The sequence below is a fragment of the Caretta caretta genome, chromosome 1, assembly GCF_965140235.1.
Source record: "Caretta caretta isolate rCarCar2 chromosome 1, rCarCar1.hap1, whole genome shotgun sequence".
NCBI classification, from domain to species: Eukaryota; Metazoa; Chordata; order Testudines; family Cheloniidae; genus Caretta; species Caretta caretta.
In genome coordinates, this window is record NC_134206.1 from 111525480 (window position 1) to 112102195 (window position 576716).

Below are 576716 nucleotides of genomic sequence, written 5' to 3' on the forward strand. Positions count from 1 at the left end.
GTTTGTTGACCTTCAAGACTTTGGTGTCAGTCCCATCTAGAGACTGTACTACCTAAATGCAATCGATGGGTGCACTAGAAATACCTAAGATGTTGAAATAGCTCCATTTGTTCAGGCTTTCATCTGTGGGAGACAGGTGGGGTGGAAGGTTGGATACAGCTCAAACTAAGGTGGGAATCCATTTGTGTTGACAATAGTCAATATGTTTATTATTTAGCGTGTGATGATTGTGTCAATATTGTGCATAGAGAAAAAGGCCTTTTCTGTCAGGATAAGGAGACCAAGATGCTCTCTTGGGGATCCATAAACAAGGAATAGAAAGGCCATGTTATGGCTTCCAATGGAGAAGCAATTTTCAGAGCTGTTATAGTAGAGTGCTTGGTAAGTGATCTCTGCCCCTCACAAACAGCTTGAAAGGATAAGGGACAGCTGCTGCATGAGACTAACCTAAGGTCTTTTGCCAGAGATATTAACTTAGCTCTATTTGTTTTGTTCTAGGGAACTTTCAGAAACCTGCTTTTAATTCAATTTTTATCTAATTATTTTTAGAATTTATCACTGACCAGTCAATTTCAGAAAAAAAGTTAGGACCTTTCAGACCTTTTAAAAGCATCTTATTGCAATATTATGTGTAAAATTACATTCAGTTAGAAACAGGGCCCGAGATATGCTGTTCACTTTATTCGGAAGCGTTGTGTTTGACTTTTTTTAAATGGCATCAAAATCTCTCAATCATTTCTCACATGACTTTGATTGGCAGTAGTTGGAAATCTGCTCAAATTGTTCTCTCAAGATTTCCACCATCCTAAGAATTCGGCCTGATCCAAGCCAGAAGCAAATGCATACATATGCCTAGAAGTTTAGGGTCTTTTCCAGAAAAAAAACTAACAAGGTGGATTCAGAACAGAGCTTTGAATATGTAAAATTGAAACTCAAGGATTGGCCAAAATTTTTATTAATGTGTAGATCACATCTGAGATGGGCTCAAACCAAATCCCAGATTTGAACACCCCCTCTCCCCCTCAGGCCGCCAATTTTGGCGTGTTCATAGTCCAGATCTGTATTTTTCAGCTTGAGCCCACTTCTTATACAAATACTAGACCAGTTAAGTACTAACAGTAAAAGGGCGGGGGGTAAAAGGGAGAGAACCAGTACATGTAAGAAATTCTGGTACCTCTCACTAATACCCCTTTCATCAGGAGAGTCCTAACGTAATCTGTAAAATGTCTCTGAAAGGGCTGCCATTGAGTTAATTTAGCAACAAAAGCATTACAGTGAGAGAAGCTCAAGGATTAACAGGACATGACAGCTGCGAGGGGAAGTAGATTGTGTTTTAAAACAGTTTAACAGCAAATGTTTTTTGGCAACAAAAAGCTTTATTAAGATCAAGTTTTGTGGAGTTGTGACATTATCCAGGACTATGATGTATCTCAGAAGGCGGCAGTGCTCCGGTGATACAGCTCAACCCACTGTTTGTATATGTTTGAATATGTCTGCCCTAAAATCTCTAAACATACAGTGTCTATTTGCAAAATTAATGTAACATATATTGGCTCTCTGCTCTATATGGTTGTCATAAATATAAAGGGAAGGCTAACCACATTTAAATCCCTCCTGGCCGGAGGAAAAACCCTTTCACCTGTAAAGGGTTAAGAAGCTAAGATAACCTCGCTGGCACCTGACCAAAATGACCAATGAGGAGACAAGATCTTTCAAAGCTGGAGGGATGGTGGGGAACAAAGGGTCCTCTCTGTGTAATGCTTTTGCCGGGACCAGAGCAGGAATGCAGGTCAGAACTCCTGTAAAGAGTTAGTAAGCAATCTAGTTAGGTATGTGTTAGATTCTGTTTTGTTTAAATGGCTGATAAAATAAGTTGTGCTGAATGGAATGTATATTCCTGTTTTTGAGTCTTTTTTGTAACTTAAGGTTTTGCCTAGAGGGATTCTCTATGTTTTGAATCTAATTACCCTGTAAGGTATTTACCATCCTGATTTTACAGAGGTGATTCTTTTACTTTTTCTTTAATTAAAATTCTTCTTTTAAGAACCTAATTGCTTTTTCATTGTTCTTAAGATCCAAGGATTTGGGTCTGTATTCACCTATGCAAATTGGTGAGGATTTTTATAAAGCCTTCCCCGGGAAAGGGCGTGTAGTGCTTGGGGGGATATTTTCGGGGGGAGACGTTTCCAAGTGGGCACTTCTCCTGTTATTTTTGTTAGACACTTTGGTGTTGGCAGCATAAGGTCCAGGGACAAAAGGTAAAATAGTTTGTACTTGGGGAAGTTTTAACCTAAGCTGGTAACAATAAGCTTAGAGGGTCTTCCATGTAGGTCCCCACATCTGTACCCTAGAGTTCAGAGTGGGGAAGGAACCTTGACAGTGATTCTTTAAAAACAAGTTGCTAGCAGCTCCTTTGCTCTCTTAACAAGATGGGGAGCATACCCATGAGGGGGAAAAACTGAACACAAAATAACAGATTTCAGTTCCAAGAAGCCAGAGTGAGTCTTTTTTTTTTTAAGTGTTTAGTAAAACAATGTCATTTTAATGGAACTGGAGCTAGATGCCAGTCTCTTTAGGCCACACATCAGACTAACAAAAATCCACTGGGGGAATCCAGTAGCACTGTGAGCCAAGACCTGTTTGACTTCTGGCCAGTCCCTACAGTCCAGGGTGGGCGAGGCTGATACAGAGGAAGGAACCTCTGGCAAGTATGCAGTTTGCTTTGATATTGCAGGGACACATCTGTTCATTTACTCTTTTATAATCATGCCAGAAGCAGTAGTGAAATAACCAAGAGAGGAAGAGTTACTATCTGCTTCTCATTCCCCTGGCTGTACAGTTAGGCAGAGGGGGCCCTGCAGAACAGTTTATGTGCACTCGGATGTCCTGTGAATCCTCCGAAGAGATCTCGAGGAAACTTTCCTGGAGGTAAGTCTGCAATCTTCCTCCAAAGATTTCCGGGGAGGGCTGCCTTATTTCTTCTGCCATGGTAGGACACTTTTCCCACGCCAGTCAGCAATTACTTCAGCAGGCCCCAATGCAGCACACAGGCTAGCAGCATACGGACCCAGTCTGCAGCTGGATGCATGCACGAGCTGTTACCCTCAGGAGTGAGATATCAGCTAACATCACCACTGCCTGTGGAAAACTGTTTTCCAGTATTCAGTTCAATTGTCCTATCCACATGTACTCTTGCCCGTGAGGTATCACCCCACCTTATTGTCCCCACTCACCCACTTCCCCTAGGCCGTACTCACCATAGCTGGGACTGCCACTATGCTCGATGAATCCCAAGGAGAAATGCGAATGTAGTGCTTTGAACTTGCGTGCTGAACTCAAGGGGAGTGAGTTCAGGATAGCAAGTTTCCATTTATCTTGTGAATGCATTCACAAGAGGATGTCTGTGCATCTTTGCAGCTGGAAATGTGGCCTTGAGGGTCTCTCCATCTACACCAGTGGAGCAGCTCAGCCAGATGAGGAGGAGGAGAAGGAGAGGAGGCAGGATGACTTGTTCCACGAGATCCTGCAAGCCTCTGGTGCTTCAGATGCCAAACACGGGGCTTGTAGGGTCACCCAGTGGTGAGCTGGAGCTGGTATGCAGTGGTTCCTGGGAACCGGTTGCTAAATTTTGAAGCAGTTTTAGCCCTGGTCTACACTAGGACTTTAGGTCGAATTTAGCAGCGTTAAATCGATGTAAACCTGCACCCGTCCACACAATGAAGCCCTTTATTTCGACTTAAAGGGCTCTTAAAATCGATTTCCTTATTCCACCCCTGACAAGTGGATTAGCGCTTAAATCGACCTTGCTGGCTCGAATTTGGGGTACTGTGGACACAATTCGATGGTATTGGCCTCCGGGAGCTATCCCAGAGTGCTCCATTGTGACCGCTCTGGACAGCACTCTCAACTCAGATGCACTGGCCAGGTAGACAGGAAAAGAACCGCGAACTTTTAAATCTCATTTCCTGTTTGGCCAGCGTGGCAAGCTGCAGGTGACCATGATGGAGTCCCAGAATCGCAAAAGAGCTCCAAAATGGACCGAACGGGAGCTCTGGGATCTGATCGCTGTTTGGGGAGAGGAATCCGTGCTATCAGAACTCCGTTCCAGTTTTCGAAATGCCAAAACCTTTGTCAAAATCTCCCAGGGCATGAAGGACAGAGGCCGTAACAGGGACCCGAAGCAGTGCCGCGTAAAACTAAAGGAGCTGAGGCAAGCCTACCAGAAAACCAGAGAGGCGAACGGCCGCTCCGGGTCAGAGCCCCAAACATGCCACTTCTATGATGAGCTGCATGTCATTTTAGGGGGTTCAGCCACCACTACCCCAGCCGTGTTGTTTGACTCCTTCAATGGAGATGGAGGCAATACGGAAGCAGGTTTTGGGGACGAAGATGATGATGATGATTAGATTGTAGATAGCTCACAGCAAGCAAGCAGAGAAACTGGTTTTCCCGACAGCCAGGAACTGTTTCTCACCCTGGACCTGGAGCCAGTACCCCCCGAACCCACCCAAGGCTGCCTCTTGGACCCAGCAGGTGGAGAAGGGACCTCTGGTGAGTGTACCTTTTAAAATACTATACATGGTTTAAAAGCAAGCATGTGAAAGGATTACTTTGCCCTGGCATTCGCGGTTCTCCTAGATGTACTCCTAAAGCCTTTGCAAAAGGTTTCTGGGGAGGGCAGCCTTATTGCGTCCTTCATGGTAGGACACTGTACCACTCCAGGCCAGTAACACGTACTCGGGAATCATTGTAGAACAAAGCATTGCAGTGTATGTTTGCTGGCATTCAAACAACATCCGTTCTTTATCTCTCTGTGTTATCCTCAGGAGAGTGAGATATAATTCATGGTCACCTGGTTGAAATAGAGTGCTTTTCTTCAGGGTACACTCAGAGGAGCCCATTCCTGCTGGGCTGTTTGCCTGTGGCTACACAGAAATGTTCCCCGCTGTTAGCCACAGGGAGGGGGGAAGGTTGAGGGGGTAGCCACGCGGTGGGGGGAGGCAAAATGCGATCTTGTAACGAAAGCACATGTGCTATGTATGTAATGTTAACAGCAAGGTTTACCCTGAAAGAGTGTAGCCACTGTTTTATAAAATGTGTCTTTTTAAATACCGCTGTCCCTTTTTTTTCTCCAACAGCTGCATGTGTTTCAATGATCACAGGATCTTCTCCTTCCCAGAGGCTAGTGAAGCTTAGAAAGAAAAAAAAAAACGCACTCGCGATGAGATGTTCTCCGAGCTCATGCTATCCTCCCACACTGACAGAGCACAGACGAATGCGTGGAGGCAAATAATGTCAGAGTGCAGGAAAGCACAAAATGACCGGGAGGAGAGGTGGCGGGCTGAAGAGAGTAAGTGGCGGGCTGAAGAGAGGGCTGAAGCTCAAATGTGGCGGCAGCGTGATGAGGAGGCAGGATTCAATGCTGAGGCTGCTGGAGGACCAAACCAGTATGCTCCAGTGTATGGTTGAGCTGCAGCAAAGGCAGCTGGAGCACAGACTGCCACTGCAGCCCCTCTGTAACCAACCACCCTCCTCCCCAAGTTCCATAGCCTCCACACCCAGACACCCAAGAACGCGGTAGGGGGGCCTCCGGCCAACCAGCCACTCCACCACAGAGGATTGCCCCAAAAAAAGAAGGCTGTCATTCAATAAATTTTAAAGTTGTAAACTTTTAAAGTGCTGTGCTTAAAGTGCTGTGTGGCATTTTCCTTCCCTCCTCCACCACCCCTCCTGGGCTACCTTGGTAGTCATCCCCCTATTTGTGTGATGAATGAATAAAGAATGCATGAATGTGAAGCAACAATGACTTTATTGCCTCTGCAAGCGGTGATTGAAGGGAGGAGGGGCGGGTGGTTAGCTTACAGAAAAGTAGAGTGAACCAAGGGGCAGGGGGTTTCATCAAGGAGAAACAAACAGAACTTTCACACCATAGCCTGGCCAGTCATGAAACTGGTTTTCAAAGCTTCTCTGATGCGTACCGTGCCCTCCTGTGCTCTTCTAACCGCCCTGGTGTCTGGCTGCGCGTAACCAGCAGCCAGGCGATTTGCCTCAACCTCCCACCCCGCCATAAACGTCTCCCTCTTACTCTCACAGATATTGTGGAGCACACAGCAAGCAGTAATAACAGTGGGAATATTGGTTTCGCTGAGGTCTAAGCGAGTCAGTAAACTGCGCCAGCGCGCCTTTAAACATCCAAATGCACATTCTACCACCATTCTGCACTTGCTCAGCCTGTAGTTGAACAGCTCCTGACAACTGTCCAGGCTGCCTGTGTACGGCTTCATGAGCCATGGCATTAAGGGGTAGGCTGGGTCCCCAAGGATACATATAGGCATTTCAACATCCCCAACAGTTATTTTCTGGTCTGGGAATAAAGTCCCTTCCTGCAGCTTTTGAAACAGACCAGAGTTCCTGAAGATGCGAGCGTCATGTACCTTTCCCGGCCATCCCACGTTGATGTTGGTGAAACGTCCCTTGTGATCCACCAGAGCTTGCAGCACTATCGAAAAATCGAAAAGTACCCCTTGCGGTTTATGTACTTGGCGGCTTGGTGCTCCAGTGCCAAGATAGGGATATGGGTTCCTTCTATGGCCCCACCACAGTTAGGGAATCCCATTGCAGCAAAGCCATCCACTATGACCTGCACATTTCCCAGGGTCACTACCCTTGATATCAGCAGATCTTTGGTTGCGTGGGCTACTTGCATCACAGCAGCCCCCACAGTAGATTTGCCCACTCCAAATTGATTCCCAACTGACCAGTAGCTGTCTGGCGTTGCAAGCTTCCACAGGGCTATCGCCACTCACTTCTCAACTGTGAGGGCTGCTCTCATCTTGGTATTCATGCGCTTCAGGGCAGGGGAAAGCAAGTCACAAAGTTCCATGAAAGTGCCCTTACGCATGCGAAAGTTTCGCAGCCACTGGGAATCGTCCCAGACCCGCAACACTATGCGGTCCCACCAGTCTGTGCTTGTTTCCCGAGCCCAGAATCGGCATTCCGCAGCATGAACCTGCCCCATTAGCACCATGATGCATGCATTGGCAGGGCCCATGCTTTCAGAGAAATCTGTGTCCATGTCCTGATCCCTCACGTGACCGCACTGACGTCGCCTCCTCGCCCGGTATTGCTTTGCCAGGTTCCGGTGCTGCATATACTGCTGGATAATGCGTGTGGTGTTTAATGTGCTCCTAATTGCCAAAGTGAGCTGAGCAGCCTCCATGCTTGCCTTGGTATGGCGTCCGCACAGAAAAAAGGCGCGGAACGATTGTCTGCCGTTGCTCTGATGGAGGGAGGGGCGACTGATGACACGGCTTACAGGGTTTGCTTCAGGGAGCTAAAATCAACAAAGGGGGTGTCTTTACATCAAGGAGTATTTCAGGCAGGACTTCACGGAGGGTTCCAATAAGAAATGGTGCACCTAAGTTACTGTTCTTATTGGAACAAGGAGGTTAGCCTGGCCTCTGATTGATACATGGCTAGATTTACCTCGCTGCACCTTCTCTGTGAGTGACTGCAGTGTGACCTAGAGGAATGAGTCCCCTAGACAGGGGAGGAGGCAAATGAGTACAAAACAAATCTGGTCTATTTCTTGTTTTGATCCACTCCATCTATCTTTTACATCTTTGGCTGGCAGCAGACGGTGCAGAAGGACTGCATGCCATCCACATCTCATGGCTGCTCGGCAGAAGATGGTACAGTACGACTGCTAGCCATCCTCATCTCTTGCCTGCCCGGCAGAAGATGGTACAGTACAACTGCTAGCAATCCGTATCGCCTGCCTGCTCACCATAAGATGGTTCAATAGGACTGACTGCAGGACTAAAGAGAATGACCTGGTCAAGTCACTCTAAATTAAGTCCCTGAGCCCATGTCTGTCCAGGCGCTCCCAGCCGACGTGGCCAGGAGCACCTCGGACATGACGATGACGGCTACCAGTCGTACTGTACCGTCTGCTGCCACAAGGCAAGGGGTTGCTGCTACTGTGTAGCAAAGCCGTACCGCACCCAGGAGACATAGGGTGACGGTTACCTGAGCGGGCTCCATGCTTGCCGTGGTATGGCGTCTGCACAGGTAACTCAGGAAAAAAGGCACGAAACGATTGTCTGCCCTTGCTTTCATGGAGGGAGGGAGGGAACGGGGGCCTGACGATATGTACCCAGAACCACCCGTGACAATGTTTTAGCCCCATCAGGCATTGGGATCTCAACCCAGAATTCCAATGGGCAGCGGAGACTGCGGGAACTGTGGGATAGCTATCCACAGTGCAACGCTCCGGAAGTCGACTCTAGCCTCGGTACTGTGGAAGCACTCTGCCGAGTTAATGCACTTAATGCACTTAGAGCATTTTCTGTGGGGACACACACACTTGAATATATAAAACCGATTTCTAAAAAACCGACTTCTATAAATTCGACCTTATTCCATAGTGTAGACATACCCTTAGAACCGGATGCTAAAAATTGTTAGGAAAACAAATGTTATAAAATGAATAATCTTAATCTTATAAAATAGTGTAGAAAATAATAGGGGAGGGGTTGGCAACCAGTGGCACACCTGCCAAAGGCGACAGGCGAGCCGATTTTTACCAGCAAGCTGCTACCAGCCGGGGTCCGCTGGCCCCACTCAGCCCACTGCCTTCTTGGATGAACGGAACTGAGCGGGGCCGGTGGCTGGGACCCTGGCTGGCAGGAGCCAGCGGCCGGAACCCCATACCGGCGGCGGGTGAGCCGGTGCTGGTCTGGGGTTCTGTCCACCACCCCACTCAGCCCACTGCTGGACTGAATTTCCGGCCACCGGGCCCTTGCCATCTGGGGTCCCAGCCATCGGCCCTGCTTAGCCCGCTGTCATTCTGGGGTTCCGTGGGGGGCTCATGTAAATGTAAAATTTATAACTGGCATGGGAAACCTTAAATTAATGAAGACTTGTAATATGGTGTACAAAATAAACTTAAAATGCAGAGGGACGTGGAATTCTAGCAGTTAAAGAGCCGTTTCTACAACAGATAGGTCAAGATTTATGTTGCTACGCACGTGTGCATATAACGTCATTGCAGGCTGCGACTCGGTCGCATCCAAGTTCGTCCTGATGAGAGACAAACGTCTCGTTTATTATGTTATTAACAGGGGTTGCACTTGCCTTGTTCGTGCACTTGCTCGACTGTTTTCTATACAATTCAACACGACCAGTGAGTCATAGTCGGTCTGTTTCATAGAATCATAGAATATCAGGGTTGGAAGGGACCTCAGTAGGTCATCTAGTCCAACCCCCTGCTCAAAAGCAGGACCCATCCCCAATTAAATCATCCCAGCCAGGGCTTTGTCAAGCGTGACCTTAAAAACTTCTAAGGAAGGAGATTCCACCACCTCCCTAGGCAACGCATTCCAGTGTTTCACTACCCTCCTAGTTTGTTTCTAGTAAATTGCGTGTGATATTTCAGTGTGTAATACTAACTGGACTGTTATTCGAAGACTAAAGTTTTCTATTCAATATTATTTACCCTTCATAATAAAACACCAGAAAAGCATTAGTGACTGGTTTTCCACTAAAATGACAGAATCATCGGTCAGTAGTTCTAGTAGTGGAAATAATAATTTAAATACTGAAAACGCCAATGACAATAATTTTGGTGATGAAAATATTTTAAATGTTGAATCATCTGAAAATGTGTCCGCAATGGAAGAGGATTTACATGACTGTGCAAATGTAGTACCCGATTGTTGGACTTCCGAGCAGGCACAATATTTTTTAAAGAAATATAATGGCTTGATCATTGAAGGCAAAAACCTTGGCTGTTTCCAGTGTGCAAATATATCATGTTTGGGGGTCCTTGGAGGAAAATCTTGACACATTTCTTCGGAATGGCAAAAGTGTACTATTAAAGCCTCTGGAACTGATAAAAAAAGTTCAGCAAGCTTCATGAAGAAAAAAAATGAAGGAACATTTCGAATCAAGCTTTCATTTGAGAGTTATAAATATTTTAAATGAATCTAAAGATTCACTACAGTGATTGATAAAGTTACTGAAAAAAATAGCAATAACCAGCAAAATTTTCAACATAGTTTACAACTTAGTAAAAAGAAACCAACCAATGGCAGATATGGAGGATGAAGTAGAGCTACAAATTAAGAATGAAACCGATTTAGGGAACTGCCTACATTCTCGATTTTCGGCCATCAGAATCATAGAGCATATTGCTGAATCAATAAGAAAACAAATTTTTAGCAAAATCATTTAAAACAATTCAAAGATTTGTATTATTTTTGATAAAGCTTCTACAATTTCAAGTAAAACTTTGCTTGTAATTCTTATAAAATGTGAATTACAAGATTCTTCACCAACAATTTTTCTCTATTTAGTGGAATTAGAATCAACAAAAGCAGAAAATATTTATAATGCTTTGAGAAATACATTAACCGATACAGGATTTGACACAGAATATTTAAAGAAAAATTTAATCGGATTTTCTTCTGATGGCTCGAGCACCATGCTTGGACATAAATCTGGAGTTGCTACAAGACTCATTCAAGGTTTTCCAAACATTATAATTTGGCATTGTTTGAATCATCAGCTACAACTGGCTTTAGATGATGCTATAAATGATATCAATGAAATAAGCCATTTCAAGATTTTTTTGGACAAGATTTATGCAATTTTTCATCAGTCAAATAAAAGTCAGTTTTAACTTAAACAAGTTTCTGAAGAACTATATATTGAAATCATCAAAATAGGCTGTGTCTTTGGTCCACGATGGGCTTCTTGTAGCCTTAGAGCTGTCAAAACGGTCTGGAGAGCTTATCCAGCTCTTTATATTTATTTTTCCAAAAATAAGAAATTTTCTGGCATGAAAAAAAGATTGAAAAACAAAGAATTTTTAAAAGACTTGGCTTTAATGATTGATATTTTGGATGAACTTGCATTATTATCAGATTCACTGCAAGCGAGACAATTGAGTTTAACAAAGGCAGATAAGCTAATCAAATGAACGATTGATTTTTTTCATACAATTAAAAGATAGTTTTGGTACACATGAAAATAAAATTAATGAAATGATAGAAAGTGATGCTTTCAAATGCATAGAGTTTGAAGATAATGTAAGGTTTAAATCACAGCCACGAGACAAAGTAATAGAATGTATTATTGAAAAAATGAAGGCAAGATTATTAAACAAAAATCACATTAAATATAAAGAAGATAATTTAGGTCATTCTAATAATACACCTAAAATAGTTGAATTATTCAATGTTATGGATCCCACTTCCTGGAATATTGAAGAAGTCAGGTTACCTTGGAAATCAGGAGAAGAAAAAGTGCATGAATTAAACAAATTCATAAAATTTGTAGTTGACTTAAATGATTTTCGTGACTATGTAGAGAATAACATTCAATCAAAACATCTTCCTGATCCGGAAACAATAAGGAAAACAAAGCAAATTACGAACATAATTGCAATTAGTTCTGCAGAAGCAGAAAGAGCTTTTTCGTTGACGAATATTATTTGTAGTGATAAAAGGGCGAATATAACAATTACACATATCTCAAGCTTTATGACCATCAATTTGTTGGGAAAACCACGAAGTTCCTGGAACCCAATACCATATGTTAAAGCATGGATGAGAAGTCATCGATCCGCATTAGATACCAGAGTTCGTATATCCAACACCAAAGATTATGGAGAAGATGACGAAGCCATTTGGAAATTACTACCTATTTAGTAATAAATAAAGTACTTAAATATTCTTTAAAATATTGCTTGTTGCATTGTATACTTCAACATGAATATATTACACTTTTTATTTTTAATAACTTAAGTAGTTCACATGTAATATTTTAAAATACAAGAATAATAGGCATTTCATTCTTAAATATTAGCCTATGCTTACTCATACATCTTCTTTATATTTTCTTTTCAAGCGTATTTTAAATTCATTTAAAAAGCAATACAATACTTTGTTTCTATTGTAATAAACATGTAAAAATGTTTGTTTTTTATCGTTAAGCATGACTCCCAGTGACGCAATGCAGTGCTGCTTCTTATGGGAAAAGGTACAAAAAATACAGACTGTGGCACATCCCTTAAATCAGAACTTTTGATAGTGAACCGGTTGTTAAGATTTTGGCAGCTTATCACTGGGATCACCCTCACAGACGGCATGGGCGGGGATCAAGCAGAGAGGAGAAAGACACAGGAAAAGGAGAGAGATGTGCAGCAGGAGATGCTAGTGCTTCTCAAGTGTCAGACAGAAATGCTGGAGACTCTTGTTGACCTTCAGATTCAACAGTCCCATGCTCGCCTCCCTCTGCAACCCATCAAGAACTGCATGCTGGGACCTCCCTACACACCCCTGCCACACATTCTACCTGCTGTCCGGGGCTGCTGCACAATCCCTATCACTCCATCCCAGGGGAGAGGACTGGCAATCACAGCCACACATACACTGACCTGTGAGAGACAAGGCTGATGTATGTGTTTGTGAAATGGATATGTGTTAGCCGACGGCCAAGGATGTTTGGTGAGGTGCCAGCTATGCCCGTTTATACCATCCGTGACTTTAACCGCTAGGACACACTGTCCCTTTGCGGCGGGCAGCCCGGGCTAGGCTGACGGATGCCCCAAGGTCCTAACCACCTGTGACTTTAACTTCTAGAGCTCAGAGCTCCATTCCAGCGGGCAGTCAATACTGACTGACAGGTGCCCCAATGGCAGCACTAAGAGCCTCTCCACACCCGTGACTTTAACTGCTAGAGCTCAGAGCTCCTTCGCAGCGGGCAGCCAGGATTGACTGACAGGTGCCCCAAGAGTTTGCCCCGTGGAGGCGGCACAACTCAACGCTAGGCTCTTAGTACTCTCACCTAATGGCCAGGCTTTAGAGCCAAAACGGCTGAAGTTCTTTAATTGTGTTGGCTGCTTTACAGAGAAAACAAGTCAGGCTTATGGTTGTCCATATGGTTATGGACATATGGCTTATGGTTACCAAAATTTATTAAGCTAGATTCTAATCATGTGGTTACAAAATTGCTAGTGCCTACTTATTTAAATGTAGAGATGTTACACACACAAACAAGTTACAAAACTGAAGCCACAATCCCAAAGAAAGAAAACAAAGTATAGAGCTCTATTTCAAATATGTGTACACTAAAGATAGGAGATCAGGTGTGGGTGCTTCTTACCCTCCTTGCATCTCTCGATTCCAGCGGTGCCAAGCCAGGATCGGTCACTCAATTCCGCGGAAAGACGAATAAGGGACAAGGCTTAGGGACCCTCTTAGCTGCAGAAGCCTTGGGAGGCTGTCACTTATCTGACCAGCAGATAGATAGTGAAAAGCACTCAAAAATCATGGTGCTGTAGGTCCCCTACTTATACCTCTGTACTCCTTTATTCTCTTTCTCCTTTCTTATGCCAAATTGAGGCTGGTCTGTCTGGGTGACGCCAGCTTTCGCAAGAGTAGTTTACACTTGCAAGGGAGAGAAACAGTAAGTTTCGACTACTGGACATTTCTTTTATCAGGGTAAATATTTTCCCACCTAGGATGTTGGTGTGTGTGCATCACGCTATTTAGTAGGGGCTAAGAGCCATGTCTGTCACAGGGCCTCTGCCTGCTGTGAGCTTAATCGTTGTATCTGCTCCCAGAGGCACATTGTAGCAGCACACCTGTGCTTTTCACAGCTTCAAAGGCTGTGCTGGAATATATGTTAAGTGCCCTGTTCCGGCTTCCTCCTGTGTTTCCAGCAATGCTGGTCTGAGGGTGGGGGGGCTGGCTGTCTGGCTACATTATGACTGTTCTTTCCCTTTCAAAGGTTCTTTTCCCTGTATTTATGAAGTTTCATTCAGTTATAAATATGTCTGTTTGTCTGGGTTTGGAATAAAACTTATGGAAGCTTAAGTAATCTATATTAGTTCACAATATATGCTGGCTTGGGCTGAAATAATTCAGATAGTAGCAATAGGGGCATTTGCAATGTTATATTACTACACACAGAGCACTCATTACAACAGGAATGGGCGAACTTTTTGGCCCAAGGGCCACGTCTGGGAATAGAAATTGTACGGCGGGCCATGAATGCTCACAAAATTGGGTTGGGGGGGGTGAGGGCTCTTGGGTGGGGCCAGAAATGAGGAGGTCAGGGTGCAGGAGGGGGCTCCGGGTTGGGGCAGGGGAGTGGGGTGGGGAGAAAGGCTCTGACTAGGGGTGGGGCTGGGAATGAGCAGTTTGGGGTGTAGGAAGATGCTCTGGGCTGGGACCAAGGGGTTCAGAGGGCAGGAGGAGGATCAGGGTTGGGGCAGGGGGTTGGGAAGGGGTGCAGGCTCTGGGGTGGGGTTGGGGATGAGGGGCTTGGAGTGTAGGAGGGTGCTCTGGGCTGGGATCAAGGGGTTCGGAGGACAGGAGGGGGTTCAGGGCTGGGGCAGGGGGTGGGGACATGGCTCAGGGGTGCAGGGTCCGGGCAGCGCTTATCTCAAGCGGCTCCTAGAAGCAGTGGCCATGTCCCCTCTCTGGCTCTGACACAAAGACATGCCCAGGCGGCTCTGTGCACTGCCCCGTCTGCAGCTCCCACCCCTGCAGCTCCCATTGGCCACAGTTTCTGGCCAATGGGAGCTGCGGGGGCATCGTGCAGAGCAGAGCCCCCGGCTGCCCCTACGCATAGGAGCTGGAGCGGGGCCATGCTGCTGCTTCTGGGAGCCGCAAGGAGCAGCCCCGACCCTGCTCTCCAGCTAGAGCACTGGAGTCGGGCAAGCCCCAGACCCCACTCCCCAGCAGGAGCTCAAGGGCTGGATTAAAATGGCTGGTGGGCTGGATCTGGCCTGTGGGCCATAGTTTGCCCGCCCCTGCATTACAAAGTACATACTGGGGTGCAAAAAAAAAATTCCAGGTAGAATACACTACAGCAAAATAAATACTGTGGCTCACTATTAAAATGGTCTTTCAAAGCCTCCCTGAGCTGTATAGCAATAAAAATATTGCTCAAGCATGCAGGGGTGTAATCAGGAAGGCCAAAGCACAATTGGACTTGCAGCTAGCAAGGGATGTGAAGGGTACCAAGAAGGGGTTCTTCTGGTATGCTAGCAACAAGAAGAAGGTCAGGAAAGTGTGGGACCCTTACTGATTAGGGGAAGCAACCCAGTGACAGATGATGTGGAAAAAGTTGAAGTACTCAATGCTTTTTTCCTCGGTCTTCACAGACAAGGTCAGCTCCCAGACTGCTGCACTGGGCAGCACAGTATGGGGAGGAGGTGAGCACCCCACAGTGGTGAGAGAACAGGTTAAGGACTATTTAGAAAAGCTGGACATGCACAAGACCCTGGGGCTGGATGCACTGCATTTGAGGGTGCTGAGGGAGTTGGCTGTTGTGATTGGAGAGCCATTGGCCATTATCTTTGAAAACTCGTGACGATCGGGGGAGGTCCCAGACAATTGGAAAAAGGCAAATATAGTGCCCATCTTTAAAAAAGGGAAGAAGGAGAATCTGGGGAACTTCAGACCGGTCAGCCTCACCTCAGTCCCCAAAAAAATCATGAAGCAGGTCCTCAAGGAATCCATTTTGAAGCACTTGGAGGAGAGGAAGGTGATCAGGAACAGTCAAATGGATTCACCAAGGGAAAGTCATGCCTGACCAACCTGATTACCTTCTATGATGAGATAACTGGCTCTGTGGATATGGGGAAAGTGGTGGACATAGTATACCTTGACTTTAGCAAAGCTTTTGATACGGTCTCCCACAGTATTCTTGCCAGCAAGTTAAAGTAGTATGGATTGGACTCCTGGACTATAAGGTGGATAGAAAGCTGGCCAGATTGTCAGGCTCAATGGATGGTGAAAAATGGTGCAATGTCTAGTTGGCAGCTGGTATCAAGCAGAGTGCCCCAGGGATTGGTCCTGGGGCCAGTTTTGTTCAACATCTTCATTAATTATCTGGATGATGGGATAGATTGCACCCTCAGCAAGTTTGCAGGTGACGCTAGACTGGGGGGAGAGGTAGATATGCTGAAGGGAGGGATAGGGTCCAGAGTGACCTAGACAAACTGGAGGATTGGGCCAAAAGAAATCTGATAAGGTTCAACAAGGACAAGTGCAGAGTCCTGCACTTAGGATGGAAGAATCCCATGCACCGCTACAGGCTGGGGATCAACTGGCTAAGCAGCAGTTCTACAGCGAAGGACCTGGGGTTTACAGTGGATGAGAAGCTGGATCTGAGTCAACAGTTTGCCCTTGTTACCAAGAAGTTGGTGCTGGTCCTGCTTTGAGCAGGGGGTTGGTCTAGATAATCTGCTGAGGTCTCTTCCAACCCTAATCTTCTATGATTCTATGTCCTGCCCACTGCCCAGAGTCACAGTCCTTCATAGCAAGACATGACTAATGGCCCTTCACACTTGCATCACAGCAACCCCCACTGTGGATTTCCCAGCTCCAAACTGATTCGTGACTGATCAGTAGCAATCTGGCATTGCATGTTTCCATACAGCAATTGCTACTCACTCCTCCACTGTCAGTGTAGATCTCATTTTGGTGTTGCTACGCTGGAGGGCTGGGACGAGCTCCATACACACATCCAGGAATGTGGCCTTACGCATCTGAAAGTTCTGCAGCCACTGCTCCTCATCCCATACCTGCATAATGATGTGATCCCACCATCAGTGCTTGTTTCTTGGGCCCAGAACTGGTGCTCCAGCATCTGCAGCTGCTCTCTGAATGACGCCAACAACAACTCAAACCCTAACTCTGGTGAACGACCCTCCTCTATAGTAGCCTGAGTTTCCCCCAGAACATCAGTATGTGAAATTGGTCCAACTTCTCCAGATTGTGGCATTGTCCCCTCCAGCCATGGAAGTTGCCAATCCAAGCTGTTTGCTCTGTGAGAAACTTGGAAAATTCAGCATGGTGAGAAATATTTTACTCTGCCTCTGGGCAATGGCAGCCTGGCTTCACCAAGCCGTTCCACGATAGTTCAGCTAGAGCAGCTTTGGCAGGTGCTGTCAGAAAGGCAAAAAACCCTTTTTTTGCTTCTGCGAGAACATAGGATTTTAAATGCTGTCTTGTAGTCTGACTTAGAAGGTGGCAACTGCTGTCGGTGCTCTAACCTCTGTCTTGTCTAGTTAAATGGTCACAGGTCAACTGCATACCACAGTGACCTATAAGAATGGCTGAGAGATCTCAGTGGTCATGGGAAAGAAATGCTCATGATAATCCACTGGGCAGTCAATGGAATGGTCCATTGAGCTGTGCAGTGGGACTAGTGTAATAAGTGTTTATGTGAAAAGCTATGTGATACCTTGCTTTGACTGTTCTGAGCCATAGAATAGCCCTGCCTGTCTCAGTCTCCATGGCATTCTCAGACTTTGGTCCATAGATATGTCCCTAGGCTGGGCGCTGGCTAGCCATGACATTAGCTCACCCTACCTAATTCTGTCTACTGAACTGCAATATCCCCCTATATCTCCCCAGTCTGAAGTAAATCAAAAGCTATTCACTCTCCTCAGATCCACTCTGGCTCAAGCGCTGACTTATCTTGCAGCACTAATTCCTCCCTATCTGTCAGGCTTCCATCTGGATCATTCATCTGCTGTTTCCAAACCTGATGATGGGCTCTGCCAACAGTTGCCCTTCCTCAAGGGCTTTGAAAAAATCAGGGGGAGGGCTTTCTGTTTCAAAGTTGGCACAGCTCAGAAATGGGTTTCAGAAATACCATTTTGCTGAGCTGTCTTAAAGCAGAATTGAAGGTAAAACCATTTATTTAATAGGAATGCTGACCGGTGCTCCTATCCTAATAAATAAAGCAAAGTTGCCATTTTCAAACCTGGGTGCCCAAAGTGAGGTGTCTAAATCCATATTTAGGCAGCTAAATAGAACTGGCCTTATTTTCAAACCTGATCAGTTCTCAGTCAATTTCTCATTGATTTCAATGGGAGCTGGGTTTGCTCTGTGCCTTTGAATACCAGGCCCACTTACATTTAGGCATCAAATACTGATTTAGGCACCTAGCCAAAGGAGACTTACTCACTTCAAGAAGCTGGGGAGACTCCTTCACAAACTAGCCATCTAGCCCATGACCAGAGAAGAGCTGCTTCCACCAATACCCTCCTGCCCCCAGCCAGCCACCCTTGAGCCAACTCACCCTGTCACCACTTCTTTATTGTGAGGAGCAGATGCCAGATAGAGGAGCCACCTCGTGGTACACCCATGAGTTACTGGGGTAAGGAAACATGGTGGGTCTAAAGGTGTGGGGCCCAAGATTGGGAGGTGGAAGAATTGATGTAGTTGGGAAGGACATTATGGAATTAAGGGATATTTCTCGAGGGGAGAATGTTAAATTGATGAATTGGGGTGGGGTGAGGGGAGGCACCAAAGTTTTTTACCCAGAAAATGTCTTGTACCGTTGATTGAGATGGGAAGATTTTAGAGGGAGCCCATTGTTTACATTTTTGTAGCACATTACTGTCCTTTTAATAATAAAAAGAACATCTGCAAGCCAAATCCTAGCCTCAATCACACCTGTGCAAACCCAGTGGGGAGGGAACCAAGGGCAGAATCTGGTCCTGCAGTTGGAACAACAGGCAAGTTGACCCATGAGCCAGAACAGAATCCAGCTCACTCTTCTACAACTGAAATATCACTAAAGTCAGTGGATCATACTCAGATTGTGCACAGTGAGTCTAATAACTCGTTTATAATTAAGTAATAAGGTGCCTTTTTTACAGACATGCTTCGCTTGGTCGTTCAGTAAGGTTTGTACTATTGTTTACCTGTACATTTATTCACCTGCCCATTCACGCCTGCCAGCGCACAATTAGCTGAAAATGCTTGGTCACATCATGGCTACCTTTACATGAAACAAAAAACTCTGCATGAACTAGCGATGGACTCAGACTGACATGACAGCAGAAACAAACCTTTGTCCTTAACTGCAGGAATTATTTTCTTCCAAAGGCTACACATATTTAAATGAATGTTGATATACATAAATGTACTAAAAGCTTTGTGTGTAAAAGACCCATCCTCAGCAAAAAAGAAGAGTGATTTCTGCAAAGAGCAGGGTAAAAAATGGAGAGTGAAAAACAGCTTCTTGTTCTTTCTCTTATACCTCTGTACAAACAAAATTAAATCAACAGAAATCAATGGCATTATTATGGATTTAATTCAGTGTAACTGGAACCAAAATCTGATCTTGATTGTCTGCTTTTTAAGAATGATTTATATAACAGAGTTAGAACCTTGAAACCATTTCAGAAGTAGGAACTTCTTTATCCACAATGTAGTGCAGCTGAATGATCAGACCTCTGGAGTCTTAAAGTGATGGGATGGAGTCACATATAGAAAACAGACTACACTTTGCTGGATAGAAACATAGGTGTCAAGGTTCCTCCCCCACTCTGAACTCTAGGGTACAGATGTGGGGACCTGCATGAAAACCTCCTAAGCTTATCTTTACCAGCTTAGGTCAAAACTTCCCCAAGGTACAAAATATTCCACCCTTTGTCCTTGGATTGGCCGCTACCACCACCAAACTAATACTGGTTACTGGGGAAGAGCTGTTTGGACGCGTCTTTCCCCCCAAAATACTTCCCAAAACCTTGCACCCCACTTCCTGGACAAGGTTTGGTAAAAAGCCTCACCAATTTGCCTAGGTGACTACAGGCCCAGACCCTTGGATCTTAAGAACAATGAACAATCCTCCTAACACTTGCACCCCCCCTTTCCTGGGAAATGTTGGATAAAAAGCCTCACCAATTTGCATAGGTGACCACAGACCCAAACCCTTGGATCTGAGAACAATGAAAAAGCATTCAGTTTTCTTACAAGAAGATTTTTAATAAAAATAGAAGTAAATAGAAATAAAGAAATCCCCCCTGTAAAATCAGGATGGTAGATACCTTACAGGGTAATTAGATTCAAAACATAGAGAACCCCTCTAGGCAAAACCTTAAGTTACAAAAAGGATACACAGACAGAAATAGTTATTCTATTCAGCACAGTTCTTTCCTCAGCCATTTAAAGAAATCATAATCTAACACGTACCTAGCTAGATTACTTACTGCAAGTTCTAAGACTCCATTCCTGGTCTATCCCTGGCAGAAACAGCATATAGACAGACAGAGACCCTTTGTTTCTCTCCCTCCTCCCAGCTTTTGAAAGTATCTTGTCTCCTCATTGGTCATTTTGGTCAGGTGCCAGCGAGGTTCCTTTAGCTTCTTAACCCTTTACAGGTGAGAGGAGCTTTCCCCTGGCCAGGAGGGATTTCAAAGGGGTTTACCCTTCCCTTTATATTTATGACAATAGGACTGGAAAGGACCTACTGGATCATCAAGGCCACTTCTCAGGCAACCCTGTCAAGTAATCCCCATGTGTGCATGTGGGACCCAAAAGAGGACATGAGGAGAATGCCAAACTCTTCAGTTTCCTTAGCTTGTAGTCTGCAGGAAGACAGACCATTGTCCACACGCTACATGAAGTCCCTAGTATAACAAGAGGCATGTGTAGCTCTTCTGTCAGGTGCTGCAGGCAGCAACAAGGGGCAGGTTCCATATCCAGGGGTTCCACTTAACATTACCAAACAGAACCATCTTGAGCCCCCCCCACCCACCCAGAAATCTGGAAAAATGAAACCTCACCCCGGCTGCAAATGCGAGGCAGTGCTCAACTCCCCGTGCAAGCGCCATGTCTGTGTATAACCAAAGAAAACGTTTATTAAAAGGAGAAGGAACACAGCATTAATTTGGAAAAACTCTGCAACAGTGATTCAAAAGTAGGTAAACACCTTCCCCACAGTATCTTGGGGCAGCAGTCCTATGCCTCAGTTTCGTACCTTGCTCTGTGAAAGTCTCTGATGGACGAATGGCCCTTTAACATGCCACGCTCCTTTGCCCTCCGCTGCACCCCACTCAGAGTTGGTTGTCTGAGGTCAGTAAGTCCCAGAATCCAGGGGAGTGTTCGAGTGGGATCATCATCTGCCTTGGGGCAGCAATCACGCGATGTCTCCACAGCTGCTTGCTCCTGCCACTGCCCACCCGTGTCACTTCCACCACTTCTTAGTGAGTTCAGCTCTTCGTGATGTCACTGGCTAGTAGGGAACCTCTCAGCTGCTGCATCCTCTTTATTGCTTTTCTCTGTAATGCCATCCCTTGCAGTCAATTCCACCAGCCTCCAGGTGTTGCTAGAGCATCGGGAACATTCATGATAATTTTGAAGGGTTTAACTAGTCGAGGCAGTAGCTAGTTTGACATTGATTATAGATTTGAACCAATTGACTGCTTGTCAGCTGTCCCTGTTTGTCCCTCATGTTCATCTTATCTTTCCTTTTTATGCAGAATTTGATTGGATAGTGGGGACCCCAGTAGACTTTAAAAGAACACTTCTTTACTTTTTTTCACGTCTGTTTTTGCTGTTTTTCCCGTGCTGCTTGTTTCCTACATGAACTGTGTACCTTAAAAAGCAAAACAAAACATCTACACTCAGGTTTAAAAAAAAATCAATAACTCAGATTTAGAGCTGGTCAAAAAATTTTGCACATAACATTTCTTTGTGTAAAAACAATACAGACTGTGAGGTTTCCACAGACTGTGTGGAATACAGACTGTGAGGTTTTTTCTAAGAAATATATTTTAAGTAGGTTTCATCTTGGTAGGCTTTAAAGTAACTTTTTCTCTTTCAGGCTGAAGATTCCAGAAGACAGGCTGTTTGAGCTATACCTAGCTCCAGAAAGCTCATTTGTCTGTTTTTAGATTAGCGGAGAAGAAACTAGAAATGATTGAATTGATCATAAAAGTATGAACTTAGTTTTAATTTTGTTGATGAAAGAATGTTCAGTGACTGCTAGGGTTCTTTTTAAGCAACCAATCAGCTTTTATAGTCAGTGTGACAAAGTTCCTCCTCTACCTTCGTGGGTCTTGCGCTTATTGGCAGATTTCCTCACCTTGGAGCTTCATGGCAGCCCTCAGTTTGGCTGTTTTCGTGAACCCACAGCCCAGGTCAACTCGTCCTGTGTCTGACCAGGAGTTGGGAGGTTTGGGGGGAACCCGGGCCCGCCCTCTACCCCGGCTTCCAGCCCAGGGCCCTGTGGAATGCAGCTGTCTAGAGTGTCTCCTGGAACAGCTGTGCAACAGCAACTCCTCCCTGGGCTACTTCCCCATGGCCTCCTCCCAACGCCTTCTTTATCCTCACCATAGGACATTCCTCCTGGTGCCTGATCACACTTGTACTCCTCAGTCCTCTAGCAGCACGTCCTCTCACTCCCAGCTCCTTACACGCCTCTCCCTAACTGAAGTGAGGTCCTTTTTTAAACCCAGGTGCCCTGATTAGCCTGCCTTAATTGATTCTAGCAGCTTCTTGATTAGAATACCTGCAGCAAATCAGCCTGTCTGTCTTAATTGTCTCCAGAAGGTTCCTGATTGTTCTGGAACCTTCCCTGTTACTTTAACCAGGAAAAAGGGACCTACTTATCCTGGGGCTAATATATCTGCCTTCTATTACTCTCCTACAGCCATCTGGCCCGACCCTGTCACAGTAGACAGACAGAGTTCTGTAAACTGATGATATAATGTCACCTTTTCAGCCAGATATGACCATCGATGAACAATGTTACAAGGAGGCTAGCACTAATTTGAAAGTGAGAAAGGATGGTGACGTTGCATTGGCTCTTAGTAATATTTCTAAAGCACAAGAAAGACAACAAATACATTATGCTAGAAGAAAGGCTAGTAAATATGGGAAAACAACATTCAAGGCTGGGGACTGTGTCACATAAAGGGTGGAGTCTCTGTAACTTGAAGTCTTTAAACCATGATTTGAGAAGTTCAATAACTCAGCCAGGGGTTAGGGGTCTATTACAGGAGTGGGTGGGTGAGGCTCTGTGGCCTGCAATGTGCAGGAGGTCAGCCTAGATGATCATGATGGTCCTTGGAAGTCTGAGTCTATGCCAGCTTCCTCAGAAGTGGTCTTGTGTCTGGATTTTTAATTTGCAGGATGGGCGTCTGTGATCACAGACGTAAAGTCTGTGGTATGTAAAACACTGAATATTTTTCAAGTATTGATTTAAGCTGGACTTTTCCAGCTAATGCTTGCAAGTGAGGACTTAAGTCAGACTTGATTGGATTGAGCTGTGTGGCTCCAAGGCAGGCCTTACACCTGATTTGTCTGAAGACCTTGGAGGGAAGTGCTGCAGGGCTGAACAAGTGAAGGTCTCAAACTATAAGAGTCAAGGGTAAGGCTGCAAAGTCTTGATTTTCATGGTAACGAGCCCCCGGAGGGAAGACTGCCATTCCAGAAGCCCCAGAAATGATCGCCTTGATCAGAGGAAGTCACATCATCCACAAACACGTCACCCCAGCCTTTGACCAGTCTCTCCCAGTGCCCAAAATAGGCCCACGAGTGAGAAGCACTGTGCCTGCAGAATATCATTGTCTGGCTCCTTGACTGCAGGTCCAACTCCTATTCCTCAATAGACTAGAAAACTGGGAGAGCTGAAGTGTTTTCAAACCTTGTTATCTTAAGTATCTTTTCCCCCTTTTTCTATTTTTGTCATTTATTTTTATTAGCTGGGCAACATCCCAGCTGTAGTTTCAGGCCATGAAACTGAGACTGTGTGAGAGAGAACCCAGGTAGCCCACATGAGGAAGGCACCACAAAGAAAATTCCTCCGCTTTAAACAACCCTAAGTATTGTCTCATAAAGCTATTCCTTGACGTGTGTTTCTTTGGTTTGTATTCAAAAGTCCTAAGAGAACTGCCGTGGTCATCCATAATTTCTGAGACAAGGTGGGTGAGGTAATATCTTTTATTGGACCGACTTCTGCTGGTGAGAAAGACAAGCTTTCGAGCCATACAGAGCTCTTCTTCAGGTCACATCTATAATTTCTGGTAGATAAGAGTTGTCAAACTTTTGATTATCAAAAGTGTTTTGTTCTATCATCTCAAAACGGGAGTGGGATGGGCAGCCACCACACAAGAAATGAAATCCAAGGAGGAAGCTCTGTAAGTGGGTCTGAGGTCATGGTTCAGACATTAAGTAATTTGGTTTTAATATTTATTAAAAGCGGCACTTTTACAGATCCAGACTAACATGGCTACCCCTCTAATATTTATTAAGACATCTAACCAGCTCCAAGTTATAGATTTGATTGACTTTGGTAAAATTCCTTTGTTGGAATTCATAATCACATGAACAGCCGCTTCTTTAGAATGCTCTTTAAAATTTGTAAGGATTGGTTATTTTTTGCATTCTTTTGGTGGTTTTACTCCAATCCAATATTGAGATGAGCTTGTTGATTTGATTTAGTTTTGATATTGATTTATTACTTGTATTGTTTCATTCTTAGTGTGACTTTGGTGATACATTTTCTTGATCTTATTTTTGTTTGTCTTTTAATGAAACTTATTAAAAGATATACTGAGTCACATTTCGTTCAATAAGCAAAGAGGGTCCAGAACAGTTGAGGTTCTGAGTGGATGCCAGTTAGTCAACCTAAAAGCCTGACTAGCTCCCCATAATTAGTTTTTGGTTCTCTGACCTGGGAAAATGTGGCGGTGAAATGTCAATGTCGGCTAAAGTTTTTTATTTTTCTGACTGGGAGAATTGAAACAAAAACATTTTTTGTTTTAAAATGTTGATTGGAAAGGAAAATACAATTTCAACAGGTTGAATCATTTTGTTTCAATAAAAAATGTCAAAATTTTCCAATTCAGCATTTCCAATTTGAATCTTTTGGAATTTCTTTTTTATGAATGGTTGGTTTCAGAGGAACAGCCGTGTTAGTCTGTATTCGCAAAAAGAAAAGGAGTACTTGTGGCACCTTAGAGACTAACCAATTTATTTGAGCATGAGCTTTCGTGAGCTACAGTGAGCTGTAGCTCACGAAAGCTCATGCTCAAATAAATTGGTTAGTCTCTAAGGTGCCACAAGTACTCCTTTTTTTTTAATGAATGGTTTCAGAGTGGTCGCCGTGTTAGTCTGTATCAGCAAAAAGAACCAGGAGTACTTGTAGCACCTTAAAGACTAACCAATTTATTTGGGCATAAGCTTTTGTGGGCTAAAACCCACTTCATCAGATGCATGCAGTGGAAAATACAGTAGGAAGATATATATATATATATATATACACACACACACACACACACACACACACACAGAGAACATGAAAAAATGAGGGTTGCCGTACCAACTCTAACAAGACTAATCAATTTAGGTGGGTTAGAGTTGGTATGGCAACCCCCATTTTTTCATGTTCTCTGTGTGTGTGTGTATCTTCCTACTGTATTTTCCACTGCATGCATCTGATGAAGTGGGTTTTAGCCCACAAAAGCTTATGCCCAAATAAATTGGTTAGTCTCTAAGGTGCTACAAGTACTCCTTGTTCTTTTTGCTGATACAGACTAACACGGCGACCACTCTGAAACCATTCATCAAAAAGAAATTCCAAAAATATTCAAATTGGAAATGCTGAATTGGAAAATTTGATCTTTTTGGAATTTCTGTTTTGTGAATCTATAAATCTAATTTAGAAGCAAGTCAAATAAAGTAGATGAGAATCCATATAGTCTTAGTACACAGAAGTACATAGAAATGCTGGTTTGTGAAGCCAGCTTCTTTTTTTACGTAAAAGTGTTGAGGGAGCTATGTACCCAAACGTCTATCTTTTCTTCCAACTGGCCCATTACGGAGGGTTAGCAACAAGACTAAAGGTGGCACCAAGCAAGTGCTCCAGCTAATACCTAGTAATAAATTCCTACCCTATGGCTTTTTTGTGTAAGTGCCACCATTTTTACAGGGTTAGTCAAAGCAGTCAAAAACAAATGCCATTGCACATGGTGCTAGATCTAGAAATGTCAGATACGCAGCCCTACACTCTCACTTGCATGACAGGAAGAGAATTGCTCAGACAGGACAAATGGCTTTTCTGCTCTAAGAAGATAAGATAAAGGAAATTGCAAAGTGGCTCTGGCAAACTTATTCTTATCTTAATTCTTGGAAAACTGAGGCTAAGAATACGGTCTTGCTGCTCCACACGGAGAGCTGCAAGCAAGTAAACACAGCTTCAGTCTCTCCTCCTATCCCCTGCCCAACCCTCAGTGGAGACAAATTTCCTTCCCAGTTTGTCCTCCTTTTTCTGTCCCCTCCTCTCTTTCCCTGAACACAAGGCCCCTCCCACCTTGTCTACCCACCTCAAGAGCCCCCAGTAAGTAGCACACCCTCCCCCCCTCCAGCTCACCTCATCTCTTACTCTCACCTGCCTTGCTTCTGCCAGCAGCCCCAATTCCTTGCTGATCAGCACTTCTCCAGGTGGTTTTACCTCTGAATGCCTATCATGATTTTCTGCCCCTCTCCAGCTAGTGCCAGTCCAAACGAGAGATTGGGAACTGGAAGGACAGGGAGGGGATTATATTCAGGGCAGGGAGGCTGGGGACTTCCAATAGTGGAGAGGTGGAGTATTTTGGGACTCATTCTATGTTATAACTTCTCATGTCTTCCAGCAGTCAAACTCCCTCCCCCTTCCCTGGAACAGCACCCACCATTAGCCTCCCCGAAAATCCCAGGAAATGAGCTTTCCGGGAATTAGCCAGATTCCAATAAACAAAAGATGCCCTAAAAGGCCAGTTTTTTCTATGTTGTAAACCAGATGTCCAAAAGGGATGTACCTCACTGTACATAAAGGCTAAGTTACAGGCACAGTATAAATAATATGCAAATAGATGGGCTGGGATCTTAGACTTCTCAGTTGAGCGAGATTTCTTCTTTGCTAATCAGGGAGATGATGATGAGAGCTGGCAATAGTGTAAAAACTGCCCTTCCCTTCATTGCTCTGACGGCACAGAGGAGCTGCTTTCCTTTATCTTAATAAAGTGAAGGATCGACTGGAAAATACACCAGGCCCTATGAAATGCTCCAATCCCCACTGACAAACATGTTCCTAACCTTGCTGATATCTTAGTCAAATCTTTACTTAAGAATTTTGTAAACTCTGTGTTCTGATACCATTAGTCCTTGATATACATGAATTCATAGGAATGCTTATTTTTCCAGATACAACTTTATCTGTTGATTCAGTCAAACTGCTACAATTATTAATGAAATGGAATTCTGCTCCTCTCCTCTTCTTTTCTTTCCAGTATAACTTAAGTCCTTTGTGTAGTAGTACCTGGTGATAAGGTACATAGCTCCTTCACTGAAACAAAAAGAGAGCAAAGCAGAACCTGGTATTTCTTGTTAGTTGATTAGTGTCACAATATAAAGTCAGTCAGCAGTTCAGGGTTTTCACTGGGAACCAAGAAGAAAAAGAACATGGTACATTTTAAAGCATCAACAATGTGACCACATTCAAAGAGACTGCAAATCTTTACCTTCCCCAATCAGCCTACTCTTGGCTTTCTGATTCACCTGCAAACTTCTCGGATGGCTATATACAAAATGTAATGTTGTGCTATTCAGGCTGAGGCCTGTAATTTGGCACTTATGTTTCACATTTAATAGTATTCTGGATTGTTAATAAGAACATGCTGCAACATTCACAATAATCAGCATGGCCTTTGCACACTGTGAATGGGAATTCTTCTCAACCAAGATCTTTGCCTATTTTTAAAGAGAATGTATTAAGGGATTTTGTTTGTTAGTTTCTTCATGAATAGAATTATTTGCACGAGTTTCAGCTCTCTCTGTTTAATGACTCCCCTCCTCCAGGTCAAAGCCTTTGAAACAGAGATCTTTCACCATGCAGTTCTTGCTGAAATGTCAACATGATATTGGGACACTGGCATTTCAGTGTCATCATGGTTTCCAACCACTACTTGGTTTTGCTTTTCTGCTTTTTGCTGCTGCTTCCTCTTTCGCCAGCTGCAGGTATGTCCCAGAAACTGTTGTAATGATTATTATTATATTGTTAGCCAAATGATTTTCTTGTGAAGAGTGTTGGATCATCCACAGCAATGGCAGTACATAAAGATTACTAATGAATGTGTCCAAGTCTGCACAGTGTTCTAATGTGCTCATAGTTTTGGGTGGCGATTGTGTTCACGCACTTATTGTGTCAACTGGGAAAAATTATTTCTAGGCTCATATGTGTAAGTTATCTCACCATACAGAAAGCTACAAACCATCAACTACCTGTGTACTAGATGAAACCAGCAGGAATTCAAGCCTATATGTGGTATTTTAAAAGCAGAGAATCAATTATCAGTCCTTCTCATTCAATCCACAAGAATTTACAAAAGGGATATTACAAAAAATGTAGTGTAATATGGGGGTGAACCACGACAACTGAAAGTCGGGTGCCTGGTGTTTAATATGTGCCTCAAAATCAGCTCCCAGGGAACCAAAGGGCACTAGTGATCACAGAGCTCAGACTATCCACAGACTAACACTCTTCAGCAATGGTGGTCAAACATTTTAGAAAAAATACAAAAAAGAAAATTCTCAGATGATTCCAATACATCTCCATAGTATAGAGAAGTGCGTGTGTGTGAGTGTGGGCGCCCACAGATAGATAGGTATTCCTTTACTTTAATAACTTAACAAGGACAAATGCAGTAAGAAAACAACTGCAAATAATTAAAAATAACAATACTCAACATACTGCAAGGATAAAACCTGACATGAACGTAAGCAAAAGACATTGTGCTATGTGTAGTGCAGCAAATGCTATACAGCCGGTAATTATTGTTTTAGGGGGATCTATAGTAATCACGTCTGTATTTTTAAATGAATATATATTTTAGTGATGTTAATGCTGATGTGGAGGCTGGTAGACCAGGAGACTGAAGTCCTCTATTATAAGTATCATGATCAGTGCAAACTTCCCCACCCCTATCCCATCAGTGTGGCTTGGCACCGCCCTACAGAGATACCTCCAAGTGCAAGACAGTTCATTCTCTGTTAGGAATTATCTTGGAGAGGGAATGGATTGGAAGTACTCTGCTCAAGCTCCATCCTCTATCCCCAACTTTGCCCACCATCCCAGAGTAGTTGCATGTTTCTGCCAAAATCCTCAGGAGAGTAATAGTGAGCAATATTGTCATTTAAATTGTCATCACTAGGCTTCAGAATTAACGTTTAATATGTGGTAGAACACTGTATACCTCACAGACTGATAGTTTTTACATTCTACTGTGTAGAGATTCAGAAATACACTGAGTCGCATTATTTATTATCAGTTATTATATATCAATTTAGCATTTGTTTAACAATAGCGCCTAAAGACACCAGTCAGGACTGGGTCTCCACTACAGCACAACCATAACTCTTTTTTTAAAAGAAAGTTCACATTATTCACAAACTGGTGTAGACAAGAGATGTGCCGTCTTGCATACCACTCCAGTCTGACTTCTGCTCTCCTTGCCCATTAACCCTGACTCAGACTGCCAGGAAGAGTGCCACATGGTACCAGTTTGGTGAGTTTAGAAGTCACATACAAGCTCCTCTAGCTGGTGCAAAGGCATGGTGATGACTGGCTCAGAATGGAAACTCATCCTGCTCTCCTTTGCCAGCAAAGGTATTGCCATGGCCCAGAGTCTTTTCAGAAGAAAAGTAAGTGGGAATAAATTAGAGCAGTTGTTCTCAAGCTTTGCTTTATGGACCATTAGTGGCCTATGGACTCCATCCTGCTGGTCCAAAGAAGGTAAGAGTAGATGAAAGAAGTGGGGGAAATGGAGTGTGTGAGTGGAGGGGATTGGGAGTCTGGAAAAGTTGTGATCCATCCAAAGATCTTTATCTTACCAAGTGAGTTTATATGGAAAATATAGTAAAACACAAGGGTCGGCAGATAAATTGGGTAAATATGAGAGGCTACGTGCCACTTGTCTAATTGTTGTTTGGCTGCCAGAACTAAAGGAAATCCTGTCCTACTTTTTGGAAACCTACCACATGGTGCATGGTAAGTCTTCATGAATTATTTGGATGCAGAACTGCTATAATTCTAGAATCACTACCATTTTCTCTAAAGCTTTGGCCTACATAAAAATCTAGCATCTGTCACTTTACCTCATGTGCGGAAGGGTAGGTAAATAATGTCTCTACAAGATTGTGCAATGTTGCACAATGGGAATGTGCTTGGCGTGGCCTGGCCTGCTTTAAACATTGTTGCAAACAGCCCAGATTTAAAAAGTAAAGGAAGCTGAAATCTCATTGGCTTACAGAACTTCAGCGTTACAAACACCTCAGGAATGGAGGTTGTTCATAATTCTGAACAAAACGTTATCGTGGTTCTTTCAAACGTTTACAACTGAACATTGACTTACAACAGCTTTGAAACTCTACTATGCAGAAGAAAAATGTTTTCCCTTTATTTTTTTAGTAGCTTACATTTAACACAGTGCTGTACTGTATTTGCTTTTTTTTGTTTTGCTTTGTTCTCTGCTGCTGCCTGATTGCGTACTGTCGGCTCCAAACAAGGTGTGTGTGGCTGACTGGTCAGTTCGTAACTCTGAGGTTCTACTGTACTATGTGCCTGCAGAGTTCCAATTATTTCAATTTTTCAGTCTTCTTAAAGCAGGAGCAGGCAAACAGCTTGTTGAAAAGACAAAGAAGAGCGAATAGCTTCTTTGAAGAGTTAAAACTTGGGTCGCTACAACGGGAGTGCTTTGAGGAAATGTGTTCATATGAGGAAGCCAGAGAAATCTTTCAAGATGATAAAAGGACAGTAAGTAAGGGGTGGGGGAGGTTCGGGGGTCTTCTGTTGGCCTGATTTTTATCTTGCATCTTCCCATCTTATTAATAGAAACATAAATGGATTTTGACCCTTAAACCCTGGAAGCTGAAAAGTGTCTAATATAGTACCTTTGTCTTATATTGCCTGTGTCTTAAAATATACAGAGAGCTGCAAATTAATATTGTGTTAACTTTTAGGCATGTTCTCTAAGTAGGCACAACTTTATTCACCCTTCAACTACCATGTGCTATACCTCTATAATTTGTTTGTTATGGTATTAGACAACATACTTATCCTTTGTACATGAAATGATGCATAATATTGTCTGGATAATTCCTTATGCCCTTTTTTCCTCTTTGTTCCAGATGGAATTCTGGCAGAATTATGTTGGTATGAGAATTTCATGTGTTCTAATAATTACTGAAATTGCACCATTGTAATCCTTCTTGTGAGTCTTACTGATACTGTGTGTTTTTACAGATGCCAACCAGTGTGACTCTGACCCCTGTCAGAATGGTGGGACATGTGTTGACCAACTTCAGGCTTACGTTTGCCTTTGCCCTGAGGAGTATAAGGGCAAAAACTGTGAAAAAGGTCAGGTATTAAATTTTTAAAAAACAAAACACTATGCAAATGCAAGCTGCTCTGATAAATACATTGTTATTTTTAAAAAGGACTGGTAGCAAACATTATTATTATTGGGCATCATTCTAACAGAGAAGAGATTGTTGCCACAGTTAACATTGCTATGTTTGATAAAGCATTCAGTAAACGGGTATTGCAGTCACTCTACATAGCAGCCGCATAATTGTTACACAGTGTAGATCTTCTAAATTTACCTTCTCAACCACCTGAGGGAAAAGGGGCATTTTTCTAACTGGATTATGGTAACCCTTTGGTTTAGAAATGGAAATATTGTATGGTGTGCGTGACATGCCCCCGGGTGCAATCTGGACTGCGTAACCACTGTGCCCACTTTAACTCTTCTCCCCAGACTGTCTCCTACACTGCTATGCGAGTGTACAGCAAACCCCTCAGGCTCTGTTCACTTAGCCATCAGTGTGAAGAGGCACACCCAGCAAAGTTACATGAATGCTCTCCCAAGCCACTCATGAACTGCACACAGGAAGACCCCAGCGAATTTCCCCAGCCTTGCACCCCAGAAATGTCGTCTTACACTGCTCAAGGCCTTCTTGATTAATGCAAGCTCACCAGTTAGTTCCCCACTCCCTCAAAGGACAGTGCACATACTCCAGCCTCTGTAATCTGAGCACTTGAGACAAACTCATTGGTTTAGATTAAACATCAAAATAATTTTACTAACAAAAGAAAGGTAGATTTTCAGTGATTATACGTGGTAGGCATAAAGGTCAGACTTGGTTACATAAGAAACAAAAACTAAACACACATTCTAAATCCTACATTTTATCAGGCTGAGCAAGATTTGAATCCAACAGTTTTTCTTGGCCTACTGGACATTGCAGGCAGTTTTCAGTTCACAGTTCATACTAACTAGTTAAATTCACCCCTTCCTCCCAGTTCAAGGAGACTTCTCTTTGTCTTCCAAATGATCTTGCTTCCAGGTGTTGAGATGGGGAGGAGAGAGAGACCCTGTAGCGATGCCACTGTCCCTCATTTATACTTTTCCCCACGTGCTGGAAAAATCCATGCTGTGTCATGGGATTAGGTAGCCCTCATGGTGTACGTGCGCTGCTGACTATCCTTCATTATGAATTGCAAATTTTTCTTTGCATCTTTTGGCTACCTGAGGTTTGGCATGTAAGACCTCTGTGTTTGCAGTTTCTTTGTCCTCTCTGAGGGGCTAGTCTGTGGACATTTCCCAGACTCTCAACATGTTTCAGTAGCAAATATGTAGCAAAATCTTATAACATCATATACAATGATGATGCATACAGTTCAACAGGACAGTAATGGTCAGCAGATTATGACTTTCCAGTGGTACCTCACAAGGCATACTTTGCACAAGATTTATCATAATTGTAAAAGGGGTGACCATATTATAGATTGTCACAGTGTGTAAATACATGCACATGAAAAAGGTCCTTGCCTACACTTTCATTAAAAGAACAATGGGCCAGATCCAATGCCCAGTGACATCAGTGGGAGTCTTTTAATTGATTTCAATGAGCATTGGATCTAGCTCTATATACTGACTATTAAATTTAGTACATAAGTACAGTGTAGGCCCAAAGGAGGAGCAGGAGCTTGTCCGATCTAAATGGGTTGCCTAACTAGTGGCTTTAACTACTGTTAAGCATCTGTAATAAAGCATCCATGATCCCAGTCCAGCCTATATTACTCTCACCTCCTATAACCCTTCCCATTTCCTGCTCATGCTCATGCTTCTCTCCTGACCGCTAGCTCTGTCTTCTTTGCCCAGTCCTAACTTTTTTTGTCACCTTTTCATGCTGTCCCACACTAGAACAGCCTTAGTCAATATCTGCAAGGTTCCTTCTCTCCCCCTTTAAAAAAAACTTGTGAAAACCAACCTATTTGCTAGTGTTTCCCATCTGGATTATTACACGACCTCCATACTTACTTATTCTGTCTGTTTGTCCCACATGGTAGCAGCTTGTGTCTCTGGGGCAGGTACTGGATAAATTATTATTATTATTACTCTTACTATTATTTATTATTATTATTATAAGGCACCCATAAATGTTCAGCCATTCAGATGGCTTGAATTACTGACCATTCAGACATATCTTTTCTCCAGAAGAGAGGTCTTCTGCTGCAGTGGATTATCCTGTAGCCTTCCCAGTGCACTGCTGTGGGTGAAAGGAATACAGAGGTTCCAATTTTTAAATAGACATATTTGACAACAGTTACCATACAGTGACAACAGTGATATCCTATTCTAATTATTGTGAGGATTGCTGTATCTCAGATACCATACTGTGGTAACTGATGACAAATGCTAATTATTTTGAATGGCAATCACTGTATGATTTTTGGTGCATTTTCTGATCTCTTTAATTTGTGCTGGAGTACAAATTAGTTCCCAGTTCTGTACAGCTCTGTCATTAATGTTTGCCTACCAGAAGCAGCTTTCTCTATCAATATATCAACATTAGTGAGTTGCAGGTCACTCTTGGTCAAAATTTACAAACATAATTGACTCGAGTTAAACATAAGACACCACATTCAGGAACTAATGTGTTCTTTTCACGTATTTAGGTCTGAATGACACACTGAAGTGCATTCATGAAAATGGTCACTGTGAACATTATTGCATTGACAGTCCAACCACGATACGACAATGCTTTTGCTCAGATGGCTACATGCTAGCAAATGATGAAGTGTCCTGTACTCCCCAAGGTAAGGTTATGCAAACCAAGTCACTACAGCAACATATTTTATGGGTAACTTCTTTTTACAGTTGTCTCCAGGAGATGTCAATTCTTATCCAATGAATAGATGCTTCATAACTGTATTTATTTCAACATACGAGTCAAGACCGGAATAACTCTAATAAAACCAGTGAGAAATCAGTGTTCTTTTTTACTACTGAATAAGACCAACAAACTCAGATACTCTTCTCTAGGGAATAGCAAGATGATATTCTCGCTCATCTGAAGAGATAACAAACTACAGCTGGGTTTTTAAAGGGGGGGAATTAACGGGTGCCAAGCTCCCTTGGAAAATCCCTACTAAATTATTTTCCACTAAATGTATCCGATGAAGTGAGCTGTAGCTCACGAAAGCTTATCCTCAAATAAATTGGTTAGTCTCTAAGGTGCCACTAGTACTCCTGTTCTTTTTGCGAATACAGACTAACATGGCTGCTACTTTGAAACCTACCTAAATTATTTCATTAGTGGAGCAAGGGATTAAATGCCTCAGATTGTCCCTTCAAGCACAGGCCTGGGTACTATGTGATTATGTGGCCACATAAATAACTGCATCTATGTTCTTTTTTTTTTTCAAGTTGCGATATAATTATGCTCCAAAACATCAGCTTTTATTTTCAAAATATTAAGGAGGAGATTTTCAAAGCTGAAATGGGAGCCAGGCACCTAACTCCCATTTACTTTCACAAGGAGTTGGGTGTCTAGCTGCCCTTTATGCATGGGTAAATTTCCCCCTGTAGCTCTTATGACTGCAATTAAAACCTTTAGAGTGTGAACTGAGTGTAAACTGCTGCAGTGGTGCACGACTGAGTTTGCAGAATGCCTGGACCAGTGGTTCTGAGCGGAGGTACTTGCTCCCATTCATCTCACCGGGGTATTGACATTGAAGACTAATGGTAACAGTTGAACAATTGGGGTGTCAACACTGGAAATGATTTCACTGAGGAACATCAATCCAATAACGTGTTTCTCCATTCTTGGCGGTTGCAGCAGATATTGGAGTGGGGCAGTTGGTTTCTGGTTAGGGTTGTTAGGATGAGGACCAAGAAATTCCAGACTCACCACAAACCTCTGACCCTGCCAAAATGGGGAAGAAAATAAGATGTTTCCCTTCTTCAGTGCCCAAATCATCAGTTGTCTCCTTGATTCCAAAAAATCAACACTGTCTTCCATGCCTTCCCATGTAGCAAGTGTTCCTACCCAGCTGTCAGACCCTCCAACTCACTCTGACAACTTCTACAATGCCATTATGCATTTTCAATACCAAAATCCACATCACATTTTATTGTTTATAAACTTCATATGCCCCTCAGTATATCTGAGGGTATGTCTATATTGCAATTAAACAACTGCGGCTGGCCTGGATCAGCTGACTTGGGTGGGGCTCTGGCTCCATGGTGTAGCCATTCAGGGTAGGGCTGGAGTCCCAGAGCCTCATCTGCAGCCCAAGCCCGAACAACTCCACAGCAATTTTATAGCCCAGCAGCCTGATCCCGGGTGAGTCTGAGTCAGCTGACCCAGACCAGCCCCAGGTGTTTAATTGCTGTGTAAATGAGCCCTGGGTGACATCACCCTGCCTGAATGATTAGAGTTAGATGAAAAGGGGTTGTTAAAGGAAGTAGGCTGGAAAGGTAAAAGGTAAAACAATGGCCTAAAAGATGCACCCCAGTAAACGCTCAAATACAAGAGCCAGGTTTATGGCCTATCCCGGCTACAGAGATGTTTTACAAAGGCTAAGAATCTGGAGATCAAAAGACACCAATCTGTTAACAGATCTACCCTACAGAAAGGGATGGGGAGAAAGGGTTGTCAGCTGCTGCAGGAAGACACAGGCAGACTGAGAGTCAGGGATCTGCAGCAGGCATGCTTTAACAGCCCCCAGATACAATGGGGAGCACCATGGCTGACTCGTGTACTCACGGCCTTGAGAGGAAGGCCAAGTATAGGTGAGGCAGTTGGGGTGCAGGCCTCCGTTGTTGTAAATCCATTTTTCTGAGTACTGTGCACCTATGGGCAAAATAAATCGTACTTCTTTTGGGGAAGCTGCTTCTGTGGCCCTACTTACAGGTGCCCAAAGGGAAACTCATGCAGATGCCAAGCCCATTGGATGTGCTAGGTGTCATGGTTGGCAACCAGAGGGATGCCACCTGGAGACCCAGTCTGGGAGTGATTGGATCACAGTACAGGCCTGTCACTTAAAAGGGGAAGTGATGAAGCTACTAGTTGGGGGACAGGGGGACATCTCTCCTTCCACCCCCAGCTGCCTTTAGGTGTGTGTAAGTGTGGTGCCTTTTCAAGCTTATTATGCAATTGGCAAAAAGAAGTGTATGACCCAAATTTTCATATGGGGCTGGGGAATGAGCCGACCTCCTGCTCACCTGTCAGAGGCAGCTCTTGTGCTGCAAGGCTGGGCCTGGCTCCCTGCTCCGGTCATTGCAACATGGCACAAAGGGTTACATAGTGTGGTGACCCCATACACCATGTTACAACACCACTCACTCAAATTTGTCTTGGCTGCTCCTCCAGCATGATGGAGGGGTGGCTGGGCCAAACCTGAATGGCGCTGTGACCCTGTACGCCAGGTTGCAACTCCCATAGTGAGGAGCTGGGCCCTGCCCTGTGGGCCAGGACCCATCACTGCAGGGTGAGTGCAGTGCGGGCTTGCTCTCCAGCTTCCTCCCCACACCGTCCCCTGTGGCCTTCCTTCTGCTCCAAGCCGGGTTTAGGGTTGCAGTGCGGGGGCAGAGAGTGCAGCAGGCATGACAATGTGTGAAATTAGCAAGCCACTGGGTATACCTGAAGGTGGTAACTTCACCCATCACATACGCCCCACCCTAGCTGCAAAACCTGGCTTTGCCAATGGAAAGGGGTAGACCAGGGGGGACTGGAAAAGGTCTCAGCTGGGTCACCCTACCCAGGGACTGTGACAACACTCAACACTGATCATGTGGGGGCAGCACAAATTATGTTGAATTTAATGTCCAAATAAATCAATGAGATACTAATTGTGTTATTTATATTCCCATTTAATTCACTAACAACCTAATTTACCTGAGTCTGTCGTGGAATTTCCTGTCTGCTGCTTCAGGGGCCAGAATTGACTTCAGTAGGATCAGGATTTCATCCTCAGAGTGCTGCAGAATCCTGCAGATTTTAGCTGCCGCTTGTCATAGAGGACATGGGGTCTTGCTTCCTAAGTGGGTAGGAGACAGGACCTCTCCACGTGCACCTCAGGAGGTCAGCAGTTTTTTTGTTTTGGGGGGTGGGGGAATGACAGGAAGTCTAGTAGCAGGAGATCAGGTGTGATGGAGGATTCAAAGGGACCCAGTTGTCCTGCCCGCTTTAAAAGATCATCATGAAAACCCTGGAGGAATTAAAGAGGCACTAAACACACTATATCAAAGCCTTTTTCGGAGCCTCCTGTGGTACCTGAGTGCAACTTCTTAACCAAAGGGTCTATATTGTAAAGTAACACCACTTGTGGGCAGTGTCCAGCCAGAAAAAAAACATTTACTCACTGGGCGATTTAAAATACTCGGTGATTAGCAACACCATTAGACTACTGGCTGAATTCTCTGCTGGCATGACTCATGGAGGGAATTTTCTGGAGTAACCCTAGCAGAGAATTTGGCCCTTTGTGTTTTCCAGTGGATTCGTTGTATTTAATCACACTTAGTACTGTGATTTATTTATTATTTTTCACAGTGGATTACCCATGTGGAAAAATACCTGTTTTGGCAAAGCAACGTGCAAGTCAGCAGGGGAGAATTGTAGGTGGTTCTGTCTGTCCTCCAGGCGAGTGTCCGTGGCAGGTGAGTCTTCTATTTCATTTTCTGTCATCAACTGAGTCCTTGGGAAAGGAGTTGGATGCACAGTGCTGGATAACAGACACCTCTCTGCAGCCACAGAATAGCTAGGGCACATCTAAAGGTAATACAAGCTCCCCACCCACCGCCACTGCCTCCCTGATAATATACCTTATCCCTCTGCTGGAGTGACTGCTTTTCCAGGCACGAAATGGCAATTCAGCCTCCTCCATGCTCTGCCCATCCAGTCTTTGGCCTTATTGGTGAGATTGCCCACAAGCGTGTCAGCTGTAGTTACTGGGATGTGAACTCTTGGGCAAAATAGGCAGAATCAATAGCATATGCTAGCAAAATTATCCAAGGGAAGATTTTTTTCCCCTCCCATTTACCATGCAATTGGTGTGAATGGTGGGTTCAAGCATGAGGGAATAAAAAAAGAGAGAGAGTAGCAATGCAAAACTCTTCCCTAAATTCTGTGTGTAGAGTAGCCAAGTTGTCAATTGTCTACTTTGGGGCCAGGCACGAAGTTTCTCTTTGAGCAAATAGGAAAATAAAACCCTTTATTTCAGGACTAATAATTTTAGTAATTTAGATCCAAACACATTCCTGTGTAAGATTTAAATTCTGAAAAGGCAAAGCACAAGACATAGAAACATTGCCAAGATCTCAAATGCTGATACCTTTACTCTCACTGTGTACCTTCTTCCATGAGTAGTCCTAACATGATACCTTTGCTTGTAGATTAAGGAGCTACTCAGCATGAGCATTTACAGCCTACTTATAAATGTGTTTGCATCTGAGGCTGGGATTTTCAAAGAGCCCAAGGGAGTTAAGTGCTCAACTCCTATTGACTTTCAACGGAAGTTGGATGCCTAGTTCCAATAAAACCCTGAATTACTTTAAGCCTGAGTTACTAACATGATTCGTCTAAAAACCTAGGTCCACCTGGGCTATGCACCATAGTCCCTTCCTTGAAGATCTAATGGTACCTTCACCAATCAGCAGTTAGGAAAATGATGACTACACATGGTCCTTGCAGGCTAAATAAGATTAATGTTCTCTGTAAATTCTATAGAATTTCAGGTCAAACAAATTGGTATAACGTAAAAGTTTCTTTTGCATATTTCAGGCTCTGCTAATAGAGAATGAGAAACAAAAGTGTGGGGGTTCCCTGCTGGCGCCGAGCTGGGTGGTTACTGCCGCTCACTGCTTAGAGAACACACATCCCAAACAGCTCCGAGTAAAACTGGGTAAGTCTTTCGCGTGCCTCACTTTTTCAAACTTTGTGGCCCAAAATTTGTTGTCAGCTTCGCTTGTGTAAATCCACAGTGATTCCTCCCAAGTCAGTGGAGTTATGCCACTTTTACACGGTGTGACTCTGCAAACATTTGGAAGGGTTAAATACAACCAATATCTGTCAAAAACTGATTACAAACACAATGGCCATCTGTTTGCTTATGACAGAAGCTGTTAGCGATTCCTAAATGACCTCTCGGCCATAATGTAAGTCTCAAAAAACAGAAGTCTTACAAAATGACAATTCCACGGCTGGGATCAAAGTGGCTCTAAACTTGCTGAACTACCCCCATTGTAATGGGGATGGGTGAACAGATTAATTACAGTGCAGAGTGCAAAGGTGTGAATGGCGTCTGCCTCTGCACCATGGAACCCAGCCTTGAGAAGGGTTTGGGGCAGCGGCAGTCAGGGCCAGTTAGCAGCATGGTTCCAGGAGGAACTCTGCTGTCACGGAGTGGCAGAGGAAAAGTTTTCCCCATGGACAATCAGGGAGAGCCCAGTCAACCCCTCAGTCCCTCCTGTTCTTGGCCCACTCCCTGATTGGCTCATGGATCATTCAGAGTGTGGGGGCAAGTGGGGTACATGCTGTGGAGGTGAAGCTCTGATTTCTTCTCCCCAACTGCTGGGAAATGCAGATGCCAGTGGAGTTACACTCAGGATGAATTTGGCTCCTAGTGTCTGGTACTTAGGGGTGTGTGTGTGTGTGTATATGTGTGTGTGTATATATATATATATATATATATATATATATATATATATATATATATATAAAACCTTGTCATGGAACCTAGTCTAGTCTTTTCTGTGCTAGAATTTAGTCCTGGAATAGCCAAGCTGGGTAGTTCTAATGCAGTAATAGGCCCTCTTGAAGCTGCACCCTTACTTTGCTTGTTTCTGCTGTAATTCTGTCACTGAACCCTATTCCACGTCTTCTGTCAAGGGAGAAAGCTGGAATGAAGGAAGAGGTACGGTCTCTGCTGAACCAAAGAAAAGAATGAATAATGCAGGATTCAGTAGTGGCCATGGAAATGTAGTAAGAAGAGAAGAAATGTCAGCTTAGTGATCTCTTTCCATAAGAGCTGTGTGGAGTTAAGGAGCTTACTATTTATGTGAACCTGATGGGTTTAATTGCTTTTCTAGGTGAACACCGAATAGATCACAAGGATGAAGGGGAGCAAGAAAGGAAGGTTTCTGAAATCATAATGCATGAAAAATACATTCCAGGCACAACTGACCATGACATTGCCCTGCTGCACCTGGAGGCACCTGTTAACTTCAGTGACTATGTGGTACCGATATGTTTGCCTGAGAAACAGTTCGCAACATCTGAGCTGTCCGCCATTAGATTCTCCACAGTGAGTGGATGGGGGCGTCTAATAGAAGGAGGTGCTACCGCTGCTGTTCTGATGAGAATTGATCTGCCACGTGTAAAGACACAAGAGTGTATGCAGGAGACCCACTTAAATATTACAAAGAACATGTTCTGTGCAGGAGACCTCAGTGGGACTAAAGATTCCTGCAAGGGGGACAGCGGCGGACCTCATGCCACAAAGTACAAAAACACCTGGTTTCTGACAGGGATTGTCAGCTGGGGGAAGGGCTGTGCTACCGAAGGCACTTACGGGGTTTACACAAGGGTGTCTAAATATCTCGAATGGTTAAACAATCACATGGATTCATAAGCTGCCAGGCTTCCTCTAGTCAGAATGTTTCCAAACTGCAGAGTTGTCTTTGAGTCCCACCTGGGACACTTCCTTGTTTGGCATTCTTTCAGGATCTTAAATAAATTACCCACACACTGAAATAATGATTTGAAACCAATCTCTTTCCCGTTCAGTCACAGTAAACTCATTCACCTAGCTGCATTGTTTGTACATTATGTTAAAAGAGAAATTACTCTGCAGCAACCTTATTGAAGGTTGTAACATTTGTAAATGATATTTCCGCAACCTTACCTTACATCACACCTGCAAATGCAAAAGGCAAACCTTCATATGAGTGATCTGTCCTAAGATCTGTCCAAAACGAAAGAAGTAGGAAAAGACTCTTTCCAGGTTTCTAAGTCTTTACTGAGGGCTTTGTTTCATTTTTCTTAAATCAAATAATAATATAATATTGGTAACAATTATAATATTGACCCATATTTGTGACTGATACGTCTGACTTCAAGGTAACTTTGCTCTGGTATAACATTATTACATTATGAGAACAAAGGGAATTTGAATGCTTATTATGCAACCCTGTACAGCAACAGTGTTCAAACTGTGGCTTTTGTCATTTCTGTGTGTAGAATGATACATTTTAAGGCCAGAACCATTATGTTCTGACCTCCTGCATAGCACAGGCTATTGCTGGTTGCACATGCCAATAATTGTTTTCACATGCAATTGATAGTATGTGAAAAAGTGGGAATGCACAATGAGAGGCTGCACTGTGGTCTCTCTGAAAATGTGTCTCCAAATGACATTATGAAGGCAACATAATATATTAAGGGAGAAAGGTAGATATAATAGATCTGAATTTTAGAAAATCATTTACTCTCCAAATTAATTCAAATCAGTCTGAGTAGCAGCACTGTCACAAGGACTGGCTGAAGAACAGTTAACTAATGATACATGGCAATTCACTGAGATGGGACGATATTTAGGGGGGTTCTGCAGAGATCCATGTTGGTTAACATCTTCATTAATGATACAACGGTGGCAGTATAAGGATCATATTCAAAGCTGCAGATGCCATTGAATTGGGAAGAGCAACAAATTCCAGTGAAGACAACGAGATAATGCAAAGGGACCTAGAAAGATTTTTAAAAATGGAAGAAAATAATGAAGGAAGATCCAGCTTGGAAAAATGAAAACTAATACATCTGGGGGAAAAGATAATCCAGATCACAGATATTTAATGTTGGGTGAGAAATCTGGTAAGTAATAGTGCAGAACAGGCCTATAGGTTATAGTGACCAGCAAATAAAGCATAACCTTTCAATGAGGCAATTAAAAAAACAAACAATCCAGTTCATTTTGAGATTCTTGAGGCAGGACGTCTTGGAGCAGAGAGTTAATAGTTCCTCTATGTAGGGCTCCATTGTGAATGTTATATAACTTCTGGTCCACTCATTTATAGAAAGATACTGACAAACTGGAGGGTATTCAGAAAAAAACAAGAAAAATGATGAGGTGGCTAGATGGACTGCTTTACAGAGGACGTTTTAACTACAATTTTAATATGTGTATCTTGGCTAAAAAATGATTGAGGCAGAGCGTGAAAGTGAGCTCCTAAGGTATCAAAGGTGTGAACTCAAAGGAAGCAATTGTTTAATGGGGTGAATGGGGCGCTACCTAGGTGCAATGGGGTGAAAATATAAAAAGGAAGATTGAGGCAAAATATCCTGACAAATTTCCTGACAACGGGATTTGTTCAATTGAGAAATAGTCCCCAAAATATGTAGTGGAAACCCCATCCCTTGTGATATTTTAAGTTTGACTGGACAAAAGTCTACAAAATAAGTGAGGAAGCATAAGAAACAATCCTGCCACAGCCAAGAGTAGGGACTTCCTTGAGGACCAACACACTCTGGGGGATCTATAGCACTTCCACTCCTGATGCTGGAAAACAGAAGAAAGGGTTCAGCTTTAAAAGATCCTTCCTGGCCTGGGGGGTGGGGCAACAGGTTTACCTGCCACTCCCTTGGCCCTAAATACTGAAGTTGTTGAAAATGGGTCAGCTGGGTCCAGTCCTTCACCCTGAAGATGTTGGAAGAGAAGGGTGTAGAAAGCAACTGAAAAATACTAAAGGTAACTGGGTGGATACCTCGGGGGTCTGATTCAGGAGCAGGTCAATTCCTAGACTCCACAGGAGTCAGGGAATTACTGAGCTCTTCAACCTTCCTCCCCACTGGACCAAGAGAAGGGAGAGGGCACTCTTATCACCTGCCAAATGGTCCAGGCAGTGGGAGCGTTGAACCCAATGTAGACAACCCTAGCTCTGAGCACCTCTTGCAGCTAGCATGGATGACAACAGTGGCCTATTAAACAAAACCATCTAATCATGAATATTAGCTGTAAATTTCCATCTTATTTAGACAGCCAAATATGGCCTATTTTGTTGCCATCCCGGTCATTTTTATTCAGTTTGCTTATTAATATATCATTTCCATCTCTAGGCTATTTATAGCCTATCTATAAAAGCTTTGTCGTCTTATACTGAAAAATCACAAAGCAACCAATTAGATTTCTTTCAAAAATATTTAGCTTTTATTACGCATAGAAAAAGTTTCCAAGAAGTTTTCTGACTAAAATAGCCAGCTTCCAAAAACTCACCTACTCCAGCATCCCCAGCTCTTCTTATGCACAACTCTCTCCAGAGCATATAATTAAGCAGACGTGCAGATTAGAGAATTAGTTGCAACAGCATTTCCTCTTCAATCTGTACTCAGACCCAGTCTAACCAATAGAAATGCTACAACTCACATGGATCCTAGGCTTTTGTGCACGTACTTTGGAATAATTAGCACCCTGCAACACACACTGCTAAGACCCTGCAGGACATGTTTTCAATTTAGATTCAAAATGCAACATTTCCTAGAAAAGTACTTCAGGAAAGGACTTCCTTCCCTTTAGTGTTCCTTGCATGGAAATCTATAGGTGATTAGTCCCATAAATACAGATCAGCTTTCCCGCTTCCTGTATGTCAGGGCCAGAGGTAAGTAGAAGAACATTTTATTTTTCCTGGGGTTAGGACTCCAGATTTCTTTAATTCAGTTCTGGCTATGACATCGCCAAGAAAGGCCCAGCCATCCAATCAGCATGTTAAGTTGGACAATCCACATCCAAACATGCATAAACACTATTTGTTGTGATAAGAAGTACAGCACAGCAAAGCACATAACAGGAAGTCTGGTACTGATTAAACCTTGGTCAGTGACAGCCCTGCAGTGTGGGAAGAGAGAGAGAAAACTGTTTTCTACAGATGAGTGTCATGGCTGGCCAGTTGCTCCTCATACTGCTTTCCACTTCCATAGCAGGTCTCCTGCAAGCTGAAGGAAATGGTAAGAGAATCTTGACTTTTTGCCTCTGAGGCTGGTTTGGGGTTCTACGTGAGGAATGAGCTCTTATGTGGCAGGACAGGAGCAGAGTAAGCCCAGGGGAGTCCCCCCCCCCCCATGCTTGAGTGTCTCAGACATTTTACATGTTGGCGTTTCATACCTGCAGCGTGTGTGTGATCAGTTTCAGCACCAGGTACTGTCGCTATGAACTGGTTTGCCTAGAGTTTTAATGTCATGGCCACACTTTCAGTTTTCCCAGTCAAGGTGTGGGGCAGATAAGCGTGGGGCAGAGGCAGTACCTGGAGATAAAACCCTGTCTGTGGCAAAGAGGAAAAAAGAGAGGAAATGTTTCTTCCCACAGAGATGAGGTAGGCAGAAAACAACACTTCCCACCTTGGAGAAAAACTACCCTTCAACCCAGAAGCTAGTGAGAGGGAGGGTAGTCCCTTTCCACCCAGCAGACTGGAGGAGGGGGAATGGAGACATAAAAGGGAAGGGGGAAATCCCCTCCATCCCAGGAGAGGGGGAGATGCATGGGAGAGTGGAGAAGGGAAACCAACAATTAGAAGAAATGAGATGTGGCTCCAGACAGTAGGAAGGGAAGTCTCTGCCCCTGTGCCTCCCCCACTTCTTCAAAGCATGTGAAAAGGAGTCTGAGGAGAGGCAGATAAGCTTGTGAGAGAACACTACAGGGAAAGGAGAGACAAAAACCAAAATGGGGGAGGGGGAAGGAAAAGGAATAAAGATCTGTATAAGAGTGGGAGAGAGGGGAGAGCAAGAAGACAGGCATTTTAGGGTTTAGTGTTTGCTGTTGTTTATATTTTAATTTAAAAAGGGCTAATGTCAAACTGCGTACGCCCCCAAAGCTACAATACCATCTTGTAAGGAATGTACATCCTCTGCAGCTTCCTGGGAATGAGTTGCCAGGTAGGTGGATAATTTCCTAAATCAAATGAGACCAGAGGGAGCTAGCGCGGGACTCCAGAAGCCAGGGGTTCAATTCCCTGCTCCGTCACAGACTCCCTGTGTGACCTTGTGTCAGTCACTCTGTGCCATAGTTCCCCATCTGTAAAATGGGCAAAATAGCACTGCCCTACCGCAGAGGGCACTGTGAGGATAAATACATTAAAGACTTTGAGGTGCTCAGATCCTATGGAAAGGGGGCCATCCTGGGGACCTTAAATAGACCAGAAGATTTGCTTTTCCTTTATCCATTCTTTAAGTCCTTTAAGTGCTATTGTGCTGCAGTTGCCAACAAGCCAAACACTGCTTAAAACAAACAACTACCCAATAGTTTCTAAGTACAAAATCAGTCTCCAAGGATTCTGCCCTGGGCGATTTCTTTGCCAGCCTGTTTAGATTCCAAAAAGACTCTCTTTGCATGTTTCTCAACTGTTTTGCTTTACCAGGCAAACAGCCTACTATGTTTTGAGGCAGGCATATTTAGGGACGCCAGAGATCAGCCTCACAGACAGAACAGACTGGGTCATAAATACACCATTCCTAGCTGTAATAATCGGCAGTGGCGGCAACATTTAGCGATTAAAACCACACTAGTACATAGCTGCCTCCTGTCACTTCCTCACAACTACAGAGCAGGAAAACTAATTTAAGGATAAGCAAGATAATGAGTGAACTATGGGCTGTAAATCATTTAGCCAGACACCCACAGTTACACTGACAAAGAGTTAGACCACATCCTGGCTGTAGTTCTACTGAAATCAATGGGAATCCGTGCAGCAGTAAGGTACTACCCAATGTGGGTAACGCTGGCAAAATCTGGCCTGCTGAGGCTGATCCAGCCATTCCCCCTGAAAACAAAACACCAACTGTCTCAAATCTAATTAATAGAATCATAGGCCTGGATGGACCCTTGAGAGGTCATCTAGTCCAGTCTCCTGCACTCATGGCAGGACTAAGTACTATCTAAACCATCCCTGACAAGTGTTTGTCTAACCTGCTCTTAAAAATCTCCAGTGACAGAGATTCTATAACCTCCCTGGACAATTTATTCCAGTGCTTAACCACCCTGACAGGAAGTTTTTCCTAATGTCCAACCTAAACGGCCCTTGCTGCAATTTAAGCCCATCGCTTCCTGTCCTATCCTGAGAGGTTAAGGAGAACAATTTTTCTCCCTCCTTGTAACAACCCTTTATTTCCCTTAGTGATCATTAAAGTGCATAGTTAATAAAAATAATCAATTAATAATAATCAGGTGTACAACAAAACAGTCCAGGAACTGCATGTTCTATGCCAAGGGAGGCCGCATGATCCACTGGATAGGGCATGAGGCCATAAGACTTGCATTCTAGCCCCAACTCTGCCACTGACCTGCTGTGTGAAAAACACTCTTTCTGAGTTCAGTATGTTTATCAAAACCCACCAACATGTCAGCGTTTACAGCACAGTAACTGATGATGATTAGTACACTCAATAGTTGACTCTGGTAATAATATAATGATTTACGTGCATGTATTCCTGCCCCCTTCTGGAAGTAACAGCACTGTTCATGCATTCAAGTGGCTGAGATGGACCTGTGGGAACTGCTTCTCCAATTTAATAAAATAGCAGCTGCCCTTTTAACCTCTGGGGCAGCCATTCTCAAATATTTACCATCATGCTCTGCTCTTATTAAAACAAATGAGCTCAGACCCCACCTGCGCTAGACACAATGTTCATATGTAGCCACTGTTAGTTAAATACCAGAATGCAATTATAATCACCTTACCCTGACGTTTCAATTAGATGGGGATATTATTGAGGGCAACCTGGGGTGTTACTGGGTCTGAAAGGAGAGCCTGGGACAGCACAGGAGCATTTGGGAAGATGCGGGCGGAGAAAGCCTGGAGTCTTGGGGATTGTGTTGGCTGGGGCAGGGCTCCTGGAACAGTCTCACCCGTGAGCTCCTTGAATCCCTGTCTTACCATTTCATACCTCCTGGAGTCTCTGTCCCATCCACCTCCTGGCCAATGAGCCCCTGAAGCAGCCACTGTTGCTGCTCGCTCACCAGCTTTCAGAACAAAGCAGGCGGACATTGTCTTCCTACCTGTCAGTGCCACAGCAGCCCCCGGCAGCCAGGAGGAATTGCTGTGTGGGAAACCTGGCTTGGGCTGTGCAGCCCTGGTGGGTGTGTGAGAGACTTTATTTGGTTCTAGAGCAGGGAATCAAAAAGCAAAACGTAAGCAGCAATTTGCATTTTCTTATTTTCAAGATTAAGTGAAGTAAGACAGAATTTCAGGGTCCATCCACACCCTGTCAAGGGGCAACTGTTTGAACAGGCTTTTCGGAGGGATACTGGGATATACCTTGCTGGCATAAGGAGTTGATACATATGGGCCAGAATCTTTTATTCTGCTTTGGGTAATGGTGCCTAGAAAGAGATTCGGGTTTGTTATGTGTTTTTTTTACTCAACTTATTGACTCCTTTCTAATGGAGTTCTTTGGCATCAGTTTTAAAATGATACATGTCATTTCCTTTCCATTTAGTGTTTTTACAGGAAGAAAATGCAAACAAGTTTTTGGGAAGAACAAAGCGTGCTAATTCCTTTTTCGAGGAGCTGAAGAAAGGGAACATTGAAAGAGAATGTTATGAGGAACGCTGCTCAAAAGAAGAAGCCAGAGAAGCCTTCGAAGACACAGAGAAAACTGTAAGGACAAATCAACATGAAACAAGTAGGCCTTCAGGTGAAAGGCCCCTAATATCACTAGTTACTTATAGCATTAAACCCACAGAGTGATTTCGAGCTCTTTCTGTTTTAAATATTAGAAGTGGGCTGAATGGCAGAGTGAAACATACAACATCTGAAAAGGCATCCAGTCCTAGTTCAGGTCTTGCCAGATCAGATCATGTTAAAGCCACCTGTTCACTTTTACCTGGTTCTGATCTGTTTAGTTTAGACAGTGACCTACTTAGAGCATCTCTAACACTGTTAGAATAAAATATTGAAAGGATGGATTCTCAACCCCTCCTGAGCTCTGCGTGTGTTCAGTGGAGCCCCTTTCTGCATTAAGAAATACAGGCCAGGCAGAACAGATGTCTTCAGATGAGATTTGAAATGAGATGGAGAGAGTACAAGAAGGCTGATTGAGATGGCAACCACTGCCGAGGAGAAAGTTCTCGTAAGATATTAACCAAGCTTATCTCAAATGCCTGGTACTTCTCAGACATTTAAGGGCTGGATTCGCTATTCCACATAGAACTTGTCTCTGTGGTGTAAGATAAAACTGCTGCTGTGCAGCTGTAATTTACGCTGAGGCTCATCAGCTGAGGATCAGGGACCTTGTAGCAGGCTGGACTCAATGATCTGATGTCTTTTCACGGGCTCAAACTGAGGTCGACTGTGCTACTGGCCGTTCTTGTCAGCCTGGCTTACTGACTATACTGGATGATGACCTCCTTTCAGTGTCCTCATGTGATAATCTGACTCTCCAGCTGGCTTTCTGCCTGTGCAAAACCAAAGCGTCCCCTTAGGTCTTGGAGAGGGAGAGTGACTCCTTTGGGCAGCAGGAAGGTTATCTATTAGGCTGGCCTTGAAGAGTCCATGTCCCCTTCCTCACCAGAGAGGAAGCTTATCCCAATGCTAGTTTTAGAGCCTATGTTCTGAGTCCCAGCCTTGCCCTGACTCTTGGCAGCAGGAAGAAGGCTGAGCCAGCCAGAGAAGAAATAGGAGGCCACAAGTAGGGAAACCAGGAATGAGAAAGGCAAAGGAGCAGGAAAGAGATGTGGGAGTTAAGGAGAGGGACGGAGAGATGGGGACCAGAGAGACTTCAGGGGATTGGGGTGACTAGAGAAGGGAATACAAAATGTTTGGAAGGCAAAGAGTGAAATTTGGTGAGGAGACGTATTTCAAAAGGTGGGTGAGGCATTGGGGGAAGAGCACAAAGAAACTAGGGGGAGGGCAGAGGCAAGATGGAACAGAAGGTGAGAGAAAAATCAAGAAAGCAGAGCCACATAGCCTGAAGGTTAGTAACTTGGATGTAACATTTATATTCCCGCATTTTCGATGAAGTGAGCTGTAGCTCACGAAAGCTTATGCTCAAATAAATTTGTTAGTCTCTAAGGTGCCACAAGTACTCCTTTTCTTTTTTCCACATTTTATACTGTATCCCTGGCAGAAAATAGGGAGTCTGCTCTGAGCCATAGGGCATAGGAGGATTTTAAGGGAAGATTGTGGTTCGGGTTATGGATTGTAAATGGAGTGTAGGGGAGGATCTTCAGGCTGACTGTGACCTGAACATGGGTTGTTGTCACTTTTCTCTTTATAATTGAGCATTATGGCCCTATTCTTCCACCACAGGATTCAAATAACTTCCATGAAGTCAAACAAGTTCACTTCTTACAACTATTCTTCTCCTAAGGCAACAAGGTCTGTTAAAGCATTGTTTGGGTTGCACTATGAAATTCACAAAATATTAGGAAGTGGACTAATTAAGAAATGTTAGCTCAGCTGTGGCGAACATCTACAAGAAGCAATATATGATAAGCTATATATTTAACCAGGAAAACTGAAAGAAAAGAGGCCACGAGAGAGAGAGGAAAAAAATAGCACTTTGCCTTCTTTCAGTGTTAACTTTATATAGGATCATAGCTAATTGAGATACAAAACATCACCAGGGCCATATTCTCCCACCATAGATTGCAGTGTTGCCAATTCTCCCTGTATCTGGTGGGTTTTTTTTCTTAAAACCCCCTCTGGGATCAGGTTATTAGATGAGTAGCTCAACTTTCACTGATACAAAAATGTCTAGACTTCATGGTTTTGTTTAAAGACTCAGTTAAAGTAGAACACTGCACTGCAAGGGCTTGTATTTACATCCAACTTAAGAAGTTCCACTTTAACTGTGTCTTTAAACAAAACTATTTTTAGTATATTTGTATGAAAGCTTCTGTGTTAGAGTCTGATTCACTAATCTCTGCCTATCTGTTGTTTTTCCCCATTAGGATGAGTTCTGGAATAAATATATAGGTAAGGAATACTTTAATTGTACTTTGTTCTTAAACCTTAGAGAATATATATTACAACATTTTGGACACTGAGGCCTTGTCTACACTACAGGGAAAAGTCCATCTAAGCTATGCAATTTGAGTTATGTGAATAGCGTAACTCAAGACAACGTAGCTTAGATCTACTTACTGCGGGGTCCACACTATGCAACGTCAACAGGAGATGCTCTCCCGTCAACTCCCCCTACTCTTCTCGGTCAGATGGAGTACAGGAGTTAACAGGCGAGCGATCTGCGGTCGATTTAGTGGGTCTTCACTAGCCCGCTAAATTGACCGCTGATGCATCAATTGCCACAGTGCCAGTCCTCTGGTAAGTGTAGACAAGCCCTGAGAGAAACACACTTTATAAAAAAAAAAAAAAAAGAAAAAAAAAAAAAGATTTGTTGACTGATAAGTAAACAACGCAGCTGTGTGACCCCTAGAAGCTTCAGTTTGCAATGGTGTTTGCATGGTGACCATTACTGATTTAGTAATTTATTAAGCCGGGACTGTGGAGTCCAGTACACAGGGATTTCACAGCAAATCAGCCCTTTCGCTTAGGTCTGGACTTTCAAGTTCCCCAGACTCAAACCTAAAGGACACATCTCACACGCACACCACTCCCAAGCCCTGGGACACCACTACTTACCATTTTCTGATTTTAAAAGGAGCCCATTGGCTTCCTGTACCCGTACCCCATCACGCCTCTCCTTTGTTCACTAAGTCAAATCTTCCCTTACCCAATTCCAAGGGTCTTCTTCATGATGGCAAAGAAGCACCTGGCCTTCCTCATCACTCCTAACTAGGGTTACCACCTGGCCAGTATTTGACCAGCCTGGCCAGGTTTTATTTAATGGATTTGCCAGTTGCCAGAAAAATAATTTAATCTGCTGGGGTTTTTTTTTTACATGGGTCTAAAGATTTACATTATTATCATAATACACTGGGATATCTAATGTTAAAGGCTTCTGTGTCCAGCTAAAGAAGCTGCAGTGTTCCCACTTGCGCAGTTTAAGCAATAACAGATCAAAACAGTTGGAAAATATGGCAGCTGTCTGGCCACCAACACGCAAGCGCACCGCACGTGTGTGAGAGAGGGTATGAGTCATGTGAGAGCAAGGAGATGTGCAATATGATCAATCTTATCTATGTGTGTTATCTCTCTAGATACTGTAAGTGACTGTAGAAGCGGGGGTTGTGGAGTTGCCTTTTGTTTGAGGCGGACTTGCCTTGGAGGGGGGTTGCCTTTTTTTGCATTTCAAAGGTAGTAACCCTACCTCCAACACACACAGGACAGCACATATGTCTTCACTGCAGAGTTAGCGCAAGCTAGCCTAGCCCAGGTAGAGCATCCCCAGTGCAAAGCACCAACTGTGCCAGACCCATGTGCTGGGACGGGTTTCTGGTGCGATATTCCATGGTTCTTAGCAGTGCATTAATCTGAGCTGCTCTATGAATTCATTCACAGGGTGAGCATGCTCTCTCTCTGCCCCTGGCATAGAGCTGCTGTCTGGCAGTGACATGAGAACAATACTGTATGCAAATGACTTCCAATCAGAGCTATTCATTAATACAGACAGTTCTGAAAGGGAAATCAAACAGCATGTGGCAGCAGGCACTTTTAACAAGAATGTCATTACGGAATTCACTCTGCAAACCACAACGTGATTTGTAGTATACCAGGCTGACTTCTCTGCTCCTCTGGTTCTTTCCTGTCCACTAGACATAAAAGTGTCATTTGGGGTACATTTCCCCAAAGGATGGGTCTTACTGTTATCACATCTTTACCAGAAGGCCAGTGTCCGCTTCTGGCCAACTGGCAGCGCAGGAAGAGGATTTCTTGAACTGCATCTCAGTTCAAATGCAGTGGAAATTCAGCAAAAATGGAGCAGACTAATGTAGGGTTAATACGCTGAGCCAGTGTAGGTGATTTACAGCGCAGAAAGAGCGGGGAGGTAGAAGAGAAAGTACAGTCCAGGTAGAATTGTGGATAAACTTAGAGGTCCAGCAGCACCTGGGTTTGATTAGCCTGCATTCTCACTGCAAAGTAGGTTGGTTGCCAGCCCAGGCTGAAGCAAAACCCAAGCTCAAGCCTATATACTCAATCATGCCTGCTAGCACAGGCCTAAAGCACCTTCAGGACCAAGTTAGAGGTTTTTCTGTGTAGACAGAACAGGGGTTGGGGCAACACCCAAGCTATAGCCCAGGCTAACTCTTCAGTGAAGATATACCCTAAGAATGGGAAACGAGTTAACTGTGGTTATGACCCTGTGGCAGATAAGCCGGAAAGTCACTTGGTTTCCTGATTATCCTGTAAAGAGGCAGCCCAAGGAGAGGAAGACAGGGGATAATGGTGGCAGCCCAAGTTCAAAGAGGCACAGAGGGGAGGTAATTTAGTAATAAAGCACTGCAGGTATACCACTCTACTCCCATGTTCGTGGTTGTCTTTGCGTCCCTGCTGCAGGGCTGTCAACTGTCACAATATTTGGTGTTTTTCTTAAAACCCCAGATTAGGTAAGAATCTCAGTTATCATTTTAAAAAAAACATCGTGGCCGTGGAGAAGAGTTTGAAAATGTGACCCCTAAAGGCTCAATGGCTGCAAGACAAATCATAGGAACACCAAATTTATTAATTTTTTTAAAATCTCATGAATTTTCAGCCAATCACATGATTTTGTAGGGGCCTGACTCACGATTTTGATTGCTTGGGGACTGCAATACCACGGCTAGGTAATACAAGGAAAAATACCAGCAGAATAGGGGACACTCCTGAGCCATCTCTCCTGTTATCTGAAGATTTTGGGTGTCCCCTAAGATCTTTGGGGTTATCTGGCCTTCACAACCCTCAGCACAAATGTTGCACTCTCTGACAATGAAGTAGTATCGAAGCCTTTTCTGTAGGAGGCAGAGTTATGCTTCACAATACATGAGTAGAGTTGGTCAGGAGTTTCTAGCAGCCTTTTGTCAGAAAATACCAATTCTTGGAACCCAAAATGTTTTGCGGAAACTTATCAGGTTTGATGAACTTTCAGTGAACCACTTGTTTGAACCACAGCTCACCTGGGGGCTGCTGGGGAGCCCAGGGTTTTCAGGCTCCTTGCCATGAAATGTAAGCCTGGGAGCACCTGCTGTAAACTGGCTCGGCTCCCAGCTCTGCATCAGGGAGCCTGGAAGCTCTGAGAGGCTTGGCTTGAGCCAGGGTTCTCAGGGACTCCAGGCTTTCTGCTGGGAAGCATGGAAACCCTAAGAGTCCAGGCTCTAGCCAGGGGATCTCAATCTAGGTTCCTGAGTCTAAGTAGGGATCTTGGAATGCCTGGGAGCTCCATCTCAAGATGGGGTTCTCAAGGCTTCCAGACTCTATGCTGCAGAGCTAAGAGCCTGAAAATCCTGGGACATGTTTCAGGAGCTGCACCTCTGGGGCAGCCCTGGCATGTGGTTTATCCCTGGGCTGGGGGCCCCAGTGCTTCCAAACTTCCCGGCCAGCCGGCTCGCTGGACTGCCCAACTCCCACAACCTAGTGATACAGCTGTCCTGACAGCTGGGCTGCCCAGGGAGCCAGCTGGCCTGAGACCCTGGAAGTCCTGGGGTGCCCAGCCTGGGGCAATCTGTGTGGTGGGCTTGCATAGGTATTCTGTCACTTTCGCAACTGCTGTTCAGTGCTAGGCATCTGTGAAACTGGCAATTATCATGTAAATTTCAGTCAGCGGCTGCCAGGGTCCCTGGGGAGCATATTTCATTTCGATACACCATGTGGTGGTGGTTCCAAAATGAAAATTTTCGGGAATTTCCAGTTTATGGGAAGTTTTGAACATTTTGTTTCTGTTCGGAACATGATCCATTACATACAAATGTCAAAGCAGCACAAAATGTACATGCATGATAAGGCTAGTGCATGATATTAAACTGTATTCCAGGTGTCATTGTTTACTGTTGCTCTAGGACCCTTTGGGAAATGCAGTTTTAAATCTCATAGGGTTATCTTGAGATAACATTTTAAATACAAATAACAAAAAGGACAGTAACAAAATTCATCATCCAGGAATACTTCAAATCTTAATAAAAATGTTTATGCTGTATCTTAAAAGCTTCTGTGGCCTCTCTTTGTAGATGGGGACCAGTGCAAACTCAATCCTTGTCAGTATGGTGCAACGTGTAAAGATGGAATTGGCACATACACTTGTACATGCTTGGATGGATATCAGGGCAAAAACTGTGAATCTGGTAGGTTTTTGTTTTTACTGTAGGATGGTGATGAAATATTCAAAGAACCAATGGGTAGACAATATTTCTCATTTCCTTAGAGTTAAGGAATAAATGATAGAATATGGGTTGGAAAGTTTTGACAGGTCTGAAACCAACAATACCTGTTGTAATAGACCCAGGCCAGCTGGGTACAGCAGACTAGCCTTATTGGGATCCAGGAAGTGGGCGGGCGAAGCCTACAGCAGAGTAGCAGAAGGCAGATATACTGGCCACTGGATTAACAGTTTTCTGTTCCCTGACTGACCAGAGCAGGGGCTGCTCCAGGCTAATAAGAACACCTGACTCCAATTAACCTGCAAAGAGTCAGGTGAGGCCATTAAGCTAATGTGACCACCTGACTCTAATTAAGGCCCCTCTGATAATATAAAAGGGCTCACTCCAGTCAGGCAGGGAGGAGCTAGGGGAGAGGAAGTGTGGTTGAAGGGCTGGTTAATGAAGACACCCTCAAGTCATTGGTAAGGGAGCCCTAAGGTAAGGGTAAAGAAGGAAGAAGCAGGAGAGCTGTGGGGAAGTGGCCCAGGGAAATGTAGCAACTCTGGCAGTAAAAAGTTGGCTGCCAACAGCTGCTATCATTAGGGTCCCTGGGCCAGAACCTGGAGTAGAGGGCAGGCCCAGGTTCGCCCCCGCCCCCAACCCGCCACTACAGAAACACTTCCTGGGAGGGGAAAACAGGTCTCTGTCAGGACAGGAGGCTAAACTGTTTTGGCATGAGGCCATAGTAGCAGAGACTGTGGGAATTTTCTCACCAACCTCCATTGCTGGCTTATGATGAAAAGGGCTCAGTAGACTGTATCCCTGGTCCTAGAGAGAAAAGGGCTACGCGGAGGGTTGCAGTGAGCCTCTGAAGCTAGCATAAACCGCCTGGAAGCGCGGGACCCACGGGGACAAGGTCAGAGCTCTGCCACACTGGCTTAGGACCTAGGCCAGTGCAGTAAGCCATTAAACTACCATGTCTTTGCAAATAGATATGGTTAAAAAATGCTCAAAAACTTCTGTTAATGTTGCAAAGCAGGTGCCCAGTCCTACAACCCTTATTGATGTGGGTAATACTTACCTCACAATCAGGCTGAACTCAGTAAGAATGCTCGGATGAGTAAGGATTGCAGGACCTAACTAATATAAAAGCACCTTATTTGCGCTCCCAGATACAATTCATCTGGTATTACACCACTTATTGTCTAGCAAGAGGAGGAAGAGGCAAATCAGGGGAGACTGATTTACAGAAGATAATGCAGCGACTCTCTATCCTGGGCACCCCATTCTCCTTGAGGTTCCCTCTCTTCATCTAAATCCTTCCTGAATACTCACTTCTACTGGGACAGCTACAGGAAACTAACGATATCTCTATATGTACAGTGCTTCACAGCGCAGCTGTACCGATACAGCTGAACTGCTGCAGCATATCTGGTAAAGACACTCTCCCCTTGGCATAAAAAAAATCATCTTCACCAGTGGCATAAGCTATGTCAGCAGGAGAATTTCTGCTGTGCACACAAATGCTTCTGTCGGTGTAACTTATGTCACTCAAGGGGGTGGAATATTCACACTTCTGAGCGACATAAGTTTTGTCAACATAGGCTGTAGTGTAGACATAACCAAATGGAAAAAGTCATCCACTTATTTATTTATCTTGTGAGTGAATGGGTAATGTTTCTCAAATGCTGGGAGAGAAGGGTTATCGGAAGGTTATCAGAATTGAGGCCTGGAATTGGTTTGGGGAGAACAATGAGGGATATGAAGTATAAGGGGAGGGAGGAGTAACATGCCTACCAGCACCCTGATCTCTTTGCTTGTATGTTATACTCCTTTCCCCCACCACTTGTTTGTCTTTGCCTTTTTAAACTATCTATTCTTTGGGGCAGAGACTGTGTCTTCATCTGTGGTTTGAAAATGTCTAGCACGTTTTGGGCACTATTGCAACATGAGGAATAATGCATCTGCCAGAGGCATGTTTGAAACATTGCAAAGAAAAAGACAAAGGCTCTGGCCCAAATTTACAAGAATTATCAACTGCATATGCCTTTATAAAGTCACCATTTCTTTGTCATTTTCACACAAATGTGTCTTTTATGTAGTTATACCAAAATACTGCAAGCTGAACAATGGCGATTGTGGCCACTTCTGCAGACCTGAAAGAAATGGTGTTGAATGCTTCTGTGCCACTGGCTATATTCTGGGACCAGATGAAAAATCTTGTATTCCGACAGGTATGAAGTAATGCATTGATGATGATGGATACTCACTTTGCTTTGATGGATGAGAGTTCAGCTAGTATTGACTTGAGTTCTGGGTTGGTTTGGTTTTTATTGCTTCTCACATGGGAAACAAGTCCAATCGGGGAGTTGCAAATGTGGTTGCATGTCTTGCAAGGGTAGTCGCCACTGGGGGGAGGGTTTGAGGTGCTGGCTTTACGACATGCTCTTGTCTTCTGCAGAGACCTCACACACCACTCCTCAAAAGTGGATGTGGCCTCATGGCACAGACCCTTCCATCAGGGTCTGCCCAGTGCAAAGAGTTCCCAGGTTTTAATGTCTATCTTGCACACTATGAAATTGGCCCTCAAGATGTCTTTATACCTGAGGATGGGTTGACCCTTAGAGCAGGTTCCCGTGCTCAGTTGGCAGAAGAGTGCCGCTCTCAGTATACGGGAAACCTCCATGTGGACCATGTGTCTGACCCAGCAAAGTTGAGCTCTGATGAGCATGCTTTCGATCCCAGGGATTTGGCACTTTGCAAGGACTTCAGTGTTGGGGATCCTGTCCTGCCACTTGATGTTGCAGATGGTGATGAGATTTCTAGTATATTGAAAACCAGCCTTTTGGTGGTCTAGGATACTTTGGTGGCATGAACAATTTGGATTTGGCACTGGTGATGCCTAGTTCGCATTTTTAAGGCCTCCTGCCTGTGATCCTGGAAGGGGCTGAGCACCTTCAAATCCAACTGAATGGGAGTCAAAGACACTCATCCTTCTGCAAGATATGGCCCATAGTGATTATCTGAATGCACAGAGAGCACAGGTGACAGAAAACTATACTTGCAATTGTTTCTCATTTAAACAGTTTTCCCTCAAGTAGAGCTTGGTCCATTTAAAAAAAAAAAAAAGTGAACACAAAATACTACATTTATAAACTGCTTGGGTCATACTAATATAGATTAACCTTATAAATTAATATACACTTACATTATTTATAAAACAACCAAGCTCTACTTACATAACAATGATGGTATTCAGTTCCTCAGATATTATTAATCTTAAATTAAAAAATAATTTATTTAATCAGAATAAATGATTGTGTTTATGACATCCTTTATAAGTTTTAAAAAAAAACCCTATGTTTAAAGGAGTCATATGAGTCCTAAAATATAGCACTTTGCCCAAATACTCATTTTTTGTAAGAGTGGATGCATAATCATAACAATTTGAATAATTGAAAACATTTCATTTTAAAGATTTTGAAAGCATACTTTCAGTGAAATTGTTTGCTCAGCATTGTCTCTATAGAAATTGAGCACTGTGCATAAAACTTAGCACTGTGGACATGCCTTAGGACAACAGAAATGCGATTGGTTTTGGTCCAATCTGGTCTTAGGCTCTGTGCTGTCTGCCAAGCCCCTGCTGGTGTCTTGAAAAATTTCATGGAATCTGCTGTTCTAAAGATAACCTGGTAAATGATTCAGCTTTTAAAGGACATGGTTACACTATTTTTTTTTGTCATTTATAGAGTATGTTTTCTCTTCTTTCTATTATTTATACAAACATTTGAAACCCTGAAAGTGATACCTATTTACGTACAAATCATTTTCCTCCCTCCTAGGCACACATTTGTTTACTGTAGGACTTCTTATGAATGCTGAGCTTCTGGAAGTTTAAAAAAAAGTGCACTGAAATCGTTTGTTCAGGATAAAAAACAAACATCAATAAATGTACTTGGACATTACAAATGAATAGAAGAACAAGAAAGGTCACATATTGAGCTTTCTAACCATGAAACTCTCCACTCAACTTAGCTGTCCTGAAGGGACTAGTGTACATTTAAATGTCTAAAGTTACCGTATTGTTAGGACATCAAATCCTAACTTTTCATCGTTGTCCTTACAGAGCCTTTCCCATGTGGGAAAGTTTATGTGAAGAGAAAAAAGAGGTCAGTGATTTCATTTGGTAACAGTAGCAGTGTTATCAGTGAACAAGATGGCAACCCCAATGAACTGTATAGCAACAATGGGACAAGCCACAGAAACATCACCAGTATCGCAGACAGTCCAGATCTTCTTCTTCAGAATGAAACAAAAGCTCCCAATAGAACAGAGAATGATCCTAAAACTAACGTGTCTCCAAACCCTCATACGAGGATAGTAGGTGGTAATGACTGCTTGCCTGGTGAATGTCCGTGGCAGGTAAATATGTATGTTTTATATCTTACACATAGAGAGATACACAGTAATGTTGTAGCTGTGTTGGTCCCAGGATATTAGAAAGACAAAGTGGGGGAGGTAATATCTTTTATTGCATCAATTTCTGTTGGTGAGAGACAAGCTTTCAAACGTACGCAGAGCTCTTCCTCAGGTCTGGGAAATGTACTCAGATGAACAAATTGTTTAGTATAAGTAGTTAACACACATTGCGAGGGACCATTCATGGTGAGGTGGCCTGTTACCAGCTCTCCAGTCATGGGGCGGGGGGGGGAGAAGGAACAAAAAATGCTGGGCTGAAGGCAGGAGGGGCGGGGAGAGAGACTGTGGGTTAATGGGTTACAAATTGTTACAGCAAGCCATAAATCTAGTGTCTCTGTTCAGTCCATGATTTTTAGTCTCTAGGATAGTTATGAATTTAAGTCCTCAGGCTCGTCTTTTGAAGGTGTTGTGCACGTTTCCTTTGAGCATGAGGACTGATAGGTCAGATATAGAGTGATCCCTTTGTGAAAAGTGTTCACCCTCAGCTGATGTGGTATTTTTGTCTTTTATCATTTTTCTGTGTGTTAATTCGAAGAGTAGTGACTGTCGGATTTCACCCACATAGTTGTTGGGGCATTTAGTGCGCTGGATGAGGTACACCACGTGTTGTAATAGGCACGTGTCGGACCCACGGATCTTGAAAGGTGTGTTGTGGGAGATAGTGATCATTGTAGCAGTGGGGATACATCTGCAGGTTTTGCATCATCTGTTCTGGCAGGCTCTGATGCCAGTTTGAGTTGGTGTGTCCTGGCCTGTAGGGAGCTTGCTTCTGATGATGGCTTGGAGAAGTTGGGGGGTTGTTTGAAGGACAGCAGGGGTGTATATATACTGTTGCTGGGCAGATACAAATACACGCAGTCCTTGACTTTATGATGTTCGAGTTATGACGGAACAGCACTTACGACGTTTGTAAATTGACATCCCGTTCCAACTGTACAATGTCGGTTCCGACTTTGATGCTCGATCCCACAGTGTTCCTATGGGATTTGAGTTACAATGTTTTCAACTTACGATGCGATTCTCAGGAACCAATTTGTCATAAGTCCAAGGACTGCATGTATATACACACACCGGGTGTATGTATTGTAGTTGTATGTATGTATGTACAGTATGTAAAAACCTATTACCTATGAAGGAACGGTTGCTTTAATTTTAACCAGCTATTTATGAATTCTTATGTTTTTCTATCCTCTGGAGTCATCCATTTTATCTCCTTGCAGGCTCTTCTAATAAATGAAGACAAGGAAGGGTTTTGTGGAGGGACAATTTTGAACCAGTTCTATATACTTACTGCAGCTCACTGCATAAACCAATCTAAAATCATTAAAGTTGTTGTCGGTAAGTGACTGTTATTATTTTATTCCTTTAGTACAAGAACAGGTATTAATGACTAACAATCTGTCCTCTAATCTCCATATGCAGGATGCTTTCTGCCTCTTTCCTCATAGATTTTCATTTTGTCTTGTCAGCTATCATGATTGCCTCAATTTGTCCCTGGACTGGTACGGAAATGAGTTATTCACTTTGTAGCTGGCATCAGTGGAAATTCTTTTTCCTCTTGGTGAACTATGTGGACATGATAAAGAACAATAGTTCTAGCAATTTTACCCCTCCTTTCTCTCCTCAAGATACTAAGAATATTGCCTTTTCCAAAATCTCACCCTCTTTACCAGCCAGAAACTCTGAAATCTCAGGCTTTAGCTACACTAGGACACTCGGGAAAGTTAAGATGAATTAACTGAAACAGGTTTAAGCTAAAGGAAACTTAAGCTATGGCTACACTAGAGAGCTTACAATGGCACATCTGCGCCGCTGTATGGTCTCCCATGTAGCTGCTCTAAGCCGATGGGAGAGTTCTGAAACTGCACTGGTGAGACTGACAGGGGATCTCCCGGTGGTGATGGACAGAGGTTAAATTACTCTGATGATAGAATAATATCCACCATTTTTGGCACCATGAACCATTGGGCACTGCTGCTGTGACCATGAATCCTGGCAGAAATCAGTGCAATCACACTGAAGATGTACTCAAGAGAGTACCACTTCAGCAACTATCCTGGTGCATTTCAAAAAGCCAGCATAGCAGTATCTAATCTCTAGTTCACATACAAAATCACCTCCAAGACCTTGGAACACTCTCCAAAAGAAAGCAAGAAAGAGCCCTTGCCTCACCATCTTTAGATCACACTCTAAAACCTCGTATTGATTCTTCAATACGAAAGTCTTCAAAGGAGCAAAGAAAAAGAAGCAGCCCATTCCAAAACAATAGCTACAAATTAAACCAAAGCCAGAATGGAGAAGTTGTCTGTCCCATCTGAACAGACCCCATTTTTCCTGCAAGCCATATATAGTACATAGGTGATGGTGATAAGCCAGTGGTCTGCTCCAACCCAGCTCTTTCAGAGATTACCTCATCCCTTATGGACTTCTGCAGCAGCTGCAATCAGTAGAGGTGTGTTGACCCAAAGCTCCCTGGTAACAGAGAATGTGCCTACATAGCAACTGGGAGGTGTGACTCCCAGCTCAGGTAGACGTATATGCACTAGCTCTGCTCAAGCTAGGGCAACCAGATGTCCCAATATTAGGGGCTTTGTCTTATATAGACAAGTATTACTCCCCCCCTCCAAAAAGAAACCAGTGTCCTGATTTTTTACACTTGCTGTCTGGTCACCCTAAAGCTAGCACAGTAAAAATAGCAGTGGAGCCGTGGTAGCATGAGCGATGGCTTGAGTACATACCCACGGGGTCAGGCAGGATTGCAGTCAAGCAACTAGCTAACTCATGCTGCCACAGCCATCATACTACTTCTAATACGCTAACTTAAGCAGAGCTAGTATGTCTGTCTCTATCCAAGCCAGGAATCACACCTCCCTCCCAGCTGCTGTGTAGACATGCTCTGAGAGTGATAGGGGCTAGGCAGTCTCAATATTCACTCCTGACCGAGATAAGCCAGGGTCCAAGTGCCATCGTCTTCAGGTTGTGATGGAGGACACACAATTCTCTTTTTGTAAGCTTGCTCCACCCTGTAAGTATTGGTTACCCTCTGGTGACTGACTCCTGTTTGGTCTACCATACCCTCCCACCCTGCCCTTAGAGATGGGCCCTGTGCAGTTCGTAGATTTGGAGGAAGCTGGGGAGAAGGGTATTCCAAAATCTGAGAAATGTTGATTTCTGTTAAATAAATGATAAGAGCCCACAAATACTACGGCAAAAGGTGCTTTAGAAATACACACAAAAACGTGAAAAGTACAAAGGTGGTCAGTTCAGAATTAGGTTATTTGCATTGTTATCAATCTTTGTTTTTGGTTTTTATGGGGGCTTTTTTCTGTTTGGGTCTTTAATTTTGTTCATAGGATCTTTATTATATATAAACAATGGATCATATCTGTTTATCTATAAATTATTAAAATCATATTTCAGGTTCCCATAGCATTACATAAATATCAGCTCTCCATCTGCTTCTGCCTCAAACTCAGAATCCTAATGCCAATCTACAAAACCCTCAACAGAGTAGGAGTTGATTATCTTGGAGAATTTTTGCAGCCAGCTAAGACGGTCATATTTCCCAGGAATGCTGCAGCTGGGGAAGCCCAGACCAGACTTACAGACAGTGGGCCAGAGGGTCTTGGCAGAAAGACCAAAAGCTGTAGAACCCCTTTCTATAGTACTTCATATGGAGTCAAGGTCTGACAGATATACCTTCTTAGATGTAGAAGTGGCGGCTTGACTGTGGATGAACCCCTCTCTCTTGGAAGTTGCCTACATACAAAGGTACACCGAAAGGTGTGATGTTAAACCAGTTTGGCTAAACTAATACAACTTTGCGTGTGGACAATATTACATTGGTTTAGACTTAACTTAAACTAGTTTAGTTTACACCCGATATAAATTACGTTTAAACCTGAGCATACATGCATAAAGATGCACTAGTTTAGCTAAATCAGTTTAATATCACACCTTTACTTCAACTGATGTGACTTTGTGTGTAGACCAAACCTTGGAGAATTCATCAAATAGCATCAAGGTGGTAATAATATATGTATTTGACAACATTTAGATATTGATCTGAAATATGCTGCAAATTTGGAAAGGCCTAAAAATGACCTGTTCAATAGTTGTTGTTGTTTTAATTTATCAAAAAGAACTCATCGCAAGCTTTAGGCTCCCAAAAATATAGTTCGTAGTTATACAACAAAAGCAAATGATGCCCTTTGTACAACAGCAAGCCAGAAAATTTACAAACATTATCAAACCCAAAGTCCCAACCCATCCAGTTCCCAAAGAAACCCCATGCAACAACACTAAAATATGTGGGACACTGTTATTTTTTGCTGATAGCGAGAATGTTAAAGAATTTTGAAACACAAAGAAGCTGTGTTTCCAAATTATTTTGTATGTTGCCAAATAAAGGGCCAAATCCCATTTACACTTGTGAGAATGCCTATCCTATATGGCCCAAGTGGTAGGCAATGGCGAACAAAACATTGTATTACATTCCTAAATAAAATCACCATTTTAACGCGAAGGTCCTAACTCGCCACTTGTTTAGCACTTTCTGTAGTCATCTATTCCTGTGCAAAGTGCAAGTAAAATGCTCCCAAATCAGGTTGGGAGGATTGTCCATCTGATTTGCCCATAGAAAAGACTACAAAAAGTGCAAGGCCATGGAGTATTGGTCCCTTAGTTTTTCTAGGAAGTGTTTTCTTTCATTTGTTGTACTGTCTCTCATAATAATTATATTTTTAATGATTTCACACAGGGGAAGTGGACAGAGATAAGGAAGAAAACACGGAAATGATGATCTCTGTGGAAAAAATATTTGTACATGGTAAATTTGTTTTGGCAACTTATGATTATGACATAGCCCTTATAAAATTAAAGGAACCTATAAAGTTTTCTCGGTATGTTATCCCGGCATGCCTTCCTGATGTGGAATTTGCTAACGAAATTCTGATGAATCAAAAATCTGGAACTGTTAGTGGTTTTGGACGTCTTTTTGAACATGGACGGGTATCCAACAAACTTAAAGTGCTTGAAGTCCCCTATATTGATAGAAATTCATGCAAACAAACTACTAACTTTGCGATCACAGAAAACATGTTCTGTGCTGGCTATGACAATGTAACTAAAGATGCATGTCAGGGAGACAGTGGGGGTCCACATGTTACTAAATACAAGGACACCTATTTTGTTACTGGTATAGTCAGCTGGGGAGAAGGATGTGCAAGGAAAGGCAAATATGGAGTGTATACAAAAGTGTCAAAGTTCCAAGGCTGGCTAAAAAGGACATTAAGACATAACCCTTAATTATATGAAATTAATTTAGCATTATGTTTCGGACACTCAGCTGATCCATAAATAAGAGTTCAGTTTTTTTTAGCACTTCTGCTGAAATTCTTTCCAGACAGCTTCCTATTTCCTTTAGAGAGTTACAACACTGTTTCTTTATGAGTTAACACATGGTTTTCAGCATGCGTACTTGCACTTAAAACAATGCTCTGTTTGATTTAAGGACTTTCATGAAACAAGATTGTGTTTTTTGTTTTTTTCTTTTAGATTCCACTTTGGGTTCCTGATTTACAGTTTTCCAAATTGATCTGTAGGAAACGTAGGGTTGTTGTGGGTTTGTTCGTTTGTTTGGATGAACATACTCTAGTTATAATGAGTGGGAGAGACAAGACAAATGTACAAATAGCATTTACCTAAAAATAGGTGTGGGACATTGCTGAAATTAGACAGAGCATTTCCAAAGCCTTATGGCCTCAGGGCAAACGGTCTAATCTTCCAAATGACACTTACACACATACATACACACACACACACATTAAAAAGCTAAAGAAGGCAGAGAGGTTACTCATTGCTAAAACTGTGCAGCAAATAAATCTTAGACAATTGATACTAAATAACTGGGTATTTCATAGAAACAAAATGTCTATGTTTCAATTAAACATAGAGTACAGTCAATAGAAAAAAAAAACTTGATTCTTATCCAGAAATCATATATATTCATCATATATCTGTTTGTTTCTCTTTTTAAAATACTTTATCACTCTTGTTTCTTTTGTGGACAATTAATTAATTAATTTAGTATTAATGTGGATGTTGTAGGTGAAATGCATGTTCTATAGAAATGCAATATTGTTGTATATCTGCATTTACCAACAAAATAAAGTGTTATCTATATTTATTTAGTAAATAGGCGTTTGCAAATATATATATGAACAAAATCTCTTTGAAGACTAGAAAAAGCCTGTGTCCTCCCAAACAGCTGAGTCTGACACACTGCATCTGCTTTATGTCAAGTTGGAGAATAAATATGGGCCTCTTCCCACAGCTTAAAAATAAGTCATTACATAACAAGATGACGGGCTCCTTATAAAGAAGTGAAACTCTGTTATGGCCTTTGATTAATTTGTAATCAAATTACATAGTTCTGGGGGTTCAATACTTTTTTCATTCCCTCTCTTCAAAATGTCAAATTTTCTAGCATTTTGTCCAGCAAACATTTTGAGCTGTAAGTTGCTCCATTTGAGATAAAACCTGCAGCAGAGGCCATCATGGAGTTCCCACCAAATTGTTCCACCTGAGGTAGGGTTTGACCCACACACATAATGCGCCATGGGATCCAACCCCTACTTGACAAATGCTAGGGGATCCCCGGGAGGATTAGGGTCTCTGCACCAGCTCCTTTCCCCCCCACCCCCCGTGCCCACATTGGCCTGCTCTCTGCTTCCTGCCATTATGGCTCTTAAGGATGACCCCCGGTTGGCTGCCCTGAGGATCTCACTTAAAAGGACCTACACAGAGGCCTTCATGGGAAAGGTAATACTCTAGGTAAAGCCCTAAACTGTATAAACTTATTGCTGTAACTTCAGTGGGGGTGATGTGCAGGCAATGCTGTTCCCACCCAGCCCTGTCCCTACTCAATGTGGGGTGCTGGTCATACAGTCCCCACCCTAGGCACCGACTCTGTGGGTGTTCTGGGGCTCAAGCACCAGGAGATTATGGAAGATTATGTGAGAGTTGCAGGTGATTGGGGGATCAGAGAGAGTTCAGATAAATAGGGGAAAAATAATAAAATGGATCCATTATAGTGACAGTCACAGAGATGCAAAGAGAGAATACCAAAAGAACATGTAAGTGCACAAAATTAATGTGCTTGGAACGGAAATGTCAGCCTTCTATGGATGTGTTTAAGTGAATTTATCATCTCTTGTGTTCAGAGCTAGATTAGCTTTAAAAATCCAAACATAGTTCTCAGGGTCAGCTTTCATCCTGCTCAGTGGAGTCAAAATAGTTTCTTGTCTCAAGCAGTTTCCCCACCCTGCAGCAGCTACACACTGCAGCTGTGCGGCCCCACCATTGCAAAAGTACTAAATTACTTGTGTAAGTCTGCCTCCCACCCATCTTATTTCATATAATATCCTGCAAAACCTACAACCAGCTCTAGTGCTACAAGGATAACAGAAACGAGGAAAGAGTTACAATAAAAACACATGTTTACATAAGTTAATGTTTTGTACAATCTTGTTTAGCAAAGTTTAAGCAGTTCAAGACCAAAGCCAATCAATAAGCACATGCTAGCTATGTAAGCTAGCAGATTTTAAAATACTGACAATGATCAAGGTGAACAAATGTACGTGGTCTGAGAACTAACATTAAGCAAACACTGGATGGACTTAAAGCTCAATCCCTAGATGGATTTAGAACCCACAGAAGCTAATAAGAAAACTCCTCTGACTTTAATGGGTGCAGGATTTTTTTTAACGTTGTTTTTAAAATGTAGACTCCAGAACTGGATGCAGTATTCCAATATCTGTCTCACCAATGCCATATACAGAGGTATAATCACCATCCTACTCACTACTCTACCTTTTATACAGCCAAAGATCACACTGATCTTTTTTCCATAGCATCATCCTCGGAGTTCATGGGTCACTTGTTCGTCCACTACCACCCCTATATCCTTTTCAGAATGACCTCTTTTCAGGACATGATCCCCCGCATTCTGTAGGTCTGGCCTGAATTCTTTGGTCCTAGATGTATAATTTTCCATTTGGCTGTTTGAATGGACCCAGTTTACCAAGACATCCAGGTCACGCTCTTTGACTGCCTTGTCTTCACTCTGCCAATCTTTGTGTCATCTGCAAATATTAACAGCAGTCAATTAACATTTACTTCCAGATCATTGATGAAAATATTGAATAACGTTAGGCCTAGTACCAATCCCTGCAGAATCCCACTAGAAATACCCTCAATGACAACTTTTTTTTTAAGATATGTCAGCGAGCCAGTTTTTACTCTGCTTAAAATGTGCTCGATTGATACTGTATAGTGCTAATTTTTAACAGTACAGCACAACATTCTAAGTCAAACACCTTACAAAAGCCTAGGTATATTACATCTATGCAGTTACCTTTATCTCGTTATTTTTAAAATGTGAGGGGTTTCAATTTTTAATGGCAAATCCTACACTAAGGTGTAGTCAAAGGTGGACCCTGGGCTAAATCTGGACCTCCAAATGCTTTTGAATGGATTCTGAAATCTTTTTATTTACTTATTATCATCATTACTGTGACTTATTTATTATTTTCTCTGGAGTCCAGACCTTGACTACACCTTGACCAAGAAATTTGGACCTTGACAAAAAGTAATTGATGACCCCGTCCTACACCTACCCCACCCTGCCACTTTTGTGGCCACAGTGTGGTTTCACTGTGTAGGAGGAGGAAGGGTTTGGGGAACTTGTGCACTGAGTTTGCAATCAGCCAGAGAGCCCAGCTTTCATGGAAAACCAAGTTTTGGATGGGCAGGATGGGTTGAGCTGGAAGATGAACTGGCTTTGGGGTAAGTAAATCTACTGCTCTAGAGCTCTGCAGACCATTTTCCCCTGCAAAGCACAGCTGCTGAAGTGGCAGGGTGTATTACATTCACAAGGCTTCACTGCTGCTCTGTTTTCTGTGGTGGATTCCTTCCATCCAAGCCTGGTGCCAAGGCTTGCTGATCAGTTCTTGGTGCGCAGGGGAGGGGAAACTGTTCCAGGTGTATGGACTAGCATGGGAAAATACACTGTCATGAATGCAAGGATCCAAAGAGAATGGTAAGGTGAGAGAAGAGGACAGAGCAAAGGGTACAAGATGCAGAATAGGTGGATCAAGAATTAAGATGTAAACAAGACGGAACTGTGAAGACCCTTGAGGCTGATGGCAAACAATTTAAACTCCATTGTAAACTATTGCTTCTTGTTGCAAAAATTGTTGACAGAACTTCAAAACTTTATGATAAATATTTTTAGAACCTTTAAGTGGCTTTGGTAAAATAATAAGCTGACCATCAAAATAAAACCCCACTAGTATCCAGTATTTGGGTTTTAGATCGTGGCAATCTTTTTAGGCTCAGACCACTAGCAGACTTAAATGCAGCTTTAACATTTTATTAAAAGTAAAGACCTAGCAGCTGATTACTTCCAGCACCACTAGTAGTCTACCCCAAATTCACCAAATGGTCAGCATCTACTGCTTCTCATGAAAAACCTGGGATAGGTTATTTGAGGGTGTCTCTACATAATTTCGTCCAAAGTTCAGGCCAGGAACACAGAGAAGACTTTTTCCAGGGCATTGCACAACCCTAGATCAAACAGACTTAGCCAGCAAACAGAATTTTTTGGGCTTGAAGCAATGACCTTTGCTTATGCACACAGACTGATGCACACCTGTGTTGAAATTTACCACTGTGCACAAGGCCTGCACAAGACCCTATGCACCACTTAACCCTCATGTTAATGGTTTCAAAGGTACATAATTCCTTGTGCAGGCTTGATTTAATCAGGTGAATATTGCCCATAAGGCCCAATCCTCTGAAGTTGTTTTGAAGTTGCTCAGCACTTCATTGGACCAGACCCAGCAAAAGGGATTAGATACAAATGTTCTTAAGTAAGGATAAGCTTATTCAGTGGAATTACGGGTCTATGTGCTTTTCCAAACTTTTCTGAAATTTTTTCAGACTTACCCAACACATTTGAGTTTTGTGAATCCTTTTGTCCCCGTAAAGGAAATTCATGTTGTTGTCAACAGCGAATCAATTAAAAAACACATTTTTTTAAATCAAGAAATGGTATGTAAAACATGTATATAATCATGAAAGATAATTGTATGCTACTGTATTTCTCTACAGGCCTGACTAGCCACCAGGCGTTCTACAGATGAGATAATGTAATGGTTTGCACTGGAAATCAATTTGCCATAAAAAGAATGTGAAATAAATAAATAAATAAAAGGCTGGCAAGAGGGCTATTATCTTGTTGTCTGCACCAGTCATTGCCTTGCTGGTATATGACACTTAAAGAATATTTCTGCCCCAAAGCTTCTCTGTGTGCTATCTGATTAAATAGATATATATACCTTCTGATAGGCACCAAGAAATTTCCATTGCTCCTAAGCAGTAGTCTGTAAATGATATTTTCTTCCCTGATGTGGAAAAACTAGAATCCTTTCCTTTGTTTCTGACTCTCTTGCTTCCATTTTCATTTAATCTGCACAAACAATGGCAGGCAACTACACAGCAAAATGCTTCTATAGATTCACTGACAAAAAACTTAATTAATGCAGAGTTAAGGTTGCCCTGTGTTATCTCATGCCCTTCCAGAACACTGAGTTCAGCAAAACTCAAATAGCCGACAACCAGGCCGTAAAGAATGAAGGTTAGTAAACTTAAACTTCTAAAAAACACAAAATACAGAGTTGAGGTACACACCCACTGTGACATTATGAGTATAATATAATATCTCATTGAGAGGTGACAGGGCCAGCAAGAGTTAATTAACTCAGACTGACCTGACCCATGGCCGAACTTTAGGGTATGTCTACACTACGAAATTAGGTTGAATTTATAGAAGTTGATTTTTTAGAAATTGTTTTTATATAGTTGATTGTGTATGTCCCCACACAAAATGCTCTAAGTGCATTAACTCGGTGGAGTGCTTCCACAGTACCGAGGCTAGTGTCAACTTCCAGAGCACTGCACTGTGGGTAGCTTTCCCACAGTGTCCGCCGCCCATTGGAATTCTGGGTTGAGATCCCAATGCCTAATGGGGCAAAAACATTGTCGCGAGTGGTTCTGGGTGCATGTCGTCAGGCCCTCCTTCCCTCCCTCCGTGAAAGCAACAGCAGACAATCGTTTCACACCTTTTCTCCAGGGTTACCTGTGCAGACACCATACCATGGCAAGCATGGAGCCCGCTCAGCTCACTGTCACCGTACATCTCCTGGGTGCTGGCAGAAATGGTACTGCATTGCTACACAGCAGCAGTTCATTGCCTTGTGGCAGCAGACAGTGCAATAGGCCTGATAACCATCGTCATCAAGTCCTAGCTGCTCTTGGCCGCTTCGGTAAGGTTGGTCAGGAGTGCCTGGACAGACATAGGTGCAGGGACTGAAATTGGAGTGACTCGACCAGGTCATTTTCTTTAGTCTTGCCGGCAGCCATATTGCACTGTCTTCTGGCGAGCACCCAGGAGATGAGGATGGCTAGTAGTCCTACTGCACCATCTGCTGCCAGCCGAAGATGTAAAAGATAGATGGAGTGGATCAAAACAAGAAATAGACCAGATTTGTTTTGTATTCATTTGCTCCCCCATCCCTCCCTCTGTGAAATCAATGGCCGACAATTGTTTCGGTGGGGTCTGTCAGGGGAACCTTGAAAAGTTTAATGGAGATTCAGTACTGCCTGGAATACTGGGAGGAGGGATAGCTCAGTGGGTTGAGCATTGGCCTGCTAAACCCAGGGTTTTGAGCCCAATCCTTGAGGGGGCCATTCTGTGTGACAGTTGTTTTTGTTTTTCCTTGATGTAAAGCCATCGCCTTTGTTGATTTTAATTCCCTGTAAGCCAACCCTGTAAGCCATGTCGTCAGTCGCCCCTCCCTCCATCAGAACAACAGCAGATAATCGTTCTGTGCCTTTTTTCTTTGCAGACACCATACCACAGCAAGCATGGAGCCCGCTTAGATCACTTTGGCAATTAGGAGCACATTAAACACCACATGCATTATCCAGCAGTATATGCAGCACCAGAATCTGACAAAGCAAAACTGGGCTAGTTGGTGACATCAGCGCAGTGACGAGAGTGATGAGGACATGGACACAGACTTCTCTCAAAGCACGGGCCCTGGCAATGTGGGCATCATGGTGCTAATGGGGCAGGTTCATGCGGTGGAACACCAATTCTGGGCCCGGGAGACAAGGACAGACTGGTGGGACCGCATAGTGTTGCAGATCTGGGACGATTCCCAGTGGCTGCGAAACGTTCGCATGCATAAGGGCACTTTCATGGAACTTTGTGACTCGCTTTCCCCTGCCCTGAAGCACCAGAATACCAAGATGAGAGCAGCCCTCACAGTTCACAAGCAAGTGGCAATAGCCCTGTGGAAGCTTGCAATGCCAGACAGCTACCGGTCAGTCGGGAATCAATTTGGAGTGGGCAAATCTACTGTGGAGGCTGCTGTGATGCAAGTAGCCAACGCAATCAAAGATCTGCTGATATCAAGGGTAGTGAGTCTGGGAAACGTGCAGGTCATAGTGGATGGCTTTGCTGCAATGGGATTCCCTAACTGTGATGGGGCCATAGACAGAACCCATATCCCTATCTTGGGACCGGAGCACCAAGCCGGCGAGTACATAAACCGCAAGGGGTACTTTTCAATAGTGCTGCAAGCTCTGGTGGATCACAAGGGACGTTTCACCAACATCAACGTGGGTTGGCCGGGAAAGGTACATGGCGCTCGCATCTTCAGGAACTCTGGTCTGTTTCAAAAGCTGCAGGAAGGGACTTTATTCCCAGACCAGAAAATAACTGTTGGGGATGTTGAAATGCCTATAGTTATCCTTGGGGACCCAGCCTACCCCTTAATGCCATGGCTCATGAAGCCATACACAGGCAGCCTGGACAGTAGTCAGGAGCTGTTCAACTACAGGCTGAGCAAGTGCAGAATGGTGGTAGAATGTGCATTTGGACGTTTAAAGGCACGCTGGCGCAGTTTACTGACTTGCTTAGACCTCAGCAAAACCAATATTCCCACTGTTATTACTGCTTGCTGTGCACTCCACAATATCTGTGAGAGTAAGGGGGAGATGTTTATGGAGGGGTGGGAGGTTGAGGCAAATCGCCTGGCCACTGGTTATGCGCAGCAAGACACCAGGGTGGTTAGAAGAGCACAGGAGGGCGCGGTACACATCAGAGAAGCTTCAAAAACCAGTTTCATGACTGGCTAGGCTATGGTGTGAAAGTTCTGTTTGTTTCTCCTTGATGAAACCCACTCTACTTCCCTGTAAGCTAACCACTCCCCCGTCGATCACTGCTTGCAGAGGCAATAAAATCATTGTTGCTTCACATTCATGCATTCTTTATTAATTCATCACATGAATAGGGGGATAACTGACAAGGTAGCCCGGGAGGCGTGGTGGAGGAGGGAAGCACTGGGTGGGGTGGTGGAGGAGGGAAGGACAAGGCCACACAGAACTTTAAAACTTTAGAACTTATTGAATGCCAGCCTTCTGTTGCTTGGGCAATCCTCTGGGGTGGAGTGGCTGGGTGGCTGGAGGCCCCCGCACCGCGTTCTTGGGCGTCTGGGTGAGGAGGCTATGGAACTTGGGGAGGAGGGCAGTTGGTTACATGGGGCTGTAGCAGCAGTCTGTGCTCCAGCTGCCTTTCCTGCAGCTCAACCATACACTGGAGCATATTAGTTTGATCCTCCAGCAGCCTCAGCATTGAATCCTGCCTCCTCTCATCACGCTGCCACCAACTATCATCTTCAGCCCGCCACTTCTCCTTGCATTCATTTAGTGCTTTCCTGCACTCTGACATTGTCTGCCTCCATGCATTTGTCTGTGCTCTGTCAGTGTGGGAAGACAGCATGAGGTCAGAGAACATTTCATCACAAGTGTGGTTTTTTTCGCCTTCTAATCTTCGCTAGCCTCTGGGAAGGAGAAGATCCTGTGATCCTTGAAACACATGCAGCTGGTGGAGAAAAAAAAAGGGACAGTGGTATTTAAAAAGACACATTTTATAGAACAATGGGTACTCCCTTTCACAGTAAACCTTGCTGTTAACATTACATACATAGCACATGTGCTTTCGTTACAAGGTCGGATTTTGCCTCCCCCCACCATGTGGCTAACCCCTCCCCCCTTCTCCCACCGTATGGCTAACAGCGAGGAACATTTCTGTTCAGCCACAGGCAAACATCCCAGCAGGAACGGGCACCTCTGAATGTCCCCTTAAGAAAAGCACCCTATTTCAACCAGGTGAGCATGAATGATATCATTCTCCTGAGGATAACACAGAGAGATAAAGAACGGATGTTGTTTGAACGCCAGCAAACATACGCTGCAATGCTTTGTTCTACAATGATTCCCGACTACATGCTACTGGCCTGGCATGGTAAACTGTCCTACCATGGTGGAGGGAATAAGGCTGCCCTCCCCAGAAACCTTTTGCAAAGGCTTTGGGAGTACATCCAGGAGAGCTTTATGGAGATGTCCCTGGAGGATTTCTGCTCCATCCCCAGACACGTTAACAGACTTTTCCAGTAGCTGTACTGGCCGCGAATGCCAGGGCAAATTAATCATTAAACATGCTTGCTTTTAAACCATGTACACTATTTAAAAAGGTACACTCACCAGAGGTCCCTTCTCCACCTGGAGGGTCCGGGAGGCAGCCTTGGGTGGGTTTGGGGGGTACTGGCTCTCCAGGTCCAGGGTGAGAAACCATTCCTGGCTGTTGGGAAAATCGGTTTCTCCGCTTGCTTGCTGTGAGCTATCTACAACCTCCTCCTCATCATCTTCCTGGTCCTCAAAACCTGCTTCTGTGTTGCCGCCTCCTCCATTGATGGAGTCAAAGCACATGGTTGGGGTAGTGGTGGCTGAACCCCCTAAGATGGCATGCAGCTCATCATAGAAGTGGCATGTTTGGGGCTCTGACTTGGAGCAGCCGTTTGCCTCTCTGGTAGGCTTGCCTCAGCTTCTTAAGTTTCACGTGGCACTGCTTCGGGTCCCTGTTATGGCTTCTGTCCTTCATGCCCTGGGAGATTTTGACAAATGTTTTGGCATTTCAAAAACTGGAACGGAGTTCTGATAGCACGGATTCCTCTCCCCATACAGCGATCAGATCCCGTACCTCCTGTTTGGTCCATGCTGGAGCTCTTTTGCGATTCTGGGACTCCATCATGGTCACCTCTGCTGATGAGCTCTGCACTCTCCTGCAGCTTGCCACGCTGGCCAAACAGGAAATGAAATTCAAAAGTTCGCGGGCCTTTTCCTGTCTACCTGGCCAGTGCATCTGAGTTGAGAGTGCTGTCCAAAGCGGTCACAATGGAGCACTCTGGGATAGCTTCTGGAGGCCAATACCATCGAATTGCGTCCACAGTACCCCAAATTCAACCAGGCAAGGCCAATTTCAGTGCTAATCCTGTTGTCTGGGGTGGAGTAAATAAATCAATTTTAAGAGCCCTTTAAGTAAAAAAAAAAGGGGCTTCGTTGTGTGGACGGGTGCAGGGTTAAATCGATTTAATGCTGCTAAATTCGACCTCAACTCCTAGTGTAGACCAGGGTTTAGAGACTGGTGAGGAAGCGATGTAAATGAATAGAGCTTTGAAATACAAGTCTGCATTGTGAGAGATAGAAGAGTAGATGTTTGTTCAGGTCTTGTGATGTAAGCAAACAAGTCTTGTCTATTTCTATAGCTTTGATTCAAAGATCAAAAAAGGAATATTAACGTTTAGGAAGACACTTGAGTGAAACAGTATGATTGTCTATATGTCTCTTTGATGGTTGTGGTAACCTGTATCTGAACTGTTTAATGGATAAATTACCTTGTGCTAATTGACATGATGTTTGGGAGAAGGAAAGATAAGCCTATTGTTTTCTCAGGCCAAAAGGCTGCTGGAAATGTATAAAAACCTTGGGACACGACCCTTCTTCATCTCAGATCTGCTTTGGGTTTCAAGAAGGGGAAACCTTGAGCCATAACGATTGAGATCCCCAGTCACTGACTGGAGTCACCCTGAACATGGACATTTGACTTTCACCCATGGACTATTTCTAAAAGACGTTTGGCAACTACAAACTCATCTCTGCTGTGTATCTGAACCTCAAGAATTGAACTCGTCTGTATGCATATTGATCTTTTAACCAACACACTCTCTCTTTTCTTTTTTAATAAATTTTAGTTTGGTTAATAAGAATTGACTATAAGTGTGTATTTTGGGTAAGATCTGAGTTATCATTTGGCCTGGGTCTGGGGCTTGGTCCTTTGGGATCAGGAGAACCTTTTCTTTTATATGATGAAATAAGATTTTCAGAATTTGTTATCATATGTTTGATGTGTGTCTGGATGGAGGCCTGAGGCTGGGTACTTTAAGGGAACTGCATTATTTGGACTTCTGAGTAACCAGTGAGGTACTATAGAAGCTGTTTTGTGCTGGCTTGATAAATCTAAGTATTGGAATATCCACCAGTGTTTGGGGTTTGTTTGCCCCATTCTGTTTGCAGTTCACCCTGGGTGAGTGACCTCAGCTGACTCCCACAGGCAGCACCATCACACCCACACAACCTTAACTCTGCCGCCAGAATAGCCACTCGGAATTAGCTGCATGTGTTTCAACTGCGTACACTGTGTTGTGCGTTGCTGTACAGAATGGTGGAGGGATTTAGTTGGAGTGGTTTGGAAAAGCTGTGATTGTGATATTAAGTGATCTGGGAGGCCCTACCTTTCTGGGTCCTGTTCCCTGTCTCTTCTCTCCTTCCCTTTCCCCTCCACCATATGTGTGATCAAAGGAAAGAGGTGCATGTTTACCTTGAGGGATCCAGTGTGTCTCATATTGCTGCTGAGTTAGGTATGTAGATTGTGTCAACACAAGGATCTTCTTGCCATGGGAATTGTCAGCAGTGAGGTGGGAGATAAGAGTGGTCTGTGCATCAAATGAGGGGGAAGTGAAAGTATACAATTAGATGAAATTGTGTGTGTAAGGTTGAGGGGGCTGTGAAATGTAGCAGGTGTGGGGTTATTGCTGTGGAGTAGGCTAAATGTTTGAGTGTAGGGCAGATGTAGGTATCTCCTGTTCAGTCCAGCTCACCTAAACACTAGTTTTGTGAGCAATGATAAGGCATTAGACTCTGTCCTACAGCAGTCACATGACCTATCCCATGAATGTTCTGGCCTATCTGTAAAGACAGTGTGTGAATATGTGTGCTATGGGCATATTGGGTCATTGCTGAAAGAGGGCAAAGTTAAGCTTGCATGGTTGTACCTTAATTCTGTATTTCTTGCTTTTCAAAGGTTTGAGTTTTGCTGAACTCTACATTCTAGAATGGCATGGGATCCTACCAGGCAATCTTAACTCTGCATTTACTATGGTTTTGGTCAGTGAATTTCCTTGTTGTCTGAACAGAAAGAGAAATGTTTTTTGTAGGCATTAGTGGTCATTTAGGCAGTTGTAGTTATCACATAAGTTTGCAGTGGAGGCACTATTGTGGCCAGCTAAATGTAAAGGATACCATGTGATTGCTAAGTGCTCCTCCCACCTCCTGTACCGTTTGTAATAATAGAATGGGGATAATGTTTGTGCTTTGTAATCTTTAGAGGGTGGAACTGCCCAGTACCAGGTTTACCATGGAGCCAGTGGCGCCATGGCTTCGGGGCCAGAGTCAGAAGAGGCCCCAGCCAGCTGAGCTGGCCAGGAAAACTGCCCAGCCCCTGCTCCGCCCCTGCCCTGCCTCTTCCTGCCTCAGCTCTGCCCCAGTCCAGCCCCCACTCCACCCCTTCCCCTGAGGACTGTAGCAGGGGTAGGGCCTGCCCTGAACTCACTGGGCGGCTGTAAGTGCAGCGACCCAGACCCAGCCTGCTCTGCTGGCTCCCGGCCGCACCACCGGTGAGTGCTGGTGGGGCGGTTCCCCTCTACCCCCCAAGTTCCAAGGCTGGGAGCAGAGTGGAGCGGGCTGGGGCTGGGTCACTCCACTTCCCACCGCCCTGTGAGTGCGGGGTCAGGCCCAACCTGCAAACCCCGGGCAGCAGGAAGTGGAGCAATCCGGCCCCAACCCGCTCCGCTCTGCTGGCTCATGCTGGGGGGTGGGGAAGCCTGGAGAGGAGATGGAGCAGTGGGGAAGGGGCATGGGATGGGGAAGAGAAGGGGCAGGGGAAGCGGGGGCTGGGGGAAAGAGGCAGTGGGGACAAAGGGGGTGGCGTGGGAAGGAGATGGGGCAGTGCGGAAGGGGCATGGGATGGGGAAGAGAGGGAGATGGGCAAAGCGGGGGCAGGGGGGAAGCTGGAGCCCAGCATGCGGCCTCCCCTTGGCAGAAGCTGGGGCTCCCCTGTTAAGCAGGTCCATCGAACTCTCACCCTGACAAGCTCCACCTCCCCTGCATCTGTACCACCCCGATGAGCCCCCCCAAACACCCTCCCCACTGAGCCCCAACCACCTGCACCTGGACCCCCACCTCCCCTGCACCTAGACCCCCCCGTTGAGCCCCAAACACCTTTACCTGGATCCCCTGAAGAGTCCCATTGCCCCTGCACCTGGAACCCCCCCAATGAGCTTCTGTGCATCCAGATCCCCCACTGAGCCGCCCATACCAGATTGCCCCACAGAGAACTCTCTTACCCCCACCTGGATCCCCCCACACTAAGTCCCTCTGCACTTGGATCCTGCTGCCGGGCTGAGCCTTCTCATCCACACTTGGTGCACCTGGCACAGGGGGGGCAGGGCCCCAGGGTGTTTCTGGGGCAGGCCTGGCCCTTGCACTGTGTCAGGGTCAGGTGCAGCCACACTGCCGAGTCGCTGTCCCGGGGTGGGGTGGTGGGGTGCTGTAGGGTAATCTCCCACCTCCATGCAACCAGTGACCTGTGCTCCCCTCTGCCATGTTGGAGCCTCCACATTTATTTATTGACAAATAAAATTTGCAGAATTTTAAAATATTGTGTGCAAAATTTTTAATTTTTTGGTGCAGAATCCCCTCAGGAATATGGGGTGTTGTGCAGCTGTGATGGTGGCACTGTGAGGAAGGTGGTGGGCAGTGGGGAGGTCTATGGGCGGGGGGTGCTGGGCAAGCAGTGTGGTGTGCAGGGTGCTGTGCAGTTGTGGTGGGAGGCCAGCAGGGGAGGTCTCTGGGAGGGGTGGGGGCTGGCCATAGAGATCTGTGGTGGAGGACTCTGGATGAGGGGGCACTGGGTGTAAGAGTGGGGCCCTGGGAAGGGGGGCAGTATGGTGTGGGCCCACCCTCTAGGGGAAGGGCCATGCTGGCAGCACAGGGCTGAGCAGGCCAGTGTGCGTCTGGCAGCTGCAGGTTCGTAAACAGTGGCCTCCTGCTGGGCTGCGCAGAGCGGGGCAGCTCCCACCACACTGTGCCTCATTGCCCCCTGCCCTCCCTTCACTATGGAGACTGACCATCCCGACCCCCTGCTCCTTGCCCCATGGTGTCCCACAGATATGTTTGGCACCGGGCCCACAAAAAGTTAACCCGGCCCTGCTTCTCCCGCCCCACAGAGAGGCAAACCTTAGCATAGGACTCACTGGTTAAGGAGTTGGTACAGGAACAGTGCCGAGACTAGCATGGAGTCAGTGGGGACATATTTTTAAGGGGAGTGGGAGAGAAGGTAGCCAGCCAGTCAGGCAGCGGCATAGACAGCTGCAGCGGCACAGGAGCCAGTAAACAGAGCTGTAAACAGGGGAGTTTGAGTGGGAGCGGGAGTTTGCAAGGGGAGTTTCGGGGGAAGACTAAGAGACACAGGCAGAGGAACAGACAGGCTCGTGAAGGGAATGTGTGGTGGTCTGGCAGTGTTGTGGTGCTCTTTGGGGGTTTGTTTTGGTTTGGTTTGTGTTTCCCAGACTAACAGGATTTAGGTGGGAAGGCTATGACTGACACAGAGGCAGCAGTGGTAGTTACCCAAGTAGTGGAAGACACTATGAAGACGACTGGATGTGGAAGCTGCGGCATGTACATGATCCTGGAGGGGGTACCTGAAAAGAGTTTCATCTGCATGAAGTGCCACCTGATAGAGCTGATGGAAGAAAAGATCTGAGGATTGGAGATGCAGGTGGAAACTCTGGTGGAGGTTTAGAAGGGGGTTCGAGTGGATGATGGAGCAAAGACATGAGGAGGCTGAAGGGAAAAGCTCAGACTTGCAGATGGAAGCAGGACCAAAGAACTCTGAGGGGAGACTGCTGGGTGAGGACAGTGGAAGCATGTGACTAAGAGAACCAGGCAGAGGAAAAGACGGGCTAGTGAAGGAGAAACAGAACTCAGGAACAGGTTTGCAGAGTTGGAAAATGAAGAAGGGGCAGAGCAGGTGGTCACTGAAAGTGAGAGGGCAAGGAAGAAAAGAGCAGCTAGCCCTATAGGAAGAAGGGAAGAGTTAATGGAGATAACACCAAATATGAGCCCGAGGAGGGTACAGGATGGATTGCAGAGGATTGCAAGGGAGAATAGGAATCGAGAGGACTTGCAACCAGAGGGAACGGGATAGACCGGAGAATCGCACCATCACCAGGAAAAGGCAGGTCTACATGATTGGGGATTCCTTACTGAGAAGAACAGACAGGCCTGTAACCAGAGCTGATCCAAAGAACAGAAGGGTATGCTGTCTGCAAGGTGCTAAGATATGGGATGTGGACCTGAGGCTGAAGAGGATCCTAATGGGAGCTGGAAAGAATCCACTGATTGCCCTTCATGTGGGAACAAATGATACGGCTAGATTCTCGCTGGAATGTATCATGGGAAACCATGCCAGACTGGGAAAGACACTTAAGGAAATTGAGGCTCAGGTGATCTTCAGTGGGATTCTGCCTGTTCCTAGAGAAGGCCAACAAAGGTGTGACAAGATTATGATGATCAAACAGATGGCTCAGGCAGGGGTGCTACAAGGAAGGCTTTGGGATGTACAGCCACTGAGAAGCATTCATAGACAGAGGACTGTTCTCTCGGGATGGACTTCACCTGAGTAGGTAGGGAAATAGACTTCTAGGATGGAGGCTGGCACAACTGATTAAGAGAGCTTTAAACTAGGAATTTGGGGGAAATGGTTGGGAGATGTCCAGGTAATCTCCACGCCGGATTTTAACATTGAGAGGGAAGAAAACGAAATAAAAAAGGATACAGTCGTCGGTAGGAGAATGGACGTAAGGAGGAAGGGTAGTGTAGATACCACTCTAATAGGTGATACTGGCGGCAGAAAGTCTGTGCCTAATCGGGTAAAGAATGCGAGAGAAGCCAAACAGCAACAATTAAGATGTTTGTACACTAATGCGAGGAGCCTAGATAACAAAATGGAGGCACTAGAGCTATTGGTGCAGGAAGCGAAACCAGATATTATATTATAACAGAAACATGGTGGAATAGTAGTCATGACTGGACTACAGGTATTGAAGGGTATGTGCTGTTTAGGAAAGACAGAAATAAAGGCAAAGGTGGTGGAGTAGCATTGTATATCAGTGACGACGTAGACTAAAGAAATAAGAAGTGATGGAATGGATAAGACAGAGTCTGTCTGGGCAAAAATCACATTGGGGAAGAAAGCTACTACAGCCTCCCCTGGGATAGTGCTTGGGGTGTGCTATAGACCACCGGGATCTGATCTGGATATGGATAGAGACCTCTTTAATGTTTTTAATGAAGTAAATACTAATGGGAATTGTGTGATCATGGGAGACTTTAACTTCCCAGATATAGACTGAGGAAAAGTGCTAGTAATAATAATAGGGCTCAGATTTTCCTGGATACGATGGCTGATGGATTCCTTCACCAAGTAGTTCACCAACAAGAGGGGATGCCATTTTAGATTTGGTTTTGGTGAGTAGTGAGGACCCCATAGAAGAAATGGTTGTAGGGGACAACCTTGTTTCGAGTGATCATGAGCTAATCCAATTCAAACTAAATGGAAGGATAAACAAAAATAGATCTGTGACTAGGGTTTTTGATTTCAAAAGGGCTAACTTAAAAAAATTAAGGAAATTAGTTAGGGAAGTGGATTGGACTGAGGAATATGTGGATCTAAAGGCAGAGGAGGCCTGGAATTACTTCAAGTCAACGTTGCAGAAACTATCAGAAGCCTGCATCCCAAATAAGGGGAAAAAACTCATAGGCAGGAGTTGTAGACCAAGCTGGATGAGCAAGCATCTCAGAGAGGTGATTAAGAAAAAGCAGAAATCCTACAAGGAGTGGAAGATGAGAGGGATCAGCAAGGAAAGTTACCTTATTGAGGTCAGAACATGTAGGGATAAAGTGAGAAAGGCCAAAAGCCATATAGAGTTGGACCTTGTGAAGGGAATTAAACCCAATAGTAAAAGTTCCATAGCCATATAAATAAGAAGAAAACAAAGAAAGAAGTGGAACCGCTAAACACTGAGGTTGGAGTGGAGGTTAAGGATAATCTAGACATGGCCCAATATCTAAACAAATACTTTGCCTCAGTCTTTAATGAGGAGCTGTCAAGGTTCCTTCCCCACTCTGAACTCTAGGGTACAGATGTGGGGACCTGCATGAAAAACCCCCTAAGCTTATTTTTACCAGCTTAGGTTAAAACTTCCCCAAGTACAAACTATTTTACCTTTTCCCCTTGGACTTTATTGCTGCCACCAACAAGCGTCTAACAAATATATAACAGGGAAAGAGCCCTCTTGGAAATGTCTTTCCCCCCAAAATCCTCCCAAACGCTGCACCCCCTTTCCTGGGGAAGGCTTGATAAAAATCCTCACCAATTTGCATAGGTGAACACAGACCCAAACCCTTGGATCTTAAGAACAATGAAAAACCAATCAGGTTCTTAAAAGAAGAATTTTAATTGAAGAAAAAGTAAAAGAATCACCTCTGTAAAATCAGGATGGTAAATACCTTACAGGGTAATCAGATTCAAAACATAGAGAAGCCCTCTAGGCAAAACCTTAAGTTACAAAAAGACACAAAAACAGGAATATACATTCCATTCAGCACAACTTATTTTATCAGCCATTTAAACAAAACAGAATCTAACACATATCTAACTAGATTGCTTATTAACCCTTCACAGGAGTTCTGACCTGCATTCCTGCTCTGGTCCCAGCAAAAGCAACACACAGACCGAGAGAACCTTTGTTTCTTCCCCCACCCCCCTCCAGCTTTGAAAGTATCTTGTCTCCTCATTGGTCATTTTGGTCAGGTGCCAGCGAGGTTATCCTAGCTTCTTAACCCTTTACAAGTGAACGGGTTTTTCCTCTGGCCAGGAGGGATTTTAAAGGTGTTTACCCTTCCCTTTATATTTATGACAGGAGCTTAGGGTTAATGGTAGGATGACAAATGGGAATGAGGTATGGAGGTAGATATTACCACATCCGAGGTAGAAGCCAAACTCAAACAGCTTAATGGGACTAAATCAGGGGGCCCAGATAATCTTCATCCAAGAATATTAAAGGAACTGGCACATGAAATTGCAAGCCCATTAGCAAAAATTTTTAATGAATTTGTAAACTCAGGGGTTGTACCATATGACTGGAGAATTGCTAACACAGTTCCTATTTTTAAGAAAGGGAAAATAAAGTGATCCTGGTAACTACAGGCCTGTTAGTTTGACATCTGTAGTATGCAAGGTCTTGGAAAAAATTTTGAAGGAGAAAGTAGTTAAGGACATTGAGGTTAATGGTAATTGGGACAAAATACAACATGGTTTTACAAAAGGTAGATCATGTCAAACCAACCTGATCTCCTTCTTTTAGAAAGTAACAGATTTTTTAGACAAAGGAAATGGAGTGGATCTAATTTACCTTGATTTCAGTAAGGCATTTTATACAGTTCCACATGAGGAATTATTAGCTAAATTGGAAAAGATGGGGATCAATATGAAAACTGAAAGGTGGATAAAGAACAGGTTAAAGGGGAGACTACAACAGGTCATACTGAAAGGTGAAGGAGGAGGTTACTAGTGGAGTTCCTCAGGGATCAGTTTTGGGACCAATCTTATTTAATCTTTTTATTACTGACCTTGGCACAGAAAGTGGGAATGTGCTAATAAAGTTTGCAGATGACATGAAGCTGGGAGGTATTGCCAATACAGAAAGTGACCGGGATATCCTACAGGAAGATCTGGATGACCTTGTAAACTGGAGTAATAGTAATAGGATGAAATTTAATAGTGAAAAGTGCAAGGTCATGCATTTAGGGATTAATAACAAGATTTTTTGTTATAAACTGGGGACACATCACTTGGAAGTAACAGAGGAGGAGAAGGACCTTGAAGTATTGGTTGATCACAGGATGACAATGAGCTGCCAATGTGATATGGCTGTGAAAAAAGCTAATGCGGACTTGGGATACATCAGGCGAGGTATTTCCAGTAGCGATAAGGAGGTGTTAATACCGTTATACAAGGCACTGGTGAGACCTCATCTGGAATACTGTGTGCAGTTCTGGTCTCCCATGTTTAAGAAGGATTAAGTCAAATTGGAACAGGTACAGAGAAGGGCTACTAGGATGATCCAAGGAATGGAAAACCTGTCTTATGAAAGGAGACTCAAAGAGCTTGGCTTGTTTAGCCTAACCAAAAGAAGGCTGAGAGGAGATATGATTGATCTCTATAAATATATCAGAGAGTTAAATACCATGGAGGGAGAAGAATTATTTAAGCTCAGTACCAATGTGGACACAAGAACAAATGGATATAAACTGGCCACCAGGAAGTTTAGACTTGACATTAGACAAAGGTTTCTAACCATCAGAGGAGTGAAGTTCTCGAATAGCCTTCCAAGGGGAGCAGTGGGGGCAAAAGACATATCTGGCTTCAAGACTAAGCTTGATAAGTTTATGGAGGGGATGGTATGATGGGATAGCCTAATTTTGGCAATTAATTGATCTTTGACTATTAGCGGTAAATACGCCCAATGGCCTGTGATGGGATATTAGATGGGGGTGGGATCTGAGTTACTACAGAGAATTCTTTCCTGGGTGTCTGGCTGGTGAGTCTTCCCCACATGCTCAGGGTTTAGCTGATTGCCATATTTGGGGTCGGGGAGGAATTTCCCCCCAGGGTAGATTGGAAGAGGCCCTGGGGGGTTTTCGCCTTCCTCTGCAGCGTGGGGCACGGGTCACTTGTTGGAGGATTCTCTGCACCTCAAAGTCTTTAAACCACGAATTGAGGACTTCAATAGCTCAGACATAGGTTAGAGGTTTGTTACAGGAGTGGGTAGGTGAGATTCTGTGGCCTGCGTCGTGCAGGAGGTCTGACTAGATGATCATAATGGTCCCTTCTGACGTTAAAGTCTATGAGTCTATGATGGCAGAGCACAGGGCACGAGAGGAAAGCTGATCCAGTGGTTAGAACCTGGAACTTGGGAGGCATGGGCTGAATTTAATTCCCTGCTTCATGACAGACCTCCTGTGTGACCTCAGTCTCTCTGTGCCTTAGTTCCCCATCTGTAAAACAGGGATAATAGCACTGCCCTGTCACACAGGGGGGTTGTGAAAATAAATACATTAAAGACTGAGGGGTTCAGATATTATAGAGATTGCATCCCTATAAGTACCTTTGATTGATTGATTGATTGATGTATATGGGGACTTGGGGGGCACAGAGCTGAAGCTTCCCCCAACATTCCTCACTGCACAACCCTGACCCCTCCTTTCCACCTCATTCTTCCCTGCACCAACACTCCTCTCACTGCTCTGACCCACATATTCACCCACAACTGCTCAGACTCACATACCACTGCTCCATCTCCTCCAAAGTTCCCTCAATTGTGCCCATTGCTTCAAGACTCTCCCACACCCACCCACACCAGCCCCCCCCCCTCCCCCCGCCACTTCATACCCTTGGTAAGCTTAGAGGGCCATGGGAAGGTGGGAACATACTGGGGCTGTGAGGACGCACATACTAGCTGGAGGCAGGAAGGAGCAGGAAAGTAGAGGTGCAAAGTCCTAACCCCAGATCTGGGCCTTGTTTGTGAGGAAGGGACATTATACATCCATCTGTAGCACAAGGGGCTCAGAGAGCAGTGCAGTGGCTCAGTTATCTCAATGAAATGTTTTCAACTGAATGAGAACAACTCGTGGATGTGAATACAACCTGAAATAATAGCTCTGAAATGTGTGAACTGCTCCATTCATGTCAGTGGGTCATCCCCTCCCCAGTGGAGTACTTGTGAGTCTGTGACATGCACCAAGCATGCTTGTTCTCACCTCCTCACCATTGTCACAGCAACCTGTTTCTGGTGCCTGCTTCAAGTGTTTCTGTACTCAGCTTCCCCAGATGTGAGTTCACATGGGGGACAGGGGGACAGGGAGACAGGCTCAGAGGGATCCAGAGAAGCAGGCCCTCCCAGACCCTGGCTTATGGGGGAGGGAGGGAAGAGAGGGGCTTAGATGTACTCCAGAAGGGCAAGAAGCCCCTAGATCTGGGCTTACATGGAGGGATACAGAGAGAGAACTCCCACATGGGAGGGGAGAAGGTGGGGCTGACAGTTCCTCAGCTCCTAATCCCCCTGATTCCCCCTGCCACCCATCACCATGTTCCTCCTCCCAGTGTCCTGTCCCCTCCATTCCCCGCCCCACTCTCCTCTAGTCCCATCCATATTTATCCCCTCTCCTTCCAAAAATTCCCCCTTCCTCTCAGTCCCAAACCCCGTTCCTCCAGTTGCTTTTCACTCCTCTGTCCCCTTCTCCCCCATCCCTCTCAAACACACCCACTCTTCCCCCCCCCCCATCAACTGCTCTGCCCTCTACTCCTATTTCTTTAGCTTTAAGGCTATGTCTACACTAGCACTTTTGTTGATCAGGCTGTGAAAAAAACCACACACCCTGACCAGCATAAGTTACACCAACAGAAGTGCCAATGAAGATAGTGCTATGTTGGCAGGAGATGCTCTCCTGCCGACACAGCTACCACCACTTGTTGGGAGTGGTTTAATTATGCCGACAGGAGAGCTCTCTCCCATCAACATAGAGTGGCTACAGGGGAGACCTTGCAGTGGTGCAACTGGATCGGTACAGTTGTGCTGCTGTAGATCTCTAGTGTAGACATGGCCTAAACATCTAAACCGTTTATGAGCACATCATGTTAATGGGCTAGTTAGGATAAACCCCTGGACCTTAAGCACACTAAGGTCTGTTATTGAGGAAACATGATTACATTAGCCATACTGTCTTTCCTCTTCTCTCTAGTTAATCAATGCTAATTGATTAATTAAGGCTGGCGCTCTGCTATACTAATCCCCCAGGTGGAAAATTAGCACCATGCCCAGCAATCCTTCTCACATATCTGCATAAAATGTGTGTAATACATTATCGTTCAGAAAACAGTTAGTGCCCCTTCTAAATTAGCTGTGCAAATAAGTAGGGCACATTTCCCAAAAGGAAACAAAAACTCTTAACAGAGGCAGATGGTAGCAACATGCCTGTAGATCATTTCTGCCAATGGTAGGCTTTGAATTTACTGTGCATGGGTCTAGCTCAAGTTCAATGACCATAGCATGTCCCTTGGAGCCATCCAGTTACTGTAACAATGGACTGTCTGCAAACCCTCTGGCCTAGGCTTGCTGCACGTTCACATTTCAATCTCTTTGACTTGTGAATGTTTGGCACATACCATACTAGCAAGCCAAACCTTTTCAGGGACAGTGGGTGCCATGCACTAGCTGAGATAAATATCAAGTGACTGAGATCAGTAGGAGAATGGGGGAAAGGTGAGCATTTGTTTGGGGGATTGGATTGGGAGGGGGGTTGTATCTTGAGCTATTCCTTGCTCAAATGACCCCAAATTTGGATCACCACCCAGCATCCCCACAAGACACAACGGATTTCAAGATGATCTGAGAAAGCCTGTGGATTTTAGAGCACATAGAAGAGTCCTTCTAAAGAGAAAACACTTCTTAACCTTCACAACAGCAGAGCTGGTACTCTGCCCTAATGAAAAAGGGAAATAGCCTTTGGAAGGGGGGGGTATCAATAATGGGGTCTCTAGGTCCACATTAATGTGCCATCTCTCTGAGTGCTCACAGTGTTATTTACAAAAAAGAAATCCAAGTGAACAAGAATAAAGAAGGCTGCTACTCTGAAACCTGTCAAGAATAAAGAAGTGCCATATAGGGAGACACTAGAAGAGTGACTTTTTTAAAAGCTTTCTTGAATTTTCTATAATAATATGAAAATACAAAGTACAGATTGCTGCCTTGATATTACTGCAAAGGCAATGCTATATGTGAGTGGATCCATTTTGATTTATGTCCAGTGAAATAAAGGCATAAGACAACTACTCAGTAGATTGAGTTTTCTTTAAAAAAAACAAACCCAAACAATAACATAAGGAAAGCCCAACATGCAACCAAAACTGCAAATAATGTAGCTTCTGACACACTGTTTTGTTATTAACTGGATTGGACTAATTATCTTTGTATCCAGAGTAGATTCTTCATTGACCTTAATGTGCAGAAAGAATCAACTTGTAAAAAACATATTTACAATTTCTCTTTAGTTTCACCGGTGAGTCCTGTGACTATGGTGACATCAAGTGGTGACATGTTTTTAAGCTAACTCCATTAAGCAAAAAGAAAAGGAGGACTTGTGGCACCTTAGAGACTAACCAATTTATTTGAGCATAAGCTTTCGTGAGCTACAGCTCAAGTACTTGTGGCACCTTAGAGACTAACCAATTTATTTGAGCATAAGCTTTTGTGAGCTACAGCTCACTTGAGCATAAGCTTTCGTGAGCTACAGCTCACTTCATCCGATGAAGTGAGCTATAGCTCACGAAAGCTTATGCTCAAATAAATTGGTTAGTCTCTAAGGTGCCACAAGTACTCCTTTTCTTTTTGCGAATACAGACTAACACGGCTGTTACTCTGAAACCCATCCATTAAGCAAGCCAAACTTGCTGCGCTGTATTACTAATTACACGCACCACACCCAGTACTGTGAGAGAGCAAAGAGGAACAAAGCAAACCCTGAAGACTCTGAGCATTTTTATTTGTCATAAAGTCAAATATTGTGTGGGTTTTTAACCATGAAAATTTACACCAGTTTAGCTCAGTTTAGATGAATCAGAAAAAAGTCTGTCAAATGATAGTAATTGGGAATGCAGTACACCACAGAACTATGAAATGTTGTAGGACTCTAACCAGACAAAAGCCTGATGGTTTCCCTTTTTTATGCTGACTATGCACATGCTTTTGTTAGTCTCTAAGGTGCCACAAGTCCTCCTTTTCTTTTTAAGGTGTCTGTGTAGTCTGGGAGCCAACCTTTCTCAGACTATCAGCCAATCCTCAGATGAACTGAGCTCAATGGGCACAGGTGGGTGGGAGTCAAAGGCCCTAAACTACCTTTGATCCTTCCCTTGATCCTTCACCAGGCAGGGACCAGACTTGTCCATGGTACATGTAAGAGTAGCCACAGGGATGCTCTAACTTGTGCCAACTAATTGTTTATGGTACTAGTGTTTGTACAGATATGTACATGTGTTTGCGTATGTCTGAGAGCAGTTGGAGAAGCTACTGTAGATTATACACAGATATCCCATGGCCCAGTTCCCACTCTGCATGAAACAGAAAGTGGAGAGCTGTTAAAGTGGGTTCTTCCTTCATCTTGTCTGAGGGCGTAGTACTGCCGCTGGCAGCCGAAAGCAAGAGGGGAGGTGTCGTGAAAATATAGCCTTACAGAACAAATTCTGCTCCTGGTTATTCAATGTAACCCCAATAGTCAATGGAGTTTTACTGGGGTACAATGGAGTTGAGAACATTTTCAGAGATTCGGAAAGGCAATGTAAGGAATTTCCTTAACCTGTTATTGCCCTGGTAAACAGTTTATGGGAACAGTCTTTTTGCTAAATCCTAAACCAGTCTTACTGTGTACTCTTCTCCGACCAGTTATCCTCCAACTTGTACCTGTATTGCACTGATGTATGGTACTAGCGGTCAGCTTTTTAGTAGCTCTCCCCTTTTCGTGTCAGGCGAAGCGGGGACTGGGTTATGGGATGGATGTTCAAAATGTGGTGCTGCCCAGCAGTTTTCAGGGTAGCTGGCAAATCTGCTCCACCCTATCTGTCCAAAAGATAAGGGGTTGCCTCTTTCCTCGAATGGGAGCATTGTTGTACCACTAAAAAAATAAATTTTTTTTTAAGTTGTCATTTGTTGACACTGAACCCAGGCATTGCCCTTAGAGTTACTGAACTTTAAACTTGAACATTTCTCGTTTAGTGACTTTCCTGAAAGCTCTGCAGGAATGCAGGCAAGCTACAGTTAACTATTACAGTGGATCAAAAATGGCAACTCACCTTTGGACAATATGCTTTCTTATTTTTGTCCTCCTTTTCCTTCAGACAGAACAGACAGGTATGGCATTTGCTTTGTTGTTGTTTTAATTTGGCTTTGTGGTGATCTTCCTAAAACACAAAAATATTATTTGCCTGGTTTTGTTTTAACTTTGTAGTACAGGCTGTCATTGAAGCTGGCAGCTCCTCATTTTCACCCACATTTCTCTTGCTTTTCTGATGCACTTTGGCAAAAACTACAATACAGTTACTGATGCAAAAACCTTGCTTTATTTCACAGTATGTCATTCTATTAACATCAGCAGAATGCTTTTTCTGTACTCCGTACTTATCATCCATAAAGAGTGCCCATATGTGCAATAAAGTGCCTTCTCACTTGGTCTTCCTAATCATCATTCTGATGAAAATTGAGTTTATGGTAGAAGGCCAAAAGACATTGCTTTTACGTGATTTGCATAGATGCACTTTTCTGCATTAATGCTCTAGAGTATCTCAGATAGAAGGAGAAAGACGCTCTGCATTTATGCATTACGCTCACAGTGATAATAGTAATGATTTCCTTTGAATTTCTTCAATCATGTACCACAATATGATTTTTAAAAGATATTTTAAATGTACCAGAAATCAAACTAGTGACAAAAATGCATGATCAATCATGCAACAAAAATGAGAGAGACACATTTTTTAAAAAATATATTGTGGCACTAGATAGCTTTTTTTTTTTTTTAATCATGGAACTGATTTTTTTAAAACAGCGTAAACAGTGCTAGAATTAGTCTGGTCACTTGTTTTTTTTTAAAGGTTTAACTAAGAAATTACATACAATTTCACAATATTGTTCCTTTACTAAGTATCATGGCCCCCAATTCCTTGATCCCTCATCAGATCCAAATGGTTCTAGCCTCCGCCACCCAAGGAACTGGTCTTTTTTTCTGGCCATTGTACATTATATTTGCTTTCCCTAAACACGTAAATTAAAAACCAAATTTGGCTATCTTTATTCAGCCAAGACTGTTGGTGGAGTCAGTCTGAGTAAGGAGTGGAGGATTGGGCCCTTAAATAACAACTGAGGCACAAATCGTTCCCTCCATCTTTGCAGAAGGATTTAAAAACCCCATATATCCTCTCCCAATGGCTATAAAGTGGGGAGTGTTGCCTTTATGGTAACATTTCTCCTCCCTTCCTTGCCCTGTAGAAGCCCCTTCCACACGTTTTGTGAATTTGTTTTGGAGGGGTGGCATGAAGCCAGGGTGAGAGAAGAGGTTGTTAGATGGACTTGCCTAATTCTCCCTCCAAGAAGAATTCTGCCGGCAATTAAATATGGAGTCAGCACTCACTTTACTATGCAACCTGTCTGTACTGCAGAACTCCAGTTGAAGAAGAGGGTTCTGGATAAGTGTGCTTGTTACAGAGACCCTGGTATCATGACTCCATCTGAATCAGATTGTCATGGAAATCCAGGACAGAGCCAGGGGCAATGGAGGCAGGGTAGGAATACAGGACTGCCATGTGGATGGCCCTGCCTCTGGTGGACTCCCTGAGATCTGGGGATTGGCAAGGTTGAACTAACTTCCTATTCTACAGGGTTCAAATCCTGCACTTCCCAATGGAAAATAAAGACAAAACTTAATTTGTGTCAGAGCTTTCCAAGGCTGAGCCCCGGCACCTCTAGGCTTGGCAGTTCAGAGCCCTGGCACCTCTGGGCTTGCTGCATCAGTTACGAAAGTAAAAAAATTGCACCTCTTTCATTACAAATTAAGCACTGGGACAAAATTCCATGATTTCCCAGCCCAATCTGGGCTAAGAAAGGAGTGCTGGTGCAGTATATGCACTTATGCAACGTCAACGTTGATGCAATTCCTTCATATTTCTCTTCATATTAAAAACTGCCTCTTCCTGACCTATTTTAAGAAGAGACAGAAGTAGATAACAAAAACGTCCATATATTTACATTAGTGCCTCTTGTTATCCAACTTTTCAGTCTTTCTATCAGCCAACAATGCGAATCAAGTTATCTCAAGACATAAGCGTGGGTCTTTCCTAATTATTGAGGAGTTCTTTCAAGGCAATTTGGAAAGAGAGTGCCTAGAAGAAAGATGCACATATGAAGAGGCACGAGAAGTATTTGAAGACAATGAAGAGACTGTAGGTATTTTTTTATTGTTTGTTTTTCTAAGAATTGCAACACTTGCTGCTTCTTCGCCGATCAGACCCTGTCTACGCTGCAGCAATGGTTGATTCTTTGCGACCTAACAGTATTGCCTAGATTTCTCTGCAATGTGAGATCAATCTTCCATTGCACCGCAACACTTTGTTTGCTACAGTGTTCCAATAAGGGATTGATGATGGGAGAAGGGGCCAAGAAAGAGGCGGTGACTCCCTGGTAGGGCCAATCAGCAGCAGCTCCGAGGGGAGGCCCCCTGTCCTGACCAGCGGGCAGATGCCTCCGAGTACAGCATTGTGTAGCGCGCTACCTCCCTGCAGTGCATGGGGTGCATTTTAAGGGAACCTTGCCAGGGGCCCTATCTGCAGCGAGAGTGAGGGAAGCAGCTGGGGGAGGGGGGTGCCAAGGCCAGCAATATGGGTAGTGGGGCTTCAGGGGGAGTTTGGGAGGGGTTGGTGATGTTGAGAGGCTGGTGCCGCTGGCGTGTGTGTTGGGGGGTGAATCCAAGAGCAGTGTTACACACACACACCCACCCCCCTCTGCTCCCAGCTGCATCTTTCTTGGCTGGGATCCAGCAGGGGAAGCAGCAGGAAAGAGGCTTGCTCAGCAGGCGTCACAGCACACACCAGTGGCCAGGAAAAGTCCGCTGCCTGCTGCGAGGTTCCAGTGGGACCAAGGGACCAGATGCAGGCCTGAGTGACCGGATGGTGTGAGACGTGTGACCAGGGGGCAGGAACAATGCATGTGGTGGGGGTGCTGACAGCCAGTGAACCAAACTGTAAACCCTGTATAGAATGGAAGCCACTTCAAGCCAGGGGGGTGCATTAGCACCCCCAGTGCCTCTCGTTCCAACACCTATGGGTGTGACACTTGGCATCCTTGTATTTTAATGCTTGCTCCAACTCCGTTAACGTTAAGGGGAGTGGTCCAAAGCCACTAGTCGTCACTAGACTAGAGTCCTAGTCGTCTCTCCAATTAACCAGCACGATCAGTATTGCCAGTTCTGGGAGAGCAAACATCATGAGAGGGACCAAATAAATCAATCATGAGATGTTTTTTAAATTATATTTCTTTTTCATCTGTTCTGATGCTTGAAATGTTAGGATGGTTTATGCCTGCACTTCAGGAAACTCAGCCTGAAATGTACAAAAATACACACACACCCTGGAGGAACTCCGCTCTTTCACACATCCTTTAAAACAGATTTTATATTTAAAAAAATTAACATCTGTCACTGATGGTACAATATACAACCAATCACACACTTCTCAACTGTCTGCCATTTGGGGCCCAGGTGACAGAGCTTGGGGCTCCCTTCCTAAGCTGATGGTGTTGGTGGGGGAGGATTTCAAGTGGTGATCACTGCCAGACTTGGGGACAACGGGGTTAGGTATTGTAATTGATACATTGTCACATCATTGTCCAGATGTTTCTTACATGCCACACGTATTTCTTCTTCCCTTCCTAACATTTTTTCGTAAGAAATATTTATTTTGAAATAAAGCAATAGGTTCTGATCCTGTACTCCTGACTCAAGGAAAAGTCTGATTGCGTTCAGTGGGAAGTTTGCCTGAGTAAAGAGGGTAGGACCAGGACCAAAGTTTGTATGACTGTTTAACTTTTAAGCATAGACTATAAGATTTGTTCTCTTGCACATTTTTTGTTGTGACAAAGTATTTGTGGGAAAAGGTATTAGCCAAGAGATGTAACAAGATTTCTTTTTAATTTTTTCAGAACAAGTTTTGGGCTCGCTATTTCGGTAAGTTGACTGTTCAATCTCTTTTTCTAAAATGATTTTATGAAGTGATCATTACAGTTAGGATTATGGAATTTAAAAGACTCTCAAGTAGTTTATTCAATTTGCACTTTATTTTAAGTATCCTACTACTGTTTATCAAGCATCTGGTGAAGTGAGGGGAGAAGAGATACACAAAAAAAGAGCAGGAGTGGAGTCATTAAAAGCAAGCCATCTGAGAAATAGTTAACAGTCAAGGCTGTAAATCAAAAAAATAGTGTTAGAATATTTGGCTAGATGCAATGACATTAAATAGGCTGTTTCTTTTATTGTTTTCCCTATGCAAGCTGGACTAAGTTAAACTGGGGCTCTGGGCACTCCACAACATGGAGCCTGGTGTGGCTCCACTCACCCAGCACCATCCTATACCATTACCTTGTTCCTTGCCTTGGAATGGCAGTGTTAAGGGGCCTCTTCTTTCCCCCAGGAGCAACAGCAAGAGCCCTTTTTCTCTCTAGAAGAGCCAGGGTTGTAGTAGGGGTCCACCTCCCCCCACTTCCCAAGATGTAGGGATGGCAGCAAGAGGGTGCCGGCAGTACTCAGCACAGCACCCAGGATATATCTGCATGGGTGGGTAGTTGGGCCAGTCCTGCATGCACCCTCCCCACCCGCTTCAGACACACACAGGCAGGGCATTCCCAGAGCAAGGGTCTTAGACCAGATCTACACTACAAACTTTTGCTGGCATTCCTGGGTTGGTCAGAGGTGTGAGGAAATGTGATTTGTGACTGACCAACAGCTGTGCTGGTAAAAGATTCCATGCTGGGAAGAAAGCTCTGTCATTAATAGGCGTGTGTCCCTGTTGGTGACTCCGATTGCTCTTACTGATGCGACGTTCATTCAGGTGGCAGACAGTGCTCCTCAAACCCATGCCAGCACAATGGTGTGTGTCAGGACAGCATTCGCAACTACACCTGCACCTGCACAGATGCCTATGAAGGACAGAACTGTAATTTCGGTAAGGCAACATTTCCTCTAGAGGCTACAGTGGAAACTATATGGACCTCATGCAGACAGTCTATATTGTTTATTTTATGTTAAAACATGTGATTTCTAGCGGAGGATGCATGACAGTGACACATGGAAAGAGGGGATATGAATTGTTCATCTCAACAACCTGGGGTAAATCCATTAAAATGTTAATGCCGCATGCGGCTGCATTAACTTTGCTGTGCCCTGTCACCTTCCTTCTATCCTGGAGAGATTGAGGAGGCGGCAAAGGGCACGAGAAACCCAGGCAGCATGACACCAGTGAAGCCACAATGGAGGCAGGATTGAGAGCCTGGAGCCAGGGCAGAGGGCCTCTGTGTGGATGGCCCTCTGCTCATCATCCAAAGGTTCTCAAAGTGTGGTCTGCAGATCGCTTGTTAGCTGGTCACATGATTCTCTCTCTACTCCTTGTTTCCAGATGCTATTGAATTGAATAATCTAAAACTACCTTAAATATGTTCCTAATATTACTTCTCCAGGTTATTTTGGCTGTAGTTGCCAAAGGGAAACTGTATGATTGTAAATAGCGGGGAAGATTGTCCCCACCATCATGAATGAGAGGTCAGCAGGTGCCCCCACAGGACAATCCAACTTCTGAAAATGTTTGGCAACCCTGCTGTAGTGGATCCCTCTCAAGGGACCCAGGGAGCCTGTATGGGAGCTAAACTACTGCCCATCTGATCAAATGGTCTGGGGGAAACTCAATGGGGGAACTTTGTGGAGGTTTCCTCCGTGGTTCCCAGGATGCTTTTTCTTTGGGTTTTTTTGTTAGAGGGGGAAATCCACCTCAGTTTTACTCTGTCCTGACTCAGGCAAATATCCACTGACTTCAGTGGGAGTTTGCCACAGTAAGAACTGAGTAAGGACAAAGGAAGACTATCCTAAAAAGTGAATTTCTCCATGTCGATGTTATCCTTTAGAAAAGACTGAAAGATTCAAAGCTGAAAATTTCTGGGAGCCAGAATTAGGAGTCCCAGCAAGGCCTCTTCCAATGTGAACAGGCTAATTAGTCACGAAGATCTGACTCTTTAGAAAGTATTTTGTTGGGATTCAGACTCACGGACCCCCATTTTCCACATCAGATATGCAGCTTTTTGATTAATAAAGATAACATAAATAATACTTGTGCTCTTCTTAGGTCTACTCTGCATTTTACAAGTGCTTTTGAGCAATTTGCTCAGAACTTGAGCGCATCCTTTATAATTAGTCAATTGTTACTATTTACTGTTTTATTTACATGATAAATTGGAGGACAGAGGCAGTCTCATTCACATGGAGCTGACTACTTTTTTTAGAATTCTCTGTTATAGAAAGTCCTTTACACCGATAAACTGACTGATGACAAAGCTTAACTGTTTTTCTGGTCCACTTAAGAATGTGAATGGATATAAATCTAACTAGACAAGGACAGAAAAAGTAATGGTACTTAAAAACACGTTGGGCCAGGTTCTTGAATCCGCTGCTTAGTGCTACTTCACCAGCCTTAAAACCAGTGGAACTGGTTATTTGGAGGTTTGCCCTGGTATGGAGGAATCCCTGGGTGCTGTGGGCCAGTGTAGCCCCTCTGGCATAGGTGGTGTAGCTGGAAAAAGGGGCAATAGCAGGGTGATGGGTCTCATCCGCTGGGGGAGGTTGTGCGTCCACAAACAGCCTGGTGTGGCCCCACCATGCTCCGCCCCTAGGAGGCCCCCTCCTGCAGTGCCTGGTGCTCTGCCTTGGCCCAGGATGACAGGGGCTGAGGCTGGGCAGCCTACCATGGGGACTCGGGATGGCTGGGGCTGCGCTGCCTGCCGGGTGCTTGGACCGTGCTGCCTGGCACTCCGGGGCTGAGGGTGCTGTTGCCACACCGCGAGGTGCTCCGGGGCTGAGGGTGCTGCTGCCGTGCCACCCAGCACTGGGGCCGGGGGCCACAGTGGGGGGTGCTCTGCGCTCCTGTGGGGGAAGGGGGCACAAGGGGAGGGGAAGGGGCAGAGCCTCAGGCAGAAGGGGAGGGGCTGGGGGCTAGCCTCCCGCAATGGCCAGGTCACCGGCTGCTCATTGGCAATGTCCACAGTCATAGAATCATAGAATCACAGAATATAAGGGTTGGAAGGGACCCCAGAAGGTCATCTAGTCCAACCCCCTGCTCAAAGCAGGACCAATTCCCAGTTAAATCATCCCAGCCAGGGCTTTGTCAAGCCTGACCTTAAAAACCTCTAAGGAAGGAGATTCTACCACCTCCCTAGGTAATGCATTCCAGTGTTTCACCACCCTCATAGTGAAAAAGTTTTTCCTAATATCCAATCTAAACCTCCCCCACTGCAGCTTGAGACCATTACTCCTCGTTCTGTCATCTGATACCATTGAGAACAGTCTAGAGCCATCCTCTTTGGAACCCCCTTTCAGGTAGTTGAAAACAGCTATCAAATCCCCCCTCATTCTTCTCTTCTGCAGGCTAAACAATCCCAGCTCCCTCAGCCTCTCCTCATAAGTCATGTGTTCCAGACCCCTAATCATTTTTGTTGCCCTTCGCTGGACTCTCTCCAATTTATCCACATCCTTCTTGAAGTGTGGGGCCCAAAACTGGACACAGTACTCCAGATGAGGCCTCACCAATGTCGAATAGAGGGGAACGATCACGTCCCTCGATCTGCTCGCTATGCCCCTACTTATACATCCCAAAATGCCATTGGCCTTCTTGGCAACAAGGGCACACTGCTGACTCATATCCAGCTTCTCGTCCACTGTCACCCCTAGGTCCTTTTCCGCAGAACTGCTGCCCAGCCATTCGGTCCCTAGTCTGTAGCTGTGCATTGGGTTCTTCCGTCCTAAGTGCAGGACCCTGCACTTATCCTTATTGAACCTCATCAGATTTCTTTTGGCCCAATCCTCCAATTTGTCTAGGTCCTTCTGTATCCTATCCCTCCCCTCCAGCGTATCTACCACTCCTCCCAGTTTAGTATCATCCGCAAATTTGCTGAGAGTGCAATCCACACCATCCTCCAGATCATTTATGAAGATATTGAACAAAACCGGCCCCAGGACCGACCCTTGGGGCACTCCACTTGATACCGGCTGCCAACTAGACATGGAGCCATTGATCACTACCCGTTGAGCCCGACAATCTAGCCAGCTTTCTACCCACCTTGTAGTGCATTCATCCAGCCCATACTTCCTTAACTTGCTGACAAGAATACTGTGGGAGACCGTGTCAAAAGCTTTGCTAAAGTCAAGAAACAATACATCCACTGCTTTCCCTTCATCCACAGAACCAGTAATCTCATCATAGAAGGCGATTAGATTAGTCAGGCATGACCTTCCCTTGGTGAATCCATGCTGGCTGTTCCTGATCACTTTCCTCTCATGCAAGTGCTTCAGGATTGATTCTTTGAGGACCTGCTCCATGATTTTTCCAGGGACTGAAGTGAGGCTGACTGGCCTCATCTTTAGCTCTGGCAGTCCCCAACCATGGTACGTTTCCTTGGGGACCATTGCCACTGGCACAACTTAGCTCAGCCCTTGCAGCTGGACCTGCACAGCCCCAAGCCTCACAGAGCCAAAAAAAAAATGGCTTAAAGGCAGCTTTGGTGCTTCCTCATCCCTGAGCTGTGCCAGGTACCAAATTTCCAGTCCTGGGGATCTTCCCATTATTTTTAATATTGTTTAGTGCCAAAGCAACTCTCAAGAGTTTGCCCAGCTATGGGAAGCTGAAGAGACTGGCACTGTTTCAGAGGCAATACGTGCTTCTTTTATTTTCCATTCTCTTTTACATTGGTTGCTATTAAGTTTAAATTTTCTTGGCATGAGCATAAGAAGAGCCAAAAAAGAACAGCTTAAGTCCTTTATCTTTTAAGCAACTCCTGCTTCTATAAAAAGTACAATCATTCTCTTTTTTCAAAGACACCTGGCACTCAGTGCCAATACATACAAATATATGTCATGGCATTTTCCATGTGGAGAAGAGCCAGTGTTACTTTAGCTAGTATAACCTACAAATGCAATCCTGAAATACATCCAGCCTGATCCAGTGGCATAAGGAGCAATTCACTTTACAATGACTTCATGGGAGTTGCTGGGGCTCAGTACCTCTCCAAGAAGTTAAAAAGAGGGAGTAGCAAGAATTACTTAAATGATGAGCTCAGAAGAGCATGAAAAGTGAGCAAACGTCATTGCTTAGCAAAATAGGGCCCATGATGTGCAAGAAAATCCCAGTTTATTGCTCAATTATTGTTTCTTCGTGCTTTGCTTTTGTTATTCTCTTTAGCTAAAAATGAGTGTCAACACAAAACTAGAGAGGGATGTCAACACTTCTGCTATCCAGGATCTGAGTCCTACCGCTGCTCATGTGCAAAAGGCTATGAACTTGGGGAAGATAAAAAATCATGCATTCCAAGAGGTAAGTATAAAAAGAAGACAGAAGAGAGCATGCTTAGTCCCAGGGTAGGCAGGCTGGAGGAACAGCATCAATAGGAGCTATTATTACTGCACTGAGACCATTAGAGTGAACCAAAAGGAGGTGTCCTGAGGGTTCCAGTAATGACGACTTTCCAGAGGAAAAATAACTACAAGGTTGATCAAACACAGCTTCAGAGCAAAGCAAATCCTAAAATTCATTCACTGGCCCAGATTTTCCAAACACTTCCAGTGTAAAGAGCGTCTCCTCTGAAGTCAATTGAGTTACGTCTTTAAAACAGGTTTCAGAGTAACAGCCGTGTTAGTCTGTATTCACAAAAAGAAAAGGAGTACTTGTGGCACCTTAGAGACTAACCAATTTATTTGAGCATGAGCTTTCATGAGCTACAGCTCACTTCATCGGATGCATACTGTGGAAAGTACAGAAAATCTTTTCATACACACAAACCATGAAAAAATGGATGTTTACCACTACAAAAGGTTTTCTCTCCCTCCACCCCACTCTCATTATGCAAGGTAACCTATTTCCCCTTGTTTTTTCCTACTCTCCCCCCCCCCCCCAGACGTTCTTGTTAAACCCTGGATTTGTGCTGGAAATGGCCCACCTTGATTATCATACACATTGTAAGGAGAGTGATCAGTTTAGATAAGCTATTACCAGCAGGAGAGTGGGGTGGGGAGAGAGAAAACCTTTTGTAGTGGTAAACACCCATTTTTTCATGGTTTGTGTGTATAAAAAGATCTTCTGTACTTTCCACAGTATGCATCCGATGAAGTGAGCTGTAGCTCACGAAAGCTTATGCTCAAATAAATTGGTTAGTCTTTAAAACAGGAGTGAGAGGAGAATCAGGCCCATTGTTTTTATTTTGCCTGTGTCTTTTTTTATGGTTGCTGCCATGAGATCAACTCTTCCTGCTGCAGTCAGGATAGCACATGCCTACGCAGTGAATAGCTGTGAGAGCAGCACTGATCCTCCTACATCAGTGGGGCAGTGCTCTGACCTCTGTGTACAGGCTGGCATGAGACTATATCCACTCTCAGAGTGGGAAGCCCAGTATCAAGCAGGACAGTCCTACCTCTCTGTTCCCAACTACCATGAGAATACCCTAGCCTATGCAAAGAGGGCTTTGCTGGGTCCAGCTGAGGGAAGGAACAGTGTCTCAAAGGCAGCTGAGCTCCCTTCCAGATGTGGAGGCCCCTCTACACATGTATGAATGGGATTATGGTCTGGCACCAAGGTTTTAGCTCCTTGGCAGCTAGGCCACTTTTTTTCTCCCTTCCACCAGCTGACACACCCACACTGCTCAGTATCAAATAGCCCTCTGATTTAGGGTGACCATAGGTCCTGTTTTGGCTGGGACAATTCCATTTTAAAGCCCTGTCTCAGATATCTTGATTTTTGGGGGGGGGGGGGGCAAAACTGGGTATTTGTCCCAGTTGCTCTTGCCAACTGATCATCACGTGGCAAAAGCAAATGGGACAAGTGCTCAGTTTTGCCAAGAAAGTGGGGCGTGCCCCACGAGTGAGGTGCAGAGGAATGTTGGGCGGTGGTGGGGGGGGAAAGGGCAACACCAGCCGTGCACAACCGCAGTGATGCCAGGTGGCTTGAGCTAGCCCCACACGGGGGATGGCACAGGCAAGCCCCATGCGGTGTCCCATTTTCCCTTTGGGAAATATGGTCACTCTGTTCCTACTTCCATCCCTCTCCTCTCCCCAATGGTAATTCGTCACAGACAGTAGCCTCTAGACATGTCTGTCTGACGGCTGTTGAATCACAGCATAGCTCCAAACTGACATTTATAGCCATACCACAGAAACAACACACTTAGGCACAACTGGCAAATTATCTCATAGGCAGACAAGCTGGGAAAGCAAGAAAGACACTTCTGTGGTGATATAGCAGCACTACTTTGTGGGGGTGGAGGAACAGGGAGGATGGGGCCTACGCAGCACCTGCTTGCTCTTTGGAAGCTATGAATAATTTGACTCAGTGGTTGGAAAGGGTGGGGTCCTTTTAGGCCATGTCATTTTTCCAACTGGAGAAGGTCTCATGTTGGGCCTCCCTATATAGGCTAGAAGAGCAGGGCCACATTGCTTATGAAAGGGACTTTTGCTCCCCCAATCCAGAAGATGGCTGGAGTCCCTTTGGAAGTGAGGTGGATGTTTCACTAATTCAGTATATATAAGCTCAATCCCTGCCTCCTATTAGGCAGTTAAATATTTGACAGGGTAAGGGAAGCACCTGGTGTAACGTATTGCAAATGTTCACCAGTTGGAAGTAATGTTACTGGTTTAAATCTTGTAGTAGAGGAGCGACCTTTTCTCCAAAACTGTACCTCCCAGCAGCACATGGTAGTATATTCATAATTAGTGTTTTGAATTGCTTTGACCATAGCAATAAGAGAGAATATTATTTTGTCCAGCCAAATAGTGAAACAAGGTCCCTATCCCCAAGAGCTCACAAACTGAAAAGGTAAGTTTCAAAGGGTTGGATTTTGTTTGATATAAATATCAAGCACTTGTTGCAATGGGAAATTATGAAAGAAGCAAACAATAAACCATTGATCTTCCAAAGTCATTAGCAAGTTACTAGAAACTGAGGATCTGGCCCCCTATTTTGGGGGGTTGGCAGGGGAGGGGAAGAACCAGTGATCTTAAAGCGTTAATGTGGGAACACCACAATATGTTCAGGGTAATGGTTATCTTCAAACATTGCCACAAAAATTTTGCATGTCTTTTTCTTTTAACCATTCCTAGATCAGTGTGCATGTGGCAGACTTGATGATGCTAAAATAATGAGGCTGAAGGAAATTAAGACGACTTGCCACAGAGGATTCCCTTGGCAGGTATTTATAGAGATCTTTGGAAGTACTGTTATTGTAGAAACGTCTATAGTAAAGCGGTGTTCTCAGATGCAACACACCTTATCTTTGAGTACTTAAAATGTTTTTTTTTTTTAAAGTTTTAACTAAACAAGAGGTCAGATAAGTAGAAGCAAAAGGTGATAGAAGACAGCAAGACCCATTATTACAAACTTTTGTAGTCAACCTCCTTGCAAAATAAAAAACTTACTGTATTTAAATGTCACAATTTATAAATTACCCTTGGCAGCATGTCATTCCTTGCACTTATCTTTGCCCTACTAGAAAACTTACTAGTGCATCAAGTATCAATATAGCAGGATTCTACCATTTTTCAATATAATTTGGAAGTCCTATGACTCCGTACTTATGTAAGGGGAGCCCCTTCTGAACTGTCAGTTTCATAATACATGGTATATTATTTGATATTTAGTGCTAGGTTCTTCTCCCTTCACTACTACAACCCTATTTGATTTCTTTGCAACTGCAGCTGTTGATAGGTCCTATCCAACTCCCATTTAAATCAGTGCGAGGTTTTCTGCAGCCTTAAATAGGAATAGGATCCCTGGGGCTAACAGGGCAGATTATGGACATTTCATTTTAAAGATAATTAAATTACAAATCTTAGCTGTTTATAATAATTCAATATTTTGCTCTTATCCCATAATACTACAAAGTTAAAGACAACAGCAGAATTTACTGTTTTTTGTTTTATAGGTCATGTTGCTAAATTTGGAAGGAAAAGGATTCTGTGGAGGTGTTCTTTTGAAGAGCAACTTCGTGTTGACTACAGCTGAGTGTGCCCTTCTGCACAATCATTCTGGTATCAGGGTTAGGACTGGTAGGTGATCACGCTTCTTTTCCTCCTGATTGTCAATCTACGTTTTTGTGTTGTCAAAGCATACTTTCAAAGAGTTTACATATAAAAATTGCCATTTCAGAACATTTGGTCTATCCTAGGAAACAAACTGTCTGCATTTAAAAATATTTTGCTTATAGGGAACAATTAGCAATGTTAATTCATCATCATTCACCCCCATTTTTGTTGTATATTTTACTTTGTCATCCTGAAATTATAGTTTCTTCCTATTCACTCACACCTATATGCTCCTGAAGAGTTAAAAAGCATCTTCAAAATTTGTATAACCAGGATCTGATATGCTTAACTGCTGTAAAATCAACTCCTACTACTAGCCTCTGTCTTTACTGCAAAATAAGGGTATAATCATGGTGGTAGCTATGTTGGCAGAATAACTCCCTTAACTATTAGCAATTAATCTGTGTTCAACTTTGGTGACAGATGCTAAAACTATTTCTAAGAGCAGTGACCATGTCATAACTTCACAGGGAATAAGAGCATACATGGAGTTGGACAGGTAATAGATGTGACTGAGAAACACATACATATGCGGTACGACGAAGCTACTGGTGAGAATAACCTTGCATTGCTACAACTTCGAGAGCACATTGAGTGCAACAACTATCAGCATTTTATATGTCTTCCTGACAAAGACTTTGCAGAACATGTTTTGATTCCACAGCTGACAGGCACTGTCAGTGGCTGGAAACAGGAAGAAAGTGAGGTGAGAGGTTCACTAGTTGTGTTGCAGGTCTCCTACCTTCCTGAAAGGGAATGTGAACAAATACTCAATACAAGTCTTACAAACAGACAGTATTGCGGACATCACCCAGAGCCTGTGGATGGGCAGCTGGCAGGAGGAAACTTTATCGCCCATGACTACAAAGGCACTTGGTTTCTGACAGGTATTTTTGGAGCTTGGCCAACTAATGTAAGTAACTGGGAACCATTTATTTTCACAAAGACTTCAAGATATATGATGTGGTTCAAACAAAAAACGGAATAAAAGAAAAAAGTCCTGACAGCACCAAATCCATAACTGCAATTACAAAGACCACGTGGATGCAGCAACTTGGTTTCAGCAAGGTCAACCTGCATTGTGTTGTAATGTTAATACTGTAAATATTTAACTGTAGTTCATCCCTCAAAACAAATCTATTGTCCAATCTGTCTTTTCTCTCCCTTTCCAAAGACAGGATTGAGGACTGGTGTAGTAGACATATGGCTACTTCACTTTGAAAATAATTAGGAGTTTGAATTTGTATAGCACTGTTCATCTACACTGATCCTAAGAGCCCTTAACTGATTGTGCATTACAAATAAATGAATCACTTTCCCCTCTCACTGAAGTGTCCCCATTGCTAGGGGGAAATGCAGCTACTGTTTCAGAGACCAGTGGTATATGGCCAAATCCTGCACAACTTTATTCATGTAAGTACTTGCAAAGCATCCCCCTGACTTTCTTAGGATTACTTGAGTAAAGATTTGCTGAATCACACCCTAGAATAGGAATAGTCTAAATCAGACATAGGTGAAGTGATTCCTTAAGTCACAATCACCCAGGTAGGCTACTCCAGGGGTAGCAACAAACTGGCCCTTGCTCTGGCCTCGATTGCCAATTGATAACCTTGCCCCATTTGAGCAAAATAAAAAGTGAATGCATCACTACCATGTGCTTTGTTCATCTGACAAGCATAATTTAGTTTTAATTATTGCTGATGCTTCATTGTATGTTTTGTAAAAGTAATGAAATCTCTGTAAGAGAAGAACTCACTGCAGTGCTCTGCATCTACATTCTTGCTATTGAGTAGGGACAGTCAAGTCAGAACAAGACAGTTGAAACAAAGTACTCCATTTTGATTCAAGTCCTTCTGCCCCAGAGAACTGACATGCTAAAGACAAGACAAACAGGTAAATGAGACAAGTGGGCTGAGGTGGAGGCCAGGGGAGATGGAGTTACAGACAGAATAGGCTGTATGCTACTCTTAGCCAATCAGGAGCAGTGATCACAACCCAGTCCCTGCCTCAGTTTTCTTTGTGCCCTACAGAAGAGGGGCATTTTGAATAGAGCACATCTATTTTCCTCACGGATCTTGCAGCACTGATGTCAATGGGAATGGGATTCAAAAATAAAGAGGCTTGGATCCTTTTTCCAGTACTGCATGTTTTAATTATCCACTCTCAAACACTCATTAAATATATACTCTTCATACTAGTACAACCTGCATGTGACACTTTCCCAACACTCTTAACAGGACACTTTGAGAAGTTAGATCTATGAATCCACACTACTATAAGAATGACTTAGGGCAGGTCTACACTTAGAGTGACGTGTAGTGGACAGATACTCTACGGCCAGCTAGCCCTGGTATAAATAGCAATGTAGCTGGTGAGGCATGGCTTAGGCAAATAGAGAAGAGGCAAGACAGAACCCAAGGTTATGTATCTACACGCCTCGCTACACACCCAAACAGTGCCTCCCTGTCTACACTGCTACTTTTAGCAGTGTAAGGTCCCCTGTTCTGGAGCCTTTCTCTGCCAAAGACTCTAGCAGCAGGGAAAGGGACTTCATATTTGAACTGATAATGAAATATCTCTCACCACTAGAGTCATGTTATTGTTGAAGTATGCAAAATCATTTTCAGCAGAAACAAAATAAAGCAAATGACTTTCTCACATGTCAAAACTAAGTCACTTGAACACCATTAGAAGCAAATTGCACAGAAATCAGAAGTACTGTTCTGTTTTCAAGTGCTACTGAAGTATATTTGTTGTATGCAGGTGGCAAAACAACCTGGGTTTGTAACTTTTAGTTCTTGTACTGTACAGAATAAGTTAGAACTTAACAGAACAATGAAAGCAGCCTGAATATCCCATTAAAATAATGTCAATCTAGGAAACTACTTACCTCACAAGTGCGTTAGTATTTTTTTTTTTTTTTTTACACCTATAATAATTTTATTGAAACTTTCATTATAAAGACTGTTAAATATCTTAGATGGTGTGTGCTGGTGCTAAAACAGTCTGGAATAAAATCATCACTGTCACCACCAAGAGAAAAATATCACATTTGTTTTATTATTTTTACAAAACCACCAGCATGAACAACAGGTATGCTGTGCAAAAATAAAGAACACTTAAAAGAATGGACCTACTGGCAGAAATATTCCACAAAATCAGAATTAAAATGGAGTTGGACTAGATTACCTAAATAAAGTCTTATGCCTCAAGGGGAAACTCAAACAAGTGTTAAGTACAGTTACTAAAGGCCAGTTTTGAGCAGCAATAGGTAACCACACCTCACACCCTGCTGTACACTCAAAAATCCTATTGAAATTGAAGTGAAGTTCCAGGGTTCAGCACCAATCAGGCACGGGTCCTTAATGTTTCGAGAGGCTTTGAAGAATGTCATATCCAACCAAGATTACTAAAAAAAACCAAAGTCTCTCATAACTGGGAGTTAGGTCAAGGACAGGTAAAATAAAAGCATTGTTTCTGCCTACAAAGAATGATTAAGTGCCACCGCTGGACACTTCCTTTTGACAGATAAGGACAAATAGTTACGGGAACATAAAGGGGTGTCAGTACACATGACATCTGAGATAGTTGAGGCAGGCTTTTTAAAGATTGTTGCTGAAATTTTGCAAATGTTTCAACATGAATTGGGAATGTTCTTGTTTCTTTTCCAGCCACAATACTTCAGTGTTTGTAGAAACTAACTTTAAAAAGGGAGCATTTTGTTCTCTGTGCTCGCAGGCCCTGTCCCACTGGGAAAGGAGTCATGAACAGTTTTTTTTGTATTCCAGTACTGAACATAAGCAGGTCATTAACAGTTTTCACTGAACGATTTAAGAAACAGTTCCATTGACAAGTAGAGTCTTTTATAAATACTCCTCCATCTAAGGTACAGTAAACTCAACAAACTGTAGAAAGTGGAGGGAATGGGTTCTGCTTACTGACCACAAGCTTCTGATGTTGATGAGATATATATCCTTTAATATGACCCTGACAGAATTAAAAAGAAAGACGTTTTAGTACTGGAAATTGGCAAGAAGTTTTTTTGCTACCTTCAGTCTTGATCCAGTAAAACTTGTGCGCATGCACTTAACTTTAAATTCGTGAGTAGTCCCATTGACTTCAAATAATATAAATAAAAGATAACTTAAGTGTGTGATTGACTTAATAAAAGTATAAAAATACTTTGCTACATAGGGACCTTAAACATGCCCATGAACTTTGAATTTGCTGTTTCTGACAAGTTTCAGAGTAGCAGCCGTGTTAGTCTGTATTCACAAAAAGAAAAGGAGTACTTGTGGCACCTTAGAGACTAACAAATTTATTTGAGCATAAGTGAGCTGTAGCTCATGAAAGCTTATGCTCAAATAAATTTGTTAGTCTCTGAAGTGCCACAAGTACTCCTTTTCTTTTTGTTTCTGACAAGCCTTCCTTGTAGTTCCCAATTTACATTTTGAGCTCTCACTACAAGAAAAGGACTATAAATTTCAAATCTATTCCTGGATTAAGATTTTAAGACCAAAGTTTTAATAACCTTTACACATAGAGTTTAACTAACTCATCTTTGTTCATGTGCACTAGACCCTTACAAGAGTCCAGTAAAATAATTTGTGTCTCTCCTTTTTACATCTTTTCCCTATAATTCAGCTTGTGAACTCTTATGTGTGCCTCTATTTTTAGGATGTCAAATCAGGAATCCCATGTCCAAATGAACTCAAATTTAGTATAAATATACTACCTGAGCCCTAGTCATAATTTACCAATTTTGTAACTGTGTTTGTGGATTTTAGCAAAAGGGCAAAGATTGGCTTTATAGTGGAAACTCAATTGTAATCCTTACTGTTTTGCATATAAAAGGCAAGAATTAGAGCATAAGAACCTTCACTGTAGTAAGATACATGAGAGGCACAAATGAGTACAAGTATAACGCACAAGCAACTCCACAAAAACCTAAACCCAGTACACTTCCTATTATTATTGCCCTTCTGTAATTAACCTTCCTGCTGTGTGTAGTCATTTCTAACAACTATAGTTTCCAAGGCAAGCTAATGAACGATGAACACATACCATGTATATAAGATTAGCCAAAATACACTGGACTTCATCAATATCAACATCTTCCACCTGCATAAATTTCAGGGCAACCAGAAAGGCATCTAGAGATAGCTGATGGGTTTTAAGTAGCAAATATCTGAAAGATGCAAACAGAAATACATTTCAGTTATTTCAGCAAAATTACCTCAAAATTCTGCTTCTCTGAGCAAAAGGGCCCTTCTACCATAATTTGCTTTGCTTAAGCTCTGGTCTCTAAGGGACAAATAGGGAACTAGGGACCCTGGATGTTTTAAACTGAATTCTGTGGTGAAACCAAATGAAGATTTCCCTTCCACAAAATAGGATTTCTACTTTGCTTACACTTTCTTAAACAGGTTCCTGTAGGTGATGATTTTCAGCTTCTCAAGGATCAGGAAGATACCACAACGAATGAAGAAGGTCTCGTGTTTTGTCAGAGCATCATTCAATAGCAGAAGATTTCCTTCACTAAAATGACAGAAAATATGCAAGTACCATGAGAAGGTATGACTCTGGGAAGATGAAATATATAATTCAATGGGTATTTTCCACATACTATAAAAACCTTTCACTTAATATTATTTTAACAAAAATACGTGATCCAATAAATACACTGTACCTCACAGCCTTAGTTACTTCAGCAAACTGCATAAGCTCATATTTTTTCAAAAGCTGAATTGTTGGCATATGGCCCTGAAAAGCAAGCACAGTTAAAATTTTTCAGGATAAATTTAAATACATTTCCAAATCAATCATCTATAAAAACAAAAATCCAAATACAAATATTTATCTACTTTACTTTTACAGAAAAAAATAAAGGAGGTGAATGAAGGTATTTTTAGGACCCCAATACACTACATCACTAATCATGCCAACAAACATTTGTCTGGCATAGTTACAGGAGTGTGGGTTTTAAAAGCTTTAAAAATATGGTAGTGTGATCAATTACAAAACTTGTATTACAGAGTAGGTCATGCTTCACATGATCTAGACTGTTACAAATTTTATACTTGTGTTGCACTCCACTCTGCAAACAGAAAACTGTTTTAGAACACACCACTAATCATGACAGGTGTGTGTCAGCACAGTTAAGATTATTGATTGTCTAACCAGACATATTTTCCTTAATTTCTCTTTGTGGATTTTTAATGTCCTTTTATTAAAAAAAAAAAAAAAAAAAAAGTTAGTTTGAAGAGAGAAAACTCATTCTCATTGTATCAGGTCTGATGAGACTTTGAACCACAGACAGTACCAAAAAGGAACTCCTTTTTAATTTACACGGCAGAGATTAGATTGCACACCAACCCAGTCAGCACTGAAACATAGCTACTTGGCTACTATGCCAGTGGTAGCCCCTTTACTGGTTGAAGAATCAGATGAGATGTGAAACAGAACTCTACGTTGCATGTTTCTAGCTAACTCTCAGTGAACAAAGAGCCACTTGTGCTATTTTAGTACATTTTTAAATAAGTGTAAAGTTTGGAAGCTGATAATGATCTTGCCAAGCTGGACTTTCTTTATGGCAAAACTGCTCTAGAAGAGAGAAGACAGTAATTTAAGGTACTAAATGATTTGGTTATCAGAAGCCTTGCATTGCTGTTTCAGGCCACTAATAATGGGTTTAGCATTCTCATCCTAGTCCCCATTTCACAAGACTGCCTCATTTAATGTAATTAGTCATAACTGCTCAAAAGAGCTCCAAGACTGGGGAAAAAAAAGGAAGGAATGAATTTATCAAACATCAGAATTGAAGTTCTCTAACTGGAAATTCCTCTAGCACCTTCAGAGGGTATATACACACCAGGTAAGGGAGGGGCATGATGGAAGGAATCTTCCTCTTCAGGCTGTGGACCTGCTCAGGTAGACTATGCAGGCCTTTACATACACTCTTTCTCTTGTGGGGTGAGAAAATGGAAGGATCTGCTGTGATGGACCTGCGCGTGCACACAGACACAGTCCACACTTACACAGGGGACTCCTAGGGAGCTATAATCCTGCACTCCTCTTACACACTGAAATGGCATCATTTACACTGCTATGGGTGCCTTTGTTGCTATGAAGCTAGGAGCAGAATTTGGAATTAAGAGGTGTGTGGAGAATCATGCTTATTAATTATTTAAGGGGGTAATTTACAAGTTCAAATTTTTTTAGGGTTGTAATTTTATTCCCCCTTTTCTGCCATTACAAAAATTACAATTCAACAGTTTCAAGTAAGTGCTTGACAAACCGTATTCCTCGGCCTTGACCATACAAGGTCTGCATGAGCTGACTCCTGCATCTGGATGGGGCTCCAGACAGCTTCTGAATAAAAATCAGGGGAAGTCATGCCATAGTGTGTGACAGCTTGGTCATTTGTCCCACAGTGACTGATTTGGAAGTAAAGAGCTAAACCACTCACCAATAACATTTTTACTGGCAAAAGGTAAATCAAAATCATCCTTTTGTTTTTCTGACTTGAACGGTGACAATGCTCAAAGGCGAATGACAGATACTCTTCAGCTGTAGACACAGAAAGAGGATCAGCACTGCTGTTGGTAACAGAGACCAACAGCAAAAATGGGTTAAACATACAAATAGTCAAACAATAATATGTTTAACTGAGCCTGTCAGAATATTTTCTCCCATATTTAGAATAACCTAGAAGTATTCACACAAGAACTATGTCAATCTAAATTGCACACTAACTAAAAGGGTAATATAAACATAAATGCCTTAAGAATTGTTAGATTCACTGAAAATGGGACATTATCATAAAAACTATTTCCTTTTTAAAAGATATGCTGACACTCTACATTTCGGATGGAGCAGTTGCACAATCAAACTACATTATGAAAACAATTCCAGCTCAATATAGCAAGGTTATTGTGTTACTGTTACAGGAGAGGGAGAATTTCAGGATATTTACGTTTCTACATGCTATGACATTTTCCAAAATGATGTGTTAGGACTCTTCTTCAGGGGAGTTAGATGGCATATAATGTGTAAACGTATGCCCAAGTTGCGCAAGTGACTATAAAAGACTGACAAGCAAAGGATTAGAAATGTTCTTACCTGCAAAGGGCTATATTGTGCAACCTTACTCATGGGGCACTCAAGCAAGTAGCCCCAGCACTCACCAACATGAGTGAAGGCTGCACAGTCTAGCCCTAAAGCAGTGGTTCTCAACCAGGGATACGTGTCCCCCTTGGGGTACTCAGAGGTCTTCCAGAGGGTACATCTAGATATTTGCCTAGTTTTACAACAGGCTACATAAAAAGCACTAGCAAAGTCATAGAATCATAGAATATCAGGGTTGGAAGGGACCTCAGGAGGTCATCTAGTCCAACCCCCTGCTCAAAGCAGGACCAATCCCCAATTAAATCAACCCAACCAGGGCTTTGTCAAGCCTGACCTTAAAAACTTCTAAGGAAGGAGATTCTACCACCTCCCTAGGCAACGCATTCCAGTGTTTCACCACCCTCCTAGTGAAAAAGTTTTTCCTAATATCCAACCTAAACCTCCCCCACTGCAACTTGAGACCATTACTCCTTGTCCTGTCCTCTTCTACCACTGAGGACAGGACAAACTAAAGGTCATTACAAACTGACCACTGAGGTCAGTACAAACTAAAATTTCATACTACTTGTTTTTACTGCTCTATATACTATACGCTGAAATTTAAGTACAATATTTATATTCCAATTGATTTGTTTTATAATAATATGGTAAAAATGAGAAAGTAAGCAATTTTTCAGTAATAGTGTGCTGTGACATTTTTGTGTCTGATTTTGTAAGCAAGTAGTTTTTAAGTGAGGTGAAACTTGGGGTAAGCAAGACAAATCAGACTCCTGAAAGAGGGACAGTAGTCTGGAAAGTTTGAGAGCCACAGCCCTAAAGTATCATATAATGTTATTACTGAGAAAGGTTAAATAAAGCTACAATGTGCCTTCAAAATCAGTGCACCAAGAAGCTAAATTGTATGGCAAAGTTTGTTGAAAGTCTGCTGAACAAGCGACATCCGAAAGGGCAAGAAAGCTGTAAAGTTCTACAAACATCTCTTATATACATAAATCACAAGGTATCTTGCTGGACACTCACCCAGAAAACACATTTTAGTAACTTGTGTACTAAATGTATAAAGTGTACGCTAAAGAAGAGTTTGGAGAAGTAAACAGTTCAAGACTGAGTGTATGTTGAAATGAGAATTGTAATGTAATCCATACTCTAATCTGGTTGAGCCTGCAGCAAATCCCTTTGGATCTTGTCTTTGCACTGACGGAACGAAAGTCACGCTTCACAACAACTGTGCTTTCCACAACAGGTTTTGAGTCACACATAGAACACGTCAGCTGGAGGTCACTCCCAGCAGTGAGAATATAAATCTGTTCTACTGGCATATAGTACCTTGCTTAAAATCACTGTCAAACATGGCCTTGCGTCCAACGTAGTATTTGTATGTAACTCTCTGTGCCATGCTGTAGTCATCTTTCAAATTTGAGCTGTCAATAGCTCTAATTAATGGTTTACACAGATGAAGTTTGTTAATCTGAGAAGAAAGTCACATGATTGAAAGGTATATCAATGTAGCACTATGTGAGGAACAGGACTTGATTTAGAACATGAAATACAAAGAAAACAAGCTTAGTAGACTTGGATCATACCTTAAAATAGATTTTAAACAGCTGATTCACCAGAAACAACATGCCCCACTTTTTGGAGTCATCAATGCCAGCTCGACTGTAACAAAAGATAAAACATTAGAAATGAATGTTTTAGGAAAATACATATTTTGCTTTTAGAATGAAATCCCCTCACACGCCTTTGATCCATATTTTTTAAAACAAGTGGTCTTACATTACTACCAAACAAAAACAAGCCAAAAATTCCTTGTAAATTTTAGACCATGCAATCTTCATCAAAATAGAGCGCCCAATCCCATTTCTGTCCTATAATCCTCGTTAATTTTAAGATTGCTCAACTGTGTTCCCCCATCAATGCAATCACTTCAAATCAAGAAAGTCACCTAGGAAGACAAGGGTATCCACCCCAATCTCAAGTCACCTATCTTACCATTCACACACTTCCAAAATAAGCCATCAACAATGTATACGCCCACCTCCTCAGAATTTCACTCAATGCACAACCTTAACTCCAATCACAGCAAGATGAAGGATCTTACAGAGAGACATGATTTTACTCTGAAATTCTACATAGTGTTTATTTCTTCTTAAATACTCAGACTGGAGTTAAGTTTGTATACTTGGCCCTGGTCTACACTAGGAGTTGAGGTCGAATTTAGCAGCATTAAATCGATTTAACCCTGTACCCGTCCACACGATGAAGCCCTTTTTTTTTTTTGACTTAAAGGGCTCTTAAAATCAATTTCCTTACTCCACCCCCGACAAGGGGATTAGCGCTTAAATTGGCGTTGCTGGGTCGAATTTGGGGTACTGTGGACGCAATTAGACGGTATTGGCCTCTGGGAGATATCCCAGAGTGCTCTATTGTGACCGCTCTGGACAGCACTCTCAACTCAGATGCACTGGCCAGGTAGACAGGAAAAGGCCCGCAAACTTTTGAATTTCAATTTCCTGTTTGCATGGTCACATGCAGCTTGCCACGCTGGCCAGAGCTCGTCAGCAGAGGTGACCATGCAGAGCTCATCAGCAGAGGTGACCATGATGGAGTCCCAGAATCGGCAAAAGAGCTCCAGCATGGACCGAACAGGAGGTACAGGATCTGATCGCTGTATGGGGAGAGGAATCCGTGCTATCAGAACTCCGTTCCAGTTTTTGAAATGCCAAAACATTTGTCAAAATCCCCCAGGGCATGAAGGACAGAGGCCATAACAGGGACCCGAAGCAATGCCGCGTGAAACGTAAGGAGCTGAGGCAAGCCTACCAGAAAACCAGAGAGGCAAACGGCCGCTCCGGGTCAGAGCCCCAAACATGCCGCTTCTATGATGAGCTGCATGCCATTTTAGGGGGTTCAGCCACCACTACCCCAGCCGTTGTTTGACCCCTTCAATGGAGATGGAGGCAACACAGAAGCAGGTTTTGGGGACTAGGAAGATGATGATGATGAAGTTGTAGATAGCTCACAGCAAGCAAGCAAGCGGAGAAACCGGTTTTCTCGACAGCCAGGAACTGTTTCTCACCCTGGACCTGGAGCCACTACCCCCTGAACCCACCCAAGGCTGCCTCCCAGACCCACCAGGCGGAGAAGGGACCTCTGGTGAGTGTACCTTTTAAAATACTATACATGGTTTAAAAGCAAGCATGTTTAATGACTAATTTGCCCTGGCATTTGCAGCTCTCCTGGATGTACTCCCAAAGCCTTTGCAAAAGGTTTCTGGGGAGGGCAGCCTTATTCCGTCCACCATGGTAGGACACTTTACCACACCAGGCCAGTAGCACGTACTCGGGAATCATTGTAGAACAAAGCATTGCAGCGTATGTTTGCTGGCATTCAAACAACATCCGTTCTTTATCTCTCTGTGTTATCCTCAGGAGAGTGATATCATTCATGGTCACCTGGTTGAAATAGGGTGCTTTTCTTAAGGGGACATTCAGAGGTGCCCGTTCCAGCTGGGCTGTTTGACTGTGGCTGAACAAAAATGTTCCCTGCTGTTAGCCACGGGGAGGGGGGAGGGGCTAGCCACATGGTGGGGGGAAGCAAAATGCGACCTTGTAACGAAAGCACATGTGCTGTGTATGTAATGTTAACAGCAAGGTTTACCGTGAAAGAGTGTACCCATTGTTCTATAAAATGTGTCTTTTTAAATACCACTGTCCCTTTTTTTTTCTCCACCAGCTGCATGTGTTTCAAGGATCACAGAATCTTCTCCTTCCCAGAGGCTAGTGAAAATTAGAAGGCGAAAAAAACACACATGTGATGAAATGTTCTCTGAGCTTATGCTGTCCTCCCACACTGACAGAGCACAGATGAATACGTGGAGGCAGACAATATCAGAGTGCAGGAAAGCACAAATTGACCAGGAGGAGAGGTGGCAGGCTGAAGAGAGTAAGTGGTAGGCTGAAGAGAGGGCTGAAGCTAAAAGGTGGCGGCAGTGTGATGAGAGGAGGCAGGATTCAATGCTGAGGCTGCTGCAGGATCAAACCAATATGCTCCAGCGTATGGTTGAGCTGCAGGAAAGGCAGCAGGAGCACAGACCGCTGCTACAGCCCCTGTGTAACCAACCACCCTCCTCCCCAAGTTCCATAGCCTCCTCACCCAGACGCCCAAGAACACGGTGCAGGAGCCTCCGGCCACCAGCCACTCCACCCAGAGGATTGCCCAAGCAACAGAAGGCTGGCATTCAATAAGTTTTAAACTTTTAAAGTGCTGAGAGCCTTGTCCTTCCCTCCTCCACCACCCCTCCTGGTGCTACCTTGGTAGTTATCCCCCTATTTGTGTGATGAATGAATAAAGAATGCATGAATGTGGAGCAACAATGACTTTATTGCCTCTGCAAGCAGTGATCGAAGGGAGGAGAGGAGGGTGGTTAGCTTACAGGGAAGTAGAGTGAACCAAGGGGCAGGGGATTTCACCAAGGAGAAACAACAGAACTTTCACACCGTAGCCTGTCCAGTCATGAAACTGGTTTTCAAAGCTTCTCTGATGCACACCGCGCCCTCCTGTGCTCTTCTAACCGCCCTGGTGTCTGGCTGTGCGTAACCAGCAGCCAGGCGATTTGCCTCAACCTCCCACCCCGCCCTAAACGTCTCCCCCTTACTCTCACAGATATTGTGGAGCGCATAGCAAGCAGTAATAACAGTGGGAATATTGGTTTCGCTGAGGTCTAACCGAGTCAGTAAACTGCGCCAGCGCACTTTTAAACGTCCAAATGCACATTCTACCACCATTCTGCACTTTCTGTAGTTGAACAGCTCCTATTGTCCAGGCTGCCTGTGTATGGCTTCATGAGCCATGGCATTAAGGGGTAGGCTGGGTCCCCAAGGATAACTATAGGCATTTCAACATCCCCAACGGTTATTTTCTGGTCTGGGAAGAAAGTCCCTTCCTGCAGCTTTTGAAACAGACCAGAGTTCCTGAAGATGTGAGCGTCATGTACCTTTCCCGGCCATCCGACACTGATGTTGGTGAAACGTCCCTTGTGATCCACCAGTGCTTGCAGCACTACTGAAAAGTACCCCTTGCGGTTTATGTACTCGCTGGCTTGGTGCTCCGGTCCCATGATAGGGATTTGGGTTCCATCTATGGCCCCACCACAGTTAGGGAATCCCATTGCAGCAAAGCCATCCACTATGACTTGCAATTTCCCAGAGTCACTACCCTTGATATCAGCAGATCTTTGAATGCATTGGCTACTTGCATCACAGCAGCCCCCACAGTAGATCTGCCCACTCTAAATTGATTCCCAACTGACCGGTAGCTGTCTGGCTTTGCAAGCTTCCACAGGGCTATTGCCACTTGCTTCTCAACTGTGAGGGCTGCTCTCATCTTGGTATTCTTGCGCCTCAGGGCAGGAGAAAGCAAGTCACAAAGTTCCATGAAAGTGCCCTTACACATGCGAAAGTTTCACAACCACTGGGAATCGTCCCAGACCTGCAACACTATGCGGTCCCACCAGTCTGTGCTTGTTTCCCGAGTCCAGAATTGGCGTTCCACCGCATGAACCTGCCCCATTAGCACCATGATGCCCACATTGCCAGGGCCCGTGCTTTGAGAGAAGTCTGTGTCCATGTCCTCATCACTCACGTCACCGCGCTGATGTCACCTACTCGCCTGGTATCGCTTTGCCAGGTTCTGGTGCTGCATATACTGTTGGATAATGCGTGTGGTGTTTAATGTGCTGCTAATTGCCAAAGAGATCTGAGCAGGCTCCATGCTTGCCATGGTATGGCGTCTGCACAGAAAAAAGGCGCGGAACGATTGTCTGCCATTGCCCTGACGGAGGGAGGGGCGACTGACGACATGGTTTACAGGGAATTAAAATCAACAAAGGGGGTGGCTTTGTGAGAAACTGAATGGTCCCCTCAAGGATAGAACTCAAAACCTCAAGGACAGAACTCAAAACTGGGTTTAGCAGGCCGTTGATTTCACAGAGGGCTGGGAGAAAATGAATACAAAACAAATCTGGTCTATTTCTTGTTTTGAGCCACTTCATCTATCTTTATACATCTTGCTGGCAGCAGACTGTGCAGTACGACCGCTAGCCATCGTCATCTCCTGGGTGCTCGGCAGAAGACGGTGCAGTATGATGACTGCCCATCATCTTCTGCTAGCTGCAGGTTAAAAGACAGTGCACTGCCGGTAGGACTCAATCGCCACGAGACGAAACAAGGGAAATGACCTGACTGAGTCACTCCCATGTTTGTCCAGGCGCCCAGCTAAAAGAGCACCCAGGACTATGTTGACGATGGCTACCAGTCATACTGTACTGTCCGCTGCCAAAAGGCAATAAACTGCTGCTGTGTAGCAATGCAGTACCACGTCTGCCAGCACCCAGGAGACATATGGTGACGGTTAGCTGAGCGGGCTCCATGCCTGCCATGGTATGGCGTCTGCACAGGTAACTCAAGAAAAAAGTCGAAAAACGATTGTCTGCCCTTGCTTTCACGGAGGGAGGGAGGGAACAGGGGCCTGATGATATGTACCCAGAACCACCCGCGACAATGTTTTAGCCCCATCAAGCACTGGGATTTCTACCCAGAATTCAAATGGGCGGCGGAGACTGCGGGAACTGTGCGATAGCCACCCACAGTGCAACGCTCCGGAAGTCGATGGTTGCCTTGGTACTGTGGACACACTCCGCCAACTACATGCACTTAGAGCATTTGTGTGGGGACACACACAAACAACCGTATAAAAACGCTTTCTACAAAACTGACTTCTATAAATTCGACCTAATTTCTTAGTGTAGACATACCCTGGGATGAGATTTTGAAGAACATGATGTGTGCATCTGAAAGGGAGATTGTTGTAGAGGAGAGAAATCTAAGTGTATTTTGGTATTATGGTATCTGGGAGGTATGAAGAGTAACTTTAGACTTTTGTGGATGCTAATACTACTTAGCTGGAGATTTCCTGGGTTTCTAGTGATTGTGTTGATAGGAAATATTTGAGTGATCTTAAGGGTTTTTTTTTGTTTTTTAAAAGGAGTTTCCCTGGATTTTAAGCTAATAACAGAAGTTTAAATAACTTTGGTGAATAAAGTCTGGAGGAGGACAGCCTTGTTATGATAGAGGCTACAAGATCATCCAGACCACATCACACGATCCATTGTCTACAGCCAAGCTCTAAGATACAACCACATTTGCTCCGATCCCTCAGACAGACACAAACACCTACAGGATCTCTATCAAGCATTCTTAAAACTACAATACCCACCTGGTGAAGTGAAGAAACAGATTGAGCACCTGAGATCACCTACTACAAGACAGGCCCAACAAAGAAAGTAACAGAATGCCACTAGGTGTCACCTACAGCCCCCAACTAATACCTCTCCAGCGCATCATCAAGGATCTACAACCTATCCTAAATGATGATCCCTCACTCTCACAGACCTTGGGGGACAGGCCAGTCCTCTCTTACAGACAGCCCCCAAACCTGAAGCAAATACTCACCAGCAACTACACACCACACAACAAAAACACCAACCCAGGAATCAAACCCTGCAACAAACCCCAGTGCCAACTCTGTCTGCATATCTAGTCAAGGGACACCATCATAGGACCTAACCACATTAGCCACACCATCAGGGGCTCATTCACCTGGACATCTACCAATGTGATATATGCCATCAAGTGCCAGCAATGCCCCTCTGCCATGTATATTGACCCAACTGGACAGTCTCTACGCAAAAGAATAAATGGACACAAATCTGACATCAGGAATCCTAACATTCAAAAACCAGTCGGAGAACACTTCAATCTCCCTGGTCACTCAATAACAGACCTAAAAGTGGCAATTCTTCAACAAAAAAACTTCAAAAACAGACTCCAATGTGAAACTGCGGAACTGGAATTAATTTGCAAACTGGACACCATCAGATTAGCCCTGAATAAAGACTGGGAGTGGCTGGGTCGTTATAAAACCTAAACCTAGTTTCCCTGCACTGTTACTCACACCTTCTTATCAACTGTCTGAAATGGGCCACTCTCATTACCACTTCAAAAGTTATTTTTCCACCCTTGCTATCCTGCTGTGAATTGAATTGTCTCATTAGACTAACCTCACACCTGGTAAGGCAATTCACATCTTTTCATGTTTTTATACCTGCTCCTGTATTTTCCACTCCATGCATCTGATGAAGTGGATTCTAGCCCACGAAAGCTTATGCCCAAATAAATTTGTTAGTCTATAAAGTGCCACAAGGACTCCTTGTTATTTTTACAAAATATACTGTAATAGAGAGAGACTGGGGTTCCCTACAGTGGAATTCCCCTTCTATGGCCTTCTGCACACCTGTATGTAGCATGCGCCTGAGAATTACAGCTGTTTGCAATACTGGAAGGGGAGAAAGAGTGAAGAAGCCTTTTCTCCATGTTGAGAACATTAAACCTGTTAAGAATGGAAGATTGAAGTAAAACTCCTTCTCTCCCAGTCCCACTGTGATGGCATGTACAAACTCCACACTGGAACAGGACAGAAAGAATTGTTTGCCTTGAGAGACCAGGATGTAAATTAGTCTCTTCTGCAACACCTGCTAAGACTATCAAGCCTAAAGAGAAGCCTCTCCAGCTGTAGTTGATACTCAGGAGAGAACACGGCACAAAGAGAAGGAGGCAGGCAACAAAAGTGACTACCTTGACCCAGATATGGTCTTGGCTAGTGCAGAGAATTAGTTCTTATGCTTTACAAATGGGTAAAGTTATTTACATTTCTTAATGATTCAACACAAGATCTAGAAAGGATCTTTCACTTACGTGTCACTGGCACAGACACGAAAACAGCTCATCAGCAATTCTGCTGCTTTTTCCAACATATCACCAACTTTGCTTTTCCCTTTCTTCACCAGCTGTTGATCGGCCTAGCATGCAAGGTGAGAGACACAGCATGTATTCCTATGTCCAGGCTCACATTTTAAAAGCAATAAGTAGACTAGTTCTGTAAATACATTATCTTGTAAAGTAAAGTAAGAGGTAAGTTCCTTACACCTGTCACCCCAACATACTGTACGTATTAAAATATCTCTTTGGAGGTTCTGAACACCCCCCGCTCATTAACCTCAGGCTGAGCCTGCATGAACAGGAGGCAGGGAGGGCTCAGGCTGGCACAAGTGTGGGGAGGCGAGGATGGCCACCGGCAGCCCGGCACATGGGGAGGCTGGGGGACCTCAGAAGGGCTTGGGCCGGCCCCGTGCTGGGGCGGAGGGGCTCGGGCTGGCCTACGGGTGTCCTGTTTTCCCGTTGGGAAAATATGGTCACCCTAGGTATTGCCAACCACAAGCCTTCAAAAAAATCATGATTTAGGCCACCCCCAAAAAAGTTATTTAAAAATAAATTTGGGTTCTTTTAAGTTGCCTTCTGGTGTATGAGCCTTCAGGGTTCGCTTTTTCAACCTCTCTCTGCAACTATGAAGGCCAGCAATTTTTCTTGGGAATGAAAGCTGAGATTCTCAGGCATTCACAAGACTCCAGGTGCTGGAACTTGAAGAAAAACACCAAATATTGCTAAGCTCACGATAAATCATGATCTGGCAACATAACCTGTAAAACTGGAGAGATCTGAAAGGTGGATTAACTAATGTACAACTTTATCTCCGAGTAAGGATAACAAAAGACAAACCAATGGCCTTAACATGCACTGGAATTTGCCTCGTGAATTAAGTGTTGTTTTAATTTTGACTTTTGTTTACATTCTCCCCCACTTTTAACTACCCTGAAAACAAATGCAAACAGGCCAAAAAAAAAAAAAAAGAAACGGAGACTCATCCTTGTTATTGAAGACATATCTATTAAAATGCCCTATCAGCTCTCATACAGTGCCAATCTAGTTAGTATACAAACTTCTCCAAACCGATAAACCAAAAACTCCCATGCAGACCCTCCGATTCAGGTTTCTCACAGGTAATATATGCGCCCAAATACATAAATGGCCTTATCAACATTGGATCCTCAGGCTGGATGTGGTCATAAATGTAGAATCTACTTACTACTCTGTTCAGACCATTTCCTACTCCAGGCAGAAATAAAGTTTTTCCCCATTGCAACACAAACTACCACCATGGTCCACCACAGAGAATTTTTAAACCCTATCTAATTCAAAAAAAGTTTCTTGGAGAAAATTCTACCCAATCATGAAGCCAGGGAGTAAAAGCATTACTGATGCAATTAAGGCATGCCCCACAGAGCCTTTCTGAACCATAAATAACGTCAGAAACCCAGACTGACATCAGTGAGACTTGCAAGTTCTCAGCACCTCCCAGGATAAGGGCCAAAAATAACAGGTAGGTAGAATAAGCAACTTATATTATTGCAAGTATAAAATGAACTTAGCAGTGGGTGAAACTGAGTATATATCATTTTTAGGGCTGTTGATTAATTGCAGTTAACTCATGCTATTAACTCAAAAAATTAATCGTGATTAATCGCAGTTTTAATCGCACTGTTAATAGAATACCAATTGAAATTAAATATTTTTAAATGTTTTTCTATATTTTCAAATATATTGATTTCAACTGCAACACAGAATACAAAGTGTACCGTGCGTACCGTGCTCACTTTATATTTTTTATTACAAATATTTGCACTGTAAAAATGACAAACAAAAGAAATAGTATTTTTCAATAAATCTCATACAAATACTGTAGTGCAATCTGTGTGGTGAAAGTGCAATTTACAAATGTAGATTTTTTTTTGTTACATAACTGCACTCAAAAACAAAATGTAAAAAAAATTTTGGCTGAACAAGTACCCTTGTAGGCTCTAATCATTAAGACAAACATCCTCTTAAAAGATGGTTGAAGCATGAAAGGGACATATGATTCTTTAGCGCATCTGGCACATAAATATCTTGAGATGCCAGCTACAACAGTGCCATGTGAACGCCTGTTCTCACTTTCAGATGACATTGCAAAGAAGAAGCAGGCAGCATTATCTCCTGCAAATGTAAACAAACTTGTATGTCTGAGAAATTGGCTGAACAAGGAATAGGACTGAGTGGACATGTAGGCTCTACATGTGGAGTTCTGCACCACTGTGCAATGCAGAATTTTGCAGAAATTAGTGTTGTGCATGCAGAATTTCCTTCCCCCACCCCCTGAAATGGGCTGCAGAGATGTTGGCTGCCACTAGGGGTGGCTGGACCCAGCAGAGCCCAGCTTGCAAACAGAAAACAATACCAGGGGGTGGGAACTGGAGGGTTCCCAGCAGTTGCAGTTCCCAGCATACCCTTTAGGAAGGAGGCGGCGGCGCACAGGAAACTCCGTGCAAGCCCAGGACCCAGCATCAGGCTATTTTTGCCTCTGTATCCCTGGAGTCTAGGAGGATAGGGGATGTGAGCGTCTCAGCCAGGGAGGGCCCCGCAGCTGGGCTCTTAGAGGCAAGAGTGGGTGTGAGAGTCTGGCCCCCCGTCTGGGCTCGAAAAACAGGAACGGGGTTGTCATAGGGGTTTCTTTAATTCTCTACTCCTGGGGGAAATTTTTATATGTCTGTATTGTTACATACTTGCTGACAGGTATTTTGAAATAAATTATCAAAATAATTGATTGTGATTGTATAGTTTTATTTTGACAAAAAAAATTTGCAGAATTTTAAAATATTGTGCACATAATTTTTAATTTTTGGGGGCAGAATCTCCCCCGGAATAACATCTGCAAGTTCAGCTTTTATGATAAAGAGATTGCACCACATTACTTGTATCAGGTGAACTGAAAAATACTATTTATTTTCTTTTTTACAGTGCAAATATTTGTAATCAAAAATAAAGTGAACAGTGTACACTTGGTATTCTGTGTTGTAATTGAAATCAATATATTTGAAAATGTAGAAAACATCTACAAATATTTAAAGAAATGGTATCTATTATTGTTTAACAGCAAAATTAATCGAAATTAATTTTTTAATCACTTGACAACCCTAATTATTTTGTAACACGTCCTTACATAAAAGGGAGAAGATTAAGCGAAGGATGAAAGTTTAAGAAACTTCAGTCAAATAAATTCCTTATTGACAGATAGAGTACATGAAATTGTTAAACTGCAAGTTTCCTGTCTACTCACATTATTAGCAAAAATTCGAAGGTCAAGTGCTACAGCATACATAATAGGCAAAGCCCTACAGAAACAAACAAAAAAAATCTATAAATTTATTATGCATGAGTAACTAACCCCATATTGCAGGTTAAGCCACACAAGTTACTTTTTAGTCCATATGGACGTAAGTGTTGCTGGTGGCGATACAATTCCCTATATATCCAGTTTTCCTTTCCTTAAACCTTACAAAAAAAAAAAAATCACATTTTATAGGAAAATTTAAAAGGTCAGTGTTTCACACATCATTACTTGCAGTAAATGAATAATGCAGTTAATTAATCTCCAGGTGACAAACTGTCAAGCAGAATATCATTCTGCAATCAATGCTTTACTTAAAGGGAAACAAAGTACGTTTGCTAAACAATTTGAATCGACAAATGAACAGATTTTGGGCTTTAGTCCCTTATACAAATTCGAAAGAGCAGAGTGACATAACAGTTTTAATTAGTAAATACCTGGTGTACACAACTGAAACAAATCATTATAGATAATGAAAGTTATTTTTATGGTGGTATCTTAATTGAACTATGGTTGCATTTTGGGATGAAAGGTAGCAGTAACAATCATCTAGATCTATTCACCTGCCTAGTTACTAACATAACGACATTTATAAAGTACTTACCAGTTTTCTTCTTTATGTGCTTGAAATGCTCGCAGGAATGATGTGTTATATTTAGGAGAACATAGCACACAATTTACAAAGTGACCCAGGAAGTAAAATGGGATAGGTGTAAGAGGCTGTATAGTATGCCCTAGTTCTGAGTGTAGAAGACTGCAAAAAAAGGCAACAGATCAGGAATCGGAGTGTAGGGGCACATAAGGGATGAGTCCAGCTCTACTGCATGCTACCTCCTTTACCCTGATTGAGGGAGCACAGTGCCCTGCACATGGGAGTGGGAGAGGCCCAAGGAAGGGAACAGGATAGTGGCTCTTTGCAATATCATCATCCTCTCTACATTATGTGGGAGACTGCAGAAGACTAATTCTCTGGCTTTGGGGCAAGTGTACTTTTCTTTGACCCCAAAGAGAAGGGGGAAATTTTATTTGGATTTCATTGGTTACAAGTCTAAATAGCTAAAATTTTAGACACACACATACACCAAACCACATTTATATTTCGTAATCCCATCACATTTGAAAGCATTTCACCCTCCTCAAACATGAAGTTATCCCAGATACACACATTTATGAGCTCTCAAATGAACTGATGGAAAAGGATATTGTACTATAACGGTCTGGCATTTGTAAGCTTCAATAAAGTCATGGTTTCCAACAGCGTAAGTACATCTGTCAAAAAAAAAGCAGTAAGGAGGAAACTGAAAAGTGTTTTACATTTAAAGAGTAGCTTAATATATTAGTCTCTCTTTCTCTCTAGCTAAATTAAAGCTTTGCAGTTTATTTTAGTAACAGGCTTATTAGAAGTATTCTTAAACAGCAATAAATATGGGAATTGAATACTGAGTGACAATGTAAATAAACTGGCAATTTCACACAATACATTATGCAGCAAAAGATCTGAATGCATCAGTTTTAAATGACCTCTCTACAATTGTCATTCAACATAACCTAGATAGATAAATTTTCAAGATTCTTGAAATGAGAGAAAATTAAAAAAAGACATCAACTTGACCTCTATTTAACTGTAAAAAGCAGTAAAGAAATATTTTGCATACTAAAGATGCATGAGAGAGCTCTGCCAGTTTTCATAGGTCTAGAATCACTTTTTCCTATTTAAGAAATGTCTCTTTCCCCTGTTGTTGTTTGTTCACTTTTGTGTCTGTTATTGCTATTAAAAGCAATAGCACTTTTGCAACGCCTGGAAAAGGGCATTCATTATCAATAAGATGGTGACATGAACTATACATAAAGTGCTATCAAAATCCACACAGTAAACTCAAAAAAAAAAAAAAAAAAGCAATCAGTAAATGTTTTCTGTATCATTTATTTATAGCAATTTTAGGGATTATTTATAACAGTAGCAGGTACACAATTTTCAGATGAAGGTGTGATTCCCCCCCCCCCAATTTGACAGTGACCTTTCAAATAAATCAGATCAATTCATGGAGTCCCTTCCTCTTTCTACCTGGATACATCAAAATTCAAACTCTCATTCTTAATCCATCTTTACCTTAAGTGAGCAGCAAACATTTCATCATATGGTGGCTCCAGAACTTGTTGACATTTGTCTTCTGGAGATGGAAGCTAATCATAGAACAAATCAATGGAACATTAAATGTATAAAATTGCACAAAAAACATATGCGTTTTTTAATCAAGCTAGTATTTTTATACATACATGCCTTCACTATATAGTAGAACATTAACAGTCACTCATTGTAGAGGAAAAATGGAAAATTAAGGAGAATCAATGTTAAGGATGGGGGAGGGGAGGGAAAGAGCATACCGTGGAGCGAGATCAAGAGATAAACAAGGGAAAGAGAGAGAAACCAAACCAGAAAGGTGTGCTGCTCTGGCTTATTAAACAATTTTTTCAATAAAAGAGCCATATGACAGAGCAAAAAGAAACAGTATACACAAAAAGGGAAGGGGAAAGAACAAGTGACAGATTAGTGACAATGACAGAGTTTACTTCCCAGATACTACAGTGAAGTATAAAAACCTGAACAGAATAGAATTTCCATGTTTCATTGTATTTCTCTGGACAGCATCCTACAATTGTGTTAAGTTGTATTGTGGCGGGAAAGAGGAGAGATGGATGCTAATTGCAATAGTCACTAATGGAATAACATTATATTGCTCCTTCAGTTGACCCTGGGTTAAGTGCAGTTTTTTAAAACTGCATACAACACCATTAAGTCTTAAAGAATTTTAAAAGACATTTTAAACCAACCAAAGGAATTTTATAATAAGGATGTCATTCTCTGTTGAGGTCTACAGCTAGTATAAACACTCTATAGATAAAATATAACTTGATCAAACTCTAATATTTTGAAGAGTTATTTTCTATAGAACTGCTGCTCACTTTTATATTTTGTAAGATTTTGTTTTTCTCTGTAAGAGCAGTGGCAGAAAATTGTTTTTCCCTAACTAGGGTCCCCTTTCTGCAGCAAGAGAGTTTGGGTTTGTTTTGTGGGGGATTTTTTGCTTACATGTTTGTTATGCACACTATTCCTTTCTCTGTTAATTTCTTCAGAACTACCTGAATATTTCCATCTAAGCCCCCAGAAATTTCATGCAAATGAGCAAATTCCTGGACCTTTCAGAAACTCTTTGAAGTTAATAGAGGTCTGCCTGTGCACCTTACCTTGCAGCATAGATGCTGACTTTTGGTTTTGCTGGTGGATACCCCATCCTGGCCCCTCCCCCTTCCCCACGCCCCCTAGATCCCCTCCCCTGAGCGCCTCCCACTCACTCCTTTCTGCCTCCTCCTGCCATAAGGGCGAGGTATGCATGTTTGGGGGGTGCCCAGCCTCTCCCCCCCCCCCCCGAAACTGGCAATTTTCAGCATATTTATACACTTCTTTCATATTCTAGTCATTGAATGTGTGTCTATCGTTGGTATCTCTATGTAATCATTATTAAAATAGTAATGAACTACATAATTACATCATCATGAATTACAGTATAATTAAAATCATTACACTCAGCTACAAGCTGTCTTCACTAACATCCCAGTGTAAAGACATTACATTGGCTCTGTACTTCACACCTACTTAGGGCCAATTTGGGATCTGAGGGCCACTGATGGCTGTGGGAAGGAGGCAGATGGGAGGGACAAGCAGTAGGGAGTCTCTCCCCTCTTCCTTCCTGTCACTCTCTCTCCCTCTCCTTTCTTCTCTAAGTCCTTGTCTCCTTCCTGATGTTCCCCCTTCTTGCTTCCCACCCCGTGTCCCTTTTCCCATCTCTCTCTCTCTGTTCCCCACCTCCTGGCGGCTCTGTCTAGTGCCTGCCCCACCCACACACTGAAAGCAGCAGAGGAGGCTCCCCCTCCTTGGGGTAGGAAGGGTTGCCTTGTGGTTAAAGCACACGTCTGGGGCTCAGGTGTTCTGGGTTTGGTTCTCTGCTCTGCCACAGACTCCTTGCTTAGCCTTGGGAAAGCCACTTCACCTCTTTGTGCCCTAATCCCACCTGCCAAATGGGGTTAATACTGACCCTGCCTCCTAAGGTAAATCCATTCATGGCTCTGTGATGACGGGGGAAATGGAGATACCAAGGTGGGTAGATCTGGGCTGAATTTCTCCACAACCTCAGAGTGAGAGCCAGCTCCTCGCAGGGCGGATGGGAGAGAGAGGGGCTCAGGCCACCTCTGCACAGAGGCGGGTCGGGGCTTTAGCCCTGAAGCTTCTCTCACTAAGGTAGCTGGGGCTCCCAAGCTGGGGTCTTCAGCACCACATCTTCTGCTAGGATCTGGGGCTTCTCCCAGCTCCACCCAATGCAGCTCCTGCTGGGGTCAGGGGGGCGCTTTTACTCCCCACACCCTGAGCAGCTCCTGACGGGGTCTGAGCTTTTCCTCCCCTGCCCCCTCAGTGCAGCTCCTGCCGGGGTCCAGGGCTTTTCCTCCCCTTAATCCGCCGCTGCACCCATCAGCCCTAACCTAGCTGGGCTCCCTTGGGTCACCTAATGCCTGCTGTGGCCAGAGTTGAGCCTGGCAGGGAGGGAGAAACCATACTGGTGGACACCATGGCCACCAGCCCAAGAGGTGTGTGCAGCGTGGCCCCAGGTGAGCAGGGGCTGGCTGCACCGCTGCTGATAGCCCGGCACTCCCACCCACCCCTAACCCTCAGGCTTTTTTTTCTTTCTTTCTTTTTTTTGGGGTTGAGGCTCACTCAGCCCCTGCTGGAGCAGGGAGGTGCGAAACAGCTGATCTGAGCCTGCCTGCCAAACAGCTGACTGCAGCTGTGCCCAGGCAACCCATACCAAACAGCACATCTGCAGAGGCACCCGCTCAACAGCTGCTACCTGGCTGCCTACAACTGGTCATCCTGGTGGGTGGTGAGCACACCCTATTTTTTTTTAATGGGTGCTCCAGCCAAGGAGCACCCACAGAGTTGGCGCCTATGCCTTGCAGGATTGGGGCCTTGGTTTGTTAGCGTAACTGATTCTTGTACCTGAAGCCTGGGGTTTGCAACATGAGGATGCTTAAATGACACCAATTCTGCACAAAACAATCCATCTCTGGAATCAATGGCTTCTAGAACCTATCGAAGAAAAAATTACACACCTTAAGGAACAAGATCTAGCCTTAGCTATGTAACACACATTGCCACATAACTATTAAAAATCATCCTCTTGTGATGACATTTGCATTCTTGTCAATGACTCTGTGAATATTTTTCAGAGTAACAGCCGTGTTAGTCTGTATTCGCAAAAAGAAAAGGAGTACTTGTGGCACCTTAGAGACTAACCAATTTATTTGAGCATAAGCTTTTGTGAGCTACAGCTCACTTCATCGGATGCATACTGTGGAAAGTGTAGAAGATCTTTTTATATACACACAAAGCAAGATCTTCTACACTTTCCACAGTATGCATCCGATGAAGTGACCTGTAGCTCACGAAAGCTTATGCTCAAATAAATTGGTTAGTCTCTAAGGTGCCACAAGTACTCCTTTTCTTTCTGTGAATATTAATTTCTCATATGTTATTCCCAAGACGTTTTAGTTTGGAAGATACATTAAAATTCTTGAACAGGAAAAAGCCATACACATTTATTTTTCCTTAGTTGTACAAAGTGGCTCAGATCAGTGACCTCACAGGGTCATTGGGGGGAGGGATAGCTCAGTGGTTTGAGCACTAGCCTGCTAAACCCAGGGTTGTGAGTTCAATCCTTGAGGGGGCCATTTAGGGATCTGGGCCAAAAATTGGGGATTGGTCCTACTTTGAGCAGGGGGTTGGACTAGATGACCTCCTGAGGTCCCTTCCAACCCTGATATTCTATGAACTCTTTGAACAAGGCAATTATATGGGTCCACTGTCTTTCATTGGCAGTAGTTAGACAGAATTAGAAACTTTGTTTAACAACTATAGACAGACTTTAATGAATAAAAAGTATACTTGCAGCCATAAATCAAGTTTTAAATATTTTACACTGGAATTGCTGAAAGGAAGGATAGTTTGGATTTCATTAATAAGGACCCTTAAATGTATTTCACATACATATTAGTATTTAATAACACAGCCTAATCATAAAAAGATTAATCCTGCCTTCCCTACTAAGAAAAACTTCCCCTTTAATTAAAGGGGAAGATTTTCTTAAGTAGGAATTACAGGACTGGACCCAGAGCATCTTTGCGAACTCCCTTAAATTGGAGTTTTGGGTATGGATGGGATACAGGATTGGGCACATGGCATTATTCTTGTCTACACTATTCAGGAAAAGGTATTCCCACTTCTAAATCAGCAGCAGAAACCAAATTAGTACTAAGGTCAGCTAAGAATTTCAGTGAAGAAATAAAGCATTATTAAACAGTTCAGTATAGTCCGCATACAATCAATTAGTTTAGTTCCATGTTGACTTTATCTTCAGAGTTTACTTTGTAAAAAAACCAACAAAAAACCCACGTTTGATGCAAAATTCTCAAGAATTAGAAAAATCTAAAAATATGAACATATGGTCAATAATCTGAAAAAATTTGGACAATAAAATAGCTTATCTTTGTTATTTCAGTTAAAAAGCCTGATGACAGACCTAGAAATTTAAGTTTCAATAATGTCCTATCATGATCAAATATACTGCAATGCAAGGATTATTTAAAGGGACATGATCAATTCAAAAATCACAATGTTTTGCCTCATATTTCCATGAATGACATTTTAAACAACAACATTTTAAAAAAAGGAAGTATTTACAGTTTTACTTCTTACATTTGACAACATGTTGTAAACTGTCATTTCACAGATTCATTTATTATATTAAATTTCCTATGGTTTTGTGGGTCTGTCACTTAGCAACAGATCAGGGAAAAACCTTTTCTAAAGATATAAAAACATGACTGATAAACCACAGAAATTGGGAAAGGGGCTTAGGCAGCTAATATTTAACTTTTGGCTCCTTTTGCGGAACTGACCAAGTTTGACATGTCTCATTAAGGTGCTTAAATAAGAGTGTGTATTACATTTGACAAAGAAGGAACCTTTATAGCAAGTATATTTGGGCCTTGATCCCACAGTCGCATCTATTAATGCAGACCCCAGTATCTGTGCAAAGCCTCACTGGGTATGTTTACACTGCAGCTGGGCGCAAACCTCCCAGCTGGAGTAGACAGACTCATGCTAGCAGAGCTTGAGGTAACATACTAAAAAGAGCAGTATGAAAGTTGTGGGTCCAGCGGAGACTTGGGCTAGCCCCCAGTCTCAGAAGCAGGGAGGCGGGTGGGCTTGAGAGCCTGAGCTACCCTCTGTGCTGGACCATCCACGCTGGTGTTTTTAACGTGCTAGCTTGAGCTGAGCTAGTGTGTCTGTCTACTGGGGCTGGGAGGCTTGCTCTCAGCTGCAGTACAGACATGCCCACTTCCTAAAGATGCCAGAGCCCACACTAACAGATCCTATCACACGATTGGGGGCTACATATTTATATAGGCCCCGCATTTTTTAAGCGCCATACGAATGTTACTTTGTTTTCATAACAGCTTTAGGAGACGCTTCCCTAATTATCACTTCCCATACTCTCGGTTGCCTTTTCTTGAACAGGGTAACTTATCTGTAGCGTGGAGAAAAACAGGGAATGGTGCCGGCAAATAAAACCCACTTACCTGCTGCAAATACTGGTTGATGGTGATGTGCGCCATGGACGGACCAGCGGGCCAGGCAAGTGCTGGAGATCAAGCGCGGGGCGTGTCCTGTGCGGCCAAGGAAACAGAAGTGTCACCGCGAAACGGAGTTAGCACGACTGTCCCCCGCCCGCCCGCCCGCGTTTCCACCTCCCCGCGGGGCCAGCGTGGGGTTTCCACCAACTCACTCAGCCCGGAGCAGCCCCCGCAGCCCCACCCCCCAGGAGCGGAGCCAGGCACAGGGCACAGCAACGGGGCGGGGGGGTTTCCCAGGGCGCGCGTCACTCCCCTCCCCCGGGGCTCCCCCGCACCCACTGACCAGGCTCGCAGCGCCGCGCCCGCCTCCCTCCGTCACACCACGTGGGTGGGGCAACCGCCTGGCGCTTCCGTCTCCCGCCCGGCGCGCCAGCCCGGCGTGAGTCACGTGACGCGGGCCGGGCAAGCCGCTCACGTGATGACCCGTCCTAGCGCCCCGCCCCGCGCGCCCGGCTTGGGTTAAAGCGGGGTTGTTGTTACTATTCGTCCTGTGGCGTGGGGGCGGGGCTTGATTCTTCTCGCGCAGGGCTGGCGGGACTGGGAGACGAGCGTCGCGCGCTGCAGCTGAGCGCAGCGTTCCGCCTGCTGCGGGGTGGCCGGGCTGAGAGCCCTCTTGGGAGCCTAGTGACTGCTGTGCGCGCTGGTGCTTCTGCCCGAGCGCTGCTCCCGCACGCGTCGGTCCCTGGGGTGCCTCTGGCTGCGGCGAGCTGGGAGGGCAGCTGGCTCCGGGTGCTGGCTGTCCTCTCCCTCTGTTATATGGAGTTTGGGAGCGTGGGCCCAAAGCCTTGCCTTGTCGTGAGCTAGTGACCCTTCTGTTTTAAACACAAAATGCATAGTGTTGTTTTGTAGACCATCTCACTGTGCATGCGTGGCAAAAAGAAAAAAGCATTGTAATACATTTTAATCCTCTGTGACACGCTCTTAATGGTTGTATGCAGTCGGGGGGCTGGAACTGGGGGTATAGGGGTACCCTGTCTTGAAGTAGTAATAACCAAATACCTGGTTTCCATCATAGGGTTCACAGTTTTGTACAATGGCTTTCAGCACCCATGCTATAATAGCTGTTCTAACATCCCTGCATGCAGGGTTGTAGCCATATTGGTCCCAGGGCATTAACAAGAGAAGGTGAGTTAAGACAGCGGCTATCAACCTTTCCAGACTATTGTACCCCTTTCAGGAGTCTGATTTGTCTTACGTACTCCCAAGTTTCACCGTGCTTAAAAACTACTTGCTTACAAAATCAGACATAGAAATACAAAAGTTTCATGATGCACTATTACTGAAAAATGGCTTACTGTCTCATTTTTACCATATAATTACAAAATAAATCAATTGGAATATAAATATTGTACTTAGTGTATAATCTATAGTGTAGTATAAACAAATAATCGTATGAAATTTAGTTTGTACTGATGTCACTTGTACTTTTTATATAGCCTGTTGTAAAACTAAGTAAATAGCTAGATGAGTTGATGTACCCTCTGGAAGACCACTGTGTACCGCACAGGGGTACATTTACCCCGGTTGAGAACCACTGGGTTAAGTAATAGCTCTTTTTGGTGAGAGAGACAAGCTTTTCAGCTGCACAGAGCACTTCTTCGGGTCTGGGAAATGTACTCTGTCCCAGCTATATACAAGGTGGAACAGATTATATAGCATAAATTGTTAGTACATATTTCAAGGGACCATGCAAGGTGAAATGGCCTATTAACACCCTTCCAGTCCTAGGGAGGAAAGTTGGGGGAAGGGAGTGGCAGCTGGGGTGCATTAGTGGGTTACAGATTGTTGTAATAAGTAGGGTTGTTGATTAATTGCAGTTAACGCACACAACTCAAAAAAATTAATCACGATTAATCACAGTTTTAATCGTACTGTTAAACAATAGAATACCAATTGAAGTTTATTAAATATTCTGCATGTTTTTTTACATTTACAAATATTTGCACTGTAAAAATGATAAAGAAATAGTATTTTTCAATTCACCTCATACAAATACTGTAGTGCAATCTCTTTGTCATAAAAGTGCAACTTACAAATGTAGATTTTTTTTTTTGTTACATAACTGCACTCAAAAACAAAACAATGTAAAACTTCAGAGCCTACAAGTCCACTCAGTCTTACTTCTTGTTCAGCCAATAGCTAAGACAAACAAGTTTGTTTACATTTACAGGAGATGATGCTGCCCTCTTCATATTTACAATGTCACCAGAAAGTGAGTACAGGCATTTGCATGGCACTTTTGTAGCTGGCATTGCAAGGTATTTACGTGCCAGATATGCTAAACATTTGTATGTCCCTTCATGCTTCGGCCACCATTCCAGAGGACATGCTTCCCTCCTGATGATGCTCGTTAAAAAAATAATGCATTAATTAAATTTGTGACTGAACTCCTTGGGGGAGACTTGTATGTCCCCTGCTCTGTTTTACCCACATTCTGCCACATATTTCATGTTAGAAGAGTCTCGGACGATGACCCAGCACATGTTTGTTTTAAGAACACATTCACTGCAGATCTGACAAAATGCAAAGAAGGTACCAATGTGAGATTTCTAAAGATAGCTACAGCACTCGTCCCAAGATTTAAGAATCTGAAGTGCCTTCCAAAATCTGAGAGGGATGAGTGTGGCGCATGCTTTCAGAAGTCTTAAAAGAGCAACACTTCAATGCAGAAACTACAGAATCCAAACCACCAAAAAAGAAAAATCAACCTTCTGCTGGTGGTATCTGACTCAGATAATGAAAATGAACATGCGTCAGTCCACACTACTGTGAATTTTTATTGAGTAGAATCAATCATCAGTATGGAAGCATGTCCTCTGGAATGGTGTTTGCAGCATGATGGGACATATGAATCTTTAGAGCAGCTGGCACATAAATATCTTGCGATGCCGGCCACAACAGTGCCATGAGAACGCCTGTTCTCACTTTCAGATAACATTGTAAACAAGAAGCAGGCAGCATTATCTCCTGCAAATGTAAACAAACTTGTTTGTCTGAGCGATTGGCTGAACAAGAAGTAGGACTGAGTGGACTTGCAGGCTCTAAAATTTTACGTTTTATTTTTGAATGCAATTTTTGTACATAATTCTACATTTGTACGTTCAACTTCCATGATAAAGTGATTGCATTACAGTACTTGTATTAGGTGAATTGTACTATTTCTTTTGTTTTTTACAGTGCAAATACTTGTAATGAAAAATAAAAAGTGAGCACTGTACACTCTGTATTCAGTGTTGTAACTGAAATCAATATATTTGAAAATGTAGAAAACACCCAAAAATATTTAAATAAATAGTATTCTGTTATTGTTTAACAGTGTGATTAATCGTGATTGATTTTTTTTTAATCACACAATTAATCACGATTCTTTTTTTTAATCGCTTGACAGCCCTAGTAATAAGCGATAAATGTAGTGTCTCCATGAGGATGGATTTGATTTAAATCACTAGTCAGGAAGACTCAATTTAATCATGGATTTCTACATAAAAGTGTATTCTTGTTGGTTGTAATCTTAATACATATTCTTCACAACTCAGAGATAGATGTAGGTTTCATTTTTAGAAGGTACACATTATACATTTTTAAAGTGATTTATTTTGAAAACTTTTCAGATTAGTTTTACAGCTAAATGAGAAAATGAATGATTGTTTGGTTATTTCATTTACCAAAGGTAATTGAAGCAGATATTTATGAAGTCATTGGGAGGTAAACTATCTCCAGTTCAACAGGTTAATCATTAATATTTGGAAGATTTTCTTGCCATGCTGTTTTAGGAGGAGAACATCCCCAGACAGACATTTAAATTGTTTTATTGAAGCAAAACAACAAAGTTATGTATTCTGTATTTTTTCTTCAACAGCAAACATATAATATTTTAACAATGCAAGCACATGAATTTTTGAATTTAGTTAAACATCCAATTTTTTTAAAATCAGGTTTGTTTTTGTTAAAATTGTTTTTAACTAAAATAGTTAAATGAAATATTAAAAAAAACCCAAAAATTAAATCTACTACATCAGCCAGGTCAACATGAGAAATTTAAAATATTGGCTTCTGCAGCTAACTCAGTCGTCTTCACCTTCATTTTCCTGTTTGTTCATAATCTGGAAAAGAAAAACAAGCTTTCCTGCTTTTTCAGGTCCTAAATGATTTATCAATTTGGAATGAATGAGTCCAAAGGAAGAAAATATTCCTTCTATATAGGCAGAAGAAGCTAGTGCTGTTAAAAGTGAGATTATCACTTCAACAGTCTCTGAATCCAAGTGCTTAAGTGACTTCCACCAGTTCACTGTTGTGACTTTCTTTAAAACATCAGCAGCAAACAGGTATTTCTTGAATGGTTCTTTTTCCCCAAACGGGCCATTATAGGTTTTCCTTTCTAGTGAGCGAATGGTATAGTAGATCTCAAAGCAATGAAGGATACACTCAGAAAGACCTCAAGCCTTCTGGAATATGCTGCTCAAATAGTTTCACTTATGTTTCGACTGCCTGTACCTCCCTTCTCACATTTATCTCCAGACTACTTCTCCTTGTCCAGATCTATTCTGCCCCCAACAATCTTCTTCTATTCACTGAACTTTTTGAAACTTTGCACTTTTAGAGAGAGGTAAGGGATTGACTTTGTGTACACAAATTTGCAGAGGGACAATAGGGTTGAGTTCTGTTATTTCTCACCTCTATATATTATTTATTTAACAACATTTTTGCTGTTAACAAGCATGTTATCTCTGGAGACACAAATCCACAATCTGAGAACTGCAAAACTGAGGATCTCTGATGGTGTCTTCTAGACTTAGCACTGAGTCCCATTGGATAAGATAGAAAGATTAACCTAAATAATCTATACAGAAGCCCCGGAGCCCCGTAAAATTGGTCCCTAATCCATGAACTATAGGAACTCATTTACAAAACTTTTCTTAAACATTACAGGAATATACTGTCTCATACTATAGAATTAGAATTTATAATCCCTATTCCATGATGAGATATCTTTGAGATATAATGTATTTTAATTAAAACTATCGTTAGATAGTTTTTTTCCCTCAAAAAGCATTTTATCAAAAAAATCTGATTTAAATAAAAAAACCTGATTAATTTTTTTTTTAAAAAACCATTGATTTTTATCCACCCTGGTCACCATTCAGTCCAAGATTTTTAGTCTCTAGCATAATTATGAATTTAAGCTCCCGGGCTCGTTTTTTGAAAGTGTTGTACAGGTTTCCTTTGAGGGTGAGGACTGATAGGTCAGACATAGAGTGATTGCCTTGTGAAAAGAGTTCACCCACAGCTGATGTGATGTTTATGTCTGTCTTTTATTATTTTCCTGTGTGAGTTCATTTGAGATCTTAGCAATTGTCTGGTTTCACCCACATAGTTGCTATTGGGCAACTTATCTCTCACAAACAGAAGCTGGGCCAATACGAGATATTACCTAATCATCCACCTTTTCTCCCTCTAAGTTCTTAATGACACATTTGAGTCAAATTTCACAAGTGATCATTAACATGAAAAAAGACTTATGTCCAATTCTCTACTGTTGTTACTACTTGTACAGTGTCTTCTATGGTAGGAGTACTGAGCTGTAGCTCATGAAAGCTTCTGCTCAAATAAATTTGTTAGTCTCTAAGGTGCCACAGGTACTCCTTTTCTTTTTGCGGATACAGACTAACACGGCCGCTACTCTGAAACCTGATTTTAAACAGTGTGCTGTCTAGACCTGCTCTGAGTAGATGTAGAATTTTTAGATGACATGATGGTTAAAACATGGGCTGGTCTACACCTGTGCTCCTATGACATTTACCACCTTTGGAGCTGCTGCAACAATAGCAAGAGTGGGAAGTTAAGAAAAAGAGCTAGTGAAGCCCTCAGCCCTTCTTGTCAGAGGCACCATTTAATTAAGTGGTTAATGTCCATCTCTCTGAAAATAAGGATGCGTTTTGGGCTGGGAAGAGGAAACTAGGAAAACCAGAAAATGTTGGGCTTTGTGTTTAGGAGGGTGAAAGGTATAAACTTTTACTGTCTTGGCCTGTTTTCTTCCTAAGAAGATGTGTGATGTTACCTAGTTACCGAGATATCTATCTTGACGTAAAAGCTGAGTAGAAACAAGCCACTGGTAGATTCCACCTTGATTGTAGCTCTTCAAGGGCAGCACTATCCCCCCCGGGTTGACCTCAGCTACAGACAGTGGCAGTTTAGTCACTGGGCCAATGGAGTCTGTGTCCAGGGGCCCCAGCCGGTGCTCCTGCCAGGGAGCAGGGTTGGGATACTGGGGCTTGCCCTGCTCTGCCCGGTGCTCCTGGCCCCATGCCCTGACCCTGCTCCCCAGCAGGAGCACCGGGGTGGCGGGGGGAGGGTAGTGGGAGGACAGCAGGCGGAGGGGCCCCCACTTGCTCTGGCCCAGGGCTCCAGAAAACTGTAATCCATCTCCGGCTACAGAGAGGTACAAAATTAGTGTTTGGTCTCCACTCGAATTTTGTACCTAGGTGGCTGCCTATCTCAGTGTGAAAACTACAGACTTTTGCCGAGAAGACAAAGCCTTGATGGACAAAAGTTGGGATTTCCAGTGGCGTTAGTGTAAACAGAACAGCAAAATAATTGGATCGGCTGAAACACGTGGTCGGCTAAGGCCATGGAGCTCCTCAGTAAGGTGACGTTACCGTGACTGAACTAGCGCGGCTGGAGAGCAGCCCCGCTTCGGTCCGGGGAGAAGGGCCGGAGGGAGACGCGCCGCTCACGGGGGATCCGCCGCTGCTCACCCGCTGCGTCTCGGGACCCTGGCCCGGGCCGAGGCCGCTTCGCTTTCTTGCGCGGCCTCTGGGGGAGCCGGGCGGCGCCTCCTGCCGGCTGCGCCCGCGGGCCGACGAGCGGAGCCGTCGCTCTCCCCACGCCAGGGAGGGGCCCGAGTCCGGCCGGGGGCGCCTCGCGGGCGCTTTAACCCCCTGCGTCCGGCGCGAGGGCGGCAGCAGCAGCGGCGGCCGCCTCAGCCCTGGTCTCGGGAGCCATCTTGTGAGCGAGGCCGCGCTGCCTACGCGGCGGAGCCGGCGGCAGCCTTGGCCGGCCTGCCCCCCGCCCCCTCTCCGCGGGGCGGGGTTGATGGGGCCCCCGGAGCCGGGGCGACGCGGGGGGAGGCCGGGCTGGCGGTGACTCTCCGCCCGCCGGACAGAGCAGCAGCAGCAGCCGGCGCTTCCAGCCGGCGGCCGGGCCCGGGGGGGCGGGAGCCGCGCTCCGGCACGAAGGGGGCGGCCATGGCCGGCGAGCCGCAGAAGAAGCCGCACCTGTCGGCCCTGGTGGGACACACCAACGGGCTCACCAAGCCCGCCTCGCTGGCGGCGGCCGCGGGAGCCCGGGCCGGGGGCGCCGCCGCCGCCGCCTCCAAGAAGCTCGTGATCAAGAACTTCAGAGGTGGGCCGGGGGCCGAGGGTTTGGGGGTCGGGAGCGGGCGAGTCCCCAGGGCCTGGCGGCGGCTCGAAGCATCCCAAGTTTCTCCCGCACGGCCGGGCTCGGCCGCAGCCAATGGACCCCGCGGCCCTGTCCTGACCTGAGTTTACTCTACTCCTGGCCCTGCTGCCCCCGCCCCTTCCCCAGAGAGGGAGGCGGCTGGGAGGGGCCCTGACTGCGGGCTGCTGCGAACAGTGACAGGCAGGGCAGGGTCAAGAGCGGCCGCCTGAGGACCCTGCCCTGTGGTGCGGGGGGGCGGTGTGTGTAGCCTCCGGACCGCTCTCCAGCCCGAGCTCCAGGGGCCTGTGGTGCACCCTGCGCCCCATGGAGGGCAGCCGCCGCCGCCAGCGCCGCTCCTCTGGTCATGTGCTGTGGGGTCTGCTCCAGCTCCTTCCTCACCAACAGATAGGTGCCAGGCTGGGTTTGCTCTGGAAACGGACTGCGAAAAGGTCTTAACTTGGCTAACTTGCGCTCGGTGCCTCCCTCCACAGCTACAAGGGCCCTTAGTCAGCCAGCCTGTTCACTGTGTATAGGCAATCACTTTTTTGGCAAACAAGGGCCTGATCCTCAAGGAAGTTAGGTTTCAGAGTAGGAGCCCTGTTAGTCTGTATTCGCAAAAAGAAAAGGAGTACTAGTGGCACCCTCTCTAAGGTGCCACTAGTACTCCTTTTCTTTTTTCAAGGAAGTTAATTCAGCTTACTTACATATATGAAATTCTGAGCACAGGGGCCCTAGTGTAGCTCTCATCTTTAGGTCTCAAAGACAGGTCAATATTACTGGGGTACTGGAACAGTTTTTCTACTGGGGGTGCTGATGATGGAAACCATGTATTTGGTTTCAGAGTAACAGCCGTGTTAGTCTGTATTCGCAAAAAGAAAAGGAGTACTTGTGGCACCTTAGAGACTAACCAATTTATTTGAGCATGAGCTTTCGTGAGCTACAGCTCACTTCATCAGATGCATACTGTGGAAACTGCAGCAGACTTTATATACACACAGAGAATATGAAACAATACCTCCTCCCACCCCACTGTCCTGCTGGTAATAGCTTATCTAAAGTGATCAACAGGTGGGCCATTTCCAGCACAAATCCAGGTTTTCTCACCCTCCACCCCCCCACACAAATTCACTCTCCTGCTGGTGCTAGCCCATCCAAAGTGACAACTCTCTTCACAATATGCATGATAATCAAGGTGGGCCATTTCCTGCACAAATCCAGGTTCTCTCACCCCCCTCCAAAAACCACACACACATTACTTCAAACGAGGGGGTGCAGCGGCACCCCCAGCACCTTAAGTTCCAGTACCACTGAATATTACCATCACTGTTTTACAGAGAGGGGAAATGAGGCATAAAAAAGTGAAGTGATTTGTCCATGATCACGCAGCACATCAGTGGTGTAGTTGGCAGCAGAACCCAACTCCCCTGTCTAACCAGTCCTGTGTCTGGCATCTGTACTGCCTTAGTATTCCCTTTCCTCATCTCAACTAAGTGATGCAGCTTTATATATAGACAACAGTTTTAGTTGCAGTCTTTTCCACTGAATGCATCCGATGAAGTCAGCTGTAGCTCACGAAAGCTTATGCTCAAATAAATTTGTTAGTCTCTAAGGTGCCACAAGTCCTTCTTTTCTTTTTGCGGATACAGACTAACATGGCTGCTACTCTGAAACCAGTCTTTCTGATGTTTCAGTTAACGTATATTTTATTACAGAACATGCTGTTATGTGTAGAAAGTTCTATTACACACAGTGTAGTTAGAGATAATGTATATCGATGGTTTGGTGGTCAGTTACTCTTTAAAGAATATATAGAAAATAAATTTAGTATAGATAGTGTTGAAACTAGAGTGGTGTCAAAGATGTTGCAGTAGACCACATTAGTTTGCTAGTGTTTGGAATGTAAGTTTAAGCTTTATTAAATAAAAAACCTTAAATTGCAACACTTACTTCTTGTGTGCATTCTGAGGTAGTATCCTTGGATGTTTTACAAATTTTGTCCAGAATCATGCAAGCTGCTCTAGCTGGGCAGATATATTTTAGTAGGGACCTGTGCATGTGAAGAGGGGCAGCCCCTGTGAAGCTTCTTACAGGAGCAGGGCCTTTGTATGCCACCATTCAGAGATAAAAATGGCACTTAGTGGCTTTTGCCGTATTATATGTTATTACAAATATTCCTTTATTTTAAAAAAATATTTCAAGCTTAAAGTGTGAAGTGAAATCCAATACGTCTTTCACTTTATTAAATTATTCCAAAAGTATTTTAAAAGATATAGCTTTAAGCAAGCTTGTATTGTGGGTTCAGTTTCTGCTTGTATCTGGTTTTACAGAAAGACCTAAATTGCCTGATAATTACACGCAGGACACATGGCAGAAGCTTGATGAAGCAGTGAGAGCAATACAAAGTAGCACCTCCATTAAATACAATCTTGAAGAGCTCTACCAGGTAAGAGTCAAGGTTTTGTGGGGTTTTATTTTTGTTTTGAACTAGGAAAGTGTTAGAGCATAATACTGATTGCTTTGGAATTTTCATTGTCATAAACATTTAAATATAAATGGGATTTTTGTGTTTGCAATGTATATCGTCAGGCTACTGATAAAGTCCATATTCTGCTCCTAACGTATGTTTGCCATTTTCTAGATCAGTGTCTCCCCAAATGTTGTCCTTGGAACTTTCTGGTGGTCCATGGAGAGCCAGCAGGATTGGGGCCTGTGATAAATTAAAGTTGGGGGAGGGGGGCAGGGAGAAGCTTCGTTTTATGGACACCCAGCCAGCCAGTTAGCTATAAAATCCCTCTTAGTAGCTGTTCTCTACTTGCCTTACATGTAAAGGGTTAAAAAGTCTCTCTGGGTTACATAGGTAAAACGAAGGGAATGGGCACTTGACCAAAAGAGCCAATGGAAAGACTAGAACTTTTTAAAATTGGGAAAAAAACTTCCCCTTGGTCTGTCTGCTGTTCTCTGGAGAGAGGGAACAGAGCAACTATGCTGTAAGAAGCTTTGGGCCAGGTATGAAAAATCACCTGAATCATATCTAGAAACTACTCACTTGAAACCCCCAGATACGTAAGTAGGTCAGGAAATGTTTAGGAAGACGCGATTAGATTTATCTCTTTTTATTTCTTTATGGCTTGTGAACTCCTCTGTGCTAACCACAAATGCTTTTGTTTTGCTTGTAACCTTTAAGCTGGACCTCAAGGTTATTCTTGATGCTTAATTCTTGTAGGTGTTTTTTTTAATTCTAGCAATAGCCTAAGTTTCCAAATGTATTTTCTTTCTTTTTGTTTTTAATAAATTTTATCTTTTTAAAAAACAGGATTGGATTTTGTCCTGAGAGGTTTGTGCATATGTTGTTTAATTAGTTGGTGACAACAGCTGATTTCCTTTGTTTTCTTTCTCAGCTCTTCCCCGGATTTTGTGTGTGTGTGTGTGTGTGTGTGTGTGTGTGTGTGAAAGGGCTTGAGGATACCCCACAGGAAGGAATTCCTGGGTTCTCAGAGGGGTTTTGCACTTGGGTGGTGGCAGCATCTATCATCCAAGGTCAGAGAAAAGCTGTAACCTTGGAAGTTTAATATAAGCCTGGAGTGGCAAGAATTAATTTTTAGAGTCCTTGTTGGCCCCCACCTTCTGCGCTCAAAGTGCCAGAGTGGAGAATCAGCCGTGCTGGGGCCCATCTAACTAGCTAGTCATATTGAGGGCTGTGGAAGGATACATTTTGGCAGGGGTCAGAATGGGGAAAAGAGAGGGGAATAAGTGGTCATACTCTCCCAAACTCTGCTGGTTCTGGATGTTGAAATGAGATGTTACTCTCACTAGATTATGTAGATACCCATAGTAATAATTGGTTCTCTACCTTGCATGCTTTGGTCTGCAGTGAAATAGTTAACAATGTTACAATATTCATTATCACAATTAAGCTTCAGAGTCAACACCCCTGGTTCAGACCTGGGTGGGCAACAACACATTTTGACTATTATATTTACATGACAATTAGAGACTTTAAAACTCTTGTTTAAAATAATGAAACAACATTGCATGAAGGGGTAAATGACATATCCATTACTTGTTTCCTTCTTTACTCCCTTTCTGTTTTGTTTTTAAATATGGTCAGTTTTCAGTTGTTTTCCTCAATATTCTTTTTTACAGCTTGTGTATTTTATGGCACATAAAATAAGAATATTTATAAATTTCAGTAACTCCGGCATTGCAGAACCAAGGCCCTCGTCCTGCAAGATGCACCACCTCTTTGTGCAACTGAAATGAGTGAGTTTCTACATGGGCATGCATGGAACTCATTGCTAGAGCCCTGTGGGGATACAAAACTTGTATCCAAATCCAATTTACAAACATGATCTGCAGATATCTGCATCCACATGTGTTGATATAAAGCAGATATCCTCATTTTTGCAGGGCTCTACTCATTGCAGTATTGCGGCCTAAGAAATTGTATATCACCAGAAGTGGTCTACAGGTTTCATTGGAGTTCTGTGGTGGTTTTGGGGTCATTAGCAGAAAGCATGCTGGGAGCTAGCAGTCTGCATTGGGTGTGAATGTTAAAGACCTAGAAATAATAATTATTGGTAAAGGCTTGATTGCCCTTTCCTCTCTGATCCTGTCGGGGCATTTAACATATAGTTCTAAAAATACTTTCTTTTTTTATTCAGTACTACCTTTAGAATAAATGGATGTAAATTGTTCTTTTAAATAGACAACTTGACTTGTTGTATTTACATTCTGGACATTGTAAGACAGCAACATTTCAATTGAATAACACTGATCCGTATTTAAGGGTTTTACGCTCAAGGCTGAAAAATCGTAACTGTTTTTTGTGCATTCTTATTTGAAAAAAGTCCAGATGTTTGTCATTTTGTTTGAATTGCTTTCAAAAGCTGAGAGGAGATTATAGTAGCATGGGCATGAAATCATCAAGGCCTGGACAAGAATTTTGGTGGGTGGGAAGGAAGGGAAGGGATGGGGTGGATTTTTGGATATGTCATAAAAGAAAAAGCAAGGAGATTGCTGTTTTACCTGTTTGCACGCTAATTTGCAAAACTTAATTCATAATGGCAAATCATTAATTCATAACGGATCTTCCAGTCATGAGTGCTAATTAACAAGGTTCCACTGTGTGTTTCTGTGCACGCTTCTTCATTCACCTAGAGAAGGAGAGAGAAGATAATTCAGACTTGACTAGAAATGTGATTACAGATCATTTTAAGTGTCTGATGTTGGATATGAAATCATGCACAGGGAGGAATTTGTGCGTATAGGTTCTCTTTATCCTCTGATCTTTGTGGTCTTTACTCATCATTATGAAAGGAGACCAGCATGCCTGCAGAAACCCATGTGTTAAGTAGGTTGGTCTGCCACATAAACAAAAGCTATAATCATCTGTCATTTCCCATGTTGTTGTTGATTACTGCAAATAATTACTGGTGAGTAAAGTCTAATTAAAATCAGTCACTGAGTTTTGAAATTTGGGAAGAATTTGCAATAATGATGCCTAAGCCTACAGTGCTTGCTAAAATATTTAGCTTGGAGATTTTTGGAAAAAGTAGTGATTTTGTACAAATAATAGTTGTGCCATATCTGAAGTCTCACTCTTCTTCACCGATCTGAGCCTTCAGCTAAGCTAAAAGTAAAATAAACAGAGCAATGCTTTTCAAATGCTTTGTAATCCCTTTTCTCCGGGGTTGGTGATTTCCTAATATAGAATCATAGATATGTAGGGCTGGAGGGAACTTGAGTCATCTAGTCCATTTCCTCCTCTCCTCTCTTCCCCCTACCCCCGCCCCATGCTGAGGCAGGGTCAAGTATACCTATACCATCCCTGACAGGTGTTTTTCTAACGTGTTCTTAAAAACCCATCATTAGTTCGGTCTATGGGGGTTTGAATAGGATGCCGTGGGCACAAACTAAAAGGTCCCTAGTTCGTATTAACCTAGTCCAAATTGCATGGTAATGTAGACAAGTACTATAATTCTATAATAGAAAATCACCAGTCCTAGGGTGATGGCGTTACAAAGCATTTGATAAAACATAGCTTTGTTTGTTTTTATATATGGTGCACTAGAGAGGAAATGCACTGCTGCTTCCACTGGTGATGATTTATCTTCTGGCTCCAGTGGATTAATTGTATTCCCTTTTCCCTTTGTGACATACTCAGGGTACAATCTAGACTAATGAGTAGCTGTGTCACTCCTGTCTTCTTACCTGGGGTGCCCTTTACACTGCATTGCTATTGTAGCCTACAGTCTGGACTGTTCACAGCCTCCAGCATGTAAGTTACTCCAAGCTGTGTGTGAGCTGTAGCTAGACAGACACACTGTGGCTCTGACCACCAGGGTGACCTCAACTCACTCGCAGTCTTAGACTTTCCCTCAGAAATATATGTCCTGTACTGTCCAGCCCTCTCTGGGACAATACAAGTAAGTAGAAGTCCATTATTTCTTTAAGATAGAAAAGGGCGAGCTTATTATTTTAAATAGTTCTTCAGACACTGCAATTTAAACACTGGATTAGATAAAACAGTAAAACAAATTTATTAACTACAAAGAGAGATTTTAAGTGAGTACAAGTAATGAGGCATAATAGTCAGAAATGGTTACAAGAAAATTAAAGATAAAACACAACTAATGCCTAACTTAACAAATTGTTAAATTCAAAGCAAAGTTTTTCTCCCCACATGTTTTCAATAGTCTTACTGGTCAAACTTCTTAGGCCAGGACCCCTTTTTCTGCTTAGTGGCTGCTTTGTCCTTTTTTTGTGCGGTACATCAATGGACAGAGAGAGAGAGAGAGCAAGAGGGAGGAGTGGGTGCCTTGGGCGTTTATTCCCTCTTTTTATAGTGTCAATCTCCCTCTTGGAAAACATTTCCATCTGTGAGTCAGGAGAAAGAGTGTCTATATGTAAGGATATTCCCTACTGTTTTTAACACCTGTTTGAACTCCCTTTGTCTCCCTTCCTGCTTGATGACTCTGTTCACTGCTTAAATGCAAATTAAGCAGAGCACAGATTCCTTTGTTTGAGATAGACCTGTTTGCCCACCTTAGTTTGGAACATGTGTTAGTAACATCATATGGAGAAATCTTATAACTTCACGTACAATATTGCCACACATTTTATCAGGACAATATTGACCAGCAAATTGAGTCTTCAAATTATACCTTACAAGACATACCTTATTACAATAGTGATAGGGTGTGGCCACAGGGGTTCATTCTGTTATACGTACCCAGGGTACAATCTGGGCTAATGAGTGGTTGTGTCATCCTGCCCTCTAACCTGGAGTGCCCTTTACACTGCTTTGCTGCTGTAGCCTCCAGTCTAGATTTCTCACAAACGGCTTCCAGCATGCAAGTCACTCCCAGGTAGAGGTGTGTGCGTGCGTGGTGCCGCCCGCCCACCCTCCAGCCAGCCAGCCACAACTTGGCTCTCTCCAGCCCCGGTTATATTTCATGGTGACCCCAACACCCCCAATCTTAGACTTTCCCCCAGAAATGTATGTCTTGTACTGTCCAGCCCTCTCCTGGATCTCTCCTGAGGCCACTAGATGGTGCTGCAGCATCGCATTTTCCTATTCTCCAAGCTATCTGGGGTTTTGATTATCTGATCTGGTCCCGGTCTCAATTAAACTGGATAAACAGGGATCTGCTGTATATATGTGAGGCAACTTGGATTGCAGTACCTTTATTGTGCAAGTGACACCCAATTATATATCTCTTTTCCATCATTTCTAGAGGATAACTAAGCAGCATTCTGTCTATAGAATGTCTAATGCAGAAAACATGTTTGTTGGAGGAAATAAAAGTAATTATTTTTCCTCTTGATGGAAATAATTAGTGTGCCATTTGTCACTCATGCTTGTTACTTGGTGCTCTTGTCAGACCCGTGGTTGCTTCTGAATGTTCACGTATCAGCTGTCGTCCAACATATTTTTCCTTGAAACCATGCTTGGCAAGGAGATTGTGATCATTCTTGAATATGACGCTCCCCTTGGTTATCCACCACAATGTCACCTCCAGATTGCAGAGAACTCTACTTGTGTCTAAACAAGCCTGTTCAGAATATGGCTGCTGAGGTGGCGTGCTTCATTTGGGGAGCATAATGCACTTGTGCTTCACATACTGCACTGGCTACCAGTTTATTTGAGTGAAACTCTAAGGCTAGTTTTGCTGAGTTCCCAAACAGTATAGCAAACGGTTAAGGTTGACAAGTAGTACTCCAAACAAAACTTACTATTATAGCCTCATTATTAAAAACTATGGTTATGTTCAGTTAAGTGCATAATTCTGCAGCAAGGTTCATACCACTCATTAACATACACACAGAATTTCTGTCTGAGTAACGACAACACTAATTCTTCCTCTTAAAGACACCACTCTCCAGTCTTTACTTTTTTTGCCTGACCCTGAGAACCCTTAATTGTGTGAGGAACTCTCTCTCTAAAGGCTTTAGGAAAGTCTCTCTAGATGGTTGTAGGCATATGAAATTTTAAAATAGTACCAGTATAGCTACTGTATCAGCGTAATTCTATTTTTCCTTCATTGTACTTGTCATAAGGGGTTTACATAGTCTGTAGTGTCTGTAAGATGAAACCTTAAACTTCAAGAGTGATCTAGACCTAGGAGGCATACACGTTTGGATACACTAGATCTTTATTTAATGATGCTTGCATGCTTGTTATATCACTTGGTAACAGAGTAAATAACAGTGTGCTTTTTGTGTCTAGGTATGTTGAGGTTATAATAGTATTAAATAATGGAAAATAATGGCTTTCTCTGTGCTGTTGGTCCAATTAGAAATTTATAAAATACACTTTTTTTTTCCAGAGGACTCTGTGTGGAAGTAAAGTAGTTGCTGGGCAGCAATGGGACAATCAGTTACTTCAGAGGGAATTCTGCTCCAAAAAATTAAAAATTCTGCGCACAGTATTTTAAAATTCTGCATATTTTATTTGGCAAAATAACACAATATAATCACACCATTTTCAATTATTTGCTGACAAGTATTTTGAAATAAATTACAAACATAATTGAAAGTGGTGTGATTATATTGTGTTATTTTGACAATTAAAATATGCAGAATTTTAATTTTTTTTTTTTTTGGTGCAGAGTTCCCTCGAGTACCAGGGTTCTGTGTGGTACAATCTGAGTGCGGGCAGCTCAGTGTGGGGGTCTGGATGCGGGGGGAAAATCTGGATGCACAGGGGCTGGATGCAGTGTTCTGGGTGGAAGGGGAATGGGGAAGGGGAGTCCAGGTGAAGGTGGTAAGGGCTCAGTGGGGGAGAGATGAGGGGGTCAGGGTGCAGCTGACTGGGGTTCAGTGTGGTAGTGGTCTGGGTGTGGGGGGCTCCTGATGCAGGGGGTGAGGCTCAGTTGGGTGGGAGTTCTTGGTGCAGGAGGATCCTGATGCAGGTGGAGGTTGACTGGGGGGGCAGTTCCGGGTGTGGGGAGCTCCCGATGCAGGGGGTGAGGCTTGTGGGGGTTGGAGTTTGGGTGCAGGGGGGGCTCAGTGGGGAGTTCTGGGTACGGGGAAGTCTGGATGTGGGGGGTTCCTGATGCAGGGGTTGAGGCTTGGCAGGGTAGGAGTTCGGGGGGCTTAGTGAGGGGGTTCTGGGTTCAGAAAGCTCCTGATGTGGGGGGGGTGTTTGGTGAGGGATGTTTTTTTGCTGAGGGAGGGGTCACTGTACGGGGAGTTGCTGCCCTTGTCCGCCAAGCTCCGTAACTTCCCCCCACAGTGCAGAGCTTCCTGCAGTCAGCAAAAATTTCTGGGGGTTGATCTGACCCAGCCCTGGGTGCTCTGTGCAGGGAAGGGGCAGCTCCATCTCCATCTTCCTCCCCCCTCCCCCCCCCCGGGACTAACATCCCTGTGTGGCCGAGGTATCCCCAGCGCCCCCCGCCCACAGTGATCTACCTCTCCTAGGATGCCCAAACAGATATGTTTGAGTTGCTGGAGAGGGATGAGTGAGCATTGGTGCAGCTTCTTTTTTCTGTCCCACTTTCACTGTGTCTCTGTGGGTCACACCTGAGAATACCAAATTCAGGACAGACTGCTGAGAAATAGGGCAGACAGATCCCAAAACTGGAGGTTATTCTCCCATAAGATACACCAAACCAGCAACAAAAATAAACTTCTGTTTCACCACACTGGCTAACAAGAAGTCAAAAAAGCAGTCTACTTAGGCATTCCAGTCCTGGATTCAATACCCAGACACTAGACTTAAAGATGAGTGGTTCTTTAAAGCCAATTTAATCAAACAAAAGGGTTCTTCTGATCCCAAAGGATCAGCCACATACCCAGGTCAATATACAACTCAGATCTTACCCAATAATCACACTGTTGTCAATCCTTTAGTATCTAAAATATAAAGGTTTATTTATTTAAAAAAAAAAGAGAAAGGTGAGAGTTAAAATTGGTTAAAGGAATCAAATACGTACAATTGCAAAGTTCTTGGATCAGGCTTGTAGCAGTGATGGAATAAACTGCTGGCTTGTTAAGTCTCTGGTTGCATCCAAATCATTGGAAGGTCCTCAGTCCATTGGTTAGAATGCTTCCATTAGTATAAGTTCATAGTCCAGAGGTTTGAGCAGGAAAGAGACAAAATGGAGATGTTTCCAGCACCTTTTATAGCTTCTCTCAAGTGAAGGGAAACCCATTGTTCTCACTGTGCAAAATTACAGTAACAAGATGGTGTTTGAAGTCAGATGGGCAAGTCACATGTCCATGCATGATTTCACCTAGTCATAGCAGGAAAGTCCACTAAGTGTAGATAGGTGTCTTCCATTGTGAGTTAAGTGTTCTTTAATTGGCCATTCAACTTGAATAGTTCCTTCATAATTTGCTGGCTAAATACCTTGTGGGTGCTACCCAGAAGCAAACATTTGAAATCCAGGTATAGAACCCCGGGCTTTGGAGTGGAGCCTGAAGCAGTGGAGCTGCAGGTTTTTGCCCAGAGCTGGAATGGAACTGGAGCACAGAGAATCTTGACTGCTCCAGTTTTTTTTTTTCATTTTCAATCCAAAATGAAGTATATTTAGCAAGAAAGTCCTAAAGGTGCCAAAAAGTTTCAGATTGTACAACAATTGATATTAACATCTACTTTACCACTTTACGTAATATGTCACAGTTGTTCTCACTTCGGCTGAAATCAAGATTTAATGTACAGATACAAAATTACAAAGTGTTTTGGAAATATGTTTTATTAAAGAATCAGATAATTATCAGACATCCGGAACACTGCAGACTGCTCCCACCCTTGTGCCAAGGTTAAGCGAGTACGTAGTCGCGCAGATTAGTTAGATTAGTATGTGTTGATACACTTTTGTAAGGGTTCATCAACGAGACACGTTGAGTGCTGCGATTACGGAAAAGTGTGACGTGAGACGTGAGATGCGAGACGCAACATTTAAGATATCACAAACAGGTATATTGCCAAAAAAATAATTTTATTTATTGATATATTAAGATATCGCAAGAGATATTAACCACTTAAGCTCATTTCTCACATGGGCTCCCACTACCGGTACATTTGTTCATTTGTACATGCTCCCGTATCACTCTGGCAGACTTATTTTATATGTCATCTGTTCAACGGTCTTTTGGTAGCGTTGTTTGTAATTTTAAATTTACTGAAAAAGTCGCGTGCAGCAGGCATATAAATATACAGTAAACATTTTTTCATAAATTAGGAGTGATTTTTTTGTGATTGATTGGAAAATGTCCAACACAACTTTGGGGGTGAATCCTTAGGTCATTTTAAGAAAAACCGTTTCTATGAACACTTATCCTAAAATTCTTACTAAGGGAGCTACAGTCCCTTCAAGAAGGTGATGAAAAGTTAATTTCTGATTAATATCTCAAAAACACTTTAATATAAAGTAATGAAATTATGTCTGTGTCTTAGCATTAGTATATACTACAATATTACATTATCCAAAATTATTTAAACCATAGGCGTCCCGAACTGGCGGTTGGTCATTTTTATTTCACATTTCAAGAAAGGCTTGTCGTCCACTGCCTTTGGCTACCAGCGGTAATATTATGTTCCATAATAAGTTATTAATTTTTGGTTATTATTTATTATTACATTTAAAATTTATGGTTCCGATGTTGAAAAATAAGTAATAAGTAAAATTGTTTGTATGATTCTAAGCATCTAAGCAAATTAAAATTTTTCAACCGTTTTCTCGGAAATGGTTAATTTATACAAAATAAATTAAGAGTACCATTTTAATGCATGTTTTAGCATTAAATCATATTCCTGGGTCGTATCTGTTAAATAGTTAAAGATTTAAAAATATTAAATTAAATTGGCCCAGTCCTCCCAGTTCACGACGCCTGTAGTTTAAATAATTTTATTTGAATGATGTTGTATGATAGAACGTTGGAAATAAACTTTAACAGGAAAGTGGATTCAAATTGTAAGCACAGTCCTTTTAATAAAGAGAGCAAATTTTTTGGAAATATGTTTTTCCTTCGTCAGGCTGGAAACATTATACAAGAAAGTACCTGTTATTTTCTCTATCTCGTATAATCTATTCAGGCTGATGAAGCAAAAATGTATTTCTGAAAATTTGCTCCCTTTACTAAAAGGACTGTGCTTGCAATTTGAATCCACTTTCCCGTTAAAGTTTATTTCCAAACTTGTAACGTGTAGCCTCTTTACTTCCCAACAATTAATGTTGTAGAACAGTGATAGCATGTACTAACACTACGGTACATACCAAATTTCATTGATATAGCTTATTAAAGCATTTTTGAGATATTAATTAAATTTGAAATATGTTCACCGCAAAATTTCATAAGAAAAACTAACTTGCAATTTCTAAATAAAAATTTATATATATTATGTATATTAAAATACTTCTTACTTCATTAAAACTTCAAGAAACATGTTAAAATATTAAAATATACTTTAATAATAATTTTGTGTAAAAAGAAAATGCGATCATTTTTGTCCAAAAAACCCAAAATAATTTTGAAGTACCTTAAGTGGTTAAGATATCACAAGCAGGTATATTATAAAAAAAAGTAATGCTTTTTTTCATTGCTTTTCAAAGATCGTAACAAGAAACATTTGGATGCGGTAGCAGCACAAGAAGATTTGGCCATGGCTTCAACAAAAAAATCAAATCTGTCCCCCATGGTTGATAGCCGATTTATGGAAAAGGATCTCAACGACGTCTTTACTTTTGAATTTGAAAAGCCCAAATTTGGGAAAAGCAAAGAAGAAATCGGCAACGTGCAAGGTGGAAAAGGAAGTGAGTGGCAAGCTCAAAACATTTAGCTTCAAGACAAGTGAAGCAAGTGCAGTGAAAAGTTTCAACTTTTGGCAGCATGTAAAACGTAACCATCCTGAAAACTATGCAGCTCTGGTTACGAAAAAGGACCAGGAAGATGAGGCAAAACAGAAAGCTGATGTGGCTAAACGACATTCATCTGGCTCTTTGAAAACTCCTGGAGAAACGATTTTTTACGGAGCTTCGTCTAAAAAGAAATTGAGCAAACAAAACTTGACTCATATTTGACGTCCTCAAAGGTTACAGTCACAAGGGATGCCAATACTTTCTGTGAAGTGCTGATGGAAATGGTTTGCTTGAGTCCAACACCGCTCACTACTTTCAGACTAAAGAACAAAGGATTCCAAAAATTGTAGGTGAAATTGGTCGGCAGCTTGGTGTTTCGATGGGCACGATATGGTTCGTCATTTAGTTGTCAGCACAGCTAAGTCTGGTTGCAAAGAGCTCAAGAAAGCTTTGGAGCAAAACTTGTGCTACATGAAAATGGATGTGGCAACCCGTGGAAACAGAAATTTTCTTGCAATCAATGCTCAGTACTACGAAGAAGGAAAAGATAAAGCTGGGGTAAAAACCTTGGACATAATTGATACTGAAGGGCGTCACAAGTCTTTGTATGTGAAAAATCAAGTAAAAGCTATTTTAGAAAAATTTGGAAACAGTGAAATGCAAGTGCTGAGCATTTGTGTTGACAATGCAGCAAACATGACGTGTGTGCTGTCAAAAATTTCAGCGAGGACAGTGAAACCATTTCTACCTCTGAGAACAGGGATGTGGACAGAACTGAAGCTATTTTGCCCGATGAAGGAACAAAAGGAATGGATGAAATCGAACTCAACATGGATGCTGCTGCGCAATGGGTTAATGACCCTAGCTTCATACTTCAAACATGGCTTCATGAGGACGATTCAAAAATCCAACTGATGAGGTGTGGTATTCACACTCTTCAGTTGGCAATTGGGATGGACTGAACAAAGAACATGCGAGGAAATTTCTGGAAAAAATTTGACAAGTCATTGTCAAACTATGAACCCCAAGTATTCGAAGTGTTCTGCTTGATCTACATCGGGTAGCTCAGTCACTGGATACTGTAACTCTCTGGGGTTCAACATTTGCGATGATTGATCGGCTTCTCATTTTTCAATCTTACTGTGAACAAGTGGTTGCTGCTGGAACAAGAGAACTCAAGTTAACAAAAGCTAAATGAACCTGTGAGACCTCTTGGCAAAGCCAAACCAAACAACCATGAATCTTCAAGCTGTCGATGTAACCCCAGGAGTTTTAATGAACGAATGGCGAAAACTGTCAAAATTCTTGCAAGAAAATGGTGGACAAATTGCAGAAGGAATTCTATCCTCCATGCAGAAATGCGAAGAGAAGCTGTTTGACAGTATTCATTTCCTTGCTGGAGTTTGTTGACCCACAGTATCGGATTCTTCTTATCTCAAGGGAAATACCAAAGGCAAAGGAAGGGCTCCTTGATATTGCTCGATGACTCGAAAAACAAAATCTATTGCTACATTTGAACTCGGCGAAAGAGGTTGAAGAAAATGAAATACAACAAAAGGAGTCATCAACAATCGAATTTGCAGTTTCGGAAAGTTCACTTCCTTCAGAAATAGCAGGTTGTTCTCAAACTTCCGTCTCCACTCTGAACTTGTTTGAACGTCCATCCCTGAGATGTCTTCAACCATCACAGGGAAATGGAGATAATACAAGCACCAATTCTTCAGAAGATGACGCCTTCAAAACGGAATCAGATAAACAAGAAAGACGCTGGCGAGTTTCTGCGATTCATAATTGTAATAACGTATTATTTGAGAGAAACTTTTGGGAAGATTGTGAGGCGATAGTCTATTGGTAGGCTAAAAGTGAAGTCTGTTTTTGAGGCCATTCACAGCTACCCACACCACATTCAGGCTGCCTGTAGAATTGCTTCGAGTATGCCAACAACTCAAGCTAGTGTAGAGCTACTATTTTTGGCTTTAAAGTCAATTTTAAATCATAGAATATCAGGGTTGGAAGGGACCTCAGGAGGTCATCTAGTCCAACCCCCTGCTCAAAGCAGGACCAATCCCCAATTAAATCATCCCAGACAGGGCTTTGTCAAGCTTGACCGTAAAAACTTCTAAGGAAGGAGATTCTACCACCTCCCTAGGTAATGCATTCCAGTGTTTCACCACCCTCCTAGTGAAAAAGTTTTTCCTACTATCCAACCTAAACCTCCCCCACTGCAACTTGAGACCATTACTCCTTGTCCTGTCCTCTTCTACCACTGAGAATAGTCTAGAACCATCCTCTCTGGAACCACCTCTCAGGTAGTTGAAAGCAACTATCAAATCCCCCCTCATTCTTCTCTTCCGCAGACTAAACAATCCCAGTTCCCTCAGCCTCTCCTCATAAGTCATGTGTTCCAGACCCCTTATCATTTTTGTTGCCCTTCGCTGGACTCTCTCCAATTTATCCACATCCTTCTTGTAGTGTGGGGCCCAAAACTGGACACAGTACTCCAGATGAGGCCTCACCAATGTCGAATAGAGGGGGATGATCACGTCCCTCGATCTGCTGGCAATGCCCCTACTTATACATCCCAAAATGCCATTGGCCTTCTTGGCAACAAGGGCACACTGCTGACTCATATCCAGCTTCTCGTCCACTTTCACCCCTAGGTCCTTTTCCGCAGAACTGCTGCCTAGCCATGATTTGCAGCAGGTTATGAAAGACGACTTGATTACTGCAATAATTTTTTACAGACTGAATTATGAAGGATTCTAGTTTGTATCATTGTTGACATTTAAATTGTTTTAAAAGTCTGAATAAAAATGTTTTTTCAAAATTACAGTATGCACTTTTTTATTTAGTTAAAAATTAATTTGACTCTGAGTGAGGAGCGGAGCTGGAGTAGTCACTATTGACGCTGGAGCAGAGCAATTCAAAAATTTGATTGCTCCAAATCCCTGATAGAACCAATACTCATAACTTCAAATACAAAAATGATACCTACATGCAAATAGCAAAATCATATTCAGCAAATCATAACCTTTGCATAGACACCTTGCTTGATATAAGTTGTACAAGTTTTGCTGTAATTATATAACCGTGGTAACAACATTGATCTACATGGTCAGTTTTAATCAGAGGAATTTCTGTGGGTGTGACATTTTCTGCTGTGCAGCGGTGGCATAGAATTTCCTTAGGAGTAATCAGTGTTGCTGCTCTTCATATACCCCTAACTTATTCTCCTCCCATTCTTCCATATCCTTCCTACCCTGTCCTTTAGTTTTCAACGTTTATCAGTTAAATATATGAAAGCAGATGCTTGATCTCCATATTTCATTTCTGTTGATCTCAGCTACCAATGCATCTGTATCTGAAATACTGTGATCTTCAGCACTAATGTGTTTTCCATTGAAATCACATTTTAAAACTTACTTTCATCCTTGTTTTGTTCTTGGTTTCATTTTCACCTGTCCTTTCTTTCACTTCATACATTTGACTTTGTATTATTGTAGGAAATCTTTTAAACGTATTTTTTCCCTCTCGGTATTCCACACTGTCATTTATAACTTTTTACAGATTTTTCTGTTCTTAGTCTCAATTTTCTAACCTTAGTTTTTTCCTTTTCTTTTACTTCCCGCCATATTTTCCATTTTAATATCTTTGTTTTAGTTCTATTAGTTTCTACTTAATTTTTCACTTCTTGTTAAACTCTCTACTCCTCATCTTCCCTCTTCACTTTTACCACTGTCTTCCCTTTCCTACCCTTGTGTTCCTCTCTCTACTACTCACCTTCTCTCCCTCATTTTGCTCCACGTTCTTGTTGGGTATTTCCCAGGATAATAAAACTGGTTTATCTAGCATGACCCCTTTCTAGTCTCCATTACTATAGTCCGAAAGAGTTATAAATCATTCTCCTTCAAAATTTTTCCTTTCATATACACCTATAATTTTGTATAAGTGAATTTAAAAAATCTAAATAACTTACTACAGACCTTACTTAAAATTGTCAAAACTAATTTGGAGAGAGAAGGTGGGTGAGGTAATTTCTTTTATTGGACCAAGTTCAGTTGATGGTGAGAGAGACAAGCTTCCAAACTTACACAGAGTTTGAAAGCTTGTGTCTCTCACCAACAGATGTTGGTCCAATAAAAGATACTTCTCAACTACTTCATTACATGAATTTTATATTATATCTAAATTTCTTTCTATTCCACAGAAACATTGTGTTGTCTCCCTGTTTAATAAAACTGTCACATATTTTGAAACTGAGGTTAATGAAACACTGTATACTTGTTAAAGAACCCCACATCATTTCAAGCTTCTGCTACTATTTTCTTTTTATCTTGTATTGGGTCTTTATTACACATTTTGGGTTATGTTGTAGGGAAGAGGAGCTGAGAAGCATGATCTGAAGACTCCAAATATACAGTATGTGTTGCTAATTAAGGGGTGATTTTATGCCACCAAACCTTCATGAAAATGACATATGATAGAAAACTGAGTGAGTTTGTGATGTGATCTTTTAATTATGCCATTAGTTGAGATTGTTTACATTTATTTTACACATTCCAATTGTCCGTCAATGCATGTAATACTGTTCTGATAACTAATCATGCTCTGCCCCTTGTCATTTTTATCAATATCATTCCAAGAATTTTCTACTAGTAAATACTTAGGGCAAAAATGGTTCTAGATTTTCTCTTATGTCCTTTCGTAGTCTGTTTAATCTAACATCTTGTTACATTCAGAATTATTTCTGGCAGTCCTGTTTCATGAGGGTCAATATGATTTTTAAATATATTAAAGGCACTATATGAACCTTAGTCTTTTTCCTCACGAAAAAGTGCAGCAAAAATTTAATCATATGTTCATACTTATGTTAACTAGCAATCTAACTCACTACTTTTGTGTCTTCAGTTAGGCCCATTACTCTTAATCTTAAATATTTTAGGAGCATAATAACCTTCCATGCATTTTACGAATAAATTGGAAAGTATTTCATACACAGTTTGTGTGGACTTCTAATTATATATACGTATATGAGACAGCACTGTGATCGCTACTTAGAGATTGTTGAACCTACACAGGTTGTCAAAGCATACAGAGGAGCTGATGTCTGAGGTGGCCACAATTTGTGTGTGTAAAGACCAGTGATCCACTCAAGAAAAACAAACCACCCAAAAGCATTAAGAAAATTGACAGTAAAAAGCTAATAGACAAGATATTGCAGCAGCAATTTCAAACTGAACTGAAGAACCGATTTCAGGTGCTACAAGAGTTAGATACCATAAGAAGTCAACATCCATCTGTCAAGATGGCAGCTGTTTAAAAATAACGCCACAACAACTGCAGCTGGTTTCCAGACAAAGTAACCTAAAATCTGGATAAGTAAAGATATGTGGAACTGTGTGAAAGAAAGGAAACAAGTCAAAGCAAACATAAACAACTCCAGAAAAAGGAGCAGCAAAAAAAATTTTTTTTTAAAAAGGACGGAGCAGTGAAAAGCAGTGTGAGAGGAACAAGAGGAAGTCCATGACTAATGTTACCAGTTACTGCTGAAAGAGGTGATTATAAAAACACTTTTTCATTGGCTCAACAAGTTCCTAACTGGCAAATTTACACCATCAGGAGGGCTTGTCAAGGATAAACCAGGAAAGAATAACATAAAAAGAACAAAAAAAGCAAGTGGCAGATCACTTTCCAGGGATGCTAAACAGATCAAGAGTACAAAAAACTATTGGACTTTGACAAAGAAAAAATACCCAGAACTAGACATTGTAACATCTCACATTTCAAAGTGAAAGACATAATAAAGAAAGATAGACAAGGTGAGTGGGGGAATATCTTTTGTTGGATCAGTTTTTGTTGATGAAAGAGACAAGCATACACAGCTTCATTTTCACCAACAGAAGTTGGTCCTATAAAAGATATTACCTCCCCTAATTTATGTCTCTAATATCTTGGGACCAACGTGGCTACAGCACTGCAAACAACAATAAAAAAGGTTACAGCTTGGGATAGAGGCATGTGAAGACCAAGACACCAGGGAAATGTTGAAAGCTTGAGGTGAGTCCACTGATAAAATCAACAAATTTGTCCCCAAAGTATGGGACCAGGAAAAGCCTCCAGAACAGTGGGAAATGGCATTATAATCAGATTACCACGGAAAGGTGACCTAAGCAATTGGTAAGGTGTTACATTCCTTTCTTGGTAAAGTCTTCTGCAGTATTGCCTTAAGGAGAATAAAGAAAGTGACTGAGGGTAAGTTAAGGGAGGAGCAGGCTGGTTTTTGACCCAGAAGATTGTCAACCAGATTTTCACCTTAAGAATAATCATTGAAGAGAGCATCAAATGGTTTAAACCACTCAGAGTTCATAGATTTCAAGGAAGTATTTGACAGCTTCCATCACTATTCACTTTGGAACATCTCGTGGTATTATGGCATGCCAATAAAAATGATCATCCTCAAGGCTTTCTATCGTGGTCCAGTGTGCACAATTTAAATAAATGCAGGCTTGAGCAAATGGTTCAGCATAGACATAGGTGTCAAACTCTTCTAAATGACAGCTCAGCAAACATGCATATGAAGACCAAAAGACTGTCCAGCATTTCAAAAACTTTCCAGTTATGAAAAAATAAATTTAATGAGAACCCTAGCAACACCCAACTCAAGCATTAGAAGGCAAAGGAATGCAAGAAGTGAGTCAAAATACAGAAGAACCTCAGAGTTACGCACTAACCAGACAACCACATACCTTGTTCAGAACTGGAAATATGCAATCAGGTAGCATCAGAGACCACCTTCTCCCCCCCTACCCCCCTGTTGGGAAAAAAAAGCAAATATTGTACAGTACTTTGTTAAACCTAAACTACTAAAAAAAATTGATAAGGTAAGGAAACTTTCTGTGCTTGTTTCATTTAAATTAAGATGATTTAAAAACTGCATTTTTCTTCTGCATAGCAAAGCTTCAAAGCTGTATTAAGTCAGGGTTCACTTGTAAACTTTTGAAAACAACCATAACGTTTTGTTCAGAGTTGCAAACATTTCAAAGTTACGAACAACCTCCATTCCTGAGGTGTTCGTAACTTTGAGGTTCTACTGTACAAACCTTCACAGTAATGTGCAAGCCAGTGGGGATATCCAGGAGGAGTTAATGTCACAAAGTGGCAATGTGGTAGATGCATTCACCAGCTTAAACCATATTTGGTCACTGCCAATGTACAACTTAAAGACCAAACTAAGAATCTTCAACTCCAAATATTAGTTCTGTCAACATATGGATATGAAAGCCAGAAATCCACCAGTTACACACATGTTTTTATGCTTTTGAAAGCAAATGCCTCAGAATTACCTAATACTAGGTATTAAATTGAATTAATTTATAACAAATGCTGAGATTTTTTTCAGAGTTGAAAAAACCCTTATCTTTAACGTTATCCAGAAGAGGAGATGGAAATATTTGGAACATGTTAAGAATGAAAACATAGCATCGGCCATGGCAGGCATGCCGTTGGGCAGCTGGAGGAAAGCAAACAAGAGGCTGACAGAATCTCTCTGAATGCTCCTCAGCAAGGGAAAACTTATGGAACTCAACAATATTGAGGATGTTCACAGTGTGGCTCGGGATAGATGGGTGTCAGAATCTAGTTTGTGCCCTAAGTGACGTGATGGTGTGAGAAGGATTCAGATTTAGAAATGAAAAATTCCATGAAATGTTGATTTCTCCCCCTTCCCTCGTAATTTGATTATAAACACATTTTAACAATAGTTCTTTTTTAGTTTAGATGGATAAATTTGATTTTTTTCTTTCATCTGTGATGTTTTTTCCTTTAGCATCGTTCATTATGTTAATTATGCTGGAACATACATTCTGTACAGGATATCATTTGCTTGCTTGTTTATTTGTAACTTCCTTTGTTTTTTAGGCTGTTGAAAACCTCTGTTCTTATAAAGTGTCCCCTACACTGTACAAACAGCTCCGGCAAGTCTGTGAAGATCATGTGAAAGCACAAATTCTTCAGTTCAGAGAATATCCTTTTCTTGTACACAGTACAGTCCCATAATACTCTTAAAATAATTTTATATGGTAACACAACAGCAATTAATAATACAAATGTAAATAAAAGTGTAGATGTTATATAAGCATTCAATATAGATCTTTAAATCAGTCTCACAAAATGCTAGTTACCTGCTTGTCTTAGTTGAATAATTTCTGTGGACCAATAAAATATGAATAGCATTTTCATTGTCATGGTAAAAGTGACTGTCAGCAATGCTTTGTTAACCTCTTTTTAAACAGCCCTTACAGAAGGAGGAGAGTGGTTGCAGGGAGAAAGTTGTACAGCAGTCCAGCTCCCTGGCTTTGAGATAGGGTGTCGGGTATTTTTACCTTTCAAACTCTCTACATGCCACTTAATCCTGGTTTACACTACAGAGTTAGGTTGATGTAAGCCATCTTGCGTCGTCCTTTATGTGCATGTATCTACACTTAAATTTGTCTTCCACTGAGGTAAGTGATGTAGTAACACCACCTCCCCAGGTGGTGTTGAGCCATGGTCAATGTTCTGAGGTCAGCGCAGCATGAGTGTAAGCACTGAGGGCTTGTCTTCATTACTGGGATAAGTTGACCTAAATTATGCTACTCCAGCTACTTAGCTTAGGTCGACTTTACCCCGGTGTCCTCACTGCGCTGCGTCAATAGGAGATGCTCTCCAGTCGACTTATCTTTCTCTTCTCAGAGAGCTGGAGAACCAGCGTTGACCAGAGAGCACTCTGCCGTCGATTTAGCAGGTCTTCACTAGACCTGCTAAATTGACACACACTGCATTGATTGCAGCAGCATAAGTCTTCCTGGTAGTGAAGACAAGCCCTGAATTACCTATGTCAGCCCTAATAGTCCTACAGCAGCTGTGTCCCATAATGTCCAACACTGACTGCTCTGGTCACAGTTGTGAACCCCACTGCCTAGGGGTTACAGAGACTGGAATGCCCCCCTTTCCCTCTTTAAAGCCCTGTACATTTTTGAAATGCCTGCTCCTGATTATCCAGCTTGGCAAGCACATCCAGCAGCTCTTCTTTGTTGTGTGCAACTGTCCAGCTGACCGTGCCAGCTACATGCTCCAGATGCACTCCAGCTTGGAGTAGACAGGAGGTATAGGATTTCCTGGGCCTGTGAGGAGAAGAGGCTGTGCAGGTACAGTTGTGGACCAGCTGTGGAAATGTGGACATCTATGAGCAGATTGCCTGGAGGATGCAGGAGAGAGGGCCATGATACAGATCACCAGCAGTGCCGGGTGAAAGTGAAGGAACTGCGGCAGGCATATCAGAAGATTAGGAGGCCAACAGTCGATCCAGTTTAGAGTGTGCAGACCTGCCATTTTTACAAAGAGCTGCATGCCATACTCGATGGAGACCCCACTGCCACCCTGCACATCATTGTGGATACCTATGAGGAACCTGAGTCACAGACCCCTGCTGTGAACAGTGAGGGCGAGAAGGAGGGATATGCAATTGGCGGGGGTCCACCTGTGTCACAAGCCAGTACCTGTTTGAGAATCTACCACAGTCCAGTCAGGCCCAGCAGTTGAGCATGGGAAAGCCTGATACAGGGGAAGAAACTTCATGTAAGTGTGTAATTGTATTTCACATTCAATGATGAACTGATAAGCTGGGGGTACTATAGACCTTTCATTAATTTACTCCTACTAGAAGAGGTAGGGTTACAACAGAGAGAGCGTTGTCCCCTCTATAATTAGGTGTGGGGACGGACATGCAGAGCAGTTTATGTTCAGAGGGATGTCCCTTCAATCCTCCTGCGAGATCTCAGTGAAACTTCCATGGAGGTACTCTGCAATCCTCTCTCGAAGGTTTTTAGGGATCACAGTCTTATTTCTTTCTGTGCAATAGGACGCTTTCCCATGTCTGTTGGTAATATCTTTGGCAGGCATCATTTCTGTAAACTGGGTAGCAGCATGTGGGCCTTCGTGGCTTCAGGACGCCAGTGCTCTCTGTGCCTTTGTCACCCTCGAGCAAGATATCAGCTAAAATCACCACTGCCAATGGAAAAAATGGTGCCAGCATTTAGTGCCATTGCTCTATATGCATAATTTCATGCAACCGAACAATTCCCTCACCTCTGGTGGGTCATACTCATCACAGCTGGTGCTCTGAGTGGTGCTGTGCACAAGCACTCTGAAGAAGAAGTGTCAATAAGCGTGTGTTTAAAACTTTAGGGGAGCAAGGAAAGGGAGTTCTGAATCTTAATTTTCACTTACCATTATGACTGTTCTGGCAATGGTACCTCTGTGTATTTTATTTGTAGTTGCTGCCATTGCAGCCTTAAGGGGTTCCCCCTCTGCACTTGCAGGATGTTTGAGCCAGATCAGGAAGAAAAAAAGAGGACCCGGGAGGACATGTTCAATGAGGTCCTGCAAGCCAGTGCTACATCAGACCATGAGCAAAGGGCCTGGAGGGTGAATAATGCAGACAGCCTGGAGAAAGAAAGAGAATGGATAGGGGAAAGACCTAGGAGTCCTAGCAGGAAAAGAAGAGGGAGATACACCAGGACATAATGGGGCTTCTCTGGCAGCAAATACCGATGTTGCAGACCCTTATGGACCTAGAGGTTCAATAATCATGGGCTCACTTCCCTATGCAGTCCCTGGAGAACTTCATTACAGCAACTTCCTACATCTTCCTTCAACATTTTTCATGACATCAGACGCTGCATCCCTTCCCCTACCACTCTATCCCATGGGACATTAAGAACAACCACAGCTTCACATACACTGACTGTGAAAGCCACAGTTGGTATGTGTTTAGCTAAAATGGACATAAATGTTCTTTCTGTTCCATAACTTAACTATTTAACATATTTGCTTTTAAATAGCAGAAATTTTTCTTTGCACTGGTTTTGTTACTGAATAAAATTCTAATCTTTTGGCAAATATTTCATCTTTATTAGTTCACATCATATGCTGCAGAGTGCCTAGCAGTACTAAAAGCACCCACTTGTTATTGCACAGTGTGACACAACTCATAGGATCAGTGACACAGTATAATAATCATAAATGTACAGCAAACACCACAAAATTACACCAAGCACCACACAATTCCTAACAGGTCCCAAAAAGAACAAGGCCAGGTGGAGCACAGTACACCCCAAAGCACTAGTGTGGCTCACTCTTACAATATTCTTTCAAAGCCTCCCTGAGCCATATAGCTCCATGTTGAGCTCTTCTCGTAGCACTTGTGTCTGGCTGTTCAAACTCAGCAGACAGACACTCCACCTCTGCCTTCCACCCTGTCAGCATCTTTTCCCCCCTTTGCTTCACAGATAATACATTGGACAGAGCAGGCAGCTATAACTATTGGGATATTTTTTTCACTGAGATCCAATCTGATGAGTGAAGGGATGCTGGTGTCCCTTCAGTCTACCAAAAGCACATTCAACTGTCATTCAGCACCTGCTGAACCGGTAGTTGAATCTTACCTTGGTGCTGTCAAGGTGGCCAGTGTACAGCTTCGTGAGCAAGGATTAGTCTCTAAGGTGCCACAAGTACTCCTTTTCTTTTTGCGAATACAAACTAACACGGCTGTTCCTCTGAAACCAGAATCACTATGGTATTTCAACATCGCCAATGGTAATCTGCCAGTTGGGAAAGATAGTCCCTGCTTATAGCTTTCTGAACAGTCCTGTGATCCATGCACCTTCCCTGACCAGCCAACACTGATGGCTTAGGGAGAGGTGAGTTGCTATTGTATTTGAAGGGAAGAGTAGCCACATTTGGATTTCTTCATAAATGGTTTAATGGAACTCCAGAAAGCTTGAATCACCACTAGAGTCTGCTGTTGTGTGAAGTAGCCTCCACAGTAAATTCATGAAGATCTGGGATTTTAGGTGAATCCTGTGTGGGTTTAGTGAGGATTATGTAAGCCCTTGAAAGATTTTTAAAAGAATATAGCTGTTTGAACTATGTCTGATGTAAACCAGTTTAATGGACAAAATTGATTTTTAGACACTTCCTCTCACCTTTCCTCAATGGGAAGGAGAGTTGTGTTTGATATAAGGGGGACTCCTCCTTTAACCTGTCAAAGTTATGTAGTGCAGATGGAAGCTCAGGAGAGCAACATGAGGTATTCACTCAAAAACTGAGTCATGCCTTTGGAAGAGTTCCCAGCCCTCTGGTGGTCCAGCACTTTTTAGCAGCTGAACTCTGATCTCTAACTTCCAGCACAATTTCATTTGTGTCCAGAGAGCATCTTTACTGAATAACTTGCTGTACAAAAATGTACTGAATAAAGATAAAAATAAAAGGAATACTTGTGGCACCTTAGAGACTAACCAATTTATTTGAGCATAAGCTTTCGTGAGTTACAGCTCATTTCATCGGATGCATTCTGTGGAAAGTGTAGAAGATCTTATTATATACACACAAAAAGCATGAAAAAATACCTCCTCCCACCCCACTCTCCTGCTGGTAATAGCTTATCCAAAGTGACCACTCTCCTTATATTGTGTATGATAATCAAGACGGGCCATTTCCAGCACAAATCCAGGGTTTAACAAGAACGTCTCGGGGGGAGGAAAAAACAAGGGGAAATAGGCTACCTTGCATAATGACTAAGCCACTCCCAGTCTCTATTCAAGCCTAAGTTAATTGTATCCAATTTGCAAATGAATTCCAATTCAGCAGTTTCTCGCTAGAGTCTGGATTTGAAGTTTTTTTGTTGTAAAATAGCGACTTTCATGTCTGTAATTGTGTGACCAGAGAGATTGAAGTGTTCTCCGACTGGTTCATGAATGTTATAATTCTTGACATCTGATTTGTGTCCATTTACTCTTTTACGTAGAGACTGTCCAGTTTGGCCAGTGTACATGGCAGAGAGGTATTGCTGGCATATATCACATTGGTGGATGTGCAGGTGAACGAGCCTCTGATAGCGTGGCTGATGTTATTAGGCCCTGTGATGTGTCCCCTGAATAGATATGTGGGCACAGTTGGCAACGGGCTTTGTTGCAAGGATAGGTTCCTGGGTTAGTGGTTCTGTTGTGTGGTATGTGGTTGCTGGTGAGTATTTGCTTCAGGTTGGGGGGCTGTCTGTAGGCAAGGCCTGGCCTGTCTCCCACGATTTGTGAGAGTGTTGGGTCATCCTTCAGCTCTCGTCCCCTAACGCCCCTACTCGCGCTATATTGATGACATCTTCATCATCTGGACCCATGGAAAAGAAGCCCTTGAGGAATTCCACCATGACTTCAACAATTTCCCACCATCAACCTCAGCCTGGTCCAGTCCACACAAGAGATCCACTTCCTGGACACTACAGTGCTAATAAACGATGGTCACATAAACACCACCCTATACCGGAAACCTACTGACCGCTATTCCTACCTACATGCCTCCAGCTTTCACCCTGACCACACCACACGATCCATCGTCTACAGCCAAGCTCTGCGATACAACCGCATTTGTTCCAACCCCTCAGATAGAGACAAACACCTACAAGATCTCTATCAAGCATTCTTACAACTACAATACCCACCTGCAGAAGTGAAGAAACTGATTGATAGAGCCAGAAGAGTTCCCAGAAGTCACCTACTACAGGACAGGCCTAACAAAGAAAATAACAGAATGCCACTAGCCGTCACCTTCAGCCCCCAACTAAAACCCCTCCAACGCATTATTAAGGATCTACAACCTATCCTGAAGGATGACCCAACACTCTCACAAATCTTGGGAGACAGGCCAGTCCTTGCCTACAGACAGCCCCCCAACCTGAAGCAAATATTCACCAGCAACCACATACCACACAACAGAACCACTAACCCAGGAACCTATCCTTGCAACAAAGCCCGTTGCCAACTGTGCCCACATATCTGTTCAGGGGACACCATCACAGGGCCTAATAACATCAGCCACGCTATCAGAGGCTCGTTCACCTGCACATCCACCAATGTGATATATGCCATCATGTGCCGGCAATGCCCCTCTGCCATGTACACTGGCCAAACTGGACAGTCTCTACGTAAAAGAGTAAGTGGACACAAATCAGATGTCAAGAATTATAACATTCATAAACCAGTCAGAGAACACTTCAATCTCTCTGGTCACGCGATTACAGACATGAAAGTCGCTATTTTACAACAAAAAAAACTTCAAATCCAGACTCCAGCGAGAAACTGCTGAATTGGAATTCATTTGCAAATTGGATACAATTAACTTAGGCTTGAATAGAGACTGGGAGTGGCTTAGTCATTATGCAAGGTAGCCTATTTCCCCTTGTTTTTTCCTATTCTCCCCCCCCCCCCCCCCGAGACGTTCTTGTTAAACCCTGGATTTGTGCTGGAAATGGCCCATCTTGATTATCATACACAATATAAGGAGAGTGGTCACTTTGGATAAGCTATTACCAGCAGGAGAGTGAGTTTGTGTGTGGGGGGGTGGGGGGTGAGAAAACCTGGATTTGTGCTGGAAATGGCCCAACTTGATCATCATACACATTGTAAGGAGAGTGATCACTTTAGATAAGCTATTACCAGCAGGAGAGTGGGGTGGGAGGAGGTATTTTTTCATGCTTTTTGTGTGTATATAATAAGATCTTCTACACTTTCCACAGCATGTATCCGATGAAGTGAGCTGTAGTTCACGAAAGCTTATGCTCAAATAAATTAGTTAGTCTCTAAGGTGCCACAAGTACTCCTTTTCTTTTTGCGAATACAGACTAACACGGCTGTTACTCTGAAACCTGAATAAAGATAATCACTAGTATCTGGACTCAAAAAGGTGTTGATGAACTAGTTTTCCTTAGCAGGTGTTGCACAGATTCTCTGGACAGTCTTTTATTTTTAAAGAAGGTAAATAAATGCTGGCAAGATCACTGCAGACAAATGGTAAGTTGACTATTTGCTCAAAATGCAAGTCCCTGAGACATCAAAGAAATCTGGTAAATTCTGGGGACATTGTAAAAAATCAGAAGTGGAGAGGGAGTTCAAACAGTCCTTCAGCCTTGACTGAAAGGGAATTTTCTTAAAAAAATCTAACCCCCCTCCCCACAATTTTTTATTTATTCATTTCACTCCAAACGGTAAGGGGGTCTGCACTTATCCTCCACTTGCAGTTTTTTTTCTGGGTACTTCCTGGTTGCTTATAAGCAGCATTCAACAGCTCTTGGGTGCTTCCCCAACCTATAAAATTAGAATGGTTCAAAGTTAACATTGAAAGAACAGACAAAACATTAAACTCACAAACACATGGATAATTTCCCTCAAATTGGTTTTGATATCTTCACAGGCAGAAATGTGATATAGGACATTGAGGCATGAATCACTAATAAAATAGTCTTAATTCTCCATATCACTCGTAATGTTTAAATGATAAGATAACGGCACTTTGCAGGGATGGCAGACGGGCAGTTACAAAAATGAAGGAACAAACTGGTTGGCAATGCCAATCTCTGCACTCCTGCCACCCCAAATTAAAAATGCTGCAGGAAAAATTACCGTTCAAAGGTTTTCATGGGAATTTTCTAAACAAAACAAAAGTATTTAATTTAGTTTTCACATAGTATTCTGAAAAGAAAATTTTATTTCCTCTTAAAATGATATTTTGCTTTGGTTTATGAAAACTAAAAATGTTTGGATTTTCATTTTTTAATTTTTTTTTCGTTTGGAGGTTTTATTCTCCTTTCTCTTTTACTTTTCCCTGTTTTCCACTGGTTTAGAAAAAGAAAAGGTAGGAGGGGAAGACCTCCAACTTATTTACTGCTTTCCTCTGAGAAAACGTTAAGAAAATATGTTTCTTTTCAACAGAACTTAAAAAAAAAAAATCCAGTCAGAAAATTGAAAAATTTTGTTGAAATTGGAGCTTTCCTGTGAACAGATATTTAGACTAAACCACATTTTTCCAGTGGGAAGATTTTTCAGTCAAAACATATTAACTACACATATCAGAAAGTGAAGAGAAGAGAAGGTGGCAGTATTAAACTTCTATCTCTTCCCTTCCCCCTCCACCCCCAAGAGTGCCAAGTTTCAGTTTGTGGCTTCTTTAGCCACTTCTAATGTAGGTTCTAGCATGAAATCTAAGCTGGGAAGAGGTCAGTTTTCCATATTTAATTTTTTTATAAAAGTTAAAATTGGTTGTTGGATGTGAAACTGTTGCTCAGCTAATGGGGGGTGAGGGGAGAGGTGGAAGGGGTCTTAAATAACCTACAGAATCTCTTGCTTAAAAAGAGAAGAGAGATATGGAAAAATTAAGACAACAGATATATTCATATTGATAATGAGAAGTATTTATAACCTTCCCCTATCTTCTCATCACTTTACTGGGAACTGATTTTCATAGGCAAAGGATATGTTGCATAACCCACTTTCTTCCCATCATAAAACTGCTTTTTAAAAATACATTTTTAATGTCCAATTAATAGCAGTACACCACTGCATAGTGTGCATTGGAAGTGTATTGGTGCACTTCTTGGGTGGTTGAAGAGTAGAAATAATGCAAAATATTATACCATCTTAATAGCTCTTAAAATTGACTACAGGGTTTGGAATTATTTGTGATACATCTTACAATACAGTTTGTGCTTAGGTAGTATTGGTATCAAGGTCTACAATTTTAAAAAACTTACCTTTTACAAATAATCTGATTTAATACATGTAAAAATTACAATGTGTAATTAAGATGTCTTACAAGTCAATTAACTAACACGGATTCTAATATAAAATACAATCCTGTGTGCTTGTAAACAGGCAAATTGATTCAATCAGTGTTTTACATTTGCAGATCATGATTAGAAGCATTTTCTTATTTTTGGATCGTACATATGTGCTTCAGAATTCATTGCTTCCTTCTATATGGTAGGTATCTGTGTAAGTACACTGCTAACATAATTGTTGAACGTGAATTTATTGTTTTTGTAAAGATTAAACTTTACTTTTCCCCCCACGATTATTTTGTTTTGTATATGTAACGCATGTAATATCTTTCATTTCTGTAAAATTCCCTGTAAATGTATGGAGTTAAATCATGTGTGAGATCAGTTTTTGTCTGGGAATGTTATATAAATCAAGTTATATTTCTGATTTTTTAAATTAATTTTTAATATTTATACAGGGATCTGGGGCTAGAGCTTTTTAGAAAGCACATTATTAGTGATAAACTAGTTCAAAACAAGACCATTGATGGAATCCTCCTCCTGATTGAACGGGAACGGAATGGTGAAACTGTGGACAGAAGCCTGTTACGAAGTCTGTTAAGCATGCTGTCTGATCTACAGGTCAGTATAGCAAACCTTACTAATAGCTGCCATGCTTAAAGGCAGACACAAACTGTGGACCTTTCTGATTCTTCTGGTCCTACAGGAATAACTTTTTTCTAATTAACATGTGCTTTGGAATTAAAACCATATTTACCATGTTTTTAGGATTATTATTAAGTTTAGTATCTATACATATAACTGTTCAGTGTCTGTCTATAGCTTAATTAATTTTCCACTAAAAATCTATTGTAGGTAAATTATTCAGTAAAATAAAACTGAACATGTCATTTATTTTTGAATACCAGTGGCTAGATTGAAGTTTTAGTTTAGTGAGATTTTTTCCAAAGAAAGTTAATTCCATCCTGTAGTAAGTCTCTAATAATACACTTAAAAATACTGTATCTGCATTAATGTGTCTGGTTTCAGAGTAACAGCCGTGTTAGTCTGTATTCGCAAAAAGAAAAGGAGTACTTGTGGCACCTTAGAGACTAACCAATTTATTTGAGCATAAGCTTTCGTGAGCTACAGCTCACTTCATCGGATGCATACTGTGGAAACTGCAGAAGACATTATATACACAGAGACCATGAAACAATACCTCCTCCCACCCCACTCTCCTGCTGGTAATAGCTTATCTAAAGTGATCACTCTCCTTACAATGTGTTTGATAATCAAGTTGGGCCATTTCCAGCATAAATCCAGGTTTTCTCACCCTCTTCCCCCCCCCCACACACACAAAGTCACTCTCCTGCTGGTTAGTGAGTTTGGGGGGGGGGGGGGCGCGGAGGGTGCGAAAACCTGGATTTGTGCTGGAAATGGCCCAACTTGATTATCATACACATTGTAAGGAGAGTGATCACTTTAGATAAGCTATTACCAGCAGGAGAGTGGGGTGGGAGGAGGTATTGTTTCATGGTCTCTGTGTATATAATGTCTTCTGCAGTTTCCACAGTATGCATCCGATGAAGTGAGCTGTAGCTCACGAAAGCTTATGCTCAAATAAATTGGTTAGTCTCTAAGGTGCCACAAGTACTCCTTTTCTTTTTATTAATGTGTCTGTATCTTTGTATGAACTAATTTGGGTGGCTTGACACACATTTATAAAAGAAGCTTAAATAGGGATGCTCCTTTGGGTGGTACAAGTAAGTGGCCGTATTAGTTGTAACACCTATGCCTGTTGCTCCCCTCCAACCAAAAAAATCTGGGAAACCTCATTTTAATCCATATTAAAATGATTAAAGAATAGAAGTCTAGTACTGATTTCCTTTCAAAAAAATGAGTTGCATTGTATTGAAATGCTCCTTTTTGTTTTTCAGTGTGTCAACAGCAAATCTAAACTTGTCAGTTGAAAGTATTTGAGAACTCATTATTACGATAGACAAAAAGTTATCTCCTTGAGACACATGTGACTGTGTCCTGCTTATCGCTTACTCTGTCATTCTCTTCTCCTTTTGTCCTCTAAATGAGGCAATTTTGCTTTCCCTTTTTTCCCAGCTATAGGCAATGACTAACATAGGTCAGCAGAGCTTTGATATCTTAATTCTTAAATCATGGGTATGCAGCTCCCAAACAATATATGTCCACTGTAAATTGCTATAAATGAGACCAAATCCTTCTCATGAAGCATGTACCCAAAGGCAAGTCTCAGTCCTGGTGGTGAGAAAATTGACTTTGCTTCCAGACTTGAGTTTCTAGCATGAGTCAACGTTGCAATGTTCTCAAGCTACTGGATTGACTTCAGAGTTGTATTTTTAAACAGTGTAATTCTGTATTAAAATATGTGGCCTTTAATTGATTCAAAAGTCTTTTTTTTCCATTTAATCTTGACACAGATTAAATGTAATAACAAAAATATATACCACTGGCATATGTAAAATAATTTGGGCTTAGTCCAGATCCCAGTGGAAAAAGGTTTTGTGATGTAGACCCATCACCGCATTCTGGCCTCTCTAAGAGATAACCAAAAAAGATTGGGCATGAAGTCCAAGCATTCTATATGTGGACGCAGTCAAGATGTGATTTCATGGATTTTCATTTAGATTATACTTGAACAGGCGTGAGTGACCAAGTGGGCTAATAATTTTTGCACCTTTTATTCAGGTAAACTAGAGCCTCCTGTCAGCATTCCAGTCATGCTGTCCATTCTGTGTTTGGTACAACAAAGATCATGAGCCTCCTTTCATCCTTCCAGGAAATTCTTTAGCTTGGATCTCCTTAGTTTAGTTAGGTATTCCCTGTTCACAGGGTGTTTAAATATGTCTGAGATATTAGGGGAAGGGGAAGAGAAAAACCAATAACTATTCCATTTTCTGATAAGGCACTGCAAAGCCAATCTGGCTCAGTTTCTGCCTTTCATGCTAAGCCTCCTAACTGTCATCCATAACGGGCTCTGGTATATCTGGAAAATAAATGCGTAATAGTCCTTCTTTGAGTTAGTTACAATGGATGAAGATAAGCTTCTGTCAGTCATTGACTTTAGACCATGTAATGCTCCATGAATGTCCATGCTGGAAGATGTGGAGCTGGCTTGTGTTCTCTTTTGCCAGAGCTTTCCCCTTTATTAGCCCAGGTATTCATAGCTGCATCACCTTTTTCATGTCTGTCAGATTTTTAAGAGGCTAGGGTTTAGTAGTAGTTTTTTGATCTCTGCTAAAGGTAAATATACCCCCTTTCTTGGTTCCTTCCGATCATGTGTGCGTTTAGATACGATTTTCTCCTTTGAATTATTTCAGACTGATACTTTTAGTTCTATTCTAGATAGCCTCTAATCTAGGTATTTTTACCATGGCTGCTGCTATAGTAGGTGAAATCCTTATAGATTCTCCAGTAAATAAACATGGATGGCTGTTTCTCCCTCCACATCCCCACAGAAAGAGGTTGGTTATTAAGTGAAGGCCAAGTTAATGAAATGAGTTGTACAATTGGTTTGAAAGCTGTGAGGCTGCTATTCAGTCTAATTTCCTTAGATATCAGTTCTGTAGTTGAAGGCCAGCTGCTGAGAAGGTTCTGTCTTCTGCTCACATGGCTCTCATTCTTTTGGCTGACTGTTCCAAGGCAGTGTGACTGCATGAGGTCATAATCCCAGAAAGTGGGGGTGTCCCTTCAGATATTTTGGGCCAGTTCCCATGGAGGGTCTTGAACATAAGGAATGAAACCTAGAATGTGAGTCGCTCTTCAACACAAAGCCAGTGTAAAGAACCAGGGCTGGGATGATGAATTGGTGGACTGCTGCACTCTCAAATGTTTGTAAGTAGTCATTTTGCAGTAGTCAAACTTAAAGCTTACAAAAGAATGGATTCCTGTGACCAAGTCTGAATTTGATCAGAGTGGGCTTCAATCTGTCTGGTTATCTGTAGATATAAAGAGTGTTTTTCACAGCTGTGGCTACTTCAGCATACATAATAGAGGAGTCTGACAGTCCGAGGGCAGATGCCCTCCATGGTGGGTTGATGTTACAGTAGCAGCAAGTTTTCAAAGTACTTTTCTCTCCCAACTGACATTGCCCTGTCTTGCCTGGGCCTAGTTTCAGCCAGTGGCTCTTCATCCATGTGCTGATATCTCCCAGGCATTACGATTACTAAACTCTGAAGCATAACATTTAATTTCACTTCAACAAAATATATCATTAATTATCATAACTAGATATTTTTGATATCCATACAAATCTTGTTAAGCTTCAGCAACTTCATGTGGCAGTGAGTTCCATGGTTTAATTGCACATTATATGAAAAAAATATTTCCTTCCATTGGTTTTGAATTTCTCACCTTTTTTAATTCCAGTGAATGCCCCCTGGTCTTGTTATGAGACAGGGAGAACAGAAGCTCCTGGTCTGCCTTGTCCAGGCCATGAATAATTGTGTATACTTTTATTCTGTTCTCTCTACTAGTCTCCTTTCTAAAGTAAACAATCCCAGTCTTTTCAATTGTGTTTAATATGATAGTGTTTCATTGCCCTTGATCATTCCTGTTACTCTTCTTTGAATCCCCTCTAGTTCAGCAGTAGACATTGAAGAGGGAAAGGATAGTCCAGTTCGTCTGCACCTCACTTATCTCAGTGAGCTAGAGCAAGATGACAGACCCCAGATTTCTTGGATGAAGATTATTTTGGAGACGGTGTTCCTAATTAGTTCAAGCATTTCACCGAAAAGGAGTCACCGGTTCTGTGCTGTGATTTCACTAATTTGGAGCTATTGTATTTAGTGCAGGAATGCTGGCAGGAGGATCAAACTCAGCTGGACTAAGGTCCCATAATTGTGTTATGTTGGTTACTGGTGTCTGTGTGATTTAAACAGAAGTCCATTGATTTAGACAAATAAGACACTGAATCCCTGATTGAAGCACGCTTACGATATATATGGTGTGGGAAAGCTCCCATTGCATTTGGTCATTCTGCACCTATTATACAAATAAACCAAGAACTTCATTATCCAGTAGTGTCACTGGCACTTTTCTTGAGGACAGATAATTTTGTGTCGTGGGATATTTTGTTTCTTTCATCTTGACAACTAAAAATGAAAAAGCCAGCCTTAAGCATGAGGTTAATAAGTAACTAAATTAATAATTTCATTTTTACCTAGGTTTACAAAGAATCATTTGAACAAAAGTTTTTGGAGGAGACAAATTGTTTATACGCGGCAGAGGGCCAAAGGTTAATGCAAGAAAGAGAGGTAACTACAGTGTGAATGAGCACTAGGAATTAATTAAAAGACAGTGGGGCCCAGTTCTGTACTGAGGTTACACATGTACACCTCCATGTACTTCAGTGTGAACTGCATTGGTGTGTGAGAGAGAGAGAGAGAGAATTGAATCTAGTGTGTTGAAGTATCTTTATGTCAGTGGTTTAAGTCAGTGGTCCACGGATGCCTAAGATTTCCAAAAGGGTCCATACCTCTATTTGAAATTTTTTAGGGGTCTGCAAATGAAAAAAGGTTGAAAACCACTGCATTAAGTGCATGACTAGAAGTGAGATAACCCAGTGAAATTTGATCTCCCTAAATCATGATGTTGGAGAGCACAATAGTAAGAGCTATGGACGGTATTGTCAACATTACTTCACCCAAGAAATTGTAGTGTGCTTCTACTGTCATTCCAGTCTTTCTTTGATTAATACCTAATTAAGCAGTTGAGTTTTAAAAAAGGCTTATTTACTCAATAGACTACGACAGTTTTGTTTTCTGTTCTTTCGGGTTAAAGCGATACTGTCCTGTGGACAGGCCACAAATTTAGACACTTCTCAAAATGTAAAACAAATAAGTGTCCCCTAGTTAATATAAATGTATTGGCTCTCCCAGACAAGGGCTGTGAAAGTTAACTAACTCACCACAAATATTCTGAAAGCAAGTGTCTACATGACACTGATGTAAATTGCCATGTCATACCTGTGTCTCTTAGCGTTAGAGAATAAATTAAGGATGGAATAATCCTATCTTGTCAGTACTCTGCTAATGTATAGTTAAGATAATTGTCATGATAAAAAGGTTATGCATATGTCATACTCCTTTGTGTTCAATAATTAAATCATTGCATTCTTTTCTTTTGCTAGGTCCCAGAATATCTTCACCACGTTAACAAACGTTTAGAAGAAGAAGGAGACCGAGTAATAACATATTTAGACCATAGCACACAGTGAGTACAATTTTTCTTCCATTTTCAGTATAGGCCAAACCTGCTTGCTATCCATTCATAAAGTAATGTGATTATCCTTCGTTCAAAAGAAGGCAGGATTATTTCAATAGTATCTAAAAGGGTAATAATATTGAGCTTACCTATAACAAACTTTGTTTTACGAAGACTATGTATCTTGATTAAAATTAAAATACACAATAAAAAGAAAAAATGGGAGAGAAACTCATCTGGAAAGATCTAGCAATATGAGTTTCAGGTTTTTGAAATCTTTGGGTTATTATATAATGTATCATTTGGACTTTCAAAATAGTAGTTCGGTTAACCATTCATGCTCTCATCATGACATTTAGCTCAAACTGCCTGAGGGAAGGGAATGTGCTTTTTGCCTAATGCAACTGTTAGGTATCATCACCCATGAGCTCTATTTAAAATGGCAGTCCACTTTAATAAAAGTGTTCTAGGCTATATTTGGCATTTGATCGTGTTACAATGCTGACTTTATTAAAGTATATCTGTTATTTCTCATTACTTGAAATTATCTACTGCAATCTATGCTCTAGTGTATGTATAATGCAAACTAAAATATTTTTTAGACAGCTGCTATATATTATAAAATTGTAATGGGGGCCCTGAACCTGCAAATACTTACTTACTTGCTGGTTGATTAATTTTTACTCCACAGTTAGTCTTATCAAAGTCAATGGAACTACTCACATGTATGAATTTAAGAATTTAAGCTTTAAAGTGCAGCTCAAATAAAGAGTAGCCTGGAATTCTAACAAGGCCAATCTGTGCAGAGACTTATTGTGGGTCCTGGCTTCGGTCTCAGCTCAGGATGAAAGTCTGGGCCCACTGGGGGCCAGAGAGCTCTGTGAAGACAAAACGAGAAAGCCTTGCATAAATCATCACTGATTTCCTTTGATCCTTTTAAGAAGCAGCATTTACAGGATCTGAAGTGAACCTCATACCTTTAGTGATCCTCATACCTCAGAGTTTACCACCTTTCTAGATGTGTGAAGGGGGCAGCAAGAACATTAAAAAAAAATTAATGTATTAGATTTGTACTTGGAATAGATATGAGCCTTCAGGGACAAAAATAACATCAGAAATAATGGAGGACAAGATAGGTGAAGTGCTGATAGAGTACTCTCTTAATATCCTGGGACCAGCATGACTATAACAACGCTGCATATCAAGAATAATGTCAGGTTAATTTAAACCCTTAAGTTAGGTTTTGTAAAAAACATATTTTCTAAAATTTAAGACCAATACAGTTGTTCTCTGATTTGTTGGCTTACAATCTATTAGTGTAAAGCCAGGATTTGGGTGTTTTGTTTTGCTTTAGGGTGCTTTTTTGTTGAAAAATTGCTGAATATTGCTCTGCAGTATTTTCAACCTAAGCATTGCAGCACTTTACTAGTACATAAAAGACAGAAAAGGAAACTGACCAGTCTTAGTCAAATGCAGTAAGTAAGTAATCTGCATTATAGGTGGAAAGTAGAGATGAGCCTACATTGCAAACTTCAGAACCAAGTTTAATATCTTCTCCCAGAGTTTGGTGGTTTGATATGGGGTTCTAATTCAGTTCACAAGTGTGCTTCTTTAACCATGAAACCTTAGTTCAGAATTTGGGTTTGAATTTTGAACCACACTAATCTGGGTTGTTCAGTTTTGAGGTTCCAGTTTAGAACCATCTCTTTTTCTATAAAAAGTAGTTGTAAATAAGAATCTTTAAAACTGTTCTAATTTTTAATATCTAATTTTAAGGTGTTACAAATAATAGCAAGAGCTTGTTTTTTAAAATAACATTTTAATTAGAATCTCCATTTCTTAATTGCATATATTTTTGCAGTATTTTATCTTGTTTATCCCTGTTAGAATTTTTTTGTATATGTAAAATACAGACTGCAAAATTAGAATAAACTGAAAATTTTCAATGTTTTGTCATGTAATAGTGGGAGTTATTCACAAAGCATCCTGATAAGAGAGTAATCGCCCTCAACTGTGCAGTATTTCTTATGTGCTTTTTCTTGCCTTACACAGGAAACTACTAATTGCTTGTGTGGAGAAGCAACTACTAGGAGAACACTTAACAGCTATTTTACAAAAAGGTATATCTTTCTTAGTTCTTGTAACCTGCACTGAAGGGCAGATTCTCATACTCTGCAATTATGGTAGATTGTACAACTATTACGTTAGTAAAGAATGTGGGCCATAGCAGCGACTTCCATGCATACTGAAAGTCAACGCCGAATAAAGTTATGTCAGCCACCAGTGCAAGAAGATTGTGTGTGTGAGAATATAAGAAGATTCTGATTAGTTTTGTAAAATTGTTTAAAGGTGGTTAAACCCTTCACCCCTACTTAGAGTGCCACTAGTCATTTCCAAAATAAAAAGTGCTAATGGCACAGGATTATATAAACTTCCAAAACAAGCACTTAAATTACTGCAGTAATTCTGTATAAATTACAGAGCACAGGTGGAATTAACTTTGTTTGATTGTCACTATATAATTTAAAGGATCTTTGTACAGTCAAATACAGCCGAATCCCAGTGAGGAAACCTGTTAAGCCAGTACAATATATATTCTCTATTTGCATCCTTTGGTGCATCTCTGGAAATCTCAGATTTGTCCTACAGTCTTCTTCAGAAGTACTTGTTAAGTGATCAGTGCCTCTGATATCCATGTGTTTTTTTTAAAAATTAACAGGAACAATCATGTCAGTCTTCTTCTTTCACTGGATTTTTAGGCTTGATTGATGTTTCCTGATCTAGTATACGTTTTGATCTAAAATATCTTCTCTGTTCTTAGCTCTGGGTGATCTTTAGGTTCTGGGTCTTCTGGCAACTTAGCCTCACCCCTCTTTGTTTCCTTCATGTTTCAATAAATGTTCCTCCCCTTTTCCCCCACTTATTCTTCCTTTGTTTTCCATAAAATACTTGGGATACTTTTCTCAGAACTTCTGACATTGACTTCTTTTAGTTCTCTGCCTAATCAGATGAAAAATTATCTGCTTTGGTCTACTTTACCAGTCTGCCCCTTTCGCTAACTGTCTCACATGTCAGTAACTTACCCTCAGAACCCATGAGTATTGCTGACTAGAGGTGAGTGAATAATTGATTTTTATTTTTTTTTTTTGGTTTGAGGATGAATCAAAATATTCAGGGGGAAAAAATTCAGTTTGGTTTGAAGCAAAACTATTTTTTTCTTTTTTTTTCTTTGCTGAAACAAAAAAAGAAAAATATTTGATTTTGGGTCAAACAAAATTATATGTTCAATCCAAAACACTTTTCACCCGGTATTTTATTTCAGGTGTTTTTCACCCATATTTTTGTGTGTTTTTTTTTAAATACAAAATTTCCAAATGAAATGCTATTTTGAAATGAAAAGTCAAAATATTTAATTTCAAAATAGGAAAAACAAACTGTTTTTTGACATTTTTCCATTCTGTGGACCAAAATTCAACCTGAATTCATAAATAGTTTCAGTAACCCCAAAAAAATCAATGTATAGCCCAGCTCTGTTACTTGCTGTCAAGCTATCTGTAACTGACTAGCTGTCATCCTCTTCCAGAATTTACTTCTTACTGTATCTATCTTGCTCTCTGTCAGAGGGCTTCTAGCACCAGACTTCTATTATTTTTTTTTAAAGCCCTAAACTGTTTTCTAACCTCCATCAGTGTGTGAGTCTATCAAGGTGGTTTGTATAATTGACCTTTCTCATTTGCTGTGCAACAACCAAACCATTATAATGTTTATATGCTGAATTAGACATCTTACTACTTCTCTTCCTCTTTCTTTGTCCCTATTTTAATGATATAAATATACTTGTTCAATCTTCGGCCTTCGCTGAAGTGCTTCATTTTATTTTAACTGTTTTATTCCATCTTAAACTTATTTTGAAATACAGGGGTTTAGATAGTTAGTTCTCTTGTTGATATAGGAATTGATGTCATTTGTCAAAGTGTTACTTTAAAAGGTTTTCACAGTGACTTTTTTATGTAGCAGACATCTGAGTAAGAAATGGTATGCAGTCGTGTTTTAATTCTGAACTCTTTCCTAGTTTATAATATATATTAATTGTCCCCATCTATGTGGAGATATGTGCAATTTTCAGAATAGAATTGGTTTTTATATTTACATTTTGAGATTGTGATATTTGTAGATTTAAATTAGTTCAGCTTTCACATTCTGTATCTGCACTTAGACTTACCCAAATTTAAATTTTTTAACACCCATTGACTTACATGACTTTTTGCATTCATTTGATCTAGCAGCACATTATAATCTCCTTAACATCCAAGCGTGCAAATAGAAGAAGACACTATCTTTTGTAGGTTTTGTTCCTTAGGAGAAGGCATGTGGTGTAGTCAGCCTGATACAGGAAAATAAAAGCTTAAAAATGCTTAAGAAACTTTTCTTGTATTAGTACAGCTGCCACTGACCAGATGTTGGGTTTTTGTCTTGTGAGCGTAATAAGACATTCCAAGGCTATAGCAGTACTTTCAAGAAGTTGGGTGCCGCCTTCCTGTTAGAGTAATTTCACATATATTTTCCTTGCCTATCAAATGTGTGATATAACACAAGTTGTCTGATATGGTCCAAGCACATGAGATGGAAAGAAAAAGGGAAGTATTACTATATTGGCTTGAGGGAGCAGGGGAGGTTGTCACCATATTTGACTTTCCTTTTAACTGACAAATATTGAAAAAGAGAGCACTATGAGATGAAATCGGTTGTTCATGTGCTGAACAAAACTAATAGATGGGTGTGAGACTTCCCTGTACTGTTTAGTTGCTGCTATCTCTGACTTAGGAGGAGGCTACCCTCTGATGCGGTGGAGTATAATTTTCTTCATTGCCCGCTACTCACCAAAGAAAACCTACCATATATTTTCAAGACATTGTAATCTATCTATTTTAGGTGTTTTTATGGTTTATATTGCTGCAATAACTAAAGACTAAGCAAGCTAGTTTTATTTGCATTTTCTTATCCAGCATCATCCTTGAATTGCTTCTCGTTTATTTATAAAAGTAGAATAAGTTCCTGGCCTTTGTAAAAGTAGACTAAGTTACAGCACAAAATGACAGTGCTAGTAAGAATTGGATGATTCAGGTTTTCAGGAATTGATCTGAACATGAGATAATTCAGCAGTATTTGGAATCAATTCCAATTTGGAGTCATTACCAGACATCCAATTAAATTTCAAAATTCATAAATAGAAGTGTATGTGTAATATGTTAGAACATGACACAAAACCTGAGTGTAACATCAGCTTAATTGGTGAAATGAATTCTGTTCTAATTTGGGAGGGGATGCATTAGTAAAGGCAAAAGTTGAGCCTTGAAAGAATTTGTGGTAATTTGTGTAGATACTTGTCAGGGTTCCTTCCCCACTCTGGGGTACAGATGTGGGGACCTGCATGAAAGACCTCCTAAGTTTATTTTTACCAGCTTAGGTTAAAAACTTTCCCAAGGCACAAATTCTGCCTTGTCCTTGAATAGTATGCTGCCGCCACCAAGTGATTTAGACAAAGAGCCAAGGAAAGGACCACTTGGAGTCCTATTCACCCAAAATATTCCCCCAAGCCCTACATCCCCTTTCCTGGGGAAGGCTTGAGAATAATATCCTCACCAATTGGTACAGGTGAACCCAAACCCTTGGATCTTAAGAACAATGAAAAATCAATTAGGTTCTTAAAAGAAGAATTTTATTTAAAGAAAAGGTAAAAGCATCACCTCTGTAAAATCAGGATGGTAAATACTTTACAGGGTTATCAGATTCAAAACACAGGATTCCCCTCTAGGCAAAACCTTAAAGTTACATAAAACTGGGATAAACCTCCCTCTAGCAAAGGGAAAATTCACAAGTTGAAAACAAAAGATAATCTAACGCGCCTTGCCTTATTTACTTACTCGTTTTGTAATATCAGAGACTTGTACAGGATGGTTTATAGGAGAAGGAGTTTTTTGACCTGATGCGTCTCTGCTTTCCCCAGAGAACACACCAACAAAGCCTTTCCCACCCCCCCAAGATTTGAAAGTATCTTTTTGTCCCCATTGGTTCCTTTGGTCAGGTGCCAACCAGGTTATTTGAGCTTCTTAACCCTTACAGGTAAGGAGGAATTTTAGGCTACCGTTATGGTTATGACAATACTATTTTAACAGAGTTTATGCTAATACTTAACACAGGAAACATAATCACCACAGCACCCCGAAAAGAAACTCTCACAGGATATATATTTTTACTGCTCTAGAGGTGGGGCAGTTTTTTTAGTTTACTTACTGATCTTCTGTTTAGTTGTGTTAGATCTCCCGATGAAAAGTGCTGTATAAAAGCTAGGTATTATTATTATTACTTTACAGCAAGCTCTCAGTAGGCAGCAGCTGGTAGGAAAATGTAAATACTTTAATTCAAATCAGTTGTTTCTTTCAAAAATATTTTACCACAAACTGCTTAAGCCTGTATAAATACAGACCTAGATCCATAAAGGGGACTTAGGCTCAGCTTTGGAATGCCTGACTTGAGGCTGTTGGTTCCCCCAAGTGGCAGGGCACGTAAAGTTAGGTACCTAGGCTCCCTATACAGTGCACGGGGAGAATTAGTTACCTAAGGATGGAGTTCCCAAAAGCCAGGATTCTTATCAAGGAGCCACCGCAGCTAGTCAAGAACAGAGCGGTAGCTTAAGCCCCAATCCAGAGAGACTTAGGCATCTCTCTCTACTTGGAATTCACAGACATGTACCCTCTCCTGGAGTTAGAGCTGATCTTTCTTGCAAAAAAAGAGGTGGTAGGGTGCCCTCTTTAGGCCCTATAATGTACTGATTAGAGCACTCACCTAGGATGTGAGAGACCTGGGTTCAAACCCACACTCTGCCTGATTTGGAATAGGGATTTGAACCCAGGTCTCCCATATCCCAGGGGAATACCCTAACCATTGGGCTTTGGAGGATTCTGTGGTGGGCTCAGCCCAGTCTTTCCTGTTGAAGCTGTTCCACTTCGTATAAAATAATTAAATGTTTTTCGAGGAGTGTCCCTGCGCATGTAATGGGAGATTTGTAGTAGCAGTGCCTGGTTGGGTCGCATATGCGTTGTCCCCATCTTGCGCCATCTTAGGTAGTAACATAGTGCCATACGACCAACACCCCCTCAGTCTCTTCTCTACCACCCTCAGTTTCAGACAAGGCCTCTGTACTTTAGCTTCTTTAGTCTAACTTAGATTTCTAGTTGTTTAGTTAATAGTTAGTTATTAGCTCATTTAATACTTCCCTTTCACAGTTTATTTTTTCTTTCTATAAAAAACTAACTTTCTTCTCTTATATTAGGAAATTAAATTTCAGTTGTTAGATACCCCTTAGAATAGCATTGTTACCCTCCCTTATGGGAGAAAACCCTTCTCTGAGGGTTATGCCCAGCTCCCCAGGTTTTAAACGCTTCCTTACGTGCAGACTCTCTCTGTACTGGTCCCTGATGGGCATTCACAGTGTGTTCGCTGCCTTGGCGATACACACATCTTGCAGGAGTGCTCACGTTGCCACAACTTGAAAGCTCAGGCTAGGAGGGTGAGAAACCTGCATTTGAAGCGCCTCATGATAGAGAATTCTCTGCACCCGGCTTCTGAGCCCAGATCAAAGATCATCTCATCTACCCCCTCCCTCCTTCCCCCCCCGTCCCCCCCCGGGGCGGACACTGGTCTTCTGACAGAGGTTCCCCATCACCCACTCAGGCAAAAAAGTACTCCGCCAGGAAGACGACTAAAAAGTGGGCTCCGAACTCTCCTCCTCAGCCAAGAAGTGTTATTCTCCAACTCGACAGACCCCATCAGTACCAACTGCACCAGGACCTTCCACCTCCAAGGGACATAAGAACAGCCACACTGGGTCAGACCAAAGGTCCATCTAGCCCCCCAGTATCCTGTCTTTCGACAGTGACCAGTGAAGGAGTAAATAACACTTCCTTATTTACTTTCTCCACACCAGTCATGATTTTATAGACCTCTATCACATGCCCCTTTAGTCATCTCTTTTCCAAGCTGAAAAGTCCCAGTCTTATTAATTGCTCCTCATATAAAAGCCGTTCTATATCCCTAATCATTTTTGTTACCCTTTTTCTGAACCTTTTCCAATTCCAATATATCTTTTTTGAGATGGGGCGACCACATCTGCACACAGTATTCAAGGTGTGGGCATATCATAGATTTATATAGAGGCAATATGATATTTTCTGTCTTATTATCTATCCCTTTCTTAATGATTTCCAACATTCTGTTCACTTTTTTGACTGCCATTGCACATTGATTGGATGTTTTCAGAGAACTATCTACAATGACTCAAAGATCTCTTTCTTGAGTGGACACAGCTAATTTAGACTCCATCATTTTATATGTATAGTTGGGATTATGTTTTCCAATGTGCATTACTTTGCATTTATCAGCATTGAATTTCATCTGCCATTCTGTTGCCCAGTCACCCAGTTTTGTGAGATCCTTTTGTAGCTCTTCGCAATCTGCTTGGGACTTAACTATCTTGAGTAGTTTTGTATCATCTGCAAATTTTCCCATCTGTTTACCGGATAATTTATGAATATGTTGACTAGGACTGGTCCCAGTATAGACCCCTGGGGGACACTACTATTTATCTCTCTCCATTCTGAAAACTGACCATTTATTCCTCCCCTTTGTTTCCTATCTTTTAACCAATTCCCAATCCATGAGAGGACCTTCCCTCTTGTCCCATGAGAGCTTACTTTGCTTAAGAGCCTTTGGTGAGGGACCTTGTCAAAGGCTTTCTGAAAATCTAAGTACACTATATCCACTGGCTCCCCCTTGTCCACATGCTTGTTGACCCTCTCAAAGAATTCTAGTAGATTGGTGAGGCATGATTTCACTTTTCAAAAACCATGTTGACCCTTCCCCCCAAAATTATGTTCATCTATGTGTCTGACAATGTTGTTCTTTACTGTAGTTTCAACCAGTTTGCCTGGTATTCAAGTCAGGCCTGTAATTGCCGGGATCGCCTCTGGAACCCTTTTTAAAAATTGGCATCATATTAGCTACCCTCCAGTCATTTGGTACAGAAGCTGATTTAAATGATAGGTTACAAACAACAAAAAAACTTCAAAAATAGACTCCAACGAGAGACTGCTGAATTGGAATTAATTTGCAAACTGGACACCACTACATTAGGCTTGAATAAAGACTGGGAGTGGATGTGTCATTACACAAAGTAAAACTATTTCCCCATGTTTATTCTCCCCCCTTCCTCCTCCCATTCCTCACATGTTCTTGTAAACTGCTGGAAATGGCCCATGTTGATTATCACTACAAAAGGTTTTTTTTTTTTTTTCTCTCTCTCTCTCTCTCTCCTGCTGGTAATAGCTCACCTTACCATATACACTGTAACGAGAGTTACCAGGTAACACGCATTGTTTCATGTTCTCTGTGTATATAAAATCTCCCTACTGTATTTTCCACTGCATGCATCCAGTGAAGTGAGCTGTAGCTCACGAAAGCTTATGCTCAAATAAATTTGTTAGTCTCTAAGGTGCCACAAGTCGTCCTGTTCTTTTTGCAAACTACAGTTAGTAGTTCTGCAGTTTCACATTTGAGTTCCTTCAGAACTCTCGGGTGAATGCCATCTGATCCTGGTGACTTACTGTTGTTTAGTTTATCAATTTCTTCCAAAACCTCCTCTAATGACACCTCAATCTGGGACAGTTCCTCAGATTTTTCACCTAAAAAGAATGGCTCAGTTTGGGAATCTCCCTCACATCCTCAGCTGTTAAGACTGATGCAAAGAATTCATTTAGTTTCTCCACAATGGCCTTATCGTCCTTATGTGCTCTAGCATCTCAATTGTCCAGTGGCCCCACTGGTTGTTTAGCTTCCTGCTTCTGATGTACTTAAAAAAATGTTTGCTATTACTTTTTGAGTCTTTGGCTAACTTTTCTTCAAATTCTTTTTTGGCCTTCCTAATTATATTTTTACACTTCACTTGCCAGAATTTATGCTCTTTTCTATTTTCCATTTAACTTCCACTTTTTAAAGGATCCTTTTTGTCTCACTGCTTTTTTTACTTTGTTTAGTCACAGTGGCACTTTTTGGGTTCTCTTACTATGCTGTTTAATTTGGGGTATACATTTAAGTTGAGCCTCTACTATGGTGTCTTTAAAAAGTTTCCATGCATCTTGCAGGTATTTCACTTTTGGCACTGTACCCTTTAATTTCTGTTTAACTAACCTCCTCATTTTTGTGTAGTTCTCCTTTCTGAAATTAAATGCTACAGTGTTGGACTGCTGTGTGTTTTCCCTGCCACAGGGATGTTAAATTTAATTATATTATGGTCACTGTTACCACGTGATCCAGCTATTCACCTCTTGGACCAGATCCTATCCCGCAAGGTAGCGGGACCATCTGGTACCGTGGGTACCGCACGAGCAAAAGACCTTAAGCTGGCTAGCTCGGACAAGGCAGCAAAGAGAAACCATAACCCCTGCCTCGATACCATCGGAGCCGATAAGGCATATGGCGCTGAGTAGCTTGGCACAACTACAAGCTGTGGCGCTACCTTCTGCCTTTACAACGCACAGTGCACCATACTCAGCACTGACAACCACAGCACATACATCCGTACTGTCGATAACACCTTCTTCTTTCCCGATGCTCTTGGTACCGCAACAGTTCCTCCACTACAAGGATCTTCTGGTCTCCTCAGGCGCCAGAATCTTCTTGGTACCGACCTCAGTCCAGCACACCCAGTACCGAGCTAACTCACCACACCGCCCAGCTCAGATCCTCCCCTGTTGAGCGATGAGGATGAAGGGGAAATCTACTCCTCCCATCACTCCTTCCCTGTTTATGTATCTACTAGACCAGGTCCACTGCAACAGTGGGATTATCGCCCAGGACCTGAAACTCAGCGCTGGTACAGACACTCAGAAGCTGGTACAGGCCATTTCCACCACAGTGGCCTTAATGGGACCCAGGCGCAGTGTACCGCCCACTATACTACAAGCCTCCCAATTCACCTAGAGTGAGGCCAAGGCATTCTCCTTCATCCTTTGTACCGGGACTCTCTGAAGCCCCAGGAGAGGCAGTTGAAGAACTAGAGGATACTTCAGACCAGGAAGCTGCACCAACAGTCATCATCTCATCCCCCTCTCCGGATGAAGCCATCATATCCCCATCCCCCACCACAAGGGATGATTTCAAACAGTTCCAGGAACTCTCTAAGAGGATGGCAGATTCCCTGGACATACCATTAGAAGTAGTGGCTAAATCCCAGCATATGTTTCTGGACATCCTGCAGACTTCAACTTCTTCCAAAATTGCCCTACCAATTAATGGCGCTGTCATGGACCAGGCCAAAATCATCTGGCAGACGCCAGCAATGGTCCCACCCACCTGCAAAAGGACGGATACAAATATTATGGTTCTTCTAAGGGAATGCGATTTTTGTTTTTGCATCCCACACCTCACTCCCTTGTGGTGAAGGCCATGAATGAAAGGGGCAGACAGCATCATTCCAGTACTACCCCATACAATAGAGACAGGAAGAAACTAGATCGTTTTGGCAGTAAGGCCTACTCGTTGGTGACCCTACAATTTAGGATTGCCAACTACGAGGCGCTAATGACCAAATATAATTATACAAAGTATTCAAAATTATTCAAGTTTGTTTATTTTCTGAGGAAGCGATGATCACTACTTCCCCCTGGCTCAGAGTGAGGCTCAACTTCAATGAAAAGGTGGAGAAGAAAATGTTACAAATGGCAAATCAGAGACAGCAGCTGAAAATATTTGACGAGGCAATCCTGAAAGCGAACATTTCCAAGGAAGACTGGAGTCTCACAGACAACTGTGACTAGGACAATAAAAACTTTGCTGATGAGCTGAAGCAATGTGTGAAATTAGGCGAGAAAGAGAGACTGAAAAGAGCAAAGGGAAGAATCTTGGAGGAAATGAGGAACATGCTAGAGAAGCGGAGGAACATGAAGTGAAATGATAGTGACAAACTCGAGTATTCCCTCCTCTGCAAGCTGATAAGACTAAAGGACTTTACATACCGAAATGAAAGGCTCTTAAATATGGCTGAAGATTGCAGAAGCCTAGAAAAATGCAAACGGAAACTGACGCTGGCTGTACGGGTCGACGACGATGCTGAAGAACAAGGATCGCAAAGCAGTAATTGACAGAATAGGGATGGAAATGGTCTGAAAAGATTTCTACACCAAACTGTTCACGTCTCAAATAAATGTCCCACTGCTAGTAATTCAACAGACCAATGAGTATGCTGATGAGGACCGGGGGTACAAAGTTCGACATGCAGCTTACCAAATGAAGGACAGAAAAGCTCCAGGAAAAGTCAGATTGATAACCGAAATAAGAGCTGGAGACCAAGGTCTCTGGGAAACCCTTGCTCAGAAGTTTAGTCATTATTTGGAAATGCAGAAGATACCACCTAGCTGGAAGGAATCCAACACCATTTTTCTGTACAAGAAGGGCGATTGTGAAGATCTAAAGAACTATTGTCAAATATGACTGAAGTCACATGTCGACAAGCCAATCACCAAAATAATAACAAACCTACTCTGAGTCTGGATGCGCAGCAGCTGAGAGATCAGGCAGGTTTTTGAAGGAATTTCAGCACAGTGGACCCATCTTCACTATAAACCAGCTATTGGAGCACTCAAGGGAATACTTCGTCGACTATAAAAAAGCATTCAGCGGCGTAGAGATCAGTGCTGTGATGAAAGCTCTTGCAGAGCAGGGCATCAACACAAACTACATCAAACTACTAAAGGAAGCAAACTCTGACTGCACTGAAGACATAACTGTTCGACACTGCCTTTTGCATCCCAGTCAAAACAGATGTGAAGCAAGGAGACGTGTGATGGGTTGGACACCCCTTTCATGGTGCCACCTGATGTGCTGGGGTCCCACTGGTTCCGCCTTTTTCATTAGCCAGGGTTTCCTCACCCGGTCCTAGCTGTGCCAGGCCCTCAAGCCTTCTCTAGCACACACAGAGGTAAGGCCACACTCAGCTGCAGACACAGACTGAAATCAGCTCTGTGTGGGAAGATTCAGCTCGGAGATTTACTCAGCAGTCACGTGCACATCTCCTTTGGAGTGTAAACCCAAATTAATATTGTTTTGGCTGTATAGCGAGATTTGCACAGAGCAAGCTCATAAAAATTCATCCTCTCCCTCAATGTGGAGAGAGAGATGCACAGCTTTTTGCCTCGCTCTCCCGGGTATGAATTGTACAAACTGGGATTTGTAATAAACAAAAAAGAAATTTATTAACTACAAAAGGTAAATTTTAAGTAATTAAAGGAATAGTAAACAGAACAAAGCCGATTACTGAACAAATAAAACAAAACACACAAACTAAACTTAATACACTCAAACAGGTTACAAAATGTAATTTCTCACCCTAAATGTTGTTTTAGGCAGGTTACAGAGTTTCTGTAGCTTAGAGTTCCAGTTATTTATCTTTACAGATTGGACCTCTGCCTCAGTCTGGACTCAGCCCCTGCCTTTCCCTTCAGGTCTTTTTAGCAATCTTCCTTCTTGGGGAGGCAATGGAGAAGAGTTTTGATTCCCGCATTATGTAAATTCTATTTAAGGCTGGGAAGTAAGGCAATCTTTTATTTCCCAATCTGACACCCCCCCCACCTCCGGCTCCCTCTTAATGGTAAAACACTGAAAGCCCAAGTTGGGGGGGGGGGGGTCTAGTAGCAAGTGACACCATCACCTGACCCTGTAGTGTCAAAGCAGCAATGCTGAGAGCTTCTCAGGAAGGCGGGAGATTAGTATCTTTCAAGTCTTACTGTTCTTCCTAATGTTTACCTACTGTCTGGTGGATGTTCTCCCAAATAGACACACACTTGTAATTGTTACATAGTCAATATTCCTAACTTCAGATACAGAAATGATACATGTATACAAATTGGATAATCACATTCAGTAAATCATAAACTTTCCAGTGATACCTTACATGTCCCATCTTGCATAAAACATACCTTAGTTATGCCATATTCATATCACAACAATATTTCTATGAAGAATATCATAGAATCATAGAAGGTTAGGGTTGGAAGGGACCTCGGGAGTCTCATCTAGTCCAACCCCCTGCTCAAAGCAGGACAAATCCCCAATTTTTGGCCTAGATCCTTAAATGGTCCCCTCAAGGATTGAACTCAAAACCCTGGGTCTAGCAGGCCAAGGCTCAAACCACTGAGCTATCCCTCCCCCCTATGGGGTGTAATGTAATATGGGGTGTAATGTCACACACAGTTTCACCAAAACTCTTCACATCCTGCCTCAAAATGGTAAGATGGTGGATGAACTGGAAGGGTGGAATCAGTGTCAACAGAGAGCAGTTAAACCACCTCAGATTTGTGGATGATATTGTGTTGATTGCCAAAAACACTATCAAACTACAGAAAATGCTACGAGAAGTCAACACAAAAAGCAGCCAAGTTGAACTGAAAATGAACCGCTCTAAAACAAAATTTATGCAGTCTGATGCCTTGCCAAAAGCTCAAATAATAGTCAAGGGAGAACAAATAGAAGAAGTTGAGTAATACATCTGTTTGGGGTCAAGAAATTAACATGCGCCACGATCAGGAAGCCGAACTCTCACAAAGAAAGAAAGCTGATTTGGCGTTCATTCAGTTCTGTCAAGGATGTCCTCCAAGGAAATATCAATAAGGCAACACACGCCAACCTCTTCAACTCAACAATACTGCCGGCAGTGTTGTACGGCAGTAAAACATGGGCTCTGACAAAGATAGAGGAGCAACAACTGGCTGTCACAGAGAGGGTGATGGAAAGAAGGATTCTGGGGATTTCAATCCACGACAGAGTCCTCAATGAAGTGATCAGACAGCAGAGTGGGGTGCAAGACGTTACTGTTGAAAGCAAGTGCGGTAAAATGAAATGGGCTGGGCATATAGCTAAGTTCACTGACAATCAGTGGACTGTAGCAGTCCCATGGGAACTGAAACCACCACTCGGCCGACCTCCAAAGAGGTGGGAAGATTTTATTGTGAAAAGGCATGGCTGCACATAGAGAAGAAAGACCAGGATAAAAGAAGAATGGAAGACGTGTCGTGATCAGTGCAATCTATATGAGGGCTGAAGGACCAATTCGTCAAGGTGATTTTGAACAGCCTTGCTACCCTGATAGTTATTTACAACTTTTTATTAATTCTAATCTCCACGACACTAACCAGTCCCCAGACATTGGCCAGGACTTGCCTCCAACTGTTAGGCCACATGTTTGCAACAATGTTTATCATCAAATATACCAGGCTGCACATGCGATGCCTGCAAGGCTGACGCCGAACTGTGTGTGTTCCACACAAACACAGTATAAACATTTGTCTCGTGATGCCAACCAAAGTAAAAAAAAAAAAAAAACACCTCTCTACATTGGTGGACACAACCCAACAATGTTTGCGCAGGAGTCCCCTTTGCACAGAACCTTCCAGCAATGATAATCACAACGGATGCTTCCCTGCTAGTTTGGGGGCACACCTGCGCAATCACAGGGTCCAAGGCCGCTGGTCCCCATTGGAATTCACTCTACACATAAACCTACTGGAACTACGGGCAGTTCACAGTGTATGCTCTCACTTCCTACCCATGATCAAGGACAGAGCCATAAAGATTCTCTCAGAAATATTGCTTGCATATTTTATATAAACCGACAAGAGGGGGCACGGTCATACTCCCTATGCACAGAAGCCATAGAAGTATGGAATTGGTGCATTAGCCACATCATCATTATCTCTGCCTCCTACCTACCAGGATGCCAAAACACCATTGTAGATGCACTAAGCAGAAAATTTTCCCAGAACCATGTGTAAGAAATGAATGCTGGAGTACTACAGAGCATGTTCAAACAATGGGGGTTCCCAACTATAGACCTTTTTGCGACAACCGAAAATGCCAAGTGCCTACACTACTACTCCAGAGCGAGATTGGGACCCTCTTCTCTGGGTGATGCTTTTCTCCTCAAATGGGATGCACCTCTATTGTACATCTTTTCTCTGACCCTTCTTCTATCCTGGGTCATACACGAGATCAGGACAGACAACTCCAGAGTTGTCTTCATAGCCCCCATGTGGCCCAGACAAATGTGGTTTCCTTACCTTCTAAAGATGGCTGTGTGCCCACCACGCACTTTTCCTTTTCTGCCACATCTCCTTTCTCAGGATGCAGTTCAGGTCCACTGCCCAAACCTGGCAAGACTTCACCTCAAGGTGTGGCTACTCCATGGCTCTGAGAAACCAAAGTGACCTGTTCAGATGAAAGAAAAGGAGGACTTGTGGCACCTTAGAGACTAACCAATTTATTTGAGCATAAGCTTTCATGAGCTACAGCTCACTTCATCGGATGCATTCAGTGCAATCACAGCATTTCACCACAAGGTGGATGAGTTCTCGATCTTCGCTCACCCGACCACCATGCATTTTTCTCAAGGGCCTTTGTAAACTTTTTTCTACTGAATGCATCCGATGATGTGAGCTGTAGTTCACGAAAGCTTATGCTTAAATAAATTTGTTAGTCTCTAAGGTGCCACAAGTCCTCCTCTTCTTTTTGCGGATACAGACTAACATGGCTGCTACTCTGAAACCTGTTCAGGTGAAGTAAGTTAAACAGTTATAGACCAACTACACGACATATATACCTGCACAAATGGAGGCAATTCAATACATGGGGCCAAAATAGACAAGTCATGGCAGTTTCCTCTTGTCTACCACTGGTACTGGACTGGGTATAGGAACTTAAGAAATCGGGTCTTTCCATGAGCTCAGTCAGAGTACACCTCGCAGCAATCACAGCATTTCACTACAAGGTGGATGAGTTCTTGATCTTCGCTCACCTGACCACCATGCATTTTCTCAAGGGCCTTTGTAAACTTTACCCCGAAATATGAGCCTCTACTCCCATCATAGGACCACAATCTGATATTACGAACCCTTGCTGGGACCCCCTTTGAACCACTAGCGACATGTTCACTTCTCTGCTTCTTGATGAAGGTGGCCTTCCTCGTCGCTGTCACATCTGCCAGAAAAGTGGGGAAGCAGGGGGCTCTCATGGCATACCCTGCCCCACACAACATTTTTCAAAAACAAATTTACTTTAAGACCACATCCCAAGTTCTTACTAAAAGTTGCATCCTCATTCAATCTGAATCAGCCCATTCATCTCCCATCGTTCTTTCCAAAACCCCAGGAGAATAAATGAGAAGCAGTGCTCCCCACTCTGAATGTCCAAAGGGTACTAGCTTTTTATATGGAAAGAACCAAGGCTTTCAGAAAATCACCAAAATTATTTCTTTCCGTCACAGAACAATATAAGGGAGACGCCATCTCTAAACAGAGACTGTCTATGTGGATCTCCAGCTGCACTGACTTTTGTCCTCAACAGCAGCTGCAACCCCCACAGGGGACCCGTACACATTTGACTAGAGCACCATCTGCCTCGATAGCCCTCTTCAACAATGTCCACATTATGGACATCTGCAAAGCAGCAACGTGGGCACCTGCCCATATATTCACACAACATTATGCCATAGAACAGCATTCATCATTAGATTGCTTTATTCGGACTTAATTTTATCATCTGCCATGACTACAACTCCGAAGGCCCTCCCTTCCACTGAGAGGCACTGCTCTACAGTCCCCTAAAGTGGAGTACCCATGGGGACACTCATTATGCCATAGAACAGCATTCATCATTAGACGCTTCGAAGAAGAAGAGGTTACTCACTCTTTTCAATAACTGAGGTTCTTCAAGATGGTTGTCCCTGTGGGTGCTCCACTACCCTCCCTCCTCCCTTCTACTTTGGAGTTTTTTCACACCAGAGACTCTGTGGTAGAGAGGGAACTGAGGAGGGTTGATCGCACGGTGCTATGTAACCACCTGAGGTGGCACTGCTATTACAAATCTCCGATTTTACAAGTGCAGGTGCGTGCAGTCACCTAAAGTGGAGCACCCACAGGGACAACCATCTTCAAGAACCTCAGTTAGTGCACAGGGTGAGTAACCTTCTCTTCACTGAAGCAGGGATTGGAACCTGAATTTCCCATATCCCAGGACAGTGCCCTCCCCACTAGGCTACAGAGCCAGTCTCTCTCTCTCTCACCTAATGAATATTTAATTATATGAAGTAGAACAGCTTCAACAGGAGAGATAGACCTTGTAGCCTAATCTATATGTTATGCATTAATTATATGGATTGCTTAAGAACTCCCAGTTATCACTTTGAGGGTTGACAGGTTCTTATCCAAAGATCAGGCCCAGTATTATTCAAATTAGTATATAGTTGGCAACCCCGATGTGTACAGTTGGAACACTCTCACTATAGGAACTTTTCTGTATTTTTACAAATGGTTTATTAATACATTTAGCACAGTCACAAACACTGCAGCTCAGTAAGGTAGATGAGACACTATAGAATGTACATCTGCACATCCATATACTCACACCATCCCTTGCAGAACAATCTGAAATGTTAGCCATCATCTTCCTCATCACGGTCACCTTCCCCCTCATCACCAGTGGCCAGCATTCTGGCACATCCCAAAGGCTACAGCTTTCTCCTACTACCCGTAGGCTGGGATGCAACTTTTGTAATATGTTACGCTGATGCCACTGTCTGATGCATATTTAGTAGGGGTTTCTCCCCTGTTCCTTTTTTGTATTTCCTTACCTTACTAATGTTGGATTGTCCCTCTCCTACATGTTAGTATATTAATGATCTCAACTTACTATCATATATGTCAATTCGTTGCCATGGGCCTCTTGTGGTTAGGTATCTGCAGATGTAGCTCATTTGCTGCTGCTGCTATGTACATCAATTTGTCTCTTTGACATTCTTGTGGTTGGACCCATGTTCCTGTGGTTGGACATTCCCCTTAAACACTATATTTTTAGCTTCCCTATATTTGGGGTTTTGCATTGGGCCTTTTATCTATGCCAAAGTTCATAAGCCTCAAGCCTTATTTATGCTAACTATGCTCACTGCTGTGTCTTACAGGATACAGGCCTGTGGGCAAAAGTTCTGGAACTACGGGTACTGGGAGGGCTGCCATACCCCCTGGCTTGAAGTGGTTTCCATTATATACAGGGTTTACAGTTTGGTTCAATAACTCTCAGCACCCCCACTATACAAATTGTTCCAGCACCCCTGCCTGTTAGGTTCCTTGCATTACTGCTGAATCGAATAAAGGCAGACTATAATGAAGGCAAGACAGTGATTTATAATAAATTCAAGCTAGCCCTATGGGCTACCATCCCCACCCACCCAATACTCCTTAGCTCAGTGATCAGGACACTCACCTGGGAAGTGGGTGACCATCATTCAAGTCCCTGCTCCAAATCAGACAAAGTGGGGTTTTGAATCCTGGTGTCCCACATCCTGGCTGAGTGCTTTACCCACTGGGCTACAGGGCATAAGGGGGGCACCAACACCTCTCCCTCTCTTCCCCTGCAGTGTTGGACCTCACAGGTGAGATAGGCAGGGGAATGCCTATATTATTAATCCTGCTGGGACTTAGGTGTGAGCTAGTTTTGGGCATCAGGACTTAGCTCTATTGATGTCCATCTGCAGAAATTTAGGCCCTATGGGGACTTTATCAGTGGAAACATAGGCACCTAGGGCATTTAGATGTGCGCAGAGTTAGGTGTCAACTGAATGGAGTGTTCTGAGAATCTAGATTTTGGACTTTGCTGCCTAAAGTGGCAGGTGCCTAAATCCCTTTCTGGATCTAGTCCATAGACACTTGTCAGTACTGAGCATAATTCTTCTTTACAAAAGAAACTGTAGCTGCCATAATGTTATAATTGTATTGATTATTTCATAGAGCCCCACATACCCTCTATTCTGTCTTTAACTGCATATATATCACTACATTAAAGTTGGTTTATTCTTATTTTAGGACTTGATAATCTGCTTGATGAAAACAGAATATCAGATCTCACCCAGACATACCAGCTCTTCAGCCGGGTAAAAGGTGGGCAGCAGATCCTGTTGCAAAACTGGAGTGAATACATCAAGGTATTTCAAACTTTATTGCATCTTACTGTCCTCATATTTATGCTGTTCACAGTGGAGTGACTGCTTGGCTTTTAAAAACAAGTAATGAGAAGCAATAAAACACTCAACTGATTCATGAAAATTATATTTTAAGCAGGTATGTGGGTTTTTTATTTGTTTTGTTACGGCACCCATTTTGTTCAGCAATATTCTGAAAGCTCATGTGATGAGAAACCACAGTGAATACACATTTCGATTTAAAATCATATTTAGGAACTGTTTACTTTACAGGACTGAACAGTGCAAACAGGTTTTTTAAAATCAGAACTGCATATGATTTGAGAAGATGTTGGGCAGGATAGTTGGCTACGTTTGGTTCAAAATAAATAGTTCTCATTTCCTCCTGGCACTCCAGTCACACTCCTTTGAAACTACTGGAACATCAGATCTCGGCTGATACTTCCAGCAGCACTGCAGATTTGTTATGCTATAAATAACTGCTGCTTGTTATAACAGTTAACCGGCTAAAGGTTTTTTTTTTAATTATTATTTTGAAAGTGAGAAGAATTCTCTCTCAAAAATCTATTCTGGTGGCACTTAGAGGTCTCATCTCCATTGTGCTAGACATTGTACAAACATACAACAGTTTACTCATCCTGAAGAACTTGCAGTCTAGCACACATGGAGATGCTTTCAAATTGTAACCTTAAGCGGGGGCTGACTGTATGATAAGAAAACATTGCAGTGAAACTCCTGGAATCATGTGTCTTACGTTGTGAGGTAGTATTACGGGAGGCACATCAGAAACATTATATGCTTGGTTTCCCAAATGCTAGTCATATCATTGGTTGTAACCACTCAACTACTGCTTCCGAGATAAAAGAGAGACTGATGGGCATTTGAGACTGTGTAGTCCAAGATATAGTGAGAGAAAATCCTATGTAAATAGGACCTGATGCCCCTGAAAAGTTGATACATCCCAGATTTTAGGACTAGACTCCCTTTTCTGGTCAAGTTTTAATTAACTTGTACATTTCCCAGTTTTGAGGACTTCTGGAGGTGGAGTTCAGGGAGCCACGAACACCAGGAGGAAACTGGTCAGAAGCGCTGGTGAATAGGTGGGGGAGGGGTCAGGTCACTGGGAAGGTTTGACAACTTTGGAGAGGGTGAGTCCTTGGGGTATGAGAGCATATAGGGCAAATTAAGGCACCTGGGATCAAATCCCTGCTCTGCCATAGACCCTCTCTGACCTTGGGCAAGTTACTTAGCCTCTCTGTGTCTCAGATCCCCATCTATAAAATGGGGATGGTACTTCTCTGCCACTTTGGGTGTTGTGCGGATAAGTACATTAAGGATTGTAAATTGCTCAGATACTATAGTAATGGGGGCCATATGAGTATGTAGACATTAGGAGCCAGGGGTTGGATTCAGGCAGGATCCAGGCAGTGCATCAAGTATCATATCTATGAATTATTGCTCTGGCTAGTTAAATGTTAAGAGGGAAGTCTGAATTGTCTTGCCTTTTTTGGTTTTTCAGCTGTTACAGTGGCTAAGATAGAAGCGAATGGAAAAATATGCTGCCTCTGTGCGGTTGTCCCAGTTTTTCACTATGGAAATCTGGTCACTCTCCTTGTAACAAATATCGGATACTAATATTCTTAAGCCATCTTAAATAGCAGGTCAATCAAACACTGTTGTGTAGACTGTCTGATTCAGTAGACAAATAGTGTTACAATTCCATTGGAGAGCTGGGCATAAGTAGAAACAAGATAAGATTAAAAGATGATAAAGCAAGAATTTTGTCTTTACAAGTCAATAGCTTCCCCTCCACAACCAAACCTTGTGATGGCTGTTTTTCCACTTTTGTAGCCCTTGTTGACATTAGAATCCTGGAGTGACCAGAAGCAGCTAAATCATATCCAGTTATTTCTGCAAATAAACAGTTCAGTGGGTTTAAAAAAAAGTCATGCAAAGTTTTTCATTATGCTGAACATTCTTACTACACTTTTCCACGTACTCTTTTATATAAATCATGTATTTAACTGTAAACTTGTGTGTGTACAACCATGTCTAATACTTAATTTTTGTTTAGCTTCTGTTTTAAATGTAAGTGATCTCTCAAACATTGCTGTTTGAAATCCATTAATGTGTGTTTGGATTTTTTTGGTTTTGTGTTTAAATTTCAATGCATCTCATCATTTTTGAACAGCTTTAAGATTTCAATTATTGTTAAGCACCTCTATGATAAATTTTTCCAATTGCTAAATTTCATAAGGGTGTATGTGTCTGTGGGGGGAGATAGGTAGCAATGAAGTATTTGATTATCAAAAGTGTTTGTTTTTACAGAACTTTGGGACAACTATAGTGGTTAATCCTGAAAAGGACAAGGATATGGTGCAAGAGCTACTAGATTTTAAGGATAAAGTGGACCATATCATAGAAGCGTGCTTTCAGAAAAATGAGAAATTTATAAACTTGATGAAGGAATCCTTTGAAACATTTATCAACAAGAGACCAAATAAGCCTGCAGAATTGATAGGTACAAAATACTTTTCTGTAAAATATTTTTAAAACCTCTAGAAAGCATAATAATATCAAGCATACTGAGTATGCTAGTATAATTGCAATGCAATGCATAGCCCACTGGAAGAATTGCTTTTGGGATACCAGGCAAAAATTAGTCTGGATATGTCATGGGATCCAGGTAAAAGTCTGGATGTGTTTGTCAGGTGTATGCTCAGTCACGTGAAGGAGCATGTTAATTCCTGCTATTGCTGCACCCCTATTTGCTTACACGGTGACTGATGAGGACAGTTGCTTAAAAACCCATATGGCTAACTTCCTAAAGCAGAGTAAGTTGCTAAGGGGGAAGAGTAGCTATTAGAAAAAGAAATTTAACTATTTCTTCAGAATAGAATAGTGGGTATGTCTTATGGATGAGGCTTATACTGGTGTTAAAACCTCAGTTTTCCATACAGTCTGACGGTCAATGCTAAGAAAAACATGCCTAAGAAGGAAGAAGTAGTGGGGTGTTTTGGTTGGCTGGTTGTTTTTCCCCTAAACTAAACTCAGGAGAACACCCCATTTTAATAACATTCAGTTAAAGGAAGACTGAATTGTAAAGAAGAAAATTGTTCAGGACCTCAGAAGTCAGGAAAGGAAAGCTTAATCATTTAGTGTACATTACACAAAGAATATTTAAAATGTTTCAGAATAAGTAATATGGGGACAGATCCACAGGTGGTGTAAATTATCATAGCTCGGAGTTTGAAGTCAGTGGAGCTACTACAATTTACATTAGCTGAGGATCTGCCTCTTAGTTTCTGTCCTTATCATATTCTTTTGCTTTTGGCTGCTAACTTGAAAAATGGCTTTCTAAAAAATACCCTTTTGTAGGAAAGGTGACTGAATACTATTTGACATGTGCAAAGCAGTGATATGGGCTTATTGCCACTTGTGGGTACTGTATCCTCAGCTGTTACAATGGCTTCCTTCTCATCCCACTGACACGTAACCTAGTAAGACCCAGAGTAGGGATATTCATACGGCTTTCTATCCCTTTAATTAAAATTCATGGCATAATTGTATTTTTTTCTACCATTATCAAGCTACTAACTTGAAAGCATCGCTTCTGTTTAAGTTTTGGTGAGAGCCAGAGGGCATGGTAAAGGTCTACAAAAATAGTCATCTGTGTGTTTATTTTTGTTGTTCATATAATACATTCATATGCATTGCATAATTCCAAAACATTGTCTATCAACAAGTAATATTCTTGTAGTGAACGTAACATGAAGATTCTAGTGTTTTAGTACATTAATTTTAAAGCTTATTTGTTGTATTAATCTTTATCTTGGTCAGTTCCTTTTCCACTAATAACGTAATACTTGAGTATAATTCCACTGACTTTGGAGGAGGGAAAACTGATTACAAAACAGAACGTTTTGAATTTCACCAATGTTTTAATATCTAGTAATATTAGAAATGGAAACATTACAGTAATTTTAGAGGGATTTTTATTTTAAGTGCCTCAATTTTTTTATTTATTTGTAGCAAAACATGTGGATTCAAAGTTAAGAGCTGGAAATAAAGAAGCAACAGATGAAGAGCTGGAAAGAATCCTTGACAAAATCATGATAATATTCAGATTCATTCATGGTAAGAAATGTTTAAGGTGTAAGAAGGGTTTAAAATTGATGTGATTTAAAATATGATCTTCAGTGCTACTGCTAGAATTGATAATTGATTTAATACAGCAGTGACAAACTTGTTACATGTTTGAATCTATAAACTGGGACTACAAAAGTAGAGACTGATGTCAGTGGGAGTTCTGCACAAAGACCAAAGGATAAATGTGGCCTCTGACCAGGAAGCTGGGAGGGTCACTCATAGGATTTTTCTCTCCTTGTGGTTTTTCTCCTAGATAGAGTATGTGGGAGCCCAGCGAATAGTGGCTAATCCTTTTCCTTTATCCCTGAGTGACCCTCCAGTCGTTGGGGGTTTACACCCCAGTAACAAAGAGGAAACCATTTAAACCTCAGTCATACTACAGGACCTCTTAGCAGATGTCTCAGGATACTTCCAAAGGAAGTGTGATGGGGCAAGGCCAGATGGCTATAGAAAAGTAGTGGGAGACAGATATATTAGTCCCAGGCTAAACAAATCCCTGTTACCAGGATAAGTAAACGGCAGCTGTGCCAGGTCAATTCAGACACCTGGGGCCAATTAAGATTTCTCCAGAAGGCAGGGAGAATGCTAGGTTGATTGGGACACCTGAAGCCAATTAGGGGCTGGCTGAAACTAGTTAAAAGCCTTCCAGTTAGTCAGTTGGGTGCATGTGTCAGAAGCTGTAGGAGGAAGCCACGCTGTTGGAGAAACTAAGCAGTACAAACTCTATCAGGTGCAAGGAAGGAAGCCCTGAGGTAACGGTGAAGGGGCTATTGAGTGGGGGCTGTTGTGGGGAGGTGGCCCAGGGAATTGTACACATTCTATTTCCAAAAAGTCAGCTACCATAGCTGCTACTATTAGGGTCCCTGGGTAGAAGCCCGGAGTAGAGGGTGGGCCCAGGCTCCCCCCTCTCCTCCCCTCCCCAATTAATCACTGAGGCTGAGAGACCACAAAGACGGTGCAAGGGAGGGTGGCTTCTCCTCACCTCCCTTGCTAGCTTATGATGAAAATGGCTCAGTAGGCTGTGACCCTTGCCTCTAGAGAGAGAAGGGCTACGTGGAGGGTCACAGTGAGCCTCTGAGGCTAGCGAAATCTGCCAGGAAGTGCGGGACCCACTGAGACAAGGGCAGAGCTTTGTCACAGAACGTTTAAACCTCCTAGAAATGTCATCAGTTGCATTCATCAATGATAGGCCTTTCTCACCAGACCACTGCAGCTTTGAAGCAGTTGTTTTGACTACTCCATTGAGGACGGTACACCAACTATATCTCTCCTCCCTCCCTTTGGATACCAGCGCGTGCGCTCTCTCTCTCTCTCTCTCTCTCTCTCTCTCACAGTGCTTGGAAGCAGATCACATCATACAAGTGGGTGTACAGCTGTAAAAGAGGAATACTTCACCCAGTTCAGCTCCTTCCTCTTCCCTAGTCCACCTTCCCTGTTTTTTAAGGACCCATTTCACAAGACTCTATTGATTCCGGAAGTGCAGTCTTTTTGGAGCTGGGAGCAGAGAGGAAGTTCCTTACCAGTATAAGGTTTCTATTTCCAGTACTTCCTGATTCCCCCCAAATCTTGTGGTCTTTGTCCCATTCTAAACCTCAGAAAACTAAACCGCTTCATCAGTAAGATCAAGTTCAGGATGGTCACCCTTGCTTCTGTTATCCCTTCCCTAGAGATTGGTATACTGCCCTTGATTTGCATGATGCTTACTTTCATGTGGCAATACATCCTGGCCACAAAAAGATTCTTCGGTTCATAGCAAGCAACAACAACTGCCTTTACACGTCGCTTCCCTTTGTGTTATCTTCGACCCCAAGAATCTTTGCCAAGTGCATGATAGCGGTGGTAGCCCCCCTGCACTGCGTAGATGTTCAGATATTTCCTTACCTGGACAATTGGCTAGTTCGGGGAAGATCAAGTACCCATGTCCAACGCAGTATCTTTGTCATCAGACCACTGCTCTCTGGTCCAGGCCTGAAATTTAATATAGACAAATTGAAGTTATAACCACACAGTGAATAACTTTTCATAGGGGCAGTACTTGACGCCATAACCACTGTGGGTTACCTTCCTGAGGACAGGATTCAGTCCATAGTTTTTTGGTCCTAAAATCTCACATCCAACTCAAAGACAAGTTTATTTCTGCTTACAACTATTGGGGTATGTGGCCTCATGCACATATGTGATTCTGCATTGCCAGATCTCACCTCCACTGTCTGCAAGCCTGGCTTTCCTCAGCATACTGACTGAGTGGCATTCACTTGTTGATTTGCGTACCTGCATAAGAGCTTCAGTCCCTGGACTACTGGATGGACCCTCTGAACGTCTTAAATGGGGTTCTCTTTTTGCCACCAGAACAGACTATGACTCTGGTAACAGATGCATCCACCAAAGGCTGGGAGGGTCATCTCGGTCAACTCCAGGCACAAGTTCTTTGGTAACCTCAGGAGGTCTCACTCCACATAAAAGTGTTAGCTCTGTGCTATTCATCAAGCCTGCAAGACGTTTGTATCCACCATCAGGAACCAGTTGGTTTAAGTTCTGATGGACAATACCACTACTATGTTTTATCTGAACAAGCAAGGGGCTGCAGGGTTATCTCAGTTGCTCTAACAAGCAAATTGCCTGTGGAATCTCTGTATAAGAAACACGGTCTTGCTAAATGCTTTACATTCCAGAGTTGAGGAACACTATTGTGGATTCCTTCAGTAGGAACTTGAGCAACACAAGTGGTCAGTCAGGAAGGATGTTCTTCTCCAGATCTTCCAATAGTGTGGGTACCTAGTAATAAACTTATTTGTGACCAACCTCAACAACAGATGCAGGGGATTTTGCTTCAGAGTGGGCTGCAGCCCAAGTTCCTTGCTGGATGCTTTTCTTCTTCCCTGGTTCAGTCATCTGCTCTATGCATTCCCCTCAGTTCCTCACATTCCAAGAGTACTCCAGGAAGATGAAAAGAGACCAGGCAACATAAATCCTTGTGGCACCAGCTTGGCTGTGACCATATTGGTTCATGGACCTACATCAGCTATCTATCAGGCCACTGATAATTTTACCCTGGTCCAGGATCTCCTATGTCAAAACTTGGACAGGTCTCTGAATCCTAACCGTAAATCTCTCTACCTGACTGCATGGATAATTTCTGGTTGAATATGTGTGAGAGATTATGGTCCTGAGAAGTCCAAGCCATCTTGGTGAGTAGCAGAAAGGACTCCACCAGGGCCACATATGCCGCAAAATGGAAGAAGTTTTTGATCTGGGTGCCATCCCACCATTATTTCCTCATTAAATAAAGATTACATTCATACTGGACTACCTACTGCATTTGAAATCATCTGGCCTTTCAGTTAGTTCAGTAAGAATCCACTTCACTTCTTCTCAGCAATACAGAATGACTTTTCTATCTTACCTTTTGATTACCTTCCTGAGCAATATTCCTAGACATCTGCAAGGCAGCAATGTGGTCACCTTTACATACCTTCTCCACGTACGGCTCTCTTTCTCAAGCTTTGTGAGATTACGCCAACTTTGGTAAATCAGTGTTGTGATCTCTTGTTCAGATAATCCAAAGTGGAATGTATATGCACACAATCACTCGAAGGAGAGAAAGTGTGTACTTTACCTGTATGGTAATTGTTATTCTTTGAGATGTGCTGTGCACATATACCTTCCATAATCTCTCCTACTTTCCCCACTGCTTCGGATGTTAGACTGTGGTATGCAGGAACAGAGAGGGAGATGGCAATAACCCTTGGCTAGGTGCATGAGGAGAGCAGGGGGCATATGAGCAGCCTAGTGCAGGCAAAAATCTACAACTCAAGTGCATTGGGAGCACTGACAACTCTAGTGAAACATATATGTGCACAGCACATCTTGAACAGTTACTGTACAGATATGTAACTGTGTTCCACTTTTCAGCAAGTCAAGAGAAAGGACACTTCTGTATAATTGAAGATAAGTAGTAAAGGTGTAATGTTTGATTTCTCAGGTTTTTTTGTTTTCTCTCCATACAGGTAAAGATGTGTTTGAGGCATTTTATAAAAAAGATTTGGCCAAAAGACTGCTGGTTGGAAAAAGTGCATCCGTAGATGCTGAGAAGTCAATGCTGTCAAAGCTTAAACATGGTGAGCAGCTGCAAATGTTGAATTTTTTGCTTCTTTTAGTTTTTAAACCTGAACCTTTATTTTTATTTGTTAAAGTGACTGGGCCAGATTTTCAAAAGAGCTGAGCACCCTACGGCTCCCACTGTTCAGAGTAGGAACTGCTGATTGCTATGTACTCGAGGAAATGTACAAGTTTAATTTAGGTGTATAAATGGGAGTGGAGTTCTTTTTGGAAATCTGTGACATTAAGCTGTGCTGTGCTTTTGGGACTTTAGAGAACAGACTAACCTTATAATTTCTCTGATCTGTCCAGGAGCGGGCTGGACATTACAGAGCACATAGTTTGGGGAAAATTTGGGACTGGCAGTGTGTTGGGGTGAACCCTGTCACACTGGTATAGTTATGCCGGTTTTGCACACAGCTTGCTATTTTAACTGAGGTTTACACTTCAAGCACTGGTAAAATAGTTTGACGTGATTTTCAAGTGAAAAGGCTGCGAACAATTAAAGAAAGTTCACAATTTTATTATTTTCTGTTTGTTTCGGGTAAAGGAAGTGGAACAAAGGAAAGTGTAAAGATGAATAAGAAGCTGAAAAGGCAGGAGCCTCGGCTTATCTGGATTTGCATCCCAAGGACCGTCACACTAGCCCAACATTAGGCTTAAGCTTTTATTACTTGTTTTATGTTTATTGCAATCATGGAAACTTTGCTTTAATTTATGTGACAGAATGTGGTGCTGCTTTCACCAGTAAACTGGAGGGAATGTTCAAGGATATGGAACTTTCAAAAGATGTCATGATTCAGTTTAAGCAGGTAAATTTAACTTCTTATACTTATGCATGGTATATTTACACTAGCTAGGATGATGTCACATAATTGTATTAAATTAAACCGTGACAAAACAGATTTTCCACAGATTATTTATAGTTCAGCGAATCTGCTGGGACGTTATTTGACCCTATAGTTTCATTTGATTTTCTTTTTGACTCTTAATAATAAAGCCTGAATGTAGTGTTGCCACTAAATTTATTATTAGACCCATCTCTAAAATTGATTTTAAGACTCCATTTTATCATGTGAGAATTATTGCCAGGCTGTGACTAGTTCAGAATGAATGATCTGGTGATGAATGTTCTTGTGCCATACAGACTGGATTGTTGCTGTTATGTTCTCTGGATGCCCAGCCCAAGTGCTGTCTAGACTGCATTTCTTTCAAAATGTACCACCGTGTGTCTTCTTAACATCCCTTAAATGTTTTTTATGGAATCTTTAAAATTCTTTTGACTTTGAAGTCCTTTAGAAGAACAGATCTAATAGACCTAATTGATAATCATCTTGTCTGTTTTGTTCCCAACCATTCACTATGTTCCGAATTGCCTAGGTATGTAGTGTGCCTTTGCACGACTTTTAGACAGTGGGAGCCAAGAGCATTTTCCAACTGTGGACATCACCTCTAGAAAACTTCCTGACTCTGTCCATAATTTCCAGCTGGAATCAGTATTTTAAAAAAATTAAGAGCGCCTATATTAGCTGTAGGAGTTAATTGTTTTTGATCACAGATTTTTATATTGCGCAGTGCTCCAATGAGAAATGCTTTATAAATTCAACTTTGGTTTATAGTCAGCTCTTCGGGTGTTTTAATAAATTGCCGGAATTCATTGTGCCAAAACTAATTCACTGTTTGTTTGCTTTTTAAAAAAAACAGTATTCCAGATAGTAATTAGCAGAAGCCATTTATTGATATACTTTTCTACGTTTATTTTTAATTTATTGTGTTAGCAGGGTTTTTAACAGGTTTGGGTTTTTTTAATTTAATTTTATTTTAGTATATGCAGAACCAAAGTGATCCAGGCAATATAGACCTGACGGTAAATATACTTACTATGGGATATTGGCCAACGTACACACCCGTGGAAGTCCACTTAACTCCAGAGGTGAGTCTTTTAGAACTAGAATTTGCAGTCTATCATGGTGGAGGGGTAGGAATCTCAATATTTAGGTTGCCTAACGCATCCAATTTTAACTGTTTTCAATTACTTATAACTAGACTAGTACTCCTGAGAGAATTCTGCACAAAAAATTTAAAAATTCTGCACCCAAAAAAAAAAATCTGCATACAGTATTTTAAAATTCTGCAAATTTTGTCAATAAATAAATGTGGAGGCTCCAGCATGGCGATGGGGAGCACAGGCCACAGACTGCACGGCTTCCCTTTGCTTCCCTGTCAGAAAGTAATTTTTCTGCAGGGAAGCAAATAATTCTGCGCATATGCAGTGGTGCAGAATTCCCCCAGGAGTAAACTAGAATAGGTCAAAACTTCTCAAATTACAAAGGTGGGTGGGGGAGAGGAAGTGATTGAAAATTCACAAAATGGTTAACCAGTCAGCCTTCAGAACATAAAATATTGTGAAAAAAAACATTTTGAAAACAATAAAACAGCTTATAGACATGCCTGTTTTACAATATAATCAAGTAATCAGAAGTTAGACAATGCCAACATTATGGTTGCATGTGCAATCATAATTCTGCCACATGGTGCGTTTTGATATAATCTCTAAGGCCACGTCTACACTACCCGCTGGATCGGCGGGTAGTGATCGATCTATCAGGGATCGATTTATTGCGTCTAGTGTAAATCGATCCCTGATTGCTCCGCTGTTGATTCCGGAACTCCACCATGGCGAGAGGTGGCAATGCAGTTGACGGGGGAGCGGCGGCCATTGATCCCGCGCTGTGAGGACACGAAGTAAGTGATTCTAAGTTGATCTAAGATAAGTGAACTTCGGCTACGCTTTTCTCGTAGCTGAAGTTGCATATCTTAATCGATTCCCCCCTTCCCCCCCCCACCAGTGTAGACCAGGCCTAATAGGGTGACCAGATGTCCCGATTTTATCTTATATATGTGCCTGTTACTCCCAACCCTGGTCCTGATTTTTCACACTGGCTATCTGGTCACCTTAGTCTTTAATTCCACAAGACCCTTCTTCTTTCAAAAAAGCAACCACTTTATTTACTTGAAATGATCCTGAAAACAAATATTCTTCAAGTGATTGCTCATGTGCATTCCAATAGGTGTGTGCGTGCGCTGCACGCACGATCGTCGGAGGGTTTTTGCCCTAGTGGTACCCTTTGGTCGGCTGTGGAGACCCCTGGAGTGGTGCCCCATTGCAGTGTATATAGGTCCCTGCCAACCTGCCGCCTGCTCAGTTCCTTCTTACCTCCAGTGATGGTCATTGGAGCAGCTGTCTCTTGCATTCTCAAGTGCCTGCCTAGTGGTTCCCTTTTCTAAGTTGTACATAGTTGTGAGTTCGTTAGATAGTAGTTTGTAGTTAGTTGGACTTACTTCAGAGGGCTTCCCCCCTGCCCTAGTTTCCCCAGGCATGGGGGCATGCCTCGGTTGCAGGAGTTTAAGGTGTGCGAGAAGTGTGCAAAACCTATGCCCACAGGCGATCTGCACGCTTCCTGTCTCAAGTGTTTAGGAGAGGGCCATCAGACAGAGAAGTGCCCAATTTGCAGGAGCTTTAGACCTAGGATTAAGAGAGCGGGACTATCATTTGAAGCTCCTCCTGATGGAGTCAGCCCTCCACCCACAGCTGGCACTGGAAGAGACACAGGCATTATTGGTGTACAGCGCCCCGGCCTCAGTGCGGGATGTCCCAGCACCGAGGAAGGACTCCTCTAAGGAGTACCGGCACTGCTTCCCAACTCATAAGGCCAGTGCCACCAGGCAGCACCGCTTGCAGTCCCTGGTGCCGCATAAGAAAAAGAAAGCGGACAGAGGTCATTCATGGCAGAAAGACCCGTCAAGAAGCCATGAGGGGACTCCAGTGGGGTGCGTCCTCCGGCAGGACACCCATGGGCCTCAAGACCCGGCACCGTTGACTCTGGCCCCAACAGGATGCCCGTCGAGTCTGGTGCTGGTGGACTCCCTGACTCGTGAGGATTTGGAGGAAGAGCTCGATCTTTCTGCCATGACGGTGCAGTCCCTGGTATTGCAAGCCCAGGCACCGGCGGTAGCACCAGCTGCAGCGTCTATCCCTACATCTCATGTGGCTCCGGCACCCTTTGCAGCACCGATGGCGGCACCGCCTCTGGTTCATCATTGTGGCAAACCTATCATGTTACAGCGCTGCTCACCATCTCCCCGTGATTCCCCCCATAGCCACGTTGCTGGCTCGCCACACCCACAGGGCTCTGGAAGATCCCATATGAGACAGGGACTCTGGCCCTGAACTCCTGAGGCGTGGAAACTCCATGGCTGAATCCACTTAAGCTTCAGTGTTCAGACCCAGTGAGGGAGGTCTTGCTGGGGAGTGGGAAACCCTCCACTCGTGCCACATACCTGGCAAAGTGGAAGAGTTTTTCCATTTGGGCTTGGCAAAGGGGAACCAAACTGCAGCTAGCGCCAATTTCCCTTATTTTGGACGACCTGTTATACCTTAAGCAGCAGGGATTAGCAATATCATCTCTCTGGGTACACCTTGCTGCCATTTCGGCCTTTCACCTGGGGGCAGCGCATGGGTCAGTTTTCAGTAATCCCATGGGGGCAGGTTTCTCGAAGGCTTAAACAGACTTTATCCCCAGGTACGATGGCCCATTCTCCAAGTATGATGGCCCATTCCCCAGTGGGACCTCAACCTGGTCCTGTCTGCGCTCATGGGGTCTCCTTTCAAGCCCATGGCAACCTGTCCTCTGCCCTACCTTTCCTGGAATGTGGCTTTTCTGGTGGCCATGACATCAGCCAGAAGGGTATCTGAGCTCAGAGTCCTGACTTCCGAACCCCTCTATACGGTATTTTATAAAGACATGGTGCAGCTACGCCCTCACCCTGCATTTCTGCCAAAGGTAGTCTCCCAGTTTCATGTGAAACAAGACATATTTTTACCTGTGTTCTTCCCTAAGCTGCATGCCAGTAACAGAGAGCGCATGTTCCATTCCCTGGACGTTAGACTTGCCCTAGCATTCTACATGGAGCACACAAAGCCATTCCGTAAGTCACCACAGCTCTTTATAGCAATCACAGAAAGGATGAGGGGGCTCCTGATCTCATCCCAGCGCATTTCATTATGGATCACATCCTGTATCAGGACTTGCTATGACCTAGCTAAAATTCCAGCCCCTCCGCTTACGCCGCACTCCACGAGAGCGCAGGCATCGTCCGCAGCATTCCTAGTGAAGGTCCCTATCCAGGACACATGCAAGGCAGCAACATGGTCTTCTATCCACACCTTCACGTCATACTATGCCATTACCCAACAAGTAAGGGACGATGCAGCCTTTGGCAGGGCAGTCTTGCACTCAGCAACCAGGTGAACTCCGACCCCTCCCCCAGGGAAACTGCTTGGACGTCACCTATTGGAATGAACATGAGCAATCACCCGAAGAAGAAAAAACGGTTACCTACCTTTCGTAACTGTTGTTCTGCAAGATGTGTTGCTCATGTCCATTCCAAATCCCGCCCGATTCCCCTCTGTCAGAGTATTCCGGCAAGAAGGAACTGAGCAGGTGGCCAGTCGGAAGGGACCTATATACACCACCATAAAGGCGCCACTCCAGGGGACGCCACAGCCAACTCGACGGTTCCACTAGGGGAAAAACCTTCCGATGATTGTGCACGCGGCGCACGCACACACCTATTAGAATGGACATGAGCAACGCATCTCGAAGAACCACAGTTACGAGAGGTAGGTATCCGTTTTATTTATGTTACCAGATATTGCAAAGCCTATTTTGAAAGTGATTAACATAATTAGGTTGTAATGTCAAATATATACACAAACACCTTTTTTTTTTTTTTAACCCCTCACTTTCACTGAAGGGAGGCAGGCTGAGTGTTGGGACCCAACAGTGGTTGTAGCTGTGACACTGGATTTACAGGCAGGGGAAGCTTTTGCCCTTTCACTCCCCTAGCATCTTCGCTAGAGGAGCGGGCTACTCTGCAAGGGTTCAGCCATGGCAGACAGTTGATGGAGATGGGAGGCCTTAAACTCTCCACTGACTGCTCCTAATGGGGGTGGAACAGGATAGTGGGGGAATGGGACATAAAGTGCTGACAACAGCCTTGGCTGCAGTTAGGAGGACGAACCAAAGGCAGGAGTTGCAGAGAGTTCTTTCCCAGGTGTCTGGCTGGTGGGTTTTGCCAACATGCTCCGGGTTCAACAGATCATCATATTTGGGATTGAGAAGGAATTTCCCCCAAAGTGAGATTGGCAGAGACCCTGGGAGGTTTTTATCTTACTCTGCAGCATGGGGCCTGGGTCACTTGGTGGTTTAAACAAGTAAATGGTGGATTCTCTGTAACTGAAGTCCTCAAATTATGATTTAAAGACTTCAAGTAATTCAGCCAGTGGTTATAGGTCTGTTATGAGAAGGGGTAGGTGAGGTTCTGTGGCCTGCAATGTGCAGGAATTCAGACTAGGTCCGGGGTGGGCAAACTTTTTGCCCCGAGGGTCACATCTGGGAATAGAAATTGTATGGTGAGCCGTGAATGCTCACAAAATTGGGGTTAGGGTGTGGGACGGGGTGAGGGCTCTGGTTGGGGGTGCAGGCTCCAGGGTGCTGCCAGAAATGAGTTCAGGGTGCAAGAGGGGGCTCCAGACTGAGGTGGGGGAGTAGGGTGTGAGGTGGGGTGGGGCTGGAGATGAGGAGTTTGGGGTGTAGGAGAATGAGCCGGGCTGGGACCGAGGGGTTCAGCAGGTAGGAGGGAGATCAGGGGTGGGCAGAGGGTTGGGGTGTGGGAAGGGATGCAGGTTCCAGCTGGGGGTGTGGGCTCTGGGATGGGGCTGAGGATGAGAGGTTTGAGGTGCAGGAGGGTGCTCCGGGCTGGGATCGAGGGGTTCAGAGGGTGGGAGGGGGATCAGGGTTGGGGCGTGGGGAGAGGCTCAGGGGTGCAGGCTCCGGGCAGCGCTTACCTTCAGCGGCTCCCAGAAGCAGCGGCTATGTCACGGCTCCGGCCAGGCAGCTCTGCGCACCGCCCTGTCCGCAGGCGCGCTGCCCCTGCAGCTCCCATTGACTGCAGTTCCCGGCCAATGGGAGCTGCGGGGGCAGCGCTTGGGGCGGGGGCAGTAAGCGGAGTGGAGGCCCCTGGCTGCCCCTTCATGTAGGAACCGGAGTGGGGCCATGTCGCTGCTTCCAGGAGCGCTGTGGCACAGCCCTTGACCCTGCTCCTTGGCTGGAGCAGTGGAGCGGGGCAAATGCCAGACCATGCTCCCCAACGGAAGCTTGAGGGTCAGTTTAAAACGGCTGGCGGGCCAGATTTGGCCTGCGGGCCATAGTTTGCCCACCACTGGACTAAATGATCACTATGATCCCTTCTGGTCTTCAAGTCTGTGAGGACTTGGCAGCAGAGTGCAAAATGGGAGTGGGGCTTTTCAGAACCTTCTCTCCTCCTCCTCCTCTAACTACATCACATGTGGGGAACAGATGTTGGTAGGCCCAGGATGAAATCACCACTTTGGTATATGTTCTTATTCTTTTAATGGGAATTTGGTTTTATCTTAACTAAAATTTATTTTGTTTCAAGAAAATTATATTATATGAATGTCTGGCATCAATTTTTGCTCTGTTTAAGCTGGAACCAATGTAAATGAGGGCAGATTTGGCCCTTGAACTTTACTTTTGTGTAAACTTTGATTTAAAATACTAAGATGAGCCTAACACACTACTGTGAAAATCAGTCTGTTTGGTTACATTTGGTACAAGATAAGTAACTTTTTTCCCTCTTTTTCTTCTTTGTTTACAGATGGTTAAGCTTCAAGAGGTATTTAAGACCTTTTATCTTGGAAAACACAGTGGTCGAAAGCTTCAATGGCAGACCACTTTAGGGCATGCTGTCTTGAAAGCAGAATTTAAGGAAGTATGTTTGCTTATTTTATGCTTAATCATCTGCTTTTAAATAAAATAACTTATTTGGCATCTCTTTCCTTTTTAAGCAGTATATTAATAAAACAATTTTTTGCAGAGAAGAATCTAACAATATTCTATATTAACTATTTAGAAAAGTGTTTTCTTTGCCATTTATTTAGAATGTGGTATTTTAGTTAAACGTGTCAAAACTCCAGTGTGAAACATCTTTCAGCATTGACTGTTGTGGGTCAATAAGTCTCATTCATTGATGAAAAGAAGCCTGTAGCAGGCAGGAAACTATAAAAGAATGGGGTGGACATTTTTTTAAATAGTATTTTGAAGGAACCTAGTGATTTGAATATTAGCCCTAGCTATTACAAAGCCATGCTGAAAAGTATCAGTGGTATAATTTAATGAATGTGGTTAAATTTAAATGCTTGTTGAATTATTAAACAATTGAAATGTTTCTTAACATAGCTTTTGTTCTGTCTGATGAGATATCTTCATCAGTAACGCAACCTCATTGTACCAGAGCACAGATAAAAATTTTACTCTGATGTTAATGATGACTAGTTATAAATACAAAATTTAGAGCCCTGGGATCATGTGAAGTTAAGATGACTGACAAGTTTGTAATAGGCTTAAAATGTTGTTTGTGCATGGAGATCCTGAGTTATTAATCTCCTTCCCATTGCCTAATTTTACAAATGCCACACTTCTGTTAAGGCTATTGCTGCAGAATTGCATGAATTAGAGAATTTGTGTTCCGTCAAGTTTTATCTGACACTGATATCTTTCATGTTAGTTTGCTTATCTCTATTAAATAACTCATTGGGTGAAATTCTAGCTTCATTTAAGTCAGAGAGTTTTGCTATTGACTTCATTGAAGTCAGGATTTCACCCATTGTATGTACCTGGAAGAAAATGCTGTTAAATGAATACTGGGCTATTCAGGTAATCTGTTGGTGCGCTACACTACCAATATAATGTCCAGGGTTGTTGGGTTTTGGTTGGTTGGGTTGGTTTTTTCTTTTTTTGTTTTTGTTTTTTTGTAATTTGTCTTGCTATTGTTACATTTCCTTGGCACCACATACTAGGATACATAATCAGGCTGCAGAATCCTTTTAAATACACATATCTTTTCATCTAGAACAGGGGTTCTCAAACTGGGGGTCAGGACCCCTCGGGGTCACGAGGTTATTACCTGGGGGTCGTGAGCTGTCAGCCTCCACCCTAAACCTTGCTTTGTATCCAGCATTTATAATGGTGTTAAATATATAAAAGTGTTTTTAATTTATTGGGGGGTCACAGTCAGAGGCTTGCTATGTGAAAGGGGTCACCAGTACAAAAGTTTGAGAACCACTGATCTAGAAGCTATTTGTTAAATAATCTATAGATTGTACAGCTTGTCATCAGAGTTGTTTTTGAAGTTTTCCACTGTATAGAATACAGTTGATACTCTAAATGTTGTACACAGCTCTAGAAATCATTTATAGTTACTTGTGGGTTTTTTTGTTTCCTTTGTAGGGAAAGAAAGAGTTTCATGTGTCACTCTTCCAGACATTAGTGCTGCTTATGTTTAATGAAGGAGATGAATTTATTTTTGAAGAAATTAAAATGGCTACTGGCATAGGTATGAAAAATTACTTCATACATTCATTATTTTCTTTCATTTGAATAGCTTCTAAATAGTACTTTGGATGTAAAAGTCTAATTTTAAGTACAGCAGAATGTTTCTAATTTCAGTGACTTGCAATGGCTATTTTTGTGAATCAGCGAGTACGTAAATACCAAAAAGATAAGCCATATATACTTCTACTACTTTGTGGATAACATTGATACTTCATAAATTTATTAGTAAATGATCTGTAGTATATTTTGTAAAAACTGATGCATTCTTATTAACAAGACCTCACTACAGCTTTTTTTTAGTTCTTTGAGAAGTCGAGAGACTCCATTTTTTTCTGTGCAGATTATAAAATGTGCAGATTATTAAGGTTCTATTGTAGTTTCAATTATCATACTTTAAAATGACCTTTTTAGAACAATTGCATTAGTTTTGGATTGGAGAGGGGGTGTTGAATTAATAATGTCTTTGCGTGATTGTCCATGTGTATTCTGCTTCTGGTGCACATGCACCCCATGGGCACAAGATAAAATTTTTTTTTTTTTTTAATACCAGTGCCTGTTGAGACTGTGCCTGTGGCCCACATGCCTTCTGGCACTCCACAGCTGAGGGCATAAAGGGCGGAGCAGCTGTAACCCCCTTCCAGTTACTTTTTACTACCCAAGACAGCAAGATGGAACCTCTACACTGTCCACATCTCTGCACACTGTGCACTTGTTTTCTCTAGTTTTTAGTGAGTGTTTCTTAATATATTTCTCTTATAGTTAAGCCTGTTGGCATTTTTGTTTTAAAAGGAGGGAAAAAATGAGAAGACAAGCTCTTCAACTTCCCAGATATTCCCAGTACCAGATCCCCTGGATATGGTGCTGTTGAAATCCCAAGGATTCAAATCCTATCCCTCTTGTGTGGTAGCCATTCCTATCAATCCTGACACTCCATGTGCTGCTTCTGCCTCTGTGAAGCATATACACAAGATAAAATGCTTGATATGTTTCTCTTTTTCAAAGAGGACACACAAAGAAAGGGAATCCTGCCAAAACTTTTTCTCTTGGAGAGATCTGTAAGGGCATTATCTGAGCCCGAGGAGAAGCAACAGCCAAACTAGACCAGTCTCTGTGAGTGCTCCAGTAAGTCCCAGGTCTACCTTGAACTTCAGGGCTCACTTGTTGACTAGACAGAGCTTCTAACTCAGCCTCAGTTCAATCTTCTGAGGAGAGAGGGAGGAAAGAATACTGGTCTCATTGGAGACACCGATTTTCCTCATCAGCACTGAGTAAGTCCAAACCAGGGGGCAGTTCAAGGCTCAGATTTAGTACTGCTGATGTCTCTGCACCATTTTGTCACCAGATAACCTCAGCACTGCTTTTGGAGTCTGTTCCTGACTCTACCAATACTGATCAATTGGCCACAAAACACCCAGCATTGATACACCTGGCACTGGCATCCAAACACCTTGCCTTGGCACTAGAGTGCTCCATACCATAGCACCCACCATGCTACCAGCTGATCTGGAGGACAAGCTGTCAGTCCTGATGAGATTCGCAGTACTGATTGACTTGACAGTAGCCAACCCGCTGGAGTCACCATTGCGGACAACTACTAGGAAGCTCCTAGCCCTGGTGCCATCTGGATCCACCATCTCAATTCCTGCACAGGATACCCTTGGGCCTTGTAGAACTTCTGAGAAAACTGTTCAACTTATGGAGAAGATATGCTCCTTCTCCACATCTGAGCGAAGTGAAGATATGTCACCCACCTACTTGCCATGCTCGCCTCTCTATGGGTATGTCTACACTACCCGCCGGCTCCGCAGACAATGATCGATCCAGCGGGGATTGATTTATCGCATCTAGTCTAGATGCGATAAATCGACCCTCAAGCGCTCTCCCATAGACTCCTGTACTTCGCCGCTGCGAGAGGTGCAGACAGAGTCGATGGGGGAGCAGCAACAGTCGACTCACCGTAGTGAAGACACCGCGATGAGTAGATCTAAATACGTCGACTTCAGCTACAATATTCACGTAGCTGAAGTTGCGTAACTTAGATCAATTTCCCCCCCTCCCACCCCTACCCCACAGTGTAGACCAGGGCTATGATGACCCAAGCTATTCCAACGGGGAGTCCAGAGGACATCCCAGAACCCATTGTGATATCTTCCTTCTCTCCAAACCCCTAGTTTAAGCAATAATGGCCATGCTGAGCCTGTTTGGGGATGCCACCCAGTAGAAAGACTTCATTGGTTCTCCTGCCTCCAAAGCCAGGTCTGTGTTCCCTCTTAATCCATTTCAGGAAGGTCAGCTGGTCCACTGTACATCTCAACATCAGTACCAGGACACAGAGAAGGATGATCTACAAGAGACAGATGTCTAGCCTATCTCAACAGTGATATTATCATCTTCGCCTGATGAGTCTGTCCCCCTTACGTCTGGCAGTGCTGAAACAAACTATCTGATCTTCCAGCAGCTTCTCCAGTCAGTTACCCTGGAAATTGCAGTAGAGAGAATGCAGGAAAAGTCACACTAACTTCTGCATCCTGTGCTCCTTGGGCTCTGGTAGATTGGCAATGCCAATAAATGAAGGCTTGTTGGAACCAGCAAGAGACCTATGATAGACCCCAACTTCAGTGGAACCCACTTCAAATAAGGCAGATAGGTGCTACCAAGTCCCCTCAAAGTAGTTTGAGTACTTTTATAATGACCATACACCTGGGTCCTTGGTGGTTGCAGCCATCCATGAGAGGTCCAAACAGCAGGGACCACCCAAAATGACACCATGGCACAAGGACCCCAGCAGACACCTAATAGATATGATGGTCATGGTCTCACAAGAAGCCCTCTCATTGTTAGATTAGTGGAAGGATCCTCTATATGTGCACAGCAGAGGGCCATTCTTACTGCCTCTATCCACTAAACAGCTGGTGACTAGACGCGTCCACTCTTGGATGGGGAGCTCATCTGGACCATTTTAAGATGCAGGGACTATGATCTGTCCCCCCCAAGGAGTAAATCTCCACATAATATCCTAGGGCTAAGAGCTGTTAGCCAAGTCTGCATGGCATTCCTATATTATACCCACCATATTCTGAGGAACCACAATCCAAGTACTGAAGGACAATACTACAGCAATGTACTACATCGGTAAGCAGGGAGGGGCACACTCATTACCTCTCTGCCAGGAAGCAATCCATCTCTGAGACTGGTGTATCAGCCTCCAAGTAACACTTTTGGCCCTACATCTTTCATGCTTGCAGAACACCGTAGCAGATCAATTCTGCACACAATACACAAGCGTTCAGTCAAGAACACATTTCTGCAAGACATCTACATCTACAAATGGGGATGCCCAAGGATAGATCTGTTTGCCATAGACTAGAACAAGCAATGCCAAGTATTTTGCTCTAGAGGAGGATCTGGCCTTCTGCATCCCCTGGATTTTGGGATTCGTGTTTACCCACTCATTCCACTGATACAGAGGATCCTGAAAAAGCTCAAACAGGATGATAATGACAACACCAGCATGGCCCAGACAGTTCTGGTAGTCTGAGCTGATGAGCCTGTCAACACAGCCCCCAATCACACTTATGGTTCAGCCAGATGTAATCATACAAACTGAGGGCCAGATCCTACACCCAAACCCAGCATCGCTGCACCTTGCAGGCTGATGCTGGCTGGCTAACAGCCACAGACAAAATCTGCTCCATGGAAGTCCAGAACGTTCTGGCTTGTAGCAGAAATGATTCCATTCGAGTAACTTATTCAGCTAAATTGAAGAGGTTCTTTTTTGGGCAATGCAGAAGCACCTACTCCCACTAGAAAACCCAGTAGCAACTATTACTTACTGGCCCTAATGCATTTGGGACTCTCAATTACTTCTATGGAAGTCCATCTGATGGCAGTTTCTGCTCATCCTCCAACTGAAGATCTGTCTTCACACCAAACAGTTGCTAGGTTCCTCAAGAGCTTCAGGTCTTTCCTCTAGTCCGAGAGATCCTGTCCCTCTGGAACCTCACTGTTGTATTATCAGGGTTAATGAGGCCTCCCCCTGAAACTTTTATTTACTTGCTCTTTATATTACCTGTCTATGAAGACCATCTTCTTAGTGGTTAAAACCTCATCCAGAAAAATAGGACAGATCCAAGCCCTCATAGCAGGACCCCTGTATACAGTATTCCATAAGGGCAAAGTGACATTAGGACCTCACCCAAAGTTCTTTCCTAAAGTTGTCTCAGATTTTCACCTGAATCAGGTGATTCACCTGTCAATTTTCTTTCCCAATCCTTGTGCTAATCCAGGGGAAGTTAAATTTCACGTTAGATGTTGTTGGGACTCTCTTATTTGGACAGAATAAGACCATTCGGGAGCTTGCCTAGACTGTTTCTGGCCTTTGCTGAGGGGATGAAAAGTCAGCCTATATCCACCTAAAGACTATCTAAATGAAACTCAGACTGTCTTGCTCTATGAGTGTGTGTTTGGACCCACCTATGCAGATAGGAACCATTCCACCAGAGCTCCAGCAACCTCTGACGCACACTTTGACAGAGCTGTCTTACAGACATCCTTTCAGTAGACTGTGATCACCCACTTTCAGAAGGTGATATCACTGCTTGTGAGTCACCAGAAGTAGACATATGGACATCACTTGAAGAAGAGTAGAGTGGTTACTTATGGTGTAGTAACTGGTTCTTCAAGGTATGTTGTCCACATGTATGCCATGATCCGCATGCCTTATCTGCTAGTTTGCAGCCCTAGATCAGGTGGATTCTGTTTTAGTGAAGAGTGGTTGCTGCCACTCCCCCTTTTCATCCTCTTCTATGCAGCACCAGAGAGGCTATGTCTAGACAGCAATGTAAACCTAAGGTTAGTGGGACTCAAGTCAGCTGATGTGTGTCAGAGAACCTTGGGCTTTAACATCTATCCTGCACTTTAACCCTAGATTAAGAATTTTCTGACCCGTGCTCAAACCTAGGGCTTTGAAGTCCACACTGTAGAGCACAAACCCAAGTCAAAGTAACCCTATCCCCAGTAACCCTATACCTAGCATCCTCAACCCCCATGTCGACACTCTGGCCCTTCAAATGTGTAGCACTGTGGACAAACTCTCTTGCCCACCCTGTTTCCTAACTGCAGTGGTGCTATTAATGGGACTTGGGTGCCCATAAGGAACACATGAGTACATAAACGGCATAAGTAGCTCCTTTGGTGGCTGTCTCAGTAGAACGACTGCAGTTTGAGAAGGCTTGCTAGTCAACTACCAACTAATGTGAGAATTGGGCTCTCCAGCTCTAAGCTGAGTCATAGTGGCAGGAAAATGCCCATGTGCATCTATTCTGAGGATAATTAGAACATCAATCTCTCCAGGACTGTCAAACTATTAAATGAAATGTTGCCATTCTTAATTTTTAAAGTGGGAAGTTCAAAGAAGGTGTCTGTCTGTTTTGAAATTTGACATAAAATGAAGGTATCAGAGGAAAACACACACACACCAGTCTGGCTGCTGCCGGCTGCAGAGTGATGAAGTGCATGCCCAAGGCTTGGGGTGCAATGTGCTCCAGCACCGCCTGAGGATCCCCTGTCCCTGCTCCTGCTGCACCCTGGGAGGCAGGGATAATGGATCCTCAGGAGGCTGCAGGGAAGTTTTGGGGTTGGCTCCCACTTATCACCCTCACAGTGCGCACTGCCTGGCCGTTCCTGTCCCACAGCCGCAGATAGGGCAGGGTGGACCCAGGAGCAAGAGCCACTGTGCTGGCTGCCTGCAGCACTGCTCCTCTGCTGCCAGGAACTTCGGGATATATCTGGAGGACATCTAGGACCTAAGTCAAGTTGGGACCACATACCCACAGGAAACCAATAGGGCTCGGACCCTAGGTCCCAGAGGCTTGGAGCTTCCAGCCTGGCAGGTCCTGGGACCTTGGGTCTGAGCCCTAGATTAGCACAATTGCAGTATAGACACAAGGGGTGTTTGGCTTGAGCCTGGGTTCAGACCTGGGCTTAAATTGCTGTATAGACATACCCGCAGTTTACAGGGCACAGTTGTGGCCTCAACTGCTATTCAAAAACAATCCAATTTTCTGTGCTTGGGATGCATGCACACCAGAAGTGGAATGTGGACAATACATCTTGAAGAACCACAGTTAATGGAGAGTAACCATTCTTTATAGTGCTTCAGATATAGTGCTTCAAAAACACAAAGCATATAGGTGATTGTTTAATTATTGCAATCTAATATTTTTGTAAATTTAATATCTTTATAAATAATTGTCCGTCCACTCCCTTACATCAAAAGAAGGAATAAAAAGGGTTTTCTTAATGGTGGTGTTGCAGGAATGTGAAAGCTAAACTATTCTCTAACTAAAAGGGCTAATTTTAAACCTAATGATGTTATCATTTTACTCAACTCTTCCAATGCACTTCAGCTCTAGCTTGCAAAATCTTTGCTATTTCAGTTCACAGGTCTACAAACAGTGCTATCCTAACACATTTTATTATGGTTTTTATATTGCAGGTAATGGTATTCAAGAGACTAGGCAGAGAACAACAAAATGCATATTCACTTAGAAATTTTCAGGGCTTTAACAAAAGTCTTCATGAAGTTTAATGTTTAGTGTATTCATGTTTATTTTGCCTAACACCAAAGTTGCTTTTGACTTTGCGTTTTACATATTAAGATTTATTATGTCATTCCTTGGTTTCTAGTTCTTCCGTATCGTATTATTTTTAGTGCATAAATGTTTTCCTGGTAGCATGAACAGTTGTCCACTTGTTTCTGTTAGCATAATATTCATGTTAGAACATACTCATATCACAGTACCCACTGATGAAGCTCAGGGTAACACAATTTACCCCCTTTTTTTTCTTTTTTTAAATCTCTAAGTCTCCTAGTATATTCTTGTCTGATCTTTGGTTTTTTTGGATTGTAAACTCCTTGAGGCTGGGGCCACGTCTTTGTTCATGTCTTGTACAATGTTGAAATACTGTTAGTTCTTAGGTATAAGTAAGATCTGCAGGATTGGGCCTTTAAAGTTGTGAATTACATTGCATAATTAGGAATGAGTTAGAAGAAATTATTAGCAATATACCTCAGAAAAGGAGGAATGTTTTAACTTGTATTTTATAAATTAACAATTTAATATTTCAAAGTTACAGTCAGCTTTTTATTGTATTTTTAACCTGTTTACAGAGGACAGTGAATTGCGAAGAACCTTGCAGAGTTTGGCCTGTGGGAAAGCACGGGTATTGATTAAAAATCCAAAAGGCAAGGATGTAGAAGATGGAGACAAATTAATCTTTAATGGTGACTTCAAGCATAAATTGTTTAGAATAAAGATCAACCAAATACAGATGAAAGAAACAGTATGTATTAAAATACTCTTACTCTTTGCATTTATTTTGATTAAACTGATATTGTGCCTTGCTTACCTATATGTCCTGGCTGAGTTGACACAGTCTCTGCATTTCCAGCAATATTTTTCTCATCCTGGGAGGGGAGAAATATTTCTAGTCTCATTGGTAGTCCGTTTGTGTCCTAAATTGGTATGATCTCACATTCCTTTCAATACATCTTAATTGTTTGGACAATGTAGTTGAAGTATTGACATCACATTGATTGAACAGAACAGAAGTAATGCTGTTAACACATCAACGGTTTTTATTTGGAGATAAGAGAGTTATTGAAATAATTATCATCCCCTCTGTTGCTGTGAATGACTTTGGGAATGGATCCCAATTCCTGGTGTCAACATGATTGACGTGTTTAATTAGCATGTCCAGTTGTTTTCTTTGTCTTTAGCATACAGAACTCCTTGAAGCGTACAGTCCTGGAATTATTCTCTATTTCAGAAGGCCCATATACATTAAGGTTTAGTAGAAACCTCATCTGTATTGATGTATTTCTTAATTAAATAAATACTGTTGTTTTTTTAATTGTAGTTTGGTTTATCAAGTTTACTCTTTATAAGAACTATGTGAATTTGCTTTGCATATGCTTCATTTGTATCCTTAGTTTCCTTTAACAGCATCAGAACATCCGAGAGCCCAGGTTTTAGGTGTGTGTGCTTGTCTGTCAGAAAGAGAAGAATAAATGAATGTTGTTTCCTTCCACATATTAATTGTATATTTCCCTAAAGCTTAACCAAACATTCAGAGACAGGAAAATTGGCAATTGAAAGAGTGCTTGATGCATGTTGTCTTGTCCTTTAGGTTGAAGAACAGGTTAGCACAACTGAAAGAGTGTTTCAAGATAGACAATATCAGATTGATGCTGCTATTGTACGAATAATGAAGATGAGAAAGACACTCTGCCATAACCTTCTTGTTTCTGAATTGTATAATCAGCTGAAATTTCCAGTAAAGGTAAGTGAACTCAATTTCCTTTCAATCCATACTAGAATTTTTTTTAAATGTCTGGTTCGAGTGCTCACTCATGTCCATTCCATATTAGGTGTGTGTGCTCGCCACATGCACTGGTACCGGCATTTTTTCCCTCAGTGGTATCCGTAGGGGAACGGCTCTGGCGCCCCCTGGAGTGGCGCACACATGCTGCGGTATAAGGGGCGCTGCCGGCTCCCCCATCTCCAGTTCCTTCTTGCCGCCAGTGACAGTGCTGGAACATCTGCTGCTTCGGCTATCGTTTTGTTTCATTCAGTGTTTCTTCCGAACGTTTCCTGTAAAGTAGTTGTAAAATAGTTAATAGTTCCCTTAGTGCTAATGCTAGCCTGGTCCCCAGGCTTTAAGCCCTGCGATTATTGTAAGTGGCCTATGCATATCAGCGACCTGCACGCTAATTGTTTGAGGTGTCTAGGCAAAGGAGACACAAGCGCCAAGTGTCGCATCTGTAAATCCTTCAAACCCAAACAAAAAAGGACAGACACATCTGTCTGAGGGCGCTCCTGATGGAGTCAGACCTGGAGTCGCTCCTGCTGGAGTCCCTGACCCCAGCACCCAGGTCCAACTTGGCCTCAAGCACTACAGCGTCCATGCAGAGCACCCCGCCAGCACCGTCTTTGAGCCAGCACCGATCCCCCCTCCCCGGCTCCGGTCAAGAAGCCAAAGAGAACCACAAGGGGAAGATCCCCCATTTCCCATAAAGGAAAGGACAGGCCCAGAGGAGAATAAAGACCCGTGGCGGGTGGCTTGATGCCTCCATCAGGGAGTCGGGCCCCAGCTCAAGTTCAGTGGTCCAGCCCATTGGGCACTATGCCTGCCACCTGAGACAGTGACGAGGGCCTCCGTCATCTAGATGTCCCGTCGACACCAGAGACCCTGCAGGCAGTGTAGGAGATCCTGTCGTTACCGATGCCGCCCACACCGGCTTCGGCGGTAGCCCAGTCCAAGCGTAAACCTGCTTGGGGACCTTACCGTGTGTCTGCATCTCAGTGACACCGCTCCCCATCATGGAGTCCCACCAGCGCTCGCCTGCTCTGAGCTGTCATGCCTCGGAGGCAGGCTCAACGAAGTCCTTTTTGGTCTTCAGACCCTGGGCACTGACAGCGGGATTCGAGATGCGGCTCGCTGGTAACATGGTGCAGGCCTAGCAAGGCATGTGCCCCCTGGCAAGAGCATAGAGACCAGCCTTTCATGTCCCCAAGGCCTCGGCACTGGTCATGCGAACCATCGTTTGGACGCGGCCACTGGTCACCAACCCACCAATGCCAGTTGCTGACACACGGATCCCTGCAGTTGGGGAGATCCTCCCAGTGACCGGCCCTCTTCAGCTCCCGGTCCCGTTCCAGGTCCTGGTACCTATCGAGCAGCGTGAGGTGTAGATCACCCGTTGACCGACGCAGAGTGCCAACGGTCCCCAAGTTCCCATGCGAGGGACTCTTCTCGATCAGTCAGGTCAGTGTCGAGGTGTAGCAGCCGGCGCTGCACGGAGAAGGAATGCTCATCCACTCGATCATGGTCACCTGCCAGTGACCACTCTGCCTCCGGCTGCAGAACTGAGCATGAGTCCTTGACGGCGGGACAAGCACTGGCTGTACCGTCCACATTGTCAGCACTGCAACTGACCCCTTGGGCCCAAAGCCAGTGGCATCCTGGTACCCCTGGAACCTGTGGGGGTTTCCCCAGCCATCGCAGACTGGCCGCTCGGTGGTGGGAGCCTCAGATAGGCCATCGGCCTCAGCATCCCACTCTCCACCAGAGGTGTAGGCCCCAGAAGGCAGAACCCACCACGCCCATGAGCAGACAGGGGAACAGCCTGCTGGACCACCAGGGGACGTTGTAATGCTCACGGCACCAGTGTCATCTTCATTGTTGCTGGACGAAGCCATCATGGGTCCCCTTTACCCGGTTTCTCAAGATGATGCTAAGGCTCATCAGGAACTACTGAAGAGGATCACCTCCAACCTGGGGCTCCAGGTGGAGGAGCTAGAGGAGCGATCGGACTCCCTATTTGACGTCCTCTGCTAGAGAGCACCTACTCCACGGCATCTGCCCCTACACGAAGGGGTATCAAAAATTATTAATGCCCTATGGCAAACCCCCTCCTCCCTGCCCCCCATTTCAAAAAGGGCTGAATGTAAGTACTTCATGCCAGATAAAGGCCACGAGTATCTCTACACCCACCCGGCCCCAAACTCTCTTGTAGTTGAGGTAGTTGATCAAAGGGAGAGGCAGGGGCAACCCAAACCTACGCCCAAAAATAAAGACTCCAAGAGACGGGATCTGTTTGGGCGAAAGATTTCTTCATCTTCCAGCCTTCAGTTGAGAGTGGCCTACCACCAAGCCCTCCTTGACCACTACGATTACAACATGTGGCAAGCCATGGCCCAGTTCAAGGTTTTGCTTCCCGAAGGGTCCAGGAAGGAATTCCGGGCGATCCTTGAGGAAGGCACCACAGTGGCCAGGGCAGCTCTCCAGGCAGCTTCAAATGTGGCTGACTCTGCGGCTTGTGCTATGGCCTTGGCCATCTCCATGCAGTGGGCATCCTGGCTGCTCCTCTTGGGTCTGTCAACAGAGGCTCAGCAGCCAATGCAGGACCTTCCCTTCTACAGCTAGGCCTGTTTGCAGAAAAGACATCTTAAGGCCATTGAGCTTACTGACTCCCGCACTACCCTGAAAACTCTAGGGCTGTACATCCCCGGTCCAGTCTGTAAGCAGTTGAAACCACAGCCAGCTCATGGCCAAGGGAGCCGCCCCACAAAAAGAGCAGGGGCTACAAACTCCGCACAAGCCACCCACCCGCTCCCTCCACCCAATCAGGCTCGACCCGCAATAAGCAGGGGAGCAAGCAGGCATTTTTAGGGTGCACTCAGACCTACCAGACTATACCCCAGATCTATCTATCCCGCCTTTTTCCAACAGCCTTTCTTTTTTCCTCCTGGCATGGACCACCATAACCTCAGACCGTTGGGTCCTCAGTACAGTGGTGCAGGGTTATATCCTACAGTTTCTGTCTACCCCCCACCCTGCTTCACCATCCCTCTTCAGGGACCCCCTCTCACGAGAGTCTCCTCGCACAGAAGGTAGAAGGATTGATGCAGCTGGGTGCGGTGGAATAGGTTCCCCGTGAGTACAGGAACAAGGGGGTCTATTCCCAGTACTACTTAATCCCAAAAGCCAAGGGTGATCTACGGCCCATCCTGGACCTACGAGACCTCAAGAAATACCTAAAGAAGTTGAGGTTCCGCATGGTCTCTGTCATCCCTTCCCTGGATCCAGGAGACTGGTATGCCACCCTTAACTTGAAGTACTTTCATATAGCGTTCTTCCAAGGACACAGGCGCTTCCTATGCTTCATGATGAGATCGGACCACTACCAGTTTGTGGTCCTCCCTTTCAGCTTTGCGACAGCACCAAGGGTGTTTATCAAGTGCACGTCAGTGGTAGCAGCTTAACTCAGGCATCAGGGTATCCAGATCTACCCGTACTTTGACGACTGGCTGATCAAAGGTCAGTCCAGGTCCCAAGTCAAAAGGGATGTTGGCCACGTGCAGATCCTGGGCTTGCTGGTAAACGACAAAAGTCGACGTTAGTTCCAGTGCAGAGGATAGAGTTCATCTGAGCGGTGCTCGACTCCACCTGCACCAGAGCGTTGCTGCTGCAGGAGAGGTTCCAAGCATTGATGGACCTCTGCATGGTAGTCTCCATGTTCCCCCTAGCCAGGGCCAGGGTTTGTCTGCCCTTGCTGGGACACATGGCAGCATGTACGTCTGTCGTCTGCCATGTCAGGCTCTGGATGCGACCCTTACAGCAGTGGCTCGTGACTGTCTATTCCCAGACCAGAGATCACCTGGAAAAGGGCCTCCCAGTGTCCTCGCAGAGGGTTTCCAACTGGATCACCTCCTGCATCTGGATCTGTTATGAACTGGCACAAGTTCCGCTGCCACTGATTGTGAGTGCCCACTCAACCAGAGTTCAGGTGTCTTCGGCAGCCTTCCTGGCGCACATCCCTATTCAGAACATTTGCAGAGCTCAGTTCACACGTTCACAGCGCACTACGCCATCATTCAGCAGGCCAGAGATGATGCTGAGTTCGGCAGAGCTGTGTTGCAATCTACGCATTGGTGAACTCCTACCTGCCTCCATTCGCACTGCTTGGGAGTCACCTAATATGGAATGTACATGAGCAAGCACTTGAAGAAGAAAAGAATGTTACCTTTTCCGTAACTGGTGTTCTTTAAGATGTGTTGCTCATGTCCATTCTACAACCCGTCCTCCTTCCCCACTGTCAGAGTTTCTAGCAAGAAGGAACTGAGGGTGGGAGGAGCTGGCAGCGCCCCTTATAGCGCATGTGTGCGCCACTCCAGGGGGCACCATAGAATCATAGAATATCAGGGTTGGAAGGGACCCCAGAAGGTCATCTAGTCCAACCCCCTGCTCGAAGCAGGACCAATTCCCAGTTAAATCATCCCAGCCAGGGCTTTGTCAAGCCTGACCTTAAAAACCTCTAAGGAAGGAGATTCTACCACCTCCCTAGGTAACGCATTCCAGTGTTTCACCACCCTCTTAGTGAAAAAGTTTTTCCTAATATCCAATCTAAACCTCCCCCACTGCAACCTGAGACCATTACTCCTCGTTCTGTCATCTGCTACCATTGAGAACAGTCTAGAGCCATCCTCTTTGGAACCCCCTTTCAGGTAGTTGAAAGCAGCTATCAAATCCCCCCTCATTCTTCTCTTCTGCAGGCTAAACAATCCCAGCTCCCTCAGCCTCTCCTCATAAGTCATGTGTTCTAGACCCCTAATCATTTTTGTTGCCCTTCGCTGGACTCTCTCCAATTTATCCACATCCTTCTTCTTGTAGTGTGGGGCCCAAAACTGGACACAGTACTCCAGATGAGGCCTCACCAATGTCAAATAGAGGGGGACGATCATGTCCCTCGATCTGCTCGCTATGCCCCTACTTATACATCCCAAAATGCCATTGGCCTTCTTGGCAACAAGGGCACACTGCTGACTCATATCCAGCTTCTCGTCCACTGTCACCCCTAGGTCCTTTTCCGCAGAACTGCTGCCTAGCCATTCGGTCCCTAGTCTGTAGCGGTGCATGGGATTCTTCCGTCCTAAGTGCAGGACTCTGCACTTATCCTTATTGAACCTCATCAGATTTCTTTTGGCCCAATCCTCCAATTTGTCTAGGTCCTTCTGTATCCTATCCCTCCCCTCCAGCGTATCTACCACTCCTCCCAGTTTAGTATCATCCGCAAATTTGCTGAGAGTGCAATCCACACCATCCTCCAGATCATTTATGAAGATATTGAACAAAACCGGCCCCAGGACCGACCCTTGGGGCACTCCACTTGATACCGGCTGCCAACTAGACATGGAGCCATTGATCACTACCCGTTGAGCCTGACAATCTAGCCAGCTTTCTACCCACCTTATAGTGTATTCATCCAGCCCATACTTCCTTAACTTGCTGACAAGAATACTGTGGGAGACCGTGTCAAAAGCTTTGCTAAAGTCAAGAAACAATACATCCACTGCTTTCCCTTCATCCACTGAACCAGTAATCTCATCATAAAAGGCGATTAGATTAGACCAGAGCCAGTCCTCTACAGATACCACTGAGGGAAAACCTTCCCGCAAGCACACACACCTAATATGGCATGGACATGAGCAACACATCTCAAAGAACACCAGTTACGGGAAAGGTAACTGTCTTTTTTATTATTTTTTTCTATTCTTTTCTATCCTTCTAAAAGATGAAAAAATAAGTAGTGTAGAATTTAATGGTTGAATCAAAATCAAAGATTCAAATGTTAAAATGTTTTCTTTAACAATGAGAGGGGGAAGTCAGCAGGTTTTACCAGGAGTTTATATATTTTTATATTTAGAAATGCATTTTTAATTTGATGTATTTTGTTATACAATTTATAGAGCCAATTTTTAAAATAAAGATTACTGTCCTCATTTTACTATAGTGGGATTGAAAATAAAAAATTCTTTTTATATTTCATTTATATTACTAAACAGAATACCAATTTCATCTTTTCTTACAGCCTGGAGACTTGAAAAAAAGGATTGAATCTCTCATAGATAGAGACTACATGGAGAGAGACAAAGACAACCCCAATCAATACCACTACGTTGCATAACGGAGAGAACTTTTTTTTTCTAAAAAACACCAGAATAATGTATTCAGGACATTGAATACCTATGCTATTTCCAGACTTTACTTTTAGCAGATCTCAAGTTGATGTATACTGTTCAACCAGCTGCATGCACTGGTGTGGATGAGAAGCAAAGGAAAGGTTTCTTGGATCATCCTTGTCAAGACTCCTTAGTGATTTTTAAATGGCACATCTTTTATTTTTTAGTTCTTCCATTTGTTCTTTTGAGTACTTCAAAATATGTTTGTTCTCCTTTGTTTAAAATTAACTTTTTGAAGTTGGAAGGGAAGGTAAAAAAATATTCTATTTTTCTGTGACAGAGATGCAAGTCTGGCTTATTTATGTATGTGTTCATGACAGCACATCCATAAAGACCCTTAATGCTGCATTCTTTAGCTACAAAAATCACTCGGGTATCTTTTAAAACCCCTTTTAATTGATTAACCCTTTATGTACCAACACTCAGTGAATTTTTGAAATTATGCACCTTGATACTGTTTTCATGTTTGTTTAATTTTCTTTCAAAATAGTTCTAAACTTCAGTCTGGTTTGGATAAATCCAGGTTTTGAAGTGAAATCTTCAAAGTGCCAAGAGGACAACTGTGTTAAAATGTCTGTAGTGAGCTGTCTGATTACTTAGCTAAGGTATTCATTTGTGGAATTTTTTGCTCTAAGGCAAGTGATTTGCATTACTGTTTATGTAAAACTTCAGTAAAATTTAGTGTTGCCTTTAGAGACAAATATAAGATAATTACTGTACAGTGTACTCAACACAGGAAGAGAAGATTTCAAAGGCTTTACAGTTTTGATGTGAAGTAATAGATTTTTGTCTTGAGAGACTAAGGATTTTGTGAGTTCCCTGTTACATATTGTATATATGTAAGTTGATTTGAATTAAAGAATGAAGAACATGTAGATCTGTTAGATAATTATAACTCTAAGGAAGATACTTTCTTGTGGTAATATTTACAAGCTTCTGTTTTATTTTACAGGATTTGCATAATGGTGTTTCATTCTGATTAAAAGCTACCAAAGGAGTTTTGATCATGGTCTAATGAGAATTTAACTAAGCAATATTTTCTTGAAAAAAAAATTACTAAATTTATATAATATGATTTTTGTGCATAAATTATAAGTCCACGACCCTTTCTTAAGTATCCATTGCTAAAAGCTGACATCTTGTGGGTTTCTATATTAAAGTCCTCATTCTGTCATCTGGTCTCACTAATTGTATTGCATTCTTTGAATTATTTTTATTCCCTTTCCTCTGTGTTAGAAATCAAACTCCCTATCATATGTTTAGTACAATAAAAGTATTTAAAAGCTATTTAATATTGTAATTTAATGTAGATTTATATTTTAACTTGCTTTAATATTTAAATCTTTAGTTAATTCAAATAAAATCTCATTGATATATATTAAATATTAATTTCTTAGCCACCATGTGAATTTGACACTTTATCTCAATCTGTCATTGAATATTAATTAACAGACCCTAACTTTTAACTAATTTATTTATTCCCTATTCACATCACAATCTGCCAAAGTCAGTTTGCTAAAACATACTGCTGTTTTTGGTGATTTAAAATAAAAAGCTTTATGTAATAAACACACAAATGTAACGTGGCAGAGGTTTCATCAGACTACAGACTTGTGAGTGATGGGCAGTAATCCAGTAACCTATGCTATTTGAACAATGCTCTCTACCTCAGGGGTTCTTAATCTTTTTCTTTCTGAGCCCCCTCCGCCCCCAACATGCTATAAAAATTCCACTGCCCACCTTGTCACAACAACTGTTTTTCTTCATACAAAAGCCAGGGCCGGCAGTGGGGGTACCAAACAGGGCAACTGCCCATGGCCCCAAGCCACAGGGAGCCCCCCGCAAAGCTACATTGCTCAGACTTTGGTGTCCGCCCTGGGTGTCAGGGCTCAGGGACCCAGGCTTCAGCCCCATGCGGTGGGGCTTTGGCTTTCTGCCCTGGGACCTCGCAAGTCTAATGCTGACCCTGCTTGGTGGCCCCCCCAGGGGGCCCCGGACTCCTGATTGAGAACCACTGCTCTACCTTATCTTTCCTGCCCTCCACCCAAAAAATAAACTCTTAACTTTCTGACTAGTGTTTGATTAAAAACAAATTGTTAAAAAAAATTGATGCTATTAACGATAAGATATATTTTCATCAACAAGTGAAATGGCTCTCCCTGTGGAAGCAAGGTAATTGACAGACAAGAATTCTGAGCTATGTAATTAAAAAAAACATACCTAGAGAGTGGTATTTGTTAGCCAAATTACTCTCACTCGTATAGCAATAAGATTTTTTAGAATCTCTTTTTGTTAGAATTTTTGCAGCCCAAACAAATGAGTAACCATTTTAAAACTAATACATTTGCATCCAAGTCACTAGTGACTGGATGTTTATTGGCTTATGTGAAATGAGTTGATCTTAGTACAGTTCCTTGTGTTTACATCACAATGAGGACTTTTGTTGCAGTGACTGAGACTGAAGGTTGTACAGTCTCTGTGCCACTATAATAAAAATGACATATGGTAATAATATTGTACAATAATACTGTAATTGTCTGATTATGGTACCAGATATACACATCTCTAGTATTAGAGGCCAAACATTCTTTATTCACCCCTGATATGGCAGTAGTATATCGTGTAAATTAAAGCCAACCTATTATCTAAATTGTCCCTAAATTAGCACAAACAGTAATTGCCACTCAAGCCCCAATTTCTCTGCTGCTGATTCATATTCAGACACTAATGAAAGTGTTCATTAGATGCTTGTTTAAAAAATTGGTGAATTCTGTGGTACAGATGTGGGGACCCGCATGAAAGATCCCCATAGCTTATATTTTACCAGCTTAGGTTAAAAACTTCCCTAAGGCACAAATTCTTTTTTTTGTCCTTGGATGGTATTGCTGCCACCACCAAGTGATTCACACAAAAATTCAGGAAAGGGTCACCTGGAGTCCCTATTCTCCCAAAATATCCCCCCAAGCCCCTTCACCCCCTTTCCTGGGGAGGCTTGAAAACAATATATTAACCAATTGGTTACAATGTGAGCACAGACCAAACCCTTTGGGTTTTAGGTCACTGAAAATCAAGCAGGTTCTTAAAAGAATAATTTTATTTATTAAAAAAAAAAGAATCATACTTGCAAAATCAGGATGGAAGGTAACTTTACAGTTATATAAATAAAAAGACTTAAAATACAGAGGATTCCCCTCTGACTCTGCTTCCCAGTTACAAAACAGGAATGAAACTACCTCTTAGCATAAGGTGCCTCTTGAGGACTCCAACAGTTAAATACCATATCTGGGCTCTGGGTTTTTTTGGAGAGGGAGAGTTTTGTGGGGTTTGGTTTTGTGGGGTTGTTGTGCCTTTTTTTTGTGGGGAGGGGAGGAAAAAGAGGTGTAACTATTTTTTCGTGTACTAGGAAGAGGTTATGTTGAAGCATGCTGCCTGTAGCCTATCTCATAGGCCTCAAGTAAGACTATAGAAAAGTAGCTCAGGACATAAAGGTTTCTCTCCCAGGATTGATTAACATGATGAGGAGAGTAACCAAGTGATTTACCTTCCTGATGAAGAGCTGACCCTCCTTCATTCTCTGCACCATGAAACTTACTAGAAACAGAATTTCAGGGGTAAGACAAATAGTTCTAAAGCATGAGAGAGAGGATATCCTTTAACCAAGCTGGGCAAGCAAAATAATATTACAATGTCCTGTGCTCCATATCTTCTTTTCCACTACAGCATCTAACCATCTTTATGACAACACATTTTTATGGACTAAAAGGTATAGCCAATTAATTGATTATACTTGCCATTTGATATTAAGAATATTCAAGAGACTACATAACCAAGCGCAGCCAAATTTATTATCTAAAGATAAAACACACTACGGTACATGAAAAAGTTAATACATCACCAATCCTGCCCAGGAACTGAAGTCTTGCAGTGTGTTCAGTTCATCTTGTACAGAGAATGTGCTTCCTAAGTGCCCCCTTAAACTGGCCATCTTTTATAGCATAGCTGTTTACAAGTAACAGAGCACTTAAAGTTTAACAAGCCAGCTTTGTCTTTGGTGCCTCCTTGTACTTTCCCATCTTTCGTTTGAATATTAAATACCAAATGTTAAGGGGCATGAAGATACTCCCTAATACAAAGCGTTCATACATCTTTCATTATTTCCTTGTACTACATTCTACCTTTGTTTCATAATGCTCGTACATCTAGTTTTTGACAGTTTTTGTATTTGCTTAAGCCAAGTGCTGAGCTATACGTCTCCCAGGGCATCATGGGATATATGCCGAAGCATAAATGAGCAAAAATAAGTAGTGTACAACTTAGCATAATTACCCAGCAGACACACATGTATATGGTATTTATATAATAAATAGCTATTCATGTCGTGTATGTAAACATAACCTAAATGCACTGGCTAACACTACCTTGCTGCTTTTTTGCACTGGGTTAGCCAAAGAAGTCTTAATAGAATTTTCTAGTTTTTTTCAAAACACATGAATTTTAGAAAAATCTATAAATCCTAAACTATGATTCTACTTTACAACACCTTCTCCCCCTTTTTTTTTTTAAAGTACGCAAAAGTGCAGTTAACTTCACACAAACAGCCTCAACTAGGATCCCTTAACCTAGAACTATGAAGCATATCTATCCATTATATGGTCATCTTCAGTGTCTACTGAAACTTTCAATACCTTTTATTCATACAGTGATTGTGTAGACTTGATCTTCCTTAGGATTATCTTTTAACAATTTCTGATTTGGCAAAAGCAGACTGAGGCATTTCCCATAGTTCCAGATGGAGGAGGTAATCTCTTTTATTGAACCAACATCTGTTGGTGACAGAGACAAGCTTTTGAGCTTTCACTAAGGTTGGTCCAATAAAATGTATTACCTCACCCACCTTCTCTGTAATATCCTGGGACCAACATGGCTATAACAACACTGCATACAAAGATTCCATGGGTCGTACAAAGAGTTACTGCAGTGGTCCCCACATAAATGTCCCATGGTGCCCGCCAGGGCATTTATGCACGCCCGCCTAGTGCCTAGCAGGGGAGAGAAGCCACGGCCTGGTGCCTGCTGGGGACAGAGAACTCCGGGGCTGCAGGCTGCGGTCACCGGTGTTCTGTGTCCCTGTCAGTTGCAGGGCCGCAGCTTCTCTCTGGTTTCTCTCCACGCTGCCCAAAACTGCCCCCACCAAAAAAAAACCCTGCTCGGACTCTGCTGCCCCAAGAATGGACGGAATGCCACCCTGTCGCATGTGCTGCCCCAGGCACATGCTTGCTCTGCCAGTACCTGGAGCTGGCCATGTATGTGAATATTCTTCCACTGCACTGATACTTCTGTTTTCTTGTGCTTTGCGATTTATTATTTTTTGAATATTTTGCCCCAAAATGAGTGGTTCAAATAAAAGACAAAGTAGGAATTATTTCACCACAGAGTGGGAAGAATCCTATTGTTTTATTGAAAATAAAGGAAAATGTGTTTGCTTTTTGTGCAGTGGTACTGTTGCAGTGCTGAAAAAACTTAATGTCGAACGCCATTTCCAAACTAATCATGGCTCTTTTGATATTAGCCATCCACTTAAATCTGAGTTGAGAGAGAAGAAAATTAATCAACTCTAATCAAACCTATCTGCTCAGCAATCTGTTTTCACTAGACAAGTGGTAAAGTCTAAAAGTGCTACTATTGCTTCCTTTAAAATTGCGCATCTGCTCGCAAAGAAAAAAACATTTCAAGATATTGAATTGTTGAAGGAAGCATTTTTGACTGGTGCTGATAGCCTGTTTCAAGGATTTCCTAACAAGCATGAGATTTTGTCGGCAATACAAGACTTGCAGTTATCAAACACAGTTACGAGGAGGATACATGCAATTTCAAGCGACATGCAAACTCAGCTAAAGGATGACTTGGAAATATGTGACTGGTTTTCACTGCAGTTCGATGTGTTAGATTATGATTTCTTTAAATGGCTGAGAAAGGAACTGTGCCGAATAGAATGACTATTCCTGTCTGTGTGTCTTTTTTGTAACTTAAGGTTTTGCCTAGAGGGGTTCTCTATGTTTTGAATCTAATTACCCTGTAAGGTATCTACCATCCTGATTTTACAGAGGTGATTCCTTTACTTATATTTACTTCTCTTTCTATGAAAAGTCTTCTTGTAAGAAAACTGAATGCTTTTTCATTGTTCTCAGATCCAAGGGTTTGGGTCTGTGGTCACCTATGCAAATTGGTGAGGATTTTTACCAAACCTTTCCCAGGAAGTGGGGTGCAAGGGTTGGGAGGATTTTGGGGGGAAAGATGTGTCCAAACTACATTTCCCAGTAAACCCAGTTAGAGTTTGGTGGTGGCAGTGGATATTCCAAGGGCAAAGGATTAAATTAATTTGTACCTTGGAGAAGTTTTAACCTAAGATGGTAAAAGTAAGCTTAGGAGGTTTTCATGCAGGTCCCCACATCTGTACCCTAGAGTTCAGAGTGGGCGAGGAACCTTGACACATACAAAATAAAATCTTATTTCGGTTCCACTTATCTATGCAAAGTTCTGTTTTCAACAATGAACATCATAAAATCAAAATACAGATCTCCACTTACAGATGCCCATCTTGACAATTGCTTATGAACGGAAATATCATCCTACTCTCCTAACTACGAAAAATTGGCTGTAGAAATGCAGTGCCAAAAATCACACAGACTTTATTAGAAAAAACACGTGAATTAATTATACCTATTTTCCATTAAGTGCTGATGAGCGTGTATGATTAACTTGTGTTTAACTTTTTTTCATATTTGTTTGTTACTTGTAAACAATACAAAGAATATTTTTTAATTAACCATTACCGGCTATCTATGTTAAAGTAAGAATAATAAATGCTGAACTGCTGGTCCAAATGTAATGTTTTACTTTTTAAAAATAAATAAGATGAAAACTGTTTGTTTATTTTGTAAAAACGCCTTAATTTTTCTTACAGGTAGATTAAAAAAGAGCAAATTCACATGGTAAGGTGAAAGAGTAATTGCAGAATAATTTAATTAATACCTTTTCCATGTAAAATTACCTTTTCTATCATGGATTCATATATTACATAATATTAAATATTATTTTTGTACTATTTAATGTACAATTACAAAATAAGCTTAGAAAAATTGTTGGCCCCCGTCACACCCTTCTGAAAACATGAATGTGCTATTGGCCACAAAAGGGTTGGGGACCACTGAGTTAGTGTATCTCTATATCCAAACAGCTGGGTCATGTAAAATTAAATTATGGTAGTATACGGAAAGTTCAAAAGTTATGTCGATGGAATATTGAGATATCAGAAATGTATGAAACGAACTACAATATGAATGCTCTGTAGCTCACATTTCTAATATGCCACCTGTGACTATAAGTATTGTGTCTTTAAATGTAAAGCTAGAAGGGAAAATGAAAGGCTGACAGAACTAAGTAGGCTCAGTTAAAAATTGTGATTTTTCCATAGTTTCCAATCTGTGGTGGTTTTGTTTTTATAAAGCGGAATCAATTTTTAAAATAAACCTTGACTTTCTCCTGACTTTTGGGAGCTGGGGCAAACTTTCTCTGAAAGGAGCTTTCTGGCTGAGGATGTGGCAGATAAGTTTCAGCTTTAACTTCAGGTTAAATATTAGTTTTTCCCTTCTTAGCCCTAGGGTTAGTCAATAATCAGGCCCTTGCAGGTTGTTTCCCATACGAAGAGACACCTTTGAAGTCCACTACTCTTGTGATAGCATCTGGTTTACTTACAAGGAATGTACCTAAGAGCCTGTCTCCCCAGGCCCCAAACAGGAGCCTACGTCCTCGCGCCAAATGCCCCTGGCGCCCCTCCAGCCAGCGCGCCTCCCAACGCGCTCTCGCCTCGCGGTCGCTCCGCCTCGCGCACGTGCTTTTCTAACCGACGTCTTCGCTCCCCGCTGCTCCGAGGCATGTATAACCCGCCCCGCGCGGGCGCGGCCCAGCCCGGCCGGGGCCCCCTATTGTTTCCACGGCCTGACTCCACCAAGGAGCTGAACTGCTCCCTGAGGGCGCCCCCGGCCTCACTCCCGGCCCCGAGAAGCCGGCTGGGCTGGGTTATGTTCTAGCCACCTGCGACCGGAGCTGCGAGCCCGGGGCGGTTTTAGTCCGGCCGCGGCAAGGGCTGCAGGGGCCCGGGCGGAACTTCGCTGGCGGGCGGGGGACGCTGGATGTGTCGGTCCCACCCTTCCAGCAACGCCCGCCCCGCCTCTGCGGAGGTCCCTGGCCAGCCTAGGAAGCCGGCCAAGACCGAAGGGGGGGGGGGAGGAGGGCCTCTTCCCCGTCATCTCGTATCCTCTCGCGATAGTCTCCCCGCCCCCTCTCTTTGGCGGCCGAATCACGTGACGCCATGAGCGGTTGCGTCAGCAGTCATATGACCGGGCGAAGTTCGGCGGGGGGAGGGGGTGTCTCTCGTGCCCGGTAGCAGTAGTAGCTGTAGTGCGGAGTCTCTCCTGCCCGACGCGGCTCCCTCATGGCGCGGATCGGCTGCGGGCTGCCCCTGGCCGCTGTGCTGCTCGGTAAGAGGCGTCGGCCCCGGCCCCGGCCCCGATCTTCGGTCCGTGGCGGAGGCGGTCGCGGTCCGCCGGCGGGGCCTTGCCCCGGCTTTCCCGGCTGCGCAGCCCGGCGCGGGCAGCTGGTGGCTAGGCAGGGGCTCCGGGCCCGCCCCGCGCTGGGGCCGCGGCCTGGGGCTGGCCTGTGACAGGTGGACGCGTCGGGCCGCGGCGCTGTGTCCTCGCCAGCGGCTGCCCAGAGCGGGGCCGGGCTATGACAAGCGGCGGTGCAGGCAGCGAGTAGCGCAGCCTGCCTCGGGGGGGGGGGGCGGTCAGCGCCTTGTCCAAACCCGTCCCGTTTCCTTCAGCCCCCGTGGAGCCCTGAGCGAGCAAATCCGCCCTCCGGCGCTGCCGTGGGGGCTGGAGAGGGGCTTGTGGCGTCAGGCCAGAGGAGTTTGGGCTGGATGCGGGGCTCTCTTCCTGCTCCGCACTGAAAACCTCTCTTGCTCTGATCTTGCTTCCCTCTGCTGTGTTCTATTTTAATGTTGAAACTTTAAACTTGTTCGGGTTCAGGTTTCTTGGAAAGATGCTCAACCTTGTGTGGTGTTCTTGGATTTGCCAGATAAACGTACACTACAGTTTAAGGGCAAGCTTCTTTCCTAAGGCTGAGTGGGGGGTGAGTCCTCAATGGACCCTGTCCCTGGAGGCTAGGCATACCAGGTGGAACCCCTGATACCCTCTCCCATCTCCTTTGTGTTCCCTGGGCCAGGAAATGAGAGGCCGAGGCGCAAACTTGGAAGCGATGTAGCAATACCCAGCAGAGCTCCCCTGCATGAGAGAAATTCTTTGGTCATACACCGTCAGATTACAGCCTTTTATGTTGTTTGGCCCTTAGTTGTCTTAAAATCAAATAGAGAACTTGACTGCACTACAAAGTTCTACTGCCTGAATATGGCTGTGAACCATTAAGTTAAGTGACATGGTGTTGACAACTTTAATGGTCAGTGTAGATAGGACACATATAGTCAATGTTGTGTTTGTAACACATTCAGAGCATCACCAATGCATTGATATCTGGCTGATTCTGCAGACTGATGAAACAGTAGCTCTCAGGTGTAGTGAACTTTCCCATTCATTTTAGGGGCTTGTTGTCTAATGTGACTATTTTAAATGACAACATTAGCTCCCTGCTGAGTATGTTCAGCAGAAATAGGGGAGGGTGCAGTGGGAATAGAACTAAACTTCCATCCCTCAAATGTAGTTGCTACTGCTGAAATGTGGAGGGAAAACTTGCAGGGAGAGTAAAACTGAAATCAGTATCACTAAGTAAAGGATCCTCTATTGGATTTGGGGAAGCAGTGAAAGGAATGGGTTTGTGAGGACAATGTAGCCTAATTTTGGCTTTCCTGATGCATGTTGTAGGTGCTCCTTTCACCTAATTCCAGTCTAAGGTGCAACTTTGAACCTTGCCAGTGATGTATTGGCTCTCAGTTCTTGCATTGGATGTACTGATTAAACATGGTAATCTACCAGTTACTTGCTGGAAAGCACTAACTCACGAGGGCAATTGAGGAGATGTGCATAATCCAGATTAAAAAGCCAGTAAATACTTTTCAGACACAATAGATGCAAGAACGATGTCATTAATCTATTTGTTTTTCTTTATAATGTGCATTGGTCATACTGGGGGACAAGACAGGGATTCAGAGTGGTAATCGTGTTAGTCTGAATCAGGAAAAATAACAAGGAGTCCTTGTGGCACCTTAGAGACTAATAAATTTATTTGGGCATAAGTTTTCATGGGTTAGAACCCACTTCATCAGATGCATGGAGTGAAAATACAGGAGCAGGTATAAATACATGAAAGGATGGGGGTTGCTTTACCAAGTGTGAGGTCAGTCTAACGAGAAATCAATTAGCAGCAGGACACCAAGGGAGGAAAAATAACTTTTGAGGTGTTAAGAGAGTGGCCCATTACAGACAGTTGACAAGAAGGTGTGAGTAACAGTAGGGAAGAGTTAGTATTGGGGAAATTAAGTTTAGGTTTTGTAATGACCCAACCACTCCCAGTCTCTATTCAGGCCTAATCTGATGGTATCCAGTTTGTTAGGCTAGAAAGCTATTATCATAGGTTCATAACTGTACAGAGGGGCTGGATACCAACACTGTAGAAGTCTGGTGTTTGAAAACCCATATCTGAATCTTGCAGCTTTGGGTTTTTTTGAAAACTTAAGTTGCGGGGAGCTTGTATGTGAATGTTTCAGATCAACTTTGTACTGTTGCTAATCTTATCTTCACTGGTGGCTTGTTGAAGCATGCTGTTCTTGACATACAGGTCCTGTATAGTTTACAATGTCCCCTAATATATCAAATCTTGATGAGCCATTCAGAGTGGACTTCTGTAGTTTTTCTGGGCTTCTGAAGAAACAGGGTTCTGGGACAATGCACAGTGAAAACTCTTGAAGGTGTAATAAAGTGCAAATGCTAAGTGGATCCTGTAATCCTCCTCGTCCAACTGAGATGTGCTTCCTAGATTTCTGTTCAAAGCCATGTGAGTTGTGGAGTTAAGGGTTTGGCCTTTGACCAAATGGCCTTACTAAATTTTCATGGGATGCATGGCATTGGTTACAAGTAGCACTACATGGTCTGCTGGTGAGCTAACTTGGTAAAAACTGTTTTGATTGAGATGCTAATGCCAGGAGCTGAAACTAAACCACTGAGGGCATGTCTACCTGGCATGTTGGAGTAAGCCATCCAACCCAGGTCAACAGACCAGTGTTAATGGGGCTTGCTCTAGAGCTTTACACTACGACTCTTTCTCTGAAGCTTAGGGGTAGGGTTGGGCTTAAGAGCCTCAGCCCCAGCCCAAGCTGCAACTTGAAAGTACTGTCTGTGGCTGGTTTTAGAGCACTAGCCTGATCTCTCGACCCAGGTATGACCCGAGATGCCTCAGGTAGCCCACAATGAAAATGCCAAGGTCAGGGCATGCTGCTAAAAGGAGAGCAGATTCTGCCAAAACTGGTGGTTAACACTGTAGCTAGTCACCAACCAGCCACAAATTGCTCCTGACCCCCCACGCTGTATTATCAAGAAACAAAGCAAAATAAATCACACAGCCCCCTTTATTGCATTCCAGTTATCTGGCTCCCAATCAGCAAGTAACACCAAAGACTGGCTGTACAGGGTCAGACCAGAGGTCCATCTAGCTCAATATCCAGTCTTCCAACAGTGGCCAATGCCAGGTGCCCCAGAGGGAATGAACAGAACAGGTAATCATCAAATGATCCATCCCCTGTCACCCATTCCCAGCTTCTGGCAAACAGAGGCTAGGGACACATCCCTTCCCATCCTGGCTAATAGCCATTGATGGACCTATCCTCCATGAATTTATCTAGTTCTTTTTTGAACCCTGTTATAGTCTTGGCCTTCACAACATCATAATAGATGTCCAGTAAGGTGAGGAGTTATTTAAAACTCTACTTACTACACAAAATGTTCTTCTTATCCCCAAAGGGCCATCCACATTACCAGATCAGTACTAATCTGGATCTTACCCAAAATATGCTGCCAGCCAATGCTTTGGTATCTAAAATTAAAGGTTTTATTATAAAACAAAGAGAAGAGTTGTTAAATGGTCAAAACAACAGGGTGGATTTGATTTAAATCACTAGTCAGGAAGACTCGATTTAATCATGGATTTCTACATAAAAGTGCATTCTTGTTGGTTGTTATAACCTTAATACACATTCTTCACAACTCAGATGTAGGTCTAATTTTTAGAAGGTATACACACTATAAATTTTTTAAGTGATTTATTTTGACAACTTTTTAGATGAGTTTGACAGCTATATCAGAAAATGAATGATTGGTTATTTCATTTATCAGAGGTAATTGGAGCAGATATTTATGAAGTCATTGGGAGGTGAACTATCTCCAATTCAACAGGTTAATCATTAATATTTGGAGGATTTTCTTGCCATCCTATATGAGGAGGAGAACATCATCAGACAGACATTTAAATTTTTATTTAACTAAAACAATGTTATGTATCGTGGATTTTTTTTCTTCAACAGCAAACATATAATTTAATAAAGCAAGCATATGAATTTTTGAATTTAGTTAAACATTCAGGTTTTTTAAAATCAGGTTTGTTTCTGTAAAAATTGTTTTAACTAAAAAAAATGAAATATTAACACGCCCCCCCCAATTAACTCGACTATGTCAGCCACATCAACACGAGAAACTTAAAATATTGGCTTCTGCAGCTAACTCAGTCGTCTTCACCTTCATTTTCTTGTTTGTTCATAATTTGGAAAAGAAAAGCAAGCTTTCCTGCTTTTTCAGATCCCACATGATTTCTCAATTTGGAATGAATTAGTCCAAAGGAAGAAAATATTCTTTCTACACCGGCAGAAAAAGCTACTGCAGTTAAGAGTGAGATTATCACTTCAACAGTCTCTAAATCCAAGTGCTTAAGTGACTTCCACCAGTTCACTGGTGTTGCCTTTCTTTAAAACATCATCAGCAAACACATATTTCTTGAATGGTTCTTATTCCCAAACTGGGTCTCTTTTACAGCCTGCTGCCATTATAGGTTTTCCCTTCTAGCGAACGAATCGTATGGTAGATCTCAAATCAATAAAGGCTACACTCAGAAAGACCTCAGGACTTCTGGAAAATGCTGCTCAAACAGTTTCACTTCTGTTTCTACTGCCTGTCCTTCCCTTCTCACATTTATCGCCAGACTACTTCTCCTTGTCCAGATCTATTCCACCCCCAACAATCTTCTGTTCATTGAACTTTTGGAAACTTTGCACTTTTAGAGAGAGATAAGGGATTGACTCTGTGTACACAAATTTGCAGAGGACAATAGGGTGAGGTCTCTTATTTCTCACCTCTATATATTTATTTTAAAAACATTTTTGATGTTATCTATGATATCTGAAGACACAAATCCACAGTTTGAGAACTGCAAAACCAAGCACCTCTGATGGTATCTTCTAGACTGAGCACTGAGTCCCATTTGGTAGATAGATTAACCTAAATCTATACAGAAGCCCCTGGAATCCCATAAGATTTGGATACCTAATTCATGAACTATTAGGTTTTGTAAATGTGTTCTTTCTTAAACATTACATAAATATATTCTCTCTTACTATAGAATTAGAATTTATAATCCCTATTTCATGATGAGATATCTTTGAGCTATAATGTATCTTAATTAAAACCATCTTTTGATCAGTTTTTTCCTCAAAGCATTTTATCTAAAAAAAATCCAATTTACATTTTTATTTTTTTTAAATCATTGATTTTTATCCACCCTGCAAAGCAGTCAAATACGTACATATGACATCAGAGTTCGTAGCAGCACTGGTAAGTTTGCTGGCTCTTTGAAACACATCCACATGGATGGGTCTGTCAGTCCTTTGTTAAAGCTTCAGTTTGTAGAGAAGTTACTCTAGAGGTGAGAAGCAGGATAGAACACACAATGGAGAAGATGCAGCTGCTTGTTTTTTATATCCTTGCCATGTGGCTTATACATTGTCCCAAACACAAGCTCACATGGGCATGGAAAAGCATTTGGAGTCCATGTCTACAGACATGTTCCTACATGTTGTCCTGCTGACGCATAGGTGTAACCCCTGCCTTTTTTCAATGAGCTCATTGTACAGCTGATTGTCCTTCATGGGCCATTAAGCAGGCTAGATACTGCTGATGTCAATCTGTCTGGGAGCGTCCCCCAGAAACACAGCACAAGTTTGATATACAAATATACCACACATAATCAGGTTTATATGTATTGAGTTATGAATATCCTATTTAGCCAATCATAACTTTTCCAGTGATGCCTTACATGGCATATCTTGTATGATTCATTGCAATTTCATTGCAATTTTGTAATACTGATAGCAATAATATTATAAATGGTCACCTATATTCCATACAGTGTCACACTGGGCTTGGAGGCTTGCTGTAAAATGCTGCATAGATGTACCCTGAAAAGACACAATGCATAAAATTGTAGAAAAGTTACCTTGCTAGAGAGGCAACTAGCATTTTTTTCAGCTAAGCTATATGCCCATATTTTGATGGGATTATGGCTGTTTCTGGTACTAAAGATGCACACTTTTCCAGTAGCTATTTTCATTTTAACTACTGTCAGCTATATTTTTTTCCTACCAGGTCACATATAATTATTTTTAAATGATCAGTAGATTCAGAGATGGGTGTCGTGACCAATTCTGCTTAAGCATGTAAAAGAGTCCACTGCCAACCATAAAACCACAAAGCTTAGTACCACTTTTAAAACCTATCTGAATGCTTCATTGCATTATCTTTATACTGATTTGTACGTGTATTTCAAACTACTCTTTTATTCATTTGGTGAGACTTTGGTATGCCAAACATGATATTTATACCATACATTTTTTGTGCTTTTGCTTAGTACCTTGGAGGCATGTCTGTAGTTGAAATAGCCTTGGTTGTGTTGTGGATCACAAGCTGAGCATAATTGTATTTTTATTTTTTTTCTCCTTTGCTCAGCTTTTCTACCCTTCATTGGCAATGAATAACGTAGTACCAGGTAGTATGGACAGCCTAATTTTTAATGAAAATGTAACAAGTGTAGTAGCACTCCTTCCCTTTGATCCTAGAACATATATCATATTTGCAGCTGAAACATTCCACAGTCTGTTTCAGAGTAGCAGCCTGGACAAGAGTATCCGCAAAAAGAAAAGGAGGACTTGTGGCACCTTAAAGACTAACAAATTTATTTGTGCCACAAGTCCTCCTTTTCTTATTCCACAATCGGTAATGCATAAGAAACAGACAATCTTTGGCATTCAGGCTTGGGCGTGGCAATCTGCATTTTCATCAAGTGGAAGAAAAATAATTAAGGGTATTAAAATTCAGTTCATTTCTAGGTTGGTCAGATGGCCCTTTCTAAACAGCCATCTTGAAAAGAGCACTTACACGGGAAGTGAACTGCAAATATGTTCTGTGTGGGAAGGCATGCACAATTTCTGTATGAAGGCTGAAGGTGCATCAGATTGTTTTGTTTAGATTAGAATGTGAAGATGGTTCACTGAACCAGTTTGGTCTGCACCTCTTCTGTTATCTGTTTTTTTCTGAGGAGACGTTTCTGTTGAGTTCACTATCAGCCCTGAGTCTGAGGGTATTCCCCCCACCCCATCCCAAAGAAACAATGTTATTGTGGGCTATCAACCGGTCAAACATTTTTCATTATTTTTCTGCTCTTTTAGAGAGAGAATCCTGGTTTAAACTCTTGAGTCGAAACTTTTTAAGTTTCTGATACCAAATGGAACTTGATGTAACTTCACAATGACTTGTCAAACCACACAGGCAGCTGCTAAATGGCCTTTTTCTTGTTTTATTTAAGCTGGAAATGTTGAGTGAGACATTGTAGGAGACTTTGACCTTGTCTTTATAGTGAACTTGAGAGCTAAGAATCTACGTAAATATTTTCCCCCATAACTGATCTGAAACATTTATTACACTAACATGCTTGAAAATCACGAGTCAAAATTAAAAATGGAATCCTTTGTAAAACTTGCGCTGCATGTTGCTATTCCGCATGAATTCTGCCCTGCCTCTGTGGCAAGACTACATTTCTTTAGCTCTATATGGAATATGATGTAGCCCTTTCTGCTTTTTTACCTTTTGGCTAATAGTTTGGTTACCTTAGGGTAAAACACTTTTTTGGAGAGTATTTACGCTAGCCTTTACAAACCTGTTAACTACTGAGAGCAAATTGGCTATCAGTTAACTCATGGTGGAAGTCTAATATAGACTGCTAATTATTGGTATCTTTATCTAACACAACTGTGAAAAGTATAGCATAAAAAACCCTACATTCAATATTCTGTTCACATTTAATATATGCTGTATCACTTCCAATTGAGTTTGGAAGACCAAATACCTATTCGCATCAGTATACCACTTAGGATTTCACAGTTACTCATCCTTCCTCAGGAGGGAAGCCTGACCAGGCTGGGTGCTGCAGCAAATTCTCTTGTCCTCCTGGAATAAAGGGAATCTTTCAGAGTGGGGTTTTTTCAAACTTCCTCTGACTCTTTAGGTTCATCTACAGCAGAGAGGAAAAAATGTTGCTGCAGCTGCAATGACTGCAAACTACTTCTGTGTCTGTACAAAGCTTGCACCTGCACTGGCCCCCTGCATTCACTGTAACGCCAGTGAACGTGTAGTGATCAATGGCTCCATGTCTAGTTGGCAGCCGGTATCAAGTGGAGTGCCCCAAGGGTCGGTCCTGGGGCCGGTTTTGTTCAATATCTTCATAAATGATCTGGAGGATGGTGTAGATTGCACTCTCCGCAAATTTGTGGATGATACTAAACTGGGAGGAGTGGTAGATACGCTGGAGGGGAGGGATAGGATACAGAAGGACCTAGACAAATTGGAGGATTGGGCCAAAAGAAATCTGATGAGGTTCAATAAGGATAAGTGCAGGGTCCTGCACTTAGGATGGAAGAATCCAATGCACCGCTACAGACTAGGGACCTAATGGCTAGGCAGCAGTTCTGCAGAAAAGGACCTAGGGGTGACAGTGGGCGAGAAGCTGGATATGAGTCAGCAGTGTGCCCTTGTTGGCAAGAAGGCCAATGGCATTTTGGGATGTATAAGTAGGGGCATAGCGAGCAGATCGAGGGACGTGATCGTTCCCCTCTATTCGACATTGGTGAGGCCTCATCTGGAGTACAGTGTCCAGTTTTGGGCCCCACGCTACAAGAAAGATGTGGATAAATTGGAGAGGGTCCAGCGGAGGGCAACAAAAATGATTAGGGGTCTAGAACACATGACTTATGAGGAGAGGCTGAGGGAGCTGGGATTGTTTAGCCTGCAGAAGAGAAGAATGAGGGGGGATTTGATAGCTCCTTTCAACTACCTGAAAGGGGGTTCCAAAGAGGATGGCTCTAGACTGTTCTCAATGGTAGCAGATGACAGAACGAGGAGTAATGGTCTCAAGTTGCAGTGGGGGAGGTTTAGATTGGATATTAGGAAAAACTTTTTCACTAAGAGGGTGGTGAAACACTGGAATGCGTTACCTAGGGAGGTGGTAGAATCTCCTTCCTTTAGAGGTTTTTAAGGTCAGGCTTGACAAAGCCCTGGCTGGGATGATTTAACTGGGAATTGGTCCTGCTTCGAGCAGGGGGTTGGACTAGATGACCTTCAGGGGTCCCTTCCAACCCTGATATTCTATGATTCTATGACTGGAACAGGTGTTGCAGCTGCACCGGTGCAGCTGGTCTCTCCCTCCCACTCCCGGTTCTAATTGGGTCCGAAGGCAGTCGACGTTGGTCTACTCTTGGCTCTACCGTTGCTGTTCCCTGCTGTCCTTCTTGTGTTCTCCTCCCCCACCCCAGCCCACCCCCCCCCAAAAAAAGGTGGGGAGAGTTAGACTCATAACTTCATGTATGCTTGTATTGATTCTAACATACATGTCAGAAAACATCAAACCTAACCGGGAACTGTGCTGTTCTCATCTCCTGAGAAACAGGAGAGTTAACAAATGCACATTAAACACCTGCTTAAAATAAACCTTGCTGTTTGATGTCCCATGATCCAGGTACTGCTGTTCTCTCACATAGCTCTCTTCTCTCTCCTCAATCCTCTAACAAAGGGCTTGTACTGGATGTGCCCCTGGGATGCTATTACAGGGGGAGGGATTTGGAGGACCTGGAATGAATTCCTCTAGCAGGAGCTCTTCTCTCAACTCTGGTCTGGACCACTCCCCTGTCTGGATGTAGGAGGAAACGTTAAAGAAGCTGTTAATTCAGCTGTAAAACAGGGCCTTAGGCTGCAGGCTCTAGTCAGCCATTGAAGTGACTGTGGGTTGCAGGCTCTAACCCACAACCAGAAGTACAATAAGACAGACAAACACCTGAAATATTTAGACAAAAATCAAACCAAATTCCTCATCTCCTTGGAGCACTGTTCTACCAGTAAGCACCACACCACTTGGGGATATGCTGATGGACCACAGTCTGTCTGGCAGAAGGTGCAGGGTACTTCCTGCTATGCTCAAGCCATAGTATCTGCATACACAGCTCTTGCACGGTGGAAAACAAATGTTAACAGATCCAAATAACATACTGCTAATTATCCACCAGCTCCAGAGAGCTGTACAGAAGTTATAGGACAGACACCAACTTGCACAGGTTGTGTTGTGGCAAGTATTGTGTGTGCAGTGCCTTCATTTGCACACAGACTGGGTTTATGGTTATGGCATGCTGAACCATTGCAAGGTCATAGTATTCTGGCAATGTTTAGCTACGCTACTCTGAAATAATGCCTTTTTCCATAGCATAAAGACCTTAAGTGACACCTGTAACAGGACTTTCATACTGTAGTGAAACAGATTACAATGTGAGTTTTGAGTTGAGGTGGATTCTGGTGGCTAATCCCCTTCCTCCCCCACCAAAAGCATAAAACTACTAGGGGGAAACCCCAGCTGCGCAGACTATGTGAATTCAAGATAAACAAAACTACATATCATGAACTCTAGTTCTTTTTTTAAAAACTAATCTGCTGGCTTGAGATCTCTAGAATCATGGAACAACCTTAATAATGAAACTGCAGCAGCAGAGTAAATCATTAACTCCTGCAGGCAGCAATCTGGACAGTTTTCTTTGGGCACAGATACACGATCCAGACATCAAGATACTTTTGAACTGACCCTGGAATCTTTTTATTTAATTATTTTCTCCGGAGTCCGATCCTTGACCGTCTGGAGTCCGGACCATGACAAAAAATAATTGACTACCTATGGCATACACTGTAAACAACTGAAAACATGTTTCAACAAACATTTCAGTTTCCGTAAGCGCTAAACACTAGTTTTTTTTTCTCACTTAAAAAACCTGTTCTCTGTCAGAGGCAGGATATTGAATTTAGTGCACCCAATCTGGAAGGGTAAATCCTGTGTTACTTACATCTATAAAAGGTTGTAATATTTGAAGCTTTCTCTGAGGGTGGAGAAAAGGGCAATCCTGACATTCTGTTTTAGCATCAAGGGAAAGATACTTAGCAGTGAGAAGTTACACAACTAATATTGTTTCTCCTAGTGAATTGCCTGGTGGTCTGTGTGTCTCCACGTGATTATTTTGTATTTAACAGGGAACTGAAATGGTAACTAGTAACATAATACTCCACCATTGTGTTAACTTGGAGTCATAGCATAACAAAGGCAGTTCTGGAAATAAAGGCTCCTTTAGTAAGAGATTCAACATACACATGGAAACAAAGACTTCAGGTAGAAATATAAGTTGTACTGCTTTATTCAGATAGGCAACTGGTCAACAGGTAAAGATTCACAACTGGGCCTTCAGAAAATCATTCATATTTATCACTTGCATGTTTACCTGCATTAAGTTACAATTTCTTGAGTATTGTATTTATCTAGCTGTGGTGTAAATCAGTCTTTAAAATTACAATGTCTTTGAATTCATTTTACATTTCTCAAAGCTGTTATCCACCTTGCTCTGTACAGTAGTAGCGGTGCAATGAAAAATATTTCCCATGGAAATCACTGGCCTCTCTTTGCTTTCTGTGATAGTGATAAGGTTTCTCTTAAGCACTAGTCTCTAGAGCTATTTAATTATATACCCTGAAAGTAACCACCAACTTTATGGAACCAATGCTCTATTAGTTACAAATTGCAGCAGTCTTATTTGGAGGTGTCAGCTATTAAACTGACAGTCAGAAGGTCACATCACCAATTGCTTAAAGTAAACAGGAAAAAATAAAGGTCTGCTGAATTAGCCTGTACTACAGTAAGCACAAGCAGTGTTGTAATTGTATAGTATTCCTTAATGAGATACGTTAAGTAAGGCTCAGTTCTATAATAGAACTTCTTCCTAGCACTGACTCATTGTAGTACATTGGTGTGGGTGTGGATGTACGGTCCCTTCTTTGGCATTCTGACAGTTTATAAATTCTCTTACATCTTGTAGATGGGCTGAGACTGTCTCATGTTCGAAGCCGTTACAATCTGTACTGAAACTGTCCCCACAAAATCCACAAACAGCTTCTTCCTTGCAGACTCAAGGGGCTTGAGGCTGCCTTATTTTGGTTTCCTTGACTGTTTGTTTTTTCCTAACTCCCCTCCTTTCTGACTTGTCCTTTTGGCATGTTTTGTGTTCCCCTGCCACTGATCATCTTATACATCACTCTGCCCCTTCAATGACCTAATCAGCTCCCATAGTCTTGAGCTTACGCTGTCTACCCTCAACCTACTTCTGACTTCTTCCCCATGTCTATGCTTGCATATCCTTCTGGATGTCCTGTTAATTCCCTAAATTAAACCCAACAAAAGCTGAACTGTACTTTCCCTCCTAAATTAGCTCGACTCCTCACTTCATCGATAACTCCACTGTCTTCTGTCAGTCTCGTAATGCTGTAGTTACTCTTTCCCTCTCAGTAAATCTAGTCACTTCCTAACACTTCCCGTGGGTTCTCACTGGTTAAAATGCTGATTCATGCCATGGCATGAACTCTTACAGGGGCTACAGTAAACTGCTCTTCTCCTGCAACTTTCTCCTCCTACCTTGACATCACCTAGCAACTAAAACAATCCTCTTGCCACTTTTTAGCAGTTGAGCCGCCTCCTTTTGGCCTCTCATTCCTCTTTGCTTAAAGATCAGTATCCTCATCTTTGCTAAGGTTCCACTCCTGTCTCATCTTCCACTCTTGGTTTTGAACTTTCACCTTTTGGGGCTCTCTCCTTTCATTGTTGCTTCCTTCATCTCCAACTCTGACATTCATGCCTCTCTTCACATTGCTCTCCTTTGGCCTGGAGTGACATCCTTCCAGTGTGCCAAGCCTTCTCTCTCCCTGCAATCTCATATCAAACCCCATTGCTTTCCACTGCTGGCTTCTGTTTCTGTGCCACCTGATCTTAATTCTAATAGCATCATGTTTGTTTAAAGGCTAGAATTCCAGCAGTCTGACTGCATCTCAGTGGCACCTAAATATACTGTAGATTGTCAACCCATAATTCTTCACTCTTTTCATTTGTAGCTTTCAAAGCCCTTTCCAAGTATGGGCAAACCCCAGTATCCCTGTTTTACAGATGGGCAACCTGAGGCATAATTTAAATATAGTGCTGGATCCTCGGCTAATGTAAACCTGAGCTGTTTCAGAGTGTTTAATGGAGCCACATAGAATTGGTCAACTTTTTCCCCAAAAATGCAGCTTTTTGACTAAAACTTTCATGGAAAAGCCTCCAATTTGGTCAAATCTTCCTGATTTTATTGAAAAACTGAATGTTCATTGGTTTAAAAACTCCTAGTTTTTGGGAGCCAAAAAAAATGTTTATGAAAATCAAATAGTCCCTGGTTATGGCTTTCATTGGAAAAATGTTTCTCCCCCAAAGTTCCCTGTAAAGACACACACACAATCCTATGGAAAAATTGGCACTTCTCAACCAGCTGCAGAGCTGCCCTGAATTCTACCAGCTAAGGATCTGGCTTTTAATATGATAAAACCCTGGGTACTCTCTAGCAAGCTGGACCTAAATCCTGTGGCAAGACTCCTTGCTCTCTTTTAGCACTCCCGTGTAGAAAACTGAAATATCTGACAGATTCCAATTTTTTTTTTAATGGAAGCTTTTTAATTCAAGTGTGGAAACAATCCAGTATTCCTGGTTTTTAGTCAGCTTATTTGAAGCAGCCCCCAGCTTTTCAACACGCTTAACTATGAGGAGAAAAAAATCTGGTGCACAAACCTGCATCCTGGCTATTAGGGAAAGCTGGATTTGGATAGCTGGCTCTTTTGGTATTTAGGAAAGTGAGGAAGCAGTTTAGTTTTTTGGTACCCAGGAAGCTTTTGATACTGGGGGAGGCAATGGATTCCGTGTTGACTGGGTCAGAAGTGACTAAAACTCTGAAGCTGGAATTCATATGCCTCACTCTGACTTCTTTCATAGAAACATCTGGCCACACCCCAAAATTATGAACAAGCCCACTTGCTGGATGTTTCTGCTACAGTCAGCAGTTGACTAGTTAATTGGTCGTCTGGCTTCAGTGTTAAGGGCTGCATCCATTTCAGAATATCCGCAATGTTGGGGAGATAATGTTGCAAATGTTACTCCTGAGGAAATTCTGTGCCACTGTGTATACAGAATTTGTGCAGAAATTAATATTGTGGATGCAGAATTTCCTTTTTCTCCCACCGAAAAGGGCTACAGAGCTGCTGGCCGCCACTAGGGGCTGCTGGACCCAGCTCGCAAATAGAAGACACAGCTGGAGGGTTCCTGGGAGCTGTAGTTCCTTGCCTGCCCTGAAGGAAGGAGGCAGCATGCAGGAAACTTAGTACAAACCCAGGACACAGCATCGGGCTGTTTCTCCCTGTGGATCCCTGGGGGTTAGGCGGTGTGGGTGACTAGCCTGAGGGAGGCCCCGTGGATGGGCTCTGGGGGATATGGGGTGCAGGTTTCTGGGCAGGGGGAGGCCTGGTGGCAGTGCTTTGGGGGAGGAAGGGGCATGGGGGGGTAATCCCCACAGTTGGGCTGTGGTGGGGAGGGGGTGTGGGTGTCTAGGCTCTGGGGGGTACAGGGTGTGAGTGTCTAGACTGTGGTGGGCCCTGCAGCTGGGCTCTGGGGTAGGAGGAGGTACAAGTGTCTGGGCTGGGGGTTAGGGGGTACAGGTATGTGCCTGCCCCCCCCCCATGGGGCTCTGAGGGGGAGGAGGCAGAGAAACAGATTTCTTTAATGCTCTACTCCTGGAGGAATTTTTTTGTCTATATTGTTAGACATAGTTGCTGACAGATATTTTGAAATAAGTTATGTAATCGTGCCAGTTTCAATTATTTTGGTAGTGTTTTGACAAAATATGCAGAATTTTAAAACACGCACAGAATTTTTAAATTTTTTAGGTTCCGAATTCCCCCAGGAGTAAAATGTGAGCCCAGTGCAGTGCTACTGTCAAAATCACAAAGGTTTAGGTACTACCTCAAAGTGTGTGTTTTGTGATGAACCCTGATTGTGGAATCATGGAATAATGAAGATCCTGAAATATAAACACAGCTTACAAAAACTATCAATATTCGGTGTGATCAAAAGGCAACTAAACAGTGTCCTTCACCCTGCTAATCCTGACTGTGTGCCAAGTCATGTTGATGACACTTGCAAAATAGTCATACTGGTGAGATGGAATCAGATTGCTGCTTGGCTGTGTGTAGGTGCCTGGCTTTATCCCCACAACTCTTTCCCATCATGTATGGGGAAGGGAAGGAGAGTGACAGATTGTTTTTTGTCAAGGGCTTCTGGGTTGGTAAATTGAGAATGAGAGGATTCTTCATGAGTAGTGTGGGGGAAGGCAGGTGTCATTCCTATCCTCCTGCCCTTTTACTAACTAACCAACAACTCTTACCCATTTTAGCACTGACTTTTGTGTGTGTCAGCTGCTCCAGTGCTCCAGGTGAGGGCCAGACTGACATGTATTGGGAAAAATATTTGTTTCCACTACTAAAGGCAGTGGAATGGGAAACTGACCATTGGTAGCTTAAAAAGGCATTCTGTACTAAGATAATGGGAGAGATGGCTTCCACATGGAAGATTTAAAGTAGGGCTGTCAAGTGATTAAAAAAATTAATCGTCATTAATTATGCGATTAATCGCACAGTTAAACAATAGAATACCATTTCTTTAAATAAATGGTATGTTTTCTACATTTTCAAATATATTGATTTCAGTTACAACACAGAATACCAAGTGTACAGTGCTCACTTTATATTATTGATTATAAGTATTAGCACTGTAAAACAGCAAAATAAATATTATTTTTCAATTCACCTAATACAAGTACTGTAGTGTAATCTCTTTATCATGAAAGTTGAACTTACAAATGTAGAATTGTATAAAACAAAACACTGTTTTATTTTTGAATTCAATATAAAACTTTAGAGCCTGCAAGTCCGCCCAGTCCTATTTCTTGTTCAGCCAATCGCTCAGACAAATAATTTGTTTTGCATTTGCAGGAGATAATGCTGCTGAAAGTGAAAACAGGCATTTGTATGACATTGTTGTAGCCTGTATTGCAAGATGTTTACATGCCAGATGCGCTAAAGATTCATATGTCCCTTCATGCTTCAACCACCATTCCAGAGGATATGCATCCATGCTGATGACAGGTTCTGCTGAACAACGATCCAAAGCAGAGTGGATAGATGCATGTTCATTTTCATCATTTGAGTCAGATGCCACCAGCAGATGGTTGATTTTCTTTTTTGGTGGTTCGGGTTCTGTAGTTTCCGCATCAGAGTGTTGCTCTTTTAAGACTTCTGAATGCTCCACACTCATCCCTCTCAGATTTTGGAGGGCACTTCAGATTCTTAAACCTTGGGTTGAGTGCTGTAGCCAGCTTTAGAAATCTGATATTCAAGCTGCCTTTGTGTTTTGTCAAATCTGCTGTGTAAGTGTTCTTAAATCAAACGTGCTGGGTTCTCATCCTAGACTACCATAACACACACTACACGGCAGAATGCAGGTAAAACCATAGAGCAGGAGACGTGCAATTCTCCAAGGAGCTGAGTCACAAATTTAATTAACGCATGTTTTTAAACAAGCATCATCAGCATGGAAGCATGTCCTCTGGAATGGTGGTTGAAGCGGCATATGAATGTTTAGCGGCATAGCATATCTGGCACGTAAATACCTTGCAATGCTGGCTACGGAAGTGCCATGTGAATACCTGTTCTCACTTTCAGGTGACGTAAATAAGAAGAGGGCAGCATTATTTCCCATAAATGTAAAGAAACTTGTTAAGCCATTTGCTAAGAAAAACAAGAAGTAGGACTGTGTGGACTTGTAGTCTCTAAAGTTTTACTTTTTGTTGATGTTTGCAGTTATGTAACAAAAATCTACATTTGTAGGTTGGACTTTCACGATAAAGAGATTGCACTACAGTATTTGTATGAGGTTAATTGAAAAATACTATTTCTTTTGTCATTTTTACAATGCAAATATTTGTAATCAAAAGTAATATAAAGTGAGCACTGTACACTTTGTATTCTGTGTTGTAATTGAAATCAATATATTTCAAAATGTAGAAAAACATCCAAAAACATTTAATTTCAATTGGTATTCTATTAACAGCACAATTAAAATTGCGATTTATCATGATTAATTTTTTTGAGTTAATCGCATGAGTTAACTGCGATTAATCAACGGCCCTAATTTAAAGTATTTTCTTCCCCTGAAAGTACAGAAGTACTAACTAGTGTCTTCAGGACACACCCACAGATCTCTCTGCAGATAGAGATTAAACTGTTTTCATCATAGACTCTCCGGACCGTACCTTGTCACTTCAAGACTTTTATCTAAAGCTTTTCTTGCACTAGCTGGAGATTGTATGTGCTGGCCTTTCTCTTGGGGTCTAAAGTGAGCACTGTATGGGTATGTCTATATACATACAGTGCTGCAGTCGCGCAGCCAATGCAGCTGTGCTGTTGAAGCATGTGGTGAAGGTGCTCTATGCTGACGGGCCCATCAGCCTAAAACTACCACCTCCACAAGCGGCAGGAGCCGTGTCTGCGGGAGGGGCTCTCCCACTGATGTAGCGATGTGCACATGAGCGACATTGTTCCACTCCCGAGCGCTTATGTTGGTGTAACTTTCAAAACCTTGAGTGACACAAGTTTTGTTGACATAGCCTATTGTTTCTTCAAGTAGCACTTCGTTTGAAACTAACTTGCCACTCTTAACAGTGTTTTTACAGATGTCCTCTTCAGCATTTGAAGTGAAAGATCAGAGTGGTAAAGTCTGCATAATAGCTAATCTGTCAGTGTCCTTCTCAGTGGAATACACCACCAAGAGCAGTCAACAGGTAGGAGCAGTAGCTCAATGTTTACTTCTAATTTGCATTTTAAACAGGCAGACTGATGTTGGTGCAGGTGGGTTCTGTTAGGAGTTAGATCAGACATTAAGCCAGAAAAGCTGCTTGCGCAAACAATGCTCTTTAAATCTTTTATTTCTCCTGGCTTCTGGAATAATGGCTCTCTGACACTTTATTTCCTGAGTAGACTTTGGGAAGAACTAATAGTATGAAGACTGCCAGATGCTGCATGAACTTGGGTGATTTAATTTGTCAATTTGGGGTCCTAACATCGATACTAGAAATTGTTATATTTTGCTGCTGCTGAAGGGTGCATTTAATACTTCAGATTACATCATACACTAGACCAGTGGTCCCCAAACTGTGGGGCATGCCCCTCTAGGGGTGTGGAGGAATGTTCAGGGGAGGGGGGGAATGCAGCAGGGCCCAGGCTAGACCCCACCGGCACTGCCCAGCTCTGGTCCCAGACCCGGCTTCTGGGCGGGGGCATGGACAGGGATAAGGGCAGGGTGGGGGTGCAGTTGGGGGACCACTGCACTAACCATGAGCAGCAACGCTTAGTTTGCCTTACCTCTGTGTAGACAGTCTCTCAAATCCTGCAGATATTGCTGCTGGCTCCTTTCTTAAATTGTGACCTTCAGTTCAGTGGACAGCATGCCCTTCATACTGTGATTCTCTTGCTTTGTGTATGCACTTAATCCACTGTTATGCCAAGAAAAATTTTAGATCCTATGGACCGCTTCAGGAGAATTCTCTAGATGTCTGTCTGCCAGTTGTATAGCTGGACTCTACTTGAGTCTGTTTGTTTCTTTTTTTTTATGAGAGCTCCAGTGTATTGGGGCAATTGCTGAAGCTGTTAGGTTTGCCTATCCAGTTTGTAGCTCAGTTATTAGGTCAACAAATGATATGTGCTCATTAAATACCCATTTGAATATTTTAATTTCTACTGCTTTTAGTGTTCAGATGTGGTGGTGGTCTTCCTTTGGAGACCGCATGATACAGCTAGAGTTACCACCTAGCCAGGTTTTCCCAGCATTGTCCCTTTTTTGGTATCCGTCCCAGGAAATCTGTAAAGATGCTTAGTGTACACTGCAAGCTGTCTAGTCTTAGGGGCTCAGGATCATCCCGGATGTCTGTTTTTTGTATCTCAGAGGTGACAGCCCTAGGTCCAGTGGACAGGGCACTGGGTGGGGAGTTCAGACCTGGGTTCTATTGGCTCTGCTCTGCTACTGATCTGCTGTGGCCTTCAAATAATTTTTGCCTCTGTGCCTTAGTGTCCTCATCCGTAAAATGGGGATGATACCTACTTTAGCCCTTATATCTTAGGAGCTCTCAAAGCATTTTACAGAGGAAAGGAACTATTGCCCAAGCCAGTTTTTTCCATATATAAAGCAACATCTATAACACTGCATTGTCTGCATTATGCCAGTTTCAGTACAGCGCTGCCAATTGAATCTGCTTATTTCAGTTGAAATGAAGAGCTCTTCAGAAGCAGCTGCAAACTGTGTTTCTGTAAGATTGTTTTGCTTCCCTTCTTCTGAAACTTGGAACACTCACCTTCGAGCATACTATACCTTAGCTTAGTTCATATCTGTCTCATAAATATACCATCCCTAAAGCTGAGAGTAGGTAGCTTTAGCAATTTAAAACCTTTTTGCATGACTTCTACAAAAAAGTCTTCAGCAGTCTCAGTGAGGAGTTTGTTGGTTCAAAGTCTGTTGTCCACATTCTTCATACATTCCAGTGTACTTTATTTGAAATGTTGCTTTAGTTCTAGAATTGAAAGATAGTTAACTTGTCTACAAATGAACTGCTGTTACTTTGTGCTTCACTTGACTTGATCCAGATTTTACACTAACAAAATAATTATTCCTAAGGTGCTGCAATGATCATGCCAGATAAAGTGATATATAGAAGTTCAGATCTTGAATTATTTAATTTTTATAGAGAAAACAGTCTAATAAAATCTCCATAGCAATAAATAGTCCATTAAATCCAAGTCCATTTTAAACACAACATCTTTTAAAACCACGGCAGTTAAAGTTGTAATCCTTGGTACTGCTGTTGCAAGTTGTAGAGGTGTATAATGGGTAAGATCTTGTCTGCCCTTCTCTACTTGCCTTCCAGGATATCGCCCCAAATTCACTGAATATCCTAAGGCTAGGAATCATGCTAAAAATCTTTCTCAATCATTCAATTGAATAAATTGCACATGCCACAGGAGAGAGAAGAGAACTGGGAAGTGCTGTATACTTCAGCACTGAAAACTAAAAGGGAATCCTTATGCTGATTGGCAGGATGTCTATGTTTGGGCTGCCTGTTGGTTGCCACTTAATCAGTCTGGAAAAGAGTTAAAAGGTGAGAGTAGATAAATCTCTAGGCATACACTTTGAGGAGGAATGCAAAATGACATCCCTAGTAAGGGAAGAGAGAACTGCACAATGGGCAGAAATTACTGGATTGTGCGATATGGTTGAAAGAAACAGAAGAGAGAATGAAAGTAAAACTGGAGATGACTTCCTGTTGTGTGAATGCTCTTCCTTACAAGTTTCATTATATTCTAGGGAAGTGGTGAGCACAGACAAGATGGAGCCAAATGTCTGCTTATACATGTGTATAAGTGCCCTTTTGAGCAGCTAGCTTCCCTATCAATCTGTAATCTCTCGAGCTTCATGCCTTATTAGTAGACAGTACTTTCGAATGTCAAGCTCTGGCCTAGCAAGATTCCCCTTTATGGCATGTATGAGGAGTGAGCTGTGGAGGGCCCTAACATTCTGAACTATTTCAAAATTGCACCCGGGTTAAGTCTGGCATACACTAACATTCAAAGGAAGCTGCTTTCTTAACTCAAGCCAACTGGTCCTTATAAAAGATCAACTACACGGTGTTTCTCAATGACTGGTCCATGGATTGGCACCAGGCCCTAAGATCTCCCTGACCGTTTAAGAAGGCAGCAAGCCAGCCCCTGGTATCAAAAAAGGTTGAGAAATATTAGTACAGCTTGTTAACTTCCCAGTGTTCGCTTTTGCCTTCAGTGCCGATGTAAAACCTTGTCATAGCTCCTCCTATTGCTCCTTTTCAGAAGTTAAGTAAAATAAGATTAGTAAGAATCATAGACCAGCAAGAGTTGTGCAGGCTGTACTGCTTAATTTAGTCCTTGTTACCCAGAGGTCTTAAAACACCAGAGAACAAAGCTTAAATTCTCCAAACTTCCACTGAGTTCCTGTACCTCTGCTTCTTTAGTTCAGGAAGTTGGGTACAATCCGACTCATGGTGCTAGTGTGGAGGAGATTGGGGGCAAGGGAGGGTTGTTTCCTTAATTGTTCGTGGAGCAAAATGCTATTCAAAAAATTTTAAACCTCAAACACTAAAGTATTTTTTGAGGGTTAAGTACTTGAATGCTGAGAATGTTCACCCTGTGGTAATGGACTCCGGCTGTGAGCGCTGGAGTAATTGCATAGGATAGCTGAAAAGTAACAGTAGGGAAGGCATTTACTAATCCCATTTAAAACTCTCGATTTTACCCACTTTAGTTGGCAGCAAATTTCACACTTACACAAAATGCTGAAGTACTGGCAAACAAAAGCAGTTGTGGTAAAGAGAATGTATCGGCTCCTGTACTGGCGATTGGATTTGGAGCGGGACATTTGTTACAAATGAATTTCACAAAGGCTTCAAAGCTGTACAGCGTTGACAAGCTAATGTTCCTTTACAATTTGTCCGATACAACGGTGTTCCCCAACTCAACTGGAGGTGAAGTAAAAATTTTCTTGGCTTTCTGTTGTTATACATGTGGAATAGCACTTTTTTATTTTTCTGTACCGTGTTGTCTGGAGACATACTAATCGTCGCACAACTGTAAATTTTTTGTTACAGAAACAAAGGAGGTTTCACAAAAACCTAATATTCGGGCAGACTTGGACACAAGATATAGATGTTTCAGTACCAACCAGATTAATATGTTGAATGTGACCATAACTCTTAGCAATGTTACGCTTCAAGCATATCTTGTGAATCATACCTTAAGCAGAAATGGTAAGTATCTCCTGGTTTATTGAGAGAATATACTGAGACAAGCAAACCTCCTTTGTTGTTTCCACTAGGTGTGTGGAGGCCTGCGTGAGTAGGTAATCAGAAATAGAAATATCCTTTCACCTCGAGATGACGTCTGTTCAGTGCCAGCATAGGCTGGACATGAAAGCCACCATCTGACAGCTGTACAGTGAACTCATGTGGCTTCAGTTCAGGCACACATTGGCAGCCTTGGTACAAGCCAAGGATTGTATCTGCCTGGACATCGTAAGTATTACAGAAGGGTCCCTGAAGCATATTAGTGGTGCGATATAGGAGGCAGTGATGGCGGCTGCTGCCTGTTCTGCACCTGATAAACAGGACCAGCCATCAAGAGGGTGAAATTCCACTCCCATGGATGTTGATAGCAAAACTCTCTCTCTTCAGTCGGGTCTGGATTTCACTCTAGCTGTCGAGTACGTTCCATGAACATTACATTTAAAAAGTTACTGTTGCTTTCAGTATGAACGCTCCCTATCTGGATATCCTCAGCTGGGTCCAGCATAGTCCATGGAAAACTGGGAAGGAATTTAGAGGGGAGATGACTGTACTTCCCCATACAGCAACATCTTTCTAGTGCAGGAGACTAGTCTGCAGTGACAGGGCTGGCGAATGTCTGTCTCTAAAGCCCTCTTTGGTCAATGGGAATTTCTGAACGGGTGCTGAATGAGGCTTGTCCTTGTGCAAATACAAGTGTAGACTGTTCTTCATTGGTTCAGCTACGCCTGTATTCATTCTGGTCAGTGTGCAATTCTGATCGTGTAGTCACAAGTTAGACTGGAGATTCTCACTGTTGGTCCCCTCCCAAGAGTGTCTTGGGATTTACTTAGTTATATATTCCTGGCTCTTCTTTCAGATGGGGAAGTGGGAGCTGCTGCTGCAGAAAGGGAGACCTGACTCTTACCTGCTGGTGGCAAATTGCCTACTTTCCTGAAGATAGATGTGCAGGAAGTTTACCTGTTCAGTTTTTGCCTTGGCCTAAGATGATACTGAAGGATCCAAGCTCATATTCAATATTGGCCTCTGGTGACCAGACAACTTGGCATCCTTGCTTTAAAAAGGTGGCTAGTTGTTATGGGGAACCATCTTTTATAAATCGCTGAAAATAACACATCTGTACTGTATTTGGGACTTATTCCCACTTGCAGATGGGATCCTTCCTTCTACTGCGATACACAAGCTAATCAATTTCCCCAAACATACTAAAGGCCTCAATATATAGGGCTGTGTAGCTGCAGTAACTATAGGAAGATCTTCTGTGTGGCACCATGTAAACCCACTGAATAGCGCTCTGGCTTGTCCTTAAGCTCAGACGGGGGAATGATCTCATAGGCCAGGGTGTTAGCTCAGAGAGCAGAGCCAAACAGGGCTTCCATGCAGCATCAACACCAAGTCCACTGTGGACTGGAAAAGCAGGCTGGTCCGGTCTCCCACTGGGATGTAAGCTCCTTGGCACACCTTACCCTGAAATGGGCAGGAGATGCCAAAGAACATATGGGGCTCTGTGTTACTGTGTGTGCTTTGAGGGTTTAATTAGCTTGAAGTTTAAGTACAACCCTTCTTGACCTGCAGCCCACAATAAAACTTCTGGAGACCGGAATTGTGCAGCATGTTTGTTTAAAACCACTGCTAAGGAGTTAAGTAACCAAAAACTACATACATAGCATGGAGACTAAACTCTACGAGTGGTTCCTCAGACACAGCAGCCAGATCTGCACTACAGTGTTTGCTGCGTGGTCTCTTTTATCCACATTAAAGTGTCACATTTACTATTTTTAAGGGTAGTGTTCTTGGAGTGGGACATAATCATGGCTCAAAGCTTAGGGTCCTATACTACAGGGATTTCCTTTCCCTGACTTGCGTGGCTGGTTTAGAAAAGGAGCAGAATGCAAGGGCCTTGGGTGAAGAGTTGCTAAAACAAGTCAGGAACTTGTGTTAGGAGACCCCTGGCATCTCTTGGCAAACAATAGGGATGGGGAGTCTGCGGGGTCACTGCTCCCCTATGACAACTTTTCCTTCCCATTTACCACCTGGATCCTGGCTTTGAACTGGACAATAACAAGCGAGGCCAGCAAGCTGAAAGTGCATAAAACAAAAATTGTTCCCTTCAGAGAAGTGGCGGGGGGTGGCTACTAATGCAAGCAGGTCTGATTAGGAATTGACCGAGGGAATGAACCTCACAGGCTGTGCCTGTGCTAGGGGGCCAAGGTGTATTTTGGACAACCATTAGAAGAAGCAATGCAGAGCAGCCTGTGAACAAGCTCCATAAGAAGCTAGATCGGGGTGGGCAAACTTTTTGGCCCGAGGGCCACCTTGGGGAATAGAAATTGTATGGTGGATCATCATCGCTCACAAAATTGGGTTTGGGGTGCGGGCTCTGGGGTGGGGCTGGGGATGAGAGGTTTGGGGTGCAGGAGGGTGCTCCGGGCTGGGAGGGGGATCAGGGGTGTGGGAAGGTATGCAGGTTCTGGTTGGGGTTGCAGGCTCTGGGGTGAGACTGGGGATGAGAGGTTTGGGATGGGGGAGGGTGCTCTGGGCTGGGATTGAGGGGTTTGGAGAGTGGGTGGGGGATCAAGGCTGGAGTAGGGGGTTGGGGTGTGGGGAGAGGCTCAGGGATGCAGGCTCTGAGCTACACTTACCTCAAGTGGCTCTTGGAAGCAGTGGTGTGTCCCTTCTCTGGTTCCTATGTGGAGGTGCGGCCAGGCAGCTCTGCATGCTGCCCCATCCGCAGGCACAGCTCCTACAGCTCTCATTGGAGCTCCCAGGGGGCCACTGGTGCACATAGGAGCCGGAGCGGGGCCATGCTGTGGCTTCCAGGAGCCATGTGGAGCAGCCCCTGACCCTGCGCCCAGGCTGGAGTGGGGCCGAGCCACATGGTGCGGCCCCCGACCCCTCTCCCTGGTGGGGGCTCACAAAGCAGCTCGCGGGATAGATGCAGGCTGTCGTTTGCCCACCTTTGAGCTAGATACTAGTAGTGATGCCATGGAAGTGCTCGGGAACGCCACTGGTGCTAAGCAAGTCCCCAGCTGCCAGCTATTCAGTAAGACCCTCAGTCCCAGAATTGTACTCTACTAGAAAATGGCTTTCAAGGAGAACACAAGGACCAGCTTCTGCTTTCCAGTGTGCTGGCAGCCAACAGACTAGGGCTGCAACATGAGCCTAGCTATGTATATGCCAGCAGAGGGAGCTAGCTGCATCATGATAAATCAGGGATACGTGTAAACTTGATTTGATGAAAATAAGTAAATGTCAAACTAATGGATGGATAGCTTCTATTTCACCATAAACTGCTGTTCTGCTAAAACTAATAGAGTAGGGATGTGTCATCTTGATACCTGAAATAGAATGGGTTTTGAGAAACCTCCTTTTGTGCTAGGCACAAGGCATTATGGAAGACAGTGAAGCTGACCAGTTCTGTATTGAATCTACTATAGTAAAAAGTAAGAGATTCTTGAATTTTTCAGTTGGTGGTAATAGATATTAAGACTAAAACTCCTTAAAATAAGGGGATGTTCATTCTCTCCTCTTCCTCAAAGATAAATTAGTCTTAAAATCTTTCTGTTGTGTGAATGACTTCCTTGTAATTTTGTGCAGTTGTAGTTGATTATCACCTTGTACTCTTTTCGTTCCAGAAACTCTGTGTGATGCAGATAAGACGCCCACTACTCCTGCAGTCACTACAGCAACAAGCCAGGCACCTACAACAACAAGCCAGGCACCTACAACAACAAGCCAGGCACCTACAACAACAAGCCAGGCACCAACCTCACCTCCACAAAATCCAGGGACTGGGAAATATAATGTGACTGGTACAAATGGGACCTGTGTACTTGCTCGTATGGGGCTACAGCTTAATGTCACGTATCTAAGAAAAGATGGAAAGGTATATCTTGTTTGATTTGTACACTAAAACCTTACACAGAAACTAGTGAAAATATTGCTTCCCTATGCTTCGTAGACTGGACTGAATGTTAATAGTACTCAATTATGGTTCTCCAGTTGAATTGTTTAACACTTTAACTTGATAGAGTGAATATTCAGACAATACAGAATTAGTGTAAACTTGCTATAAATAGTGTGTTCCTGATGTACTGGGAGCTGCCCTGGATAAGACACTTAAATATGTCTCCATTACATAGCAGTACTCTATAACCTGAATATTGAAATCCAACTAAAATATATTTGTTCAAGCCATAGAAACAGTTGAAAACATCAAAAGGAGAATCTGGAAAATGAAGATGTTACTTAAATGTGTTTGCCTCATTTAGACACACAAATTAGTGTTTGAAAATGAGGCATCTGAATCTGAACAAACTTTCAAATTCTGTGCAGACAATTGACAGTCCTTTGATACTATGCTCTTGCAATTTGCTGAGTTTCACAGTCTGTAATTTCCAGTTTCACACAGTTTCAGCCAGTGTCAAAGGCCAATACACGTGAATTTGGGGGCGCAGAACTGGTTCATAGACAAACTTAGTAGTCTTCCCTGTAACTATTTTTGCAACAGAATCTATTGGCTCTTTTCAGTCTGCCTCCTGCCTACTCTTGCTTCCTGGCTCCCTTGGCTCTATACTTTGGCTGCAAAGCTCAGCTCACCAGCTTTGGTGTCAAGCCTGTACCTTCCTACACACATACTTAGTTCATTAACAGGTCTGCTGGAGGGGAATAATTGGGAATCCCACTCTGGTAGATTGGGCTCTTCCCTGGCAAACCACAGTAAGACTTACTGGACAGACCAAAAGCTCCCATCCTTAGGGGACTTTGGTTGCAAGATCCCTTTTGCTGGTCCATGATTTGGATGCAAGTCAAAGGAGATGATTGCAGTCAAACTTTGGATACTGTGAGGTCCAAAAGGTAAGACGTGAACTGCTTTGTGGATGTTAACGTTGCTGGTGACTTGCTTGACCCCTAATGATTGTATTGATGGGAAATGCATTTCACAACCTTAGCTGTAAGTTACAGGTCACCTGTATGGAATCTAGTAAGCTATTTCCTGCAACATGAACTTCTAGCCCCACTGAAATGGTTCACTTGTCCCCTAATGCAGTGGCTCTCAACCATTCCAGACTACTGTACCCCGTTCAAGAGTCTTGCATACCCCCAAGTTACACCTCACTTAACTACTTGCTTACAAAATCAGACCTAAAAATACAAAAATGTCACAGCACACTTACTGACAAATTGCTTGCGTTCTCATTTTTACCGTATAATTATGAATCAATTAGAATATAAATGATGTACTTACATTTCAGTATGAAATTTTAGTTCGTACTGACTTCGCTAGTGCTTTTTATGTAACCTGTTGTAAGACTAGGCAAATATCTAGATGAGTTGATGTACCCACTGGGGTATGAATAACCCTGTTTGAGAATCATTGCCCTAAAGAATAGTAGGAGTTTATAAAAGGTCTCTTGTAGGGCCAGCCAACCAGTAAAATTCTACTCCCAAAACCTGGTTCTCAAGAGTTCTAAGTATTGCTGAGACAGTTTGGTGATTCCTCCTTGCCCCTAGGTTGGGTATTTTGCCCTACATCAGTCAAGACACAGGTGTTCAATCTTGCCAAATTACTCTTGTAAGAAGAAAATTGTTGTTTTATCAGAAAGCTTGTATGCGCACATTTGATTCAGTCCAACAGGCTTAAAACCTTTACCTCCTAGCACTCTGCAAACAGGATTGTCTGAAATGCTGAGGTGTTACTGTTGTGTAATTAACCCTTTCAAACTGTCTTGCCTTTAGATGAGTCAGTAATCAGCAAGATAATCCCTTATGGCCTTTGTCAGTTTTCCCTCATGTGGAAGCAGAAGAGCATTCATATGGTTGCTTTAATCTAATTTAATAAGCCTTAGTGCATTGGTGGTGATGGCTGATGTTTCCATCAGGCTCCTTCAATGCAGTACTAGCTTCCTTAGCCGCAACATGTTTTAGCTGGAAAATACTGTTTCAGACTGTAGCCAAGGGTCTGGGTCTTAAGGAGAGCACGGCGAGGCTTGAATAGTGGTGTAAGCACAAGGAACCTGTGGCCACATAACCAGCACTTTTACATACACATGCAATTTTTCATGCATCTGAGGGGAAGCCAGGTAGAAATGAGCTGAAAACTGAGGCAGGGTTCACCTCTTGCTGTAAAATATAATAACAAGCCCTTCTCTCCTCCATAGACTGGATTGGATGTGCTGAATATTGTTCCAGTGAATACATCTTTCTCTGGGAGCTGTGACCATTCCTCTGCCTTTCTGAACCTGACTTTTGGGAAAACCAGACTTTTATTCCATTTTCTACTGGTAAGGGTGTTTAAATGTAATATTGTGCACAGCTCTGGCATGCTTTTTAGATGTGACTAAATTGTTCTGGACTCAAGATAGGTTTATTTTTGTTTTGTTTTGTTTGTGACAGTCTTTTTTTATTCCAAAAAAGTTTGTTACATGCCCTACAGAATGTATAACAAAGGAGGAGGGGGAGGATTTTTTTAAGTAGAAGAAATGTTGGGAAATAAAGGAGTACTCTGATGGACAATTGCACAACATATTAGTAACAATGAGACTGTTGGTAGCTCTGTTACTTGAAAAAACCTTTAGAGGAACAGACTGCTGTAAATAGGTGTTTCATCTAATTATATGTGACCAGCTTGCAGAAGGAATTGGATTCCAGGCCTCCTAGTTATACTGTTTACAACGCATGACCGGTGTACCTGCTGCTTCGCTGTCTTCTGCAGTGATTTGTTAGGTACAATGTTTCCTTTGTTGCATCAGCAGCACATGTGACAGAAGGGTTGATCGCTCTTTTATTTCCCAGGTGGGGGTGTTTGTATTTGCTCACTGACTTGAGCAAATACGATCAACCTGAAATTTCTAACTATCAGCCTTTAAAGGGACAAATTGACTTTGGCTTGAGTTAAAGCCATTCATGTAGGTCCTGGCTCTCTAGCCCACGGGTGGCCAACCTCTGGCTCCGGAGCCACATGCAGCTCTTCAGAAGTTAATATGCGGCTCCTTGCATAGGCACCGACTCCAGGGCTGGAGCTACAAGCGCCAATTTTCCAGTGTGCCGGGGGGTGCTCACTGCTCAACCCCTGGCTCTGCCACAGGCCTTGCCCCCACTCCACTCCACCCCTTCCCACCCCCTCCCCTGAGCCTGTTGTGCCTTCGCTCCTCTCCCCCCAGAGCCTCCTGCATGCCAGGAAACAGCTGATAATCTGTGATCGGCAGGGTGCTGAGAGGGAGCTGATGGGAGGCTGCTGACGAATTACTGTGGCTCTTTGGCAATGTACATTGGTAAATTCTGGCTCCTTCTCAGGCTCGGGTCAGCCTCCCCTACTCTAAGGCCTTCCAGTGAGCACTTGTGCTGTGTCCTTGCCTGTATTTTACAATAATTCCTCACTTAACGTTGTAGTTCTGTTCCTGAAAAATGCAACTTTACACAAAACGATGTTAAGTGAATTCAATTTCCGCATAAGAATTAATGTAAATGGGGGGGGGGGGGGGGGGGTTAGGTTCCAGGGAGAGGGAGGGAGAGATTTTTTTGTCTGGCAAAAAAAAAAATCAGATATAGATATTTTAAAAAATAACACACACAGTAAGTTTTAAACAAACAATACTGTACGCAGCGATGATGATTGTGAAGCTTGGTTGAGGTGGTGGAGTCAGAGGGTGGGATGTTTTCCAGGGAATGCCTTCCTGCTAAATGATTAACTAGCAATTGGCTGGCCCTCAAGGGTTAACTCATTGTTAATGTAGCCTCACACTCCACAAGGCACATGAATGGAGGGAGGGGAGACAACATGGCAGACAGATGCGCATTTCCCCTTTAAGTAGGCTGACACCACTCTTAAGTACACTACCTTGTTAAGTTAATCAGCAAGCTGAGACCCAGCAGCTGCTGCCAGGAAGCTCCCTCTGTTCTCAGCCCTGTCATGTGTCCCCCCTGCTCTATGGAGATGGGGTAAGCAGGGTGCAGGAGCAGGGGGAAGGGGGACACCCTGACATTAGCTCTCCTCCCCAAGCAAGCAGGAGGCTCGGGGAGCAGCTCCAAGGCAGAGGGCAGGAGCAGCACATGGCAGTGAGGGGAGATAGCTGAGCTGCCAGCAATTGATAGCTTGCTGAGCAGCTGCTGCACAGGGAACTTAGGGGAGTGGGGGGGCGGCGGCTGCTGGTCCACCCTGGTTCCAAGCCCCCACCAGCTAGCTGCAATGGGATGCTCTTACTGCAAGCAGTGGACAAAGCAGGCAGCTGCCCTATGATGTTAAAGGGAGCATTGCACAACTTTAAATGAGCATGTTCCCTAATTAATCAGCAACATAACGTTAACCAGGATGACTTTAAGTGAGGAGTTACTGTACAGATTCCCATGCTGACCCAGGATGGTGGGTTGTGCTTTTGATGTGGTGTTGAGTGTCTGTTCTGTTTACCATGTTCAAATGCTAACTTGGTAGCTCTTCAAAAAGTCTCAGGGCATTTTCAGCCTGACCACCACTGACCACTTCATCTAGCATATTCTTCCCTAAGTTGGATCCCTCTCCAGGGTTTTTGCTAAAACTGTAGTTGGTATCGCATTCTAGAATGTCTTGGGTTTTTGTTTTGGTTTTTTTAGTGAACTCGGCAGTTCTAATGAGGGTGCATTAAACTCTTCAATCGTAGAACTACATTGTACTTTGACTGTTTAAAATGTTATGTATGGATGCCAACTTTTTTTTTTTTTTTTAGAATACGAGTACTGATAAGTTTTTCCTGCAAGGTGTCAGTGTCACCACAACTTTGCCTTCTGAAGCTAAAGGTAAAAGGATTTTTGTTAAATAAAGTCAGACTAGCTCTATAAATATTAAGGGAGCCTCGATATGTGCACACAAATACTGAGGGCGAAGTGCGGGGGTAGGGGGGAATGTGTGTGTTCTGTTTTAACGACTTGAATTTTCTTAAGCCTTTGCAGCTTCAGTTTTTCAGATGTATTTTATGCTGCTTTTTGTTGCACAGAACCAAAGTTTGAAGCTGTTAACAACAGCATGAGTGAGCTGAGAGCTACAGTGGGGAACTCCTATAAGTGTAATGCAGAGGAGAAACTTTGGGTCTCAGCCGGTGCCTTTGTCAACTTATTCGATGTTTGGGTCCAGGTTTTCAAGATCGAGGGAAACCAATTTGGAGCAGGTAAAAAACTGCATACATCTACACTTTAAAGTGTTGTTAAAGGTTTTACTGATTTAAGCATATTTTTTCCAGAATCTAGTCTTTGGAGTTAGTAGCCAGTTGAGTAAATTCAGCTTGGTCTAAGCTCATATTCACAGCATGCCTCATTACAACTGTGATTCAGACCAACAAGTACAGCTAGCTGAGTGTCTGGATTAAGGCTAGTGCATTACGTGTAAATAAATGCAAATTTCTTGAAATAGCGCATATAAAGACAGAAGCGCACAATTGTGCACAGAAAAGTTTGTTTAGAAGATCTATAATTAGACTTCCACACCAGTGTTCTCTTGGGCAATCGTACCAAAGGAACAAAGATCTGAAGCTGAGTTCCCAACTGGTTTAAATCATCTCTATGGTTATAGTCACAAGGGAAGGTGTTAGGTGAGAGTTGTGTTTTGGGTAGCTAGGAAGGAGAGGCTACTTGTGGCCTTGTGTAGTATTGGCTGTATTAATTGTGGGAAACTTGTACATATAAATCCACTATTACACTGTGTACAACATGTGATTTACTGCACAATCAATACTGTTTATCAAAAGGGTACAACACAACAAGCTGTTCATTACTGATCTTGAAAAGCAAGCTGACTTACAGTGGCTATGGTAAGGGAGCTCCTTCCATTGTTGCTGGCAGGCTAGAAGTTAACTGGCTCAAGTTTAGGATTTATCTATATGCTAGGAGTAGAATCTTCCAACATGAAATCAGAGTTTGGTACCTTTCCTGTCAATGGACCAGTGCCTAATGTGATTTTTTTTCATCTACAGTGGAAGAATGTCAACTGGATGAAAACAACATGGTGATCCCTATAATTGTTGGCGCAGCCCTTGCTGGACTTGTCCTGATTGTCTTGATTGCTTATTTGATTGGCAGAAAGAGAAGCCATGCTGGATATCAAACAATCTAATGACTTTCACTTAAATGAATCCAGGGGTTGATAAAGAGCAGTTGCAAGAAGTGGATAAATTAATTTCCCCTAAACTGAGATTCCTTATTATAAGGGAGCACAGTCTTTCTTACAAAATGCTTCTTGTTAAATTCTGCTTCATTAAATGTGAATCCATCTTGCAGCATTTAACTATGCATGAAGGAATAACCTCTCAAATTCTGGTGTTTAATTTTGCTAACTGGTTAAATATTTAACTCCCTAAGAGTGCTTTTCTGAATTGGCATGAATTTAATGTCAGTTAGAAATATTCCAGACTGGGGTGTAGCTAATTCATTCACTCAGATTTAAGTCTAACAAAGGGAAGTTTTCACTGTTGGTACTACTACCCTCCTGTGATGAAGTTAGTAATTCTGCTGATACCTTTTAAAGTAAGTAATGACTGACCAATCAAAATCTAAAAATTAATTCCCCTGCCCACCTCCCCCCATCTGTGTTTTACTAAGCTTTAAACACAGCATATGTGGCATCTGCAGGGTATGAACAATGCAATACTCAAATGTTCTAGGAACTCATATTGACAATTGGGCAATTCCATATTTGATGCTCTGCCAGCTTAAGAGCTGGCCCTTTTTAAAATATAAAATGGGTTTGGTTTTTTTTGTAAAGTGAATTTCAGTCTCTTCTGGTGGATGTTGCAGTGCAATCCTGTTACTGCAGATATGTACAAGATCAATTTAATCTGCTGACTCTCTTGCTTAAACTTGGCTGGGGTTGTACACTTTAAGGATTTGTTATGTATGCATTGCCTATAACAATGCTAATAAAGACACGTTTTTCTGTAGAGTGTCCAGTACCTTTCTACATAACATTGCTCTTGCTTTTTTTTAAAAAATATTTCTGATCAAATAGTGAAGCTGCATATACTCCTTCCTCCTCACTTTAAAATAATCAGGGTAGGTGTACTCCTCCTTTTAATCAGAGATATACACCATTGGTTGGCATGGGCTTCTGCACAGGTTAGAGATGTTTGTACATATCCAAGGTCACTGCCAGGCTTGTGATGCTATATCTTCACTGACACTTCTAGCTGCACTAGCTAGAACAAAACTATGGCAGGTATACCTACTCATGCTGAAGTCCCACTTCTGTTTGCAGCATACCCATCAGGTTTACACTAACTAAAGTGTTCTAAGTAACATTGAAATGACTGGATTACTATTTCAAGGAGTAGTATAGCATTAGAGAGAGTCTGGGAATAGCTTGACTTTCTACATTTTTCTCTGGCAGGAAGATGGCCAGACCTCTTTAAGAGGAGATGCATCCACTGGGTGGGGGAATCCTTTGCCATTTTGGAAGGGCTGGTCATTTGTGGCAACTCACTACATTCAAGCAGATCAGAGCTAGTTTTATTACAGACCTGCCAAAACTTTCCATTTCTTCTCCTACTGAGGGGCATAAAATCCTCTAATTGTGCAGGCACATCCCTCTTTCAGGGGAGTCTGACTCCTGCAGCAGTTGCTGAGGTCTTGCAACACAATTCTCCCTTGGTCCTTTTTTTTAAATGGAAGCTGTTTGTTCTTCCCCAGTTCAAGGGTGTGTTGGGACAAATTAACACTTAAGTGTAAATGAAGTCTGAAAGATATGGTCTGGGCTACTGAGGTGGTGTGGCCATAGACTTCACAGTTCAGCAAAATAGTTGGAAGAAGCAGAAATCTGACAGTCTCTACTGCACCGGTGATGCATCTTGCAAAGGAAGCTAAGACTGTGGATTGCTGAGCAAAGGGTCTGTTTCTCATGCACTACCCTGCCACCATTTGTCATCAACCTGGTCAACTTCCCACCTGTATTAGGCTCTCAGAACCAGCACTCCACCCCACCAGTGTAAAGCTTCTGGTTTACAGTTTAATACACTCAGGAGGCCCATTGTAGAATCCTGTGCAAAGCATCTGTGTTTATATGCAAAAAGAAAAGGAGGATTTGTGGCACCTTCAAGACTAACAAATTTATTTGAGCATAAGCTTTTGCAAGCTACAGCTCACTTCATCAGATGCATGCTGTGGAAAATACAATAGGGAGATTTTATATACACTGAGAACATGGAATGACAGGTGTTACCATACACACTGTAACAAGACTGATCAGGTAAGGTGAGCTATTACCAGCAGTAAAGCAGGGGGCAAGAAAGCCTTTTTTTGTTGAAAAATTGCCACTTTTAGGTCTAATCGATCCAGACCACACCATGTGATCCATTGTCAACAGCCAAGCTCTACCCCCTCAGACAGAGACAAACACCTACAAGATCTCTATCAAGCATTCTTACAACTACAATACGCACCTGCTGAAGTGAAGAAACAGATTAACAGAGCCAGCAGTTACCTACTACAGGACAGGCCCAACAGAACACCACTAGCCATCACCTTCAGCCCCCCAACTAAAACCTCTCCAGTAAATCAAGGACCTACAACCTATCCTGAAGGATGACCCATCACTCTCAGATCTTGGGAGACAGGCTAGTCCTGGCTTACAGACATCCCCCCAACCTGAAGCAAATACTCACCCGTAACCACACCACACCACAAAAACACTAACCCAGGAACCTATCCTTGCAATAAAGCCCATTGCCAACTGTGTCCACATATTTCTTCAGGGGACACCATCACAGGGCCTAATCACATCAGCCACACTATCAGAAGCTCATTCACCCACACATCTACCAATGTGATATGCCATCATGTGCTTGCAATGCCCCTCTGCCAAACTGGACAGTCTACATAAAGAATAAATGGACATAAATCAGACATCAAGAATAACATTCAATCTCTTTGGTCACTTGATTACAGACCTAAAAGTGGCAATTCTTCAACAAAAAAACTTCCAAAACAGACTCCAGTGAGAGACTGCTGAATTGGAATTAATTTGCAAACTGGATACAATTAACTTAGGCTTGAAGAAAGACTGGGAATGAATGTGTCATTACACAAAGTAAAACTATTTCCCCATGTTTATTCCCCCTTCTCCTCCCCCCACCCCCATTCCTCACATGTTGTCAACTGCTGGAAATGGCCCACCTTGATTACCAGTACAAAAGGTTTTTTCCTGCCCCCTGCTGGTAATAGCTCACCTTACCTGATCAGTCTTGTTACAGTGTGTATGGTAACACCCATTGTTTCATGTTCTGTGCATATAAAATCTCCCCAGTGTATTTTCCACTGCATGCAGCTAGTGAAGTGAGCTGTTGCTCACAAAAGCTTACGCTCAAATACATTTGTTAGTCTCTAAGGTGCCAAGTACTCCTTTTCTTTTTGTGGATACAGATTAGCACAGCTGCTACTCTGAAGCCTGTGTTTATATGCTTTACCCACTAACATCATTGCTCTTATATTTAATAGGTAAAGCAGATTGATTGACCCCTCTTAAGCATTACCACTTAGTGTTCCCTAGGGCAGGGCCAAGGCAGAATACTGAAGACTCAAACCTGCCAGCACATGGTGGATAGAGGCTTTCCCTCATACAGCCATTTCATGGTCACTTCAGAATATATTTACTGTATACATTATCATGAACAGACAGAGCTAAAAGTCAAAGCAATACTGTAAGAGAAACAGGCAAAATAATTGGAGAACTCTGTTCCAAGTAAGCATTACAGTTAATGCAGTGGCAAATGACAATCTGGAACAGACTCAGCCCAGAAAAACATCCTTCAGTTCAGAGCAGAGGGATCAATGAGTATCACTACTGTCTAGGGGGGGGGGAGCAAGGACAAGCCTACACCTTCTTGAAAAGGGCATAAGCACTCCCAGGGAAGAAAAGGTAAGTAACATCAAAAGGAAAAAGAAAAGGAGTACTTGTGGCACCTTAGAGACTAACCAATTTATTTGAGCATGAGCTTTCGTGAGCTACAGCTCACTTCATCGGATGCATACCGTGGAAACTGCAGCAGACTTTATATATACACAGAGAATATGAAATAATACCTCCTCCCACCCCACTGTCCTGCTGGTAATAGCTTATCTAAAGTGATCATCAGGTGGGCCATTTCCAGCACAAATCCAGGTTTTCTCACCCTCCACCCCCCCACACAAATTCTCTCTCCTGCTGGTGATAGCCCACAGTGCTCTGATGCCAAGCCTTACAAACAGCCCACAATAACAACCTCTCCTACTTTGCTCCCTAGCATCAGTCCATCCAAAACCTGAGATGTTTGAGCTCACACTAACCACATGCAACTTTGAAGTACTTACACCTTATATATGGTAATGACGCTGCTGCTTCACACTTAATGAGCTGATCCATAATCTGTCAAATACAGTAAAAGGAAGTTCTTCAAGTGATGGTCCCTCTATGTAATCCAATCACCAGTGCACCCTGGACCAGAGGTGGAAGGCTTTCCTAGCAGTGTCCATTGACCCAGCCATGCCTCTTCTGTTCCCTCTTACCACTGCAAGGCCTGAGTCAGAACCCCTGTGCCTTCATGCTCTTAGCCTTTTCACTAAGGGCATGTCTATGCTACAAGCTCAAGTCAATTATGTTAGGTCAATTTACAGCCACTGCAGTAATTACTGGGGTGGCATGTCCACACTAAGCTCCTGTCAGTGCTGTGCATCCTCACCAGTAGCACTTCCACTGACTTAAGAAGGGCAGCGTGTCAGAGGGGACTGAGGACCTGAGCTCGCTATCCCACGGGCTCCAAGCTTAGGAGTCAGCGCAGCCAGGGTCCCAGTAGGAACCAGAGCCTGGGCAGCAGCCTGGCTCCGAGCAGAGCACCTGGGGGCAGTTGAGCTCTGGCTGGAACCTCCCACCTTCCCCAGGGTGACAGCTCAGCCTGTGAAATTGACAAGAATGACAATTGATGGAAGCCACCTTGAGCATCTACACGGACACTGCATCACCCTAACTACACCGCCATAAGCCCTATGCCTCTCCTGGACGTGGAGTTATTATGGCACTGTAATAGGGAACTTACATCCACAGGAGCAAGGCTTGAGATAAGCTGCCTTAGGTGGACTTGACTCAATAGCGTAGACCAGGCCTAAGAGAGTAATCTATTCCCTTGTGTCTAGTTTCTTGTTTGGGATTTTTTTCAGCATAGTTAGTGTATATAGTACATGGAGTTAGTTGCTAATCAGAGATAGTTTGTCCCAATTGGGACTATGCCCCACATTCCAGGGTTTAAAACCTGTGTTTTGTGCCTGTGCTCATTCTCCATGAGCAATGCACCCCAGAGCTGCCACTATTGCCTCAGGGAAGCTCATATCACCAGTCACTGTGCAATATGTACATCTTTCCTGCCCCAGATGTGGGAGGCACAGGAACGTCATCTCAGGGTATCTCCTAGAGGAAGCCACAGGATCACATGCACACACTGACCTGGGACCGTGAGAATCACCACTGCAGCATCTGTCACTGCCGGTAAGGTTCCTCCCACACCCTGGATTTGGCCCCACTGGCACCCCCAGACAAGCCTGCTTTGCAACACTGAGCCACAGTGACGGACCTACGCCACAACCCTTGCAGTGCGATCTGCTGTTCTCTCCCTCCTCGGATGTATGGTGGCCTGCACCTACATGACACTGCACTGCCTCCAACCGTGGTTCCTCTCCCTTTACAGACACCACATGGACCATCTGGAAGCAAGTCATCACCCAAACAATTCTGGCTTCCCTCACATGGTGAACTGACCCCTCCAAAGTTATAGTCAGCACCCCATTCACCTCCCCCATCCTGCAAGGGAAGCGTCTGTTGTGATGGCCTGCAGGATGAGGGAGCTACCCAGACCATCACACAGCACAGGGCATCTGTACACTGCGAGAGGCTGAAATCCACATAAATGTCCTAGAAGTGTGGGCAGTTCATTTAGCATGCCAGGCTTTTCTTCCTCTGATCCAATCTCAGCACTGTCAGCTACTCTCAGACACTATCGCAGCGATCGTCAACACGAAGCCATCCTTTGAGACACTGGCAACATGCTCCCTCTCCCATCTAAAGGTAAAGTTCTTAGTAGCCATACCTCAGCTGGACAGGCCAGCCAACTAGCAGCCATGATGGTTGCCCCCCCACACACACCATATTCCACAAGGATAAAGTTTCTTTATGGCTTCACTCTAAGTTCCTCCCTAAGTCGGTGTCAGAGTTCCACCTCAGTCAGTCTGTTCACCTCCCTGTGTTCTATCCCAAACCGCACACCTCCCATGTGCACAGGAGCCTTCACTCCCTCACTGTCCATCATGCACTAGCATTCTACCTCCACAGGACGCGTGCCTTTCGAGCATCCATGAAACTCCTTGTAGCCATTGCCAACTGGTCCAAGGGCCAAGCCCTCTCTTCCCAATGAATCTCCAAATGGGTCTCCAGGTGCATCCAGGAATGCTACACGCTATCCAACATGTCACCGCCTGAGTTATAACACACACTACGCGATGGCAAGCAGCCCCATCTGCAAGCCTAGCAGACATCTCATGGCAAAAGATCTGTCATGCAGCAACATGGAGCTCAGTTCACACCCTCACATCCCACTACACCATCACCCAAAGGGCGGCTGAGTACCCTACAGTGGGCCATGCCGTACTGCATCTCCTCTTGCATCCTCACATCCACCTCCATGCTGATTACTGCTCACTACTCACCCATGATTGGAATACATATAGGGACCATCACTCAAAGAGGAGGAAATTACTTACCTTTAACTGAAAGTTCTTGAAGAGGTGTGGTCCCTATTTGTATGCCAATACCCACCCACCCTCCATCCCCTCTGCTGCGGACAGCACTACTCAGTGGTAAGAGGGTCACTGGAGAGGCATCGGCCTGCACGGCCTATTATAATCTCGTCTAGGAGCACAAGGCTATGCACGATGCATGTTCAGGCACTGCTAGGAAAGGACACCTACGACTGGAATACAGACAGGGACCACACATCTCGAAGAACCTCCAGTTACAGGTAAGTAACCTCCTCTTCTATCCTGAGGGCAGAGGAGAGTAGGCTGAGCAGAGGCTGCAGCAGGAAAGCGGAGAGCCAGGCATATAGGACTGACCAGTCACTGACAAGGAATCAGCAGTTACCACATCAGGAAGTGTGGGCTAACTGCACATGTGGAGGGCAGGATGAGACTGCAGATGGACTGGCAGGCTAGAGGACTGATGACTGGCAGGCACTAAGTCTGAGAAACCCCATGTGCTATGGTTATTTTTCTGCCCCTCTCCTGGACTGGCCCCAGGGGGTGGCTTAGGAACAGTCAGGCTCATCTTTTATAATAATGTTTAAAGAAAGGTGCATGTAGCTTAATGGCAGCCCTGCTAAAACACTCCTGTTGCTTCCTCAGAGCATTGACAGAGATGCACCCAGGCCTAAAGTTGATTGCTTAAAACAGCTGCAGCATTTGTCTTCAAGCTTGTGGCAGACAGCACCATACCACACACTGAGGGGGTGACCACTGTAACAGCTCAGTTACAGTAGCACACGCATGACAATTCCTGATTTTACTGTGATTCATCCCCCTACCTTATCCCTCTCTAGCTCCAGAAAGGTGATATAACCTACCCCTACAAAGACCTAGAGGAAGGACAGCACCAGGATTGAGTGCAGGCTGCTATTCCTTCCCTGTGTCTTATTCTTGAGTTCAGACGTTCAATCTCTATGCCTGCCTGTGTGCTCCTGTCCTTCACTCCCACACTTTCCTCTCTTATTTGTTCAGCCCCCTTACCCACTCTTCCACCCTTCACTCCCCTCCCACTTTGTCTCAACCATATAGAAACATCTTGTAACAAAAGAACATGCTGCAAACCACTAGTAACTCCACTGTTTATAACTGCAACCCCCATTTCTCCTCCCTCCCTTTCCTTCCACTCTTCGGAGTAGAGGGCATGCCTATTTGTCTAAAGTACCTACGAAATTGCTGAGAGCTATATAAATAATGGTAACGTCTGGTGAAAATATCAGGCCACCACTCCATTGGTATGTATTGGTGCTAGACTATTTCAGTTTTTTAAATGCTTCTAGGAAGCAGCCACCACATTGCAGGCCAGCACCAGGGAAGAGTGAGAAAAGAGAAAGGAAGGTAGTCGAGAGGGAAGCAGAGAGGAGATCTGTAATGGCAAGTATAGGGAAGAGAAGCAGCTAAGAGCAGTTCATAGTTAGGGAAGATTGAGATAGTGGGGCTGTTCATTTTCTGAGAAGGTCTGTCACTGCCAGACCCTGGGAGTCAGATACCAAGGTACATATAGCAACACTGAACTCTGTAAAACAGATTTCGACAAATAAATATAATTTATTTTGTACAAATGGCTGTGGTTTCATGAATAATATACAGAATTGTACATACAGTCTATCCAGCTATTTACTCAGACATTACAAAATGCCCTGAAGAGAAACAAGAGTAGTGACTTTTTAAATACATCGCCCACATTGGTCACATTTTACTCAGATAATATTCTCAACCATTTGTAAAAGGTTCAAGTTACCAGATTACTGACAGCGTACAAAACGTTTACAACACTTACTTGAAAGGCAGGAAAAATTGGTCAAGTGTCAATTGACACTCATGGAAAGTTTAGAAATTGTGCTTCCGTCAGTGCAGTTAAAGTAGAGGAATGTGTCAATTTCTGTGGTAACTGACCATCTGTTTAAATATTGTTGGTTGATCCCTGAGCAACCAGCTTTGCTCTACAAGTCTCTCGAAGTTTGTTAACTGTTGCCATGGACAAGCTTCCAGGTTCTGTAAATATTTTCTAAAACAAAGAATTGTTAGTTAAAAACATGATCCCAGACAAAAATGTATGAAAGTCTTCCTAGATTTCACCTACAGATGAAAGGAGCACTAATGAAATACTTAAGTCCCTACTGTAAATTTCAGCACATGGCACTGTTTAAGACTCTTCAGCCACAGATCAGAGTGCTTTCATAAGGTGGGTAAGTATTATCAGCTGCAGTGTTGGGAACAGAACTTAAGTCTCCTGACTCCAAACCACGCAGTTATCCAGAGGATCTTAATTAGTGGCAATATTCAAGGTAAGTGTGAAAATAAAGTTCCAAACAATGTAGTGAATTCTGAGATATGTTCCGTAGTAAGCCAATAAGCCAACTGAAACCATATTATGTTGTCCTTAATTTTACACACTGTAATTCTGCCATACGCTATAAAATTTCTCAATGGTTCTATGAGTAGCAGCTCAGTACTGAACATAGACATGTCTGGCTGGAAGGGACCTCAAGAGGTCCACAAGTCCACCTCCTGCACTGAGGCTGAACCAAATAAACCTAGACCACCCAGGACAGGTGTGTGTCCAACCTATTTTAAAAAACCTCCAGTGATGACAAATTTCTTGAAAGATTAATCCAGAGTTTAACTACCTTACAATTAGGAAAAACTTTCCAATATCTAACCTAGATCTCTCTTGCTGCAAATTAAGCCCATTACTTCTTGTCCTAACTTCAGTGGACATGGAGAGCAATTGATCAATGTCCTCTTTATAATAGCTCTTAACATATTTGAAGACTTATCAGGATCCCCTGCAGTCTTTTCTCAAGATTAAACATGCTCAGATTTTCTAAATCTTTTATTGTTTTTGTTGCTCTCCTCTGGACTATCTCCAATTTGTTCATTTCATGCTTTGTATGTATAAAAAGATCTTCTATACTTTCCACAGTATGCATCCGATGAAGTGAGCTGTAGCTCATGAAAGCTTAAGCTCAAATAAATTGGTTAGTCTCTAAGGTGCCACAAGTACTCCTCATCTTTCCTAAAGTGTGGCACCCAGAACGGGACACAGTACTCCAGCTGAGGCCTCATCAGGGCCAAGTAGAGTGGGACAATTACTTCCCATGTTTTACAGACAACACTCATGAATGATATTAGCCTTTTTCACAACTGTAGCACATTGTTGCCTCATATCAGTTTGTGATGATAATGCCCAGGTCCTTTTCAGCAGTATTACTGCCTAAGCAATTATTCCCCAATTGGTAGCTGTGCATTTGATTTTTGAACACGTATCTAAATTCACCAAAGCCAAACTGTAAATAAAACCAATCCATTTTATGTGAAAAATAAATAGTAATCTGGGCTCCATGGTTCCATTTAGATCTTTTCACTATGTCGTTTCTACCCCATTTTTACTATAAAACACCTGTACATTTACTCCTCCCCTAAACTATACTTTTAGGGAAGTGTTATGCAAAGACAGTGTTACAGAAGGGACATAACATGATTCTAGACAGAAATATTTCAGATGCTAGCAAACATACACAATAGTTGTTGCTTCAACTGCATCGTGACCTCTGAAGACATAGTAGTCAAACATGAGATGGCTTAAACATAAATATCAAAAATTTTGTCTCATAGCCCACATCAGCCTTCTAATTGTTCAAACAGGTCATTTATAAGCATGCCACAGATGAGACACTGTATTCCTTTAGGAACAGTTATCTGTTTTGAATAGGGAGAAGGAAAAATGAGATGCCCACAGAACTGAGCTATGAACTCTAAGTAAACTTTAAAAACCATGCTGCAAGTTTTGTTCAGCGCCATGGTGAGGAAGTTTGTATGGCATTATACCTCAAAATAAAAAAACAGTTACTCTTCTGCAGTAACTGTTGTTCTTTGAGATGTGTTCTGCGTGTATACGTTCCACTTTAGTTGTGAGCCCAATGCACACAAGTCAGAGACTTTTGCCAGCAGTACCACTAGGTGGCACATGCGCCCCTGTTCTCCTCATGCACCCAGCCAAGAGCATAAAGGGGTGAGTTTGCCACCTCCCTCTTTGTTTCTTCCCACCACCTGTGAAATGCTGTCTGAAATAGTGGGAAAGGAGGGAGGGTTGTGGAAGGTGTATGTGCACAACACATCTCAAAGAACAACAGTTACTATACAGGTAAGTAACCATTTTTGGTGTATTGTGCACATAGACATTCACTTTGGGAAGTTACGAAGTCACCTAAACAGCTGGTGGGATTTCAGATCATTGGAAGAGAGACTGCGGCACTAACTTGCCAAAGCTGGCACTGTCTCAGGAGGCTCAAATGATGGGATAACGTCTTGAAAAAGAGTCCAAAGACAACCATGTTGCTGATATGCAGATGCCTGTAATTACTATGTGAAGTGTACTCAGGAAGGCTGAAGAAGCAAACTGAGCTCTGGTAGAATAAGCCATTATTATTCTTCGAAGATTGCTCATATCAATTCCAATTAGGAGCGCACGTGCCACATTCACAGTCGTTGGAAAATTTTCCGCCTAGCAGCACGCATCGGGTCAGCTGTGGAGCCCCCTGGAATGGCGCCTCCATGGTGCTCAATATATGACCCTGCTGACCCGGCGCCTTTTCAGTTCTTTCTTACTGCCAGTGACGATCGTTGGAACTGCAGTGACTTGCATAGCAAGCTCTCCTTGTTTCTCTAGCCTTTCAGTTTAGAGTTATCCCCAGTCGAGTTAAGTTTAAGTAGTTTTCTGTTGTTACAACAGGTAGCTGTTGGAGTGGGGTTTTCCCCTCCACCCCAACCCACGGTCTCTCCTTGGGGACTTGGGGTATGCCTAAGTCCCAGGGGTTCAAACCCTGCAAGTCCTGGAACAAGCCCATGCCAACGGGGACCACCACGACGCTTATGTAAAGTGCCTGGGAGAAGCACACCAAGCGGACAAGTGCAGGATTTGTAAAGGGTTCCCCCCAGAACAAAAAAGGAGTGAGACTTTCACCTCAAGCAGCTACTTATGGAGGCGGCACTTAGACTGCAACCCACACCAGTGCAGCAAGACCCGGCACCAAGCTCATCAGTGCGCAGTGCCCCGGCAGCAGAGGTAGAAACAGCATCACGGAAGGACTGTGGGAGAGACCCGTGGGAACAGCCCAGCACCGGTCCCATTCCCTGGTGCAGAAGTGGCACCACAAGCAGGGAAGGAGCGGATCTCCGACTCCAAGACCCACCCCTTCGGAGCCAGCCAATGGAGTTCGTCCCAGGGAGGAGCACCCAGTGATGAGAACGTTGGTGCCAGCACCATCGACTTCAGCCCTGCAAGGGAGACAGTCAAGCCCGGTACCGTTGGACTCCCCAAACCAGGTGATTGAGGAGATGGAACTGCCGTTCGACCTAGACACCTTCCGGGCCCTTCAAAGTCTATTTGGTTTCATAGCTTTTACCTCTTCTGCACTGTAACCTGGAAACACTTACCTGCATAAAGCTGTGGCACTCTGTTACAAACGTCCCTCTGGTGATCTGCTTAAACTTATCACAAACGTCAGGGAGATTTGTGGCTTCCAAAATAAAAGCTTGGTGTTGCTTAATTAATGCTAAGGCCACACGAAAGATGATTTTTGATCCCTCATAGAACAAACAGTCCCAAATTCGGAGAACAGTCTGTAGAAGAAGAAAGCTGTTAGAAAGGTTCTCTTGCTGCTTTGTAGTCAGTAATGATTATTAAGGCATTATCAGTGGAACAATGATCTAACAAATCAGTTATCAGGCAAATCACACCTTAAACCCCTTTTTGTCCCTCCTCCAGTACACCCCTCAGGTCAGAGGACTGGCTTGCTGTATCTCACTCTGGGTGGAAACCCAGTCTAATCACTTCTAGACTGGATCTCTGAGCTGTAGCCCATTTCCCCACCTTATTAACCCAACAGGCCCAACTGGGTTTGGCACCTGTGATTCCTCCAGTAACCTGCAATAGGGATTGATTAGTGACACAAAACCAGCTTCTTCAAAACAAAGCATTATTTATTTATTCATCCAAAAGTACATAGTTCACAGAGCAAAGGGTCTATATGCATATATCCTCTTAACTAATCCTAAATCTTTCCTTGCCAGCTTTAGTAAGCTCCCCTCAGCTGGGGGAAGCAGACTGTCCTGTTCGCAGCATGCTCTGTCTGTCTGCGTCTCCCTGATGCTCCCTGGGTTTTTGGTCCGGGAAGAATAAACCTTGTCAGAGTAGTGGAGCCACGCTAGGGGTATTCCCCTAATTAATGACAGGTTTCAGAGTAACAGCCGTGTTAGTCTGTATTCGCAAAAAGAAAAGGAGTACTTGTGGCACCTTAGAGACTAACCAATTTATTTGAGCATGAGCTTTCGTGAGCTACAGCTCACTTCATCAGATGTATCATCTGATGAAGTGAGCTGTAGCTCACGAAAGCTCATGCTCAAATAAATTGGTTAGTCTCTAAGGTGCCACAAGTACTCCTTTTCTTTTTCCCTAATTAATGGTATCCCTATTGTTTTCTGGGGACTCTTGGTATACCTTATCATAACCCGCTATCTTTGCCATTATTTCATTTCCTGTTGGTTTCTCTCTCAGAGCTCTATGCATTCAGACAGGAGACCACTACACAGGTAACCTGAGGGGCATATGACATTTTTAAAAAATACTGCACAAAACTCCCCTGTTCTCCACTCATGTATATTAAAACATCTTCAAGTTATACTTACCTCTACTGGAAGAATGTCAATAAACAAGCATATAAACCAGCGTGACACTATCAGAGTCCACATGACACCATGTCGATCTATTAACTCTGCCACTGCTGGAACTTTCTTTCTCACAAGTTCTCCAAGGACTTCCTGATCGGTCTTCAACCCCATCATTTCTGGGCTATAATAATCTTTAGAGGAAGAAAACAAAAATTTGTCAGTAACCAGCGTGAAAACTCCATAACATTAATTTGAGAATTTATTGTAAAGTTTAAAGAAAAGGAGTACTTGTGGCACCTTAGAGACTAACAAATTTATTTGAGCATAAGCTTTCGTGAGCTACAGCTCACTTCATCGGATGCATTCAGTGGAAAATACAGTGGGGAGATTTATATACACAGAGAACATGAAACAATGGGTGTTAACATACACACTGTAACCAGAGTGATCAGATAAGGTGAGCTATTACCAGCAGGAGAGCGGGGGGGGGGGGTGGGGGGGGGGAGGGGGGGCGACCTTTTGTAGTGATAATCAAGGTGGGCCATTTCCAGCAGTTGACAAGAACGTCTGAGGAACAGTGGGCGGTGGAGGGGGGGAATAAACACGGGGAAATAGTAACTTAGGCTTGAATAGAGACTGGGAGTGGATGGGTCATTACACAAAGTAAAACTATTTCCCCCTGTTTATTCCCCCCCTCCACCGCCCACTGTCCCTCAGACGTTCTTGTCAACTGCTGGAAATGGCCCACCTTGATTATCACTACAAAAAGGTTCCCCCCCCCCCCCCCCCCCGCTGGTAATAGCTCACCATAAGCGATCACTCTCTTTACAGTGTGTATGGTAACACCCATTGTTCCATGTTCTCTATGTATATAAATCTCCCCACTGTATTTTCCACTGAATGCATCCGATGAAGTGAGATGTAGCTCAAAAAAGCTTATGCTCAAATAAATTGGTTAGTCTCTAAGGTGCCACTAGTACTCCTTTTCTTTTTGCGAATACAGACTAACACGGCTGCTACTCTGAAACTTGTGAAGTTTAAGGTACTGAAGTTATAAATCACTTTAACCATTTGAGCCCTGAGCACATAAGTAAATTACACTGAGGAACAAGGGTATTTGCACCCTCAGATCATCAACTGTGCCTCAGCAACCGCTGATCCCTCCACACAAAAAATTACTTCCTCCAAGTCTGGCACAACCACTCCCTATCCCAACAGTTCATTCCTCAGCTTTGCTAAATGTTTTTGTAATCCCAACCACAGCTGATCGCTCCCAATCCAAGCAGAAGGAGCAGTTAAAGCCAATTAGGGGTTGGTAGCTACCCCCATCTAAACAAGAAACCTAAAAAAGCCTGTGTGAACACATGCAGACACATACATGTGTGTGTATATTATATTTAAAAGAGTTAGTGTTCATAGGTGCGGGTTTGACAAGACCTCAGTTATTAGTATTATTTACTCATGGCGCAAAACAAGCACACCAACTGGTAATGCAAGCATCTCACTGTACCTTCACTTACAACCTCATGGGATAAGAGGATTAATAGTTAAGTCCTCATGTCATTTTTGTTGGTCTCTACCAAGACTCCCAAACACACAGGACAAGTACAGAGATGGTTTAAGTGAAAATGAAACAATACGGGGGAGAAAAACCCACTAGCCTTAAATAATTTTATAACCCTACCAACCCCTAAACAGTAGATTTCCAAGTATCCTTGAGAAGCCCAGAGACAGCAGACGGTATGAGAACACAACACAAGTTTCCACCTGCAGAACTCTGAATTCAAGAATAGTAAATTATAATGGAAATTTTATTATTATTATTAAGTTTAAAATGTGTGCTAGGCACTTTACAAAGACCTACACAAACAACCTCACCCTCCCTTGCTTACAACCCAATAATATTTATCTCTACATTTTTCATATCCAACTTCCAGAGCCACTCTCATGGCACAACAAAGCACAACACAACCTTTTGGACTCTTGCCCTTTATTTGTAATCTATAATTTCTTCCTTCCCACCCAAGATTCACCTGCTTCTGCAGAAAGCTTTATCCATGTGCATTCTTGCTACTATATACATCCCTTCAGCCTCCACTCTAGGATCAGTCATAGGAAAGCTCTGAGTACTGAAACAAAACAGTCAGTAAGATGTATATGGACCCCTCTGAAAATTTTGGCTGCCAGAGTGGAGTGAAAATGCAGGGTGGATAAAAATCACAGTCAAATAGCCAATACAAAATTTCTCTTCCTTCATGTTTTATGCTCCTCTGACTCACTTGCGACTTGGAACATAGGTAAAGAAAATAAATCAAAACGCTCAAATGTACAGAAGCATTAGTTTTCTGTAAACCAGGAATTTAAAAAATGCTACTTCAAAGAAAAGAATAAGCACTTTAGCAATGGGAGAAGGAAGCAGGAAAAACAAGCAACCCGCCCCAAGCAATTAAACACAAAGCAATTTTCTTTTTTGAGCATGTTAGATTCAGGAACATTAAATAGACTCTAACCACTGCAGAGTGTAGTGGTACTGAAGTTTCACATGCTCTCTGCTATGTATTGCTGTGATCATCTGATATGCTGAAATCAACAGCAGCTGCTCTTTTCAATCTTTATGGTACTGCAATAAAAGGAATGTCAGGATCTCAGTGAGCGTCAGGCCACCAACCCAACTTGTTAGAAATGCCAGAGTAAAGTTAGATAAGTCATTCCTCAGCTACTGGGTCTTCTGAATTATAAACTGCTGATTAAACAGTTGCAGGGAAACCTTGTTTAGATTAAAAATATATTATAAACTATAACTAAAATGTTACATAACAGTGCTACACGGCTGAGCAGTGTCTTCCTTTTCTAACTAGGGTACCCTGGTTGTTCCGAATGTAACAGTTTCCATGCTGGCCTTCATAAGCAGAAATTGAATATTAAATGTAAAATGAAGAGAGCGTTGCAAGACAAATGAAAAAAATAAAGATTTATAATTTTAAACAGATTTATATCATAGATTATCAAGCCTTTTCCAGGATATTATAGCCAATATAGAAAAGAAAAGCATATACTAGAAGTGTCAGGGCCTAAGGTATTTATTTTTTATACAGACGCTCCCTGGGTACGCAAGACCCGACTTACGCAAATTCGACCTTACGCAAAAAGTTCCATGAGGCATAAATAAAATGTTTGAGTTGCAGAAAATATTGCGTAGCATACAGAAACGCAAAGTACTGTAGTGCGGCGTGCGGAGGAATACAGCAGTAGCATCTCCTACAAAGGGAAGGCTTTGCACTCTCACATCTTCTCAGTCTCGTGTTATTTCAGTGATACTGTATTTCTGTTATTTCACCCTATTATTTCATTCAAATCATGCCTGGAAAGTGACCAAGTGATAGCAAGAGTGCAGGAGCAGTTGGTCAGCGAAAGAAGATTGATTTAGAGCAGAAAATGAAAATAGTGAAAAAGTATGATGGCAGACAAAGCCTGTCGTCAATTGCTTGTGAACTCCATTTGGCTACCTCAACAGTGAAAAGTATTTTGAATGATAGTGCACGTATAAAAGAGTATGTGAAAGGCTCTGCTCCTTTAAAATCAATAGTCGTAATGAAGCAGCGTTCTGGTGCTGTGAAGGAAATGGAAAAGCTATTACTGTGGATGGAAGATCAGATTCAAAAACTAATGATTATTCAAGCGAAGGCTAAAAGTATTTTTGAAGACGTAAAGGGAAAATACAGTGATCCTAACGCAAAGTTTGTGGCTAGTCATGGGTGGTTTAACAGATTTAAACAATGTGCAAATTTTCACAATGTAAAAGTGAGTGGTGAGGCTGCTATTGCTGATACAAAAGCAGCTGAAAAGTATCCTAAAGTGTTATGAAAACTTACAGAAGAAGGTGGTTATACAGCACAGCAAATCTTTAACGTCGACAAAACTGGATTGTTTTGGAAAAAAATGCCAGACAGAACATACATTTCAAACGAGGAAAAGATAATGCCAGGGTTTAAGGCTGCGAAAGACAGGCTAACACTTTTGCTTGGGGGTAATGCAGCTAGAGATTGCAAATTGAAATTGTTGCTTGTTTATCATTCAGAAAATCCCCGGGTGTTTAAAGGCATTAGCAAGGCTACCCTTCCAGTTCATTTCCGTTCAAATCGAAAGGCTAGGATCACAATGGCACTTTTCAAAGTCTGGTTTATAAATTTATTTATCCCTGAAGTGGAGAAATTCTGCAGAGAAAACGACATCCCATACAAGACTATGCTTATCGTTGATAATACTCCTGGACATCCCGCACATTTAGACGACTTTCACCCTAATGTAAAAGTCATGTTTCTGCCTCCTAACATGACTTCGATCCTACAGCCCATGGATCAGGGGGTCATTGTTAATTTTAAAGCCTATTATCTACAAAGAACATTTGCACGAGCAGTAGAACCAACTGACAGAGAGACTGGCAAGACTTTACACGATTTTTGGAAATCATATAACATTTACCAAGCCATCATAAACATTGCTAAGGCCTGGGCAGAGGTTACCCAAGTTTGTTTGAATGTCGTATGGAAGAAAGCGTGCCCACAGTTCGTACACAGCTTTAAAGGTTTCAAAAGAGACAAAACATGTGAGGAGGTGACAGATGAAATTGAGAAGCTTGCCGAGAAGCTTGAGCTGGAGGTTGATGTTGGTGATGTGGATGAGCTTATCGAATCCCATGGAGCTGAATCATCAAATGAGGATCTCATGGAATCAGAAGCAGTAAAACAGCAGACTGAAGCAGAGAATGAAGTTGAAGAAGTAGAAGAGCCACGATACTTCAACACCAAGGAGATGGCACTTGCATTTCGTGAGATTGACTCTGCAATGGCAAGGTTTGAGAAGATGGACCCCATTTCCTCATGATTCTTGAAAGTGAACAGAGGCATTGACGAAACGCTGGCCTACTATAGACAGATATATGAAGAGAGGAAAAAGGCCACACTATCCAGTCATCTCTTGGTAAGTTTGTAAGGAAGGTTGAAAGACCCTGCAACGTCCACATCTCCACAGCCTTCCACCTCCAAAGCCCCCTCTGACGACCCTGATGATGTAATGCCTGTCTCCTCCTCTCTTTCCTCATCTACAAATTAAGCCCATTGTCATCCACCACCAAAATGCAGACTTCAGTGTGCCAAGATAACAATAGGATTAAGGTAAATGCAATATTTTTGTTGTAATTGTTTGTTTTTTATGCTTGCACAATATATGTTTCCAATTTACATAAAATTCAGGTTACACAAGGCTTTCCGGAATGGAACAATTGTATAAGTCAGGGAGAGCCTGTATATCAAAATTGGGAGCACGGTATTCAAGTACAACCCAGAAGTGTTCCTGAAAGTTCCTTATGTAAAAAACTACCTACAGATTTTCAGTCATTTACAGTGATTTTAATGACAAATGTAATACGTTGGTGAAAATATAGCTTTGATGCAGGGTGGATAAAAAATCAATGATTTTTTTGATAAAATGCTTTTTGAGGAAAAAACCTAGCTAAAGATAAAGATATATCTTTGAGCTATAATGTCTCATCATGGAATAGGGGATTATAAACTCTAATTCTATAGTATGAGACAATATATTCATGTAATGTTTAAGAAAAGTTTTGTAAATGAGTTCCAATAGTTCATGGATTAGGAACCCAATCTTAAGGGTTCCAGGGGCTTCTGTACAGATTATTTAGGTTAATCTTTCTACCTACCCAATGGGACTCAGTGCTAAGTCTAGAAGATACCATCAGAGATGCTTAATTTTGCAGTTCTCAAACTGTGGATTCGTGTCTTCAGAGATAACATGCTTGTTAACAGCAAAAATGTTGAATAAATGAATAAATGAATGAAATAACAGACCTCAACCCTATTGTCCCTCTGCAAATTTGTGTACACAGGGTCAATCCCTTACCTCTCTCCAAAAGTGCAAAGTTTCAAAAAGTTCAATGAATAGAAGATTGTTGGGGGCGGAATAGATCTGGACAAGGAGAAGAAGTCTGGAGATAATTGTGAGAAGGGAGGGACAGGCAGTAGAAACAAAAGTGAAACTGTTTGAGCAGCATATTCCAGAAGTCTTGAGGTCTTTCTGAGTGTATCCTTCATTGATTTGAGATCTACCATACCATTCTCTCACTAGAAGGGAAAACCTATAATGGCAGCAGGCTGTAAAGGAGACCCAATTTGGGTCTCATCTATCTCGGAGTTGTGAAGAATATGTATTAAGGTTATAACAATCAACAAGAATGCACTTTTATGTAGAAATCCGTGATTAAATCGAGTCTTCCTGACTAGTGATTTAAATCATGATTTAAATCAATTTGATTTAAATCAAATCCACCCTGCTTTGATGTTAACATTCTAATTCTAGAAAGATATGGCATTAAAAGAATTAAAAGAAAAGCAGTCTGTCACAGTAAAGCCTAAATTCTACAGGTGAACTTTAGTGACCGCAGAATAGAGCAGGGGCGGGCAAACTTTTTGGCCTGAGGGCCACATCGGGTTCCCAAAATTGTATGGAGGGCCGGTTAGAGGAGGCTGTGCCTCCCCAGACAGCCAGGCGTGGCCCAGCCCCCAACCCCTATCCAACCCCCCTGCTTCTCACCCCCTGATGGGCCACCCAGGACTCCTGCCCCATCCACCACCCCCTTCTCCCTGTCCCCTGACCGCTCCCAGGCCCCCCACCCCTGACTGCCCCCTGCCACCTCATCCAACCCCCCCCTCCTTCCTGACTGCCCCCCCAGGACCCCTGCCCACCCCCTCAAACTCCCCTGCCCTCCATCCAACCTCCCCGCGCCCCCTGACCACGCTGCCTGAAGCACCGGTGTCTGGCGACGCTACAGCCACGCTGCCCAACTGGAGCCGGGCATGTCACCGCGCAGCACAGAGCACCGGGTCAGGGCGGGCTCTGCAGCTGCGCTGCCCCAGGAGCTCGCAGCCCCACCACCCAGAGCATTGGGCTGGTGGTGCAGTGAGCTGATGCTGCGGGGGAGGGGGAACAGCAGGGGAAGGGCCAGGGGCTAGCCTCCCAGGCCAGGAGCTCAGGGGCCGGGCAGGAGGGTCCTGCGGGCCGCAGTTTGCCCACCTCTGGAATAGTGAGTGTCTCCATATACAGCCACCTGGACTATGCAGTCACAGATGCTCCATACAAAATGTCTTCGGTTTTCACAGAACCATTTGGGTCACAGAGGACCTCTAGCAGGTCCTCTGTGACCCAAATGACCTTTTGTAACACAGCAGGATTAATCTAATTGTCCATGCCACCTTTGACAGATGGGCATCTAGTCTCATCACAGTGAAGGTGATTTTCCAACCTCTCTGCAGCTTGTTTCAGGGCTTAATTGTTCTCATGGTTATAAAAATTTCAATATTTAATCTAAATTGCTCTCCTATTTTGGCATTGTTTACTAATGAGAATTGATCCCAGGCCTTTTCTGTAAACAACCCTTCACATGTTTTTTAATAGTTCTTTGCAGCCATGTCCACAACAGTTTTGAATTCATATCAAGTTACTTTTTGGAGTAGCATTTTTACTACTCTCTCTCTCACACACACAAAGTCAGTGGTTTAAGGATATAAAAGTGTTATATGTGGTGCTTTTTATTTTTGGATCTTATTCTTAATCTATTTGTAACTGAGAACAAGGCATTAGAGTCCTTACAATCTTTATCCTTATTTCCTGCAAATCTCATTACTGCTCTATAGCCCTAGCAGGCAATTCCATCTTCAGCAACTTTGTATTGGACACATTACCTGTAGGATTCAAGCAGACACAAATGATTATGATAGGGACAGATGAAATACAATTTAAAGCAGGTTTCCACTGTCTTAACTGGACTAGACCATTTTGCAATAAAAAAAAATCTATATATTTTTGATAGTTCACTAAGCCCCGGGATTAACAAGAAGAAAAGGAGTACTTGTGGCACCTTAGAGACTAACCAATTTATTTGAGCATATATTATGCTCAAATAAATTGGTTAGTCTCTAAGGTGCCACAAGTACTCCTTTTCTTTTTGAGAATACAGACTAACACGGCTGTTACTCTGAAACCAGGATTAACAAGACCACTTAAAAAAAAATAACTTGGAACCATCCCTTGTCTAGTGATCTCCCTCTCAAATGTATGTCTAAATACACATACCAGCACCATATAGTAATGGTAAAATGTGTGGGAAGTTTGTGAAGATGGTTTCAACATTTTTTTTTACTACTTATAAAAAAATCTTTATCCTGAGAAGTGATGAGCCCCACAACTCCCATTGACTCCAATGGTGCGATGGGAACTCAGCAGTTCTCAGGATCAGTACTTTATATCTTTGATTAACAGATGAAGTGGATGGCTCTGTGTTTGATCACTGTGAAGGAAGTGAACTTGGGTGCCATCTTGACAGCTGGGAGCATTATACTACATCATAACTTTAAGATTAGCAGCTTCTGATGGTGGCTGCAAGTCAAAAAGACAGTAAAAATTACCTAAATTAGTAATGAGATACCTGCAGTAAGTAATGGAAAGAGACGCTATTAGACAAAATGGGGGGAAGAGCTGGCTAAGAGCTGTTTAACCTGAGGTATTAAAATCAAATTGGTCTACCGGAGCTCACCCTAGAGTACTACAGGAACTACTAGTATTTGCAGTGTTGGAACCATGAACTCCTGGAGGGCAGGTGAGGTCCCAGAGGGCTGGAAAAAAGGGTAAACATCATGTTTGTATTTTAAGATGAGTTGGGAGAATGAATTGTAGGTCACTAAATTTAACTTCAAACCAAGTAAATTCCTCGAATTGTTAATAAAGTGATGAATCTGTCAGCACCTAAAGGGGAAATGTTGAAAAATAATAGGCAACATCATCTAATAAATTTTACCATGTAACTTGTTTTCTTTCACATGAAAATTTAGTGGATAAAGAACCCAGGTGGCCTAGTATGTCTTCGCCCTCTGAAGACATATCAAGATTCATTCTCCTAGTGAAATTACACCACATGCTAATAAAAAAAAAATCTAACATAGTATAATTAGTGCCTGTGTCAAATTGGGAGGAGATTTTGATTAAGGTCCATTCTGGTCATTTACTAATCAATATTTTTGTAAACTACTTAGAGGACAAATAAGAGTGTATGTTAAAGAAATTTAGAAGTATAAAGCAAGGAGGAATTTCAAATAATTTGGAGTACAATATTAACATATGAAAGGATAAACTTTAAAAAGAGTTTAACATAAATTACACTGGTTGGGGGTAAATATAAATGATTCTTACAGGAAGGATTAAGATAATATATAATGGGGTAATATGGGTAGTAATACACAGAAAGATTAAATATTTTAGTGATGTTTTATTATTAAAATAGTAGTGGGGGTGTGTGTGTGAGGTGAGACAAATGCTATATTGCCTTTTATAAATAGTAACATCCTGCTTATAAGCTGTAATTTGGCTTTCATTGAAATACTGTTTAGTTTCATGTATTATTATTTTATTTTTTTTAAGACTTGGAGATAGATCAGAGAGGAGCAGCAAATTATAGAAGGTTTGGAAAATAAGGAACATGGGGAAAAGTTATGTGAAATGGAGAAGAGACAGAATACAAAGTTTCCACACAGAAACTTTACAGGTGGTTAAACTATTACATGTATACTCCAAACACATACACATCACAGGAGCTTTGAGGCATCACTAAGGTTTGGAATTTGAGGCAGTAGCCAACACCTGTGACAGTATTGTAGTTCTGTTGCATACCCTACATACATATCACCCCAAGAATGGGAGAAGACATGTCCAGCTATGTGGCATAGTTTTGATGCATGAAGTAATTAAGGAATTAAAATCAGGTTTTGCAGAAGACCTCAAAAGATTTTGTTCACAAGAATATTTGTAGGATGTTCATGACAAAGGGGAAAAAAAGCTACCACATTTTGGGAGACTGAGATCTTTGAAAATGACCCAGATGTGTGATTAGCAGATAATCTGATGCATAAGGTGCTCAGAACAGTATTTTAAGAGTGTATGCCATATGTAAGAGTCACAAACCACAGAGGTGCTAAGCAGGAGCCTGCTTTGTTACTCCTTGAACTAAGACTTACTATATTTCTTTAGTTTTGTGTAGCAATCCACCACAATAGACCACCTCTATTTCCAAACCTTTGCTGTGGGTAGGACTATGAAAGTTACTTTAAAAAACCACTACTACAAACTACCAATTACTAGATTCAAAAAGTGATCTGTAAAGTATTACTGATTACTTCTGTGTTTATTACCACCAAATTATTTGTCAGAATGATAAAAATCAAAAGGCAAAGATTACAAGTCATTCAGATCACTTTCTAATGTTTACTCTAGCCTGTATGTTAACTAGTAACAGACTTCTAAATTCTACCTCATTTAGGATTTTTCTATCATAACAAAAACAATTACGAAAAAAAATATTCAATGATCCCTTTGTTAAATGTAACAAAACAAACTTTTCAATTCATGCATCAGATAGCACCCAGGCCTAACCTAAAAGGGTTCAACAGGAGAAGGTAGAGAAGTGTTGCAAGTGCAAACTATTTGCTTTAACAAGAGGTACTTGAAGAAACAAGAAAGGCTCTTGCCCTTCTCTGACACCAAACGTTTCTCTAAAATTTCCATTACTGAAATTCATTGTCCCGATTGTCCAACATCGTTGTATCTACACTCTCCAGCCCGGATTTTGGGTGTGTCCAATTTGTTTTATGGAGTTTGTGGCTGGTACGTGCCGGACTTGCCACTCATCCCAAAATGGACAGGATCATCACAAAATTAAACAATTGTGTCCATCATTCAAAACATTAGCTGAGTCTGTATTCAGTCCCCCCCCCCCCTTTTTTTTTTTTAAATAAACACTGTCCCTGCCTGACTTATCAGAACAGGTGAGACTGAAGCTGGGGCTGCCTCTGCAACACTGAAAGAAGGCTGTTTGGTGCAGGGCAGAGGCTGCTGTTTGAGGCTGGACTTCCCTGCACTCCATATTCTGGGATCTAGGGAAACACTGGGTGCTGGAGAGAATTAGCTGGAGGTAGTAATTGGCAGAAGTAGTGGAAAGAAACTGTAGATACTTTTTATGTAATGAAAGGAATAAGATCCCTCGAGATTACATTTTTATAAGTAATTGCTTTAAAATGAATAGGATTACACGTTACTTGAAGATTGTGAAGCATTACTTTAACAACCTGGCAGTGGGAATCTCTCTTTTCTAAAAAGATACCCAGTAGCTCAAATAGAAGTTATAGGTTTAATGCAAGAATCACTGGGTGAAGTTCTATGGCCTGCATTCTGTGCGGAGTCAGACTAAATGACAAAATAGTCCCTCTTGGCCTTAAAAAAAAAAAAAAATCTATTAATCTTACTCACGCAGCTCCTGCATGGCTCATTCATTCACTGCAGCTCTCTGGTTGGAAATCCATGGCCTGCTTTGCCCAATATGGCAGAGCAACGTTCTACTCCCTGACCAGCTGCATGGGAGCAGAATGAGTAATGCTCTAACAACATCATGTTTGGGAGGAAGTGGGAGAATCACAACAGGAAGGGGAGGAGGAAGACTTAAAAGTTGCCAACTCATGTGGCAATATTTGGGGTTTTACTTAAAGCCCCAATTCTTGAAGACACACGATTCCATGATAAAAAAAAAAACTCAGCTGTGATGATTTTAAGTAAATTTCTAACTCTCTGGGTTGTGGAGACAAGCTTGAAAACAATGACCTGAATGCACCTGAAAGGCTCAAAACTTGGAAGGCAAATAAAAAGAACCAAAGTTTGCTATATTTAAACAGTCTCATGATTTTTAAGCCACTCATAGGGAAGGGGGGGGTCCTAACTCATTTTTGAACATGTGGGGTTGGCAGTAGTCTGTGCAGTCTGTCTCAGTAAATTAGTCATTTCTCCCTAGACAGCACAACAGAGAGTGGAAACCTTATATTTACATAGCTGTGTTGTGTATCCACCTAAAAAAATACAGTCAGTGTCATAAAAATGAAAAAAGCTTGGAAGTTGGCTTGCCTCCACCTTCTCAGTAGTGTAGCACATAGAGCCTGGTACAAGGACATAATAAATAAAATCACCTACACATTTTAATGTGCCTAATTAATGATGTGCCAAGTTACTATATGTAGGCACAGGGTGTCATAAGGGATAAAGAACAGAATGTAATTTTCTACTCATTCTGAAATAAAAAGACAGATATTCTATAGCTCAATGCTATAAGTGAACATCCTCCCCAGATGTTACACAAAAATACTAACCAAGACTCTCAATAAGGATTAGTTTTTCATTATGGATACTTTGAGGGGAGGTTAACAGTCAACTCCTTTTTAAACAACCATGTCCTACTGGTGAGGAGAGGTAGAGAAGATTATTTATGATAAAGATAACAGACAGAAAAAAGGGAAAGATAATATAACAAATTGTATTTCATCTTTGTTTGCTGTAATAAGCATGCCCAGACTGAATTCTAAAGTCACCTCACAGACATACAGAGTCAAAACAAAACCAATTTTATGTAGTAATGATATCTGCAAGTGTTACAGACATTGGAGAATGTGACCTGCTGTTTTGACAAAGTCTACCTAGGACAATTCTAACCAGATTAATATTAATTTAAATATCCCAGCTACTCACGTCATTGATATGTCTACGTCTAGTTTGATAAACTTTGTACAGCCTATTTGAAAGTGCTTAGGTAGCCAAAATTTAGGAAGGAAAGAGAGAAAGCAGATGCTCAGCGTCTCCTCCTCCATGAATGATATGAATAGCTCCTTTCCTAAACAGGATGCTTTTCATAATAGTGAGGAACTGGCAGATAAAAAGTTACATAGATTATTCACCACCTGGATGTTTCCAAATAGTCTGGCTTATCTCCAGCCATTGAGCCTGTGTCACTTATATGGTGTAAATAAGTGAACATTTTATAGTAAGAGTGTTTAGGGTCACCCAATTGCTAACTTCTGAAGTGATGTTTAAGAAATTCATTCATAAATCATTTTAGTCTCGTACAGCATTTTAGCCTAAACTACCCAATTGATTTGCGTTATTAAAAAACAATATAATTTAGCAAAAACTTCTTGATGTGTTTATTAGAGAGAGACAACTGCTCTTTAATGAATTCACAGCTGTACAAGTAAGTCTTAAGGACTCATGCCTTCCAACTAAACAAGGATTCCTGGCTTTCTATGTTTGTTCATAGGATCATGGAGGACAGCTATATTGTCAGTTAAAGATCAAGTACAAGAAGATTACCTATTCTTAACATAGCTAAGTGAAAAATGCTGTGCTGCTAATCAGATTATTTGTACTTAAAAATAACCCTACAAAGTTACGTTTGCTTTACAAGAGTGCTATAGTCACACTGTGGGACATACACTGCATGCAGTGTTCCATAAAAGACTCGGATGGGTGGATGAAGTTTAAAATAGGAAGTTCAACACACTCACACTCGACTCTAGTTTGATATCTGGTGAAGGAAACCAGTCCAATTCTTCAAACTCTTACTATATAGCAAAGTAACACAATCCACTTATTTCAAGATTAAAGAAGCAATCAACAGAATTAATTTTAATCTCAATATACCAGTTTACAAATATAGCAGGCACAAGTGAGATTTCATTACCAGCAGCAAGATAGAAAACCTAGTATATTAAAGGCTTCTAGCAAATCAGACAGATAATCCATAAAACGATGAATAAAGTTCCTACATGATGCTTGACTCTCCTAGCTTCTCCTTGGTGGTAAATAACTAATAATTTCTTATACATATAAGTGGACAAAAGTTACATTACTTACTGTATAACAAGTTCCTCATTCTTCCATAACACTGGGCAAACATGTTATTTATGTATAAACTATATTGACATCAATTCAGTAGCATCTATTGCTAACAGTTTAAATTTATACAAAATAATAACTGACCCAACTACATTGTGAAACAGTAAATCAAAATTTTAATTTTGCAAACTTTTAAGTTTCGAATATAATGAATCCCTAGTAAACCCTACCAACTACACAGCATTTCCCAAACTTTTGAAAGTTCAGCCCTCCTTCAGGAAAATGAAATCAATTACTCTACCACCACGTGCCAAAACCCCTCCAGCTCTGCCATCAATAGGCTTTTAGCACCAGAGATGGAGTGATCACTCAGAGTCCTTACCACTTGAGTTAGCAGCTACTATACGCTAGAGTAGTTGTTTCAGTCTCCGCAAATTCTGGCAGATAAAAGTGCATTAGTTACACTTGGGTCACGTTTCCAAGCTTTTCTTCAGACTCATCACAACAGAGACTTTTAAAAAATTAAATCAGAGTCTCTGGAAAAAATTGAAAAGCCTATCCATTCCCTGCCACTCCTCAAACCCCCAGAAGGCATAGCATGCCCCACACTTCGGACACACTGCTGTGATGCTTCCCAGGGACAAGAGCACCAGAATCTTTGTAGAAGTAGGGGACCCAAGGCCAAAAGTGCCCCCTCCCTCTCAGTGGCTAGCTGCTCTGGTGGTGAGCCAACTGACTTCTCTTCTGGCGCTACAGCAGCTCCTGGTGGGCAAAAGGTGTAATTACAGCTCCTCCCCATCAGAATCTATTATTTTGCAGAGGTGGAGGGGTGGCGCGGAAGGAGATTTGCAAGGGACATGAATTCTGCAGTTATATTTCTTTTGTTAAAAAGTGGGGGGGCCACAGCCTCCTGACCTCCCTGGTTTCAGCACTGGTGCCCAGAGATACAGAATTGTGAGGCACCTCCCCTCACCTGACCTTAGTGTGAGAAAGTCTTACCAGTGCCTGCTGTGGATCAGCTCCCTGACTCCACCAGCCACTGGCAAAACAAGCACTACTTTTCAGGCCTCTGCAGTCCTCATACTCTCTGTACAGATGAGCAACAGGTACACACCAACTCCCGAGTCCTCCAAGAATTCCTCTGGAGTGCTCAGCCTTTATTCCACTGAACACTTAAAGAATTCTTAGATCCACTATTCCCACACAAATAGTACACACCACATTCAACTCAGGATCACCACTTAATACACAGCACATCATGTATATTCACACACACGTGTACACACACACACACACACACACAGAGAAAACAAGAATCAGTTTATTATTAAAAAAAAGATTCAGTGATACAGAGTGACAATACTGTACACAAACGGTTACATATAAAATGAAATCATAACACGCTTTCTGAAGTCTAAACTTAACTAAACATTCCCCTATTTCCCACAAAATAGCTTACCCTAAGTCCTCTTCTCAGCATTTTCAACCAGTTTGGCTGAGATCCCTTATCAAGCCTGCTGGCAGGTTGTCCTCACAGATCAAAGGAATACCCCGGGGTTCATCTACACTCCAGATATAGTTTCAAAAGTACACTGTCTTACTCCTAAACAGGACGACCCCTGCTGTTTTTGTTTTTCCCTGCGATCGCCTTAAGCTCCTCATTAATATCTGACTTAGTGTGTAAATGGACATCCATTGTAAAGCTTACAATACTTAATTTACATGTTGCCAGAGAGATAAATGATTGTTACTTCCTGTTTGGGGGAACTCGTCTAAGCGGGTCACCAAATACATGCTTTAAGAACATAGATATCTGTACAAAAAGTAACTCCTTAAATATCGCCCATACATATATCTTGTGAGGATTAAGACGACCGTATGACACAGGCTTTCATTAGAGACCCTACATAACATCTTTAGTGAACTAAAATGTAAATACCATATCTAGGGGATTCTTGTAACACCAATACACCCCTTATGCATCAAGAGGTCCCTGGGGCACAACTGCATTTAGACTAAGTCAAAGTCCGAGCATTTAATGGAAAGCATAAGGAAAAAAAGATGGGACGAGGGAATCAACATTGTCTCAGTGGTCCCCCACCAATATCATCTCCCACTCATCCCCATTCTCTAGAAATCTTCTTTACACTCCTGCAGTATTTTAAATCAAGTTTCTCCACAATTAATTATTTTATTGTAGTTGCATAGTAGAATAAGCTGTATTTAAGGTTCATGGTACACAAAGAGTGGTTGGGTAAAGGTGGTTCTTTAGAGCGTATTTGGAGGATGAAGTGTCTGACCCTTAGTAAAAGAGTGCATGAACTAAATTTAGTGGAGTTGCCTAAGGATTCAGAAAAAAGTGGATGAGGAAGTAAGACCTGTTAAAAACCCCACTTACGTAATAGTAATTTTATTTGGTGTGGGTTTGTTTGATTTGTTTAAATTATGGAAACACCAGTCCCAATTCCACAGTTAAAGTTGAGTTCTGTTTTGAAAGGGATGTGAAAAGGATTTAGGGGTCATGGTGGAGAAGCAACTCTACATGAGCTGACAGTGTGATGCTGTTGCAAAGAAAGGCCAATGTGATCCTTAGATGTATAAACAGGTTAGTGCTGAGCAGGAGTAAGGGAGGTTATTTTACCTCTGTATATGGCATTGGTGTGATTGATACTGGAATACTGACGTCCACCTTTTCAGAAGGGTGTTGAAAAATTGGAAAGAGTGCTGAAAAGATTTAGGGCTATAAAAAAAATGCCTTACAGTGAGAGACTTAGAGAGCTCAATCTGTCTAGCTTAGTGTATAAGTACCTTCACAGGGAGAAAATACCAGGTGCTAACAGGCTCTTCAATCTAGTGGAAAAAGGCTTAAGCAGCAGCAATGGCTGGAAGTTGAAGCCAGACAAATTCAAAATTAGAAATAAGGCTTTAAAAAAAAAGTGAAGGAGATTAACCATTGGAACAAACTACCAAGCGAAGTTGTGGATTCTCCATATCTTGATGTCTTAAAATCAAGGCTAGATGCTTTTCTGGAAGACATGCTTCAGTCAAACCCAAACAACTGGGCTCAATGCAGGGGTAACTGGATTTAAATTCTATGGCCAATGGCATATAAGGGGTCAGACTTGATGACTTAATGGTTTGAAACATACACACAAACTTACAGCACTTATTCTGAGTATATAAATGAATTTTCGAAGAATTTACAAGTAAATCAGTAAATTAGTCTGAGTTAAAATTATGTTTAGACTAGGCTGGCATTAAACTTTAGCCAACCATCTGTAGTCTCATTTTATATTCTGCCAGCATGTGCCCTATATTTCTTGGGTGACCTCTCAAAGCAACATGCTTAGAAAGGCTGCATCGACAAAGCTGTAACTCAGACTAATGAACAAAACGAGGGAGTTTTTATTAATCTTTTTCAGAAGTTTGCAATACCATAAGTCAGCTGAAAAATAAAAACATTAATGATCACTTGTTAACAATGCAAGGAACAGATAAAGAGACTAATGTGTGTTTGGAAATACACCAGAGAACTCAACCAGGAACACACACAGATCAAAGAAAAAAGGTGGCATACTGACACAAGGTTGAGATAATCAAAATATAGCTCAAAGCAATAGCTGGTAACATCAAAGACTAGAGAATTCTAAAATGAGCTTTTTAGGAAGATGCATATATACATTCATATGTGCATAAGAACATTACATGGAGCCCCAAAAATGGAAGTTCTGCTGTTAGAAAGTCAAAAGATGTCTGCCACAAGGAACAAGGTAAATTATTCACTTTGGCCTTGTCCACCCTAGAAAGTTGTATGGCTTTAACTATACCAGTATAATTAAAAAAAAAAAAAAAAAAAAAAGGAGTACTTGCGGCACTTTAGAGACTAACAAATTTATTTGAGCATAAGCTTTTGTGAGCTACAGCTCACTTCATCGGATGCATTCAGTGGAAAATACAGTGGGGAGATTTATATACACATAGAGAACATGAAACAATGGGTGTTACCATACACACTGTAACCAGAGTGATCACTTAAGGTGAGCTATTACCAGCAGGAGAGCAGGGGGGAGAGGGGGGACCCTTTTGTAGTGATAATCAAGGTGGGCCATTTCCAGCAGTTGACAAGAACGTCTGAGGAACAGTGGGGGGTGGGGGAGGGGATAAACAGGGGGAAATAGTTTTACTTTGTGTAATGACCCATCCACTCCCAGTCTCTATTCAAGACTAAGTTAATTGTATCCAGTTTACAAATTAATTCCAATTCAGCAGTCTCTCCTTGGAGTCTGTGTTTGAAGTTTTTTTGTTGAAGTATTGCCACTTTTAGGTCTGTGACAACCTCTTACTGCAGACGCAGGGATACCAGTACAAGGTGCTTTACAGTGGTATAGATATTCCTGTACAGAAAGGGGAATTACTATATTGATAATGGGTACTATATTGACATTTTTATACCAGTGTAACTGTATCCACAACAGAACTTTCACTGATATAACTGTTCACATATCTAGGTCATGGAAACAGCTGTGGATCTCTCCAGAGCAGTTCCACAGAAGGCTTAAGAGATTCAACTCAAGCCTCGCTAATAGAGGCAGCTACCACGAATTTCGGAGAATAGGTAAAGTGTGTGTGTTTGGAGGTCACTGGACATGTGGGCAGTGCATCTGGTCCATCTGTGGGCTATTTGGTTTGTTCTTTGCATACAGGCCGCATAGCTAGATAGACCATGGGCCCCTGAGTAAGCAGGGTCCCTGCTAAAGGCCACAAGGCTCTGACCCTCGGAACTTTGATCAGTGCCTGAACAGAGCTGGCCACCAAGAAATTGGAGGAAGAGGAAATCAGAGAAGAGGTCTAGTGATTTGTAATCACCAGAGGCAAGAGGCCATGGCGGCTTGGCTGAAGACAGAGGAGGATGGGCAGACTGAATACCACAGAGAAAAGGACCAGGAGGAATTCCACACAGATAGAAGTTTGGAATAGATATCAGATCCTCAATGTGGAAACTCTGAAGACACCTCTCAAGATCCAGCAGGTCCAAGGGAATGGAGAGATGTGCGGGATACACATGTGGATGGCAGCTCGGCACAACCTGTAAGAAAATAAGCTTGCCTAAAAAGTGTTCTCCAATTGTACAAGAGAAAGAATCCTTGTTGGAGATTCAGTTCTCAGAAGAATCAAAAGAACATTCTGCAAGGACAACAGACAGTGTACTACCTTCCTGGAGCCAAGACACAAGATGTCACTCTAAAATTGGATAGGTTTCTGAAGTCAACGGAGAAGGATCCATTGGTGATGTTCATATCTGCACTAATGACATTGTGTTGTGGGATATTTCACAGATAGATTTCAGGGTAATCAGAAGGATGCTGAAGAAGAAAAAGAAGAAGAATGTCAAAGTGATCTTGGAGGTCATTCCTGTCTTAGAAGCAAAGGAAGACAGAAAGCAGAAGATTCTGGAAGTGAACTGCTCGCTAGGTAAGTGGTGTAGGGTAGAGGATTTTGGTTTTGTGGAACATTGGTACGTCTCCTACAGGTAACGGGGACTGTATAGTTTGGATGTCCTCCACCTCAGTAGAAGGGAGACCAGTCTCCTTGGGGACAGGCTGACTAGAGTAGTCAGGAAGGGGTAAAACTAATTGCAAAAGGAGAGAGTAAGAAGAGGGAAGCTATGAGCACTCAGCACAAAATCAAGATGTTGAAAACAAAATCCATCAAGGAGCCAAAGGATATGAAGACAAGACATTCTTTAATTGTCTACACAACAATGCTAGGAGCCTGAGTAACAAACAAGAAGAATTGGAACTGCTCATTTGTGAGCATAAATTTGGTCTAGTTGGTGCTACTAAAAACGTGACACCACGTTTCACACCACTGGAACGTTAAAAATCAATGGCTATAACCTATTTAGGAAGGATTGAGTAGACAAAAGGGAAGAGGGAACGGCACAGGATGTCAAAAATGGCATTATCTGTTTCCGAGTCACTGAGAACTCAGAAGAAAATGATCTTGAATGATTATGGATCACTGTCCTCACAGATAAAGCACAAGATAAGGCATTAATTGGTGTCTGCTACTGATCACCAAATGACACTAAGAAACAGAACAACTGCCTCCTTATGTACTTATCTATAATATATAGGAGGAAAAATCTGGGCAATCACGGGACACTTCAATTTGACTGATATATGCTGGAGGTTTCATGCTGTCAGTATTAAAATAGCCTTTGAATTCCTAAATATTATAGATGACAATTTCCGAACTCAATAAAATGTTGCCACCAACAAGGGGGAATTCTGTGTTATACCTTGTCCTAAGAGATAAAAAAGAACTGATCACAGAACTAAAAATTAATGGTAACTTAGGTACAAGTGATCACGACTTGATCACACTTGTGATGTGCAAGCAGAATGAAAGTCCAGACCAGTAATATATAAACTTGGTGCTTTAATAAGGCCAATTTCACAAAGCTAAAAACAATGAGCCAAATCAGGTTGAAGAGATAACTGAATTCAAAGAGTGTGAATAATAATTGGGAATCATTTAAGAACACCTTATTGTATGCTCCAAAAAAGAAAAATCCCACAATTGAGAAAGAAAGCCATGCTGATTACAATAAAATGACCTGGTTTAGAGGGGAACTGAAGGCAGCTATCAAATATATAGATATAACAAATGGAAAAAAGGGGAAGTTGATAGTAATGAATATAAATAAGAAGTTAGAAAATTGATAAGGAACGCAAAGGGAAACATGGAGAAATCTATGGCCAGCAGAGTGAAGGACAATAAGGAGTTTTTAAAATATATTAGGAATAAAAAGTATCCCGACAACAGTATTGGTCCATTACAAGATGGAAATGGTAGAATTATCAATATCAATGCAGAAAAGGCTGAAGTGTTCAAAAAATGTTTCTGTTCTGTATTTGAGGATCTGGACCACTTGGCAAACTGGGTGCAAGCAAACAAACAATATGCATTTTAATATGGTTAAATGTAAATGTACATATCTGAACAAAGAATGTAGGCCACTTACAGGATGGGGGACTCTATCCTTAGAAGCAGTGACACTGAAAAAGATTTGGGGGTTGAGATATATAATCAGCTGTACACGAGTTCCCACTATGATGCTGTGGCCAAAAGAACTATCAGGATCCTGGGATGCACAAGCAGCAGAATCTTGAGTGGAGAGGTTATTTTACCTCTATATATAGCACTGGTGTGACAGCTGCTGGAATACTGTGCCAAGTTCTGGTGTCCACAATTCAAGAAGGAAGCTGATAAGTTGGAGAGGGTTCAAAGAAGAGCCATGAGAATGATTAAAGGATGTGATTTTGAAAGATTGTCTCTCTCACCAACACAAGTTGGTCCAATAAAAGATATTACCTTATCAACCTTGTCTCTCTAAAGGATTAGAAAACATGTCCTACAGTGATAGACTCAAAGAGCTCAATATATTTAGCTTAAGAAAAAGAAAGTTAAGAGATGACTTGATTACAGTTTATAAGAAGCTATATGGAGAACAATCATTTACTGATGGGCTCTTCAATCTGGCAGAGAAAGGTATAACATGATCCAATGGCTGGAAGTTGAAGCTAGATAAATTCAGACTGGAAAGAAGATGAGAGTAATTAACCACTGGAACAATTTACCAAGGATCATGGTGGATTCTTCAACACTGACCATTTTTAAAATCAATATTGGAAAGATATGCTCTAGGAATTGTTTTGGGGAAGTTCCATGGCCTGTGTTATAAAGGAAGTCAGACTAGATAATCACAATGCTCCTTTCTGGCCTGGGAATCTATGAATCTATAAATGATATTAATATAAAACCCTCAACAAGGAAACAGGCATGCTTAACCTTTACAGGGAATAAGCCATTTAGATCTTGATTGCAGTATAAACACAAACACATCAAGGAACCTGACTCAACACAGCAGTCCTCAACTGACTAACATTGTTCCAGTTTGTAATGTGGACTGGATCTTAAGTATATTTCATAGCCAGGCTAAACCTAAGGATTTTTACATTCTAGACTCCTCATATCCACAGAAAACTTGGGTTTTAGACATAAGAACGTCCATCTGGGTCAGAACAATGGTCCATCTAGCCCAGTATCCTTTCTTCTGACAGTGGCCAATGCCAGGAGCCTCAAAGGGAATGAACAGAACGGGTAACCATCAAGCGATCCATCCCATCGCCCATTCCCAGATTCTGGGAAAGAGGCTAAGGACACTTCAGAGCACAGTTTTGCATCCCCCTGCCCATCCTGGCTAATAGCCATTGAGGGACCTCAACCCTCCATAAACTTATCTAGTTCTTTTTTTAACTCTGTTATAGTTTTGGCCTTCAAAATATCCCCTGGCAAAAAGTTCCAGAAGTTGACTATGCGTTGTGTGAGAAAATAATTCCTTTTGTTTTAAGCCTGCTGCCTATTAATTTCATTTGCTGACCCCTAGTTCTTGAATTATGAGAAGCAGTAAACAACACTTCCTTATTTACTTTCTCCACACCAGTCATGATTTTATACACCTCTATCATGTCTCCTCTTAATCGTCTCTTTTCCAATCTGAAAAGTCCCAGTCTCATTAATCTCTCCTCATCATTTTTGTTGACCTTTTCTGTACCTTTTCCAATTCCAATACATCTTTTTTGAGATGGGGCGACCAGATCTACATGCAATATTCAAGATGTGGACGTACCATTAATTTATACAGAGGCAATAGGATACGTCCTGTCTTATTATCTATTCCTTTCTTAATGATTCCTAACAAAAGTGAGGCACTCTCTAACACCCTGCCCAAAACAGACTAACAAAATATCCAACATATTCTCTTACTATTGAGGTATTGTATGATTTTTCACAGAGTTATGCACAGTAAACAAAATTAGCCCAAGAATTAAAAAAACGAAGGAGTCACATTAAAGCAGAGAATGTAAGTCAATAATCTCCCACTGTCCAAATCTTCTGAATTTTCTAACAGTTCAAATTTAGAAGTAAGTAATATTTCAGGTTCATCAGGGTTTCTAAATATATACATTAGACCCATACATGCCACCTTCAGCTTAACAGGACAACATATTTAACTCCTAGATAATACAACTGTCCTGTAATGTTCAAAGAAGCTTGCTTTCATTTTAGCTCCTAAAGGCTAGTAGTCAAATATATATGCTTCCTTGCACCTGGCTTATAGACCATAATCTGGTCTATAAACCGTGTATGCCTGTCTCCTTGTGATGGGCCTTATGTTTCAGCGACAACTATGCATGGTTAGTGTCTCACTCCTGATTAAACAGCAGCTCTCAAAAGAGGAGAGTGAGGCAACTTTGCCAGCAGGCAATCTTGTAGCTCAGAGCAGCTGACGCAGCAGGTTCAACCAGTAGCACAGAACAATTCAAGATGTGCAGATTCTCTGTTTTTGTGGGGATATATCCACAAAGTAAAAGCTTTCAACTTTTGCCTTCTTTTCCAGGCCATTCTACCAGTGGTGGAAAGCCTGCTTGTCATTAGTGACTTTTGTAAACATAGCATCAAAGTCTCACAAGGATCTTCCTACACCACAGACATCCATCTCTGGTTCTCAAACCTTGTCTCAGAAGGACCACATTCCTGAAACACATTATACTCTCCTACATGCCACCAAGCTGCTTGTGAATTCAGTCTAGAACTTTTGCTATTCACGTCTAGCAAGTATTTTTCCTACCCAGCTGAATGAAATGTTCCATGAAGATTCCACTTCCCTTTTGAGGAAGATATTTTAAACATACAACTAGTTACTCACCTAGCTCTATGCTTAGGGATTTCACAGTGTTCTGTCCAAGTATTAAAACAAATTTGCTAAAAGGAGGAAATAAATGTATGACTAATTTTAGTTCAATAAGGTGCTGAATAAACATTAGGATTATTTTACAACACCTACAAGAATGCTAAATGCTTCAGAAGTGACAAGTCCCTGCTCTGAAGTGTTTATAACCTTGATGATGGACTTGAGAAGTGAGGATGTTATGACAGTAGGAAGGCAAGAGACAAGGAAGCTGCAGATTATAGGTATGCAATTATGCAGTTACTCAGTTTAGTATTTAATATATGCATAATTAAATTGAGTAACTGCATAATTGCATACCTATAATTTGCAACGTCCTAGCCTCTCACCTGCCTAGTGCCATAACATTGTATCCAGCACCTTTGCTGTAGATAGGCGTTCCACTCAATCACACATTTTCTGCCATAACAAACAACACAGGTTAGCCTCTCTCTCATCTTCCAATTGGCTGATAGCTCCATAGTTTGAAACATATGTTCACAGGACATGGCAGATGAATCATCATTTTTCGTTGCTCATGAGGCAAATGGGCAGTAAAATTTCCCTTTTCCTGGGCCTACATTTCATAAGCACCCCTGCTTTCAGAAAAATGGCCATAAGAAAATCAAAACAATCACAGCCAAACTGCTGTTTTCAAGGAGTATCTGAAATCCCAGTGCAAGTTTAATGCAATCTTCAAGTTTCTCAACATTTTTTTACTCAACATAACATTTATTCATAAGCACAGAAAAAGAAAACTAGCCAAATAATACATGTCACTTTGCTAACCTTAGTAGTTGATGATAAATACAAAGTTAACCACTATCTGATGCTTTCTAAAATAAAAGTATACAAAATACTAAATTTGAAATGCTAAGTCTGAGTCAGTTTTATGCTTGTCAACCCACAGTAGTTCCTTGGAACATTTAGCCCACTCTCCGTCATCAACTGCTCTCGGCATATGCTTGCATACAATATTGCAAAATGAATTTGTAGATTAAGAACTCCCCTGACCACACAATACTTCAGTTTGCTAGAAACAATTCTGGTATCCCTCTCACTGCTTTTAAGGAGTTTTACTCCTAACCCCTGAACTTCTAGAATTTACACAACTCTTCTACAAGACTATGGCCTTGTCTTCAGTAGAAACTTTAATAGTTTATGCTTCATATGGTTTTTGCTTATGATTAAGGCCAAGATTTTGTCACGGTTATTTTTAGTAAAAGTTTCGGACAGGTCTTGGGCATAAACAAAAATTCACAGGAACCTTTGACCTGTCCATGACTTTACTAAAAATAACTGGGGGGGGGGGGGGGAGGAGGAGGCGGCGGCAGGGCTAGGTAGGGGGGAGGAATGGAGTCCCATGGGGGAGGGGACTGACAGGCCAAGCCCCCCCAGTCATGGCAGGAGGCACAGCCCACACTCCAGAGCTGGCCGCAGCTGCGGGGTAGGGGTGCGCAACCCCAGCTGCAGCCCCCACCAAGCCCTGGCTACAGCCAGGGCAGGTATAGGCACAGCCCTGGGAAGCCGTGAGAGGGGCACATGGCCCGGCTGCAGCCGCCGGCAGAAGCTCCAGGGCAGGGAATGCAGGGTTCTGGTTCCAGCCTCAGTTCCAGGGCAGGGGTACACAGTCCCACCTTCAGCCCCGGCTTCAGCCCCTGACAGCTGCAGCTGAAGAAGTCACTGAGGTCCAGTAAAGTCATGGAACCCATGACTGTCGACACCTCTGTGACTAAATCATACCTTACTTATGATCCACAGCTGACTCATTGGCTTAGGGTATCAGGAAGACACTAGAAGAGGGGAAGGCATTTCCAGGAGGACTACAGGGGATGGCATGATCTGGAAGCATTTCTGGTGTGATGCAGGGGGAACAGAGGTAGATTAGATGGAGTGGAGGTGGTACAGCAGAGGGAGGAACAAAGAGTGAATTCTCAGCTGGCAAACTAAAGGAGATGTGCCAGATGTTAAAGCTGTCAGAATTAACAGCCCATCATCTGTGCCACAGTAAGATGCATCCACACTCGATCAGTTTGTGAGTGATCAACTGCAGTGAGTGAGACTCAGTTATTGCTTACCCCCCCCCCACCACAAAGTCCTGCAGTAAATGCCATGTTTATTTGCTTACCTGACATACAGCTGAAGCACTTTTGCTTGAAATATGCCTCACGTTAACACACAATTGAGGGGGAGCAATCACTTATCAGGGTAAATTTCTCCAGCAGATACAAGGCCTAAGACACTCATTACACTTCTGTGCAATTACTCCAATTATTTTACCTGTTATGCTATGAGCTTTATAAAGAAAACAATTCAACTTCTGGTAGTCAGAGTAAATGCCAAAAAATGGGATAACCAGCACTGATAACGTCAAATAACTGTCTTGGAAATCTGCAACAAAGCTGTTCAACCACTGATAAAAATTCTTAAAAGGAAGTCTTGCATTACCCAATAAAAATGATATTTTAAAAAGAAAGTCTAGATCCCAGAGAGTGTATAAATGTGTCTATATTTATTTTAAATACTCTGTTTAATGTGATCTGTCCCATTGCCCCTCACACTATGAGTCTGTACTAATCAATGCCGCTATTAGAATAGGAAAAGGGCCATAGAAACAACGAAGAAAATGAAACAAGAGTGCCTTTTCTCATTAACATATTTGCCAAGTTTAGGAGCAAGGTGTTGAAGAGCTACAGGCTTCATGGAGTCCTATCAAAACAAATTCCATAAAAAGACTGATGAATAGAGTCCTGAATCTCAGAGACCTCTGAATCCACTCCTCTATCCCAGAGAAAAATAAAAGAAATTATAAATGATTAAAAACAAAATCATGAAATAAGTGCTAAACTTCACTGTACAATCATGCTGCCTTTCATCAGGTGCCTGATCCAATGTCTACTGAAGTCAAAGACTCCCCCCATTGGATCACAACCTAGATAACTTCAGTTCTATATGTTCCAACAGCAGGCTTGCTATATGCAGTATAGACTATATAAAATAGCAGTAGCCAATTTCACTGTATTCTACTGACTGTTCTATAATTACAAAAAAATTAACAAACGTAATCATAAGTTTTATAGCAGGGGTGGGCAAACTTTTTGGCCCGAGGGCTACATTCGGGTATGGAAATTGTATGGCGGGCCATGAATGCTCACAAAATTGGGATTGGGGTGAAGGAGAGGGTGAAGACTCTGGCTGGGGGTGCAGGCTCTGGGGTGGGGCTGGGGGGTTTGGGATGCAGGAGGGTGCTCCGGGCTGGGACTGAGGGGTTCGGAGGACAGGAGGGGGCTCAGGGCTGACGTAGGCGGTTGGGAGTGAGGGCTCCAGTTGGGGGTGCAAACTCTGGGGTGGGACTGGGGATGAGGGGTTCAGGGTGCAGGAGGCTGGGCTCGAGGTGTTTGGAGGGCAAGAGGGGGATCAGGGCTGGGGTAGGGGGTTGGGGCATGGTGGGGAGGCTCAGGTGTGCAGGTCTGGGCGGCACTTACCTCAAGCAGCTCCCGGAAGCAGCAGCATGTCCCCCCTCTGGATCCTATGCGGGGGCGTGGCCAGGCGTCTCTACTTGCTGTCCTGCCCGCAGATGCCGCCCCTGCAGCTCCCATTGGCTGGGAACTGCAGCCAATGGGAGCTGCGGGGGCAGCACTTGGGGCGGAGGCAGCGCACAAGACCCCGGCTGCCCCTAAATGGAGGAGCCAGAGGCAGGACATGCCACTGCTTCTAGGAGCCATGCGGAGCGGCCACCAACCCCGCTCCCCAGCTGGAGCACAGAAATCCAAAGCTCCGGCAAAAAGTTAAGCATAATCCTGGATGTTACCGTCATGCAATAATTTGAGATTTTAATAATATGTTCAGTCTCCAGCCCTTCAGGGTAGCAGTTCAAGAAAGCTCTTCAACAGCAAAAGTAGGCCAGATAAGGGAATGTCAAAACCTACCCTTGGTAAGCCACTGTACTAAATTTTAGGCACAATATACACCTGAATAAAAGTGTAGGACATAACTGGCGCTGTACATATGGGAATTCATGGGGCAGCCATTCCTCCTTCATAGGCTTTAGTGCTAAATCCCCGTTGAAAGGCTCATATAATCTACTAAAAAAAAAATGTGAGGAGGAAATGTCCACTTTGTCATATTTGAATAATTTAAACTCATGGTTTCTAAACATAGGGATCATGACCTCTAGGAAGGTGACAACCACCCTCCTTTTCTTTACAGCCTGATCGGAAAGGGATCCTGCAATTTTTTTGTTGTACAATGGGGTCACGGTGTGGAAAAGGCTTGAAAACACTGACTTAACAGTTTCTCTGCCTGAATACAAACTTCTTGCAATCCCTTATCAACGAGCTGTAAAGAAAGGCCAGGCTGCTTCCTTGTAGTAGCATCATAAACTGCTACTTTATGTAATGGCCACCACAGATGCTCACGCTGCAATGAGACTCATACCCTTCCTTCACTTGAGACCAAGTGCTTCATCTTTCCATCATATTGTTTCCCACAGGCCAAGGAAAACTGCTAAAGTCCCAGGCATTCCCATAAGCCCTAGCCTCTTGCCTAGGATTGAACCACTGGAAATACAAACAAAGGTAGTGGTGGGCGAAAAGCAAGATGTGTTACAAATTAAACCAATTCTACACCAGCTGATCAGATTTCAGTTTCTTATTGCTTTGTCGTCTAAAGACCAGAGTTTTAGTTTCAATTTATTTCGACTTGCTTCCTGTATACCCACACTGAAATCATGGCAGAAACAGACCCCTACAAACTAAGCAGACCATTGAAGTTAAACAGCAAAGCTTATCTTGCCACATAGGGCTTCTATAAATAAAAATGAATACAAAGGGAAAATAAAACCCAAGCTCTAATGTACAGATAAAATAAGAGCTGCTAGCATACCAGGCAATATTCGTCCAATGAGAGCATCTAACAACCAAAAGGATTCCTCTTCATTCTTTGTAATAAGAATCAGGTATCCAGCTATGAAATTCATGCCCTGAAATAAAAAGAAAGCTTTTATAATTTCTCCACTTACCTCAAAAGTTTCTTGTTTAACTTTATAATACCCATGAACTTCAAAGTACTGATTGAGTGAAATAAAGGGAAAAGCATTGTGCCTGCAAGTTCCTTGAAAGATACCAGAGACAGAATTATTACAATTCACAAAATGGACAGGATAGAGGAAATCTACTAAGACAGTCTACCAATTATTAACCCTGCTACACCTGGGCAATGAAAGCCCATGGAAGCCAGGGGAGGGGGAAAAAAAATTAAAGCACTAAGAAATTAAAAAGTAATGTAAAGACTGCTTTTTATTTTAAAAAATCCCAAAGCCCTTTCCAAACAACAAAACCGATGATTACTTTGACCAACACTGAAACGTAACTATCTCTGGAGTGAAACTCACAAAATAGCTGCTTAATAATGTGCAGTGACACTACCTAACAGTTCTAGGTGGAGCATGGCCCATCCAGTTGAAACTACAAATGCAGTTTAGGAAAGCAAATAGTAAGTAGCAGAGTTGTAATTCCACCAGGTTTTCCAGGTGTAGTTTACGCAGCTATTTAAATTATGTTTGTCCAGAACTAACAAACAGTATTTATTGTTTCTATTTGCACCTATATTATGCTAGATGCCTTTCAAATCACCGAGGAAGCCATCATTCCTGCCTTACAACCTACAATAGGCAGACACACAAAGTGTGGGAGATAGGGCTATATATGTAAAACGTTAACTGGTCACATCCTTACAGTACAATGTGTTGGGCTTTTCATGGCAAGATTTCAGTGGAGAGAAGATGCATAAAATATATAGGCCCTGATTCAGGAAACCAACCCTATTCAGGAATAGCATGTGTTTAAAATCAAGCATATGCTTAAGCAATTTCCTTAGAGACTATCTCTAAGTAATCCATAATATTAGTTTAGTCAACCAGTTAGTTTTAGCAACATTATTAGGTTGATTTATAGCATTCTACTGGCTTTTAGAGTGAGAGGATTTTTTAAAAGTATATTTATTGTGATTTAAACAAGATGGCATCTAAAACAGTACATAGTGCACCAGCATGAGAGTACACAATTCCCAACAATTTTTTAAAAAGCCAATGTAAAATTGTCTTTAAATATTTACAGGCTGTGGAGGCTCATGCCAGTTACATTTGTTTAGTGCTAATCTTAGAAATCCTCTCTAGTTTCATCCTTTTCTTTTGTATTCTCCTTGACCTCTTTCCCCCGAACTCTCCACTCCAGGGTCATCTATGGGGACAGGCGGTAACATTGTCTCACTGTACCCAATAAGCAATGCCAGCTACAGCTCAAGCAAGAAGAGCACTGCCAAAACTGAAACGCTCAAAGGATTCTGGAAACCAAAAGTTCTTGTCTTGACTGAAATCCAATTTTTTGGATACAAGTGGCTTTGCTCACTTGTCTTTTGATATACAATGCCAAAACAGTCTCTGCACATTTGAATTTTAAAATATTCACTCTGTTCTAGACATTTCTTTTCAATCCTTAAACCTCTATATTAGTTGTTGAACTTTTACAAATTGCTGAAGTTGCCTGGATCTGTGTTGCATCTGGGGTGCTTGGCCTTCTGCCTATGAAGACAGCTATTCAGTTCCCATGCTACCAGATAGTTTGATAATTGCATCCATGGTGATAAGAGAGTATTTGGCACTTAACATAGCAGGAACAAAAGCCTGCTCTTTAGAAAATATTCACAAAGCAAAGAATTTCACTAGCTGTACACACATTGGTAAGAATTCTATAGGACTACAGTACAGAATGGCAATTCGAAACTTAACTAACTCTTTGGTTGGGAACTTTTCAGTGGTGACTCTCCAGATAAATGTTTTGATAATGCTAGTGAGGTGTGGAGGATCTATACTTAGTATATAGTGCAAGCCACGAAGAGCTACACAAAGAATTGGGGGGAGGGGGGCGAGGAGTTCACTTTAATTGTCTACTGTTTCAGAGGAATCCTGGCCCCATTATATGGTATACATCACCATTTATCTTGATGAAGTCTGCTGCTTCACTAGGACAATAGCCAGTTTTCTAAGATATACACTGATTTATCACACATATAGGAGGAGAGGCTCCAGCCCTTGGTTTATGTAGTTACACCCTCGATATATAACCCATCTTTTGAGGGAATAAGGGGGGGGAGGGAAGACCCTTGGTCTCTTTTTAATGGGACTTAGATGGGTGTTTCTGTGCAGACTTAACAAGGGTTTAATGTAAAGTAATATGCATCTCTTCATAGATCTGTCTTGCTTTATTTAGAGGCCTGATTCTGCAAACACATGGATCAGAGATTGACCCTTTGCATTATTCTCAAAAATCTTAAAAGAATGTAGTTTTAAAAGCTTTGTTCTCTTTGGATGAAATGTTATATATGGAAAAAGCACAAAGAACTTTTACTCCCACATTTCAAATTACCACTATTAACCTCAGTACTGCAATATATCAGGGCCAAACAGTAAGTCAGATTTCAGCGACTTTGATAATGATTCTTAAACCTAGATCAATCTCTTCTATACTAAATTAAATGAGCTGCAATTCAATAAATGTAATTTATATTATTTAATAAAGGATTGTTATTTTTATTTTATTATAAATTTTTTTGACTGGTACAAGACACATGTAACTGCATATAACTGCAATGCAACAGGGAAGGAGAAAGGAGAGACTTCAAAGCTGAACTGAACAGAAGAGAAGACACATTTTTTTGATTATGCTAGTTACCGTTCCTTTATGATGTGTAAAGATGGCCACAAAGTTATTTCTATTTTAAAACATTTTTCTGCTTGTTTTTTTACCTTAGAAACATCATGAATCAAATATTTTCTTTTCTTGTATCTTCTACAGGAACCTGTAAAGGACTAGGGAACTGGAGCAGGAGCAGTCTCAGTCCCTTAAGAGTTAGGAGGTTGAATTTTACACAAACAAATTTTCCTGCTCCATGTTTGTCAGAAGTTTGAGTTAAACAGATGTTACAACCAAATCCACTAAAATTAGATTTAGACCATTTGACTACAATGTGATATGACCACTAGTTCGCCTCTACCCAAAAAAGTTCTCCAGAAAGACAGTGGAAATCAAGACACAAAGGAATCATTTACATATAAATAAAGAAGTTTTTCATGCCTTTCTAGAACACCAAGTAGCAAAACGGGACACCATTTTTTTAGTTTACTGTTCACCTTTAGTGAATGAAACCAATTCATTCACTTGAAAAGGAAGGAAATTGGGTAAGCACGCATTACATTTGAAAATGACTCAAATATGAGATCGGAAAGATACTATTAGCAACTGTTTATATGACTATATTTAGCCTTCCCCACAACCTTGACTATCACCCAAAAATGTACTTTAAAATTAGCAACAACAATCTTGCAAATGTCTTGGAATATCTTTTTAAATATCTATAATAAGTTACATACCTGGCAGTATCCCACTGTTTTATTATGGTGCCCATACGCTACTAATACATTGTAGAGTGTCTGCTGTAAACAGGGATCAGCAGTTTTGCGGAATTGTACATTATCTGGAAATGTTCTGTTCATGTCTAGAAAAAAAATGAAAGGACCAAATTTAAGCCATGTTGCCATGCTCCCTAATAAATCTTAGCCTTGTAAGATGTACAACTGAAATCTGACCATGGGCTCACAGAAAAGGAGTCTGGTAGATGAAGTTAACAAGAAACGACCTCAAAGCCCTATTTTAGTTCATTGGCCTACGTTCAAATGAGATCCATTCCTAGAAAGACTGATCTCTCTAGGCCAGTGTGGCTTACAGTCTCAAGCAGGATTCAAGGCAGAGACTGATCCCAGGAATTTATTACATTTCACCTAACCCTCTTCAGCAATTTAAACTAACACATCATGTACCGAATTTATCTAGTGCAGTGCTAAGTTATTAGCTGCCCTGCTGGGGAGTGATATTCTCACAACAGATAAGTTCAGCAAAGGACAACTCTGATTCACTGAAAACTAAACCTATCTATGTGGATTAGCCCTAAACAGTTCATTTTTAAAAGATTCTGTTCTCATAACTGATCATACATGTTTGACTCTAGCCTCCCCCCTATCCCCAATTGCAATTACACATTGTCACACTCTGGAAAAAAAAAACTGCTTCTTTACTCATGCAAGGTCATACAGAAGGAGATTTTTCAAAGAAAGCAGAGATGCCTACACATGTACTTCAAGTTTAGTCTTGCATCTGATCTGTGATTAAGGAATTACTGCTTTGAAATTATTTAAAGAGCCACTGTCAGGTCAAATTTGGTCCAAAATTTAATTCTGTTAAAATATGCTCATACTAAAGGAAATAAAAATATCTCCATGATTTTTTTAATTTTAATTCTAATGGAAAAACTTAACCTGTTTGCCGCAATGTTTGCTACACACGTAAAACAATGAAAGTGTCTAGAAGTGGATTAAATACAAAAATGGTCTATAGTTTAAACAGAGAGAAAAGCAGGACATTAACAAGCAGCATGAATAGTGAAAAATAAATTTAAGCTTTTCAGGGCTATTTAAGGAAATAAGGAAGTTTGTATAAATTAAATGAATATATAATTACACATGCAAACTCATGGGTGTATGTGCACATGCATCTACATGTAACTGCACATATTTTACACACACACGTGTCATCAACTTGTTGCAGGATCTTTACTGCTCTCTGGAGCACAGTGCATACATCATCCATACAGATTTTTTAATGGATACTGTCCTGTTAATCACCACCTACTCAGCTTTAAGGACCTATGACCTCAATTTGCAAAAAAGTCTCACACTTTCTGAAAAAATCAGGCCACTTTAAGAGGTCTCAAGTTGAACACCTAAAAATCACTACTCGATTTTGGAAAATAAAGGCCATTACGCAAAAACAGGTCAATATACTGGTAGCTGGATTTAATTTAAAACAACAAAAGCAACTTCACTTTTATGGTGTTCAATACCCAAGGGCACACTAAATTATTTAAAAATATACAAAATGTTTGAACAACTATAAGCAATTCTAACTATAGCATCCCACACAGATATGCCTGACCTCTGTACATACTAGGAGATATTTTATCTTACTGCTTTTCCTTCTTAAAGGAAACTGTTTGTAATGACTGGCTTCCATGACAAAAGCTTAAACTGGGAGAGGCTATGAAGAAAACCCGTAAAAATCATGGTTTGTGCCATGGAATTCAGAGCCAAGATAAATTCATTGCCCTAATCACCACTTCTTCCTTTTAAAGTCCATAAATCAGTTCTGGAGTGGTGGGGGATAGGGAAATATCGTAATTCACCTCCCATGCAAATTTAAAAATCAAGGTGAACAATAACCCTAACAGGCTTGTGTAACAATCTGATAGTCATAGGCTACAGAAAACTTGTTTTGTTTCTGTTGGTAGAAATAGCAGTGTTGTATCTGCATAATCACAATACTTTTTTAAAAAAACCAAACTCTTTCTTACAATAAAGAACAATAAAATGTTAATACACTACATTGCACATTACTGATTACTTATTTGGGATGAGGTTAATATCCAATGAACCAGGCTAGAGATTCTGGCTTGCTGGCTGAGGAGCTCTCTTCCTCTGAGTATGCTAAAAAGGATGACCAAATTTCTAAATACATATCCTCTTGTTGACACATCTCTTGTGAACGTACTTTGTGTGAAAGCTTTTCCACCACAAAGACAATCCATATTTTACTACACCACACACATTTTTCCAATAAAGTGCAATATAAAATATTCTTCTTGCTAACAATACAAAAAATGAATTTGTTGTTCTGTTTAAAATGTTCATCCTTTACTGGAGCATTAAAGTAAGCAGGTCAGGGGATCTCTAGGATGTTGGCTTTTTGTCATATAATCAGAATAGGTTTATTAATGTACAATTTGGAAGTTGCTGGAGAGATTAGAGCTGACATTTCAGATATGGTGTTTCCCCTTCAGTTATGTAGATTAAAAAACTATATTATATATACATATATAACAGAAGCTGATCCAAACAAATTTATTAATTGTACAACCTGAGAAAGGCTCCATGGTAAAAGCGTCAACTCTAAATTTTATTTTCCATTGCCACAGCACATTATACAACAGAGGTGGGGAAAATTTGCCTGATTTTATGTAGGATTTTAACACATCACATTACACATCCAATGAAGTGAGCTGTAGCTCACGAAAGCTTATGCTCAAATAAATTGGTTAGTCTCTAAGGTGCCACAAGTACTCCTTTTCTTTTTGCGAATACAGACTAACACAGCTGCTACTCTGAAACCTGACATTACACTTAGTGACAACTACATCATCCTGAGGGCTAAGGCCTTTAGAGTATTATACAGTGGTTTAAAAAGGAACCAGGGTACAATAGCTAAAGTGTCAGTAAGAGTGCAAAATTTACCCACCTTTTCTAGAAAGGCTAAAACCAATAATCAAGAAAGACTGCAAGTTTTCTAGAAGGATGTAGAAAAACTTCATATCCAAGACAGAATTTTAAAAAAACAAACAGTTTTCCATTAACCTTAATTTGGTTTTTGACATACAGATGGGAAGGCAACATTTAATTTAAAAAAAAAACAAAAACCCTACAGTTTGAAATAAATTTGACCAGGCAGTGAAGACAAAGAACCCAGTATGATAGTTTTTACTGACAGTTAAGCCCTGATCCTGCAATGAGCTCTGCAGAGCCAGACCCTGGGGCCATGCGTAGCCCCAGTGACCTTAACAGAGCTGGACAAGGGACTGAGGGTCAAGAGGGCGAGAGCAGAAGGGGCATGTTGGCAATCCGTTCCTAGTAAATGTTCTAAGTCCTATTTTGAAAAAATTAAAATAATGGTGCGTTAGTAATACAAGCTGGCAAAACAATGCCTCTATCAAATGCAGGAAGCAAATCAGCTAAGTAATTGCTTTCTCAATTTATTTCTTTGCTGTAATCCTGATGAGGAAAACCCTTTGCATGTTTCTCTCTCCTTTGTCATCATTACAGCATTTTTGACACCTCATTCAGAAACAAATATTCAGGCCCAGGACCATGCAGCATGAGATGACGAAATGTTTTTAAAAACCTGGAATTAGAACTGTAGAAGCAATTTTTGCAGCAATTAGATAAAAATATTCAGACCTAAAGCTGAATGCCTTTCTTCAGAATTCTGAGACATTTAGGGGATTTTGACAACCAGACATGCAGTCTCTCTTCATCTCAGTGTTCTACACTTTTCCAGCTCATCGTAATACATGGATCCTTCCCACTCCACACACAATGCCCATCATCATACTGGACCATCTGTCTAGTTTAATGACAAAAGTTATAGGATTAATGTGATGGATGCTACATTGTTCTGTTCATTCATGCTGCTTTTGGTTGCTCTTCCTCCCCGTCCTTGCATTTGTAGATAGAGTTGCCAGCTTTGTAATTGCACAAAAGCTAGCACCTTGCCCCACCCCAAGACCCCAGCCCTGCCCTGCCCCATCTCTGAGACTCCACCCCCCACTCACTCCAGTCCCCCTCCCTCCGTCACTTGCTCTCCCCCACCCTCACTCACTTTCACTGGGCTGGGGCAGGGGGGTTGTGATGTGGGAGGGGGTGAGGGCTCCAGCTGGGAGTGCAGGCTTTGGGGTGGGGTCAGAAATAATGAGTTCAGGGTGTGGGACAGGGCTCCGGGCTGGGGCAGCGGATTGGGGTCCAAGAGGGGGTGCGGGCTCTGGGAGGGGGCTCAGTATCTGGGAGGGAGTTTGGGGCTCAGGGCTGGGACGGGGTTTGGGGTGGAGGTGTGGGGTCTGGAAGGGAGTTAGGGTGCGGGAGGGGGTTCCGACCTGGGGCAGGGGGTTCACGGCGTGGGCCCTGGTCATGCAGCTCTTACCTCAGGCAGCTCCTGGTCAGCGGCACAGCAGGGCTAAGGCTGGCTCCCTGCCTGACCTGGCTCCGCACTGCTCCTGGAAGCGGCCGCCATGTCCGGCCCCTAGGTGGAGGCGCAGTCAGGTGGCTGTGTGCAGTGCGCGCTGCCCATGTCCGCAGGCGCCACTCTCGCAGCTCCCATTGGCCACAGTTCCTAGCCAATGGGAGCTGCCGAGGCAGAGCTCAGGGCAGGGGCAGTGCGAGGAGCTTCCCTAATTGCACCTGTGCCTAGGGCCCAGAGGGACATGCTAGTTGCTTTCAGGAGCTGCGCAGAGCCAGGGCAGGCAGGGAGCCTGCCTTAGCTCTGCTGTGCCACCAACCAGACTTTTAACAGCCCAGTCAGAGGTGCTGACCGGGGCTACCGGGGTCCCTTTTCGACTGGGTGTTCAGCTTGAAAACCAGATGCCTGGCAACCTTACCTACCTACCAGAACTGTAGGCTCTTCATGAGCAGAAAGAGACTTTTAACATGTCTACAATATTTAGTATACTGCATGTGCATTATTTCTGCATTTACAGAAATAATAAAATATATTGTTGTATTTCTTCCTCCACTGCAGTCCTGCCAGCCACAAGCATTCAAAAATCATGAGTCAGGCCCTCAAAATCATGAGTTTTTAAACATAAGTAGTTTGGGGTTCTTTCTTCTTGTCTTTGAACCTTTAGGTCCTAAGTTTTGTTGCCGTTGTCAAGTTGTGGTAATGATTAAAGTGAGATTCTCAGATTAATTTTCCTCCCTTTGATGGTGCTAATAGTAGTATCTTAGGTAAAACTATTATCTTAGTGCTAAAACTACAGCACTTTATGGAGCATGATTGCCAGAAGATTTTGAGAATCATGGGAATTACAGATTTGTGAAGCAAATATTAACAAGATTACATATTTTTCTTTGCTTTTTAAATCTATCACAGCATTAGAAATATTTAATATAAAGCAGGAACGCACTGAATGGCTGAATATTAAAATTAAACTGCCATTTCAGTGTAACTTGTCTTTCAGCTGATGCCAAATATCTAAATAGTGGACAAGAACACAAGGTTTCATGAAATTTAAAAATGGCGTATATCTTAATTTTTTTCTATTTTCTCCTACCCTCTCACAGATGCTCATGTTATTCTTTCACCTCTAACAATTTTTTCCTATGGCCTCCCAGCTATTGTCTTCTATTGCTTATACATCTACACAGAGATGAAACCATGGCACGGCTGTCACAGTACTGGGTCAATTGACTTGGGCGCTAAATATTGTTGTACAGATGGTCAGCCTCAGGCTGGAGCCCAAGCTCTGGGACACTCCACCCTCACCATCTCTCTTCCTCTTTTCAGAGCTCAATCCTGTTTTTTCAGTTGATCATTCTCTTATTCACTTATTCATTTTAATTCCCATGGTCTCCAATTCTGCTTGTCTGTCTTTTCCTCCCTCCAGTGCGTCTCCCAAGTCCTTATTTCTTCCTATAACTCACTTGTGTTCCCTTTCCCCCTCATCCCAACACACTGCTTTGTTTCACAGACTGACTTAGCCAAACAGTCACCTGCTGTCCTGGTAAGATCCCTGGTTTTACTGCCTAACATTGCAGAGGGATTGCTGTCATTGCCTTTGCTCTCTAGAGGCCACTGGTGAGGCTGACCTTGGATAATCATCTTAGTTGCTCCCTCTACACACCCCTAAACTGCAACTCATGGTTCAGCATGGGAATACTGAAGCCTGATGATTTCTGGTCTGGACATTCTTCCTGCAGGAGTCTGGATATGCATGTTCCAAAATGCCTTACTCAGGTATGTAACACCAAACTCCGACAAGCTGCTATTATTTAGTTTTAAAATTGAAAGCTGGAAAAAAAGTTATTTGGCCAAGGACAAAGTTGTTACAAAGTTAAGTTAATTATCCATTTCTAAGATAAAATTTGGTACAACCCTAACTTAAAGCACCTGATACTTTCAATAGTCACGAAAAAGAAAAAGAAATTCCTGCTGGATCTGTCATCCTAAAGAAACAACTTTAGAGCTTTGCGGACACTGAGGACGGCAGTGCACAATGAAACAATCACAGAACTGTGCCAATTTTTGTGTCAGCTTCTTTAGAAAAATGTTATTATTACAGTTGGATCAGTTTGAATATCAAGTAACCGCAATCTACTTACCACCACCACCCGGCCCATTCATTTTAAGTTTGGAAGGAGCATTGTTAAGTCTGAAGAGAGTGGTGTTAGTACAGAGTTTGAGACTATTTTAGTTTTCACATTAATCATTATTAAACTACTACTAAACATTTACAGAAACACAACTTTACTGCCACACACAATTTAATCTGTCACTCTTACTTTATAATACATAGTTATTGACTATATGTATAAACATTAGGACATAACCTGTCTTGATTGCTTCCACCAGCATGTCACTTTTCTCTCCCTCAAGTAGTTTATTATAGTATCCAGGGTTTTGTTCCATCTTGGCCTGGGCTCCACTTACAATCATCCATATCAGTGCACGATGCTCATTGGGAACGCCTTTCCTGATATATCTCTTCACTGCAATGCAACAAACAAAACCTTATTTTTCTTCTGGAAACAAAACAGGAAGTTGAGAGGTTCTAGGAGAACTCTTGACAAGCATTCATTGATTACAATGCTTCCTCCCTCCTCCACGTAAAAGGCCAAAAGTGAAGACAAACATTTAGATTTACTTATGTAGTATGCAGCAGATTTAAGTGGCCAGAATATACTGTACTATGCTCAGTGTCAAAATACAGCCACAAACACACACACAAAACCCCAATCTCCCCTCCCACAAAACACACAATTAAACAGGTGGTTTCCAGTAACTCCACAGATTCATTCAGAGAGCAGTCCTTTTCCACAGGTTTAACGTATACGTACTACAGGGAGAGTAAATTACTATCAGCTGAACACTATCCCATATATTAGAGTTTTAATGTTTCCCCCTCCCTTTTCATTGTGATGTCCTCTTGAATGGAGATCTGAAAATAAAGTGGTTTTCCCATTGATTTTTCTTCTTTTTTCATTTGGAAAATATTGATTTTTCTTCTTTCCTTGTACTTCTAACAGAGGTTGACATTGTGGTTTTCTGTTTGCTCAATTATGCATCGGCATCACTGAGGACGTTAGCATGACTCTAGGATTAGGGTTTGGCAGTTCACTAGTGCTGCTGCAAAGCCCAGTAATAGAAACACTAGACCCCCCCCTCCCCCAAGTGCATTTTTAGTCATCAGGGCTAGTGGCTACTGACTGAATGACCCTGTTGGAGAGCCAGGAGGAATGAGAGAGAAACAATGGATTTTTTCACGATAGCTGAAGAGGTTTTTGTTTTTATAAATCCAGACCAATTCCCTCTCCTAAAATACCAACCACATCATTTAAAAGTCACTGGGAATCTTGAAGCTCAAGAAATACTGTAGATAGGTTCTGCACTACCTAATTTCAAGTGATAAGCCCTGCCTAAACCAAGAGGTATGTCTATTTGAAATAATCTATGCATGCCCCTAAAAGTGTACTCACTTGTTAGGTTGAGGATTATTTGGTTTTATCCTAACTAATATCATGCCTTTTTCTTAAAAGGATTATTCCAAAAATATACTCCCCCTTGTAACTGGTCTCCTCCTGGTACAACTATTTACTCTGAAAGCCTCGCCAGCATCAGACATAAATCTAAATCAAATGCAGGAAACAGGGACAAGCCTTTGACTTTGGTATCCAGTACAAGGGGACAGCAGCCCTGCAGCTTAACATACACTCATTACTCCTCAGTGTCATTGTCCTCACGACAACAGATGTCCTTAGGCTTTCAATGAGAAAGCCCAAGTATGTATCTATCTAATATTATACACACACACACACCTTATATATGGGATATACTGTTGACCACATACCCCCAAACTCCGTTATAAACAAGGCAAGTTCTCATGCAAATGTTAGAACTACACATCAGAGCCTTTTTACAGTGCTGCCTCCCTCACATCATTAAAATGCTTAACAGTGGATTTTACTCTTTCCTCAAACAAAAAAAAACCCAACAACAAAAACCACAAGAACATTTCATAGAGTGGAATATTCTCCAATTACAATACTTGTAATGCTCCTTGAAAGAGGTTACATCTTGCATGATTCTTCCTCCCTCACCTGACTCAGGCTGCAAACTAAACCGAAGGTCCTGATTCCACAGAAGATTCCAGATGAGCAGGCCCCTGCATCCACACAAAGCTCCATGGACTATCAAGGTTAGTGACACACATGGTGTCATTTGCATGAACAGCAGTACATATAACCTCAATTTAAACTGCACCTGCCCACTTGTATAATAAAGGAAAAAACCTTTAATCAAGGTATGTTGTCGGTATAACACTAGTGAAAGGATGCTGCCAACCTGAAATCTAGTCCATTTTTTTTTTAAATGAGTGTAAAGTAGTTCCCAGTACTGCACTTACCTCTGGCTCACCATGCCAGGTTTAGTCGATTTACAATCACATTTTTGAATATATTTCTCTCTCTGTTACAGGATAAAAGATCCAGAGAGGGAAAGAGAATATATTTAAAGTACTGCCAAGTGCCAAAAGTAAGTGAAATAAAAAAAAAATACAGCATTTCTCCAGTATTGGACATTACTTATAACAACAAGAGGTAAGAGAACTGTGACAGAAGTGCGATTTTTAAGTAGACAACATTCCCTTAATGGTAGAATTTTCACATTCACTCAGAAAATTCCTATTTCCTTTGCCTATAAACAGACATGCTTTTGGTATAGCATGACAAATTAAGTCTGTCTATGGTGTGGTTAGGCAAAGTCATGTGGGAATGTATTAATTAAAAACAAAAAAGAAAGACTTATTTTAGCCAAAAATATTATCAAAGTTCCATTATGAAGTATTTCATATTTGCAGCATATTTCTGCACATAAAAAACAAATTTAAGTGTTGAGGAAACACACACATACTCTAAAGAAATATACCCAAGAGCACAGCTGAAGCCAGGAGACAAATATATGGAATTTTAAAAGTTGCTTATTTTATTCTCAACACATCAAAAAGAAAAAGTGGATTTTGTGTACAGTTGGCATTCAAGTTATGGACAAGCATGAGATCGGAAATAGTTTATATTTTCTTTGTAACATCTTCATTCCCCTCTCACCACACAAACCCCCATCTCACCCCATGTTTTATACTCTAAACAAACATGTTCCTGTTTCATTTTCCAGTACCTTCTCTAATTTTAAATGCTATGATTAATTTGGCCTATTACCCTTCAAATAAGACTGAAGAAGTTTAAAAGGTGTATTTAGGTATAGAGAGACAGTGAAAGCAAAACTAACAGGCACAAAACCAAAAATGGCACAAATAAAGAAAAATGAAGGAATTTCTTCATGCAGAGTAAAATACTTACAGAACAAACAATCAAAGACAGGAATTGAAGCTGCAATTGTTTTGACAATCAACAGACAAGCACTTAGGTCACACACACACATTATAGGATTACAACTTGAAAAGGTACTACCATTTTATATCATTTCCTCATTTAGTTCTTGAAGAGTACTGGGTACAATAGCATGACTAAGTGGAACAACAAACAAGATCCAAAGCCTTTTAGAGAGTAATTTGGACTGTACAGCTGTATTCTCTTTAATAGGATATTGAAAATTACTCTAGTTCACTTTGAAAATTATTAGAAGAAAAACTGACCCGTGTCCAAATACCTCATATCTGAACATGCCATATCCAGTTTGGACAACAAACTAGAAAGTGGAAACAAACAGGAGACGCCTGTGCCTTCATTCAGCCTTTGATAAGACATTTCTGACAAGCTGCAAATCATAGAATCTGGTTTCACCAATATTCTGTATGTCCACAAACTGCAGACCCTTTTCCAACCCACAGCACTTAGTGCATTCGCATCAGAAGGCTGATAAGGTTTACACTAAGTACTTTCTGCTACAAGTTGTTTCCAGCAGCAAGTAGGTTACTTGAATTTCTTACACAGGCACACTGTAGGTGGGAATTAAAGTAACTTTCAGTGGTCATGTAAGGCTCTCGTATTGCACCTCTGGTGCTTGTTGACCAGCTGTAAATGAATCAAAGCAGCAAGCTGACTTGCGACACTGTAAAGAAAGCACAAATCACAGCAGTTGAAGAGATTGCAGCAGAACCTAGAGCACGGTGGGAGGGGCAGGGACTTGTCAGGTAATGTGGGGGTGCGGGGAGGAGGAGGAGAGAAAGAAAAGAAGAGCAAGAAGTGAACCTAGGGTGGAGAGAGGAAATGAAAGACAGCAGAACTGAAATAGCTAGGACAAGGTGAGGAACAAGGTGAGAGGGATAGCAAATATGGGATGAAGAAAGAGCAAATGGAACGATGATAAAAATTCATATGACCCATCTTTCTGGAACTCTGTGATCAAGGGAAACAGGATATACAGCATAACAGTTGTTAAAGCACCCTAATTAGTTTTCTTTCAAGCAGAACAGAACTATGCATGTACACATGCCATGTCAGACACGAGGCATCTGCATGAAACAAATCAGCACATAAATATGCCGTATTTCCAAATTAAGGAATTAGCATTACATCCCTTCTTCTTGTCAGTATGATAGGAATTAGGAGCTTTTCTGGGGCCTGAGGATATATGGGCATGGAACTGCTGAGATATCATACATTAAAGGTCCAGTAAAACTACACTACACAGTCTGAAAGGGTCTCAGATCTTCCCTGGGGAAGTAGAAAATTAGGGTGTGGAGGTTCTCAAAGGGACTGTACAGAAGAACTGTACGTTAAACACTCCTCTCTGTTTTGTATTACGATCAGTTTGCGTTTGGAATAGACATTATTAGGATTAGCAATTCAGACTCCTAAAGCATCAGAGCAAAGAAACCAAAATGTGGGGTTGGGAGAGATGAAGGGTTCAGAGGATTAACAGACTGACTTGCCACGGTTCCAATGGATGAGTGATCCTGCAGGATAATAATGTCCTCACACACTGGAGACTATCCATATATGTTTGTGTCCAATATGGGAATAGACAACAGACATGGTGGATCCTAGTAGCAGTATCCTGGGGCTAGTGCTTAAATCAACACTTTTACAGAATAAAAGTAATCTGCCACTTTCCTCCTCCAGCATTTCCAGCTTGAGTAATTTTGGGGTGTCACTGCACAATGGAGCATGGAAGATTTGTCGTTAATAATGTGTGTTTACAGTAACTCCAAATAGACTGCCTCAGCTCTGCTGTATTCCTTTATATTGGTCATATTCTTTCTAAAGGTGTGTAAGAAAGTGTACTGTAAGCAATTCTGATTATCTTTAGTAAAAAGTTAGTAACTGAAAATTTGATGCAACAGCCATCCAGGATCCTCTCTATTGCCATCATGCTTCATGTCCTTCATCCACACATCAGATTTAATGGAACCCCTAATTCCAGAAAGAGTGGCAGAGATTTTACAGGTATGATGTAATGCCCCTTAGGCCCGCAGTGCTTCTCAAGCTATCTGATGTGGGGGACCGGCAATTTTTTTTCCCCAATGTGCGCCCAGACCAGCAGCCGATGGCTAGCGGACTGGCACCAGTCTGCGGACCACCACTTTGAGTAGCACTGCCTTAGGGAAAGCTAACACTGTAGAAAGAGCTATCACTTTTCTTGCTGCATTGCAAAAATTCCCCAAAAGTAGTAAGCGAAGCCTAGTGCTGAAGCACACCTCTAAGGATTCAGGTGCAATTCAAGGGCTTGTCTACCCAGGGACACTCAGGAAAATTAATCCAAATTAACTTTTCAAGTGGATTAGTTGAATTAAACTAAACCATATTAAGGCCACTTTAATGTCTGTGCTGGGCATCATTGTGAGAATTCCAAACAAGATCCCCAGGAAGGACATATTGGATACATCATTAAGTGCAAAGGGAAAAATAAGAAGCTTACACAGAAAAATTTCGCTCCCACAAGGAAAGGGAAGAGAACTTGCAGCCTCGCATGATTCCTTGCCCACAATACCTCCCTTTAATTACATTGCCCCCCTCCACTTTCACATCCTAGACTTTCATATACTGGGCTATCATGAGAGGTTTTCCTGCTTCTTGAACTGGCAATTAAGAGTTCTGTTAACATCTTCTGAAATATTTGCACCTAGCTCTTCTGTTAATTTTACTTTCTCTGTTTTTAAATTTTGATTATTAAGTCTTAGCACATACTTAGTGCTTTTTAGCCATAAGACAACCCCCGTTTCACAGATGGGGAAAAACGAGGCACAGAAAATTAAGCAACTTGCAAAATGTCAGAGAACGAGTCAATGTCTCGCCAAACCTGGGAGAAGAACTCAGAACTCCTGATGTTCAGTTCTTTACACTTTCTGCTGCACCATGCACCTATCCTTTAATGAGGTCATTTGAGCACACAAATATGTAAAGTAGTATAAGCAATAGTAACAAAAAATCCAGTCTCTCGCAGGTATAATCCTTCTTGATTACAGACATAGTGACTAAGATATTATGATGCACATCAAATAGGATTACTCCCTTGTGAACTTTAAATCAAACTGATTATCCCTAGAACAGCACCAAATTTGTTTATGTATTATTACTGAATTCAGTCTGTTATTACTTAGAGCAAAAAAGACATTTAGTATTGTGTTCTCAAGTGCAAGCCAATTTAAACTTAAGTTCTATTCTCAACACTGATTTACATTCAGGTCCAATAAAATACAAACATATAACTTACCTTTTAAACTTTTCTGTACCCCATTATTCCCCTTTAGAAGCTTTGACCATTTTATTGCTCTTCTAGTGAGTATCACCAGATATCTAGAAAAGAATTCTTCATATGACACATAATCAAAGTCTTCTGGCCTTTCAAATCCATATGGATCAACCCTACAATATAAAAAGTTATTGTATACAAAATTTCTCCACACACAGACTTAAAAAATATGTAAGTATGCTTTAGTAAACTAAATTGAAAAACAGTTATGGAAAATTCAAAACAATGAACTGGAACGTATGTAAATTTATGGTCAATGCCAGACTTCCTTGCTTTTGGCAATTGGGAGATTTAGAGCCAAAGATCTATTTTGTAGACAATTGGCTTAAACTGTGACTAACTGGAATGAGGTTTTCATAATACAGAAAAAATAGGCAACAACAAATGCAAGGAATATAGATTGCAAAGGTAAGAGTCTATGATTCAAAGATTAAAAAAAATTAGTTTTTCCACTAGTGCTGTGCTAGTAAATACAGATTGTAATAACTCATTCAATTACAAAGATTACCTTAAAAATGTGCTATTTTTTTGTAACTTTTTGGCAATAACCTATTTAAAGAAAAACACTGTTTGAAAATTGATTACATAGTAATGGCCTCCATTTTGCCCTTCACCAGATCTACTCCATGTATGTGTGTGGCATCAGGTGTACTTATTTACAATAATCGGGGGGGTTGTTTTTACAATTTTTTATTCCCATTAGTAATGAAGAACCAACATTGGCTATTGAAGAGTGAATTGGATATTATTCTGGCTCATACATCAACTGAAGTGGTGAAAGATCCCACCTGTGCAAAATACTTTGCACGGAAGGACCATTACACCTACCCCAGTGAAGCCAATGGGTCTTTGCCTGGGCACAGGGATCCACTCATGCAGAGCAGCTTGTAAGATATCAAGGCCTAAATTCCAACTGTGAGGGCAAATTCAACTCTCAGTTTCACAAGTCCAACCTCCAATAATGACAAATGGAATTGCACAGGTGTAACCATGGGGAGAATTTGACCCATTGAATCTTTTATTGGTGGTGATGCATGAGTCAGAAGAAGCACTACTGCATGTTCAGACCCACTGAGTTTACAGGGCTAGAAGTAATCTTTCATTTGTATGCTGAACAAATTTGATGTGGAATCAGAGAGACAAATACAAACATTAAACCCTATAATACAGTTTTTAGAGTCACTAATCATTCAGTCATGATCTTCCCTGGGAAAGTTTTTTTTTTAATTCTTCATTACTTTTATGATTAAAGAAACCTTTCACACTCATACACAGAGCATTCAGACAATTCAAGAAAGCATGACACTTCAACCCACACATCACGTTTAGGATTCTGATAATGAAGGTAGGGAACACAGATTCATTTCATAATTCAGTCTGATTGTTGGGAAGCAGGAAGGAGACAGGTTTCAAAAATTATGAAGATATTCTCAACAGTTAGATAATCCCATATCTACAGGCACTGTGCCTTATCTGAAGTCTTGGGTGGTCTCCTGATTTTACAAAATTTTCTTGTCTGTTTTTAACAGAAGCTTGTATGTATGTCAAAGCCATTAATCTCTTATTTTTAAGAGATTCTTTGTTCCAGTGCATCACTAATGGTTTTTTGGGAAATGGAGAGAATGACTCTGACAAACTTCCCTTCGGAATGTATTCATCCTCTCTAAATCCCCACAGCACGACACTCTTCCAAGCTTTGTTTTACAGTAGTTAATTTTCACATTTCTATATTTAATTAATTGTATTGTATTAATTAATTAATTGTATTAATACAATTATACAAAACTGTTTCACTTCTATTTATGGAGAATGTCTTGTAAAACAGATATTTAATTACTCTTTATTCATCTCTTCCAAAGTCTTTCTTTCATAGACTTTGCTTTGCCCCAAACCCTTCATTGTTCCATGTAAGAAACTGGTAGAAAAGATACCACTCTGAAGGCCCACTACCCAGAAAAAGTATCTCTTTCCAAGGACTGAAAGTTGGGTTTCATAGATCCTGCTTTTTTTCCTTCTTCCAATTGAGGAAATAGTTTAAATATAAAAAATAAACAAGTAAATGATTAAAAAATATTTTAAATTACTGCACCTCCTTTCAATTTTTGTGGGCATTAAAAGTTATCTACCAAGACACAATCTTAACAGAACATATGCCCCTGTGTAAGAGGCTTTTGAATGTTAATCTCAGTTTTCAGAGTAGCAGCCGTGTTAGTCTGTATGCGCAAAAAAAAAAAAAGAGTACTGAGTCTCTAAGAAAAGGAGTACTTGTGGCACCTTAGAGAGACTAACAAATTTATTTGAGCATAAGCTTTCGTGAGCAACAGCTCATTTCATGGGTGCCACAAGTACTCCTAATCTCAGTTTTGTTTGTTTGGGGGGGAGGAGACTTTAGAGCCATTTAATCCAGTAAAAAGAAAAGGAGTACTCCACAAGTGCTCCTTTTCTTTTTGTGAATACAGACTAACAGGGCTGCTACTCTGAAGCCTGCCATTTAATCCAGTGAAGCTCACAATATAGCCCTCCCTAAGTGAGAAAACCTCAAAAACACGGGCTTACTCAGCACAGTGAAATGCTATTACTAATAATTAAGGAAAATCTCAATGGTGCTGTTTAGCTGCGACAATGGGAATGAGGACAATTTTGATCAATAAGTAAAATTACAGCGAAAGTGCCATTCCTTTGAAAAACACCCACCAAACCCGCCCTTCAGCACAGAGCCAGCCTTTGCCAGCACCCTCAGCTTCAACCCAGACTATGGAGGAGTCTCCCCCCACGAACAGCCCCGCTCCCCCTCTCCCTGCCTGCACCACTCCCGGCACCTACACAAACACACAGGGGAGCCAAGTACAGCGCTAGGACGTGAGCGCTGAACGAGGGAACGAAGCCCCCCCAGCAGCGGGCCCCCGCCCCAGCCCGGGCATGTGTACCTGGGAATGCCGGCCCCAGGCTCCAGCGCGCCTCCTTCGCCCTGCTCCATGGCCGGGCAGCGCTCGGGGCTTCCCCTAGCAGAGTCGGTCCCGCGCCGCGCCTCCCGGGCGGCGGCGGCGGCAGCAGGGGGTGCGGACCTGAGCGGAGTTTCTCCACCGGGCCGCCCCAGCGGGAGCGAGCTCGCCTCACACAGGGCAGCGGCGGCAACAGCGCCTCCTCCTCCGCCTCCTCGGGACCGGCCCCATCAGGAGCAGAGGCTCCAAAGTTCAGCCCCTCGGCGCCCCGGGCGCGCCTTCTTCCTCCCCCGCGAGAGCTGCCGTGAGACGCCAGAGAGACACGCGGGGAGCCAGCGCTCGGCCGCGGGCCGCTCCCGTGCCAGAGCCGGCTCGGCGCAGTGGCAAGGCAGCTGCCCGCCGGCCGGCCCCCTCCCGCCCACCTGGGCTGCCACCTGAGGCGCTGCGGCCACCGGCAGCCCCGCGCCCAGTTGCGGAGGCTGCTGCTCCGGCAGGGCAGCGCTACGCAGCCCCCTCGGGGCCGGGCCGCCTCCGGGGCGGAGCCCGTGTCTCCAGTGACTCCGCCTCACCTGCTGCTGCTGCCGCCGCCCCCCGCCACCTCCTGCTGCCGCCGCCGCCGCGGCTCTTTCCCTCACTCCGGCCTCTCAGAGGGGCGGGATCCCGGGCCCCGCCCCGCCGACTCCTGTGCCGCCGGCCGGGAACCAGCGGGCGCTGCAGCCTCTTCCCGCCGCCCGGCCCGCACTCGGGGCCCAGCCGCCCTTGGCAGGGTCGGGCTGGCGCCCTGGCGAAGAGGGGTCTGTGCCTGGCCGCTGCCCGCGCTGCAGCGGAGCGTCTCCGTTTGCCCCTGAGCGCCAGCCTCGCCTCTCTTGCTGCAGCGTGGGACTTGGCCAGCGTTGCACCCACCCATGGCCCCATGTGGCTCATGGGAGTTTGGCTGCAGAGCGGGCGGGATGATGCCCCCAGACTCCGGCACTTCACTGGCTCAGCAGCTGCAGGCTTCGCCTACCCAGGCTGGCATACAAGGTTGTTACAAAGAGGAGGGGGAACAATTATTCTCCTTAACCTCTAAGGATAGGACAAGAGGTTCTGCTGGAGGGAATTCTGTGCCAAAAAATTTAAAATGCTGTGCACAATATTTTAAAATTCTGCAAATATTATTTGTCAACATCACACTATATAATCACTAGTTTCAATTATTTTGATAATTTATTACGAAATACCTGTAATCAAGTATGGCTGTAACAATACCAGACACCTGGCAACCCTATCCCTGGCCCAAACACTCACACATCCTACCCCCCCAGAGCCAGTGCCGGGTTTACAATGGCACCAGTGGTTCCATGGAGCCAGGCCCATGGTCAAAGGGGCCCCAGCCTGCTCTGCTTGCACTGTGTCTTGAGACCCCCGCCAGCCCTTGGGTCGGGGGGGGGGGGGGGCTCTGGCCATAGGGAATCGTGGTGTTGGGCAGGGGGGCTGTGTGGCACAGCATGGGCCCACCCCCAAGGGCAAGAGGCCTGCTGGCTACACAGGGTCAGGTGGGCCATTGTGCATCTGGTAACTGCCGGTTTGTAAATCGTGCCCTTGCACTGGGCTGGGCGGAGCAGGGCTGCCCCTGTCATGCCATGCTCCATTGCCCCTGGCTGGCCCCTCGCTCCAGAGATCGACCCCCCCACACACACACCATGCTCCATTGCCCCTATGGGGGGCCCACGAAAGGCTAATCCGCCCTTTCCAGAGCTTAGCCGTGGGGCCCTCCTGGCCCAGACACTCATACCCCCCGGCCCAGACACTCACACCCCATACCCCTGCACGCCTCCCCCCAGCCCAGACACTCACACGCCCTACACCTGCACCCGCCGCCCAGCCCACACACTCACACCCCCTACCCCTGCACCGCCCCCACTCCGGCCCACACAGTCACAGACCCTACCCTCCTACAGCCCAGTGATCTAGAGGGAGAAACAGCCTGATGCTGGGTCCCGGGGTTCCATGGCATTTCCTGTGTGCCACCACCTCCTTCCTTCAGGGCGTGCTAAGAACTGCAGGTATTGAGATGGTGCCAGATTGGTGTGCCATACTTAATGAATGGTGTGAGTATAACTTTACATGACTTAAACATGGCTGAATGACTGCAGAGGATCCTGGGAGAAGGTTCCCTTTAAGCAGAAGGAAATTTGATAAAGGACTGAAAAAGTCTGTATGTACGATCAATATTGAACCTATTGGTCGGCAAATATGGGTCCATGCAAAAGTAAATGTAAAGTTCCAGCATTAAGCACAGCTCGACCTGGTTTTAGCGACCTCACAGCAAGGATATCATGCAGAGAGCCAGCACGAATGATTGATAAGTGAGTAAATGTGGGGTGATCTTCATTCAGTACCACCACCCCCAGCCCCTTCTAAAACACTAATTAGGTAAAATTAGTAAGCACACGCCCACTAGGCATGCTTTTAAGACGTGACTCCTTTAAGGAAAAAGAGTATAAGAATCAAGCAAAGCAAATTACTGTGATTGGGATTCCTTAACTAACATTTGAAGAAGCAACGCTGCTTGACAGAGTAGCCAAAACTGTGCTCCGTGGGCTCGAGTAGGACTGTGAACCAGAGGGGTCTCAAGGCAACCAAGGCCTTGCCTCAAGGGAATCCAAGACAGACCAGAGGGCTGAGGAGAACAGACCTGGAGAGAAGCAGCCATCCATAGATTGGTAACCACCTTCTCTGTTTGTCAAGCAGGAACTGTGTATGTTTGTGAAAGAGAGGCTCGCTAAGAGGAATGTATAGCTCTTAATGTATAGTTCTTAATGTCTAACATAGGAGTTATGTGCTTAATGTAACCCTTTACCACTTATGTAATTCCTTCTCAATAAACTGCTGTGTATTGAAGATAATTACCATGGACCTTTTTCACTGGTATGACAGTAATCCACCGGGAGCCAGTAAAGATCCATTTCAGGGGTAGTGGTGCCCCTTTTCAACACTGGGATCCCTCCAGTTCCTTCCCTTCCCCCCCGGCTTTGTCTTCTATTTGCAAGCTGGGCTCTGCTGGGTCCAGAAGCCCCTAGTTGTGCCAACATTTCTGCACCCATTTCACGGGGGGGAGGAGAAAATTCTGCACACCCAACATTAATTGCTGCAAAATTCTGCATTGTGCAGTGGTGCAGAATTCCCCCAGGAATAAAGAGGCAATGGGCTTAAATTTCAGCAAAGGAGGTTTAGGTTGGACATCAGGAAAAACTTCCTAATTGTCAGGGTAGTTAAGCACTGGAATCAATTGCAGAGGGAGGTTATGGAGTCTTCATCATTGGAGATTTTAAAGAGCACATTAGACAAACACCTGTCAGGGATGGTCTAAATCAGTGGTTCTCAACCAGGGGTCCAGGGACCCTTGGGGGTCCACAAACAGGTTTCAGGGGGGCTGCCAAGCAGGGCCAGCATTAGACTCACAGCGGCCCAGGATAAAAAGCTGAAGCCCCACCACTTGGTGCTGAAGCCAAAGCTTGAGCAATGTAGCTTCGGTGGCATGAGGCCCCAGGCAACTGCCCTGCTTGCTACCCCCTAATACAGGCCCTGGCTTTTATATGCAGAAAATCAGTTATTGTGGCACAGGTGGGCCGCAGAGTTTTTATAGCATGGGGGGGCGGGCTCAGAAAGAAAAAGGTTGAGAGCCCCTGGTCTAGATAATACTTAGCCCTTCCATGAGTGCAAGGGACTGGACTAGATGATCTCTCAAGGTCTCTTCCAGTCCTATGATTCTATGACTGGGACTTGTGCTGAGCCCAAGTAACAGGGGCTTGTAGGGCAAAGCAGGGGAGTTCTGCAATGGGCCTTTTCTCCTCCCACTGGAGTGGAAGACCAAACTCTCACCAGCAGGCACCTGGTCCCTTTGTACCATTTCCCTAAGGACTTTATGTTAAACATCCTTATTTTTGATCCCTGCCTTCCAGCCCAGTACAGCTGCTCCCTGCCGGTCAGTGGCCAAGTTCCCAACATGCAGGATTGGGCCCTTCAGGAGATGCATGAGCTCAGGATCAGCTCTAAGGGGCTTGTGTGTTTTTCTCTGGTCACAGACGGAGATGAACTCTAAGTAATAGCCTTTCATTGATGCTAAAAGCAGAAACTCCTAAGCTGCCAGGGCAGTTTTAGGCACTGTGCTGCACATGGCCCACCCACACAGAGCAATTTGTAGGATTGGGGTCATTATGCCGACAGGTTTCAAAGATGGAGCAAAAGTGTAACCTGTATGGCAGAAATATCAATTGCATTTTACAAAGTAACCAAAACAGGTCTCTGATTTTTCATTTTTTTTTCTTTAAAAAAAATGTGTAATATTAGTTTGATTTCTTTTTTGTTCTGTTTAAAAACCATGTATTGTTATTCTTGAAATTTTCTTTGGTTTATTAGTTGCAATGAATTCTTCTCCTCTCTTAGGTCTTAATCCTACAGTGGCTGCATAAGTCTTTGCAGGATCAGGGCCAAAGTGAATTGTCCAAGGCCACACAATCCTGCCCTTGGTCACACTGGGACAAACCTCTCAGCCCACAGGGAGCCCCACTGAAGTTGTTGTGGTTCAGCACAGGTGCAGGTGTCTGCGTCTGCTCATGCAAAGCCATTTGCAGGATCTAACCTTCAAGCATGTGAATAGTCCCAGTAACTTCAGTGTGACTATTCAGATGAATAAATTACAGATCAACCTAAGGGTTTTCAGGATGAGGATCATGTTTTAAAAAGGGACCTCAATTTTCGCAGCCCAAAATTAGATACCTAGGACATGATACTCAGAGGGGCTGAGCAACCACAACTCTTGCTTACTTCAATAGGAATATGGATATTCACCATCTTCGAACATCAGATCATAGGTCCTATTTTAGCACCCAAAAACCAAGACACTGAAATTAGGCTCTGTAAAGATTTCTGCATGCTAAAATCAATGGACATAAGTTTTTGCAGGATCAGGGCTAAATCCTGTGGTAGAATAGGGAATGGACACCAGACCTACTGATTCCCATCCTCTACTTTAACTACAAGTCAATCCTGCCACCTTTTCACTATACTTTGTCTCACAGAACGATTATAAATAGGTGTCATTTTGATAAAAGAACAGAAGTACTTGTGGCACCTTAGAGACTATCAAATTTATTAGAGCAAAAGCTTTCGTGGACTACAGCTCATTTCATCGGATGCATAGAATGGAACATATAGTGAGATATATATATATATACACATACACGTAAGTTGGAAGTTGCCATACAAACTGTGAGAGGCTAATTAGTTAAGATGAGATATTATCAGCATGAGAAAAAAAACTTTTGTAGTGATAATCAAGATGGCCCATTTAGACAGTTGACAAGAAGGTGTGAGGATACTTAACTTAGGGAAATAGATTCAATATGTGTAATGACCCAGCCACTCCAAGTTTCTATTTCAAACCCAAGTTAATGGTATCTAGTTTGCATATTAATTCAAGCTCAGTGGTTTCTCATTGGAGTCTGTTTCTGAAGCTTTTCTGTTGCAAAATTGCCACCCTTAAATCTTTCAACTGAGTGGCCATAGAGGTTGAAGTGTTCTCCTACCAGTTTTTGAATGTTCTGATTCCTGATGTCAGATTTCTGTCCATTTATTCTTTTGCATAGAGACTGTCCAGTTTGGCCAATGTACATGACAGAGGGGCATTGCCAGCACATGATAGCATATATCACATTGGTAGATTTGCAGGTGAACGAGCCCCTGATGGCGTGGCTAATGTGATTAGGCCTGTCATAAATATAAAGGGAAGGGTAAACCCCTTTAAAATCCCTCCTGGCCAGAGGAAAAATCCTCTCACCTGTAAAGGGTTAAGAAGCTAAAGGTAACCTCACTGGCACCTGACCAAAATGACCAATGAGGAGACAAGATACTTTCAAAAGCTGGGAGGAGGGAGAGAAACAAAGGGTCTCTATCTGTCTGCTGCTTTTGCCAGGGATAGAACAGGAATGGAGTCTTAGAACTTTTAGTAAGTAATCTAGCTAGGTATGTGTTAGATTATGATTTCTTTAAATGGCTGAGAAAAGAATTGTGCTGAATTGAATGACTATTCCTGTCTGTGTACCTTTTTTGTAACTTAAGGTTTTGCCTAGAGGGATTCTCTATGTTTTGAATCTAATTACCCTGTAAGGTATCTACCATCCTGATTTTACAGAGGTGATTCCTTTTACTTCTATTAAAAGTCTTCTTGTAAGAAAACTGAATGCTTTTTCATTGTTCTCAGATCCAAGGGTTTGGGTTTGTGGTCACCTATACAAATTGGTGAGGATTTTTACCAAACCTTCCCCAGGAAGTGGGGTGCAAGAGTTGGGAGGATTTTTTGAGGGAAAGATGTGTCTAAACTACGTTTCCCAGTAAACCCAATTAAAGTTTGGTGGTGGCAGTGGAAATCCAGGGTCAAAGGATAAAATTAATTTGTATCTTGGAAGTTTTAACTTAAGCTGGTGAAAGTAAGCTTAGGTGGTTTTCATGCAGGTCCCCACATCTGTACCCTAGAGTTCAGAGTTGGGGAGGAACCTTGACAAGGTCCTATGATGGTGTCACTTGAATAAATATGTGGACAGAGTTGGCATCGGGCTTTGTTGCAAGGATAGGTTTCTGAGTTAGTGTTTTTGTTGTGTGGTGTGTGGTTGCTGGAGAGTATTTGCTTCAGGTTGGGTTTTAAATGTTAAACACTATTCATACAGCCTCTAAAATTGTTTTAAAGGACATTTGTTCTGCAAGAGAAATCTCATTGAAATATTCACAAAAAAGGAGAGAGATTTCTCGCATTGTCTTAAATTCCATTCAAATGGAGGGAATTTGCCTCCCAATGAGTGAGACTTGGCAGCTATATTGGATTTAAGGGTTTTTTTTTTTTAAACTGTAAGTCTGGTATCCTCTGCTTCTGCAGCTTCTTTTATTTTTCCCCTGAAGAGCTTACTGGTAGTAAAAGTCAATATTTTATTATGCTGAGATGATATTATTAGCTTACGGTTTTATTTCCTTAGTCTGTTACCTGATGATAGAAACTAAGGGCCAGATTAAAAACAACAGCAGCTAGTGAGTTTCCCTGTTTCCCCAACCCCTCTGTCATTGCAAAATCTGCAGCACATGGTTTCCTTAAAAAGGTGTTTTTCTTCCTTCTGTGACCTAGAGCAAACCAAAAACACACCCACTGCAATAACCAGTCACCTGAAACATACATCTTAAACTGTATGGGAGCAGTGAAATGATATTCCTGCCTGTGCATTTTTAATCAAGTCCTGACTTTCCAGCAGGCAAACTCTTCAAAAATTACAATTACTGCCAGAGAATCATCATATAGTGGAGTCAGCACGCAAATGGTTACTGAAGAGACTGGCTGATAAGATTTCACAAAGGAGATAAACAGCTGATCCTTCCCAACATGATCCTCAAGGAGGCTGCCTCCTAAATATGATCTGTCAGGGTTCCTTCCCCACTCTGAACTCTGAGGTACAGATGTGGGTACCTTCATGAAAGACCCCCGAGGCTTATTCTTACCAGCTTAGGTTAAAAACTTCCCCAAGGTACAAACTTTGCTTTGGCCTTGAACAGTATGCTGCCACCACCAAGCGTCTTAACCAAAGAACAGGGAAAGAGCCCACTTGGAGATGTCTTTCCCCAAAATATCCCCCCAAGCCCTACACCCCCTTTCCTGGGGAAGGCTTGATGATGATGATGATAATGCTCACTAATTGGTACAGGTGAACACAGACCCAAACCCTTGGATCTTAAGAACAATGAAAAATCAATCAGGTTCTTAAAAGAAGAATTTTAATTTAAAAAAAAAAGGTAAAAGAATCACCTCTGTAAACTCAAGATGGAAAATTCCTTACAGCATAATCAGATTCAAAACATAGTGAATCCCTCTAGGCAAAACCTTAAGTTATAAAAAGACACAAAAACAGGAATATACATTCCCTCCAGCACAGCGTATTTTACCAGCCATTAAACAAAAGGAAATCTAATGCATTTTCTAGCTATATTACTTACTCACTTAACAGGAGTTGGAAGGCTTGGATTTCTGATCTGTTCCCGGCAAAAGCATCACATAGACAGAGAGAACCCTTTGTGTCCCCCCTCCAGATTTGAAAGTATCTTGTCCCCTCATTGGTCATTTTGGGTCAGGTGCCAGTGAGGTTACCTTAGCTTCTTAAGCCTTTACAGGTGAAAGGGTTTTGCCTCTGGCCAGGAGGGATTTTATAGCACTGTATACAGAAAGGTGGTTACCCTTCCCTTTATATTTATGACAGTAACACTTTTATTTTTTGTATTACCAGGACCCCATTGTGCTAGACACTGTACAAACAGAACACAATGATTGTCCTTGTCCCTAAGAACTTACAATTTAAGACCAGAGACAGATGGATACAGACAGGTGGTGAAGTACAAGGAAACAATGAGACTGTATTGGTCAGCATGACAGGCAGTGGTCAGAGCCAGGGGTGAAAGTGGGCCAGTTTGGTGTACTGGTAAGAAGCCAGTACCGGACCATATGCAGCTGACATTAAAGCGCTGCCATGGCCCCTTTTGCCCCCTCCCTCCCTCTCATCGGCGGCCCTGCCCGTAGGGACCCTACCAGCAGGGCCGCTGATGGGTGGAGGGGGTCAAAAGGGGTAGTTGCCCTGGGTCCAGCGATTTTAAAAGGGCCTGGGACTTGCAGCAGCAGCTGGAGCCCCAGGCCCTTTTAAATCGTTGCTGGAGCCCTGCGCAGTGCAGGACAGGCAGTGAGGATGGGCTGGCTGGAGGAGGCTGACCACCCCCACCCTCCCCACCTTACTTTCACCCCTGGTCAGAGCACACCAGCGGCCTAACCATTAAGTTTTTGTTGGCATCATGGCATAGAGTTTTAAGGAGGGTTTTGAAAGAGGATAAGGAGGTGGCTTTGCAGATGTTTATGGGGAGCTCATCCCAAGACTGAGAGGTAGCATAGGAGGAAGCACAAAAGTGCTCGTTTGAGACTTTAACAAGAGGGCAATGAAGTCTAATATCACTGGCAATTTAAAAGGGAGAGTCAAAATCTTGAAAGTGAAGGAGAAATGGTACATAGGCTGAGAATAGGCCATGAAGGGCCTTGAAAGTGAAGACCAGTAACTTACATTTGAGAAAGTGGAACTAGTGGAGGGATGGAAAGAGGAGAAGGGATGACCTTTCAAAGTGGTGGGCTAGGTAAATTATCTTTGTAACAGCAATTTGAATGGATAGGAGTGAAGCAACATACTCGGAAGAATCAACAGGCCTGTCATCAAACCAGTTCCAGAGAACAGAAGAGTGTGCTGTCTGCCAGGAGCAAGGACACAAGATGTGGACATGAAGCTGAAGAGCATCCTGATGGGAGTGGGGAAAGAGACACTGATTGTGCTGCATGTCAGAATGAACAACACTGCTAGATGACTATGCTTGGCTGGGTAAGACGCTTAAAGAAGTGGAAGCTCAAGTGATTGTCAGTAGAATACTTCTGGTCCCTAAAGAAAGAGTAAAAGTATGACAAGGTAATGAAGATAAGTCAATACTCCCAATCCATTAGCACCAATCCTTTAAAGGCATTAATTGAAAGAAGATTTCTCAACTGATGGACTTCACTTGAGTACCTGGGGTATTAATCTTCTGCTAACAAGGCTGGCATGATTGATAAGAAGGACTGTAAACTAAGAGATAAGGGGAGAAGGCTGGGAGAGACTCTCAAAATCCACTCCTGATTTCAGTGCACAGGAACAGGAAAATCAGCTAAATGAAGACACAACAGAGCACCACAAGCTAGAAAACTGGGTGAGTTTCAAAGGAAACTGAAAGGGTTGTACAGAAATGCAAGAAGTCTGGGCAATAAAATGGAGAAACTGGAACAACTGGTGCAAGAGGCCTAACCAGATTTTGTAGGGATTACAGAAACATGGTCGAGTAGCACTCAGGACTGGAATACATCATACTGAAGGATATGCTGTTTAGGAGAGAGAGAAATAAAGGTAAGGGAGGCGGAGTTGTGCTGTATATGAAAGAAGCACTAAATGCTAAAGAAATATGAAGTGATAGCATAGACAAAACAAAATCTGTCTGGGTCAATCACTTTGGGGAAGCAAATTAGGTTCTGTTGGGATTGTGTTAGAGGTTTGCTATAGATCCCCTCCCCCCCGGGGTCATCTTCTGACATGGATAGTGATCTCTTTATTATTAGAGAGAAATACTTTTGGGGAATTGTCATTGTCAGGGTTCCCTCCCCACTCTGAACTCTGGGGTACAGATTTGGGGACCCACATGAAAGACACGCATATCAGCTTAGGTTAAAAACTTCCCCAAGGCACAAATTCTTCCTTGTCCTTGGATGGTATCACTGCCACCACCAAGTGAGTTAGACAAAGATTCAGGAAAAGGACCACTTGGAGTTCCTGTTTCCCCAAAATATTCTCCCAAGCCCCTTCACCCTCTTTCCTGGGGAGGCTTGAGAATAATATACCAACCAAATAGGTAAGCACAGATCAGACCCTTGGGTTTTTAGGACACTAAAACCCAATCAGATTCTTAAAAACAGAACTTTATTATGAAGAAAAAAGTAAAAGAAGCACCTCTGTAAAATCAGGATGGAAGGTAATTTTACAGGGTAATAAGATTTAAAACACAGAGGATTCCCCTCTAGGCAAAACTTCAAAGTTACAAAAAAACAGGAATAAACCTCCCTCTTAGCATAGGGAAAATTCACAAGCTAAAACAAAAGAATCTAACATTTCCTTGCTTTACTTACAATTTTTGTAATCTAGATGCTTATTTCAGGTAGGGTTTTATGTGATGGTTTCTCCTGCCCTGGTCCCTCTCTGTCCCGGAGAGAACAACAAAAGACCACACAAACAAAACCTCCCCCCACAGATTTGAAAGGATCTTCTTCCCTTATTGGTCCTTTTGGTCAGGTGCCAATCAGGTTATTGGAGCTTCTTAACTCCTTACAGGTAAAGGAGGGATTTTATGCTATCCCTAGCTGTATGTTTGACAGTCATAATGGGAGACTTTGATATTGAATGGAGAACAAATGCTACTAATACTGACAGGACCCAATTATTCCTACATGGGATAGATGACAGTTTTCTTCATCAAATTGTGTCTGAACCAACAAGAGGTGATGCAGTTTTATACTTGGTTGTATTAAGTAGTGAGATCATCATAGAAGAGAGAATCGTAGGAAACAAACTTGGATCAAGAAATCACAAATTGATTCCATTTAAATTAAATGGAAGGATAATCAAAACCCAGTCATCAAACTACAGTTTTTATTTCGAAAGCACAGACCCTGGGAAATTAAGGCAATTAGTTAAAGAACTCAGCTGGACAAAAGAGCTCAAACTTAAATGTGGAGGAGACATGGAATTTCTTCAAAATAATGATAGTTTTTTTTATATCTGAAATTTCCATCCCAAGATGGGGGATGGAGGGAGGGAGTTGTAAGAAAAGGCTCTAGACATAGCTAGATGAATAACCACCTCAAAAAGATTATTAGGAGTAAGCAGAGAGACTATAGGGAATGGAAAAAGGGTCTGAATCAGCAAAGAGATGTAGGAAAAAGTGAGAATTGCTTTAAAAAAAAAAAGCCTACTTAGCTCTTGCTAAGGAACTTAAAATAATAGGTTTTTTAGTTTTATAAATAAGAGGATAAGGAAAGATGAGGTTGGGCCAGTGTGATGTTCCCCTCTGGTGTTATCTGGACCGGTGATCTGCTAGGTCATTCCAATCCTTGATTCTGGGAGCCAGCCTTACCCTGCTCTGCTGTGAGAACCCCCACTCCTGGGCTGCTCACGCACTGCCTCTGGCATGTAAGCTGCTCCTTGGATTGTACAACCGAATGACACTAGCCAATATCTCCGATCCCAGACACCACCCTAGGAACCTCAGTCTTGCAGTGTCCAGTTATGCCCACTGGACGCTGCAAGTTTATATGAGTTTGTCAATTTAACAAAAATTGATATGTATCAGGCTTGTTATCCCAAGGGGAGTCTCTGACATGCTTCAAACCAAATGCACTGCTTCAGGTAGAATCAACAGATTTATTAACTATAAAAATAGATTCTAAGTGATTATAAGTCAAAGCATAACAAATCAGATTTGGTCAAATGAAATAAAAGCAAAACGCATTCTAAGCTGATCTTAACACTCTCAATATCCTTACAAACTTAGATGCTTCTCACCACAGGCTGGCTGGCCGGCTGCTCTTCAGCCAGGCTCTCCCCTTTGATCCGTGTTTCAGTTGCTTGGTGTGGTGGCTGTAGATGTAGGTGGAAGAGAGAGGAAGAGCATGGCAAATGTTTCTCCCTTTTATCATGTCCTTTTCTCCCCTCTTGGCTTTGCCCCCCCTTCAGAGTCAGGTGAGCATTACCTCATCACAGTTTCAAACTGACCAAAGGAAGGAGGGTGACTTCCTCAAGAGTCTAACAGATTCTTTTGTTGCTGCCTAGGCCAGCATCCTTTGTTCCTGTGAGGCTGGGCTGGGTTTGTCCATACCTACCCTGATGAGATATGAACTGCCTCTCTGCTCTTGGAGAGTTTTTGCCTGGGCTTATTTTAAGCCACGAGGATACATTTTCAGCCTCAACTACATACGTGAAATTATAATCTATAACCTTACTATAACATCACTAAAACAACTATGCTCAGTGCATTATGAGCCTTCCGAAGACACCCGACATGACAAACTTTGCATTGGATACCACATAATCATTTTACAAGGATTAACATAGGGGTGCTGCGTGTTCCCCTGAGGTACAGAGCGTCACAGCCAGTATGCCATGAGAATGGGAAGGAGACTAAAGATAAAGTAGGTGTGGCCCAAAAACTAAATGAATACTTTGCCTCACTTTTCAGTAAGGATGACAATATGTAACATGTGCATGAAAGTATGATCTACAGAATGGATCTACTGGTCCATTCTGATCTTAAACTCTATCACTCCTTTTACCAAGGCCAGAGAAAAGAATGTTGCAGGAACAGAGACAAAAAATGAGAGCCTGAGAGACAGATATCACAATCCCATGCAAAATCTTTGGGGACCATATTTTGTGAAGTGTATGTATTGCTGTGAGTCAGAGATTATATGCAACTCCTCAGGGGATGGTTATGATTGCTCCTCCAGGGATGATTAAGGTGAATTACTTAGGTTGTAAACCCCTCCAGAGAAGTACCATTCCTGGGGAGGCTTGCATATATTGGTTCAAACTGAGTTTTCCAGAAATCAACAAAGAAAGGGCTTTTGAAATAAAAAGATGGGGTTTAAACTGACTCCATCTTTCTAATCTAAATGGACAGGACCTTCTGTCCAAGGGAGACCCAAACCTTGTGGACGGGTTGGAAAGACTTTGACCTTATAGGTTTCAGAGTAGCAGCCATGTTAGTCTGTATTCGCAAAAAGAAAAGTACTCCTTTTTCTTTTGACCTTATAGGGTCCCTTAAGACTGATGGGTGACCTCCAGTAAGCTTTTAGCATGTGTATAGCAACTTCTCTATATGGTTTCTCTGTAATGCTTTACCTTAAGAATATATGTGCTTGCTTAGAAAGAGCTATGTGGTAACTTGTAACTGCTGGCAACACACGGTTCATAGACCGTGGAGAGAAAGCAACACATAGGCACTGGCCTTTAGGCTGGCTTACTGGGGATATCACAGTGAAAGGCAGGGAGCTCTAAAAACCCCAGTCAGAATGCAGTGGTACAAGGTACCCTGCCCAGAGACGGGTGATGGCTGGAGACAAGACTTGGAACTCCTGGAGCGAACCACAGAGCAGGGATAGAATCATAGAACCATAGGGTAAGAAGGGACCACAAGAATCATCTAGTCTAAACCCCTGCCAAGATACATGATTTGTTGTGTCTAAACCATCCAAGACAGATGGCTATCCAGCCTCTTTCTGAAAAGAAAATAGGTGCAGCTGCCCTGAAACTGTGACAGTATGGTCGAGAGTTTAGCTGTGTGGTTCGATAGGAGAGGAGGTCTCGTCTCAGGGATATTATTCAGAAAGAATCGAGATTTGGACATAATATAGACATGAGGACCTAGAGAGAGATCAAAGATGACACCCAAGTTACAGACCTGAGTGATAGGTAGGATGGTGGTGTTTCCCAGAGATCAAGAAAGGAAGTAGGAGAGCAGGCTTGTGAGAGAAGATTAAAAGCTCTGTTTTTTGATTCTCCTCTACCCTGGCTGACTGCTATTTATTTGTATTGTTGTAGCACTTGGAGGTCCCAATGTGTTAGACAATGTACACATCATTAGAAAAGACAGTTTATAATGGCTGATGCCTGTATCCCTTACCCCATGCTAATTAAAATAATTAGCATTTAAATAGTACCTTCCATCTTTCAAGCACGGATTGCCTTTTTTTTTTTTAACTTAACACACTAACAATGTGTTGTACAGTAGCTGGAATAAATGTTCTGTGGCCTTGTCTGTACTCAGTCAATAGAGGGAGTAAAGTTCAGCCTTCCTTGGCTGGAAGGACAGCTGTCATGGCATAGGGGCCTGAAAGCATGAGGAGTAAAGGGACAAAGAATGGAACCTTTGGGATTTTTCTTTTATGGATCTGATCCAGTAAGGTGTTGAATTCCTACTGATATCAATGGGAGATGAGGGCACTCAGCACTTCAGTGAGTGATACTTTCGTGTTCATGTATGTGGAGCATCCCCTTATTAAATATAACAGTGTACACAGAATTAACAGCCTAGGAAGAGGGGGGGTTAAAATGGATTTAAGTTGGAGAGGGCCTCAGGAAACAGAGACAGCACTGAAGTCCCAGCTAAGTTATGGCAGCCTTCCAGGGCTCCTCTATGGGCCACATAGCTGCCCAGAATCTTGCTGTGGCCCTGTCCCCAGAATGCCCCTCCTCTACCCCTCCACAACCTCTAGGCCAGGGCTTTTGAGGGGGAAAAAGAAGAAACCTTACATCTTAAACCTTCCACAGGGCCTTTGTTGGGTGAATCCTCCCCTTCTTGTATATGGGGATTTTAGAGCCCCTTTATGTCATTCCCAATGTGGAAAATACGGGAAATATGTATGTTATTTTGAATGAATATTGTATATATCTCAGTTTACCTGCCTGCTATTATTTGGCTGATTGCACGGAATTTGATCAAAGGAGGCTGTTAAGGAGAAACAAGCAGGAAAAATAGCTGATAGGGTAACTGCAGGGATAACAACAAGGGCCTTTAAGAGAACAATCAGTGAGCTTTTCATTGGGAAATACCTACTTGCCTGTCTCAAGCCAGATTAAAAGGTCAGTTTTTCCAAGGCCAGAGCCTAAGACCCAAAGAACACAAAGAGTATGTCTACACAGTAATAGTTGTAGGTCAAGGTTCCTCCCCCACTCTGAACTCTAGGGTACAGATGTGGGGACCTGCATGAAAAACCTCCTAAGCTTATCTTTACCAGCTTAGGTCAAAACTTCCCCAAGGTACAAAATATTCCACCCGTTGTCCTTGGACTGGCCGCTACCACCACCAAACTAATACTGGTTACTGGGGAAGAGCTGTTTGGACGCATCCTTCCCCCCAAAATACTTCCCATAACCTTGCACCCCACTTCCTGGACAAGGTTTGGTAAAAAGCCTCACCAATTTGCCTAGGTGACTACAGACCCAGCCCCTTGGATCTTAAGAACAATGAACAATCCTCCCAACACTTGCACCCCCCCTTTCCTGGGAAATGTTGGATAAAAAGCCTCACCAATTTGCATAGGTGACCACAGACCCGAACCCTTGGATCTGAGAACAATGAAAAAGCATTCAGTTTTTTACAAGAAGACTTTTAATAAAAAATAGAAGTAAACAGAAATAAAGAAATCCCCCCTGTAAAATCAGGATGGTAGATATCTTACAGGGTAATTAGATTCAAAAACATAGAGAACCCCTCTAGGCAAAACCTTAAGTTACAGAAAAGATACACAGACAGAAATAGTTATTCTATTCAGCACAATTCTTTTCTCAGCCATTTAAAGAAATCATAATCTAACACATACCTAGCTAGATTACTTACTAAAAGTTCTAAGATTCCATTCCTGGTCTATCCCCGGCAAAGACCCAGCATACCGACAGACACAGACCCTTTGTTTCTCTCCCTCCTCCCAGCTTTTGAAAGTATCTTGTCTCCTCATTGGTCATTTTGGTCAGGTGCCAGCGAGGTTACCTTTAGCTTCTTAACCCTTTACAGGTGAGAGGAGCTTTCCCCTGGCCAGGAGGGATTTCAAAGGGGTTTACCCTTCCCTTTATATTTATGACATTGTGCATAGGCTAGCATACCTGAGCTAGCTTGAATGCAGTTAGTGCAAGTAACAACAGCAGCAAAGACACCTCCATGAGGACTTCAGAGCGAGCTAGCAAGCCAAATACATAGCCAGGGTCCATGCCAGGCTTGTACTACCTCTGTTGTCTTCACTGCTCCTCTTGTTACCCTCATTAGCTGGATTCAAACTAGCTTGCGTAAGCTGGCCTGCGCTCAGTTTTTGCTATGTAGATATATCTTAAGCCATTAAAACCCCCTGAATAGAGAGTAAAGTGGGTGGAGTGAGCAGCAGCTGTTCAGGGAGATATGCTGACTTGTGGCTGAGTGAGGCAGCTAGGCTTGTGAGGGAAGTGATAAGTTTCAGGCCCTGTAGGGGGATGCAGACCTTTGATAATCCTAACCCTTTTCCTGTGCTTGCTGTGAGTCTTTGAGTGACCAGACTTCTGTTTGAGTAGCTTTACATTAGGGGACCTAGGGCCAGCCCCCCCGGCCTGCCCGCCCTTGTTTGGAGACTGGTTTTTGGAAGAGGTGTTCGACCCTGGGAGAAAGGATTATTACACCCAGATGGCATCTGGTGATTCCTGTAAAGGGCTGAAGGAGCTCACTTGAAGGAGGAGCTGCTGGAAACAGGTGGGCTCCTGTGGCTGACTGTGGAGGGGGAGAGATGGAAAGGGAAAGGCCTCTGGGTTTTGATCAGACTACATAGGAGAGACACCAAGAAGCATATTTCACAATTTATATTTAATCAGCCTACTGCAGCTTTCAGCCACCCACTACCAGTTTCATGCGATGAGGCCAATGAAGGTTAGTAGTTGGCAAGACAAGTTACAAGCCAGTGATCAGCACTGCAGGTGTCACTGCTTTGATTACTTGGTGTGACTGCTGGCTCCAGGAACCCAAATATATTCCACCCCCTTAGTACACAAGGTAGCACCTGAGGTTGCTGCAATGTAGTAACAGCTTGGAGAATCATTATCCATTGAATTCTCTGCAGAAACATTTTCTTGCTCAGTTGCCATCTTCCTGATCTACCACAAAAGAAGATTTGAGACAATGTGATGATGCTGAAAACAGGACAGGGGAAGAGAAATGGACCAATAGCACTCTGTTTCTCCTAGCTTCTCTAAAATAATGAGGCAAAAGTGAAATGATATTCAGATGTTTATTGCTTTAGGTTAAATTTGAGACCATTAGGAGACTCCACAAAGAAAAGGGTTAACGGCCATTGCAGACCAATCCATCTCATTATAGGGTTGAATTAACTAAGTTTTTATTAATTAACAAAACCAACAATTTAAGAGTCTGATGAGATTGCACTTTCCTCAAATACTGTATATATCTGTTTGAATTGACTAAAAGTATTTTGTAAGTGTCAATTGATAACTGCTTGCTGAAAGTATTCAATATTTGAATACTTGTGATAGGAGGTTTAAGTCACCTGATATTTTTTTCTTCCCCGATTGGACAAGTAGCTCCTGAAGTTTTGAATTTATCAAGGAGAGGTAACAGACAGGATTAGAGAATGTTAAGACATTTTCCTTTCCTGGCCCTACAGGCCTTGCCTGAAACATCATGCCTAGAAAAAGTTAGGCAACTATAAGATCTATTAACTGGGTGTAGAGTTTAAATTGAACTTTCTCTTGTCACATACCTGGATAACTCTGTGTGCAATTTGAGATGAGTCAAATCTTTGTCTGGTTTTAATTGCCTCTGTGCCAGGGCTGTAGCAATTTGTTTTGGGAAACCTATCTTCCTCCTGCCTTGACCAATATACTATTAAATAAATGACAGACCTAGTTGTCATCATAGTCTTAAATAAAGTAATCACATGCAACTGCAGAGTACTAGCAGTTAAGGGGAAAGTCAGATCCTTGTCTGTTTCATTTAATTGGCTCTGCTCTACCATTCTGGTGAGTTCTGTGAACACTTTCTCCTGACTGTGTCAAGCATCAGGTCATTCTATATGAAGCTGTCAAGGTTCCTTCCCCACTCTGAACGCTAGGGTACAGATGTGGGGACCTGCATGAAAAACCTCCTAAGCTTACCTTTACCAGCTTAGGTCAAAACTTCCCCAAGGTACAAAATATTCCACCCTTTGTCCTTGGATTGGCCGCCACCACCACCAAACAAATACTGGTTACTGGGGAAGAGCTGTCTGGAAACATCTTTCCTCCCAAAATACTTCCCAAAACCTTGCACCCCACTTCCTGGACAAGGTTTGGTAAAAAGCCTCACCAATTTGCCTAGGTGATGACAGACCCAGCCCCTTGGATCTTAAGAACAATGAACAATCCTCCCAACACTTGCACCCCCCCTTTCCTGGGAAATGTTGGATAAAAAGCCTCACCAATTTGCATAGGTGACCACAAACCCAAACCCTTGGATCTGAGAACAGTGAAAAAGCATTCAGTTTTCTTACAAGAAGACTTTTAATAGAAATAGAAGTAAAGAAATCACCTCTGTAAAATCAGGATGGTAGATACCTTACAGAGTAATTAGATTCAAAACATAGAGAATCCCTCTAGGCAAAAACTTAAGTTACAAAAAAGATACACAGACAGAAATAGTTATTCTATTCAGCACAATTCTTTTCTCAGACATTTAAAGAAATCATAATCTAACACGTACCTAGCTAGATTACTTACTAAAAGTTCTAAGACTCCATTCCTGGTCTGTCCCTGGCAGAAACAGCATATAGACAGACAGAGACCCTTTGTTTCTCTCCCTCCTCCCAGCTTTTGAAAGTATCTTGTCTCCTCATTGGTCATTTTGGTCAGGTGCCAGCGAGGTTACCTTTAGCTTCTTAACCCTTTACAGGTGAGAGGAGCTTTCCCCTGGCCAGGAGGGATATCAAAGGGGTTTACCCTTCCCTTTATATTTATGACTGAAGCATTACAGTAAAAAAAAGTATTTTAAAATAATGAAGAACCCCAGGTTGAATGATGAGGCTTAAATTTTTTTTTGGCTAGCTACCCATTCAAGGAGCACCATCCATGCTATGCCCTGAATGAAATAGGTGTCCTGGGCAGAAGATAGTATAGGATCATGTAATTGAACTGTAACAAGGGAAGTACTCTTGCAGCACCCCTTTTGGGTAGAAATGGCCACATTGGCACCCCCAAGTTCCATTTCCCCCTCATAAAGGTGCCTCAAACTCCATCTTCACTCTTCAGTTCAATAGTGCCCTTGCTGCAGGCTAATTTATTAACATTAATGCTTCAAAGTCATGAAGTATACTCCATCACCCTAGTACAAAAGCTAGGCTCTTCTGTGACCTCCCTCTTCAATCAGAGTATGGATTGCTAGGTTTCTCCTGTGTTCCCTAGACAAACTCAAAGACCCAACATGAAGCTCCCCCAACCCCCACTGTTCCTCAGACGTTCTTGTCAACTGCTGGAAATGGCCCACCTTGATTATCATTACAAAAGGTTCCCCACCCCCACCCTGCTCTCCTGCTGGTAACAGCTCACCTTAAGTGATCACTCTCTTTACAGTGTGTATGGTAACACCCATTGTTTCATGTTCTCTGTGAATATAAATCTCCCCACTGTATTTTCCACTGAATGCATCCGATGAAGTGAGCTGCAGCTCACGAAAGCTTATGCTCAAATAAATTTGTTAGTCTCTAAGGTGCCACTAGTACTCCTTTTCTTTTTGCGAATACAGACTAACACGGCTGCCACTCTGAAACCCATAATATAAACAGTATCCACCTACCCTGGATTTAACAATGCAGAGTAACCAAGATCCTCCCACTCTGGGCTTAAACTCTTACTCCTCCCCTGGGTTCTTCCCAGCTCCCTGTTCCTTGGCTGGAACACCAGCCTATGGGACTGCTTCCTTGGACCTTCCTGTGTGAAAGGGGTCCCTAGTACAAAAGTTTGAGAATTACTGCTCTAGTAGCTCTCATTCAACCTTCTCCCAGCTCCCCATTTCTGTCTCTCCCTTTTCCAGCTGCTGCCTGATGTTTTATATAAACTGGGTGTCTTCTTTCCAGTCCCAATAGAAGGCAATTAACCAGGCACAGGTTGACAGGGCCCACTCCTTCTTAAAGGGGCATAAAGGGTGCATTATAATGCATATGCACAAGTGGGCTGAATCAAGATTGCATTAGGAAATGCCTACATTAATTTTTCTAACTTCTGAGTGCTTGACTTCACAACCTTAACATTCTTTTAATGTAATTTTCTAGATATTTAAAAAAACAAACATTGAAAAAACAAAAAGTTCCATCTTGTGGAACTATACTGACCCACTCACATGAGTCACCAGCACAGTTGATATCTTTAGATCCTCTTGTACTTGAATTAACAGAGTAAATGGTAGCAGTAGAAGGCTGTTATCTTCTGTGTGGACCTGCCACACTGAAGCAAGGGGCAAGGAGTCACACTTCCCCCAGGGGTTTCACAGCTATAATTTGATAGACAGCAAATGAATGTTGAGACTCAGCCAAGAATAGTGGGTTCACCTCCAGGTTCTGGAGGGCAGTGTTCTTTAGTGGTTACTGACTTTTCTGCAGCTGTTCCCCCCACAGATTCTCTAGGTCCCTTCTGCTCCCTCACCTCCCCAGCTCCTGTCCTTGTCCCTGCCCTCCTGTTATCCTCCCATCCAACTTCTTGCCCATCTCATTCCTGCTCCTATCCTCCCCCTGGCTCCTACCCTGCCCTCCCACCCCCCCCACCCATCCCTCATTGGCTCCTGCCCCATCCACCCCCTCACTCCTGTCCACCCCAGCTCTTCCCCAAGCTCCCTGTGGTAGAATGCACCCCTGTATTCACACCCTGCACACCATTGTGATAATCTTTGTACAAAATATGCCTTTTAAGGTATGATTTGAAAACTAATACTGTAACTTGCTGGTCAATATCATGGTGAAAATGTATGTAGCAACATTATATGTAAAGTTGGGAACATAAGCTGAAATCATAACTGAAGTGCGTTTACCTGACTAGTCTGGGGAGTGCGTAAACCTGTTTCTCAAAGACAAAGGACAAAGCTGATACCTCCAACCAGTTGTCGTCAAAGCTGATGGGCAATCACCTGTCAAGTGGCCATTCTTTGGCATAGAAGGAAGACAGGAGACAAGGAAAATTGGCATTTCAGCAAATGGAGGCAAGAAGAAACAGCATAGAACATCTTTCCCCACCGGACACCCTGTCACCTTCTTTACTGAATAAACTTTAACTAGGGGTAGCCCTCAGGAAAATGCATTTCAAAGGGTAACTGAACTATAAAAGCAAGTTACAGTACCTCAAGTTCTCTCTCCCTATCCACAAGGGCAGAGTTTGTGGATGGCATTGCCGCCGCCCCCCCCCCCCCCCACCCTCACAACTGCAGTGCCATAACCAGAGCAGGGCAGCCGTCCAGGGTGCAAAGCCACAGGGTGAGCTACGCCCGCCAACCCACCTCTCTTCATCTCTCTCCCTGAGGCACTGCCCATTGGCCAGGTCAGAGGTCAGAAGCTGGAGCCAGGCAGCGCAGGGCAGCTGTTGCTCTGGCTGGTGCCATGGAATGGGTGGCCAAGGTGCTCCCTTGTCTCCTGCTGCTGCTGCTCGTGCGCAGGGCTGCAGCTGCTCCTCAGCTCCCAATCCCCCCTTTGATTGCTCACACAGCCAGGAAAAGCCATCCAGGTGAGGAGACTTGGCTCCAGGGCTGGCAGAGCCCTTGGGGAGCAGTGACCACATTGGGGGCCCTCCTGGCACACAGCCCCTAGCTACTGCCTTCCTGCATCCTGAGCTACCCCCCTGCCTGCACACAGCCCTGAGCTACCCTCCTGCCTGCACCCTGATCTACCCCCTGCCTTCACCCTAAGTGGTTTTCAAACTTTTTGAGCTGAGCCTCCCTCCTGCCTTTGAATTATAATTTTTGATTGCGCCCTTCCCCAAACAGACAGGCTGGGTTGCCTGATGAAATGAGTCAGGGTACAATGGTGCTCCCTCCCCAGGCCCTGCCGTGTGGAGCTGGCCAGAGCCCCACCAGGCCCTGCCTCCCAAATATAGAAGTCAAACTACACCTATGCCTATCCATCTCTTATGTCACCTAAGATGAGAAAAGAAACAGCCACTGGACTTTGGAAGCAGATCCTGGCCTGAGGATTTGGTCAGCAATGTACTGAAAACATGTGTTAAGGGACTTCACCTTGAGCCAAGGCTAATTTGTTCTGTTTAAAAAGTGTTATCTTTATTTTTCTTGTCACCCTTTGACTTTAATGCCTTAATACTTGTATTGACTTAAAATCCTATCTTGTTTTGTTTTATTATTTAATTAAAACTAATCCAGTGTTGTGGCTAAGTTGGGCTGTGTGGTAACTCCATTTAAAAGGAGCAAGTTGTTGTATATTGTCCCCTTACAGGGACAATGGACCTTTGTTACCTGAACTGTCTAGGAGAGGGCTGGACAGCGCTGTAAAAACAAACTTTTGGGGGCGGGGGAGGGAAATCCAGGCCTGGGAGTGTGTTAGGATCACCAGGATGTGGTAACCCAGGCTGGTGGAAGCTAGAGTGTGACTGATGCGTGCCTGGAAGCTGCAGCTATACACAGACACTCAGGCCGTGGCAGGCAGACTGTTGGGCTGTTTGCGAGCTGCCCAGGTGGGAGCTACAGCACCATGGTGTTGTGAAGCACCCAAGGTTGCAGGGCAGGTGGGGACACAGCCCCTCACTGGTCTGGACTGGACTCTCTGGAATGTGACACCTCCCCCTCTCTCCTATCCTTCCTCCCTGACTCTGCCGCCCCCAAATGCCCCACCCCCATCCCCCTACTGTCCTCCTCCTGTCTGGGTTTTCTGTTCCCCCCGCTTGCTGGCACCTGCCCAGGTCCCTTCACATGTCCCCTCCCCCATGCACCTTCCCCCCGGTGCCCCGGACACCGGAATCCAGCTGCTTCTCCCTCCCAACCTGGGCACTGCTAGGGGAGCATAGAGAACACAACAGAGTCGGTCTTTCTGCTCTCCAGTCCAGGGCCTGGGACCACCATGGCCCCTGGTGGACAGGAGGAGGAGCTGCATGGAAAGCTATGCCCAGCCCCTGCAGTCCTGGGGTGGAGCATGCTCAGTGGCTGGATCATGCTCAGTTAGTGTGACCACATATCCCAATATCATCAGGAACATCCTGATATGAGGGGCTTTGTCTTATATAGGATCCTATTATCCTGTCCTGATTTGTCACACTTGCTATCTGCTCACCCTATGCTCAGTGAAGATGGAATCTTTAGCAAATTTAGCTGCCAAACTCAAAATTCTCTACCAAGTATGTATGAAATGAAGCTTTTCAGAGGCCATATTAGGGTGAATTTTCACAGACACAACAAAAAGCACATACCTGACACCAGGTTCTCTCTCTCACCCCCCTAAATTTCAAGACCCTTCTCTAAAGCATGAGAGAGTTAGAACTTTTCAACAAAATACTTGGAGCAATTTAAAAAAAAAAAAAAAAACATGGGCAAAATAACATTTTCCCCTAAGCTTGTTCTTGGAAACAGCTGATCCATTTTCACTCATACTTTTCCGGAAAAACTCAGCCTGATACAGACACCCAACATGGAAAATTTCAGCCTAAACAGTCATAGTCTGGCAAAGTTGTAAGCAATTGAAAAAGTCTTATAATGAAAAGTGCTGGGCAACCTTAACCATTCAGGTCACTACCTGTAATGCCCCTCCTAGTGTAAACCTCAAGCTTAAAATTTGAGTTCTATGAGCATTTGTGAGTAAATTTCCCACCATCTGTATGTTCATGAAAAGCAACTCCAAAGGGGTACAAGTACAGACAAAATGAATTCAATTGTAAATCTGAGCAAATGCTTATGGAAAATGTTTTGAGCTACTATTTAATTATTATTCACCAGCTCTATAATAGAGTCTTTGTAGATGGTTGTCTTTGAATCTGATGGGCAGTTAAAAAGCAGACCATTGAGCCCTTTTGTTAAGGGCATGGAATTTAAATGTACTTTATTTTGTATTGCAAAGCAGCCAGCAACAACACCAGAAAGTAAAATCAACACTGGCTGGAAGTGGTTTTGACTGGTGCCTGACTGGGGGTGATTGTGAGATTGTATTTTCATAACGCAGAAGCAGTCTGACTGGGGTATTGAAACCAGAGTTGTGTTGTAGAGGTGTGAATCTGTGAATTACTAGCTTCACTGCTTTTGCCATCTAATCTCAGTAACACTGTAAGTTTAAAGGGAAAAACATTTTTCACCTCTCATGTGTTTCAGTAAGTTTTTTTTGTCCTGAACTAAGGTTAAATGAAACTCACAATACAATTAAGTTTAGTTGTGTTCACAGGACTGGATGGTATCCCTCAGCTGTAAAGAGGTTATGCTCTATGTAATGTACCCCAAGCTTGGATCGAAGAGCAAAGAATGGTGTTTGGCTTAGTGGGCAGACTGGCTATGTTCTGATTAACTAGTGGCCTCTTCACTGTGCTGTGATATTTGGGGCATGAAGCACAGACTTTTTAAAGTCTTCTGGCCAGGCAGTTTAGCTCTTTATTTCCCTCTCCTCCCCATTTTCTAAAGATTTTAGGAGCCCCCTCATCCTGCTCTAACTGTGGAAGATTTGGCTTATATGGCTAGACAGATAAATACAATGTTCTTTTAAACTCTCAATCATTTGTAATACTCACACAACTCAGCAATCTTTCCCCAAAAGGTTTTGTTCCTGACCATTTGGCAAACACTGTTTTTTCTGTGTTTGGAATGTTAATAAAACTAACATGCCTTTATTGTTTCATACACAGCAACTTCAGCTGAAGCATTTTGCCAGACCATCTCTTGATATAATCACCCAATGTCAGCATAGCTCTGCTAAGAGTGTTAGGCCCTGACCCTGCAAACACTTAGGCAGATAGAATCATAGAAAATTAGGGTTGGAAGATACCTCAGGAGGTCATCTAGTCCAATCCCCTGCTCAAAGCAGGACCAACCCCAACTAAATCATCCCAGCCAGGGCTTTGTCAAGCTGGGCCTTAAAAACCTCTAAGGATGGAGATTCCACCACATCCCTAGGTAACGCATTCCAGTGCTTCACCATCCTCCTAATGAAATAGTGTTTCCTAATATCCAACCTAGACCTCCCACACTGCAACTTGAGACCATTGTTTCTTGTTCTGTCATCTGCCACCACTGAGAGCAGCCTAGCTCCATCCTCTTTGGAACCCCCCCTTCAGGTAGTTGAAGGTTGCAATCAAATCCTCCCTCAGCCTCTCCGCGTAAGTCATGTGCCCCAACCCCATAACCATTTTCATTGCCTTCTGCTGGACTCTTTCCAATTTGTCCGCATCCCTTCTGTAGTGGGGGGACCAAAACTGGACAATATTCCAGGTGTGGCCTCACCAGTGCCGAATAGAGGGGAAGAAGCACTTCCCGCGATCCACTGGCGATGCTCCTACTAATACAGTTCACTATGCTGTTGGCTTTCTTGGCAACGAGGGCACACTGCTAACTCCTCCAGCTTCTCATCCACTGTAACCCCCAGGTCCTTTTCTGCAGAACTGCTGCTTAGCCAGTCAGTCCCCAGCCTATAGCAGTGCCTGGGATTCTTTCTTCCTAAGTGCAGGACTACACATTTGTCCTTGTTGAACCTCATTGGATTTCTTCTGGCCCAATCCTCCAACTTGTCTAGGTCACTCTGGACTGTATCCCTATCCTCCAGTGTATCTACCTCTCCCCGCAGCTTAGTGACATCTGCAAACGTGCTGAGGGTGCAATTCATCCCATCATCCAGATCATTAATAAAGATGTTAAGCAAAACCAGCCCTAGGACTGACCCCTGGAGCACTCCGCATAATACCGGCCACCAACTAGACATTGAGCCATTGATCACTACCTGCTGAGCCTGACAATCTAGCCAGCTTTCTACCCAGTTTACTTCTTAACTTGCTGGCAAGAATACTGTGGGAGACTGTATCAAAAGTTTTGCTATGGTCAAGATATATCACATCCACTGCTTTCCCCATATCCACAGAGCCAGTTATCTCATCATAGAAGGCAATCAGGTTGGTCAGGCATGACTTGCCATTGGTGAATCCATGTTGACTATTCCTGATCACCTTCCTCTCCAAGTGCTTCAAGGATTCCTTGAGGAGGACCTGCTCCTCCTTCCCCAAGTTCTCTTTCTTCCCTTTTTTAAATATGGGCACTATATTTGCCTTTTTCCAATTGTCCGGGACCTCCCCCGATCACCACAAATTTTCAAAGATAATGGCCAATGGCTCTGCAATCAGATCAGCCAACTCCCTCAGCACCCTTGGATGCATTAGCTCTGGACCCATAGACTTGTGCGTGTCCAGCTTTTCTAAATAGTCCTTAACTTTACTACTTGTGGCACCTTAGAGACTAACCAATTTATTTGAGCATAAGCTTTGAGCTACAGCTCACTTCATCGGATGCATACTGTGGAAACTGCAGAAGACATTATATACACAGAGACCATGAAACAATACCTCCTCCCACCCCACTCTCCTGCTGGTAATAGCCCATCCAAAGTGACCATTCTCTTTACAATGTGTATGATAATCAAGGTGGGCCATTTCCAGCACAAATCCAGGTTTATTCTTTTACGTAGAGACTGTCCAGTTTGACCAATGTACATGGCAGAGGGGCATTGCTGGCACATGATGGCATATATCACATTGGTGGATGTGCAGGTGAACGAGCCTCTGATAGTGAAAGAATAAATGGACACAAATCAGATGTCAAGAATTATAACATTCATAAACCAGTCGGAGAACACTTCAATCTCTCTGGTCACGCAATTACAGACATGAAGGTCGCTATCTTAAAACAAAAAAACTTCAAATCCAGACTCCAGCGAGAAACTGCTGAATTGGAATTCATTTGCAAATTGGATACTATTAATTTAGGCTTAAATAGAGACTGGGAGTGGCTAAGTCATTATGCAAGGTAGCCTATTTCCCCTTGTTTTTTCCTCCCCCATCCCCCCAGACGTTCTGGTTAAACTTGGATTTATGCTGGAAATGGCCCACCTTGAATATCATACACATTGTAAGGAGAATGGTCAGTTTGGATGAGCTATTACCAGCAGGAGAGTGAGTTTGTGTGTGTGGGGGGGTGAGAACCTGGATTTGTGCTGGAAATGGCCCACCTTGATTATCATGCACATTGTAGGGAGAGTGGTCACTTTGGATGGGCTATTACCAGCAGGAGAGTGAGTTTGTGTGTGTGGGGGGGGAAGAGGGTGAGAAAACCTGGATTTGTGCTGGAAATGGCCCAACTTGATTATCATACACATTGTAAGGAGAGTGATCACTTTAGATAAGCTATTACCAGCAGGAGAGTGGGGTGGGAGGAGGTATTGTTTCATGGTCTCACGAAAGCTTATGCTCAAATAAATTGGTTAGTCTCTAAGGTGCCACAAGTACTCCTTTTCTTTTTGCGAAATCAGACTAACAGGGCTGTTACTCTGAAACTTTACTACTGTGATTACTTCAGCTGACTTCAATAGGACTATTCACAACAGTAAAGCTAAGCCTGTGAGTAAATGTTTGGCAGATTGGGGCCATAGTTAATTCAAAGCCCAGCCTGCAGGTTTAAATGACATGCTTAGATATCAATTGTGTGTGTGTTTTCATACTAATACTACTTTGGAAGTGTGCAGTGTAATTATTCTGTTTACCAAGTAATCTTTCTTGTATTGTCCCTGACAGCTAGGCTGTTTTCTTTTTTTTAAATTAAATATTTATATCCTAACACACATACAAGCCCAGATACATTCTGGCTTTCAGGTGCCCATGCATATGTCAGGAAACTTGCAAAGTGTAGGACAGATTACAAGGCAGATGAAAGCAGACCCTCTTGTGACATGATATATGGAGGATCATTCCAGTGCAAGGCAAACAGTTCAGAGGAGAGACACTGCCAATTCTTCCCACCACCAATGCAATTTAGGCTTCTGGCAGGAATAATCTGTGATTGAGGGGGGGAGATATTGTACATCCATGTTCTAATCAGCAATGTATGGGTTTGGGGCTATTCATTTATTGGCCCTGAATTTGACCCATGGCTTTAATTGCATATGTCAACGTGAGAGCTGCTATGTTTAAAGCAGAGTTAATTCAGGAAGCGTGCTCCGTCAGTGAAACAGCAACAACAAAAATCAGCTGCTTTGGATGATCCACAAAGATTTATTCCTTTTTGTCCGCTACATCTTAGGATCAAATGTAAGTCAGAGCAGACTTTTAACTCCAGCACTTACATACACGTTGAAAATACAATGGCCAGATGTGTGATGAGGACCATATAATTGCCTATGTCAATAGAAAAATTATGGTTTCTTCACGGCTTTTTTGGGTTTGTTCTGAAATCCCTTCAAAGTACTGATCACGGAGTATTATGAACTTGTTCTGTGTACAGACCAATTGCTAATGGTTTTAACTGCAGTTATTGCATTTCAGTATAGTGATGCAATGTCAGCAGTGGCTGTTGTGAATTTAATCCTGTGTGTAACAGATGGCTCGTGATCACCGCAGTGTGGTAAACAGCTTTCACATTGCACTGTGCCTACTGTGAAGAAAGAATAGCAGAGGTGCAGTACATCCCACAGCAATGTGGCAGTGTGTCTCTTTCATGTCCATTCATGTTCTCATGAGGGAAAGTTACATTGGCCATTATAGTCCAGCTGGCACAGTGCATTAATTGGAAAGCTCACAGTTGTGTGAAAGTGTCCTTAAAGCTCATTTCAGAACAGACAACTCTAATTTATCACCACATGGGAAAAACTAATTAACAGGCAATACCTATATGAGAGTCAGGGACTATTTTAAATATATTGAGTATTATATTTTCCCTGCAGCAGCATCCCCTAGTATCTTGTGTGTGCTCATTTTCCTGTTGTGACAGGGTCAGGCCAGATGGCTACAAAAGAGTGGTCGAAGGTAGATACATTAGTTCCAGGTTAAGCAGGTCCCTTTTCCCTGGGTAAAATGACAGGGACTATTCCAGAACACTCAGGAACTTTCTAGAGCTAATTAAGGCAGGCAGGCTAATTAGGAGCGAATTGGGAAGCTGCTAGAATTAAGGCTAATCAGGACACCTGGTTTAAAAAGGCTCTCACTCCAGTTAGTGAGGTGTGCACCAGGAACTGAGAGTGAGAGGGTGTGCTGCGGCAGGACTGAGGAGTACAAACGCTATATGGCATCAGGAGGAAGGTCCTGTGGTGAGGATACAGAAGGTGTTGGGAGGAGGCCATGGAGAAGTAGCCCAGGGAGTTGTAGCTGTCACACAGCTGTTACACAAAACACTATAGACAGCTGTGATCCACAGGGCCCTGGGCTGGAACCCGGAGTAGAGCGCGGGCCCGGGTTCCCCCCCTCCTCCATCCCCCCAACTCCCTATTGGATACAGGAGGAGTTGACTTGGACTGTGGGTCCCACCAGAGGGGAAGGTCCCTGGCCTATCCCCCGACCCACTAAGTGAACCAGCGGAGACTGTGGGGATTGTTCTCCTTCCTCTTCCCCATGCTGGCCAGTGATGAGGTTATCTGAGTGAACGGCAGATTTGGGCCACGAAAGTGTCCAAACTGAGAGCTACTGTGAAACTCTGAGGCGAGCAAAATCCGCCAATAAGCCAAGGTGGAGGAGGAACTTTGTCACACTGTGTACAATAAATTTCAGTGCAATTTTCCTGCAGTGTCCACATATACTTGGAAGAATCCACTCAGAGTATTTAATATTTAATGTTTGTTGCTTTTTGAACAAAAATAATATTACAGCAAATGAAATTTCAAGAACTGACAGCAGATGATTACAAAGCTACTATGAATGTTGGCTTTTCAACAACAAGGGCTGGGGGGGAAAAAAGTAAAACTTTCCCTTTTGATTTGTTTCGCTTACACTTTTAGATGTCATTTAAGGTATGTTCATAACAGGTCCCGGTGATTTCCTTGTGGCAGAGTTCAAGATACTAATTTAATCTTATTGTCCCTGGTATTGAAAAAGATAAATGTATTTTTCAGTATCAAAACTAGTGAGGAAAACTGGCAAATAATATCAGTCAAAATAGATCCCTCTTCAAAGAATTTAAGAACTAACTTGGAGGGACAGCACAAAGTAAATAATTGCATCAGAATTATAGCAGCTATAAATTGAACAGAGCTATTTTGAGACACCCTGTTGTACGTAACATCCTACGAACAGCCAGCAGAGAGAACCAGGATCCTAAGGCCAGAAACATCACATGCAGCTGCTGGGGATCAGCTGGTTCCAGGCATGTGTCTGCAGAGAGCTGACAAATAATTTGCTCCTTGTCCTTTATCAAGTTTCAATAAGTTTTGCTCTTATTTTACTTCCACCTCCCCCTTCTTTTGCAGTTTATAAATATAAATATGTAGAGTTAGGGGCATCTAAAGTACAGGAGTCAATGAGTAGGGGAAGAGGCACTTTCATGGGTAAGATTAGCTGGAGACAAGCAATGTAGTGTCAGCTCAAGAGCTAAACCAAAAGCATGAGGGTTTGGCATGCATAATGCAGAAAGAGTGGTAGACATGGGGTGCATTACTGTGGGTCAAAGAGATGAACGAAGAGGTCTGGGCACCCAGGAATAATGAGAAATTAAAACCATTAAAGTATAATGAGAAAAAGAATGTTAGCATGATGGAGGAGGATGTGGTATTGGGGAACTGCACCTTTAAGGACTGAGCTTCCCAGACAGAGTCTGGGCAGGGCGCTGCAAAGCTCTTGTTGCTATGCACTGCAAGTTGGAACCAGACACAGAATAAAGCACTTTTGCAAGCACCAGTGATTACTGAACATCATATGATATGAGGAATAAAAAGTTAAGGGTTTGTCTACCTAGGGAGTTATTCCAGATAAACTATTCCTTATTAACTCTATGTATGGACAGTTATTCCAGAATAAGTGCACCTTATTTTGAATTAGCTTAATTCACTACCTACAAGGGGATAAATTCTGGGGGAGATGGTTGATGCCAAATATTTTTCTATGCCAGATGAGTTAGCAGGATTCTGACAAGTGCTCTATTTTTCTCAGGTCACATTTTAATGCACATGCAACATCCTCTTCGGGAGACACCATGTCTGCAGACTGCATTTGGGTTGTGTTTGGCACCCAAGGTATTTCACCAGAAAACACAACACATTTTTCTGTGATAGAGAGGACACTAAGGTATTAGAGGATATTTGATCGGGGGGGAGGGAGAAATAGTAGCGCATGACTAAAGGCTCTGGGCAGCTGTGGAAAGAACAAGACCTGCTGGGCTAAAGCTAAACAAAATGATTTGCAAATCAAATACAAACCTGAGGGAGATTTAGTGCTTGGAGACATGCTCTCTAAAGCATTTGACAACCGTGCAATGTAGCAAAGTCTAGAGCTAGATTTTGTACAGCTCACTTTGTACATGATATAAAGAAGCCATGTTCCATCTCTGATAAAATGTGACCTGTGATTGCCTGAGCTACTGCTCAGGATGAGACTTGCAGAAAGTGATTATGGCTATTAGTAGATGGCAGCTGGGACAGCATCTTCGCAGCCCCTATCATCAATTTAAGGGGGAGCTCTTAGTCCTAGATGGTGTTTTAAAGGCACCAGAATGGTGATTCCTAAGATGTTATAGAAAATGTTAGGATACATGAAGAGATTAAAAAAAACATCTAATAAGGGCTAAAGAGATGTTTTATACTGGTCTTCAGTGAACAGTGACAGAGAAAATTGTTGAGGTTTGTTGCATAGGCCAAGTCAGGCAAAAGAGCCCATGATGGTGGCACAGGAAAAAATGGGCCCCCTGGAGCAAAGTAGGCATAGATTTGTTTACATTGGCTGGAAAAACTAGGACTTGTTCTCGACTAAAAGAAAAGGCGTACTTGTGGCATCTTAGAGACTAACAAATTTATTTGAGCATAAGTTTTCATGAGCTACAGCTCACGTCATTGGATGTATTCAGCGGAAAATACAGTGGGGAGATTTATATACACACAGAACGTGAAACAATGGGTGTAACCATACACACTGTAACGAGAGTCATCAGGTAAGGTGAGCTATTACCAGCAGGAGGGGCAGGGGTGAAACCTTTCATAGTGATAATCAAGGTGGGCCATTTCCAGCAGTTGACAAGAACGTGCGAGAAACAGTGGGGGGGGGGGGGTGGAATAAACATGGGGAAATAGTTTTACTTCATGTGATGACACATCCACTCCCAGTCTTTATTCAAGCCTAATGTAATGGTGTCCAGTTTGCAAATTAATTCCAGTTCAGCAGTCTCTCATTCAGCAGTCTCTGTTTTTGAAGTTTTTTTGTTGAAGAATTGCCACTTTTAGGTCTGTAATCGAGTGACCAAAGAGATTGAAGTGTTCTCCGACTGGTTTTTGAATGTTGTTCTAGACTGTTGTTCTTACTTCCCTGAGGTAGTCTTCCTAGAAGATACTGCAGCTAAACAGGTGCTTGTGCATGTCAAATCTACTTTTGCTGACTAGTAATATTTGACAACAGACCGCAGTTTAATGGACATGAGTTTGGGTTTAGACATTCTCCACTAGTCCCCATTATCCTCAGTCCTACAGGCTGCTGGAAAATGGTGTTTATCTCTACTGAGAGGATGTGGAGTCAGGCTCTGATCCATATTTAATATCGCTAAATTACAGAATGGCACAAGTGAAGCATGGTGTGACAGGGTGGATCACAGAAACCCCCTGGAGGCTACCACCTGATGTGCCAAGACTACTTCTGTTCCTGCTTTCCTGCCCTGCCCTCTTAGGACTCCAACATGCTGCCTGGTTTGAGCCAGACCTGCTAGCCTGCTGCAAACCCAGACCAAAGTCTGAACCATGTCCCCTAACAGCTGTAGGCTTAACTGAAAGCAGCTTACAGAAGTGTGCCTGTCTTTAACACTGAGATGCCCAACTCCCAATGGGGTCCAAACCCTAAATAAATCTGTTTTACCCTGTATAAAGTTTATACAGGGTAAACTTAAATTGTTCACCCTCTATAACACAGAGAGATATGCACAGCTGTTTGCCCCCCCCCCCAAGTATTAATACATACTCTGGGTTAATTAATAAGTAAAAAGTGATTAAATACAGCAAGCAGGACAAGTTTCAGAGTAGCAGCCATGTTAGTCTGTATCCGCAAAAAGAAAAGGAGGACTTGTGGCACCTTATGCTCAAATAAATTTGTTAGTCTCTAAGGTGCCAAAAGTCCTGCTTTTCTTTAGACAGAACAAAGTGAATTACCAAGCAAAATAAAATAAAACATGCCAATCTAAGTCTAGTACAGTAATAAAAACTGAATACAGATAGAATCTCACCCTCAGAGATGTTTCAGTAAGTTTTTCACAGACTGGAGCTGGACATCTTCCTAGTCTGGGCACAATCCTTTCCCCTGGTACAGCCCTTGTTCCAGCTCAGGTGGTAGCTAGGGGATTCCTCATGATGGCTGCCTCCCTTGTTCTGTTCCACCCACTTATCTTTTGCATGAGGTGGGAATCCTTTGTCCCTCTGGGTTCCCACCCCTCCTTCTCAGTGGAAAAGTACCAGGTTAAAGATGGATTCCAGTTCAGGTGACATGATCACATGTCCTGTGATACCCCAAGCCCTCATTCCTCCCACCCTGACTCACAGGAAGGCCTGCCTGCAAACAGAGCCATCCACAGTCAATTGTCCTGGTTGATGGGAGCCATCAAGATTCCAGACCACCATTAATGGCCCACACTTTGAGGGCCTCTTGTAGTTATGCAGAGTTATATTTCATATTTCTAGTTTCAGATACAAGAGTGATACATTTATACAAATAGGATGACCACACTCAGTAGATAAGCTTCGTAATGATACCTTACAAGAGACTTTTCATGAAGCGTATTTTAGTTACATTATATTCACACTCTATATATAGAGTGCATCACACATGGGTTGCCACCTGATGACATTTTGTTCAGCAGAAAACTGAAAAGAATGCCTGCTGTGTAGAAACTGACATCAGAGGCACTGGGGAGTAGTATAAAGAGTCAGATAGGGCAACATTAAAAAAAAAAAAAAACTAGACTGGGGATCATGGGAGCTGCCACCATGTCATGAAAATGATTGTTTGTCTCAGTAATCAGAAACAATGGTTGCAAGCAGCAGTGGTGTCGCACGAAACAGCCCCACAGCCAGAAGTGATGCTTGGGGAGTTTCACTGCCTCTCAGCCCCCCAATTTGCTGCTTGGCATGTACTGAGCATGCTCACACAGACTGAGCATGCTCAGTAACATCTGCTGAAGCCTCTGCCCTTACTCTGCCCCCTCACTATTGGCAAGTACAGGTCATCTCTGCCTGCAGCCATATGAGATTGTCTCCCCAGATGGACACATTATGGAGGAATAGGCAATACCATCTCCAAATCCCACAAGGGAGGGAGGATACCGGCACCGAGTTTGCTATTTTGCCTGCAAGGGTCTCAGATAGGAAATAACTACAGCAGTTTGAGACAATGGAGCCCTAAGACATGCAATAACCAGAACAAGTGGCCTTACGGCTTCCTGAGAGCAGGAGGACAACAGCAGTGCTGATGTTCATGGGGAGCGCGGGTCCAAGTGACAGCACCCGGCACATCAGAGACCAAATGACCATTGCTAGCAAGTTTAGTTTTTAGGTTGGTTGTAAATATTTGTAATTATTATATTAATGTTGGCTTTTAAAATGTTAGTGTTATTAAGTGTTGGCTTGAAAGGGAAGATGTGGTATTGAGGACTATGCCTTTAAGGGCTGAGCTGCCCAGACAAAGCCTGGGCAGGGTGCTGTTAAGTTTTTTATTCTTATGCACAGCTTGCTGGACCCAGAAAAACAACAGACAGTGTTACCTTAAGCCCTGAGTGATCACTGAACACCATGGAGTGGAAGGATATATAGCATCACACACTCTCTTCTCCATGAGAGGGGAATGAGAGATGGGCATAGGAACTACAAGTGACAGTAGTAGGGGACTCAGTACATAGAAATGTGGAGTGAAATTCATTTCACACTCACAAACTCAGAGCAATTAGAATTCACCCTGTATTTATTAATATTGAATGAAGTGGGCTTTATGCAAAATATGTGTCTTGTGATCAGTTATTTTTTGTGTGTTTTTATAAAACTATGCTATTCCATGGCAGGGGTAATATTTTGGGACTGTTATTGATCAACCTTCGTAACTGTTTAACCCCGAGAGAGAGAGAGAATCAGATCTCACCCCTGCCAATGGACATAAAAGCATATTAGCTATGTAAAACATTTTGCTCTAACGCAGGCATGCTTAGCTCCCATGAAATTCAAGAGGCAGTGCACAAAGGTGTCAAAATACAGAACTAATGGAGCTCTCAGTTTCATATTCCTACTGCTACTGCCAGCAGCAGTCGTCTTATTGCCATTTACTCTTAGCAAGCTTTTTGCTCACAAATCAGGAAGCAACTTTGGACAATTTTCACAAGGAGCATTTTCATGATTAATAAAATAACCTTGCTAGAGACTGGAGTCGAGAAGGTGTTCTGCTAACTGGGGTAACAGACATACCAATAGACTGGCAAGCAATAGCAGGTCAGAGAGCGGGAGGGAAGCTTGGCTGCCGGTGGGTGGGGAGCACCCGCTAGTTTTTCGCCGTGGGTGCTCCAGCCCTGCAGCATCCATGGAGTCTGCGTCTATGGTGTCAGACATAACTGTTCTGATCTGGCAGCATATGTGCACTCAGTTACACGTGTGCAAGGTGCAGGGCATCAGGCCACCGGTCATCAGTGGGAATGGAGGGAGCAAATGCCCTTTCAGGATCAGGCCCATTAGGATGATTTGGCATGTAATGCTTTCACAAGGGGGCATTCTTTGCCAGGTTCTACATCACTGCCCAGTGTAAGTCACAGAGCAAAGTAATCGTTATTACTGCTGGGCCCCAACAGAGTTATTTCTGCTTTCGGAGACATAAAGGAAGACAAGGTCCCTCAGTGATTTTCAGGATCAGAGAGCGGGAAAGAGTGCACTGGGGAGGTGTGTGAATTAATAAAGTGCAGGTCTGGGAGAAGGAGCAAGCAGGGCTGATCAGACAGTACTGCTAATCATGTAGCCAAAGGGCACTTCCCGAGGTAGCCTCAGCCGGTAGGGGCAACGTGGTGAAATTCTAGTGAGAAAATTTTTGCTCCTGTTCCACTGCTGCAGAGCATCAAGTAGGGACTACTTGTGCAGCCTGAGCACTTTGGAAATAATCTGAGCCACGGTCGGTGGAAGCCTCCTAATAGTGGGCGGTCACTGTTGCCCAAACTGTCACCCCTCCCATGCCCCTTCCCCCGCCCCCCGAACGACCACCCTCGCACTGCCCCTTCCTCATGAGGCCCTGCCCCTGTGCTGCCTCTTCCCTCCACCCAGGACCTCTTCTCCTCTCTCCCCCGCCCCTCAGTCACTCATCCTTATGGCTGGTTAAAGTGTGTGTGTGTGGGGGGGGGGGGGAATGGCCCTCTGTTCTAGTGTTCCTGATCTGAGCCTCTAGGGGGGAAATCAAATGTCATTCCCTTTGTCAGGGCTCAGAGTCCATAGCAGGTTTCTCCTCCTCCTGTGCAACAGGAAATCTCTATCCACTGCTCCCCTAGCTCCTGCCACAAATAACCACACCAGTTATTTGTTATGATTATTAATCATTTGTATTGCAGTGGCCCCCAGAGGCTCCAGTCAGAATAGTGGCCCCACCATGCTGGATGCTGTACACACACCACCTACATGGGACGACACAGTCAAACATACTAACTTTTGTCCCTGCCCTTGTGGGAATGAACCACCCCAGCTGGCAAGATAACACCACTTGGAGCAAGTGCAGTGGAGAAATGGTTGGTGGGGGGAGAAGATGGAAATCACATATTGAATCTTGGGCCTGAGATCTAACCCTGGGAACTTCAGCACCATCCCAGAGCTCTGCACCCCATTTCTTCTGGGGATGGGCCAGGAGATGACAGGGTAGAAAGCCCATTGTACTATGAGGAGCATGACATCACATAGATTGCCTCACCTCACTGGCCCAGCATCAGACTCTAGTTTTTGCTTCAGTAAAGCACAGAACTGATATGACTTCCTGAAGTGCATGTTAATGAAGTGGAAATCAGGAACTTCACTAAGAATTGTTAATTGCAAAACATGTACTAGCAGCTCTCTTCAGAGCAAGCCCTTACTGAATTGTTTAGGCGTGGCCCTGAATAAAGAATTAAGTACCTGGGAAGAGCCATTTAAGTACATAAGGGATTAAACTTTAAATCTTTTCATGCAACATTTGTCTGACAGTTATGTACTGAGCTTGAGCAATTTTTTCCTACACTTAGAATCATAGAATCATAGAATATAAGGGTTGGAAGGGACCCCAGAAGGTCATCTAGTCCAACCCCCTGCTCAAAGCAGGACCAATTCCCAGTTAAACAGCCACTTCAGGAACATGGGAAATGCACCATCTACAGGTCACTGGGAACACCACAGGAAAATCTGAGAAATGATAAACCAAAATATTTGCTCAACAATTGTATGGAGAAACAGGGACACCATTTCAGATGGGGGGAAGGGGGGGAAGAAGGAGGAGGAGAGAGGCAACTTTAACTGTGATTCCAGAGGCTAACAATTCAGACAAGTAGATTTCAACCGAACACCATTACACTACTTTAAACCTTATGGTACTGCGACGATTTGGATGATGCACATGAATGATATTTTATTACACCCCCAACTCAAAGATTGTTTCATAATACCCCACAACTGAAGTGCTTTTCATAGCAGCAGTTTTTGTATTCTTACTTTTCCATTGCACAAATGAGTGAAATTCTACTAACTTTAGAATTTCAAATCAATGAACCTCAGGTTTTTATTGAGGTCAAAATATATTGTTCAAAATTTTGTAGTAGGAAGATCAAAACTAAAAATGAAATAAGATGGACCATATTCTGGTCTCATTCACACAACTCCAAATTCAGAATAATGGTTGAAACCCATACAGTTACTCCAGATTTACAGCAGTGCTAAGGAGAGCAGAATTTGCCCCTCTGTGTTCGTTAGTTGCAATTTCTATTGGAAACTGTGCTAGACATAGCTATGGATAGGGATTCTCTGGTAAAACCCCTCCCTATGTGGCACGCTATATTGAAGAATTCATTTATCACAACTTACTGTAAATTAGTGTACCTAATTACTAGAACATACTTGATTGTGTTTCTTTGTAAAACTGCTATAAAATAAAGATTGGAACAAACATTGCCTTCCAGTCAGATTAGAGTAGGCCTTTTTGTAGGACCAGTTGCAATCCCTGAAGCACATTTGTCACACAGCACTCAGATAGGAATTGTAATGATCTTTACAGGTCTTAGTGCTCTCACTACGTCTAGAAATGAAGTTGAACTATATTTTACCTCTAGAAAATGGGAGCCTGACTCATCTTACTCCAGTCCATGAAACTTGTAAAACACTGGTTTATCTAGATTAAGGTTTCTAAAAGGGTTTTCAGAAGAGTAAGGTTGAATTACCTTAACTCTTTATTTCCTGGTTTTTAGAGGTTTGAGTTATGCTGAAATAGTTGTTCTGGAAGGGCACAAGATGCCACCAGAAAGCCTTGTCTTAGTGTTAAAGGTTGTTGGGGGGTTTTTTGCCAGTGAATTATAATGGCAAACACTAGATTTTTTCAGTCTGTGACCCTTATATCGCTAGGTGGTAGCAGAATGTGTATGAGTGGTCTGGTTTCCTTGATCATTGTGGTATTGACCTGTTCTGCTATCATCCATTCACTAACAACTGAATCTGATGCAACCAATTAGTGGTGTCAGATTAGAGGGATTAAATTCAAACCTGCATTTAATTTCCAGAACAGACAGTTGCTTCACTTCTGACAACCCTGACCAGCGACTGTGGGTTGCCTGGCTATAAACGTATAATCTAAAGCCCTACAATTGATTAGCTCAGTCTTCTCCACCTCCTTCTTTAAATCATAGATTTGTACAACACAAACTCTTCAAGGAGGCTTATGAACTAACTACTCTTTTACATGTTGGGTCAGGTTCTACTTGGATGCCGAGATGCTATTTGGAACAGAGGTACCCCTGAGCCCTCTGACTCGCCAGCGTGGGCTCCCTCTCACACTGTGCTGCTGTGAGAAGCTACAAAGCCCTCCAGCCTGCACTTTCACCAGCATACATCCAGACAGACACCCTGGGGCAGACTGCAGTATAAGCCACTCATCACAGGCAAGGTTGGGTTTGGACCTGCTGCCTCTGCCTATCCTTGGGCTGTCCCCTGCAACCCCAGTACCTGTTGGGCCTAGAACTAGGCCGCAGCCTGGGGCTTTCCTGGCTGGCCCTTCCCCAGCCCTGCTCCAATCTAGGTACTCTATTTAGGTCCCTGCAGCCAAGTACCTCCCTCTCAGAAGCTAGAGAGAGTCTTTTGAGCTTCGGCCCAGCAGCCCCTTTATAGGGTCAGCTGAGTCTGTTTGGGGCATGGCCACAGCTGAGGCTGCCTCCCAATCAGCCCAGCCTAAGGCACCCAGCCCTGGCCCTCTCCAGGGGCTGGCTTTTAACCACTTTGGGCCGGGAGCGGGTGACCACCCCGCTACAGGAACCTATATTTATTTGCATTCTAAAGCCATGTGCCCAACTTGGATGTGTAACGGTTGCAGACTCACCACCGCAGCGCCTCCTGATGGTGCTCCGGGAATTAGCTCAGTCCAACTCTGAGCACCCTCTGCAAGTGGTGTCTTGCCCGTTGTCTGCTCTACTCTGCAGTTTGGGACCCACATTGCTCCCCCACTCGACAGTGTCCTCTTCAGGACACTGCCCTCTGGCAGTGCCCACTGCTTTTCTCACCCTCCCTTCCTCTTCTGAGCCCAGCAATCACTACATTTCTAGAATCCATCAATTATCCCCCACCCACAAATTTCATTCCCCAGTATTTTATGGGACTGGTGTCTCTTATTTTCCCCTCTGTCCATTCATCATTTTTCAGATGGCACCCCTTAGTCCAGCTAGTTTTTCCTGTGTACACACACACACACTCTCTCTCTTTCTCTCTCTCGTCTATGTCCCAATTAGCAGGTCACTTTTCATGCAGAAGTGAGAAAGAGGGAATTTTTTTTCTTATCTTTATTTTAAAAAAACCCTAGGGCTGCTGTTTAATTGCAGTTAATTCATGTGATTAACTCAAAAAAATTAATCGCAATTAGAAAAATTAATTGTGGTTTTAATCGCACTGTTAAACAATAGAATGCCAATTGAAATTTATAAAATATTTTGGATGTTTTTCTACATGTTCATATATATTGTATTCTGTGTTGTAATTGAAATCAAAGTATATTTTTATTAAAAATGATAAACAAAAGAAACTATATTTCAATTCACCTCATACAAGTACTGTAGTGCAATCTCTATCATGAAAATGCAACTTACAAATGTAGATTTTTTTGGTTACATAGCTGCACTCAAAAACAAAACAATGTAAAACTTCAGAGCCTACAAATCCACTCAGTCCTACTTCTTTTTCAGCCAATCACTTAAGAGACAAACAAGTTTGTTTACATTTACAGGAGATAATGCTGCCCTCTTCTTATTTACAATGTCACCAGAAAGTGAGAACAGGCATTTGCTTGGCACTTTTGTAGCCAACATTGCAAGGTATTTTCGTGCCAGATATGCTAAACAGAAGTCTTAAAGGAGAAACACTCTGATGCTGAAACTACAGAACCTAAACCACCAAAAAAGAAAAATAACCTTCTGCTGGTGGCATCTGACTCAGATAATGAAAATGAAAATGCATCCATCTGTACTGCTTTGGATTGTTATTGAGCAGAACCCATCATCAGCATGGACCCATGTCCCCTGGAATGGTATTTGAAGTATCAAGAGACATATGAATCTTTAGTGAATCTGGCATGTAAATATCTTGCGATTCGGGCTACAACAGTGCCATGCGAATGCCTGTTCACACTTTCAGGTGGCATTGTAAACAAGAAATGGGCAGCATTATCTCCTGCAAATGTAAACAAACTTGTTTGTCTGACCAATTGGCTGAATAAGAATCAGAACTCAGTAGACTTGCAGCCTCTAAAATTTTACATTGTTTTATTTTTGAATGCAGTTTTTTTTGTGCATAATTCTACATTTGTAAGTTCAACTTTCATGATAAAGCGATTGCACTACAGTACTTGTATTAGGTGAATTGAAAAATACTTTTTCTTTTGGTTTTTTTACAGTTCGAATATTTGTAATAAAAATAAATATAAAGTGAGCACTGTACACTTCGTATTCTGTGTTGTAATTGAAATTAATATATCTGAAAATGTAGAAAATATCCAAAAATATTTAAATAAATGGTATACTATTAATGTTTAACAGTGCGATTAATCGCAAGATTAATCACGATTAATTTTTTTAATCGCTCGACAGCCCTAAAAAAACCTCAACAAGATTGGTTTTTAGAAGATAATTGTATGTTGTTTTGTGGAATCCTTGAATCTTTTGGAAAAGGTCCAGAGGCTGTGTGTGTGAAACCCAAAACTTCTTCAGGTTCCTTTAATTATTATGCAGCCAGCTAGAGTTATCAAACTTGCTAACTTTCCCTACCGTCATACCACCATAATTCTAATAATTCCAGCCACATTATTCTTGATTTCCAAAATGTCAATACATTATTTGAATAAAGAAAAGGAGTACTTGTGGCACCTTAGAGACTAACAAATTTATTTGAGCATAAGCTTTCGTGAGCTACAGCTCATTTCATCAGATGCACGATGAAAAGCTCACGAAAGCTTACGCTCAAATAAATTTGTTAGTCTCTAAGGTGCCACAAGTACTCCTTTTCTTTTTGCGAATACAGACTGACACGGCTGCTACTCTGAAACCTGTCATTATTTGAATAGTCACTTATCACTCCAGCATTAAGACATGACAAGAGATGTTTTCATGGCCTAATAATATCATTACAGCATTAAGAGGTTGATCCTGCAAGTTGCTGAGGCCCAGATACTCAAGGTTCCTGGTTTCCATTGAAATCAATGGAAGTTACTAGCCTAAATACCTTTGAGGACCTGCATTAATGCTAAGGGGAGTTGAGGGTGCCGAGCCCCTCTTGGAAGCACTTGGCACCTTGAGGTATTATGTTCAGGACTGAAATGCATTATGCAGCCTCGATTGCTAGCTGCTCAACCTGTGTTTATTAAGCACAATACACAATACACCTTTTCAGGTCTTACTGCTTTTCCAGTATGGGTAACTAGTTTTGATTTTTAATCTTAAGAATTATTGTCTATATCTTTCTCTAGAGACTAGCTCATCCCAGGGTTGACTTGTTTTAGGATGGCCGGAGACCAGCCAAGAGATTCGTCTCCCTACCCACATCTATCATCGTGTTTTAAGATCACCCAAAATAAAAACCAACAAGGAAGTATAGGAGTAAAACACAGGTTTGTTTATTAGGAACAAGGTAAGCAAACGGGGTATGCTATAAAGGACTCCCAACACACGTAAACAAGGTAAACAGGTAAAATTGACACTATATACTGACTGTGACCAAAAAGTGTTTATTCCCTTCCCAAGATGGGTCCCAGGTAAGGGGTATGGAGGACTTAAAAGGTCTCTACTATTTCTTGCAGCTTGTGTCTGGAGCCTCCTATCTCACAATGCAGATCGGGTCTGGAACTGACCAGGTGACTCAGGAGGGTGAGGAGTGGACCTCGGGCTACAAGTAGGCGGTAACTCTGCTTGATGCTGGTGATTCTTCTTCCTCCTCCCCTGCATCGTCATGTGTGCAAGTAAAATCCAGATGAGAGGGTGGCAGCTAGCAGTTCACCCTTGCTGGCAAGTGTGTTAAACCCTCCCACAACCCTAAGGTGCTGTGCTCTGGCTTACACACCTGAGTAGAACTGATCCAGCACTCTGCCACTCAGATGGGCAGCACCTTCCCTCTGACGTGCTGACCCTTATATGCCCTGCTGTTACTGGGCAGATCACATGTCACATGGTTCCTCAGTTTCAGTAGAAAGGGCAGGAAACTATACCTAAGGAGAGGGAAGAAAGGCAGCCAAGATGGATTCCTAGTTGTTGTTGTCAGAAATACAGAAATTCTCCCCCAGCACCAGAAGTACTGGTGGAAGGAGTGTGGAAATAAATGATTGGTTTATTCAGCTGTCAACAGTGTGTCATTTTTTCTTCAGGGCACAAACACAGTTCATATACTGCAACCTCAGTGTTCAACAGTCAGTTACAAGTAGCCAGGCCACTCACTATACAAATCGATTCCAAGGCACAGCACGAAGACTGCGTTGCTCTTTTTCAAAGCCACAAGTCTTGCATAATTTCTCCCCATGTTACATATCCCATCTGCCCTGTGCAGCCCTGTTTGTGTCAGCCCTCATGGAAAATAGCAAACAGGTTGTGTCTGGTTAGATAGTTGCAGGCTTTGTTTGTCTTCATTTCTCATGCTTCTTGATGTTCTCATAAGGATTATTACAAGACAATTACTGTATGTGTCTTTATTATTCTAATCTTCTTGCCACAAGAAAGCCTCAGTGGTACAGATAAGCAACCAGTGGTGAGCTGGAGCCGGTTCGCACCGGTTCACTAGAACCGGTTGTTAAATTTAGAAGCCCTTTTAGAACCGGTTGTTCCACGAGGGACAACCGGTTCTAAAAGGGCTTTTAAATTTAACCAGCCAGAAGTGGCACCTTAGGCGCCAACTCCATGGGTGCTCCAGGGCTGGAGCACCCAAGGGGAAAATTTGGTGGGTGCAGAGCACTCACCGGCAGCTCCCCACCCCACCCCTGGCCGCAGCTCACCTCCGCTCCGCCTCCTCCCCTGAACATGCCTCCCCGCTCTGTTTTTCCACCCCCCAGGCTTCCCGCGAATCAGCTGTTCGCGCAGGAAGCCAGGGCAGGCTGAGAAGCAGACCGCGACTTCCCGCTCAGGTCCAGGGAGGCGGAGGTGAGCTGGGGCGGGGGGGCGTGAGGAGGGCCGCCTGCGCCACAGCAAGTAACCTGGGGGGCAGGCAGGGGAACCGCTCCCCACCCCAGCTCACCTCCCCACCCTTGGCCTGAGCGAGAAGCCGCCACCTGCTTCTCAGCCCTCCCAGGCTTCCCACCGAACAGCTGATTCGTGGGAAGGCGGAAGGGGGTGGGGGCGCGGAGAAGCAGAGCGGAGCAGTGCGTTCAGGGGAGGAGGTGGAGCAGAGGTGAGGTGAGCTGGGGCTGGGTGCAGGGTGGGGAGCTGCCGCTGGGTGCTCTGCACCCACCAAATTTTCCCCGTGGGTGCTCCAGCCCCGGAGCACCCAGGGAGTTGGTGCCTAAGGTGCCACTTTTGATGTGATCAGTGGGGGGAGTGGCTGCTCCTCCTGCTCCCCCCCCCCCTAGCTACGCTCCCCCACCCCTTGGAGCCAGAGGGACCTGCCGGATGCGTCCTGGAAGCTGCCCCAGGTAAGCACCTCCGGGACTCCCCACCTTGCCCCCTGGCAGGTGCCTCTGGCTCTTAGGGGTGGGCACCCACTATGGTGGTGCACAAGACCCTCCTGCCTGGTTCTGGGGGCAGTCAGGGGACAGGGGAGGGGGCATGGATGGGGCAGGGGTCCGGGGCGGGGGGCATCAAGGAACACGGGGGGGTTGGATGGGGCAGGAGTCCCAGGGGGCAGAGGTGGGCAACAACCCCCTCGTGGGGTGAGGAGGGAACCCGTTGTTAAGATTTTGGCAGCTCATCACTGTAAGCAACCTGGATAATAAGCAAACAATCATTATTAAGGAATACCCATATTATTCATGACAGCAACCAGCTGTGATTTCCAGTTACAAACACTATCTATATACTGCGTAATGTGTATCACGGAAAAGATTAATAAAGAAAACATGATTTGAGACAATATATTGCCTAAATTGGAACTGGGTTTTTGTTGTGTTCTGCAGATATGTCTGCTTGATGCAGGAGGCAATTCAGCTGGAATACATTGGCAGGGCCTTGTTGGGAAGTTTGGCCCACAGACACCTGCACTATGCCCTTTCTTTACACGAAGGAAGGATCTCAGTCACCAGGTCTAGAAATCCAGATCTTTTTATGAGCATTAAATTCACATGATTTAATTTTAAAGTTTTATAGGGGCTCAAATATTCTGTCTTGATTGTGTAATCAGATTAAACACTGCTGCTTCTTGGTAATGATCGGTGGCTTCTGAAGTGTCATGCAGTGTTATTTTGCTCAACTCACCCTAGGACCTGTGGGGAAATAGCAGATGAAAGCAGCTTCCTACCTCTTTCAGCTGCTCCTTGACTAAGTGCTCCCACCTTTCTGCCAGGACCAAGGTGGGCTCGATTCCCTTCCATGCTTGGTGTAGTACTGGACAATGCAGCATGCACCCTGGGGGGTGGGGTGGGTTACACTTTCTTGTGATGAAAATGCCCTGCCTTAGCCACACTTGCAGACAGGATACTGCATTTCTGATTTGTTCCTATATGGCAGCTCTCCTTATGTTCGCCTTCGTTTTAAAATCTTTCTCAAGGTGATCTGGGATGCTTCAGTTCTTGACTGTGCAACATGAGACACCTTACAGGGTTTGATTTTTCAGAGAGCAGTTGCTTAGCACTTTATGAAAGTCAGGCCTCTTTAAGATAGAAAACCAAAACCACTAGTCAAACTTGAACATATAACCCCTAATCTCTAATACGCTAGAGATGAACAATACAATAAAATACATTTATTTTCATGCACAGGTTTTATTATTTCTATAGACTCCCTCTGCTGGTAAGTTTCTGCAGTTCAGTTATACACGTCATCAAAGCTCTGCTGTAGCTCTTGCTGGCCAGCCAAGGTGCCGACCATTTTACGTAGTACTCTAGGTACCTACAGTGCAATAAGATATAAGTAGTGGTAGAACCCACAAGCACAACCCAAGGAAAGCCATTTGACGTGCATAATAGTTCAAAAATCCTACCAGGCCCTTCAGGTCATAAAGCAACCATAGAACCAGCTGCTCATTATTTTCATATTTGACAGAGAGGAAGTCTTTCACCTGATAGCAAAGCAACAACTCTTCTATGCTGAAAACCCTCATCAGGGAGTGAAAAATGCTTAGTTCCATAAATGGGGATGTTTGCATAAGTGAAAAAGAGAAACAGAATTCAAGGACATTATGAAGACATTACGCAAAGTGAACTAGTTAAACTAGCTTCTGTATGTTTATTGCTAAGATATCCAGCATTTACTTTCAGTGTCCCACAATATCCCAGCTAGAACCCTAAGGATCCCTACACTTTCCCCTACAGCTCCTTAATCAACAGGACAAGTCACTTTTGAGAGATGCTCTTCCAGAGTGCAATCACTGACAGAGTGCAACCCCCCGGGACCCTGCCCCATCCACCCTCCTCCCCTGTTCCCTGACAGCCCCCAGAACAGGGCAGGAGGGTCTCGTGGGCCACCGTAGCGGGTGCCCACCACACCCCTAAGAGCCTGAGGGACCTGCCGGGGAGCGAGGTGGGGAGTCCCGGCGGTGCTTACCTGGGGCAGCTCCCAGGAAGCATCCAGCAGGTCCCTCTGGCTCCTAGGAACGGGGAGGATAGCTAGGGGGGAGCAGGGGGAGTGGCCGCTCCCCCCACCGATCACATCAAAAGTGATGCCTTAGGTGCCGACTCCGTGAATGCTCTGGGGCTGGAGCACCCACAGGGAATATTTGGTGGGTGCAGAGCACCCACTGGCAGCTCCCTGCCCCGCACCCGGCCCCAGCTCACCTCACCTCTGCTCCACCTCCGCCCCTGAATACACTGCCTCGCTCTGCTTCTCTGCGCCCCCTCACCCCCACCCGGCTTCCTGTGAATCAGCTGTTCGGCGGGAAGCCTGGGAGGGCTGAGAAGCAGGCGGCGGCTTCCCGCTCAGGCCGAGGGTGGTGGTGGTGAGCTGGGGCAGGGAGCAGTTCCCCTGCGCATGCCCCTCCCCTCCCCCCCCGGGTTACCTGCTGTGGCGTGGGCCGCCCTCCTCGCACCCCCCTGCCCCAGCTCACCTCCACCTCCCTGGGCCTGAGTGTGAAGCTGCCGCCTACTTCTCAGCCTGCCCTCGCTTCCCGCACGGACAGCTGATTCATGGGAAGCCTGGGGGGGGCGGAGAAACAGAGCGGGGTGGCACGTTCAGGGGAGGAGGCGGAGCGGAGGTGAGCTGGGTCCAGGGGTGGGGCGGGGAGCTGCCGGTGGGTGCTCTGCACCCACCAAATATTCCCCGTGGTGCTCCAGCCCTGGAGTACCCATGGAGTCGGTGTCTAAGGCGCCACTTTTGGCTGGTTAAATTTAGAAGCCCTTTTAGAACCGGTTGTCCCTCGTGGAACAACCAGTTCTAAAAGGGCTTCTAAATTTAACAACCGGTTCTAGCGAACCACTGGAGGTAACTGTCCTGCTCTAGTTAGCACTGGTGAGTTCTCAGCTGGAGTACTGTGTCCAGTTCTGGGCACCACTCATTAGGAAAGACGTGACCAAATTGGAGAGAGTCCAGAGAAGAGCAACAAAAATGGTAAAAGGTTTAGAAAACCTGACCTATGAGGAAATGGGCATGTTTAGTCTTGAGAAAAGAAGACTGAGGGGGGACCAGATAACAGTCTTCAAATATGTGAAGGGCTGTTAAAAGAGGACAGTGATCAATCGTTCTCCTTGTCCACTTATGATAGGACAAGAAGTAATGGGCTTAATCTGCAGCAAGGTTGATTTAGTTTAGATATTAGGAAAAACTTTCTAACTGTAAGGATAGTTAAGCTCTGGAATAGGCTTCCAAGAGAGATGGTAGAATCCCCACAATTGGAGGTTTTTAAGAATTGGCCAAACAGACACCTGTCAGGGATGGTCTAGATTTAATTGGTCCTGCCACTTCGCAGGGGGCTGGACTTGATGACTTCTTGAGGCCCCTGCCTGCCCTGCATTTCTATGATTCTGTTATTCTTATTGCTAGTTCCACCTCCATTTACTTGCAGCATGCTATATAAATTAGACCTCAAGATGGAGCTTTTCCACCGTGGCCAGTGGAGAGCTCCAGGATTTGACGGATACCATCATTGGTCTAGAGAAGGGTGTTCTACTGCACTATTGAAACAGCACATACCTCTTGGTAGCTGTTGCCTAAAAAGGCTAAAAGTGTGAACAAATATTGTATTTTTAATCTGAGATATATGTTTACTCTGTTGTTCTCTTTTATTGTCTATGATGTCATCTGAAAAAGCTTGATGGGGAAAACTTGGGGAGGAAATTCTTAACAAGCAATCTAGGGTCTCAGGCCCCCATCTCCTTGTCATTTACAGTATTTTAGAGGTTGTTTGAAAGTCTTAAGAGATATACACACACATCAAGACGTTATTTTGCAATTCAGACACAGACATATTCCTCCTTGAGTTCATTAAATGTTCGTTACATTGGAACCATTTTTACCACACATGTACTTTTTTGGTTAGTTTGAAACCTGGAGAAAATTACGGAACGTGTTTCCATTACTTTTCCTAATTTGGTGTTGGACTGGTGTATCACATAGTGCGGCTTCAGATGCCTTGCTTGGCTAAAACCTACCCCCTAAACCCTTTGGGCTAATTTTTGCAGCGAGTAGCTGTATTTTATATGCTGTCTCTGAACGAATCAGAAAAGAATTCTTGGTAGCATCAGGAAGTGACTTTATGCTGCAGTGTAATGGGGATGACCGTTCATCCTTCTTCCCCACCGATCATCTAGAATTTGAGATAGGCACTTGCTCTTCCCATCAGCCCCTCAGAATTACTGTGGGGGAAGGGGGGTCAAGCAGCCCATTCACTGATGATGGTGGAGGAAGGTAGTACTCATTGCTCCTGGCCAAGATCAGTCTGAGCTGACTCAGCTGCTGAAGATTCAGGAATATTGTTATAGCAACATTCATCAAACTCTTCCAGAAAATAGTGGTTTCCTTTTATGAAGCTGATTGATAAACTCATCTTGAAATAACCTAGATGCCTGTCTTGCAAAAGGGGAGCTTTTTTCCAAAACAAAGCTCAAACTCTGAAACTGACCTTGGTGAATGGGTTTGTCAGAGATGGTTTGTTACAGGGTCTAATGGGTGGAGGGGGACCATATGGGGACAAATGGCCATGTAGCATGGGAGTGGGGGAGAGGAAATAAGCTAGATATGCATACTAGATTTTTATGTGTTTTTGCTCTAGTGAGACTGGTTTACTATGTGCTCTTACACTATATATAGTTTACTGATGCTAGATGCTGGGGCTTGCATGTGGATTTTATTATACTTTAAGAGTACAGGACATGCTTTGTAGGATGCTGGTGAAAAACAGGCTGGTTTAATCTTCTCCTTACCAGCACTCCCCTCACTAACCACCATGTGATCACTCTCATAGATTTTAAGGTCAGATGGGACCATCGTGATCATCTAGTCTGACCTCCTGCACATTGCAGTCAACAGAACCTCGCCCACCCACACCTGTAATAGACCCCTAACCTCTGGCTGAGTTACTGAAGTCCTCAAATCATGGTTTAAAGACTTCAAGTTACAGAGAATCCACCATTCATACTAGTTTAAACCTGTGAGTGACCCATGTCCCAAACTGCAGGGGAAGGTGAATCCCCCACACGGTCTCTGCCAATCTGACCCTGGGGGAAATTCCTTTCCGACCCCAAATATGGCGATCAGTTAGATCCTGAGTATGTGAGCAAGACCCATCAGCCAGACACCTGGGAAAGAATTCTCTGTAGGACCTCAGGGCCCGCCCCATCTAGTGTCCTATCACTGGCTGCTGGACATATTTGCTGCTAGCAGTTGCAGATCAGCTGCATGCCATTGTAGGCAGCCTTGTCATGCCATCCCCTCCATAAATTTATCAAGCTAAGTCTTGAAACAAATTAGGTTTTTTGCCCCCATTGCTCCCCTTGGGAGGCTGTTCCAGAACTTCACTCCTCTGATGGTTATAAACCTTTGACTAATCTCAAGCCTAAACTTGTTGATGGTCAGTTTATAGCCATTTGTTCTGGGGTCCACATTGGTACTTAGCTTAAATAACTCCTCTCCCTTCCTAGTCTTTATCCATCTGATGTATATATAGAGAGCAATCATATGTCCCCTCAGTCTTCTTTTGGTTAGGCTAAACAAACCAAGCTCTTTGAGTCTCCTCTCATAAGGTAAGTTTTCCATTCCTCAGATCATCCTAGTAGCCCTTCTCTGCACCTGTTCCAGTTTGAATTTTTCTTTCTTAGACACGGAAGGCCAGAATTGCACACAGTATACCAGATGAGATCCCGACAGTGCCTTGTGTAATAGTAACAACACTTCCCTATCTCCACTGGAAATACCTCACCTGATGCATCCTAGGACCACAGATGCTGGAACAATTTGTATAGTGGGGGTGCTGAGAGCCATTGAACCAAATTTAAATCCTGTATATGATGGAGAGGATGCAGCAGCACCTATGCCTACGGCTGCATTAACCTTTTTCATGATTGCATCTCATTGGCGGCTCATAGTCATCCTGCAAACAACCAACACACCCAAGTCTTTCTCCTCCTCTGTCACTTTCAGCTAAATCCCCAGCTTATAGCAAAAATTCTTGTTGTTAGTCCTAAATCCATGACCTTGCACTTTGCACTATTTAATTTCATCCCATTTCTATTACTCCAGTTTTCAAGATCGTCCACTGTGTGGTATTCCAGTCCTCCTCTCAAGCCTAATTCTCTCACTACAAGTGCCCCAAACCCCTAGTCTGAAGTCATGCTTCTTGACTGCCTTCTTTTTCATGACCTTTGATATTCAATTAAAGCAAAGTTACAAGGACTCAAAAACAATGCAAAATGCACTGGAACATGAAAAAATTGTCATAACGTTTGCTTGGAGTCCTAGCAAAAATAACTGCATATACAAATGAGGAAGATGCTGTTAACATTGGAAATTCTAAATAGTAACACATATGCAGGAATTGCTTTGGCGAAACCCTTTGCACTCTTATTTCTTTTCATTTGCAAGAAGGTTGTTGTGGTTTTGCTTATTTTGTGTGTATCTAGGTCTATGTTGGGATTTTCAAAAGCAGCATAAGGGAATCAGATACCTAAATCCCATTTAATTCAATGAGGTCTAAATACTTCATTCCCTTAGGTGAATATCTAATTCCCTTATGCCCTTTACAAATCCCAGCCCTAGTGAACTATTATATTCTACTATATTATAGTAGAATATAAAACAATAACATTGTACAGTAGCAGTACTGCATATGATTACATTAATAATTCAAATATAGAAAAGCAAACATAAGACGTGCCAACAAAAATAGCAAATTACTTGTTTGGACAAGGTGAGCAGCAGTCTAGAGAGGGTTAAGAGATCCCTGCCTACCACACAGCTGGAGGCAACAAGAGAAAAAAACCTCTGGGGCTTGTAGCCAGCAACTAAAAGTTGCTTTATTTTATGTCTTTTGTGTTCAAACAATAAATGGTGCCCTGAGCCAAGGGCCTTAAAGGGAGTTGGGTGTGGTGTTCCCTTCCCTTCCCAGGCCAGTGATTCATCCCCCTCTCCCAGCTTACACCTGGTTTTTGTTAAATACCTAGGCTCAGTTTTAACATTACCTTAATAATTATTGATACTAAAACTCACGGTTTACTTTACTGGGCCATCACACATTACTCTGCAGTAGGTGCAAGTGTCTGCAGTGTTTTAAGCTTACTTGTGGTAGATGACAGGGATGCTGGAACAATTTTCAGAGCAGGGGTGCCGACAACCATAGAACTAAACTGGAAGCCCTGTATATAATGGAAACCACTTCAAGCCAGGGGGTGCAGCAGCACCCCCAGTGCCCCTAATTCCAGCACCTGTGGTAGATGATCAGTTGATGCTAATGGATTTATCACTTTTCTAACCCATATAGATTGACACATACAGAAATGCAAAAAAATTACTCTACCCCACTAATATCTGACTTGTACTGAAAGGAAAGTGTTCCAGAATACTGTGATAGCACTTCGGCAGTATCAAGAGAAGCAGGCATGTAAGATATACACAGAGAGGGGTTGGGCTTCCTGGTACACATAGATAAAATGCCCTGTGCATTGCCCAAGGAACACTTTATCAATTTCCAAACAGCTAGTAAAAGCTCCCTAATTTTTGCTGGTGATTTTTCCAGCCATGTGAACTGCAGGTTTTTATTACAGAAAATAAATACTCTTTCTTTTTTTTTAAATCATCCCTACTTCAACCAGCTCTATCTGCAATTTTTAAAGCCCAACTAGAGAACAGGCAAACAGAGAACTTGCTATTCTAGTTTGATGTGATTTTTTTATGTTACAGGGCACTTTCAGACTAGGTCATGTAATACTGAACAATAATATCAATCATGCTTAGTTCAGTTCTAAGGAGCCTCCATGGCTGCGGGCTCAAAAAGTCTCCATGGATGAAATTCCCCGCTGTGCAGAGGTCCAGTATTATACAACCCATAAATTCTACTAACTCCCAATTTTGAGGCTTTAAGGGGTGCACTGGCCTTTTATCCGGCCCTCTGCACGGGGGGTGGGGGTGGGGAGGGGAAGATTTCATTCCATGAGCTTCCTGCTGCCAGGAAGGCTAATGCTATGTCTTCAAGGAAAAATTTTAAAATAATCACCTCCTTTAGCTATCAGGGAACACTGTGTTCCATGTCACCTCTCAAAGCAGTGTCCCCGGCCTGCCCAGCCCAGCTGTCTATCTGTGCTCTTTACACTGTCATCAAAGGGATTTGAATTTAGCTTAGCATGCTGCCAGTGTGCCCATGTCATCATTCTCTTGGCTGGAGTCATAGAGGAGCATTCTGCCAATCTGGGAAACAAGCTATAGTCAGACCTCTTAAACATACTGCATAGCTGCTGACAGTGTCCAACATATCCAAAGGAATGTGGTGCAGTGGACTGTGGGTAAAGAAGAGCTTATTTGCATAAACTCCACTCCTTCTAAATTAGCTCTGCAACTTTCAGAAGCTTACTGCCACTTAAAAGATTGAGGTTTTAATTGGCTTTTCAGGCAGGCTGACCTTGGCTGTCAAAGAGCCAGGATCTGTGTGCGGATGGCTGTGGATAACATTTAACGAATCAAAGCTCTTAGGAAGTGCCCTTTAAAGAAAGGCCTTTTTAATTAGAAAAGGCTTCTCTCCACGGTAATGCCCAACTTATGAAAACAAGGCAGATATGCTGGCACATGTGAGAGCTGACTTTATTATATTAATATCTGCCTACCTACCACAGGGTGTTATGTGGCATTAACAGCAAGATTCCATTTTGCAGCTACATTCTGTTCAGCAGCTGGGCAGAAAGAAACAAACATAACAAACCGATCCCATCTACCAAAGCAAAGCCTGGGACACGCAAACTTTACGCAGAAGTTGCTATTATTGTCCACTCTGAACATCACATTCCACTGGCACGTTTCAATTGACATTGGCTGCTCATTATTATCAAGTTTCATATCGCACTAAACACTTGCTACACTTGACAGGAAAGCACGAGCAAGATAAGACTTTCCAATGAGTAACTTTAATATCCGTGGCAATGCCTGCCTTGGGCCTGTGTGCCCCTGCTATGCCACAAAGGCAACTTAACCCCAATCCTGCAAAGTGATGAATCCCTCCTGCAGCATTCTCAGCACCCTGTTTTCATTGACCTGCTCAGCACCTTACAGGACTGGGCCCTTTGTGAGTACTTGTAGTTGCTGCATTATGGCCCTTTGTGAACACAGGAGTAGCTATAGAGTGACATGCATGAGGAAATAACCTCTCTCTACAAACATACATCAATACTGTACACACCCGAAAATGTAAATATCTTGATAGAAGGTTCAATCAATATTTTCCCAACATTTATACGACAGAACATAAGTGCCCGATAGCAAATTATTTAACATATTGTCCTTTCAGGACTTTCCTACAGATAAAGAAAGCATCTACCTTTCCGCACATTACCCCTGAAACATTATTCATGTTAGCAAAGGATCATTTGCATTTACAGCTTTAAGGCTAGAACTTAAGTGGTCATTTTTGACCTAATGAAGGCTGACATTGTCTAAAGCCATACCTAGAAGGAGTAGTAACAGCATTTTGTTAGAATGAGTAAATACAAAGGAATGTTCGTCCTCAAAATACCCTAGGTACAAACAAAATCGAGCATTTATCAAGGAGCGATTGGAGCAGGATTACATTTTTGATGATCTCTCAGCCCCTCTCATAATAAATTGATGATTAATCTGATGATATATTTGCAGTGATCTTCAGGCCAGTGTTTAAGAAAGGGAAAAGAATCCCACCCTAACAAATACGCATCAATATCCATGCAATTACAAAGTGATAATTTAATTCAAGTGTCTTGAACATTGAAGGAAAAAAGAAAGATCTGATTATACAAATAATTGAGGTAATTAGTTTACCGTAGATATATTTCAGGTATGATGCTTAAATGTATCACTTACTCTAACTATCATTGGTTTAAAAGATGAATTTAGGGGTCCTTCACTGTAACTTTCTGCTATGTATTTTGCTTGTGCTGCTGTTCTAGTGCAGTCCTGGAGTTCTGCTTCTCTGTCATTTCTTTGGTCAGACCCTGGCCTCCTGGCCTTTCCTTCAGCAGCAACATTTTCATGCTTTGCTAAATCATTTGATGATAGTTTACGGTACTTCTCAAAGCCAAGCTGGGTTTTCCTCAGTTCTACAGTATTTTTATCATGTTTGGATACATCATTTGATGGGGGTAATTTTTGGTAGTTATCAATGTCATGCCAAGTATTCTCCTCTAATGTTGAATCACTTCGATGCATCATGAGATCACTTGGCAATGGAGCTTGATACTTCTCAAAGTCACACAAACTATTTTTCTTTCCTGAACTATTAGTTTCATGCTTCTCCAGTTTACTTGAGGAGGGTAACTGGTATTTCTCAGCTTTGCGATGTGGATTTTTCTTTTCTGTAGTACTATTTTCATGCTTCCTAAAATCATTTGCTATTGGTGTTCGTTGCTTCTTCTCTACTGCAGTATTTTTTCCATGCGTCACCAATTTATTTGATGCGGCTAATTGGTACTTCTCAGAGCTATGATGTTTATTCTTCTCTTCCACAGTGTTAGTTTCATGCTTTCTAAAATCATCTGATTTTGGTGTTTGTTGCTTCTTCTCTACTGTGGTATTTTTTCCATGCTTGACCAATTTATTTGATGAGGTTAACTGGCACTTCTCAGAACTATGATGTTTATTCTTCTCTTCCACAGTTTCAGTTTCATGCGTCACAAAATCATCCGACAATGGTGTTTGTTGTTGCTTCTCTACCGTAACATTATTGTCATGCTTCACCAATGAACTTGATGATGTTTTTTTATTCTTCTTAGGGTTACACAAGGTATCTCTCTCTACTGCAGCTTTCTTTCCATGCTTCTGTAGTGCATTTCTTGAGAGTAACTGGTACTCTTCAAAATTATGATGGGTACTCTTCTCTTGGACAGTTTTGTTTTCATGCTTCCCTGTACTTCTTGATGATGGCTTTTGGTAATTCTTAAAGTTACTCTGGATATTTCTTGCCTCCGCAGCATTATTTTCATGTTTCATTGATTCACGGGATGAGAACAGTTGGTATTTCTCAGTATTACAACAGGTGTTTTCATCTTCTGTTGTATTATATTCATTTTCCACTAAATCTCTTGATGGCATTTGGTATTTGATGTTACACAAGGTATTTCTCAGTCCTGGAGTGTTAATTTTATTCTTTGATGAGGGTAATTGGCAAGTCTCAAAACTAGAAGAATTCTCTTTTGCATTATTATCCTCATGCTTCATAAAATCACCCGATGCTGGTATTTGGCACATCTCAGAGTTACACAAGGTATTTCTCTCTGCTGCAATAGCTTTCTTCTCTACCATCGTATCATTTTCATGCTTCAAGCCATCATCTGATGACAGCATTTGGTACTCTTCATATTTATGTAAGCTATTTCTCTCACTTGCACTATTATTTTCATGTGTCACCATTTCATTTAAGGAAGGAAACTGGTTTTTCTCAAAGTTCTCATCTCTCATCTCATTTTCATAATTCAGAGTATCATTTGAAGTTGGCAGTTGGTTCTGCTCCAGATTACGCCAGGGTCTTGTTTTTACCACAGTATTATTTTCATGCTTCTCTGATTCATTTGGCAAGGGTAGTCGGTACTTTTCCCAGTTAATCAAGGGACTTATCTCTTCTGCAGTATTATTTTCACACTTCCCCAGTTCATTTGGGGAGAGTAACTGATTCTTCTCAAAAACATGAAGGATATTCTTCTCTTTGGCTGTATTATTTTCATGGTTTGTGACATCACTTGATGATGGTAGTGTCTGATAATTCTCACCATTATACATAGCATTCTTTGCTATAATATCATCTTTATGCTTTGCTGACTCATTTGAAGAAGGTATTTGATACTTATCAGAATTATGACAAGTCTTCTTATCTTCTACACTATCAGTTTCATCTTTCACCAAATCTTTTGATGATGTGATCTGGGGCTTTTCAATAGCATGCCAGATTCTTTGTTCTGTAGCATTGTTTTTGTGCTTTGTTAAATAATTTGATGATCGACATGTCTCAGAATTAGGCCAGGGATTCTCTTCTGCAATGTCACTTTCATGCTTCATGAAATACTTTGATGGCATTTGATAAGTCTCCAGATGACACAAGGTACTCCTTTGCCTGGCAGTATTGTTTTCCTGACTTGCCATTTCATTTGATGAGGATAATTGGTCCTTTCCAAAATTCTCTTCTGGAATATAACACCTGTGCTTCACTAAATAACTTGACAATGAACTTTGGTCCTTTTCAATATCAGAGCAGTTATGCTTTTCTTCTACAATACCACTTTTTTCCTTCTTTGAATCATTTGATGAGTGTACTTGGTATGTCTGATTCATAGTCAGATTTGATACATTAGTGCTGAAATTATCAATGTTATTTTGTGGGCTGAGCATTTGACGTGCTTGTGATTCCTGGTTTATTTGTTCAGTTTGCATTTGACAATCAGACAGCTTGTTTGGGTTTATCGCTGGCTCCTCTTCTTGCTTAGCTGTGACTTTGCAATCATTTTTTCTAGAACTAGGAACTATTTCCTGTTTATAGTGAAATTTCTCTCTTTTTACAGCTGCTTTTGAATGTTTGCCTTTAAAATCTGATGCATTTTCTTGCCTTGGCATGAGTGGTGGCATTTTGTCAGTACCTGGTATTTTGACAGTTAACTGCAGGTCATCATTTGGAGGCACTACATTCTGCGATGCCTGAGCTACTGGGGAGCAAAACGATGGAATATTTTTCAATAGTTTCTCCTCCGGGAAACATTTTTGGCTTGCAAAGAGAGGATCCTTTTCTGACTCTGAGAACTCTATTTCTGTCTCCTTTGAACTGCACGCATTCACTGTTATTTTAGGAATCTCAACCTCTTTAATATCCTGGGGACTATGTGCACTGGATCCTTCAGCTACATCAGAATAAGGCGAGTTCGTAGATGGATTGTCTTCACTAACATTTTGAGCAGCTTTATTATTTCCTAATGAAGATGTATCAAATCCAGCTAATGTGCTATTCCCCATGTGAGATAGGCTGGGTTTAGATAAAGAAGGAATGCAGTCTGCAAGGGCTTTATTTTGACAGAAAGTAGAAGAGCTGTCTTGATTAGGAAGAAAATCAGGTCCTTGGTTTGCGGAATCTATTTTAGTCTCAGCACTATCCTTGTCGTCACTCATGACCTTGGGCATGACACATTGTACAGTTTGCATCTGTCCTTTGTACTCTCTGTCTTGTGCCCTATTTTCTGGCATTTCATTCTTACCAGGCTTAAGATCATGTTTGCTGTCAGAGTCACTCATCTCTCCCATTTGAGTGCCATGATCAAAAGGCTGATTACTATCAGTGTTGTTGGTCAACCAGCTCCAAGGATGGCTAATTTCAGTCACAACACTGAATCTAGGCATTGGAGCAGTCGTACACACTAAACACTGGGGCCGAGGGCTATTTAGAACCGTGGCTGTCACAGTGTGTAGCACTGTGACCTTTGGTTTGTGAATAGCTATTCTATTTGGGACCTTTGTATTATTTTTCTCACCTTTGTGCAACAGCAATGTTTTCACCTCTGTGGCTGAACAAACAGAACTAGCTTGTTCAAACTTTTCCTTCAGTTTGGAGAGAACAGAATTCTTGCTGATTATTTTTGGCAAATTACTGCTTGGCTCTTTCTTTTTCCAGACAGAAGCTTTCTCCTTAGTTTCTTTCTCCTCTGCAGCTAAAAATTTCTTCAGAATGTTTTTCACTGTATTTTTCCCACTCAGGCCATTCCACTTGACCCGCTCATTGGGCATTATCTGTTTGTTCTCGTCTGGTGCTTGACCACTTCCTTTTTTCTCCTTATTTTTGTCTGATTTGTTAACAGGGGCATTTAGACAGCCCCTGTTTGCCCACTGCTTTTCTTTAATGATTAGTTTGCCAACTTCTCGTGTCTTCTTTATGTAAGGTTCACGATTGTTGTTCATGAACTTGGACTGCAAAAGCTGGAATCTTGTGGGGCGCTTGCTGTTGTTTGTACTTTGGCAGTCAGGATCACAAATCACCTTGTTTCCTTTGCCTTCTGCCCATTTTGCTTTCTTCCTCGGCATCTGTGGATCGCAGGCCACGAGGTCTGTGATGTAAAGAAGCAGGCTGCTGAGGACAGCAAAAGCCCCTGGTTCTGTTGCCATCCTATTTAGCTTCTTCTTCAGCACCAGGGGATCTATCAGCAGCTTATCATCGCAAAACTTTGTACATTTAGTGCTGCATAAAACAAAATGAATGCTCTTTTGAAGTCATCAGTATTGCCTCTACTTCCTTACTCTGTATTACTTTTATTTTATTTATTAACAGATCCATTCTTTTATAACAGAAATCTTCTAAAACTTCTTTTACAACTTAAATCAAGACAAACTTAGTATTATACACAAATACACAATTAGAAATTGGTCTGTGGAAGTCCCTACAGCTGTACTGACAAGACCCAAGACCAGTCACTTTCTTCTAATCTTATTCTTTTTAATTACATGTACAGTGCATTAAACAGAATACCTTACCCTACAGTTCTTAACTGGGTCATAGTTAGTTGCCTGTTAACAGCATGCAAAATATTTTAGAAGCCTTATGAAGCATCTTATGGGGTGTGTGTGTGGATGCAGGTTTTTAATAACAATCCTACATTGTGCAGCCTGCAATTTGTCCTGTGTTTTGTGACAATTGTTTTGTGACAATTGGACAGTAACTGGCAAATGTTCATGAGAATAAACAACATTAACAATGGTGAACAAAGCTCATCTGTGCCATTCCTGACTCTCTTTAAGTACTATTGTCCCCTGATATGCAAATGTTACCAAACATTTCCACTCCTGATAAACAAGAAAGAAGATGAGAACACACTCAGTATGGAAATACAGCTGTGCCTCTGGCTTAACATAAAAACAAAACCTGAAGGCTGAAAAGTGTAGATCAGCCACAGACTCAGGTTTCACTGTAGATACAATTTAGAAATTAGCAGGAACCTTTCCAGTTAACGAGGGGTCTAATCTAATTTGGGACATTTGGCGCGTGGGAAATGCCCCATTAAATCTATTTTCCAAAAGGATCACACCAATGACAAGTAGGACAGAACCAGAGATAGAGCACTTTATGTAATGACAGCCATGGCAATGTCGCTTGACTACTGCCCCCTTTCAGTATTTAGCCTGGAGCAGGAACTCTGGCATGCTGTCTCTACAGTTCAGTTTGGAGAATTAAGCCTTCAGAGAGTCGAGGATTTTAAAAAATGGTGCTGATTCGTTACTAAATAAAATACAGAACTTAGTGCAAAAGCTGCAGAGTGAAGTCAATAACATAAGACAGTGCTTTGGAAAAAAACGCAAAAAGTGTCAGCTTTCTAGCACACATGAAAAAATGGATTACTTCACTGTGCAGTAAAATAGTGTTGTGAATGGAGTCCAGCCAACATGCCAGGCGAAGATTCGGAGTATTCATTTTTATGTCCTCTTCATTTATGAGCAGAAGTGGGACAACAAATTCTGTAAACTAAACCTGATGTACATGCATAAGGTGCATAAATAGAATGAAGAGAAGTTGCAAAACTGTTCACATTTTATGTAGTATCAATCTTCAAAACTGTATTCTTATAGGGCCAGATCCTGCCACTTTTACTGACAGCAGGTTTGTACACCATTGATTTCAATGGATGGAAAATTAAAACCAAACCTATGTTGTGATTTTAATGGGGCTACCTGCAGAGTAAAGGTACTGCTCATTGTCAAAAAGGGTGGCAAAATCTGGCTTTCAGGTGGCTACATTTCAAGTATACAGAAGAGAAGGCACTTAAAAATTACATACAACAGAATGGGTTCTATTTATAATGACCTTCTGGGTATTTTAAAAGACCAAAACAGATTTTGACAACTGGCTGATGTCTGTATAACAAACAACTAGACTCTGGGTTTCAACTCTGAATGACTACATTTCACCATAGCACAGGTGCCCTCCCCTACACAGTACATGGTAACACAGATTAAATACCCCTTCACGTAAGCAGTAACACACACAAGGACAGAAATATAATGAAGCCAGTTCTGATGTCATATTGAGAGTTCCATTTGTTACAACTGGTGTTTATTTCAGAAGGATGCCCTCATTGGCTATCATTGGATTGCAGTTCCCCCTCCTATTATGGAGAATGGCATTTAAGGCAGGAGGAGCTTAAGTAAAGTCACTCTTTTAAAAGGATATTTTTTTGGATTGCAATGGGCAGAGAAAGTCAAATGTTCAATGTATTTCAGTCAAGAGTTCTGATGGATTTATAATCTTGAAAACTCTGTTATCATGACATTTGAGCTGATTGTTACCAGTTTAATTTGAATTTTTTTTTGTGAGAATTAAGAAAAAAAAGAAAAACTCAAGAAAAACTTGCTCTAGCCCTGCCCTATTTTTCTGTCTATCTGACCTCTGACTGCAAGCTTGCCAGGGTAGGGGCTGTTCCTTATTCTCTCTAAAAAGTGCCTACCACACTGTGGACATTCCCATAAACATACAATAAAGTATGGGCTAACCTGGCTTCCACTAGCATCAAAAGCAAAAATCCAATTGACTGCAATCGGAACAGGATCAGACCCTCTTGTTATTGGTTTGGAGTTCGTTAAAATAGCATTAATCAATCAGTTGAGGACTATGACACAATGATCATTAGGTGGTAAAAGAAACAGTAGTGAACTCTATTGAGGGTTTACCCAGAAGTCAAATCAATAGGATGTATTTTAGGGTGTTTTCATTAGGGTGCATTTTCAGAAATATTAGACTGTTTTATAGGTACACAAAATAATGTTGTGTATGTCCTATGTCAGAATGTCTGGTCTATAGTCATCAGCTAGTAACAGAAGATGAACAAGAGCTACTCTACCTATTCAGGGCATCTGAAGTTTTTCCAAGATGATCTCACCCACAAACGAGCATTACAATGCATTTGTGAAAAAGTCTGCTCTCTTGGATGACCATGTGCCATGAAATATAAATCCTGGGTTCGCGATATGAAGTTATTTCTCTAAAATAAACACAGGTGTGTGGGGACATGGGGGAATGCTGATACTTTTGTCACAGCATTAAAACCCCCCAATACATTTCCTAAGGGAGCGTCTACTGCAATAAGTCCTGCAGGGAAATCTTGACCACACTGAATGGGAGTTTTGACCTTGATTCCAATGGGGGTCAAGATTTCATCCCTAATATTATCCCAGCTACTGTCCTTCACACCTTGGACTATAACCACCTGTCATTACAGCTGAGGGGAACTGGGCAGAATGGTCCCTTAGGGCTGTTGTGCATAGTGGGAGGCTGTTAACACCATTTCATAAACAGTCAGAGGGTTCTCTGTTGAGAAGTGGAAGGCACTACCCCAGGCTATGAGCTAGGCCAGGGAATGAGGTAATAGCATTCTGGAACTGCAACCTGGAACTCCCCCATGGCAGCACTAACGCATACAGAACGTCAGAGTTACAAACACCTCAGGAATGGAGGTCGTTCATAACTCTGAACAAAACGCCCTGGTTGTTCTTTCAAAAGTTTACAACTGAACATTGACTTAATACAGCTTTACTATGCTGAAGAAAAATGCTGCTTTCCCTTCATTTATTTTTGTAGTAGTTTATGTTTAACACAGTACTGTACTGTGTTGTGTGTGTGTGTCTGCTGCTGCCTGATTGCACACTTCCGGTTCCAAATGAGGTGTGTGGTTGACTGCTCAGTTCGTAACTCTGGTAGTTGTAACTCTGAGGTTCTACTGTTCCTGGCTTCTCTTCCCTCCCCCCAAAAGCCATTTTTAAAAAGTATGCTGCCATCCGCCTTAGGAGATCTAGATAAGCTGTTTTCTGGATATTTTTATCCTAACTACATGATTTTAAATGTCAGAATGGGTTGATCACATGTATGTCTAGGTGATCTAAGACCAGTTTCAAAAGATCTTGTTCGTTTGCTTATTTTAAATGAACTCCCTTCACCCCACCCACTCAGCAATAATATATTTTCAAGAGGCGAGCAGGCAATTTACTTATTTATGCATAGTTGTTTGCAGTGGTGTTATAGCTATGTTGCTCCCAGGACATGAAAGACACAAGGTGGGTGAAGTAGTAGTTTTTATTGGACCAACTTGTGTTGGTGAGCTTTCAAGCTACACAGAGCTCTTCTTCAGGTCTGGGAAAGGTACTCAGAATGTTGCAGCTAAATACAAGGTGAAACAGATTGCTAAGCATAAGGAGTTAACACATTGCAAGAAACCATTCAAAATGAAGTGGGCAGTTAACACCTCTGCCGTCACAGGACAAAGGTGAGTTAGTAGTTTACAGAGTGTCCTAATAAGATATATACTTCATGGGTCAGTATATTATTTATGCCTGTATCTGTAATTTTCACTCCATGCATCTGAAGAAGTGGGGGTTTTTTTACCCACGAAAGCTTATGCCCAAATAAATCTGTTAGTCTTTAAGTTGCCACCACACTCCTTGTTGTTTTTGTGGATACAGACTAACACGGCTACCCCTCTGGTACAAGCCATACACTAGTATCTCTATTGTATCCATGATTTCTGGTGTCTATCGGAGTTATGAATTTAAGCTCCCAGGCTCGCCTCTTGAAGGTATTGTGCCAGTTTCCTTTGAGGACGTAGACTGAGAGGTCACATATGGCACTATTATTTTGGGACAAGCGTTCACTCCTGGGTGATGTTTTTGTCTTTTATAATTTTTCTATATGAGTTCATTTGAGAGTGTAGTGATTGTCTTGTTTCACCCCTATAGTGATTGCTAGGGCATTTGATGCACTAGAAGAGGTATACCACATGTTGCCATAGGTACTTGTCGTACCCATGGATCTTGAAAGGGGTTCTGTGAGGGATATTGAACATTGTAGCAGTGGAAATATGGCTGCAGGTTTTGCATCTGTTCTGGCAGGGTGTGGTGCTGCATTGAGTTGGTGTGTCCTGGTCTGTGGGGAACTTGTTTCTGATGATGAGTTTGACAAAGTTGGGGGGTTGTTTGAAGGCCAGAAAAGAGGTTTGGTAAAGATTTTTCTCAAGATGTGGTCCCTATCAAGTTTGGGTTGTAATTGTTTGATGTTACCTCATATGGCTTCCTGCGTGGGGTGATAGGTGACAACTAGGGGTGTGTGGTCAGTGGACTTTTTTTCTGTATTGAAGCAGGTTCTCTCGGGAAATTAGGATGACCCATTCCATGATGCAATCTAGTTCTCTGGTGGAGTGTCCTTATTTGGTGAAGGTGTTTTTACGTGTGTTAAAGTGTATATCGTGGACTTTCTCCTCAGAGCATATTCTGTGGTATTTGAGTGCCTGGCTGTGGATACCAGATTTCTTGGTGTGATTGGGGTGGTTGCTGGATCTGTGCTGGTAAGTGTGCTGATGTGAGGGTTTCTTGTGTATAGTTGTCTGTAAGGTTTCTTGCAACATGAGTTAACTCCTTATGCTTAACTATCTGTTCCACCTTGTCGTTAGCTGTGACACACTGATTACCTTTCCCAGACCTGAAGAAGAGCGCTGTGTAAACTTGAAAGCTTGTCTCTTTCACCAACAGAAGCTGGTCCAGTAATAGATATTACCTCCCCCACCTTGTCTCTCTTATGTATTCACAGGCACTTCTGTGACACTCATCACTGTACTATGTGAGTGCCAAAAGCCTGATACACTAGCAGGCTGAAATGCAATCTAATCCCAGTGACTGGGTTAGCCCAGTAAAAGCCTTTGTAGCAGACACTGTCATGTCACAGACCTGAGGACAGTCAGACCCTATGCCTATGGGGCAGAGGAAATGTGTTCAGCACCTGAGCAGGAAGAGCTGCTGGAGGTAGGGCGGGGAGAGGGAGCTCATACAAATGTGTTTACTAACCCTCTGAACAACCCCTGGAGCCTGGCCCCTTCTTGCCTCTGTGCTGGGATTGTAGGGGTTTCTGGAGCCCTAGACCAGCAGTAGTGCCTATGGGGTCCTGCCAAGGGAGGGTAGTTTCCAGCAAACATACACTTTAGAGGCTTGGGGAGCTCTCCTTTTTACCATCAGTAGGTGGGTGCTGGGCGTTGCCCTTCTTAGTGCTCTTCAACCCACACTAAGCCCAGTCTCGTTGGCTGGCATGCACTGGGAGCACCATGGTTTGCCAGCGCTGCAAGGGAAGGCTTGTGTTAACAACAACAACATCAGTGTGTCCAGGGGTTGCTAACAACAACAACATCAGAACTTTTATGAAATATTCACGGTAGATTTTGTAAAAACCTTTTGTAAAAAGAAACGAAACAAACGCTTGGCCCTCAACTACTTGGGTTTCCGTTTAGGCATTATTGTTTCAATGTGTCTCAGAGAGGACTAGCTGAGCAGGGAGTGCAGAACAGGGTCAGTGCAGGTTTCCCCCATGCCACCTTGCTGACATGGCAGGGCTGCAGGGGTACAAATGGTTTCATTGCCTCGAAGAGGCACTCAGCTTTTAAGAGGCCAAGTAATGCTGCATGAGACAGTGGGAAACTGTCATCTCAACTAAAGAAGGCAAGTAAACGAGTATTTCCAGCTACTCTGCTCCATTCTCGCCCCCACTACACAGCAGGCAGCCCCAGCCGTTCTTGCCAGGGTCATCAAGCAAGGACTACGACACCTCCAGCCTGGGCAGCCAATCAAAACAAGCTGTTTCACTATGAGCCGCATGACTGGTCACCCCATTGACTCACATAAAGCGCCCACTGCCTGGCTGAAGGCGGCTATAGGTAGGGGAGAGAGAACACCTGGCAGGAGCTATGCTGCTTCTCATGCCCACTTGCCCCTATGAGAAAGCTTTTCCTGCCTGCTCACACAGCAATGTTCAGACAGACAGGCCTGGCCATATGGTTTGTAACTGCTACATGTAGTTTAAAAGTTCTGATAAATTAGGATATTTGCATCCTATTTGCACTAGCCGTATTTTCTTTTGTATTTTCTTTTCTCTACATTGGGTAATGTTAAGTTATTGTCTGGTCATGAGTACTCAGTGAGTTGGCTCTTGTTTCAGCACCTTTTTCTTAGTGTTAGCAAGTTTTAATACATTGAGTGAAGAGAGGGTTCAACAGTAACACTGGTTCAAAGTTTGTTGGGAAAGGTAGTTGGTGTTTGGTTACTGGGAAATGAAGGTTAGTCTGTACCACAAGATAAACCCACTTATAGAAGTTTCCAGGAGTTGACTATCAGCAGCTCTAACTTATTGTTAGTTGAATCTTGGCTTGAGTCAGATGGCCATGACAGGGGAGCAAAAAGGTTGTTTTAGTCTTGGGACTACACGTAGTATTTTGAGGTCACCTGGCTTTGCAGTAATTTGGTTCAAGGAATAGCCTACAGTAAGGAAAGGCAACAACTGTGTTCCTTTCCTCTTATTAACGCTGATATTTAAACCTTGTTATATCTTTAATAAAGTGGTGGTCAATGGCCTATTTTCCCCTATAACTATGGAAACAATGCTTTGCTAGCATTTGCCAACTTTATAGCTTCTGTCTATCTGAACCATCTTTGCAAAATTAGATTTGCTTTTCTGTCCGTGAAATTAAGTTTGGGTCCTTCTCCATCATGAATGTAAGGTAAGATGAATAACGGAATAGCTGTGATACATTCTAGAAGAACAATATGGACAATTGTTAACTTTAAAAACACAGCAACCATATGTTTAGTTCAACCTTTCAAAGTCTAATGATGAGGCATGCTGTCTTTGTGGAATGATGATTTCTTTTCCGCTGGAGATTTTTTCATGGGTAAAGGAAAAGTTAGATGTACAAAAGAAAATCGTACCTTATGAGAGCTACATTCTTCTCTCTTCTTAATTGCTGAATTTATTATGGGAAATGTTAGAGGCATCATAAACTAGAAAGAATGTTTTCAGAAAGTCTTGATGTTTTCTTATATAAAGTCATAAGTTACAAACAAATATCCTTCTTTGTTTAAACTTTAACATATGCTCAAAATGAGAAAGCAGCAGATAGCAAAGATGCAAAGAGAGAGCATGCTAAAACAAGAACTCGACATTGTTCTTTGATTAGCCCACATTTTAATAAAAAGATTGGTGTGTGGCCCATCTCCCCTACTAACCACAGCAACATGGATCACCTGCTCCCCTTTCTATCATATAACATCCCAATGGCAATTGCTTATATGGAAAAGCAATAGGAAAGTATTTATGTATTTTTAGCTGCCTTTTTAAATGCAAGTCAGCAGGTGGAAATAGAGAGGCGAAAACAGGACCACGTGACCAGTCAGCTCTCTGCGGACCATTAGAATGTTCTCTGTGGACCACAGTTTAAGAATCTTTGTGCTAAAACGTGGAATTAATCACATGGGGCTAAATTCTGCTCTCAATTACTCCAGAATTAATACTGGTATAATTCCACTAATGGAAGTTATTCCAGATTTATGCCAGTATTATAGATCAGAATATGATTCAGTAAATTCTACTATTAGTTTTATTCACATCAGATACTAATTTTTAACCTGGCCATATAGTTAGTTGGTTTTCTGTTTTAAAAGCCAAAGTAACTGTTTTCTCTCCAGGCCTCTTTGTGAGAGGAATCTCAGTCACACGAAACACATTATAGCCTGGCTGGTGACGTATACAGCTCTTTAATGGCCTCAGACAAAAATTCTGATACTGATACAGCAACATATAAGTGTGATCTAAAAATGAAGAAATGATGCTTATGAAGAGCATAAGATTAATTTATTTACAAATATTTCAGCCAGTTGACTTTTTAAAAGAGTTTTGAAGAGTCTAGAGTGAAAAAAAAACATAATAATGCAGAAATGTTAAACACAATGATGCTTTGCTGTACCTTGGAAGTGTTGCTAGTGTTGGCCTTTCCTTTCTGGAAGCTTCTCACATAACAATACATATACACCATAGTGCTGACAAAGGGTTAACATTTCATTAATGAATAATCTGTGACACAGTAGAGTTGCAAATATTACAGAGGCATGAGATGTGAGGCGGAGGAAAGAGGGAGATGGAAGAATTGTTAAAAGTTTAAAATCTACAGGGAATGGAACATCCTCACAAAAGGATCATACTATTAGTTCAGAAGAAAAGCATTAGTTTTGAAAATTAATTATATATGTGTGCAAGATACTACTGATGATAGCTTTTTAGGGGTGGCATTAGTAAGGTAGGCAGAATTTTGATAATAAGAGGGTTTTAGTTATTTATATATTTTTTATTTAAAATAATCTCACTGACCTGGATTGTACTATAAGAGCAAGTTTGATACTCAAAAATCCCTGTATCTATGAAAAACTGAACATTTACAGTGTCCAGTTACTCCTGAATGACTCAGCTAACTGCACTTATACACATTCCACATAGCCTTTTAGAACTAAACCTCACCAGCCTAGAACAGCATTATTATAATTAGTCAGTTATCTACAGTGTTTGACAGAGTCTTTATAGAAAGAGAAAAATGGCAGAAACTGCTTTACTTTTCCTCTGTGGATCGTCGGTAAAGAGACTCGCCCAAGTATTCTAGCCTCTCCCTCTGTTCAAGATCCTGGTACAAGCCTTTGGGAACCTTGTTCAGGCCGTAAAGTAATCCATACAAGCAGCCGGCAATAGATCCAGTGGCTGCGCTCTCACCTGTAAAATTAAACACAACCGTGTGCAGTTCTGTTGTTGTGAAAAATGCACTCTTCTTTGCAGCTATATCACTACACAGAGAAGGAAGCTTTAAGCCACTGCAGGAGAGATTTTTACTTATATGTGGTGTGCCAAAGAGACTCTCAGAATGGTAGCTCTAGGGAGTTCACCAACCAACTGGAATTTCAAGCCTCCACCTTTGCCAGCAGTAATGGGTCAGACTGCATAATGTACTCCTGGGGAAATTCTGCCCCAAAAAGTTAAAAATTCTGCACACAATATTTTAAAATTCTGCATATTTTATTTGTTAAAATAATGCAAAATAATCAGGCTGGTTTCAATTATTTTGGTAATTTATGTAAACTACAATACAATGGATGGAGTTCGGGAGTAAGGAGCATTGGAGGAAATCCCCAAACCCCCTCTGTCTAATAGTAATGTAGCGAGTATTGACCCTTTACTTCTAGTTATTAGTCAACAAATATATGCACCCATATGCTCAGTGTTACATCATAGGCAACGGAAGAGCAAGCAAGGGCTGGGTATTCAAACTCACAATTTATATTGGCTACTGACCATCTCCAGAAAGGTCAGTAGCAATCAGTTCATGGAGCACATTTTGCTAGGAAATTGTAAAAATTTAGACCAGTTCTACTCTCTAAAACACCATAAGCATTTATAAGGCCACACTGTCCTTTACAGTAAGGATCCTTTACACCACTCTGGCAATGTAAAGGAGCCTTAACATTTTTACACCTGTTTTACACTCTTGGGGAAATTCACTAAGAACAATCAGAACAATTCATTAAGCAGGCAGGTTGCTACATTCTGCTCTGCCTGACGGGATAGAGCCTGCCCCATGCCTCCCTCCTCAGAAACACGCCAAAGCCCTGCCATGCCAAGCATGCTGCAATAGTGAGTGAAAGGGATAGAGTATCTCTCTCTCTCTCATACATACTGCCCAGACTGCCCAGCCCCCCAGTGGTGATTTACATCTCTACCGGAAGCTCCGGGAGGCCAAACCGACCTGTCTGCACTGCCGGGGAGGGGCGCGTGACTGCTCTTGTGCCTTCCCTTTGCTTCCCCATCAGAAATAATTTTTCTGCAGGGAAGCAAAGAAATTTGCGGGGGCCATGAATTCTGTGCATGGGTTGAAGCTTCAGTGCTGCTGACCCTTGAGCTAATAATGCAGTGGGTATGCTGCAGCTTAAATGACAACTACTCATCAGCTGTTAAATCAGTCACTCTGCTAATCAAACCATGCTGTGTGGCTCAAATGTTATTTCGCAGTGTAGCTGCTCTCACTGAGCTAGGCTAGCTCACGTGGAGTAACGCGTGTGTACTAACTCACACTAACAGCTGCAGTGAAGACCAGCCTTAACCATGAGTTTAATATGTACTGACACATTCATTGTGATACCAAATGAACACTTGGGTTGGCCCCAATATTCCATTTAGTGCAGATGTTGTGGGGCAGAATCCCTGCCTTGCTTTGTGTGTTAAGTGGCACAAAGGGATTGGAAACCTGTCACTCCCTTGCTATGGATACCCCCTCCACAGGGGAGTCTCCAGCAGGCAACAAGCTAACAGTACTGTCTCCTGCTGCTGTAGAGAGTGTACAAAAAACTTGGTATTTTCTGCCCATGCTCCCTCTGCTACTTCTACCTCTACCTCACTGATTACGTTGGTTCACAAGCAAGGAAACCTGTGTGCCATTAGAATCATGCTGGGAGGGCAACAAGTTCATTTGCCAAATGGACAAAAGTCAATTCAGTAAGCAGCAATGCTGTCCGGCTGCTTAAAGGGCAGCACATTGCATCATTTCGATTAGAAGGGACTTTTCGTGGGGCATCTAGCTAATGCGCTGCCTCACAAATACAGATCAGCAGATTTTATTTTACAATTATTATTAAATGGTGAAAGCAACAATCTTTACATTTAAAAGGTAATAGTTAATCCAATGAAAGCAATATATTTGATATTGTTTCAGAGAAAGAGAATGTGGTTAAGGCAAATAAAAAGCAATGATATCAGCTGCTCATCTGATCAAATAAGAGAGCCATTGGCTGGGGAGGAGCTAGGGGACAGAGAAAAGCCAGGTCCTCCAACCCCAAAGTCCCTGACTTACTGCTCTTTTCCTTTTGGGAGGAAGCTTCTGCAACAAAACATCCCCCTTCTCTTAAATGGCTCTCAGGGTGCAACAAACCATCGCAGTTAACCCAGTGCTAGAAAGGAAGAGTAGCTACAGAAGAAACCACTAGATTGCAAGATCTTTAGGGCAGGGAAAGTATCTTATTACTGTAATTAATCATTTAAAATCACATAATGGCTGTGTGTATGTATCCATGGTATCTTGTGTTGAGATCCCATTAACTCTCCCAAAGCTAAGTCGGGGTGGGTTGGGTCAGCAGCGCAGACAGAGGGTCTCCATGGAATGCCTAGGTTGATTGTTGATGGCATCCTGCTGGGCGAATCTGCAGTGTTGGTGATTCAGCATGAGGGTAGGGGGTAGGGCACAGTGATGTTGAAGGAGCTATCTTTGGCATGAGTTGCAACACAAAGATATTAACCACTTGTGTCCCTTAAAGAATACATGGTGTTTTTTATAAGAGTAAGGATGTTAAACCAGTGTCCCAGACAAACTACTGCTTAAGTAATTACATACTACCTGCCTGAAAACTCCCTGCAGTTTTAATTGCATTCAGTATTCTTTTTCTTCCCCCATCTTATGCCCTTGTGTTGTTTTCCTGTGTGTGGTTCTATAGCAGCCATCCCAGACAGAGGTTGCTGTTTATAAATGGTCATAAAGTGAACCGCAGACATGGATATCCTTATTTTACTTCACAACCATGTTGTGAGGCTTAATTCACTAATGTCTGTAAAGCACTTTCCGAGTCCTGAATGGCAGGTACTATTGACATAATAACAACACTGATCATGTGACATTGATAAGGAATCAATAATAGGCAATATGGCAGATTTGACTTAGTCAGGAGCTTTTACTGCTGAGATGTCTTTTTCAACAGGAGTGAAATTTGTGACTTAAAGGTTGCATCTCATACAATAATGACCATTTTGCCATTTAAACTCCAGGGGATTCAAACACTCGATATTATAAAGGAACAACAGGATTACTCACCCCCGTGGAACATTGCTCGGTTGCAAACTTCTGTCCAGTCACCACCACATCCTAAAAGAGCATCATATGCAATCATGGGAGCATCATGGCCTCTTCTTCCACCCCGGCCTTCAGAACTCCACCTCCTGTAAGTCTAAAAGAATAGCTGTCGAGTTGGTCGCAAAATGTTGCAAGTGCTCACCACTTTTCACATGCAGAGTGATATACTGTTAGACACTTTTACCCTGAGATGGTTGATAAGGATCTGCATTCAGGGGAAGCTCACTTCTATATATTTGTGACATTTTGTATGGAGCAACAGAGGAGCGTCTCTGATCTTCCCATTTACAAATGCAACCACAATATTAATTTGAGTTGATATTTTTTCAAAGCCTCCTAACACTGACAAATTCCCTGGTTCCTCTGCTGAATAGTGCCCCCAGAAGCAGCTCTGACAGACAGAGGCTTTAATGCCAACAGTCATGTAGGCCAGAAGGAAACAAAATACTTGTAACTACTCTGCAGGCTGGATCAGGAGCAAAGGTCTCTAGGATTCAAGTGAGCCAGGAATTTCAAGAAGCTCATCAAGTCAGAGTCTCATTTCACATCTTAAAAGTTCACACTCATAGAAATTAGAGGTGGAAAAACTTATTAGGTTGTCTTGGTCTCCTCTCAGACAATGAGGAATTGTTCTCCATTCCCCCACCACATATTCTCAAATGTTTTGTCCTGCCCAGTTTTAAATATGTCTTTACTGTGTCCTCTTCCACATTTGTTCAAATGTCTCCACTTCTAGATATTTTATTTCAAATCATTCTTTCTCACCTTGTCCTGCCAGGCTTCCCTTCCTCTCAAAGACTGCTCTGAACAACAATAGTGAAAATGATCTTCAAATACAAGAGGCAGAATACTTCCTCAGCAACAAAAACCCTGAGCATTGTGCACTGGCCCATCAAACAGGCCCTAAAATAGGTACATCCAGACTTTACCTTTTTTACCTGCCCCAATTTCCAAACCACACCCAAAGTGCATGTGTTATGCTTAAAGCAAAAACATTATTTTGATTAAAGATTGGCCTGCAAGCCTGTTTTTTAACCCCTTAACATATAAAATACAATATAGCAATTTGAGTTGTACCTCCTTCAAGTAGGGCTGAATTTAGCCTTGAGCTTCTTGACACATGAGGCCTTTCCTTGCGTTTCAGTCTATTCCCTTTATGGTTTACTGAGGACTGTGTTGGAACTGCAAGCTGTCGTGTTAAGAGCAGTGTGTGTGTATTTGTCTGTCTGTCTTTAGTCCCATGTGCAGACTAGTGGGCTCTGTAGCAAAGTGTGGGAGCATTCAGCAGAGTCAGTGTGCAAACCGCCAGCTAGAGTAAGGTGAGATGAGCTGTATCTCTCTGCTTAGGGAGCAGCCAGTTTTGTTTCTCTCTGTTTTGGAGTTCTTGTGTGTTCTGAGAAATAAAGTAGTGTCACATTGGAGCCTTCCAGCAGGACTATTATACATTTTATCTAACTTCTCTGTTTGTATGCTATGAAAATAACTTTCACTTAAGCTTTATATATTTATATACTGTGCACCCACACATATACCAAAGTGGGAGGGGTATCCAGCTAGACTGTAGCATCACTTTCTCCTTACTTTCATGTTTGCAAACAATAGGCAGTGCCTATCTGCTTCTGCTGTCATCTTACACAAGTAGACTCTAAGGCCTTAGTTCTGCATCCCTTATTCATGTGAAGTAGCATTGATTTACACATAAAGTCCCATTGGGATTACTTACATCAGTGCTATTCTGGATCAGGGCTGCAGACATATGTCTCAAGTATCCTTTACTTTGAGAGTTGTCACTCATTTTACTCCTGATGATACCTCCAGATTTGGTGTCTCCGAGCTTTGTTGAAAATTGTTTATCTCAGAAATAAAGAATCTTGAAACTCAGGCTATAGAAAGTTATTGACACTCAAGGAATGAAACTCCAACATTTTAAGCTTCCTGTATGAACGCTTTTTCAGTCGCTCTCATTTTGGGTCTTTATCACACATTGCTTCCAACATTTGAGTCCATAGCTTGAGAGCGATGATTGAAGAATCAAGTCTTAAAATGAGAGTGAGCTGCAGTGTCTGTCTATTTGTGCAGTTTACTTAACACACAGTTGAAGAATCAAACTCATATTTACTGCAAGATGATTTGTTCTGATTGTGCCCACTGCCTGCTTCTTGTCCATACAGTCAGGCAGAGTTAACTTATCTTTCATTGCCCCAAATTTCTGGGTATCTAGACATGGCAGCCAATTTTATAGAAACTACTGTATATTCCTTGTTAATCTGAAGAGTATTTATTTTTACAAATAAAAATGGTCTTTTCAACTATATTCCAATAAATAAAACCTGGCTATGTCTGCCTAGTATTAAAAGCTTCTGCAGTTTTTGTGTGCATGCTTAAATGGGGGCTTTGCATGGACTGGAGATGCACACATGATTTTAGAGACCTGTTTGAAAATTTAGCCCCGGACATTTCTCTTTATTGTTGCGATACAGAAGGAGTTCCACGCGCAACTAACAAACTGAAAGGAATGCAGGGAAAAGCACCAAAGAGGATCAAAGTGCAGTTCTACTTTGAAAAGAGGCTGTGAAAGTGGCACAGTGAGGGTTCCATGTATTTCCCATTCAGGGAATGCAGATCCAATGTGCTCAGTTTACAAGTAAAAAGAAAAGGAGGACTTGTGGCACCTTAGAGACTAACCAATTTATTTGAGCATGAGCTTTCGTGAGCTACAGCTCACTTCATCAGATGTCACGAAAGCTCATGCTCAAATAAATTGGTTAGTCTCTAAGGTGCCACAAGTACTCCTTTTCTTTTTGCGAATACAGACTAACACGGCTGTTCCTCTGAAACCTGTCAAGTAAAAAGATGTAGTTTCCAACTGTCAGTCCTGCAGACAGCCAAGGCGCTGCAAGTAAAGCAAGGGTCTTTCCTTCCTGTGCATCATCAATAACAAAAGCTCAACCTGCCAAAGTGGTCACACAGGTGTAAGTAGAATTTGGTCTTGTCAACTGTCTAAATGGGCCATCTTGATTATCACTACAAAAGTTTTTTTCTCCTGCTGATAATAGCTCATAATTAATTAGCCTCTTACTCCACTTTTTCATGTTCTCTGTATGTCTATATATATCTTCTTCCTCTGTGTTCCATTCTATGCATCCGATGAAGTGAGCTGTAGCCCATGAAAGCTTATGCTCAAATAAATTTGTTAGTCTCTAAGGTGCCACAAGTACTCCTGTCCTTGTAACTGGAATTTAGTCAACTATTCTGTTGATAATGAATGAGGAGGAATGTTATTCAGCTCAGCCTCCCATATAGTAGTTGTATTTACACTAGTAGGAGGAAAAACTAGTAAAAACTTATTGTCACTAAAGTAAGAAAATATGACTGAATACACACAGGGAACAGAGCTGTTAAGTGAGCAGGTGCCATCTTATTATCTACTAATGAATCTACTATTCATTATCATCCATGGGTGCCCTCTATCATATTTCAGAGCATGGAAAAGTTTACAGAGCACCCCATGTTAGTCACTTTTCGGAACAGAACTATGCTCCAAGGGACTGGAAGAACTGACATATGGGGAAAGTTGAAAAGAATTTCATATTTATTGCCAGGAAGCTAAGTAAATTGGAAACATGAGAACTATCTTCAAATACTGGAAAGTCATAAACACCAAAGAAGAAGAGGAATTTATTTAGCTTGGTTCAAGAAGCAATAACTAAAAGTAATGGGATTAAATTAAAAACAGTGTAGACTACAAAACAAAGTACCCTGGGAAGTGATGAAACACCATCTCTTGAGATACTTAAAACAAGACTGGACAAAACCAGTGTAGGAATCGACTCTGTATTGATCAGGGAATGGACTAGGATGGGGATTTTCAAAGAGCCTTGAGAGAGTTATGTGCCAAACTCCCATGGGAATTTCTATGAGAGCTGGTCACCCATTTCCTTTAGGGACCCTTAAAAATTCCAGCCTAGATCTCTGAGTATGTCTTTTCCATCTTTAATAGCCATGATTCATTGCAATTTACTTCTCAATTTCACCCCTTCTCTAGATGTTTAAACATCTGGCCAGTTTGACTTCCCTGCTTATTGTATTTCTCCCTGTAATGGTTTATACTGTCTTTAAAGAAAAGAGAAATCATGTTGGGGGATGGGAGAGCAGGGTCCAGGCTACTCTGTTCCCCTTTCGTCCTGATTCCTCTTTTCCTTAAAGTGCCAGTATATGCTGTTTCACTCCCATTCCATGACTATCGCTTAGAACCTTATTCCTGATTCAGTTGTAACCATTTCTTGTATTAACTCACATATTAAGTAAAGATGGAATAATTTTTCTTGTTAGTAAATAAGCAAAAAACCTTTTCAGAAGAACCCCCATCCTATGGGGCAGAAAAGACATTTAACAACCATCTCAGATTATCTCTCTGGAAATGTGTCTATTAGTAATGAGATTTTCTGAGCTCTTCTTGAAGTTACATTTACAGATTTTTACCTTTTCTCTCTCCTCAGCATCATAATTATCAGGAAAGACGGGTTTATTCTGATTATCTTCAGCGATTTCTCTCTCCTCCAAATAAAACTGCCATTTGGCTTCAAAGTAAAACCAGTGCTCCTGATACTCTGAATGCAAAACAAACTAATGGTGTAATATTTCATCTTGACAAGACTTTCAGGTGCACTTAAATAGCTTTTAAAGAAAGAACAAAACAGGGTTTTCCCAGTAAAACTTTGTATTCTACAGGAATATAACTTTAACAATTCACACACTCAAGCAGGATCAAACTGCATGTTCTATTTGATTATATCAGTGGAACAGGTAACAGAAAGGCAGGAAAAATTAACATGAAAAGAAAGAAAGAAAATTAAAAATGGTAAGAACTGTAGAATTATCTTAAAAACATCCAACAAACTAGAAATACAACATGATATGACATTGAGACAGTGCAACCTTCTTCTGAAACACTATAAAGAAAAAAGATAAATGTGAATTACACGGGAGAAAAATTAGTCTGTGCCTTTGTTTGCTGGTGTTCCTTTATAGCAAATCACGAATACCTAAAACATTTATTTTTGTTTGCTTGAGTTTCTTTAAAATGAAATAATTGGGTGGGAGGTGGGAATGTGCTTTTTTACCTTAGAAATATGAGGACTGTCAAGGCTTACCTTCCCTGGTTTTGCTGGGGGACTCAGAGGTGTGGAATAGAGAGCTTTTCTCCCAATTGTTTGAATTAAACAGGTGTTGAAGATACCAAACAAAATACAAAATCTTTTACACAGCCTGAATATAAATCACTTTCCATCTCAATTATTCAGATTTTATATGTATGATTTCTCTAGTATAATGAACCTACTAATTCTTCAGTCATCCATAGAATCTTCCATGAAAAACTGGGTAAACAAAGACCAGAACTTGCACTACAAACAAAACAGGAGGAGAAAACCTTCAGCCCATCTTTATATATCACCTACTTTTTGCTCTGGTCAGTGAGAAAATACAGTGAGTCTTGAAAACTGCAAACACATGCTTAACTTTCTGCGTATGAGTAGCCCCATTATCTTCAATGGGACTACTGATGTCCTTGATTCAGCAAAGCACTTAAGTGTCTGCTTACCTTTTAAGCAAGTGCTTAAATCCAGTCCTATTAACTAAAACACTTAAACATGCAATTAAGTCTTATTGATATCAATGGGCGTACTGTACTCATGTGTAAAGTCAAGCACATGCATGTTTATTCGCAGGATTGCGACCATGAGGGGAAAGGTGGAAAAAAGGGATAGGAGGCAAAGACGACTAGAATTAAGAATTCAAAAAGCAGGGAGATGGAGAAAGCCATGAAACAAGCTATTGGAAAGTTGGCACTTCTGTATAGGAGTATGACTGCAGGTGTGTTCAGCATCACTGCTGCTCCAAATTAAATACGAACCAAGTCTGACCTTCTGTTTTTTAATACCTTCCCTTTCAACCATGGTGACAATCAGGGTACAGACTTCCCAGGGGGAGATCAGAGGGTCGGAACCCAAACCAATAAGCAACTGAATCAAATGACTGTATATGATGTTATTGTATTATGAAGGTGTATCAAGTAAGATATCATATACAAACTGATGACATGCTGGTCATGAATATCCCTGTGTGATGTATGTACCAATGGTGTGTAAAGAGATAAGTACATGCTCTGGAAATATGTTCCTAAAATATGTTGTGGAGAGAGTTGATAAGCAAGCCTGCCTTAGACAAAGGAATGTGGCTTTACATGTCTGGATCAAGCTTTGTAAGCCAGAGGACAATGAAAGTACATTTACATGTAAGATAAACAAAGCCACCCAGCTAACTAGCGGAAAACAACCTAGTGAGCACACTGGGAAACAGAGTCTGCACCCCTCGGAATTTTTCCTGGCTCTTGAGGTAAAGACATTGGACTTTGGGGAAATATAAAAGGAGCACAAAAAGACATTCTAGTTATCCATCACTTAGGGAACAAAGAGGACAGCACCCTAAGATTCTGTGAAAGTGGGGTCCTCTGACCTGGAGGGCTAGAGTTGCTGGTAACCTGATTTAAGTGAGAAAATTGGTTAGGCAAAGATAACCTGCTAAAATTAAGTTTTAATCACTAGAAAGCATGTTTTATTTTGTTTTGTTTGCAACCACACCTGCCTCCCTTTTCTCTTGCTTAGTATCACCTAAATCTCTGTTCTTTATTTATAAACGTATTCTTAATTTTACTATAAACCATCTCAGTGCTGTTATTTTGAAGTAGAGTGAGTGCTTGGTGAACTTAACAGGCTGGTGTGTGCACTGTCTCTTTGGAGGCAGCGAACTTAGTAATTTCTGTAAGCGTCCAGTGAGAGGGACTGGACGCTGCAGAGAGACGTCTTGGGGGGAAGTTGGGAACTGGGGTTCACTGATTGTTACCTGCAAGGCAAGGTTCAGACTAGCAGAGTCTTGAGGAGTTTGCTGGTGAGGAAGAGAGACTGGTGTGGCAGGGAGCTGACACACAATCTGATCTCCAGCAAAGCTCACTCTTGCTGAGGCAAGAGGGGTAACACAGTGGCTTCCGGCTCTAAGTTCCTTGAGGAGAGTGTCACAAACACTCAGACCTGACAGAAAATTAGCAACTGTGCACACATAGTAGTCACTTTTCTAAATGAAGCAATTTGGTTGTTTCTTTTTCTTTTCTTTTTTTCCTCTTCCAAAAAGGCTAAGCAAGTGCTCCTCATTAGGGATTAATATCCTGAAAACACTTCATCTTCATATATCAAAAAACAAAAGCTGTTTTTGTATACTCTGGTATTTTCTACCTGCTGGTAACTCTCCCACCCCGCACTTCCCAGCAGAGGGGGTGAAAGTATAATGATAGTAGAGACTACAGCACTCCTGATGCTGCAGCAGTTGCCACAGATCGCTGGGTGGCAGGAGGGAATCCAACCCCCACACAGAGTTCCCTTGCACCCACACCAGGACCCAGGGTTGCTGCAAAGGGCAGGATTTTGCCAAGGCGCAGGACCTGGAGGAGTCCAACACAGAGAGGGTCCTGTTGGCATTTGCTGACACTGGTGGTGTCATGCTGAACATACCATGAGGTACTTTCATTCTGTTACAGGAAGCCCAAGCAGCAGTTGATTAATATCTTAAAAGAAATTCTATGTTTGAAAAAGCAGAGTGAAAATGTCTACCTGCCCCTTAAAAAACAGGAGAGTATTTTAAGAGAAAAATAGTCCTGGTTTAAATAAACCACCACACACAATTGATTTGATCATCATGTGATTTTAAAACTGGCCTAAAAACTCAAAAGACCTAGCAATTATCTCTGCTTTTCTGTTGCACTCATCAGCATAGTACCCTGGTGCTAAAAACATAAATGATTCTCCTCCCCCGCTCCCTCCGCAACACTGCTGTAAGGTAGGGAAGTATTATTATCCCCATTTTACAGATGGAAGACGTGAGGAACAAAGTTAAGTGATTTTCCTAGTCCGATGGAAAATCTGTAGCAAAGCCAGAAATTAAACCTCCCAGAGTCCTGGGCCTGAACCACAAAACCATCCTTCCTGTCTTTCGGCCCAATTTTTCAACCCTTACGGGTGTTGAGTACTTACTTGCATGCCATGAGTAGTCATACTGAAGTCAATGGAGTACACATGAGAGTAAGTGTAACTTAGTGAGAGCAACAGACCTTTTGTGATTAAATGGGTCTCATTGTCTTGTGACTGAAACAAAAAAAGGCTTCTCAGAAATGGTTTTCTAAAAATGTAGGGCTCTGTTCAGCAGAAATTCTCTTCAGTGCATCTCAGCAGCCAAGGGACTCGCGCCTGAGGTGGGAGATTTTTTTCCCCTTCCAAAATAGCCCCAAGCTCCACAATGCCATTATTATACAATGCATTCTTCAGGAGTCCCACATATCTTTACACATCTGTGGGTTCACCCTGGTGGAGTGACAGAACCCTTCTGTAAGGTCAGTCAAAGAGAGACCTCTATATACTAATCCTGCACCTGCTGCTGTTAGGTCTAGTCTATAAAAAAAACAACAACAACAACCTTAGAGCAGAAGAGGCTACAGTAAAAGAATTCAGTGTGTTCCAGAAAAGCTTCTTGTTTGTCCACAATTTTTTGAGCTGCAACTTTATCTCGCAAATAAATCTTAGTTCTTGGACGCTCCAAGTAAAGATTTATATGTAGTCTAATCATTCCCCAGCATTCCCCAGGCCCCTGTAACCTTTTAGAACAGATGGAAAAAACATTTCATAGGTAACACTTTTACATCAAAGTGACTTTGGAAGTGTATTAAGTCAAATCAAATTAAGGACCCTTCAATTCTGAGCAAAAGCATCGACACAGGAATTTAATTTGGTTTAACTAATCCACTTTAAATTCACTCATTGACCTACTTACAATTAACTTTCCGAAGCGTCCTCCTGTAGACAAGCTCCTATAGACATTTGTTCACATTAGGACAACAATACTACAATACGGTGATCCTAGGCAAACAGGCACTAAAAAGCTGTTATGTATTAGATGCATTTACATTATTTATCACAGGAGTCCTGTTTCACTCAGCTGTTTTGAACAATGAGTACAACAGAACATATTCCAAATGTTTGCACGGAATAGCAACAGCCAGATTTGAACATGCAGACAAAGGATGAATTAACTGTTCTCTAAATATATACATCTCCAAATGCGTTATGGCTTCCACTGGCAAAATGAGGAGTGTCTATTGAATTTCTAATGGAAAAAGTTGTACTGATCACTTGGGTCTCTTCTACTGTACCATTTGATGGAATGCAGCTGAAACAGTTTAAATCTCAGCACACATGCTTTGCAAATGATTTGCTGACCAACATTCTTCCTACCTTGTAATGACATCGGAAGACTCCCTAAAAAATAAATCTGTGCAGTTTAGCATTATCATTATTGTTTTGTCTGTTTATATAGTGCCATTAGTGTGCTAGGCAACTTGCAAGCCATATGAAAACAAGGCCCCTACCCTGAACAGCTTGCAGTCTAATGTGCAGACAATGCGGAAAGACAACATGTAAGCACAGGAGATGATGTGAACTAACAAAAGTGGCGCAATTGAGCAGTGAAGTTTAATGGGTGTCTTTATAGGTGACTGGTTTTTTAAAAAAATAGTTTTAGTTTAGGAGTGTTACCTGCCATGTGTCGAATGGTCTTTTTGCAATATTCTTCAGCCATTGGGACCACCTTCATCATTTCCCTTCCCCACTGCACAAGTGGTTTTCCTTGTATTGCATATGATACAAATAGAGCTGTACAAAAGGACCCTAAAAAGCCTAGAATTAACATATAATATTAATAATTACTAACATGTGATCTACATTTCTACTGTAATAGTAATAATAAAGACATCTTTAACATAGCCTCAGTAAAATCATTACTAGCTGTGTCATATCTTTAGGATGGTTTAACAAATCCATCTGACCTATGTCTTTCTGTTTAACAGGTTGACACTTAGTCTGTCAGGACTCTTGGCTGAAGCATGCTGCTCACTGGATGACGACTTATTTGACATATCAGGGAGATTCTGGTGTCAGTGGTACAACATGACAGCAAATAATGCAGACATCCAAAATAAATATCATGTGTTCATATGATACTTAAAAATCTTTTAACTCAAGTCACATGGAACAACTGACATGGACCAAGTAATTCAGTTATACTCGAAATCACTTTGTTTACAAAATCATTCAGCTTGCAGACTGATTACGATTTTAGATGTAATACTGTTTCTTGCTCATTTTACTCTGAGTAACTAAGTCATTTCTTCATAGACATTGTGCATGCTACTATGTTCTGTACTTCAGGTTTCTTCCTATTTTGTTTTGGGATCTAACTGCCCTCAATAGGAAGCTGTGCAAGTAGTCTATGGTGTATATCTGCAGGTTGCGGATCATGGAATTTCACTGTGTTCAAGATAATATTGTCTTTTAAGAGACACTCGCAATGTTGGCTGAGTCAGAAAATGACTTGCTTGTTTTCTTATATCTACTTGTGAAATTTTTGAGCTTTTTTTCAAACACAGCCAAAAATACTGAATGTAAACTTTAAAATAAAGCTAAGAAACCAGCTCGGTAATTGTAGACACTAAAGCCCCAATACACAGCACTGGAACATGTGCTTAACTTCAAGCATATGAGTCAATGGTACTGCTCACATGTTTAAAGTTAAGCACTGACCTAAGTGTCTTGCTGGATCAGGGCCTTATTCCTTATAAGAACATCCCCACCTTTTGGGCCATTCAATCTTTTTAGCACCTCCAGGTGTCAGACTATGCCATAATTCTGCTTCTCCCCACAGAATGCATTTTCCTAAGAGCATGGTCAAAGAGCAAAGGTGCAATAAGAAGCATGCCACTCACTGGTGCGGATTGTGTGTTTGTTAAAGACGTGGTCAACATGAAACATCGAAATAAAACAGTACAGAATGCAACTAGTTGCATTAAGTTAGGAATACAATCATAAAGCCCTCATATGTGATTTGATTTGATATTTTGTTGGTGGCACTAGATTTATTAAATATGAAACTGTGCTATAGGGAAAAAGTTTGCTGATAGAGTAATGCTGGTCTTCAAGGAATTGTCAGGAGTAAAAATTGTCAGGAGTATTTTACGAAGTTACATCTCCAAATGAAACCATTACACCTGCTCCATGTCATAGTTCATTGTGTGTTTCTCTACTACTGTTTAAGTGGCACAGAAATATAAAAATGAACCTTCAGAACACAAACAAATGACATATTTGGATTTCTTCCTAAAACATGTGGATTTGGAAACATCTTGATATCCAATTTGCTCTCTTCACATCTATAGCTAACATAATCTGATGAGGTAAGACCCCATAACAGAAAAACAGTATCTTCTGAAGGATAAACCTGCATGTTCACAGGGTCTTCTGGATAAAAGTGAAATTGTTACACAGTAATTTGAGCAGGATAGTAACATGCAAATTCTTCAGTCATTACAAGTGATGTTTAAGGGGGTTTTCCACCCTACAGCTGGAGTTGCTATGTATTGAACAAATACCTCATGGATGGCATGGCTCAAGTCAGAACCTAGGGGTCTCCAGATACGGCAGTAGTTCAACCAAGTGAGCTAACAGGAGCTGTGCTAGTCTGTTCCAAATTGATTATTAGTCATACATATCACAGGCAAATAATTTTATTTCAGTGGATGTTACCTGTAGGGTGATTATGAGTCATTCGTCCACATTCAATGCTCACTTCAATAAGAGTTTCTAGCCTCTCAGGCTTCCAGTATTTCATCCCTAAACACATGGCTTTTGTAGCAGCTCCAAATCCAGAACCTACGTTAAAAAATGTTACAGGCTTTAAAAAGGAAATAATTATACACAAAATGTAGAATGCCATTGGAAACAAGCATATTTTGCTAATTCAAATAACATTTAGGGAACAGCAAGCTATCAGTCAAACTGTACCGCAGTTTTCATAGCCTCACACATGGATCCGTGCCTCCACATGTGGAAACCTCATTACAATTGTCATTAAAAGTCCTGTAAGGAACACTGTAGGTGCACAAAAATAAGTGTTCTCCCTTTTCCCTTATTTCCCAGTGGGAGCAGCGATTGGCCGAACCTGTGGACGCGGCAGGTAAACAAACCGGCTTGGCCCGCCAGGGGCTTTCCCTGAACAAGCAGTGGACTTTGAGAACCACTGCTGTAGTGGTTTTAGACTCTTTTGCTCTGTCCCATAGGGTTGCACCCTTTTGTTCCAGTCCCACTTTGCCCACCATTTCTGGTCCCCCTCTGTTTTTCATTCTTCTACATTCAAGTCAGGCTGTTTTCTTCTTCTCCTTCAAGCTGACATGGGCACCAGTGGGGGGAACATTGAGACCACGGGGGAGAGAGTCTTCCTCATCTCACTTTCATTCCCTAGTGCCATGATGGCCTCTAGCAGCTGAGTGGTGTAACTGCAGGAAAAGACCCCCTCAGTGCCTGTAGCCCTGGCCTACAGCATGCTCAGTGCAGAGAGAAACTTGGAGAATTTAGCTGCCAAACCCTAACAAGACTCTCCATTTAGGTGTATTGGCAGAGTTACAGCAAAAGGTACATCTCTGATACCAGGGTGACCCACCTGTCAAATTTCAAGTCTTTGGTCTAGAGCATGGAGGGCCCAAAGCTACTCAATTAAATGGTTAGGAGAATTTTTTTTAACACTGGCAAAACAACATATTTCCCCATAATCTCTTAGAAACAGCTAAACCATGTTTGTTGAAGCCTTAAAAAAAATTCAGCCCAAGGCAAATGCCCAGCATGGAAAATTTCAGCCTGAACGATTAAAGTTTAGCAAGGTTCTGAGTCACTGAAAACAGGGTCTTACAATGGAAAACATTAGGCAACATTAACTACAATCACTGCCAGTTCAGCCTATAATACTAGAATCACTTCATCCTTTAATAAAAAGAAAAGGAGTACGTGTGGCACCTTAGAGACTAACAAATTTATTTGAGCATAAGCTTTCGTGAGCTATAGCTCACTTCATCCTTTAATGTAATTCAGCTACTTCTGAAACAGAATATGGCCATTATTTGACAGTGTACAGAAACAGCACACAACAGTTTATCACAAGAAGTGACTAGGATCACTGTATCCAGAGGAAATTGAGCACACAAAATTTATGTAGGCAATATGTAGTTACCCGCTCTGCAATTTTCTCCAGGACATGGAGGCCAACATAGCAACTTTTGCAAAAGTGAGACACTCTAGAATGACCACAAGAAACCAAGAATTTGGTTCTAACCTCATCTGAAAGATTAATCTCATCACCAGACTTTCAGTTCTACTGGAATCTTCTAATCTCATGAAGACATTTAGATGCTTGGGTATAGGGAATCCCTCACCTCAATTAAATTGTGCTCTGCTCTCAAGATTTAAAAAAAATCCTTCTTGAAATATACAGATCTGCATTTTTTATCTGCAGAATAGTTTGGCAAAACACAAGATGAAGCAGTGGGGGCAAAAAACTTAACTGGCTTCAAGACCGAGCTTGATAAGTTATGGAAGGGATGGTATGATGAGACTGCCTACAATGGTATGTAGTTGATCTGTGACTGTTAACAGCAAGGGGACACTAGATAGATTTGGCTCTGAGTTACTACAGAGAATTCTTTCGTAGGTGTCTGACTGGTGCATCTTGCCCACCTTCTCAGGGTCTAACTGATCACCATATTTGAAGTTGGAAAAGAATTTTCGTCTGTGTCAGATTGGCAGAGACCCTGGAGGTGTTTTGCCTTCCTCTGCAGCATGGGGCATGGGTCACTTGCAGGTTTACACTAGTGTAATGGTTGATTCTCTGTAACTTGAAGTCTTTAAACCATGATTTGAGGACTTCAGTAACTCAGCCAGAGGTTAGGGGTCTATTACAGGAGTGGGTGGGCAAGGTCCTGTGGCCTGCAATATGCAGGAGGTCAGACTAGATGATCAGGATGGTCCCTTCTGACCTTAAAATCTATAAGTTTTCATTTTAGAGAATTCTAGCTTAAGGCATCCTAAGAACCATACCTCCAGCATGAGAAGAAGAAGAAGGAGAAGGCTGAGAAGAATAGATAGGAACCCGAAGAGCTAATTAAACTATGTAACGGTGATACTCTGTTTCTAGAGCCTTGCATAATGACAGGTTTCAGAGGAACAGCCGTGTTAGTCTGTATTCGCAAAAAGAAAAGGAGTACTTGTGGCACCTTAGAGACTAACCAATTTATTTGAGCATGAGCTTTCGTGAGCTACAGCTCACTTCATCAGATGTTTACCGTGGAAACTGCAGTTTCCACGGTAAACATCTGATGAAGTGAGCTGTAGCTCACGAAAGCTCATGCTCAAATAAATTGGTTAGTCTCTAAGGTGCCACAAGTACTCCTTTTCTTTTTTCTGTTTCTAGAGGTATATATAGCTTTCTCAGGGTCACCCATGCAGTCTCTGTCTGCTTGAATTTCCTCAGACTCGACTTAAAATCAGCTAGAGCATGCATAGTGCCCATCACAGGGGCATTGCCCAGTCCCTGACACACAGGAGGAGTAAATGGACTGGAGTTGCCAGGATTACTTTCCTTCCCTCCCAGAAGCTGTGTTGAGGAACTGAGCATGTGAGAGCAGACCTATTCATGTTGAAGAGAGTTGGCTGCAGAAGGGCAAAAATAAACAATGATGGCATGCACTGCAGTGTTTTGGTCCTGATATTGCATCAATATTTGATGCTGTTGAGTGGTGTTGATGCAGTGTCATATCACAGCGATACAGTACCATATCAACCCAGTGAGATTTACATTACTATATTTTAGTGACTGTGACTATTTCATTTGTTGATAAAGTGGCTCTCCGGTTCTTCAAGGTTAAACTGTATGTATATGTGTGTATATATTACTAAATGTATAGCTTATTTAACCTTGAAGACCTGGAGAGTCACAAATTAAATAGTCAGAGAGACCCTCAAATATATATTATGTATATACACCAATCTCTCACTATGTGAAAGAGAACAGTGCTAAAGGATGGTAGGGTTATCAGTGAAGAAAAAATTGGTCTTGGGAGTTTAATGCTGTAGCTATCTGAACGAAGATAATATAATCAGATCTTTCGTTTTCCGCCACTGAAGAGTTACACTGAAAAGATTATCTATCTATAGGGTGACCAGACATCCCATTTTAAAGGGACAGTCCGGTATTTAAGTCCTCCTGCAGGTGTCCTGACTTTTTCTTAAAAACAGGCAAATTGTCCGGTATTTTCTGTCTCACCCCCATCAGTACTGGCAGATCCTGTTGCTGGCCAGATCCCTGATTGCCAGCTGCCTGCCCACCACCGGAGAGTGTGTTTGTGTGTGGGGGGTCAAGTGGCCAACAATAGGGGTGGGTGTGCAAGGCTGTTGGCGGGGCAAAGCTGCAGTATATGGGGGTGGCCGCTCCCACTGCGAGGCCCTCAGTGCAGCCCCCGCTGCGTGTTGGCTCTTGACCAGCAGGGTCCCATCCCCCAACCTGTTTCTGGATGGCACTGGCTGGGCACTGCGAGCTCTGGTGGCTTGGGAGTGAGGGCAGGCACCAGGTAGTGGCTGGCTACATGTTGCCTCTGCTGCCCGCCCATTGGCCCTTTACATGCTCCCCCTCTCACTGTCCTCTCCCTGCTTTGCCCCTTCACCCTCCCCCCCTGCCCCAGCCCCGCTGCTCCTCCATATCTCCCTTGGCAGGACGTGTCCCATTCCCAGCGGTGTGCTGAGAACCAGCCCCTGGACAGAGCGCTCAGCTCATCAGCAGCCTGGCTGGCAGGCTCCTTCTGTCCCCCACTGCCTCTGGCTGGGCTGGCGCCCCAGGAAAGCCCAAGACCCTCCAGCCCTCAGCACTGGCCCGGAGGAGCCAAGCCCTGGTGCACAATGCATCCTAAAGGGCGTAGCCACTTCTTGCCCACGCTGTAGCCGGGGGACAGGAGGCAGCTGGGTTATGTCGGTGGCCAGCAGCAGCCTGGAGGTGTTAGCTGCCTCTCGACACTGTGAGGGCAGGAAGAGACAAGCTACTTTCAGCCACAGGAGAGCAGGGAGGGAGGGAAGAGATGAGCTCTTCAAAGACATGAGCCAGGTCATCCCTTCTCCCCACCTCCCCTGTGGCTGGAGGCAGCTCCCATCCTTTCCCTCCCACACAGTGCCGAAAGGCTGCCGCTGGCCACATTCTGGTGTGAACCCTGGCAGAAATCGAGAGAGGGGAGGCATGTGACCCTGCTTGCCCCACCCATGTGTTGCCTTGGGAAGATGCAGCGCCAGTTATCAGGAAAGGCGGGTCCATCCTGGGGGCCCAGCCAGGCATGGAGCATGGAGAGTGCCAGGCAGGAAGGGGTTGGGTTGGTCAGTCACCCCGCTCATGTGAGAGAGGTGTACGGGAATGTGCGTGTGTCACCTCTCCCTGTGTGAACCCTAAAGGCTTAGGGGTAAGAAGGTAAATCAAAAGAATCCAACTACGCTGTATTTATTTTAACAGGGGCTCAGTCAACTTGATGTTAATTTGAACGTTTGTACTGTATAGTTGTGATTGATTGCCATTGAACTCGCTTGAATACGAGTAATTTTACCAGGTGTCCCGTATTCAGCATAGGGAAATATGATCACCCTATCTATCTATCTCAACTGCAAGCTCAACAATTTGTCTTTTTCAGTGGGATCATTAAAAAGATCAAAAACTAGAGAAACAAAAATGGAAACATGGTGGAAAATAGTCTTTAAAATAAACATGAAATTCAGTGACAAAATTCTGGACCCAGAAGCATACAGCCGGGAATAAAGTTTCTTTAAATAGATGTTAAGCAGGCCAGAGTTGATTTACAAAAGGACATAGTGCCCTACAAAAGGAATTTCTTGCATATCACTTGCCATTTTTGGACAAACCTAGCATTGTTACAGTAGTAATATCTTATTTGTGGCGGGGAAAAATAATCTATTTCTAGATATTTAACTTTAAAATAAATGTGTTATTAACTATCAATATATAACAGATAGAAAATACTGTACCCTTTTCATTAAATGGTGTGTGCCAAGCTAGGAGATAGTTATCTGGTTTTAACTGTGAGCAACCTTCAATGGTAGCGGGGTCTGACCATTTCCCTGGAAGTTTGTCAATAATCTCAACATAGCGTTTTACCAAGTCACGATACAGGTCTTCTAAACACCAGTAATCTGTTCAGAATAAAGAATAAAGGACCATTATAAGTGGTAAAAGAAGAGGGGAATCATGCAACCCAATCATGCATTTTTCAAATACTACTATTTTTCATTTCTAATTTATGTGAAGATTTGTTAAACATAAATGAATACAAACCCGTTTATACAAACCATTAAAACAGTCCTGGAGAGGGTACATCTGCATCTCCGTCCAAATTGCAATAAATAATATAAACAAGCAAAAGCAGAAAACACTAGAGAGACATATTTTCATTTAGTTAGTTATTATTTTAATTCCCTCCAGTGACTGTTGCTTCAGCGCCCATTTAGGCCCTCATTGAACAAGGTACTTAAACATGTGCCTCACTTTAAGGCCGTGAGAAGTCCCTTTGACTTTAATGTGGCTATTCAAGTGCTTAAAATTATGTACATGCTTTAATACCTTGACAAACCAGAGCCTCTGAGTTTATATGTGGACACTAGTCCAGTTCAAGACTGAATTACCCTGTTTAAAAAATTGCCACTCGCTAGTTTTCAATTCTACTGGTTCATGCGAAATTAAGCACAGGGGCAAATTAGTGGTTTTTAATATATTTTTATTAATTGTAAATTTTATATAATTATTGATCATTTATTTAGATTTGCGGACTTTTTGGTGCAGAGGTCCATGTCTTCCTATATTTCTTCAGTGTCCAACACAATGAACTCTTGATCCTCGGTGGGTGTTACCATGATATAAATTATGATGATGAGGATGGTTAATAATAATAGTGAATCTCTATACTCTTTGTGATTTTCTTAGCAAATGCAGGGGCGGCCCTAGACTAGCTGCCAGCAACTGGTGCCATAGGCGAACCATGCAGTCATGTCCCCCCACCCCCAAGCCCCAAGGGCAGATCTAGGCTGAGGTTTTTGGTAAACTGGGAAACATTTTGCCCCTTTTTTCCTTTTAATGTTTTTTAAGCATTTTTTTTTAAACATTGGCTTAATTATTCGGTTTGTCCGTAGGTCCAACCAATGTTTCTGAGATCAGATAAAATAGAGACACGAAATTTTCAGAATAGATTTGTACACAACAGCTAGATGATATTTCAGTCCGATTTCAAATAGAAGTGCATTAAAATGTTAATTATAATTTTTTATTACAAATCCAAAACTATCCATTACGCTATCCTGCTTTAACTGCCATTACCACCACATCCAATATAGAAAGAAATAAGAAAACTCTTCAATGAATTTTAACCTGTATTTAAAAAACACTCCGAATAAAAAATGCTCTGGGCTCTTAAAACGTGACTTTTCTTGGTTTAAGTTTTGAAAATTCAGTCACTAGTTCTTTTAGATCCAATTTTCCATCTATTTCATGCTCTGTTGACATTTTGGCAAGTCCAACAAGTCTCTCTTGCACCATTGTTGAACGCAGATAAGTTTTTATCAATTTTAACTTGAGAAGCTACGTTCCCCACTAGCTACAGAAACTGGCAAAGTTAAAAGGATGCGTAGAGTTATAAAAATGTTTGGAAAATTGTCTGTGAGTTTATTTTCACAAACAAACTTCAGTACTTCTTCAGGAGTGGAATGTGTCTTAAGTCACCTTGTAAAAGCCTGAAGCTTACTACACAAATCTGTAGCATCAATGTCTTTTGAATTTTCACGAGTCAATGCCAACTCCAGTTTTATACAAAATTCTCTTATCTGTTTTGCTGTTTTCTTTTGCAAGCTGTGGATATCATACAGACAGCCAAATACTGACTGCTGCATCTGTTGAAATCTTTCGTCAACCGAGTGAATAGCAGTATCAAGGACTGTGAAGTAGAAATTCACTTTGAACCTTTGTTTTGGGTTCTGAATGGGTGTGTCTCGTCCTTCATATGAAAACTGCGGTTTCTTTTGCCGAATGCGAACTGGCTCTGGTTCAAATTCTGTCGGAAAGTCTATTTCTTCAGCAAGCTCAAGAGAATCTATCAGTGTTCTTTCGAACCCTTCATCACTTCTGAATTTCTCCAGAATATTTTTAGTTTGCTACAATTTTTGAATAGCAGAATGTATGTTCAAGTTCTTTTCCTGAAGCTGCTTACTAGTGAGGTTAATTTTGAAAAGGATATTATACCACAAAATGAGTGAAGTCACAAATTTGAACTTGGAAAAGCCATTTGCAAGAGCTTCTGCATCTGAACGTACCACATTGTCAGATGATCCAGAAATTTCAATTAGGGCATCATAAATGTTTCCAAGTTCATAGCAAAGAGGCTTCAAAGCATCAATGCAACCCTCCCATCTTGTCTGACTACGTGGTTTCACAGTTAGAAAATTCACATGGCAAGTCAGAATCTCCCAATGGCGTGTTGAGCCTGAGAAAAACACATAAACATGTTGCACCAGGTCAAAGAAACTGCTTGCCTCCAAACAGCATCTAGCAGCATAATTGACAACCAAATTCAGAGAATGCACACTGCAAGGAACAAAAAAGGCCCTAGGATTGATTTCCATCATTCTCCTTTGCACACCTTTGTCTTTACCCTTCATATTACTCCCATTATCATAGCCTTGGCCATATAAATTTTCAACAGATAACGACATTGTTTCAAGCTCTTGTAGAATAGTTTCAGTCATAAATGCTTCAGTTGTCTCCTTCAGTGGTACGAAACCCAAAAAATGTTCTCTATGAGCACTTTAACATTATCTTTGTCAGCAGACTTTTCCATATCCACAAAATGAATGATCATCATCATTTGTTCAATATGACTCACATCTGATGTACAGTCCAGTATTATTGAAAAGTATTTTGCAGAATGGGCAGCTTCTACAATTTTATTTTTAATGGCATTTGCTAGGATTTGAATCAGTTCATTCTGCATATTTTTTCCTAAGTAATGAATCTGTGTTTCATGATCAGTTATTTTACGTAGGTACTCCTTCATGACTGGATCAAACAAAGCTAGGTATTCAACAAATTTTAAAAAGTTTCCATTACCTGGAGTGTAATTTTTCATTTCTACTGCAGCCGTGGAATGCTAAATTTTGCCCACTGAGAATACTCACTAAACAGACACTCTAATACTTGTTGCCAATATTCTTCTTTTTTCCTTGATCACACATACATTTTCTTCATCAGTAGTTTTTCCTTTTTTCAATCATAATTCAAGTTCTTTCCAATTTTGAAAACATTCCACATGTTCTGTACTCTTTCACGTGAAGAGAGAATTGAAGATATGTTTTTCCAGTCCTTCGAACCATTTTCAGTAAGTGATGTACCAATTGCTTGATTTCTAAACAACTTGCAGCAAAAGCAAAACACAGAGTCCTTTGACACTGAATATTGTAACCAGTTTCAATGAATTTCTTCCCCATTAATGAGTTTCCTCTTGTAATGCTGAGCAGAGAATTTTCTTTTATTTCCATCCTTAGGGAAGGGAAAATCATGAACTGGTTTGGGTCCATGTTCCACGAGAATTTGCTGCACACTGTCATCACATATGGGCCATGAAGCTGGGTCCCCATATGGTAACTTGTTTGTAACTTCCTCATCCTTTCTTCCTTCTACTTTATTTACTTCAATTTCTGCATGTGTCTCTTAAGGTGAATAAATTTTCTCCAACTTCCATATCAGTCTGATGCTGTGAACTGCCTTCATCTAGAAATAAGTTTCTATCATCTTGAGTTTCCAAACTGGTTTTTTGTGGATGTGAGCTACCCTCATCTCGAAGTAATATACCTTCATCTTGATGTTCCAAACTGCTTCCATGCGGATGTGAGCTAACCTCCTCTTCAAGTAAAATTCCCTCATCTGGATGCTGTGAACTGCTTCCATCTTTATTTGGATTAAAGTGACAATACTTCAGGAAGGATCCCTACTGTTTTGCTTGGTCTTTTTCTTTCTCAGCCTTTCATTTACGATACTCAGCTCCTGAGTGTTTTCTTTTTCCTCTTTCTGACATGGGGCATTTGAATATTGTAATGTACTGTGCTCCTGACAGCAAGCATTATAGCTTTAAGGATGGCTGGCACACCCACCACATGGCTGGCAATTTAAAGCACATTGCAGCCATCCCAACATGTCTTTTCACTGCTTAAAGGTTCAATGATTAGTAACATACACTCACTTACCTATTAAAACAGTCAGTTACAGCATTTACATGGAAATAAAATGACCTTTTTTGACGTTATAACCTGACACCGGTTGTTTGGAAAGTAATCCGCTTCCTCGTGGTTACCCACTTGGAGTGTGACGTCATCACTTTTGTAGTCTATTAAGCATTAATACTGTTACTTTTCTTTTATTGACCTTATTTATTACATGTGAACCAGTTATAACAAAGAAAAGTTCATAATTATACAGCCCGATAATAACACTAAGGTTTAATAACTCTTAAAGATACTCACATTTTGGATTTATAACGCTGAAAGATGTTATTCTTTATTCTTTGGCACCAAGAAACATAATTTTCCACAGTATTTGCTTGATTCTTAACCATCTACCTGTGACGTGTGTTAAAATGACCATTTGACATGTATCAACTCACAACATCTCCGCTCTACATGAATTTCCGGCTATGCGATCTTGATGTATATTTGAGTTAGGTGTCACTAGCATTGCAGCTCTTGCTGCTGGCAGATGTGTTTCATTGTGGCTGAGTTATTGCTTATCAAAATTGCAGAGTGGGTCATCTTGACCCTATGTCGCAAATTGAAAAAAAATTTCACTAAAATATTATTTATTTTTGCAGTAAATAAAGGATCTGACATATTAATAAATTCTCAGAAATGTAGAGAAATGAATTATAATTCATATTTCCTCCGTACGCGCACAGGAATTGAAATAATGACATCATTATTTTATTTGTATTTTTTTTCATCTTTTTCTTTTTTTTTCATTTTCTTTTTTTTTTCATTTGATTTTTCTCCCCTCGAATTTGGCACCCAATTTAACTTGGCACCCTAGGTGACCACCTAGTTCACCTATATGGATGGACCACCCTGAAATGATTCTCTGAAACATGGTCATTAACTACATTTACTTGTTGGTTATTTCTACTGTGCTGAAACCTGAGGTCTTCACTGAGAGCCCTTAGTCATGTTGAATAATACATTGCTTCTTCAGTAGGGCTACCTGTTGGAGTAAATTACTAAGTACACCAACACCTCATCAGCTCATTCCAATTGGGCTTAAAAGAATGCACCTGGACCCTTGAGGGAAGAGAGACCTGGTGAGTCAGGGCTGCCTGGGTCAGTTAGGAAAGGGCTGATGAGATCTGCCAGAGACCGGGGCAGGGGTGCAGGAGGTCCCTTTAGGAAGCTGCAGATGGTTCCTGGGGAAGGCTGGAGAGCAACAATGCGGGGTTTGCTGGCTAACTTCCTCAAGCCAGAGAATCAGGGCTGGAGACCAGAAAGCAGCAGAGGGAAGTACCTGCTGGCTCTATGCTGGAGAGCTGAAGCGGAGAGCCAAAGAGGGCTGAAGGCAGGGAGCAGCTGATGCGCTTACTCACTGACATCTCCACACTGGAGAGCTGGATCCAGGGGAACTGTGAGAGAGCCAGGGGGACAGAGGGATGCTCTCCTGGTGAAGATGCACTTCCAGCAGAGAGGCTGTGGGGATTCCTGCTGGGAAGAGTGGGGTTGCACTCCATCCGGCCAGAGCAGAGGGACGGAAAATTACTGACTGGGAGCCTCAGTGTGGTGGAAGATACCAGAGTGTTGTATGGAAAGACTCACAGCAGAGATGCTGGTGGGCTGCTCACTGGGAAGAGTGGGGTGTTAAGGACAGTGTACACTGGGTGTAGGAAACTGATTATGTTTGGGACTTTTGTTGGGGATTTTTTGAATGATGTTTTGGTAATAAACTGGCCCCAAGGAGGGCTGTTATTCAAGCAAGAGAGCCTGAAATTGAGTTACTGGGAACTCTGAATGGGGAAACTGAGGCAGGAGTACCTGTTGGGCTGCAGGATGGTGCTCTATGACAGGAACAAATAGTGAAAATCACATGCCTCAGGCATCCTGTGGGGAAAGCTCATCTAATAACCCCTCTATTTCAGTCACTGTCCAGTTCTTCAGAATAATGGAAGAGAGTCAATTTAAGGCAAGGAATGCAGGCTCATAATCCAGGGATGTTCTTTAAATGACCATATATGCAGTAAAACAAGGTTAAAAACAGCAGTTTCCCTTCTTCCATCTGTAGCGTATCATATAAAACATATCCCTCAACCCACATGGAATCCCAGAGGAGCAAGGACATCTTCAAGCCACCCCCTGCCCCCCATTTCAGACTTAGCCAGATGCCATTTTATGTAGGTGGGAAACAAGAGGCAGAAATGTATCAGTTGGGTAGGCACATGCTTCCTTGCACATCAGCTACCTGGAGCTAATGGAAGGGCTTTTGCCACCAGAAGGTGGATTAAGAACCAGGCCTGTTCTTGTATCCTTTTAAAAAGAACATGGTAGCATAAACTGCTTGGAGATGAAATCACAGAGACTGGCAAATATTTGCCTACTACTATAAAAGCTGTCTTCAATACCAAATCTATCTTCAATACTCTGGTCTAGAACATCCTGGGACCGCCTCAGTAGTAGTATCTTGACGGGTCCTGTATCTGCAGACTCACAGGGGAAGTTTTCAAGTTGTTATCTCAGCAATTGAGCCCACTAGAGATAGAAGCTTGTTTTTCTTCAAAACTTGAAGCCTGATTATTTAAGTGCTTGTTCATGTCAGGAAGGACATGACTGGTTTCAGTCATATCTGTATGGTTTCTCCTGCTCTTGGTAATATCAAGAGGTATCTTGATCCTCCTTCCATGCAATAAAGCATGCACTGAAAGAGCTCCTGGGATTGCTTCAACCTTTGTTCCTGGATGAGACTTTCTGCTTGGATGTTTGGCCAGATTCATGGGACCTAAGGCTTTAGCTGAGTCGGTATGAGTATCAGCTGCCATTGCTGCTTGTTGCATATCCTTTCTCAGGTGCTCTGGCTGGCAAGATTGCAGTTCTGTGGTCATGCAAATGGAGAGGCTGACTGCTGTAGGAAATGTAGATTTGAATTGTGGTTTTACCATCTATGCTTTTGACAGCAGTCATTAATGGGACTCAAATAGCACTTGAATGTTGAAACTCTATGCTTTGCCTTAACAAAGTGAAGAGTAAAAAAGAATCATTGTGATTTTTTTCCTTAGGGGGATGTTACCAGAAGAAAAAAAATCAAGATTTTAAACACCAAAAAAGGTCCTGTTTAAGGAACAACTGAAAGGTAAAGTGCTGATGACTGTTGTGGTGAATACATTACAGAAGAAAAGGCACTTGTCTGTCACTTCCCAGTCTTTATTAAAATCCTGACTTCCTGGTATAATCTCTCTGGGAAAAAATCACACTTACACATTGCTTTGTTGGAGAAGATGTGAAGGAGTATAAGAATAATACAGTAACATAACTGATAACAGTTACCATTCTTCATGATTCCTCATTCCCCACTCACTTGCTCTATGTCATCAACATAGATGCTTGAATGAATACTGCCATTATAATGGAAAAGCCATTCAACTTCAGTACTGGTTTTGTGTCCATTTGATACAAATCTTTCAGCTTTTAGAATCACACTACAAACTCTAGGCCCTATCCTGCCAACTGACTCTCATGGGAGACCCTAACTTCAGTGTGGCTGTGTGGGAACAAAAGACCACCAGCACTGAGAAGCTGACAGGTCCTTCCATTGTAAGGTTTTCACAACACAGACCATGTCTGCTCTTGTGTTTATACAGTGCTTAGAGGAATGGGGCAGACTCCCAGTTGGAACCTCTGGATGCTACTAATAACAAAACACATACACAAAAGGTGAGGTGAAAGAAGAGGAAATAATGAAATGTTCTTGCAGCTGCAACAAAGAATCACTAAGTGTGTTATTAACCAATACAGCTAATAGGATTTTTTCCCCGTTTTTACTTTTTTGGGATCAGGGGTCTTCCAAATCTCTGATGAAGTTTCCCCCTTCTATGTACATTCAGCCTTATGCTCCTCAGTCTGCATCAAGGCCACCATCTTGGATGAGGAAGGCAGGAGCCTTCAGATGCTGACAATGCTGCTCCTTAAGCTTCAAATGAGAGAAAACGATCCATTTAGCAGCAGCTTCACAAAGTCACAGGTACAAGTAGTAGCTGAATAGGCCCAATAGACCTGGTTCCACTGACTTGAGTTTTACTCCATTGATTTCAATGCTTTGACACAACTCTGAAATGAGAATCGGGTCCAATATCTTTTATTTGCTTTCAGCCCACCATGGTGTTATGGACTGCTCTAGTTCTGTTTTTCTTCAGGTCATACGATAAAAGTTCATTCATTATGCTTGTGTTCTTTCCAGGCATGTGGCTATGGGCTGAAGAGTCTTCACTAAAATTCCCGTCTCCAATTTGCAGCTGTCTCAGTAGTCCAGTCACGCATTTTGTTATAGTTTCTCCAGGCAGTGTGTACGGCATTCAAAGTGCAGGATAAACACAGTCGGACATTGATCCTGGGCAAATGAGTTGAGTGGATGATATGAACCTCAATTAATCAATAAATTAAAGGAGGGTAATGTAATTAAAGCCAAGCAATATGGCTTTATAGGAAATAGATCCTGTCAAACTAACTCAGTATGTTTTTGGATGAGATTACAAGTTTGGTTGATAAAGGTAATAGTGTTAATGTCACATACTTAGACTTCTGTAAGGCATTTGACCTGGTACCACGCGACATTGTGGTTAAAAAACTAGAATGATAGACAATTAACATGGCACATATTAAATGGATTAAAAGCTGGCTAACTGATAGGTCTCAAAATGTAATTGTAAATGGGAAGTTGTCATTGAACGGGTGTTTCTAGTGGGGTCCCACAGGGATTGGTTCTTGGCCTACGCTTTTTAACATTTTTGTCAATGACCTAGAAGAAAACATAAAATCATCACTGATAAAGTTTGCAGATGACACAAAAATTGGGGGAGTGGTAAGTAAGGAAGAGGACAGCTTACTGATACAGAGCAAACTGGGTTGATTCATAAGATGGGTGTAGGCACACAATATGTATTTTAATAAAATTACATGTAGCTATATACATATAATAGACTGTAGGTCTGGAAGGGACCTCAGTAGGTCATCTGATCATCTCCTGCACTGAGACAGGACTAAGTATTATCTCTCTAAGCCATCCTAGACAGATATTTATCTAACCTGTTCTTAAAAACCTCCAGTGATGGAGATTCCACAAGCTCCCTAGGAAATTATCAGAAGGGTAGCTGTGTTTGCTGCTTTTACAGATCCAGACTAAGAGTCCTGTGCCACCTTATAGACTAACAGATGTATTGGAGCATAAGCTTTCATGGGTGAATACTCAGAGTGGAAGAAAGACTTCTGTTTTACTTCCAACATTCCTGCTAATACATCCCAGAATTATGTTTGCTTTTTTTGCAACAGTATTACATTGTTGATTCATATTTAGTTTGTGAGCCACTATAACCCCTAGATCCTTTTCTGCAGTACTTCTTCCTAGGCAGTCATTTTTCATTTTGTACTTGTGCAATTAATTACTCCTTCTTAACTGTAGATCTTTGCATTTGTCCAAATTGAATTTTATCCTGTTTATTTCAGACCATTCCTCCAGTTTGTCAAGATCATTTTGAATTCTAATCCCTTCCTCCAAAGTGCTTGCAATCCCTCCCAACTTGGTATCATCCACAGACTTTATAAGTGTACTCTCCATGCCATTATCCAAATCATTTACAAAGATATTGAACAGAACCAGACCCAGGACAGGTCCCTGTGGGATCTCACTTCTCTTCCACTTTGATTGAAAACTACCGATAACTATTCTCTGAATAGGTTTTCCAACCAGTTGTTCACCCACCTTATAGTAGGTTCATCTAGGCTGTTTCTCTAGTTTTCTTATGAGAAGACCACGTGAGACAGTACCAAAAGCCTTACTAAAGTTGAGATATATCACATTTATTACTTCCCCCTATCCACAAGTCCCTCTATCCCCTGTCAAAGAAGGATACAAGGTTGGTTTTACATGATTTGTTCTTGACAAATCCATGTTGACTTTTACTTTTCACCTTACTATTTTCTAGGTGCTTACAAACTGATTGTTTGATTATTTACTCCATTATCTTTCAAAGTACAGAGGTTAAGCTGACTGGTGAATAATTCCTTGTGTTGTCCTTATTCCCCTTTTTATATATAGGTATTATATTTGTCCTGTCCAGTTCTTGGGTACCGATCCTGTCCTCCACGAGTTCACAAAGATAATCGCTGATGGCTCAGAGATCTTTTCAGCCAGTTCCTTAAGTATTCTGGGATGTATTTAGTCAGGCCCTGCCAACCTGAAGACTAGTTCTTAAGTCCTTAAGTCCTAATTTGTCTAGTTCTTAAGTTGTTCTTTTCCTATTTTAGTCTCAGATCCTACCCCATTTACACTGAAGTTTGCTGTGTTAGTAATCTGACCACTGTTAACCTTTTTGGTAAAAACTGAAACAAAAAAGGCATTTAACATCTCGGTCATTGCTGCATTTTCTATTGTTGTATTTCCCCTTGAGTAATAGGCCTACTGTCTCCTTGGTCTTCCTCTTGCTCATGTATTTGTAGATTTTTTTTTTACCCTTTATGTCCCTAGCTAGTTTCATCTCATTTTGTGCCTTGACCATTCTAATTGGCCATTTAGGAACAAAAAATGTAGGCCATACTTGCATGGGAAGCAGTGACTGAAAAAGATTTGGGGGGTCATGATGGATAATCAGCTGAACATGAGCTCCCAGTGCGACATTGTGGCCAAAAAGGTTAATACAATCCTTGGAAGCATAAACAGGGGAATATTGAGTAGGAGTAGAGAGGTTAATTTTACCTCTGTATTTGGCACTCATGCAACAAATGCTGGAATATTGCTTCCAGTTCTAGTGTTCACAATTCAAGAAGAATGTTGATTAAATTGGAGAGAGTTTGTAGAAGAGCCATCAGAATGGTTAAATGATTAGAAAGTATATTTTACAGTGATAGACTCAAGGAGCTCAATCTAAGTAGCTTAACAAAGAGACGGTTAAGGAGTGACTTAATTACCGTCTAAAAGTACCTACATGGGGAACAAATATTTGATAATGGGCTCTTCAGTCTAGCAGAGGAAGATATGACACCATCCAATGCTGGAAGTTAAAGCTTGACAAATTCAGACTGGAAATAAGGCATACATTTTTAACCGTGAGGGTGATTAACCCTTAGAACAATTTACCCAACATTGAGGTGGATTTTCCATCACTGCCAAATTTTAAACCAAGATTGGATGTTTTTCTAAAAGATCTGGTCTGGGAATTATTTTGGGGAAGTTATACTGTGCTTGTGGTGATTTGTTGTTGTTGTTTTTTAGGAATAGCTGTGCTTCTGTTGTATTTTAATAATACAATTTACTATTACACTACAGCATAATGAACAGGATTACAAGCAGGACTTGTCAGGCCTAGCAGATATCATTTATACTTTTATAGAGCTTAAGAAGCAGGAAACGTGATGTGCATTTAATCATTGACCATATTCAGAAATATGTTAGACTGACATCTTGTCCTTATCTTTAGTGTATTAGCTATCCCTCAAACCATTGGTTAGCCAGTAGCCAAACATGAAGTATCCAACATTCTCTTCAACTGATCTCTGGACACTAAATTTAGAACAGTTCAGCAGCAGGCAGATAAAACATGAAATATGAGCACAAGTGAAATTGCATTAACTTAGACGATACATACATGTATCTATACATGCTAATACTTAGTTATATGTTATTATATTATTATATATTATTACTTAATGTTAAGGGAAACAGACTAATTTTAAGAGAGGTATAAATATTTGCTTCATTTTGAATAAAAAGATCTCGCTAAACACTGTTACTATGTGCTTAATGGTGAGTTTTTGATGACAAGGGCTTGCTAATCTTAAAAACTTTAGCTCAATGGGCAGAGAGTAGACATAAAAACCATTGCTTCCTAAAGAAGAAAATTAATAACTTAAGAAAATGCAGAAGTACTTGTTCAAACTTGTGTGATTTTAGAGAAGGATGCATATAAATAGCAGTGACTGTTGTAATATATTTTAGGTGAAAATATAGTAATTTAAAATGGCTCTCTGTAGATCAAAGATACACATTTTTCTAACCAGGTTACTCCTTAATGAATTTAAGATGGCCCAGTGACATCATGATGTACTGTATTAATGATTAGTCTATATGCATTTTTTCTGCACAACAGCGTCATTCTTTTAAATAGGTTTATTCTCAGAGGGCAGTACTGTTCCCTGAAACTTAGGGCACAGAAAATACTTATTTAACCAACTTTTCACTTTGATAGGTACCAAGTGCCCCACTGTATTAGTATTTAATTTTTATTAGCTTTAAACCTTAGAAAAAATATAGGGAGACACTCTAAACCTAAGAAATCAAACCTTGTTATTTTTTGTGGCTATCAGAACATTACTTTCCCCTGGGAGACAAGTTGTGGGCTTATACTGTTATTCAGTAAAGCTGTGTCTTTAGACTCTGAATAGGTTCTCCCAAGCTCACTGCTCCCATATCATTTAGTGCCTATTTTAAGAAAGCTAGCAGCTCCACAGCTTTATTCCCTCCCAATCTAGGTTCGCTAGTCAGCCATTACTTACCTGTGATGACAGCCTCTGCTGTAGCCATGTGCATGAGGGTATTGTCACTCACTGGCCATTTGTCTCCAGACAGCACCAGGTTCTCAAGTCCTCCAATTTCCTTTAGTTCCTCTTGGATCTTTGCACCTAAAGCACTGTTTTCTCGGGTGAAATTTCGATAACCAAGAGCATCCCCTACCCCTGCCAGCAAGACAGCAGCCTTAAATTTCTCCATCACAAGGGACTTTGACACTTCTCACTTTCCTTTTGTCTAAAGCAGCCACTGAGTCTGGATCTTTCTTTGTTCCTTTGCCTTCAGCTGAGTTCAACTGACACTTTATATTAGACATTGTGTCACTGCACAGATCTCGCTGTATAAGGCAAGGCTTGCCTTTTCTGGCTTTGCAGGTGCCACCTCTTGTCCCAAATCCAATGAAGAGAAAATATTTCTTAATCCAAGTATATTAACAATATTAGTTAATTGTAAAAACATGTGTGTACAACATGCAAGAAGTGAAACGCAAAGATCAAAATCATTCCTGCAATGCAGCATAAAGCAAGCCAGAAATACTTTGACGATCCACTTTAAGTAACTCTACACCCAGATAAACAAATCTGTGGTGGGGTGTTAATTTTTTTAATGGCTTGTAAATGAACATGTTTTTCTTTAGTTCTGTAATATTTTAGAATTAGTTTCTCTTTGTGGAACTGATTAAGAAACAGAAGCACAGTCTGCTGTTACAAAAGGATGTACAGAGCCCCTCAAATGCAATAGATTCAAGGTTGGAAAATTATGTAGAAAGAAAATAAAATTCAGTAGCGCTTTCACATTTCTAACTATATCCAATGGCAAAGTTTTATTATCTGGAGGCACAGCTGGGTTTGTTACTGAATTTAGACAGGTGACCCAGAAAACACTGGCTCCAAATTAAGCTGCCTGATCCATTAAAAAAAAACAACACACACACACACACACACTTTTTTGCTCTTCCCCTTTACAGTAGGAATGATTAACTAATTCATTGTGTCCTTGGATAAAATCAAGTAAAATAATAATTTATACCACACCGTGGACTGGGTCCTTGGATAAAAGCAAGCAAAATGACTTATATCACACCTACAAGTATTCTCCTCTCTAGAAAGGAATGTACTTTTCATACCAGCATGTCCACAGGCTGCATTTTAGATGTGACAGGAGATTAGCATCATATGTTTTGGAATGAATATTAAGTGATGATCATGGGGCCCTAGGAAAATTGTTTATCCAGAAAATGTCCAACTTGATGGATAATCTTATATTTTGATAAACACTCTTGTACTCAGTGTTTGGTTCACTCTGTGGCTATATATATATGACCAGCCCTTCTGTGGCATAATTTGGGGAGCGAGACTCCAGTCTTTGTACCCAATACCTTGCACCTGAGCACAACTATCCCTGTCCACTCTGTCTACACTGCAATGAAAAAACACAACACTGAGTCCCATCCCACAGCATGACAGCAGTCAGGAGGTCCACAGACTCAAAGAAGCCCAGGGACCCCTGCTTGTCATCCAGCTGGCCTCTGTCAATGTCCCTGTGGCCCCTGGCACAGCTACCCCTCCCTTAATAGTGGCTCATCCCCAGCACAGCACCACCCAGCTCAGAGGGCCCATCTTGTCCCCTGACAATACTGAGCAGCGGAGGGAGCACAGCAGCTCCTGCTGGAGTGGGCAGAGGGAACACAAATACCATCTATTGAGGGTGAACCCTCAAGGAAGGGAGGATGGCAACCCCAGAGGTGGCAGTAATGGGGGAGGGTCATCTGTGGGAGTAGGATTGGGGACCCTAACAGCCATGCCACTGAGGCATTGGCAGCACCATACCAGATACAGGGGTTAAAGGGACAGGGTGACACTGGTCTGAGGTGCCATGATAGAGAAGAAGGAGAAGGGGGCACTGCAAGGGACTTGGCACCTAGATCAAGGCCTGCTGGCAGACAGTTGTCTTCCCCTGGGGCTACAGAGGTCAGACTCATGGCCTCAGATGGCCCCAAGGCCCTCCCCAACACCGCCAAGAAGGCATCCTCCCCATCAGCCACCAAGGTAAGCTCCACCTCAGCACTGACTGGAGGGCCAGGAGAAGAGCGACAGGAGCAGAGTCGTCCCCCCTCTGCTGCCAGAGCATCCCCGGTCAGCTCCTCCCGCTGGACCAAGGTGGCTCAGCAGTGCCCACCCCCAGATGCTGTGTGGGAGGCCTCTTTCCCCCCTTTCAGGTCACCAATGAGGTGCTGGGCTTACAGCTTACGTCTGTTGTGCTGACCACCCCACCCTCCATTACCAGTACCCAGTCCTCATTGGTATTGTCTGAGGGTGAGCCAGCAGGGGTAGGCTCAGCAGGCAGGACTGATAGGATGGGGATTAGAGGAAGCACAGATGGGACAACTGCATGAGGGACAGTCTCCACCTTGGATGGACCCAATGTCTCATGCTCCCTGACATTGCCTCAACTCCCCCGCCATGGACCCCACCCTGATGGCTGGCGGTGGCGCTGCCCCAGGAACCCGAGCGGGGTTGTTAGCTGGGGAGGAGCAGGGACCAGGTGGGCAGAGTCACTGGTGCTGGCGGGGCTGGCACTCTCCCAGGACACAGGGAGTGCCTTGCACTGCTCCTTGCCAGACCAAGCAACAGTCCTTCTGGAGGTGCCTCAGAGCCTGCAAGAGGAAGCACCAAGCCTCCCAGGATGGACTTGATTTAAATCACTAGTCAGGAAGACTCGATTTAATCATGGATTTCTACATAAAAGTGCATTCTTGTTAGTTGTTATAACCTTAATACATATCCTTCACAACTCAGAGATAGATGTAGGTTTCATTTTTAGAAGGTACACACTAGACATTTTTAAGTGACTTATTTAGAAAACTTTTCAGATTAGTTTTACAGCTATATCAGAAAATGAATGATTGTTTGGTTATTTCATTTACCAAAGGTAATTGAAGCAGATATTTATGAAGCCATTGGGAGGTGAACTATCTCCAATTCAACAGGTTAATCATTAACATTTGGAGGATTTTCTTGCCAAGCTGTATTAGGAGGAGAACATCACCAGACAGACATTTAAATTGTTTTATTTAACTAAAACAACAACGTTAAGTATTCTGGATTTTTTTCTTCAACAGCAAACATAGAATATTTCAACAAAACAAGCATATACATTTTCTAATTTAAATATTCAAGTTTTTTAAAATCAGGTTTGTTTTTGTTAAAATTGTTTTTAACTAAAATAGTTAAATGAAGTATTTAAAAAAGCAACAACAAAAATTAAATTGACTATGTCAGCCAGGTCAACATGAGAAACTTAAAATATTGGCTTTTGCTGCTAACTCAGTTCTGCTGCTAACTTCATCTTCCTGTTTGTTCATAATCTGGAAAAGAAAAACAAGCTTTCCTGCTTTTTCAGGTCCCAAACGATTTCTCAATTTGGAATGAATTAGTCCAAAGGAAGAAAATATTCTTTCGACACCGGCAGAAGAAGCTACTGGTGTTAAAAGGGGGATTATCACTTCAATAGTCTCTGAATTCAAGTGCTTAAGTGACTTCCACCAGTTCACTGGTGTGACTTTCTTTAAAACATCATCAGCAAACATATATTTCTGCACCCTTAGCTCTGAAGTTTATTATAATTGGCATTATGGAGGGATGATTGCTGGATGTCTATGTCATAGCCAATTCTTCCTTTTCAGCAGTTAAGGTTTGACCCTGGTACCGAGTATTGAGAATATTTAGAAGAAAATGAGCTGGAGACAGTTCTTGTCCCATTTGTTTTTTTAATGCTTATAATTTAACTCTGACATGGCATATTTCTCTTTTTAAGATCTCATTCAGTTCCTTCCAATTTCAACAGCGTCAGCAGTAAAACCGCTATTTCCCTGCATTTTGTTCAAGGCTACAGCAATAGGCTTCAGGGGACTCGGCCTGTGTTCAACATTTCTCTTAGCCCAACGTTGAGAACTTTGGCTGTGACAGTGCCATCTATTTTTTCATGATTTTGTTCACAGACTGTTATCGGATTAGGTCAGTTCTTGAGATAGTGCTCAAAACCGTCCACTACTGAGATCCATCACACGTCTTGTGGGAGAGTTAGCTTGGTTCCTCCCACTTTTTTCAGAGCAGCTGCTGCAAAGTGGTTGTTACGGAAGTATATTGCAATTTTAACAACATTAGCCTTTATTTCTGGAACACTGAAGTCTCTGGCTAGGAGGTGCATCAAATGAGCACTGCAACCGTATGTTATTACCTTGGGACTCTCTTCCCTCTCTTCTAAATAATTTCTTCTCATCTTGGATACATTTGCAGCATTGTCTGTGACCAAGCTGCGTACTAGACATTTGGATTTTTTTCAGTTTGTTAAAACTTTTACTGCTACTTCTTTTAAGTATTTTGCTGTGTGTGCATTTCCTGATGTATCAATTGTTTCTGTAAGGAAGACATTCCCTTCTTCTGTTGTCACAGAAGCACATACAACGGGATCATTGTGGACATTGCTCCACCCATCAAGACTCAGGTAAACAATTTTACCCTCTAGACCAGGGGTGGCCAATCTGTGGCTCCGGAGCCACATGCAGCTCTTCAGAAGTTAATATGCGGCTCCTTGTATAGGCACCGACTCCACGGCTGGAGCTACAGGCGCCAACTTTCCAACATGCCAGGGGGTGCTCACTGCTCAACCCCTAGCTCTGCCACAGGCCTGCCCCCACTCCACCCCTTCCCTCCCCTGACCCTGCTGTGCCCTCGCTCATCCCCCACCCCCAGAGCCTCCTGCATGCCACAGCTGATTGGGAGGTGCGGGGAATGACAGGGAGGCACTGATCCGTTGGGCTGCCAGTGGGTGGGAGGCTCTAGGAGCGGGTGGTGCTGCTGACATATTACTGTGGCTGTTTGGAAATGGACATTGGTAAATTTTGGCTCCTTCTCAGGCTCAGGTTGGACATTCCTGCTCTAGACCTTTTGGACACTGCTCAATTTCTCTTTCATACACTTTATCCAGCAATTTGACTGCAACATCTGCGCTGTTGGGAGGACTGTATCCTGGTCTTAATGACTGAACCATGTTAATGAAGTGTGGGTTCCCAATCATATGGAAAGGAGAGTTTGTTCCATAAACAAACCGGGCAATTTTTTCATCAATCATCTCTTTTTGTAATCTGCTGGTTCTTATCACAAAACTTATCTGTGGTTGTTTCTGGATGATGGGGATTTTTTTTTCTTTTTGCTACAGGTGATATACTATGGCTATGTGACATACATGATGTGACTGAAACACTATCATTGGCAGATAACTCTGAAATTAGAGAAAATGATGGTGATCTTGAAGGTGAATAGTCTTCAGAATCCTATACGTCGAGGATGGATTCTCTTAAACAAAACAAGTCAATGCAGTTATTCAATTATTATTCCCATACTACTCCTTTAGTATTACTCATTGCATTTACTGACACTCAGAACTACTTTAAAGATGAAATTGTAAAAGGAAGATCTGCCTATTTCAGCTATTTATTTTTTATCACAATTGCATCTAAAATGATAGTACCATAGAGTAACAAACTATTTTTTGCTCAAACGTGACAATTCAAGAATAATTCAGAAGCGAGATAGACAGTCCTTAAGAAAAAAGTACAAAATAAAAAAGTTTACCAAGCTGAAGATCCTGCATGTTCAGACATGTTCCTTTCACCATCTTCAATGCAACTTCCTCCTGAGAAGGAACATTTCTTATGACGTTGTTTCATTTGGGCAACCAGGCCTTGCATTTCTTTGTTACACCGTTTGCATTTTGCACGCATGCCTGTCTTACCTACAGGTAGAGGAACTTCATTAAAATATTCCCAAACTGGGTCTCTTTTACAGCCTGCTGCCATTATAGGTTTTCCCTTCTAGTGAGAGAATGGTATGGTAGATCTCAAATCAATGAAGGATACACTCAGAAAGACCTCAAGACTTCTGGAACATGCTGCTCAAACAGTTTCACTTTTGTTTCTACTGCCTGTCCCTCCCTTCTCACATTTATCTCCAGACTTCTTCTCCTTGTCCGTGCCCCCAACAATCTTCTATTCATTGAACTTTTTGAAACTTTGCACTTTTAGAAAGAGGTAAGGGATTGACCCTGTGTACACAAATTTGCAGAGGGACAATAGGGTTGAGGTCTGTTATTTCTCACCTCTATATATTATTTATTATTTAAACAAATTTTTGCTGTTAAACAAACATGTTAGCTCTGGAGACACAAATCCACAGTCTGAGAACTGCAAAACTAAGCATCTCTGATGGTATCTTCTAGACTGAGCACTGAGTCCCATTGGATAAATAGATAGATTAACCTAAATAATCTATACAGAAGCCCCTGGAATACTATAAGATTGGGTCCCTAATCCATGAACTATTGGAACTCATTTACAAAACTTTTCTTAAATATTATATGAATATATTGTCTCATACTATAGAATTATAATTTATAATCCCTATTCCATGATGAGATATCTTTGAGCTATAATCTTTTCCTCAAAAAGCATTCTATCAAAAAATCCTATTTAAATAAAAAAAAATCTGATAAAAAAAAATCATTGATTTTTATCCACCCTGCAGCCTCCCCAGTGAATAATGCATATGACGAAAGGCCCTGAAAGGGCACCACAAAGGACCCTTCCAAGCTCCCCCTGCCATATGCCATCTCCAGCAGCTAGATGGTAACTTCCAGTGGAATGCGAGCACCTGAATGTGTGTGGGGCCTCTGAAGCCCCGTAGTAGACGGCTGATGGTTTCCCCAGGGACACAAAGGGAAGCAGATGAGCAGCACTGGGGCAGAACGGAAGTGAGAAACACCCATAGGCCTGTAAGGGCTTGAGGGGAATAAAGACTCCCCCCCCACCAACCAAAATGCCCATTTTCACCATGTTATAGTCAGACCCAGCAGCAAAAGAGGAGGGGAATTTCTTCCCCTTTTCCTGCCCTGCTCCTGCTTGCTGACTGAGGGGGTTCCACGGATAGTGATTTTGGCAGTGAAGTCCCTGCCTGTGCCTTCTGCTGCCAGAAGACATGATGGGGATGGCCGTGGGAGTGGATGAGGAAAAAGCTGAGGTGGGGCAATGACAGTGGCTGGGAATCCCCCTCCCTCAGTCTTCCCCCCATAGATGAAGCCTCTGGAGCATCTGCCATTGAGGGCAAGTGATAGGAACATATGGGGGGAGGGCGCAGGGGGGAAGAGGATGTCAATAATAAAGGGACAAAGTGAATGAGAAGGCCGCTAACCACTCCTCCACACGAAGCCACATGGGAGCTGAAGGACACAAACACAAAATGGAGGAGTTAATCATGCAAATGAAGGGGAGAGGGGAATGCAGCAGTGTGCACGGCAAGGAAAATTGGCTTCTCCAGCTGCATTGGGAGTTTGGGGGTGTATATAAACGAGGAGAATGCACTGAGTGAGAATCAAAGTGCGGGGTGGGGGGAGGGAGAAGAACACACACGTGGGTACAAGTGGGTGCACAGGGCAAGTGGGATTGGGCGAGGCAGGAAAACAGCAAGGGGAGGTGGGCCGGGTGCAGCAGCAACAGGACTCAGAGGCCGGCAACAAATCACAGGGGAGAGGGAATCACAAGGGGGACCACCCAAGATGGGGGGAAGGAAGGAAAAGAAAGGGAAGGAGGGCCTACAAAACAGGGGGATAGAGTACTGCAGGGTGGGGGGAGGGGGGAAATCATACAAGTCAGGGAGGGGGCAGCAAACTGCAAAGGGGAAAAAAACCATGGGGTGGAGAGGAGAAGGGCAAACCACAAGGGGGAACCGTGCAGGAGTGAAGGGGGAAGGAAGGCAGCAAACTGCAAATGGGAACAATACGAAATGAAGGGGAAGGAGAGGCAGCAAACTGCAAAGGGTGAACAACATGAGATGGGGGCAGTAAACCGTAAGAGGGGGCTGGTGAGCAGGCTCTGTGTTGAGTGACTCCCTCCCACATGCCTTATCTGATTTTAAAAGCTTTGTGCAGGTCACTTTTAAGGGAGAGTCTTTTCCCACCATGGTGCTAGAGGTGAAACAAGTGGAAGCATGGATGGAGCATGGAATCACTCTTACATATTTACAGAGAAGGTGCAAGTAGCAGCTGGGGAAGGAGTCCACACATCAGTGTCTCATTCCCCGCCTCTCAGGAGGCTCTTGTACTGTTCCTGAGACATCCACTGTTCTCACTCCTTCAATAGTCTTCCTATTTAAAAAAAAAAGAGCATCTTGGTTTTCTCCTCACACCCTCATTTCACTATGAGCAAGAAGGGCTCCCATGGCAAAGGGGCAGCACGTGCTACTGCATTATTCTAGTCAGATTTCTATACCAGACCCATCTCCCTAGTATTCTAGTGTTGCCTTAGCACCAGCTTTAATAGAGTGTCCACCCTAACTTTGATGCTACAGGCACTTGATTACATTTTCTACCTTGCTCCAAGACTGCTTCAGTGACAAAGAAAAACTACCTGGTTTACTTATTAAAACCATGGAGCTCCATATTCCCATTGTCATAAGTTACATAACTTCTTTAAAAAAGCAAGGTGTCTGCCACCTCCCATTAGTGCACTTTTCATATTAAAAACCATAGCATAACATGTCCACATGATTTAAGGCTAGATATATGTGAGATCAATAAAAAGAGATAGGGGCCTAGAACTGCTCCCTAAGGAGTACAGGTGGTGTGCTGGAAAGAATGCCATTGGAAATCAAGATCTATGAGCGGATAGAGAATTGAGGCGGAAGGAGTTGATGCTAGGAAGTTTATTTGGGAGTTTGCAGCCTGGACCTGAGACAGATGTTTGGTCAACTACATTGTACCTTAATGATTCCATCACTGCAGTTAAACAGCGCAAGAAGGATTTCTAAACTTTTTGAAATATAAGACTGCCCAGCTAAGCAAAATGGACAATTTTCTTTTAAGCTTAAATACTAAAAACCTCATTTTTGTTAGATCTTTGTAATCTGCTGAATGACTTAATAAGAATGCAAGGATCTAACAAATACGCTGAACTGTAAAACCACAAGATTTCCAAATGAGAAAAGAGACGAAAACCAAACACCAAACAATTTATTGTTTTTGATGCATTATATTGAAAGTCTATTTATTCTTTTTCCATTATCACAAAATTTACAGATGTACAGCTTACTTAGCAGCAAGACTCTCATGAGGTGCATTGCATGAGTGAATGCCTGCAGGCTTGTTCTCCTTAACATGACACATGATAAATCACATTGTTTTAGAACTATCAAGTACAAACTCCATGATTAATTTAAGATATTCTAACAAGTCAAACCAAACAAATTGGCACCAACTTTAAAAAAAATACACAGTGTGTCTAGGCACTAATATTGTATGCAGTGAACAACCTGATGACAGATTTTTGTATAATTTTTCTGTTATAAACAGGTCAGCTTAGATGTTATCAATATACCGTTTTACCTAAATGCCAAATCATAGCTAGTCCCCTTTGAATAAGTTTGAACAAAGGACAAAAGCAACCAGTAAAGTAAAGTAATTATGTGAAAGCAAGATATTTATATTTAATATGTCTCTGGCTTAACAGCCAAGAGGTATTGTTCTGTGCTATTATGTAAGAGGATCTAGGCTAAATTCCAGACACAGCCTCAGAGGTGCAGAAGACCAGTAGCAACAAGGAAGTGGGATACTCCACCTAAGCAATAATGAAGTGCCTACTGGCCAGCTAATTTCACAAACTGCACTGTGGAACTCCTGTCCAGTCTTCCTAATATGGAATCTGTTTTCCAGAAAGAGCCCTAATAGAAGTAAGGCTTAAAAGTGGGTGGATAAAGGTGCGTGTGTCCAGGGAAACTATAGATCCTCTGGAGCACTGAGCACCCCCTTCCTCTCAGAGTCAGAAGAGAGCAGACAAGCCCAACCTGGTTGCAAGACTCAGCTGAATGATAACCTCTGTATTTTTAAAATGTTTTCCTTTAATACAGATGAATTTTATATAGTACATAAATTTAAAAAAAGAGGAAGGGGTGTCAATTAGATTGATTCTAGCAAGTGTTCAGCATAACCAAATGTTTCACAAGCTCTCCTGTAATGGAAGCTACCCAGTTGCCTATAACAGAACTATAGATTAACGCAATTCATGCTTAGTTTGTAATGTACATAACTATATTTCAGGTCAACATTGTTTGATAAAGGACTATGCTATTGCATTTGGTTGGATAAATATAGTTGAGGATATTGGAAAGTGTTAAACATTTCATATCTAATGGCTACAGACTATTCACCTATTTGGTTTTGTAAAAACAATGCAATCCTTTTGCTTTTCTTGCTTTAGCTGCATTTGATTTCTGTAGAATAATTTAAATTATGCATACAAATGTATTTCTAAGCAGAAGCTTCAGAGGTTAGTTAAAGTAAAATAGTTTTATTTCTTAGTTACTATAAATATTATATACTAATTGCCCATATAGATAGGAGAAAGTTGTCTAAGGACAGAGATACTGACATCTAGTGGATAAACTGTCAAGCAAGATGTGTTTACAAATGCTCAATACGGGTAGAACTAGACTAAGAACAATAAAAAAAAGCGCCAATGGTTTAGTTAGAACACTTCTGCTATGGAACTTATTACAGGACATTTCAGGATTCAGACAAATACAGATTCCCATCCTCACTTTTTACCAGCATGCACAATTTAAATTCATACAAGTGGAAGAAAGAATGGGGTAATATTTCCCTTGTCAACATGATATTTATGGAGAGATGCTTTATTATTGGAGGTTGTCTTGACATATTAGAAGTCAAGTACTTATTAACAAGTCAAAATGTTGAGTTTTTTTTAAATATGATGAGTCCTGCAGATCTTCATGACTGATGAAGCAAAATGGTACAACAGGTTATGAAATGTTTACATTATTGATATAGAATATGATCTAAAGATCAATCAATCAATAAATTACATAGCTCAGAAGATTAGCTAATGCCTTTAAGGGTCTTGTGACAATTCAACTCTGACTAAAGGAAAGATCAATCATAAGTAACTTACAGCTCTTTGCTTTAACAAAAACTTTTACAATGATGACGACATACTCAGCAGGATGAGGTAGTGTTTACAAGAGCCCTGTATGTTAAAGTAATATGTTGAATACTTTCCAATGAAACCTCTCTATCATATGCACTTTTTGTGCTTATGGATAGGAAGACACTGTTGAGAAAGACAAGATTAATTCCTTGTGCTAAACCACAGCGGTCACCTGCGGAAAGGTACAGATCATAGGAAAACAGAGATGATTGACCAGATTCAGACTTGGTATAAACAGATGCAACTCCACTGAAGTCAGTGATATTGCATGGACTTACACCATAAGAAGATGTTAGTCACCCTGTGGAGTAACTATGCTTCTTTGAGACATGCACCCCAATGGGTGCTCCATTTCAGGTGCTCATGCTCCTCTTGAGCCCTGGATCCGACATTTTCCATTATCATGGTCCATTTGGCCTATGAATGTGTCTTATGTATCCTTGCACCTCGCACTGAGGCTATGTAGGGCTGTGTGAATCCCTCGGTTCCTTCTCCATCCAAATGTTGCACAGAGAACAGTCTGAAGCAGAGGGGAAGGAGGGCAGGTAGTGGAGCACACAGAGCAACACACATTTCAGAGAACCACAGTTACTGCACAGGGTGAGTAACCTCTTCTTCTTCGAGTAGTGTCCCTATGGGTGCTGCGCTTCTTGTGGAGATACTACTTGGGAGTCACCTGGAGCAGGGAGCTTCAGAATTGAGTCCAGAACTGAAGACAGGACCACAGTACCAAGTGCTGCTCCTGAACTGGAGGCATGGAACAAGACTTCGTGTTGTATGTACTAAACGTATGTACTGAAGATACTGGAATGTTTTTGAGTCATGCCCTGGATGTTGTGATCTGGTAGAATGTGCAGTCACCGGGGGGGTGAGGAGGGAGGAAGGATTTGAGTACCAGCTGCACCATAACAAGTGACAATACACACGGAGATCCACCTCGACAATCTCTTGGCAGAAGTCATGGACCGCAATGGAAACAAACAGTCTGGGTGACTTCTGAAATTGATTGGTCCTGTCTAGATAGAAGGGCATTGTCATCCTAATCTCTAAGGTATGAAAAGAACTCTTCTGTTGAGACTTTTGTGGTTTTGGAAAAAGCCAGAAGATAACTGGACTGGTTAAGATGAAATTCTGATAGTACCTTAGGTAAGAACTTATGGTGTGGATGTAAAGAGACCTTGTCCTTGAATAACTCCATAAAGTGGGAAGGAGGGTCTGCCATCAAGGCCCCAATTTCTCTGTCCATACCGGCCAACATAATAGCTACTAAACAGGCAGTCCTCCCTGGATAAGTGAAGCAAAGAGCAGATTGTCCTTGGTTTGAATGGAGGTCTTGAGAGACATCTAAGTACAAAGTTGAAGTTCCCAGTTGGAGTGGGGTCCCTAACTTGGGGAAGAGTTTTCCCAAAACCTTAATAAATCTAAAGACACAGGGTGAGCAAATACAGAAACTCCTTCTACTGTAGGATGAAAAGCTGATATTGCAGCCAAATAAACCTTAAATCAAGCTAACTGATAAAGAAATCAAACTTAAGTCCAACAGGTAGTCCAAAATAGCTGAAAGCAACAAGGATTCAGACACGAGTCGGTGGCGCCGACACCAATGGCTGACTCTATTCCACTTCTGCAGGTTAATAATTTGGGTTGACTGCTTTCTACTATTCAGTAACATTTATTGTAGTTCCACAGAACAGGTAGATTCTAATCACACGAACCATTAAGGAACCATGCCCTGAGATGGAGGATCCGTAAGTTGGGATGAAGTAAATGACCCTTGTCTGGGGAGAGGAGATGAGGAATGATAAGAAGTTTGGTTGCTGTGTGGATGTACAGCTGAAACAGCTAAGGATACCAAGTTTATCTCGGCCTGGTCGGTACTATAAGCATAACGCTGACCGTATCATGTCTGATCCTGTTCATTAGTCTCCGTATTCGCACTGTTGGAGGAAATGCATAGAATAGACTCTTCGTGCAAGATAGGAGAAAGGTGTCTCCCAGAGACTGATAGCTTAGACACCCTCTTGAGAAAAAACATACAATACTTCTTGTTAGCTTTGGTGTACTGAACTCCAGGGAGGTAAACGGTTGAAATTTGGATCTGATGGGCTGTACAACAGTTCCACAGCTTTATTGCTTCAGTGCACAAGGAGTGGGATCTTGCTCTCCCCCTTGTTTGTTGACATAGAACAGGCAGGCCAAATTGTCTGTCATGATCTTAATGCATTTGCCCTGATGACGGGTAGGAAATGAAGACAAGCATTCCTGATTGCCCTGAGTTCCAACAGGTTGATGTGGAGACTGGTTTCCCTCTGCCCTGAGCTGTGATGGCACTGTGGTGAGCTCCCCATTCCAGCAAAGACGTATCTGTTGTCACAATTATTGTTGGAGTTGGGTGAACAACAGGAGTGCCTACATAAACGTTGAGTTGATCTTTTCACCAGTCTAGGGACTTCTTTACATGGAGAGGGACTGTGACCTGCTTGTCCAAACTGTGTCTGGTTTGTGAACAGAATGTTCTGAGCCAGCCCTGGGAGCAGCAGTCATAGTCTTGTATGATTGGTCATGAAGGCACAAGCTGCCATATGACCCAGAAGCTGTAGACAGTTTCTTTCTGAGGATTAAAGTCTCCCTTCAATGGTCCTGATTAGATGTAATAAAGTTAAGAATCTTTCCATGGGAAGGTATGCTATGGCTGTCATTGAATTCAAATACACTGTATGAACTGTATTCTCTGTACAGGGATCAGTGTGGATTTTCTTACATTGAGCTGAAGACCCAATTCCTGGAAAAGAGAGAGTGATGTCTGAGCAGATGACAGCACTACTTGGTAAGACTGACCCTTGAGCAGCCAGTTGTTGAGGTATGGGAAAACTAAAATCGCTTCTTGACGAAGATAAACAGCCACTACCGCAAGGACCTTTGAGAACACCCGTAGGATCAAGGAAAGGCCAGAGGGAAGTATTCTGTATTAAAAATGTTCCTGGGCTATAGTAGAACGTAGATATTTTCTGTTAAATGGGTGTCTCACTATATGGAAGTTGGTTTTCAGCCCTGGACCTACAAGACACCTCTCCGCTGCCTCTGATATACGGATTATATCAGAGTCAGAGTCGCCATCCTGAATTTATGAGACTTTACAAACTTGTTTAATAGCCTAAGATCCAAAATCTGGTCTCCACCCTCCATCCTTCTTTGGCACAAGGAAATATCTCAAATAGAATCCCCTATCCCTGTGAGGAGCAGGGACTGGCTCTATTGCTCTTAATTGAAAGAGAATCTATTTCTTGCTTCAGTAAAGGCTTGAGAGAGAGAGGGAGGGATGGATAAAAAATGGACAGGGTAGCCTGATGTTATGACCTTTATGACCCACTTGGCTGTAGTGATCCACCTCCAAGCATGCTGGAAAGGGAAAAGCAGTCTTCAAAAAGGGAGAGATGGGCAAAGGGTTACAAGCTGCTGAATCAGAGGTGTGGGAGGATTCAAACCCTTGACCAACTGGTCAAAATTGTTGTTTCAATGATGATTTGGAACTTTTGCAAGAAGGAGGAGCTGCTTTTTTTCTCTGGAACATATGCCTCTTCATGGGGGGTTTGGTGCATCCAGAGATCTTAAAAAGGCCATGGAGTCTGTCAATGTGTGAAGAGACTCATCTGTGGTTTCTGCAAACAGCTTTCAACCATCAAAGGGGAGACATTCAACAGTGTTCTGAACCTCTCTCGGAAACCCTGAGAGTTGGAGCCATGGCACCCTGGGCATAACTACTACCACACAGATGGAGCTGGCATTGGTGTATGTAGCATCCAAGAACGCTTGAGAAGTTCTAGCTAATAACTGACCCCCGGCAATAATGGCATGAAATTGGTTCCTCTGTTCCTGTAGAAAATCAATAAAAAGATTGTAAATGCATGAGTTTGTGAAATTATTATTTGGCCATAACTGCCTGATAGTTTGCGATCTGAAACTGCAGAGTTGAGGAAGAATAGGACTTCCATCCAAAGAGGTCTAAATGCTTTTGGCCCTTGTCATATGGGGTAGACTGAGTAGTGTTGCTTACCCAACTCATTTACCACATCCACCACCAGAGAATTAGGTAAATGATTCGAGAATAAAAATTCAGAATCCTTTTATCCACCTGTTTTCAAGTTAGTGGAATGTTACAAGATGTTTGTCAAACTGTCTTTGCTCGGTCCAGGAACACCTCATTAATGAGTAGTGCAACTCTAGTGAGTGTTGCAGATTGCAAAAGGTCAAGCAATTTGTGTTGCAAATCCTTGACCTCTTTGAGTGGTATCTGAAGAGTACTGGCTACTCACTTTATAAGGTCCTGAAATTGCAGGAAATCATCAACCATCGATCGTGGTGGAGGTATAACTGCCACATCTGGAGATGATAAAGAGATAGGAGTGAGGGCTGGCTTCTTCATCTGCCCTAGACTTCTGTTCTTCAAACGTTTCCTTGTATTGGGGACCTGGTTGGGGAGTAGAGGATTGAACATCTCTAACCTTCCAATGTGTCAGAACTGGTTTCTGACAAGTTGCTATCAGTACTCAGCCCAGGGATCCCAGTATGGCCATTGGGAGGAACCAAATGGGAGAGAAAGTGGCATCTAGGGTTGGTCCCACCATCCTTGGTGTCAAGCCTGAGGATCTTCCCTATGGGAGTCAAATAACAGATTTCTATGTGGATGTGCAAGAGAACCCTGGATGAGATTGAAGGAAGTCTTCCTCCTCCTTGGGTATCCTCCAATGGCGGAGCACAAGTGGAAAAGGGTGGAGAGTCCAGCAGTACCAGAGAGCGATGGTAGTCCAGAGACTGGGCTCTTGATACCAAGAAGCATTTAGTACCCATGAGCAGTAGAGATTCTGGTCCATCAGCCATTGATAAGTCATTTGAGTATCTGAATTCCTGTGGTACCAAGCGAAGGATCGGTACCGCCATGGTAGTGTGCTTGGCAATGGAAGCAGACAGTACTATAGATTTTGAGCATACCAAAGTAGGTACCGGTGGTGTCACACACTTCGGTTGTGTGATATTGAGTTGTCCCAACTGGGGAGGTGCCAACGATAAAGCCATGCTCAGTGGTAATGGGCTGGAGAAGCCCTTATCCTTGTCCTCCTTGTCCCCTATAGTCAGTACCAGGGCTCTGTCAGAACTCTGGGACTATTTGGACTCACTGGTATTGGAGGAGTCTTTCACCTCTATGGTCTGAAGCAGAGAGGTTGAGGCTTCTGATACCATGGACTTAGTGGGGGACCAAGATCTTTTGAGAACAGTCTCCTTATGATGGGATCCAGTGCTCCTCTTTTTGGGAGACTTCACTGTGGCCTCACAAGTCTTCCCCTTACTAGAGGAGATCTGCGCTGAGGTCAAAGGGGCATTGGATCTGTTCGGAGACAGATGTCCAAAGCAGGGATATCCTGACATGACTCTCTAAAGCAGGTCGAAGGGAGTGCTCCATCAGCAGCTGTCTCAACTTGATCTCCTGGCTCTTCCTTGCCCTGGATTTAAGGGCCAGGCAGAAGTCTCCTTCTAGTAGACATGCGACTCTCCCAAGCGGTGGACTTAAGAGTGGCTGCCGCTGACTGGGAGATGTTTGAATCCTGTAGAGCTAAGTACACCACGCCAGGAGAGAAAGGCTTCCCAGAGGGAGGGAGAGGCAAAAAGTTAATCCTCACGCTACTTATCTACTAACAACTATTTAATGCTAACACTAAACTATAAACAAGAAGTTAGCCAAGGCACGTTCCAGGCAGACGCATTAGGGGTCTAGCTGAGGCCAAGGAGGAACTGAGAACGAACTGAGGGTGGATTGCCTGCACAACCCTATGTAGCCTTGGTGTGAGGTTTAAAGATATTTAGGATGCTTGTGTGGGCCAAATGAACATGGCTAATGGAAAATCTCTGATCAAGGGTTTAAGGCACATTCGCACCTGAAGTGGAGCACCCACAGGGACACTATTCAAAGAAGAACTATTATTTGTTTTACAGAATATTTAGAACAAGAAGCAAGAGGCTTCATAATGTAGAGAAAAAAAATCACCCCCCTGCCAAAGGTTTTTGAGAAGGGGAGTTAAGATATACTGTCCATAGTGTGGTTGTGTGTGTTTATTTTCCCCCTTCCTTTTTGGGGTTGAGATCATATCAGGAACTGCATGCACAGAATATTGCATTTAAATGGAACCTAGCTATTTTACGGTAAATTGAAGGCTACTAAAATCCTCAAATCCCACCAATTCATTATTTACAAAAAAGTAAATGGAAAATGTAAAGATGAAGAAAAACTGAATTATGTTTATCTATCAATTATGAATTATAAAAATGTGTCTTTGGTTGTTTTAGGGACTATTTAAAAAAGACTAATCAATCAACAGTGTAAATAATCATATTCAAACCATTCTTGGAGTCAAAACAATGTAGAGCAGTCCTTGTGCAGCAATGCTATTGATAGCTAACATAACCACACACACATCAGGTGAACACTGTGATGAAGAAGTTGATCTTACAAGGGGAAAAAAACAGTCATGGTCTGTACATTTCTGAGAGCGTAAAAATATAAATCTAGAATCCTGGCACCAAGAAAAAAGTGTCAGTAAGTGTTTTGTTACAAGTTTATATTAGGGCAGATACTTACACAGAGCTGACTTGTATAAAAATACACCATACTACATAAGTTTTATTTAGGGATTTAATTTATATACCACAAATACTGCTTTTAATATAAGTACAATATAATACAGTTTTAATTATGTAACTGCTGGTGTTCATCTTGGATCATGAACTGAATGGCATGCCGTGCTGTCAAAACTTTAAAATGGCTTCTAGTTAAACTTCTCCAAAGTATAAAATCATGCAAAATCTACATCCTATATGATACAACCAGCACAATAATTGAAGCCAATATCCTATGAACAGCCTGGGCTATCTTGAGTTTCTTCTTGCTGTGTCCATGAGTCAGCCATCATTTTCTTTAGGCAGAAAGGCGCAATTTCAAGTTTTGTCAGTGGCATCTTGCCACGACTATTAAAACCAGTGACGGTGTGCAGTTATTGGAGAAAAGGTCTTCATTACCTGATAGAGTTCAGACTGCAAACTTAGTCCATTTGGAAGTGTCTGTGGTTAGGAGGTTTTACGCTTTACTCCTGTGACTACTGGTCGTGCATATTCCACAAAATCATCTATGAGAACAGGCCATGCTCCTAAAGAGAAGTCAAACATGTAAAAAGTCATAAAACTTAAAATAAATCTATTTAGTTTTTAAACACAAGGGATATCAACTTCGCAGCATGACCTATATCTTAGTCATTGGACTGGATATAACAAGGTGATGGCATGGGCAATCTGCACAAAGAAAACGTGCCTAACTAATAAAAGAAAACATTAAAGCATGTTCTCTCTGAGCTATACTTCATAGCGAAAACTATTTGCAAGTTGTATCATAATTCATATTATGAGATGTTTATAATAAACTTGAGTTCAAAGCAAGATCATGGTACTCCTATTAGAGACATTCATATAATGGGAACTATTCACATGCATAAAGATACTCAACATGTGTACATGTTTGTAGATTTGGGACCACAGCATAACATATGTTCGTGAGAATATCAAAATGCAGAAAGATATTTGTCCTTAATATTTTTTTACTAGAGGAGATAATGTTTAGTTTTTATTATTAGACATTTACATCGATTATGAACTAATGAATATTTTCATAAACTTAATTTTCACTTCCAGACTTCTATATGCTATTAAAAAGCTATTTTTGTGTAGATATTTTTCTAAGTTTGGTAGCCTTAGAATCATAGAATCATAGAATATCAGGGTTGGAAGGGACCTTAGGAGGTCATCTAGTCCAACCCCCTGCTCAAAGCAGGACCAATCCCCAATTTTTGCCCCAGATCCCTAAACAGCCCCCTCAAGGATTGAACTCACAACCCTGGGTTTAGCAGGCCAATGCTCAAACCACTGAGCTATCCCTCCCCCCCCCAGCTTATCTTACTTAAATTAGCTTAATTTAAAGCTAATAAAGATTTTTGTATGAAAATACACAGTATTATTTTGGCTCCTGTAACATAACATGTTAGATAGCACATACTGTACCAATGCAGTCCAGGACTGCTTACCTTCATCTGCATATTAAAGCAAGATCCTGTTCAGCCTACTTACAGGCAACATTCTCGGCAGCAAATATGATCTAGTATATTTGTAGCTCTGCTCCCGATAGTAGACATTTTAAAACATTGGGTGTAAATTGTGTTTTGGCGTTTATTCACAGCATTATTTCAATTTTGCTAAATCCAATTTTTAAAAATATTAAAATTCATATTAATTACCTTCTTCATCATAGTTTGACATATCATCTGCAATCATATTTCCAAAGTCTAACAGAAGATTCCAAGTATCTTTTGGGATTGATCTTTTATGGTGTTCCTATGTAATATGGAAACAAATTATATTGTTTAAGATACAAGTTATTTTCAAATTCTGCAGTTACCTTAAATCCAGATTTCACTAAAAAAAAAAAAAAAAAAACTTACATTGTTATATACTAACACCATCTTGTAGAATCCTCTTTACTAACACTGAAAGCTTTCTAAGAAAACTACTAAATAAAATATTTCTAAAAAAGGTAACTGTATAGAGCACATTTAATAGTACTGATTTATTTCTCCTGATCCACTCACATCAATTAATTATTATTATTATTTTTAGAACAGTGACCGTTAGGATCAAGCACTCAGACAAGCAACCAGCCAAAGTCCAGATCCCTACTCCCCATTTGCAATTCTGGTTGCTTCAGCAGGAGATCAGACTATATTTCCTAACTTCCTCCCCAATTTGGAAAGCTGCAAGATCAGCTCCACTTCTGCCCAGCAGGGGAAAAATAGTGTCACCAGATGGCATGAGGAATCAAAAAACTGGTATGTGGGTGGGTGGGTACAGAGGGTACAGGCTGAGACAGGCATAAGGTTGCTGGAGAGAGGCCAGGAGATTGTGGATGAAAACAGTTAATGGCAAAGGGGAGAAACCCATTCACGGGTGGGCAGCAGGCTAGATATACCACCAAAAAAAACTAGGGAGGTGCTATAATGGAACCAAAACAAACCTCTGGTGCTTCCATATGTATGTGAGCCCCTATTAGATCATAAGCATTTCAAAAAATACTACCCCTTTCCACTGCCTCACACAGCTTTTAGTGGAGTAGCAGCAGCAGCAGAGAAATATCTATAACAAATATGTTTTAAAAACAAGAGTATTCTTCGGGTTTTGCACTGGGACTCACAGGTCAGAGCACCTCAAGATTTAAGCCAGCAGTCCCCAGATTTTTGAGGGCCATGCTGCCTCTGCCCCCGGAGCCGGGCATGGCTGGGGGAATGGGGGGAGAGACGAAGCAGACATGGGTAAGGGGGCCAAGAGCGGGGCCAGGGACCGAACTGCCGCTCAGCTCCTGGCCCCGCTTCTGGCCCCAGCCTCGGCCCCAGGCGGGAATGGAGCCGTGGCCAGGGGCTAAGGCTGGGGTGGGAGCAGAGCCGCCGCCAGGCCCACAGCCAGGCGCAAAGCTGCACCGAGGCTGGGGATGGGGCCACGGTTGGGGGCAGGACTGGAACAGAGCTGGGGGCAGGGAGGGACTGGGTGGCGCTCCCTCCCTGCCCCTTCGGGGGCTGGCCTGGATCCGCCGCGTGCCCCCCACCCCCAAAAGACCCGCCGTGCCCCCCTAGGGGAGCAGGCCCTGTCCCAGGCACAGTAAAATTGCTCCCCCGGGTAAGCACCAGCATTGTATATTGCTAGCACCTATATACACATATGCATGGGAAAGGATTTTGGGAGGGGTTGAAGGTGTGAGTGTGGAGCGAAAGATTCCTTTGCAGGTTGCGAGAGGCCAAAGGGGGAGGAAGGGAGAAAGGAACGGGTTAACTCAACGATCCAGCTAGGTCTGAAAATAAGAAGCTGACTCCAGCTGCCCAAGGCCAATGCACACAAGCAGACTCTCTAATGCCAAGAAAGACGGGAGCCTGGATTCCAACCCCAACCAGCCGTGAGAAAAGAGAAGTAAGCTGAACAAGACTGCAGGGGATTGCAAAAACTAGTGAGACGGTGAAGGCCAGCGAGGGGGAAAAACAACGGTTTTGCGTCCCTGAAGCTGAGGAAGCCACAGAAAGCCAGTTTGGACTGGTACAAAAAGCACGGGGGATAGAGGTCCCTTAACGAAATGCCCCTGGAAGAACCCAGGACTTAAAAATCCTCTCAAGAGTCAAAGCAAGTCAGAGATCAACAGCGGATCCTGGACGGCCTGTGCACAGGACAGAATTCTTGTCCACCCTTCCCCCTCTTCTTCTTATGTTACACCCAGGCTTGGCCAGCCTTGGGTTGAGCGTGTGTGAGTATGAAAGTGGGTTAGGGCACGGGCACTAACACTTTCTTCCTTCCTTTGAGTGACGGGGGGGAGCCCCCGCGCTCACTGCTGTTATTTTATTAATAATGTGACAGATTTATGTTACCAATATGCCTGAGGCATCAGGTGATTAGGCTGAGGCCGCAGGATCATTAGGGGAGGAGATGAAGGAGCACACCAAGTGACTAAGTTTTAAAGTTTTATTAATAAAATAACAGCAGCTTTCCTGCGCTGTTGATCGGAGAACTTTGGTAGCAGTCGTCCCAGCCACGCATGCGCTGCTCCCTGCCTGCCACAAGGCTAGCCAGTGTGCACAGGCAATCCTTCCTCAGTTCCTCTCTACTGCACAGTCAGCAACTAGAACTCTGAAGTAGAGGGGAGGAGGGTGGTTCGTGGAGCACCCACAGAGAGACACATCATTATTGCACAAGGTGAGTAATCTTCTCTTCAAGTAATGTCCCTATGTGTGCTCCACTGTAAGTGACTCCCGAACAGTGCCCACCACTGGAGGCTGGGACTTTGGAGTTGAGTCTGATATGGATGATAGTACTGTGGCACTGAATTTGGCATCTGCAGCCAAATCCCCCAGGATGGCACAGTATTCTGCAAAGGTATGTTCAGATGCCCAGGTAGCTGCTCTGCAGATTTCTGATATAGGGATACCCTTGGAGAACGTGATGGAGGAGACCGACCTCCTAGGATGCGTCTGTATTAAAGACAGGGGTATTACATTACACAATCGGTAACAGAGTTTAATACAGTCTGAGACACACTTGGAGAGTCTCTGAGCTGAAATCACTGTACCTTTTGACCTATTTGCAATGCTAGATGAGCCTTTAGTGAACTGATAGAGCCCTGACGTCTTGAGAGTCAACAGGTAGTCTAGGATCACCGGTAGGGTGGATGTATTAGGGATGAAACCTTTGGGCTGGAATCAGATTTGGAATCTCTTCCATTTTTGTAGATAGGTACAGTGAGTAGCTCCTTTCCTACTATGGAATAACACCTCCTGTACCTCCTCAGAGCAAGATGTCTCTATGTGAAAGACCCAGGCTTTGAGATGTAAAATCTGCACGTCAGGATGCAAAATACACCTCTCATTCTGCGACAGACAGTAAGGAGTGACTGGAAGAATCATCGGTGGACTTAGTGTCAGCTGTGACAGGTAAGGGTACCACATCTGTCTGGGCCAGGTGGGAGCAATCAGTATGATGTTCACTCTCTCTCTTTTCACTGTCAATATTAGTATTTCAGTATTAGAGGGAATGGGGGAAAGGTGTAAAGAAGGCCCTTGTCCAATGGAGGGAGGAGGGCATCTCCCATGGAGTGTTGTCCGATCTCCGGTCTGGAACAGTACTGTGGTCATTTCTTGTTCTGGTAAGTAGTGAACAGCTCTAACATCAGTGTCCCCCATTGTTGGAATATGTTATGGAGTACCACCAAATCTATCTCCCATTTGTGGTCATGTGGGAATTGGTGGCTGAGACTGTCCCCCATTGTGTTGTGAATTGCCAGTAAGTAGGCCACTGATATTAAGATATTGTGGGAGATGCACCAGTTCCATAGTTTTAGTGCTTCTACACACAGGGAATGAGACCTGGTACTTCCCTGATCGTTTATGTAATACATACAGGCCATATTGTCCATCATGACTCTTGTGTGCGTATCTTTGACCGTGGGAGGAAGTGAGTGCACATGTTTCTGACCTCTCTGAGTTCTAGTAGGTTGAGGTGAAGACATCTCTCGGCTGGAAACTATTTGTCCTGTATTGTGCGACCACTGAGATGTGCACCCCATCCTCTGAGGGATGCATCGGTGGTCAGAAGCAGAGATGGGGAAGACCGAACAAATGGGATTCCTGTATAGACGTTCACTGGGTCCTTCCACCACTCCAAGGATTGCTTGCCCCTGGTGGGCATCAGTAGCAGTTTCCTTATGTTGTCTGTTCAGCCTGTAAACCAAACCAAACCAAACCATTCTTGGAGGCATTTCATGCGTAGTCTGGCACGAGCTATAACCGATGTGCCCATAGCCATGTGTCCCAAGAGTTGGAGGCACTGTCTGGCTGAAATATGGGGACTGGATTGTACTGTCTCCATCAACGAGGAGAGACTAAGAAATCTGTAATGTGGGATGAGTGCCTTCGCCTGAATGGAGCTGAGGTCGGCTCCTATGAATTCTAGCCTCTGTTCTGGTGTTAATGTCAATTTTTGTTCATTGATCTGTAGGCCCAGATTCTGAAACAGATCCAGTGTGGTCTGAGTGACTTGCTGGGCTTTTGCGAAGGACCATGCCCTTAAAAGGCAATCGTCCATGTCGGGATAAATCATGAAGTCTTGAGAGCATAAGTGGGCCGCCACCACCGAGAGGACTTTGGGAGAATACTCTGGGGGTCAAGGAGAGGCCAAAGGGGAGTTCTCTGTATTGGTAGTGGTCTTGGTCCAGCGCGAACCTGAGGTAACGTCTGTGGCTCGGTATAACTGAGATATGAAAATAAGCATCTTGGAGGTTGAGGGCTGAGAACTAGTCTTCTTTTTCTAACGCTGGAATGATTGTAGATAATATGACCATCTTGAACTTCTGAGCCCTGATAAACTTGTTGAGCACTCTGAGGTCCAATATAGGTCTTCAACCCCCTTTTTTCCTCCAGTATCAGGGAGTAATGAGAATAGAAGCCTCTGTCCCTTAGATGTGCGGGCACTGGCTCTATGGCTCATATGCTGAGAAGGTGGTTTATCTCCTAGGCAGCAGGCTCTTGTGATAGGGGTCCTTGAAGAGGGACTGGGAAAGATATTTGGGATGGGGGAGAAATGGATGGAGTATCCATCTCGGATGATCTCCAACACGCATTTGTCAAAGGTTATCATTCCCAGTGCTGTGGAACGGGGTGAGACTATCTCTGAACGGATGGGTGGGGTTTTCCAGTATGAAATGAGAAGAGTGTTCTACAGGTACCTCGACCATCCCGTCAAAGCTATCTCTTTGAGGTGGAGGGCTAAGAGGAAGTTTGCTGAGATCCCGATGTCTTTCATCTGGAGAACCTGGGCTTCTTCCTCTGAGGTTCATACAATCTCTGTGTATATTGAGATGGAAACTAGGATGAGTATTGAGAGGAGTATTGTGAGCAGCGCTTGAGTGGTCACTGAGTGCTGTGCCTTCTTTTGTACCCAGGTGTATAGATACCGGGGATCGAAGAGGGGCCCTCGAATCTTTTAGTGTGTGGAGGGAGGAAACAGTCTTTTCAGCAAATAATTTCATCCCCTCAAAGGGAAGGTCCTTCACCATCATTTGGACCTCCTTGGGGAAGCCAAACAATGAAGCCAGGAGGCCCGTCACATCACAATGGCATTTGAAATAGAACATGCTGCCGTGTCAGCTGCATCAAGTGCAGACTGGAGAGACCTTTTTGCCACCAGCTGGCCTTCATTAATCCAGGCTTTAAATTGGTCCTTGTGAGAATTGGGGAGGTGTTCAATAAGAGAACTAAGCTTAACATACTTCTGATAGTTGTGTTTAGCCCACAAGGCTTGATAGTTCGCCATTATGAATTGGAGGGTGGCCGAGGAGTAGGTCCAGGTGCTTCCAATCCCAGTCATAAGTGGTGGACTTAAAGTGGTATTGGTGGCTTCAAGAGTAAACCTCATCCACAATGATTGAATTGGGAGGCAGGTGTGAGAACAGGAACTCCATGTTCTTTGCTGGCACATGTCTTCTCCTCCCTCTTATAAGTTGGTGGGATGGATGTGGGGGTCTGCCACATCACCCTGACGGGATCCAGTAGAGCCTTATTAATAGGGAGGGCCACTCTGGAGGAGGTGGAGAAATGCAGAATTTCCACCAGTTTGTAATTTGACTCAGACACCTCTTGTAAAAATATTTGGAGTGTCTCTGCCATCCTCTGTGCCAAGCCCAAGAACAGTTTAAAGTCATCCTCTATACATGGCGGAGGAGGCATCACCATCTCATCTGATGGTAATGACAAGAAGTGGGCTGAAGAAATGACTTCCTCCTCAACTTTGGCCTCCGGTTCCTCTCTTGCCTGTTCAGGGAGTTCAGAGGTCCTTGAGGCAATGGCTGAAGGAGGGTACTTCCTTGGCTGTGGGTAGGCCACACTAGCAGTGATGGAGGCCTGTTACCTTTGGGCCTGCCAGGGGTCCCAGTACAGCCATTGAGATGGGAAGGGGCTCAGTGATTGGTACCATAGTTGCCCAAACCAGGGAGGCTGCAGGTCAGAGGGGTGATATGCCCAGTGTCCATAATGAAACTGGGCTCCATATGGTGGGTGAGAAGAGTGAGGGAAGCTCGCTCACATTCTGATTCTGACAACCAAAAGAGCAGTGTGTGGCAGGAGGTCATCAGTGAGTCAAGGGCTCTGTGTGAATTTGGTACCGGGCCCCCATTACTGAGCAGAGGAGAGTCCAGTGTGTTGGACACTAAAAGATCCGTCATGCACCGGAAATCTGTCAGCGTGGAGGGCATTGGTACTGGCAGAGGCTGTTGGTGCCAAAGACGCTTGCACCTACAGTGTCGGAGATGCAGATCTGACAGCAGGGTCCGTCACTGCCTGGTGTATCGCCAGCGGTAGTGATGTTGATGACCGCACAGATGGAGCCTTCCCCGGGGCAGATATTCTACGTTTCTCATGTACCCCTGGTATTGATGCTTCTTTCCTTGTGCCCATCGAGTCTTCAGGCATTCCAACTTGCCCTGTCAGTTTGGTAAAGCACATGCCCTGGATACCAGATTTCAGTGGCTTTGGTGCTGTTAGTACTGATTATACTGATTGAGCCGAGGATTGTTTTTCGCTTCATTGGGGCTTGCTATGGGGAGGCACGGACCTTTTCTTAGATGCCTTATGTGAGTGGCTCACAGGTGTCTCTCTGAGTTTACCTCCTTTCAGAGTGGAGGGCTGTGGCGAGGGCTCCCACGAGGACCCCGGAGGTTGAAGGGCTGACTCCACAAGTAGGAGTCTGAGCCTCAGTTTTCTCTCCTTCCTGGATCTGGGCTTCAGTTGCTTACACAGGCCACACTTCTATTTCTCTCCCACCTAGCAGATGCACTGCGAGTGTCTGTCAGTCACTGGGATAGATTCCTTGCAAAGGCTTCCTTTTTGAAGCCCGGAGAGCCAGGCATATCCCTGTGGGGTGAGGGGGATCCCATCACAGGGAGTTGATGAAGTCCCTTTCTTTTCTTCTTTCTTTTTTTAAAGGCAACAGCCAAAATAAAATGTAAACAAAGCAAAGAAAGATAAAAGGGGCTTCAAAAGAAGCTAAAATTAACAATTCTAAGAGAACTAACGACCTGCAAATGGACAGCTCTAGCTCAGCCTCTAGCCAGGGGCAGTTGAGAAGGAACTGAGGAGGGATTGCCTGCCCATGGCTAGCCTTGTTCCCCACCAGCCAGTATGCATGCATGGGTAGGACTACCACCAAAGTTCTCCGATCAACAGCGCAGAGATGCAGATACATGTATAGTGGAGCACCCATACGGACAATACTCGAAGAAGAATCATATGTGCCTGAGGATAGACAGGATGAGGGCTCAATCTAAATTTAGGGTGTCAGATTGTATCTTCAGCCTTTACAAGTAGAGGGCACAAGGTCAAGTGGTTCCCAGACTAGGGAGGCCTTCTCCTTAAGGGCCAAGAGGCCTGTTCAATCAGCTCCCCCCATCCCTTTGCCATAATTAGCTACCTCCCAGAGTAAGGCGGCTGAACTAATTGGAGTCATTTGACAGACTGATAAATATCAGGACCCCATAAAAGGGCAGAGAGAACTCAGTTTGAAGGAAGAACTACAAGAAGCAAGTTGGTCTCCTGTGTAAGACCCTAAAGTAGATTCTGGTAGGACTCCAGGGAAGAAGGGTCAGATCTATATCCCAGAGCATAGAAGAGGGAAAGGTGGCCCAAAGGGGCTGAGGCTGAGAGTCATAAGAAACACCCTGGGAGTCAACACTCTATCCCAGAGCAAAGAGATGTAAAGGGAGCCCAGAAGTTGTTATGAAGAGGAGCTCTGAGCCACATGAATTCCTGGGAGACAGAAAACCTTAGTAAGGGGAAACTGAGCCAGTGTGTTTGCAGCATCATGCTCAGCTAGCGGGGGGGGGGGGGGGTGCTGCGAAGCAGGCATACCTCATGGGACTGCCTCTAGGTACCATTTCACTTTCCCCAGTGAGAGAAATTATAGAGAGGATTCATTTAGGGTCCATTAACAATGTTCCGGATCAGTTCTCATAAAGCAAAGATGCTGAAAAGGAAACTGCTGTCATTCACTGTACTCTCATCTTTTTTTTTTTGGTGTGCGCGCGCAGTGGGAACACAATCTTACAAGCTGTGGGGTTCACCTTACTATTGTGCATTAACACATACAGGAATAGAAAAATATACTTACCAACAAAAATTTATTCCAAAGATCTAAAAATTTAAACCTTCCCGATAAGACTAAATTCCAATATGCAATTGCCATTTCTAAATCTGCAAAAAACAAGACAAAAATCACATATTACAGTGCTTTATACACAGTTTTGATTTTACCCATACATCTCACTATACAAATTTATTGGCCAGTTTTTAAACCTCTTTTTATGATGAATGGTCTTAAGACCCAGTTAAAAAGCTGCCTGCATGTTGAGATGTAGAAGCCTAGGATATGTCTCCATGGTACACAGCGACAAAGATGTATTTGTTAAGTGTAGATCTGGAGTGCTCAACTGTTAAACAGGTCATACTACTGCGTGCGACTTTGCTCAATTTCCTTTAACTTGTAACGAAAGCCTTTTCAAAAACTCACATTTTGAAGTACTGGTTCACTGTGAAGTTATATATTATCAAAGCAGCCTGGTTTGATTACCACTGAAGATAGCAATTCAACAGTAATAATGGCATATGGAACAATGTAGGCATAAAAGGAATCACAATTACATACAGAGAAGGATAAAAGACGGAACAAAACATTGAAGCTATCATTGAGCACGCTAATGTATCTTTACCTATATAGCTAGCACTCAGTGATTATCAGTAATCCTGGCTAAACCCCAGTTTATAAAAAGTATTGATATAGTATCCATCTAGACATGCATAAAGCAATTCACATGAAGAAAATGGTATTGACTTAACATTAATGTTTGGATTTAAATCCACAAAAATCAAGATATTCAGCTTGAAAGATGCTGGATGCCTTGTCTCCTTGCCCATTTTGTGTGTTAGATTGGCATTTCTTAGGGCTTTTAAGAAAAAAAAAAAAAAAAAAAAGCTTTCAGTCATCTGGAGCACAATATTTCTGCAGCAACCCTCATGACAGTATAGCTTTTCTACAAGTCACTTATAACAAGAAGGCCTATGCCCAATATTAAAGACCTATGCCACAATTTATCAAAAGCAACTAATGATTTTGGGTGCCTCACTTTTGGAGTACTCAACTTGAGATACCTTCAAAGTTGGGTATAAATGTTTTAAGGTATTTGGGTACCCAAAAAAGGTGAGGTATCTAAAATAAAAGAACGCTTTTGAAATTCTGGGCTGTGGACTACAGTAGTTAGTTGCTTAAGTGAATCATGGTAAGAATAAAACAAATTTTAATATCATGGATACTAGAGTTCAGAATTTAGCAAAGTAACCACAGTGTTAAATGAGTGATAGTCCTTTGCTTAGTTCACTGGGGGTGGGGGGATGACACATTCAGATGGAACCTGAACAGGGGATTTTTGGATCCCAAAGTAGTTCTGCTTGTTAAGTTAAGAGACATTTCACTAACTTTTATTAGTAGTAGTGCAGTCTTTTCAAATATCTACTGTGAGAGAGATTAGTTTTAATAATGAATTACAGCGTACTTGTCCAGGAGTCCTAGTCCATAAGGAATTATCCAGAAGTTCTGGCTGAAAACATAGGTTTATGACAGACGTGTCACCTTGCCCACACCCCTCTATTCTACAGTATACTTAATCCTTTTCTTTTTGCGGATACAGACTAACACAGCTGCTACTCTGAAATATGCATGTGTGTGTATATTAATAGACAAACAACTGCATTAAAGTTGTGAAGTGAAGCTGTCAGGGTTCCCTCCCCACTCTGAACTCTAGGGTACAGATGTGAGGACCCACATGAAAGACCCCCCTAAGCTTATCTCTACCAGCTTAGGTTAAAAACTTCCCCAAGGCACAAATTCTTCCTTGTCCTTGGAACAGTATCGCTGCCACCACCAAGTGAATTAGAGAAAGATTTAGGAAAAGGACCACTTGGAGTTCCTGTTTCCCCAAAATATCCCCCCAAACCCCTTCACCCCCTTTCCTGGGGAGACTTGAGAGTAAACAAGGTGAGCACAGACCAGGCCCTTGGGTTTTCAGGACACTAAAAACCCATCAGGTTCTTAAAAACAGAACTTTATTATAAAGAAAAAGTAAAAGAAGCACCTCTGTGAAATCAGGATGGAATGTAATTTTACAGGGTAATCAGATTCAAAACACAGAGGAGTCCCCTCTAGGCAAAACTTTAAAGTTACAAAAAAAACCCCACCAGGAATAAACCTCCCTCTTAGCCTCGGGAAAATTCACAAGCTAAAATAAAAGATAATCTAAAGCATTTCCTTCCTATTACTTAAAATTTGTAATTTTAGATGCTTAGTTCAGGTATGGCTTTAGGAGATGTATTTTCCCTGCCCTGGTTCCTTGCTGTCCCGGAGAGAACACAAAGAAACACAGAACAAAAACCTTCCCCCACAAATCTGAAAGTATCTTCTCCTCTTATTGGTCCTTTTGGTCAGGTGCCAACCAAGTTATCTGAGCTTCTTAACCCTTTACAGGTAAAGGAGGGATTTTATGCTATTGTTAGCTGTATGTTTATGACAGAAGCATTAAAAGGTCAGAAATTGACAAAGATAAAGGTGCCCGACCACCTTCATCTCTGTCCTCTTGACTGTATGAATAACAGTTAGATTATATCATCATACACTGTTTTCTGCAAGATTCCTGCCTTGTTCAGTGCAGTAGAAGACTAGTGCTCAACGAATTAAACAGCTGGTTTAGTATTTTTTGCCATCCTTACTGTTATTATCCCCCATTTTCAAACCTGGAACTACTATATTTCCAGATAGAAAAATCTGTGGCAGAGCCCGTATTTCCTACATCTCAGTCCAGTGCTCTGATCACAAAGCTATTCTTCCTCTTCCAGCAGACTCCTCTCATTTGCTACACATCATGCTATGACAATCACTAAAGCTGAGGTGCTATAGACCCAAGGCCCATACACCAAAGAATCCTGCTTAGTTATCTGACATACACAATGAATGAGTACAGGGACCTGTGCGAGGAGGTGGCAGGAGAGAAAGTTTGTCATAAAAAACTATTGTCATACATTCATAAGAGGAGACTAAGTTAAGACTGAGCTGGTTCAGCCTATAACTCTGACTGGCTTTAGAGAAGAAAAAAAAAAAGTCTTGCTAGGTAAGGTGCCTTCTTTTCCCAAGGCATTTTGTTTGCAACATAACATATTGAATATCTTATGTTCTTTAGAGATTAAGGTAACATTTAATAAAACAAAAGTTTTAAAGAAAAAGCATAAACTCTGATAGAGCATTTCCAACCTTTGCCGTGTGATGATCTGGCACTCATCTCCTCATTTTATGGACATGATGGTCCACAATCATGCAATACATGAACTTATTGTAAGAAAAAATATGAATGTGTTTAAAATGCACCAAGACAGACATTTATTTGGAAAGAGTTAACATATAATATAGTCAGAACAAAAATTACATTAGTACATGCAAGGGGATATTATACACAACTATTTTATTCCACTACTCATGTATACTTAATGTTGAATGAATAGAGATGGAAACAGGAAGGAACTAATGTGAACAACATTATAGTTTCAATGATTCATTATGAGTTGACTGGTTTTGGCAATGGTCACTCAGCTCATAATTATGAAATGTTATCCCATCTAACATAGAGAAATCAACCTTCCAACACCACCATATGACATTTTACATTGAAATGCACATTGTAGGAAAGCACTACTTTTATGAGACAAAAGTTTTAAAATATTAAATACACCTATTACGAAGGAAGGGGTGCAAAGGAAGTTAAAAGGACGCAGGGGTAGAAGTTCTTTGTGATTTTATTTATTATAGCATCTATATTTAAATAGAATGTCTCATTTATGAATATGTTTATTGTTAATTAAAGTGAACCTGATTATTTCAAGATTGTATTTAGTTTAATATGGTGAAAATAAAGCTTTGGGGAATGTTAAATGTTATTCTAACATTAATACTATACTTTGAGGGGAATTCTCTGTGTGTATGTGGCAAGCAATCTCTTGCAAAGTAGGCAACAAAAATATAGGACAGGCTTGATATAACAATGTACAATAAGCATACTTCTCATGCAGAAGGTTGAACTACACATTCATATTTCTAAATTCTCTTTTATGTAGTGATTTCTGAGACAGATAGCAAAGAGAAAAATTCATAATGGGTAGTAAAGTTAGCATTAATGATTATCAGGGGTGTTGTATGTAAGACACAGAGGCAGTTGTCCCACTCCACTAGGCACTGGTGATGCCTCAACTGGAGTACTGTATCCAGTTCTGGGCACCACCCATTAGGAAAGATGTGGACAGATTAGAAAAAGAGTCCAGAGGAGAGCAACAAAAATGATAAAAGATTTAGAAACCCTGACCTATCAGGAAAGGTTAAAAAAACTGGGCATATTTAGTCTTGAGAAAAGATGACTGAGAACTCATCACAGTCTTCAAATATGCTAAGGGTTGTTATAAAGAGAATGGTGATTAATTGTTTTCCATGTTCACTGAAGATAGGACAAGAAGTAGCTGGCTTAATCTCCAGCAAGGGAGATTTAGGTTAGATATTAGGAAAATATAAAAAAGGGTAGTTAAACTCTGGAATAGACTTCCAGGTGAGGTTGTATAATCCTCATCATTGGAAGTTTTTAACAACAGTAAGAATAAGCAACTGTCAGGGATGATCTAGGTTTACTTGGCCCTGCCACAGTGCAGGGGGCTGGACTTGATGACTTCTCAAGGTCCCTTCCAGCCCTACATTTCTAAGATTCCTCAGCCCTAACACTGCAAAAATCAAGCTCTCCAAAAGTCATAACATTCCAAAAGTTAAGTTTGTTCCTGCAGTGTTAACTGGTCACATTGCATATCCTATACATTTTATGCTATATAGTAATAATTACATTAAAATTACATTAAGAGAGAACATAGGACTAGAAAATATACTATGCATGGAGAGATCTAAAAAATCAAATTCATGGGGGAGAAATGTAAATCTTAGGACTTTCCTCACTTAAATGTCTGATTTTTCAAACTTAATGTTGCATTAATGCTTTTTTTTTTTTTTTTTTTGGCATTTAATCTACTCTTTCCCCCCCACACCTAAAAAAAAAAAGGTAGAAGTCAGATATGAAGTTATTTGGGAATTTTACATTCTTCCAGCCTCATCAGAGCTTCTAAACTCGATGGACCTAGCTTTCAGTTTAACTGTGCCAGTAAACTAAAGGACTACTAGGCATGATCAGCATTTTTCTTTAATGCACTGAAAAACTCCTTAAAGAAAAACTCCACAGCAAATAAGCAAAATTGGTCATTTACATGCTCATAATTTTAAAACCACTGAAATAACAGCTTTTTTGAAGTCTCAGTGAAACCTACAAGACAAAAGAACTTTGCATTTTATAGTTTCAGATATTTAAAGAAGTTTTTAGTATGCAAAAATTTTTAATCAGAAAATTTGGAAAAAAGTCTTTTCGTACGTGAATAACTCAAAATTGGCTGACCTGATTTTTCTCCTTTGGGCTGAGAATCGAAGCATGGAAAAAACTTCACATCAAAAAGGAATTTATTGGATAAAGTTATGAGCAACTGAAACATGGGGATAGGAATGGAATTTGGAGCTCAACTTCAGTGATAACAGCTGCTACCCATACCTTCAATAATACACATACCATGCATACACTACCTGCTTATGAAGTTAGGCCTAACTCAATATCTCCCTATTTCCTCAAACATGTTTGGCTACTTAAAAAATCCATACCTCCTAATGGAATACAAAGTTGCCAAAAGCTGCAGGGGGAGGTCATACAACCACTACAATGAATTTGGAGTACTCAGAAGTTATGAGACTCCTTAGGTCATGGGTGTTTTATGTCCTGCAAGAGCATTCCCTGTGTGGGCTTAGATTCAGTGTGTAGGTCTTGGGACTATTTACTTTAACATTGTACAGACATAAAAGCATCTTCATAAATAAGATGAAATTACTTTAGGAACCACTTTAGGAAAAGGATAGATAAAAACACAGAAAATATCCTAATGCCACTATACAAATCCATGGTACACCCACCTCTTCCCCGCCCCCATTCCAACCCCTTCCCCGAAGTCCCCACCCAACTCTGCCTCCTCCCTGCTCCCAGGGGGTGCAGGAGGGATGCGGCGGGGGCTCAGGGCAGGGGGTTGGGATGTGGGGTGCAGGAGGGGTTCGGGGTGTGGGCTCTGGGGTGGCGCTGCCTTGCTGCTCGTCCAGGTACCTCCCCCGAAGCTCCCTTTGGCCGCGGTTCCCTATTCCCGGCCAATGGGAGAAGCGGGGGGTGGTGCCTGGAAGCCATTGCAATGCACGGAGCCCCCCCTCCCCCCCGGCTGCAGGGACATTGTGCCGGTCGCTTCAGGGAGCAGCATGGGGCTCACGGGTCCACGGGGGGAAATCCTGCAGGCTGGATCCGGCCCATCGGCTGTAGTTTGCCCACCCCTGGCCTGGAGGTAGGCCGTGGGCGGGCTGCTTGGCAGGCTGCAGGAAATAGCCCTGCGGGCCACATGCGGCCCCCATGCGGGCCGCGTGTTTGAGACCCCTGTTTTACACCATGTTATTTTAGAAATGTCATTTTAAAATACTTAGAAAAAGGAAATTTAACCATTCTTCATGAAGCAGAAGTTAGTTTTAAGCATTACACTTTATGATCTTTTTTATAGACAATTATGAGCATATATCAAGCACATATTAATCATGATCATTAACAGTCCATAGACTTCTGCCCGTTGGTGTCCACTTTCACCTTTCATTCTATACACATGTCCGAAAAGATTTTGATAAACATATAATAAAGACAATTTAATAAATATGCCATTATGTCAATTTATATGGGTTTTCAGATAGACACAACATAAGTAAAAAAAGAAAAACAAGAGTTTGTGTTTTAAATTAAAATTTTCCTAAAAAATATCAATAAATGATCATTAGCCAAGAATAAGATATGTAATTACAAATGCATTTTAATTTCCTTATTGGTCAAAATGTCAAAGACTGCTAAACTAACCTTACTGTTTTTCCCTGCGATCTCTTTCATTTGCCCATTCAATATAAACTCTGTCCAGATCTATCAGTCCTCCATCCAGCTGGTAACTCTTAATACACATCAGCATGTCCAAATGATCTACTTTTAAACGATTCCGTAGTTTGTTTTTTAGAGTGTTCATTAAGCTAAAGCCATGCTCATAGCCTGCACTTGATGCTAGGAATGTTCCTCCAATATCCATCAACTTTGCAAGATCCTGAAACTGTTCGTTCTGGTGAGCAAATGTCACCATATCCAGGAAACTTAAAACTAATTAGCTTTTGATTCTTTCAGCTACTGCAAACTTGAAGTCATTGTACTGACTGACTATAACAATCTGTTCAGCAAGAAAGTCTTTGTATTCTGAACATAGGGATTTCACAGATGATGCTTTAAGAAATCCAACTTCCATATATCGTTCCACATTCTTCCTGTTGAAAATTCTCCCGAAGCTCTGGCATCTCGACAATATACACAAACCATTCTGTTGTCCTCATCATATGAGAATATTTTACGAAGTTTAACAAGCATTACACTATGTGACTTCGGTGTAACTGTCTCTATAGTCTCATGCAGCTATCCAGATTTAAATGAAGTCGCTGTTCTTTTATGCTTTAGACTTCTAGACAGTGACATTTTGGGATTGATTTTTTACCAGATTGGTTCATATAAAATTAATATTTTTATTATATGGCTACTATTTCAATACGCTTAACAGCGTGACTCGACAAAGGGCAAACGAGAGATCATTCATATCAGGGTATCAGAAGTTTATGCATAGCTCCAATCTCGTCCATGCATCTGCGGCAAAAAACGAGGGAAAATGGAGATGTGTTGGTTCCGACGTGATCAACGTTCCATGTTCGAAATGCTGGTGGGCAGGGGTATGATTCACTGCCCTCCTTTCCCCCCCTTGCCAGCTACTAGAATCTGGCTGTGTTGATAGATGGTGGGCGAACAATGTCAAAAGTTGCCCGTAAATGATATTTCAGCCTAGCTCTGATGTAGTATTTCATTTTTTGTGCGTGCGGTGTTTCGCCGTGTGCACACGTGCACAGCTTAGAGGGAACACTGACCACTATATAAATCCATGGTATACCCAACAACTTGAATATTGTGTACAGTTCTGGTCATGTTATCTCAAAAAGATATATTAGAATTGGAAAAAGTACAGAGAACAGCAACAAAAATTATTAGGGCCATGGAACAGCTTTCATGTGAGGAAAGATTAAAAAGACTGGGACTGTTCATCTTAGAAAAGAGGCTAAGGGGGAATATGGTAGAGGTCTGTAAAATCATGAATGGTGTGGAAAAAGTGAATAAGGAAGTGTTATTTACCTCCCTCACATAACACATGAACCAGGGGTCACCCAATGAAATTAACAGGCAGCAGGTTTAAAAACAAACAAAAGGAAGTACTTCATCACAAAATACACAGTCAACTTGTGGAACTCATTGTCAGTGGATATTGTGAAGGCCAAAAGTTTAAGTGGATTCAAAAAAGAATTAGATAAGTTCATGAAGGATAGGTCCATCCAAGCCAACATGATCAGGAATGCAACCCATGCTCTGGGTGTCCCCAAACCTCTGACTACCAGAAGCTAGGCCTGGAAGACAGGGGATGGATCACTCAATAAACTGTCCTATTCTGTTCATTCCCTCTGAAGCCTCTAGCACCTGCCATTGTCAGAAGACACAACACTGGGCTAAACGGATCATTTGTAAGACCTAGTGTTGCCATTCTTATGTTCCTTAGGTTGCTTGTGCAACCTTAACTCAGTCCCCTTCTGCTTATTATTCCTGGAGGAATTCTGCGCCACTGCACATGCGCAGAATTCATGTCCCGCGCAGATTTGTTTGCTTCCCTGCAGAAAAATCACTTTCTGACAGGGAAGCAAAAGGAAACTGCAAGAGCAGTCACACACCACTCCCTAGCTGTGCAGGTACATCGTTTCAGGCACCCAGAGCAGCCGGCGGAGAGGTAAATCACCGCAGGGCTGGGGACACTCCTGCTAGTGGATCCTACGCTGAGCTGGGATCAGCTGCTAATCCTGGCTGGGCTGGAGGCAGAAGAGGATGGGACTTCCTTTTCCCTTGCAAGGAGTGGCTGGGGATGTGTCAGACCCACCCCCAGAAACCTCCCCCAGCTGCAGGAAGCTCAGCATCCTCCTCTGCTTCCTGCCCCCAACGCTCCTCAGCTGCAGGGGGAGGGGTCACTATATGGGGACCCCTGTGCATCTTGACCTCCCATACCCAGACACCCCTGCCAAGCCTCATCCTGTACACCCAGAGCCACCCTAGCCCTCCATACCCAAACCCCACCCCATTGAACCTCAACGCCTGCATCTGGAGCCCCCTGCACCCAGACCTCCTGTCTCTGGACTCCCACTCCTGCACCCAGATCACCACCCTCTAAGCTCCCTGCACTCAAACCCCCACCCTGATGCCCCACCCCCTGGCACCACTCTGAGCCCCTACATCCAGACCCCCACGATACTGACCCCCAATTAGCTGTGCCCAGACCCCCACCCCACCACGCTCCACTCCCCCAGCACCCAGACCCCCCTGCTGAGACCCCCACACGCAGACCCCTCTGCTGAGCCCCAACCACTTTCATCTGAAAGCCCCTGCAAAGTCACATTGCCCCTGCACCTGGAACCTCCCCAACAAGCCTCTGTGCATCTAGATCCCCCCACACCTAGACCCCCGCACTGAGCTGCCTTCAGCCAGATTGTCCCACACAGAACCCTCTCACCCCACACCTGGATCCCCCCACACTGAGCCCCTCCACACTTGGATCCTGCCTGGATGAACCTGCCTGCCCCACTCCTGGTGCAGAGGAGCAAGGCCCCAGGGTGTCTGTGGGGCAGGCCCAGGCCTTGTGCTGTGTCAGGGTTGGGTGCAGCATCACCACTGAGTCCATGTTCCCAGGGTGGGGGGGGGGGGGGGGGGAGAGACTGCAGGGTGATCTCCCACCTTCGTGCAGTCAGTGACCTGTGCTCCCCACTGCCATGCTGGAGCTTCTGCATTTATATACTGACAAATAAAACTTGCAGAATTTTAAAATATTGGGCGCAGAATTTTTTTTTGGGGGGGGGAGGGGGGAAGAATGCCCTCAGGAGTAGCTTGTGCAATATGATTCAATCTTTATTACATGATCACATATTATTTTTACACCTACAAAATAAAGGGCAGCATGGGATTTCCTCAACCTTATCAGAAAATTCTAAAGATGTATTCCCGAGAAGCTACAACTTCATTAAGAAAATGACTATAGCATAGATTTAGCTAGTTTGAGAAAGAAGCAGGGAAGAGGAGAGAATGTTAGCATCTTCATTCTGGACTGTCTTTTCCCTCTACTTCTGAACTTATTCTAGGACTATGAAAGAAAGAGAGTAACAATCATATCATGCAACATATCCCCCTTCACAACACCCTCAACCTCAAAACAGTAGAGTCAGAGAGTGACTCCTATGGCTAAGTGTCATACACGGAAGCATACTGCACCATTCAGTATCCTTACATGTAAAGGGTCTGCACACATAAGAGCCAGAGTACGTCTCCACAGCAAAAAAAAAAAAAAATCCAACCAAAACCCTGCAACAGCAAGTCTCAGAGCCTGGATCAACTAACTTGGGTTCATGGTAGCAGGGAGCTAAAAATAACAGCGTAGACATTAGGTGGACCCAAGACCCTCCTCCCTCACCAGATTTCCGAGTCCAGGATCCAGCCTGAGGCCAAACGTCTACGCTGCTATTTTTAGCCTCGCAGGGTGAGCCTGAGTCAGTTGACCAGGGTCCGAGACTTGCTGCCATGTTTTTCGGGGTTTTTTTTCCCCCCTGCGTAAATGTACCTTAAGCTTGCAAAGTATTCAAACTGTTGGGTGTTAATTTTTTCTTCAAGGTACCCTGGATTGGTCTAATTTGGTCTTTTTCCTCTTGTTCCATGACTATAACTTCATGTGAGATGACATTTCTTTCTCCTACAGCTCAAACAAGAGCTTCACAGCATAGTCACATCTATTTTTTGCTTCAATTAGTCTTTCTGACAAACTGCAGTAAAATCTGGCTCATGTGCCTGTAAAGAAAAGGATTTTCTCAGAATAAGTCAACTGATTATGTGCAAGATGTGATGAGCTATTGAATCCCTCCTTCGCCCTTCCCCTTTTGATTAATCATAATACTTGACTTTAAACTACAAGCTTGCTCATGATGGATGTGGAAAAAAGAACCCTTTGCTCCATCTTCTAGGCAGAAATAAAACTCTGCATATTGCCACGCAAGATTCACCACAAGTATGGTCCACTCCGGAAACCTGTCTGCCAGATTCTCAAAGACTAATAGAAAGATTTACCTAAACAAAAGACCAAAGAAGCAGAACCTGAGGCATTACTAGTATTAGTAAGCCATTCCCTAATTACTGTGACAGAATCTAGTATCAAAGAACTGTGTCCTACACCAGTGCTTCCACAGATTGCCATGCTTTTCAGAATACCAGCAAGAAAAATGTGAAATGGAAGAAAACAGACTGAGGCTATGTCTACAGTGCTTATCTTACAATGGCGCAGCTGTGCTGCTGCAGCTGGGCCGTTGTAAGGTAGCTGCTCTTTGGTGCCCGGAGAAAGCTCTCCTTACGACAAAATAAAACCACCCCGAATGGGTGCAGTAGCTTCATCAGCCAGGAGAGCATTACTTTAAATGTAAGCTGCAGAAGCTATTGGAAGCCTGCATCCCAAGAAAGGGGAAAAAATTCATAGGCAGGAGTTGTAGACCAAGCTGGATGAGCAAGCATCTCAGAGAGGTGATTAAGAAAAAGCAGAAAGCATACAGGGAGTGGAAGATGGGAGGGATCAGCAAGGAAAGCTACCTTACTGAGGTCAGAACATGTAGGGATAAAGTGAGACAGGCTAAAAGTCAAGTAGAGTTGGACCTTGCAAAGGGAATTAAAACCAATAGTAAAAGGTTCTATAGCCATATAAATAAGAAGAAAACAAAGAAAGAAGAAGTGGGACCGCTAAACACTGAGGATGGAGTGGAGGTCAAGGATAATCTAGGCATGGCCCAATATCTAAACAAATAGTTTGCCTCAGTCTTTAATAAGGCTAGAGAGGATCTTAGGGATAATAGTAGGATGACAAATGTGAATGAGGATATGGAGGTAGATATTACCATATCTGAGGTAGAAGCGAAACTCATACAGCTTAATGGGACTAAATCGGGGGGCCCAGATAATTTTCATCCAAGAATATTAAAGGAATTGGCACCCGAAATTGCAAGTCCATTACCAAGAATTTTTAATGAATCTGTAAACTCAGGGGTTGTACCATATGATGGGAGAATTGCTAACATAGTTCCTATTTTTAAGAAAGGGAAAAGAAGTGATCTGGGTAACTACAGGCCTGTTAGTTTGACATCTGTAGTATGCAAGGTCTTGGAAAAAATTTTGAAGGAGAAAGTAGTTAAGGACATTGAAGTCCATGCTAAATGGGACAAAATACAACATGGTTTTACAAAAGGTAGATTGTGCCAAACCAACCTGATCTCCTTCTTTGAGAAAGTAACAGATTTTTTAGACAAAGGAAATGCAGTAGATATAATTTACCTAGATTTCAGTAAGGCATTTGATACCGTGCCACATGGGGAATTATTAGTTAAATTGGAAAAGATGGGGATCAATATGAAAATTGAAAAGTGGATAAGGAATTGGTTAACAGGGAGACTACAGCGGGTCCTACTGAAAGGTGAACTGTCAGGTTGGAGGGAGGTTACCAGTGGAGTTCCTCAGGGATCAGTTTTGGAGCCAATCTTATTTAATCTTTTTATTATTCACCTCAGCACAAAAAGTGGGAGTGTGCTAATAAAGTTAGCGGATGATACAAAGCTGGGAGGTATTGTCAATTTAGAGAGAGACCGGGATATCATACAGGAAGATTTGGCTGACCTTGTAAACTGGAGTAATAGTAATAGGATGAAATTTAATAGTGAGAGGTATAAGGTCATGCATTTAGGGATTAATAACAAGAATTTTAGTTATAAGCTGGAGACGCATCAATTAGAAGTAACGCAGGAGGAGAAGGACCTCGGAGTATTGGTTGATCATAGGGTGACTATGAGCCGCCAATGTGATATGACAGTGAGAAAAGCTAATGCGGTCTTGGGATGCATCAGGCGAGGTATTTCCAGTAGAGATAAGGAGGTTTTAGTACCATTATAAAAGGCACTGGTGAGCTCTCACCTGGAATACTGTGTGCAGTCCTGGTCTCCCACGTTTAAGAAAGATGAATTCAAACTGGAACAGGTACAGAGAAGGGCTACTAGGACAATCCGAGGAATGGAAAACTTGTCTTATGAAAGGAGACTCAAGGAGCTTGGCTTGTTTAGCCTAACTAAAAGAAGGTTGAGGGGAGATATGATTGCTCTCTATAAATATATCAGAGGGATAAATACCAGAGAGGGAGAGGAATTATTTAAGCTCAGTACCAATGTGGACAAGAATAAATGGATATAAACTGGTCATTGGGAAGTTTAGACTTGAAATTAGACAAATGTTTCTAACCATCAGAGGAGTGAAGTTTTGGAATATCATTCCAAGGGAAGCAGTGGGGGCAAAAGACCTATCTGGTTTTAAGATTAGACTCAATAAGTTTATGGAGGAGATGGTATGATGGGATAACATGATTTTGGCAATTAATTGATCTTTAAATATTCATGGTAAATAGGCCCAATGGCCTCTGATGGGATGTTAGATAGGGTGGGATCTGAGTTACTACAAAAAATTCTTTCCTAGGTATCTGGCTGGTGAATCTTGCCCATATGCTTGGGGTTTAGCTGATCGCCATATTAGGGGTTCGGAAGGAATTTTCCTCCAGGGCAGATTAGAAGAGGCCCTGGAGGTTTTTCGCCTTCTGCTGTAGCATGGGGCGCGGGTCACTTGCTGGAGGATTCTCTGCTCCTTGAAGTCTTTAAATCACGATTTGAGGACTTCAATAGCTCAGACATAGGTGAGAGGTTTTTCACAGGAGTGGGTGGGTAAGATTCTGTGGCCTGCGTTGTGCGGGAGGTTGGACTAGATGATCATAATGGTCCCTTCTGACCTTAGTATCTATGAATCTCCCTCTGATGAAGCAATGTACATACCAGTGCTTTTCGTCATTAAAACTTTTGTCATTCAGGGTGTGGTTTTTCACACCCCCAAGTGACAAAAGTTTTAACAAAAGTGCAGTGTAGACATAACCAAAACTCACACACATAAGAGAAATGAACAATCATGGAACTACCCACTTTCAGGACTAAATAAAGAATATATTGCTTCAATTTAGCTTTTCCCTCAATAATTTCTTCACCCACATACAGAACATACTCAGCCTCTTCTCACAAACAACCTCTAAGCTAATTCTCCTATAGGTTTGTAAGGAAGATTGTTATTTCTATTTTTAAATACTTGGGAGGTGCACAGAGTGCCTAGATAGAGCAAGCATTTGTCTTGTTATTCTGGCAAACATTGTAAAAGACAAAGATAGTAGAAAACATATATGCTGTCACTTTTTCAATACTAGTAATTCAAAATCTTGGTCACTAATTGTAGAGAGATGACTCCCACACACACCAATGTTGAAGTAATCTTTCGGAGAGCTGCAGACCCAAACAGTCTACTCAGAGATTACTACTATGGAAGGTAAAGATGCTGCTGCAATTAAAAAGAAGAGCACGTAATACCATCTACTTATGGAGGATGCAACCTCGTTGGAGTCCTCATCCAAAGATGATCTATCTCCTGATCAAGGATACTTCTGAAACACAAACCTGAATGTCCTTCTCACAATCAAAGTTCTCTTGCTCATTCCTGGTAAAGTGGCAGAGTGAAGAAAGGACACCCCCTTGAACCAGGTGTATGGGTGAAGAGATTTTAGCAGAGCCATGAAGACCAATCTGATCACTGTTTCCTGGTGGGTAATGGAGGGACTTCTAGAGGAAATGATTGAAAGTTCCTCCACTCTTCTGAAACATAAACTATCCATAGGAAAATAGTCCTGAGCACAGGCAAACTCTCAAACGTTACTGCTTAGAGCTCAAAAGTAGGATCCATTAGGATGTTCAGGACAAGCTTCAGGTCCAAGGAAGAAAGAGGGGGCCAAGACCTCATTCTGATCCTGGCTGCTGTCTCTATGATCCTGACCATCTTTGGGTATAAACTGACCAAGGAACAATTAAGCCTGTCCCTTTGAACAACTGTGTCATCTAAGAGCTAAGACTCAAACCTTTATTCAGACCGCCCTTGACAAGAGCCAGAAGGCATGAAGCACAGGTGAGATTAACCTCTCTAGTCCTATACCAAGCAAACCTTAAAGATACTCCAAGTTCCAGACTCAGTAACAAGATCATGAGGTGTAGATTAAACATAGGCAGAACTATGGTGAATCCCAAAGTCTGAAAAATCACTCTAAAAAAAGGTCTTGCCAAGTCCTACGGGTAAACTAGACCTTGACAAAACAAATCCCACCTGAAAGGTATAGGAAGCATTCAAATGAAATTTAACAATTCTAAACACCACAGCTGCCAGGTCTAGGCTGGAGCCATTAAGATGGCTATGGCAACCCTTTACAGAAACCTGCCTACAGCTGAGAGAGGGCATCAGCTCTAAGGGCCAAAAAGTCCCTGAAGCTGATATAGTAGTCCCTGATCTTTGCTCTCCCAGGCAATCACCAGGTCTACTTGAGAGTGCTCCATTTCTTGCAGACCTCCTAAAGAAGTTCCATTCTCCAGGGCAAATTTGATAGATTTGGTGTTCAGGTCCCCAGTAATATGAATCAGTGAGAGAGAGATAATGATTTTTTTCCCCCCAGCTCACAGAATGCAGAACTCAGTCATTGTGCCTCTGCTCTGTCTTCCCTACTTCCCTTCAGTGGTCCAAAATATCACATTGACCCACATGTGGGAAAACCTTTACTGCCACTGGGAGAAGGGAGGGATGGGTCCCTCCCCTTTCCCCATGACTCCTTTACATAGAGAAACATCTATAGGTAAAGCCTCTCCAACACCTGCCCCAAGACAGAAGGCTCAAGACTTAGCAAATATACTGAAATCTGAGCCTGAGAAAGTTGGTCTGTTCCCTTATAATCCCAGAAAGAACTTTAAGAGATTCAATTCCCAAAGTACTGACCCCAAAAGGAAATCTTAGGCTCTAGAAGAACGACCTGGGTGTTGTCTTTTATGGATCAGTTATACGTCTTATGAAGAGTATGTTACGTGGGTGAAGTAGATGCTAGTTCAGCCCCATTTTAGGCAGAGGACGACTTTGGTGTCTGCCTCTAAGAAAGACAGGAACACTGCACTGCTACACAGGTAGTAGTGTTTTCTTGAATTTGGGTGGCATAGTATACTTCTCCTTAGTGACCAGGAAAAAAAAAAAATAGCACCTGTTGTACCAAAAGGGAAATAAGCTCCCTTCATGTACAGTATCTTCACCTGAACCAAAACCTCTACAGTTTAATTAAATAGAAGTTATGGGATTGATGTAGAATTTTCTGAGTGAGGTTCTTTGGCTTGTGTTATGCAGGAGGTCAGACTAGATCATAATGGTCTCTTCTTGCAACGTGGGCTACAACAGTGCCATGAAAACACCTGTTCTCACTTTCAGGTGACATTGTAAACAAGAAGTGGGCAGCATTATCTCCTGCAAATGTAAACAAACTTGTTTGTCTGAGCGATTTGGCTGACCAAGAAGTAGAACTGAGTGGACTTGCAAGCTCTAAAATTTTACATTGTTTTATTTTTGAATGCAGTATTTTTGTACATAATTCTATATTTGTAAGTTCAACTTTCATGATAAAGAGATTGAATTACAGTACTTGTAAAAAGAAAAGGAGTACTTGTGGCACCTTAGAGACTAACCAATTTATTTGAGCATAAGCTTTCGTGAGCTACAGCTCACTTCATCGGATGCATACTGTGGAAAGTGTAGAAGATCTTTTTATATACACACAAAGCATGAAAAAATACCTACTCCCACCCCACTCTCCTGCTGGTAATAGCTTATCTAAAGTGATCACTCTCCTTACAAATACACACAAAGCATGAAAAAATACCTCCTCCCACCCCACTCTCCTGCTGGTAATAGCTTATCTAAAGTGATCACTCTCCTTACACATTTTTTCATGCTTTGTGTGTACATAAAAAGATCTTCTACGCTTTCCACAATATGCATCCGATGAAGTGAGCTGTAGCTCACGAAAGCTTATGCTCAAATAAATTGGTTAGTCTCTAAGGTGCCACAAGTACTCCTTTTCTTTTTGCGAATACAGACTAACACGGCTGTTACTCTGAAACCTTACAGTACTTGTATTAGGTGAATTGAAAAATACAATTTTTTTTTTTACAGTGCAAATGCTTGTAATCAAAAATAAATATAAAGTGAGCACTATACACTTTGTATTCTGTGTTGTAATTGAAATCAATATATTTGAAAATGTAGAAGACATCCAAAATATTGAAATAAATGGTATTCTATTATTGTTTAACAGTGTGATTAATTGCAATTAATTTTTTTAATCGCTTGACAGCCCTATTTATAAGCATACTATCCACTCCATTATAGAAGTCATTAGTGGAAGTGTTGAAAAGTATCAGGACAGACCCTTGAGGGACCCCACTAGATATGCCTTCCCAGTTTAACACCAAACCATTGAAAATTACTCTGAGTATGGTCTTTCAACTGGGTATGCTCCCACCTTAGAGTAATTTAATCTATAACATATTTCCCTAGTTCGCTTATCAGAATGTAATGTGAGACTGTGTCAATGCCTTACTAAAAATCAAGATATTTCACATTCATTGCTTCCCCCCATCCACTAGGCCAGTGACCCTGTGCAAGAAGGAAATTAGGTTGGTTAGGCATAATTTGTTCCTGACAAATCCATATTGGCTATTGATCATACCCTACTGTCCTCTAGGTATAGTAAACAGCCAGTTTGTAAAATTTGTTTCAGTATCTTTCCAGGTATCAAAGTTAGGCTGACTAGTTTATAACTCCTCGGGTCTTCTTTATTCCTCTTTTTAAAGATAGGTACTGTATTTGCCCTTCTTCAGTCCTCCAGGACCTCACCTGTCCTCCATGACTTCTTGAAGATAATTGCTAATGGTTCTGAAATTGCTTCAGCTAGTTTCTTGGGTACCCTATGATGAATCTCATCAGGCCCTGGGTTCTTGAATACAGCCAGTTTATCTAAATATTCCTTAATCTATTCTTTCACTCAATGTTAATTGTGTTAAATATCTGGTCACAATTAACCTTTTCAGTGAGGACAGAAGCAAAAATAGATGTTAAACATCTCAGCCTTCTTGATGTTATCCATTATTAGCCCACATTTCCCGGTAAGTAGTGGACCTACACTTTCCTTTGTCTTTCTCTTGCTCCTAATGTATTTATAGACCCTCTTCTTATTGCTTTTTATGTCCCTTGCTAGGTGTTACTCATTTTGTGCTTTAGCCTTTCTGATTTTGTCCCTACACACTTATGCTATTGTTTTGTATTCATCCATACAATTTGTCCATGTTTCCATTTTTGTAGGATTACTTTTTGATTTGCAAGTCATTAAAGAGCTCCTGATAGGAAAAATAGTAAGAGATCATTATGGCTCTGTCTTTCCTTCCCATCAGGATAGTTTGCCGCTGTGCCTTTAAAACTGCCAGCTCTACAGAACAGAGTAGCTGAGTCCCCACTACATTATAAGCTCTCGAGTCAGCAGCACTCAAGCTTCAACTCTGATGGGCCAGCTATCTGAATTTAAAGAACCACTTAACTTGAACTCAAGACTTGTATGCATACAGGGGAATAAAATTAGGGGCAACACTCAAGCTACAACTCGAGCTAACACTGCAGCGAAGACAAGCTATAAGAATTTCCCCAAGGCATAACAGACTAACAGAAAAAGCAATTTGCAAACTAGCCTGACTCTTGAAGATTACTGCTTGTCTGAAGCACTTGGCATCATGGAATTCACTGACTTTCATAAAGACATAAAAGTGTGCATTCTAATATACATGCTGATTCTGGACTTCCTCCCAATTAAACCAACAGTGGACCAAGTTCAGACCTGTTGAAAGTGGGTGTATCTCCACTAAAATCAAAAGAATTACACCTGCTTAAATCTGCCTGAATTGATCCTTTTCTTAAAAATACTAAAAAGTTAATTTTCCAAAGGCTGAAAAACCTACCAGCTTTCAAAAAACCCAACACTACCCAATTCAAGTAATATCAACCATTACTAGAATTGTTAAAGCTCCCAAGACCTCAAGTTAGCAATAATATAGTCATCAGTTTCTAGAGTCCTCTTTAGATTAATTTTTATTTCTGCTCTTCTAAGCTTTGTCACATAAGTATTTCAAGACATTCGGGTGTTCCTTACCAAAAATACCATTTTTCAGGATAGAGAGATACCATACACCTATGGGATTATCCAGGGTCAGTAGCTAACTCCTTTCTCCTCAGACCAGATAAATTGGGGTATGAGAAAACTGCTCAATTCCTTTTTTCTTTTGTGCCACATACACAAGTATATCCATTGCTGTAATTCTGATTGTGGTGACTTTCCTATTTCTTGGTACAGATTTAGGTAAACGTCTTCTGTAATATATATTAAATATATTGGTTCCTCTTTTGCATTTAAGCCAACTGAAACAGCAATATACTCTTTCTTTAGGTATTCCAAGAAGTCAGATATTATGCAAACTAAACTTATGTTTGATAAGTTTTGCTCTGTCTCAAAGCACTACGATTTTTAATAAATGGTGTGCAAGACTTCATGCATTTTAGAACATTAACCTTTAACTGTTGATCTCTAGCTCTAGTAAAAGTCACATACCAATGTTTTACTCTTTGTCAATTTTAAAGTGGACTGATTCAAGTTGCTTAGGAGCCCTCACGATATGATGTTGGCTGCAGGGCTTTGCCAAACACTTAAGCTGCATGATGGTATCTGGTCTGTATGACAGTAGCACATGGCATGAAAAAAATATCTGGTAAGAGGGACAATACCTAAAGGAAAATAAAGCTGATAAAACGCATCATAGTTGAATAAAACCTCCAAAGCCAGTGGGGAAGGCAAGAACCATACACTCAAAGTAAAACCAAGGAAAAAATGAACAAACCCCTCAGCCAAGATTCTCTGAAACAGTTTTTGCTCCTATTCTTGTCCATCTTCACTCTCCTTCCCCTCAAGCTATTTTTACTACGAAAAAATGTCTGTTAACATCCACGCCAATTTCAAAGTGATACACAATTAAAATGGCCGGAATAAGTGATTACTTTCTCCCAAATACTGTGCATATAGCAAAAGAGAATGATGACAATATTGTTAAATTGATGACAATACAATAAATGTTTTATTAGCCCTCATGTTATCTGTTTTTTTCCAAGCTGTTGTCTGTTCCATGGATAAATTCCTTTGGTATGTGTTGGACAAAGACTTATGAATTTATTTAATACCAAAGATTTGATACTTTTAGATTTATCTACTTATAAATTTGGTAAACACCCTTGACTTCACAAAAGTCATAATGAAACAGCAGGTGAGAAAAGGTATCTTTACAGTACTGCATCAGGCAGTGAGTAAAGAATACCAGTTGTTATTCTGACAGCAACAGCAAGGTATGGGTTGGGATGAACTCTCAGACAGAGTCTCATTAAGAGAACAGTAAAAAAAACCTGATACTGTATGCTGATATCTACCTACTAATTTGGAGCTGATCCTACAATGTTTTATGCCAAATTGGATCAAAATAAAATGTAATACCAAAGCAGGCCTACTTTAGTGTCAGCCTACAATTTTCACCTTTGTGTAAAGTTTTTGTTCAGAATAGTGGGGTTTCCAAGGTTTTGCCTCCACTCTGGAATTAATAATGCAGCAAAAGTTTAGTTAGTGCTGAACAAACCAAGGAAGACAATGTGGTATTCACACCAGGGCAGCTTACAGTCTAAGTATCACCTTTAATACTAGTTATAGGCTTGCGTTAATTTTTCTAAGGACCTTCTTGCCCTGTGCACTTCTACATTGAATTTATTTAAATTCATAGAGTAGATAGGATGTCAAACGTGGTAGGAAACCTAGTTAACTTACCTCACCCAAGGCAGTACTAAAGAAAAGATTAAATGGGGGAGGGGGGAGGCAAAGAAATCTTTAAGTGAACTTTACTATAGTTATCATTTGCAATTTGTGACTAGTATATTATTGAAAGCACATGAATCAAGCTTGTTGTTTTACCCTTCTCTTCTTGGTTTTTATACTCACCTAAACCTTTTTGTCCAGGGTTTTTAGCAAAGGTAAAGGTAAACTGATAAAAATCTTTGAACTTTATTGGATCCTTTAGCTCTTGTTCCAATCTTGGCAATAGAGCTTTTAGCTTGTCTGTGGTGTCACACCTGCCGCAGAAGAGATGACAATATTTGTATATAAACCAAACATAAACCATTTTAGAAAAGAAGCTTACAAATATTTATTATAAACACACAAATGAGTAACATTTTTGTAAGATTCAACTACAAAGTATCACTTTGGTTTACTTTACTAAACATTTAAAAGCCCTAAGCCGAAACAAGGGGTAATATTATACACAAGCACCAAAAGTATACAGATTGAATAAGATTGAGCCATTTAGTTCAGGTACTTTTCCCCCCATAGATTTCAACAGCAGAATGGACCATCATCATCTAGTCTGATCTCCTGCATAACAGTGCAGAAATTCTCACCCAGCAATCCTTGTATCCAGCCCAGAGCTGCTGGTTGAGCTAAGAGTACAGCTTTTAGAAAGATGTCCCATCGTCATTTTAAAGACTCCAAGTGAGGGAGAATCTCCCACATCCCTAGGTAAGTTGTTTCAATGGTTGATTACCCTGACTGTAAAAATTTTACACCTTATTTCTAGTCTGAATTTGTCTAGCTTCAACTTCCAGCCACTGGATCTCAAAATGCCCTTGTAGGGTGATGTAATGTATGGGAATAAGTAACAGCTTTCCCAACTGTGTTGCTGTGGCTATCGTAAGTTACAAGTTGTTGTTCATTGTATTTCTTGGCTGTTGTTAATATTTAAGACTACTTTTGTGAACATGTTTGTTTCTGCACATGTGTGCATTAGTGTGAACTGATGGGTATGTGAATGTGTGCATGTGCGCACCACTCAGACTGCAGATTAGAGCTGATCAGAAAACTTTCTTAATTGGTTGAGCTGATGGACTAATGAACATTCTTCTATCTTAAAGACACCACCAGAATCAAGTAAAATTTAAATATAACTAATTGCAATCCTATTGAACTGTAATGTACTGTTTCTTTATTACTTTTATTGCTGTTACCCTAAATTTGTGGTTTTTTAAATTTACGAAACCACCCACTGTAGTCTACATACACCATATGGGAATTTGTACTACATGTTAAGCTTGTGACCAATGTTAACTTTAGAAGACTTTTCAACCACTACACTGTATCATCCACACAGTCACGTTCTTCAATCAAAAACCAGGAAAAAGACGAGTCCTCCACTGTGACCTGAAGACTGATGGATTGGTACTGGCAGACCAAGGTGGAAGCAAATTTCAGAATTGAGACCCTTCTGCTTAAAGACAATAGTATTGAGGCATTGCCAGCTACATTACCCAATTTGACCTCAACTGACTCAGTATCATATAGGAAGAATAAGGGTTTCTCAGGTAGCGAGAACACAAACCAAAAGACAGATTATTGGGTGTAGCCAATACTATGAATTGAACCTGGAAACAAATGAAGAACAACAGAGGAGCTGGAAGCACATCTTGAATCGGAGAGGGGAAATAGACGGATAGGAGGGGAAGAGATCACCCCAGCTCCTACCTGCTCCCCATCCCAATCCTAGGCACTGCTCCAGCCGATCTGGGTCCTACCGTCACCTCCGTCTCCCCATGCGTGCACACAATTACTACCTCCCCACTGGTGGAGGTGTGCCCTGCCCCCAGCCATTGCGGGGGTGCTGGCCACAATCTGATTGCTTGGGAGCTGAGAGTCAATCAGCCAATAGGGAGGGAGCCACTGGAGCTGGATGGCACCGGGCAAAGTCAGGGGGGAAGCAGAGCTGAGCAAGGACAGAAACATAGATAATCCCCCACAACATTTCTATTGCAGGAACTGTTGTGATAATTCAGCCTACAAAATTGCCTTAATTGAGAACTCAATGTAAAAAGTACATAGGAGTTCAGAAGATGTCATAATAACTTATAACAACGAGAAAAGGTATGAAAGAGAGACAGAGAATTAGTCCAAACAAAAAGGCTACAGATATAACTCAAGGACTGTGTTAAGATCATGCTTGATAAACAAGAAAGTGTGGAACCAGAAATCAGTGAACCAAATTGGTATGTCAGAAATTAGGTCTGACTGGTGGACAAAATGATGGGACAGGCTATATTGCCCATCACTCCTTTTCTGGGTCCGTAAAGAACGAGACTATGGGGAGAAAAACAGGCAACTAGAGCGAGCCTCATTATCATGGCTGCCACCCCTACCATCTTCTGGGATCCTACGCTTTGTCATCCGATCTTGAGAGATGTCCTAACCAGAGGTCAGAGAGAGGGACCCAAATGACATTGCCAGCTCAACCGGCTCCAGCTGAATTCCAAACACCACCTGGGATGAAATGGGATCAGACTAACAACAGCTCCAGCTCATCTCAACTAACCTCTTCTTTTTCCCCCAAAAGGATAGTTATTACCATCTTTGATACCTTCTAAGAGACTGTTAAACAACACGGGTTTTCCTTCTAATGCTTTCTCCAGCTAAAGGGAAAGGAAACAAGAGATATTGTAAAAATGAAAGCCTTATTTAATACTTTAGATTTAAAATGCTTGAACTGTTTTTCCTTTTTTCTTTAATAAAAGTTTTAAAGGATTTTTAATGGTGTATTAGAGCACATTGCTGAAATCTATTTTGGAGGTGAAAGACATGGATAGTCATGGCAAAGATCACGTTATGGAGAAATGGTCACAACTGCGTTATGTAGTGCAGCTAAAATAACATCTTTGACTTCCAATACCCTCTGATAGTGAGCAATCAGGGATTCAAACACTTCTTTACATCAAAAACTTCTTGTCTGAAGGGTAGGTCAACTCCCTAAATAATGGAGACAGGTGCCATACTCTAGAAACTTTCTGGCAGTATCATTTTGTCTGGATTAAGCCTCAGTAAGCTTCCTTTCATCTATATCCCAATCTATGCCTACTGCTAGGAAAGCAAAGAGCCTGCAGAACCTGCGTTCAACAAGAAAGGTGTCAAACCGCCTATGATCAGCATATCAATGGCACTGCAGTCCAGATCATGAGATTATTGGCCACTTACACACACAAAGCCTCACATACATGTTGAGCAGAATTCTGTCTAAAACAGTTTCAGCGCAGAAGAGCAATACTATCAGGAAGAGGTGAAACCACTGAAGTCTGCTGGCAGGTTTAAAAAGAATCAGCATGAACACCTACTGCTGCCCAGTGTTAGATGATCAAGCAATTATCCTAACAGTCTCTAGCCAAAAGCAAGAATGAAAGGGATAAAATAAATCAGAGGACTTCATATAACAAAGTTTTTTCACTCCCTTTTTCCCCCACATCTATTACTTACCCAAAAAGGAAAACTTAGAAAGAGGTTGGAATTGATGAGATCACAAGCAACAGATGGTTTCTTGAGCAGGGGCCTAATAACCACTTGTGTTTTACAGAAGTTGGCACCTTATTAGTATCTTCCTGCAGTACAACAATCTCAAACCAACCTAAATTTTATTAGCAACAAGAGGTATGGGGTCAAGTCACAGGCCAAAGCTCTTCACGCACCTCTACAACAAACTCAATTAATGAAACTCAATGTGACCCTTCTGGGAGTGGATCAGTCAATATGAGAAGAATGTATTTGATACATCTTTTCCATGAAACAGGTGCATATGTGTGTGTGTGCGCGCATGTGTATGGGCTGTCAAGCGTGCAATTAAAAAAATTAATTGCAATGAATCGCGCTGTTCAGCAATAAATGTTTTGTTTAAATGTTTTGGGATGTTTTCTACATTTTAAAATATATTGATTTCAATTACAATGCAGAATATAGTGTTCAGTGCTCCCTTTATATTTATTTTTTATTACAAATATTTGCACTGTAAAAAACAAAAGAAATAGTATTTTTCCGTTCACCCGATACAAGTACTGTAGTGCAATCTTATCAGAAAAGTTGAACTTATAAATGTAGAATTATATACAGAAAATAACTGCATTCAAAAATAATACAATGTAAAACTTTAGAGCCTAGAAGTCCACTCAGTCCTACTTCAGCCAATCACTCAGACAAACAAGTTTGGTTACACTTTGCAGGAGATAAGGCTGCCCACTTCTTGTTTACATTGTCACCTGAAAGCGAGAACAGGCGTTCACATGGCACTGTTGTAGCCAGCGTCGCGAGACATTTCCATGCCAGATGAGCTAAAGATTCCTATGTTTCTTCGTGCTTCAACCAACATTTAGTTCAGTCACAAATTTAATTAACGCATTATATTTTTAATGAGCATCATCATCATGGAAGCATGTCCTCTGGAATGGTGGCCGAAGCATGAAGGGGCATAAAAATGTTTAGAATATCTGGTACATAAATACCTTGCAGCGCAGGCTACAAAAGTCCCATGCGAACGCTTGTTCTTATTTACGTCACCTGAAAGTGAGAAGCAGGCAGCAGTATCTCCTATAAATGTAAACAAACTTGTTTGTCTTAGCGATTGGCTGAACAAAAAGTAGGACTGAATGGACTTGTAGGCTCTAAAGTTTTACATTGTTCTGTTTTTGAGTGCAGCTATGTACAAAAATATCTACATTTGTAAGTTACACTTTCATGATAAAAAGATTGCACTACAGTACTTGTATGAGATGAATTGAAAAATACTATTTCTTTTATCATTTTACAGTGCAAATATTTGTAATCAAATAAAAATAATATAAAGTGAGCACTATACACTTTGTGTTCTGTGTTGTAATAGAAATCAATATATTTGAAAATGTAGAAAAACATCCAAAATATTTAATAAATTTCAATTGGTATTCTATTATTTAACAGTGCAACTAATCACAATTATTTTTTTTGAGTTAATCGCGTGAGTTAACTGCAATTAATCAACAGCCCTAATATATAATTCCTTTCAGTGATAAATGCAGGGCTCTACTCTGAGGGCTGGGCTGAGGCTCCAAGGTATCCCCCCACCGGAGCCCAGTTGGGGAGAGCCACGTGGGCAGCTGTGGGGAGCCCGCGCAAAGATGCGGACCCTCTACCTGCCCTCGGCCAGGCAGGGATCTTGGGGACACGGTTGCGGGCTATTCGCAGCCCCCTCGTTCCCCCGCACCATGGGCAGGTCCGCTGTGGCTCCCCATGGCTCCCTGGCTGGGCTCCACACTGGCCTGGCTGGGGGGAGACTTGTGGAGCTGCCCAGGGGCTGCTAGGGCCCCCCGCTCAGGGCAGGTAGAGAGTCTGCCATGGCTCCCCACAGCTGCCCACCCTGCTCTTACCGTGGCTGGGCTGTAGCTCCGAGCTGGGTCGGAAGAGCCATGCTGGCAGCTGTGGGGAGCCGCGGCAGACCCTCCACCTGCCTTGGCTGATGGGCCCAAGCAACTTGATGCCCAGTGTCCCAGCCCCCCACCCAGGGCAGGCGGAGGGATCCAGGCTCCCCACAGCTGCCAGCGTGGTTCTCCCTGACCCGACTCCGGCCAGGGTGGGCAGCTCAGAGCCAGAGCCCAGCCACAATAAGAGCCAGGCGGACAGCTGTGAGGTGCCGCAGCAGACCCTCCACCTGTCCTGGGCTGGGGGCCCGAGCAGCCCCCGACCCGTGTCCCTGTCCCCCTAGCCAAATGTCCCAGCCACTCTGCCTAGTGTCCCTGCCCCCCAGCCCCTCCGCCCAGGGCTGGTGGAGGGACCCAGGCTCCCCACAGCTGCCAGTGCGGCTTTCCCCAGTGCAGCTCTGGCTGGGGCAGCTTGGAGGTGCAGCCTTGCCATGGTAAGAGCCGGGTAGGCAGCTGTGGGGAGCCACAGTGGATCCTCCACCTACCCTGGACATGGGGCCCAAGCAGTCCCCCACCCAGTGTCCCTGCCCCCAGACCTCCTGCCCAGGGCAGGTGGAGGATCCGTGCTGCGGTTCCTCACAGCTGCCCGCCCGGCTCTTACCATCAGAGCCCTGCGTGAATACAAAATTTGTATCTGAATCTGTGCTATCTGCAGAAATGATCCACAGATATAAAGCGGATACCCATGGTTTTGCAGGGCTCTAACTATTTCCACTACTCTTGCCCTAACTTCAACCCCAGATACCGCATCTCTCACAGGTTCTCAGAATACTAAAATGACCAGTACAGAGAACATCTAGAAAGATGGAGCTTATGTACTGCACAGTTAGCAAACAAACATTTAAAGACAGCTAAGGTTGCAGTAGGATAAACCCCACCCATATAAAACCTTAAAAGTAGGATGGCTAAAAATTAGTGATAAAAAAGAATCCAATTTTTTTTGTTTAAATTACATATAGATTTTTTTAAAGTAAACCATTAAAAATAGATACCTTATGTTAAGGCCTAACCTTTTAACAAATGATTAAAATTATTTACATTAAATACAAAAATAATATTAAGCATTTTTGCTGCCATATTTTAAAGAAAGTCAGTCCACTGAAATGGTGGAAGTCACGGGCTAAGCCTCTGGAATCAGAGTTTGCTGAAGTGCTAAACTAGCTTTTGACAGCAGTAGCCTATTTGCAAGTGCAGAGAGAATATTTTCTCTATTTCAGTTTATTCAGCTAGTTCAGTTCAATGACAAGTTCATTTAAAGTTGAGAAACCAATTGGGAGTTGAAAAAGAAGGAAAGCTTGCTATCCTCTTCCAATCTATGAATAAAAGCTAGGTGTAAGAGGATGAGATCTACTAGCTCTAAAATTTTGAAGGATATGGTGGCCAGAAACAATCAGTTCAATTCATTAACTACAGATAATACTTCCCTTCTTTCATAAATCAGTATGTTTTAAATGCAAAACATGTCTAAGAAAAAAAACTTTGTATCTAGCACAGTGGTTTTCAAACTGTGGGTCGTAGAATGTAAGGCACTGAATTGTGGCGGCTCTGGTCAGCACCGCCGACCAGGCTGTTAAAAGTCCCATTGGCAATGCTGCCCGGCTAAGGCAGGCTACTTCCTACCTGTTCTGACACTGCAGTGTGCCCCAGAAGCAGACAGCAGTAGGTCCAGCTCCTAGGTGGGAGGGGCCACAGGGCTCCGTGTGCTGACCCCACCCTGAGAACCAGTCAATGGGAGCCGGGGGGGGGATGGGGAAGAGTGCCTGCAGTGCCTTGTGTGCCTCCACAACCTGCTGGACCTGCTGCTGGCCACTTCCGGGGTGCAGAGCGATCCGCAGTGCCAGGACAGGCAGGCAGCCTGCCTTAGCACCCCCCTGCACTGCTGCCTGAGGTAATCCCGTGCCCCAATCCCCGGCCCTGAGCCCCCCCAAAACCTGGAGCTCAGTCCTGCACCCCAAATCCCTCATCCCTGGCCCCACCCCAGAGCCTGCATTCCCAGCCAGAGTCCTAAACCTGTCCTGCACCCTAACCCCCTCCCACTCCCTGAACCCCTCATTCCCAGCCCCAACCTGCACTCCAACCCTCTGCCCCAGCTGTGAGCCCCTCTCATACCACAAACCCCTCATCCCCAGCTCCGCTGGGTCGCGGGCATCAACAATTTTCTTCAACTGGGTCGCCAGAAAAAAAAATTGAAAACCACTGATCTAGCACATTTAAGGTAGTTTTATTTAATGTTTTTAAAATCCTGTTTTTGTGCATTTTTAATTGAATTTGAATATCCATCCAAATAGAGGCTGAGACAAATCACAAGTAAAAAAATTAGTCATCTAGTAAATAAGAAATACATCATTCACCATTTTCCAATAGAATAAAAAAGTAAACATTAAGAATCTGAATAAATGCAAGTTAAGCTATACAACTGTTTAAATAAATGTGCACAGATATAGTGTATCTTCCTGGTTAGCAAAAAGCAGCACAAATTTAGTGAAAAGGCCCTATTTAGCTCCAAATTCACTTGTTTTAATGGTTAACAACAAATAAGAATAAACCTTTCTTTAAGGTTTATAACTGAAGTAAAAATGCAAAACACAATTAAATTAGATTATTTAAACCAAGGTTCCTACTTGATGATTTAAATCGTTTTGATTTAAATCAATCCTTCCTGCTTAGAAAAATGGAAAAAACTCATACATTCTTTTCCACCTTTATATTGCTACAACAATTTCCCTAAGGCTTTCACTTCCACTTTCCAACTGACAGCCAAAAGCAATACATACCCTCTACTTCATCAAATATGCACTCAACACAAAACCTTAACAATGACCTCATATGTTTTTATATCAACAGATTAAAACATCTGACTATCACACATTCTATGCATTTGGGAAATTATTTTGCCTCAGCCCTACTGAGGTCAATGTTAAGGTTTTGCATTAAAGTGCCAGTTCGAAGCCTGGGCACATATTTTGGTGAACCTGAAAGTGTGATGGCTGCCATCTTGGCCAAAACCAGGCATTGAACAGATGACCTCCAGAACTAAAAGCATTCTTGTGTTAAAGAGCGAGGCTCTCAGAGCTGTCACTGACTTGCATCCACAGGTCGACACACACACTGACTAACGGGTGACACAAGCAAAATGTGTAACAAATTACTGAAATGTATATTTCAGCAATTCACGCCATAGTTTACAAATCATAGTTTTCAAAGTACAAAATTGGTGGTAAAGTGGTCACATGAATCCTGGATTCTATAATTGGTTCTGGGAGGCGTGTGGTGTATAGCGATACAGATAGGATAACAAAAACTGGTTTAGTCACTGTGAAAGGCAGTGAATAAGACTCGGTTTTGTCATGTTGGAGACCTAGGTTCTATGCCTGTAATGACTTTGCATAAGCCCTACTAACTTGAAAGGGGAGAGGTAAGACGACGAGTGTTTAGTAGCTCTTCCCTTTCTCCCAGGCTGGGGTTCGTACTTTCAATCAATAATAAGGGGCTTTAAACAACAGTTAGCAGAGATGAGATTTCAATTCCTGAACTATTCATTTCCATGTAAGTGACTAGTATTACTGGGCATCCCTAAATCAATCAGACAGGAAGAGCAGGCTAATTAGAAAGGGCCACTACTGACATGACTATCTAAGTCAGTAATCATAGGAAAGGAAATCAAGAAAAAACACATGATGCTTCAGTGAAATTCTGGTAAAACTCAGATGTACACATTATACAAATGAGCTACAGTCACATTCAGAAGTTTAGCTTCTTAAAACTCTTAACTTATTTTACTATTGTTAGCTTTGCAGAGGCAACACAGTCATGAAAGCATGAGCTGGAGTCTACTGTAGCTTATTTATCTTCAAAATTGTCAGCTAAATTTGAGTTGTAGAAATTTCATCCCACTGGAACACTCAGCTATTACAGTGACAGATGCTGCTGAAATGAAAACAGTTACAAGTAGTGCTGAGAGAAACTGCAGGAATGCAGCTCAATTTAAAATTCCAGGTTTAGTTAGACAAATCATCTTTTAAATTTGCAGTTTGAGCAAATCAGCAATGTAAGCCACTGAATAAAAAATGAATACGAACCACACAATACCACTTTTCACAAAATCATTTTTCAGACTGCATAAGAAATTTACCTAATTGGAGTGGCAATATAGTAGAGTGGAAATGTCACTGAACTGGGAGTCAAAAGACTGGATTCTATTCCCCGCCATGCCAATGACCTGCTATGTAATTTTCAGCAAGTCATTTCACCTCTGTTTCTGTTTACATTTTGCTTACGCTGTACGCTCTCTGGGGACAGGCATTGCCTTTTTATTATGTGTTTGTGCAGTGCCTAGCACAATAGTGCTCTGGTCCATGACTGGAGTTCCTAGGTGCTAGTGCTACCTTATACAAATAACTACAGCTGGAGTTCTTAAGTTTAATATCATGGAAATATTTATTTTAATCTAATTAGACCATTAGCAGCTGTTTAGAATGTTGCTATTGCAGCATTTTAGCAAAAATACTAACATCTGAGATCCATGGTCCATAAAGGTGGAATTAAGAGAGAACACTTCACAGAACTGGGTACAGCAACTATCATACAAATAAAAGGGAAAGACGTATGGGGAAGGAAAAAATAAGATGAAGCTGACATATAGAAGTATTTTCCTACTAGCTATAGTGAGTGAGTGAGGAAATGGCAAAGAAGCAGAAAAATTAGACTTAAGATGAGATGTGAAAAAAAGATGTTATTAAGATAAATACCCAGAACAAGTGAACAAAAATGAACAAACAAACTTAGAGGAAGGTGACAGGGAGGATGTAGACTGGAGAAGGGGAGACTGGAGAGCAAGTCAATTCAGTCTAAATTAAGGGTAGCACGGAGCAAATCCATGGAATGTTTTAAAAGCTTGACGTCTGATCCAGCTTTCCATTGACTTCAGTGGGAGTTGGCTCAGGCCCTAAAGTTTTGAACTACACAGAAAACTGATACACTCACCCCAACTCTGCCATGCCATCTACAAATTCCTTTTTACTGAATTCACATTGAGTGGCTGCCCTGAATTTCCATGCTATGACCAAGACGCTGATACTGGCAGGGTCCAGGCTTAAATCGTCACAAAACTGCTGAATTCCATCAATACCAATTTTATTTTCATCCTGTGGGTCTGCAGTCAAAAATATAAAAAGTATTACAATACATATTAAAAACTTCCCTTCAGACTAATGATCTGAACAGTTTTGATATGCTGCAGTGCAGAAGCTATTGTATGAGTACTTCTCAAATATATTCATTCTTAATTAGGACATCAATTTGAAATCTAGTCTAGTTCAAAAAGTGAGTTAAAAGTTATATCTTCCAAAGACCCCCTGCCAATTTTTGTGGGTTTTTTATTAGTTTTTTAAAAATAACGATTACCCCTTAGATATTTTTCCCTTCTCCCCATTGCTTTGTGAAAGACCCACAAAAACAACAGGTGGAACTGCCTAACTATAGGGAGGAAATACTGAAATTGATTATACTCAAAGTGCTATAAAATGCACAAGAAGATAAGGCATTTACAGGTTAGAACACTGCAACAGGTGAAGGAGAAACACCAAATTTGGCCTACAGATTCGTTATCCTGGTAGTGATGTATGAGAAGGGAAGAATTTATCTAAATGTCAGAGCCCAGGGTTAATTTAGGAGGCAGGAAGTGAGGGGTTGTTTTTTTGTTTTTTGTTTGTTTTTCTAATACTTGCAGAGTGACCAAATCAGTGAGACACGATATTTATTTAGTGCCTAGCACAATAGGCCTCAACCTCGATGAGGCCATTCAGCAGCACTGTGACATACATAACTGTTTAATAAGAAGTGGTTACTACTTAGGATAGAGCCACACATTGTAATTGCCAGTGTCAGTTTATGTCACTACCATAATTATAAACATTTAAATATGGAAAACTAAATCCAACAAAAAACCCCAAACAAACAAACCCCCCAAACAAATCCTTCATGAAAATTATATTGGATTTTTAATTAGTCTGACCCTAAGAAATTATTAAAAAGCAGTTACTGTACTATAGAGGCATGGCAGCTATTTTATTTTGCTATAGAATATCAATTAGACCAGGGGTTCTCAAACTGGGGGTCAGGAGTCCTCAGGGAGTCACAAGGTTATTATATGGGGGGTTGCGAGCTGTCAACCTCCACCCCAAACCCTGCCTTGTATCCAGCATTTACCATGGTGCTAAATATATAAAAAAGTGTTTTTAATTTATAAGGGGTGGGGGGAGGGAGTTGCACTCAGAGGCTAGCTATGTGAAAAGGGTCACCAGTACAAAAGTTTGAGAACCCCTGAATTAGACTATAATACAGGAGTCTCTTAAAAATGTACTATGGTTACAAACACATAAGTAGTATCCTCAAACTTACCCTTCTATTTTTCATATACAATATGTACTACTCAAAATACATAACTGTTTTCCCCAAATTTAGATGCAACAAGTCCTATGTCTTTCTATAATTACAATAGCTTACTATATTGCAGCTACAATTAAAATGCAACTTAAATATTCTTTTAAGTTTCATATTTTGGATAACTAACTGGTAAAGACTTCAACTGTTCCATTCTTTATTAGACCCTGATCTTGCAAGATCAGGGCCTTAAAATGCAGCTTCATTTTAGCATCACCCAGAGGTTTCTGAATGACTAAAAATTAAAAGTAGCCAATAATTAAATAAGGATTTGATGCAACAAACAGTTGCTACTTGCTTATCTTTCTCCCGGGTGTAATTCCATTGAAATCGATGGAACTGAGCGTTGAAGGAAAGAGTAAAGCTATCTAGTGTGTTTTAAGGATCAGGCTCCAAGAGAATATCTTGATTTATTAAGTTTTAAAATTATTCTTAAAATATTTTAGTGAAATTGTGTCTCCAGTGAAGTCAATGATAAAACTCCCACTGGTTTCAAAGAAGACAAGATCCCACTCTTAGCGTTATTATTCACATATCTGGGCAACTGAGGGAATAATAAAAATGAACATGCATTGATTTGATTTGGATGTTATTAATTAAATAAGCAAAAAACACTTAAGAAAGGATAGTACAGTTGGACAATGAAAGATGTGTCATCTCACATTTCAAACATGATGGCATCTACACATTTTTCTTCAGGTTCTATAAGCAAACCCTTTCTAAGGGCTTAAAAAGGAACCCTGGCCAGGCAGCTAACATACAAAGTTTAGTTTCTGTTTAACAAAATAAAAAGGTGTTTAAAAATACTAATATGAATAGAAAAGGAGTACTTGTGGCACCTTAGAGACTAACCAATTTATTTGAGCATGAGCTTTCGTGAGCTACAGCTCACTTCATCAGATGCATACTACACGGCTGTTACTCTGAAACCTGTCAATATGAATAGAAACGCTTTCATGATGAATTTTTTCCTTATTAATTTATCTGAAAATTTGTTTAGATTTACATATGCCCTAACAGCATTTTCAGTCCTAACAACATTGCAATATTGTGCTGATGCATGAAAACAACAAAACTGACTAGACTATTTTCTTTCACCAAAGTTAAATGAAGTAGAAAAGTAAACAGCACAAATAATGAAAGCTAAATAAGATTCATAAAATTCCTTCAGTATTCAACTATAGGTAACCGTTCAGGATTTTTTCATATATATTATATTTAACCTCAGCATCCTTTAAAATTGGCAAACAAAAGCCAAGAAAAGGACTGATATAAATAAAAGCAAAATTAAACCAAGTACACACAAATGTTCCAGTTTTGCCGGAATCTCTGTGCTCCTACAACTCAATGCAACCTTTTGTTTTTAAAATGAAATTTTGAAGATCATCTGTCTGTAATATGGAACAAGACTTTATGGTGTTTAAAACCTTTCAAAATAGTGTATTTATTAATATGAAAGAGACTAATGTACATACAAAGTAATTTTGGAAAAAGCATAACCATACAGTAGGTTTACAAAGGATTTAGACTAGACAAAAGTCTGGTCAAATATCCATTTAAAAGAATTTCTAGATGAAGATTTAGATTTTAAGCAACAGATAGTAATGATCAGAGCTGCTTCATTCTATTTATTAAACATTTACATGCATTAATATAAAATATTAACATTTCAAAAGGAGCTCTTACACTGGATCACGTCAATTCTTACACTTCCATGGCCATTTTTTCCCCTTTTATTTTTCCTCTTCTTTTAAACACTACCATAAAATAAAAAAGAAATGGAAAATAAAACACAACTCCACCTTTAATTCACTTCCTTGTGAGTATGTTTTTCCTAGCATATCTAAACAGCAGGTGGTCTGGCATATCGTTTATGATGTAATATGCAAGCACAAAGGGTAAATTAAGGATGGAGTTTCAACCTTAATTCTGAGTTTCCTTGCTTGATAGTGTTATCAGACCCTTTCTTGTAGCTGAAAGTGTTCTTGTGGTTTAAAATAAAAGATTACCCCCTTTTATCTGAACTATACTTAAACATTTAATAGAGAAATTACAGCCATAATTTTACCATGCAAAGTAACATCACATACCAAAATTCCTTAACAAATGTCATGGACAAGAGATCAAATACAATGCATAACGTGCTTGTACAGAGCCATGGTCAAGTCCAAAAGTAACTGATTTTAGTCCATTTTTTCCTAACTTCATAGGCAGTAGTTCCTATTGTTAAGGTGTTCTATAGTTTATAAAATAAAATTTTGGACTTCCGTAGTGAACGTTATAAGACATGCAAGAAGAAGAAGAAAAACCAGCCTTACATTCCAGAGAACCTCCTATTACAGCTTCATACAGATAGACAATTAAAAGTAGGATATTGCATTAGCAGTCTTAAAAGATGTCATCAGTGGCAAAAATGTAAAGTAGAAACGTAATTCAAATGAAATAGTGAAAAAAAAAAGTGATCCTTACCTTTGTACCTGTTATACAATTGTTCTAATTTCTTTCTGTCTACTGAATTTTTCATGGATTCTTTGTAGTACAAGTCTGGGTTCTGGAAGTAGTTGTCTGTTGCCACTTCTAGTTTCCACTCATTCTGCATTAAGCAATATATAGCAGTCCTTTCACCAGCCTGGGTAAATGCCATAAACTGGCGGACCTTGTCCTTCTGAGACGATTTAAGCTTATGCTTTGGGATGCAAAAGAAGCAGGAAAGCCAATGAAGCTAATCCAGAAGTTTGTTTCAGCATTCTACTACTAATGCCTATCTTTTAAAGGGGTTTAGTTTTCTCCGTGTGTGACAACTTTCACTTCAGAATTAAAGGAAGACAAAGCCTTGCTCTTCTGCAGTTAAAAAGGCAGCACTTCTGGAAACTGAAATGACAGCATCTGTATGTACATTTTAGTAGCAAATATTCTGGCAAAAATAAATTCAAATTTGTGTTACTGCTCACGTACACACAATTGTTTTGTACGAAAACTGTTTGATCTCCAGATATTTCCCATTAAATTCAGAATTTATTTGGTTATAAACTCTAAAATACTATTGTTATGACAATCGGGTCTATTTGCTGAAAATAAGTCTACCATTAATGATAAAATACATTTCAAAGGTATGAATCATACAAAAATCAGAGATTCTGTAAATAAAGGCCTTGAGAAATATCTGAAAAGTTTAACAGTTGACTTAAGAGTTTTCCTAATTAATTTCTAGTGCTAATGAACAATAGTGTTTTCCAGTTAATTATTTAAGACAGTTAAAGTTACAAAGCACTTTTCAATTTTAACACTGGGAACTGTTCATTGTTGCTTTCAGAAAAAGTGAACTCAAAAGAAAATAAAACTGGTAAAGAAGCCAAGCAAGAAATTTACTCATTATTATGAGTTTCCAAAAAGTTATTGTAAATCTAATCAAAAGCTTTAATATGTTCTGACAATAGAAGAGATGTTTATATCAACCAATGCAATTGGTTACTTTGTTATTCAGTAGAAAATAGGGCTTATACGAAACATGAAATGTTTTTCTCAATGGCAATGAGTTGCGGCAAACCATAGCTCTACATTCCCAGAGTATACTTCTGAAGAATACAGGAATGAGGGGAAAGAGGTTTGAAAGAGAGCAAAAATCTGCTACCAATGTGTTTTACCATTATTCTCTGCTGTACTTAAAGTAACTTTTTAAAAACCAAACTCTCTTTGGGTTTCAATACATCTGTTTTACTCATCATAGTTAGTACAAGTTATGTTTCTGGGTAGATAACTAAGTTATCTGGGTAAACACTTCATCATCTGCTCACCCTAGTATTTAAGTCAACAGTGTAAAGCGATGCATTGACTTGCTGATCCCTGAGTACTAGAACAAGCTGTTATGATGTATTCTACTGCACATCACTGTTTCATGTTCAATGTGACACTACAGTATAAACATTCATACATCTTCTAGTCCACCCTTATCTCTTTTACACACTCTACATATAGTCATATCATTAAAAAATTATTGCAGATGGTCATATAAGACAAGAAGTGCATCATATGCAGAAGATACAGATTTCATTCTTTCCTTCATAAAGTTATTTTCTAAATATTGAAAAACTACAGAAAAGGATACTCATAAAATGGGAACACCTTGATAGCCACAGAAATAATTGCAATTGATTTTTCAAAGGAAACGTTAAATTATCTTTGTTGTTTCCCTACTGGAGATACTGTGTACATCTATTTATATTTTTAAAAATCCTAAATTTTCCTTGAAGTGGAAATATATCAAATCTTACTACAATAAAATCTTGTGTACACATTTAAACAAGTGTCTTTCTAAGTTACAATTAATTTAGTGTTGGGTCACTTCACAATAGGAATCTGTGATACAACCATGACAACTAAAAGTTTTTAGAGACAAGGTGGGTGAGGTAGTATCTTTTATTAGACCAACTTCTGGTGGTGAAAGATACAAGCTTTCACCACTAGAAGTTGGTCCAATAAAAGATATTACCTCACCCACCTTGTCTCTCTAATATCCTGGGACAACATGGCTACAACACTGCAAACTAAAAGTTATGTCATATATATAAGTTCTACAAACTTCAAGTAACCTGTGTCTCTTTTCTGCTTCAAAAGGACAGAGATGGAAAAAGATCATTCACTTTACCTCTCTGCCAATGCAGAATCGTTCTCCAAAATACAGTTTAAATTACATACGTGAACAGAGTCTTTATTTTTAAAAAAGATATATAGAAATCATTTTTTCTAGCATGTCTTCTTTCTAAATGATCACAACATAGTATGTATATTTTGTAATAGGTCACAATGAGGTGACATGCTTTATGTACTCTGACTTGAAAACTACAATCTGGCTCATCACCACCACTTTAAAAATTGTTAAAATATATCATCTATTGAAAACAGATGTTGCAAGATAAGGCCTAATTTGGACTCTTTGTAAAATAGCTTTGATCACCTTTTTATTAATTGTAAATTCCTATTGCTTTTCTGGGCTTTCCAATTATGCACTTGCACAGCGGTGATGGCCTTGGAATGTTGCTCAGTGGGACATAAACCTGCTTTCTTTTGCATGTGCAAATATATATTCCCCCTATACTCAATCAAATGTTTATTCCAATAACAATCTATACATGCATTTCCATTTTGCCAATCATAGTCACATCTAGGTGCCCAAATACAATTTAAGCGTTGGTATTATCCTGCTAGAACTGTTTCCAGTGCAGTGGATTTGTACTCGCTAGGCTCACTTTCTCTGGGGACTGTGGTGGGCTGGAAGAAAACTTGCTAGCTCAACTACGGCAGCCTTTCCTGAGGAGAGTGACAATACCCTTCTTTGACAGCAGTTTATGGAGTCACAGTTGTGATTTCACAGTTAGGGCTGAAAGAGGGTTTCCATATCATGGATGATTTTTCATTCTCGTCTAACTTTCTTTCCTAACAAAACAACAACACCGAGCAAGTCAGTGAGGAACGAGGGTGGCGGAACCACTCCAAGAGATTTGGGGGACGGAGGGAGTTCCCCTGGAGCTCCCTCAACCACCTTCCCCACGCTCAGCACAGACACGTGCAGCACAAACGCAGAGACACCCCACAAGCCGACTTAAATCGCCCCCTCTAGCAGGGAGCTCCTCGGTGCTTCCCAAGGCCCCGCGAACTCCAGGCCCCACCCCCAACAGACGGACACCGGGAGAGGGAGGGACTCGGCTCCAGCCACCTGCCCTGGAAGCCCAAAGCCCAAAGAAGGGCAAGTACGTGCCGCTGCTGCCAGGCTCAGCTCTCAAAATACCCACAGCCTCGCTCCTCCCCGCCCTCTGCAGGACCCTGCCGGCCGGGCGCCTCACGCCGCGGGCTCTGCCCCCCAGCTCCGCTGGACCCTCACTCCCCCCCCCCCGGCCCTGGCGGGGCCCCCCCGCGCTGCTCTGTCCCTCTCGCTCCGGCCCCCCGCCCGGTGACCTTCCCTCCGCCGACCCCGGCAGCAGGAAACACGGCTCCCGCGCTGGCAGGGGCGGCGGGCGCGGCGCCCACTCCGGGCAGGGCCGGGGCGCTGGGATCGGGAGAAGCGGGGGGGGGGGGGGGCTGGGAGGTATTTTCCCACCTACCATCTTATCCCCGGCGCTTTGACCAACTTCACTGCCCAGCGCCGCCGCCGCCGCCTCCTGCGCAGGCGCGCACCGGTTCTCCTTAGCCACCTATCGCTGAGCGGCGAGCGGGCCCTAGGCCCCGGCCGCCTCCCTGGGAGCAGCAAGTCCCCGCCTCGTCGCCGCGCCACAGGCGCTGGAAACTCAGCGTCCGACTGGAGGGGCACAGGGGACTACATCTCCCATGATGCACCGGGCCGACGAGCCGGAGACTGTTACCCACCATGGGCTGCGCCGGCGAGTCGGGACTACATCTCCCAGAGGGCACTGCGCGCGAAACGGGCGGCAGTTTGATCGCAGGCCGAGCTAGGAACTACAAATCCCATGTGACATTGTGCTTAAAGGAGCCGCATCTGCACTCAGCAACCAGCGCTAAGGGTGGTAGCGGCTTGGCAGCCAGCGGTGTCGTCATTTCTCACCAGGGGGGCCGTCGAGGCGGTTGGGTCGGGCGCCCAATAGGAGCAGGGATAACGGCACGCGGCGCCACCCGGGCTCCGGGCTGGCCTCGTCTGCGGCGCCTCCCGCTGCAGGTGAGCCGGGCGGATGGAGGCAACGGCAGCCGGAGCCTAGAGCGGCCACCTCGCCCCAACCCGGACGCGAGAGCCCGCGGCACCCGGACTGGCCGCCGCCCTGAGGTAGGAGCGGGCCGGGCCGGTTACCCCTGCGCCGGGAGGGCGGGACCCGGACCCTACAGCTGCGAGCGGGTTCCGGGCGCCGGGCCGGGCCGGGCCACTCGCAAGTGACAGCGAAAAGCGGGGCTGCAGGGCTGGGACAGCCCGCCCTGGAGAGACTCCGACACGCACAGCCCACCCCCCCCTCCCGCCACCCCCTCCGGGGTCCGCTCCGGAGAGACCGTGAGACACACACAGCTCCTCCTCCTCCCCAGAGACACCGCGAGAGACACAGCACAGCTCCCCCCTCCTCCGGAGAGACTGTGAGATGCACAGCTCTTCCCCCTCCTCCGAGGTAAGTGCTGCCCGGCGGGAGGTCACCCCCCCGCCCTGAGCGCCCTTCCAGAGCCAGCGCCCTGTACCCCCTCCTGCACCCCAGCCCTGAGCGCCCTTCCAGAGCCAGCGCCCCGAACCCCCTCCTGCCCCAGCCCTGTCCCCTTCCCAGAGCTTGCACTCCTCACTCCCTCTGACACCCCCTGCCCCAGCCCTCTCAGAACCACCACCCCATACCCCATCCTGCACCCCCAACACTGTGTCCCAGCCCCCTCCCACACTGTGAACCTCTAGGTCCCAGCCCATAGCTTGCACCCCCTCCCAAACCCCAAATCTCTGTCCCAGCTGGGTGAAAGTGAGTGAGGATGCCGGAGAGCAAGTGATGATGGGCGTGGGTGGGGCTTTGGGGAAGGGGCAGGGTAGATCCTGGGCTGCTCTTAGGTTCAAAAAGTGATCTTGGGCATAAAAAGGTTGGAAACCACTGCTGTAATGGAAAACTACAAACTTTTGCTCCTTTCCTTATCTCTAGAGGGATTGAAACTGTATAGAACATGGTAAAATCTCTTTCAGATACATCCAGAAGCAAAAGTTGTCCCCTTCACACATGTGCGGAAATAGATTTATGACAAAACCAGCCAAATCCTGGTCAAACACTGGTTTAAAATCTGTTCCCAGTGAGACAGTTTGTTACACTACCTATTCCCGTATGTCCCCCAGTCTCCTCCAAAATTAGTGAGACTTGATAGCTTTGTCTCTTTAGAAGTTCACATTCCTTAATGGGATGATTTCTGCTCCTCATTCCCATATGGGCAACTTGGACCATGACCTTGCAAACACTTATGCATGTGTTTAATTTTACTATTGTGAGTAGTCCCATTGACAATGTGGCCACTGTTGGAGACAGGATACTGGACTAGCTGGACTGTTTGCAGTATGGTTGTTCTTATTTTCTTGATTGAACATCAACAGTTTCTTATTATAATTTTAGCTGTATTGGTATAGGATCTTCTCAGCACTTCTCTGTCCTACCCTAGTCTTTCATTACTTACATTCAAATAAAACTAGTAATTTAAATTCCACACTATGTGCTACAGTTCAGACATTACAGTTAACGAATTAAATATTCAAAATTAAGGCAATGTTCCTTTTTTCATATGACTTAAAATATGATGTCTCAGTATAATAAAATTTACAAATTCAGTTGGTAATATATATTTTTCATTTTTTAAATAAAGCAAGGGAATGCCATACAAGGGCTATGGTTAATGTAACTTTAGTTTTGAAAATTTAAACTGAAATCATGAAAGGCAGAGTGAAGTTTGAATGTTTATTCCATTCCCTTTGCTTATGCCTCAAAATATAGGATTTCTTCATATTTTTAAAGCTACTTTTTTGGTGTTTTCCAAATTTTTGAGGGGAAGACTACCCTGCAGTGAATTATAACATGAAATTTCAGAGTAGCTTCTTTTAGTAGTATGGACTGTTGAGAATTAAGCTTATAACTGGATGATAAACTGAACCTTAACTATGGAGTAGCTACTATCATTCCACTCTATAAATTGCTTATCATTTAATACACTATTATGGTTTTTTAAAAAAATCCCTCTCATTAACTCTTTGAAAAATCTTTTAACATATTTGGTTCATCCTATCTCCATGGTAGGTTGGCCTGTGAATTGCAAATCCATTTAGTTGCCTGTGATGCCCCATTAATGTGTGTGGCTTGGTATTTTTGTTTGGTTTTGTTTTGGTGTGTTTTGTGTTTGAGGGGTTAGTGGAAGTATACTACAAAGATATATTAAGTAGAAAGGGAAAGGACTAGTGAAGGTCTCTTTAGAGCAGTGATGTAAGTCCCTGTTCAGAAAAGAATTCCTATTCAGGATAGCACTTAAGCACAGGCTTAACTTCTAGCCTGTGCACAAGTCCCCTTGACTTAATGCTTGTATGCTTTCCTGAAACAATGTTATAAAGAGAAGGCCGTGGACTAGTGGGCAAGGTCTTTTGGGGGAGAGATGGCTGTGACACTTTTTGGGATTGGAAGGCACCTCCCTATCATGTGCCTTTAGCATGGGGAAGCCTTGTCTGTTCCTGCAATGGGTCAGCTCCCCAATTCCAGTGGCTATGGGCAACATAAGCACTCGCCTCTAGTCCTAGCAGGTCCCACTGTCAACTTTACTGCAGAGGCCCCCAAAGTGTGGGGCATGCCTCCCTAGGGAGGCATGGAGGACCATCTGGGGGCCACAGCGGGACTCAGGCCAGCCAACACGGGGGCAGGGAGGGAGCGCCACCCAGCCCCTCCCCACCACCAGTTCTGTTGTGGTGTGGGGCAGAAGTTGGGGGCAAGGCCGGGAGTGGAGTTGCACCTGGCCACGGGCCCAGCTATCAGCCCCCACCACAGCCCAGCTGCGCCTCTGCTCCAGCCCCCAGCCGCAGCCCAGACCCACCCCCAACTATAGCCCTAGCCTTGGTCCCCTTCCCCCTGTCTGTGTCTCCCCCTGCCCCCCCATCATAGTCCCTCTCCTGGCCCTGGCTTAGGAGGTAACGGGGGGAAGGCACAGACAGGAGGAAGGCGGTGTGACCCTCAAAAGTCTGGGGACCACTGTTTTACAGGTTAGTGATTGGCACACTTCAACCTTTGAGCCCCCACCCAAGCATCTCCTTAGAGTGTCCAGTCCCTGGTCCACTGAACACATTAGTATTCACAGATTTGCTGCTTCCAAAGTACCGGTACACCCCAGCTATCCAGTTCCACCTCAGATTACATTTCTGCTTAAACACATTTAAGTGCTGTGTGTTATAATGAAATCAAGTATTAAGTTTATTTAACAAAGCACAGAGTCAAATAGTAGCAAATGGAAGTACTGGAAACAAATGGTTACGTATAAAATCATAACACACATGCTAGAGCCTAGATTTCATAAACAAGGTACTTTCGTGTCTTGTAAAGTATTGCTCACTCAAAATCATTATAGCTAGGATGGCTGTGACCCTCCTTTCATGACACAAACACTCTGTCTCCTAGGTGAAAGACCCACTGTGTCTCTTTCATTGTCAGATATACCAAAACAATCCTTTACTCATAAACAGGGCATCCTGCTGCTGTTCCTGTAGGTTTCCTCTCTTGTAGATTTCACAGTCTCTTATTTAGCCCCTGGCATAGTCTGTAAGGCATACCTATCCTCCATCTGGCCATTTGTGTATTGTATCTGTAACCTCCTGCCTGAAAGGGACTTTTCCGAGGTTTGTCACCTCCTGGTGACCTGCCATAACTTCAAGGCTTTAGGAGCATAATTTTCAGAATAGATACATAACTTTAAATTTTATCTGTACATACATTTCACAATGATTGCGACGAGAATGGCCATACTGGGTCAGACCAATTGTCCATCTAGCCCAGTATCCTGTCTTCTGACAGTGACCAATGCCAGGTGCTTCAGAAGGAATGAGCAGAACAGGTAATCATTAAAAGATCCATCCCTTGTTGTCCACTCCCAGGTTCTGGCAGTCAGAGGCTAGGGACACTCAGAGCACAGGGATGCTTTTGGTAGAGACCTTACCTGTCACCGTTTGGTGAGCTATTATTAGGGTCCTACCAAATTCACGGCCATGAAAAACATATCACGGACTGTGAAATCTGGTCTCCCCTTGTGAAATCTGGTCTTCTGAGTGCTTTTACCCAAAACTGTACAGATTTCACAGGGGAGACCAGTGTTTCTCAAACTGGGGGTCTGAACCCAAAGGGAATTGCAGGGGGTCATGGTATTACCACCTTACTTCTACACTGCTTTCAAAGCTGGATGGCTGGAGAGCAGCAGTAGCTGGCCGGGTGCCCAGCTCTGAAGGCAGTGCCCAGCCAGCAGAAGCGCAGAAGTAAGGGTAGAAATACCATACTGTGCCATCCTTACTTCTGCGCTGCTGCTGGCAGCGACTCTGCCTTCAGAGCTGGGCTCCTGGCCAGCAGCCTCCGCTCTCCGGCTGCCCAGCTCTGAAGGCAGCACCGCTGCCAGTAGCAGCACAGAAGTAAGGGTAGCAGTACCGCTACTCCCCCTACCGTAACTCTGTGACACCCACCCCTCCCCCTCCTCCTTTTTGGTTCAGGACTCCTACAATTATAACACCATGAAATTTCAGATTAAAATAGCTGAAATTGTGAAATTTACTATATTAAAATCCTATGACCATGAAATTGACCAAAATGGACTGTGAATTTGGTAGGGCCCTAGCTATTATGAATATATCTGACCCAGGGGATCTCTGTAAAACCCTATGCACCTCCTGTGCCCTCTGCCAGTTGACCCCGAGAGGTCGCTGGGTCACTCCTTTCCAGTTCAGAGAGAAAGAATTTGGAAGCTCCCAAACTGAAAAGCAATAGATCCTGGGAAACCGATCATTTTGCTTACATAGAAGGTCTTTCTGTCTACTAGTGTCTCTAAGTTAAGGAGTTGGGGTTTTGTCCCTCTCTCTTTCTTGACTTAAGCAAATCACCCTTTGTTTGCTGTTCTGCTCTTTATTCTTTGGACCAGATCTTAAGGGTTTATAGTGAGCAATTAAGGAATGTATGCATTGTTAAATGCTTGGATCTCTTAACTGTTCAATTCCAGAGTAACATTTTAAATGTATTAGAGAGACACGGTGGGGAAGTAATATCCTTTATTGGAACAACTTCTGTTGGTGAGAGATACAAACTTTCGAGTCACACAGAGCTTTTCTTCTGACCTGAAGAAAAGCTCTGTGTGGCTCGAAAGCTTGTCTCTCACCAATAAAAGATATTACCTCCCCCACCGTGTCTCTCTAATATCCTTGGACTGACACAGCTGCAACAACGTCATTTTAAATGTATAGCTTTTTTTTTTTTTAAGTATACATTTTGGAGAGGTGTTAGCTGGACTCCATTACTTTCATAGGTTATGGCTACACTAAAGAGCTTACAGCTGCACAGGTTAATTGCTCCAGCCCCTGCGAGTGGTGGTAGCTGTGTCAGTAGGACAAGCTCTCCCACTGACATAGCGCTGTCCACACCAGTGCTTAAGTTGGCATAAGTGATGTCGATGGAGAGGGTGGCTCATTCACACCCCTGAGTTACATAATTTATGTTGAGTTAAGCTGTAGTGTAGCCTTAGCCATAGTAATTCTTTCCACTATTTTTTTGTTTTGTTTTTAATTTTGGAATATAATACCCAGGTCCACCCACCAATTTTAAGACCCTTCATTGGCTTCTTCTCTCCCTATTAATCAAATCAAGTTTCTCATCCTTGTTTTCAAAGTGCTCCACAGCTCAGGTCCTTCGTATATTTCCAGTCATCTCTGTTCACTCACTCAAGACACATGTCTACCTATGCTCTTCATGTCCTCTTACTCTCAAACTCCTATTTGTGCCATATTCTGTGATGCTGCTACCTGGAGCCCCCAATCCCTCACTCACTATATTACGTCCACAAGTATTAATCTTTCAAGCTCCTTAAAAAACATTTGTCTTCCAAATGGTCTTTAAACTCTAGCCTTATTGGCAATTTTTCTCTGGTTTAAAAACAGAATTTTAAAAAATGACAAACGCAGATATTTTTCACTGTGTGTATATATTTTTCACTCTTTGTGTGTATATATAATATTTAGAATAATAAAAAAACATTCATTTCACGGGCTCTGAGCACATTAATTATTTGAACAACAATTCTGGTTTTGTGATTTTTTTTTTTTTTTTTTTTTTTTAAATCCTCACACCTCTTCTGCTGCACACAAGGTCAGTGTCAGATATTAGCACATCTATATTGTTGTGAGTGAAGGCATGCTTTAGGCCTGATTGAAGCCTGCTGTGATTTTTAAGACTCTGTTTTGATAACCTTTAACAGCTTAAGCTTAAGTAGAACTGTGCATGTGTAAAGACATTGCAGACTAATTATGTTTAGTATTGTGCCTGTGTAAGAAAAACGCAGAGTAATAGTTTGTTTAAAAAAAAGTGTAGCCACAAAGCTAGAAAAAATTGGTTTGCACTAGCACAAAACCTGTGCTGACAGGACAAAAGAGTTAACAAAAAAATAAAAAGAACAGGAGTACTTCTGGCACCTTAGAGACTAACAAATTTATTTGAGCATAAGCTTTCGTGAGCTACAGCTCATTTCATCAGATGCATTCGAGTGCATTCACTGAACGCACCCGATGAATGAGCTGTAGCTCACAAAAGCTTATGCTCAAATTTGTTCGTCTCTAAGGCGCCACAAGTCCTCCTTTTCTTTTTGCGAATACAGACTAACACAGCTGCTACTCTGAAACCTGTCATAAAAATAAACTAATACATAAACATACCCTCCCCGCCTTCCTTCCTCCAAAATATAAAGAAGTTAGTCTAAACAATGGAAAGCAGAAATTGTATATGCTCCTGTGTTGGGGGTGACTTTGTGGTGAAACTATCCTAATGAGCTTCCCACTTGTAAGTAAATAAGAATTTCTTACTAAGTGTTTTGCCTAATAAAAATTTGTTAAACCAATCTGCTGAGTAGTAAATCTCTCAGTCAAATGTATACATTGGCTTATATCTCAATCCCCCATCTTTCTTCTATAGGCCAGTTGAAGCAAAGGTCCCTGAGGCATGACCTGAAAGTTGACAAATCTAAGCTATTTAGAACGGGGATAGGAGTGAATTCCAGAAGCTTAGGGCCCTTATGAAGAGCACTGTGCCAGCCCTTCCTCCTCTCTTATATCTAGTGACCTAGCATCCAGGGCCGTCCTTAGGATTTATGGGGCCCTACGCAGCATTAAACTGGTGACCCTGTGCTCCACTGAAGGCGGTCCCCAGTCGGCGCCACTGACCCCAGTGTGTCGAGGGGGCACAGCCATCACACCTGCCCGCAGACCCACAGAACCTCTCCCCATTGCTGACACACCCCGAGCTTTGTACACAGCAGATGCTGTGGCAGTGGCTTACGGCAGGCCTCACACTGTCACGTGAGGGCTGCATCTTGCCAGAGCCTGCAGCCCCTTGCCACTCCTGGCTCACCACAAGCATTTTAACAGGAAGTACCAAGCAGTAATAACAATAATACATGTGTATGCGTGTGCATGCGTGAGAGTGTGTATGAGAGAGAGCCAGAGAGAGAGCCTGTGTGTGTGTGTTGGGGGACTGTATGAAAGAGTGTGTTTCAGATTCTGTGTGTGTGTGTGTGAGATAAATATAAAGGGAAGGGTAAACACCTTTAAAATCCCTCCTGGCCAGAGGAAAAACCCTTTCACCTGTAAAGGGTTCAGAAGCTAGGATAACCTCGCTGGCACCTGACCAAAATGACCAATGAGGAGACAAGATATTTTCAAAGCTGGAGGGGGGGAGAAACAAAGGCTCTTTCTGTCTGTGTGATGCTTTTGCTGGGGACAGAACAGGAATGGAGTCTTAGAACTTAGTAAGTAATCTAGCTAGATATGCGTTAGATTCCGTTTTGTTTAAACGGCTGAGGAAAATAAGCTGTGCTGAATGGAATGTAGATTCCTGTTTTTGTGTCTTTTTGTAACTTAAGGTTTTGCCTAGAGGGGTTCTCTATGTTCTGAATCTGATTACCCTGTAAGGTATTTACCATCCTGAGTTTACAGAGGTGATTCTTTTACTTTTTCATCTATTAAAATTCTCCTTTTAAGAAGCTGATTGCTTTTTCATTGTTCTTAAGATCCAAGGTTTGGGTCTGTGTTCACCTATGCAAATTGGTGAGGATTTTTATCAAGCCTTCCCCAGGAAAGGGAGTGTAGGGTTTGGGGAGGACTTTGGGGGGGAAAGACATTTCCAAGCGGGCTCTTTACCGGTTATATATCTGTTAGACGCTTGGTGGTGGCAGCAATAAAGTCCAAGGGCAAAAGGTAAAATAGTTTGTACCTTGGGGAAGTTTTAACCTAAGCTGGTAAAAATAAGCTTAGGGGGTTTTCATGCAGGTCCCCACATCTGTACCCTAGAGTCCAGAGTGGGGAAGGAACCTTGACAGTGTGTGTGTGTGTGACTGTGTGACAATCTGTATTGGGGAACTGTGACTCATGAGAGACAGAGTGTGTGTGTGGGAAGCGTGAGAGACAGTGAGTGCACTGTCACTAAGTTCCCTCCTCTCCTTGACCCAGCTACCGCCCCCTGACTCACCTGGACGTTTCGCTTCTCCTGGCCTGGTCTCTGCCAGAGGGCAAGCAGCGCAGGAAGGCAGGGTCCAGGGAGGGACTCTGCTCTGGGCGGTGGTGGGCTGGGCTGCCAGTGACCAGCTGTGCCACTCTGGACTCCCCGGGGCTGGGGTAGCAGAGCCGGAGACTGGAGCCCTCTGCCGGCCAGCTGAGGACCAAGTGAGGGAGGTGGCAGGATTGGGGGCGGGGGGAAGCCCATTGGCCCAGTATGCGGGAGGAGCCGGAGAAGAGAGGATTCCAGCCATGGCCAGTGAGGGGAATGGTGCCTCAAATTTTCGGGTGCCCTACGCAGCCATGTATGCTGCGTATGCCTAAGGACAGCCCTGCTAGCATCATTAATGTGCTCATTGTAATTGGCAGTGTATCATGAGTAGAGAGGTGGTGTCTCAGTTGGACTGATCAAGTTATTTGTACTTGTAATCTTTCTTGACTATGGTTATTGCACCAAAGTTCAAAATTGCAGCTAAATATTAAGGCAGTTATTTACCTGTTCTACTGAAATTTGCTAAAATTTAAATTCTGCAATTCTAGAATGGCATGTTTAGATGGCAAATACTTTTTTTTTTTTTTTAAGGAAATCTAAGGCCTTTATTGGGTACCATGTTTGCACATAATTTCTGAACTAATGCAGACTGTGCACATCCTTTGTCCATTATTTGAAATCCTACCATAGTTAGTGCTAAAGACACATAACTTTGACTATCTTTTTAAATGTTTATTTTGAATTATTTATTATCAGCACTAGGAGTTTGGTTTATAAATGATATTGACTGACATTTTACAATGTTTTCCTCAGAAAGGCACTGAAAAATGATGTTGAGAGATACTGGGATAGCTTAGGGAAATTGGTCCAAGTCTGTCTCAAGCTGGAAATGACAAAACGTCAGGAAAATCTCATTGCTATGTGTCCTATGTGAAATGAGAATTTTGCAAGCATGTAGTCTTATATGACTTATTTGTAGTCTCTTTGAGGCAAAGAATTTGTTTTTCTGTATCTTCTATAAAGCAGCTATTATATGTTGAGGTGGTATCCGTAATTTGACAATGGCATATATTTTTTTTAAATGTAGGCTTGAAAACCACAGATGGTTCATGGATATTGTAAAAAGAGCAAACTTACATACTAGTAACTAAGTCCAACCCTTATCTTAACAAATAAGTTTAAAGAAACAGTCCGCATCTCATCCAAAAGAAGCATGAGTGACCAGTGTGGTATTGCTAAGCTTTACAGCTTGATGGATTTAAAGCAAGGTATTATGTTTTGGAGAACAGGTAGCCCAGGAAAATAAAAATGTTACTAAACCAGAAAGATTTGGTGGTTTTGACTATCTATTGATCAGGGAGAACTCGCACTTCATTTGAGACTTTTTTTTAAATTGGATTTGATCCAGTGGCCCAATACTGAACCATGTTTGACAGCTAATGTGTATTATCTTTCAGCACAACATGTATATTCGAAATGCAAAAAGCATGTTATAGAAGGCTTTGGACTGTTCCTGGTTGTATACAGCAATACAATGAAGGCAACTGAATTAAATTCTCTATGGATATTGATTTCACTGCTTTGCTGCCAGTTATTGAACACTGCGGAGCATGAAGATGTAGTAAAGCATGCAATAAAGCTGCATCGTGGGAAAGGTGCTGCTGTCACACAGAGAAAACAATGGGTCTTAGAAAACTGCAGAAAGCTATCTGGGCTCCTTCGTCAAAAGAATGTGGTTCTCAACAAACTAAAAAATGCAATAAGATCAGTGGAGAAGGACTTGGGGCTGTCAGATGAAGAGAAACTTTTTCAGGTGCACACATTTGAAATTTTCCAGAAGGAGCTGAATGAAAGTGAAAATTCAGTCTTTCAAGCAATCCATGGACTCCAAAGAGCCCTTCAAGGTGACTACAAAGATGTTGTAAACATGAAAGAAAGTAGTAGACAGCGATTGGAGGCCTTGAGAGAAGCTGCAATAAAGGTAGTACTTTCCAATTTTACTAATGCATTATGGAGGGTAATATGGTGAAGGTTTCATAGGGATTTCTAATGATTAAAAAGAGGTTTAAATTCTTTTGTTTTGTATGAAAAATATGGATCTATACCAAACTTTCAACACTTATTCCTAGTGTAAAGATGGAATTTTGAGCAAAGCTAGCAGTAAATCTGTTCTCAGATAAGTTAGAAGTAATGTAGTAGTTACAGGGAGTTAAAAATATTCATTATTGAAATTTAGAGAAGGTTAATAATTAGTTATAAAAAACAGTCTAATGAGAACCCCTGTAACTCCCAACCCGAGCATTACTTTAGAAGGCAAAGGAATATGAGAGGTGAGACTATTCATATACTTTGGCAGTAATATAGCATTCTGTGTCGTAACTGCACTTCTTTGTGTGAAGACAAGGCAACTGAGATTGCCTTCTTTATAAAATAATCACTTTAAAGCACAGAAGTGTGATAGTGAAGCATGAGTGTTTCACTGACTATTGTGGCTCTCCAGCCTCACCTTGATCTGTTAAGGTTTACCAAAGAGAGCCCCAGTCCAACAGACCTGGCAAAATTTAGAGAGACAAGGTGGGTGAGGTAATATCTTTTATTGGACCAACTTCTATTGGTGAGAGACAAGCTTTCACGCTTATACAGAGCTCTTCTTCAGGTCTCGGAAACTTATTCAGATTGTGGGAAAAGTTTGTCGGAGCAGGGCTGCTCTCTGGGGAGCCAAAGCAGGTCTCTGTGACACTCTGTACCCCAAAGTAGCACTCTGGAACCCCATATTCACTCCTGTGATATGATTAGGATATGTTTGGTTCAAATGCATGCCTGGCGAGGTATCATTTTAAAAGTCTTAATCTATTGAACATTAATAACCTGTTGGGTTGTATGTACTATCAGTGTTTGTGGAATTATGAAGTATTGCAATATGTGCTATTGAAATATGCTGTGAGGTTGGGAGACTCTGACAATGAAACTTTCAGTAAGGACAAAGGAGCACCCATCACTGGCCAGATGGACGTTGATGGCCCATTAAGAAAACAATTGACTATCCCAGAGGCTCCTTACAGAAGGCACGTACACAATGGAGACTGCTTGACCAATGGGAACTGACTGACTGACCCCAATGCCACTGCAAGGATCTTTCTAGCAGCTAGAAGAAGGTGTAAAAAGACAGACAGTGACATCATCACTGGGCCTCTGCCCCCCCCCCCCCCCCCGGCCCCCATCTCAACACCTGGAAGATCTTCTGGAAGGAAAAGACTTTTTGAACTGTGAAATTTCGTCCCAGTCTGGAAAAGGGCTCAGTCTGGGTATTGAGGAACTGTCAGTTGCTTGTACCAGCTGTCAGGGTGAGACACTGCTTGATTCAAATCTTGCTTAGTCTCTTTAACTTAGAATTTAGACTGAGAGTTTATTTTTGTTTAAGTAACCAAGTTTGCTCTCTATGCCTGTTACTGATGATCACTTAAAATCTATCTCTCTGTACTTAATACATCTGTTTTATAATTTACCTAAAACAGTGTGTTTTTGGTTGAAATGCTAGGGGAATCTCAGCTCAGATTACAAAGGCTGGTGCATGTCCACTTTTCTATGAGGAAGTGGCAAACTTATTAATGGGTTTGCATTGCTCAAGAGAACCTTGAGCAGTGCAAGATGGTGTATTTCTGGGGTGCAGTGCTGGAGACCTGGGGGAATTGGCTGGATCCTTTATTGATGGTTCATAAGTGGCAAGGAGATCATTTATGTAACTCAGTTGGGTGCGTCTCTGCCTGTGGACGGTGGTGTGAATGCAGAATCTGTCAGAGGGTTGTAGCTTGACATCAGCATCACTGTGTGAGAGGCAGCCAGCCCAGGTTGGTGAGTTTGGAGGGCTCAGCAGTCCTACAGGTCAGCTTATACCCCACTGACCCTGTCACAGTCTCCCATCCAGAGAAAGTGCCATTATAGTGGAGTTACATGCCGTGCTTCCTTGGGCACGTTCACTGTAATCCTCTTGTTTTCCTTGCCCCCTCTCCATCTAATCAGAAATGTTCTGATGTTTACAAGATAGGAGGGAAGGAAATGGAAGTGAGTTGTTGTGGAAGGCGGAGAAGAGGGGAAGAGTGTGAGGAGGACATGGCTTATGTGACTGGGCAATCCTTGCAGGGGATGTAAGTGCTGGAGACCTGGAGGCAGAACAGGGGCATAGATCAGGGTTTCTCAGCCCATAGGTCAGAACCCAAAATTGAGTCACCAGAATGTTTAAAAGCGGTTCCAGTCCCACAGTGCTGGCTGGGCTCACCTCCTTGCTCCAGGCACTGCAACCTCTGGGGTCCCAGCACCATTCAGCTTTGGCCCAGCTGTCATGATGATTGGAGCCTGGGTAGGCAAATTTGAATGAATGGCACTTCAACCACATAAGAACGGCCATACTGGGTCAGACCAAAGGTCCATCTAGCCCAGTATCCTGTCTTCCAACAGTGGGCAATGCCAGGTGTCTCAGAGGGAATGAACAAAACAGGTAATCATCAAGTGATCCATTCTCTGTCGCTCATTCCCAGCTTCTGGCAAATAGAGGCTAGGGTGGGCAAACTTTTTTTGGCCTGAGGGCCACATCTGGGTATGGAAATTATATGGCGGGCCATGAATGCTCATGAAATTGGGGGTTGGAGTGCAGGACGGGATGAGGGCTCTGGCTGGGGGTGCAGGCTCTGAGGTGGGGCCAGAAATGAGTTCAGGGTGCGGGAGGGGGTTCCGGGCTGGAGCAGGGGGGTTCGGAGGATGGGAGGAGGATCAGGGTTGGGGCAAGGGGTCAGGGTGCGGGAGGGGGGCACTTACCTCAAGCAGCTCCCAAAAGCAGCAGCATTTCCCTCTTCCAGCTGCTATGCGGAGGCAGGGCCAGGTGGCTCTGCACGCTGCCCTGTTCGCAGGCACCGCCCCTGCAGCTCCCATTGGCCGCAGTTCCTGGCCACGGCACGCATGGAGCGGGGCAAGCCCCGAATCCCGCTCCCTGGCTAGAGCTAAGGGCCAGGTTAAAACTTCTGAAGGGCTGCATGTGGCCCCCGGGCTGTAGTTTGCCCACCATTGATTGACCTAGTTTCCGTAAATTTATCTAATTCTCTTGTGAACTAGATACTCTTCCTCTCGTCTGCTCCCTTCCACGACAACTCACTCCCATTTTCTTCCCTCCTATCTTGTAAACATCAGAACATTTCTGATTATATTTTCTACAATAATGGTTGGAGAGGGGGCAAGGAAAACAACCCTGTGAGCCAGGTCACAACTTCACTCTCACAAATTTGGTCCAGTTGAGGGTGGCAGGGCCAAACCTGAGCAGTGCTGCAACCCTGGAGGTTGCAACACCCAGAGCAAAGAGCCAAGTCCAGTCAGCCCCACAGCACAGGAGCTGCAGGAGCCACTACTGTGGGGTGTGTCAGGCAGAACTCAATCCCCCCGGGGGGCAGGATCCGACTGAAACCACTCTAGGGCAGGACTGCAACCAGAGCAGGGCAGCCATCCAGGGTGTGTGGTGGGGCTCGGTGGGGCCAAGGCTTGGAAAGGGAGCATCACCTCTGTGTTGGTGTCTGGAGTGGCTCACTGCTAAGAGTGCCAAACTCAGGTCTGACTGTCAGAAATCAGGGCAGACCCCCCAGGTTGGTGGTATAGTCCTCCGGGATCACTATATTAGTTTTACTATGGAGCCACATTTGGTTACTTCCAGCCCCAAAAGGCCAGTCACTTTCCCCAGGTCAAAATATGCTCTAGATCTCACCAAGGGCAATGCTGCAGCCCGGGGGTCGGAAGCCTTTTAGAAGTGGTGTGCCGAGTCTTCATTTATTCACTTTAATTTAAGGTTTCGCGTGCCAGTACTAAATTTTAACGCTTTTTAGAAGGTCTCTGTCTATAAGTCTGTATATTCTATAACTAAACTATTGTATGTAAACAAGGTTTTCAAAATGTTTAAGAAGCTTCCTTTAAAATTAAATTAAAATGCTGATCTTACACCGCTGGCACGCTAAGTTCACTGCTGGCCTGGGTTTCTGTTCACCTAGGCCGGCAGTGGGCTGAGCAGGGCCTGTGGCTGGGACCCTGGCTGGCAAGGGGCCGGCAGCCAGAACCCAGGGCCTGCAGCAGGCTGAGCGGGGCCGGTGGCCAGGACCCCTGAGCAAGTCAGCTCGCTGCCGGTCTGGGGTTCTGTCCGCCGGCTCCTGCCATCCAGAGTCCCGGCTGCCGGTCCCGCTCAGCCCGCTGCCGGTCTGGGGTCCTGGCGCTGTCCATACAGAGTAGGTACCTACTTTCTCCCTGGTTCTGGCCCATTCTCTTCCTCTCTCTGCACTGAGCTGAGGGTGGGAGTGCACTGAGAACAGGGCTGGGGGTGAAGGAGCAGGCTGGGGATTGGGATGCAGGGTCTGGCCAGGAGCTAGAATGAGGGAGGGGGCTCAGGGTTGGGGCACGAGGTTTGGGTGTAGAGCACTTACCTGGGCAGCTCCCATTTGGTGCGAGGGGTGCAGGTGGGATTGTGTGTGTGTGCAGGAGCTCCCGTTTGATGTTCAGGGTGGGGGTAGGGATGTGGATGTGGGGGTGCAAGAGTCGGCACAGGCTGTGGGGGGGCTGGGGCTGTGGGGGGGGGCAGGAGTCAGGATGGGGGGCTGGGTATGTGTGGGGGGTGCCGGAGTCAGGGCTGGGTTTGGGGGGTGGGGTGCAGGGATCGGGGCTGGGGTGTGCAGGGGTCAGGGCAGAGGGCTGGGGGTGTGCGTGTGTGTGTGTGCAGGAGCTCCCATATGGTGCTCAGGGTGGGGATGTGTGGGGTGCAGGGGTCAGGGCACGGGGCTAGGGTGTGTGGGGGGTGCAGGGGTCAGGGCAGAGGGCTGGGGTGGTGGGGGTGCTCCCAGCCCCCTGCCCTGAGCGGCTCAAGGCCGGGGGCTGGAGGGGATATACCAATTCCACCCTTTTCCCCAACGTCCCCGGAGCAGAGAGCACCGCGGCTCTGCTTTTCCCTCTCCCCTCCATAGCAAGGGCCGTCAGCTGATTGGCCGCAGGGGGGAGGAGGGGCAAGAACCCAGCACGCTGGGGGGGGGAGCTTGCCTTCCCTGCAAGGAGAGAGTGGTGGGAGGGGGCGGGCAGGATTTTTAATTGTACGCTGCTGTCCTTGGCAGACAGCAGCGTGCCATTAAAAATTGGCTCGCATGCCATCTTTGGCACGCATGCCATAGGTTGCCGACCTCTACCGTAGCCAATCCTTTAGTAAACTAAAACTAAAGATTTATTAGTTAGGAAAAAGCAATGAGAGTCATAGCAAGTTTAAAGCAAATAAAATACATTTCAGGTGAATTAGGGTTTTTAGGTTCAAAATAAAAGCAGTGATGTAGCAATCTGCCAGTCTCATAGGGTCTTTTCACAAATTCTCTCAGGGTTTTTCCAAAGCGGATTTGCGGAACTCTGTCTGTATCTAGAAAGCTACCAGACAGCATCCAAAAAGATCAAAGATGTCAGGATCATTCCCAACATCCAGTATTTATAGTAGAATATAGCCTGTGAAGTGTTTTTAGCACAGCATGTGTCCCTAGATTTCCCTTTGACTTCAAAGCATAGGTGTTGTGTGCTCAACAATGTTTCTCCTTGCTGAGCAACTTTAGACAAATGGATATAGATAAACGGGAACAATGTGATAGCCAAAAACATTTAGCTTTGATGCAGTTTTACGCATCAAATGAATTCACAACTAATCACTAACACACAATATTGCTCCAGGATTAATTAAGTATACAGACAACAATCACAGGTAAACTTAGTGTAAATGTAATTAATGGGGCACGTGCCATGTAAACACAGTGTGGCTTTGTTCTAGTCTAACAAGTGGATACAATAACATTAGCAACCAATAGGTTCATAGCCAAGTGGATACAATAACATTAGTATTTCTTATGATCTAGGGTTATTCACTATAGGGCATGCTTAATAACAAATAAGCAACAGGATATTGCCAAAATTAACAGATCAAATTTTACAAGATTTTTACAGATGTTATGAGTGAGTTGCTTTGCACGTTACAATACCTCTTGACGTTCCTCTGAGGTTCACAGACAGGTGAACTGCCTATTGCCTTTAATCTAAGCTGGTTTGCCTGCATCACAACCTCCATCCCTGACTCATCTTAGCAGGCCACCCAGCCCGACTGGGTTGCGGGGGGTCACAACCAAAAAACCTGGGGGTGGGGTGAGCACATGACCCTGTGTACCCCCCCCCCCCATCCCCTATCATCACCTCTAGTACGAGGTGCAAATATGCTTGCTTGCCCTGGGTGCTAAAATGCCTAGTTATGGCTCTGCCCCAGGGCCTCTATCCCCAGACTATTTAATGGCTCACAACAGGCAATAAACATTTATAAATAGGCCCTGAGCCCAAAAAGGTTGAGGACCACTGGCATAGATGATGCAAGAGACTGAGGTATCCAAGAAGGAGGTGCAAGGGGTGATGTGAACACAGGGTAGGATGCAAGCTGAGACACTCATGGAGAGTCTGTTCTCTAAACACGAAGAATGAGGGGTATGGAAAGTTTGGCAGAGAGTACCTTGAACACAGTAAGAAAAGGAGTACTTGTGGCACCTTAGAGACTAACAAATTTATTTGAGCATGAGCTTTCGTGAGCTACAGCTCACTTCATCGGATGCATACCGTGGAAACTGCAGCAGACTTTATATATACACAGAGAATATGAAACAATACCTCCTCCCACCCCACTGTCCTGCTGGTAATAGCTTATCTAAAGTGATCATCAGGTTGGGCCATTTCCAGCACAAATCCAGGTTTTCTCACCCTCCACCCCCCACACAAATTCACTCTCCTGCTGGTGATAGCCCATCCAAAGTGACAACTCTTTACACAATGTGCATGATAATCAAGTTGGGCCATTTCCTGCACAAATCCAGGTTTTCTCACACACACCCCCCACCCCCATACACACACACACACTCACTCTCCTGTTGGTAATAGCTCATCCAAACTGACCACTCTCCAAGTTTAAATCCAAGTTAAACCAGAACATCTGGGGGGGGGGGGGTAGGAAAAAACAAGGGGAAATAGGCTACCTTGCATAATGACTTAGCCACCCCCAGTCTCTATTTAAGCCTAAATTAATAGTATCCAATTTGCAAATGAATTCCAATTCAGCAGTTTCTCGCTGGAGTCTGGATTTGAAGTTTTTTTGTTTTAAGATAGCGACCTTCATGTCTGTGATTGTGTGACCAGAGAGATTGAAGTGTTCTCCGACTGGTTTATGAATGTTATAATTCTTGACATCTGATTTGTGTCCATTTATTCTTTTACGTAGAGACTGTCCAGTTTGACCAATGTAAATGGCAGAGGGGCATTGCTGGCACATGATGGCATATATCACATTGGTGGATGTGCAGGTGAACGAGCCTCTGATAGTGTGGCTGATGTTATTAGGCCCTGTGATGGTGTCCCCTGAATAGATATGTGGGCACAATTGGCAACGGGCTTTGTTGCAAGGATAAGTTCCTGGGTTAGTGGTTCTGTTGTGTGGTATGTGGTTGTTGGTGAGTATTTGCTTCAGGTTGCGGGGCTGTCTGTAGGCAAGGACTGGCCTGTCTCCCAAGATTTGTGAGAGTGTTGGGTCATCCTTTAGGATAGGTTGTAGATCCTTAATAATGCGTTGGAGGGGTTTTAGTTGGGGGCTGAAGGTGACGGCTAGTGGCGTTCTGTTATTTTCTTTGTTAGGCCTGTCCTGTAGTAGGTAACTTCTGGGAACTCTTCTGGCTCTATCAATCTGTTTCTTTACTTCCGCAGGTGGGTATTGTAGTTGTAAGAAAGCTTGACAGAGATCTTGTAGGTGTTTGTCTCTGTCTGAGGGGTTGGAGCAAATGCGGTTGTATCGCAGAGCTTGGCTGTAGACGATGGATCGTATGGTGTGGTCAGGGTGAAAGCTGGAGGCATGCAGGTAGGAATAGCGGTCAGTAGGTTTCCGGTATAGCGTGGTGTTTATGTGACCATTATTTATTAGCACTGTAGTGTCCAGGAAGTGGATCTCTTGTGTGGACTGGAGCAGGCTGAGGTTGGTGGTGGGATGGAAATTGTTGAAATCATGGTGGAATTCCTCAAGGGCTGCTTTTCCATGGGTCCAGATGATGAAGATGTCATCAATATAGCGCAAGTAGAGTAGGGGCTTTAGGGGACGAGAGCTGCGGAAGCGTTGTTCTAAATCAGCCATAAAAATGTTGGCATACTGTGGGGCCATGCGGGTACCCATAGCAGTGCCGCTGATCTGAAGGTATACATTGTCCCCAAATGTGAAATAGTTATGGGTAAGGACAAAGTCACAAAGTTCAGCCACCAGGTTAGCCGTGACATTATCGGGGATAGTGTTCTTGACGGCTTGTAGTCCATCTTTGTGTGGAATGTTGGTGTAGAGGGCTTCTACATCCATAGTGGCCAGGATGGTGTTATCAGGAAGATCACCGATGGATTGAAGTTTCCTCAGGAAGTCAGTGGTGTCTCGAAGGTAGCTGGGAGTGCTGGTAGCGTAGGGCCTGAGGAGGGAGTCTACATAGCCAGATAATCCTGCTGTCAGGGTGCCAATGCCTGAGATGATGGGGCGCCCAGGATTTCCAGGTTTATGGATCTTGGGTAGTAGATAGAATATCCCAGGTTGGGGTTCCAGGGGTGTGTCTGTGCGGATTTGATCTTGTGCTTTTTCAGGAAGTTTCTTGAGCAAATGCTGTAGTTGCTTTTGGTAACTCTCAGTGGGATCATAGGGTAATGGCTTGTAGAAACTCGTGTTGGAGAGCTGCCGAGCAGCCTCTTGTTCATATTCCGACCTATTTATGATGACAACAGCACCTCCTTTGTCAGCCTTTTTGATTATGATGTCAGAGTTGTTTCTGAGGCTGTGGATGGCATTGCGTTCCGCATGGCTGAGGTTATGGGGCAAGTGATGCTGCTTTTCCACAATTTCAGCCCGTGCACGTCGGCGGAAGCACTCTATGTAGAAGTCCAGTCTGCTGTTTCGACCTTCAGGAGGAGTCCACCTAGAATCCCTCTTTCTGTAGTGTTGGTAGGGAGGCCTCTGTGGATTAGTATGTTGTTCAGAGGTATTTTGGAAATATTCCTTGAGTCGGAGACGTCAAAATAGGATTCTAGGTCACCACAGAACTGTATCATGTTGTCTCTATGCCAGTGCTTAATGGAAGTGCAGGAGATGGCCTCTGCAGCATATAGCTTTCTGAAGCTGTGGTAATCGTTATGAAATTAACATGATTTTTGACAATTTCACTGCTGTACAAAACATTTTTAGGTGAAAAAATGCACATTCACATCAACCAAACCATTTCGTGAATTGTTCTAGTTTTTAAAAAAAATGAAAAATCAAAATGTTTCTCTGACATTTTAAAAATTAAACTTTTTATTTTTTGATTCAAAATGACTTTTTATCTAGAAATTGTCTCAAGTTTAATTACAAAAAACCCGAAAAAACGTTTTTTTTTTTAAAAAAAGCTCAGTTAAAATGACACCTTTCATCTGACTCTAAAAGATTTTTTTAAAGTTATTTGGAACTGTCAACAAACTAAAACATCAGTTTTCCCTTCGGATCTAGTTTTAAATAGCAACTGTGAAGCTAATAAGAATCTTACACATTTCACTCTCCTGCTGCTTGGCAAAGGTACTAGTAGCAAAAGAGGTACTGAAGAGATCTGTCTGCAGGCTTGGGAATAAATCACTGCATTATATTACATTTTGGTCACATTTTGAAGATTCTTTAGAACTATCAAATCTAGAAGCGTGTTTTTTTTGTTTTTAAGAAAGCTTAGATTCTGCTGAAGTGGAAGGTGTTCCCCTTGTGTGTCATGTCAAGCTTACTACTCACTTGGGACAAGTAGATTATTTTAAACCCTCCCTTTTCTTATATTTGTAAAATATTAGTATGGTGATTTAACAATCTTATATAAAGCAGAATAATGAGAGATGACTCTGGAAAATGGTGGTTGAAAAGAGAGCGAAGTTTACATGAGGTAGGTTTAAGGTTACTTGTTTGCACATTATTCCGGTTTTGTTCTAGTTTATTTGTATTAAATGTGTGAATTCCTTGGTTAATATTGATGTGTTCTAGGAAGCACTTTTTCACTTTCCCAGTGGGATGTTAGCTGCAAAAGCCAAACTTCTGGGTGTCTGTGGCCTACTGTCTTCACCTCTTACTCTTAGTAGGCTGAAGCATATAGCTTCTAGCTCCTGAGTGTCATGTCAGTTTCATATTGTTGTTAATTGAAAAAAAGTTTGTTATTCACAGAGGCGAGCCAAAAGAGAAGGCTGGGACAGGGTGCAGTACTGGAGGCTTCTTATGTCTTCCATTCTTCTGCCTTTGACTCTTTCTTACAGCAGAAAACTATGGAGGACAGAGAAGTGACTGAAAGGTCCTTCTATCTTTCAGTAACTTCAGTTTTACCAGGCACCTACTAGCCAGATGCTGATACAAAAGATAAAGCTGCCAAGCAGGGTCCAGAGACATATACTAATAGTAATTCTACCACTCTCCCCTTTCCCTAACAGCAGAGGGTGGGTTCTCAGCAGGGGATTGCCCTTAAATCTTGCTGATGGGTCCCATCATAGGTTCCGAGTCCGTGGATGCTCCGGGGCTGGAGCACCCATGGGGAAAAATTGGTGGGTGCTCTGCGCCCACTGGCAGCTCCCTGCCCCCCGCGACCCAGCTCACCTCTGTCTCCACTCCGCCTCTACCTCCTCCCCTGAGTGCACCATGGCTCCTTTTCTCCCCCTAGCTCCCAGCACTTGTCACTGCGAAAGCACTGGGGGGAGGAGGGGGAATGCGGCATGCTTGGGGAAGAGGCAGGGCCAGGGCGGGTATTTGGGGAAGGAGTCCAATAGGGTCAGAGAAGGGGTGGGGACTTTGGGGAAGGGGTTGGAATGGGGGTGGGGTGGGGGTGGCGTCGGGGCGGGAGGGGTTGAGCACCCACTGGTGCCAGGAAAAGTTGGCACCTATGGGTCCCATTCTTGTTACACACACACTCTAGGGCACTCACCTTTACCCAGTTCCTAAGGCTCAAGGAGTACCCCAGTTGATTTAGGCACCCCTACCCTTTCTCAGTTCGTAGGGCTCTAGGCAAAAGGCACACACCCCTACCTACTTCCTAGGGCTCAGGGCATACTCTTCTGTGGGCAGAGCCGTCCCTACCCGTACGCAGCTGCGTAGGTCACCAGGAAATTTGGGGCACCAAATTTTCTGGTGCCCTGTGCAGCTGCATGCTGCTCCAGCCACTGCCATGCCTCTTCCCATGGCCCCTGCCCCTGCTCCGCCTTAGCCCCACCTCTTCCTGCCCCTGCTCTGCCCGTGCCCCAGCCCCGCCCCTGAGGACTGCAGCAGGGCTGGGCCCACACTCACTGGCGGCAGGAAGTACAGCAACCCGGCCCCTGCCGCACTGCCGCTGAGTGCTGGGGGGCAGTTCCCCCCCTGTCCCCCAAGCCAGCCCCGCCCCCTCCCCCAGCGGAGGCCTGGGGCCAGTCCGTCTCTCCCCCTTCCCCCCGGAGGTCTTCTCCTTCTCCGTTCGGGGGAGCTGTGTAGGGCCCCAGAATAGCTTGGAATGGCCCTGTCTATGGGTTTGCAGGATCTTTTTACCAGTGAAAGAGCCTTACGCAGTAATAGCCTTATAATCTATTTATTAACAATTACCAAGCAAAATACACATGCTAAGCATAAAGTGCTATGCTCACCAATCCTGATCATGTAGGCAGACTTTCCCTGTTGGCCAGGCAAGGTCCATCTCATCTCAGTTCTGGTTGCTGCATGTCAAAGTGGTTGTGCAAAGGATTCTTAGCAGCTCTGATTTTAGGCTGCCTCTTGGTGGGGGGGTGGGGTGAGTTCTTCTTCTTTTAGGTCTTTCCTCCTCTTTCCCTTTTCCTTTCTTTTTCCTTCCAAGCTGGTCTCTTTCTTCAGCCTGTTTATGTAGTGAAACTTGAGTCCTGCTTAGCTATACCTTAACAAATCAGTTTACTAAGATATTACAAAAGAATTCTTTGACCAATCCTAACATATTGTGAAATAATTCTTTACCCAATCATACCCCACCACTTCAGTTTATTTAAATCTTGTAAAATTAATTATGCAACAGACAGAAACAATCAAAGAACCAGACAGAAACCATACAGATAAACAATAGAGAAGTGGGGACCATAAAAGCAAAACAATAAAGAAGTAGAGATTTCACACCCACCACTGTTGTTAAGTGATTCTTTGCCAGATTAGAATGCTATCAAACAAAGTTTTCTTTAAACATTTTAAGAGATTCCTTGCTTATCTGATGATGGTTGGTACTATTAGGAGGGGTCCTTCTTAACAGCCCAATATTACATTGTTTTGATAATCCAGGAAGTATTTGGAGAGTGTTGGGGACAACTTCCTGGTACAAGTCCTGGAGCAACCGACTAGAGGCAGTGTTCCTCTTGACCTGCTGCTTACAAACAGGGAAGAATTGTTAGGGGAAGTAGAAGTGGGTGACAACCTAGGCAGCAGTGACCATGAGATTTGTTGAGTTCAGGATCCTCACAAAAGGAAGAAAGGAGATTAGCACAATATGGACCCTGGACTTCAGAAAAGCAGACTTAGACTCCCTTAGGGAACTGATGGGCAGGATACCCTGGGAAGCTAATATGAGGGGGCAAGGAGTCCAGGAGAGCTGGCTGTATTTTAAAGAAGCCTTCTTGAGGGCACAGGAACAAACCATCCAGAAGTGCAGAAAGAATAGCAAATATGGCAGGCGACCAGCTTGGCTTAACAGTGAAATGTTAGTTGAGCTTAAACTCAAAAAGAAGTGGAAATTAGCACAGCTGACTAGGGAGGAGTATAAAAATATTGCTAGAGCATGCATGGGTGTAATCAGGAAGGCCAAGGCACAATTGGAGTTGCAGCTAGCAAGGCATGTGAAGGGTAACAAGAAGCGTTTCTACAGGCATGTTAGCAAGAAGGAAAAGGTCAGGGAAAGTGTGGGACCCTTACTGAATGCGGGAGGCAACATAGTGACAGATGTTGTGGAAAAAGCTGAAGTACTCAATGCTTTTTTTGCCTCAGTCTTCACAGACAAGGTCAGCTCCCAGTCTGCTGCACTGGGCAACACAGGATGGGGAGGAGGTGAGCAGCCCTCAGTGGTGAAAGAACAGGTTAAGGGCTATTTAGAGAAGCTGGACGTGCACAACTCAATGGGTCCAGATCTAATGCATCCAAGGGTGCTGAGGGAGTTGGCAAGTGGCTCTGCAATCACATCAGCCATTATCTTTGAAAATTCATGGCGATTGGCGGAGGTCCTGGACAACTGGAAAAAGGCAAAAATAGTGCCCATATTTTAAAAAAAGGGAAGAAAGAGAATCCAGGAAGCTACAGACTGGTCAGCCTCACTTCAGTCCCCACCAGAATCATGGAGCAGGTCCTCAAGGAATCCATTTTGAAGCACTTGGAGGAGAGGAAGGTGATCAGGAATAGTCAACATGGATTCACCAAGGGCAAATCATGCCTGACTAACCTGATTGCCTTCTATGATGAGATGACTGGCTCTGTGGATATGGGGAAGCGGTGGATGAGAGAGATCTTGACTTTAGCAAAGCTTTTGATACGGTCTCCCACAGTATTCTTGCCAGCAAGTTAGGAATTATGGATTGGATGAATGGACTATAAGGTGGATAGAAAGCTGGCTAGATTGTCAGGCTCAATGGGTAGTGCTCAATGGCTCAATGTCTAGTTGGCAGCTGGTATCAAGCAGAATGCCCCAGGGGTCGGTCCTGGGGCCAGTTTTGTTCAACATCTTTATCAATGATCTGGAGGATGGTGTGGATTGCACCTCCAGCAAGTTCGCAGATGACACCAAGCTTGGGGGAGAGGTAGATACACTGGAGGGTAGGGATAGGGTCCAGAGTGATCTAGACAAATTGGAGGATTGGGCCAAAAGAAATCTGATGAGGTTCAACAAGGACAAATGCAGAGTCCTGCATTTAGGAAGAAAGAATCCCATGCACCGCTACAGGTTGGGGACCAACTGGCTAAGCAGCAGTTCTGCAGTAAAGGACCTGGGGATTACAGTGTACGAGAAGCTGGATATGAGTCAGTAGTGTGCCCTCATTGCCAAGAAGGCCAATGGTATATTGGGCTGTATTAGTAGGAGCATTGCCAGCAGATTAAGGGAAGTGATTATTCTTCTCTATTTGGCACTGGTGAGGCCACACCTGGACTATTGTGTCCAGTTTTGGTCCCCCACTACAGAAGGGATGTGGACAAATTGGAGAGAGTCCAGCGAAGGGCAACAAAAATGATTAAGGGTCTGGAACACATGACTTATGAGGAGAGGCTGAGGGAACTGGGATTGTTTAGTCTGCGGAAGAGAAGAATGAGGGGGGATTTGATAGCTGCTTTCAACTACCTGAGAGGTAGTTCCAGAGAGGATGGTTCTAGACTATTCTCAGTGGTGGAAGAGGACAGGACAAGGAGTAATGGTCTCAAGTTGCAGTGGGGGAGATTTAGGTTGGATATTAGGAAAAACTTTTTCACTAGGAGGGTGGTGAAACACTGGAATGCGTTACCTAGGGAGGTGGTAAAATCTCCTTCCTTAGAAGTTTTTAAGGTCAGGCTTGACAAAGCCCTGGCTGGGATGATTTAATTGGGGATTGGTCCTGCTTTGAGCAGGGGGTTGGACTAGATGACCTCCTGAGGTCCCTTCCAACCCTGATATTCTATGATTTGATAGCAGCCTTCAACTACCTAAAGGGAGGTTCCAAAGAGGATGGAGCTCAGCTGTTCTCAGTGGTGGCAGATGACAGAACAAGGAGCAATGGTCTCAAGTTACAGTGGGGGAGGTCTAGGTTGGATATTTGGAAACACTGTTTCACTAGGAGGGTGGTGAAGCACTGGAATGTGTTACCTAGGGAGGTGGTGGAATCTCCATCCTTAGAGGTTTTTAAGGCCCAGCTTGACAAAGCCCTGGCTGGGATGATTTAGTGAGTGTTAGTCCTGCTTTGAGCAGGGCATTGGACTAGATCTCCTGAGGTCTCTTCTAACCCTAATATTCTATGATTTTATCGTTCTAATTTGGAAGGAATGTGAGGATGTGACATTTGTGCTTCTTGGCTTATGGCTGCTCCTCTCCTAATATGACTTCAGAAAAATGCCTCAGACCTTACATCCTCATTTTGCATATCTATCTCTAGGTGTTCAGTCCTGTGGCTAGTAGGTGGTGTAAATTTTTCAAGTGCAGATAATACTGGTGCAGATTCTGCCATTTTGTGGTCTGGTGTCTCATTCTAGCCAATGTGAGGCACCGTGCAGTGTGTACTGTCCTATGCTTTTGACTAGGTCTGTTCAGAGCAGCAGCTTTGAAGCAGCACTTGCTTTTCATGCAGGGCTGGCCTTACCATGAGGTGACCTGAGGCAGCCACCTCAGGTGCCAGACTGTTCGGGGGCACCACTAGGACCCAGAGTGTAGAAAATTGTCTACTGTTGGTGCATATGTATTCTCTCTGCTCTAGATGCACAGAGATGGTGGAGTGCTGTGCTGGAGGAAGGAGAAAAGGTGAGAGAGAATAACAGAAAGCAGCAGGAGCTGCAGGGAGAGAGAGGAGGAGGAGCCTCTTATGTACCTCTCTAGCACCCCCAGGAGCCTGGACTGATTAACACCAGCTTCTCAGGGAGCTTCCTGTTTCCTGCTGCTTCCCTGAACCCACCTGAGGAGAACAGGCAGCCAACTGAATTAGCAGGAGCCAGTTAGGCCCTTAAGTTGCTGATATCTTCCCTTACTCAGGCCCTGCTACCAGCCTGCTTATTTGTCCCCTTCAACTGAGTGAGAGCCACTATAGCTGGCACAGAACAGCAGTCATGAGTGAAAGAAGAAAACATCACTCTGGAGCAGCATTCAGAAAAAGAAAGAAAGCAAAGGAAGTTTTTCTATCTAAGCAGGAAGGAGCTCTCCTGAGATACATAGACACAAATGTTCATGGTGAGCCTTCCGGCCCCAGTAGGTGGTGAGGAAATGCCTGATCTTCCAGTTAGTCAGAGTGCAGGTGACCTGGCAGCTACTGCAGCATCCATATCTCTATCTCAAATGGATGTAACCACTTTTCTTCAGGAATTTGCATGTAAATCAGAGAAGAGTGTGGTGGAGGCACAAGAAACAGCTGCTGCTGAGTTTAGTTCCTTAAGTCTAGATGATTCAGGACTGTGGACCCACTTGAGCAGTAGCCTGGGGGACTTCCTTGTACTGCATGGACCACAGCAAGTGAAAAACTTCGTTTCCCAAAGACAATGAAAATAGAAGTTTCCATCCAACACATTACTGGCGTGAAATCCCCAATGGTGACAAAGTGGAGAGGCCATGGCTTATGTACTCAAAAACTCAAAATGCTGCCTACTGTTTTTGTTGCAAACTCTTCCAGTCTAATGTTCCAGCCACATTGGGTTCTACAGGAACAAAGGACTGGAAAAATCTGGCTAGAAATCTGACATGCCATGAGAAGGCAGCAAATCACCAGAGAGCATTCCATAGGTGGAAAGAGCTTGAGATGAGACTAAGGTTAAAGGCCACCATAGATGATGATCATCAAAAGAAGATCGCATCAGAGTCTCTTTACTGGCAAAATGTTCTGAAAAGGATCATTGCCATTGTGAGAATGCTTGCTACCCAAAACCTAGCACTGCGTGGCGCTTCAGATCAGCTGTATGTGCCAAACAATGGACACTTCCTTACAATTGTGGAGCTGATGGCTGAGTTTGATGGTGTACACCAGGAGCATCTAAAAAGAGTCCCTACCCAAGAAATGTACACACACCACTACCTTGGAAAAACCATTCAAAATGAGTTCATACAGTTACTGGCAACAAAAGTCAAACAGAAGATTGTGGCAGATCTGAAGTCAGCAAGATATTACTTTATTCTGGACTGCACACCTCACATCAGCCATACGGAACAAATGACTTTAATGGTGCGTTCTGTAACAACAACAGAACCTAGTGAAAATGTCCCTGCAATGGTGACTGGCAGAGAGCATTTCCTAGAATTTATTAACATTGATGATTCTACAGGAGCTGGTATGACAAATGTGCTTCTTAAAAAGCTGGAAGGTACGGGAATTGCGATAGCTGACATGAGAGGTCAGGGCTACGATAATGGTGCCAACATGAGAGGAAAGAACAGAGGAGTGCAGACACGGATCCGAGAGTTTAACAGTCGAGCTTTTTTGTCCCATGCAGTTCTCATTCTTTGAACTTGGTGGTCAGTGATGCAGCATCAGCTTCCAGTGAGGCTGCTGAATTTTTTAATGTAATTCAAAGCGTCTATGTATTTTTCTCTGCATCAACTCATCGATGGCAAATTTTGAAGAAACATCTGGGAACATCCTCTGTGACACTGAAACCACTGAGTGCCACACGACGGGAAAGTCGAGTGGAGGCGATAAAGCCTATCAAACACCAAATTGGGAAGACAGATGATTCCATAATTAGCATTATCCTCCATAATGGCAATGACAGGAACTGTTTGTGGGAGAACAGTGGCAAAGGGAAATAGAATCACCAGAAACATATATAACTTCAGATTTCTGTGTAGCTTAGTATTGTGGCATGACATACTGTTTGAAATAAATGTTGTAAGCAAGAGAATCCAAGGTGTTGACCTTGATATATCTGGAGCAACGGAACAACTGGGCAAAGCAAAGTCATACCTACGGTCTTACCGGTCAAAAGAGGGATTTCAAAACGTTCTGAAGAGGGCACAGAAGTTGGCAGAGGAACTTCACACTGAAGCTATTTTCCTACCCGTTCAAGAATATAAGAGTAACTGAAGGAGGAGGCATTTTGATTACGAGGCACGAGATAATCCCATAAGAGACTCCAAACAACAATTCAAAGTTGAATTCTTTAACCAGGTGCTAGATTCTCCAACTGACTGTAAGGCACAACATTTCATGCAGCTCAAGGAACACAGCAGTGTATTTGGGATGTTGTATGATATTCCAAAACTCCTCACTATACCTGAAGAAGACCTACACCAGCAAGGTACTATACCAGCAGGGCACTAGAGACAGCGTTGACACATGATGACATGCGCGATATTGATGCGAGTGATTTAGGTGATGAACTGAAAGCCCTTTCAAGATACATTTCAGCAGGATCAACTCCAAAGGCTTTTCTGGAATATATGTGCACAAAGAAGATGACCACCCTCTTTCCAAATGCTTTTGTCGCTCTGCGCATACTTCTAACATTTCTTGTAACAATTGCCAGTGGAGAACGCAGCTTCTCCAAGATGAAGTTAATCAAAACACATCTACGCTCCATAATGACACAGGAGAGGCTGGTTGGCCTTGCAACCGTCTCCATAGATCATGAGCTGGCCCAGACTGGGGACCTTCAGGAAGCAGTTCAAATCTTTGCAAGCAAGAAGGCATGGAAAGGACCACTTTGATTATTCAAACAGATAAAAATGCCAGTGTTTAGTATGCAGACAAGAAAAGTTACATTTACTGTTCAGGCGTTTGAAAGTTAAATGTTACTTAATTTTTGAACAAGGCATTTTAAGTTGTTCTCCTTTATTGGGGTAGGTAGCAGAGCAGTTCCATGAGAGGAGTAGAACAGGAAGAAGGCAGAATTGAGACGTTTCAAAGTTTTGGCCCAAGCAAGTCAAGTCATGGGGGCGTCATTAGAGCTCCCCGCCTCAGGTGCCAAAATGGTGTGGGCCAGCCCTGTTTTCATGGACCCACCTGCCATTCCTTGCAGATGGCTCCTTCTACTCCATTGCAGGATTGGGGCATTTGCAAAGCTCTGGCAAGGGTGGAATAGTAAAGGACTCTCTGGATAAATATTACAGAAGTTCTGCCTCTAACTGTCCTTCAAGTGATCAGAGATCTTTTGTGTTACTGTTCAGATATAGCTAATCTGTTTTCAGTTTATAGCCTTATTTACTTTACCACAGTTGATCTCTAACTTGTTTTTTCTACAGTTTGTCCTTGTGATGTTGCACTCCATATGTTTATAGAAATATGCTTGAGTGTAAATATAATGTAAATGGAATATGCTTTATGCAAAAGGCCTCTTGTAAAGAATCATTACAAAGCTCATCATCTACTGAGCGTGTTCATCCTGTTCGTATGAATGTATCATTCTTGTATCTGAAGCTAGAAATATAAAGTGTTACTCTGAACTCCAATTGTAACTATGCAAAGTGTGGGCCATTAATGGTGGCTTGGAATCTTGATGGCTCCCATCAAGAAGGATAATTGGTGGTAAATGGCTCTGTTTACTTGCAAGCCTCCACTGCACACATGCAGGCCAGTCCTGGAGGAAAGGAGCCAGGGCTCGCAGGACATGTGACCATGTCACCTGGTACTGGACTCCATCTTTAACCTGGTGCTTTTCCATTTATAAGGAGGGGAGGGAACGCACAAAGAGACAAAGGATTCCCACCTTGTGCCAAAGCTATAAAAGGGGGTGGAACAGAACAAAGGGGATTCGAGTCATGAGAAATCCCCTAGTTACCACCTGAGCTGGAGCAAATAAGAACTGTACCAGGAAAAAGGATTGGGCCCAGACTAGGAAGGAGTCCAGTCTGTGAAAGAAGCTTACTGGAACATCTCTGAGGGTGAGATTTTATCTGTAATCAGTTTCTTAATGTATTAAGCTAAGACTTGCGTGGTTTTGTTTTATTTTGTTTGGTAACTTACTTTGTTCTGTGTGTTATTACTTGGAACCACTTAAATCCTACTTTTTATATTTAATAAAATCACTTTTGCTTATTATTGAACCAGAGTTAGTGACTAATATCTGGGGGAGCAAACAGCTGTGCATAGCTCTCTATCAGTGTTATAGAGGGCGGACAATTTATGAGTTTACCCTGTGTAAGCTTTATACAGTTTAAAATGGATTTATCTGGGGTTTGGATCCCATTGGGAGCTGGGTGTCTGGGTGCTAGAGACAGGAACACTTGCTAAGCCATTCTCAGTTAAGTTTGCAGCTTTGCGGGACATGGTTCAGACCTGATTCTGTGTTTGCAGCAGGCTAGTGTGTCTGGCTCAACAAGGCAGGGTTCTGAAGACCAAAGCTGGCAGGGAAAAAGGGCTCAGCGGTAGTCTCAACGCATCAGGTGACAGTCCCAAGGGGGTCTCTGTGGCCGAACCTGTCACAGTCCTGACCTAGGGGAGGAGCTGGCATGAATTGCTCCTCTTGTAAGGAAAAACCACCAGGATTCTAAAGGCATCCTATATTTCTCTCACAGTCCAAGGAGAGTGTCTGTGCATCAGATCCAGAGCTGCTGGGAGACGTTTTTACCCTTCAAACAGTGCTTTCTAGCAGAGAGCTATAAAGGGTTGGGAAGCATACAGCCTCCCAGAAAAGTATGAAAGTGCAAATAGTCTTTACCAGGGGACTAGATAGAAAAGCTAAAGCTATTGACATTTGGCCTGGCCACATTTGCTGTTAATTTTTCCCCCAAGACCACTTATTCTAGGAACATTGTCAAAGATCTGTCTGGCAAAGGGTAATTTTCATCGTGCCAGTGAGACTGTGGGTTCTGGCAATTCTAAACATGACAATAAACAAATCTGTACACCAAGGCCAGGGTTTTCGTCACAACCTGGAGTCTGTGACTGGAAAGAGTTTTTTAAAGGGGTAATCTGAAGTGACAGGGTTGTTCTGAACAGATTGTTGTCACAACATTAACATCAAAGAAGCTATTCATGATTTGTCACTAAATGGGATGGACTTGTTCTCTGTGTAAAGGGAGAACAATGTCATTTATAAAAGAAAGAACTGCTCATGTCTTCTGCTACATGCAATACAATTTTTTATGCTTGGTGTTGGTGTTAGATCCATTAAGGTCCAGATAGTGGCTGTTACTAGTGTTTTGGATCCAAACAAAAGCAGAAGCCTGGCATCACATTCTATTTTCCAAATTCTTACATGCTCTCACTAAGTTAATGCATCTGTCTTTTAAAAATGTTTCTCTCCACCACCTTCGTTCTCTTCCCTATTCCAAAGAAACTCATGGTAATGTTTTGTGTTCTGACCGAGACAGTGGATTTAAAATCAACAATTCTTTTGGAAAAAATCAGATTTTTTTAAAATTTTATTTAAATTATAATAAATTCAGATTTCATTTTAAACAGGTTTATTTTAAAAAAGAAAACTTAATACAAAATATGTTAAGGCCTAAACTTATTAAAATGTTTTAAAACATTAATTTTAAAATAAATATGCTGGTTCCATGAGCCTTTATCAAAAACATTGAGTTAAAGGCTGCTTTTCTATATGAAGAATCGGGGAAAACATCTAGCGTTTGAAGTCAAGCTTTATAAATCTGGAACAATAGGTCAGCCTAAGTAATTTTAGGAGACTCTCATTTTGAATAGACTTAGGTGAGTAGGAACTTAAGCTTCAGTCATTTTCACTTAGGCATATTTGAAATTTTTCCCAAGGCTGACTTGAAATATTAATTCACTGGCTATTGTTAATCCTGCTGTTTTAATAAATCATTTAGTTGTAAATGTGATGCATGTTGTGATAAGAGATTTATCCAAAACATTTAAAGTTGTTTTGTTTAATAAAAATAAATTGGATATACGGTTTTGTGTTTTTAATTAAATTCCAGTTACCATCCTTAGATTGGTGAGGCTCATCTGGAGTACTGTGTCCAGTTTTGGGCCCCACACTACAAGAAGGATGTGGATAAATTGGAAAGAGTCCAGCGAAGGGCAACAAAAATGATTAGGGGTCTGGAACACATGACTTATGAGGAGAGGCTGAGGGAACTGGGATTGTTTAGTCTGCAGAAGAGAAGAATGAGGGGGGATTTGATAGCTGCTTTCAGCTACCTGAGAGGTGGTTCCAGAGAGGATGGTTCTAGACTATTCTCAGTGGTGGAAGAGGACAGGACAAGGAGTAATGGTCTCAAGTTGCAGTGGGGGAGATTTAGGTTGGATATTAGGAAACACTTTTTCACTAGGAGGGTGGTGAAACACTGGAATGTGTTACCTAGGGAGATGGTGGAATCTCCTTCCTTTGTTTTTAAGGTCAGGCTTGACAAAGCCCTGGCTGGGATGATTTAATTGGGGATTGGTCCTGCTTTTGAGCAGGGGGTTGGACTAGATGACCTCCTGAGGTCCCTTCCAACCCTGATATTCTATGATCCTAAGGCACCTTGACACAAATCATGAGAAAGTTAATTAGTTAATAAGCAATATATCATTCACCATTTTCTAACATATTAAAATGTACAGTTAGCTTAATATTTTCATATTCTTATTATGTAATTGCTTAAATAAAACAGATATAGTTATAACGTACCCTCCTAGGTAGCAAAAAGATGCACTAGATTTGGTACAAAGACTCTAGTTGTAAATTAAGGTGTTTTAATGGTTATGTCAGCCAATGAGAATGCACCTTTCTTTAGAAAAGAACAAGTACAAATAGAAAAGTTGATTTAAAATCAATTATTTAATTCAAGGCTTTCCAGTTGGTGGTTTAAATCATGATTTAAATAGCCTTGATTTAAATCACTCCACCCTGTTGACAGAGCATCCTATGAATCTCTTGCTTCAGTAACTACTTACTAGTTAAAGGTTGCAATCTTAGTAGTTGTAACCTTGACCAGTAGCCTATTTGAGCTGGTACATTGTCAATAGATAATATTGCACCTTCCATTGTTCTGCTATCCTTTCTGCACCTAGAAAAGAAGTACTTGTGGCACCTTAGGGACTAACCAATTTGTTTGAGCATAAGCTTTCGTGAGCTACAGCTCACTTGAGCTATAGCTCACGAAAGCTTATGCTCAAATAAATTGGTTAGTCTCTAAGGTGCCACAAGTACTCCTTTTCTTTTTGCGAATACAGACTAACACGGCTGCTACTCTGAAATCTTTCTGCACCTGAAATTCCAGAGGAGGAGAAACAGCTAAAATTTGATAGTGAAGCCATAACAGTATATTTGTAATGTACTGAATCACCAGATGTCAGCACTTTGTTCTTCCTTACATCTGAAGTGCAGGGACCAAAACACTTCAGACTAAAAGCATAAGACATTGAATTGGAAAGGTGCACAAGAAATCAGGCATTTAATTGCCTTCTGACATCAGGGCATATAATGCAGCAGTGTCTTTTTATACGGAGTGAGCAGGAACCTCAACCATTTTATGCAACACAGCTACTTGATTGTTGATCTCTACTTTTTCCACGTGCTACGAATTGGATCTCTGGTATCTGAAGCTTTATTTACCAGAGCGATCTCTAGGTCACAGCCAAACCAAACACAGGCTTACCTTTTTGTTTCATCTTGTTCTCTATTTAGAATGCTTTTTCTCAGTGTAAACACTTTTTCTGATTATCTACATCCCATTTGTAAGGGTTAGCGGATGCATCTTTGAAAAAGAGAAATATTTTCTTACCTGCTAATTTCTGTTGTTGGAAAGCATGCTTATAAATCTCACCTTCCCTTTTCTGAGTTCACTTGACATGTTCATGTTTTTTCTGTTTATGGTTGCACAATTGTGGCCTTTAAAAAAAAAAAAAAAAAATTCCTGATTTTATATAGAGGTTTATAAAACTTTGAGCATATTTTCCATTATATTTGTTTGCTTGGTAATAGCTAGTGAAGTCATACTTTTTAGTTCACTATGCTCTAATTTCCTTGCTAAAATATATATTTTTCAATTGTACTTGGCTTTGGAATTAAGAAACTCTCTAGAAGATATATTAGGGTGTCCCCTCTGTGATATTTCCTGGTCCTCAGCTTTCCAACTGCTTTTAAATGTTATAAAAGAACAGAGGAATCCACCTGTAAGATGAGTTTTCTCAAGTAATAAATAAAAGGTAGAAAAATAACTGTAAAGTCTCAGTAGAATTATTTTCATAAAATTTGCTATGAAGTTCTAATTCTTGTAAAATGGTTTGTTTCAAAAATAGTATAAATAAATGTTAATAAGGTGGAATGTTGTCCTGTTCAAAGATCAAATAAAAACTTCATTCGTATTTGCTGTAAAATCCAACAGGAGGAAACAGAATATGTTGAACTTTTAGCAGCAGAAAAACATCAGGTTGAAGCCCTTAAGAACATACAGCATCAAAATAAAAGCCTGTCCATGCTAGATGAAATTCTTGAAGATGTTAGGAAAGCGGCCGATAGGCTGGAAGAGGAAATAGAAGAACATGCCTTTGATGACAACAAATCAGTAAGTGACATTGTAGAAATCGTTCTGCTTTTTAATTCATATACTTTCATTTTTAGATCGAACTAAGCATTGCATTGATGCTACTTTTATGTCAGATGTAATAAATAGTGGTGGTAATTTTAGTGACAACTTTAAAATATTTGACCTTATTACATATCTTTCCTGTCCCTTGATTCCCACAGAAGAAATTGTTTGTTTAGAGCTATTATGACTGCTTGCCAGGAAGCAGGTACTCTGTCATCTCCCATATCACTAGTGTGTTTTTTGTCTCTTATGGTCTGGAAGTCTTAAATATGATTGCCACTTTTAACTATTATGTTGTGGAACAGACTTGCACATCGTGATGTTGACATAACCGTTCAGGGTCCTCTAGCCCAATGATATTTGGAGTGTCTAGGCTCTCAAAATACAGGCTCACCCTGTTAAAATTAGCCTCCATTTTTATTTCTGATTTTTTTTCTTCCTCCTTTTTTGTTGAGAATATAATGGGAGAAGGAGAACCCTTGAAATTAGGTTTCACAGTCTGAAAAAAGGAATAGTGTACAAGGTAAGGGCATGAAACACCTCTGTTGCATTTGCAGTGGCTTTTTTCCATGGACTTCATCTGTTTTCAGTATCTTGGACTAATTGCAATGGCTCTGTGGGTGTGGGAGACTCGGGGAAAGAAACAATCCCCAGGTTAACCTTGTGCGTGTGTTGGAGTAAGGAACACATCCATTTCTCCATGCCTTCTCCATCAGCCTTCCTTAGAGCCTCTCCAGTCAGTCCTGTTATCTGAACATAAGGTCGCAGCTCTTTGGCCTTGGCTTCTACTCTTGGAAGTTCTGGTGGGAAAGGTTTTTGTTGGCTTGCAGTACCTGGTGCAAGGTCTGTGCAGTTCATGAGTTGTGTTACGGGGGACAGGAAGTTGTCCTTTAGGAGGGAGCCGGGGCCTCTCTAGGCCCCTTTTGTGGTGGCCTCCTGCTGGGAAACAACTCGCTGTTATGTTTTTTTCTACTCTAAGCTGGCCCATCCTTGTAGATGGGGGTCATGGTTAGCAGGAGCACCAGTGACCAGGGAGTAGTTGGCAATAGCACTGTGTTCTGTTACCTCTGCTAGTAGTGGTACAGCCTAATGGTGTCAGGCTGTGTGGAAGGAGGCCAGGTGTGTCTGCAGACCCCTTTCATGCTGCATTTCCTGCTAATTGGCAAGAGGTTGAATGGTTCCTTTTTCTCCAATATATTTCTTTTCTCTCTTCCTCCCTCTGCTCCTGCTGGTGGGGGAGAAGGAATAAAGTATCAGTCAGAGGCCTTCTCAGGTCCCCACTTCAGTTTAGCAAGAAGCATTCAGTATTTTCTTGTAATTTTTCTTGAACCAAAGCAAAACATGTAACAATACCAAACCTGGGCTACAAACCAGACTTTTGTAAGGAAAAGAGCACTATTAACAGAGAATCAGTAATCTAAACATAAGTTTTCATCAGAAATATAGCCAACTAGGATAATACAATAGGGATGGTATCCCTAGCCTCTGTTTGCCAGAAGCTGGGAATGGGCGACAGGGGATGGATTACTTGATGAATGTTCTGTTCATTCCCTCTGGAGCATCTGGCATTGGTCACTGTTGGAAGACAGGATACTGGACTTGTGGTCTGACCCAGTATGGCCATTTTTATGTTCTTATAAAAAGGAAAGGAAAATAATTCTATTAAGCCTCCTATGCAAGATAATAGCAATCGCACATAAAACAGGCAAACAGGACTTGTCATGTGCAATCCACATACAATAAATACTCCTTTTAGGAGACAGACTCCAGAAGTGTTCATATTGGCCCATTAGATGTTCAGAGTCTTCAACACTCATTGTTAATTAATAACACCTAGCGCTTATATAGCGCCTTTCATCTGTAAATCTCAAAGCGCTTTGGAAAGACCCATTTTACATACGGGGAAACTGAGGTACAGGGAGGTGAAGTTACTTGCCCAAGGTCACTCAGCAGATCAATGGCAGAGCCAGGAATAGAACCCTGTCTCCTGAATTCCAGTCTGGTGTATTATACACTAGGCCATACTGCCTCCCTTCCAACACTGACATCACTCTAGTGCCATCCATGCCTGTCCCCATCAGTGTCTTCATTCCCTAAATTCCTAATTGTGTTAACTTTATAGTAACAAACCCTCAATATCTAATCAGTATTTGAACTTGTTTATACGTTTGTTATAAAAAGCAGATTGTGTAAAAAATATCAGTCTGAGACTTGAATATCTAATTTTCTACTGAGAAATGCTTGCTTTCTGCCAGGTGAGAGGTGTCAACTTTGAAGCAGTTTTAAGGGTGGAAGAAGATGAAGCAGACTCCAAGAGAAATATTTCAAAAAGAGAAGTGGAAGATGACTTAGGTCTTAGCATGCTTATTGATTCCCAAAACAATCAGTATATACTTACCAAGCCCAGGGATTCAACCATCCCTCGTGCTGATCGCCATTTCATAAAGGTAAATTGTTATACATTTATTTAGAGTATTGTCTATCTTGATCTAGTAGATGGAAAAGTTCTCAAATTCCACCCTTGTTCCCTTATCAAAAACTTAGTGTTGCACTTACCTTGATCTTCCTGAAGATAAGGAAAAGAATGTATTTTACATGTTCAGAACACTATTATCAGCCCTTAACTTTTAAAAAACAAATCTTTTAAACATTTTTAAAACAAATTTCTTCAGACAAGGCAAAAGCACTTGTCTTCTTTCAGCCCTTTGAACTGTACATACTAAGACTATAGTTTAAAATAAAAAAAATTCTGCAATCTGATACCACCAGTCTGGAAAACTTGTATCAGTTGTTCTCATCATGTGAGCTTCTAGCAGAAGCACCAGTCAACATGTACCAGATGTTTTGGTGTAAAGGATCCTTGGTCTTGCCCTGTCTCTCCCAAACACACATTTCTTGTGTTTCCTCCCTCGTAGTGAGTCATTTCCCCTTCATCAGGACTGTGAACCATTGCCTAAAAGGGTCATAGAGCATCCTCTTGTTCCAGGACCCTCAATCTTCAGATCAGTTTGCAGTTCCAATGAATCGGTGGTGGTGGTGGTGGTGGTGGTGCAGAATCTTTTGCAAGAAGTAAGAAACTCTGTTCTGTCTATTCACTTTCCGGTAGGAGACATAACACTTCCTTTGTTTTTCTCTAGCTAAAATATTAGAAGAAAGAAATGGGCAAAGAAAAATGCAAAGGTTATCTGATTTTGAGCTTGTAGTATGAAAGCCTGGGGCCGCCTCCTTTTTGGGATGTGAGAGGGGATAGATCTGGATAGAATTAGAGATGCAAACCTGTAGTTTATGCTTTTTCACCAGACCAACACTTTATGTAACTACTGAGACATTTTTGGCCATGTTTTTGCCACATTTTTGGCCAGTTTTGAGATCAGTTATCTAAAGACTTTGCTGCATGCACCCCCGCCATTCTCTTCTGTAAGGGACTAATTCCAGACTGATGAATCCAGAAATTAGAATGTTTATATGTAAATGATGTTTCTGTATTTTGGATACACCAGTTTGGAAGGTCTCTCATTAGTATTACAGATATTAATGCTTTGATATACGTGGTTCATTAGCATTCTTGTTGTTCATTTTGAATTTTTTTGCGACAGTTGGTTTGTTTTTCATTTGGGAATATGAGCTACTTCTGGCTGATACTTTTTAATATTATGGATTTAGCTCTTCCTTTAATATTTCCTTGTATTTCTCTCTTATGGAAGCTTCATTTGGGAAGGTCAAGAGAGACATGGCAGGATTCAAAGTCCTCAGAGCCAAAACTTTTGGCATAATATCACTGTCTGATCTGTGTCAGATCTTTTTGTCTGACTTGTGTGCTGAGAGCAGCTTTCCAGAGCTGTGTGTCTAATATACAGAAACATCAATTACAGGTTAAAAAAATTACTTTTTTAATCCTCTCAGCTGCAAAAACAGGCAAGGTATATTACATTTACAAAAACACAACTCTGTTCCTCAGTTTCTTAATCTGTAAGTGGCAGTAGTGATGCTTACCACATAAGAGTTTTGAGGCTCAGTTCATTCATATCTGTAACGTTCTTTGAACTCTGCAGATGGAAGATATTGTCTAAATTTATTTTTACATTGCCACTAAACTTTAAGGGTTGGAAATAGCCCTTAATTTCACCACAACTTCCTCATGACTTTTATATTAATATATTAATCAATTTTATACACTAGGATATTGTGACCATAGGAATGTTATCTTTGCCGTGTGGCTGGTTGTGCACAATGATAGGATTGCCAACCATGTTTGGGTACATCATCTGTGGAGTACTCTTGGGACCATCAGGGTTAAACAGCATTAAGGTAAGAGAATGACTTTTTTTTTAATACCTGTCTTCATTTTTAGGGTTGCTTTAATAATTTTTTTAAAGATTTACAGTATTGCCAACTTCCATTGTTTGAAAATCATGAGACAGGCCCCAGAAAATCGTAGGATTTTAAGGAGACTACGTCTGGTGTTCTTTTTATTTGCCTTCTGATTTCAGATCCTTTAGCATTCATTCATGTTTTCGAGTTTTTCTCCAGCCCCAGGAAGGGTAAAAACTTACTTTTTTTAAATGAAAGCAAGTGAGTTTTCTCTAGGCTAATTACAGTGAGAAATTGTTTTCCTGTGGAGTTGGAATAAAACCCTACTTTTCCGTATTATAGTTGCTCCTACTCAGGGGCTCTGCTGTGATCTGTGCTGTGTTGTTGTAGCCATGTTGGTTCCAGGATATTAAAAAGACAGGATGCGTGAGGTAATATATTTTATTGGGCCAGCTTCTGTTGGTGAGAGAGACAAGCTTTTGAGCTTACAAAGAGCTCTTCAAGTCTTCTCCTATGATCTGTCATGTTTCTCATGAGTAAATAAATAAAATTCACTAACCTAAGAATTGTTTCACACTATCGCCTCTGAGTTTTAGAAGGATGCGGCCTGTAGGAGGAAGGGAGAGGCAGGCCGGATTCTAGTCTGGGGAGGTACAGAGAACATCTCTCACTTCCCCATAATCAATGGTGTTCTTTATCCCGTTTTCTATCTACCTCTCTTGCTTTGAATCTTCTAACTGTTGAGAAGTATTAGGTGGTGATGCTGTTGCTAGGGGAAGAGAGGCATCTGCCTTCTCCACTTTGCTGTCACTGTGTCATTTTCTCCCTGCAATGAAAGGCAAAGAGGTGGCAGAGTGATCAGAGATACAACCACAGGGCTTCTGAATAGCAGAGAGAAGAGCACCAACTTCAGTCTATTGGAATTAATTATAGGTCGAGAAAATATTCAACACTGCAAAGCAATATAGTAGCTAGGCAGAGGCTCCCTCCCTTATGAAGACATCAGAGACATGTGTCCTTTGAGGTGTGATTTAGGACTACCTTTGGCTTCATGTACATTTAGCTCAGGAGACATCAATCCATATTCAGTAAGTGCAATTAATAGGCATTTATTTACAAATTTACCAAGTTCAGCCCTTTTAGAATCTCTAATTTTAAATTTAATTCTGTCAGAATTATTGCCAAAAACACAAGAGAAATAAACACTCTGAAATTCTTGTCTGTGTAAACAGGAGTTCTAGGCCTGTCTCCCCTGCTATAAAATGGGAAATTAGATGAGTAAAAATTGATCTATGGAATTGTAATCAAAAGATCTCAAAGTGCTTTACAAACACTGAAGAAGTATTTAATGCAAACCACATGAGGATTGTTATGAATTCCTTTTGTAGACAAAATACATTGAACATTTTTAGAATTCAAATCTTTACAGCTGAAAATAAACTTATAGATGGTATTTTCAAAAGTACTTGGCATTGGCTTAACTCTGCTCCCACTGACTTCAGTGACCATTTACATTTTCAGAACACAATGTTTCCACTAAATAATGGCACTGGTCTCTTCACCTTTACATTAATTTTAATGCAGTTAGTCATGCACTTGTCAGGTTCTTACAAAATTATATTAATGCATTTTGTTAGAGAGCTTATTCCTTCACTCTCCCACTTCCCTGGTTCTTCTCGCATGAACAGAGAGCAACAATACCCGAAGTCCGAAGGTGCAAACAATTCGATGTTTATTGGGGTGAACTTCCAGCAAGCTAAATACAAGTTCCTTTTTCCTTATTTTCGAATCCCAACTTACTTCCTGTTTGCCCCTAATTTATATAGTAATATTCTTAGCTATACCTTAACCAATCATTCTACTAAAATTTAACTAACCAATCCTAACATGGATTAGCTAACCAATTATATCCCACCACCTTAATTAGTTTACACCCAGCAAAATTAATTATACAGCAGACAGAAGCAATCACAGAACCAGACACAGACCATGCCAATAAACAATAGCAAAGTGGGAACTATAATGACAAAACAATACAGAAGTGAGGATTTCACAACTACATCTGTAAAGATATAAGAGTTTCCCAGCTGTGTCTATTGATAAGTGAGTTCTTACCAGACAGAAAACTATCAACCTCAATTTCCTTTTACAGCTTCTAGGCACTTCCCTTTCTCTGGAGGTGATAGGCACTATAAGGACAGGATTAAATTCCTAACAGCCCAATAGCACCTTATTTCAATGTGACTAGTTTGGAATGTGAGGATGTGACCATTCACTTCCCAGCTTATGGCTGCCTCTGTTGCTTAGCCAAAGGCCTTAGCCTAAGAACAGGGCCTCAGACTGTCACAGTAAGAGAAGGCCCTTACACTGGCAGACAGTGATTTTGATTCTTTCTTTTAAACCTCTAACTAGCCAAGTGATAGGAATACACCTAAATTCTTAGAGTATAGGCCTTTACAGACAGGCCTGAATATCTATATCCTAACACATTTATTTATAATCACTGTCAAATACTGAAGGATGATAATGTTATGGGTGGGATTTTCAGCAATGCTCAGCATTGGCCTCTGCAAACTTGAGTGCTTTGAAAACTTTCTTTGCTTTCTGCATAGCCACAGAATAAAATCTTTTTAAAAAAAAAATGTATTTTGTAATCTGACTCAACATAAGATTTGTCACTGACTCTCTAGTTATCTCCGTCTTGCTTCATCTGTCACAGGTAATCTGTAAACTGTGAGGACGAAGCAGGGGAGGGAGTTTAGGGACTATTGTAGCAATAATGGAGAACAGAAGATTAGTTTGGTGGGACTTAAAACATAGATAAAATAATCTGTTGGAGGAAGAATAAACTTCTCTTAAACTCAAATTTTCAACTTCCTTCATGCATTCCTAGAAGAATACAAACAAAAATGGCAAAACTCATTTCAGCCAATCTTAGCAAAAGTCCACTTGCAGAGTAAGCACGCAAAGCTTTAGTTTCCAAGAGAGAGATTTGCCCAATAAGTGAGGGATTGAAAATTGGAGAGAAGGTAGTTAATGAATATGTAATTACAAAAAATTCTGTGTACTTACAGTAGACACATGCTTTAAAAATTTGACTGTTTAGTGATAAAGATGTTTTAGAACAGATCAGGGGTTCGTTATAATTTTCATAGTGTGCACCACATGTTAATAGAGAGGTTGTCTTGCAGAACACCACCTCTGTGCGATTGCACAGGCCATCACCCTTTTGTTTCCAGTCACATAACATGCCAATATCACTTTTCAAAGTAACTGCTGTAGTTGCTGCAAGGAAGTATTTATGTATTTTTAGCTGTCTAATGTGAAGTGTTCAGTCACTTGTGAAAAAAACGAATACCTACTTTTGCTCTTCATTTAATCTGTTCTATTATTCTCTCCCCTTGCTGCACCTGTACATGCTTCTCTGCCACCTGGTCCCCTTGTCTTTGTCCTGCACCTACTTCCCTGCTGGTTGGTTTCCTTCTCCTCTGGAAATGTTGCCCAGCTGCTTCATTATTTTTTTCCACTCTTTGGGACATTTGTCTCCTATTGGTGATTGGTGGCGCCAGTTCCTGAAGGCAGCTCTTGTTCTGTTTTCACCACTCCTTATGTAGCAACAGCCCCTAAAAAGAGGCAGGTAGGCAGGTTCCTTCTTGTTTGTAAGTCATCTTTGTAAAAGAGAGCCTGGCCACCTTCAAAAATAGTTGTGAACAAAGAGAGCCAGCACCATATGACTACCAGTAAGTGCTCCATAGACCACAATTTGGGTACTGCCTGTCTAGAAATTTGTACATGTACCATCCTATGTCCCATAGCACTGCGTAGCTAAAATAGTAATGTAGATGTGATTATATTCTCGTAAGCAGACTAGTACACTGAACATTTTATATTCTTATTTTGCAGTCTATTGTACAAGTGGAGACATTAGGAGAGTTTGGTGTGTTCTTCACCTTGTTTCTAGTTGGTCTGGAGTTTTCCCCTGAAAGGCTGAGAAAGGTATTTTTGTATAAAACTTCTGCATTTCAGGATTTGATTGGTCGTGATGAAGTTATCAATTATATTTCAGCATTTAAAAGCCTGTCTACAATATATCTTAATGTAGTTTGACCATGATCTTTAAAAGTAAGAGAAATATCTCTGGTTCTTTCCACAGATACTGAGCGTGAAGGGGGAGATAGGTGGAGGAGAAAGAATGCAAAAAATGTTATCCTAGTGCCTATTTTAATATCCCTCTTGATTTTCCCAGAACAGTTCATGATTTCTAGGAAATTAAGACACACACTTACTGCAGGGCAATCCAACTATATTACACTGTGATGTTGAATCCAGTTGTAGAGGTGTAGACATCACAATGTTGTGATGCAGGCATGTGTCCTGCAAGGCACAGTTAATGGATTAAACACCATATGATGGATTTACAACATAAAGTGTACTGGATGAAATGTGTTGTAAGAGCCTGTTGGCCCTTGATTAGACATGTACCATAGTATAACCTAATTTATATATTGAGACAGTCAGACTTCAGCAAAAAAGAGACAAATATGTTAAAGAAAAGTTGACTTGTTAATGTAGAGAGTCAGAAACTGCAGCTAGTTTTATGATGCAAGGTTAAGATACATTATTTTTAACTGAAAATATATTGTTGCAAAATAAATTATTAAAACTAGCACAATAATACAAATAACTAATAGTTTAAAAGACACATTTTGCATGGCTTATGTTTGTTTTAAATTGATGGTTAAAAGTCAGTGAGAGCTCATAAAAGGAGGTCTATTTTATTGATATGTGGACAATTATATGGGTATCTAAGTTTAATTATGTAAATTATATTCACTAGACACTCATAAATTACAGCTCTTCAAGATGAAGACCTATTAAACCGTATACTAATCCATACCTTGCCATTGCTGGATTGAGTTGTACCTGCTACAATATATTTTCTAGTGTTTTGTCCTGTCTAGTTTTAAATAATTTTGGGGGGTGGGGTTTTTCTTAAAAGCTGTTCCATAGCATGGTAGTGCTCATATTTGGGAGGTTTTTCCTGATATGTAACTTTTTTTCCTTTTCTTTATTTTATCCCATTACTCCTAGTTATACTCCTTGCATCATGCTAAATAATTCCTCTGCCTATGTGGTGTTTGTATAGTTCAATTTGTCAACAATTACCATGTCAGGCCATCTAGCCCTTTAATTATTTTCATTTCTCTTCTCTGAACTCCCTCCAGTTTGTCTAATACATCTAATGAGGTACCCAACACTGAACATAGTCTCAGCAGAGCTGTGTAGTGGGGGGCTATTACTTGTATGGTATAGTTCTGCAGCCCAAAATCACATGGATCTATTTTACTACTCACTTGCATTGAAAACCAATGTAACATTCATCAATGAGAGAATAGCCCTCGGGTTATACAATACAAATCTAACTGTGTTATCCTCAAGGTGTGGAAGATATCTTTGCAAGGACCCTGTTACATGACACTTCTGATGATTGCTTTTGGCTTACTATGGGGACATTTACTACAGATTAGACCAACACAGAGTGTCTTCATTTCTACTTGTTTATCCTTATCCAGCACACCCTTAGTATCCAGATTCCTTGTAGGGAGTGCTCGAGGAGATAAAGAAGGTAGGTGCAATTTACATATGGATTGTCCCAATGACAGCACTGATTAAAAATGTCTGTAATAAATTCTCAAAATGGTTGAGCATCATACTAATGACCTGACACAAAATAGAAAAAAGAACATTGCCATTACTATTTAATGTACTAACTTGATGGGGAGCCTGGAATATTATTTGATAATACCAAGCATTGGTGCTTGCTTGTTTTTGTATGGTTTGCACAGGCCCACTTCCTCTAAAATATCAATAGAAATATCTGAATAGATAATAACATCATTTACTTATAAGGTGTCATGTTCTCTTTTATGACATCCCTCTGTAATGGAGTCCCACACTGATTTTTAACCCTTTCGGCCACAGGTGATTTTCATGTTTGTGCTAAATCGCCAGTTTAAGACTGCTACTACCAATCTGCCATGAGGGCAGAAAGGCCTGACCCAATAACTTGCACCTTCTTTCTGCAGTCTGAGGCCTGCTAATTAGTCTACCCCCAAATGCTTTTAGCTTCTGTAGCACATCCACCTACATGGAAAGTTAAGACAGCATTCTCAATGAATAGTTTTTGGTTAAATAAATATCTAAGAAAATTATGAATGGAAATTTCAGGGCTCTGAATCTGAACGTTTTCCTTAAATTATGCACTTGTTCTGCATTTGCTAGTTTTTTCCTTTTAGAAGAAATGTACTCCCATTCCTACACACTTCACTTAGTGTAATTCTACTCCATGTGACTGTAAAAATTCCAGTGTGTGAATTCCATGTTTAATTATTTGCTCAGTTTACAGGTGAAAAGATTTTTGTTTTGTTTTCAAACTGTCAGCCCTACAAGTCAACCTGGATTCTATTAATCAAAATTTGTTGTTTACTTCTCATTTATCATTACTAGGGCTACTTTAACGTCACAGAGGTCATGGAAGCAGAGACTTCCAGAGACCTCCATGACATTTTCTGCTTCAGCCCCTGGGTCTGTGGGACTGGAGCTGGCAGCCAGTGCGGCCCCGGCAGGGTTCCAGCAACAGGCGACAGCTGCCTCAGGTTCCAGCAACTGGGGACAGCCTTGTGGGGTGGAGGTGAAAACCCAGCAGCTCCTAGCCACCACAGTGGCAGGGGAAACAATGGAGCCACATCAGCAAAAGTCACAGATGACGGGTCACGGCTTCCGTGATATTTTGTTCATGGCCCATAACCTGTCCATGTCTTTTACTAAAAATAACCATGATAAAATCTTAGCCTTAATCATGACCAATAATAAAGGTTATTCAAGTCAAATGATTACTCCTAGGGGAATTCTGCACCACTGTGTGTCCACAGAATTCATGTCCCCAAAGATTTTTTTTTCTCCCCCGCAGAAAAATGACTTTCTAACAGGGAAGCAAAGGGAAGCTGCAAGAGTGGTCATGTACCTCTCCCCAGCAGCACAGGCACGTCACTTCACTGCTGGCTGCTTCAGGTACTTGAAGTAAATCACCATAGCGGGGGGAGTGGCAGGGCTAGGGATGCCCTAGCCAGTAGCTCCTACCCTGTGCCTGGCTCAGCTGCTAATCCTGTCTAGGCTGGGGTTAGGGGAGGATGGGACTTCCTCTTCCTTGCAAGGAGCGGCTGGGGCTGGGTCAGACCCCCCTCAGAAACCTCCCTGGGCTGCAGGAAACTCTGCACACACACTCCGATTCCTGCCCCCATAGTTCTTCCGCCCTGGGGGAAGGGTCACTGTATGGGGAGTTCTACCCCCCGTCCGTCCAAATCCTGTACATCCAGTCCCCCTGCCAAGTGTCACCCCTCCACACCCAGAACCCCCATACCGAGCCCTCCACCTGAATCCCCCGTACCGAGTCTCACTTCCTGCATTCAGCGCCCCCCTGCACCCGGGCCCTACACCTGGCCCCATTACCCTGCATCTGGACCACCTCCCTTCCCCCTGAGCTCCCCACACTCGAACCCCTATCCTGATGAACCGCATCCCCCTGCACCTGGACCATCCCAATGAGTCCCCTACACCTGGACCCCCCTCTGAACCCTACACACTCAGACCCCTCCTTCTGATCTGCAACCAACTTCACCTGGAGCCCCTGAAGAGTCCTATTGCCCCTGCACCTGGAACCCTCAACAAGCCTCTGTGCATTCAGACCCCCTATACCTGGACCCCAAACTAAGCTGCTCACACCCAGATTGGCCCACACAAAACCCTCTCACCACACACTGGATCCCACCCACACTAAGCCACTCCACACTTGTATCTGCTGGGCTGAGCCTGCCTGCCCGCACGTGGTGCAGCTTGCGCAGGGGGCAGGTCCAGGCCTTGCGCTGTGTCAAGGTCAGGTGCAGCCTCACTGCTGAGTCCATGTCCTGGGATGGTTGGGGGTGATCTCCCACCTCCATGCAGCCAGTGGCCTGTGCTCCCCATTGCCATTTTGGAGCCGCCATATTTATTTATTGATAAATAAAATTTGCAGAATTTTAAAATACTGTGTGCAGAAAATTTTAATTTTTTGGTGCAGAACCTCAGACAACTGTGCAACTTGTTGTTCTTTTTCGAGTGCTTGCACATGTCCATTCCAGTGTAGGTGTGTGCGTGCCCTGAGCACAGTTGCTGGAATTTTTTCCCCTATTAGTATCCGTCTGGTCAGCTCGAGTGCCCTCTGGTGCTATGCACTCATAGCACTGGTCTAAAGGGCACTGCTGACACCACTCCGCCCACTTCCTTCTTAGGAAGGAAGAAGTACCACAGGTCTTTGCTGACATTGAGGAAGTGACGGAGGCAGCTTGGCTGGTCATAGCCTCTTTATCGTCCTCCCCAGACAAGGCAGTGGTGGCAGCAGGGGTGTCCCCACCACAAGATGACCACAAGCATTCCAGGATTTGTTAAAGTGGGAAGCCTCAAACTTTGAATACAAGCAGAGGTGGTCAAGGAGACAACACATAGTTTCTTAGATATTTTGTCTGCAGCGGGTCCCTCTAGAGTGGCTCTACCACTTAACGAGGCCATTATGGACCCAGTCAGGGCACTGTGACAAATCCCTCCCTCTATCCCTCCTACAGTGAACCATACAGAACGTAAATATTTTGTACCAGCTAAAGGGTACAAGTTCCTTTCCTTGCATCACCCCCAGGGTCCCTGGTTATGGCGACTGCCAACAAAAGGAATCAACAAGGTCAAGCAGGGTCCGTGCTGAAGGTGAAAGACCCAAAGAAATTGGACCTTTTTGTTCAGAAGGCCTACTCCACGGACTTCTACAGCTCAGCATAGCAAGCCTTGCTAGGCTGCTGTAATTTTAATATATGGGAGTCCATGCTAACATTTAAGGACTTGCTCCCCCCGGGTGTCTAGACAAGAGTTCTCATCCTTAGTCAAGGAAGGGAAAACAGTGGCACTGACCTACCTTCAAGCAGCTTTGGATGCTGCTGATTCTGCAGCCAGATCAACGGCCACAGCTGTAACCGGGTACAGGAGCTTGTGGTTGCAGTCCTCAGGGTTTCTATATGAGGTGCAACAAATACTTCAAGACCTCCCCTTTGAAGGCTCATTACTCTTTTCAGAGCAAACAGATGCTAGACTAGATAACCTTAAAGACTCTAAGGTGACCTTGAAATCTTTGATCTGTATACCTTGCCCTCAAAGCTGAAAAGAGAAAGAAGGAAAGGAAAAAAAAGAACTTTCTCCCAGCAGGCAGCTGACCTACCAGGAAATGTCTACCTACTGCAGGCAGATCTGTGGTTCCAGGATAGGGCTCCTGAGTCATCTCAGGACCCATATGTAAATTTGTGGTAGAGAATCAAGGGATTGTCTGATGATGATATCCTGGCTGTATCCAGAAAGCACCAGAGGCCCCAACAGACTGGCTTCTGCTTTGCCCAGTCAGCAAGACAAGATCAACAGAGGAGGAAGAGCAGGAGATTCAGATGAAGGGCTCCCTCCATCAATCTCCTCAGCAGGACCAATACAGATTGACCCCAGACACTCGGGGACCTTGAAGCACTCATTTTGATGAGACGCTCAAGGTCAACATTACAATCCCCTCAACACAGGATCCAGCTTCCCCTTTGTTTTCCAACCGACTCTCATGCTTCCTCTATGCCTGGACCCACATCACCTCGGATCGTTGGGTTCTAAGAACAATTGAAGTGGGATACATCGTCCAGTTTTTGTCTACCCCACCGTCTCACCCCCTTTCCCTGTCCATCTTCAGGGACCCTTCTCATGAGCAACTGTTGGAACAAGAAGTCCAAATCCTCCTTTCAGTCAGAGCCGTGGAAGATTCTGTTCAACCTAAGAGGAAAGGTGTTCTATTCCTGTTACTTTCTAATCCTGAAAGCCAAGGGTGGTTTCAGACCAATCCTAGATCTGCGTTGTCTCAACCGCTATCTCAAGAACTTAGTTCCACATGGTCTCCTTGGCTTCCATCATTCCTTCTCTGGATCCAAGGGATTGGTATGCTGCTCTCGATCTCAAGGACACATACTTCCATGTATTGATTTTCTGAGGCTACAGACGATTCCTAAGATTTGTCGTGAACCAAGTTCATTACCAGTTTGCAGTTCTTCCGTTCGGCCTGTCCATCACCCCATGGGTCTTCACTAAATGTGTGGCAGTGGTGCCAGCTTTTCTCAGAAAAAAGGGAGTTCATATCCCTTTCATATCATATTCGTATTCCCATATCTCGCCAACTGGCTGGTTAGAGGCCGGTCCAGAGCTGACATCCGTCTCATCCAATCGACCTTCCAGCCACTAGGCCTTCTGGTAAATGACCAGAAATCCACTCTTATTCCTGTCCAAAGGATAGAGTTAATTGGTGCAGTTCTCGACTCCGTGCAGGCAAGGGCCCTTCTTCCAGATGATCACTTTTGTTCAATTTACAGCCCTGATAAGATCCCTCCAGGCTTATCTGATCACGACTACATGAAAGAGTCTGAGTCTTCTGGGCCACATGGCTTCATGCACATATGTAGTGCAACACGTGAGGGTACGTCTCAGACCTCTCCAAGCCTGGTTGGCTGCAGTATGCTCTCCCTCATGACCTCACCTGGACTTGGTGCTCACTGTTCCCGCTCAGGTCCTCGATTCACTGACATGGTGGCTGAACCACTGTGTGGTATGTGTGAGGGTACCCTTTTTTTCTGCCTCAACTGTCCATGTCTCTAGCATCCGATGCATCAGACCTCAGCTGGGGAGCCCTCCCCTCAGGACTCATGGCCTCTGGTCTCAAGAAGAGCTTTTCCTCCATATCAATGTCAGGGAGCTCCAGGCAGTCTGCCTAGCCTGTCAGGTGTTCCTACCCCACATTACAAACAAGATAATTTTGGTTCTCACAGACATGATGGCCATGTTACACATCAACAGACAGGGCAGAGCGCACCCTTCCACCTTGTGTCAGGAAGCAATCCGGCTGTGGGAGCTCTGCATCGCACACTCAATCAGTTTAGAAGCGTCCTGCCTTCCAGGAATGCAGAACCAGCTGGCAGACCTGCTGAGGTGATCTATCTTCTCTCAACATGAGTGGTCCCTCCAACTGGACATCACAAAGGACATCTTCCAAGCATGGGGAACTCCCCTTATAGATCTGTTTGCTACCCACAACAACAAGAAATGCCATCAGTTCTGCTCCCTGGGAGGCCACAGCCCAGGGTCTCTCACACACGTTCCTGTTATGGATAAATCACTTGTTTTATGCATTCCCTCCTACCCCGCTCATTCAGAAGGTTCTGATGAAGATCAAGCAGGACTGAGCGCAAGTCATTCTCCTAGACCCAGCATGGCCCAGGCAACATTAGCTCACCCCGCTTGGAGGCCTTTCGGTGGAGACCCTGCGACTGCTTCCTCTCCACTCAGACCTGATCTTCCAAGACCATGGTTGCCTGCTCCATCTGAACCTAAGCTCTCTTCATCTGATGGCCTGGAAACTCTATGGCTGAATCCTGAGGAGCAAGCTTGCTCGGAGCAGGTCCATAGAGTCCTACTTGGCTGTAGAAAACCCTCCACTAGGGCCACCTACCTTGCAAAATGGAAGCTGTTCTCCAGCTCGTCCTCCCAACAGGGAATTCTACCTACGCAGTCCTCTCTGCAACTCGTTTTGGAGTACCTTCTGCTGCTGAAACCAGGCCTGTCCCTCTCTTCAGTTCAAGGTTCACCTAGCAGCCATTTCAGCCTTTCATCCCAAGGTCAACAACCAATCCATTTTTTCACTCGAGATGGTTATCCATTTTCTCAAAGGCCTGGAGATGGCATGCCCCCAGGTTAGAAAACCCATTCCTCTCTGAGATCTAAACCTTGTCTTGTCGAAACTCATGGATTCACCATTTGAGCCACTAACAACCTGCTTGCTGTTGCATCTCTCCTGGAAAGTGGTTGTCTTAGTTGCCATCACTTTGGCCAGAAGAGTTTTAGAGATCTGTGCCCTTACATTGGAATCCCCAAATGCTATCTTCTTCAAGGATAAGGTTCAGCTGCGTCCACACCTGTCATTCCTCCCAAAGGTGGTTTTGCAATTCCCTTGCAGTCAAATAATCTTCCTACCAGTATTCTACTCTAAATGTCATGTGAACAGAGAGGAACAGTGCCTACAGTCCTTGGATGTTAGATGGGCTCTGGCTTTCTACATACAAAGGAACCAAACGATTCCACAGATCAACTCTGCTGTTCATAGCAATAGCAGAGAGAATGAAGGGTCTTTCCATTTCTGCCCAGAGAATTTCATCCTGGATTATTTCATGTATCCAGGCATCTCACCCCCAGATAATCTGACTGCTCATTCCACAAGATCACAGGCCTCCTCTGCTGCCTTCTTAGCACAAGTCCCTATTCAGGACATCTACAGAGCAGCAACATGGTCGTCGGTGCACATGTTCTCAATGTACTGTGTTATCACCGAGCAGGCTAGAGACGATGCCAATGTCAGCCAGGCAGCCTTGCGGTCAGTCTGACTTGGAACTCCAAACCCACTTCCTGTACAACTGCTTGTCATAGAATATCAGGGTTGGAAGGGACCTCATTAGGTCATCTAGTCCAACCCCCAGCTCAAAGCAGGACCAATCCCCAATTTTTGGCCTAGATTCCTAAATGGCCACCTCAGGGATTGAACTCATAACCCTGGGTTTCGCAGGCCAATGCTCAAACCACTGAGCTATCCCTCTTGTGAATTATCTATATTCGATTGGACATGTGAAAGCACTCGAAGAAAAAACAGTTACTAACCTTCCTGTAACTTTTGTTCTTCAAGATATGTTGCTCATGTCCATTCCAAAACCCACTCTCCTACCCCTCTGTCAGAGTCCGTCGATAAGAAGAAACTGAGGTGGAGCAGGGTCCTTTTACTGGCGCTATGAGTGTGTGGCACCAGAGAGTTCTGGAGCCAACCTGGCAGATACCAGTAGGGGGGAAAATTCCAGCAGCTGTGCTCAGGGCATGCACATGCCTACATTGGAATGGTCATGTGCAACATATCTGGAAGAACAACAGTTACAGAAAGGTTCATAACTGTTGTTTATCAATGGGTTTGTGTAGATGTAACTGATCGGAAATTAACAAACAATTCTGATACAGAAGAAGTAATAGAATGCAGCTCAATCTCTTAATTGTTTTGACTCCACAGTGCTAACAGGACTGAAAAGCAAACTTATTCTTATCTCTAAAGAAGCAGATATGATTCTGAATGCACATATGGAATAGATATGGAAAGTCAGAAGAGTTTTACCTGAACACATTTCAGAGGAGAAATGTACCTTGCATAATGGCTGCTTATTTTCCCAATGATTCCCAAAATTTTCCCCTCATAAGCTTTTTGAGCACTTCCTTTCTTCTTCCCCACAGGTCTATTTTAATTAAGAAAGAAACTGCATATCTCCTTAATGGACATCGACTTAGATTTATTCACATCCCATTGCATGAAACTTAAAATAAATATTTTATGCATGCTATGCCTATTCATCAGGCTTCTGTGTCTATCATTCTACAGCATCTTAGTTAGTTTACAGAATAGAAATGATATACCCAACAACTGATCAGCTGGCTTTAGCAAAATCTTATTTTTAATCCATGATAAAAGCTTCCTGTAAATGGCTTATAATTATTTCCGTAATTAGATTGCCGTAGTTGATTTAAAAAATATAACACTGTATTCTATATCTTCAGTCAATGAAGAAGTCTCTAGATATATGGTTACTACTAACATTGTTACAGATGCCATTAAATGTTTTGTCTGCATCAAGCTATATTTTTATCAGCTTCTTTTTCTGACAAACAGGTGATATTGATTACAGTAGTGTACTACTTGGTATGCTGGTAATGCAGGATGTACAACTTGGTTTGTTTATAGCTGTTATGCCGACCCTTATTCAAGCAGGAGCCAGCACATACTCCAGGTAAAGAGGTTTTAAAAATGTATTTATTTTTGTACTTTATTTGTCTCTGAAGAGAGCCTCATTGTTTTGTGGCTTATAGAATTTGCCCACCCATAAGCTTAAGGATCTGTGTATGGCTATGACAAAACTATATTTAGAATTTTTAATGTCTGTTATGCTGTACAAAGCACACAGGATCTTTTTATAAGAGAGAAGGCAAATATGCCATATGTATTGAGAATACAACAGTTAGTGTATGCTTTTTAATCACACACACACACACCCTCTGCCAGTTGATGTTTATAATTACCAGTCCAGAGTCTGGATCAATCTAGTGGCCAGACAGATTGGTCGCAGAAGGGAGCAGGGCTCTGTCGGTCGCAATCTGATGCTCCTGGAGTGTGGCAAGACGAACCCAAAGTCCCATGACAAAGCACCCTGTTCTTATAGTCCTTTTTCTCTGTTGAAGTCTATAGATTTTGCTGTGTCAGTTTCTGACCGGTTACTCCTTGATTGGTGTTAACATTCCAAAACACCTCTGAAAGGGTCATCCTGTCCTGGTTTCGATTTAATCAGTTGTCTTTAGGGGACCAGCCTTCACCTCAGGTTTGTCAATTTGCCCTTCCTCAATCATGGGTACGCATTGATGGTTCTTTGGCTTCAACAAATCTCGATAAGTGTCTTCACTCCCCCTTTCTTGACCATCTGGTTAACAATGGCCTTCACACTTTATCTTTTCCTGATGCATGCATTCCTCATTCACACAGGTTTCAGAGTAACAGCCGTGTTAGTCTGTATTCGCAAAAAGAAAAGGAGGACTTGTGGCACCTTAGAGACTAACCAATTTATTTGAGCATGAGCTACGGTGCCACAAGTACTCCCTTTTCTTTTTGCTCATTCACACAGTCTTTCACAGAAACCTTCAAAGGTAGCAGAATACATTGTAAACTAAGCTTTGCTAAATCTTATAACTAAAATGATTCACACTGGCTTCAAGCTCTCAACAATTCTAATCTATTTATCATAGACACAATACAAAATCCGGTCTTTTTACTAACTAAAATTTATAACCGGTCCTAATTGTAATGCATATGGGAAACAGGATCTCAGTCTCAGACAGTCATTCCTTTCTGTTATTCAAAAAGAGTGGATGGCAGAATGAAATCAAGGTTTACATCAATTCTTACAGTACAATTATAAATTCCTGTCCCTACAGGTTTCTCAAAACATGGTCATCCAATGCTATGTGCACCCTTATATTATTTATATGTATAATATTAAATCAGAACACCTCACCCCAATACTTCACGTAAAATCAAATGATGGGGAAAAAGTTATTTGTGTCATGAAATTAAATGCCTTCCATACCATCTCATTATATCCCATAATCATCCTGTTGAAATATAAGCCTAAGTAAATTATTGAGCCATATGCTGTGCCCTGAAGGTCAGCCAATACAGGCTGTGTTGGACCATAATGGGAGTAGATTCTAGACTTTAGCAGGAATTACTGGGTGCGTTGCAGTTTTGATAATTAAGACCTGTATTGAGTTTCCTAAATATGAATCTGGGAAGCTAACTAGCAACCCTTTTTGAAAACCTTTGTCATTAGATTTTTCACTTGAGGAAAACTGGTTTAAAGGCAAGAGAACAGGTAAAATAACATTTTTTTTTCTCTTTTTCTTTTCTAGCACTGTCATGGAAATACTGAGAATACTGATACTGATTGGCCAAATTCTCTTTTCTCTGGCTGCTGTTTTTCTTATATGTCTTGTTATAAAGACTTATCTCATAGGACCATATTATCGCAAGTTGCATGTGGAGAGTAAAGGGAATAAAGAAATCCTCGTTTTAGGAATATCTGCTTTCATCTTTCTTATGTTAACGGTAATCTTTTAAAATAATAAAACATTTTTGCATATCTTTGATATACAGATTAATATGACATCAATACCAAAAACGCTGACACATTTAACCTTTATTACATATTTTCACAGTTCTGTAATTGGTATTTTAAAACCAAGAATTAAAACCAAAACTCAAGTGCATGGAGGATCAAAGCATCTAGCACATTTTAAGTTCTACTGCAATATAAGTGATAAGTAGTAATTGATTAGGAGTTAAGGGACAATAATTTAAATTTTATTTAACCTAAATAAAATCAGGTTGAACTTCAACAGATAATTTTAAAGTAAAACTGCTTGTGTAAATTATCATATTAGCTTGTATTGCAACTAAAGGTCTGTTAATCCTCATTGTGTGCCCCAATTTTCTGAAAGTCTAAAATCCTATTTTCCAGTGCTGAAAACTGCTCTTGTTTGTTTGGGTTCTTTGCAGTGTTCTTATTTTTATTTTTTTTTAACAAATTTGAAAAATAATTTGAGGAGGGGTTTTGAGTTACTGAAATAAAGTCAGCTTTTTTTCTGTTTGTTTTTAACATTATTGGCTGACCAAATTTAGTCTTTACTACAAATTGTTTGTTTTTTTGTGGGTGGGACTTTTTTAACCATACTTTTTTCTTTAAAGGCTATAATGGATCCTTGAAGACACTGTAGTTTCTTAGGACACATACACACATTAAATTTTAATAAGTTCTTGATAGATCTTAGAAGTATATTTCTCTTGCCTCAGTGTCCCGTCCATTAATTTAATGTTTCATATTCTACTCATTGAGTAGAGCAGACTGTTGGAGAACAGAAAGTGGCTATCACCCATAATCTTTTATGAATGGTGCGTTTGAAGTAGTCTTGATATGGATTTGCGGAATCTGCTCATGCTCTTTGAATTTCTACTGGTGTTACCACGCTTTAGATTGTTGTTTCAGTTCTCCAAGTTTATTCTTGAGAACTAATAGTGTAAGACAGAAGCAGAGTATGAAACTGACCATAAAAGTGAGAGGAGCTTGTGGACGTGCTGTTTGTATTAATTTAGAAAATATAGTGAGCTTTTTAAAGCAAAATGTTGGCACTAAGACATTTTATAGGGAGCAGAAGCAGGATCAAGATGGAGTAATGAAAACAATTAAGTTCAGCAAAATGTGCACAGAAGCTTTCAGATACATCCTAAGAAAATCTTGTCATTAGGACTTTGTCTACACTTGCGGCGTGGTGTGGGATACATGTAGTTATGTGCCACAGTAAAAGGCAAGGCAGGTTGTGTCCACGTTTGTAAGTGTGGTGTGTATCTACATGTGGCAGTGAAGGGCTTAGGTAGCTCTCTACTGCTAGAGTCTTCCCTGCTGTGTGGAAAGGTTCCAGCAGGGTGGAGGCAGTAGGACACTACATTGCCAAATATAGCAGTGTAGACGTGGGAGGCGCTGCTTAGCCATGTAGAGAGCCATGTAGGGTACTCTACTCGATTTGCCTAACCATGCCTCACCATCTACACTGCTAGCTGGGCATGCATTGTCTGTATTGTACACACCACCCTAAGCGTAGATGTATCTTGGGAAAGGACTTAGGTATGCACGGCACTTTTTGCTAAGGGAGAACATCTTTTAATCTTTATAATTTAGGTCATGGAAGAGGTTAACAGGAGAACCATTTCACAACTCAGACTTCTGTGTAATTTAGAAAAATGTCATTGTTGTAGAAGTGCTTGAGATTCCAATCCTTTTCTAAACAAGCACAGCAGATTGTTAGGTCATATAAGTAAGAAAAGAATTTATTCGTAGTTTCTTGTAGATTTCCATTAACAAGCAGACATAATTTCTGTGAAGCACTCTTAATGGAAAGGCAATAGAGAAACTTAAAACAAAGTGTGCAGTGGTGACTTTAGAAATCTGCTTAATCACACAAACATACATTGATGTCTATAATAAGGGGTCATATTTTATTCGAAATGGACCTCCATTAGAAACATTAACAGAAATTGTGCCTATCTGAAGTGTTAGTAAAAGAGGAGTAGCACTATGTATACACAAGGATGTGTATTAGTGGATTTAAGCCATAAAAGAAAGTGGAGTCCTTTTTCAGCACTTAAAGTGGAGAAAGCAAATGTATACTATTGCTTTGAGTACTTTTGAATGAAAACTGTTAGTTTTATTTCAAATATTTTATTAATGTATCAAAAAAGTCATTACAGAAATATATCAGATGTATCATATTGACGAGTCAGGTTTGAGGCTGGAGGGAGATGACGGGTGTACCTCAAAATTCAGGTCTGTTCTGAAAAATGGCTGTGAAAATGGCATTGTGTGAATATCTGTCTTTATTGTTTTCTTAATTATCTCCCCACTAAATGTACTCAAGTTAGGGGAAAAAACATCCTTTTACTTGTAAACTGACAGCCTACAATCTCAGTCTGGATTCTGAGAGTCAATCTGGAATCTTTCCACCATGCATATTATCACCACTAATAAAGGCCCAACAGATCAAATTTGGCCTTGGTGTAAGACCTCTGTCCAGATGTTGTTCATCCTTCCAGTAGTGGTGTCTGTTTTCCTAATCTCACATAAATATCTGCATTGCAGTTACCTTCAAATGTCATCACACTCCCCAGATAGCAGAACGCATCTACCCATCCGATTTCTTTTCCATCCATGTACACTTTTGTATCTGTTGTCCAGTGTCCTACCTTTATAATCTTGGTTTTCTCTGCATTTACTTTCAATCCAATTTTTGCTGCTTGCTATATAAAAGACCTCTCAGAAAGAATCAGACTATCACAGCTCATGCCCATCAGGGACTCTTGTGGACAGATATTGAAAACATATGAAGAGCAAGCCAAATTATGGAAAGAATATTTCCTTTCTATATTACTGTCCAGAGCTGACGATCATGCACAGGTTCAAGAGAAATGCCAATGCTAAATTAAAAACGAAAGTGGGACCAATAACACCCGATGAAATTAAGCAGCCATCAAAGGCTTCAAACAAGGGAAAGCTTCTGGGTTTGACTGAATTCAAACAGAAGTAGCACAGGTGGGAGGTGAAATTCTGATTGAGCAGCTAACAAAACTTTAATGAAATATGAGTGAAAGAACCAGTGCCACAAGACTGGAAAGATGGGGGTATTGTGGCATTGCCAACAAAGAGTGATCTTACTCAATGCACAAATGGGGGAGATACTGTATTGCTATCAATCCTGGGCAAAGTATCAGCTACTGTTAGGCTGAGTAGAATGTAGAAGGCAGTGGATGAAATATTACTACAACAGGCAGGGGTCCATGTGGGTAGATCATATTGTGAACAAACATTCACTCTTTGCCAGATCATCGAAAAAAGCTACCTCTTGGCAGAAACCCATCTTAATCAACTTCACTGACTTTAAGAAAGTGATTGATAGCATCCACAGAGACCCCGTGGAATATTGCTAGAAGCTACAGGATACCAGGCAAGCTGATTAAAATAATGAGTTTTTATGATGAAAGTAGATGCACAGTAAAATTGATTACAGGCTTGGGTAAGTGGTTCAGTATTGTGGTTGGTGTTGTGTTATCATCAACACTCTTTGCATTAGCACTACACTGGATAATGATGGAGGCAACAAAAAGCATTGCAGAGGGTACAAAATGAGTTAACGGATACGAGTTACACAACCTTAACTTTGCCAGTGACATTACTTTACCAAATAAGATGTGGAACAGAATGATTACCCTTACATCAGAGGTAGAACAGGAAGTAGCATCAATTGGATTGGAAATTGGATTAAAAATATTAGCATTGTCAAATCTTATCAACCCCTTTTTGCTGTAGGACTTCTTGAATAACTGTGTTGTTTGGGAGCTTTCTCAATTCTTTAATTAAAGAGATTAAGAAAGAGCTTTCATCTCATATATGTTACTTAAATAAGTATGCTGTAGATTTAATTGAAGAAACTCATTACCCTATTGGTACATATTTGGGATACAGGAGAACTGGTAGGCACAGTTGAACAAAGAAGAATACAAGGTTTCTGGCTAGGAATCTAACGGTGGTATTTAAATAATCCTCATTCTTGCATTTTCTTTTCTCTTTCCTTTAACCCGTCCTGGCCATTCATACTGGGACACTGATTTGTGTCATATTTGACAGTTGCATGTTTTTGTCTGAAGGCATGAGTGAAATGAGTGCTTTAGTATAAACACTTCCAGTGGGGTAGTTTTGCTCAAATGAAGAATCCTGGTTTATTACGGTTTTATAAGGTTGTTTCGTGACATTACAATTGTCAAGGTTTGAAAACTTTTCCAAGGGCAAGTCTCCAAATAAACTGGGAGTCTGGAAGCTGCTGGGCCTTCATCTGCCATAAAGTTGTATAGACATTCTGGTGAATTTTAGTTTTTTAGAATAGATTATCATCAGGAGTTCAAAACTTAAACTCTGTTTTGTGATATGTATTTTTTCCAGTAATACTGAAAACCTTAAAAGGTTTGGGCTCACTGTAGCAATCCTTGATGGTGGGAGGTTGGCATTGCAGAAAACACATTGCAAATGCCACAGTTGTGACTGCGAGCAAAACAGAACAGTCCCATTCCTCCCTCACCATTCCACTGCAGCCTCAGATGTGGGAGGGATAGTTTGGGCCAGCAGGAAGAAAAGCTCCCCCTTCTCCACCCCAATTTGGGATTAATATAGGATCAGGTTTTTTGGACCTTGTTATGGGCATAATACTGGTTGCCTTTTTGAGGCTGGGGGGAAAAATTCCCTCCAATTGGCCTACGCAGTGTGTGTTTTTGTCACTTTCCTCTCAGGAGCCCAGGGATCTTGTGTGTAGATTAGGTGGCAAAATTCATTTTTGTTGCAGTTTGGCAGGCGTTCAGTTCAGGTTATCGTTCAGTGGGGATCTAATTTCCTGATGAACTGGAATTGGAAGTGGATTACGAGAAGGCGGGAAATGGGGATGGGGCTCCTAATGACTGATAAAGCAAGGAGACCTTCCTACTGCTTAGCTCTCTGATGGAGGAAGCGGGGGTGATGGAGTCCCAGCAGCATTGCTGGGATCAGATTAATGGGGTGGGGGCACAAACAGTGACTCTCCACCAGGTGCTATGGGTTATAAAAGAAGGATGACCTGGACTGGATTAGTTATTACCAGATGCATTACGTAATAAAGTTGTGGTCTGGTTAAATCCCATTTGTCTTGTATTTTTTCCTGCAGTATTAGCTACTGTATGTGTGATACTAATACTGTAGGTTTTCCCCAGGTAGAATAGTAGTAAATGTTTTGTGTGGCTGGGGGTTTTATAATACTGCTTTCATTCTGGTGCAGTGGTTCTCAAACTTTCCAGACTACTGTACCCCTTTCAGGAGTTTGATTTGTCTTGCTTACCTCAAGTTTCACCTCACTTAAAAACTACTTGCTTACAAAATCAGACATAAAAATACAAAGTGTCGCAGTACACTATTACTGAAAAATTACTTACTTTCTCATTTTTACCATACAATTATAAAATAAATAAATTGGAATATAAATGTTGTGCTTACATTTCAGTATGTAATATATAGAGCAGTGTTATATCTTAGTAGCAAAAGCATATTTCAGTTGTGTGCTGAAAATGCTGTTTTTAAAGTATGATTATTCCCTACAGTGCTGTTTCTTTTATAAATAATTTAAAAAAAATTCTGTAAAATTTCTTTGACTCATATATTCCATCACATCCACCAACATGTGTTGGGTTTTTTTTGTTTGTTTTTCTCTGCCAAAGTGGTTTGAAGCTTTAAAACTTCTCTAATAATTTTAAATTCCTGATAAGAGCAGTCCATACTTTGAAAATAAAATTTAATTTAATTCTTAACATATGGGGTATCCAGATGTGATATGGCAGCCTACATGGGCTATAATTTTCTTTTATTAGTTTGATTACTGATAAATAACTATATTGTGTGATAGACCAATCCATATGATTCAATGTTTTGGAATTGCTTCAAAACTGTGGACAAATGGAGTTGTTTAATCAGCAGTCAATTCATTAATACTGACAAATACCCAGGTCTGGTTTTTTGTTTTGTTTTTTTATTATTTTATTTGTTGATTCCAGTTCATAGTAAATAAGACATTCTAGGCAGTGCATATCTCGGGGATTAATGCTTTCCTCCTTTGATTGTAGTTTCTTGGGTTTAGGCCTCTTACTTTATACTGCAACACCATCCAAGGCATAAATGTACTGTGTAACATGTTATTGCTTAATCTAAATTAGGATGGAAATTGTCAGTTTACTGCGTTCCCTCAGTATTTATGACATTGTCTTTCAGTAAGATGTCTGCCTGCAGCAGCAGGATTTTAAATACCAGTTATTGTTATATATATTATTTTTGAATACTTTTATACGTGATAAAAAGTGCTACTCACTATTTGAACACTCAGAGCATTGTCTTCATTTTGCATGGTGCAATTTCCTTGATTTTGTAAGCTTAAATTGAACTCTTGACAACCATTTTCTTTCCTTTTTAATGCCATGGATCATAAACAGACAAGCAGCAACAGAAGAGCAATGTGTAACATCTTTCAAGTATGATAGGCTCCACTTCAGCAGAGCACTTGTGTATGTGCTTAAATTCATCCCTATTCAGCAAAGCACTTAAGCATGTTCTTAAATCCCATTAACAGAATTTAAGCACATGCTCAAATCCTTTGTTAAATCAAGACCATAATCTTGTCCCAGATTATAAATTCAGAGTATTTATCCTTGTTTAACAATTGGCAGGAAATTTGCTGGTTTAAATTAGTTAAATTAGGTGAAATCCTATCTCTGTTGATATCAATGGGAGTCAGTGGGACTAGATGTTATTCCTGGAACATCATACAAGAAGTCTTAAAGTGTGGGATAGAAAATTTACAATTATGTTTCTAGAGGGTGTCTAGTTTATTAATAATCTAGATTACCACAGTAAATACATTACTGTAGAATAATATATTGAAATCTTGTAAATTCCTTTCATTGTTGAAATTGTATTGAGATGCAATAAGTAATACGTTAAATCCCAAAGCAGTATTTTTGTAGTCTGTATCTGTAAACTATTATAATAATTGATGACAGCCAGAGAATAGGAATAAACTTTCCATTCTTCTTTAACAGATCACAGAGCTATTGGATGTTTCAATGGAATTGGGATGCTTCTTAGCTGGAGCACTGATCTCTTCTCAGGGTCACATGGTTACTGAAGAGATTATGTCCTGTATTGAACCAATACGTGACTTTCTTGCCATCATTTTCTTTGCATCTATAGGTAACTTTTTTAGGAAGTTCATTAAGTGTCAGACTGCAAGTGGGGGGGGAGGGGTTTATGGGATTTTTATTTTGTAAAAATATTAAGAAATGTATTCACTAACTACATTAACTTACTAATGTTTTATTTTTAAATACAGTATTGAAATATTTTATGGATGTGTAAATTAAATCTGTAATAACTCTGGCCTCTTATTGGCATTTTTAAATGCCAATTCTTGAGTAATTGTTAAATCTCTCAATTAAATTGGAGCTGTTTTACACACGGAGGGGGAGGGTGAATTTGGCAGGCTAGTGTAAACCTGTTGGTCATGTACAAGTGACTGGGTTGGAATATTCATAGCTAATAGTTCTCGGCTGAACTGTTAAACCACCAAGGGACATTTCAAGACACAGACAGCCTCAAGCCGTTCCACATCCTCCTTAGTATGACTAAGCTTGGGTGTCTCCCCACACTTCCCTTGTTGCCCCCCTCAATGGCCATATTGGGATCTTTGGGCTGCCTATCAGCAGCAGCTCTCCAAGGCATCTAGCTCCCAGATTGAGCACCAGAATCTGCGCTCTTCTGTTCCTTCCACCCCTCCATCTCAGTCCCCACCACAGGAGGAGTTGTTGGAAGAACAAGAAAAAAGAGCTAATGAGGCAACCCCTTAAATAAATATTTATTTGTCGTCCTCTGATGAAGCATTTATCTCACCCCCACACCCGCACAGATGATTTCAGACAATTTCAGGACCTGATGAACTGTCACTGACACTCTCCACATTCCCTTGGAAGAAGTCCAAGAGTTCCAACATAGATTATTGGATTTTCTTCATACTCCTTCTCTACTCAAGTAGCCTTACCCATAAATGAGGCTTTTCTAGAGCCCACAAAAACAATTGGCAAATCCCTGCCACAGTGCCACCAACTTGTAAGAGGGCAGATACAAAAATACTACATTCCTGCTCGAGAATGGCATTTTTCTTCACGCATCCAGCCCCCAGCTCTTTGGCTATAGATGCTGTGAATGAATGCAACAGACATTATTAAAAAGGACGCTCCCTACCCCATGATAAAGATCTAAAGCACTTGGACCACTTTGATTGCAAGAGCTACTCATCTGCCTCTGTGCAGTTCAGAATTGCTAATTATCAGGTGCTCCTTGCTAAATACAATGACATTAAGTATAGCAAGTTTAACTCCTTTATTGAACATCCCCTCCAAGGATAGTTTAAGGCCATCTTCACTGAAGACCAGCTCCTAGCAATAACTTTTTTACAAGTTTCCCTCAAAGTAGCTGATATGGCAGCTCACTCCATCTCCGCAGCTGTTGTCATGTCGTGAGCCTCATGGCTGTAGTCTTCAGGAATCTCAAGGGAGTAATATAGTGGAAGGCTTTCCCTTTGGTGGTCTCAATGAGTCCACAGATGAGTCCTTACACACTCTGAAGGAATCAAGGGCTACCCTTTGTTCACTGGAGTTCTGTACATCTGCAAGCAAGAGAATATTCGATAGGTCACAATGGGCTCAATTTTCTACTTACCGCGAACCCTGAGAACTTCCTAGAAAGAAACTTACACTACAGAAAAGAAAAGCATTGGCTACTTTGACAGCAACAACTCAGCCGTCCTTATCAGCCAACCGTACATTTTGATACCTTTGTCCCACTTTTTGCATCTGACATTGCATCATCCTACTGTGATCTGCCCACCTTTTGGCAATCATCTCTCTCATTTTCTCACCTCATGGGAGTAGATTACTTCCAATAGATAGGTTTTGGAGGTTATAACATGAGGCTGCTCCATCCATTTCAAGTCCATATCCTCTTCCCATCCCCTTCCTTGTCCCTTTCAGGAACCCATCTCATAAACCTCTGTGGAGACCAGAGGTTTTGTCCCTTCTGCATATAGGAACGGTGGAACTAGATCCCACCGAGCACAAAAGGAAAGTGTTCTATTCCAAATATTTTCTGGTTCCCAAAAAGAAAGGCAGTTGGAGACTGGTCTAGATCTCAGGATGCTAAATGCCTCCATCAAGGAGAAGAAGGTTAGGATGGTGATACTTGAAGCTATTATACCATTTCTAAATCCGGGGTGACTGGTTCGCAACCCTCGATATACAAGACACATACTTTCATATTTGCAATACATCATTCTCGTAAGATGTTTCTATGTTGTGTCGTAAGTCAGAGGAGCACTTTAAATGTCAAGTGCTCCTCTTCAGGCTTCCTACTGCCCTCAGGATATTTACAAAGGATTATGGTGGTAGTTGCCACCAAATTTCAGTAATGGGGACTAGTTGTCTTCCCCTAGCTTGATGATTTGGCTACACCAAAGTTCAAGTCACTATCAAGAAAGCTGTGACTCTGTTCAACATGCTAGAGCTTCATTTTAATACTGAGAAGTCCTCTCTCTCACCAGTTCAGCAAATAGAATTCTTAGGTCCATCACAACCCCATTCTGGTTGCTACAAATCCAGACCTTACCTACCAAAGGTCAGATTTACTATATTAACAAATTTGGTTATGCAAGTACAGAGGAGTCCTCAGATAACTGCCAGGACTTCTCTGCAGCTCCTCAGCCACATGGCAGCATGTACCTTCCCCACATCACATGCCAGGTTACAACTCTGCTGCTTCCAGGCCTGTCCAACAGACAAAGATTGAACAAGTTACTCCCCATTCCTCAGCATCCATTCCTCATCATTTACTAGTGTCTCTTGACTGGTGGAAGAATCCCAGCAAAGTCCCCTTCACCCATCCACCCCCCACCATCACTGTTGTTTCTGATGCTTCCCTTCTAGGATGGGGGGCTCATCTTCAAGAGCACACTATTCAGGGCACGTGAACCTCTCAGGGATCTTTTAACCTTCTGGCACTCAGGGCCATCAGAGTTGCCTATCAACACTTCCTTTGTATGATCTAAGGACAATCTGTCCGAATGTCAGACAATAGGATCAGTATGTATTACATACATTCTCTTGGGGAAGCGAGATCCTCTTCCCTTTCTGCGGAAGCAATAAAGCTATGGAACTGCTGTGTAGTCCATCACATCCTTATTGCAACTGTTTGCGTACCTGGCCTCCAGAATGCCATAGCCAATGATCTAAGCAGGCGCTTCTGTCCAGATCATGAGTGGGAACTCAATAACACCATAATAAAACAGATATATCTTTCTTGGGCTTTCCCAGAAATAGATCTTTTTGCCACCACCACCAAGAGACCGTTTTGCTCAAGAGGAGGTCTAGGTTGTCATTCCTTGGGAGATGCCTTTCACATCTCCTGGTCAAAGAACTTGCTCTATGCTGTCTTCCAACACCTCTCATCCTCAGAGTCCTACACAAGATTAAACAGGACAAAGCCAAAGTTACTGTGATTGTGCCGACTTGGCTGAGGCAGGCATGGTTTCCATACCTAATTTGTCTCTCATCTCACCCTGCTATCAATCTTCCGTTAATGCCCGATCTTCTCACTCAAGACTTTGGGATGAAGAATACTTCCCAACCTGAACATTCTATGAATCAAAGCTTGGCGGCTGGTTGCTTCTTGGGAATAGAATTATCCTATTCTATAGAGGTTCAACAGGTACTGTTGAATACCAGAAAAGAATCAACTAGAAAAACTTACCTGCAGAAATGAAGAGATTTTTACCACTGGGGTATGCAACAACAACTCTCTTCCACCAGCTCTCCTCTCTTGGAGATTATAGAGAACCTTTTATTTTAAAGAACACAGACCTTTCTCTGAGTTCTGTTAATGTTCACATAACAGCCATCAGTGGGTTTCATTCTCCTGTGGAAGTGTGTTTGGTGTTAGCTCATCTTGCAACTTCAAAGTTCCTCAGAGGGTTATTTAATATATTTCCGCAGGTCAGGAAGCCCACCACCGCGTGGGATTTGAATTTGATCTTCAACACTCAGTTGAAACCTCCCTTTTGAGTCACTGGCCATTTGCTTGCTTTTCTAGTTATGCATGAAAACAACTTTCCTGGTGGCTATCCCCCGGCTCACATAGTTGGTGAGCAAGAGGATTGATGGCTGATCCTTCCTACAGAGTTTTCTTTAAAGGCAAAGTATTTCTCTGACCACATCCCTGGTTCTCACCACAGCTGACCTTGTATTTTCATATTTAATGTACCGGTTTTTCATCCTCAACCTAATTGGTGGAGGGAGGAAGCCCCTCTTCACCTTTTTATTAGCCTTTTATTTGGACAGGACTAGATCCTTTTGTGCCTCTCCTAGATTATTTATCTCTTTCACAGACAGAGTTAAAGAGATACCTGTGTTCACCCAAAGATATTCCAAATGGGTTTCTAGTTGAATTCTCTCCTGCTGCAAGGCTGCTAATGTCCAGCGTCCTCCTAGGGCTATAGCCCATTCTACCAGATCTCAGTCCACTTCTGTACCCCTACTAAAAAAAAATGACCTATTGTAAAAATTAACAAAGCTGCCACATGGGCCTCCATCCACACTTTCTCAAAGTACTATACCTTAGTGCATGTATCTCAGGCTGATGCTGCCTTTGGAATTGCTGCTTTCCAGATAGTCTTAGACCCTGCTCCAAAACACCCACCTCCATTTGAGGAGTACTGCTCATGAGGCACCTGAAGTGGAGCACATGTAAGGATATAACTCAAAAAAGGAAAGGTTACTTACCTTGTACAGTACCTGGAGTTCTTCAAGATGTTTGTTCATATGGATGCTCCATTACCTGCACTCCTTCCCCCCAACTTCAAAATCTTTTTTACATGGGATAGAGAAGGAACCAAGTGCTGTTTGTCCATCACAACCCTATATACCCTTGTCCTCCTGCGGGAATTCTGTGCCAAAAAATTAAAAATTCTGTGCACAGTATTTTCAAATTCTGCATATTTTGTCAAAATAACACAATATAATCACACCAGTTTCAATTATTTTTGGTCATTAATTTCAAAATACCTGTCAGAAAGTATGTTTGTAACAATACAGACAACAAAAAAGATTCAGGAAATATTTTTTGACAGATTCCTTACAAGGCATATTAATACAGAACTCTGAGTAATAATTAATTTAAACTATAATACAGAACCATATTTCCCACACCCTTCAGAAGCAGTGCAAAGGCTTGGGGGAGTCAGAGGTAATGGAGGAGCTGAGGGAGAGGGAAGTAAATTATTGGGAAGGAGCTTGGGTGTGAACTTGGAGGGTTGTTGGGTATGTGTGGGGGAAAAATATGGAACAGGTTTTTTTGGGGGGCGGAGAGGGATTGTTAGGGAGCTTCCCCCATGCAGACCCTGCTGACTCCAGCCTCTCCCATTCAGTCAAGCACATCTGCCCCTGTCCCCATGTGTTCTTGCACCCCTAAGTGTCACAACACCTCCTGTCCACATGTCCCTCAGCCCCCACTCACACACCCATTCCCCCATCCCTGTGTGTCCCTGTAGCACTTCCTCCAGTCCCTATATGTCTGTGTCCCCACCCAGCCACCCCCTGTCCCTGTGTCCCTGCACCCCCATCCCCATGCATCTTTTGTGCCCCCATTCAGCCACCCCCCTGTCCCTATGTGGCGCTGCATCCTTTCCCCCCATCACCATGTGGCCCTGTGCCTCCACTCCCATTCAGCTCCTGCCCCAGTCTGTCCTCCCCCACTAGCCCTTATGAGCCCCTATCTGACCCCCTCCACCACCCCACGCTGTCTGTCTCCTCATAGCCCCTGTCTCCTGACCTGGTCTGACAGGCGCTGTGAAGAAGGCAGGTTCTTTCTCTTTCCTAGCTGTCCAGGAGCTGCTGCTATGTTCTATCACCACATCGCCTTCTGGTGGGTAAAAGGTGGAAATGCAGCAACATTTCGGCAGAAGCTTTTTTTTTCCTGCACAAAAAAATAAAAATATGTGCAGCTCATTAATTATGCACGTGTGCAGTAGCACAGAATTCCCCCAGGAGTAACCCTTGGTACAAAGCATGAGGATAGCTAGGGTGTGTGCATGGACCAAACAGGCTTTTCTATCACCTACCAAAAATCTCTCATCAAAGGGGCATGGGGCACATGCACACCTAAAGTGGAATAGTCATAGGGACAAACATTTGAAGAACTCCAGTTACTTTACAAGTTAAAAAAATCTTTCCTAATCTTGTAGCTTCCCCCCAGAACAACCAACTAAACAAAAGCAAAAGAAATCACAATTATCTTGTAACATAACTATGTTGTTCCAGTGATTTCCACAGATGTATTTAAGAGAAACTATTACAAAGAAAACCAATCAGGAATTCATCATCCTTTGTATGTTTAGAAATGTACATGTAAATGTTCTTGTGTTATATTCACTATTACTGGAAAATGATATGGTAAAGCAATAATATTTCTAACCCATTCTCGGTTTCTCTTACAGGGCTTCATGTTTTCCCCACCTTTGTAATATATGAACTCACAGTCTTACTATTTCTTACATTATCAGTGGTAATAATGAAGGTATTTTTTTATTTATCTTTTGATAACATAGTATTTTAAGTGCTGCATGCCATATAATACATGTAATATTTAAAAAGAAGTGCATAAGTATAGAATTGTCATGTTGGCAAAGATTTCTTCTGAATACAGTGTGTGTCTGTGAAATATAGTAAATGTTTTTATATAATAATAATAAATACCTAGTGCTTTTCATCAGTAGATCTCAAAGCACTTCACAGTATTTGATGTATTTATCCTTGCAACACCCCTGTGAACTAGGGAAATATATAAAGTGTTATTACTTTGAAGAATGTGTTTAATATCAGTTTTTGCTATATATTCTGTAATTTTTACTTAGTATTATATTTTGATGTGAGACTCCCAGTATTTAATGGGACTTTTTAACATTAAAGGGGGCTGTTAAATTTAGATTGACATCCATGAGTCTAGATTTTGCAGGATGTATGCCAGCATTATCAAATGTTTTCACTAAACCAAATTCTGTACTACTTGTAAACTGTATAAAGGACAGCTGCTAATGAACAGTCTGATTTAAGTGTTTAAATGCACAGTAACTGTTGGTTCAGAAGACCATTGTGCTGTTCAATACACGATAATAGAATACCTGGTGTAACTGTTGTTGTATTGATTACAGAGAGCATGCTGTTTTATCTACCATACTTCTAAAAACAAACTTTGTTTTTTAAAGTTTGTTTTGGCAGTGCTTGTCCTTTCTCTGATTCTTCCAAAGAGCAGCCAGTATATCAAATGGATTGTCTCAGCAGGGCTGGCTCAAGTCAGTGAGTTTTCTTTTGTTCTGGGAAGTAGAGCACGCAGAGCAGGGATCATTTCTCGAGAGGTGAGCTCCTTAGAGATATTCACTTCATTTTTAGAAACTGAGTAGTTGATTGGGTTTTGTATACTATATTGTATCTGAAACATACAGTCTAAATTGGTAATCTTTTGCTATCATCTTGCACATGCTAACTAAATGAAATAGGCCTGCATAAATCAGAAGATATTTGATGCATGCAAGTCTTTCATAAATGTAACTTCGCTAAATAATTTATGCATCATTCATATAATTTCATATTGGGCTTCCATATTTTTAAAATGCAGCTTTCCCTTTTGGGTAACTTGTTTTTAATTTGGCACAGTCTTTAATTCTATAAAGAATTAACAACTCTAAAGTTTTGTACTTGATGGAGAATTTCTGATGACACCCAAATTATTAAAGCTAAGATTGAAGACCCTTTAAAATATCGTAGATCTATATGTAACTGATAGTTATTGAAAACGACTAATGAAATAACAGTGGCCTACAGCTACAGAGTGTGGGGACAGGAGACATACTAGTTTCCCAAACACATCTGTCAGCATACCTTAATCTTGACTTCCAAAACCTGTTGACTTAAATTGTTTTAAGCAAAAATGGCCAGCTTTTCCATAAGTTATGAAAACATGCACTACAGTGAGACCATCAGACTTATTTTCATTTTCAAGCTATTACAACCTTGTTCTCTAGAGGGAAAGCTTGTTGTATGAATTGCAATGAACTGTGGCTACAAACATAGAATCATAGAATATCAGGCTTGAAAGGGACCTCAGGAGGTCATCTAGTCCAACCCCCTGCTCAAAGCAGGACCAATCCCCAACTAGATCATCCCAGCCAGGGCTTTGTCAAGCCTGACCTTAAAAACTTGTAAGGAAGGAGATTCTACCACCTCCCTAGGTAACGCATTCCAGTGTTTCACCACGCTCCAAGTGAAAAAGTTTTTCCTAATATCCAACCTAAATCTCCCCCACTGCAACTTGAGACCATTACTCCTCGTTCTGTCATCTGCTACCACTGAGAACAGTCTAGATCCCTCCTCTTTGGAACCCCCTTTCAGGTAGTTGAAAGCAGCTATCAAATCCCCCCTCATTCTTCTCTTCCGCAGACTAAACAATCCCAGTTCCCTCAGTCTCTCCTCATAAGTCTTGTGTTCCAGTCCCCTAATCATTTTTGTTGCCCTCCGCTGGACCCTCTCCAATTTATCCACATCCTTCTTGTAGTGTGGGGCCCAAAACTGGACACAATACTCCAGATGAGGCCTCACCGATGTCGAATAGAGGGGAACGATCACATCCCTCGATCTGCTGGCAATGCCCCTACTTATACATCCCAAAATGCCATTGGCCTTCTTGGCAACAAGGGCACGCTGTTGACTCATATCCACCTTGTCGTCCACTGTAACCCCTAGGTCCTTTTCTGCAGAACTGCTGCCTAGCCATTCGGTCCCTAGTCTGTAGCTGTGCATTGGGTTCTTCCGTCCTAAGTGCAGGACTCTGCACTTGTCCTTGTTGAATCTCATCAGATTTCTTTTGGCCCAATCCTCTAATTTGTCTAGGTCCCTCTGTATCCTATCCCTACCCTCCAGCGTATCTACCTCTCCTCCCAGTTTAGTGTCATCTGCAAACTTGTTGAGGGTGCAATCCACACCATCCTCCAGATCATTTATGAAGATATTGAACAAAACCGGCCCGAGGACCGACCCTTGGGGCACTCCACTTGATGCCGGCTGCCAGCTAGACATGGACCCATTGATCACTACCCGTTGAGCCCGACAATCTAGCCAACTTTCTATCCACCTTTATAGTCCATTCATCCAGCCCATACTTCTTTAACTTGCTGGCAAGAATACTCTGGGAGACAGTGTCAAAAGCTTTGCTAAAGTCAAGGAATAACACGTCCACCGCTTTCCCCTCATCCACAGAGCCAGTTATCTCGTCATAAAAGGCAATTAGATTAGTCAGGCATGACTTGCCCTTGGTGAATCCATGCTGACTGTTCCTGATCACTTTCCTCTCCTCTAAGTGCTTCAGAATTGATTCCTTCAGGACCTGCTCCATGATTTTTCCAGGGACTGAGGTGAGGCTGACTGGCCTGTAGTTCCTTTTTCCAGTCGTCTGGGACTTCCCCCAATCGCCATGAGTTTTCAAAGATAATGGACAATGGCTCTGCAATCACATCTGCCAACTCCTTTAGCACTCTCGGATGCAGCGCATCCGGCCCCATGGACTTGTGCTCGTCCAGCTTTTCTAAATAGTCCTGAACCACTTCTTTCTCCACAGAGGGCTGGTCACCTCCTCCCCATGCTGTGCTGCCCAGTGCAGTTGTCTGGGAGCTGACCTTGTTTGTGAAGACAGAGGCAAAAAAAGCATTGAGTACATTAGCTTTTTCCACATCCTCTCTCACTAGGTTGCTTCCCTCATTCAGTAAGGGGCCCACACCTTCCTTGACTTTCTTCTTGTTGCTAACATACCTGAAGAAACCCTTCTTGTTACTCTTAACATCTCTTGCTAGCTGCAACTCCAGGTGTGATTTGGCCTTCCTGATTTCACTCCTGCATGCCCGAGCAATATCTTCCCTGGTCATTTGTCCAGTCTTCCACTTCTTGTAAGCTTCTTTTTTGTATTTAAGATCAGCAAGGATTTCACTGTTAAGCCAAGCTTGCTATATTTACTATTCTTTCTACACATCGGGATGGTTTCTCCCTGTAACCTCAATAAGGATTCTTTAAAATACAGCCAGCTCTCCTGGATTCCTTTCCCCCTCATGTTATTTTCCCAGGGGATCCTGCCTATCAGTTCCCTAAGGGAGTCAGTCTGCTTTTCTGAAGTCCAGGGTCCGTATTCTGCTGCTCTCCTTTCTTCCCTATGTCAGGATCCTGAACTCGACCATCTCATGGTCACTGCCTCCCAGGTTCCCATCCACTTTTACTTCCCCTACTAATTCTTCCCGGTTTGTGAGCAGCAAGTCAAGAGCTCTGCCCCTAGTTGGTTCCTCCAGCACTTGCACCAGGAAATTGTCCCCTAAACTTTCCAAAAACTTCCTGGATTCTCTGTGCACCGCTGTATTGCTCTCCCAGCAGATATCAGGGTGATTGAAGTCTCCCATGAGAACCAGGGCCTGCGATCTAGTAACTTCCGTGAGTTGCCAGAAGAAAGCCTCGTCCGCCTTGTCCCCCTGGTCTGGTGGTCTATAGCAGACTCCCACCACGACATCACCCTTGTTGCTCACACTTCTAAACTTGTAATAAATTTGTCAATAAAAATTGAGCCCACAGTCTCAGCACAAAAAACAATATAAATAAATCTATTACTTGAGCTAAAGAACTCCTTTATTCTGTGATAGCAGGAAGCTGTATAGTTGTTGGGGCCAGTTACATATAAGGGAGACATAAAAACATAGTGTATTATATAGGCATTCTTACTAATGGCAGTATGCTCCCCTCCATAACATGAAGAGTTATAAAAACTGCACTTTTGTAAAATAGTTGCAGCCTGTGCAAACAGAGATCACAATTGTGTGTGCATCCGATGAAGTGAGCTGTAGCTCACGAAAGTTTATGCTCAAATAAATTTGTTCATCTCTAAGGTGGCACAAGTACTCCTTTTCTGTGAGAATGGTTTTCCAACCAGTTATGCACCCACCTTTAGAGTAGCTCCATCTAGGCTATATTTCCCGTAGTTTGTTTATGAGACGGTCATGCACGATCAAAAGCCTTACTTAAGTCAAGGTCTAGCACTTAAATTTCCAAAAAAAATATTCGTTTTTAAAGATGTAAACAGCTTTTTTAAAATTTTTTAATTAAAAGTAACGATTTTAAACTCTTCAGGATGTACAGTCATATAGTTATGCCTTTAGAATGAATGTAAGCACTTATGGTATGGATTATGGCTTGATTTTTAACTGTAAAATGGCTAGCACATTTTGGTGTTAATTAACACCAAATATAGTTTGTGGTGTTTTTTTTTGTTTGTTTTTGTTTTAAATGTAGTTGATACTTGGCTTTTGGTCTTGTCCAATATTGCATCCTGTGGGTTGCAGTTTTAAAATTGTCCTGTAAAATATACCAATAATTATTTTCATTTCACTACTTAATTTGTGAATACATTTGCATGTGCAATTGCAGGCACAGAGTTGGAGGCCAGTCTTAGGCCTCTATTAAAAGTGGTCCAGAAATTCCCTAATTGGCATATCTCATTAACCTTCCCAACCCTTCCTTAGTTTATTGCATAACTATGAATATGAACTGTAGAGAAGTAATGGCATTCTGATCTCTAATTTTCAGGTATACCTCCTTATTTTGAGTGTAACTACTCTAAGCCTTTTGCTTGCCCCAGCACTGTGGAGAGCTGCAATTATGAAATGTGTACCAAGACCAGAGAGACGATCAAGTACCTGACAAGACTTGTATGGAAATAATAAATTTCTTTGGAAAGAATCTCCTCATTGCTCATTGTGTTTCTATGCAGCTAGAAAACAGGAGGTTTTGATATTCCTCTAAACATGCACTTGGTTCTGAGCCTTATACTGATTTTAAGAAACAAAACAGTACATAAAAAAGGTTGGTATTTTAATGATTGCACAGCTTTTACAGAAAACTTTGTCACATATTAGAATCTGCCAGAATAACTTTTGATTTTGATCCAATCAGTTACACAGTGTAGAAATTATTTTTTTAAATATTGCATCATGCAGTCGCCTTGAATATTTTGCCTGGATGTGCCTTTTTATTACATTGATTTTCATCATCTACTGTTCATTCATCACAAAATTTTGTTTTTAAAAAAAAAAAAAAGAGGGGGAAGGACAAAGAAAATTCAAGTTATTTTATCGTGCCCATGGTACCTTCTTAAAATAACTCTTGAGAAAGTTAAATGTAACATTCAAGAGTTAATATGCTGGTCCGACATCAGCCACAAAACATATATATCCAGTAGTGTGTAAACTCTGGCCCTTTAAGGGAGAGATGAGGTTTAACAACTCTAGCTTTCAGCTATTTTAAGCATTAAAATATATATCCCCAAATGATGCAGCCAATATTATATGATATTGTACTTTTGATTTTTGTTATACCTCTTAAAGCAGATATTATGTATTTGCTTAGGGTTGTAACTTTAATTCATTTTAATTTGTTCTCATATTTATTGACTACATTTGTGACTAAAAGTTAACTGTAATCAGATGGTGTCCTGACTTTTAAACTGTTTTTAAGACTGACACCAATTATCAACATCTCCCGCTACTGATTATTGTTATACTAATTGTTTACATTTTTTAATTAATTGTGACCAAAATAAAATGGTACAAAAAGAGAGCCTAAATATTTCAGAATTGAAAATAGATGTGAAAACATTTCAGTGACTCTCTAAAAGTGCTTTTGGATGAATGTAGTTAACTTATTCTACATTAAAAATGATTTTGTATAAATTATGTTTCACAAAAGAGGGACAATTTGGATGTGTTGAGAACATGCATAACTCAAAACTTCAAATTTATACTGAATAAAATGCAAGCTTTTTAAAGTGATATTAAAAACATTTTATATTAATATTTGTGATATACGTATGTGCTTCTGTTTTAACAAATTCTTAAAATTTAGTCTGTGTAGTAGAGTAAACCTTGTGAAAGCTGCTCTTTAAATGTCACAGTATGAGCTAACAGAATGTAGTTTACTCTGACAAACTATGAAGATTTAGCTTGTGATTTTTGTTTAAAAAAAATGTTTTTGTTAAAATAGAAAGATATATAATTTGTCAACATTTTAGATCCAGTATTACACGGCCATATGAAATACCATTTTTGAGAGTCAAAAATAGAAAAATGCACATTAAATATGCATTGTAGAATTTCTTAATTTGCTAATGAAATCTAAAAAAATCTACCAACTGAAGCACTGTTCAATTAATAAACATACCATCTTTAACAGAAAATAACTTTGAAGGCTCTTTATTTTAATTTTTTCATTAATTTCAGCTATAGTTTTCAGCTGCAAATCAGCATTTGACATTCTAATTACAAAAGTAATTGAAATAGACTGGCAGCATTACCGTACATTTGTTTAAAATAATTTACCGTTCTTTGAGTGATTTGTCTATAAGTATTCCACTTCTGGTGTGCCTGCACTTGAAATTGGAATTTTAGCTAGTGGTGTCCATTGGGCCTCACCTGCACTATCCCACCAACCTGAGGGCATAAAAGGTGGAACAAGGCCAATGATCATCAGTTCCTTTACACCTGTGGCTGCGAGATGCAAGAGAGCAGTGCCCATCTGTTGTACTTGTGCTTCTTCAAGAGAAATTGTATAGTTATCTTTAGTTTGGGTTAATTAGTGTGGGGAAATTTATGTAAGCTTTATTCGTGAGGATCTTGTTTTTTTTCTTTGCCGGGTACTGGGTCTTCAGTCTCATGGCTGATCAAAAATCCCTCATTTTTTAAATACGGTTTATGTGAGGTGGCTGTTCCTTTCAATAATGGACACTCAATGTTTATTTTATCTTGGTGAGCAGCATATCACCAAGAAATGTACTTTGACATTTTGTTTTTAAAACAGACTTGCTTAAAGGTTTTTCTTTTAAATAAGTCTGAGGCTTTCCTGAGACCAGGATAGGCAGGATTCATCTGACTCAAAGCAGTTCTCTACAAAAAATGCCCTGGCAGCTATTGCCACTGACTCAAGTTTTAGGGATCCTGCTTCTTTACTGAAGCATTCCTCTGCTACTCCTGCTGTCATTCCTTCCTGAGAGGTCTGACAAAATTCCCTCTAAATTCTTTTTGTACTGAGTGGGCTACTTTAATTCCACTGAGTACTACTGTTTTTGGAAGGGGTGAGGAATAGAGGGTATGGGTGGGTGTAGTGAGAAGTATGCAGGGGCGCTTGCCCCCAGAGTGGCTTTTCCCTATTATCATACAAAAGTCCCTGTCCCCACCATTTGCAAGAGCCCAGAGGGAAGCAATTCACTCTGCAACAGCACTTTCTGGAGCTAGGTGGGGGGAGGGGAAAGAGGGAGTACAAGAGAGGTGTTCTTGGGTAACATGGGTGGGGTTACTTAGAAGGGGATAAGCTAAATGGGGGGGGGAGGGGCAAGGGGAACAGGAGAGGAGAGGGTAAGAGGGACAGATATGGAATGAAGCTAAGTTGGAGAGCAGTGATGGTGGGGAGGATGGAGCAAACAGCTGATCAGCACAGGGCAGAGAAAATCCAATCAAAACTGGAAAGTTCTCAATATCTGAAATCTCTGCTTTGGCTGCTTCTGCTCTTCCCGTTGAAGTTTCTGGCTAGCTTCTCCCTGAAGTTGTCTCCAAGCCCACCGGGATGGGGGGGAAGCATCACCTTCATCCTAGTGTCCCCAGAGTGGCCATCCTGTGGAATTGGATATCCTATCAAGTAACAATTTCAGCCTTCATCTACCAGGGTTACAAAATACCTTAGCAGACTGCTAAACCACTAATGGTCAATAAAGCACCCCCTCACCCTGACAGTGTTCAACCAGTGGGGATTCACAAAAATCCACATTTTCCACACCTCAGCTCTAGGTAGGATAGCTGTGATGTTTTGGGGATAACCCAGACCAGTAAAGGGTTCTGTCACCCCCTGCCCTGTAACCTTGGGTGGCCTTAATGCTATGCTGTTATGGTTCAGAATCCTGACACCAGTAGCCAGCCCACAAGCGTAAAGGTCTCATGCTGGCTTCTGCCAGCCTGGTCACTCCTTGCAGTCTCTCCAAATCCGTCTACCCTGACTTCTTAACTACCAGACACTTGGACTTTTCCCCTCTGGTTCATCATCCCCAAAGGTGTGAAACTGCCCCCAGTTACCAATTCACTTTGGCACATACACTCCATACAGTTTGCACAACAGAGACCACTTGGGGTAAAAATAAACAAAAGGTTTATTTAATAGTATGACACAGACAGACCAGCCAACCTAGGTATGACCCATAACTTAACAAGAGGCACTGAAATGTAATCAAGGCAATCTACTTATATGTGAATTTCAAAGAGATGTACTAGACCAGCAATCATTAACCCATTTATTTGTAGTAACAGAAATCAAGGGTAGATGCAAAGTGTAGCTGTCTATATTTACCTGTATCTTGTTAGACGTTTAACAATGTAACCAGATTAGCTTGTAGATGCTAATTCTCTTTCATGTCTTAATTGCCTTGTATTATGCATCCAGATGGTTCAGTTAACCTCAAGATCAAAGATGTAAGATACTGCAGGAAATTAATAATATTAACATTGTCTTCAGCTTAACTATTTGTGCTATAATGAAATGCTGGCTAATTGCCTTGTGTGAATGAACGCAACTAGTTTACCTGTGCATGTATCGAAAATAGAAGATTAGCTTCAAAGCAACAGTTCACAGACAATATACACTGCCTATTCTTCCTTGGGGGAAGGTCCTGCTGTGAGAAGAGGCTTGTCAGCTTGCTGGAGAGCTATAAAGGAAAGCCTTGGGCCTGATCCTGCCATCTCTAGTCTAAACTTTGAACAGGGAAAATACCAGTTGTAAGATGAAGATCTTCCATATAATGATTTGGTATAACCTGGAAAATGCACGGAAAGCCTTGAACAGACTCTGCACCTAGATTGCCCATTGGACTATAACTCTTTAAATTGTTTCCAGAAAGACTTCTACAAATCAGCAGCCTCGCCATCTGCTATGAAACTCACCTAAGAACTTTACACACCTTTGTATGTATATCGATCTTTAACCATTTGGAACATCCCTGGCTGGGATGATTTAACTGGGAATTGGTCCTGCTTCGAGCAGGGGGTTGGACTAGATGACCTTCTGGGGTCCCTTCCAACCCTTATATTCTATGATTCTTTTCTTTTTCCTATTAAACCTTTAGTTTTTGTTAGTAAAGAATTGGTATCAGTGTGATTATTGGGTAAGATCCGAGACTCATATTGACCTGGTGATAAGTGTCCAGTCCTTTGGGATTGCTGAACCTCACATATGGTGAATCAGGTTTTCAATAACCCCTCACTATATTAGATTTGGCTGTCTAGATGGGAGTCAAGGGCTGGAATACTTAGAGGGAACTGCATTTGGCTTCTTGTTTACTGGTGTGGTATTACAGAATCTGTTTTGTTACTGGCTTGGTGAATCTAATAATAGAATAAACCAGCAGTTTTGAGAATTGTCTACCCTATGCCTTGCAGTCTGCCCTGAGTGTGGCATTTTCAGTGTGGCCCATCCAGGCACCTGCTCACAAACAGAAAAATCACTGATTCAAAGATGAAATAGCAAGGGAAGCAAACACATACAGTTTACACAGAAAATAAACATAAAGATGCAACTTTAGGCTATACACTTATACATTAGATACAGTCCCTTTTCTAATACGAGTTACCTATTGCCTTTGAACAGTTTGGCAGCGTACCCCTCTGCCATAGAGGGGATATTGCATTCACAAACAGTCCCCTGCCTTTGAGACTGTCCCTCACTTTTGAAAGACTTTCATTTCAAAACCCTTCCCTTTTAACAGGGTTTGCAGTTTATTTTCCTTTCTCTCAGACTATAGTAATTCATGGTTATTCAGAGCAAGTGGGAAATTCCCTCAACTTGATAGCAGAGTCTGTGTCTTCTCATTAACTGTAATGGTACATTATTTGTCTTTTCATGGATTGTTAGTTGCGTCTGGTTTTCTGTAAACACCTGGCCTGAGAGGAGTCCCTCCCTGCTGTGAGGTATATTTTAAATTGTAGTACAAGTAATGAGCATCTTATTCTATATATAAATACATATAGATTCACAACAGTCTCTATACATATTGTGACAGGGTCAGGCCAGATGGCTTCACCCGCCCACTGCTAAAGGATCCCCCCCAGCTTACGAGGGGGATCCACAGGATCTGGACACCAAATAAATACAGTGGACAACTAATGAAATAAGAGGGACAGGAGTGTGGTCAAAGGATCAAACGAAGGGAACCGGACGGGGATATTGAGCAGAGAACCCCGGACAGCGCCCACTGCTCCTCAAAGGCATCAAGGGAGTCAGTGGACGCCACCTAGAGGAACTCTGCCCGGATAGGTTAACGGACAGAGGATTGGAAATAGGCCCCACAATCACAGGAGACTCCATCGGCCAATCTCCTCACTCTGGTTTTATAGATGGCCATTTTATCTAGGGCCAGGAGCGGGTTGACCAGGAGATCCTGTGACTTTGTGGGGCCACAGATAGGGAGTGCATAAATAAGAAGGT

General features: G+C 42.5%; 10 protein-coding genes, 3 long non-coding RNA genes, 1 other non-coding gene and 1 pseudogene across 25 annotated transcripts; 10 read left to right on the forward strand and 5 right to left on the reverse strand.

Annotated features, from left to right (window-relative positions):
- Positions 1–4303: 4303 nt before the first annotated feature.
- LOC125628630 (uncharacterized) lies at positions 4304–5668 on the forward strand. The gene is made up of 2 exons (XR_012665848.1): positions 4304–4551; positions 5139–5668. It is a non-coding gene; the product is annotated as an uncharacterized LOC125628630 (transcript).
- A 3878-nt stretch (positions 5669–9546) lies between these two features.
- LOC125627381 (E3 SUMO-protein ligase KIAA1586-like) lies at positions 9547–11711 on the forward strand (annotated as a pseudogene).
- Positions 11712–27712: 16001 nt separating this feature from the next.
- On the forward strand, positions 27713–40898 carry F7 (coagulation factor VII). Its single transcript, XM_048833995.2, has 8 exons — positions 27713–27815; positions 30449–30609; positions 30984–31008; positions 31099–31212; positions 33817–33957; positions 37695–37801; positions 38925–39045; positions 40232–40898. The coding sequence occupies exons 1-8, from the start codon at positions 27713–27715 to the stop codon at positions 40771–40773; spliced, it is 1314 nt and encodes a 437-aa protein (XP_048689952.2). The 3' UTR covers positions 40774–40898.
- Positions 40899–43975: 3077 nt separating this feature from the next.
- F10 (coagulation factor X) lies at positions 43976–65029 on the forward strand. Its single transcript, XM_048855704.2, has 8 exons — positions 43976–44138; positions 47622–47782; positions 50077–50101; positions 54226–54339; positions 56457–56588; positions 58481–58776; positions 60054–60171; positions 63593–65029. Exons 1-8 carry the CDS (start codon positions 44060–44062, stop codon positions 64138–64140), a joined length of 1473 nt encoding a protein of 490 aa, XP_048711661.2. The 5' UTR covers positions 43976–44059; the 3' UTR covers positions 64141–65029.
- Positions 65030–66514: 1485 nt separating this feature from the next.
- PCID2 (PCI domain containing 2) lies at positions 66515–130669 on the reverse strand. Of its 2 annotated transcripts, XM_075129949.1 has the most exons (16): positions 130496–130669; positions 130159–130245; positions 127517–127606; positions 124577–124650; positions 123668–123735; positions 123071–123110; positions 122416–122470; positions 119121–119224; positions 111891–111966; positions 111634–111775; positions 109649–109749; positions 107870–107943; positions 107593–107718; positions 107245–107368; positions 89105–89212; positions 66515–66977 (listed from the first exon to the last, which is right to left on the reverse strand). In XM_075129949.1, the coding sequence occupies exons 2-16, from the start codon at positions 130192–130194 to the stop codon at positions 66954–66956; spliced, it is 1242 nt and encodes a 413-aa protein (XP_074986050.1). In that variant the 5' UTR covers positions 130195–130245; positions 130496–130669; the 3' UTR covers positions 66515–66953. The 2 variants fall into 2 exon arrangements, with proteins under 2 accessions (XP_074986050.1, XP_074986051.1); XM_075129950.1 differs by lacking the exons at positions 66515–66977; positions 89105–89212 and adding an exon at positions 105220–106167 and having other exon boundaries at positions 130496–130665.
- On the forward strand, positions 90526–103506 carry PROZ (protein Z, vitamin K dependent plasma glycoprotein). Its single transcript, XM_075125083.1, has 8 exons — positions 90526–90589; positions 91083–91246; positions 93000–93024; positions 93905–94018; positions 98294–98425; positions 101200–101288; positions 102021–102144; positions 102651–103506. The coding sequence occupies exons 1-8, from the start codon at positions 90526–90528 to the stop codon at positions 103166–103168; spliced, it is 1230 nt and encodes a 409-aa protein (XP_074981184.1). The 3' UTR covers positions 103169–103506.
- A 5821-nt stretch (positions 130670–136490) lies between the features above and the next one.
- On the forward strand, positions 136491–227376 carry CUL4A (cullin 4A). The gene is made up of 20 exons (XM_048855665.2): positions 136491–137613; positions 139977–140092; positions 158871–158974; positions 165766–165835; positions 167727–167800; positions 168057–168219; positions 172779–172868; positions 173744–173826; positions 175870–175937; positions 193779–193897; positions 196223–196415; positions 197927–198031; positions 202051–202161; positions 202868–202953; positions 203967–204074; positions 209882–209995; positions 211513–211618; positions 218789–218961; positions 219808–219960; positions 226052–227376. Exons 1-20 carry the CDS (start codon positions 137457–137459, stop codon positions 226145–226147), a joined length of 2289 nt encoding a protein of 762 aa, XP_048711622.1. The 5' UTR covers positions 136491–137456; the 3' UTR covers positions 226148–227376.
- Positions 147330–153780, forward strand: LOC125639227 (uncharacterized). Its single transcript, XR_007357426.2, has 2 exons — positions 147330–149071; positions 150708–153780. It is a non-coding gene; the product is annotated as an uncharacterized LOC125639227 (long non-coding RNA).
- LOC125639226 (uncharacterized) lies at positions 165829–224841 on the reverse strand. The gene is made up of 6 exons (XR_012669102.1): positions 220966–224841; positions 219028–220271; positions 199925–200011; positions 195716–195805; positions 189984–190131; positions 165829–166129 (listed from the first exon to the last, which is right to left on the reverse strand). It is a non-coding gene; the product is annotated as an uncharacterized LOC125639226 (long non-coding RNA).
- A 7208-nt stretch (positions 227377–234584) lies between the features above and the next one.
- Positions 234585–267557, forward strand: LAMP1 (lysosomal associated membrane protein 1). The gene is made up of 9 exons (XM_048855857.2): positions 234585–234742; positions 252458–252576; positions 256119–256338; positions 256462–256620; positions 260289–260539; positions 262815–262937; positions 265356–265425; positions 265623–265793; positions 266595–267557. The coding sequence occupies exons 1-9, from the start codon at positions 234697–234699 to the stop codon at positions 266732–266734; spliced, it is 1299 nt and encodes a 432-aa protein (XP_048711814.2). The 5' UTR covers positions 234585–234696; the 3' UTR covers positions 266735–267557.
- On the reverse strand, positions 238513–328770 carry GRTP1 (growth hormone regulated TBC protein 1). 7 transcript variants are annotated; one of them, XR_007357420.2, is made up of 11 exons: positions 328239–328770; positions 325273–325424; positions 318933–319091; positions 312102–312226; positions 308558–308654; positions 280120–280292; positions 278869–279054; positions 275210–275437; positions 242655–242755; positions 240648–240711; positions 238513–240173 (listed from the first exon to the last, which is right to left on the reverse strand). XR_007357420.2 is itself a non-coding variant. In XM_048855899.2 (8 exons), exons 1-8 carry the CDS (start codon positions 328286–328288, stop codon positions 275333–275335), a joined length of 1047 nt encoding a protein of 348 aa, XP_048711856.1. In that variant the 5' UTR covers positions 328289–328770; the 3' UTR covers positions 274958–275332. The 7 variants fall into 7 exon arrangements, 1 of the variants encoding a protein (XP_048711856.1); XR_007357417.2 differs by lacking the exon at positions 242655–242755; XR_007357416.2 differs by lacking the exon at positions 242655–242755 and having other exon boundaries at positions 238513–238696; positions 240060–240711.
- A 16124-nt stretch (positions 328771–344894) lies between these two features.
- On the forward strand, positions 344895–371628 carry LOC125639231 (uncharacterized). The gene is made up of 3 exons (XR_007357427.2): positions 344895–345152; positions 370760–370900; positions 371090–371628. It is a non-coding gene; the product is annotated as an uncharacterized LOC125639231 (long non-coding RNA).
- An 11132-nt stretch (positions 371629–382760) lies between these two features.
- ADPRHL1 (ADP-ribosylhydrolase like 1) lies at positions 382761–429892 on the reverse strand. 2 transcript variants are annotated; one of them, XM_048855961.2, is made up of 8 exons: positions 429589–429892; positions 416791–416955; positions 411472–411597; positions 409429–409569; positions 404273–404400; positions 399752–399884; positions 396459–396612; positions 382761–387237 (listed from the first exon to the last, which is right to left on the reverse strand). In XM_048855961.2, exons 1-8 carry the CDS (start codon positions 429800–429802, stop codon positions 382863–382865), a joined length of 5436 nt encoding a protein of 1811 aa, XP_048711918.2. In that variant the 5' UTR covers positions 429803–429892; the 3' UTR covers positions 382761–382862. The 2 variants fall into 2 exon arrangements, with proteins under 2 accessions (XP_048711918.2, XP_048711937.2); XM_048855980.2 differs by lacking the exon at positions 382761–387237 and having other exon boundaries at positions 395685–396612.
- Positions 429893–438647: 8755 nt separating this feature from the next.
- Positions 438648–496816, reverse strand: DCUN1D2 (defective in cullin neddylation 1 domain containing 2). 3 transcript variants are annotated; one of them, XM_075129975.1, is made up of 7 exons: positions 496795–496816; positions 492904–493120; positions 488977–489145; positions 478679–478809; positions 457437–457519; positions 448988–449084; positions 438648–447850 (listed from the first exon to the last, which is right to left on the reverse strand). In XM_075129975.1, exons 1-7 carry the CDS (start codon positions 496795–496797, stop codon positions 447771–447773), a joined length of 780 nt encoding a protein of 259 aa, XP_074986076.1. In that variant the 5' UTR covers positions 496798–496816; the 3' UTR covers positions 438648–447770. The 3 variants fall into 3 exon arrangements, 2 of the variants coding, with proteins under 2 accessions (XP_074986076.1, XP_048711945.1); XM_048855988.2 differs by lacking the exon at positions 496795–496816 and adding an exon at positions 496533–496720; XR_007357450.2 differs by lacking the exons at positions 438648–447850; positions 496795–496816 and adding exons at positions 457178–457292; positions 496533–496725.
- Positions 496817–496903: 87 nt separating this feature from the next.
- On the forward strand, positions 496904–570938 carry SLC9D1 (solute carrier family 9 member D1). Of its 2 annotated transcripts, none has more exons than XM_048855983.2 (13): positions 496904–497206; positions 507101–507624; positions 531653–531832; positions 534112–534303; positions 536036–536164; positions 540071–540163; positions 541607–541793; positions 550023–550140; positions 551810–552005; positions 559113–559263; positions 565610–565689; positions 566324–566527; positions 570786–570938. In XM_048855983.2, the coding sequence occupies exons 2-13, from the start codon at positions 507178–507180 to the stop codon at positions 570897–570899; spliced, it is 2091 nt and encodes a 696-aa protein (XP_048711940.2). In that variant the 5' UTR covers positions 496904–497206; positions 507101–507177; the 3' UTR covers positions 570900–570938. The 2 variants fall into 2 exon arrangements, with proteins under 2 accessions (XP_048711940.2, XP_048711941.2); XM_048855984.2 differs by having other exon boundaries at positions 496909–497206; positions 566378–566527.
- The last annotated feature ends 5778 nt before the right edge of the window (positions 570939–576716 follow it).

What these genes read in the sequence shown, in the direction of transcription:
- ADPRHL1 (XM_048855961.2), bottom strand. Translation starts at nt 429,802, where the DNA reads ATGGAGAAATTTAAGGCTGCTGTCTTGCTGGCAGGGGTAGGGGATGCT. An exon ending in CACACCATTTAATGAAAAGG is followed by an intron (nt 411,598 to 416,790) that starts GTACAGTATTTT and finishes TTTTTAACGTAG; the next exon opens with GTTCTGGATTTGGAGCTGCT. An exon ending in ATGCTGAGGAGAGAGAAAAG is followed by an intron (nt 399,885 to 404,272) that starts GTAAAAATCTGT and finishes CTATTCTTTTAG; the next exon opens with ACTTACAGGAGGTGGAGTTC.
- DCUN1D2 (XM_075129975.1), bottom strand. An exon ending in GATGGCATGGCAGAGTTGGG is followed by an intron (nt 478,810 to 488,976) that starts GTGAGTGTATCA and finishes CTTCTGCGGCAG; the next exon opens with GTGTGACACCACAGACAAGC. An exon ending in GTCAAACTATGATGAAGAAG is followed by an intron (nt 447,851 to 448,987) that starts GTAATTAATATG and finishes ACTTCTCTTTAG; the next exon opens with GAGCATGGCCTGTTCTCATA.
- SLC9D1 (XM_048855983.2), top strand. Translation starts at nt 507,178, where the DNA reads ATGAAGGCAACTGAATTAAATTCTCTATGGATATTGATTTCACTGCTT. An exon ending in CCCCTGAAAGGCTGAGAAAG is followed by an intron (nt 540,164 to 541,606) that starts GTATTTTTGTAT and finishes GTTATCCTCAAG; the next exon opens with GTGTGGAAGATATCTTTGCA. An exon ending in GGAGCCAGCACATACTCCAG is followed by an intron (nt 550,141 to 551,809) that starts GTAAAGAGGTTT and finishes TTTCTTTTCTAG; the next exon opens with CACTGTCATGGAAATACTGA.
- PROZ (XM_075125083.1), top strand. Translation starts at nt 90,526, where the DNA reads ATGACTCCATCTGAATCAGATTGTCATGGAAATCCAGGACAGAGCCAG. An exon ending in CCAGGGGCAATGGAGGCAGG is followed by an intron (nt 90,590 to 91,082) that starts GTAGGAATACAG and finishes CCAACTTTTCAG; the next exon opens with TCTTTCTATCAGCCAACAAT. An exon ending in ACAGAGGATTCCCTTGGCAG is followed by an intron (nt 101,289 to 102,020) that starts GTATTTATAGAG and finishes TTTGTTTTATAG; the next exon opens with GTCATGTTGCTAAATTTGGA.
- GRTP1 (XM_048855899.2), bottom strand. Translation starts at nt 328,288, where the DNA reads ATGGAGCAGGGCGAAGGAGGCGCGCTGGAGCCTGGGGCCGGCATTCCC. An exon ending in AAACAGTGGGATACTGCCAG is followed by an intron (nt 308,655 to 312,101) that starts GTATGTAACTTA and finishes TTTTTATTTCAG; the next exon opens with GGCATGAATTTCATAGCTGG. An exon ending in AGTGCCACAGCTTTATGCAG is followed by an intron (nt 275,438 to 278,868) that starts GTAAGTGTTTCC and finishes TCTTTGTTTTAG; the next exon opens with AAAATATTTACAGAACCTGG.
- LAMP1 (XM_048855857.2), top strand. Translation starts at nt 234,697, where the DNA reads ATGGCGCGGATCGGCTGCGGGCTGCCCCTGGCCGCTGTGCTGCTCG. An exon ending in CCTGGCCGCTGTGCTGCTCG is followed by an intron (nt 234,743 to 252,457) that starts GTAAGAGGCGTC and finishes CACTCTTAACAG; the next exon opens with TGTTTTTACAGATGTCCTCT. An exon ending in CCACCAAGAGCAGTCAACAG is followed by an intron (nt 252,577 to 256,118) that starts GTAGGAGCAGTA and finishes TACCCACTTTAG; the next exon opens with TTGGCAGCAAATTTCACACT.
- F7 (XM_048833995.2), top strand. Translation starts at nt 27,713, where the DNA reads ATGATATTGGGACACTGGCATTTCAGTGTCATCATGGTTTCCAACCAC. An exon ending in TCCTCTTTCGCCAGCTGCAG is followed by an intron (nt 27,816 to 30,448) that starts GTATGTCCCAGA and finishes TCAATTTTTCAG; the next exon opens with TCTTCTTAAAGCAGGAGCAG. An exon ending in CAGGCGAGTGTCCGTGGCAG is followed by an intron (nt 37,802 to 38,924) that starts GTGAGTCTTCTA and finishes TGCATATTTCAG; the next exon opens with GCTCTGCTAATAGAGAATGA.
- CUL4A (XM_048855665.2), top strand. Translation starts at nt 137,457, where the DNA reads ATGGCCGGCGAGCCGCAGAAGAAGCCGCACCTGTCGGCCCTGGTGGGA. An exon ending in CGTGATCAAGAACTTCAGAG is followed by an intron (nt 137,614 to 139,976) that starts GTGGGCCGGGGG and finishes CTGGTTTTACAG; the next exon opens with AAAGACCTAAATTGCCTGAT. An exon ending in TAAAATGGCTACTGGCATAG is followed by an intron (nt 211,619 to 218,788) that starts GTATGAAAAATT and finishes ACCTGTTTACAG; the next exon opens with AGGACAGTGAATTGCGAAGA.
- PCID2 (XM_075129949.1), bottom strand. Translation starts at nt 130,194, where the DNA reads ATGGCGCACATCACCATCAACCAGTATTTGCAGCAG. An exon ending in TGTTTAAAATCTATTTTAAG is followed by an intron (nt 111,776 to 111,890) that starts GTATGATCCAAG and finishes CTTTCTTCTCAG; the next exon opens with ATTAACAAACTTCATCTGTG. An exon ending in GAAGTAACTAAGGCTGTGAG is followed by an intron (nt 107,719 to 107,869) that starts GTACAGTGTATT and finishes CTGTCATTTTAG; the next exon opens with TGAAGGAAATCTTCTGCTAT.
- F10 (XM_048855704.2), top strand. Translation starts at nt 44,060, where the DNA reads ATGAGTGTCATGGCTGGCCAGTTGCTCCTCATACTGCTTTCCACTTCC. An exon ending in CCTGCAAGCTGAAGGAAATG is followed by an intron (nt 44,139 to 47,621) that starts GTAAGAGAATCT and finishes CTTTCCATTTAG; the next exon opens with TGTTTTTACAGGAAGAAAAT. An exon ending in AATCATTAAAGTTGTTGTCG is followed by an intron (nt 60,172 to 63,592) that starts GTAAGTGACTGT and finishes GATTTCACACAG; the next exon opens with GGGAAGTGGACAGAGATAAG.